The sequence below is a fragment of the Centropristis striata genome, chromosome 23 (assembly GCF_030273125.1).
Source record: "Centropristis striata isolate RG_2023a ecotype Rhode Island chromosome 23, C.striata_1.0, whole genome shotgun sequence".
In the NCBI taxonomy this organism is placed as follows: Eukaryota; Metazoa; Chordata; class Actinopteri; order Perciformes; family Serranidae; genus Centropristis; species Centropristis striata.
In genome coordinates, this window is record NC_081539.1 from 14,738,565 (window position 1) to 15,208,258 (window position 469,694).

General features: G+C 39.8%; 14 protein-coding genes and 3 long non-coding RNA genes across 34 annotated transcripts; 9 read left to right on the forward strand and 8 right to left on the reverse strand.

The window, feature by feature from the left end:
* The first annotated feature begins 397 nt into the window (after positions 1–397).
* Positions 398–8,089, forward strand: shha (sonic hedgehog signaling molecule a). Its single transcript, XM_059327000.1, has 3 exons — positions 398–922; positions 4,826–5,087; positions 7,110–8,089. The coding sequence occupies exons 1-3, from the start codon at positions 623–625 to the stop codon at positions 7,787–7,789; spliced, it is 1,242 nt and encodes a 413-aa protein (XP_059182983.1). The 5' UTR covers positions 398–622; the 3' UTR covers positions 7,790–8,089.
* Positions 8,090–11,790: 3,701 nt separating this feature from the next.
* rbm33a (RNA binding motif protein 33a) lies at positions 11,791–40,236 on the reverse strand. 5 transcript variants are annotated; one of them, XM_059326750.1, is made up of 20 exons: positions 40,067–40,236; positions 36,119–36,197; positions 35,098–35,146; positions 34,607–34,680; positions 34,162–34,468; positions 32,089–32,247; positions 30,698–30,866; positions 30,292–30,509; positions 28,523–28,841; positions 26,948–27,009; positions 24,277–24,406; positions 23,497–23,864; positions 22,581–22,844; positions 22,093–22,377; positions 20,891–21,673; positions 18,987–19,154; positions 17,974–18,159; positions 17,520–17,580; positions 17,333–17,421; positions 11,791–17,128 (listed from the first exon to the last, which is right to left on the reverse strand). In XM_059326750.1, the coding sequence occupies exons 1-20, from the start codon at positions 40,083–40,085 to the stop codon at positions 17,117–17,119; spliced, it is 3,801 nt and encodes a 1,266-aa protein (XP_059182733.1). In that variant the 5' UTR covers positions 40,086–40,236; the 3' UTR covers positions 11,791–17,116. The 5 variants fall into 5 exon arrangements, with proteins under 5 accessions (XP_059182733.1, XP_059182734.1, XP_059182732.1 ...); XM_059326751.1 differs by having other exon boundaries at positions 23,509–23,864; positions 28,523–28,844; XM_059326749.1 differs by having other exon boundaries at positions 28,523–28,844.
* A 4,088-nt stretch (positions 40,237–44,324) lies between these two features.
* LOC131961809 (uncharacterized) lies at positions 44,325–68,880 on the forward strand. 7 transcript variants are annotated; one of them, XR_009389895.1, is made up of 8 exons: positions 44,325–44,550; positions 45,146–45,217; positions 47,323–47,380; positions 48,080–48,148; positions 62,004–62,233; positions 64,052–64,124; positions 64,228–67,771; positions 68,033–68,880. It is a non-coding gene; the product is annotated as an uncharacterized LOC131961809 (long non-coding RNA). The 7 variants fall into 7 exon arrangements; XR_009389894.1 differs by lacking the exon at positions 62,004–62,233 and having other exon boundaries at positions 64,228–64,402; positions 67,496–67,771; XR_009389896.1 differs by lacking the exon at positions 62,004–62,233 and having other exon boundaries at positions 47,312–47,380.
* On the reverse strand, positions 68,685–73,776 carry en2a (engrailed homeobox 2a). The gene is made up of 2 exons (XM_059326701.1): positions 72,816–73,776; positions 68,685–70,953 (listed from the first exon to the last, which is right to left on the reverse strand). The coding sequence occupies exons 1-2, from the start codon at positions 73,303–73,305 to the stop codon at positions 70,634–70,636; spliced, it is 810 nt and encodes a 269-aa protein (XP_059182684.1). The 5' UTR covers positions 73,306–73,776; the 3' UTR covers positions 68,685–70,633.
* Positions 73,777–81,842: 8,066 nt separating this feature from the next.
* LOC131962361 (uncharacterized) lies at positions 81,843–84,971 on the forward strand. Of its 2 annotated transcripts, XR_009389929.1 has the most exons (3): positions 81,843–83,069; positions 84,012–84,098; positions 84,878–84,971. It is a non-coding gene; the product is annotated as an uncharacterized LOC131962361 (long non-coding RNA). The 2 variants fall into 2 exon arrangements; XR_009389928.1 differs by having other exon boundaries at positions 81,843–84,098.
* Positions 84,972–87,614: 2,643 nt separating this feature from the next.
* insig1 (insulin induced gene 1) lies at positions 87,615–96,283 on the reverse strand. The gene is made up of 6 exons (XM_059327069.1): positions 96,017–96,283; positions 95,516–95,863; positions 93,784–93,908; positions 93,437–93,603; positions 92,621–92,720; positions 87,615–89,604 (listed from the first exon to the last, which is right to left on the reverse strand). The coding sequence occupies exons 1-6, from the start codon at positions 96,072–96,074 to the stop codon at positions 89,575–89,577; spliced, it is 828 nt and encodes a 275-aa protein (XP_059183052.1). The 5' UTR covers positions 96,075–96,283; the 3' UTR covers positions 87,615–89,574.
* A 34,405-nt stretch (positions 96,284–130,688) lies between these two features.
* Positions 130,689–143,638, reverse strand: htr5ab (5-hydroxytryptamine (serotonin) receptor 5A, genome duplicate b). Of its 2 annotated transcripts, XM_059326493.1 has the most exons (4): positions 143,194–143,227; positions 139,919–139,979; positions 139,009–139,789; positions 130,689–134,447 (listed from the first exon to the last, which is right to left on the reverse strand). In XM_059326493.1, the coding sequence occupies exons 3-4, from the start codon at positions 139,714–139,716 to the stop codon at positions 134,115–134,117; spliced, it is 1,041 nt and encodes a 346-aa protein (XP_059182476.1). In that variant the 5' UTR covers positions 139,717–139,789; positions 139,919–139,979; positions 143,194–143,227; the 3' UTR covers positions 130,689–134,114. The 2 variants fall into 2 exon arrangements, with proteins under 2 accessions (XP_059182476.1, XP_059182475.1); XM_059326492.1 differs by lacking the exon at positions 139,919–139,979 and having other exon boundaries at positions 143,194–143,638.
* Positions 143,639–187,206: 43,568 nt separating this feature from the next.
* Positions 187,207–290,410, forward strand: dlgap1b (discs, large (Drosophila) homolog-associated protein 1b). Its single transcript, XM_059326792.1, has 14 exons — positions 187,207–187,290; positions 187,524–187,583; positions 187,999–188,276; positions 223,759–223,844; positions 242,481–243,616; positions 246,348–246,562; positions 252,464–252,641; positions 254,950–255,205; positions 279,749–280,134; positions 280,218–280,297; positions 283,840–284,252; positions 285,479–285,570; positions 286,395–286,547; positions 287,076–290,410. Exons 5-14 carry the CDS (start codon positions 242,546–242,548, stop codon positions 287,292–287,294), a joined length of 3,063 nt encoding a protein of 1,020 aa, XP_059182775.1. The 5' UTR covers positions 187,207–187,290; positions 187,524–187,583; positions 187,999–188,276; positions 223,759–223,844; positions 242,481–242,545; the 3' UTR covers positions 287,295–290,410.
* On the reverse strand, positions 261,096–263,244 carry LOC131961877 (uncharacterized). The gene is made up of 2 exons (XR_009389898.1): positions 263,150–263,244; positions 261,096–261,846 (listed from the first exon to the last, which is right to left on the reverse strand). It is a non-coding gene; the product is annotated as an uncharacterized LOC131961877 (long non-coding RNA).
* Positions 290,411–292,128: 1,718 nt separating the features above from the next.
* tgif1 (TGFB-induced factor homeobox 1) lies at positions 292,129–297,064 on the reverse strand. 2 transcript variants are annotated; one of them, XM_059326469.1, is made up of 3 exons: positions 296,579–297,064; positions 294,553–294,782; positions 292,129–293,749 (listed from the first exon to the last, which is right to left on the reverse strand). In XM_059326469.1, exons 1-3 carry the CDS (start codon positions 296,592–296,594, stop codon positions 293,090–293,092), a joined length of 906 nt encoding a protein of 301 aa, XP_059182452.1. In that variant the 5' UTR covers positions 296,595–297,064; the 3' UTR covers positions 292,129–293,089. The 2 variants fall into 2 exon arrangements, with proteins under 2 accessions (XP_059182452.1, XP_059182451.1); XM_059326468.1 differs by lacking the exon at positions 296,579–297,064 and having other exon boundaries at positions 294,553–294,999.
* Positions 297,065–300,852: 3,788 nt separating this feature from the next.
* Positions 300,853–302,952, forward strand: LOC131962156 (OTU domain-containing protein 1). Its single transcript, XM_059327118.1, has one exon. The coding sequence runs from the start codon at positions 301,031–301,033 to the stop codon at positions 302,381–302,383; it is 1,353 nt and encodes a 450-aa protein (XP_059183101.1). The 5' UTR covers positions 300,853–301,030; the 3' UTR covers positions 302,384–302,952.
* A 2,519-nt stretch (positions 302,953–305,471) lies between these two features.
* si:ch211-285f17.1 (sickle tail protein homolog) lies at positions 305,472–428,033 on the forward strand. Of its 5 annotated transcripts, none has more exons than XM_059326714.1 (21): positions 305,472–305,737; positions 379,861–380,147; positions 399,181–399,376; positions 402,609–402,807; positions 403,856–403,949; positions 408,866–409,773; positions 411,321–411,425; positions 411,942–411,991; positions 414,840–414,979; positions 415,100–415,275; positions 418,069–418,199; positions 419,098–419,245; positions 419,910–420,390; positions 420,658–420,856; positions 420,986–421,275; positions 421,559–421,714; positions 422,027–422,149; positions 423,799–423,879; positions 423,978–425,603; positions 426,110–426,241; positions 427,249–428,033. In XM_059326714.1, the coding sequence occupies exons 1-21, from the start codon at positions 305,668–305,670 to the stop codon at positions 427,789–427,791; spliced, it is 6,135 nt and encodes a 2,044-aa protein (XP_059182697.1). In that variant the 5' UTR covers positions 305,472–305,667; the 3' UTR covers positions 427,792–428,033. The 5 variants fall into 5 exon arrangements, with proteins under 5 accessions (XP_059182697.1, XP_059182698.1, XP_059182699.1 ...); XM_059326715.1 differs by having other exon boundaries at positions 423,978–424,079; XM_059326716.1 differs by having other exon boundaries at positions 423,802–423,879; positions 423,978–424,079.
* A 139-nt stretch (positions 428,034–428,172) lies between these two features.
* Positions 428,173–431,686, forward strand: si:dkey-96n2.3 (uracil nucleotide/cysteinyl leukotriene receptor). The gene is made up of 2 exons (XM_059326719.1): positions 428,173–429,140; positions 430,706–431,686. Exon 2 carries the CDS (start codon positions 430,728–430,730, stop codon positions 431,652–431,654), a length of 927 nt encoding a protein of 308 aa, XP_059182702.1. The 5' UTR covers positions 428,173–429,140; positions 430,706–430,727; the 3' UTR covers positions 431,655–431,686.
* Positions 431,687–433,242: 1,556 nt separating this feature from the next.
* On the forward strand, positions 433,243–443,161 carry nphp3 (nephronophthisis 3). Its single transcript, XM_059326732.1, has 27 exons — positions 433,243–434,114; positions 434,232–434,357; positions 434,444–434,594; positions 434,761–434,913; positions 435,145–435,278; positions 435,627–435,787; positions 435,885–436,041; positions 436,184–436,258; positions 436,376–436,546; positions 436,641–436,744; positions 437,101–437,215; positions 437,309–437,452; positions 437,555–437,652; positions 437,811–437,913; positions 438,038–438,120; positions 438,458–438,596; positions 438,880–439,044; positions 439,194–439,288; positions 439,380–439,502; positions 439,596–439,785; positions 439,962–440,203; positions 440,394–440,469; positions 440,559–440,686; positions 440,928–441,168; positions 441,272–441,397; positions 441,569–441,684; positions 441,799–443,161. Exons 1-27 carry the CDS (start codon positions 433,791–433,793, stop codon positions 441,965–441,967), a joined length of 3,909 nt encoding a protein of 1,302 aa, XP_059182715.1. The 5' UTR covers positions 433,243–433,790; the 3' UTR covers positions 441,968–443,161.
* A 128-nt stretch (positions 443,162–443,289) lies between these two features.
* uba5 (ubiquitin-like modifier activating enzyme 5) lies at positions 443,290–447,673 on the reverse strand. Its single transcript, XM_059326735.1, has 12 exons — positions 446,823–447,673; positions 446,631–446,676; positions 445,747–445,836; positions 445,532–445,641; positions 445,356–445,442; positions 445,195–445,279; positions 445,004–445,108; positions 444,732–444,859; positions 444,389–444,524; positions 444,202–444,280; positions 443,996–444,102; positions 443,290–443,839 (listed from the first exon to the last, which is right to left on the reverse strand). Exons 1-12 carry the CDS (start codon positions 446,984–446,986, stop codon positions 443,762–443,764), a joined length of 1,215 nt encoding a protein of 404 aa, XP_059182718.1. The 5' UTR covers positions 446,987–447,673; the 3' UTR covers positions 443,290–443,761.
* acad11 (acyl-CoA dehydrogenase family, member 11) lies at positions 447,342–467,250 on the forward strand. Its single transcript, XM_059326733.1, has 20 exons — positions 447,342–447,547; positions 447,657–447,756; positions 449,785–449,910; positions 450,107–450,268; positions 450,376–450,540; positions 450,616–450,757; positions 451,026–451,147; positions 451,772–451,878; positions 452,356–452,467; positions 452,910–452,987; positions 453,876–454,014; positions 454,318–454,425; positions 455,297–455,395; positions 464,112–464,181; positions 464,934–465,019; positions 465,166–465,237; positions 465,471–465,625; positions 465,794–465,910; positions 466,770–466,879; positions 466,969–467,250. The coding sequence occupies exons 1-20, from the start codon at positions 447,426–447,428 to the stop codon at positions 467,081–467,083; spliced, it is 2,307 nt and encodes a 768-aa protein (XP_059182716.1). The 5' UTR covers positions 447,342–447,425; the 3' UTR covers positions 467,084–467,250.
* On the reverse strand, positions 458,192–462,305 carry ackr4b (atypical chemokine receptor 4b). The gene is made up of 2 exons (XM_059326736.1): positions 462,068–462,305; positions 458,192–459,859 (listed from the first exon to the last, which is right to left on the reverse strand). Exon 2 carries the CDS (start codon positions 459,851–459,853, stop codon positions 458,738–458,740), a length of 1,116 nt encoding a protein of 371 aa, XP_059182719.1. The 5' UTR covers positions 459,854–459,859; positions 462,068–462,305; the 3' UTR covers positions 458,192–458,737.
* Positions 467,251–469,694: the final 2,444 nt, after the last annotated feature.

Sequence of the window (469,694 nt, forward strand, 5' to 3'; positions counted from 1 at the left end):
GCGCGTCCACGAACTGTTTTATTCTCCTGGGAAATGCATTCTGTGCGGAAAGTTATCCCAGACGGAGTTCAATTACCGCACACATATTGAAATCACTTCATCTAACTGCACTGCTCCAGATCTGAGCACATGAGCAAGTGCTCCTGTCTGTCCTGTGAAAACTGGAAAATGGGAGGGTGAAAAAAGACGGTTTATAATTGATGTTTTCCCATGGAACAGCCCTCCTCCCCGCAACACAGGCTAACCCTCAGGTGGAAGAAATCTTTTAAGATTTTTTTGTGGGATAACATCAGGAGGGTTTGTCTAGGCGAGCCAATCAAATCCCTCCCCTGCTATAGATCGGTGCTATAATACAAAGCAGTAAAAGCGGTCGCCTCACACAAGCGGCTGCAGCTCGACTAGAGATCCCGTGGCTTTTAATTCCCTCACTACTTTTTTTTTTAACCCTCCTTCGATGTGCCCCGTTATTACCATTTGTCTGAGGCGTTCATTTCCGCACCTGCCACAGTAGAGACCAGGCGAAGGCGAAGTAGAGGAGGAGACAAGGACATTGCGAGAGCCGGGAGAGGCAGACGGTAGAGATAGCAGCGGCGACTCGTTTGAGATCTTAAAGGACAAAAAAATGCTGCTCTGGACCAGAATCGTATTGGTCGGTCTCATCTGCTTGTCCTTGGTGTCCTCTGGGATGGGATGCGGACCGGGCAGGGGCTACGGCAGGAGAAGACACCCGAAGAAGCTGACACCTCTTGCGTACAAGCAGTTCATCCCCAACGTGGCGGAGAAGACCCTCGGGGCAAGCGGCAGATACGAAGGCAAGATCACAAGAAACTCCGAGCGATTTAAAGAACTGACTCCCAATTATAACACAGACATCATATTCAAGGATGAGGAGAACACCGGTGCCGACAGGCTAATGACTCAGGTAAGGAGACAGAATAACCCTTTTCCCCTACTGCCCGTCTCCTAACGCACCATCACTGCGCACTGCAACAACCTCCTTGTCAGACTGATTGCGCACCTTAAGTGAAGTCTGTTTTACCCGCTGCTGAACTCTTCACACTGAGCCTTTTAACTTCACTGTAAAAGCAGATGCGCTTTATGCACCAGAACGGGAGTTTTCAAAGGCTGCAGGCTGGAAGCGAATGTAGAAATCCAGCTGGAGAAGTGATGTGCAGGCGGACAGTCAGGACACTCGGCCTTCATGATTGTGACAGTGTATTTAAAATATTAATGTGCCCCTCTCCTCATATCTATATTTGTATCTTTGTGGGGCTCTATTTGGTTGTTTTACATGCGCACATTCCTGTTACATTACATTTCGGGAAGACATTCAGGATTTGTTGCTTATAACAGCTTGTTTTAGGCGCCTTTTCTTTATTCCAGCCCTGAATACAGAGAGCTGGGGATGCGCACCGCTTGAAACAGCCGGGCTTATTCAGGCATGGCGTGGCTCATTCAGACATTTTCTCGCACAGGCTTCTGTAATTTAGCCTTTCGCATGGTGTGCATCAGTGCATGAAAACAGTGACATGTCTTTGAGAGTGTTCTGAACACTATCAGGACTTCATAAATGGGTGGGACTCGGTCAATTATAGGAGCAAGGCGCACAGGGGTGATGGTGCCTTACTTGCATGGATGATGACATCTTTTTTTAATACTCCATCCTAATGTAGGCAGTTAGTTATCAAAGCTCATGGCTCCTTCTGTTCAGATAAAACGAGGCTCACAATACATCGCAGAGGTGTAGCCTTGATTTTTTTTTTCAGGCTGCAGGATGCCGCGTCTCTTCAGCATGACTTTTAGCACTCAGATGCTGGTGAATTATTAAAGGCGCTTGGGTGATATTTTCTCAGTAATAATAAAATGCCGGTGGTGATGGTGGTGGTGCTGGTGGCGATGAAGCCAAGGCGCGCGCCGGAGTCCCTGAACCCGTGCCTCGCACCATGCATGAGCACGAGCTCCGATGAAATATTCACTGTGCGTGCGGTCTCGGCGTCCCTCTCAGCCCTCCCCACATCCCCTCTGTGAGACACCTATAGGTTCTCATACACACAGAGCATGGAATTACAGGCGCGTGGGGATGTCATGCCCAAAGTGGGGTTCAGGGACCCCCTCACGGATATCTCGAGGAGGTTCCAGCAAAAAGGGGAATAGTTCAATTTCACTGATATTTTATTCATTTCTGGGAATGTTGAGTGACATGTGACTGCGAGGCTTTCAATCTGAGTAAAACACCCCACCTGCTGTATAAACAGCTGTGTTTACAGGTCTGTGTAAAATCATACAAACTAGGCGGGAGTCCCTCGGATGAATGTGAATATATTGGGCATCTGTGGCTGAACTTTTGTCTATTTAAGGGCCTTAAAATGTTTGGGAGCTGCTTTGTGTTTATATATATATATATATATATATATATATATATATATATATATATATATATATATATATATATATATATATATATATATATATAAGGTCAGTGGTTGTGGTTTCTGGTTCATAGGCTTTCCATTCAGCATCCGAGCGTTTACAGAAAAACACAACAAGAAGCTCCAATGTGACATGTACATGAAAGGGCTTTTTAGGCACCCCACTCTGGGCCTGAAACGCAATTTGAACTTATGACCTTTGGTCAGCGGGAGACCAGAGTAAGTTAAAACTGGTGAGATTGTTCTTATCGTACAAGCCATTTTAAAACCATCAAATTAGGGCTTGTGTATCCAAAAGAGAGGGACTGCAGCTGGTTTGAGGGCTCTGCCAGTGGCATAAGCGTTATCACATGGGGATTTACGCTGTGCCAACGGTCTTTGCGCTGTTCCACGGCTTTACGCACGAACCCCAGGGTTTTTACGCACGGAGTTTTACGCATCAATATAGTGGATTTTAAATGATGTAATCAATCAATTTACTGAGATCCTGGCAAGACTAGGTTAATACTTGATACTTGAAGGAGCGCTTCAAGCATGTGCTCCCTTAACTATTAACACAGCTCACTCCCAGGAAAGTTGCCAGCAGAGGCGTTTCACAGACATTTACACATTCCTGGAGTGACGGGCCTAAGATGAACAGGAGCAACATTTAATCCATAAATTATAGCTCGTAAAATATTATTGTCTCAGAATGAGCAAAGCGTTTCTTTTGTGGAGAGGTGAGATTGTTCAGTCTGCTAAATTCAACTGCTCTACAATGAAGTTTCATTTGTTTCTTGAATTCCTCGGGACAAAAAAGCAGAATAATGTGCTCAAGTAAAATTAAAGAAAATGTTTCTTTTCACGTTAAAGAAAAGCTCCAAGACTATTTTTTTTTTTTTGCAGTGTAGCACTGTCAGTCTGTGCCCACAGTGCAAACGCGTCGGGAAAGAGATGAGCTGGCGGCTTGTTTGCACTGACAGGTAGCTGATAAGTGTTTCCTCTAACCAAATCATTTGTGAAAAGATTAAGAGGGAGGCTGTTGAACAACTTTACCCCGAGCACAAAGCGCCGGTCTAGGGCGCCCTGCTGGGCTTCACGGTGGCTGAGCAGAATTTGGCTTGATTTGCGGCACACGACCTAATGAATTAATAAATAGGTTAAGCTTTACGGCTCTTGACTCCGACAATCCCACTCAGAATGTGGGAGTTTTTTTTTGTAGGGAGGGGGGGCAGGTTTTTTTATTCAACACATTCTACAAGTGTGATATCCTCATAAAACACCCACTGATATATGTGGAAGCCCTTTTTTCTTGTTTGTTATACGAGTTTTTGGGTCTGTGTGAACATTCTTGCTTTAGGTTGTCCATTAAGGGGGAAGGACAGTGGCTCACACACATAGACGCTTCTCTGTGCGCCCATACCATCCCTGGATATTTCACAAGTCTGTCAGTCAGCAGCCAAAACACCTCGACTTAAGGAGGCATGTCACGTTCCCCAGACTTTGCAGAAGAGGAATAATGAAAGTTTCCCTCCGCTGCTGGACTGAAAAGACTCTTTGTGATGTTTTATTTGACATATTGCTTGAGTGTCGAGAATAGTTGTCTTGGAGAAGGCCAAGCATCTTCATTGAGAGCGCAGAGAGGTTGGGTGCGACGATTTATTTATAGGACAAACTCCAGATATTTTAAGGCAGCCAGATGCTCCTGAAGATCACCTTCATATCATCTACATATCAATTATTGATTTAAAGAAAACAGACAAGTTGCAACCAACAAAGGACTCGCTCATTGCATGGCCTAATACAAACTCATGAATTTATAATGCATGCATGTTGTGCTCAATGCAACACTTTTTGAAAGAAAGGGATGCTGCTCGCACCTTTCCAAGACCAAAGACCCATATGTTATAGGCCAGTGAAGCGAATGCGGTGCCTTATCAATATTTCATCAGCAGCTTTCTTATCCGAGATGTGCCCTCTGACGCTGCTGCTCACACTGACAAATGAAAGCTCAGAGATGCAGTTCAGTCCCAGTGTTTCACCTCAGCTGAGAGGAAGCAGGGGCGGCAGGTGGGGATGGAAAGGTGTGGGCGAGGCCTCAGTGAGTCTGATTTTTAATCGGTATCACTATCATGGTCCACAGGGATCAATCAAACAAGCCAGATATGTATGGAGAAGCGAAAAATGGGAGTAATGGGGTCTAATATTTAATTTCTCTAACCAAAACATTATATATATGAGTCTTTTATGCGCACCTGCTGCTTTTTGCAACAGCAATTATGTCACCATAAGAAAGTCTTTTGTGGCAAATGCTGTTTTAGATTGAGACTTTTCCATATTTTACGCCTTTAGGTAGCTTATATGTGCAAGCTATGACACAACAGGTGACTAATTGGGTCATTTTCTCCCTCCAACAGAGATGTAAAGACAAGCTGAACTCGCTGGCTATCTCTGTGATGAATCAGTGGCCCGGAGTGAAGCTGCGGGTCACCGAGGGCTGGGACGAAGACGGACACCACTTCGAAGAGTCGCTCCACTACGAGGGCAGAGCCGTGGACATCACCACCTCGGACAGAGACAAGAGCAAATACGGCACTCTGTCCAGGCTGGCGGTGGAAGCCGGATTCGACTGGGTCTATTATGAATCCAAAGCCCACATCCACTGCTCTGTGAAAGCAGGTGAGGCTCTAAAGACGAGAGGGAAAGCCACCTCGTTGTACACAGAAAAAAATGTCATGCGCACTGTGGTGCTGGCTGTAGGAGAAAATAAGCAGATGTATCAGCAGTCCACATTTCCCGTCAGGTGCGATTGTAATCTCACAGAGCAGGTGCAGAGTCCTGCTTTATCTTTTACAAAACTTGCGTGTAACATTAGAGTTCCTTCAGCTGTTTGTGGGCTGATTAGATGTGATGAAGGCGGCAAGAGTCCAAAAAGAGAGAAGGTGATGGTTTTCAAGTTTCCAAAAAATTTAGGCCTATTTCAGTGACCAATCAGCTGCAATATAATAGCCTCCAGAAGACAAAACCTGAGCAGAAATGCAATAAAATCTTAATATTTGTGGATTCGTTTATATTGCAAAACTATTAATTTCATGATTGTCAATAAAAAAAAACCTAAATTCTCACTTATTTAATGATTAATCACAAGAGCGCGCAGTCAATATTTGTCTAATGAGGTAATTGGAGTGCAAAGTACAACCATTAATTTTGACAACATTTTTGTATTATGAAATCTATTTGTATGAATGATGAATGGGCACATCCCAGCCTGTGGCGTTATGAGCATTTCCCATGCAGCTTATTTCTTGATCTTACATCGCCCCACACTGTCTCCTGGTGGGAACCACGACCAGAATCTAACAAGGCTCCTCGGTGTGACCTAGAAAAGAAAATCATTTTGTTCACTGTGGGTTTTTTTGCATAGCAATGAAAGCCAAAATAAAATGCCGGGAATTGTGGCGTTGTGCAGGTAATTAGGTATTATTTTGAATTTGATTATATAATGGAAAAACAAGAGGAAAAACTTATTTTCAGATTCCCTTTATCTCAGCTTTGAGATCCGTTTTTTAATTTGGAGAAAATCTTAATTTTATCTTCTTTTTTGGGGGGCTAAAATAACCTCACAGGCCTCCACTAAGCTAGGGGACACCTATGGCGCTCAGAGGCTATTTCTTCACACTGATTGATGAACCGTGGCACTTTTTTCTCAGCTCAGACTTTATTGATAAATCCCTTACTTGTCATTCAACACACACGTTTTGAGATCACAGTATGGGCCGGGCCGACGTGTCATTAGGGGTCATGCGACTTTACCAAAAGGATTTGGCTCAACAATGTTGAATTGGTTGGGGTAAATCTGGTTTTCAGTTGTCACCTTATTTCATGCTCGGGAATCTTAAAAGAAGATTAAAAGCCTCAAATTCTGAGTAGGAAACCCCCTTTTCTGTGTGCAGGACAGTGTGATCCTAGAGACTGGTATGTGAAGAGCTCCACCAAGGCCAAAATTATTGTCATCAAGCCTGACAACAAAGCAGGGAGAGGTGGTAGAAAAAGGGCACATTGATGTTGCACAACAGAAAGCATTTAAGAGTCCGGGCCCTCATTTAAATTCAAATCTACAACTCGAGAGGCTTGGAAAAGTGGCTCCACTGGGTAAATAGTAGTTGTGAGTCGCCTATTTGTGTGAATTGTCACATAGAGGTTTCTGCACCTGAGTAAATATGGGAAGAGTAGCTGGGAAAGGCGTAAGTGTTCTTTACCGAGAGTAGCTCGATCCACAAGCTGATTTAGAATAACAATGCCTGCTCTTTATTGGGTTTTTTAATTAAGAATAGATGAGCCAAGGCTTTCAGTTTTCTCGTCTCAGACAACGTGGGCCAAGCCAATACGCATTTGGCATGGAGGGGCAGACAGACATCATTATGCAAAATGCATATGGCCCACCATGATGTGTGTAGGCAGGAAAATACAAATACGAGCAAAAAAGGGAGGTTATTGAATGGGCTTTTGAATGGGGCAGTGGTCATGAACTGTAAAGACTCAAATCACCTGTGAGATATTATTTTAAAGTGTTCAAAGATTTAAATATAGCTTTTTAATCATTTGTAATGGTGGAAAATCTAAAAAACATTTTCTGGTAGTGTAAAAAAAAAAACTTGAATTGTATTTTGACGACAGAATCTTTTTATTTTATTTTAACAGAAAACTCAGTGGCAGCAAAGTCAGGTGGCTGCTTCCCAGGCTCCTCCACTGCCACCCTGCAGGATGGCACCATGAAGGCGGTCAAAGACCTCCGAACCGGGGACAGGGTCCTGGCGGCAGATGGGCATGGAAACCCGGTTTACACCGACTTCATCATGTTCATAGACCAAGACTCAACGACCAGGAGGCTCTTCTATGTGATCGAAACCGACTCGGGCCAGAAAATCACCCTCACCGCTGCGCACCTCCTGTTCGTTGGCCACAACAGCACGGAAGGGGAACGGATGTCGACGATCTTCGCCAGCGAAGTCCAGTCCGGACAGAAGATGTTCGTGTTTGACGCAGAGCGAAGTCGACTCGAGCCTGTGACCGTAAAACGGATTTACACGCAAGAGCACGAGGGCTCTTTTGCGCCGGTGACCATGCAGGGGACCATCGTGGTGGACCATGTCCTTGCTTCCTGTTACGCAGTGATCGAAGACCACGACCTGGCGCACTGGGCCCTGGCACCCGTCAGGCTCGCCCACTGGGTGTCCTCGTTGCTTTTCAGTTCCCAGCCTCCAGTCAGTGCACAGAACGACGGAGTGCACTGGTACTCCAAGATCCTTTATCAATTGGGAACATGGCTCTTGGACAGCCACTCGATCCATCCACTTGGGATGTCAGTATACACGAGTTGAAACCTCTACTACAGGAGCAGAACGAGACTTAAATGTAGGACACACGAACTATTCAGTAGATTAAAAAATAAAATAATAATAATAATTAAAAAACGAACGAACAAACAAACAAGACAAAGGCCCCAGCGGAGTTGGGATATTTATTTCAGTGACTTTGCCATGTGTCCCCTTTCAAAGAATGAATGGAGCCTTAAAAAGTTTCTCTTTGAATAATTTATTCTCATGTGAACTCGCTGCTGTCACACAAATGGATTCTGAAACGGTGTGAGCAGCAAATTGTGCATAATCTATTTTTGTATATCTCAAATGCAAAAAAAGAAAGAAAAAATGAAGAAAAAAATGAAAAAGAAAAAATATCGCAAAGAGACAGAAGATGTAGAAAGGAGCTAACTCTGACAGGTTGTAATGTTCATATGTGCATATATGTGCAACTGACTGTTATATTTTGGGGAGAACAAACTTCGCGGGGTTCCATAAATTATATTTTTATACACAGAATTGTAAATTAGATTTTGACAGATCGCTACCGAATCACATTTCGTTATTTGAAATAGTGTAAGATATGAGAATATATTTTAATTTAAATACAGTAGTTGGGAAAGTATTGGAAAATCTTGTACTGCTTGGTTTATTAAGAATTTTATTATTTTGGAAACTGTTCGTTTAAGTTGTCGGAGAGGGACAGATATTCTGCCTCATGTCTGCATTCTCTGCTTTTCTTTTTTGTTGTCTTTCTATTTTTCTGTTTTCTTCTGAGAAAAATATTAAAATGCAGATTCTGACAATTCAGTAACAGTTAAAAGTAGTACTGAGTTTCGTTAAATAAATTAATAAGTAACTCATGTAAATGTACTAAAATGTATTTTTCTTTTCATATTTTGTAATAGGGAAATAGTTTTATAGAAATGACCTGCGGCAGATGCAAAGTTTGGATAGTCTATATATAGCCAGATCATACCAGTTAACTTTCATAACAGGGCGATGCGTCAAAAATGTCTAGAGTTTATTATTTATATGTTTATTACAAAATGAGATAAAGAAAATCTTCAAACTTGCAGTTGTTACATGTCTTTGTCTGAATGAGCTCCACAGGAAACACAAAGAGGAACATTTGAAGGACATTATGGGACATTTTCTGGTCAAATTAAGGTCTTAAGTTAGTTGTCGGAAGAGCTAATTGATAAACAAATCAGCCGAACCAATAATGATGTTTCACTTTCGCCCAATTGTGGTTTATAATGAACAGAGGATTCAATTTGGGTGGTTTCTAATTGACACATAATTGTTTTATGCGGTAATTGAATGGGCTTAGCCTACTGTGAGAGCAAACTATCCACCCCCCTTCGCCAGCTTTTACAAAATGGAGAAAATATTGCGCTTTGAACCACCTTTTGCATGCTTGCGAAATGTTGAGAGCCCATGTCAAATTTAACGAGGTTTGCCCTCCGCAAATAACTCCTAAGTTTCAGACAAATTAAACAGAAGTGTGTTTGTTGGCCCTAAACGTGCTTCTCGCTGTCTGCTGGTGGAGGTCAGATTGCTCCATCAGTGACTGACAGTCCGGTCCAGAAGAAGAAACACAGTCATTGTCTAAATCACAGCTTGGTAAAACATTTGTCAGAGTTAACAAACCGCTATAATCCTGCAGGATTTTCACAGTGACTAATAGTGCGCATGTAGCACTGTTTAATAGTGAGGTTTTCGAGATCTGGGCTATATTTGTCCGACTGAGGCATGAGAGGGCTACATATCTTTTGGAAATTGATTACAGCATCAGTTTTCGCCCAGTGACTGTCATTAAGTTGTGCAAGGGTGACACCATGTGGTGAAACACCGGTACTGCTGATTGGCAAAGCCTGAGATGCTGTGAGTTTCTCTACAGCTGGAAGTTAAAAACACTTTTTTAATCAAAACTTACAAAACTCAAATGCAGAACAGAGCAGCACCTGATATTTATGACTTATTGGCTAATAAATAAATTCAGATTTATGGGGGGGGGGGGTTGAACAATTTAAATGGCTTTAACTCAGCTGTTTTTAGGATTTAAGATTGATGAGTCAAACTTAATAAAATGCACAAGTGTAGCGTGAAACAAAAGTGCAAATGAATGACCTACAAACAGAAGTGGAATGTAACAATAGCACAATTACCCACATACTGTAGTTAAATGCAAATTTGTAGTTCTTGTACTTAAGTATAATGCACTTTTTTATTTCACATAAGTTAGACAGTTTCAGTTAGCAACTAGATTTTTTTTATGCACAAAACAATTACAAATATGACGATGCACGATTTAGAAATTTGTTTCATATGCTTTGTGCATAAAAAATATTAAACTGTCCATGCAACAGCTGGTAAAATAGCATAAATTCACTCCACCTCCACCATCTTCAGCGGTAAAATACTAATTACACATGAAGGAATCAGGAATAATAGAGCAATATGTTATAGCCATTTCTGAGCATTATAAGCACTTACTTTGATAATTTAAGTACATTTAGCAGATAATACCAATGTACTTAGGTAATATTTTAAAGGCAGGACTTTTACTGGTAATGGAGTGTTTCCATTCTGGTACTGCTATTTCTACTCAAGTAAAGGACCACAATACTTCTGCTACCATAAGCTAAATATCTCTGAAAATACAAATGTGAATATTTTATATTTTCGCGTCAAAATCACTACAATGATCATCCTTCAGTCAAACTTATCAAAGGTAAAAGGGGCCATTGAAGCTGAGTTTCTGAACACTGTAGCAACATGAGCAGGAATTCCATTTCCTTCTCCCAGGTCGCCCACATTGTGTTTTGTTGTTGATACTGTGAGGTGGAAACTTTGGGGAGGGACAAAGCGGGCCCATCTCTGCCGGCGCTGTGACCTTGGGTCCCTGACAGATACAAAAGCGTCCGTGCAGGGCAGCATTCCTCAGAGCAGGTAAACAGAGCCTCCTCTAATCCCTCTGGGGGCCCTCAGTCTGCTGGAGCTCAACAACGGCTTTTACAAATGTTGACATTTGCAAACATGAACAGTCTGGCATTCTGGAAAACAAAACTCCCCGTTTCTAAGAGAGTTCTGCAAATGGCAGCGCTCACTTCTCTCCAGGCAACATTTACTCCTCTGTGGCCGCAACCAGCAGAGTGCTCAAGACTTCGCTGGTAAGTTGGAGGGAAAGCACAATTTACAAGGTTCCTAAACATGGTAACACACCTTTACTACTGCCTACTCCCTTACTGTCAATAAACTGCAACAGAGAGCTGAACTATTAAAGGCACACCAACTAGATACATGTAGACTTTGCAAATGCACTCATGATACACACCTATAGTAGACAGAAAGAAGCAAAGGACTGATCTTACATGATTATAGAGGTTTTAACAAAAATAAAGAAACAATGCCAGCAGATGGAGTAATGTGCAGCACTAAAACTCTTTCTTTTTAATCACTTATTTCAGAGTTCATTAATCTTCCCTGTTGGTGCTGTCCATGACAGACTTGTTGGGTGCTCAAGTGAACATGGTCTCAAATCTCTTCAACTGCAGCAAAAACTAAACATACAGGTCTTCAACTCCATGTGTAGATGGCATGAAATCAGCAAAAACTAAGTAAAACTCTAAGTAATAGGACAGAGAAGAAGGAAACTATGGCCCATGACACAAAATGTAGATCATTTTCTGCAGGCTTTTCCTTAATCATTGCTTTTTTTCCTTTGTGTAACACTAGATACAGTATTGAAGAGGTAAAACTAACAGTCAATGTGAGAGTTTTGATAACTGATTGAACCGCTCACAACTAAAAATATATTGAACCATTGTCAAGAGATTGTAAGCAGACATGGCTGCATTTAAAAGGGATCACAGGCACAACATAATTAAGAACCACACCTTCAAATGACACCCATTCCAGAGGCAGGCTCCGACTAAAGGAACCCATTGAGATGGGTTTGATCTGAAAGGAAGTAGTTTTGAACTAATTTCACAATAAACACAACTAAATGCCATTGCTGTTTTTGATCAAAAAGTTTATTTTTTTCTCCAGTATCAAAGTTTATAGTATGAAATTTAACACATTCCATCATTTTTCATTATTCTAACCATCTGTATTCATTCATTCTTTAGAAAAATCACAATTTACAGCATCAGAACATGTTTGCTTTCAGAATTTTTAGGCACAAAACATGATGACTTCATGTTATACATCAGAGTGTGAACATACATGACAGGATGGATTGTCAACAGTTTCAGTCAAAACTCGAGGTTGGATTTTCAGTCATTATTTGGAGCACCATACTGTTCGGGATGAGAAAACCACTGTCGTGTCTTTTTCAAAATCCAACCAAACAATGCATGTCAAGAAGTTGGGATGACCTTTGGTGCAGTGAAAGCCATAAAGCGGCTTTAGAGTAACGTGTCTGCGGCTGTCGTCACAGAGATGGAAACCTCCATCCACTGGGCTAACAAACAATCCAGGTAGGCCCCCCTGCTTGATACAGAAGTCTTAAGTTCATTCAAAAACGGCAGCATCAAGGAAAAGATGAGCAACTGTCAGATAAATGCAAGTTGGAAGAAGAGCAATGGCAGGAAAAGCAGTAATGGAAGGAAATGTGGCAGTCCAAATGAATGCAGCAGCATCTACTTAGTGAGGGAGGTAAGCTTAAGTAAAATCTTCTTTCAAGGACGGACGCTGCATGGCTGTAAAAAGAACCTTAAGTGTTAAAGTGAGTGAGTTAAGGCAGGAAAAGTGACATAGCAGTATCATGGCTAAAGCTGGTCAATGGCTCCTCCTAGCAGTACACTGTTTAAAAAAAAAATGAATGTGTTAATAGTGGAGGTCATTTTGTTTCAGTGATGTTGTGCGTCCCATAGTGCAAAACTACAGCTACAACCTCATACAGCCCATCGTGTTTCAACCAGGAGCACCTCAAGTGTTGGACCATGCCAAAGGTTTTGAATGCTTTTGCTCAACCCGTTTGTACCCCTCATGTAATCAATAGACCTTTAAGACATTTGCATTAGTAGTATCAAAGTCACAAAGGACTGCAACTGAAATCCTCAATAAAATAAAAAAAAGTGGGTCATTTGACAACACTTAAAGCTGCTTCGTGCTAGTCCAAAAAATATCCATCTGACGTATCAGAAACTTAAATAAAAAAGGTGAGACTATTACTTGAACCAAACAAATACTGGGGATGAAATACTTGATCTTCTTGGCTGTTTCGCACAACTTGAGTGAAAATAGATTTTAAAAAATTCATTAAAAACTCTTTGGTGATGTGTTGTATACAACATGTAGCAAATGAATTATTTTTATACCAGCAGGAGACAGAGGTCTTCAAAACAGCAGCAAGTGATTTCAAATAACCTGCTGTGTTTTTCAAAGTGACCCTTTAATTATTACATGAGAGGCACAAACTATAAACCACCCAACTCAAATTTCAGATGTTGGCGCTTTGGGTAAGCACAACATTTTAAACAACTACCTAATCATGCAAGAAAAACATAAATTGGACAAAAGTAAAACAAACTAAATTTTGAAAGTGGATTGCCAATTTTAAAAAAGTTCATTTTTATACATTACTAGAATTAACTTAAAGCAACAGCTTCCTTTAAGTTGGGAAAAGTAGAAAATTATAACCCATTTATAAGCCAATTTGTTGATTTGCTAAAACATGCAAAACCATTGGTATGGTCCTTCAAGTTCTTTTGGGGGGGCTGGCAGCCACACCGATGACACCTCTGTTAAGGTGGACATGACCTAAAAAAAGAAGAATGCATTGATTATTTCAGCTGGTCTGCAAGATCTCAGCACCCTGCATCAAGGAATGGACCTGTTGGAAGAAAAAAGTTGTAAGTTAGTGTTATGTAGAACCCAACCCAGCTAGTAGTGTTGCATATTTGACCCCAAGCTAATATAAACACTCTGATACTAGCAGCCATGATGAAGGCTTATGCAAGCATAAGAAAGACCCATAGAAACATATGAGCCTTTCTTAATCAAATATTAAATACCCTACTGCAACCACATGAGCTGATGTGATTGGAGAAACAAGCTGGTTAAATAGCCTGTAATCAAGCATTTTCCTCAAGGAAATTACTATAAGAATTAGAACATCATGTCTAAAAGTTCAAGGTACAAATATGTAAGAAAACCTTAATTTTAAGATACAAAAAGATTCAATATGAATCTGCTCTGTCATGACAAGACCAGATGTCTTGTTGCAATATAATAACTATCACTGGCATGGCCGGTACTTTTCAAATCCACAGGATTTACCACAGTACTAAATATCAAGAGGAACCCACAACATAAAAGACAATAGATACAAATTATTAGGGAACAAAAACCTTGTGTGTTCAACTCAAAACAAAAGGAATAAAACATAAAGAAGTCAGTTTAGAACAACTGTACAACATACAAAAAGGGACTTGGAACAATGAAACCTCAAGTTTTACAGGAAGAGAGAAGGAATTTTAGGAGTTTTTAGGAGACATTTGAACCTTTTTGTCCCAACACTTCAAAAGCATGTTGAGAATTTAGTGACCTTTACTGGCAAGAATCACGAATTTTTAGTTTATTTTTTTAAAACTTTAAGGATTTTTACTTATTTAAATGGCTGCTTTAAAGGGAAATACCACTAAATTTTTTTAATTTGATTTACACATGCAGTCAAAAACAGACACCAATAGGTACATGTGAACATGAAGATCTCTTTCTGAAGTTTTGAAACCAAAAACCAAGAACTTAATCTGTGATGTCATCCAGATGCACGGCCAGGAGTTGATTTACAGTAATTAAAAGACCTCATATCAAAATGTTAACCCTCCAAATTCGTTTTATTAGTCGAATCCAGTGAAAGAATTAAACATGGCTGCTTTACTTTGCCTGTTGCTTTACCTCTAGCATGTCGGGGCTTCAGGAAGCTGAACATTAGTATGACATCACAGTTAAATGGGCAGGTCAAAAAAACCATGCGTTTCTGGCTTAGAAGCAAATAAGTTAAATACCAAAATTCAGTGGCATCTCCCTGAATCTATATGAGGTAGTATTTCTTGCCATACAAGGTGTTTTTAAAAGTTTTTAAAAAAAAGTATTTGTGATGTATTGCGAGTTGAATACCCAGGAACTTACAGAATACGTAAAGTATAAATTAATAAAATGCAGCACAATCACGAAAAGATTATTCATCATAAAGGCACCAGACACATGGACATCACACACAACCACACGTCTTTGGGCTAAAGATTAACCGGCTTCACATACCTGCATGTTCACGGTATATTGGCCATGTTTTTATTTTCCCTTAAACTTTTTTTCAAATGTCTTATGAACAGAAACGTGGTCCAGTCATTCATCATTTTGGCTCTAAATTAGAAACAAAACTCTAGTAAAATGATTTATGTCTGGACACATCAGCATATCCTTACATATAAAAATGCTCAACTTGATACAACATACGTAAAGAATAACTAAAAAAAAAATTCAACAGGTTAAATATTGAGAGAAACTTGTGGTCTACATATGTACATGATCACTACATAGATAATGGTTGCCCCCTCGGCTTCCTTTGTCACATTACTTTGAACAATGTTCATTTGATTCATTTCTTTACTTGTATTCTTAGTAAATACGGGCAACAACATCTAAATATTTAAAAGAACTGTTTTTGAGTAACAAACTTTAAACCCGGAACAGAGAAAACTGTTGTGCGATGAAGAAAAAAACTGGTGGAACTATGGAAAAAATAAATTAGCCCATCTTGCTGTATTTAGGCTAATGATGATTAATCTTGAAATCAATCCGAGAGCCAGAGATGGATATTAAGTGATTAAAAGTAAATTTAAAGATTCCAGTGATGTGGTAGCATTCCCCCAAATTAGGCACATGCTCAGAGGAAACTCAAAATAAAAGTGTTACTTACAACTTCTCACGTGAAGAAATGTATCTTAATGTAGGCGTACAATATCAATATGATTGAGGATGATTGCTTTCAAATAAGGGGAATTCAAGTTATGGGGCCAAGTCATATGGTTTTACGTTTCTGCTTTACTCCCGGACATCTCGGTTTGCAGCTCTATGAGAAAGCAAACCATTCAAAGTGCTAAACAAGGTACACCATGCAGCTCAGTGATAAGGCACCAAATTATCAACTGACACCTATGCAGATTCAGATCAATTATCCTTGCAAGTATAAGCCGAATATTAAATCTACAAAACAATGTACATTAAATTTGTAATTATAAAACATATCAAAAAACCTTACATACATATTCCCTCAAAGCACACTCAGCACAGCACAGAATACAACCCTAAATCTAACGACTCAATCAGACATACAACTAAAATATCCATCCAAAATGCATGGAAAGTTTTCCAAAATGTATTCCAGGTTAAACAGTTAAAAGAGAACGTTTCAGAGCAAGAAGCAATGCCAAATGGCCGAACTGACTAACCTAAACGAAGGATGATCTTAATCTGTCCCAGAAGCAGCACTGAAACTGAAATGCACCACAAAATCTATACAAGTCACATTTACACTTTCTAAAACCATTGGGAATTTAGAAAAACCATATTCATTTTACACACAGTGCCAACTTGGTCCTGGCCACTGACTATGTGTCAAATGTTAAATCATCCACCTCTGTGCTAGTATGCAAGTTCTCCACTAGGTAGTGCCATTCACCCAAAAACCGCTTGGAGACTCATCTCTACCTGAAAGCAGGCTTGAGTTGGGAAAAAATGATGCACCATTTATAATGAAATACTGCCATCTACAGAGAAGAAAAAACACTGCTATGTGGATAGGCTGGCCACAGTCTGCCACAACCATTTTCTATCTGAAGCAAAAAGCATGCCACAAATAATAATTAAAAAAAACTACTATGAAGTGTTTGCATCAGAGTGACAACATTGTTTTTTTAAATTAATGAATCTAACTGAGGAGGGGAGCAACCATTATCTCATGATGAATTCTACTTTAGTGTCCGTGTAAGATCACAAAACATTCTTAACAAACTACATCAATGTAGAATTAACTGTCCAGTGTCTTTCCAGTGCCATTTTACAACAATGGACAATTGGTAGACAAAGTCAAACAATGGCATGCTCGCAACAAAGGTCTTTATGTTCATGGTTCCAGGTTGAGCGGAGATGAGATATGCTTTTGTGCAGAGGTGTTGACTCTGTGTGACCCCAAAGGGATGAAGAAATATTCCTATGCCAGGTTGGAGCTGTGCATGAGAGGCTCCCACGTTGGGAGAAAGTGACTCCAGGTCTCCCTGGCTCTATTGCGCTCCTCATCCATCAATCAGCGACACATCAATGTGGGACAAATCAATCATGTGCCTGTGTAGTAATTGTGATAATGTTTGAGCTTTTGTCTCAGGGGCAAAACATACACATGAACACTTGTGTTGTGCTGCATTCAATCTGTACAGCAGCTAAACCATGAATACCTCATTGACAAAGAAGCAAAGGCTACCAACCACAGCTTGTAATTATTTAATTGGCATCTATATGATGATGATAAGAGGGAGGAATATTGATTACCTGTGGAAGCTCATTTGAAAATTTGCTGCATGCTGGGGACTGGAAAATGTGGCAATTGCTTTCCTCTGCTGGGGCATCATTTTGAACATCTGCAATAAGCAGAAATGGTAAAATGCACAGGCCTTTCTCACAACAGACATTGGACGTGTCCAGTAGGAATAGCACAGGTGTCGCTAATAACACTTACAATCAATCTGTTTTAGTGTTCCAGTGAGTGACATTGAACAAGCATGCATGATACCAGAATCCTGAAATCACAGCAGATAAATGGAATTCAGCCATCAAGAATTTAATAATTTACACCTGTGGTTTTCCTACTGTGACAAGTCAAAATGTCTAGACTGTAGATAGACTAGATTCTTTCCTTATCCACAAGAGGGAGTGGGGGTGGTGTCAGAAATGTATTATTTTACTTTCTCTACCAACATAATCACTACGACAGAGGGCGCTATGGGATCACACTACGAACATTTCACTTCTGCTACTCTGGTGGGTGCAAGTACATATCTACGTTTTAAGTTTTCAACATGAGGTATGTACAAATGTTATACAAACTGGATGCTTCACAACATTAGGTCACAAAATAAAGGTATGTTAATACAATAAAAATGTATACGGAAGTATCAAGCTAGGGTACCTACCTCTATGGGACCAATGGACCTGAGAAGATTCTGCAGTTGAACGTCAGTCGTGGATGAGGAGAGGCCCTCTATGGACACAGTGCACCGTTCGCTCTCTGCTCCTCTTTGGCTCTGTCTGGTGGGCATAGGACGACCTCGGCCCATCGGACCACCCCCTCTCCCTCGGCCCCGGCCCGACACAACAACCTACACCGATGGCACGTGTAAGAAAAATTACCCACATGTGGTGAAAAAATTCGGGGAAGGGTTAGGGGAAGACGGCGGGCGGAAACACAGACTGAACCTTCCACTGCTTACACAGGCATGTTGATGTTTTAATCGTGCATTCAACCATGTGCAGAGGAGCTATACTGTTTCTCAGCACAAAGGAAAATTTTAAAATGTTTTTCTCTCGCTCCTCTCAAGACACGCCAAGCTTTCACAAGATTGACTTATCATATTTCTACATAGAACATCAATGTCAGAAGATGATGCATGTGGCATGGCATATCTTTATTTGAGCTTGAGAGTGAGAGGTATGTTTCTTCAGCTGAAGAGGAAGAGGAGGAGGGAGACACCCCGAAAAGAGAGGAGAGGAGGTAGAGAGGGAATATGTGTGTGTATTGGGGGCGGGGGAGCATAAAGGGAGGGGAGCCATGCAAGCGTTATGGTGACTGCCTTACCCTGTCAGCGTCAGTGAGTATGGTAACTGTGACAGCAGCCTGGTGGTGACAGGCGTGCAGAGAGGCCAGGGGACCTTGTGTAGCCCCCCGTGTTACACTGCTTTCAGCTTGTCAATACTCCTGCACCTGGCACACTGTCCTGTCTTATTACCACTACTGCTCGATTGGTATGTCTACTGAATGCCAGGGTAGCGCCAGCGGCATTGGACAACTTTACAGGAGACATTTCAGCTTCTTTCATTTCAGAAGTGTCATTACCTCACAGTCTGAGCTATTAATATATATATATCAGGTGAAATGGTTGCCAGTGTCCAAAGCACAGGAGAAGGTGTGCGTCGGTTTATGACATACCCTGTTTTGCTGTGGGTTGCCCATGACCCCTCGGCCAGCCTGTGGTGTTCGTCCTGGTCCCTGTTGCTGCTGCCCTGTCATGGTAACCTTCCTCTGGTTGACCGGGGTTTGTGACCAGGTGCCTTGTTGCTGCACTGGGCCACCGGCTGCCACTGGCCCCTTTCCACTCTGGATGAAGTTGATGGGAGGACAGCAATTATTGAGCAACTCACACAGAAATCCAGCTTCATCTTCATCTCCATCTATCTACAAACACAAAACTCCTATGCACATGAGGCAAAGGCTTTATGAACAGGGAGAAATGCAAGGCCATATCTACAAAGCAAAAGGGAAAAAGTGCTACCATTGGCACTGGATTCCTATCTGACATGCTGTGGGGAATAAAGATCAACCCAACAAGGTGATGGTCTCATTATCAAATAAAGTCACAGCTCAACTCTGTTGACATGCGGGGAAGAATTGAAGGTCGTCTCTTCCCCGACTCTGCGGAGAGATGTGACAGATCAATACACGGGAAGAAAAGAGGCGATATCTCTGACCTGTCCCCAGTTGAGAGTAAATGGATTAATCCCTCCTATAGAAATCACAGCTCCTGATTGCACCCATCAAATGCTAAGCTGCATTACACTGGAACGACAGCAGCTCGATGTGTACCCCATCCCCCTTACACCCCCCTCCTCCCCAGCTTTTGTGTCTTGCGCTGCTTTGTATTATCCCTGATGAAAATATAATTTGCCTCTTATCTGTGTGCCTAAGCCATACAAATCCAAATCCTCAAAAGTGGCAACTTTCTTACACAGGTATTATGTTGCCTCCACCCCCCCTCGTTCAACCAAAAAAGATTAATTACAAGGGTCTTGGATTGGCATTCTTTTGTTGCCTTGCACCTGAGAGATGGGTTGATGGAAAAAAGCAACCGAAGGATGACAGAGAGGAAGAGAGAGAGCAAGAAAAAAAGAGAAGGGAGGAGATAACATTGTCAAGCACCCGTTGATGACAGCAGAACAATGTGGAAGAGGGAGCATCTAGACAATCTTCTTTTCCCTGCGCCTATAGGCCTTAGCCGTTTCTTTCTGTTTCCATCTCTCTTTCTCCACCTCACATCCCACTCCCCTTTTTTCGCCAAAAATGCGGTACATCAGATAGCTCTGCGCAGGTTTCCATTAACGAACTGACACCCAGTTATCTTCATCTGCAGCCAGCCTGCGATTTTGGCTCTGTGGCTTGATCCTCTGGGATGGAGTCGGAAAGCCGCTTATTTCAAATAGTATCACATCCCACCAACATGTCTCATCAGTGACACGTATGAATGCTTAACATGCATGCCTTTGTGGTTTTTCAATAAAGATTAATGTGTAATTAAGGCCACAGCAGTAACTTCTCAAGTGAGTATAAAATAGCCGGCAATGGTAATTCTGGACTTGTTGGTGCTACTGTCATTCTTGTTTTACCCCCTCCAAGACCTCTATCTTTAAAAGAAAAAAAGAATACTCTTCTGCCCTTAAAAGAGGATATCAACCTTTAAGAGCAGTGATGAGGTGTCCCCAACTCTACAGATAAATGTCATGCTGCTCTCTTTGATATCTACAGCCTTTCTGTGTTCTAAAGGTAAAATGTGCGTTAAGCCATTGTGTCTTAAATACCAGTTCCCAAAGCTTAAGAGAAGAAACTCTTAACAGATCAATTTTACCAAAATGACACAGACATCCCCTTGTCATTCCCATAGGTTAGATATCTTTAAGATTACAAAATAGACAGTTTTGAAATGAAATGCCACTGATTGCCCTCACACTGTCGTTTCCCTTGTGAGTAAAATCTGTTGAAGAGGATCCAATAAATGTCGAACCAAAACACAGAAGAAGGTGTTGGATGAAAATTAAATTGAATTAAATTCACATGCTCACCGCTCCTGAAAGTTTGACGACTCTGACTTTTTGTGGCACCTGCTGGTCTTCTCCGGCCCGCTGCATCACAGTTCTTTTAGCCCCAGGTTTAAGTCCTTGAGTTGGCGTCAGAGCTTGGCCAGGGCTCAAAGAGGGAGCTACTGGTATGTTCTTTTGGACCTGATTGGCCTGCATCGGAGCACCAGGCCTGTTTATGTTCTGCACAGCACTGTTCCTTCGCTGTTGTTGCAGCTGCTGTGGATTTGGTTGAGGCGGTTTCCAATGCTGGTCTGGAATGGGCCCAGGGGTTCGTATCTGCTGGGGGCTGCCTTTTACCATCTGCAGGCGTGTCTTAACATTGGGACGTGGTGTAGTGAGCAGAGGACTGCCATTGTTGGGAGGGTTGGGGGTGGCTTGAATAGGATTCTTTAATGATTGATTTAATGTTTGTGGTGTTCTTTGAGGCAACTGTCTCTGCTGTTGTTGTGGTTGTAGTTGTTGCTGCTGTGGTTGTGGTGGTTGTTGTTGTTGCTGCTGCTGCTGCTGCTGCTGCTGTGGTTGCTGCTGTTGCTGTTGCTGTACAGGGTGTGGCGTTTGCTGATTTTGTTGTGAGGGCTGAATTTGTGAAGGAGCTGGGCCTTGGCTCGGAGGGTGAGCATTGAGCCTGTCCAGTAGCTCTTTCTTTCTGACACCAGCCTGCATCTGCCGTCGCATCTCCTTTCTCTTCAAGATCTCCTCTCTCAGTCGCTTCTGCTCCTCAATCTTCAGACGATACTGCCGCGTCTCCTCATCCTCATCAGGGTCCTGTGGAACAAAACACACACTGACATTATGACTACATGTCTCAACTTACTGGAAGGGTAGCCGTGAGCCACTATGTTTTATCTATACCATATTACTTGGCCCGACACTCAGATATAATTGAGGCAAAACCCAGGAGAAAAATGCAATAGTATTGATCTGGCCTTTCCAACAGAATCCGACTACTGTCATTAACAACCTTATGATTGGGCTTTTAATAAATAGGGGTCCTTCTCAGCACACTAATGAGCTCGGCCGAGCTTACAATTTCTGCTGTGGGAATTTAGCAAGAGTCACAATTTTCAGTACCATTTCAGAGAGATAATAAAAACATAAAACACATTTATTTGAAATGCCATTAAGACATTTTTCCATTGCTTTTTTCTTTGTTTTTTTCCCCACACAAGTTTTAAAAAGCTGACCTGTGGTGCCGTGCTGGACGGTGTGCTTGGGATTTCCTTGCGAACCACTGTCCTGCTTGCTCCCCCAGGCTGTGATTCGATTTTGGCAGCAACTTGGCCTCTTCCTCTGCCACCGCCAGGCACCAGCTGAGTGTTCTGCCCAGGACGCACCCCCTGTGTTGCCTTGGCAACAGGCCTAACGTTGGCGGCGGGGCGGGCACTGTTCATGTTTGTGTTGCCAGGTGCTACAGGGAGCTCCCGGAGGTTGCTGTTGCGCTGCTGCATTTGCTTGGAGACAGGTGTGTTCTGAAGAAAGGACAAAATATTTTAAAAAATGATATTCACAATCAATACTCAATATGCTTTTATATTTTATCCATTTTCCAAATGCTATTTTTTTTTTTTTAAGCAAGGACACTGACAGAACACAGTAATTAGAACGACCCCATTTTTTCTGCCTTTCATCACTTTGAGCATTAAATAGATGAGCTGATATGTTAATCTCTCACCATCCTCTGCCTGTTGGACATGTTGCGCTGTTGGGGGTTCTGAGGGCGAGGAGTCATCTGCCTGGGGCTACCATGTGCCTGCTGTTGATGGAAGAGACTCTGGCCATGGTGCATCATGGGGCGAGACTCATTGACATTTAGATGTTGCTGCTGATGATGGGGTAAGTCCTGCCTATGATGTTGCTGCTGCTGGTGCATGGGCTGATGGGATGGCAAGGGGTCATGATGTGGAAGCTGGGAGACAGGAGGGCCGTGCATTAAACCCTAAAGTCACAGAAAGAAGAGAAACTTCAATATTAGTAAACCAGCTAATTCTGAACTTATTCTTACATATGGTTCAAAATGTTCATGTTATATTTTTTTCATTTTTTACAACAGTTATAGTACCAATTCTTCAGAAAGCTAATCTCCACATTAAATCAGGCAATTACTGCATATAATTAAGCTCCAACTGGTATCCTCAAGTATCTCCATAGTAGTACAACAATAGTGATTCAATCACTAGAGGGAGCTCTTGTCTATGTCTCCTGACAAAATGCCGTGGTGCCAAACAGACATGAGTCTTTTTCCTTTACGCTTCAGTAGCAGTGAATATGATAACTAGTCTAGTTTATTCATGTGTACACTACTCTTGTCTAGTCATTGCTCTTGCCACAGCAATTTTAATAATCTAGAGCAGAGCCGACAAAAATTCATACATTCATGGCAGACAAAGCATGTGAATAGTTTGCCAGGCTCCTTTACAAGAATAGTCGTAGGTAAGACAAGATGCTACAAAAAAACATCATGATATTCAGATAAAACTACCATATTTAGCAAGTAAAACAGTTGGAGAAAAACTACAGAAACAGCACAAAATTGTTGCACAACATACAGACACAAATACACATATCTATTGGTTATAAAAATCACTTACTCTTAATCGTACCTGCATCCCAAACTGGACTTGTGGAGGAGGGAAAAGGTTTCCCTGCTGGCCAAACGGTGGACGAGGGTCCATGAAGGGCCTGGGCTGGTTGGGGGGGCCACCTTGTTGATTCAAGCCGACCATCCCCTGATGACCTTGGTGGGGAGGGAGGTTGGGTCTTGGGGGTTCTCTCTGGAAAAGTCCCATTGGACCTTGGCCCGGCTGGTTAAAGGCTGGTCCTGGTGGACCGAAGCCCATGTGGCCCTGGCTGGGCAGCTGCTGCTGTTGGTGGAGGTTGTGGCTGCTGTTCATCAGAGGAGAGGGGCCCTGGTGATCAAACATGTGCTGCCCTGGAAACCGTGTTGACTCTGTGCGCTCTGAGCCCACACGAGGAAGACCAAACAACAACAGCAACACAAGAGAGATGTCAGTTATTTGCCTTGTGAGACAATTTCAATACATCAGTTCCTCCCTCTCCTTATGTATAGCGTTATGGCAAGGGAAGCGAAAACAGACAACTCTATCAAGGTGAAAGGGTACACAACAAAAGTGTTTAATTCTACCTTAACAATGTAAATGAAAATCAGAAATGTAGATGTTTAATGCAGTTTCCAAGGCTCATTTAGATGTATATATATACACATGCATTTAACATGAGTGCTGCTGATAGAGCAGCACCAGAAAGCTAGCAGCATACCCTGTAGGTATACTGCCAGAGGTGATGTCGAATAGGATTAAATATGCCAAGAGAGCTTTGTAACCCTCGTCCAAGGTGGGTGTGGGACTCACCTCCCATAAAGAGGGGCTCTCTGTCTTGCGGGCCTTGAGGTGGCTGGTTCCTAAAGGGCTCCATGTGATGAGGGGGCCGCTGGGGCTGACCAAAATTACCAGACATGTGCTGCTGGAAGTCTCCCGGTCCCTGGGAAAACACAAAACTCATGAATTATAGGCCATACTGGGAACTCAATAATCACAAACAAATTAAACTAATGAAAAATGGGACTTTGTGGTGGAGTATTGCATCTGGCAGGGAGCGCTTGTAATTGAAAGGCAAGGGTCATTAAAAAGACACAGAATTTTGAGTTGTAAACATCAATATGCATGCCAATATTAAAGAAACCCTTCGGCCTGAATTCACAAGCCTGCATTAATGCTACTTGGGGCTTTGTTGATAAACCTTCTAAAAGCCTGTCTCTAACAAGGAAAGGGTATTTCAGGAGGGGATAAGTGCCCTCACCTTTGTTTCAACCGCTTCGTATGTTCGACAGCTTTCTACTCATTGCATGCACATTACTCCCAATCTATCTTCCAAGGAAAACTAGATAACAACCCTTTAATCCCTCCTTGGAATTCGAATCCCCCTCATAACTGTCTCTTTTATTCTTTTAAACATCCATCTCTGTTGAAAAATTAACCTGCTATTCAACACGTGGCACTTCCACAAATGGGCTGCTTGCCTCCTCCAAGCCTATTGTAAATTACTTAAGATGCTATCAAGGCTTAATCCATCTTTATTCCACTGCTGCGTGGCGGTATTTAGAGAGGAGAGGTGTTAGAAAGCTAGAAGGCCAGAGTCCCAAAAACTTGCTTAACAGAAAGTTAATCAAAGGGGCTTACAAAGACAGGGGATCACAATGAGGGCGCAATCATACTGTTCTAAAAGGTCAGAGAGGCAGGTTTGCACAATGAGGACTCTGGTGTCCATATAATACCTTTCAAATAACACCGCTCATCCTCTAGCTTTTAATCCTCGATAAACAGGCTGCAGGCTGCTCAATGTGTAACTGATGCTAGGATAGTTCTCAGTATTGAGGGGATAACCAAGACACATATAATGAAGAGGGGCCAAATGTCAACGTATTTAATAAAGAATGGAAATTTGAGTTGAAACAGATGTTTTGTTTCTGGGTTTTATGTTAATGTCTTACAGCTAATACCAATATAGGCTGGAGGCATTGAAGCATATTCTTTGTTTTCGGGATATGGTAGCATTCACGAGAGAGTTAAGGATTATAATCATCAACATGCACAACATAAAATAATGGATTTCAAATAGGTGTATATTGGTAATTACTACTAGAAATTACAATCCCTTATTGACAACATTTTCCAATAGTGTGGTTGGTGGCATCTTTATTTTGTGGTTAAACTGAATGTCATTATCCAAACAGATTAAATATTCTAATACCTTTAATTGGCGCTGAGATTAATATTTCAAAACCAGTCTCCACCAGCAAAAATTTTATGCAGTAATACTAGAGGCTATGACCCCCCATTCGCCCGATCTTTTAACAATTAAATTTGATGGGATGATAATGTATGATAATCATGAGTAATCAGGTGCCCACTGGTAAATGGAATGTTGCCGGCTGGTATGTCACCTGCATTTCAAATTGTGTCCTTGGCAACAGAAGCCTAAACGCGATTGACAGCTGGGGAATCCAACACTATGCTATTCATCAGCCCAGTTGTCTGCATACCCTTCCAACCCCACCTTCTACTGTCTGATAAGAGGCAAAACAGCTCCCTGCTACTGTGCTATCAATATCTAGCACAATCACAGACCTCAGGGAGCAGAAATTGCAAGATACTGACATTGAAGGTTGGAAAAGAGGTAAATAAAAATACAGTCTTTTTTTTGACAAAGCTCAATGTGAAAGCCTGGCTCATTTGGCAACAGGGCTGTAAATCCACATGAATGCAATTGGATGCAGCTATTTTCCAATGGCTAATTTGCATAAATCCATATAAAATGCACTTTCCAGGAAGATGTCAGTCAGTAGCAGCACCACCTGATGCCTGGGCATCATTAACTAGGAGGACAGAGTAACTTAAGGCACTTTGGCTGACTTGCTGTCGAGCCATTTCCCTCAATACAGTAATTACTTAAAAGGCATTTCCGTCACCCCTTGGATGGGTTCTTTGTGAGTGAAATAAAGGACCTTTTCTTGCAGGAAATCACTGACTCAAGATCCCTCTTCTCTGACATGAAATTCAGCCTTCGGAATATAAGGTGCAAAAAGGCAAGAGGCTCACCCCAGCCCCATCAAACCACCAGCATGTTTCATTAATTCAAATACCGTTCAAAAAAGGTCTCTGTGCCTTTGGGACACAAACTTGTGGAAAGTGAATTTTAACTGGCAGTATATCCTGGTTTCACAATTCCATTATGTGCCAAGCTGGATAGTCTGAGCCCCAGCCCATCCATGAAGAGTTGCTAACTAAGTCCCGCCACTGCAGCCTCGACCTCCAAAAGTCTACTGCCTAAAGCCCCTATCACGCATTTCCAGTTGTGCAGCCAGACTCGTATCGGTGTTTACAGATTTGCTTTAACAGTATTTGGCCAGGGCAGGCAGTCTAATTGCCGTAATGATATTGCCCTCACAAAAAGGGACGCTAACCGTGTGGAGAGGGAGAGAAAGTGAGGCGAATGGGAGGGAGAGGAGCAGCTGCTACTCACAGGGAACCTCTGAGGACCCACAGCAGGTCTGGGCTGGCTCTGAGCAGGAGGCATCAAGGGCACTGCAATGAGAGAGAGAGAGAGAGAGAGAGAGCGCAAGAGAAAGGGGGGTGGATGGAGGAGGGGAAGGGGGATGAAAATGAAGGGTAGTAGGCAGAGAGAGGGTGGTGATAGTAGAAAGGGAGGAGCCCATTAGACATCTCCATGCTTAAGGCTGTTACACAGACATACATGTTAAAATTTATATCAGAGTTGCTCCTCACATCTTTACACAGCTGGGCACGGACCAGGAAGCTCAAGGAAATACCAAATACATGAGAATAATTTGCCAAACTCAACAAATAGAAATGAATAAGACATTTTCGGTTTGACAACATTTGGCACAAAATAATTCAGTGAACTGGATTTTCATATTGCTTGCATGCAACTTCTAAATAAGGGTGACTATAATTTTCAACATCTACAATTGGAAAACATTATACTAGAATCTATCACTTTAATGAATATATAAATAAAAAAATATTCACAGTCGTATATACAAACACATGGGTGCACACATGCACACTTAATCATAACCACAGGCAATCCCCGATTTTCCAGAACACATCTTCCTCTCAGGAGCAAAACCAAAACCCTATGCACACTTGCACACAGTGACATACACACACATCCTTGTGCTAACATGCTTTGCTAACAAAATTTCAATCTTGGCCTGGACAGACGGGCCAGATAAACCCATCTCAGGGAATGAAATGGTGATGCCGCCAGAAGAAAAATGGAGGATAAACCCATTACTGGCTGAGAGAGCTATTCACTTGTCATTCAACCAAACAACAAAATGACATTCTAATCCAGACACCTTTCAGGACAGTGTAAGGATAACTGCCAACCATAACATGCACCTCAACTGAGCATCCGGCCGATTAACTCAGGCTGCACAATTTTGGATAATATTAAAAATATGACTTTCATTCTTAGAATTTAGTACATGTATCTTAGATAAATAATTTTTAGAATAAGAATATTTATTGCATTTTCATTTGTCCCCATGCAGACAGATCATATCTTACTAATATGGGATTGACATATCAACTTTGCACAAAACAAAAAGGTATGCATATGTCATTTTACAGAGCTTATAGCCAACTGTTTGACTTAATTGCTGACGACAAAAATCTCTGGATTTTTAATTGCAGTTCACAAAAAAATAATAAATGTAGGCCTAGAGAGGTAATTGAGTGAATCTACTAGATCTAGGCACATACTGTAATGGTAAGCAGCAACTTTGTTAGAATTCTGCTTATATGCCTGGACATCACCTTTGAATCTCAAAAATTCAACACAACAGATTCTTTTATGTGTCTCTCACATTTGGCCTTTTCACAGTGCGCCACATTGTTGAGACTACTTGTGTATAATTAGGAGAGCTTGGTTTGAAACAACATATCTCCATTCTAATGCATAGTTGGCAGAACTGCTGTCGTGTATGAATGAGATTGCAATATCAACGATTGTTTGATAAAAAAAAAAAAACAGTCTCATAAAAAGCACTTGTGTGACAGTGGATTAACCTACCTTGTACAGAGGATGACGTGGGGCCTCTGAAATGGGGGTTAATGTGGATGTTTTTGGGCTGTGGAGGCTGCTGCTGGTGATGCTGGGGGAAGTTGGGAGGCGGGGAGCTCATCATTCGTGGTGGTGGCTCCATCTGGGGTCGCAGCGGCGGGGAGCGGTGACTCATGTGCGGGGGGATGAGGGGCTGAAGAGGCTGCTGGGCCAGCGGGCGCCCATGGTCTTGGAAGGGAGGAGGTCCTCTTGGACGTGAAGAGTGGTGCTGCTGCGAGTGCAGTTGCTGCTGATGAGGCGGATGAGGAAGAGGCATTCGGAGAGATGGCTGCTAATTGGAAAGAGATGGGGAAACGGAGAGGAGGGAAAACCAAAACAACCTGTCAAAACACATTTCTTTCTGGAGAGATTCTGATATCACTGCTTGCAGCCATGCAATGCCACACCAACAAGTCAATTTACAAGCAAGAACGAAGATGGTAAAGTATTTAATGCAAGGCTCCCCTGAAGATTAAAAGTATGTGCTATTTTGTACCAGTGACATAAAACAGAAATGAACCTTACTGGGATGTCTATGTAGCCAGATTTAAAGTGAGCTACAGCCCCAGAAAAGAGAAAGAAGTCAGCTATCTCCCAGCATAGGAATATATCAGCCAGAGTTGCACCAACAGATAAATAAACGATAATTATATTGTCAAGTGAAGTTTCAAATGGGTGCTTGATAATTGGCCAGTCTATCCATTTAAGCTACCAAACAAACAAACATGCCAGTGACCAAATTAGTCAAGTGGTTAAATATACAGTATGTTTTAAAAAAGCACAAGCTCATTAACAGCAGTCAGCAGAATGTTTGTAATGTTGGCATATTGTCCATCTGTCATTAAATATTCATTTCCAGTGCTAATGTTGTTTTGAATTTTACAGCCTATTATCACCGAATAAAAAAAATAAATAATGGAGAGCTAGAGTGAAATGTCATGCAGCCTTGAGAACAATTGCTTTAACACAATGGTATATTGGTAATTTATTATTCATATACAACGGTTTTGTTTATGCACTATTGTACAAAGTAGCCTTGGTAAAATGCATAATTTCATTCACTAATCAAATCAAAAATAATACAAAAGATGGAACTGCGGAATCTTGAATGTCACGACTAATAGGGAGTGATTATGGTAACAACTAGACCTGGCCCAGTTCTGAAATCTGATAGCTATCCACTGTGTTACTGAAGATCATCACCACCAGTTCTGTGTATTTAGGTTTCATGTTTGAAGTGACTTATTCCCTAGACCTTCAAAAGGTCTTGTATGAACTGATGAGCCATGTAAATCAAAGGATTAAATGCTTGGAGAGATATCTAATAATAAAAGCCCACAAGAAACTAAATCCTGGGCAAAGAACAAATTTAATTTTGTATAATACTGTCTAAATGGACTACTGCCAAATGAGTTGCTATAATCCATATATCAACATAGATACGGGGGAGCAGAGCGTTTTGACTTTTGTCATGCGTAAACGACCATAGCTTTGGAGGTCTTAGATAGTGAAGAGAGCAGCAGTGAACAAAACACACGTCAAGTACAAAGACACCCAGCCTTGGTGTTACTGAGACGAATACAAGGTAAAAAGTGAAGCCATTTCAAATAATATTATCCAGAGCATGCTTTCTTCAGCCTCTCTTCAAAAGTGCTCCAGTATTGAGTGATCCATTACAGTGTAGCCAAAAAGATTATCCCTTTAACAGTGTTCAAGTGAATAACTGTACAATGATTTACCTGCATGTCCATGTTTCCCATGAGGGGGACCCTATGGTCAATCATTCTTCCTCTGTTTCCTCTAAAGTCTACCATTCCAAAAGGTGGAAAGCATCCTCTTCCTCTGCCTCCTCGCATGCCTCCTCGGCCTCTGCCTCCGCCTCCATATCGGTTTTGTCTCTTTTGCCGTTCTTGTTCCTCAAACTCGATTAGATCTTGCTTGGCCTTCTCTGACAGTTCTAATGAAAGGTAGAACAGGAAGACAGAGCATTTGTACACTGAAAGCTTTCATAAAATACAGGCTCATGTCCATAGTAATGTAAACATAATATAGTGTGGACCAAAGATTTAGATCAGAAAAAATCCAAGAGTTCACTCATTTTATTACTGAACATAGGATAAATTATGCCCAGCCAGAAAATTATACCTAGTGTTTCAGGGATATTTCTCCTGTTGCTGCCCGCATCAGCCAATCGGACAACAGCACCATCCTTTCTCTCAGATTTGAATCTTATGCGTCCAGACTCTTCATCTTCCTCATCCTCCTCGTCTGATTCCTCCTTTGTTTCTGCTTCAGGCATAGCTTCATTTTCAACCTGAGAAAATTTTAAGAGATTAAATACAAAAGTTAAATAAAAACATCAGTGTTTAACTTGGTTTGCAGCGCTAATTTTAAGTTGAAACAATTATCCAATTATTTCATTACTTCTGGCATGTTCAAACTACTTCATAAGAGGGTTGTGTGGCTGCATGTTTTTGTTCCAACCAATCAAGAGCACACCTGATTAATTACTTGGATAATGAGATCAGTTGAATAGATTAGTCAAGTTAGTGTGCTCCTGCTTAGTTTGAATAAAAATTTGCAGCCTTGCAGGTCTTGGAATAGTTTAGACATTCTGATTTAGTTGATGGAAATGATTTTAATCTGCCACAATTTTGTTAATCAATGTATAGTTTAAGTAACTTTTCAACCAGAAATGGCACCAAAAAAAAGATCTGGTTCTTGCTTCTAAAATATGAAAAATTGCTAGATTTCTGACGATCGATTTTACCCTTATAGAGAAAATGAGTAACCAACTAATTGAGAAACAGCAGTTTTATCAATAATAAAACTTATAACTTATAATTTATAGTAGTAAACATTTCACACTTACCAGTTTTTTTAACCTTCTGCATGCTTCTCTTCTCAAAACTACTAAATTAGAAATTAGAACTAAACTAAACGAAATACTTCAAACAAACCTGAAATTACACTGCTTTATATGCATCATATATTCGGATGCATTCCTTGCAATTCTGCCCAGCATGCATCCATAAGCTCAAATTTATACTTAGGTATTTGTGTACTTGAGGAACAAGACTTGTGTCTCCTTGACCACTTGAGTAAGATGTTTCAGCTGTGCTGACAGGCTGACCATATAAGCTGACCACACTGTAGTAATGCATTATATCTGTGTTGACAACTTGACAGTATCATCACAATGTTAAGCAACCTTCAATATACCAAAATAACTGGGACTGTGCCACGACAAGTATCTAAGAACTTTCAGTCTCTGTAACTTTTGTAACTGAATCTAAGCTTGTGTGGATTAAATGTGCATTGAACAACCAACTCTCTGCTTGTTCTCCTCATTCATTAAACAATAACCAAAATGCATCCTATCACCATATAACTACAGACTCCACACACTGCGCTACGATATAAAAAAATGATAAGTTGTTAACCCTTGGTGGGTTTCTACAGCAGAGTGTGGGGAAAATGCTTTCAATCCATAGCAACATACAGTGGAAGGTGATGCATGGAGGGTGTCAGCATACCTCCTCTGTGTCAAAGACCTGCGAGCCTTCGGCTGCATCTTCCTCCTCCTCTTCCTGCTGCTCTTCACCCCCAACCGCCTCCAGCTCCTGGGGGACCTCCCTCTGTTGGACTCCATGTTGGCCTAGACGCTCATCATAGGAGGGTTGGTATTCATCATCCTTTAAAGATCACATGGATAATATGTATTGATTAGTTAAAGTGGTAACGACGCCTCGATATGGATCAGCAATGGCCAACTGTATTTAAGCCACTGCTGGAAAACAATTTCTTACATTCTCTGTTGAAAATGAAAACATATTTATGCTATGCGGTGCTTTTATAATGTCTGTCAAATATATGTAGACACAAGAGATACAAGTACAACTGACATCCAAGACTACATTTTATGAAATATAGATGTACACTGTTTTTTTATTTTTATTTTATTCTTATGGGTAAAATAAATACAATTTGGAATAAAAATTATATACATGTGAATACCTACAATTTGGGCAGAAATGCTGCCTCTTTGTATTTTTTTTAAATAAAAAAAATACAAAAATCATACAAAGCATTAAGGCAAACATTAAAATGTTATGGAGAGGATTTTGGGAAGACATAATGTAACCCCCCTTCCCAACCCAAATTACCATAACAGTGGGAGCAAGGCTTCATTACTATTCCTGACAGCATTTGAAATTCAATGAGATGTAAATGTTTGACATGATATACAGAAATGCAGGCACGGATAAAAGCACTCCTCCCCAGTTCAATGATGGTGAAAATATCATTGACTGACTCCTCGCAAATCACTATGTTATTGGCCGCACTGTAAATTCATGACTCCATGCCAAAACATCCTACAGACAAACATTCTTGGAGATGACAAATCAGTTTTTACTACTCCATAAAAAAATCTGTTTAAGTTATGATGCAATAATTTTACATATAATCCCAAATCCACATCTTAGTCATTCCAACAACCCAACAACCTAATACTACCACTATACGAGTTGCTAGTAATTCAAACATTCTATCTGCAGAACATCCTCTAACAAAAACTCATTGCTAAATAAGGTCAGACTGTAGGTCACACCATGGTGTTTGGTGTTGCGCTTCATTAACCTGCCAAACAGCAGCACATATTAATGCAGAAAAGAAAAAAAATCTCTCTCAGCAAACGAGATGGATGGACAGGCTGCCCCAAGGGAACACAACAGCTTAATCCTTTAAACTGTTCCACATAGTACTCAATGAATACCATGGCGAGCAAAATGTCAAGGCCACGCAGTTTAGTGACCTTGTAAACTGTTATTACACATAATACAAATACAAATCCAAAGCTGCAGACATTTCCCAAAATCCAAAATAGGCATCCACTTGTGCTGCACACCCTCAGTAAGAAGGTCAAATCGTATCTTTGTTTGGAGAAAAGAGGAAGGCCAATATATCTCTGTCAGGTGCCAAACACCATCGCACCTTGGTAAATGGACCATAACGGACATTTGCACATGGATTTGGTCTTATCTTTGATCCTCTTAGTCCTGGCTAAGAGGGAAGGGAAACGAATAAAAGGCAAACTCGCATCAATCATTAGAAAACTGTATAGGGTGTCCTCAGGAAGGTCAATAATCTTTTCACCTGCATGAGACTTTATCAGATCCAGTCTAAAGCCAGAGATAAAAGCCCCCCACATTAACCTCCGCCGATTGGCAGCACATCTCCCCAACACAAAGCAGCTTCTTACTCCCCCAAAGATACAGGGCCCAAGGTCACAATGGCATGAGGATTTGGAGGCGACAGCAGAGCATTACCTCATGCCAAACAAGCTGTCAACACAAACTTTGTCAGCAAGATGGAGAAATTAACTGGCAGGAAGTGATAATGAATCTAATCCTCTCCTGCCCAAAAACGCCAACCAACATCTCCTTCTCCTGAATAGATTTTCAATCCTGACTGTCCCCTTACCGAGACAAGAAAACTGATATTATCTCTTAGATACAATAGAGTTGAACAGAAAAGGGAGTGGGAGGATGTGTTTGTGTGTGCATCCGCAGGCTTTTACGTGTGAGTAAGCAAATGTGAGAACTCACTTGAAATTCACCATCTATGGGCTCATTGATTTGGATGTCTAGCACTTCATCCTGGTAGCCATCGTCACCCTCAGCAAGCTCTCCAGTGTAATCCATTTGGTCTTCAGGCATCTCTGTGTTGCCATCTTGGCTGTATTCCTGTGTGTACTCCTCTTGCTGGTACCCCTCCTCCGCTACATCCCCTTCTTCACAGCCCTCTGCACCCAGGTTCACAACGTCATCTGTGTAGTCTGCTTCCTGCGAGTTGTCCTGCTGGCCATAGGATGCGCCCAAACTGTATGTGGCATTGAGGCTCACTTCCTGAGCACTGAAAACAAACAAATATTGGAAATTTGCAGAAAATAGAATAGAACTGTGAGGGGGAAAATGTGCTTAATTTAGATATTTGCTTGTCAGCATTATAACTGAAAACATAAATTTGGCAGACACATGGCACTTAGCTTACCTCATATTTGCATCTTCATCATCACTTTGTAGAAGGTCATCATTCAGCTCTTCATCTGACACTTCTGAGGGATTCTGAAACAAAAATAAAGGAACATTTTGGTGTGCTTTAAAATAGTATTCTACTCTTCCTCAGTTGTGTGTGTTGGTCCGTGTATGTGGCGAGGGGGCAGGGGACCACCTCCAACCCCAAAGGATGCTCTATTCCCATGTGGTGAAGGCAATCTGGGCAGGTCAACATAGCTCTTTTTTGTCCACTGTACTTCCTCCTGGTTCACATCAACAGTTCCCCCTGCAGAGGAGCCACCTGCTACAAGTCAACTGTTCACTTCTATTTTGTTAATGTTCTACCAACACTGACACCCAATGTTTTTAATATTATTTTCCGTTTCCTGCTTGTAGGCAGAGAAACCATACTGACAAGCCAAGTGTTTTTTTGGCACCGAGTATAAAAATCAAAGTAAACAACAGTGAGAGTTTGTATTTTCTTACCTTTTTACCTGAAAGCCAATCCTCTTCAAGCAAATCCTCTTCCAAGTCACTTTTAAGGAGAAATGACAACCATTAAAAGGTTAGCAGAGTTAGATAGTAGTGCAGAGTGTTGATGTTATTGTACAATTATAACGTGCTTGTTTTCACCATATGTTACAGTGAGTTAAATCAAGTGCTTTCTTTGTGTGACAGAATTTTAATTCCTGATTAGTTTTTGACTAATTTGTTGCAGCACTTTAAAATTTTACACTTGATCGTAATTCCTTTACATTATGAATTTGAATACCAAAATGCTGGTACACAATTTTATTATATTTTAATAATAAATAACAAATCATAAAATGTATATGCATGTATTTATTTGGTACATTTTGTTTTAAAACAGTTCGGAGCTAGCAGTGTTTAAATAATGCCTGATGTTGCCTCTCACATAAAAGACTGATCCCATTCACTTCCACATAGTGAGGCATACAGTTTATTAATTAAACCCTGGTGTCGGATTGGCACTTGGAATCAGCCTATTCCCAAAGCTCAGGTATCGGGACTCAAAAAGTAGTGCATCCCTACTTTAAAAGTAACCAAAGTGATCAAGAGTTGCAGTGTCTTTTACAACAACACATTTTGCTTGTCAATAACTTTAAAATGGACTATCACAGCATTTAGGCCTGAAGGTAACAGGCTTAACGAAGCAAATTTTGCTACAGACATATTTTTGTGACTTTACAATCAATTGTGTTTTAGTAGTTGTTATGGATACAAATCAACTTAAGGATTAACTGTTTCTTTACAGGAAGAGAAAATTATTCTACGTATTATGCTAAAGACACCACAGCATTGAATTATTTGAAAAATGTCACAAAGCCCAAAAAAGTTTTTTTTTCTTAACTCGTAAAAAGTTGATGATTGGTAAATACATGGTTTTCACAGTATAGTGATAGGAAGATAGGAATATTACACTATATTTGAGCTGTCTTGATTTTAAGCAGGTTGTTGATTACACCCACTACAGCATTCTTCTTACCTCTCTAGATCATCATCTTCACCTCTCCTCCTGCGTGACCGCTCAGCACCAGGTTTGTCATATTCGTCAAAGTCATAATCTGCAACAGAAAGGCACTTTTGCTTACAGAGCAAACAACAGACTATGCTAATAATATTCACCATCCTCATAGGTTGATATCAGTCTGTCCTATGGGCCTGCACAATTAGAAATGTACACAGAGACTATAAGCAATGTGAGTTGTTGATTCAGAGTGACATGTCCTTCATGCAAAGCTGAATCAACAACTTGTGCAGCAAACAGACAAATGCCATGTGTACCAACAGCATGCTATACAGTAGAGACTAGTAAACACATCTTTCTCATGGCTCGTCATTGCTGAATCCAAATAGAAAGGTACTGTACTATAAGTTTGTCCTGTCTTACAGTCGAGTTGTGTTTAGCTTTCCGTGTTATGCACAACCATACATTTGTCCGTTTCCAGTTATCAACCTAATCCTAAATACTAATTTGTTGTCACACCTCCCACACCTCCTGATTGATCATCATCTGATACAGATCAATAACAAACCGTCAGCCTCATGTGCCCCATGTGCTTAGTTTTTCAAAGTTTTCCCAAGTTTGGCTCCACCAAAGGGAGTGCAGATAATGGCGGTGGGGGGGGGGGACAATAAAAAGGACTACCCTTAATTCAGTCACACATGGTCTTGGACAAAAAATAGGATGAATAACCAGAACAGATGGACAAACATAAGTGTTACGACTACCATAAATGGCTTAATTCTATTCAAGTGTCTCAGTAAGGCTTGTTGCATGCTTCGAGGGCCATGCTCTACCAACACATATGGGCACCTGGCACACAAACCTCTGCAATTACATAGTAATGGTGGCACAGACTGTACCCAGCTCCATGTTAAGCAAGGTTTAGTGTGGTAGTGGTGTCCCTGACGTAAGCCATAAATTACATTGTCCCATATTTTGCGTAAATCGTATGTTGTTGCAGTGCTTTGTCATTTTGTTACTAGGTGCCCGCAGCACACACTGGGCTTTTAAGGCATGATTTCCTGATAGTAATTAATACAGCAACATTTGTTGACTTCTTGCTTCGTCAGTTTTTGCATATATTCCTCTGCCATTTTGGAGCATACTATAATAGACAGTGCGTTGAGTGTGAACGCCTTTGTTCTTACTTGTAGCTCACATCACATCTGTTTAGGCCCATTCCACTGTGTCTCATGCGGGTGTAAATACGACTCTGATGATGGGCTATTTGTTTTTTTTCCCCTACAAACTTATTTTATACAAAGACCTAATCACTTCATCAACTGCCACTTTCTAAACAGCTGATGATCAGACAACCAACATTAAAGTTTTAACAAATAATCACCACATGCAGCCTTTCCCACTTTCTTCTTTTCCCCTGTGGTTGATGTAGATTTATCAATAGTGCTAATATTGAGACTGTGTCTTGAGTATGTGCAAAATAATTGTTGCTGGCATTGTGTGCACACCTGTAGAGAAGACGTGGGTTTTCTGCAGGAAGCATGTTGACAGTTTAAGCTATGACACTGTAACTTTCAGTGAGCATGCACAATACCAGGAACTTGAAACCAAAGCACCTAAATAAAATCCAGCCATCATTACTTGTATTATTTACACATGCACTTTACTGCTGCTGCAACACTGTCTGAGCTGGCAATCTGGCCGAGATTTAGTTTAAAAAAGTTGCCTGCTGATTTCAGTCAGCCTCTGCACTTGCAGCTCTCTTAAGTTATTCAACCTTCTCAGTCACAACAGGATGATAAAAGATCCCCCATTACAAAACCAGCTAGGACCACCCTTCTGTTGCTTGAATTTTGAAGACAGAATTGGCGTGTACTTTTCTATAACCATGCCATTTTTACCAAGTTTTAACATTCAGACAATATAAGTCAGTGGTTAATTTAGCATAGGAGTTTACCACAATAGTGACTGCATATATTATTATTCACGGTTTGTTCGTAAGTCTACCGCAGTAGTAGCATTCTTTATGACTTCATGTGTTCACAGGCCTGCCAGCCACATGCCACCTGTATAGACTTAAAGTATAACTGGCAAGCCAAGTATCTTCGGATAGCCACTACAGCCCATTGCTAATCAAAAACAACAAAGCAAATGAGGAATAAAAACACCTAGCAAACTGCGTCATATGCTGGTGTCCCAATACACACATGCAAGGACGTCATTTTGGGGGGACACAGGGGACATGTCCCATGCACTTTTTCAAAAGGTCGTTTTTGTCCCCTGCAGTTTTTACCATCCAAAAGAGAAGCGTCAGGGACTAGGACCAAGTGGAAAACGGCCACTCAAGCTGAATCCTTGGATTACAAATGTGAATTTATACATCCATACTCATGATAATTGTGAAACTTTTTTTTTCTCTATAACCGTATCATCAAAATTGATGATTGTTACACCGCAAATTGTCACACTGTTCATGTTATGCATCAATATATTTTTGTCAGGTAACGGATAGTAGAGATGCAGAAGGAGATACAGCAGGAGAGGCTGGAGGAGGTAGAGGAGGAGAAGTTGGAGGAGATGGAGGAGAGGCTGGAGGCTACATGCTTTACAAAAGGTCAAACCAAAAACAGAACAGTTAACTTAAAAGTAACAATAGAAAGCTAGAAGAACTACTAGAAAACACAGTGAACTGAAAGAGTTTGAGTTTTATTAAAGATACATGTTACTTTTTTTTGCCTAAATCATCTCCTCATGATGCCGGCCACATATGGTAAAATCGTCTACACCCTCAGTTGATAAGATCATGTGATTTTACCCCTTTAAGATAATGGCCTATGTCAAGTGTGTGACTTAAGCGGATTTATTATGCCTAAGTCAAAATAAAATGTGACTTATGCAATTGTTTTAACTTACCTTTGTGACTTAAGCAAGATATGGTAACACTTTATTTTGAAGGTGTCTACATAAGAGTGACATCAGCGTGTCATAGACATGACATGGGATGTGTCATGAACATTAATGACACTTTGAAGTAACATTAATGCTCATGATACTTGTCATGTCATGTTTCTGACAGGCTTGTGTGACTCTTATGTAGACACCTTCAAAATAAAGTGTTACCATATCTTGCTTAAGTCACAAAGGCATGTTCAAAAAAAATTGCCCAAGTCATTTATTTCTCTTAAGTTACATAATTTACACACAGTGTTGTTACTATGCCAATAGCCATCCTTTGTTACATCATTTTTGAGTGAAATGATCAATAAATGTCATATGTTATACTTTTGGTGAAGTTTTTTGTGTTTCCTGCAAAACTTGGAAAAATGAGTTAGGCGATTATTTTAACAGGGTGACGAAATGTTGTTTTATCAAAGTCCGCATTTCAACAGTTCCTTTAACATGATAAACACGACAGTATTACCCTCCACCTGACATGTACGTGCGAAACGTTTTTCTATCCGTTATACTGGCGTTAGGTGTGTGCTAGCTGGCCAAGTTAGCTACATTGCTTACATGTTTGTAAACGCAGCTGCCAACCACACCACACCGTAAATATGGACTAAATAATTAAAATCGAACGTTAGCCCGCGACATTTCACTCAATTATTTTGTTTAACTCGTGGGAAATTTATTTTGGCGAATATACACTCATAAATGTCAGTAAATGTTCAATGTTATATGAAGTTAACGTTAATAACTTAACGCAAACGTTAGCTGCCATGCTATAGCTACCGTCCGCTAAGCTACTATTACTTGTGTTTAACACTAAGAGTGCCAAATGTTTGTCAAAGTAAAGCTAATACCGCTATATTTTTAGTTAGTTTATCATCATTGAAGTCCAATATGTGGTCTATCGTGAATGCAAATGTGTTTTATAAACCCTGTTAGCATTAGCATTAGCTAAACAGTTTAGCTAAATTAGCTACATAGCTAGCATTGTCGACAAGAGACGCTGGCGTTACTTACTCTGGGCGTTGGCCGACATGGTGCAAGGCGCGTTCCGCTTATGGGCTCACTACAAAATCAGAGAGTGCATTTAATCTTTAGTATTTCATAATTTTGACGGAACAAAACGGTAACAGTAGCAAGGGAACAGATTCTATGCGGCAGTAAGTCCCATTCACCACCAAAATACAAACATGGCCGAACTGCGTTTGCTGCAATGATGCATTGTGGGTGGGAAACACCAGCTCCTCCGATCGGGTTGCTGCACAAAAGCGAGCTGCTTGACAGCTCAGGTAAACACACTGGCTGATTATAACGTCACCCTGTTAAAATAATCGCCTAACTCATTTTTTCAAGTTTTGCAGGAAACACAAAAAACTTCACCAAAAGTGTAACATATGACATTTATTGATCATGTAGTGTATTGTCAGCTTTAAATTCTTTACTGCTATGTGTTAAGGACTTTGAACAAGATGGTTACAACAGGATAAACAGAGTAATGCCCACTCAGTGTGACAGCTGACCATTATTAATTAAACAATCAGTCCATTGGTTGCATTGTATGTAAAGCATACTGATATATGTGATTTTGATGAACTCTCAAATTCTTTCAGTTTGCAAACGTGGAGCATTTGATAAAGAAACATATATAAGGTTGGGGTTTTGAGCCAAGAGACACACATCTCACATCGGCTCCAGAGGTTGTTGTCAGATTCTGCTTTTTTGTACACTGTCTTTCTTCTTGTAATACATTCTTTTTAACTACAAGTGAAGACGTGTCGACAGTGATCCCTTCTTCTCATCAACTCATCAATATACCACAGCAATTTTTGAACATGCCTTTGTGACTTAAGCAAGATATGGTAACACTTTATTTTGAAGGTGTCTACATAAGAGTCACACAAGCCTGTCAGAAACATGACATGACAAGTATCATGAGCATTAATGTTACTTCAAAGTGTCATTAATGTTCATGACATATCCCATGTCATGTTTATGACACGCTCATGTCACTCTTATGTAGACACCTTCAAAATAAAATGTAACCATATCTTGCCTAAGTCACAAAGGCATGTTCAAAAAAATTGCCTTAGTCACATTTTATTTTGACTTTTTCACACACTTGACATAGGCCATTATCTTAAAGGCGTAAAATCACATGATCTGATCAACTGAGGATGTAGACGATTTTACCATAGGTGGCCGGCATCATAAGGAGATGATTTAGGCAAAATAAACCCAATTTTGACAAAAAATGACTTAGCCGATTATTTTAACAGTGTGATGTTATAAGGAATCTGACATCTATCTGTCTCCTACGACTGCATGCAGTCTATTAGTGGAAAATGCCTTTGTTGTACAATTGAATATGTAATGCACTTGATAAAATGCCTCATTATTAGGCTTAATTCACTAGTAAACTGACACTAAACCTCTTCCTGTATATGTTTATATAGTCTAGTAGGCCCACAGTTAGGCTTTAAATATATATTCTTAAGGTGCTAGCTCCTGAAACATCTGGGTTGAATTGGAAACACAATATTTTTCCACGCATAAATACCTTTTACTAACATTTGCATGGCCCTTGTAATTGGCTTTACACAAGAAAATGAATACAGCTATCATACAATAGTCATGTTTGGAACCATTAATATGACAGCCATCTGTATGTATATTATTACTTTGTTCTCAGGTTAGTTCTACTTCATTCAGCTCTATACAGTATTAGGTGGATGATCACCATGCAGGGCTGACTGGCACAAGTCAGGGCTCAGAGATGAGAAATACTGTAGGTTGTCCCTACAATGGGGTTTCTGACCTGCTTCAGAGGTCAGATTTTGTGTGTGAAGGTGACATGAGTTTGATACATCTGCAGGGACAGAAGTTTACAAACTCTAACCCACCTCTTTTAAAATTGGAGGCAAGATTACTAGATCTTTGCATGCATCAGAGCCTGAAAATTGGTAAAACTTTAAAAATATATAAATATATAAACATATTTTAGTGCTATATCCAACATGTACTTGCCCTTTTTAAATTTTGGTCAATTCAGCAATTCCAAATGGTGCTTAATCTTTATTCAAGTCACTCCTTTGATTTTTCTTCCCTGTAAAGTCAAAGCCTTTTTATCTCTGACCAAGTTTTTTCCTCTTTCGTGCTTAAGTCTGGGAGTCAAAGTTGTTGTCTGAGTCTACAGCTAGACTACAGCAGAATTCTAACCCCCAAATTCCTCCTGGGCTGACAAACGTCAACAAAGACCCCGAGAGACACCAAAGAGAGGTGAGCAGTGAACTGAAGCCTCATTGTATTGGCTTATTATGGGGTCCCGCAGTGAGGAAGAAGCTATTTTGTAGCACCACAAGGTCAATATCTAAAAGCCAGGGCAAAGGAGGGGATCAGCCATGAGATTTTTAATTTGAAAAAGCGTAAAGGGGTTTTCCTAGTGAAAAACAGTGTGTGAATTCTAATGGACTGTGGGGATTGTACAGACAAGGTGTTACTGTTTTCCTTTTCTCTTTAAAAGTCATATAGAATGCAATTTATCCACTGTATTGTAAGCTCTTTGACAATTCTTTATATGTCGTGTACAGTTATTGCTGTATTCAAGGCATCAGGCCCATATTTATATTAATATAAAACAAAAATAAAAATGACAAGGGCCCTGCTTTTTTAATAACATGCTTTCCAAACTATATAAAAGCCTGATGTTTCACCCTCCCAAACTCACATTGTTCATGCTGTATGTACACGCACAAGCCTGTGCATCCAATTTTTTTTCTTGAATTGAATGCAGGTGCAATTCATATCAATATGTATTTCACACCTTATTAAATATTCACTCTAAACAGCTGTTTCCAAAGCTGTATGAGTTATTTCGATGCTCCCTGGATTCACTTTCCCAGGAATTTTGATTTTACTTACAAATAGATGTGAAAAGGGGAGCTGTCACACTCTATTATGGTGACCTCAATGATTCTGTGCCCTATCCAAATCCAGCGGTTTTCCATAACAATGCAAATTAAAGGGTGCAAAGCCGAGGGAGACAAGACTTGTTATTTTCCATCCAAAGGACAGAGGTTCTTTACAACAAACTTGTCTGTATGCTTTTAAATTTTATTCAGTGTCAACTTGGAAGTTGCTTTGTGTGAGACAATAAGTTTTTTGCTGTCAATTCATGAGGGTCAGTAACTGTCTTGAGAAAGTGATACTGGAGCTGTGGAGTTTAGAGGCCTGCATTAGACTATTTTGCAAATGAAGGACTTATTCTGTTCATATTTTAAAAATCATGCATTGTGTTTTGATGCAGTCCAAGTTGGAGCAGTTTCATAATGAATATAGTTCAGTTTATGGTAAATATATATATATATATATATATATATATATATATATATATATATATATATATATATATATATATATATATATATATATATATATATATATATATATTTACCATAAACTGGTCAGGGATTTGAGCTTACATTCTGAGTATCTTTTATACAGAGAATCATATACCATGTTTAACATTATCTATTAGACTTCCACTTACAATCAAGATATTATAAGACACTACCATTGTACAGTGCACATTGAATGACATTTACTTATTGTCTATTTTCTCAGCTTTCATCGTATTATATATTCTTTTAAATAAAAAATAAATTAAAAAATGCATTTAAGTTTCATGCAGATAAATACTTAATGGGATACATGATATTTATGAAGCCTACTTAAATATTATGACCATTGCAGTATTTTCAGTCAACTGTATGTAGTCACATTGAACAAAATATGGCTGCTGCATATATCAATGGCAATTTTATTGGGTGGCTCTAGTGATTAAAAAGAAACATGGTATATGGTGCGTTGTGTAAAATGATATGCTGTATTATATGAAAAAGGAAGATAATGATTATTTTTGTTAAATGCATATAGGCCATGTGATGTTCAATTAATTGTAAAATGTATGTACATATCTGAAGTCTTTGTAATAAATAATACTATCCATCTACAATGAGTGAATAGGCTGCAGTCAGTGACCCACATCTCAGTGCAATGAACTGCTTAACTCAGACTGTTGTTTTATTCAGTGCACTGTCAACAGAGTGTTGAGGAGGAGGAGGGGCGGGGCTTAAACACTTATCAGCCACTGTGATTGGATACTAGATTCAACTCTGCTTTGCCATTGGCTGCTCGCGCTGTCACTCTGGATCTGTTATCACCGCTTCCCGCGCCATTTGGCGTGCACGCGCAAGACAAGCAGGCACGTACCCGCTTGGAGACTGTCTGGAGTCTGTCTGAAATTGATAAAATTGGAGATGGAGTTTTACATCTGTTTGCACGTTTACAAGGAAGCTGCCGTTTGGAAATGGGATTTTTTTGCCTCTCTTCCGCAAACGGCTTCGCCCACGAGTCGCCACGCTTAGCCAAAAAATATTTTTTAGATGAACGCTGTGAAAGTTTTTTCTTCTGCAGTCTGTCAGCAGACAGCTCTTTATGCACAGGTAGGTAAGGCAAGCGCCTGAGTGCAACTTGGCTAACATACAGCGGATACTGCAGCATTAAACATTTGCCAAAAAATGTTTATTTGTGAACGTTAGCTTTGCGTTTATGTTTAAAATAACGGTTTGCTAGCTCAAAATTTAAAATATCCGCTTCTACCGTAACAAAGTGGAAGTGGCCCGATTAATTTTAGCCGTAGAACACGGCGAATAATGTGCGTTTTCTAATTTTTGCTAACGAATTTCACACAGTAGCTATTTTGTTTTGGAGACTTGACCTCATTCACACTATTTCAGGAAGATGCGCAGGTGACGCACCTTTGCTGACGTGTGGTTATTGATTAACCCCACGCGCGCTAAAGCTACCTGTTACTCAGGAGGCACCTGAGGGGAAACCTGGCTTCTTCTGTGGACTCATCAATTTTTTTTAACCCTTTCAGCCATACCATCCTAATTTAATGTTACAAAACGCGGATCAATACACATTTCAGGCACACATACATATAATTAACCTAATCTAATCTATGTTGCTCTGAGGTGAGGTAATATGCATTAGGTATGAAATGTTTCTCAAACTGCCCTTGTTTATGCTCTGCAGGTGAACAGCCGTCAGCCCTAGAGTTCATGAGGAGTGCACCATCCAGAAGGCAGCCTGCACCAGCTCAGAAAGGTTAGTTGCTGTACACATTGTAGGTTCACAGAGGGGTAATGTGTTCACTTTAAAGGGTTGGAGTGATGTAGGGTGGAGTTTCATTGCATACATTTAAGAGGGGTTTTCAGACCATTGCATTTATTTAATAATTTTTCATAATAATGTCCCCCAACAACAATGTTTAAAGCATTTTTACATCAATATGTTTTCAGTATTAACTTTAAACTTCCTTCAACTCGCCTAAAAGTACAATTAAACGCTCTGTTTGACATCATTACATAAAGCTTACAAACATTTCATACAGCCTATGGCTATGGCATATCTTTAAATGTAATTTTAAATCTGGCTGCGTCATTACTATAAATGGGAAATTCTTCATGTTTCATGCATTGCTTATGCAGATTCTTCGTGGTTGAGCCTGGCATATTTGTTATATTTTGAATGTTGCAATGCTCCCCAGTATTTAGTTCAAATGTTTGTACACACTTTTGAAGCGGTTAATAATTGTCATGCTGTTACCTACACACATTTCTGAGCTTTTTTTTTATATCTATGCAGAAATGAAAAGTGGGTAAATGTGCATTTAAATTAAAACAAATTGTAAGTAAGTCATGTGCGACAGTGCATGTGTACCTGATGTGCTGCTGCCTCAGACTCGTCTAGACGCTTTTGCTCTGTCACTGCAGTTGTCAGCAGACAGTGCAGTCATATGACTAAGGCGGCCTTCCTCCCTCCTCCCAGTGTCTGCTCTTTTGGGGCAAGATGGCTGCTATATAGCATTGTTGTTATCCATGACGTATATGATTTGATGTGAGCAAAAAAAAAACATGCGATTGTGATACATTATACTTCAATGAAACAGACCACAGCTGCCCAAGCATGTTGCACACAGAAAGGGATGGTGAACTTTTTGTCGGGTTTTTCTAACGTCATTTTTTTGCTTTTAGTCGATTAGATGATTATTTCATCACTAGTTTCCATCCTTACTGTTTCCAACAGTCGGACACATCCAATGTTATGTCATTCTGGACTTGATGGAAAGTTTCTTTCTTTCTTGTTTCTCCACCACCACCATCTGTCTGTTATTGGGACGTTTGGTAGCCATTTTGTCTGATTCATCACTGCCTTTTGATGCCAAAGGCTTCTGGGGTTTGCAAAAATTTGTTGTGAGCAACCCTAATGTCTCTGCATATTACATAAATGTCAGCTAATAATGGCTTCTGATTTTTGAATATTTGTAATCTGTATATCCGTTCAATACAATGTCCAGTAGGCAGGTTTGTAAGATAATTACAATATCTTACAGGCAGTTTGAAAGAAACGCAAATAAAATGTATTACTTATAATTACAGCATTTAGTGCGTTGTAAAGGCGACAGCGAGAAGTGTAATTTTTTGCAATGTGAAGTAATATATGAATGTTGTTGAAATATAAATTAGCAATTGTAAAAAAACAAACAACAGTATTTTTGGTAAATTATCCCATTCGGTGGATTTTTGACTTTATTGCTGGCTGCAACTGAATCTATATTTCTTTTCTTGAAGTTATAAAACGTAAGCTTTGTTGCTTTTAGACTCAGTTGAGCTCTATATTTATAGCCAGTGAAACTTCTCTTAATGTCATATTTTTCATCGTACAAAGTTCAATGCAAAATTATTGAAGATAAGCCTCTTGTGTGCATAGAAGGTTTAGTTTTGTGAACAACAACCTGCCATTTGGTGGACTTATTGAAGCACTACTTAACTTTTTTTATATGAATTTTTACAGCTTTAAAAAGTCATATAATGCACCAAGCAGCAAGATGTTTTTAAAAAGTCAAAGCACTTTTTTCCACTTCAATGAGGGAGACTACAGACAACATTAACTTCTAAAAGTGCTCCTGGCGTCACTCTGACATTACAAGTTACTTTCACTCAGTGAGTTTGTGATGTTTATCTGTTTGCCATATCAGTGACCGGCCTGGACAGATCTCTTCATTATCACCTACTTAGTGCACACTCGTATGCTGTCAGACAGCTCCTTTGGTCTCGTCTTGTCATTTTCCTCAATGGTTTTTGAGTGCTTGTTGATTATGCTTTCACTGGTGAGTACAGAAACACTTAAAGCATGCAGTGTCTTTGCAGGCCTGTCCCAAACCTGATCCAGTGTCTGACAAAAATGAGTGGAATTGCAATTAGGAAGGTAAGAAAAATGGAAAGCAAGAGTTTTAGGGTCTTACATTTTTGTTGTGGTCACTTGTTGCAAATTCTAATTGTTGTTCTCCTAAATATATATTCAGATTATATATAAATATTGTGCCTTTTTGTTGGTGTGGCTTTCAATATTGTTTTCAAAACATGAAATGAATATGTATGTATATATATGTATCGCAAAATCAGTTTTCAGTAATGCATACATATGAGCAATTTATTTTGATGTTGGTCATCATTGTCCTTACTTGTATTAACGACCAAATTATCGAGTGTTGCATGCAGATTATATATTTAGTAATGCATCCCTTAATACTACGATAAAATAAGTCCTTTTCTGAATTTTTATGCCTTAAATTAGACATGGCATCATTTAAATTGTATATATAACTACTGCTTTTAAACGATAAACAACTGTTAACAACTATTTGCGTTCAAATTGTTTTTCGCGGTTATTGCTATTTATTCAACATATTACTTATTTATATCTTTGTTAACTTTAAGACTGCAAATTTAGCTTGAATCTGTTACAAACCGAAACAAAAATGAATATGCTTTTAAAATTTAATTTAATTGTCCTTTAGTTTTCTGTTTTCTTTCCTACCCTATCTGTGACAGCATTATGTGTGTCTAGAATATGACCAAGCTGCACAGTTGTTTGATGTTTTTTTTTCCTCTCTCATTTCCACAGGACATCCATGGTTTCTTGCAGCCTGTCATGCCTTCATGTCTTCGACACTGGAGTGTGTCCGCCCAAATGGTAAGATCTGTGTTGACCTGTTCATTTAAGCACATTTGGGCACGTTAAAAGTTGAGAAAAGCTATTCCAGGAATGCTTTAAGGTGCTGCAGAGAGTGAATGTGATTGCCTGAGGGAAATATCAGTTGGCTGCACAGGCCAGTATTTACAGAGGTTGAGCTCTGGCTTGCAATGCCAATTCTACATGATATGATGATGAAAAATGGCTAATCAAATTCAACGCTGTCATTCACTCGTCAGCAGCAATCATTTTTTATTAACACTGATTTGTGATCTCTTCATAAGATAATCATGGGTATGGATCTCGTAACTTTCACTTGAGGCTTAGCCGGAAAATGCTGATGCAAGAAGGGCTCTGAATCTTCATCGTGGTTTTCTATTGGCTCATTGTCTCCACCCACAGTGCAGTCACGAGGTCTAACATCATGATGATGTCTGGAGAAAACAGGCTTTCATCTAGGCTCTAATGCTGCCTGAGCTATAATGAAAAGATTTCTGGGGTTATTTCTGTGCACATACAGAGTAAAATTTGAGCTTGTTTCAAAGCATTGCTCCGTGCTACAGCAGCAGCTGCCATTGTCTGTTGTAAAACGCTGGGTTGTTTATCTCAGCAGCCTCTGCTGCGTAATGACGCAGTTTCCTTTGACATTGGTGTGGCATATTTTAAATCAAGGCCTTCACTGTATTTTAAGGAGTCTCCTGGCAGCCTGCCAAAACATGGATCCATTTGCCTGTTCCTCCTAAGAGCACGACTGCACAGCTGTGACCCTTAGCCGGTCCTAGCCATCGATAACTCAAAGCCAGCGGCGTCCATTTTAGGTTTAGGCAGTGGCAAAAAAGATGAAGTATAATGTAGAAAAGGAACACTGAACTCACAGCAGGAATCCTGTTACGAAACTGCACGACTTTCGTGACGTAAACAAACTTTTTAGTGGAACAGATTTGAAAGTGACACTGAAGAAACGGGTACTTGTGAAAAATACTTGCACTGAATTGTGTTTTATAATTATGGGTTTACTTTTTGTCGAGGGCAACGCGATCAATTCGTATTTGGATGAGCATTTTGATTTTATCATAAAATGTTCCTATTTTATTTTCATTCTTTTCACACTCTTACAAATGCTCTGGATGGAATATTTAATGTAACTAAAAATGCACGTCAATAAAGACTGAAATTTAATTAAGCAGAAATTCTACGCATTTAGTAATATACCACATACATAATAAAGTAAATGTATTTGCTTTTTAAATGTAGTGTGCGATAATGTTTGTGCTGTTTATATTTTTTATTTGCAAAAATGATCCAAGCCTCATCTAAAACATAAGGTGATGAGTTAGACATGCAAGGCACTCGCATAAAAAATAATTTTCAAAAACAACGTGAAGATAATTTTGTGATACGTTGGATTATTTGATTTTATGAGTTGAAATTTTCACCAACTAACTATTATTAGTTCTCAACATACTTAAATTATATTTTCCCGTATTCATAAAAACTAACATCAAATCACATCATATTTAAAGACTAAATAAAATGTAGCTTTATTTTAGCGAGTCGAGCATTGTAATTATTATTTAATACAAAATTATTATTTTTTCGGTACTTCACCTGGGTAATAAACGACATTAAAATAAAGCTGTTTTTGTGTTTGATTAGTACGTTGAAATCGTTTGTAAATATTGCAATGCAAGTTTTGTTGTATTAAGCTAACTGTATACAAACATATTTAATGTAATAATTATTTTACTCTTGCTGAGAATAAAAAAATATATTACGTATAATATATACGTTATTTAGCATCTAGTTCTTTAATTATTGATCGTCTTAATAAAAGTGGTCTTTATATCTTTAAAATAAAGTTGCATAGGATGTAATAACACTTTAAAATGAAAATGAGCTCACTGCAACGTTTATTTAAAATTACTGTATATTGTGATGCAGAACTGCTAACTTGACTTGCTGAAAGGTTTAGGTGACCTTTACCCTCTTGAATACTTGTTTTCGTCCACTGTTAAGACCTCGTGTGAAAGCCAGACTGTGTTCTGATGCCACGTAACACAACAGTGGCTGTCAGTAACATATTAAGCTGGGCCTCTGTGCTCTGTTGCCATGAAAATAGAGAGAGAAAAGGCACTTTGGTTCATGCATGTGTTGGAGGCAGGTCAGAATTAGCAAACCTATAGATTAATGTCAGATTGAGTATTTTTATTTTTTATTTTATTTATTTATCGGTTTGCTCACTCAAACCTGTTGACCTTTGTAAAACAAGTTTACTCCACTATATAGCAATCTGAGAGTATGGACATTTTCTTCACACTCAAACTGAACTTAGAATTATATAATAATTGTGTTAAATAGTTATTCATATTGATGCTTCAGTTCACCACAAATGCTTCTGTGAATATGCTATGTTGTTTTTTGTTTTTTGTTTTTGCGATCTAGTTTTTCTGTCGATCAGTTACAGTTGAGTACGTTTCCTTTATACTGTATTCATGAAGTCCTAATATTAGAAAAACAACATGAGAGACTTGTTTATTGGGTGGATTTTGCAAACTATCTTGTTCTCTGCAGCTCAAACACAATTTCTGAGAGATGCAATTGATCTTGGGCCAACAGTGAGATCTTTGCCTGGAGATAGCAGGCCTTTGTTTATCATTAAAACAACCACAGCACACACTACTCACTGACTGAGCAGTCGGTTTTGAATTTCAGGTGCAGCCACAACATCAGTATCAACGTCACATGCATATTAGATCCTCATTAGAAGAAGGTAATTGCACAGCGGCTATTCTGTAAATGTCCAATATTAAAACACTTATTTTTGAGCATTGTGAAAGGTGAGTAAATAACTTGTTTGTTTTTTCCAACTGCAGTGTTGTGACTGTGTGTTTGCCTACATTTGTTTTTCACCGTTCGTGACCCAGCACATGCAGCATGTCCGTTCCCACTCAGCTGCGTAGCATTGACAGCTTCAGCAATACTTTCTGTTTTAATTTGACTGCAAATCCACCACTGACTTTGAAATGGAGTGTGCTCATCTATAACACCCTCATGAACGGTACAAAGAAGGCTGAAGGCCTGGGTGACCACTGTTTGACTGCAATGCAAGGCTGCATGCCTGCTTAAACTGAACAGCAGCCTGAACAAGTACTTAGTTTCTGGGAAGAAACTTTTGGCCTGAGATGAACTTCTGCTTTTTTACTTAACTTTCACTGAGTTTTCAGCACATACCGCTGGATGGAGATGTTTTAAATGAAGAGGTGTAGACCAGTCTATGTTGCCATTTGTCCACAAAACAGCATTCAACAAAGTGCACAGTGCTTTATGAAGATTGTATATTTCATTAAAATAGCAGGGTCAGTGTCTATCGCAAAGTCGTAAGTAATTGTCAACTAAAATATTTAAATGTTTTTATAAATCATTTCACACAAAAGCTGATGAAAAAAACAGTTGTTACCGTTTGTGAGAGTGGGTCAATTCCCTGTCAGTTATTTAACCCAGGTCTACCTTTCTCTCCACCGAGGTTTTATGCATGCCAGACTCTTTTCAGCTTCACTATGAAAGGTTGAGTATAAAGTACATAGTGTCCTTGTAACCCTATAGTTACTATATACAGCTTGACCAACACTGGATTTTAGAGCCACGTAGAGATATTTAGGAGTATAAAAAAACACATTCTGATATTTCTTTTGGGGTTTTTTTTCTGCACATTTTTATCAAGGATAAATCTAATCCGGTCATCAAAGTTATGGTACAGTTGAACAATAATGTAATTGTTCTCACTGGAACGAGTACATACATCTGGTCAGACTGTAAAATGATACTCGAGAACCATATAGTGAAACTGTGTTCATTTGGTCATACTCTCAGCTATAAATGTTGCCTTTTTAAGCCTTAAAGATGCTTAAACGCAGGTGTAACATGTTAAATCAGCTTTATATATTATCTAACAAGAAACTTTAAAGTTTTACATGTTTTGTTTAAGCTCTCAGTTGCATCTCAGGTGTAGAAATAATAATGCAGTGACTGCTTTTAATGCTGCAACAACCCTGTTAGGCAGTAAAAGATACAATCTACACTATAACTGCAACGATTAGCAGACTAATCAATGAGGCAATCCACAGAAAATCAATATATAAGTTTTAATGCAAAAATGGCTGAAAAAGCTGTTTTCAATTGGTCAAATATTGAGATTTCCTGCTTTTCTCCGTTTTATGTTATATTAAACTGAATATCAGAAAAAGCAAGACATTTAAAGACATCACCTTGGATATTTTTACTGTTTTAGGAAGTTTTATAGACCAAACGATTAATCGAGAAAATAATCTGCAGATTCATTGACAATAAAAAATAATTGTTAGTTGCAGCCTTAATAGTGCACTCGGCCTTGTGTAAACACTGTCAATTGTGACCAACAGTTCTCTTTAAATATCATATTCATACAGCTGGTTTGTGTGTTTAAGTTATTTCCATCGTTCTCATTTTTCTCTCTTGCAATGAATATGTAAAAAAGTACTCTTAATATGCCACGGCGTTAAAATTGCCCCAGTTCAGGAGCTTCACTGAAAGTTTCCTTCCAAGTTGGATTTAAGAGACTTTATGGTGTGTGTGCGTGCATTTTTCCCTAATTGGGGCTTATTTGAACACACCTGGACACACCTTCCACTTTGACATTTGACCTTTTGTGAATTAAGACGGCAAAGCTGAGGTGGTGTTCGTCAACCCTGCGGTACATCATAGCGAGGGGAGGCTGCACCATGACTAATTAGTAAATCTCACTTCTCTCTAAGGTGAAAAAAATGATTTCCTTTGCAGGGAGGATGGGGGTTGATGAGTAAATACCCACCTGCTCCAAGTTGCAGTAACCTAATAAGTCTCCCTGGACATTGAAAGTGAATATTTCATATTTCACTGATCTCAAACAGCTTTTCTGCATGTCTCATATTTGACTCTCTATAAGCCATCTAAGATGGGTAAAAGGGAAACACAGACAGGGTCTCCTTTCCTGCCACACAATGGCGTGGAAAGGTCAGGCCTAATGAAGTCGGGGGTGTGACCCCTAGTATTCAGTAACTTTGCATGGGCCTCCATCCTACCGCTGCAACCATGCCGGTTAATCCCTTTTTGATCCTAATTGATAGGCATTAACATGATCCTTATCCAGGAGCTGTGTTTTGTCTTCCACAGCCCTTCTCTCTGGGTGTCAGTGACACAAAGTGTGAAAGCGTTAAACCAAATGTGAAATTGATATTTTTCATGTTTGTGTGCTTAAAATCTGGCTGTGTTTCTAAACACTCACACAAAAGTGGCCAATGTTGGGCGTTTGCCCTTTGAGGCTCTTAACAGGACTTAGCACCTGACCTCTAGAATCCGACTGTGATGTGAATGGTACCAGCCCATTTCCAGTTTGTTTTCCTTTGAGTCCTTTTATCTTCATCTCTAGGTGATTACTGCCTTTAACTGTTAACTAATTACCCTCTTTAAAATGTTTGCACTGACCTGAAGTCAGGACCCATTTGGGTGCAGGCACTGCATGATCTCCAAAGTGCAGAAGCTGTACCAGTTCCCAGCAGTTCCCCAGAGCTTTATCTTGGTAACTTCTTCATTCTCTGATCTTCATTCTGCAAACCCTATAACCAGTAAACTAAATAAGCAATATAAAACACTTATTCCAAAATTTTTTGGATACTATGAGAAAAAGAATGCAATGATTTCGCGAATCCTTTACCTACATTCAATAATATACAGGGAAAGGACAAGATATTAAATGTTCAGAGTGAAACTTTTTGTAAATATCCACTGAAATTGAAGCATTCTATTTTTACGTATGTTTTACGCGCTTTTTGGGATTTTGGGTTGTATATTATTGTTATTTTCTGGAAAACACTAGAGCCTTATGAAACCTTTTCAGTGCATTTTATAGTTGTGTTTCACTCCAACAATTCGAGTTGGTTGTCCGTTTTACCGAACTATGTCAGACCTCCTTCATGTTGCAACACTATTCTCACATCTTTGTTTTAAATGTATGGACTCTACCAAAATACAACAGTTTTTTAAAATTATTACACGATGAAATGCCTGAATCTGAAATTTGTCTGAGTCGTGAGTGATTGACAATAATGCAAGAGAATAATAATTAATACTTCAGGATGTTTAGCTCCACTTCATAATATTAACTTTTCACAAATTACCGGTTAAATAAAAATTGTTTGATTTTTCGTTCCGGACTGCGGTTTCTTTAGGTACAATATGAAGGTTTGGTTCAGTTTAGATTATTCACAAAGACGATTATAATATAAGTACAATCATAAAACACATTATAATTTTGTAAAATGGGAGACCCTGGTAAGGTTGTTGCAGCTTGAGAATAGGGGCCCAGCCACTATGCAGATAGCAATTTAATGTATGTATACAATACATACATGTCAATAAAAATAACATTAACAACCTAAATCACCTCAGACTTTCCACCTAACTACTACTAAGGTTCTATTAGAAATTAAGAAAAGACTGGGATTATTGTAGTAAACACGATGAGGTTTCGAGCAGTGCTGGAGCTTGATCCTCTGATCAGTGTGTTTGATCTGCCAGTTTCGTACTGTAAGGTACAGAAGTGTTAAGTGCACAAGAAATAATTATTTTTAATTTAAAGATGCAGCAGGAATTAATTTTAGTTAGTTACTTGGTGATGTTGAGCCATGTTCAGTCTTTAAATTATTACTACATTGAAAGATGGGTTCAACCTGCCATCAGTATACCTTCAACAAGTTTTTTTTATTTATTTTTTTTACATTTTTTATTCATTCATACTGAATAAACAGTGGCTTGACACCCTGCAGAGGATGCTGTGATTTCCCCCTCCCCATACTTCCAAGGTTACAGCAAAGCCAGTTGTAGAGTTTGTTTATAGCAAAAATGCAGTATTAACAAGTATTGCCTCAACAAGCAAAATAAACACCAATTCCAAAAAAGTTGGGCGTTGTCTAAAACATGAATAAAACTGAGTGTGATAATTAATCATTTGTGACATATATTCAATTGAAAACTGCACAAAGTTGGTATATTTAATGTTCAAAATGATGAATGTTTTTTTTGGAAATACACACTCTAAATTCTGAATTTAATGCATTCTGTTTTTATTTACGGTTTGCAAAGCGTTGCAACTTTTTTTTATTGGAATTGGGGGTTGTAATAAGTATTTCTTTTAAGTTACCGATGAGAGGGAAAAAGTAAAATTGTATGGGCTGAGCAGGGGTGTAAGAAAATATTGATAGACTTGACTATAGTGATGCTATGTTTTGTGATGATGTATTGATTGTCAAAGACACTGTATCGATTTTTAGTAAATTTTTTACATGCAAAGATTGGTAGCAGGCAGATTGTACAAAAGTAGTGCTACCATGTTGATGGTGTTTTACTCTGATCTTATTCATGTGGTGGTGTGTTCTTTTCTGTTTTTATACAATCATAGTTTTACTAAAATAAAACAATATGTCCCCTTGCTGATTGCGGTATTTCACAGTTCTGGATGCACAACATGGAGTTTTTTCAACCGATAATTACCTGCTTCTCATGACTGATATGATTACCGATAATTTCGCATTTCTGTATTTTAAAAAAGAGGTTCATGTCTGTAGTTTATGCACACATGAGGGTAAGAAGGGCTGTAGAAAGATGCAGTGAGCAACGATTGATGACTTAACATTGTTTTCGGACGATATTGGTCTGTCGTAGAAATATTGGTATTTAGCAGAGTGCTGGACAAATAAAATGTCCTTTCTTCTTTCACCTGCAAATGTCTAAAAAGCAACAGCAAACACGTGGCTAAGTGTGGGACTACATCTCCAAAGAACCAACCAAAATTCTAAAAAAGTTGGGGCACTGTGAAATATGTAATATAAACAAATGCAATGATTTGAGAGACGTTCAGTCAACTGAATACAGTACAAAGACAAGATATCTAACGCTAAAACTGGAAAACAATTTTTTGTAAATCTATATAGTTATTCTGAATTTGATACATTCTGTTTTACACAGGGTCTCATTTTTTTAAATTGAGAGTTGTTGATGGTGTCATGCATTGTATTTACAGTGTATAAAGTTATTTATTTGAGAAAGAAGCTTTCTGATATAGTCATATATGTGAAAAAATTGGTAAACAATCCACACAGAAAAGAAGAAGAATCTTCATTTCAGCTCAAAAATGCATTATATCGGCTGCCATATCAGTAATCAGTGAATTTTTCCCCTCTCAAATCAGTATCGTCTCAAAAATCCCCTATCGGTCGGGCTCTAGTTGCCTCATAAAAACATGTTCATCAAAAAAAATCTGCAGGTCTTAAAGCCTTTATATGGTTAACCATATGTGTGATTTTTTTTTTTTACATTTTTTTTTATTCCTCTACACTCTCAAACCTGCACAATTAAGAAGCATGTCTTTCTATTGTGCTCAGCAGTGTGCAACAGCCCACTTTAGCTGGAAAATGCCAGGTGTCGTGTTGGTTCTTGTTGGTTTCACACAGCGACTCGAGTCCCTCCCTGGAACGCAGTTCTCAGGTCTCCATAGGATTGAGTGTTATTTCCAGCTTGTTTGTTGCAGTGAATAATGAGTACTCTGTAAGGCCTGATGACATAATTTGGAGATTGCTATGGAAAAATAACTAATTATGGCGCTACGAAACTACAGATTGGGACTCCGCTTGTGTACTTCACTTGACTGGCACCACCTGCCCTCTATATGTCACACTCACTTCACTTATCCCACAGTTGTAAAACTGAGCTGGTGTCTGCCAGTAATGTGCAACCCCCAGCAGACACATGCGCAATGAGTCAGTCGTGGGTTGGACTTGATAAAGCTTTTATTATTTAGATTTTATTTACCCGTAAACAAAAGATTAGAGGAAGATGACGTACAGGATAGAGAGTTTGGTAGAAGGAGGGTTCAGTGATAGCAATCGGAAGGGAACTCCCTCCAGTGTTGCTGTCTTTCCTGAAACTCTAGGAAAGTTGATAAAGTCAGAGCTTTGGAGAGAAAGTTCTGGAAATACTGTTTTGTTTCTAGGCTGGTAGTAGTACATATGGGTCACTGGACAGTCTTTGTTAGATGCTGTGGCTTGACCTGCTGCTGGAAGAGCTCTGGTTTTCCAGCATTTCGTTTAAAATATTTCAATAAAATGTTTTGGGAATAGACATTTAGCAGGGCAGGAACTTGGTGTGTGATTGTATTCAGTACAGTTTCTTCAGTTCTGGCTGTGGTTGTGAATCTCTCCCCTCTGCCTGCATTATATTTTTTTCCTCTACACTACCTGCTTGAAAAAGTGGCAAAGTATTTCATGAATATAAAACAGTTTTCTGTCTGTAAGATCGCCTGGGTAACATTTATGCCAGCGCTGTTAATATAATAAGTTCAAATACATACAGTGATTTTCTAAATAAATTCAGCTGTGTGTGTGCAACAACTCATACCTGCAGTGTGCACACATTTGAATTCTTATTTTACTTTTACACAACTCACCTGTAAATTGTAATTTTGCAGCATTCTCACCTCCAAAACCAGTCTTGCTTTAGATGCGCTGGAATTTTGTATTCTCTTTTGGTTTACAAACATTTTTTTGGACTGTGTTTTATCAATAATTGCAAGGCCAAAAAGTACTTCTTGAGAAAACAAAGAACAAAGAAAAGCACCATCAGCCATAACACGTTTTGTGCTTTTGTGTGTGTGTGTGTGTGTGTTAGAGGGTTGACTATCAGTGCTGAAGGAACCAACAGAGGTGCAAGTGTACAGCATCATTACAAAGAACAACCAATATGGTTGTCAACTGACTGTCCAAGCCATGCTTATTTATGTCAAATCCTTTTTGAGTGCATGCCAATACAGAAAGTCTTAAGCAGAGCAGGTATGTGCCTCGTTTCTGAAGTTTGGAACTTGTACTTTTATTTGGTATGGGGGGGGTAAAAAAGCCTTAAGCTTTATTCCAACAACAGCAGACAGATCACAGCACCTCACCTGCTTCAGTTTATTCTCTCCACATTGTTTTTTATATGAGCTCTTCACCAAGAAATGACACAGATGAAGAAATCAGATGTAAAATACTTGCAGGATGTTGCTGCATCACAGCAGGGATGAGAAGAGCTTGTTGTCATCTGTGAAGTAGGTCTTTTCAGACAGCAAAGTCAACAGTAATTTCCACTCTTCTCAGAATTTAGCTGTCAGAAATCATACCAATAGGCTGTCATTCAGTTAATGTAAAAGAATCTGCTTATTTATCTGTGCCATTTGACCATTTTCAGCTACTTAGATGTGCATCCTTACGGAGTTATTTTACTTATTTGCATCATTTCATGCATTTATTTTAACTTATTTATATGTGGATTAAAACAAGACAAGTGAAAGTTTGAGGCCTGGACGTGATTTTTATAATGAAGAATAAAGCGAGAAAAGTAGCTAGAAGAGAAGGCGGATAATTAGGACCTGTAGATAATGAAAAGTTAGAAGCTTAATGATTCACCAAATTCCTGTACATACGAAAATGTGCTATGTCATGCAGATCTAAGATACACTGAAGCAAAATTTAACAAGATATTAAAATTACATGACATTTCAGTGCTTAAAATCAGCTTTGCATAATTTCTCTGGAGTTTAACGCTAATAAGAGAAAAATCGTCTTCAGGTGCACAAGTTTTACCTTGGATATTCTGCAAGTCGTGGTTCTACCAGCAATATGCAGATATCTCATAATTCATTAAAACATCAATTTGTTCTGGCAATACTATTAATTTGGATTTCATAAATCCCCCATATCTATATTCAAAGTTTGGATGACAGGTCTATCTGACACCTTGAAATTGAACATTCATTTAAAAAGGGACTTTTGTGCTGTCGCTGCTTATATTTACAGTGAGTGGATGCTCAAAATCTTGAAGGTTAATATTAAATTTAGGCACATTATCCCAGTGAATGTTTTAGGTTTTAGAATAATATAATGTGTACAAAATATGTCTTTTGTGGTAGTTTTGTGCTTGTACTTCTTTCCATTAGGAATGCGCGATATACATATGTACCCATAAATAGGAGGCCGATATTTGGATAGTTTTATTACTATGCATTATTCAGATTATCCACCAATAACACAGGTGTAATTGCTTCAGTTGAGTTAACAAACACAGCATCTACACACTCCAATACTGTAGGTGGCGTTGAATAGTCAGTAGACTATTTAATACAGGAACATGTTTGACAGATCATTTCAAAGCATTTAATTTAATTTTGTATTATATTTTATTCTATTAAAGCCAATGTGTGTTTGCGAAGTTTTTTGATGTACATTTGAAGACTTGTGTTTTTTTGTTTGTTTTTTGTTTTTTACCAATAGTGAGAGTTATGGAATATTAAATCATTCATCTTTGCTCCTCCCTTACCTTTGCATAAACTACAGGTTATGAACTTCTTTTTTTGAAAGTGAAATCATCTGTTATCATATTAGTATCAGACATTAGAAGCAGGTTATCCGTAGCAGTTGAAAAAAAATTCACATTGTGCATCCCTACTTTCCACAGCATCATTGTTTGGCTTGTGGTAGTCAGGAGCTGAATTTAGATTTTTATCTTTGTTATGAAATCAGTTTTCATAACAAAGCTGGTCCCATATGGGCAGGCTACTCATTCTAACTTTACTTCTAAATGCTGCTCATTCACCTTTCTCCTGACAAAACCATTTAAGATCAAGGGCGGCATCACCTTTGCCACTAATGAGGTTGTTTATTTACCAAATTTCCTTGTGGACTGTGAGAGAAAAACAAGCCATGCATAGCAGAGCATATAATCAGTATTAGCAAAACAGAGCTCCAAAAGCTCCAAGTTCTGCATTTTGTGACAGTGTAACGCAGTGTAGCTTACCTGAAGTACCTGCATGTTAGACATTTAAACCTATCAAAGAGGCAGCTGAAGTGAAGAGACCACATTATTATAACCTCAACTTGGATTTGGAACTTTGGATTTGAAATGGGACATAATCTTTAAAGGAAGGACTGCTGATTTGAGCACTTTAAAGGCTGTTATGTAAAATGTTCCAGATACTCATTTCGGTAACATTTGCGACTTTATGATCTCATGTCAGGTTTTTAAAAACCCTGATGATTATGTCTAAATTCCACAACTTTGACTGCAAATGTGTCCAGATCTTTTTAATAGTAATGTCTTTTAAAACACAGACTTTTCATTTGATGGGCTGTTATTCTCTAGTGTCACTGTGCTAGTTAGACTGTACAGACAGATCATAGACAAGCAATAAGCTCCACTCTCTTCCCAAGTAACTTCATCACAATTGCAGACAATGTTACAAATGCTTGTAATATTATTTGAAATGGCAGCTTGCAGCATTTTTCAGCTGTAATAGAGGTCGAGTAATCAGCTCTTGGATTTCTGGGAACTTTGTCATGGCAACATGAGCCGCAATTAGGCCAAATAATCGGTGCCCAAACAGCAGCTGCATCGGTTAGTAAAAAAAAAAAAAAAAAGATTTGATATGTGAAAGGAACGGTCAAAAGTCATGATGCCATGTGCAAAACACTGACACACAGCTTTGACAAAGTGGACTGGGCACAAGGTAAAACTAACCAATAGGGATGTGACAGATATACAATATGCACGCTGTTTAAGGCTGCAGATACAGCTAATTGGCATCCAACCTAATGTGACACTACAATGTTGATTTACGAAATTCAAAATTGAAAATCCTTTCTTTTGTCTTCAATTTTTTACCTTTTTTTTATTGACTGTATTGTATTAAAAACTAAAAACTATCACATAAATTAGAGTTTTTCTTCTCATTTCCATCACAAATCTATCCACGGGATCCAGCATAGATTAGTTTAAACTGATGAAGAGCCTCTGGGCATTGATAGTTTGCAATAATAATAATGATGTACGTGTGGCACAGTTCTCTATTTGGTGCACAGCAGAATCCCATTTCTGCTTAAATCCGTCAATGATTTGCAGACCTGCTCATCAGAGCCCCTGTACACTGCTTTATTTGCTGATTTAGATTGGCTTCCAATCTCTGCGTAAATGTGTGAGGCTTTACTGTATGTTTGCTTATCTGTCCAGCCATCCCATCTATTCAAACAGCGTTCCTTTCATTTTAAGGCTGTGTGCTGGCTGGGCCTTTTTTTTTTTTTTTTTTCCTGGGACCTTTTCTGTTATTTTGGGACCAGATGGCGAGGGGCACGGAAGCGCCTCTTTTGTCCGGGCGCCCCAGTGAAAGGAGGCTGTCCTCCCTAATGTAATCAGCGGCACCGGAAGGGTCCATTTTGGGCTGTGAAAGAAGACAATCGGGTCTGGACACGTCTAGATTACAGAAACGCAGAGTTCATCTCCCGACCCTGCCCCCTTTGACCAAGGCCCTGGCATGGAGGATCCTCATCTTTGATCAGTGGAGGGTGGAGGTGCTGATCCGACCTCACGAGGGCCAAAGGCCACCCCCCCCCTCCGCTCTGTTTACCCTGCACTTGGCTGCTGCTGACACCTCCTTCCGGAAAGAGCCAGGGGGTGGTGGGTTGGTTGGGCATGGGGAGGATACCATGACCTGTCTAGACACCGTTGCTTGTTGCCCTGGTGTTACTAAGGGGATATAATGAACTTTGACCTCAAATGTAGTTGGTTAGGAGCCACTCTGGTCATCCAAGGAAGACATTTTTTTCCCTTTTTTAATTTTCTTGGTTGGGGGTGGGGAAATGAGGCGGGACAACGTATGTGACCCACATAATACACAATCTGCTTTGAGGGACCACAGGCATGAATTTGTTGGCAAAACTTCCTTTTTTTTAAATTTTAATAATTATGTGACATTTCCAGTTAGGTCACACCATGTCAGGACAAGATAGAGAACAATCTAGCTGACACATATCTTCGGTTTTCAACTCTGAAACAACAAAGCTCCTGAGAATTTGTTTGCTTTAGTTCTTCTGATCTCACGGTGACTCTCTTGGAAGGACTAATTTAGTTTTTTTTTAATTTTGTGGCAAGTTTTTGGCTCATGATAATTTTTTGATTTTGATACATTTTCGGACATTTTATTTCTAATGCACAGTAAGTAATCTTTGGATTTGATATCTGTTTTATCTCTGTAAATATTATACTCAACAGGCAGTTTCATGGTGATGGACATTGGTGAGTAATACTCATCTTTACAGGCAGTTTTCTAGTTTGAGCAGATGCACAGTATTTTTTTTATTTCATTCTGTTTTGTCTTGATAAAAGTGTGATTTTATATTTCAGTAAATTAAATTAATGTGCTGTATGTGTGCAGCTCTTCTCAACGTGGAATTTCCTCTTAATTTGTGCTAATACTGAACTTAAACGTGCATGATTTAATGAAAAATATGAGAAAATTATATAAACATGCGCTCAAGAAGGCCAGACGTTAAAGAATGCAAATCTCAGCCAAAATTTTAGAAGCAGACACTAACCCTGTCCTACAGTACTGATTTTTTTACTCTTGTACTATATATTGTGCTGGCCTATTGATGTGTTATCAGTAATTTTGAATATAAAAAACCCAAATGTCATAAACCAGATGAGTTTAGAATTATTTTAGATTTATATATAGTTAGGATGTCATTTTCGCTATTTGTTTTCAAATGGTCAGGTGGTTTATTTTCTAATAGAAATGTTTCTCCGTAGATGCAGTTAGATGTTCACATTACTATTATCTATCACGTCATGCTTCGTCCTGTACCTCGAGTCTAAGGTTTTGGCCTGAATCACAACAGAACCCAATGTGTGAATTGCTTTGATGTTGAGCCTGTTCCTCAGGAGTGGGTGTAGTGATTCCACCATCATGGCCGCCACTACCAACCCCGCCCTCTCGCCTGCCACTCAGGAACAGTTAAAATGGCAGCATGCAGCAAAATGAGTGAGAGGGAGAAAGAGAGAGACGCCCACTACTGCGAGCTGAGGCACGGTCGACTGAGCCGCAGCTCGCCTTGTATGCCAACTCAAACTGAGATGATTATTTTTGGTGTATTCGGCTGTCTGAGAACAATGTAGAATCCAAAGAAGTCTAGACAGGTAGATTGGGCTGAAATCAGTGAGGGGTTAACCTCTTTTGTCAGTGCTTTATCCAAAACCAGGAGTTCACGACGGTGCTCTATTCCCAGCCACAATTTGTCTGGATGTAGAACTAAAAGCCGCCGCATATTTCTCTTCTCGTCGATTGAATGTTAAAAAATAAAATCCTTCCAAACAAAACGAAGTAGCGAAACAATGGCGACCATTTTCATAGTACAAATGCAGCCAAAATAGAGAAAACATCTATGCTAAATATGCTGTTTTTATGGATTCACTGTTACCATTACTACAATATAATGGAAAGTGTTGACATTTTTGAACTCTTCACCCAGGTCTTTGGCCGGCTGCCATTTTATTCTCCAAATTATCGGTTGCAGCCTGGCACGGGGAACGGGCACTCACACTTGATTATCACAGGATTTTGCTGCTCTGTAGAATCTAAGATTTAAAAACAATCTATAATATTCATATACTGTACATGTGTTTTAGTTGCAATATGTTGCAGTATGTCTTAGTTTGGGTTGTGGGCACTTTCCATAGTATCATTTGTATTCTGAAGTGGTACAGTATTTCAGTGACTATATTCATTTTTAATGTAGGAAGAACAAAGTGCTATGATCAGTGGTCATTGAAACCCTTTGCTCTTAGTCAAACAGCTCTATGCATGTGCTTATTATGTCATCTACTTAATACCAATTAGAGGCTATACGCTACACCAACTCAACGCTGTTTCAATGAGCTAGAGACCCATTTGGAATGGATCACAGAGCGTAGATGTGTGTATCCAGCCTCAATAAACCGTCTGAAATTACCCCCAATCATTTCAAACCTTTGCAGGTCTGGCTGCCACTTCATAACAACTCTATTGCAAGGCATCCCACATCCAAACTGCAGTGTGGAGAATTTTAAGGTAAATGTCCAAATCGTCTATTTTTAGGTCTTCCTACTCCCACTGAATGACATTTTATTATTGGCTCTTGGTGTGAATATGTGTATTTCCTTTCTCTCCACAGTGCAGAGAGCTGGTGGTGGACTAGGAAGGAAGATGTCATGCTAAGGATGGGTTTTGGTGATGATGTTGCTGCTGTTGATGCAGCATCGAGCTCTCACTTTGTGCCTCTGTCAGTTATGATGCGTAACCACAAAGTGAGTGACAGGCCGGTCCCCGGGGAGAGCAGGGGGCCTGAGGTGAGTCAGATGTATCCTTGACCCTGTCGAGCTGTGTCAGCAAGCAACACAAACTCAGTAACAAAGGCCAGAAATGGCAGGACTGTACATTGTACATCTTAATTTAGTTTATAGAAGAAGAAGGATGTAAGATACACCAAGAAACCTAACAAACTTGCCTGTTTCTGCTCAGGAGATCTAGTTTTTCATTGCATAAACTCCCTCATCGTATGAATTATGAAATTATAATGCAGCATATCACATTACAGCTTGTAGCTTTGATACCTTTGCGTGCATTTGTTTCCTCCAGAGTACTGGGTGTTTTTAGAACCTGTCTCAAACATGAAGTTGGTACTGATTTTGGTAGGTATTCAGCATTGTTTACTTCAGTGCATTACAGATATAGTATAAAACACCAAACGCCACTTTAAGATATAAAAAGATGTCAGAGAAAGATATTTTTTCCGTGGAATTTTGTGGAGTCAGATCTTGTTTTTAAGCTTGTTTATTATGAATTTTGTTTGGTTGCATACCTATTTTAGCTCAAATTTAGCCTACATTTTAACTTCATTCAGGGATTCAGGGAGCAGAAAAGAAGTCGTCTGTAAATATTTCAGTACAAGTTCACTTGAGAATTTAAGAAAACCTTCGTTAGGGTGGTTACTGTACATGATACACGGGCAAACAGCCAAAGAATCATGAAAGTGTTTCACTGCAACCCTAAGTGTTACAATACTTGAAAGTGATCCAACTTTACAGATGTTATACTGTGTTATTAGACTGAGAAACATTCATTTTAACAAGCAATGCCCAGACGGATAACATTTTTCCAATGAGTGTTTAAGAAAACTTTCTTTGTGAAAAAAGTGTTGAATACAAAATATTTGTTTTATTATTGCATTTCTCACCTTGTTTTTGATTTGCCATATAATTTATAATATCAGGGAAAGAACATAAATTTTAAGTGTGATTCATTTTACACAGAAAATAGTTTTATTACTGTTTCATTATATGTAGTGCTACAACAATTAGTTGATGAAAAGAAAATTAACCTTTCATGATTCAGATTTCTGTCATTTAACAGGCAAAAATGTCAATGTGTTACTGGTTCCAACCTCTAAACTTAATATTTGCTCGTTTTGATCGTTTCTTTGTTTTATATCATTATAAATAACATGTCTTTGGATTTCTGAATTTTAATTTGACAAAACAAGCTATTTGAAAATGTCCCTTCATGCTCAGAAAAATTTTCTTTTTTCAATTTTATAGCCTGAATGATCAATAGACTAATGATACATTTAAACAGAAAACTATTAGATAATCATAATGATTAGTTGCAGGCAAAATTATGTTCAGCATAAATAAAAAGAGAAAAATGAACACAATCTGTCGACATTTCGCGGGTTAAAATTATTAATACATTGAGTGAAGAATATCTGCTTCCATTTGCTGAAAAGAAAAGTATATAATGGTTTGTGTTTGTTGTGAGTTTTAAAAGTGCATGTTGTGATCTATTGAATCTAAGCCACCAGTGTAACTTATTACAAATGGTTTCACCAAAGCGTTAGACAATGTATATTAAATGCAGTCTGAAAAAAAGTCAGTGTCACTGAAATATTTAATGCAACCACTTTCATTATCTGAAATAAACCCTAACTAGTTTTTTTTATGGACAATTTTTAACTCTTCATGAAGAAATATTTTCTATTTTCGATCATTACTGTTCCAAAATTTGTCCAAAAAAGAACATTTCTTTTTGACACATGCATGTTTCAGTCAGTGTAGACAAGAAGTACTGCAGGTCAAACCACATAATAAACAACTTTGTGAAATTTAATGCAAGATTTCATGTTTTAATTCTAACCCTGAGCAGAAACCGTCCACTAAAGAGCCCAGCTGTGGTCGCTACATGGGAAAAAGCACATGGAGATTTGTTTTTCCTGAATTTCGTTAAGGGAACAAAAAGAATCTTTATTGAAAAGTCTTGCATCTCTTTACAAGGGTCGCTCAAACACGGTGTGTGAAATGAGAGTTGCCTGGGTGTGACTTTTGCAGAAAGCATCCGCTTGCTATTGTCTGCCTAGTCAACTTCTGCAGGCCCCAGTGCCCTGACTTCCATACATGAGAGATCAAGGGTTACCAAGGTGCTTTTGAGAAAGGAGGGCTCAATGTGAGAGGGGACAAACCAGTCCACAAAATACTCATTTCCTTTGCATGTTAGGTGCCCTAGTGGGGCTTCAGACGGGGTCACTGACACAGCTACTGGGATTGAGGGTTTTTTTTTGTTTTTTTTTTCCTCCATCGGTGTTCCTAATGAAAACTGTTGCTCGCCTTTTCATTGGCTTGCGACTGCTATCTGCAGCCTGTACAGTATGCAGCTTGATAATGTGCTGAGTTTGCCCAAAAGAAAGTTTGTTCAGACTCTGGCTGTTTATCCGGTGCCAGACAGAGGCACCTCATGTAGAAAAGGTAAAAGTAATTCTGTCCACCTCTCATTCTTGCCAGAAAGTTCAGTCACTGAGCCACGGCATTAACTTGTATTCTAACAAGATTAAAATATATTCGTCCTGGGGATTAGCATAGTTAGGTGTCCTTTTGCCTCTTTTTTTCCTGCACTGGTGCGGTGACAGTGGGCTTTGATCTGTGTTGCGAGGCAAGAGTCCTGGCTTGGACCTAGCCATTCGAGTGCCAAGTGTGAAATTGGCCTGATGTCATCCCCATTCTTCACCTTTTACATCTTTCACCACTTTAATTATGTTTCCGCCACAAAGCCTAGGCACCTCTGAGCAGATTCCACTCTGGCCGTAGGAAGCATTTAGAAACTGGGTAAATGACACAGTAGGGGAGGGGGAGGATGGTAGGAGAGGTCATAGCAGGATGGGGCCCTTTTGTGTTTAGAGGTAGACATTGATACTTTCCTGATGTATCCTGTGCTCACTTCCATTTTTTACAGCATGAGAACTTTGTGAAATTGTCAGCAATACTCCCGAAAATAACTTTTATTCCAGGCATTTTTACCACTTCTGCATCCTATTCCAAAGGAAATGTGCATTTCTCAGTGTTATCTCTTCAGATTACTGATGATTTATGATGTCATTTATTATGTTTCCACAGCAATGGAGACGTTTTTGGTCGCGTGAAGCTGTTAGAGGCCCCAAACAAGGACCACTTCTGGTCACTTTACCACCTGAATCTCACTTTTCCTGATGAGACAAATTATTCTCCGATAAAAAGCTGTTGTTCCAGGAGGCTGTGCCCGTGCAGCTGTATAGCTCCAGCTATTGTTCATGCATTGGTGTCCCTATCTGAACTTCAGGGAGCTTCTCTGCCGGTGAATATTTTGATGAAGGTTCCTATTGATGCGCTGAATGAAGGACCAAAACAACAGTGGTATGTGTGCATGTGAGGAGGAACAGAAATGAATGAAGTGTATGGGGATGTGTGCGTGCCAGGCAAGAATAAAATAAAACCAAGTGATAGTAAGATGTGTGTGTGTGTGTGTGTGAGAGAGAGAGAGTATGAGTTAGTGAGTGAGAAAGCTGTGTGTGGAGAATGGGTTACTGAGGGGCGGGAGGGGGGAAACCAGCCACCTGCAGCCATGACAGGCTTTGACCTTCATTGCTCTCTCTCTCTTTCCTTCTCTCTCTCCAGTGTGTGTCTCTCTTTCTCTCACCCCCTCCCTCCCCTCCCCTCTCACTCTCTCCTTTCGACTCCCATTCCTGCCTTGTGATAGAAGCACAGGCTCTTTTCAGAAGCGGCGAGGAAGACTGACCGTCGTGGAGACAGTGCTGGGAGCAGCCCTATCTGCTCTAATGCTAGTCACTGGCCGTTAGACATGGCGTTCAAAGACTAGCGGTGCAAGTATGGAAATGCAGATAAGGCATTGTTGAGGAAACATGCCTGGGAATTGTTCAAGGCTTTCCCTTGCATAATGTTTGGATGCTTTCGCAAATGTTTTAATCTGAAAACCCATGAATTTGATCCTCCGTGAATGTGATGCAGAACCGCCCATAGAATGAGTGGGCGTTTGCATGCAAAGGATTGTCATGCTATGCAAATTAATATTAATTGTGATTGCATTTGTGAATATTTGACATCTGGCAGCATTTATTTAAAACTATTTTTGTATATATTTCTCTTTTCAAGACAATTGTATCCAGTATTGCATTTGTATTTTCTAGATTATAATGCCTGCAGAAGCTCTACATTGATTGAAGGTCACGCTTATTGCTTCAGCCAGGCCTTATTTTTTTCCTGTGTTTTTACATCAACTTTTTCTTCACATAAAGATGCTAGAGACTTGTTTGTGTATAATCTTCAAGGTTTATTTACTCTTCTTTTGCAGTTTTCAGGAGGCAGTTAATTACACAATTAATACATGATACAAATTATGTACATTTATACCAAAGAATACTTCCAACATAAAATAAAAAATAGCATTGTATTCTACAACTCTGTGTTGTAATTTTATTTAAACATGTTCATATATAGATAGATATACGCTGATGAGTAAATTCATAATGTCGTACCAGCAGTTTTTCATAAAGGCATTAAACTTGAATAGTCTGCATTTGAAGTAATACTGCTTCTCTGATTCGGCACAGTTCTGTTTCATAAAAAGTTCACACTTGAACTTTAAGGCAAAGTGTGTTTCTGTTTGGTGGATTTTAATTCACACACACTTTTTGCAGATACACAACAAAAACACTTTGAAAGGCAAAAAGTCCACAATTTGGTATGGATACAGTCTAAAACTTAGCTCGATCATACTCCCCTCGATAAAGACCAAAGTTTATAAACACAGTTATTTGCCCAAGTACAACAAATTGCAGCTTTCATGCAAAGGCCCCATAAACTATTTTCATTCACAAAAAAAAGAAAGAAAAAAAAAGAAACAAAGAAGTTATTGCAAGATAAACAAGCAGTGTAAACACCTCAGATATCTACTCTAAAGCAACACTGGTCATTGGATAGATTTTTTTTCTCAATATAATCTATATAAATACACATATGAAGTCCTTTCAACAACGATAAGAGATTTCCAACATTTGTAATACAGTCACTGACGGTTTTGCCTTCTTTTATGATAAATGGATATGTAATAAAACTGTATAGATAGAGAAAGATTTAACAAGAACATCCAATAACCTGCTTTTATAGTCTATACTCAGAATGGTTGTCATCATTGTCTTTATGCTACAGAGTTGTTCTGTGACTTTATAGGCAGCATTATAGCCTTCAATCAGTTAAGCTACAAAAAAATGATTCATATTGCTAGTTCAAACTATAATAGCTGCACTGATGCATTGGTAGAACGAAGGGAGCACGCACATAATATCTGTTTAAAGGCTATAAGACGACCACATACATAGAAGCAAGGCCTAGCTTAGCATTTTAGTTAAGTGGCGTGTTAGAAAAAAATCGCTACCTCTCTCAGTCACTTAGTATTATAATAATAATAATAATAACAAACAGTTCCTGTGATTTTTTTTCTTTTTCTTTTAAAAAACGTATCAAAATTCATTGTCTGCCCAATTTAGGTCTGCAAGTGACAATCAAAAAAACCACTTCCTCTGTCCGGTTTTTCACATTAAAACACAACCAAGGAAACCAACAAGCATGGAAATAAAACTGGTGTTAGCATTTATTTAAATTCACAGTAGCCTGGATGCAGCAGAAAAATATTCTTTGGACTTCAGTTTGTTCACTTCACTGACAGATCGAAACGTCATGTGCCAGTTAGTTCAATGTAAAATGATGACAATCATGGTAGGCCTATAGAAAAATGATGGGTGTAAGCATGTGTACCTCCTGGGGGGGTTTGGGGGGGACGACAAACAATGAAAACATACCTTTATACAACATCTCTTATAGACGTGATATTGCAGAAATATCTCTCTTATTTTTTTAAACAATTTATGCTGGTATACTCTACACTGGCCCTTTTATTCGATGAAATTATTGCATTGTAGGCTTAACAAAACCTCCCATATCACGAAAAACCCTATAATATTCCTATAGGAACCTATAGAGACCATTAAATATGCCTGTAGGGACTCTTTGAAGTCCTATTTTTTTATTTTTTTTATTTCCTGTAGTGGGTCAGTATTATAGTGATAGTGATATAACTTTGTGGTATTTGTATCTGCTGTAAATATTCCTGTAGTTTTGAAGTGATATCTCTATAAAAATCTATCATAGGATTACTATAGGTTCTTTTTCGTCAGGAGGCTGCTGTGACTTCTCTGGAAATCAATCGCTGTCTGATTTTTCGTCCTTCGACGTGACGGTGGCGTGATTGTACAGTCCCTGTGCCATCAGGTGCAAGGCCAGACTGTTCTTAGCGCCAGTAGCCTTCTTGATTTTGGCCCTCTTGTTCTGAAACCAGATCTTGATCTGGGACTCGTTGAGACCCAGCTCCTGCGCCAGGTTCTGCCGCCTCTGCTCGGTCAGATACCGGTTTGTCTGAAACTCCGATTTTAGTCTTTGCAGCTGCTCTGCTGTGAAGGCCGTCCGTGGTCGCTTGTCCTCTTTGCTGGTCGTTTTCTTCTTTGGTTTGCGTGATCGTGGCCCTGCAGTGTGGGGTAGAGGGGGCAGAGACACATATATGGGTTTATTAGTATCGAAATATGCTCCTGAATATGGGCAACACATAAAAGCATGCCCAAAAATCAGGCAAACGGCTTAAAAACAACTTTAGAGATTTAAAAAATATTTTTTTTTAGGTTATCCCATTAAAATACTCAATCCACGTATTACTACTATTACTACTATTATTAGAATAGGGTCTGTAAATGTATCCAAAACACGTGCGTAAAGTCTATTTTATAAGAAAATGTGGCCTAGATTTTTTTAAACTAATTTTTATCTCCAAAATTGAGAAATAAGTCAACAAATATATTTTAAGACATCTATTGTCATTGTTTGACTATAGTCTTTTGAAGTTTTTAATATAAAACAAATCACTAAATTACGTTGTATTTATTCCCTAACGCGTTTATGCCAAACCATTATGAGGACTGATTGTAAAATGTTGACACGTCCACTGGAAGAAAAAAAAAACACCCAAGAAGCAAAAGCTCCCCTCCCTCCCTGTTTCCATCCCTCTGCCTCGCTTACACACATATACGTACGAGTACGTACACACACACACACACACACACACACACACACACACACACACACTGATATTGCCTGTAGTAATAAGGAATTATTAACCAATAGGACAACACTTGGGGAAAACATCACTGCCACACTGTTTTGAAATACAGAATGCAGTTGAATGCAGCTACTTTGCATTTTTTGTTTTTGTGGGTCACTTGAAAAGCTCCTGAATGGACAAACGTGAATAGAATTCAAGCAGCACACATTAGATACACGTTAATTTTCCATCTGAGGCCTGTTTGGTGGAGCTGTAGTGTTTGGTTCCCTCCTCCAAAACATTAATGAAACAACAGAACACAGGCCGAACCTTTATCCTCATGAATCAGCTTGTGCATGTGTGTATGTGTGTGGTTTTTTTCTTCTTCAAGCAGCCCATATAAAAACTGTGCAGCTCTACAACTCGTAGTAGTCGCCTACGCCACTCCATACAGCGTTACATAATGCATGAGAACAAGTTGTACCCCACTTTTTTATAGCCAGTAAGAAAAATTATCTTCATAATAACTTTTCTGCAGCCTGACGAGTTGTTGCACCCGTTTTCTTGCAAAAAGAAACCAAAAATCCTAATGAAAAACTTAGAGTATAAACATGAGCCATGCAAGCGTCCATTGTGGAAACGGATGCATATTTAATTCATCCCAAACAAGACTCGCCTAATGCTTCTAACCAGCAAAACAAATACTACAAATACATCTTTGCAGATTCTCTGGGATACATGCAGCATGTCAACGCGCTTATGTTTTCTATACGTAGGACCCCACTATTATCATATTCATAACCCGAGGAAATATACGAAAGCACTGCCTGAATGGGAGCATTTGAGTGAAAACAAAATCTGTGCGTAAAAGCTTAAAAAAAGGCCTTTTTAATACGTTTTGATGTATTTTGTTGGGTAATTAAAATATAATAAAGAAATAAAGATTTAAGTTGAGTTTTACTGATTTAAATAAATATTTTTTCGTTCTTGTTTGCATTTAAAATAGGCCTCCACGCACCGAAAGCCCAATTTTTCTTTCCCTCTCATTTATTTATTTTTCTGCTTTTTACAAAAACATTCTACTCTTGCACTCTACTACGAGATTTATGTTCCGCATTAAATCATATTTCTAATTTTTTAAAATTGATTTATGTTGAGTAAATTGTCAGCCTGCGCCGTTCAGCACGCTTCGCTACTCTACTCGGGAGAAGTCGGTCAAGGCATCCGGGGTCAGTGTTACGGGGTATTTCAGGTTACCGAGAATACGGTATAGTAAAACACGGTGCCACCAACCTGAAGAAGGCCTGTCCGAGTATCTGGTGCAGTAGACCCAGGCTGGCCACAGCATGTTCTGAGACTGGGAAGGGTTTGAGCTGGCTTGGGAACTGTCTGAGTCTGAGCTTAGGCACTGGTCTCCGCTCTCCCCGCGGGGTTTCAGGGGCTCCTTGGCGGCTATAGCGGACTTCTTAGTCCCGGTGACCGTGTGTGGGGTGGAGGTTCCCTCCGCCGGCACCGTGTTCCCCACCGGCTCGGTCTGAGGGGCGTCGGGGCTGTTGTTGCTGCTCTCCCGCGACGCCAGGCTACTCTCTTCGCGGTTTGCGCTCCCGTCCTTTTTCCGGCCGAAATCCGGCCGCAGGATGTTGTCGATAAAGAAATTGGTGACCCGGTGAGGGATCTGCAGGTTCCCCGGCGCCTGTAACAGGGGAAGGATGGCTCTGTTGGATTCATCCGCCGACTCCTGCCGCTCCACCACGTCTCTGTTGCCGTGATCATTTTCTTCCATACTGATTCACTTTCCCCGCTTTACTCTCTTTAACCCCTTTATCGCTCTCTTCGCTGCAATAAAATTCGCAAAGAACTTCGGGAGGATTAAATTGCAGAAAAAAAACAACTGCACGCGTGGAATATATAAAAAATAAACTCAGAGACTAGTGAGTGCCTTGGACACCATGCAAAGCCTTGCGCTAGTGTCCTCTGAGAAAAGCATACTTTTTGACATATATTCCCTCAATCTCGGGTTACAACTGATACCGCAGAGCTAAAAACGTGTGCCATTTGCGCACTATCCAATTTAGTGCTATCCGATTTCAGTGTGCTCAGTAATGCCTACACCTAAACTAAACTAAGGGTAAATAAAGAGGCTCCTAAACTGATGCTCTAATACTCTCACTCTGGAGTTTTGTTCTTATTTTCAATACGAGCCCCCCGAGTGACGTTTTCCCACCGTCCTCCCAGACACGTGCCTTGGACCAATGGCGTGGCAGAAACCGGGACACGTGACGCAGACTCCAGAGCAGTCCACAAACGCCCATCCTCGCCTTAGTAAAGGGAAAGAGTCCTGGGCTGACGGAGGGAGAAGCCTAATTTAAATCCAGTGCATGCTCTCACATACTCCCAATATTTCATCTGTGTTTATGAAGCTGTAACTTCATTTTTTTTTGCAGTTTAAGTTTACTAAAGAAAACACGTTGCTCATCAGCTTGTTTGTGTGATTAAAACAATGGCAGATTGAAGCACTGGCTGTCAGAGTGGGCTGTGGGGACCCCCGGGGTTCCTCGCTTGCAGGGCAGGGAGGGATTCCCAATAAAACGAGTAATGGTGCATTTTTACTATATTTGAATGTACTATATCAAATAGATAAGTTCCATCGTCGACATTGTAAGACGCCCACAGTTTAATATTAAAACAATAACAACTAAAAATGTGCTAATTTGAAGGCAAAGTTGACAAAATCATATTAAATTAGGTAAAAATGGCCTAATGTTGGTGTATTTAGGGGTCCGGGACATGCAAATCAATTAGGCAACATGTGCGGAAATATCATCTGAAAATACAACACTGAAACACTATTATTAGCATTAATACTATACGGTATCTGCATTAAAGGTTATTGTAACACTTGTAAGGTCAGTTGGACTCGGTAAGTTAAAGTCAGTTTGTCCTGGCCAAGGTTAAATGCGTAAAACAATAGCTGCATGCTCATGTGGAGACGAGGATGGACTCACGGTATTTTTATAATTATTATTTAATCTCAAACCTGTTAAATCTATAGTAGCAACAGATTCTTGGTTCAATGGTGAAATAAGCACTTTATTTGCAGGATGTGCCTAATGTGACATGGTGCTTTCAGTCTCATAATTGGCCACAAAATGCATCAAAAGTGAAATGTGACAGCTAAAGAGTCTCTCCCTGTCTGATTCCAAACGCGCAGAGATGTGTGTTAAGTATTTTTGATGTTCTCATGTTCGCCTGTCGTGACGCTGCGGTCGACCAAGAAACTGGGTCCATATCCCTTTAAAAGAAATCAGTGATGCAAACAAACTGTTTTGTGCACGGTGCTCAGGATACTGAGTCGCGCCAAAGACAAAACTTTGAGTAACTTTGCTGACCAGCGCTAAGTTTCTATTCCTCCTCCCAGGACGCCAGCCGGGGCTGCAGGGATGAGCTCAGCCGGTCCTCCGCTGGCGTTTGAACCAGGAGCTGCGCGTAAAAGAGAAGGGGGCACCGATGAGGACCAGAGGAGCAGCAAGACTCAGACTGAGTGAGGAGCCTTTGAACAATTCAGTTAGAAAGTCAGACAGCTGCTTTCTTTTTATTATTACAGCCATGCATTGTCTGATCCTCTAGTTTTTGGGGAGTAGAGTGGACCCCCATTTCTAAAATCAACACACGACACATACTTTGTTGTAGAATTTGATTATTTGTAGTTATTATATGATGGATTAATCAGATTTTTAAAACTATGATGACTTTTGCTACATTTCTTTTTTTACTTTTTGGATGTTTTGAAGGATGCAACAATAACCTGCTGCTCAAAACTGTTGTTTTAATTTGTGTTTGAGACAACCTGTAATTTAAACTCTAGACTAATCCTGGTTTTGTCCTGCGGGAAACATTCTATCCTTGACGTTTCACTTGTTAAACACAGGCTTTGTGCAAACTTCAAAGCAATTGTAGTGAAGTCTTATTAGCTTAAATATTAGTTTGGGGTTTGCGTAAACACGCGTAAAAGCCACTAATATGCTCACATAGTCACAAAATACCACATCCCAGCTTTAGGCCCATTTTGGGGGGCAGCATTTTTCTATTCCAACTAAATTCTTTTTTTTCTGTTATTGCTGCATATTTTTTTTCTTAATTCTTATCCCAAAAATCTACCTGCACACCCTATTCTCCTGTCCCACATGGCACCAGCACAAAGGGCCCATCCAGGCTCTCACGTCGGGCTGCTCAAGTGAAAGTTGGGAGTGAAAGATGTAATTAGACAGGCCACTCTCATGCTGCGATTGTTTCTCACTTGTGAGGGGAAGCGCAGATTAATGTTGAGCGCTAAATAAGCAGCAGACAATGGAGGCACAGACAGGCCGCTACCGCCTGGGCTTGGCCTCTAACCCCACAGCAAAACAGGGATGTCTGGAGGAAATGACACCATTTCAGCCTCTGAATTATAATAAGAGCCTGTGCGCACTGCAAAAAAATGCACATTTTAACACGCCAAAAAGGCTTCTCATAAGCCATAGGATCAGATTTTTCTTTAAAAAGTGACATGTCTATCCCTTGTTTCATTTATTTCCATTTGAGGTAGCCTTTAAAAACAAAAAAATGACTGAATAGATTCTAGCGAGTCGGGAATAGTGATTTTCACGCGCAGGAACTACCTTTTCCAAAAAATGCTGGAAATAGGTGAACGCCAGTGTGCAAAACTCATCTCACTTTACTGCAGTTTTTAGTTACAAAACAAGCTTCTAATCCCCAAAAACAGACTATATGTGTATTTTTTGCAGTGTATATGGTACACGCATATAATCCCACTATTGTGTGATTTTCATTCACTATTGTCTGTTCAGTTCAGTTCATAAAAATGCCTCTTCCTGTTTTAGCAGAAAATCATCGCTATGTTTACTTTGCTTACGTAGGATTTTGACTTTTTGCTTTCCTTTGATGAAAACACATGGTGGGATATTTTGTTCTGGTTTCTTAGGGGTTAAAATAGTACAGCATCCAGTTGATTTGCATATTACTATACTGTTGTTTTTAAGTTTTTTATTTCCAAGTAAAGTCAGACATTAATCCACCCACATGAAGCTGTTTTATAAGCCTGCTTTATTGTTGTGTTTGGGTGTTTTTGGCACCATGTTGCTTTGTAGTCTTATTGTCTTGCTCTTCATCGGCTGTAAGTTGCTTTAGAAAGTGAAGTCTCTTCATATTCAGACTTCAGGATGTTTGTTTCTTAAATATTAAGTGGGGAAATAAGTGGGTGAAGGGAATTTTAAAATTAGGTTTTATGATGATTGCTCACCCTTGGACATAATGTTTTTATATGTAAGGCCTGCCCAGACGCGCTGATATGAATCCAAAAATAATATATTTTTTTTTCTTGCTTGTAACTTGATCAAAAAGTATCCAGAAAACGTGCATGCGTGTGTGTATCATGCAGGCCTTTTGCATTACAGGCGTTGTAGTTTTTATTAAAGGTCACTTTAAAACCTGTGCATATGTGCACTTTTCCATAAAGCATTATCTAATATTCCTGCAGCCTTTCAGATAGAAGCCTGAAAATGCGACTATTATCCAATTCGTGATGAACACAAATATGTGCAACAATCGTCCTTCACGTGTTGAACACAAATGCACGTGTTTTCATATTCCAGTGATAATTTTCTTCATAGCAGCCCGTCACGTAGCGTTCAAACAGCCGCCAGCAGGCCCAGGCCAAACCCCCCGAATCCAGGATGCCAAGTTTTAGATATTTCTTGACACCATTATTAGTAATTTGCCATCATGCGATCACCATTGTTATTTTTTTTTTACTATTTTAAAAGTGTGTATTTCCTTATGGTTAATGCAGAGGTTGGGTGGAATTATTATTTAGCGTGAATATATATTGTACTGTTGTTCAGGGAAGCAGGAAATATTGATTAACGTGCATGTCATGTCTGTCAGGTTCTACTAAATAAGTGAATGCTTCACTTTTCTTCTCTCATGTGCAAAAAAATGCATTGGAGAATCTCTTCTGCATTGCATGGAAGGGTTAATATTCCCTGTTTAAAAAAATCCAGACTAGTATCGAACAGTTTGAACGTGTGATTGTGTTTCTATGCAGCCTATAAATCCATTTCATATTCACTTAGCCTATAGCTCTGCAGCCCCCCCCCCCCCCCCTCCTCACACACATATACACACCCCTCCTACTACTATAATAAATCGCATGCATTGTGCGCATGTGCCCTGTCCTTGAGTTCCTATAACCTATTTTTTTCCTCTGTATTTTCCTTGGTAGGATTGTCTTACACGTCACCAGCGCTCAGTACTATGGAGTACTACAAAAGGTGACGCGCAGAAGGAGGATTTGTGAATGGACGCCGTGATGTGTGCCAGCTCACAGATCAGAGGGTGGTGGGACCTCTGCAGATGCACCCTGAGCCCCCACCCCACCCGTACCCCGGCACCCCCTCCCTCCCATCCCTCCCTCCCTCGGTCACCATCCCTCCCTCCAGATGAATGGGGGTCTCTAAGATATCAGCTCTGTCACCATGCAGGGGTCGGACCAAATCCTCCAGCTTCCTGTGCCTTTCAAAACCTGAAAGCAAGTCTCTCCTATTTGATGATCCTGTATGATTTTTTTTGTTGTGCTTTTGTGGGCCCTGGAAGCTCGCTGCCCCCTGTTTTTTTTTTTTTTACAGCCCGGGTCAGCCAAGAGCATGGCAGCCGAATTAGAGAAGATTAGAAACGGGCCTAATTGCGCAGAGTCTACACTGCAAAAAGTCAATCAGTGCAGAAAGAAAATTAATCTAAAAATACATTTTAGGATTTGGCGAGGGAGTTCTACCTTTTTCCAACGCCCCATTGTTTTCCAGGAATTTTTCAGGTCGTATAGTTGATTGAATGTAGCAGGAATGTGCAGATCACACTAAAATGTATGGAAAAAATAGATTTGGATGTAAAACAAATTCAAATATTTCATTCTATTGCTACATTTGTGTTAATATTTGGATATTTTTGCAGTGTAATGCACGAACTAGGCCACTATCCCCCCACCCCACACACACACACACACACACACACCCCACACACACACCGAAATACAAGCCCATATGTTAAACTGGCTTCTTTTTAGGTAAAAGTTCGCTTCAGTCTGTATTTATTTTAGTAACCCTCCCTCCAGATATCACCCCTTCCTCCACTAAGTATTCATCATACATGACCGTATGTAGATAATGTCTATATAATATTTCTGTGGTGTTTACAGAAATCCTCTGGAGTCGCCGCGCTGCGGACTTTGGGGCTGCAGAATCTCGTGGTTTGAGCCCTTTATAGGTTTTAATAACTCTTAATCCGTCTGATCGGTCTGGCGTAGATAAGTCTCATTTGAATTGGGATTGTTCTTAAGGAGCGGCTCGTATTTCTCCACACAAGTCTCAAACAGAGCTTAGCACAAACAACTGCACCACCCTGAGCGCAATTAAGGCCTCAGTTAAATTGGATGAAGGCTAATTGAATGCAGCTGAGCTCCCATCAGCAAACTCTGAACGCTTCACTAATATGAGGAAAACGTTTGGTGGGCATCACGGATTTTTTTTCTCCCACCTCTCTGACGGAGGAAATATTTCTGAAAATGTAAAAAAAAAAAAAAAAAAAAAGAAGAAAGAAAGAGAATCAAAGCAGCAAAACTCCTTTCTGAATTTACATCTCATTGGAGAAAAGAGTATTTTTTCCTCATTGCTCATAAGACACAAAACTTAAGTGGGAAAAGTATCTTGTTTTTGATGCAAAGTGGAAGGAAACTTGTAATCCATACCAATATAAAAGTTTTGCAAGTTTACCACATTTAATATTGATTTGTGATCTTGCCCAAGCGGAAAACCTACTTTTTAAAAGAGTTGCTGATTAGTGTTTAAATCCTAAAAAAGGGCGTATTACGAGCCCAAGTTGTTCTCCGCGAGGTTACCATAAAGCTAGATGAAGATCACGAAGAGTCAGTGTGTTCTATTCCTAAAAATTTAATTGCCAAATACGGAATTTTAAATCGAACTTCAGGGAGAGCCAAGGCTAAAATAACACACCCTGCAGCTCTGACTACAAAATAAAACAAAAAAATGTTGCATTGCCAAAAAGAAATAAGTTATATAGAAAACCTTAAAAATTAAGAAACACAAGGAAAAGAGGGTGGCACCGGTGTTTAAATTATTATAGGAAATCCATGCCAAGAAATAGAATGTTAAACATATAAATTAATTGTTTCTTCAAGAAAAAAATGGCAAAAGAACTAAGGGATGAAAAAATAGCAGGGAAGAAGACACAGTGCGGTCAGTTTGAATTTAAAAGTAGCGTTTTAAATATTATTTTTATGTCAAAATAAAAGTGTAAAAGTCAATAAAGAGTTTAGTTTTCTGTTAAAGTCCCCCCTGTATGTCTGTCTAATACTCAACTGGTGTCAGGCCCATCATGCACTCTGTTTCTCAAATACTGTAGTTTTGCAGCTGGTCTGCAGGACTTTTCACGTCTTAACTCGCGACAGAGAAGAATAAACTGCACGTGGTGGCTATTTCCGTCAGGTTAATGGGTTTACATTCTCCGTGTTATAGAACAGGCTGCAGTGCAACATGGGGGGAGAGGGGGAGGCATTTCTCAATGAAAATGTGCCGCTAAACAGATTAAAAGAAAAGTCAATGTAATGTGTAAACTCCAGTCTACTTGCTGCTCAGAACCCCCCCCCCCCACTCACTCACTCACTCACTATCTCACTCACTCACTCACTCACAGCTCTGCATGTGGGCCCTTTAAAGTTTTTGGTCCTTGGATGCTTTACGCGTTCTGAATCGCCCAAATGCCTCGAGCACCTGTCTCGAGCTCTTGCGTGAGTTTATGAGCAGGGAGGAACAAGTGGGAGAGAGACAGGTGGAAAGCACTTGCTGCAGAATAAACTCATATTTGCACTCAGAGAGCAGGTTAAAGCATGCAGGCTGGACACTGAAATATCTTCTGTTTTTTCCCCTTTTTCCTCAGGTCACCAAAATATGATATTTATAGCCTGCAATTTAAAAATAAGATGTGCAATAACAACATCTCTGCAAGGTTTATTAAAAGAAGCATGTTAAACTAGATGTATGTAAGATATGTTTTTCAAATCTTATTAAGCTTCAATTTAAGCAACTTTTAAAAAGTAGAATCCACCTGCAGCTCGGCAACCTGTAGATCTTAGTGGGGAAATGTAAACCCAGCAGCCAGATGTCGTGTTAGGGAGGAGTGAGCTGCATATAATTAAACTAAACTATACTTTAAATTAATTTTGCACTAGCTTTCTGGTAGTTCGACCACATTCATATTTGCATTGTGATTAAAGTAGTTTAATTCCTTTTTTCCCCCTGCATTTTTATTTGTAGTTAACTTCTGAAACCACAAACAATTTGGGGCCACAAAAAGAAAAAGTAATACATTTTTATTTTTGCCATACCTTCTCTGCTGCATTTGAACCCCCTTTGACCAGACCGGCCCCTTCTCAGAAGTGGTTGTGAAAAATATTTGACATAGCTTTTAACCTTTTTTTAATCTGCATTTATCAGTTTTTGTATCAGGCACCAGTTGGTTATAAGCATAGATTATTGCTATTCATTTTCATATGTTTAGAGAAGTGGTTGCATGAAAAGTTACCTGTCCAACAGAGTAATCCTGCTTGGTGCAGAGCTCCCACCTGCTCTTTTTTGTGGAAGGCAGGTGTCTGACTGATGGACAGACAGAAAACTAAAGCTGACATTTCCTGCTCTTCCCCATGAATACTTGGGCATTGTATTTTTTATTTTATTTTATTTTTTGTTCATGTATGGCCTGTGAACACGTGGGCATTTTTGGCAACTGAGTGGCATTTTTTTTGCTGGTATGGAACTTTTCTTTTTTCTTATAAAATGTTTTTCTTTTCTTTTACAACTTCCTTTCACTTAACTTTTCCTTCGTAGCTTTAGTTCACAAAACTACATTTTTGTGAAGTACAAAAAAAAAGTTTTAAAAATTAGTAGCGTCCTCCACGCTGTCCATATGTGGTCATATGACCTCAGAGTTTTAAAAGTTTCACGTTAAATCGAAAAAAAAATTAATAAAATAGGATAAAATCGTAAATCCAGCATTCAGCTTTTCCCCTCCCGTTTATTTCTGTTTTCAGCTCGGAGTTCATTCCAAAAGCGAGAAACAATTCATGTTATGTCTGTGCGTCCAGCTATCAGCTTTAATTATAGTGGACGGAGGTCAGTCATAAGCGCTTCTCGACCCTCTCCCTGTGTGGCATCGCGCCGTTTAACTGCCAAAATAGTGCCGGCCTCCCCTGAAAGCGCCATGTGCGCCGGAGTCCCTTTCACCCCGCGTGCACCTGAGTTGTTTTTACCCCCCAGCAGCAGATATGTTGTGAATTTGTCACTTATCAGGGGGCGGGCTGTCAAAGGCCATTTTAGGCGCAATAACTTTCCCAGATGGATTTAGCCTGCCAACTTAGTGCACCTCTCAGCAGCGAGGTGAATGAGACTGCATGCCTGTTGCTCCCCACAACTGTCTCTGAGCCTACTAATGAAGACTAATTAAAACATGACAAACATCGACCTTTATCCTAAACAGAGCTGCGGTTTGAATTATGCAAATAAACTCTCCATATGATCCAAATAGGGGGCATATTTCTTACATGTGTGTCTAAATGTTCCTGCTCTGTATGGCCACATACACAACAGGTGTCTGGGCTTTTTTTTTTTTTAGGATACTAGTCTAATGATGGACTAACTTAAATATATTTTATATTTTGATAAACATGTGTTTCTTTTACACAATTCAAAGCCCATAGCCAGGCCTACACAGAGCTAATTTTAAAATCATGAGTTGGATCCAGATTGACAGAGCATCATCTTTATATTTTATTATTTTATTATTTATAGAAAACTAAAGAAATGAGCACGGATATTGACCTGCGGTGTAAATTCTCAGCCTTCTATCTGTGAGTTTTCCACCAAAATGCAGAGTTTTTTGTTGTCAGCCTCTCAGGATCAGATCATGCAATGGAAATGCTCAGCCTGATTTATTCCATTACCTTTTATTCAGTTGTTATTATTACCCTGGTCGATTTACAGAGTCTGATCTGGGCTGTAAGATGCACTGGGTGTGTTTAATTTACACTGGGAAGGATTTGTTTGGATGGCATGCATAATGTGCCATCACCTGAGGTTTAGGCTGTCATTTTATTATTGTCCTGCGGAGGAAGAAGAGGAATCAACAGGAATGGCACACAAGGCTGAGCATGCTGACTGAACTGATAAATCCCACTGAGACGTGAACTGTTGTTTACACTGCTAAAGATGATGCTGTAGTCTATTCCCTGTGTTTTTATGTAGATGTTCTGCTTTTTATTCTTTTGATTTAGCCCTAAAGCGCTGGAAGAATGGCCACAAAACAAGTGGCTACCCAAATGAGTAAATGAAGAAAAGGTGTGAGCGGATAATTACGCCCTCAGACAGGAAGGCGTAGGGAAGGCAGGGAGCAGCCTGAGACTGCCATTTGAATGGGATCTGAGAGGTAATTTGAGCTAAAATGGAGTCCACTTCTGAGCCACTCACTCAGCCCCCCATGGCATCCACTGTAATTCATTATTCCTGGCCGGCTCTGGGAGAGGCAATGAGCGAGGGCAGAGGACAAGAGTGGACCCAGCTCTGGTGTAATGAAGACTCAGTAGACCTAAACCACTCACGCGCACACACACACAATCTTTCATTATATATCACAGAGAGCAGGACATTAATGCCACTGAAGACCTTTTGGCAGAGAAATAAGAGTGTGCAATGATTTTCTCCACACTCAATCCATTTCATTGACCTTTTCTATCATGCATGTGACTCTGCCCCGCTCATTGCACTGTGAGATAAATATTCCAAGAATAATCTTCCTGCTACTGTTTAATAAATTATCTTTTTGAATCTGAATTTTTATCTTCATGGGTGAGTTTAAGCGGCTTTAAAAAGTATTTTAAAAATACTGGTACGCCTTTCTCAAGTTTTCTATTTTGTATGCAGCATTGCATACTTAAAGATGCATTTTTAAAAAACATACAGAGCTGCTTGTCTCAGGTCAATAAATACACTATGATTTATGTTTTGTCCAAAGCCTCAAGAGATCCTAAATTTAGTCTTCATAAAAGTATTTGGAGAAGGGTTTCTGCATGATCAAGCCCTGCAAGACATTGCTGTTCCTTGTCCCTCCACTAGGGGTCCACAGAGCTCATGGTAGTAATGTCCAGACAAGCTGAGAGGATAAATACTGTCATCTGGTGGTAACAAAAGCCATCACTGCTGAGCAGGCAGCACTGTAATCTCACACCATACTGCATGATTTATTTCTCTAAAACATCCTCTCAGTCCTTCCTCTCTCCAGCATGTCTTTGTGCCACCTGGATGCATGCAACATTTGTCAGGATGTATTATGGAAAAATCACCTGAGAGCCTTTTTAAATGTGTTTGACAGGCAGAGTGAGGGGACAGGACAGGAGCTCCCTCAGCCAAGACGTTTACAGCAGAGACTCGGAGTCTCAAAGTGCTGAGAGGACCTGAGGTGAGGAGGAATTATTAAGAGATTCTGAAAAAGTCATTTAGAGGTTGTGACCTTAAAAGGTCACATAGATGTTTTTTAGTTGGGTTTAAAGGCGTTCATGGTGGGAGTTTTGTCATAAACCTGGCTCTAGGTCATGACAAAAACTGAGAAGAGACACAAAATGCGATGAATTAAGTAGTTTATTACCAAAAGTATATATATGTAATGTGAAACTAACTACAATTATGTGAAAATCAGTAACATCAGTAGTGTGTATGTGCATTTAAAAAAAAAAAAATATATATATATATATATATATATATATATATATGGGGCAGTCAAAGTAATGTGTTTTTAAATTAGTTTGACCTAGAACATTTAATATGTTTGTCTAATTTTGTGTTTAGTTATAATTTTCCTGTTGTTTTTTTTTGCTTGTAAAACGGTCACAATACCAGATTTAAACCACAATGATCATGGCCAAAGGAAATATTATTTGGATATCTATAGAAAAAAAAGCAAAGGAGGAAAAGTGATTTCAGTGAAATTTATCTTAACAGTGTAGTGAGGTGGAAAGAGTCTGTAACCATAACTTTGCAAAAGCGCTCAAAAATTACACTTATTGAACAGTGAAAAGATAACCAAATTAACTGACAAACAAAAAATCCAAAAGGTCTAACATCTGCCAATGGAAATTATTTAAGATGTCTTGGATTACTCACAAGATACTATATGTTTATCATTAACACAACATTGGTATATTGTGACATTCCTACTTGTTTGCTTTCTTTTCTACACAGTTTCATATGTCTGTACAGGACATGCATTGGACTTTGTACTGACTTTGCATTGATGCTCTGATGTTTTTCTTTCTCCGGCTGTGTCAAATTGTAACTGTGCACACCAAATAGCTTCCTTTTTTCAGGCTGGCTCAAAACATCACTTGCATTAAAATCCTTTAAAAGGGAGCTATTTGTTGTGCAGATTTTCTTGTTCTGCTAGTTATTTTCTTGGACCTAGCACCCATCACATTGGGCACGGGGATGTGTGTGTCTTTTCATAGTTTTTTCAAACTGTAACATCATATTTAAATAAATAAAATAAAAACTATTTCAGTCTAGTATTGAGTCTTGAAACGTTACTTCTTAACCACACAAATCAATCATTTGTGCACTTGTGTGACATGAGCTTACAATAAGTTAAATTATTTCTCCTTTTCTGAGATATCACAACATCCAGGACATTCTATGAATCCACTAAAAAGACATTTTCCATTTATATTTCCCTTAAGTAGCACACACAATATTCTATGTCAGCCTGTTCCATCCCTTTATTAAATCCTTCAAATGGAGATATTCTATTCTATCCTGTACATCATTTTTAATTGCCTATTTAGACTATTTTGATGCTTGATAAATGGTTAAAGTAATTTTTCAAGTAAAAATGGCAGAAAATGCAATTTTTAGACTATGTAATATGGAGATTTTTCTGCATTTCTTTGTTTAATATCATATTAAACTGAAAATTTTTTGGAGTTTTGACTGACAAAGCAAGATATTTAAAGATATCACCTTGTAGAAACTGTGATGGACATTTTTCACTATTTTCTGACATTTTTTAGACCAAACGATGAATTGATTAATCTAAAAAACTATCGGCAGATTAATCTATAATGAAAATAATCGTTATTTTGAGCCTGACTTATTATTTTTGACACATTTTCCTTTAATGTATACAGACACATCTACTAGAATTTACTACTAGAACAATGTTTGGCTGCAAAATACTGGCTGACCCACTGCTTATTATCTTTATGTGTCTTTTATACAGTATAGGCTGTTATATTTGAAGAGATGTTAAATGTAAACATCACTGTCTTCATGTTTACTGGCAGTTGACCCGCTGCAACAAATTAGAGGCTCAATAACTGCAGTTTCAAAGACGAAACCAAAACACAAAGGTGCTGCAAGGAGCTGAAATTGAACAGTCTACCAGGAGAATCTATAGATGGCTCAGATCAATAAATGAGATGGGCCCGGGCCTGTCTCCTGGCCTTGAAGGAAGGACAGACAGAGGAAGAGAGAGGGGGGGGGGGGGTTCTTTTGGCAATAAGGAGGCGCTCTAATGGAGTCTTTCAGTTTGCTGTGGCTGGAAATGAAAGGAGGTTGAAGCCCGGCCAATTATTCTGCCGGAGAAGAGGAGGAGACTGAAAGAGGAAGGAGAGAGAAGAAGTGGCGTGTGGCGCTGGATCGTTGGCCTGTCAGGGAGAGAGAGAGAGAGATAGATAAATAGATAGATAGAGAGCAGATACATAGATGTATAGAGAGCCTCCCAGAACGAGGGGTTCATTGAGAATAGCCCACAGATATTGGCCCCACTCCCAGAAATTTCCCCCAGAGCAAAAGGTTAACTGTCAGTCCCCCGCTAGGTATAAATAGAAGTCTGCCCTCCAGAAAGGCGTGTTCAGAGAGGGGGTAGACAGAGCAGGGAGGGGGGCCAGTTCCTCATGATCCCAGTGACACACAGGGGTGGGGGGTAGTTTCAGGGTTTTTTTACAGGGGGGGCTGGGAGGGGAAGAGAGAGAGAGAGAGAGAGAGAGAGAGAGAGAGAGAGAGAGAGAGAGGGAAGATGCAGCCGAAGACATTATAATGGCTCTGGAGACTGACAGAGACCCCGGACAAAAGAGTGTCCTCGTCTATTCAACTTGGCCGTGACAGCGGACACAACAAATGCCATCATCAGCACCACAGAAAGCTCCGGTGCAATTGAGCTGCGGCCGCATTTGACACCCAGGAAAAAAAAGAGAGAAAAAATCAGAGCCATTGTTTTACTGGAGCTGCTGAGACGTGTAATTAGGCCAGTGTCTGCTAATCAAAGGCAGAATGAATGAAGCTCAGCTGCATTATGTGTGTTGCTATCAGGTTAATATCACTGGGAGGGAAGATGGAGACTTTAGTTTCATCATTTCTGATTTTACACATTAATATGTCAGTATATGTCAGTACCGTACACATAATTGTTTCATTCATCACCTATTTAGGGTTTGTACAGCTTTTTAAGAGTATAATCAAGCACTTTCAAGGTACCTAAACCAAAAATTTCCAAACTCTCAACTATAAAGCAATTGCAAAATGTTTACAGAATTAATTTATACCCATAGAAATCAATGTATTGACACTTTGAGTATTTTACCAGCTGTCTATATTAACTTAGATTGTATGTTTTCATCATGATTTTTTTTTTTGCTAATTTATGGAGTAACAGGGGACTTATCTAGCTATTAGCTTAGCTCGTCTGATGTGAGACGTCAGGAGACAAATAATATCTGATGAAAGATTTTGGTTTACGAGTGATTGTGTAGATAAAACACCGGATTAAGTTGAAAAGAACATTTTTTTCTCCTGAAAATTTATATTTTTTAAATCAAGCATATTCCTGACATAAACACAAGCACTTTCAAAACAAAAGACTCTGTATGAGCCCTTCCTACAATAAACCAGTTTTAAATCCCATGTGAGAGTAATGACCATACACAGATTTCCTTATCAGGTGTTTTTATTTTTCACTTAAATCCATGGTAGCAAAAATGATACACGGTTGAAATATCAGACACACAGAAACTCTAAAACATCGAAACAAAAGGTGCTTCACCACCTCCAAAAAATAAAGCTTCCTCTTCAGTTTAACACACCTGAATGTCAGCAGATTCAACCTGAAGTGATCTGCCTCAAGAAAGTATTTAAAAAAATAAATCAGGTTTCCTTCGACGAAACAACTAAATGAGATTTTTTTTAAACAACAGTTTGACACAATATTTTTTTATATCGTCTCTCTGGTTGAGAGTCATTGGTATTGACTCTGAAGGCATGTAATCTCTGACACAAAAAACAAAGATGTTATTGCTTTTTTTGAAGTATCCACACTGCTTATACTTACAACAAGTTATCTTTTTTTTAGCCATTGTCAGAAATAATAAATAAAGAATAATCGGCTCATGTATACTCTGATTGCACTTAATCCTCTAGACCCCCAAACGCTAACTAACATACTGTAGGTCTAGTGTGGTAATAATACCTGTCTGATCAACATAGGAAAGCCATTATACATAAGCAATAATGTCATTATGTTTGTACAAATGATAAAACTAAACTGTTATAGTGACAAAAGCACTACATTCTATAATACACAGGCAATCACAGATTGCAAATCTTAATTAAGTAATAATGTCTTGCCCTCTCCTCCGACCGGTGTATGTTCCCAAACTATTAGGTTTGAATTTAAAGTGGGAAATAATCACAAAGACATTTAACACCTAGTCACAAATTCAACTAGAAAGTGTTTTTAAACGGTGACCACAGTCGCTGGTAAAAGTAGTTGTATACTCCTGGTACATTCTGTAATTTTTTTCAACCCAGACTAATGCTTTAATGTCAAATCCTCCTACTTTCTTACCAAACAATCCTCTGTCTGTTTGCCTGAAACTCAATAGAAGCTGACAAAACAACGTACTGAAGGTCTCGGAGTAGTTTTCTGAGAACTAAAATGTGATCTTTTACTGGCAAAATGCTACTAATTTCCTTTTGAGGAAGGAGGGAAGTTAAATAGTTGAATATGAGCCAGTACAAACTAATTGGCACTCCTGTACTTCCTGTTCCTCTTCATTCTATCTGCCATCCTGTAGAATGTGTTTCACGTTAAAAAAAATAAATAGTTGAGCCTACATAAGAACATCAAACCACTTTACAGTCTTTACGGTAAGTATGTTTCCCCCTACTGCTAGCTTTAGCTTTATATTTACCGTAAATATACATAAAAGGGGCATCAATTTTCTCATTTAAAGCCCAGCAGGAAAGTAATTCCCCCAACTATTCCTTTTAAAATGTGGAGCAGCATTCATTGTCAATCATACTGTACTGTATTTGGTTACGGGGTCATTCAAAAGGTACAAAATAAATACTTAATTTGGTTCGACTGGGAACATACTTCTCCCCTGAGCCTCAGTGATGTAACTGAGGCTGCTGAATACATTTCTATGTGAGAGTAAAGACATTTTTTTTTGCCAACTCGTACAATATTTCCCTTTTTATGATCATTATATATTCAGGCTTAAAAAACAAAAACAGTCCGGGATACATCCGTACTAAAAGTACACTCTTCCACTCAATAAACCGCAGAAAGATACTTCCAGTGGGAAAATAAAACAAGTTCACTTCAAAAACTAAAAAAAAAAAAAAAAAGGCAAACGCTCTCCTCCTGTCTAGAGTGAAGGAAGCCTTAATGCTAAAGGAGTAGAACGGAGGTGGGAGGGAGAGGTGGTTTGGCCACAAGGAGGTGCAGAGGACATGGCACGTTAGATGAGGCGCTCTCTGAGCCGCACTTTGTTATGAGAACAAAGGATGAAGTCGAAACAATGAGTCTTTTTTCTCCTGTTGTTCTCCTCCTTCTTCACATGACTTGTCCATCTTTACATTGGCTGTCCTTCGCCTGGTTTCTGTGTTCAGTCCATGTGGGGTTTCTCAACACCACCCTAAAGAGGAGACAGACAAGACGTCCAGAGTTAATTACATATTAATCAATCAAAGTCATGCAGCAATTAGAAAATATAGAATATCTGGACTCTGCAGTTTCTTACAGCAGAAATAAATTGTTTTTTGGTAGATTTATGATCCTGATAGTGAGGAGTCTCACAGTAGAATTGCCCTCGATCAAACTATGATGTTCTGATGTCATGAAACTGATTTGGGGAAACTTTACAGCCTCAGGTGACTCATTTTACAGACATGAATCACACACTGTAATTTCAGTTTCCTGTAAACTCAAAACTGCAGCTTGAACCACACCCTGTGCCCAATTTTTAGTCTGGACTGGTTGATGCTTTTTTAAAACCGGTATCTGTATATGAATGCAGAATCTGGAGGCAACAGGACAAGATTTTGGACTTGGAAGCACTCTGGTTTTCATTTGTAGTTTGAGTAATATTGATTGAATCATGTTTGAGTGGGTTTCCTTGCAAAAGAGGCAGAATGCGTTGGTTGAAAGGCAACTTCGGAACCCATCAGCTATTGATTGAGTTTAGTTTTTAAAATGTATCTGCATAGATGTTGTCTCTTAAGATTAAGATTTCCTTTATTAGTCCCACAACAGGGAAATTTCAAGAGTTACAGCAGCAAACTGGACAGCAAAAAACAATAAATAGTAAACAGTATAAAACTATAAATATAAGAGGTATTAGCAAATAAACAACTCCAAAAAGTTTACTCCAACTCATTTTCATTTTGCATTCTTGCATCTCAAAAACAACTGCCAAATATTGGCTTTTGCCAAACATATAGCCAATGGGCTCTGTGATTGCGGCTTTATGAACAAATCAAGTGTGTCAGGATAATTTTTTTAAAGAAAGGAACATATTTCTTTCAGTTCCCCTATTTTGGGTGGTGACTGTACAATAAGGGAAGTAATGCTTGCTCAACAAAAGAAAACTGCATATGGCTTTTCTTATTGCTCATCATTTTACCCATCGCAAGACATTCTAAATATATTCAGACATAAAGGTCTCAGCAGTTTGTGTCCTGAACTGTTTGCTCACAGATACCAAGACTACACATCTGAGCGTAACTTCAAGTAAGATGATAACATTTTTTAGCCATTCTGCTCTAAAAGCAGATCGAATAAGTACAAGAACTTGCCAGAGCATCGCTTGGTCTTTACTCTGCATGGTTAATGCTGCAAAACAGATTGTTTCACTGTAACTGGCTTTACCCCAAAATAAAAGAAAAGAGGAAAAAAAGCCCCTAAAAGACACTTTTGAGAAACAAAGTCTTATGTTCCTCCTGATCCTTTTCATAAATGACCCACTGGAGCGAAAGAGAAGAAAACAAAACCACGAGTGCAGACTTGTGCCAACATTCCTCAGGCCTCATCACAAACAAAAACAACAAGTAGCAAATGACCCTCTGGTCAGCCGAGTCCTGACTGGCTCTGTGTCTCGCCACGACTGTGAAAAACAACAGCCCTTAATCTGCTTTCACGCTTTCACTTGAGTCAAACTGAGGGAGTGACGGGACTCTTACTTTACAGACAGAATGAGGTGAGGCTTCTGGGCACAGGCTTAATGAAGACGTCAAAGCTGACTTGATGGGATAATTATGAGGGAAGGGGGGCGTCCAGTGCACTTTGCACAACTTTAACACATTTTGACAATTTTATCAGCTGTTGTGCCTCAGCTTAATGATTGCAAATAAATCACGTGTGGTGCAGAGGAGTCTTTTGAAGTCAGTTTAGACAGAGTGCGGAGGAGTTCAACAGATACAGATCTCTGACGGCTGACACTGAGATATGTATGGGGATATTTTGTCACAACATCTCAGGTGTTTAACCCTGAATTATAATCTTGGCACATCGGAAAAACCTCTGGCTCAAGAGCATCGTGCGACTATGAAACATTCCACTGCAATCAGCAGAACTGAAACTGGTTTGGTCGCTGTTAAGAGAAAAGTTCAACCAAAACGTGACAGCAAAGAGGCAAGAATTTGACATTATTACCGTTTACACATACAGAACATTAGAAAATCCAAGATCACTCTATGAAGATCAGTTTTTTAAAAGACAATATATCATATAGTACCATGAATCCTAATATTTGGAACCTAAAGCTGAAGTGTTGCCTTTAAAACATGAGGATTGTGCTGCATGAGTGGTTTGGATTAATTTATCAGTTTTGTTCCTGTTTTTGTTGTTGAAGTAAACAGCTTCTGCTCATGTTGTTTTTCAGAAGGCTGACACATGGCAGCACTCACTAACTCTTTGAATTTAACATTTGTGAATTAAGCTCAGCAATTTTTCACATGTTCAGACTAATGCTGGACTTTGGATTTTTTGTCTAATATTATTTGAGGTTAAAATGTCAGCCGACATATATGCAAGTGTCAATTTTTCCACAAGAACATAAATTCGGATATGAGAAATTTTCACCAAGATATGTACTGGGCGGGACATTTTAGCTGACAAATAATCTTGTCAGTAGTATAATTTTTACTTTAAAAGGGACATATAATCCTAATTTTTATATTTGTGGTTTGGGTTTCTGAAAGAACATGTTTTATTAATGTTCAAAAAACAAATTTTCCTAACATTGTCCCTCTGAATATACCTTTATCACCCTCTTTCTAATTGATTAATCTGTTGATTATCTTCTCAATTAATTGTTTGGCCAATAAAATGTCAGAAAATAGTGAAAATGTCAATCCAAGTTTCTCAAAGTCCATGGTGATGTCAGTATAAAACACAAACAGCAGCAGGATGCAGGAAATCTCCATGTTTGAGAGGATGAAGACAGCATTTTTTAATATTGGTAGAAATTATATAACCACATCAATTGGTGAGTTATTGTTGAAGCTCCAGGTCATAGTCAAGAAAGACATGGAAATATCACTTGAGGCTGAGGCCTTTAAAAACGGTTATCAACTGTTAAATTATAACTTTAATATACACATCTTTGATGCTAAAGTTACAAGATAATATTCTAAAATAGTGTCAGACTTTACCATGGCAAGTTGGCGTCCGATGTTCCCCACAGTAACACCACCTGAGAAGAATATGCATGGGAGCCAGGAGCGCACGTACAAGAAGTCTGGAGACGTATACCTGAAAGACAAAAAAAAAACAATTATAAAATCATTCTTAATAATATAGCCGAGAGCAGATTCAGTGATGCTCTTCTGACCTCTTTGGAAAAGGTCAAAATAAACCACAATTCCCCTCAAAGCTAAATAACATGTATAATAATCAAAGCACAATTTCATGTCATAGAATAAGAAACACAAAGACTCGCACTAACAGAAAAGGCATTTTGAAGAGGACACCAAAGACAGATCTGTGAGTGGGGAAACAAAACCTGTCAGGCTAGAAAACACTCATTTCCCCTCATTCTTTCCTCTGTTTCCACCTTGTAAAGGCTGCACGAGCTGCAGCTGCCTTGTGAACAGTGGTCCCTTTTCTCAGCTGTGCATTTTTGATGATATGCCACAGAAGTTGGCTGTGAAGCCTGTTAATTGGGCTCCCAGAGACAAGGGGACTTCCCGAAATATAACTCTACTTCAAGTGTTATCTGTCATGGTGTGTTTTTTGATGGAATCAAACAGGTGGGAGGACTTTCAGATACTAAATCTACTTCAATCACACCAGGGCAGGGTTTACAACTATATCATTAACACTTAACAACCCCACATTGTTTTGAAACCAAAAATTAGTGATGACAAAGCATGGATGAGTAATTATTGCAGACTGCACTAGTTTTGTTTCCTCAAAAGGGAGGCCTAGACATTTTTTTTGTTCCCCTTGTATAATAAAAGTGAACTTACTGGTAGACTCCATTGTAGACCAGCAGCTGTGTGAAGACAGTAGCGAGGACGGCAGTGGTGATGCCCAAACCGAAGCCGCTCCTGGACCGGTCGAATGTCCACCACAGGCCCAAGGACAAGGCTGCCAGCGTTAGAGAGAGCTGCACGTTGTTGTCGAAATCTAGTTTCTGTGTTACGAGGAGGTTAAGGACAAAACCAAACACTTTTACGCTAGCATGGGGTTGTTTTTTACACACAAATATTTGCACGACCTGCAGAAGTTGCATCACTTCTTAATATCAAAGCAGGACATCCTGTTTCTGCCCAAACTAGAGACACAACATTGCATATTGTTTTGGAAAGGATACAACACTGGCATGGTTGATGCCGACAAACACCGCGATGCACCTCATGACGCTGGCCCACTCCCTCTTGAACTTGTGCGGCTCTCCCAAATGGCTGTCGAGGCAGGGATACAGCAGGCCGACAACAGCTGTGAAAAGGAACAAACAGACCCGAATTACACAAGATAAGCAGAAATTCTGTGAAACGCCAGCAGGCAAATCCTGTCACAGAGCTGCTGTGTGGGATTATTTCATTTGCTGAACATGCGCTTCCATGATTAGTCTCATTTAGACACCTGCACATGCTTAAAAACCATACAAAAATAAGAGATTTTTGGTTTTGCAATTTAACCTCTTGAACTTTTTACTTTTGTTGTTTTTCTGTTTTTTGGTGTAATAATTCCTGGTTTGATGTAACTTCAAGCTTGTGTTTTATTTTGTACAAATTACTGTATATTGTCAGGTAAACAAAACACCCAAGGTAATGTACTTTACTTGTTTTAAGTAGTTAGAGACAAGACAAGCAACAAGTATTAACAATTTAGAAACAAGAAACTAGAAATAGGTAAAATGACTAGATTATTTGGGGGGATGTAAGTATAGGCAGGAAAAAAGTCTACTGTGACTGTATTATAGATCATATCAAGATTATTATTATTCAGAATGAATGTAAAAGCTGATTTGACTGTTGAACTTAAATGAAATCAATATAGTTTGGTTAATTAATGTTCCATCAATCACATAATTGCATAAACTGTTGGGTAGTTTAATTTATAAGATCTTCATATATTTGTGAAGTAAAACTGGCAGATAAGTATTGAAGTAAAAACTACAATATATCCTAATGTTAATCTATAATCTAAAATGTAGTGCAGTAGAAGTAGAAAATGGCATGAAAAGTAAAGACTCAAGTAAAGTACAAATACATCAAATGTGTTAAGTTGGCCTTACAGTACTTGAGTTGCATTACAAGCTCATAGTTTATACAATGTAGACGTTAAACAAGTTCCTACACGACACTGTGAGGGATTAATTTGGCACGAACGAATGTCAACAGACTGTTAAAACATCAAGCTACACTTCTACTTTCATTTATCTTCTGCCCCGCAGCACATGGGAGGAGGAGTCCATGGTAAATTATGTTATTTTTTTCTTTGCCCCCACTTCCTGGTTCCTGGCCTTAAAGTACCGCCCCCTCAGCTCACCCGTTATGACACAAGCCAATGAGAGCGCAGCTCACCTCGTATCCGGCTGTTGCGGCCAATCAGAGTGCGAAGATCGCTACCATCTGTACTAATTCAGTTTTTTTTTTATAACTCACTGCCAGACAAAACGACGAAGACTAGTATGGCATAACAGAGGACTGGTTGTATAATAGCCAACAATAACAAGGCCGAATGATGATTCATTAGCACCTGACCATACAGTAGCTGATACAAGTTGCAGGAATAAAAAAGTATTATTCTATGGCTTAAATTGCTTTAAATAGCTATTTTTCAGCCAAGTATGGTGTGACATCTAAAATGAGTAGCTCAGAGGGGATTTCCAGACTATTAGCAACCATAAATGGTTCGTAAAGTAACATTTTATGGCTTTACTCATCACAAAGCATTCATCTCTATATGGAAAAAGCTTCTATACTGTAACTCCTCCCCACTTTACATTCCTTTGTCCCAAACTTAGCAGCAAACTACTGACAACCACAACTATTTATAACATGCTAATAAACATTTTGACATATTAATTGTGTACTCACCAGCCCCTGTGCCGCAGCAAGGAGGGATCCACCATGCAGACGAAAACAAAGTTGTCATCACCTCCTCTGGAAACAGGGTGACATTTCTTTGTATCTGCAGCAAGTTGAGCACCAGGGCGAGGAACGCTCCGACGGTGAAGAGGACCAGACCCCGGCGGATCAGGTTGGCCGTCCGGACGCTGTGCAGAGAGCCGTAGGCATTGCTGAGCACCGTGGTGATGATGGACATCATTTCTTCGGCTTTGGATGCTATCAGGGTAGCCTCAGATGAGTGCTTCGTTTCGACCCTTGTTGCACAGGAGCAGCTCCAGCAGTGGTCCTCTAGTCTGGGCATTTGGCACTTTTGAGCTGGAGGAGAATTTGATACGTGTTTGTGACAACATAGATACATTTAAAGTAGGAGAGAGGGACGCATTGTTGCAGAAGAAAAGATAATGATTTTTTCGGATTCTGCTATAACTGAATAAGTTAGAGTGCAGTGAGAAAAATACTGGTCCTTACCTTGATCTCCAGACGTCTTCAGTGTCTGGTCTAAAGAGAAACCTCCTCTCGTGATCATTCGCGCCTCGGCAGATGATTAAACCAGGATCCCCTCCTTGTTTTCCTGCTCGTTACAACAAGGACTGCAATCACGTTGTTTGTTCACAGCATCGTTAGCACAGAGAGAGAGAGGGATAGAGAGAGAGAAACACAGTGCTGCTCCATTCCACAGCACAGAGCTCATACCAGGGACAAGAGCTTCCTCTGCAGAAAACAATCACAGCTGTGTCGGGTGAGAATCGGCAGCCAATCAGAGCGCGGCGGCTGATATGACGTGGCGCCACCCCACCGCCCCCTCGTCCGGGACAGACGCGCAAAGCAGGAGGCTGGAGAGCTGAAGTGAAAGTGGAAACAGAGAAGTACTCTAAATGGCAGCCAAACATATGCAGCTCTTACTTTAAAGAGCATTTGAAGAGCTGCTTCAAAAAGCATTAATGCAGTATGTTACCAGATCAAATGTGGACATTATAAAAGCACATCAAAGTCAGGATAAACTCTAATCAGATGCAATAAAAACTCTATTATGAGCTATTATTAGAGCAAAAAAAAATATGTGTTTACCAGGCTTAAAACAGAAGTCCCTCTGGAGTAAATTCTCAAACTTTCACAGATTTTGTCCAAAAATGCAGACTATTTCTGCAGGCTGCACCTTCACAACACTAGTTTGATCTCCTGCAGATGTACCTTTTATATAGGCTGCTATTGGAAAATAGTATAAGTTGCACAACTTTTTTGCTGTCCAAAAATACTAACTATTCCAGCAGGCTGCATGTACATAAACTAGCTCCAATCCCCAAGCACAGACACGTTTATATAGGTTGCTTTTTGGAAAACAGGATAAGGAGCACACCTTTTTTTCTGTTGTTGACAGTAAATTGTTGAACTTAGGGTCAGGTTAGAGGAGGTGTGGCTTGCTGGGAGGCGTGTGCAGGTAATGCATATAGGCCAACTGCACGTCAGTCAAGAGATAACATGAATTGGAAAGGTTCAGTGGCCATATGACACAGTCTTTCAAGAGCCAATAAAAACATGGAAACATGTTTTGCAAGAACCTAAGTGACCCAGTGGGGGTTATATAGGGCAGACAAACCTCCAACCATTGCATAAGTGCAGCAAAAAGCAAATATCTATATAGATGCAAATGTTGTTTTTCACTGTGCATACGTGCAGCAAAAAGCATAAATCTTTACGTACACGTGTTGTTTTTTTAATGTTCCTGAGGACATGCATACAAAGGAAAATGTGAACATTTTTGCGAGACACTGCATCATCAAAAAGAGAAAAAATACAATTCAATTTTGTCAAAAAGTCCCAGACTAAGTCATATTCACTTAACATTAGCTGCTGGCACTTTGTACAAAGTAATACCATGGACGAATCATCTTTTTTCATGCAAATTTGGCTTGCAAAATTAAGCATTGCTTCATGACCTACAGCAAATTTGGTAAACAAACAGAAAGCATATCAATCAGATAACATTTCCTTTCAATTAAGTTTAATTAAAAACCTTCTTTGGTGTAATTATCTGTGCTACTGATGTCTCAGGGTATTGTATTCATTGGTTTTTCGCCAATTATGTGGTGCTAAAATGCAGAACCAAAAAAATGAGTTCTGACTGGAGACTGGTTTCTAGTTGTTATCCAATGTTCAGCATCAAAGCCTGAACCAAACTGCTGAATTTATCTCTTCTTTTTTATGGCTGATTTGATTTGCCATGTGGAGGAAAACAATGCTCCAGTAACTGGGAATATTGAAAAATCATCCTAACTATTACTTTGAATACAGACACGAAAACATTGCAAACTTGCAAGACTTTTTTAGTCATGCTAGCAGCATGGCTATAGAAATAACAATGTCAGTCTGTTGGTACAGTACTCTGGATCAGACGGAAATAGCTCAAAAGTTATTTTGTGCATTGCATTTCATTTTTGTAAAGACATTCCCATATCCTAATTTTAATGAGTTTTGTGATTCTCCAAATTTCATTCACTTTTGAGGGAATGTCTCTACAACTATTGGAAGGATTGCCAGGAGATACTGGTACACACATTAATGTACTATATTATAATAAACATTTTCCAAAAAGTGCTCAAGCCCATGACCCACAGGAGCATGTTCTAAATCAACACCCCTACTGGTGGCTAAAGATCAACACTTCTTCATACCTAAATATAAAGATTGCATTATAAAACACATGATTAATGTTTTGAAACTGTAAGACTGTCTTTCCCTGAAAATGGCCTCAAATGTTGTTTGTACAGCAGCAATGATAAGGTCCACTTATGGTCAAACAGTTTTCAGTCATTCGTGTCCCCAGTGAAACCAAAGTCAGTTGTTATTTTAAGTTATGTGTATTATTTAACTTTCGCTGGCAGCTGCGTCACATTCTGCTCCTGATTTTACATCATCTACATAACTATTGCAAGCACCATAACAACCTCACATCCATCAGTAATGATTTTAGGCCAAATGATCTTTTCCTATGCCTAATGATGTAGTTTTGTTTCTTAATTTTAACCAAACTAACCTAACTTAACCACATGTGTTTAGAACTTACATTTAGGTAAGAGGATGTGTTGATCTCACACTACCATTCAGGGCATTAATTTAAACTCCTAATTACCCCGTAGGTCGTACGGTTTGGAGGACTTTAGGTCTAGGCACCAAAACTACTTGGTTCAGCAAAACATCATCGTTTGGGTTAAAATAAGTATGTTTGTGAAGTTACTTTGCTTCCTAAGTAGATGTAATTAATCACATGACATAGAACATGTCATACTTACATTCTCAAGAAGATACATTAGTCACATAGTTATGTAGTTTTTATACGAGACACAAACAGTGGTCTCCTTTGTCAAAGATCTGTGTTGGTTTGACCAATCAGATGTGCAGTCATGCGTTAGGCTCAATGATAACCAAAATCGTTATCAAGGAAACCATGTAAAATGTCTAGATATCAGCTCTTAAATTAAACTCTTATAAGCTATTTTTGTTGTTGTCATTATATTTGTCCAAACAAATGTACCTTTAGTTGTACAGGCATTAAAATGAACAATACATTGAAGAAAAGAAGGGTGGTCTAATATTTTTTTCCATGACTGTAGGTATGTGTGTTTATTGGGGGGAGGAAAAGTGTCATGTTTTTAGTGCAAATTAGTAAATGCAAACATGCCAAATTGAGATAGTAATTATAGTAAACATTATACCTGGTAATGCTAATGTTAGCATTTAGCTCAAAGCACTGCTTTGTGTAAGCACAGTCTCCCAGAGCCTCTTGCATGATTGTAGACTGGACCTATAAACAGTGATGGCAAATGTAGTGGAGAAGAAGCTACTTTATTCCAGAGACTTTCATATTAGAAGTTATTAACCGTGTCATCACACAATTTTAAATATAAAAGGGCTGTTTCAGTCCCACGAGAGCAGTTTCAGAATGAGTTTGTGAATGTTAGCATTTCATATGGATATATAAGTCATCTTATAGGTATTACAGTTTCCAGACAGCGCATTCAAATTGACCGAGTTAAAATTGGTTCCACTTGAATAGAATGAGAAAATGCCATTTCTAAAATGGCAGTGATAACTGAATGGTTAAATATAAATGTCACAGCTGCACTCCACTGGAGCTGTTTCACTATTTTGTACCAAACAAGTCAAGCATGAAAGTATATTGAGGGTTGAAAAGTTTGCATTTGTCCCCCCGTCTCATTTCTGAATGCTTAGAGCGGTGTTGGTGTATGCAGAAGACTTGAACAAATACAGCATGTCTTATTGGATGAGAAGACTGTCAAAGAGGAAATTCTGTTTTTTAACCATCTGAACAGGTCTCTTTTTCTTCATCACTCATTTCAAAGCGTTTTTTTTATAACTTTGATATAATGACAAACATCCTCACTCATGACCTCGTTACAAACACGCTGTTGCGGTTCTAAACCAACATTCACTTTGCTGCAATCCATAGATAATGACATCAGTCATATTCACTCCATCCTAATTTCAGTGGTCCATGTGGTTAACACTGATAAATCGCCAGAGCTTCACAGTTTTTGCAAAGGGAGAAAGGAGGTCAAAATGAGAAGGGTGCACCTACGGGGAGCTCTCCAAGGCCCCAAACTATACTGCACCACACCATTAAACCAGCAATGGTGTTCTTCTCTGCCTCAGGACAAAGTGAGTGTGTTGAAGGTTTGTCTATGGGGAGGAGTGTGTATGTTCCCCAAATGAATACATTTCTCTCTATGTAATTCTCAGCAATCCAGGTGCCTGAGGATAAAAGCCTACAGCAGTGAGTGTGTTTGGAGGTGCCAGTGTGTGTGATCTACTAAGAAAAATTGTATTGTTAGATATGTGTGACCTGAGATGACTTCCACACAAGAAAACCCTTTAAATATATAATTGATTAAGGAAAGAAGGGAAGTAAATAGTGAAACAACTCGCAGGAATTTAGATCCAAAATTCAGCGCCTAGTGCTTTTACTGACAGTAACATGTGCATTAATGTTGAGGCTGAAATTTTAAGCTGTATCTGTCAGCTAATGCGGGCCATAATAACCATGAAAATGACTCAACATATAGCAAATAGCACTTAGCAACCGGCAGAGTGTGTGCTGGCGTCGAGGAGGTCTCAGCCACATCAGGAGATAAAGCAGGATGCTACGACACTTCAAATGAATAGCAGATCAAGCGTGTCATAGATTATACTGTTAGACTGGGAGGGATTGAATTATAGCTAAAGGAAAAGCCCGCTGGTAAATTGATCTATCAAACTCAAGCTTGACAATTTCTTTCCTCAATCCCGTGTGAAATTACGAAGGGAAACGTCCTAATCCATTCTCCCAGAGTCGATTAAGATGAAAATGGTTTCAGCTTCATCCTGTTTTTTCCCTTTGAGTTCAGGTGTCAAATATGAGTGCTAAAATACTGTACATTTAAAGTGCCTTTGAAATTGTTTGACCTATCAATAAAGAGGGTATTTCCATTTAAATGCACCATAGGTAATTGCAGCAGCCATCCCTTTTTATCACTAGGTTATTAATCCACACTTTCTTCTCCCTTTTTCCAATACCGCTGCTTCAATGCATTCTGGGTACTCTGGATGCACACAACCAGTATCTCTCTCTCTGTGCCATGGAAGATGAAAGGGGATTCTGGGGTATAGAGTTTATCCAGCAGCTTAACAAAGGGTGCCATAAAGGCCCCGACTCTACAGCCTGAGGGCGTGGCACCAGGATGCAATCTCCCAGCCCCTTTGTTCTTTAGCGTTCAGCTCCAGAATTGTTTCAGAGCAGCTCACCTTTTTTTTTCATAGCCAGATCCTACACTTACTCTTGCACATCATACCTGTTTTCTTGGTGCATTACACCAAAACAGAAAGAGTATGTTGGGTTTTAAGTGATAAATACAGTACATTCTGAATCAGAGTACAATCCAAACAAACTCGGCTATTCGGTGAAAATATGTTCCAATCTCACAGGCAGTGACTTGCATTCAGTGTACTTGTTTAAAGGAATACTTCAACATTTTGGGAAATACACTTTTTCACTTTTCTTGCCAGGAGTTAGATGACAAGATTGATACCACTCGATGGAAAAAGTATTTGGATCCCTTAGGCAAGGCAAGGCAAGGCAAGTTTATTTGTACAGCACAATTCAACACAAGGTAATTCAAAGTGCTTTACATAAACATTAAAAACAGCAAGACACAATTGAAAAAAGTAAAAACAGTCAATTAAAACAGGGAAATAGAAATAAAAATACGAATAAGATAAAATAACATACAACAGGATAAGAAAATAGATAAAATAATAAAAAGCACAACTTTCAATTTAAATTTAAGAGTACGCTGCAGTAAACAATAGTGTTTTTAGTCCTGATTTAACTGACTTAGGTTACGTTATAATACCACAATCTGTAATTACTCCACTAGAAGTAAAAGTCCTGCATTCAAAACTTACTTCAGTAAAAGTAAAAGTACTTGTTATCAAGTAAAAGTACTTGTTATGCAGAATGTTTCATATATTCCAAATATATTATTTTATTTTTATTGATGCATTTATGTAAGCAGTGTTTACTGTTGTCCAGGTAGGGCTAATTTTAACTATTTACTGTACATATGTGGTTTAATAAAAAAAAAACATGATTCATTTTTAAAATTTGTGTTAAATCTTGACCTGACTAAAGCTGTCGGCTAAATGTAGTGGAGTAGAAGTATAAGGCTACATATGTGGATATACTCAAGTAAAGTACAAGTACCTCAAAATTTTACTCAAGCACAGTACTTGAGTAAATGTCCTTAGTTTCATTCCACCACTGACACCACTTGTTGTGCTGTAAATATGTAGCTAGAGCTAGCTGCTTGTTAGCTGCTTGTTTAGCTTGACTTTGTTCAAAGGGAACAAAATTCACCTACAAACACCTCTACAGCTTATAAATGAACTAACCCAGTCGACAAGAATAAATACTGGCGTTGAATCTTGACCTTTCTGAACCGCTGTAACCTGTTCTCATTCAGGAAAGCACATGAGCATTTTTCCCAAATTGTCGACCTGCTCCTTTAAGTTGACACACCCTTCTCTGAGCGTGTCTGTTATGAAAAACTGCCTGCTGCTCTTATCATCTGTGAGCTTCCCAGTGCTAAGCCTACTGCTGCCGTTGACCTTTTAAAAGCTAATATACTTTAAAGGAAACACTTGAGTTTATCATTTTCTAAGGAATTGGTGATAAGCACTGTATCTTCAGCGGAGCTGCTGACTGTACTTTATGGCTTAATTACTTTCATGGATTAATTACTTTATGGCTTTTGTGCAACCTGGGAAACAGATGACTTAACACCACAAACCTATAACATACTATACTAATTAACAATCTCACAAAAACTATATTTTGTTGCAGTGCTATTGTATTGGACTGCTTATATTACAGCATCAGTGTTCATGATCCTATTCACCCCTGGCTGTACATGTGGCATATTTACACAAAAGCTCTATTCAAGTCAGCTACACTAGAAGTGCCCATGAACAGCATGGTTCCAGCAGCCAATCAGCTCTCTAAATGATCCCCGTCTGTCTGCTCAGGTGTCATTCTCGACCAATCATAGCCACTCCCTCAGTGGGTACATGCCTGTGTGAGAGAGAGATAGTAAGAGCAATAGAGAGAGAGTTTGTTTAAAGTTGAACAATGCTCTCTGCAGTATTGTACAGCAGTGTTGCATTTGGTAAATTTGAACAAGTTTCTCCCTAAGTAGAAAAGCACAGAGAAACAGTTTAATGGTGATGTAATCCCTCGACAGATCCTGCAGCTGCGTCACAGACAATGACTAATAGGACAGCTCACTATGACAGCACACATCCATACTGACTTTTCTGGGGTTTGGGCACATGACTAATAGCTAATAATGTTATTCAGTTGAAATGTAGACAACCACACAGAAAGGGTCACATTAACATTTATTTAAAAACATCCAGTTTTAAAGGAATGGCACAATATTTTGGGAAATATGCTTATTCACTTTTTGCCCCCAATAATTAGATATCAGTTGATTAATACTAGTATCTGTACAGTAAATATGAAGCTACAAGCTGCAGCTGGTTAGCTTATCTTAGCATAGCATGAAACAGACTGGAAACAGGGCTAACAGCTAGTAACAGAACCCACCTACTTAATGGCACCTCGAAAGCAAATAAATGAACACCTGGAATTTATTCTTGTTCTAAAGTATTTCAGTAGGCTTCTTTTTTAAATCACATACTGTAACTCACCACATTTCAAATCACATCCATTACAAAGTAAAAACTAAAGTTACATGAGCTACGATAAACTGTGAGAATGGAACAGAATAAAGGTGACAATAAGCAGCTGCAGCAGAGACGAACGTGTCTGGTACACCCCCTGCCTTATCATAGTGGTCCACATTTGCTGAAGATATTTGTTGGGAAATACTTTGTCAGAAAGATATCTTTTCAAATGATTCACAGGTTTAATCCCACTAATCATGTTTGCAGAGACTGGAGAAAGACATTGATATTAGTTGCACCCTTTTGAGGAGAGCTCAGAGCTATGTACAAAAGAACTGTGGAGTAAATTGTCACCATACCTGATCATATCCCTAATTTTAAATTACTTTGGAAAAATATATTGTTTGAATTAAATAAATATGACACATGCACCTCTGTCCATAGTTGTATTTAATTAATTGGCTTTTTATTTTTGATTAACTTTTACATTTAAAATGCATTTATTTATTAGCAAAAAGTCAAACTGAACAGATCTGACTGACAATATAAAACGATACAGTTTCTCCATGTGAATGTACAAACAAAAAAGCAGCCAAAACCACTGTAAGATTTACAAGATATTTATTAACATTTTGCATTATTTTATTTCATCATTTATCTTATTATTGATTACAAGCCTTATTCCCCGTGGTGTATTTAATCGCAGACTTATTTTGCATACACAATGTTTATTAAACCTGTCAACCACTCGTTTGTCTCAATAAAGTTGTACAAAAAGAAAAAAAATCAGCAACTGTTACCTGAGTGCGTGACGTCAGAGTCCGGCGGAGTTAGCACTTTGTAAACAGTAGAAAAAATGCGCAGTAAAAATGGAGAATCCCGTCTTTATTGATTATGGCTTAGGTTAGCATTATTGCACCGAGTCAGGGGCCTAGTTTAAAGAAATGTTGCATCTACCTTAATTAGCTTATGATTGATTGAAGCTAATGCATCACCTAGCATTAGTGACCCAAATTAAAACTCATCCACGACGTGACGTGGCCAGTATGCCTAACAGACAAATGTTTAATGCTCATATTGGACCCACCAGTGGTGACTTCTGCATTCACTGAGGCGTTTCCACCATCAGTCAGGTGTTTAAGGCCTTCCTGCTGTTTTTTAACAATTATCCCTGAAGTGACTGCAGAGCCACGCTCAGCTTAAAACGTGACAGAGAGGCCGAGGGGACTGGTTCTGCTATGCTTTGAAAATGAAAAAGCACAGTAGCTGAAATGAGGAGGACTTCAGACAGGTGGGTAACGTCACAGAACAGCACTCACTTAACTCACTCTAAAAATCGTCACACTGTTAAGATAATCGCTTAAGTCATTTTTTGTAAAAAAAAAAATTTCTTTTTCTTTTTTTTTGCCTAAATCGTCTCATGACGCCGGCCACCTATGGTAAAATCACCTACGTCCTCAGTTGATCAGATCATGTGATTTTACCCCTTTAAGATAATGGCCTATGTCAAGTGTGTGACTTATGCAGATTTATTATGCCTAAGTCAAAATAAAATGTGACTTAGGCAATTTTTTGAACATGTCTACATAAGAGTGACATGAGTGTCATAAACATAACATGGGAAGTGTCATGAACATTAATGGCACTTTGAAGTAACATTAATGCTCATGATACTTGTCATGTCATGTTTATGACATGCTCATGTCACTCTTATGTAGACACCTTCAAAATAAAGTGTTACCATATCTTGCTTAAGTCACAAAGGCATGTTCAAAAAATTGCCTAAGTCATTTATTTCTCTTAACTTACATAATTTACACACAGTGTTATTACTATGCCAATAGCCATCCTTTGTTACATCCTTTTTGAGTGAAATGATCAACAAATGTCATATGTTACACTTTCGGTGATGTTTTTTGTGTTTCCTGCAAAACTTGGAAAAATGAGTTAGGCGATTATTTTAACAGGTTGATGAAATTATAACAACCACTGTGTTGTGTGTGGCCTATAATGAAATTTTAATTTCAAATATTTTTTATTTGGATTTTTCAGACACATGTTCATGTTGATCACAAAGTAGATCCTTATTTTTAACAAGCAAGAAGTGCAGGGTTTAACAAGTACAAGTAACAATCCCGCACATAACAATATAAAGAAATTTTGTCATAAAAATGTTTGTATTATTCAGATAATGAAAGTGTACCATCTCCACACAGTCAGTGGTGTTGGGTATTTAATAGATTGAAATGTGTGATTTGACAGAATATGTCAAATAAAGTATTTCCTTTTAATTTTGAGGCAAAATGTGATATAAAAAGGTAGTTGTTAAGGAAAGGTTTTTTTTAATGATGAAGACCTAAAAACATTAAGCCAGAACTGTTGTTTTATATTATTTTTTTGGTTTGGTCAGATCCATGAAGCCCATTAAATCATCCATCTTTGCTCATTTCACCTTGGCCTTTCTTACTTTCAACTGTGCATAAACTACAGGTTATAAACTTTTAAAATACAAATGTGAAATGATCAGTTATCATATTGGTATCAAACATGAGAAGCAGGTCATTGTCAGTCATGGGTTGAAAAAGAATCCATATCATGCAGGATTTATTATGTGACTTCTCTCCTTTGGTTTGATGTGGCTGCAGCTGCTGTGGAGTTTAGTGTTTTCTCTGTTTGCTGCACATATTCGGCAGCCAGAGTGGGGGGCCTTACCAAAGAACAATTAAGAACTTTCAACAATTTCAGACTGCTATTATTACCACATATATGCTCAAAAAGTTGTGTAGAGCAGATGATAAATAAACAACACTCAAAAAGCTTTTTTAGTAATTTTTGGTGCTCTCCACATTGATTTTACATTCTAAGGTGGAGCTGAAAACGGCTTGGGTGCTGCATCTAAACCTTATAATAGTAGGGAAAACCCTGGAGTATATTGTTTATACAGCTCTGTGTTGTCTGCCTTTGTTAGGTTTCATTTTACTGTTGTATTTACTTTAAAAAAATGTTGCACTCACTGTGGTTTCCTTAGACTTTTTATTTATTGTTGGTCACTTTTGTTTGTCTTTTTTTCTAGTAAAATCTAGTGAAACTACACTGAAGAAGGCGGTTGTATATTTAATATAATTGATAATAAATGTTATGCGGAGGATGCAAAGTCTCATGCAGTTAAGAGAAACATTTCCTGTTGGTTTGGACATGTGGCTGATGTTGTGTATACATTGATATTTAATGCAATTTATTTTGTAGCCCAAAGATGTTCTTTAATACAACAATAGTGCAATATCGATTACAGCATATTACATTCAATCACACCACCTTTTACCCGAAGCAACCTCTACTTGAACTGTCTCTGGCTGTAGTTTAATGTTTAACACAGTGGCCTCATATCAGGGGAAGTGCTGAACACCCTGTTGCCAGAGGGTTAGTGTGAGAAAAACTATGATAAAGTTAAAAAAAGTAAACTTCTCAGTTAACTGTTCTCAGGCGATTCTCACTTGACCTAATTTACAGAACAAAACAACTTGGAAAAGTGTGTTTTTCATGTAAACATAATTCCTGCACAACTGAAAGTGTAACAAATAAAATTAGTAGAAAAAGTGCAAGTGGTATGGCAGATATAAAATGGTAAAAAAAAAAAAAAAATCAAGGTTAAAGTCTTTAAAAGGATAGTGAATTCAAATAGATTGTCTCCTGCTGTTTCACACTCACAACCTTGATTTCACTGTTTGCTAAACGCCACATCTGACAGCCAACGACTCGCTGACATCATGTGATTATCAAGGCCACAGGATTGGCTGGAGATTGAACACTGTGTCCCCCTACAACTGTCCTACTATTGTCCTTGTTGGCCTGCCATGCACTTGACACAGATAAAGCCTTGATGCTTTGTAAGCATGTGATTTTCTTTTGTTTTGGATTGTGTCTTCAGCCTTGCATCAGGGCTCTGCTTCTCAAACACCAGGAGGCAGATCTGGAAGTGACCACATTTTTATGGTTTACCACAAAGCGTAAAATAGGCTATATTCTTTCCAAAAATGACATTGTAGATCATGAATAAAACCCAAATATTGATTTCTTAAAGAAAACAAAGCTGAAAATAGCACAGATTTGTGGGTGTTTTGATTGCATAGAAAGAGTGAATGAATGAGATTTAAACAGACAAAATAGACCAAAAATGATACATAATGAGTATCAGTCTAATTTGTAGAGGTTAATAATATCTGAAAGGAATCACATTTAACCGACTGTCCTTCATAAAATACTACACTGTAATAAAATAAACTAGCTTAATTATTTTTGTTAAATAGCTTATAATTAAAAACAGTACATCACTTGTGTCAATGTCCTCTTAAGGGGACTATAATGTAATAAAAGCCATTCATGTAGTAAGCTTGTATCAGATAATATGACATGGTGTCATTATATCATGATTATTATGATGACTGGGTACAAGTTTGAGCTAGTAAAACATTAATTATGAGTTATTTCATTATTAAAGAAGTATTATTAGGGCATAAAACACTCCATATACCCCTTATGAGGTCACTTTAGGATTCATGTTTGACTTCCAGGAAGGTATTACACTTATTGATTTTATTTAATGCTCAGACGAACTTTTGTTAAATTTTAACTAGTTATGTTATCACTGTGTACAGCGTCCCTGTCCATACGTACATGTTGTTGTTGTACTTTTTATCACTGATAGAGCTGCAGTTATTGCTGGGTTACTATTGGGCACAGGCCAGCAGTGTGTATGGCTGATCTATTATCTCTGATAAGTTCGAATAGGGCTGGAGTGTGTGTGGCTTTATCAGTGAGGTAAAGAGGAAAACACACACTTTATCTGAAAAGAAAAACACAGTCCATCACTGCAGGATATATATGGCATTTTATGGGCTAGTTTTTATCAAGTAATGGTGTTTTCAGTCATGGAAATTGCTTGAAGCCCACAGTTCAGCTCTGTTTGACACAGTGCATGCAGTAGTGCAGTGTCCTCCTAGTGGCAGAATCGAGTAATGCACTGGTTTAGTTTTTTTACACAAGAATAACCAGCAGATGGCACCCACATAACAGTAAATACAAGACTAAAGTGCATTTCACTCTTATAGTATTCTTTCAACCACATGATCAATATTTAGGCTGTACTGTCACATGTTTATACCTGTTTCAGAGCAGAGTGAAAGGGAGAAGATGCATCACCATCTTAGCATTTTAGTTGGTAGTCTCACTGGAGATTTAAGTCAGGTGACGTATTTCCTTTCCACATCATTTCCACAATAGATGCAAGACTGTGTTGCTATGTTACCAGGAAAAAAACCCACATGTCCTTCAGCTTTCAGTCATCTACAAAAGAAAAATGTAAACTTTGACTTTGAGCAATTTGAATTTAACCGACTGCAAACTTTCTGAGCCTCACAGATATCTAATACACATGCTAATTAGGCATCAGTATGCTGGCTGCTGCACCATAAATTGGAAATTAGAGAGAGCAAAGGAGGTCACTTAGGGACATTCATTGTCCGAAAGTTGTTTATTTCTTCAGTGTAAGTGGAAGCAGACATTTTCAATTTTGAGCTGAGATCTCCCTCAGCTCATTTTAAAGATTCCAGCAGGGTCCACAGAGGCGACAGACGTATTTGTCGATAACGGCTTGCCTGGTGGCCAGAGGGGTCACAGAAAAGTGATTCTCCATTCCTGTGCTGGCTCTAGAGTGTATATTACCTGTGAATGAATTTCACTTGACAGGGATACCATGCTTTAAAGGCACACTCACACAGCCTGCGGGTACTGTTACGATCAAACCTTTTCCTTGCATATTGTTCCAGTCGATACAGGTTTATGTTCACATGAATCCTGTATTATTGACTCTGTGCCAAATAAGATGTATCCTCTCTTCACTCTCGAAGCTATGCATCCACAACTGTGCTGTTGTTGCAGAAGCAGGTAAATTGTTTTCCACTTAGTCCGTCATTATCATCCCTTTAAAGGTAATTGTTCCTCATACATCTATTACAGTTGAGCACTTTTAAATCATGAAACAAGCAAAATGCTAATAGGCGCCGGCTATCCAATAATTGCAGGCAATTATTACAAAAGTTCTCTTATCATCTAATTGCAGCTAATGAAATCATGAGATAGTGAAACAAGGATGATAATTTCAGTGAATATACATATCAAAAACCCTACTTTGACTGTCAAGTGGGTCTGCTTGACGTCACCACCCTCAAGCAGGAAAAATATCCCCATGACCAGAGTGTAATATTGGTCAGCTGAGCACCTAACATGTTTTTTTTTTCCAATTCTTACATAAATCCTCACATGACGTCTATAGAAGCTCATTTAAATTAAACATTTTGTAACCGAGACCCTCAAATTTCTCTTTATGTATCATTGATAAGTCAGTTCAGCCACACCGCGACACAGTGAGGCGAGGCTCTGAAAAGGGGCACGACTTTCATCAACGCCTGAGTGCTCGTGAGTCGAGCCGAGGCGAATTCTCTTTTGGTTAGTAAAGCCCTGAAGGTTGAACCGAATCCAGCAAGTCAAATAGAGTCTCAGATGTGTTAAGTTTGACGCTCACTCGAGGCATCTGAATGTACATGAGGAGAAATGTACCAGCCCGGGCTCTAAGGGTAGTTACATTACAGTGTGTGCACAGTCTGTCATTAATCACCCAGAGCAAACAGAAGGAAAAACGAGCGCAGAAATGTCATCAGTGCCACATGTGGGAGCATATATTAACAAGGTCCTTGAGAAGAAAGTTTTTGGGAATGAGTGATACTGCTTAAATAGATTAAAGAGATATAAAATGATTATACTCTTTAATCAAGTAAGAGGTTATTAACAGATGGGGGAAATTAAATGTGTTAAAGAACAGTCATTGGGAAAATTGAATATAAAGTCCTGCAGGATTCTAATGCACTGCTAATTAAAATCAGTCTGAGGTTTGATAATAATACTTTGCCCGAATATTTCTTTCCGTTCTTTTTCAATTGTGTTGCCTCAAAGCAGGCCTGGTGCTGTTTCGAGAGTTGTATCAACGCCAAGCAGGTCAGCTCCAGCAGGATGTAAACAGACAGCCTGTGCTAAAGTTTTCTCAACATTTTTTTTGCTGAACTAAGTTGCCTTGCATTCAGTAGTTATGTGTTTTTAAAAGGTGTGATTATGATATAATGATGACGCTCACTGACATCTTTACTTCTACTTTTCTCACCATTTTCAATATATAAGAAGTATACATTTACAAAGTAGAATATTAGATTATACAAATATACAGATGTACAAAAGTATTTTATATCAGGTTTCTCACTATGCTCGACAGTGACAAACTGCTCTCAACACGCGAAGAACAACAGCACCTGAGCAGGAAAAGCCTGGGTGTAACTAATAACATAAACAATGGCTTTGTTCCATTTATGTCAGTAAAGCATGACAGTGAGCTGATGCAGCTGCACAGCACCAGCGCTCTGCAGCTGCATCAGCTGAGTGAAATACAACAATTATTCATGTTATTTATTACACCTGTACTTTTCCTGCTCTGACGTGTTGAAATGTCCTGCTGTGAAAAAAAATGTTTGTTCTGCCGCCCCGTATGTAAACAAGTCTTAATAATAGGGTGACGTGACGTCCACCCACACGGATGTTTTTCACTAATGTCACTTAATTAGACCTCTTGTCAAGACTGTGTGTGCACGTACAGCTCCTTCACTGTCCTCTTTTGTTTCAATGGTTCAGGCAGGACATCACTCACATCGGCCCACTCACCAGGAAAAAAGTGTACGTCTCTGCAAACCACAGATTAGTTGATAAAAAAATATTTTCTGCACCGTTTAGTGTCTGTTTGGGATGCACAAGGCTTTAATCTCAAAGTAAAATCATGTGCGTCAATATTAGACTCTCAGAGCCAGTGCTTAGGAAGCAACCTGGTCTCACAGAAATCCGTGAAATAGCCACGGATTTGCTTAACTCAAAATCCGTGGAATAGCCACGGATCACTCAAATTTCCGTGAAACTGACACGGATTTCGCTACAATGCAAGTTAATGACAGTCAATGGAAATGAGAATAGAGAATCAGCATATCTGTGTTTTGCAGAACTTTTGGCATTTTATTCTGGCGACTGGTTTGCTACATACATACAAAATATTTCAGTTTTTGGCTCAATGGCAAGGAGAATAGAGTTGTGGACTTGTTTGACTGTGCAATCACAGCCTCGCTCTTTCAGTCCTTCAGCCACCTTCTTGAAAAGGTCAACATTGTGATGTTTTATGCATATTGAAAAACCTGTTGATATCCAAGTCTTACACAATGTTTAGAAATAATTGTTTCTGCTTCCGACAAGAAAAAAGAGCTTTGCTTTTGGCCATGTATGTCTGTTTCTCTCACAACCAAATACGAGTAAATTGTGATTAATTCATGTTAAATTAGCAGAACCCACTGTATTCGTCTTGGTGCTTGATTTTTGTTTCAGTGCCGTGGTGGCTTTGCTTCCATTCTGCCTGTGGTTTGTTGACAGCATTTTACAATTTCCGTCTTGTAAACCATTTTCTTATTTTAGTGTCCAGAAAAATTGCAACAGTGGAATGAAAAAAGTCTTCTTTCTGCTAACAATCCCATGATGCAATATGTTGCATTTCATAGATGGAGGAAATTACAGCCACTTGTCAGTAATGGTGGTGGTGGTAGAACAAAATGATGATAATCCATAAGTGTCCGAACAATGGAATGATTTTGGGCACAGCATGGATGTTTGCATTTATTCTGGCAGATAAGACCTCAGCTTTCACAGCTGACCATTTTGACTTGCAGGAAGAGCACAGATGTAAATAAATAATTAAATGTGTGTAATGACGAAATTAAAGTTTACCGCAAAAGTTCAAGGTGTTTACAAGGTGCAAGAAAACTAAGGAGAGGAGAGTCTTTTTTTCCTACTGTGATAAGTGACAATGTGTGCTATGAAAAAGCTCCATCATACATGTCTGTATCACAGAGGCCACAAGCTCAGATAAGAGGTGTAATCAGGCAAAAGTGAAAACACCTGTGTAGGTGGACAAAGATGTGCAGAGGCTTGGAATTAAATACCTTCTTTCTTGTTGTGTTGTTAAATGCAACAGATGACCAGATTTAACCCCTGTGCCTCCCTTTAAAAAAGCTCCTCTGGTGTCCATGGAGGAAAAACATGTCTGTGCCATAATATTAAATCTTTTACAAAACTTTAGTGCTAAAGATAAGTTCGAAATATTAATAAATGTACAAATGCCAGTTTGTCTATATAATGCCACTGTTGAAAAAAAAAAACCCAAACTAAAACATTTAATGATTTTGTGTATCTAAAAAAAACCCCAATATAATCCCTATAATTTTCAGATATGTCTATGATTATTAACAACTTTTTTAATTTATTTTTTAGCTTTTTATTTTTAAGCATTTATATTTTGCCATAATACAGCATACAACAACCCTTGTAGGAACTAGGAAAATAGCTTTTATTTCCCCCATAGGGTTAATATGAGAAAAAACCCCTCAATCTGGTGGTGAAGGCCAGATATAATATAATGCATGATTTTATGCTGTAATGGTTTTAGAATAAAAAAATGATGGTTTTAATGAGTTTCATTGGGGACATTAAGAATCGGAATCTGTATTTAGGCTACACAGTTTATTTTTCACTTATTATAGGAGTTGAGGTTGAACTTTCAAACTAAGATACAAAAGTACACCCAAAATATATGCCATATTCATTAACAGAGTCAAAATGATACAAAATTTAAAAAGCCAAAAATGTCCCTGTGAGGCACGAAAGTTAACCCTTTATCGGACAGAGAACAATATTTGGCAAATCCAGTGGACATTCAAAAGTGGCCCCAATGCATCAGTTTATTAATAATAATAATAATAATAATAATAATAATAATAATAATAATAACAGTAACTCCATTGACCTTGATTTGAAACAGAAAAATAAAACATTTTGAAAAAAGTCACAAAAGTAAAAGTCTTGTAATATCCTTCAGTAGAAATTTTCCATTTTCAAGTATTTCAAGGAGGGCTACAACAATTTGATATAAATAAAATACATCTCTTAGTGTTCTTTCTCGAGAATAAGATCAGGAAATGATCTGTACCGAGTACAGCAACAGGGGCAGTGGGACTAAAGGGTAAAAAACAAGGTGTTTTAGAAAAAGAAAGCAACCCAAAGATATATTTCCTCATACACAAGCAATGGGCATTGCAGATTTGGCATTTGTTTTCTGAAACGGAAAACCAGGTCAAGATGTTATAGTTCATATGAGGTGACACTTTCCATCTCAGCATTTGCACTTGCTTGATCATGTGTTTGAGATGTAAGACATCAGGATGAAACACTTCAACACATCACCTCTGTAAATAATGCGTTTTCACTCCCTTATGTTGCCCTCTGCGTCTCACATCGCCCTTAACCTCGACAAAAAACAAGATGCCTACAAATAAGACCTGAGAAATGAGTCGTGACGTGTTCGGGTCCCTTCTGAATAGGAGGTGTAGTCCTGTTTCCCTTGGTGAGCCAGCCAGCCCCGAAAACCCACCGCCCTGGCAGGTGCAGAAACGTTCTACTTTTGATCTCTCCACAGAGTGCCTCACTATGATTATCTCAAGCTCGCTGCCTTTGATTCATTTGCTGCTGCGCCGTGGAATTCATCTATTTTAGTCCATCTAGTGCGTGGTTTTTCTTGTGTTTTCAGATGATTGTGGTGGAGAGCAGAAAGGCACAGCATGCCAGTATTTATAAAGAGTACACCTACACTCTTTCATGCAAAGGAATATATTGTGGAAAGGAAAAATAACCATTCATGTACACACTTGCGACCAGTGTTGTGTCTGAGTGTGTAAATGTAAGCGTATCGAAGCAAAAACATCCTCCTCTCACAACTCAACAACTGCATACATTTGGCTCCATTCAAAACATTTGAATAGAGGAGCTGGCCCTGCAAGCCAACCAGGATCTGCTATTGTAAATGTCTGCATACAGAATATGGACTTCAGATTCATTCAACAGTTACAGTCTAAGGGTCTGCAAAACATCATGTACTGAATTTTCTGAACCACAGAAAATGAGAGTCAATGAAGGCTACAAAAAATATGGCAGTCGATATGTTTTTATTGATTTTTGGTGACCGAGAGGTGAAAATGTCCTCCTGTGTTGTGAACCCACCCCCATAAAAAAGCCGATTGTATCTCTGCGGCACCTGAATCTGATGTGAAGCAAATAAACATTTGGATTACGATTTTTGGAGAATGTGGAGAAGAACCAAACACAGCTAAAATTGCAGAGGAGGCTCTGAGCTGATCTTTGCTTTTTGTGGATTTTCTGTTTGTGCTGGTGGCTGTGGTGTGTGTGTGTGTGTGTGTGTGTGTGTGTGTGTGTGTGTGATGTTTTGCCCCTGAGTCAGAAAGCACTAAAGTCGTCCTGCCATACAGATGGGATTTCTATCCTCGGTGCCTGCAGAGCTACACACACACATACCTACAAGTTAACATTGAATAACAATTTAAAACAAATCCTGCTGAGTTACTTTGTCAGCAAAGCTTTATTATTATATTTTCCTCTGTGATAATGTCTTCTGTACCAACACACAGGCCTGATTGTAGACTATTATTTTAACTTACTGTGCTCCCGCTTGTACAGCAAGAGAATAACTCACAAAAAAGCTTTTGTGAAAATATAATAAGCAGGGGGAAAAAAATTACAACCAGCGATTCATCATAGATGCAAGTCTAACATAATCATTATTATTTCCAGCTTCTGGTAAAGATCAATAATTGCCCCGCAGTTAATCACATCAAACAGCCTCATTAGAGCTGGCACTGATATTGGCTTTGCTCTGGAGTGAATCTCTTTGCATCTTTAGTCTCTCTAGCCTGAATTTTAAGGTGCCGAGGAAATCTCTTGACAAATATTTGTATATATTCTGCAACCGTCTTGTTTGATTTGTACTTTTTGTGTATAGGTTTCAGTAAAATGTGCTCCTTTGGCCATATCTGATGTGTGAGTTGTGAAATTGATGGTGAATGTGTGTACTTTTAACAGTCCATCAGCAGCCAGTTGTAAAAAGTAGTAAGGACGATCCTGTCTTTTCATCTTCAAATGTTTTATCTTTCACATGTTGCTCTGCTCACTGTGCTTAGGCTATTTACAGCGAGGCAAAAATGAAAGCTTCTATTTTAAAAAGCAAAGGCAGAATACGCTCACCATGAAACCTTTCTGTATTCATCTTCATCTGTGTCGAAGAAATTCTGCCACGTCCAAGGTCTGTGATTTCTCTATTTTGTAACAAATTCCAAAATAAAATTGCTGTAGACAATGTCAGATGTTTGGACCATGATAGTATTTCAGATTGTGTCATCAAATATTCAGCAGTTTATTAAAATGAATGAAAAGAAAAATTCAATTACTTCTCACACACACACACACACACACACACACACACACAGAAAGAGAGTTTGTTTGGCCATTACTTTGTACAAAGTATTCGTCTCTTAAAAATGACTCCCATCACTTAAAATTACTGCTTTCTACTTTCTGAATCACATAATCCATCAGATGAATGTAGTTCGCTCTAATGTGTTCCTGCGTTTAAAGGCAACAGAGTTTTCTATCTTCACTCCTCTTCACTCTTTTTTCTTTTTTAAACGAAGCACTTTACCATCACTGGAACATTTGGTATTTACAGAGAACAAGATTAGATTAACAGTTCTGAGAGGCTGTACTTTCTAGTCTTGTCAAAAACATTGATTTTTTAAAAATATATGTCTCAATACTGACTATATGAAACTTTTTCAACACTTACTTTCCAACAGATCGGTTAACAGGTACCAACTGCTTTCTTTCTCTCTCTCTTTCCAACAGTGAGTTGACACACAACGCTGCAGTGTCCATGTAACCCATCCTTTCACTCACTCATTTTGCTTTATTCCTGCCACTCGTCTTATTCACGCTGGTTGATTGTAATAATTTGCTTGATACAAACAAGCCCATATGCAAGCAGTTTCAATTAAAAATTTTGAATCGTCAATCCTATTTCAGCCGGTATGTCAGGTCCAGGTGCCGGAATACGAAAAACCGAAACGGAAAAACGGATTTTGCTCTCAGCATCAAAACACGAAATAACCAAAAACCAAAACGAAATAACGGCTGTAATTTAGTTTTTGCAAATTCATTTTTTCATTTTTTTTGTTTCTCATTTATTAATATGATAGCGGGGAAAATAAAAGTCCCGTCAAAATAAAAGTAACGCACTAATTTATTATCAAGCATAATGAAGTTTAAAAAAAACAACATATTATCATACACTATTGTAGGCTTTCGTTCTCATTCTACACACAGCTGGTTGTTTGGGAGAACATGATACCTAATTCTGAATAAAGAGCATTCGTCACTATGCTGACAGTTGCTAGTGACAACGCGTTGCCATGGTGATAAGATAAACTCCGCCCGGTCCACCACTACCTGGCGCTGTGTATAACATTTGGTCAGATAGCCTTCCCAAACATCAGGCTCACCCGCCGCCTAGGGCTGTAATTAGATTATATGACAATGTTCTGAGTGTTCTATATAGGGGCCATCGCGGCTCGAGTTTCACGGCACATATGATCGCGGTTTGCGTTAGAACGGTGGGTTCTTAAAATTACACACGTACGGTCCGGGGTTGTAATAAAAGGCTGCCGTTTCTGTGGATTTATGTTGTAAACCACTGACCTAAGGTTTAGGGCAAAAAAACTCATGGTAAGGTGTTATAAAAGACAGTTTAAACAGTAAATAAATGTACGTAAATGTCAAAAGTGAAGTAGTTACAAGGGTCACATGACTACCGCGAGTTACGTAAAAAATGTAAGATGCGTTCATAAACAAAATTCATATACCTTACATAAATAACGTAACTTAAGTAAAAATTGGTTTACTTTTGTTTTCACACAGGACGCAAACCCCACTCTCCTGTCCGAAATTTCGCCATTTGTTTGAACCATCAACCACCCGTACCTTCAAAGATACGCAGGAATCCGCCCATTTAAATTTCGCTTGGCTGTCAATCCACTACTTTGTCAGCAAGATGGCGGTGGACACATTGCAGCGGATGGTGAAATACGGACACATAGCTCGTTTTTCAATGCCTGTACACACGACCAAAATAAACGTTTTTGACAGGAGAACAGGCTGCAAAATTGCTAAAATTCCACAACATTAACGATGTGTTTAAAACGGCGACGGTTCTAGCTCCGGTAAGAGTGCTAATTTTCAAAATGCTCCTGTTGGTTGTATTTGTCTTATGATTTGAAAGAACTCGTTGGCTTCAGTGTATTGTACTTAAGTTAGAAATATTGGTACTGTGTACTTTGCACAGCAGAGCCTTCAGCTAAATGCTAACAACATTATGCATACATACATACATTTGCTAATTAGCACTAAACACAAAATGCATTTGAGTATGCTATTATTATTGCAGGCATGTGGTTATGTAGTATTTAACAAATTAAAATTTGAAGGAACTTAAGGGATAGCTTTTCTTGCTGAAATGTGGCTTAGAAAATAAACCTGATTAGCCTTGTAAGCACCATGAATTTCATGGAAATTTAATGGCAATCCATCCACGACTTATTGAGAGATCACATTTAGCAGATCATTAGGAGGGATCATCAACTTCAGTAGGATATATAGTCTTACAAAATGTTTGTCAATCCATTGAATAGCTGTGACATTGAACTTCAGTCTGGACCAAAGTAGTTGACTGATTGATAGACTGGCTCTGCATCCTGCACAAAGTCTGAACCACTGGCCATATAACATATGGATAGTTCAGTTTTCAGTCCTTCAAATCCACCCGCTCATAGCTCTCACAATAAATAGCACTGTTGTAGATTTATCTTCAATCCAACAAATCACTGTTGCTCCAACAAAGCCAGCATTTCAGCGGAGAGCATTTCACTGCAGTTCATGCCCTGAACCTCTGACGGAGCTCAAAACACTCAAATCTCATTGCGCATTTCACACATTAGAATATTTTCACATGATGCAGACCCCGTCGTGAGGTGTTATAAAAAATTGTAACAGATGAGATGGAGTGCTGGATTTAAGTGGAATTTATTGGTGGGAACACGGAGCACTGGGATGCCAATTAAGACTGCTGGCTACAGAGAAGGAGGCAATGTGGGAACCATTATCTGTTAATGAAGTGAGATGGAGCAACCCATTCAGCAAACGCTGTCAGTGACATGCCTATTCACCTTGTTTCACCTTGCGTGTGTGTAATGTCTGTGTACACACACGTTATCTATCTATCTATCTATCTATCTATCTGTCTATCTATCTATCATTAATCAAAACACTGATTTTCTTGACCTTAAACCACCTGCTCTCTGCATTTTTAACATCCCACAGTGCTCAGCGGGAAATCAAATTTGTCTTCCCACCTTAAAGAAATAAATCAATAGTGATAAGTAATGATCAGGCCTACAATAACATAGACACAGACACACACACAGATGATCGTGACTGATAGCGCTGCAGACTCTGGAGGCAAACACATGACTCCACATATGGTGCCCTAAATTACATCGTGAATCTCAATTAAGCTTCACAGCTGGGGTGTTTTAGTCATGCAGCACACCATGTTGCACTTTTATGAACCTTTCAGGGGAGAAGGCATTGGCAGAATGAACTTTTGCGGTGATACGTTGTGGGAGCAATCGGTCGTTGAGGTGGAGTCTCTCCCAGTGGAAAGTATCTGTGCATGATAGCATGCTAGGGGGAGGTGTGTTTGAGGGTTCTTTACGTTTCTCTCATCTCTCCACACACATAAAGTACGGATATCTCTGGGAACTCCTATCAAAGGCTCTACACATTGACAAGCTTATTAAGGGGGAAAAAAGACAGAGGATGTGGCTTCTCTGTTTATTTTTACCACTGTCAACACTGTCAGGGGGAACTGCCATCACCAAGGGCTCAGAAGTGAAAATGCACGGAAGGAAAACAGAATCTGTGAGCATTGACGATAATTAGACTTGTAACGTTTAAGATAAAATCCTATAACATGGCTTATTTATATCAATTTAGTATTATATATTTGAGAAGTAATATTTGAGGCTTGTCATGGTAATATGTGAGAGTTTAATGAGCGTCCAGTTCATCAGGGGGGTTTATCTCTTATTCAAGAGTACCGGAGGCTGATGCTGTGCTAAAGCGATAATGCATGCCAGGAGATTTAACATATATCTCTCTGGAGCCCCTGCATGTGGCTTGAACTGGTTTTTCACACACCGGTGTCGATGGTGACCGATGATGATCGCTCTGCTTTGAAGATTACCGTGTGCTCATCCATGCTTTGTTGCCTCATGCATACATTTCCTGTGAATCAGAGGGCTGTGATGAAGGTTTGATTGACCTCTGTCTGGCAGCTCCTTTCTGTCTTGATGATGACAAATGGCTCACATCCACGTACACACAAGTGGACGACCAAACACACATACACACACAAACATGAGCGGGGAACCAAGTCCAGCCAGCAACGTGCATCTGTGATAAAAACATTTTCTGTATTTAAAGTTTCCATTTATTTTAATAAGGCTTGCTTTGCTTTTTGTTAGTAAAAGTTACTCCTTTTTTTAATTGTATGTTCAGCTGACTTATTGCTGAACCTCAGTGTAGCAGTGTAAGCAGTGTGCATGGGTCTGTAGTAAGAGGAGAAAAGTGTCATTTTGCAAATATTAGTATGTCTATTTTAATGGATAGTTCAGATATATTGAAGTAGCGCTGTATGAGGTACTACCGGCAGGAGTACTGGCACTGAAGCTAAGCAATAAACTGCTACGGATGGGGGCAGCAGCACAACAGATCTTAACCATGAAAAAAAGAAAAGAAAGAAAAAGTCAATATGAGTTTAAATGACGCCATATTTAGAATGTTTTTACAGATTTAACTTGCCGTCAGACAGCCCTGTTTAAGTGTATGCAGGGGGAACATTAGCTGTTATCTCTGCTTTTGTCATAGCCACCAGACTCCATTGACAAAAACAGTAATTTTACTAGTAGTAATTCTACTGCGCCCTGATCGGTTAGTTTGAGTCAGACTTTGTTTGTTTGAGTCTGTGCTCACCTTTTAAAACAATAAAGGAGGTGTGATGAGTGTGAGGTAAAATGAATTCTTTTGTCAATGGAGTCTGGTGGCTTTTGAACATGTGCACATTTAAAACCCGCAGTTGTTCAGCAGTGAGACCCAGCATCCCAGGTTCACTCCCTAGATACCTTCAACTCACTTGAAGGCCCAGGTCGGATCCTTTCTCTTTACCCACAGCCACTGGCTTCCCTTCTCAGCAGTCCTAGAGAGGTCCTTGCGCTCTCATCTCAAGATGTGCTTCAGCGTTGCTGGACCTGAATGCCTCCATCTCCCACAGATCTTTCCAGGAGAACTCAGAACAATAATGTATATGGTGTAAATTGGTAGATTATCTTACTGCATGAAATATGAAAACATAACATGTAAGTATGTCTATTTAAAGGGATAATGTGAATATATTAATGTAGGGTTGCATGAGGTACTTTTCTGTAGTCAGTGTTATCTACAACAGTATTTTGGGCTTAATTTAGAGAAACAGGCAGGAGTATTGGCCAAAAGCTAAGCAATATACTGCTTGGGATGGGGGCAGCGGCAAAACATATTTTAACCATTTAAAAAAGGCCCACATAGAAAAAAAATATTATGAGCTTAAGTGTAAATTTTGAATATATTTTCCAATTGATCTTGCCGTCAGACAGCCCTGTTTGAGTCTAAACAGGGGGAACTGAAGCTGTTGTTTCAGCTTTTGTCATAACCACCAGACTCTTTTGACAAAAACAGTAATTTTGCCTTGCAATAGAAAGGAGATGCTGGTCTACTGAGACCTTGATCGGTTAGTTTGTTAGCGTTTTTGTGTGACTTTGGTGAAACCGGATTCACCTTTTAAAACAAAAAAGGAGGCGTGAGGCAAAATAACAGTTTCTTTTTTTTTTTGGTCAATGGAGTCTGGTAGCTTTTGATCATATTTATTTAAGACCCTTTAACAAGATTCTGGAGCCCGCTGTTAACGGAAATTAAAATGCTTCCTTCAAACAGGGTTGTGTTTACCATGTACATAAGAAGGGTCCATATGTACGCCTGTCTCTTGTTGGAAATTTTCTGAAAGTGGCAACAGTAACCAACGGGGAGAGAGAGAGAGAGAGAGAGAGAGAGAGAGAGCTGCCTAAGATACAATAATGTACAAGGTGTAAATTGTTAGAATAACTGCATGAAACATGAAAACCATAGATGCTTATTTTCTCAGAACATATAAAAGGCACCACTGTACCTTTTTCCTTTTTACACCCTCCTTTAAAATCACTTTTATTTTGATACTATTCCCACTGATCAGAGCTACAACCACCCACGCTACACTTATTTCCATGATCACAGTCGACATGCTTTACCTAATGGGACAGCTCACTCCTCTTGAATCAGCCCACTCAGCACATTGCGATCTGCTCTAATTGAATAATCAATAATCAAATGAACCCTGCAGGCTGCATTTAGAAACTACTGAAACAATTAAGTCATATATGAGTAGATACAGAAAGAGCTATGTTTGGTGATGAACCAACCAGTGTTCACAGTCTCTATATCATTATATGATAATACGCTTTTTTTCATTATGGCTCCTCAGGGAGTCATTGAGTCCCACTCAATTTCTCTTTTGTTATCTCACTTTAAATTAAGTTTTTAAAGTAAATTATTTCAATTTTAATCCCTCTGGGTGTAAAATAATCAAACCTTTTAAGGGAAATGTTCTCCAACAGAATAGTGCATCAATTTGACATTTCTTGATAATTCACTATTCATTTTAAATTTAGCTTGTATCTCCTTCATGATTTCAGTGGTATGAAGGCTTCCTTGGCTGGCAGAGAGAACATGTTGCTAAGGGCTGCAGCCCAAGAGGACATTTAAGTGAGAAGTGGGCTGTGTAGAGTGGAGTTGGTGTGGACCAACTGTGGCTATAAAAAACCCAAGGTAGGGGTAGACAATGGTGCTAAATTACTGCCTTGTTGTTTGCCAGCAATCAAATACTTCCAAACAACTATTCCGCAGTTTTTGCATCACTATCTGAATCATTGATAATTATAACTAATAAATACGATGCACACATATAATTAGAAGTCAATTGAAGTCAACAGAAGTCAAGCTGTAATGTAATATACATACAAGATAGCGAGAACACGCAATAATCCTGAACATACGGGAGACCGCAAGATCCCGTGATAAACTCTGTGTATAAAGTAAACAACAACAACAACCAACAGCTTACTCTGACGTGGAAGATCTGTTGATCTGACCATCTATCCTTATAAAAACAATGTGTTATGTCATAAATGATTGTATGCTGTTCCACTTCAACAATCAGTCTCTTGTCGTCCGTGTCGCCGATCCTCTGAGACCCTTTGATTGATTGATTGATTGCTGATCTGGTGCCTCGGTCATAACACAATGTTGATGTGAAGTAGTTTTAGGCTGCATGAACTGCGTATTGTGTTTTATTTTGAAAGGGGGCGGAAGTGTATTACGTTGATTCTGAGTCGGACTTCCTGTCTGGTGCGATCTGCTCTGTTGAGATTTACGAGGTTTAGCAGCGGCTCGCGGAGAAAATAAAAATGCTACCTATTGCTCGCGGAGAGCCGCGGCTGAGATGTTGCTGAAACGTTGCACCTGGTGGAAATGCTCTCATTGATTAAAGCGGCAGCGATCAGCAACGGTGACCACGGCGCAACGGTGACCACGGCGCAGCTGTTCCGCGGCTGTAACGGGCCCGGTGGAAATCAGGCCTTATAGGGAACCAGTGGTCGCCTTAGTCGAATATTTTCCGTTATTGATTGATTTTCTAATGATGGAAAATTCTGAAAGTTGGGTGAACCTCTTTATTCGTCTGCCTTTGTAAATATTCATTCCGAGCTCCGAACTACCGTCAGCTGGTAGCATATGATAGCAAAAATGTCATGGCAGCTGAGTGTCCAAGTTTCTTTAAAAAGCACAGTAATTGTGATGCCGTTGATAAACTAGGTAAAAAAACGGCGATTCATGCGATGGACAATAGAGGGCAGGCTTGTTTCACCTCTTTTCTGTTTATTATTTATAGGCATTGTGGTGTTGATATTGAAAAAGTGTTGCTGTTTTTCTGTCTCTGTGGCCTAAAAGCTGCATGATGTAGGACTGTAAGATTTTTCTTTACATTCATTACAAAAAACCCCAAAATGAAATGCTTTTAAATGACATAATAATAGATTATGACAGAATTTTTCAAAAATGACAGACAACAGAAAAGTCTAGCGCAACATCTGTAGGGAACCAGCCAATGATGTCATTCTATTGGCATTATATAGCAATCAACTTTGAACTTATACTGATAAGTTTAAGGAAAAAACTTTCTAAAACTGTCTATTGTCATTCTAACCAAAACTTAACATTTTAGTTGTTCCGTGCTTCTTACCAGAGAGTGATTATATGCTAATTCAACATTTCCTCCTGCAGTTAAAATCTCTCAAAAACAGCTACAGCCGAGGTGGAAACTACCAGGCAATCAGCTGGCCAATAAAGGTTACCGCCGCAGGCATTGCAGCGAAGCACAATTTGTCAAAGAACCCTAATGAAAACGCTACAGTGGCACTTAGAGATGTCTTTGCATCTTGTGGATACTTTCTGCTCTGGTGTGGATAGGCAAAATTAATCAAATGAATGAAACTTGGGCAGGGATTGTATTTAGACTTGATCTCAAACAATGATTTACTGATATTAATACAGCTTGCATAATAGAATCGGCACCCGTTAAGCCTGTACAGATGTATTCCTTCCACAGAATACCATAGCAACAAGCTGGACAATGTTGCAGTTTTCCAAATGATGCTCATCTTGGGAAAACACCAGAAAAGTCATGTTTTCACTGTCTGAAAATGAGGTAATGGGGTGTTTAGGGCCATGTAGTTGGCTCAGTGTCTGCCAGTGTACCACAAGCATCTCCTGAATATGAATGCAGTGCAACAATGGAATGCAAAACAAAGCCTGTTTCACCCCGTGGGACTTGTTGTGGTGCTAACATATGAGCTGTAATGCAGGCTCTTGTTCCAGTTGCGAGGTTGGGTCAACATGGTTTTGAAGGCGGCTCTATACATCTTTGTTAGGGAACAAATCCCACTGTCACCCTGTTTTTGCCAAGGTTCTGATCATCAGGAAGGGTAATTAACCACATTTTTTTCCCGTGCAATAGATCTCATTCATATTCTAATGTTTCTTTAAGGGAATTCAAACCAGAAGCTCTCACATTGGGGGTGTACATTGTAAGCAGTGATGAAACGGTGCCGACATGCACGTCGTCTTACTTCAAAGTGGCGCGTGCAAACATCCTCTGCGCTGATTGAAGTGGAGGGCATTGCCGTGGACTAAATCAGCTGGAAAAATGAACAAAGAGAGAATGACAATACATATGCTGTTGTTCACCAAAGTGCCGCACAGTTCTGGGAACCATGACACCACCACCCCTCCCCGTCTCGATCAACCCTCGGGCTGGCTCGCATGCCAAGAGATGTGCCTTCACTCAGGCAGTTTCTGTGAACTTTGCTGGATTCTTGTATGCAAACTGAGCCAGGGATTTCAAGCCTGATATAAAACTGAAGAGACTGGGAAAAAAACAAATGAGGCATGCACAAGTCTTGACATGCAGGGAAGTATGAATAGGGATGTTTTCTTCCAGTCTTTGCTTCTTTTTTTTTTTTTTTTGAATGGAAACAAGTGGAAAGTCAAAGGCGAGCAGGCTCGTGTTGAAGATGTTTCAGGACTCTTGAGGCGTTCGAGGAAGAACATCTCCAGTTGCCTTTCTTTAACTTAAACACTCAAATACATCCTATATAACCTGGGTGAGTGAGAATCTTCACAACCACTTACAGAGCTTTCTTTCACTGCCTTGGTGCCATAGCAACAGAGCATGAGATTGTGTTGGTTTATCTTTACAGTAGTGAGGAAACCACCTGTTTCTGCAATGGAATAAATCAAAACCAACACTGTAAACTCTCTGTGTGTCTCTATATGACTGTTTGTTATCAGTGTTTATATGCACATTTGTCTGCGTCTTGAAACACACTGATGAAACACACTGATGAAACACACGGTGAGACTTCCAACCGCTTACCATTTACCCACTCTAAGCAATCACCTCCTGAATTAGTTTGCTCGTGATTTCCTGCAATCTCGAAATTACAACGCCACTTATGCCTTATCTCACCGGGAGCCAGACCTCTCGTAACAGCATTTCGACTCATCTGTCGGTGCTTTTTAAAAAAAAAAAAACTTCTCTCAAAAGGTCTCTCTGTTCCCTCTCCATGTCTGCATTGGTTTAACCATGCCCACTGGGGTGTAAAATTGAAATGCAGACAGTCAGACAACACAAAAGATAAGACTTTCATTCCACCGCAACCATATAAGAAAAATGTTTTGAGGATGCATGGACAGGATCTTTTGAAGCAAATTGTGCAGACACATACTGTAGCATGCTGCTGTTATCACAAGGGGATGCATTACTACTTAGAAAGGCTTTAGAGGGTGATAGAGGTACTCCAGAGCGCTTCCATTTAAAATGTCATAGGCTTATCTTAATTCATCAGTGGGACTGTGGCACAGCGGCGTCTGCTGAATCTGTTTGAGATTCTTCCCACCTACAATGTATTAACTATTCATGGCCTGGCAGAGTGAGTTATTACAGTGAATGACAGCACAGGGGTCAGAAGAGAGAGGAAGCTGAAAAAATAAGAGAACATAAGCAATGGATCAGTGTTAGGCGGACGACATTAATGCTTACGAACTCCATCAAAAGACTGATGACTCTTAGTGGTGCTTAAGAATTTTGATGACCTGCATCTCCCTCAGGGTTCAAATTCTGTCTTTTTTTCTTTTCAGGCTGAAATTAAACTTTAATAACATAGTATTTTAGATTCACACACTACAAGCTTTGACTCATAAAATTTTATTACAGACTGTACAGCTGTTCGTTTAAAGTTATGGAAACATTTTATTCCTGTTTTTCTTTCTTTTATACCTCTGGAAAACATGTTGAAAACACTGTTTATGATCGCAAAGTTGTTGTTTTTTAATATGTGCTTTCATGCGTATAATCCCTCTTCATTGGCTCATTGAGCAAAGCTTTAAACCTGGAAAAGGCAGGTTTCACCTCAGTTTGATTGTACCGCCAGCAGTGTGGCTCTAGACCAGGGATTCCCAAAGTGTGGTGCGTGCACCCCTGGGGGTGCGTGAGCTGCTGCTAGGGGATGCGCGAGATGAAAAATGTAATGGCGGTTTGATGATGACAAAATTACATTTCATTTTTTCATCTATTTTGGTCATTTTTGCATCTATTTTTTGGTTGTTTGGTAATTTTTACATGTATTTTTGGTCAATTTGTGTCTATTTTGATAATTTTGTGTCATCTTTGGTCATTTTTGCATCTATTTTTGGTTGTTTTTGATCTTATAATGAAGCGTAGAAGAAGTTAGCTTCTTGTTCTTGTATCATTTTTCCAACCTGTGTTATGATGACGGGGTTGTGTTCACTCCACACTCATTTAAATTTGAAATTCATGGTTCCCAGGAAATTTCTCCTAATTACTTTAATGATTAATTCACTTTTCTTCTCGCGCTGCCACAAGGTTGCCATTTTTGGTTTTGAAAAAAGAAAAAATGTCACAATTTTTAGATTGCTATAAGTTAATGCAGACTTTGTCTCAGGATGCAAATTATGGTCACCAATAGTGACAGTGGCTTGATTATTCAAAAATGGTGGGTTTGTGCAGGACGTCACATGTTCAGTGGTCTGCAGTGTTTTAACTCTACCTTCTGGTATTGGCTCAGCTCACTTTGAACCTCAACCAAGGTGGTTCTAAAAAAGTACCATGCACTATCCACAACTTTTGCTAACTTTTTCAGCGTTACAGTTGTCACCATATTGCTTTACGTCCGTCGGCATCTTTGTTTCTTGAAACCATATTTGGCGCGAGGACATGTGTATCTAAAATAAATTCTTAATGCTAAAACAAAATGTACGTTACTTTATGGAAAAATTGAACAGCCGACTCTGGGAGTATCTTTTAGTACAACCGAAGGCTGAACAAGACATTTTAAATTTTAAAAAAGTTCAAATAAACAGTAAAATGGGTCAAAGTTCTGCGACGAAAACAGGACAAACAAGTTCACGGCTATTAAGAAATACACAGTGCTGTGGATACGCATTGTTTTGCTACACTTCTATCCTGATTGACAGCTCGGTAACAAGGTAGCCACGCCCCTAATCATACCCTATTTTATCATCTATTTTCTTCTAAATTGAACCATTTATACATTTCACACCATATTGTCTTGAAGAAGACCTGAAACTAGCATTTGAGACCATTAAGGTTGCCACAAGAATTTTTAAATTTTAGATAATAGATCAAGTGAGAAGTCGTATACTCGTTTTGTATTGAGATAGATAGGACCGGACTTATTTTGCAACCAACGTTGTCAACCCTGTTGGACTTTTTAAAGATTGCAGGCTTAAGGACCTTCCTGCTTTGCCCCACTGCTCAGACCAGGAGGTTGCTGCCTAGCAAAAAACAAAAAAAAAGCGAGTTGAGTAGAGTAGAGCCATGCTGTATCTTGCAGTGGAAATGCAGCACAATATACCTGCTAAACATCTACATGTCATCATTTTCATTGTGCGCATTTTAGTATGCTGACAACATCATTTACCTAAAAGCACCTCTGTGCATCAGTACATAGCATTAGAGCACTAGTGGGCTGTAGACTCCCAAGCTGAAAACACACCGCCACTGCATTGGCGTGGTGTGTTTTATCATGTGTGTCAAGTGCCACCCCTAGCGCCAATAGGAAGCGTTGAGCTGCAGCACATCAACAGAAGACCAACCCGTTTATAACTATGTTGTCTTTAGTAAATAGATAGAAAAACTCAGTTATTTACCCTCTGCATTAGCTTAAAATCATGTGTGGACACTCACTACTGCACCAGAATTTATCACCTGAAAAAAAACAATCTCCATAGCTATGGCTCACCAAGCAATATCTTATTTTGCAATTGTTTTTATAATGATGGGATTTTGGTCATATAGTGAAGGATATTTTTTAATTTGCAACCTCAGCAAATATTTTCTCGCTCCTCATTCATTCTTTGGCTCACGCACATACAAAGACAGCAACACTAAGAGACAGGGAGAGGAAGTGGAGTTGCCAAGGGAGCAGAGAAGAAGAGCTGCTACGGGAACCAGGAATGTAGCTTACAAGCAGGGAGTGAGTAGAAAAAGACAGTAGCTGCCATCAGTGTGGGGGTTGTGCATGGAAAATAAATGGGGTGGCTATTTTGATGCGCACCATTCAGATGCTATGTTTTTTTCATTCATCTGCTTTCTACTTATGTACGTTATTGTGTTTAGTGTTTTCACAGGGAGATTTTTTTATTTCATCTTGTGAGGTTGTTGTGAAATAAATAAAGTCAACCCTCTAAAATGCATTCATGTCTATCATTGCAATGTTTTTAGAACAGTTTTGGATAGATTATATACCAATATTTAGAGAAAATAAATTTTAGAAAGCTACAGCTTCACCCCGGCACTTGAGCAGAGCTCATGAATTAAAATATGAAAGAAGAAACTTTAAAAAACCCAGTAAGCACTGTCCATCCCAGTTCTGTCCCGAGGCAAAGAAAGGTTATCAGCTTGGATCTCCTCTGGTGTATTTTAGAATTTCCAATTTTCCATTCACCTACAATCACCTCTGTTTTGCCCTGAGAACCTGAATTAAAAGCCAGCAAGGAGCTGAGCAAGAGCCAAGTGAGAGTGAGGCGCTCATTCAGATCACATATACATACGCTCACCAGGATCCTCTTCTCCACAGTCCCGCTGTGCCGTTTCTATTTGGATAAAAGTGAGCTGTTGCAGAATAACAAGTGGAACAACAACAGAGTCACACAGTCGGTGACGCCTCAGACAGGAAGAGTCTGAGTCCCACTTTGTTGTGAAGATAAGAGAGACAAGGCAGTGTGGGACATCTGGTCTTTCTAAACTAAATGTCTCAACCACATGCACTGCAACCATTACACAAAGTCTTTTTTATTTTTTACCAGAGGCTAGTGTCAGCAAACTAGGGATGGCTTTGTTGCATGTGAACTCGTCTGCTAAATTAGAACGTGAAATAGAGAAATCAAGGTATGCACAATATATTATTAAAATCACAAGTGTCTGTATTTGGCCACATATTCCATTTGTCATATTGTGGCGTGTGCTGACAAAGTGTATTATATCACTGTACATGCATGATGAGGCTGCTTGTTGAATCTATTTCTGTAAAACTCAGTAGCTAAAGCACAGGTTTGCCTTGCCAGAGGCATCTGGTTCTAATCCTAAGTCAGTTTAGCCAAGCCGAATTTTCATGCATGCTGTCTTCCCCTGAAAGCATGGATGGATGTGCTCCTTTGAACAGGAGGCTCACTCCTGGCTCCAAAATGTGCATGCTGGCAATGGCTCCATAGAGTGATGGGACACGCCAACTCCTGTTTATGAAATGACCTCCAGTAGTCGGGCAATGATGATCATACAAATGAATTATCAAAACTGAAAACACCTCCTCCTTCTCATTTTTTCCTTTTCTGTATGTGTTAGTCTATGCAGGCATGTGTGTGTTTGTGAACATGTGTGTGTCTGTAGCCAACTGTTAGCAAATAGCAAATATGCACCACCTGAATATGTTAAGCTTTTTTGTCAAAGTGCTGAGCTTGACGCTGTGTATCACAAATCAAGGGCTTATTTATTTTCAATTTTATCATCCAAGGCTTCTGTGGAAGAAAACATGCACACATTGAAAAAAACACTGACACAATTACACATGATGAAACATTCAAAATCCACTACTTTTATGTCTGTTTTGTAGGTATGAATACAAGTATGAATTTTCAAAAACAAGTGCCTCTGAAGGAGGTAAATGTCCACTTTTTTTCCTCTCTTTTCAACATGAAAAATGGAAACAGATGGATGGCTAACAATACATTTTTGCAAACACTTTGCATTTCCTGAGCTGGGTCACCACACAGAACAAGACTCAAGAGGGGCAAAGGGTGAATAATCAACCATCCTCTGGCAATCTGCAGAGCGGTGAGAAGTCATTAGAATAAGAGAATCCTGCAGAACATCAATGGCTCGAGTCGACCACCAAGTCATGCAATAAATACATGAAAGAAATGCTAAAAAATTACCAGCACTGTCGGTTATTTTACCATATCTAATAAGGTTTCTGTTTCTGTCTATATTCCATGCATTTTATTTACCACAGAATATTGTTTCACTAGAACCACCATTGCAACTAGTGGTCTCATTTTCTTTTCACATAGATTTCTGTTTCTTCATCATAATATTATATTACTCTGTTCACCTTAATAATGTAGTATATTAAAATGTCTTTTTTTTTTTTTTTACTATTGAGAATTACTTATACTTACGGAAAAAAAATACTTGCTCATAAACCATGTCATTTGAGGTCTGTAAGTTTTTAATATACAGTAAAATATAATGTAAAAGTACAAATCAAGGTAAAAGCTTGAGGTCAGGTAGAGACCAGGTAGGTCTTGTCTCACAGATAGTAGCCTGAATTGTATAGAAAAAAATATTTTTTATAGTATTCTATTGTATTCTTTTGTAATATTTTTAGTTGTATGAAAAACGATATATCTCGAAAATGTCAACTTTCCATGAGCTAAAACACCCATTGTCAACTTTGCAACAATGCATTTTTTAAAAATATAGTCCAATGGGGTTTTTTTTAAGCGAATGCCAGCAGCATGGCTCTAGGAATGGCAATGTTTATCTTATGTCCTATCTAAAAACTGGATAGATTAGTATGGATAAAAACATAACTTTGGTGATCCCCTGACTTTTCCTCTAGCACTATTTGTGTTTTTCAGTGAAACTCAAAAGAAATTGCCATGGAATTGAGTGATCCTACATCCTGCCCCATCCACTTCCCTTCAGCAAGGCTTACTTCCTTTATTTACATTATCTCTGTTTGCCCCTGAAGTAACTTTTTTGGTGGTATTTATTAGGATATACATGACTAACATCCCAACAGGAAGTACTGTAGTCCTTGCTACATCGCCTGATACACAGGAATACACTCAGCAGCAGCTTAACAGAACCAGCGTTAGCATGGTCCCTTTTATTCAAGCTTGTCTGAACCTTCTACCCTTTCACAGTGTGTTTTGACTTCATAAATCTCGTGGCTCGTGTCTCGTGGCTTAAAAATCTTCAGTTCAGTGTTCAGTTGAACTAAAAGACACTCTAAGGAGTCGGCTGTTCATTTTGATTGCCCCTTGCTAACTAGCTAGCTAGCTAGCGCAGTATTATTCTGGCTCCCAATCCATTTAGTTCATACATTGGTTGCGAAAAATCAATATGATGAAGGCCAAAATGCTGGATTTGAGGCCAATGTTTGACGTCACAGTGACTACGTCCACCATTTTTTATACAGTCGATGGTCTAACTAAGCAACAGCAACTACAGGGTGCAGGACTTTGGATCAGTCAGTCGGCACATACATTCATGTCCCCGTCAGGATGATGTGTAATAACTTTATTGACCCCCTAACTTTTCGTTCATCATTATGTTTGTTTTTTTGTTGTTTATGACCAAACACCTGCATCAGCTGCAAATGTTAGCATGCTAACACACTAAACAAAGGTGAACATGATAAATGTTGAACCTGCTAAACATCAGCGTGGGTAGCATTGTCTTTCTGTGCATTACCATTAAGCAATGCTAAATTTAGCATGAAGAATCTTAGCCTAATTTAATGGTTAATTTAGCCCAAGAATAGGATCATTTTCTTAACCTTTCAGTTTTTCTGAAACCAAATCTGGAGATACATGGTTTTCACTGAACAGTGATGTTAGATTGATAATACTTTGATCTCCAACAGGAGGTCACTTACATATAGCACAACAATTTCCTAAGGATCAGTTTCTCATGCTTGATTCCTCACATTACAATATATTACACAACAGAATAAAGTACTGATTCTACAGTGTTGAACACATTTGGTGGAAAGTGGCAATTTGTGCAGGGAACGGGGGAATCGTATAAAAAACATCATTAGACCAAATGAAGCATACATTTTTTGTGTGCTATACCCATTAAGGGATATTTGTATTCGTTAACATTAGCATCTCTTACTCCCATAACCCCCCTACTTTAATATAATGCCACAAGTTATACTTGAAAACATGCATTGTCTCTGCACTTTTGCTTCTTTATACAATAAAGCTGTCTTTTATTTTCCATTTGGTTCCTGTTAACCTATCATAAATCTCTTTTTGTGATAGTGCTTCGAATAGCTTTACTCCAGTTCACATATATTCTGTATCTTTTTATTTATCTGAGTGAGATGTGATTATTCATGGCTGCAGTTTCTCAATAATGCATCTATTCAAAGATGATGGAAATAATAACTTGTTCTGCTGTTTCCTGCCTTATAAAAGACATGAGAGTGTGTAGGTGTATGTGCAAAGAGAATTGCTGTATATATAGCAGGCATCACAGGAGAGATTGCACATTTATCTCAAAGTGTGCATGACTAAATGGCATGTGAAGCCGTAGAGTTCATGTCTACCTCGCTATAAGGTGGAGGTCTCTATTCTTTTTCTGTAATCAAATCCATTTTCTCTTTTTGTGTGAAATGTAATCTGTGATGTTACGTATTTTGTTGTCTAGTTTACAAAAGAGTCCACAGTTTGTTCTTGGCTTATTGATTATGAGGTTAATTTTGTGCAGTTCTAAAATATTTTTCATGAATATTTCTTTCAGCTTTACTTTGAAATTATTCCCAGCAGCTTCACATATGATGATGAAACTGTTTACGAGAGCATTAACATAGCTTCCTCCCTAATAAGCCTGAAACGTCAGAAGGAAAGCAACAAGTAGACAGCAACGTATCCACTACTGCTGCAAAACAACCAATTTATTCCCTCTCTTTGTAGAGACAGTAGCTCAGACACCCGTCTCAGTCCAGCTGTGAGGTTACCTCAGCATGGTAATAAACAGAACAAAACATAAATAAAAACAACACATTTATAAAGACAGTTTTTCAGACATAGTCTCTGGGTCTCATCTATCTGAAGGATGACTGAGTGGCGGATACAGACAGCTTAGTCCTTTACTGTCTGGAAGAGTAACACTGTGAGGTGCATGCTGGTGTAGTGTGTTTGCTGAGCGTGGCCGAGTGGCTCAGCGCTGCCTGGAGAAGAGGTTCCTCAGGGCATTGTTGTAGTTCTTATTAAAGGCGGTGTATATGAGCGGGTTAAAGAACGAGTTGGAGTATCCCAGCCACAGGAAGATGCTCTTCCAGATGGGCGGGATGTCACAGGAGCACAGCGGGACGATGAGCTCGGTGATGAAGAAGGGAATCCAGCAAAGTACAAACACGCCGATCAAAATGCCTACCATCAGCGCCGCCTTTTTCTCCTTCTGCTCGCGCCATGTGTCCCCGTCTGTCTGGAAGGTCACGGTGGCGTGGCGCACGGTAAACACCATCTGTGGCTGATGCGCTTCGTCCTTTACCTGGGAGGGAGCCGAACAGAAATTAAATCAGTTATTCCATTGATTTGTTAATAAATCAGACAAACCTGGTGGGAATTAGAAAAAGCAATATCTCTAACAATAAACACATTTTGGTTGCTCAACAAAAGATGCATTATAGGCAGAAAAGAAGTGTGAATCAACAGGTGGATCAGCAAGCCAGAGCTTATTCTTTCATTTCACACACACACACACACACACACACACACACCACAAACAGCATAAAGCCAGAGCAATGACTTAATCTGCATTTCCCAGCAGCCCATTTTGTGCCATTTTACACACACTGTGCAGCTGGGAAAAAGGAAAAGGAAAATGTCAACATTAATCTGCTGACTTTCTCTTCTTGCATTTGTTGCCTGCTACAGCTCAAGGCTGACTTTATTTTTTGTTTATCAGGTGAAGTTGCCCGGGTCGTTCAGCAAGCCCAACAGCTTTTATAAAGTCAAACCATTCCCTTTAAATGTGTCGGAAGTAAAGCGCACAGACTAACACTCTAAACTGTTGTGTTCTGCTCAACATTTAAACGAGAACCTGCACCCCAGATGGAGAAACTTGTTCACTCTGCAGTAAATGTAGTTGAATCAATACGGGTCAGTGGGGCTTATAACTGATAAGATGGATGGAGCAAGTCCATTTACAGCAGAGGCCAGAGGTTAAAAGCATAGTGCTGTTTGGAAGAAGTTTTCAAAGTCAGCGGATGGTTGAGGACACCTCAACATTAGATGGTGCAAGAGCGAAAATGGCCTGAAGATCCTACTTCTAACAGCAGGTCACTGATGAGGTTATAACTCACCTTAAATGACTCACTTAAAACAAAATCTAGCTTCCGCTCGTTAAACAAATTGCCAAATTATTCTTTCCAGAAACCTTAGAGCTGAGTTTTTATAAAGCAGTCATCAGACTCTTTAGAAACTTGGTCCCCCAACTCATATGACCACATACAATTCAAACCAGAAGTTTATATACACTATATAAAAAGACACAATCTTTTTTTTTCTCACTGTCTGACATTAAATCAGGTTAAACTTTTTCTGTTTTAGGTCAATTAGGATTACCAAAATTATTTCTATTTGCTAAATGCCAGAATAATGAGAGAGATAATTTTTAGACAATGTTTTTATTACTTCTGTATTACTTTTTTAAAATCTCTTTTATATAGTGTATGTCAACTTCTGGTTTCAACTGTAGGTTGTTTCTCTAATAAGACCACCACCTTTGGACAAAGAGGCTACCTGTTTCCCTTTAATTCCAGTTTTTCTGCTTAGCTAATTATCTCATGACTCTAAATGAATGCTGATTATTAGCAGAAGGGCTGAGAACCATCTCTAGTCAAAGTGAGTCTACATACTCTGTAACTGATGCTTTCTTTTCTCTTCTGATTACAGCCTCCCTTCTACAGATATTGATAAATGTCTTTTTTTATCTAGTTAAGAAGTTTTCATTTACCCCTTTTAATATTTTAAAAGGCTATAAGTGTTCAGGAAAGAAAGATAAATGTACCGTTGAAGGCCGGGCAAATCAGTCAAGAAGACAGCATTGAGTTATTTGTGAATCTAGGCCAGGAATCCGTGCTCCTTACCTATCAATACACTCTATTTCTGGTGGCATGTGTATCCGAGTGTGTATGTCTTAATGTCTCTGAGTGGGTGGATGAGTGCAGGTTTATTATCTTGGATGTGGATGCCATCGCTCATATCGCAACTCCGCGCAGACACTTTGCAGGGCTCGGTGCCTCGACTCTTGGATGTACGCTGGGAAATGATGAGAATAAACCCTGGCTGGGTAATGAGACACGCATAATGCAACCATAAGCTGCGGGTATGTCTGTGGAAAGCAAAATGACTAATAAAACATATTCGATTTAATTGATATATCTTCGAGAGCGATTGCCTGTGTAATGAATCTTGACATGGTCTTGGTCTACCAAAGCAATAAAAGACGGGGCTTAATTTATTTTACAATTGGTCCTCCTTGACCATGAGCTCCTAATTTCAGGCCAACTGATGTCACACTTGCATAACTAAGGGGTGTCTTGAGGATTTGGGGGAAAACTCAAAGTGCATGCATTACATAAATGAAAAGGAAGTCCTTTAGTGTGTATTGTCTGAAACATTTCTCCCTTCTGTGATCATTTCTAAGTTGCCAGTTCAATTTTCATGGGGAAAATTTGCCTGATTAAATGTTTGCGGAATAGATGCAGACCTTTGTGTCTGCTGATTAGAGAAATACCAAAGCCAGGAAGGTGCAGTGGCCTATTAAAGATGCTAGAGGTGGTATTTATAGCCTCCTACCTTCTGCCTACGCACATTAACAACCTGGTGGTGATGAGCAGGATTGTTGCAATTATTTGTCCGTATGCTCATGCATCAGATACTTATGTTTCCCTGATTGCTGTTGAATAGCTCATCAGCGGGGATGATAAATAATTGCACAGCAGGTCATATTTGTGGGTTAGGGGCATCAGCCAGATGAGGAGAGGAAGGAAAAATATTCATAATGGATATACGAGGGGTATCGAATAAAATGCTGGCCAATACACTTTGATGTTTGTTTTGATGAACATGTGCTTCATTAAAGCCTAAATCCTTATTCCGCTCAACTAACTTTGCTGACTCATGTTCAGCCCGTCACAGTTAGTTTATCTGCTTATTCAAGCTCTCTGTTTCAAGGAGAGTCCATCTGCATTTTTTGCCCAATACCTTTACATCACAAGTGTGTGTTAAGTCCATTTCTCTCACTCTGCACACAACCAAAGCCCTGATATTATACTGGCTCTCAGCTCCCTTTCATAGCCCCTACGCTCCCAGTTGCGGCTCTCCTGGATGAAGGATGCCTCTCCGTGTCTTTGCATCTCTGCCTCTGATGAGGGCTTTATCTGGCCACTTAGGGACCAGATTATATTCGAGTGAATGGAGTGTGGTTCTGATCTTTCGTCCCATGAGTGGCTCTGTGGGGCTTATACTGGTAGGAGTCGTCAGCGTTGCATTAATGCTAATGGTCGTTTCGTGAGTTTTAACAGCACGCTCTGGTGGGTCATGAGGACTAGATGTTGCGTGATCAATGTCATAATACCTGCAAAAGCCTTTCTCGGACTCACTTGTGTATTGTGTAGCTGAATTATCACTAGCTATCTGATTAGGAATGCCCGATCTTGCAAATGTGGTTTTTTAGTGACTTAAACAACCTACTCTGTTGTGGTTGTAGGCAGGTGCAAGATTTCCGAGTAAAATGACTAATAGTGTGATGTCACAATGTAGTGATTGCCTCTAGACTCACATATGTCTGTGGCTATCTATTATCGTTCCAGCAGAGGAGTAGTGGCTCTTTGAGCTGTGTACACTTGTTTTCTGAACCCAAGTGGAGTGTGTCCTATATTTATTTATTCTGTCCAATGCTCTGCATTGCCCTGGTTTCTCTTACTTACTGCTCCTCGGTAAAAGTTTTCCTCAGTCTCTTTACTTGTAGAGACTTCTCTTACTTACTTGGAGGAACATTTTCTCCCCCAAATTTGCTACACACTGCTAGACTCTAATACTGGGCTTTTGCCTGTGGCATTATGCCTCTCCTTCCCACATAGGCAGCATTTGTTGTCCCTGAAGTAAACTTGCACTCCTCCATCACTTTTCTCCTTGGCTGGCCATCGTCTACCTTATTTTGATGGTGGCCGCTGTGGCAGCTCTTGCATGCTGAAAGCTGCTGGTGGCTCCTGCTGGCTTTTCTACTGGGCAGTTTCCAATGTAACTGGAGCTGTAGTCTTCTCATTCAGGGCTTAAAAATATTGTTTCATTGTTGTATAAATACGTGTGCTAATCTTGATTTCACTGCCTTTCTCCTGGCCATCTAAATTAAGTTTTTAAGTTTTCTGGTGGTAACCACCATAAGATGTTTGAACTTTAAGTTTCTGCAAACCCCAGATATGTTGTTATTAAACATATTCGGCACCTTTGCATCTGAATGAGACACCCCAGGTTTTCAGACTCCGGAGACCGTGGTTAGATTGTGTGTGAAAATGCAGTAAGTTACATTACAGGAGTACTCATTTTAACCCAAATCGCAATCTTTTCCTAAAGTTAACCAAGTTGTTTTGCTTGAATACACAACATTAACCACATGTTTAAAACTGTGACACAGTGCAACAAAAACTGGCACCAAGGGGTCCTGAAGGGAAGTGATTGAGAAATGGGTTACAGCAGTTCAGAAACATCACGATTCCATGTATCTGTGGTTTGCAGAAATTTACAACACCAGCATTTTATTCTGGTGTCTGGGTTGCGTCAGGTGTCTCTCTCGGAACACACAACTGCTGACCAACACAGCTTATTTATACTCAGAAAATGTGGTTTATTACCTCCAAAACAGCATCTCAACATGAGTGATATATTACATGCTGTCACCCAAAATGCTGGCTCGCATACAGCTTATTCTCTCCCTCTGATTAATTTCAATGAGTGTCCATCCATTACCCAATACCCTAACAAGTGATAAAGATAAAGAGTTATTTTAAGAAAATGTATCAAAAAAAAAGAAAAAGAATAATCACCTCAGCCATGGGTGTTATTGTGTTGGTTTTGCGGGAGCCAATCCGAAACTTGGCAGCCTTGTAGATCTTCCAGTACACAAACAGCACCACACAAAGTGGCAGGTAAAATGCTCCGAAGGTGGAGAAGATCGTGTAGGACGGCTCCTGGCTCACCTGGCACTTCATCCCCTCTGTGTAGGTCTCCCCCCAGCCAAAAAGAGGCGATAGAGAAATTATAGAGGACAGCAGCCACGTGAGTGCGATCATCACATTGGAGATCTTTTTGCGCGTCTTGAGCGTGTACTCGAGGTGCCTGGTGATGGACCAGTAGCGGTCCAGCGCAATGGCCGTCACGTTCCAGATGCTGGCCGTGCAGCAGAGCACGTCGAAGGAGATCCACACCTGGCACAGCACGCGGCCCAGTTTCCACAGCCTGCCATTCAGCTCGTGGACGAGGCTCAGCGGCATGACCAGGGCGGCCACCATCACGTCAGAGATGGCCATGGAAGCCACAAGGTTGTGGGGCACCCGGTGGAACGTCCTCACCCTCAGGATGGTCACCAGAACCAGCAAGTTCCACACGAAGGTAGCCACCACCAGCATTGCCAGTAATGTGAGAGTGAGTACGCTGAAAACAGAAAAAGGCCGGTAGATGTTTCCCCCGGAGTCATGGCCGTCCAAAGCTCCACTGGAGTTGGCTGTCAGTATGCTGCTGTTGGGGTACGTCATGGTAGCTGCTCACGGCCCCGCAGCCAAGGGCCAAGATGATTCAGAGACAGTTTTTGCAGGCAGTTGATGCATTCTGCAGTGGGGAGAGAGAACAGGAAGAAATTATTTGAATTTGAATGTCATACATAGTCTGTATTTTGTAAACCTTTAGTATCAGTGTTTAAATTCAACAATATATGCTAAAGGTTAATGCAATACTCACAAAAATAGTAGGTTTTTACGGCTGGCTTTGCAACATTGCGTAAAAGCAGTAGTGTACATCACTGTGTCGTTCAAAAGAGAGGTACTTTAGTGATTTTGCTCACAATAGTTAAAAGCACTTGAGTTTCTAACAGCTGTCAAGCAACCTGCCTACAACTTTCAAGTGCAATTTCATCTGCTGTTAAAAAGGCTCAAAAGTACTCTGGAACATCTCGGGGTCTAGAAAAGACCATAAATATTCAGTTTCATCATCCCACTGCTGTCCTTTGATTTGCATCAAAGTCAGACCTCTGGTGCAAAATGAACAGTTTTAAGTGGAGTCTTTTGTTGTACACTCATTCTGGAATATCTCACTCTCGTACCCAATAGAGAGATCCCTCTGTTCAACATGGTGGAGTTGTATGTTTTAAGTGGTTGCGGAGTGCAGCATCTATTTTCACTTTAAATGAGAGAGTGTGCTGGAGAGCCACTCTGTATTAACATAGGATTGTCTTAGTTTCAGATTCACAAAAGAACAGATTTGACATGCCAGCTCTATCAATACATCCGCAGGAGAGGCTCAGCAAGTTGGAAAGTCTACACAATGTTCAACAGTGCAGAAACAATGAATCTCATATCAACAACCATGCATACTGTCTGTTAGCTGGAGTTTTGTATCAATCTTTAAAACGTACAACTGCTATATACAATCAATCATCAAACTTTAAACAATGTTAATGAATAGACCAACTAAGTAGGACAATTGCACAATTAAACTATTTCAGTATCACAATTTCAGTGACTATTTTTATTTCAGATTTTAATGAAAAATACACAGAATGATTCATCTAACATTAAAAATCCGTAATTTTTGCTCCAGAATACATTGTTATGATAACTCAGATGCCTCTGAATCACAGAAGCATCGTTTTCAGCAGCATCACTGGGGGCAATAACGATTTCATGCATCATGTTTTGGAAATCATATTCAGATGTGCCTGATTTAACAATCTCATAGGATGTTAATTTCAATCACTAATTATAATTTCTTATTTATAAATCAGTTTTAACAACCAACAACCTGCTCTTGTTTCTAACAACCCTCCCAGGCAGTTTAAAAGTTCATACTGCAGTTTCTTACCTTGACTCAGTGCATTAACCACATCGACTTTTGTCTTTTAAGGTGCAGTTTTACCCACAGTCATGAATATTAAATACAATGATTAATTTTGTATGTCTCTTCCTTGTGACACCGTAATGAAGGGAACTAGATGAGTTGCTCAGGTTTTTCCCAGGCCTCTGGGCACACGCAAGTGTCCATAATGAGTGCAGCTAAATATAATTTAGTTGAAATAATTGTCCCTAATTGAGTCAGATTTGAATTGCAGGATTTAATCAATAGGATCATATTCTTGTGGCTGTTTGTCTTATAATATCATTACTTTTGGTTGTACTACTGAAGCATTAATCTGATGGATGAATAAATCAATCGAATGTTGCTTGAATTTTAAAGTGTTGCAAGAAAATCAGCAGGAAAAAAATATGACAGTTCCTTATTAAATGCTTAATTAATATATGTTTTTACACTCAGTGGGCTGTGTTGGTGTGTTCTGCTTGTTATCAATCATTGAGCCTCATCAATAAGGCCCGATAGGTACTAACAATATCAGCCATGTCCCCGTCTGTATTTATGTGACATGTGACACTGTCTCTTAGCATCACAACCCATGCCCTTCTAATCAAAGGGACCAACCAAGCACACGGATAGGCCCTCTGCTCTCTCTTCTCCCTGCGCCTATTAACAAGCCTAATAGCCATGAAATTGGACAACCGTTATGAAGGGAACAGGCAATCAAACATGCCTGTTCCCTCCCTCAAACGGCGGCTGTCACTCACTCTCTGAAAGACAGGCACACAAGACTGAAAAGACGCATGCAAATGTATACATGCATATGTGAGGGAAGTGAGGGGCGAGACACTGACTGACAGACAGGAAGACAGGAATCATGTTCACTGACGTCAAAGGATAACAACTGAATACATTTAAGCCTATGGTGTTTTTTAGACAGCTGTGTGGGTAAAGTGTCAATTCAGGTCAGTCACTGTCTCGAGCCTTGCAAGTGCCAGCCGGTTCACTGGGCGTATTTGCTCGAGAGCCTTATGGGGATTTTAGTTAACTGTGAGAAATTAAACAGGGACAGAGGGTGATTAACATCTCATTACCTACGATAAGGTGGGAAGGTTTTACTTTTTAATGCAGGTTGGAGGAAAGACGTGAAAATGATCATTATAAGAAAAAAGATGTCATGTTGCCTACAGAGCTGAAGCAGGGGGATATTTCCAGACCACATATATTTCAATATTATTAAAACAAATGAGCATATCCCATATCTTTAGAGCTTCTTTGCAAGAAGGCCACACTGCATCGAGTGCTGCGGAAATCAAAATGTTGGACACAAACTTAGATTAATGTGTTTTGCATATTTCTGAAATTAAGTTTTCTTCGTTGCAAAAGAATAGTCATTTGCAAGTCCTAAATATAGTTTGTGTTTCTGGTTATGATTCATTTTTAGCCTCTATGCAATCAGCCTGTTAATAAAAATATTTTTTAACAAAACATTAAAGGCTGCCAGCTTCAGATTCAGGTAAAAAGTACTTATACATCTCAATTCTAAGTCATCTTTGTGTTCAAACACACAACCTTGTGATTGTAAAAAGCAGCCAGCGAGTGAATGGCATTCTCTTTGTGTTGAGCTCTTCATTCTGCACCGGTTGTGTGCTCATTTGTTACACGATTTTCACCAAGGAGAGTTCATCCTCGGCTTCAGAGGGCTGACATTTGCAACTGAAAGGAAAGGGAAGGTATGTAGATGTGTCCTCTGGCTTGGGTCATATTTAAAAAAAACAACCATAAAGCAGCCTATTAAGCAAACCTTTAACTTGAATCCTTTTGTGTATTCAGCAGCACTTTTTCTTTGTTTTGGTGGAAACAATATAAGCATGCAAAAAACACATTAACACGTGCATCATTTATTGAAATCCACAGCTTTTGAGATACTTCCTTACTACCAGCATAATAACTTTAACAGAATTATTAAGGATTCCCTGCAGGGCTCATGTGTCCCATGAGGTTTCCAGCCTGCACTTGACTCTGGTTATAGATGATCATCAACCAAGACACTTGTTACACAAGATCTCAACAACACAGCTTCACTTTTGAATTTAAAAGAACAAAAAGAAAAAGCGGCTCCTTGTTCGAAAAATAAAACTGGAATCGTAATCGGATAAATAACTCACCCCATTAACAGTTCGGCATAAAACAGTCCTGCAGGAGAAAATCTCTGCTCCATCGATATTCACTTTGCTGTTGTGTTCGCGGAGTGATTGAACCGCCTGGCTCTGTGTTGATGACAGCAGAAACACACCTCGCACTGAGGATACAGAGCCGCTGGAATGAACCACGCAGCAGCGGTCGGAAGGGGGAACTGAGTCCAATTCAAGTGATAAACACTGCGTTTTCGAGCTATGTGGGAGACTTTGCGTGTGCGTTTTTTGGCGTGCACTGCGCGCGAGCAACAGCTGTCTTTTCAGAGGCATGCGGTGTGGAGGAAGACGATGCCTCTATTGTCAGACTGTTGCTGCTCACAAAACATTCCCTCTGTCTAATTAGTCTTATTCTGCAGTGATCAGAGGTTGCTTGAGGAGACGCGGATCCTGCTGCTTTATGATGGATGATACTTCCACGCGACCAACCAACCTTGTAACTCCCATGGCATTTATCTCGTGTCCTGCAGATTAATGCGCATTTCGCGCAATACAAATGTCACGGTTTTGTCAGGAGCGCAGCTCTGTGCAACTTGTAATGAACTTTCTCCCTATTGTGGCACATTTGAAATTTCCAGTGGGACACTTCCTTTGTCCTGAGAAAATCTCCCAGGGTGATTAATTTAATTAAATCATCAAAGTCTGCACAGGATTCCTTCTGCAACAACACTCTGCTTACAGGAACAGAACACTCTGTGACTGTTGAAAACAAAACTATCTCATTAATGGTAATTACCCTCCTCGGCAACAGACCTGTAGCTATATAAAGAGCAGGAGTGGATAGGAGTGAGGTTGATCCATAACAACATCTAGAATTTCTATCAGACTTCATCATGTCAGACTGGTGCTGTGAGCAGTGGCGGACTCAGGCTGTCTGAGGGGCAGCACATAAATAAATAGACACCAAAGTGCAGAATGTTGTCATGCATTTATGGTGAAACCGTTCCACACAAGTGTTTCATTATGTGTATATTAAATCTTGCGAAATACTACTCAGTGCAACAGTTATATGTCACTGAATTGCATCATCTCCACTGGAAGGCACCCTTCCCCTTACACCACGCCTTCTCCATCGTAAGGGCACCTATTAGTGCACTGCATTACGTTTTCTCCACTGGAAGAGCACCCTAGTGGGCACTTAACAAGTTCCTCAACTGTAGGGATCTCTTGAGGGCACTGCATTATGTTTTCTCTATTTTTGGGGCATCCATTACTACATTGCATCACATTTTCTCCACTTGAAGACTCTTGAGGGCACTGCACTGCATCATTTTTTCTCTATTTTGAAGGCATTTTTTTCTACACTGCATCATGTTTTTTCCACTGGAACAGCATCACTGAGAGCCCTTCATCTTCACCTTTTCTACATTTTAAGGAGATTTGTCTCACAAGTAAGGTCACCATAGAATAAACATCATATTTTCTTCACTGGAAGGTCACCCTAGAGGGCAATTTATGAAGTTCTTTAATTAGAAGGCTGTCTTGAGCGCACTGCACCATGTTTTCTCTATTTTAAGGTGAACCAATTACTGCATTGCATCACATTTTCTCCACTTAAGGCTCTCTTGAGGGCACTGCATCATGTTTCTCCACTAGAGGTGCACCCTGAAGGGCACCTCATTGTGTTTTCTCAATTTTAAGGAGTCCCATTAGTGCACTGCACTGTGTTTTCCCCTGAGAAGTGGGCCGTTAAGTGAAAATCATCATATTTTCTTCACTGGAAGGGTAACCTCAAAGGCACTTCAACAAGTTCCTCAACTGAAAGGCTTTCTTAAAGCCATTACACCACATTTTCTCCATTTTAAGGAGTCCCAATAGTGCACTGCACAATTTTTTTCCCTAGAAGAGTGCTGTAGAGCGAATTTCATCATATTTTATTCACTTGAAGGGGGCACCCTAGAGAGTAATTGATTGCCTTTCCTCCACTGGAGGCACACTCTAGGGGGCACTGCATTGCGTTCTTTTTAAGGAGACCCATTGCTGCACTGCATCACGGTTTCTCCTATGGAAGGGCACCCTGGAGGGAACTTTATCACATTTTCATGCACTTTTGGCTGCTGTAGATAAAACATGTTAATTAGTTTGATCTACCAACGGGGCATCAAAGAGGACACTTATGCAGCATGTTTTTCCAGTCCGCTAGTGACTGTGAAGCTAACTGACATCCAGCTGTCCTTTAATATAATAAAGAAAAAGTGCAGAGCAATGCCCATAAACTGGCTGTTTATTATCACAGACTGACCATAAATCCCCACTGTAACTAATGATAAATGAGAACCCATATAGAAGATGTGGTTTTGGACCATAGCCAACGCCATGGGAGACTTGTTCATTACCATCATAGAAAAAAAAACCTGTTTGTGGCAGCACAACCTGCATCAAGTCCCATGCTAAAACACTGCATGTCTTGACTTTATAGCTGTAACTGCACTCCAGCACCCTTGGAGAGTATGATGAGTGTTTATCTAATTGTTGCTTGTGCTAACACTCACTTCCTCCAAATCCATGGGATTTGTTTGAAACATCTGCTGAAAGAGGATGAGTGTGCTTCAGTAACTAACCATGAAATATGCAGCTGTGCACATGTATAGGCACACTTGGCGTTTATCACATCAGTGGCTGCTCAAGGGAAAAATTTGAGGAGCTGTAGGGCCCTTTCCCTGCCTCCCTAACCCTCCTACTGCTATTCCTCCTCCCCCCCTTTAACTCCCTCATACAGGTGATGCTGATGCACAAAATCAAATCAGCTTAGCAGTAGCTTGTGCAGTCACTGCTGAATAGCCTGCTCTGTGAAATCGCGTCTTGCTAATTATAGGGCTATGAAGGCATTAATGCAACCCACTTAAAGTGTCAGTGCAAAGTGCTACTTATTAAAACAGACGACATACTTGTGCTTCCAGCTGTTTAGCTGTTTAGGCTAAGACGAAAACACTGGAAGGGCTCACATCATGCACTGTAGTCTTGTTTTTGCAAAAACACAAAGAAAAGAAAGTGTGAGCACTAATCAAGATTAACATTTAAGCCTGTTTCAGCAGTAAAATCACACTGTGTCCTATTCGGAGCAACTGTGACTCACCTTACTCGTACTAAATGCAAACATCACATTCTCTGCTCTGCTCCCTTGTCTGAGGCGAAAGGGTCTTTTTATTCTCGTTTTCTCTGGGCACATTGCTGTAAATCACATCTCTGACCTTGTCCCACCAGGCTAGTCTCTTCCCTATAAATAGCCAGTCATCAATTATCCCTGTTACTACAGGAATTCAACACTGTCAGCAACTACAACTTTACATCATAGGTCGGGGGAAAATGCCCAGAGAAAAAAATATGATGCGGTCTTGGATCAGCGACTTTGCAGGTAAACCTGCCACATAAATTCAGCAGTGTGGCTGGCCTGAAGTAATTGTGCAATGAGTGATTGAATGTTTAACACAGAGAATGATGATATTTCATATTAGAGCACCTTCTGTTTGCTCTGTGATCCCACAAGGTCACAGGGGGACGTGTTGTACATGTTGAAACCTTAACTGCTGAAGCAGTGTCATGATTTATTGAGTGCTTTGGAGAGTTCATTCCACACATTAAAATTCAGTAATTTCACCGATCATTTTAAAAGTATTTACTGCGGAATGAAAGCCAATATGTGTTTAATGTATTTTCTATATGTTTTCTTTGGGATTTTATACAGAAAAACAAACGTACAAGGAATAACATGACTTTGCTGTAAAAGAAAAATTGCTCAACCTTTTGAACTTGAATAACATATTCTACTGACAAGGTTGATAATGGTAAGCTCCACTGTCAAGCGGCCCTGACAGTTAATGATATTTGTCTGCAGCGTACCACCCACACCTAATTAGAGCGTCAGTGTGTGTCAGAAGCTGGCGAGGCAGGAGTAGGTTCAGACAGGCAAGGTGTTAGGCTGTGATGTGCTGAGGCAAGCAGCACAGGCCCAGTACACGGAGGAAAAGGAGGAGAGATTCAATAAATTGTGAAGATGGAGCTGTAGAGGTCCCTCTTTGATGGACTGTTGGCAGAGTACACAGGGAGCAGAATTTCCTGCACATGAACGATGCTTACAGCTTTTAGTATATGCTCCAAAAATATTTGCCAAGGTTGACTCAATGTGACAATGACCTCAGGTGCAGTGTGCATGCCAGAGACTGCACCAAGTCTTGGCCTGCATGATAACTGTAGAGGCTGCAAGTAATGATGTAATAGTGTTGTTCTACGGATTATGGACAATGTGTTCCTGTTATTTCCCCCCTAAATGTATGTTTATTTATTAAGAAGAAACTTCAATTATGTAATTTAGCAATTTTTCTTAAAATAGCACACATGCTTAAACTGTAAAATGAGAAAAATCTATATGAATTGCTGCTTTACATTTGCAGTTTTATTCAATAAAGTAAAAAGTGGTGTGCAATGGCTCTACGGTAGCCTAGAATGAACAAACCTAACTCTGGCTCTAGATAGGGCCTTTTATATTTTGAGAGGTGTGTGAACAAGCAGCAACCTTAAATTTCTTTAAAGAGTATGCTTTTGGGCAGGATTACCACGTGATTGCTAAGTCACTACCACGATGAACTTTACCATTTTCACAGTGAGTTTAAAGTAAAGCAAAGTTAATTGTAAAATTTTGGTCACTTAATAATGTCTCAAGCAATGTTCGGTTGTACTAAAAGACACTCTAATGAGTTGGCTGTTCATTTTGAATAATAGTTGCCCCTTGCTGACAAAGCTAACTAGCTAGCACTAGCTTTAGCTGATCATTTAGAAACCTCATGAACACAGAAAATCCCCCAAAATTAAGATGCAATGGCCAAAATGCCAATCTTGAGGCTTCAAACAGGAGCCAACAAACCACTGGGTGAGGTCCCAATGGATACATCCATCATTTTTATATTGCTAAGGGGTATTCAGTTGGTTGCAATCTGCAACCTCACCACTCAATGCCAGTAAATCCAAAACACTGGACCTTCAAAAAACCTGCAATATTCCATTCAGCCTCAGCTCAACTTTTTGTAGTGCTAGTAGAATGCTAAAATGCTCAACTAAGATGATAAAAATGGTAAGCATTATACCTGCTCACTATTAGCATATTAGAATTATTACTGTGCACGTTAGCATACTGACGTTTGCATTTACTTTCAAGCACTATTGTTTGTACCGACTTAGATTTTTCAATTGATTCACAAACTGTGACAATTTTACTTCTCTAGATATGCAGCACGAAGGCAGTTTATATTGTCCACAACAATTTTGAAACATTATTGAAAAGGCATCTTCTGAAATGCATAATGGAGCCCATGAACAATGGCTGCATACATATTTTTCACACACCTTTTTTTAACCTGTTGGTTGTGTTTTCTTACCAGTAACACCTCTCTCAGTGGAAAATGGTCGTCTTTATTTCCTGTGTTAAGTCGTAACCAACTCACACATTCTTTCATTCCATCTTCCCTGAGACGTTGGCTGTTTTTTAGGCGTTGCACATAATATGAGGGACAGAGGTGTCCTTATTGTACAGCAATCATCTTGATAAATTGCTCTGACCCCGTGGGGTGCTGGGAACTTGCAATGGCTGCAAATAATCTAGCATCCTGCTATGCTCCAAGAAGTTCAAGTTGCTGTAAATGACAGAATCAAGCTGTTGTTGTTTTTTACTGCAAATACCATTTTCAGAGTAATATCAGAAGACTGGTCAGCTTTTTAGTCTGAAGATATATAATATGTCGCTGTCAGCATCATTGTCAGTAAACAACACTTTTTCTTCCTCCACTTATTTATTTATGACTTTCAAGCAAAAATACATTTTCAATGTATCAGTGTTTCAATGTATTTAAAGACTGTATCAGTCTTTAAATGTTGCTACTCATATTTTGTAGATTAGATCTAGATTTTTTAAAGATAAGATTGAATAAATACTTGTACTACATAGAGGATTCTCTGGCCTCTTTCCTCTTTCATTTTGGGTGACCACAATGCAGATTATATATTCGGTCTTGTTCACACCTTTCCAAAGATGACACATTGAGTGCAATGCATTTCAAAACACAATGAGTCAGAGCATGAATTGTGAATCTTTGGTCACTTAACTCCCTGAGTGAGAGGCATTATAGGCGTCTGTCAAAACATGAAGCCACATGTCTTTTATCCTTAAATGAATCCGCTTTCTAATTTACACTCTCCGGGGAGAATCCAATTCTAGATGAGTTTATCATCTTAATGAATGAGCCTTTTAATTCAAGTGCTTTAGTGCTAGTTAGTGTAAATTACTTCTCAAAGCAACTTCACTGTTTTCTATTCTCCATTTTATCTTTCAAAGAGCTGTTTTTGTTCCTTGGCATTGAATTTCAGCATGAATCTAACAGAGTGGAGTAGATGCAGTTTTTGCCATTTTCAATGTTAAAACACTTCTGATATGATTAGATGTTAACCAGACTCCCATCACGAAATACCTTAAATAACTCCTATGCTTTGAATAATTGGAAAGAGTAGCTTACACATGAAACAAAAGCTAATTTGATCATTTTAATTTAATTATTCTTCAACAAGATTTTTTTTTAATTGAAACAGTTAATGAACTGTTGAAGTCTTTCTGACTGGAAATTGTCTAATTTCAGATCTTATGCCCGAAGTGATCCCCTGACTCATATTTTAGGTGAATAGCCCGAGGTATTGCCCTAAAAAAATAAGGAAATTAATACAGCACTCAAGGTCATGTGCCAGGAAACTCTGAGAGGAGCTATCCATCTACTGCTCCTAGGGACCGGCCAAGGTAAAACAGGCTGAGGCTTCATATTTCTTTAAAATGACATTAGCATTTTCAAGTGCAACAATGAAGAAGTGTGGTCTAGAATTACAATAACTCATCTGATATTGCCTTACTGCAGCCGGGAAGCCCTTGAAATTCCCACCATGAGGTCGTATCATCTTTTTCTAACATCTTTGTGTTACAGAGACAAAATCCAGTTTGCTGTCAGACCATGTTGATTTCCCTCATTTTCACGTGTCTGGCGCCTTGGCCACTTTCCCCCAATCGTCCTCTCACCTGACTCAGTTAAAAATAAATAGTGTGATGGAGCAATAGAGCCTGCATCCCCCCAGACAGCACACACGCATTCTTACACACACACTGCACCCCAGCCCTGTGAATCACATGTCATCTCAGACACCAGCCAGTGTGTCGGGAGCACTTGTGTAACAGTATGAAGGGCCCTTTAATCTGTAATTTGCTGCAATCAGAGACCCTGGACCTTTGGGGTACAGTGAGTCAGATACTTGAAATTGATCCTTTGCCAGACACCATCAATGAGGGTAGACTGTCCTATTTTCTCTGTCAGAGCTCCCTGCTTTAATATGAAGTCACATCTAAGTCAGAGAGAGGCCTTCTTCCTCCTCCTCAGTCTAACGTATAGACGGAAGCTGAGACTTTGATCCTGGAAATGACTAGATGTCTATTGTTTCATCACCCAAGTCCTGCCTTTATCTTTATCCTCATGTGAACTAACATAACATAGAATTTTAAATTAAACTCCACACCGCACTTACACAGCTTGCGGCACTATTTGAAAATAACATTTTTTTATACAAAGTGATATTTACCATATTCTTCAGCACATAAACAGATTCCACTTCCCTTCAGCTATATTGCCCATATTTTTTAACATGTAAAAACATATTGAGCATGTAGTGGAAATTAATTAGAATTATGCTTGGAATAACAAATGTACAAATATTGGTATTGTGATTTTAAGTCCTCTTCCCTGAAGGACGTTTTCCTGCCCAATCAGAAACCATGTGGAGTCCTGTTTCTGAGGAATGTATACGTTTAAATCTTTTTGGTGTTGTTTTGGTCTCCACCAACTCTTGAGAGAAATGGGTGACTCTATAACTCTTTAGGTGCTAAATACCCCATTATATTCACCAGCTAGCTGCTAGCTCTGCAACCCGTTTATTGCTGAACAGGTTTCATACAGCTTATTGCAACTGCTGAAAAGAAATGTGCAGGAAGTTGTAGCAAAAAGCGTAAAGTAATCCCTTATTGAAAAATATAAAAAACATTTCCTAGCTCTGCCAAGTGGCAACCAACAGGTGAAAAAAGTGAAAACAATTGAGAAGTACCTTAAATCTGCTTTCTGTATAATGGCCAGCAGGGGGCGACTCCACTGGTTGAAAAAACTAGTCACATTGTATGAAAGTCGATGAGAAAATTGTCCTACCTGTCACTTGATTTTATACCTCAGTAAACGTTTTTTTTCCTAATGAGTTTATGGTCTTACTTACTAGTTTTAAGTCTCATTCAATACAGTATGATCTTCTAATGAAGTGTTTGCATGATTAGCAAATGATCATCAGTACATATAGCTGACTTTTAAATCAAACACTTCTAAAGCTCAGTAATTGTCACATTGAATCTGGTTTGTTTAATCTGTGTATGCAAAAATGTCATAAAACTGTGATATTATGGGAGATTATTTATTGCCAGACTGTTATAAAACTGGTACTTTATACCAGACAAATATGACAGTTACAGAAAATTATCTTTCCTATTCGTATTCAATAGCTTCCATGTAATCAGCAATTTTAGATTTGTGAAATGTAATTCAAAAATACACAAAGACACTTGTTCATGATGTGCATGAAGAGTTCTTGTATTTTGAGATCATTTTAGTATTTCAGAATTGAGTGTGAAACAAGGTTGCACTCAAAATTCTCCTTTTGGTTATTTTATATAGCAGCATTCCATGCATAAGCCATCTTCTGTGTTTTTTTTTCTTTTTTCTGCAGGCACTTTTCTTTATGAATCTTGTTGACATGCCCTTCATAAACCTCTTGGTGTGTGTGTTCTTTTTCCAATCTTACACTTCAGAGTCAGAATAACATTGTTCACCATGTTCAATGGCAGTGAAGGGAAGCAGGGTTTGTTAATTTATGTTTATACATACAGACATTTGCACAATAAGGAATTGACAGATTGACAAAGAGCAACTGTGAACCGGTAATAACTGGTGATATAACAGTTATAATAAGCAGTTGTTGCAGAAATCATATATGTGGAAAACATCCGGAAACATATCACCATTTTTATTAATCATGAGCTGTTCAGGTCTTTACTCTGGTTCCAAACACATGGCACTTTATTATATTTCTATCTTTTTAGTCATTTACAGACCACCAGAGAACACATTTCTCTATAATTATCACTCTCCTAATTACAACTGTAAATTAAATTCTATATCTTTTGATTAACTTCAACAAGTTCCTTGTTGGTGTCCTAAAAGACTACATCTTTACTGACAGAAAACCACCACTAATTAGCCAGATGTAGTTTTAAAAAAATCGTCAATTTAAAGTGATAATTATTCGTGTAGATTTCACTCTTACGTATCTGCTGTCCCCATATCTGGACTGAGTGGCTTCGTCTTAAATATGGAGCAATAGGAGTCAGGGATTACCAGCTAATTAGTGTTACTGCGTCATGGGATTAATTAATTCAGAGCATTTACATATATTCTAATTGTCTTACCAAGCTAATTGGCGTCACGGTGCCACAGTTGTAATACTGAGGATTGGTGAAGTTTGTTTGCTTCCAGCGAAAGCCAATATGTCAACCTTGTGCATGCTGTTGTTGCCCTATCAGCTTTTTTTTTAATGCATACACCATGTTTAACATTTACTGAATACCAATAGAAATACATTTATATATTCATGTATTTTTTTTCCATTTCAGTCTTGATTTAAGTTCAAGGTGTACTCTATTTACTGTAATAAAAGTTGAGGCCTAAAACCATAATCATGCCAAGAAATTTGCCAATTTAATATCCAAATTATAAATAAGAGAGCATACTGTTGGATCAATGATAGGGAGGGGAATTCATAAGATTTTTTGACACCAATGTCATTATTGATTCTGGTTATTGGTCCTAATTCTTTATTGATTCCTAATTAATGTTCTGTGTGTGGAGGGAAAAACAGGTCTACACAGGTTTTTAAGGACTGCAAACGACCCAATATGTCATTTGTACAGCAGCTTAAATAACACCCCTTGTTATTTAAAGTTAAGTAACTGTGTGTCACACATGTAACCTACATAACTAACTGACTTAAGGCAGTTATGTGCACACATCTGACCTTTATCACTATCTTTTGTAATGCCTAAACATGCACTTTCCCCCTTACCGTTGGGAAGAAGTTTTGTTGCCTAAACCTAAAGAAACTGCTGCTGATATTGAATATAAAAGACATCTTTATAACCGTGTCTGTTAAATTAAGGCATGAGAACTTGTTGATTTCTTGCCAGTTGGAGAGAAGCTTATTTAGGAAACACTCATAATTTAGGGAAGGATCAAATTACCTTTGTGATTGTATGGTTAGGAGGACTTGTTGGCTTTTTCCGCATCATTTAGTCTGAACATAGCGCAGATGAAATGAGTAAATATTTGTACAGTTTTTGCTTTCATTTCGGATTTTTTCAAAGAAAATAATCTAAGCCTTGCTGCATGGTGCTAATGTTACTACAAAATAAGATTTTTACCCTCAGTCACAGACGTGTTGCTCATTTTGGAAGTGTCAAATACATGCTTTTGCTGAAATTTAAGCCCATGTTACAAAGATAGATGTCTCAGCATATTGCTGTTTCCACTCATTTTGCAGACATTACAAGCAGCACTGTTTTCATCATTGATTGAGAAATGAAACAATGCTTTGGACCGTTTCTTCTACTTCGCCATGAGTCCTTCTTGTTGCAAGTTTTCAGCTGCGTAGATGCATGAGTTCGACATATAAACACACATTAACGTGCCAGCATTGATAAAAATAATTGATAATCTGGGAGGCATATGATTCAATGTTTGAAATCTCTTTTTTTCCACTTTGTGTATATATAGTTTTTTATAGTTTGTTTAGGAATGTTTTACTTTTTTTAATTTTTTTTACTGATATTGAAACATATATTGAAAAATGAAAAGTCAAACAAACCAAAGATGGCTACAGTTTTCCATCATTTCTGGTGGCACTCTGATTTGAATCCATCCCAAAAATATTACCATTCTTTTAATAATTTCCCTTCTCATAAATAAATCCTGCCCACAGGAACTCTTGGAAGACATTTTGATATTATGTTATCTGAAAAGTTAATCGTGAACCAAAGAAAATAAAGAATAATAGATTGAAAGTATTTATTTTCCGAGCAGCTGTTAAGAACAAACACTTGTCCAGTCAGTTTAAGTCAATAAATTATTTTTTTAGAAAGCTTTTACGCAAACATACGTCACTGCAGCTGCTCAGGGAGACTTCAAACTAAGCCAGACTTCATAAGTTCAGTGAAATTTGCTCAAACATAAAGGTGGGCGTTAAGCTGTATTTTAGATTAAAGCATTAAAATGCTCTGTAAATGGGGTCATGAGGTCATGTTTATGCATTAAGTCACTACCTTCAAAGCTCTTTTTGTATTGATTACTTCCCCCAACTCACTGCTTGATGATTCTGAAAGGCTTAAGACCACTCACAAAAATGTCAGAGATAATTGATGCTCATCTGTGTAGCAGAGCGTGCTTCAAATATTCTGAGCTAATTTAGCTGTACCCTGCAGAGTGAGGGGGCCTAAGTGGGAGGACAACTTGGCACAAGGTAAGACTTCTTTTTCTCAACCCAATCTCTTTTCTCTACATAATTATATGAATTAAATTAATTGGGAATGCACATTTGCATATCTAGGTTATTTCTCTTATGGACAAAAGGGTCTTTGGAGAGTATAGAAACAATTACAAGCCCGCCAGACAGTAAAACACCTCTGTTTCTTCCTTTTCCCCCTAGTGTTTCACTCCAGGGACCATTTGGCCTCGGTACTCTGGAGGAAAAATGTGATAACACCACAGTGCAGGAGTCACATCCATGAAGCAATTTAATGGACTTTGCAGCCACCTTTAACACACACACTATCACCTGACATCTTTAAATTACTTTGAACAGTTGTAGGTATTTTTAAAAATGGAACTATTTGTTTGGTCAGGGAGGGAATAGTTGAAATTAAGTTCTAAAAGAAATTTGATTGGACCTGTTAATCTGATACTGCTTGGTAAATGGTACGGTGCAAATCTAATTTTCTGCTCTTGCTGAAGAATTTGTCACTGCTGCATTGTAATAATACTGAGCCAACGTGGTGCAAAGCCATAGCTATTTTTAATCAACTAAGCTGATGCATTATGTTGTCAAGGCCGCAAATACTATCAACTGGAAGTTGCTTACTGCTGCTAGTTCAGAAAAAAAACTCTTTTGGAGTTTACTTTGGATAACAGTTATTATAAATTTCACCATGAAGAGCCAATGCAGCTGTTGGACTATAATAATCAGAGTGTGAATGCACCAATTTATCCCTCCCCCCCTTTTAATACAGTAATGCTTTCCAAAGTAATTTCTAGTTGTCTTGTTTTGTCCAGCAAATACCTAAAAAACCCTCAAAAATCCGTTTACTATCATTAAAGACTGGTTTCAGTAAAACCAGAAAGTATATACATTTGAGAAGCTGGAAAAACTCAGCTTAAAAACAGTTTCCCATTTATGCTTAAAAAGGACTTAAACTGTTAATTGATTATCAAAATACAGTCCAAAACACGAGCAGCGCCAGTAGCATGCTGTCCTCAGTTGTGCAACTATATGCACTATTTTTCAAGGCCTTTGAAAATAGAGTCCATACAAATCTGAAATGCACATGATAGTTGCTAAGGAAACGAATCATCCTGTAGAGCCGACAACCTATTTTGGGTCTAATTGTTCTCCGTCATTATGAAGACACACATACACACACCTTGTTTGTCTCTCTTGTGGGTAGTGAATCAGTTCCCCCATAGATTCAGTTCTAAAAGTAAAAAAAAAAGTCAATTCTTGCTCACATTCATCACCTTGGCATTGAATTTTGGTTACAAAGACCTTTTCTTTAGACGTATCTATATCTTGAGAAAGGTCCCTGAACAAATCGACTTTTTAAAAAGTTATATAACATTGAATAACAGGAATTCAATGTAAACAACACTATTAATCTTCAAACCTTTTTGTTTTACTACTGGAGTAGAGTTCACAGAATTAATGTTTAGCTGAGGAATCTGCAGCATTTGAATCCATCCCATAATGTTGAATCATTTTGCACATTTGTTTGTGATGTTGATGGGTCAAACTTTTTAGTAAATGCACCTACAAACATTCAGTTGTCATGCTCAAGTTCTGACAGTAACAAGACACATCCCTATTTTTAATACATTAAAAAAAAATTCCCACAACCAAATGTCCAAAAATGGTTGCAAGCTTTTCAAGAATTGGTAGCCAACAGGAAACTATTGGCAACAGCATAGTTTAAGTAATAGTAGCATAGAACAATCCCCCCATGACAATGCTAGGGTGGACCTATAGGTGGCCCCAGTAAAATAACTTTCAGTCGGTTCAGTCAGAGGGGAAATGACACAAAGTTAAAGGTATATTAAAAATCGTTTAAGATTCTGGTCCAAAGATATTCAGGTTATTATATTATTAAAAAAAAAATTAAAAGAAGAAAATATTCGTATTAAAAATGTAAAGTCAGTTTTTCCTGCTTAAAGATTGAGTACATGCAGTTGTCTGGTTTGGGTTTTGACAGTAATCACAATATTTAAATATCAATAATGCAACAAATTAAACATTTATTTATTTTGCTGTGCACATTTTTCAATTTTTTTCCATACTTTAAAAAAGTTTTTCCACCTTTTTCCTCAATACTTGGTTGCCAACAGGAAATGTATTAGTATTGGCAATAGCAAAAGCATAGTTATAGTAGTAGTAGCATATAACAACCCCTCCATGACAATGCTAGGATGGACCTATAGGTGGCGATATATATTTCCAGTAAAAGAAGTCTTGCTTTATTAATTTACGTGTCCAGTCAGCAGGAAAATATGGAAGGGGATTAGGCTCAAGTAGGAGAAAAAAATTAATCATTATCAAGTTTGAGAAAAAAAATCTAAATGACAAGAATAAAGTCGAAATACAATGTTGAGAAAAAAAAGTAAAAATACCATGTCGAGAATACAATATATGTCTAAGAAATTCTCATAAGTTACATAAAAACAGATTTTCCCCAAAGCAATAGTCTACTACCAAGACTATCTTGTTTATGTGTATGGGGATTTTAGTACTACTACACCCTAAAATATAGTAGTTATTGCTCATTTTATGACATTTATGAAAATCAGGATCAGGTTGTAGCTAGCAGTCTAACTTTTTGTGCCGTTTCTCTTAAACAATATTACGCTGATGACTTATTGACACAAATCTGTGAATATCTTTCAAACTTTACAGAAAACAAAAAGTTTACTTTATTCTTGTTATTTCTACTTTTTTCTCGAACTGCATAATGCAAAAAAATAAATAATCCAAGTCTAAAGTATATTAAAAATCATTTAGGACTCTGGTCCAAACATATTCAGGTTATTATAATAGACAAAATAAATAAAAATGCATAAACGAATAACTAATTTTCACAATGCAGTCCCAAACCCAAATATATCCAGGTTCCTATAATAGAAAACCAAAAAAAAACAAGAAAAAAAAACATTGAAAACCAATCAATTGTTCAAGTAATCATTTCATTATCACTCAAAACTTTCTAACAGATGTCCGTAAAAGAGTTTTAAATCAATCTTGAATGTGAAATCCTCCTCACTGATGCGCAGCATCATCACTGCTGGCAGCTCCAAATGTACTGTTACCGAGTGTAATATTCCAACAAAATCAGTGTTTCTGGAAGCAGAATTACTCACTCAAAAATGTACAAAAACTAAATTACAGGCATCGGATTTGTAATTAGTGATTTTCCACTCCTGTGTGCTCCAACGCGGCCTCTTTTGGCAATGACCCTGAAAGCGAATCAGTTCTGCATTATGAAGCCGGAGATAATAACGTTCTGCAGAATTTTCTCCAAATGAGGCAGTCAAATAAATTGCCAATGTGAGTTTATGATCAGGGTCACAAACATCCACCCACAACAGAAGGCACTTTTGCAATCTAATATCTGTCTGTAAACACCGAAATAACTCGGGGGAAATGCAACATTATGGTTTATGTAGTTTATTGTACATTAGCCAATTCTAATATGATAACAAAGGCATTCAGTGGTTCCATATTGGGAAATAAGGAAGAAGAGACTGTGTTGCATTTAATTATTGTATTTTATTTGCTCCATTGTATGAAACAGCAGTGTATGGAGACCAATTTGCTCAGCTGTGCGGTCAGCATCCATAGACTCATTGTATTGTCTTCTTTTTCCTCTGCTGCTTTCATCTGACATTGGGTTCTATTCAGCTCAGCATCCTCATCAAAGGTCCTGCTCACAGCCATCGGGCATGTTTGATATTCTGTTCTTTAAGCAGCATTGAGAAAGAGGGCACTTATAAACTTGAGCATGTGTGATTATCTCTGCTGTGCCACATCACATACCCAGTGAGAGACACAAAGAGGGAGTGGGAGACGTTTTAGGGTTTTTTTTAATGAACTTTGTTTCTACACCAATCTAGAAAAATGTCATCATGAATAAAAAAAAAAAAAACCAAGCTATTATGTGTTTATTACCCGGTTCAGCTTATTTTGAGAGTAAAAGTTGTTTTGAGCAGAGACAGAGATTAAATTTGGCCTAAATAACACACAAATAGTATGAACCACACTGGATAATATTTAAGCTTTTAAGTATTTTTTTTATTAATGAAACTCAGTTTTGAATTTTGCCCTCAGTATAGAGATTTTCCCTATAAAAGCTTGAGCCACTGTGCCATCTTCTGGTACAACAGAGCAATTTTTGTCATATCACATTCTGAGTGTAAAGTAAGTATGTGCTGCCCCCATCTGGTGGTTAATGTGAAGTGCATACTACCATGATACAACTCAACAATGCAACATAAACTCAGATTTTGCCTTTTTTGATGTCATCACTTCCGAGGTTTGTGTGCCACACTGTCTCACAGCTCTCAAATGTCACATAAGGCTGCATGGCAACAGGCTTGCTGGACTTATCCTTGTGCAAACATACAGAGATCAAAGTGATCAAGCTCATGAGGGTCATCAGGAGCATAAGAATCCCTAAAGATAAGAGAGGGCAGAGTTCACTTCCACAATAAATAGACACATTTGATTGGTAAATGTGCATCTGCATCATACGGTGTCATCTTACCACAATAGATTGTGTTTGAAGCGAGGTCGTGGACACGATAGCTTCTGGTAAACATTGCCCCCAGGCCCAGAATGAGAATGGTGTAAACGGTGAATGTGTAGCGCATGTACTTGGTTAACAGGAAGCTCTGCAGGATGAACCTGAAGGAAGCAACATATTCAGTTATCTTTTTATTATTATTTATATTATATTTATATTTTTGTAATTCAACTTTTTATTTATTCATTTTCATTTATTAACCTTAACCGCTTATCCGTAATTGGGTCGCAAAATCAACAGCAATAGAGTAGAGAGCATTGGTATTATACAGTACAATAATATGTCCCCAGATTGATCACAAGAGAGTTTCCAACCCAAAAAAATCCTAAAAAAGGAAAATGGTCCTGCACTTACTTATCGATTTTCTGGTCGCTTTGCGTCCACTCGAATCGATTTACACTACAGACTGCACTCATTCATACACACATTCATACAGGTGGCAGAGGCTACCCTAAACAGTGCCACCTGCCACCATTGGGAATTCATTCACACACCGATGAACGCAGCATCGGGAGCAATCTGGGGTTCAGTATCTTGCCCAAGGATACTTTGACATGTAGGCTGCCATGGTCAGGGATCGAACCACCAACCCTCCGATCAGTGGGCGGCTGCTCTACCAACTGAGCCACAGCTGCCCAGAAAACAAGGAAACACAACACCAGAGTAGAACCAGAGTAGAATAATATTTCAGGCACCAAAGCAACGTATTTGCCTCATCACGATACATTCACATTACAATAGGAAAAAAAATGGTTCCATGTTTAAAGTTCTCATTTTCATTATTAACTCTGGCTAACATGTGCTCATAAGACACTTTTTCTGACATAAGGTCCAGCCATTGTCTACATTTTGGGGGGGACCCACTTTTCCATAGCCTAAGAATCGATAGGGCGGCTGTTATCACCCCAGTCTTTATTTATTGCAAGGTCACACTTTGATGCTGTCAGCAACTTTTTGTGGTCCCCTAACAGGCATGATCTTGGACATTCAGGTATTTTCATACTCAACCCCTTCCCCATGTGGTCTTTTTCTCAGAATGGTTTTATCAGTTTGCATTCCCAGAATGCATGTACAAATGTTCCTGCTTCTGTATGACACTTCCAACACAAGTTATTGGCTAACAAGCCCATCCTATGTAGTTTAGAAGGGGTGAAATAAATCCTGTGTATTAATTTATACTGAATAAACTCTCCCCTGGCCTCCCGTATGTACTTTCCCATATTCATATCTTTATTTTTACATAATTGTGCTTAATGAACAAAAGGCAAAGTCAGATATTAGAGAAATTCCTAGTCTAGTTCTTACCAGATTATACTGCACACGCAGACTATGGTGAGGACAATGGTGCTGACCATTGGGTCTGGCACACCAGCTACGTACTTGAGCACAATGCCAAAACCCACCACAGCATTCAAGAGAGACCACCAGGCAAACACTGCCAAGCCGTTCTGGGTCTGCCACAAAAGATAAAGCACATTCAATCATGTTGAGAAACATTTAAATTCTCATGACAACAAATGCTGAGAAATGAGTACTCCAATGAAATCGACAGAAATGTCTTTTGGTAATGGAGCAGCCTCACCAGGTAACGAGTCCATGAGATCACATGAGGGTTGTTGATGGCGAGCCAGTCTTTGTACTTGTTGAGGTTGGAGTAGGACATGTAGAGTATGGAGAAGCTGAGGACTGGGACAATCCCCTCGAGTATGACGGCTCCAAGTATATCGCTGTAGAAAGGAACACCAGCTGTCATTGCTTGTGCACACACATTTATATTTCTCTGTGAGTGTAGTTTATGTCATTACTTACCGTCTGTCCCACCGAGTCATACTACACATCCTTGCTATGCAAATCATGGTCCACATCAGGTAAAATACTGGGGGCTGCATTTCCGGATTGCAAGACTCAGGACCAAGGACATTTCTGCCGATGGACCAAAAACAGTCTTAACTATGATCACATGCACTACTTTAAAAATTAAAATCTTTTAAATTTTCATTAAATGAAACCACATTGTTGATACTATTACAGGCTGTTCTCATGAACGATTCGAAGTTATTCCTAAGAAAAGGAATGCACTGAATTTCTTTGCAATCCCATGAAATTGTGACCATTTATGTAGCACAACAGACCGCTGATGCATTCAGGGTGGCTAGGAGAGATGGATGGCACAAATTCAGGGATTTGTGATGGTGTTTAGGTCTCGTTGAAACTTAACTCAAGTTACTCAAGTTTTACGTCACTAATGTAACAGCATCCAGTAGTTCTGTACGTTATTTTAGTTATAACCCTGTTCTTTTTCTAACCTTAAACAGGTGGTTTTGTTGCCAAAACCTAACCAAGCAGGTTTAAAACAGCAATCGTCATATGTTTCAATTTTTTGTAGAAATCATACAAACCTGTTAATGAGACTACTTTGAGAATTTAAAGTAAGCAACAGCTATTCAATGCCTTTACATCCTATTATTACATTTCTGTGTAGTCTTCATATCAACATGAGTTCCTTTAGCTTCACTGTAGTTACCATTCTGTTGTATTTCTGACAAAGTAGCAGCTCAAGACTGTTGCTGCCAAGTCAGACAGGACTAAAACCTTAGGGATTATAACAAAAGTTCAGGTAAACCACATTTTATTCTGGCATTGTATGAAGACACCATCCATGCTACCTTTTGAAAAAGCTGACCAGTGCATACAAGAGCCAAGCCACAGACCAAAAGTCCACCAAAATCCAGTAACTGTCAGACCACCAGTCCATAGTCACCTCCAAGGGGAAGATCTCGGACACATTTCTGGATGAGGTCTGGAACAGAGCTGAAGGCCAAGAAGAGAGATAAAAACACAGATCCTTGGCTGAGATATATGAGGCGTTTCCAGACAGTGACAGGCTGTAGCTGGGGCATTTATATAATTATATATCTGTAATCTGTGTGTTGATTTGTCCACACTCTCCTTAAAGCACTGTAAAGACGCACACACATATATTATGTTGCCAGTGGTGGAATGTAACTAAGTACATTTACTCAAGTACTGTACTTAAGTACAATTTTGAGGTACTTGCACTTTCCTTAGTATTTCCATTTTATGTAACTCTATACTTCTACCCCACTACATTTTAGAGGCAAATATTGTACTTTTTACTCCACTACATTTACAGTTACTAGTTACTTTTTGGGTCAATTGTATGTAAAATGCTGCTTACATATAAATGAGTCAATACAAATAATGCAATAATATATTAATCATATATAAAACAATTTGAGTGGGTCCATTCTGCATAACAAGTACTTTTACTTTTAATACTTTCAGTGCATTTTGATGCTGATACTTTTGTACTTTTACTTAAGTTAGTTTTGAATGCAGGGATTTTACATGTAGTCGAGTAATTTCACAGTGTGGTATTAGTACTTTTACTTAAGTAAGGGATCTGAATACTTCTTCCACCACTGTATGTTGCAAAATGTCTGTTTGTGTGTGTGCATGTGTTTATATGGCTCAGTTCATTTCATTGGCCTCCACCCAGGTCAGAGCAAAGGTCTTTCAGTAAGAAGTACACATGCTGGCTTAACCCCCTTGAAAACCTGACAGTTCTTGATAACATTGAATATTCATGACTAAATATACAACAATCAAAGATATTTTTAGGTTATTACTTATCATGATTTAAACATTAAAACGTTCATCAATCGTGATTGGTGCACTGAAAAGAAGACACACATCACTATGAGCACAAGACCTGCTTTAAAAAAAGACAAATCCTACATTGAGTATGACCTTCTGCAGAGACGACATGATTGAAATAATAAGTAGATGTGGAGTCACTCACCGTTGGGCACGTTTCCGTCCTTTGCCAGGTGACAGAAGATGTCTAAGATGACCTGAGCAGTGAGAGCCAGGGCGACGCTCCCAGCATGTATCACTACATGGCCACTGTGTTTCCCTGAGAGGGGAGACATCTCAAACCTCAGCACAATGTCTGTCTGGAGCTACAAAGACTGTGTGGCACTGCGGCACAAATATTTATCATGATAATCGAATATTCTGGACTTTGGATTGTTGCATGTACCGTTCAGTTTTATGGTATCTCTTTGATTACATCTGTAATCCCCTCTAATCTCTGTAATTATGATATCACAATGGAGTATCCCTCTGTCCAAAAGTCAGATGCTGACGTTAGATGACATTAGTTGACACATTTCTGCAGTTTTCACTCAGGTGACTTATTGATTAGCTGACCAACATTGAAGTTATTAAAAAACAATTTTGATAACGGTTTAATAGTTGAAGTATTTAATAAAGCAAAGATGACAGCTTCTCAAATGTGAGGATTTTCTGCTTTCCCCTGTTTTACATGATTGAAAATCTTTGGCTCTTGTACATTTGAGGAAAAAACTATTTAAAGACTGGACATTGAGACTCTGAGGAATTGAAATATTTCACCTTTTGTTTGAATAACAAATTAATCTGTACTTAAATGTCAAACAACCATTGTTAGTTTCAGCCTTGAATAGGTAGTTTCTTTCTGAAGCAGTTTTCCCCCAAGCAAAGGTCTAATTACCTAAAGGTGTACTTATTCATCATGTACTAGTTTGTACTTTACGACTCGACTATTGCAGATGTTATGGTAATTTTATTTCCCATGTTGGAATGAACAATTTTGCATAAAAAAAGTAGAAATGAAACTGCAGTCAGGAAAACACTTTGCCTGGTAATTCATGCAACCTGGCACCTCTAAAGCTCACTTATTAACACATTATACTGATTTAATCCAAATAAAAGCCAAAGTGTAACACCAAGTTCACAATTACAACTTTCTAAGAAAGTTTTTGCTTCTGTAGATGTTTTCTAATCTTATTTCTGTGTTGGAATACACACCTATTGCCATTATTTGGCTTTACAATCAATTTATTACAGTTCAGATAATTTGCCTCAAAACATTTTCCTACAGAAATCCCTAAAACCATTCTTGATCTAATTTCCCTTACATTTTGAAAAATAAAAAGGACAAAAAGCTCTGAATATATTTGAATGGTAGAAGTTTAAACGGTAAACGGACCTGCACTTATATAGCGCTTTTGTAGTCGCTTTGCGACCACTCAAAGCGCTTTACAATACAGACTGCGCTCATTCACCCTTTCACACACACATTCATACTGGTGGCAGAGGCTGCCCTAAACAGTGCCACCTGCCACCATTGGGAATTAATTCACACACCGATGAACACAGCACATCGGGAGCAATTTGGGGTTAAGTATCTTGCTCAAGGATACTTCGACATGTAGGCTGCGATGGTCAGGGATCGAACCACCAACCCTTCGGTTGGGGGCCAACCAACTCTCCCAACTGAGCCACAGCTGCCCAAGTTTAATGTACAAGTGTTTTTTTTGTCATAATTTAGCAGTATTTACACATGAATGATATTATTTATAGTTATACATTCATCATTCTAAGCTCATCGTCACAGAAAGAGTTTTCCTTGTGTCAAAGCTATTTCCACTGGTGACATGGGGGGTCCACTGTCGGTGTACAGAGGCCGCTTGCGATGCCTCCATATGACCAGGGCAATGCGGGCCACGAACATGATGCAGGAAATAGCCAGAATGACAGCTAAAGAGAGAAGAAGAGATGAAATATCTATCTGAATTAATAAACAGTGTACAGATAAACTCAAAGAGAATATTAGACAAGGTGTGATGTGCTAATATTTCTTAACCCTCCTGTTATGTTCATTTCTCAGGAACAGCAATAATGGTCATGGGTCAATTTGACCCAGGCGTGTTTAATTATCCAAAAGTGTCCCAATAAACATTGTTCATATTTCATAAATAACTCCATTACTGACCATTTTAATCAATATTTAGTGCAGTGTTCTTAACCTCTCACAGATCATGGTTCAATGGAGGATAATTCACTAGTTTTTCATTAAAAATGCATGTTAAAATATATATTGGAAAGACCTACATATGAAATACAATAGTTTTACATGACATAGATTTAAAAAAAGTATTTTAAATTGTATTTTTTATATATATATATTAAATATATATTATTTTTATGAAAAAATACTTTGAATTCCCCCCCCCCCCCCCCCCCCCGATTTTTAAACTTTGAAATGAGTCAATTTGACCCACAACATAACAGGAGAGTTAATTCAAGTGTCAACTTTTACCTGCAAAGATGTAAATGTGACTCTCAGGAGAGCTGTAATTGCTCAGGGTGCCTGCCAGCCACAGGATTACAATTGGGTAGATGGTCACAATATAACGCACATGCTCATCAAAGTAGAAGTTCTCTAACAGAAACCTGGGAGCGAAGGGAGACAAAGATTTGAGTTCTTTTGCTCGTGTATCGTCTCTCAGGGGAAGAAAAACAGCTCGAGGTAAATGACTGAACACATCGGGGAGTGACACTCACCAGGCTAACAGCTCCATCAGAAGCAGCAGCAGTGACAGCATTGCACAGTCGCATCGAGACGTTTCTGTCTGATGCTGCAAATATATCGTCAGGTTCAGTAGAGTGGAGAGAGTCCCCCATGTTGCATATACTGCTAATCCATTTTGCACCTGATTCAACACAAAAAAGAAGACTTAAAGGCATGTAAAGCTTTGACCAGCTTTTACAGCAGCAGGAAATATCCTATTGGCAGATTCTGACCACTCCAAAAACTACACAGGGTAGGACGCTGTCTGTCTGTCTGTGATCTATCTACCTCTTCTTTAATGTTAAATGCAAGGCAAGAAGGGCCTGGAAATCAATCTTGAAATTTATGCTATGGCCTTACCTCCTAATCTCAGACCACAGTCGCCTTGTGCACAGACTTTGCACAGGCAGCAGGACTGGGGGAGGATTCTCTCTTTAGATATGGGTGAAGGAGCAGCCAGCAGCTTTGGGACCAGTGTCTGGCTTCTTTAACCTCACTGTGCGCCGACAGTGTGCAGTGGGACTTAACAAATGGATTCCGACTGTGTGATAAAATGTCACTTTAAAGAACCGGTTTGACATTTTCTGAAAAATGCTTATTTGCCTTTTTTCTCCCAGAGTGCTAGATGAGAGAGTCATAAACACTTTCATGTCCTTACAGTAAAAGGCTAATGCTAGCAGCTGCTTATCTTACTTTAGCAAAAAGATTGGGTACAGGGGGAAACAGTCAGGCTCAGTTAAGTTTTTAAATATCTTATTTAGGTTAAGAAGTAGGAGACTTTTCTCCACCCCTTTTTTCTGTTATAAGTTTTGGCTCAAGGATTTTCTGGGGTTTAACCCTACCCCTACCTGTGTGTTTTAAGAGGTTAAAGCTGCTTTTTTTCATGATTGGGCAGATATTCCCTAATGACCTTTCATCATATTTTAATCCAAATATTCTTCGAGAAAACTGGACTTCTGCACCTCCTCTTGGCTCTGTTTTCAGCCTCCAGGAAATCTAGCCCATGATGGGAAACTTTGGCCCATCACAGGTCATTTCAGAGAGAAAGGGTGTTCCCCCTGGTGGTTCTACAAATGCAGATACACATGCATGTTCCTTCCCTGATTCAATGGCAGAACATCCTGTTGAAAAAGTTGCTATTCCTGCACTGACAACAACTGCCTACACTGCAAAGCAACCCCGCAAAAAAGGAAAACAGACTTCTATCTAAGATCGCTTTCACATATAAAATCTGGTGGATTCAGTGGTGAAGTTGCAACATTGTTGCACTTTTCATTTGGTTTACTTTGCTTTCACACTGTGCTTTATCTACCACGCATTGGAAACAAATAGTTATTTCACTTTTATGTTGCATTGTTCGCAGTGCAATTTAATCCATTAGCCACCATTCTGTCGCTAAATAATTTGAAGACTTCTTTGTTTTTGTGTGTGTGTGTGATGTTATCGTTATATTTTGATTAGTGCCTTTACTTCAACATTAGACCAGATCTGTCCATGAGAAACCAAACAGACTATCTGACAGACACACCAGAGTCTGTTTCAAGTGCACCAAAAAACTCAGGTGGGAAAGCCCCCTGAAAGAGAGTCAAGAGCAATGAGAGCAATAAAAGCAATAAAACATGAATCAGAATTGGCAAAGCATTTCAGAGACAGGAAGAAAATGTTCTCAATTGCCTTTTGCCAAATGAAGCCATAGGTTCACGGCTCCAGCTAAATCAGGTTCATATTTATGTATTTCGCTAGATTCTCCAAGTGAAAAGTCTGTCATCTCAAAGGACTTACAGGCCACAAGTTTGGAAAGAAAACAGGACGGTAATTCTCTTCAAAGTGCCGCTATGTAACAGAATCAGGATCACAATCACAATCTGGGTGATTGAAATCAATGATTGGTACTCGTACAGGTTATGATAGGATGCACATCTGGTGGGAGGGGCTTAGGCCAGAGAGGGGAGTGCTGCAGGTGAAAGGCTGTTTTTTTGTTGTTGTTTTTTTTATTCAAATTTGGTCCTTCTCCAGTTTTAACTAAGACATTCTTGGAGATACACAGTTTTCTGTAGACAGTGACAGTATTTGGCTGTTAAAGCATGAGTTTACAATTTCTTAGAAAGCTGCTTTTTAGAATACATCACAGTTTTTATGCTTGTAAGTATGGATTATGTTTTCCACAGCATCGAGAATAGCATGATGTTCCTGAATGCAACAAGAAGGAAATGAGAGGCAGTAAATGTTTAAGCACTGTAAAGGTTAAAATGTACCCTGATGAAGGCCACATGTACTGTGAAGGTGTCCTACATAAATCTCTTCTTTCTTCAAACTCGCCCTGGATTTCCCTTGTCTTTTTGCATATGTGCAGCTTTTCACTCCAAAGAGCACCTTTGTTTGCTGAATGTGTGAATTTATTACTGTTTTTACAAGCTTTTTTATTACCCTGTCTGTAAACGGAACATCTTTTAACAGGCTATTCCTGCTCAAGCCAAGTGGAAATAGAAACTACACAGGAGATATACATGAGATATAGTTTTTTTTACCAATATTCTGAAGACCCAGAAGTCTATGTTGTGATACTTGTTCAACCAGGCTCCATAGATCTTCAGTCCATGACAGGAGAAAAACAGGATCATGTAATCGGTGATTGTCATCAGTGTTGAGACTATCAGCATCGGCAGCAACAACCTAAACACACAGGAAAGCAGATGTTTAAACAAACCAAATATACAGCTGTTTATCATGTTTTTTTAGAATTGTGCACTTGTTTGTGTGGCCATCCTGAACTCACACACTCACTCTCTGTCAAGCAGAAACAACCATGTAATGTTCAAGCTAATATTGATGATGATAGAGACATGAAATCCGTAGGGCAGCACTGCGGGCGTGGTGTACATCCAGACATAAGCACTCCTGCGGGTAAGCAAGGATAATATTGTTTTATTCGGGAGGGAAAAAACACATCAGCGAACAAATTGTGTCTGTGGGGAAATAATCAGACTCTTTCATATGAAGTGAGAGCAATTTGCAACATGTAAAGAGAAAACGACTGCACAGAGGAAGACTAAATTGCTTCTGGACTAGGTGGAATGATTTGCTGCATGCAACAATACAACAGGATGAGATAAAAGTATTAAGAAATAGGCAAAGTTATGTATTGTGTTGCGGCTATTAAGCATTATCATCTTTTTTAAATTATGTATGAAAATATGAGGAATGGTTCTACCTTCTGCAGAGTGCCACTAAAAAGTATATAAACATGGCAAGAACCCAAAAATACATGAAATCCCAGACAAACAGAGACCACTGAGCTGGAGTTATGGGAGTTGTATACTTGAGTATCACATCCTCTGTGCTCTGCTTGAAAACACCTGCACAGAGAAAAAAACAGTTTATTATTTATGCCAGAACATACTTTAAAAAAACAGCAATCTTCGACTGATTTATTTGACACATATTCACCTGATTTAGCCCCGAATCCGGATAGAGAGTTGAATGTTATTGCGGCTAAAAAGACAAACAATCCAACCAACATGAGCACAATGCGGGCTGGGTTATTATTTGCCATGAGGGTAAAAGTCCACAAGAGGATATAACTGCCACAAAAAAGCAGCAAAAACAAGGTATTTATTGTCTAAATAAAAATCGATACCTACACTCAAACCTACTTCTTCATATGTCTAAGTTATCTGGTTCTGCCACACCAAATGTAGTCCTGCAGGTCAGAAACAGGGAATGACAGTACCCACTCCTCTTGGCATGATTTACTATATATTGTGTCATCCCTTTTTATTGTCTTGCAGAGATCCTCTGTTATCTTTCCCTGTCATAAACAATCTAAGGGTAAAGAGTAAAGACCAGGCTGTGAAAAGAAAATCAGGACACAATTAGAAGAGTCTGAGGAACTAAACTAAAAGTTTTCTAAATGTGCAGGGTGACCTGGATAGTTCCAGCTCAGCCTGAAATATAGATGAACTGGGTTGTACCCATCTTTTGAGTTATGAAATGTAAAAAATGCTGGAGCTAAAAGATTGGGTGTGAGGATGGCAAGAGTTCAGTTCAACCAGACCACAGCTCGCTACAAATCTATTTTACTGATGTAAATTAATGCGATCATTGTTTAATGAGTCAAATCAAGAATAATGAGGTTACCGTATTAGCTGACCTGGAAATGATTGCTTAAATTACCAGTACTACTAAAGTACTAAGTTGTATAATTTGTAATGAGTAGGATTTATAACTTTTTTTTTTCAAACTAAATTGAGCTGCACTTCCTCTACTTCTTTCTCAAATATTTTTTCTCTCAGAAAATTATGTTTTTCTATAATATTTACAGTATTTGAAAGCTCTAGTTTGTTATTTACCCTCTGTGTTTGTATTATAGGGCTGAAGTGAAAGTGTAAGGCTGAAACCTTGTTGATTCTGTGCTGATGTATGTTGCATGTTACATAAAGTGACTGCAGATGTGTGTGTGCAGCTTTGGTCCACAGAGTGGCACCATTGCATGATAACATACGGTGAAAATGTATGGCACTAGCTTGTTGCACTTTTAATGAATCCAACTTTTACTTCCCGGAAAAGCTAAAAAATTTTTTTTAAAATCTTTAATTTTGGCTTATAAATAATATATATATATTTTTGAACTCCAGCCTCGTAGTGTAACTTTGTGATGCACAGTCTCAGGCATTCAAACTATTTAAACTGTGTGAAATCAGTTTGCTTTAGTCGGTCAGTCTTTTCCACTTCCAATAGGACATAAAGCAGGTATTTTGTTTCCGTGTGCCATTATCCATATGATTTAATTATTCTGCTTCTGAGGACTGAGTTTGTGGGCAGGCAGGCTATGACACAGCAGCACAGCTAAAGTTCAGCCTTTCTAAAGGGAACATTCGACCCAGGAAACCTCCCCTGCTGGTACTCTCACCCGGTGCCAGATGTTGCCTTGTGGTGTGTTGTATTTAACGCTCTGTAATAATTAATGCAATGCTCCTTAGGAGAGCTTGGATTAAAGGTTTGATGGAGTCTTGCACACCAATCTCAGAAGCCATCATCTATCAGTCTGATGACGATTTGGCCTCTGGCTACAACTGTGTAGCCTGAGAATATCCTGATAACGGATATCCAAGCCAACATTTCCTCTTCTGTGCGTGCATTTTTCATGGATATTCTTCTTGTAGTTTTGTAAGGTGCAAACATAATATCAGCTAATCTTGATAAACTGCTTTTGAATGCAAATATGATTTAAAAAAATCTCATGAAAAATTTAATCGTCAGTCAGTCTCAGATCACATTTAGCAATTTAGTCCTCCAAATCTTACGAACACCTAAAGTAGATCTTTTGTTCCGAACCTCTAATATGACTCACTGGAGCTTTTTCTAAATCTGACCTATAGCAGGAGATCAACATGTCCTTGTACAGTAGTTGTTTAAAACACATGGTTAACATTGTTTAATTTCGGCAACAAAACTACTTGGTTAAGTCTAGAAAACAAAAAATGCATGATTAGGCTTATAGTCAGGCGGCTTAGGACCATATTTGAGAAGAATGGGGACATGTCGGACAAAAGCACCACATTTTTGTCCGACACTTTTGGTCAAGTGTGGTGGTAAAGGTGCAGGTGGCTGTGATGCAAGGTGCTCATACTGGAATTGCACAGATCTTTGTAGTTGTAAATGTAATACATAATACAAGTGAAGCTAATAAAATTCAATTAAATGTATGCATGTTATCCATTTTTCAGAATACATGCACTGCATATGACCTTTATTAATATATGTCCGACCGCTTAGGAACTGAGTTGGAAATGACGTAAATACATGGCCAAAATGAACATATTTATTTGATCAAATAATCATCTAGTGATATTCTCAATAGCTTTAAAGGATTCTTTGACCCTGAAAATGTATATTTTGACAACAAGATTGACCTTCTAAGTTGTTTGGAAGATATATTGGTTCTCATAGATTTTGTATGGCTGCTATCTCCGATCCTCCATCTTGATGAAGTGGCTCCCATCAAAAATTTAAACTTATGGTGATGAACAGAATGTGGAAAAAAATTGGTGCTTTTGTCCAGTGTGTCCCATGACTAGGAACATATAGTTTGGTGGGGAAAAAAATACTGCAGGATGTGAGGTAGTTACAGTAGTTAAGGTAATTATATAGCTTACTTAAAATGTGATGTAGCTACATACTGAAATTAAATTACATACATTACATATTATATCAGTCATAAGTTCTGACACACCTTCTCATTCAGTGTTTTTGTCTTTATTTTTTCTCTATTATATTTTCTAAATCTAAGATATAAAAAATATTCTGGTTTGTTTAAAACGTTTTTGTGTATTACATAATTCCATATGTGTTCCATCATAGCTTTGATGTTGTAATATAAATCTACAATGCTGCTACACTTCTGTGTAATATAAATATTATTTTTCAGTTTTATATTTTATATTTATACTATATTTATCTGACATTTCAGAGTACAATCACAAATATTTGTTCAATGCGCATATTCTATGTATAACTGAATGATAATGAAGTCTGTCTAAGTCAATGTAGAAAATAGAATACAAATAAAGAAAAACCATTGAATGACAAGGTGTGTCTAAACTTTTGACGGGTACTGTATGTAACTTAAAAAAGCAATATTTTGGCTTCACTGGGGACACGAGAACCAGTCTCCTGGTTCTCCACATGTACAGTTTACCTGCATGCAAACAAAACCTGCTCTACTTAGACTACAAATGGAAACCAGAAAGCTTCCTATACCAAAAGCTTGTCTTGTTGCCAGCAGTTTCTGCATTCATATGCAGATGTCTGTTTGTAGAGATTACTTGCACATTAATATGCAGTCATATACACAGGTTTGCACTCGCTTACACATTACATACTAGAGTTGAGTCATACCTCCTGTGGGGGAAAATACTAGCTCTGTATTGATGCTTATGAACAGCAGTTATTCGTGACCATCAAGTCAACAATCTCTTCCCAGTGTATGAAGCTAAATTTACCAAAATAACACTTAACATTGCTGTTGACTTTATAGAAATGTACTCAACAGTGTTTAGCTTATCCCTGATGTTGTAATCCCACACTGTGTCTGGATGACTCTTTCAAGTTCACTGACTGATTGCTGTGACCCGTACTGCTGGCAGAGGACAAGGCACAATTTGTCGGCTGCTCATCATCTAATAACTGAAATCATATCCAATTACACGCCCGCCATCTTTGATCACGAACATTATGAGAGATATGTGCATGATGGGTATTATAAAGGATCACTGTCACTTTGGTAACAAATAATGATTCACTTTCTGACTCATGGAGGTCTTGGCGGCTGTGAATTCTCATAGGATTTCTGGAACATGCAGCGATTACGTCCAAACACTGTTAAATATCAAAATATGTCAGCATTATTTTTTTGTATTTTTTTTTCGGGGTGACGGATAGAAAAGCAATTACCTTGAACTGACAGGGATCCGGATAAACAGAAAACAGTTTGTGGCTGGGAAATCTTGATCATAAGATTTTTTTTCAAATAGTTATGCATGCCAGCAGCTTCCCTGGCATCGCTTCTGTGCAGACTAGATTGGGCAATTGGGACATTCCTACATGAACCGTTTGGTAATTAGGGACCATGACTAACAAGCTCTGTGTATTTGGAGTGTTTATCTCCTCACAGCCCGGGCTATGTGACTTTCACGCCATATTTGTGGACGACATTTGTGGATCCCTCTAGAACCAACTCCTAATGTCACAATTACACTGCCATGACCAATAGTGGCGGCTGTGCCAACTAGATTACAAATGAGGATGGCAAAGGACAACAAAGGTGAGCGCAAGATATTAGCCTCTGAATGACATCGAGACTCACTCCGAGTCCCAGAAGTATAATTCAGACATTATTAGGAGGAACTGTCCAGTCTGCAGAATTTAACAATTTTATTCTTCAGGATAAAAGGAGACTTTAAAAGCTCTGTAAATGTTTTTGCTCTGGCATTACTGAACAAAAATACACCACAACAGCAGGGTTTGTTAAGAAAATAAAAATAAATCACCTCCTTTGACCGGCAGTAGACACCATATTTTCAGCTTTGATAGAAGTTTCACAGGGATCACATCCAATCGTACTCCTTCCTATCCCCACCTCTTTGCCTCAGACAAGCCATCACAAGAGATAAATCTCCACATATGAAACCACTTTGGTCTGTAAGAGGCTGTCAAAATAATATTTTCATTCCGCCAAACGACCCTGGTAACCACAGCTGTCTACTGCTGTGCTATATTATCACTGAACATCAAGTTTGGACACAACACATAGGAACCTAAGACGTGTACACAGTGTACAACCTTTCTCAGTGCCACTACTTTCCTGTCACTCACAGGCTGGGTGCTGCTAGTGGAGTGTGAAGGCTGGAGTTGGGGGATCACGGGACCCCTCACACAGGCCAGGTGAAGTTGGACTAAAACACATTTCGGGGATTTGGAGGTCACATTTTGTCATCTCGACCTAGAATTGCTATGAGTCATCCTGTTTAAGCTCACTGCAGTGCCAAAATAACAATTCGACAACTGTGCTAATATGAAATATCAAAAGCCTTTCATTGCTGTTTTGACAATGTATTTAAAAAAAATTGTATTGTCTTTTTTCAATTACAATAGAAATGGATAGAATAGAATAGAATAGAAATGACACAAAAGGGAACAAGGCACATTTATAAGTACAAGGCACTTTAAGACATTTCAAATATAAATATATTAGTGGCATGTTTTGTGTTGTGGTAACTGACTGTTTCTCATCATGGCTTTTAGGAAAGGAAATAAATAACAACAAGCAGTACTGAACGGGCCCTCGCCATCCCTATGAATTTCATTGCCTTAAGTGTTATAGTGTGGCCACGGTACCAAATATGAAATTAGACTGCCACCACAGTGCCACCTAGGGGCCGATCAATAAAACCATAAAGGGTTATCCTCAGGAGGGCATTGACAATAATTGTACCAAGTTTTGTATAATAATGCACAAACTATCCCTTTAATCCTCATAGAGTGTCTGAAGGAGGACTCTTAACTGATATGTATAAGTTAGAAGAGGCAGGTAGCAATGGTGGAAAGTAACTATGTACATTTACTCAAGTACTGGACTTAAAGTAAAATTTTGAGGTACTTTTATGTACATTTTATGTAACTTTATACTTCTACTCCACTACATTTTGAGACATATATTGTACTTTTTATTCCTTTTTAAACTTTTAAAAAACAATTTTTTGTCTTTATTTAATTTTTTTTTAATTTTTTTTTTTAATTGTTTTTAATTTTTTTTTTAAAGTTTTTTAATTTTTTAATTTTTAATTTTTTAATTTTTTAATTTTTTAATTTTTTAATTTTTTAATTTGTATTTATTTTATTTTATTTTATTTTATTTTATTTTATTACGCAGAAAGGCCGCGCATGCGCAGAAGCACAGAAAAGCCGCGCAGTAAAATAAATAATTTTTAAAAATAAAATTAAAATTAAAATTAATAAATAAAGAAAAAAATAAAAAAAGAAAATAAAGAAAAAAAATAAATGTAAAAATAAGTTTAAAAAAAAAAAAAGTAAAGAAGTAAAAAAGACAGTGGTGGAAGAAGTGTTCAGATCCTTTACTTCAGTAAAAGTACTACTACCACACTGTGAAATGACTCATATCCCACATACAGAATGCCCCAACACTTCATAAAATGATCAGTGATCTTAATTAGAAAATAACTAAATACATGAATTAATTAATAATATAATATAATATAATATAATATAATATAATATAATATAATATAATATAATATAATATAATATAATATAATATAATATAATATAATATAAAGACAATAGAGACACTTGCAACAAAATATGACCATCTTCTTCCTGCTATTATTAAGTGTACAGCTTGCTGGGAAACATCCAAAAATACAAAGTTTGAGGCACAATGAAAGTTGTTTATTGATAAAGATAGATACAATTGTGATAATGTCTTTCCAAAATTCTTGAATGAGAGTGCTGTTTGACAATTTAGTGGAGATCCCTTACTTAAGTAAAAGAACTAATACTACACTGTGAAATTACTCCACTACAAGCATCAAAATGTACTTAGTATCAAGAGTAAAAGTACTCATTATGCAGAATGGCCCCACTCTGATTTTTATATACACTGTTGCCCATAAAGTTGGAATAGTTTTGTTTTCAGACACAGTCCTCTATTTATTCCTATTTAAATGCTTAAGCAATCACTTTGGAGGAGATTGATTAATAAAGCTTTAAGAAGATATATACTTTACATTTCAGGAATAAATCACATTGTCTCATTTCAATCATTTCATGGAAAGAGGTAAAAAAATATATTTTATTCCAACTTTATGTGCAACAGTGTATTACGAATATATTATTAGACTATTATTATTATTGATGCATGTATGTAAGCAGCGTTTGTAAATGTACTTTCCACCACAGGTGTAAACTGACATGTATTTGTAGCTGCTTACTTGTTCTCAGGTAATTAAAAGAACAGTTAGGATATGTGAAAAAATAAAAAAGAATGCTTTCCAGAAAGGGGACAAATTAAAGTTAAAACAGAATACAGATGCTTCCATAGAGGATACAGGGGGTGAACGAAAATGATGTAAGTTTTGTGCTTTGGCCTTCACAGTCACCAGGACACAACCGTACTGAACACCTACGGGAGATTCTGCACTAATTGGTTCCCAACCTGAGAGTCAGCAGGAGATAAATCTGTGGGGCTGAGAAAGTAGAAAAAAACTAATTCCCACCACACAAAGGCCCATTAAGGTTTTTTCCCCAAGACTTTCTTTAAATCTTTGCTTTTTACAAGCTGTGTCGGTTGACCATTCTTTTATTCTTCACTTCATAAAAACTAAGGAAAAGACAAACGTGGTACAAAGAGAATCTGACTGCACTTACACTATGTAATTATGCAACAGCGGATGTTATTGACTTGCTGAAACTACAGTGTTCTAAAGATGGACTACAGAAAGCACATATTCGCTCTGTGCTTTCTCACCATTGTGTTTCATGCAGGCTAGACAAACATAAAGAACCCAGAGAAAAAATATGACTTAATTAATATGGTAAGAAATGAAATAAAAAGGAAAATAGGCTGCAAGTCACAAAAGAAAAACCAAATTATTGTCACAATGAGAATGGTCACATTCACCCTGCTGTTTATTCATATTAATCCACTTGAATCCCAATTAATATGACTGCATGAAAATAATTTTTACATTTATGCAAGTTACACAAAATGTGTTGGACAAAAAAAATCCATTACTAAACAGCGCTTAACAGTTTATTAGACCACCAGTTTGTGCTGCAGCTGTCCTCAATTAACAGCATTAGTAATTACCAAAATTATTTTATATGTTCCTGTAATGGTTAATACAGCAGTATGTAGAAGCTCTTTAACCAAAATGATATTTTTAATGCTAAAATATTATTATTGTCATCCATGAATTTTCAAATTTACTGTTTTACAAAAAAGCCCTGTAAATATAGTAAAGCATGTTATTATTTCTTGATTAAGATGACAAATTATAGTTATTTACTAACATTCCTGAACAGAAAAGAGTTTTAGAGTTTATGCCTGATTCATTTCTGACTTCTCAGAGAAGCCCAGTGAGCTGGCTCAAATCTGGGCATAAAAAATTGAATTCAGTTGTTTATTTACTAAATAAATAACATTTTATTTTTTAAAAAGTTATTGAACGATTTCTAAAAATTTTGTGTTTTCTCATTTTCATGACAGGTGGTCCAATACATTTTTTTAAGCACTGTAGTTATTGTGGGTTGGCATTATCTCCTTCCCTTTTGTACAGAATGGTCCATTGTATCCTGTACTGAAGAAGATAAGAAAGGAAGCATTGAAGCACCTTTCCATAATATTTAAAAAATTTGACCAGTTCTTATCACGGCTGCCACTTCGATACTTCCAGGTCATTGCACTCAGTTAGGAACCTTCCTAAGCAAAACCGACTCTTCAGCTGCAGCCTATGCCTGGTATACTTGTATTGGTATGTGTCGCAAGTAGACATTTTACTTTGCTCTCCACCAAAACACCAAATTAGGGAATAACTTTAAAAAGACTGGTGTTCATCCTCTCAATAGATTTGTATAATCTTGTAAAAATAAGGACTTGTATAATCTCTGCCAGGAAGCACTGAGCTGTTCTGGCAGCTACTGGTAACCTGTCACCTCACTAAGACACTTTATGTTGGTTTTCCCCTTTATTTTGTCCTTATTCTTTATGTATGAAGTCAAATGCACATTTGTTCACATGCACAGCAGATTTTAAAATGCCATTCCTGTCACGCAGTTCCACCCTTACATGTTCTTGATTTTAAACTCACATCCATCATGTTCAACTTGGTATGGAAAGCACAAACCGTATCTCTTTAAATTACCCAGCCTGCACTACAAACGATGCAAAATTGAGCCAAACAAAATTAATTGGAGGTAAATTTAATGTTTAATATGCAGGAGGGAAAATGACGGCATCACAAGCAGTAGCTGCAGAGAGACAAGAGAAGTAAGAGTAGGAGTGGCAGGCTGTAGCTTGGCCCCTCTGGTCTGTGAAATGATTAATTATACTATCATAAGAGGATGTATCTCATTAAGGTAAACATTCTGTAACTGTGGTTACTGGATATACTGAATAGTAATGATCCCTCTCTGACGTTCCAGCAACAAAGATTTCCTTCAGCAAACTAACATTAAACAGCACATGTGTGCCCGCAGCAGCGTGTCTCTCATTCACTCAGATTTCTTTCTTTCCATCCTCAATGATTTACTTCCATACCCCTCAACCCCCATCCCTGCTCTTTCATCTCTGAATGCAATAGTGTCAGAGCTATAAACTCCCGGCAGCAGAATACACGGTGGTTTAGTTGCATTGTTAGAGTGTCTCAAATGTGGAATGGTTTGATTCCAGGGAAGTTTTGCATGGTTTTGTTTCTCACAAAGACATTTTTTACCAAAACCACCTTTAGGAAAACTCAATTCTCAGGTGTTCTTATATTGGATTGTCAATTTATTTTACTTGATAATAAATAAGCCATGTTTCATTCTAGTTCAGCTTGTGATTCACCACATTTCCTAACATTGTGGCTCCACTTGTTGCATTGGCTGCTGTAGAGGGCAGTAAGTGCAAGAATATTTGCATTTCCGGAATGCATGTGATTGCTGCATCTGCTGCTTTCCAGCCCAGTGTTCAAGCTTGAAGTGTTGGTGGTTTACGTCTTGAAGATTCCACCCAAAATTGATGATAATTAAATAATGCATTCAAGAGATATGGTAGTGTTTTATTAATGGTCAGGTGGAGCTAGGTGCATTTTTCATCCTATTAAAGACAACAGAAATGTAGATGTAACATGTTATATTGTTACTGTAGCATCTCCTGTTTGTAGAGTTCTATCAGATGTTACACAGTTTTGCATTGTGGCTTTATGAACAACGTTTATGAAACTGGTTGCAAACCAATTTTGCATTCAGTGGCCCATGAAGCACCACACCTCGCATACTGTGAAAACCAATTACAGGGAAACAGAAGTTGATGCCCAAAAATGAACTCATAAGTTTTGTTTTGAGTCATCTAAATATGGTATGTTCCAAAGTTGGGAAAGATTGGATGAAATATGTGCAAATAGAGGAAAAAGATTTGTTTAACCCCCACAAAAATCCAAAATCGTAGTGGAGTTTAATAGGAGCAAATTGGTGAAAGAAGACCATTCAGAAAGTTTTTACAGTAAAATATTCTTATCTAAATGTGACAGATATGAAAAAGAAAAGCAATAGCCCCCATGAGACACTCTGAAAATTGGATCTGTCTGCAAAAATGTGAGTAGAAGCAAACCAAAAAAATGTACAGAAGAAAAAGCAAAAGTAGGAATAAAGACCAGAATAACAAAGTGAGATAACTATTAATAATGGTAAAAATAAGAACCCTAGTTTTTATAGTAAAAAAAAAAGACTTAATGCTCACCTATCATGTGGCTGCAGAGAATTATGGTCTATTGAAGCCACTGTCAGTTCTACCTCTTACACAATGGTTTTCAGATATGTTCATTTAATTTATTCAGCTTTGTTGGAAGTCTTTGGCAGCTAGAACAGTGTGACAGCGTTAAGTAACCAAATCACTTCATTACCTTATTTTTATTTAACTTGAATATGTGACTTAATATACAGTCTATTTCACCTCCAGTGAAACCTACACAATTTAAGAGCTTCTTCTTCTTCTTTTTTCTGATTTTGAGAGTAGAGAGATGTCATGATGAATGTGACACGCACTGACTCTCCTCCAAGGTGACACTCTTTAGTGAATAAGAGAGGAGCCCTTCTGACTCCTGTCACTTCAGTTGGGGTATTGTGAATTAAGGGCTCCAGAGCAAAAGAAAGTCAGAGAAAAAAAGGGAAGAGAGAGAAAGGAGGGAGAGGGCAAGAAAGCAGTGCAGTGAAGCAAAGATAATGTAGTCACTGTTTGGTCCTCTCAGCACCTTCTACCTGCCAGTGAACAGTTCAAGCAGGAATTGCTCCTGCCTGTCTTTACCAGAAGGACATGGCAGCTACAGTGCAGAATGACAACACGGTGACAGAGAGTAACAACACATTGCTATAGTGCCGATATAAACAGCTCTTTGCCAGGGGCGAGAGTCCTCTCACACAAATTCAAGAGTCTGGTGTTCATCAAAGCCTTGAATGTATAAAGCATGCTTAGTCAAGGCTGCACATCGCTAGTGAGAGTGTCCAAATAACTGGAGGGTCAGCGCTTCAATTTGTGCAGCAGCTATGTGTTCATGTGCAGCTGTGTGTCCTGTCACCTCGGATTGCTTCTGTAAATTTGCCTGCTAAAAACAATAGAAATGCTTGTCTTTGAAGCCAGTGGTGGAAAAAACAAGTGCTCGTTATTCAGAATGGGCCCACTCAGATTGATATTCTAAAAATTGTATTAGATTATTTGTACTGATGCATTCATGTAAGCAGCGTTTTAATTTTTTTTAAAGCTAGGGCTCATTTTAACTAATCATTTTAAATTTATTATGTTTTTTATGTTAAATATCGACTCAAAATGTAGTGGAGTAAAAGTATAAAGTGAAATAAAATGGAAATACTCAAGTAAAGCACAAGTAGCTTTAAAATTTTACTTAAGTACAGTACTTGAGTAAATGTACTTAGTTACAGTCCACTTCTGATGACAGCTTACTATATTGACAGAAAATAAAAAAAATATTTTTTTGTGTGACTTTTTATGAAATATACATTTTGCTATCTTGTCAAGAGGATACACAATAGATTCCACTTTCATACAGACAGTCCAAATCCAAAAGATGGCTATTTTGATCGTGTTTTGCAAGCAGCTACTATGATTCATATTTATGTTTGTAGTTAGGTGGCAACCTCTTGTTGTAATAGTAATTATGTCAAGCGGAAAGCAGGAGGAGAGATGACGGAGCATGAAGTCCTTGATGATTGGCTTACAGCAGGTGGAAGGGGTGGTGGATATTCAAACAAACACAGGACTTTAAACCGGGAGACCAGTGTTTGTGTGCCTTTTGAAACAAAAATGGTTACATTGAGTTCTTTTACCATGTTACACAGGTAGGAGTTGTTGTTGTGACATCACACAATGCAACAATGTTAATCTTTTCCTGAATCTAACCAAGTAGTTTTGTTCCTAAACCTAACCAAGTAGTTACAAAAAGTCTCAAAACAGCCATGGTTATATGTTTTAAACTGTGACCTTGGGACTGTTTCACTACGTTAAAACGAATGAAAGAAGTCATATATGTCAATTTGATAGTTGTTGATAAAAAGACCCATTTTGTCATTCAGGTATGACAACATATTGCTTTCATATCTCTGAGCTAATTACAAAGATACAGTCAGATTATCTTATTTTAGCATAAAGACTGGAGGCTAATGGAAATAGCTAGCATGGCTCGCTACGAAGGTAAGAAGCACTGCTGACTAGTAACTCTAAAACTCATTATTATTACTATTATTGTTTGTTATAGTTCAGTACATCAGTGGAGAGTGCAAGGCTAATTGTTTCCCCTCCTAGCAGTTTCTATGCTAAGCTAAGCAAACCAGCTCTTTGCTTTAGTTTCATATTTAATGTACAAATATGATAGTATCAATCTATTCACCCAACTCAAGGCAAGAAAAAAGAGAGCGTATTTCCCGAAATGTCAAACTATTCCTTCAACTGAATTTAATGACTCTCAAGTGTGAGATTGTAATGATCTTGTCTTTTCTATCACTTAAAACTGAATATCTTTGGTGATTAAAACATAATTGTTAGTTGTAATATGAATTTCTCCTTAAAAGTATTGCGGATCATTTAAAATAAGTCAAATCAGATGATCTGTGGAGCGTGACTCCAGGGAGATGAGGTGAATGTACAGCTCCTTGCATTACAGCTGGTTCAGGATTCTGACTTTTCCCTTAATCCACAAATCTTGTTTCATCTTGCTCACCCTCTGTACTGACAGACGATTGCTTTAACATTCTCACTTGTGCTGTTCAATATTTAATACACCACTGTGAATTTCTTTTGTAAAGTTTAGGGAAGTGTGAAAAGACCCATAGAGGGATGGAGGAGGCCAGGCGGACGAATGTGGGGAAATAGAAAATGTAAGTGCTGCCTGTTCTGTTCAGGAAGATGAAGAGTTAGATTTTCCAAAACCCCAAAGGGTGAACAGAGCTGTTTCCACCCATTCGAGCCTGCACAGTCCAGAGGGCTCATATTAAAATACAGACTTTTACACTGTACTAAATGTACAGCAAATGGAAAGTGGACCTTGTAGACTCGTGGATGAGCTGAAACAGCTTTTATCAATTGTGGATTTCTGTTTTACTGATGTATGATGACTGTTCCTGAGTAATTTTTCAGACTTCATCACTCATCAGTTATTCAGCTATAAAAACCACTAAGTGCATCTGAATGAACTCGGCCCATAGAGCACTGGGTTATGATGAGTTCAGCCTTGTGTAAAGTGTCCCCTGGCCCTTGTAAGACTAGCACACACATTGAAGTGAATGTGTCCACACAAACACACATGAAACACACAAAGGGATTCTTCAGTGAGGGCAATATGCTGTTGTGATATCAGCATTTCTAAGGCTTTTTTTTTTTTAAGGCCTCACGGAAAAACTTGTTGTGTATTCCACCCCCTGCGTCTGAATTATTCAGCTTCAATGCCATTTCTATTCTTAGTGCTTCTACTAGTGTTTGGATGGCTGCAGAATAATCTTAAGTATACAGTAAACAACATAAGTGTTTCATAGTGCCGACAGAATACAAGCGAATTTCACTTACAGCTCTGTTCATTAGCTTGACACTTTCATGTAGATATTGTGGTTGAAAAGGTTCAGAGATGTGCATGAGCACATGTAATGAGATTTTCTTGGGCTAAAAGATGTACAATATTAATTGAGCAATTATAAAATGCAACATGTTCCTTAGCCGTCATGCTCACACCATCTGCACTTTTGCATTATAAATGTGCATACATACTGCAAGGTTCAGATTAGATACGTCTGTTTACACGTCACTTTTCAGGCTGGAATTAATTTGCTTCAACACAAAGAGGCCTGAATTAAATCAAGTCGAAAAAGCGATAGAGTCTTCAAGGGAACATCAAAGGTTTGTAGACGTCCCTCTGGGCCGCTTCATGAGCATCGATCGAAAAATGCTGGGTGGGAGTGTGCTTACGGTCTCCCATCCAGATTTCATCCAGCCACGCCTCATAGCTGAGATCTGCTAATCTCTAATTGTTCTGAGAGAAGCAGCAGAAGAATTGTGAGTGGCAGTTAAGCAGAAGATGGGAAGGTAAAGCTGAAACTAGGTGACATCTGCTGCATATACAGCTGAGATCATTATGGAGCCACAAAAAAAGACAAGATTATGCTTTTATCTGAGATGTTATGCAATTCAATTCTACATGCAACATTCATCTCCACGAGTAATAAAAAAGAAGAAAAGTTTCTTGTGTTATTTGATATTTTTGTATAATCTTTTCAAACATACTCATTAAGCTTTTCAGTGTTACAAGACTGTCATTGCCATGGCAGCATCAGCAGAATTTATAATGATGTAGAATGATTAATAATTTACATTAATAGGCTCGTGCTTCATCTGCATGCATCATAAATATGATTAATCAAATAAATTGCAGTGTAATTATAAACCACAGGATTACTCTGTTGACAGAGTCAATACACGTAAAGCACACTGCAAAATGTATTAATGCAGTCGTTGTCTTGAAGAAATGCACATATAACAAGAAGGAAATGCATTTAATGGCTTCTCCTTGGAGTTCTTTGTAAGCTGAACAATTTAAGGCTCTGACAAACTGTCAAAATATGATGTATTAGTAATTGTGACAACAAAATAATCTAATGGTTATTTTGCATTCCCTGTGTCACATTTCATATGTTTTCAACTACCTCCTCTGGTATGAATTATTGATAAATAGCTGGCTGTTGCATGCTGAGCCAGAGAGAGATGTAAAATATGGACTGGATTAAGTCACAGACAGGATCTTCATGAATACAGTAACAATCTCCCACCTTTCATTTTAAATGTAAAATGTGTTCAGAAGTTGGTGTTCTTGTGGACTTTCAGCCTTATAAAAATCAATTAATTAATTAAATGTAATTCTTGTTGAATTACTTTTTTGACAAGCCTCAGGGATCGTGGGATTTTATTTATTTTTAACGAGCATATCTGTGTTTCTCAGCCTCCGGACAAATTTCGATGGGGCCGAGCTATTTCACACACTTTGATGTGTAGGCTAGCATCAGGGGTGTACTGTACTTGCAAGATGCTGTGACGTAAATAAGATCACACATGCCTCCTGAAGGACCCGCTGCACCAGCACAAGTCACCACACACACAAAACAATCTGGAATTTGAACATAACGAACACACACCCTCCTTGTTTAAGCCAATGGAGAGCCGTGCTTGTTGTTCTTTAAGGACAGATTTACTGCAGTCAGCCTTGGGTGACAGTTCACATTCCCCCGCAAGAAAAATCACACCGGGATCAGTCAGGATTAAACCATTGCATTGACAATTTAAGTCAAAGGCGGAAGGAGAAAATGGTCACAATTAGCACAGTTTGCTATGAGTAGTGAATCTTACAAATCCAGTTCACCTCAGTTCATGCATAATGCTCCACTGGCAACACTAATCAATCTTATTTGCATACAGTGCAAGTGTGTATACCTCTGCTTATTTTTCCTCTCCCTCTCTGTCTCTTTCGGGGTTGTCACAGGGGGAATATTGATTTCACTGACACTTTCAGGGAATGCCTTTATTGACTGACTGCCACCAATAAATTGTTGATTGCTGGTTGATGAAAAGGCTTCAGGCTTCGGTAAATCCCCTGATAATGTCTCAATGCAGAAATGCCCTGATGCGGTGTAACAACCACTACTCTTAATGCATAACGGATTTGTTTTAAGCCTAATCACCCAAAGTCCATACTAACACACACACACACACACACACACACGTACACGTAGTCCACAGCATGTCCAATCTTTGCTGCTGCTGTTGCCAGGGTTATGCCATTGAAGTATGCAACTTTGTTATTAGATCCAGGCTGCCCGGCAGGCACAGAGCAGAGGCTGGTTTGTTGCTTCTTGCTGTCTCCCAGCAGAGTAGCCTCCAGTCATTCATCAGTATCACTGCTAGAGAGAGACAGAGAGTGATGGGAGAAGTCTGTGTGATGTGCCTGTGTGCACTGTGCTGCACAACTGCCTTTCTTTAAGTGTGTGTATGTGTAATAAAAAAATGTTTGATTAGGATGAAAAAAACTGCACTGAATGATCTCATACTCCATAACAAAGATGTCACATAGTAACATTATACTGTGTGTATTATTTTTTTATTTAACAGTCTGTTTTGGTTATTAATATGAGACATGATATTTATATTTGAACATTTGCTCTAACCTGAAGACAAATGAGCATTACTCAAGTGAGTAAAATTACACGTAATACAGCCAGGCTGTTGGAGATAAAAAATATTTTGAAAAAAAAAATGCTCCTCAGCAGATGGTTTTATGTTAAAATGTCTTTTTTAAAGAGCCCTTTCAAGGTTCTATATACAACTTTTTAGATCATTAATCTAGCAGTAAACAACAATCTGCTATAGTGTAGTAAAGGCATCCCAGCAGTCACATTTTGCCTGTGTTGTAAACTGGTTTTCTGGGACCTGTTAAGCATTCTTAGGAAAAAAATGCTTCTTAAGTGCCACTTTTTGTTTGCTCTTAAGACAACATTTAAGAAGATTTGGTATTCATAAGAAATTCTTGTCTTTTCTTTAGCTTTTTTCTTAACTTTCTTCTTAAGTTCTTTCCTAAGATAGAATTTGGGAACAAATGAAATTCTTGAAAACAAAGTTTTAAGATTTCTTCTCATATTTCTTCACAACTTTAAGAGCATTTACAGTACAGCTACAGTGAAAAGGTAAGTCTTTATAAGTATTTACTTGAACACATTTGTATGACATTTATTTGATTTCTTTAATATTTAGTTCAGCCCTAGACAATGTGTGAACAAATTGTGTTCAATAATGTTGGTCATTGTAGTTTTTTGTGTAAATGTATCACATAAAGCTTATTCTGGCAGTTGACATATAATTGAGATGGCCTTTCAGTCTGTGTGACATGTAGGCCTGTTCCTAGATTACACTACAATGTACTCTTAGTAAATCACAGAGGCAGTTGTTGTATTTGATACTACTTAATTAATTATCTCGTGATCGGGGCGTCCCGGTGACTCACACTGGTAGAGCGCTTACCATGTCTTCCCCTCTGTCACCCCCTTTCTATCTGTCACTTTCAATAAAAAGCATGGAAAATACCAAAAAAATAATCTTTAAAAAAAAAAAAAATATCTTGTGATCATAAATTAGAAATTTAAGAACGTCCTTAGTGAGAAAACTAAGAAGTTCCTAAGACATACGACAATTCTTAAGAAAAAAAATGGTGAAAAGCATTTAAGAACATTCTTATTAACATCTTATTTGTTTCTTAAGAATTGTCTTAAGTTTTATCTTAAGAACACTTTTGTGAATCTGGCCCCTGGTCTTTGTGGTGGTATCCAGGCCAGCCATGTGTGCATGTTATTGCATTAGTTTTCCCTTCTTGTCCCACTGGCTAGCTAACAGATAACTGCCGATAATGCCATCACGACCCACAGTTGCAGGATACAGTGTTGCAGAAGTGTAACGCCCACTGATGTATGGTTCCACCTAGGTAAACACTGTTAGCTCTGTTGCAGTTGTTTGCACTGTTATTAGCACTGGGTCTATTAGCATGGCTAGCAGTGCTATTTTTACTCTGCCATCTTCATGTTTGTGCTGTTTGTGACGTCAGTGGTGAGTCTTTGTAAACCCTCCTCTCAATGTCTTATATACCACCTTTAAAATCTTCTTTTTCAAGTTGGCATAAAATGTGAATAATTAATTTTCTTGGAAAGAAAATCTCAAACAAAATAAAAAAATAAATAAAAAAATGAATAAATAAATAAATAAATGTAAAAGTATATATTTAAATATATAAAAGTAATGCCTATACAGTACATTTTATAAAATATATCTTTTTTCCTCAGCAGATGGATTTTTGATCATTTGTGAGGAATAGGTGTGGCTGAGATCTCTGGATAATGCTAGTAAGTGGATGTATATTAAATATAGTGCTTTATAGTGTATTATAAATCGTTTTTACATATTTTCATGTTCCTGATACACATTTAAATATTGTGTTATAGATTTTGCAGCTGAATAAAATAACAATGACACAATTAGCATATAACATAATTTAAGATTAGCCAGTAGCATTAACCTCAACCGCTAGCATATTTTGAGTTCGCTTAATTAGTGATATTAAATGCACTTGGGGGTCCTCACTTTAGGAGTTTTAGCTTATCTCCGCTCCTTTTTGTGACAATTTATGCGCAATAAGAACACCAGTAATTACGTAGTCTTTTACTTATTATTACAACTGATCATTTTTTTAATTTTGGCTGCAGACTATCTCTAAAATGTTGTGTGTGCGTGCGCGTGTGTACGTGTGTGTGACTTTAGAGTGAGTGCACCGCTGAGGAATCCAGACAGGAGACTCCATGCCGGACTTTCTCCGCCTCCGTTCATGTGAAGCGCTGTTTCATACGTTCAGTGATGCCTCTGCAGCCCTCAGACGGAGCGATACAGGAAGATACTCCAGTGTACGGGACCTTACCATTTAAGTGACGTCCTATATGATAAATCCCGACTTGTTACATTCACGAGGCAAAAGAAGCAGTTTCAGCGGAAATTCAGAGGATTACTCTCGAGGCGATTCTCGGACGGCCTGTGTTGACAAGGTAGGGGGGCAAATGCGCAAAATGTTTGTCTCGTTTCATTCATTCTGCAGTGAGAATTTGTTTGCACTTGTCATCACTTATAATAGATGCATCTCTTTTATGAAGACATGCTTCGTGAGCCACTTTTTTCCCCCCTTGAATGTGCAGTCCTGAACGTCATGCTGCTTGTTTTCATGTTGTCAGATTGTGTGTGATGGACTGTCGCCTATTGATTGCATACATTTTAATAACTTTCTTAAAAACCCTCACACTGGAAGAAATTAGGTAATTCATTTTGACAAAGTTGTTAGATTGCATTTTCCTCCTACGGCATGTTGACAGCCGTCCTCACCACTTGCCGTAAGTGATAATGAGACGGGTAAAATATCCAATCACCCAATCCGTGCGCCTTGACGGAACAACCGCGTATGCAATTGCGTCTTTGGCATTTTAATATGAGAAAAACATGCATAATTCTGTTGCTTTTGCAATAGCTTCATTTCATAGCTTTGAAGCAGAGTGAAAGCTGAACAGACTGCTGCCACTTGTGGGATGAGGATACAGTAATAGCCAGCAGAACATGTGCCATCATTTCTCTCTGTGATGGTGTCCAAGGCTTTGAGGTGTTTATCTGACCAAATCTTGCTTCCATCATAGACTCTGAAGCCTTGCAGGCTGTAGAATCTCCACTGATGGGTTCTGGGACACCATGCCTTACTCCTATGTCACTCTGTCTCCTCTGAAATTGGCTTGGGGTTGCATGTGGTCTACACAGACAGCACTGCTCCACACGCAATGTGTGATTCCAGTCATTAAAACACTGCCACAAGTAGTAGCCCGTGAAATGCAGTCGGCATAAAAGAACAACATTACATCTGTAAATTACTCTCCAGACTAACTCCAGCTGCGGTATGAATGGATCACTTGTCTGATGTAAATGCACAACTAGTTCGTCTGCTAGAATAAAGCTTTGTTAATGGCTCCTGGTGTAGATGAAAATTATACGCCATTAAAATAGACTCTGTAATTATTGTTGTGTGTGTGAGAAAGGGCACTGAGCCAATTTGAGGAAAAAAGAGGCATTGTTATTGTGACTCCATCAGAGGGTAAAGCAAGATTCAAGGACGATGGGAAGAGATCAAGGCTAAGAGGTCAATCAAGTATAAAGAAGCTATTAATACCCTATAAAAATCAACCACTTGTAAAATACAGGAATGGAAATATTGACTGAAGCTGCAGGCCACACAGATCCTCCAGATTTGAGGTAATGTGCTACACGATAAGAGGCATATTTAATGATTTCCCCCCTCTCTTTATCTTCTTTTTCATGCCTACTCCAATGGAAAGCCATTGCAAGGCAGACATTTTTGCGAGCACATTCTTTTATCTCAAAGAAGCAGCGAACAGTCCCACAATCTGTTGATCTTCCCTCGGTGCCTGTGTCACTTCCTTAAACCGCTTTCCTTGTTAAACACAAGGCCCCAGTATCTGCTCCCCTATCCCCTCCCCCCATTAGAGACCCTCTGCATCTTGCTCCTATGACTGACTGCAGACGTTTCATACGACTGTGGAGAATGGAGTGTTGGAGTGATCATTAGCTGCCTTTCCTCTTTGCCTGTCAGATAATGATGGACTCAGTGCTGAACTCTCAACCTTGTACCTGTGCTTCATTAGCTTCCTTTTTGTCTCAAAGGTTTTATCAGCTGTAGTGGCTTCCCCCGGTATCATTTCCATATATCTCAGCCACCTCACAGATAGTAAGAATATAAGAATTCACAGATTTGAAGGTCTTTTACTGTTGTCTCTTTTCTCTTCCCAATTAGAAGAGGGCTTATCCTATTCCTGTCCGTGTTGTGCTGTTGTTGAACTAAGCAGCACCGGTTTAGTTAAAACACGATGAGATCTGCGCTGCTACAAAATACCTGTAAACACTGCATCAGCCGCTTGCTTTCCACATGCTGCCTGTGGAATATTAAGGATGCTTTCGAGGAGAGATAAGGCATGTTGAATATTTTAAAATCTCTGTATATTTTTCACACTTCTTCCATACCCAGCAAGTCTCGCTTTGCCGCGTAATTATGCAGATAATGCTGTCCGGATGTAAATGTGTCATCACAAACAGGCAGTCCAAATGGCCTTGTTTGTGTGCTTGCTGTTCTGTTTTGAGCTTGTCTTTGAAGCCATGGAACCCTGAAATTAAAATGAAATTATGAAAGCACCATCAGATTTGCGCAGCCCGAAGGACAGAAGGAGACTAGTAGTGGCACAAATATTGCTTTCTAACACCCCAAGGCTTTACAATAAAAATAAGGGATGATGACGGCAAAGAAGATTTTGCAATGCACAGTGATGACATAGCTGTTACTCATAACTTGTCCCCCTCAGGTTTTATTAGGGAAGGCCAGAAGTCACAATCGTTTCGTAATGATGGTGGTGGATGACAGCAATGATGAGTCAGCTGTAGCAGTATTCTCTGATGTGCCGTAGTTCCAGGCTGTGTTCTTTTCTTTGTTGAATTTTAATTACACTGCACTGTTCGACTGAGCAGAGCCCCGTCAGGTCCCACAACGTCTTGTTGCTTTTCAGTAGTTCACTTATTGGAGCAGGGCATCTTCTGTTTCCGAGGCTTCTCTCTCGCACCAATAAGACTTAGTAGTTTGGCTTGAGGGGACTCTTCAAGCCCTCCTGCACAGGTCCTGTAATCTCAGCCTGCGCACTTTCCGCTGCACTTAGCTGCTGAGATTGGGCGTATGGGAGCCGTCAGCAGGCCAATGTAATTTCTTCATCTTTTCCTCCTGTGGATTTATTCTCTTTGAGAAGGAGGATGAGCAGTGTGCCACCTCGGGGAAACCAGTGGAGAACCTTATGCTTTTTTGCTCCAAACTGTGAGGTTTTGAGTGAACTTCTTTATAAAGCCTGTATTCAGCGACAGGAGTGTGTTTGCCCAACCCGTTGTCATTTCCAATTCGTCACATACAGCTGCTTGGTCAGGACCCCTGAGGTTCCCTTTTTAACACAGTGGGTACTCCAACATGTCAAACTATGATGCTGCACTACAGTAGCTGTTTTAACCAGGTAGAACATATTAAAACAAATCTACTTGGTTAATGTTAGGAAAAAGATCACGGTTGGTGTTAAAGTAAAGTATGCTTGTTACGTAAGTTAAGATGTCAATTAAATAACTTAATGTTAACACAGGGGACATGAAGAGCAGTCTGCTGGGTGAAAGTCAGGTTTCTTTGACCCATCCATCCTCCCTACAGGCTCTTTCTCACTCATTATACCACGTCGGCTGCCTTCCTGAGCACTTGCCCTGACAGCAGATATTGCAGTGGAGGGGTTCACATTACAGTTACGTAAAAGCCATGTGCATCTCATATAGATGCTGAAGGATGCCCAGTATGTCAGTGTGAGACAGTGAGGGCTGTGACAATGCAGGAGGATTTGACGTCCTGGGAATGAGAACTGCCTGGTGAGCCACTGCCCATGAAACAGGCCTCACTGTACCTGGGCAGATTGTTACTCACACTGAATGAACACAGACACAAAGAAATGTACTAATCCTGTTCCTCTGAGATTATCTACCATTTGAGGAGTTTGAGACTGAAGAAAAATCACTTTCTACTCCCTAGGATTTATTCTTAATAACTCCTCTGATTTTTAAATGTCAGCAATTAAGGTAACATGTTCATTTAGCTGCCCCAATCACTTAATTGACAAATATAATTCATTTCGAGGTCAAACCTATTACCCTTACTGTATAAGAGGCAAAGTACACAACACTTTTACAGTACATACAGTATGTTCTGCTGAGGGAGTTCTGTGTGTGCAGCAGCTTTTAAGTCATAGAATATGTCTGATGAAGAGCATTGTTTACCATCACAGCTTCTTTTTATGCCTGCTCATGCCTGCAGGACTTACTACAGTCTGTGCCTCAGGCTTTCTCTCTGTGTTGATAGTGTGTGTTCCTCTACACACTATAAACACACAGTCTCTTCCAGTATGTGTTATCACATCATTATCTCTCCACAGTTCTGTTTAGCCTTCTGTCTTGTCCATCTTTCATTAGCGTGGAGATGCTAACAGCCACAGCAGTCTCACCTTTTTTGTCTACACAAACATGCAGTGACACTGGGTCCCGTCGCATGCGTGATGCCATTCATGCCACAGCACGCTCTGTTGAAATGCTTTGGTGTGATAGCCTGCTTTTTTATTTGCCTTTCACTCGAAACTAGGGCACTCATTTGTTGCTATAAAGCCATACTGTAGACCTGCATTTGATAGGGGACAATGTCAATTCTGGTGGGAGAGCAAGGGAAAGGGGAAGAGAGGCATGTTTGTATGCCTTCCAGCTATTGGAGCATGCTCCGACTGTGAAAGGCCACTGCCATTGTTGGGTAACATAATCCACCAGGGAGGCCTTCGGCCAGACACTGGGGAGGACTGCCTGTACACACTCTCCCTCTCCCTCTCAGTACAGATGCATATCCCTTTCTGTGCTGGAATCAGCTGCTGAATGCTAAGCAATTTTCAACTGTTACTGAACCTGTGTTTGGGGTGAGAGTGCACACATCGCCTTATTGTTGTCATTCTAAACACAAAATCTCTCCGCTTCGCTGACTGGCTTGTTTAAACACTCTTATTGACAGCAGTATATTCAGATATTCTTCACTGATGCCGAGGGGCTGAATGAAGAAATATAGACAACCTCATACCTCCTCTGGGAGAAGTCATTCCAGAGATAACTCTCTGCGGATGGTTTTAATGAAGTATGGTGGTGTGAATGGTCACCTGCAGAACTGATACCAACAATAATGTGTCTGTGCGCAGAGATTTGTGGTTTGATAGTGGAATCAGTGGCTCACAATGGATTATACAGACTCATGCTTCAGTATCCGATTGCTTCCAATCTAATAAGTATGGACATTATTTCCTATCATGGAGACAGATATATTGTAGTAGACTTCACACATTCAGGCACTCAGGCAGCATATACACACTTTAGAGCTGAGTGACTTGGGAAAAAGCATCTAAGTGCAATTATTTTGACTGATAGGCCTATTACAATTGTAGTATGATTCCCAGTATTGGGGGGAGTGATCAATTTTGCATCATTATTCTCATTTTCATTGAAAAATATAATAATGATCATGATGTAATTTATTTTCTCCACCAAACACAGATATTTTCTTGAGTCTGTCGAATGTGATTTGTAGTCCAGGACATCTTGCAGCACCAGTATCTGAACATTAGTATTGGCCTACATTGGAGACAGTTAAAAGGTTACAGTGAGTTGGATAGGGTAATGGTTCTCTGTATTTATTAAAGACTTAAAGTCTCAAACATACTTCATATCCGTCTTTCAGGACATAAGTGATTTTCTCTAAGGGTTAGTCATCTCAGATATCCATTTAGATACAGAGAGGGGGGAATCCGACTTCCAAGTTAATGCAATACACAACGTCCAAAACATGGACGCAGAAGGATCTGCCTGAGGTGAAAATCCCATTTGCTATGTTGAGAAGTTACTCCGCTTCTACTTCTAACCTTATTAACTCATCAAATATCATCAAAAGTCAAATAGCGTTCATGCTGTTAAACCGATTTTCCATAAAAAGGTTCACATGTTCACTTTTTCTCACTTACAGTTTAATATTCTCTGTGAGTGAACAGCTCCTTGGTGCTAAGTGAAGCCCCTTACTGCCTCAGTTGTGAGGGCTCTGCGTGTGAGTGGGTAGTAGACATATTTCTTGTTCAAATAGCTTTTTTTTTATGAAACAGCATTTTGCTAGCTTATACAAAAGGCACATATCCATTACAAAGCAATCATGCCTCAGAAATGGCATTATGGTAATGTCTGTACAAACATCCTGCATATTTCTAAACAGTTTTTTCCTATAATTCCAAACATCATTTATAGCCTCATCTATGATCTGGAAAGCCAGGGGCAGAGTTGATGCTCATTTTTTTTGTACCACAGTCTGTTAGCATGTGAACACAGTAAAGCCGGAGAGACTAATTTGCATGCAGACTGGAGCTTTAGGAAAGTCTGGATGGCTTGTCTGCTAGACTGACAGTGATGAGAGAGAGAGGGCTGATGCCTCTTTTGAGAGGATTTTTGACAAGATCTTACTGTTTTGGCAGGAGGCACTAAAGATTATGATATTGTGGAACAATGGAAGGTAAACCTGAGTAGTGGGAATGCTTTTTACCACATAATAATTTAAGTATATAAAGTCCATTGAAACCGAATTTCTATTTTACCAATTTTTTTTAAACAAATAATAGGCAATTATGTTTCATCCAAACAGCGCCAGACAAAAGCATGTTATAACATGAATTGCTTGATATTGAACAGATAGTCACTCACGACTTTTTATGGTCAGACAATTGTCTAGACAGGATAATAGCTTCTGCTATCATCCCAACATGTTTTATTCCAGAGGCGTCTAGATGGATAAATTATTTCATGGGGCATAATATTTTCACAGCGATCATCAAACCTTAGGCGCCTCGATGGGATGATGGGTGGAACAGGAATGGGCCACAATCAGCATCGTGTCAACCTATTTAACCTCCACACAGCACAGGTGTCACATCCTGTAATAACGAATTAATGTGACATTTTCAACGTTGCCTGACACTGATGAGGGATTTTGCAATCCCACCCAGATGCTGGTCCATCTCGTTCCATCACTTCCTGCAATATGTCAAACTGATCCACTGTCAAAATAAATGATAAAAATGATCATGGCTTGTTTTGTAGATGCATATCTGATAAACTATAATGGTCAGTGTTACCCCTTGGGTACAAATACATTTTGTTTTCACAGAGCAAAATGGCATTTCCTATCTCCATAAGGATATATATATATATATATCTATATATATATATATATATCACACAATTAATAGTCTATATGAAAGACATGATCCACATGATAAAACCCATTTTTCTATACTCCTGTCTGAATGGAATACTTCACAAATGAAAAGTATTTTCTCATTTAATTAAGAAGAAGTGAAATCATACAGAAAAAAATGAGGAATATTTCCATCAATACTAACTATGTTTACACGCATACACACAAATACAGAGAAATCAGATTAAGACAGTAGTTTGAGTTAACTACACTGTGGTATTCATATTAGAATTATTGGGTGTAGGCATGCAGGAGTTGAACAATAAAGATATATGAATGAGTGGATGAAGCACACTGCTGTTGGAAAACACTTCTAAAATGTTGTTTTGACCAACATTTGGCTTCCAAGTTGACCTTTACACATTATCCTTCATAATTATTATGTAGAGAGAGTCCTGTCCTCAGCTGTATTCACTGTTGGGTTCTGGGTAATGGAGCTTAAAGGTTGGAGAAGCATGTGACTGGAAGATTACCAGTTAGAGTCCAGTTTGTTAATCACATTGAACTGATTAGGACTGTAAAGTGTGATTTAAAAACAAAACAGCAATCCTTAAATTGATATTCCCTCAAAATAATTTCTGAGAAATTTGAGTTGCTATGTGTTTGTAATTATCAAATTAGATGACAAAATTGTGTATAACGATATCTCAGTTCAATTTGATTTGAATAGCCTAATATCATAAATTTGCCTCACATTATTGTGCAGTTTGCACAGTGTACAACACCCTCTGTGCTTGACCCTTTCTTTGGAAAAGGAAAAACTGCCCCCTTAGAAACCATTTTACCGGGAAAAAATGGAAGAAACCTCAGTCAACTGAGGAGGAATCCCCCTTCCATGATGGACAGACATGCAATATATATATATGTCCTTTGTTCAGTACAGAATGTACGATTTCATCACAATGATTTTCCATTGAATAACGTGAAATTATCGCATTGAATTATCACCCAGCTCTAAGCTCTGATATATAAGTAATGGTGATGAAAAATACAATATAAAGACAGATTTTCCTCTGATCCGTGAAGCAGCTTGTTGCTCAAGGCGTCAGTTTGGTGAGGGCTGGCTTCATGGAGCGGTGAGGGGGCTTCTTTTGACCTGCCAGCATCCCTCCACGCCACAGCTTTCTGCAGTGCCCTGTAGCAGCTGGCCTGGCCGCCTCTCAGCGGCTGTGACAGGAGAAAGGAGGATGACGATGAATCAGGGGCATGACGAAGATCTCCCCAGCACTGACTTATCTCTGAGTCGCCGGGCACTGTCACACAGCGAGGAGCGTGTGATCACAGTTACATTCAACCATTTTAAAGCTCATAGGCAAGTGTGGTTCCGCAAAGCTGGCACACATTACTGATCAACAGGGCCCGGTTTTATATGTCTCTTAAAAGGTTTTATGGAATGGTAAAGTATTTGCAATCTGCTAATAATATTGTTTTATAGAAAATCAACAGAATTCCATTTACTCTGTATTTATTGGTGTCTGATAAATAAATTAAACATTTTAAAACGGCCTCTCCCTTCAGTGTAGAATACACAGTTGTTGGCATTAGCATGTCACATGCCGGTCAGAGACGCCGCTGGAGGTCCAGATCGTATGTGACCCAACATTGAGGAAAGCCTTTGTGAGCGCAGCTCCTGTTTATTTAAAGCAAGGGGATTTATTTAAGAGGCCGTTACACAAGATAAGCTGCAAAAGGTACAGCTCTAAATGGAAGAGAAGAGCCTATTTGTAAATGTCCGCAAGTGCCAGGCTTTAAGTGGCAAGCTGAGAGATGAATAGAGGCGATAAGCAAGAGAAGGTAATTCCAACGATGGGTATTTTAAAAGGTAGATATTTTGTGATGACAGCCTTTAATTGATCTCATCACTTTTGAATAGAGTGTAATATGGGATTTTTATTGAGCTCATCTAAACGCTGACAGCACTCTGTCAGTTCACAGAAAGTAATAGTTAGAAGGATGGCCTGTGTGCCCTGAATGTGAGAGCAGCAATTCTGATAGTGGCTGAATTTCTCCCTCCTCACGCCTTACATGCGCAGTACATGGACTTACTTTGATCCCATCTCTGACACTAAGAACCCGCAAGAAATGGTCTGAGGGCGAAGTGACTGAGTAGCGAGGCTTGACACAGTTGTTTTGGATCCAAAATGGCGTCAGCCCAGGCAGAAAGCCCCTTCATGTTCTTGATTTTAATTGAGAGAGAGCCCCTCAAGCGTACTGCCAATCTTCTCAGCAGAAAAAAACCCTACAGGGAACTTTTCCTGTAGTGAAATGTTGAACTACTCATCTTCCTTCTGAGCCAGCATACAGCGCTCACAGCTATTCCACCTCCTCCTGTTTTGAGGGCGTATCAGCCGTTAATCTTTTAGAAACATGAATCAAGTGATTGAAATTCGAGTGGTGCGATATGTCACTTAGATATGTCGTGTGCTATTGTGTGTATGAAGTACATGCATACAACATGCAATAATCTTGATATGGTTGCCTGATCCATAGGATTAGTTTGGATTAGCAAAGCTATCCAATTTCCCATGACAGCAATAATAATCTGTTTTTGAACTAATAACCTGTTAATCGTGTTGGGAAAATATTTATTCCCACACCGAAGTGACTGCAACACATTTGACCTGACACTTAAATAATTGATAAAGAAAAGAGGCAGAGGGGGTTCAGATGTAATCATAACATGCGCTTGAGTTTTATATAGGGCCCATGTTCTGTGGAATGTCCATGTGAGGAAAGGCAGGGCCTTAAAACTCTGCCAGATTTCATTTCACGCTCTGCAGAGCACAGCCTCTGAGACGGTGACATTTACATGGCCCTCTATACCACCGCCAGTTGCTGCAGGCCCAAGGCACTGGCTAAATCAGGCACAAGAGCCAATGAATGAGGAGGCAATGGGAGCGGGAGAACAAGGAGGAGATGGCTAATGTGCTGTGCAGAAGAACCACACAGAACACACAAGTTTATGTTAAAAGGACTGTATATCGAATCACACTCATCTTTAGTATAAAGACCTCTCTTTAGAGGAGCATGCATTATGTGAAATTAAAAATTATGCAGTGATAATTCATCATATTTGTCTCTGTATCACTGCAAAGATATTACATAATATGCAGCTTCTGTACTGACCTTTTGTAAATGATTACGGCTGCTTTCTGCAGCATATATGCAAAGCCATGAACTCCCATAAACATATTAGAACAGTTCATTTAAGCAGACTCCATTACACAAACAAATAGTACTGCATGGACCGCAGTAGTGTTTGTATGTGTGTGTGGGGGGAGGAGACCATTGTTCAGTCAGTAAGACCAGCTTTTCCAGGGATTATCTGCTCCACAGACCAACTGGTCATCTCTGAACCAAAAGGTCATCAGGCTAGTTTAAATGCTAGTTAACCCCTCCTGCCCGATTTCAACACACTCACTCTATTCCCCTCTAATCTGATTGGGTCTCAACCTCTAGTAGCTGCTTCACTTCAGCCAGCATGAGTAGTTTAGTCCTTACTGAGCTCCATATCGGCTCTTTTCTTCTTGATGGCGCACCCCCTGAGAGGTTTCCCAGTAGGTTGAAATAAACATGCAGAGCAGCTGCACATGCTGAAATGTTTCTGGCTGCATTCAAAGGAAACCCTTTGGCAATAGGAGAATGTTTCCTCCTCTGAAACCATTACACACTGCTTTCACAGGTCTTCCAGTAAGCTCCTGAAATTGTATGAAGACAATGCACATTTGGCTTATATAATAACTGCACAGGACAACTTGGGCATCATCGCCTTGCGCTGTATCATCTGAGAGTATTCTGCTGCTGAGCCAGTTTGGCACAAATTCCCTGCTCCTTTCAGGTCTTCAAATCCTGGCTTTTGCTTTTGTTTTTGTTCCCTGGCAAGTCACTTTGCTATGATATTTTTTCCCAGGTGGTGTGAAACTATAGAGCCGTGTGTGGAAAAACATCAGTCAGTGTGTACTGGCAGCCTGTTCAAGTCAGAAAGCTGTGTGAGTTGTACGTGACAGGCTTTCACTGTCTGCAGAAATGTTTTATTTAAATGACAACATATTTCAATAAAATGTAGACTGCCCCTGCAATATAATCAGATGTAGAAGGGGAAGAGGCAGATGGACTTAATGACGGCAGTAGCTCGAGAGCAGGTGGAGGTCAGCATTGCCACCACGCAGTCTCAACTGGCCTGTTCGTCACGGTGCGGTGAATCAATACGGCTGTCAAGCAGATGAGTCCGCACTGCTAGTCCATTACAAAGTGGTAAATCTAGCTATGGTGCTCACTAACCGCCATAATGAGGTGGTAACAAAGTTATGGAATCATTAGTGAGCATGTGTCCCGGCAGGACGGCGAGGGAAAGCGAGCTTGGGGAGGTTACAGCGTGACAGATGGTGACTGTATGTGTGTGTCAGTGTGTGAATGAGTGAATGCTCGGTGCTGGTAGTCAGGCTTGTTTTTGCACCAAAACAAGTGCAAGAAGGACCAGGTATTCAGCTTGGTACATGATGATAGCAGGGCCTTTAAATTGTTGTCAGTTGTGGTTTCACTTGTTTGTGATAAGGATCAGTTTGACAGGAATATGATTTCATTATTTTTTACAGTGTGGAGGATTATTCATAAGTAGCCCTTTTACCGTTCTGGTACAATATTGTCAGTGTTTTCGTATCTATTTGGAAAGTGGATTTATCCATGTCATGCCATCCTTATATTATTTTCTACAATCTGTGATAGTTTGTATCGTGTACCGTTTATTCAATTACGCTGGATGCAAGGCTCCCTAATCAGTCATTTTATGAGTAATAGTTCATCAGAAACAATAATTCAAATGGAACTAAACCAAATGACATGTTTGCATTAATTCCTGGATTATCTCTCGGTTTAAAGAGACAATCATTTGTCAAATTAAGTTACGGATTACAGATGCAGGCTGTAGAGTGTTAGCGTCACTCTTTTGATGATTCACACAAGAGTCACACGAGTCTGCAAAACATATTAGTAAAGTGGAGCAAAATAAACACACGTCCTTGTGTGGAGATTTTAAGTTCAGCCGTAAATCACCATGTTGGGTTTTGGCAGCATGGAGAGAAAAAGGGGAGAGTGCAGGCAGAGGAAGGAGGGGCTGAAACTGAGGTACAAAGCCAAAACAAGACCAGTGCCAAGGTGGCAGGCATCAAAGAAGTGGGAGGGAGGGAGAAGATGTCGAGGGAGAGAAAAAGTCTTCTAAATCTAATAACCTACAGAGATGGACAGTGATGGACAGAGCACCTAGTTATGACTGATCATCTAGATTGCCCCCCTATTTAATGTTTTTCTTCTTCATACAGCTAGCACAGTGAGGTGTATTGGGGCTTATTTGTATAGTTTCACAAAAGGCTATTTTCTATCATTTAATTTTGTACAGTATGAAAAACAACTCTCACGCAGACTTGAAAATGGCTCAAACTACATAATAGTCCACAGTGAGTAAGTAAGTCGCTGTAATTTTAGCATACATGCATCAAGCACAGTACTGTTCATTTAACAGCCAAAGGAAAAAGACATAATTTATCACATCCATTTTATGATTTTGTTTTCAACAGATGAAGAAGTACTAAGCCTTTAGCCTGGGTTGATAGTTGAGTATTATATAAATGCAGTTGTGTCATGTGAGTCAAACAGTGTATTGAACTACATAATTTCCCCCTCCAAAAACCACTTCAGCAGAGTTTGGTGCATTGAAACTAGCTGTATAGCATTAAAGTTCAAGTTAGAGTTAGAATGGTTGGCATTAAAAAAATAAGTCTTCAGATTAAAAAGTATTTTTTTCGGCTTTAATATAATTATTATTATTATTATTATTTTTTATGCAGATGCACTCGTCTACAAAAAGTGCAGTGCAGCCCTATTAAAAATGATTGCAGATAAAAATTTTGGAATATGAATTTTATTTCTGTTGGTAATTTAAGTCCATCTTGCACTTTGTTTTTGCCGAGTGGCCTTGGCAAAGCTCACCATGTTCTCTTCTCTCCCCAGAGATTGACTTCTTTTTTCTTAATAATTGTAACCTCAAAGTGTGAAACATGCACTTTTGCTAGAGTAGCTTCTCTCTTTTTTGTTGTTGAAATTCCTCTCGTGGCTCTTTACAAGCTCAGATTGTCCTGGCAACTGAGTGACAGTGAATATTGCCCTGCTCCCAATTTTCCACCTGCAAGAAGGGCCAGGAGGGGAATGAATCAGCAGACCTTTACATCGATGTCAACTTCATTCTGGCTCTTCTCTTCTCTTGACCTCAACACCCACTCGTTTGTGACAGAGAAATTTAGTGTCTAAATTTATTAGTAATTTAATTAGTGGGGAACAAAAAGGTCACAAGCGCTAAGATCTTTGCACATGTGTGGTAGAGAGAGTTCTTTGCTAATTGAGCACAAAATGGACAGACAGCTTGAGGTCAGACATCAGTCTGGCCCCGTGGGCTGAGTGATGGGGCTGCTGTTGAATTAGCTGGCTTCTCGTCCTGTTATTGGTCACCACTTTTTCAGGTCACCACTTACGCCTGTATTCTCGCTGAGCCTTTTCAGGGACATGCCATTTTTAGTATAGATAATCTAGATATACATAATAAAAGTGGTTTTGGATTGAATTCAGGACAGCAGATTTGCAGGGAGATCAAAATGTGTTTTTGGCTGAAACTAAGTGATGTAAGTGTGTGTGTATGTGTGTGTGTGTGTAGGGGCAGAGAGAGGAAGAGAGAAAGATGAATGAATGTCCCTGAGAGCAAGTTAGTGCAGCTTGCAGGATGACTTCAGCACCATGGACAGCGTCTCATGCTCCATGCATATCACAATGCTCTTTTATCTGTATCGCTGCACTCCATCTGTTTACACACACACACTTACACATACACACACACACACACACAGATTCAAAGCGAATATGTTTATAGATTAATGCATGTGGCAGTGGAGCAAAGATCTGCAGAGAAAGTTTGTGCGATAAGCTCAGTAAACAAAAGTTCACAGCCTGCTGCAAAAGGAACCAAGCTAAATTTAGCATTACCTGTTATTTTATCTGCTTATTTCCATAGCTAGTTTTGACACCTGACAAATTTACAGAAAGGTATTTGGAGTAAACACTGACACGAGTACTGTATGAGTCTTGTTTGATTCTTGTTATTGCATTATTTGTGCAAAAGTAGAACGCCACAATAGAAACGGTGTTTGTTTATTAAATCACTTGCCGATTATAAAATGAATGTTTGCAGTAGTATGAATCTGAGGGAAAGAAAAGGAAATGTTCTCGATTGTTAAGTAACCCTTGTTATGAAAAAGGATGTTTGTCTCTAATGTATCTTGGCTGTAATTTTTTGTTCACAAAGATGCCTGGAAGAGTGACCGTTATGTTCACCATCAGCTCCTGTGAAGGCACTGTCCAATACTGCTGATGTAAATGATCAAACCACTCACCCACCCGACAATGCTTAGAGGAGCCGGGGACTTCAAGTTGTTTCATCCGTCCTGTAATTGAATATTCATTTCCATCTCACTTACTTCCCTGACTCCATTCAGACAGGCGTTTCATTGAACTTTAGAGTCTGGATAAGACGGTTCTGGCCTGGATTAGACTCTAAAAAGTTCTGGTCTCTCTCTCAGGAATTCTTGTCTTGTTTTCCTATTTACCACATCAAAAAGAAGAACGAGCGGAAAATGCAAACAGGCACCTTTTTACTCACTAATTTGAGATCAGAAAGCAAATCAATTAATGCCATTGTCCCTTTTTGGAATGAGATGTATCTAATGCATTATAAACAGCAAGCAAGCCTTTGTAGCGTAATTAGCAAGTTGTCGAGAAGAGGATGCTGTTTTTTTTTCCTCCCTAAATGCTTTCCACACAGGCAGGCAGACAGACAGACAGTGAAAGCCTGCGTGTCGAAAGCATGAAATACTGGCATCTGTGAGGACACCCAAATCTCCTTGGCGGTTCTGGCAGAGGGAGAGAGGGGAGTGCACAGGCAGCAGAAAATGGCTTAGTCAGGGTCATCACTATCCAATAGCTTTGGATAGCTGTGACAAGCCAGGGCATTTTCTCAGGCTCCAATAAGCTAAGTGAGAAAAGATCTTCTTGACGCCGTGATGCCAACAAACACTTTTCTCACGGCCTTTATCGGCCATAATTATCATACACTGTATGGAGTGCTTCTTATTGTAGTGTTTATATGACATCTATAGAAGCTTTCAGAGCTGCAGCAGCAGGAAATTTGAAGTCCAGCTGAAATGAAATGGTATCTCCTGTGCACTCTTTTGATGATGCCCCCTGCCTGTGGATATACCGATGAGAAGGCTGTAGATTATCTGTCTGCCTAGAGAGGAAAATGCTTTGAAATCATCATTGTTCTTTTTCTTTATTGACTCTCAAATCCAGCTTTTACACATGAAACTTCACAATGGCATAAAACAACCTTGAAATAAGTCATAAATTAAGGAATAAATGAATGAATACCTGTGTCAGATGGTAGGAATTAGGAATTTATTGGTTTATATTGGGGAACATATTTGATGGAGACTAATTTATGGCTTTTGAACAATTATTGTATTGTTGTATCTTGGTGCACCTTAGATACAGCTTATACTGTATGATGAGCTGAGATACAGCACGGTCTCGAACAATATTGGCTCTTTAAAAAGAAAACATCATACTTTTATAACCTTGTGAGGGAGTCATTACCACCCAAAATTGAAGACATTAAGAGATGCTGGGAGAGGGACATGGGGGAGGAGATAACAGGCAAAACATTGGATCATGGTTTAAAATGTCAAGGAAAATGCAGACATGTCTTAATTATAAAGTTATCAAAAGATCTTATTAGACTCCAAATAAAATGGCAAGGTTAGGACTCTCTGGCTTGTGTGGGAGATGTGATACTGCATGTAACACTCTCATAAGCCTCATTCGCACATCGTCCCCAGTAAATTATTGGGATAACTTTTCAGGCACCGAGCCACTAAACAAAAAGTGTGTAAAAAAACGCACCCTGCTGATGTGATTTTGCAAGCTACAAAACGAATTAGCTAGTTAGCAGCTGCACATCGATTCACTTAAAAATGTAGCAAGTGTCAGGATCTTTCAGTTTAGATGCTAAATTCTGTGATCTTTACTCTTACACACCACTGCTGACAAAACACTGACTGTTCTTGCCCTGTGGCAGAAGTTTGTTTACATTGTGCGCCTGCTGGCTCAGCTGTCAATCAAAGGCTTACACCAGCCCGCCCACTCAGGTGCTTGAAGGCGAATGTTTCTGATGTCTCTCCAAATACCCATTTTCTTTATTTTGAGTAATAAATGCTAACAATAGATTTGTCAAATCACATTTATGTGATTTTGGCTGGAAATACATCTGTGATTTGAGTTCGACTTTAAGAGTTTTTCTCCTTTTGGCAGTTTTTTTTTGTTCAAATGATGCAGTTGTCAAACAGAATTGGCATTGATTCAGTGTAATGTACCCCACAGAGGCACTGTTTAATCTGTATTCCATGTGTGTATGGCTTCAACTCACCAAAAAGTAAGAACAAATCCTCATCAAATATTGTTTTTGATCATACGTGAAAAGCCACAGCAGGGGGGAGGTACCTCAGTATGGCTGCAGTCACGATACCTCGGCTTGCTTCTGCACAGTGGGATTATTCTTTGCATGTCAAAGTGCCTGGATGCTCTCTTCTACACGACTCTTGTCACTGGAGATGCATATAAGCATATATAGCTGTTCAAGTTCAGTGGCCCGCAGAACAGATGTACTTCCTGTGTTGACAGACACGCGAGCCGTCTCTCTGAAGCCACTGTGTGTTTGTTTAGCGTGATGAAACCCAGTCAGACCCTCTCTGGCTAACCATGCTGAAAGTTTGTCACGTTCAAGAGTCATTTTGTTTGTTATATGATGATGCTTTTACAATATCAAGGTTTTTTTGAGAGCTCTGAGATATACACAAACACAAATAGATACTGCGCTGACAGAATACAACCATGCATGCACATGCTCAAAAACACACACACTTGATGATGTCATTTGTATAATCTGATGGAATCTGGGCCAGTGTTGACGAAGAGGCAGCCGGCGGGATGAGCAGTCACTGTCATAATGATTTGGTGTGTAGGAGGGGAGCTATGGGGAAAAGAGAAGTGTGTGTGTTTGTGTGTTCTTGTGTAGTGGGGAGGTGTGTCACCTAGCAGACGCAATTCCCTTGCTCATTTTATATGAAGGTTGCAACAAAAACAAAATGTACTGAAGCATGAGTCATTATACCTTGTGTTGTTGTAATTTATGCAGTTACTTAAATGAAAACAAAGTGGTTCTGCTCCATGTGAACCATTAAGCCATTAGTCATTTATGTTTGGCTGATTTGAACAGGTAAAAAAAAAAGGAAATGTGTCAAAAGCAAGATAAGAAAGAGGAAATCATTCTTATTTTAGAAGATATTTTAAAGCGTGAGTTTGGTAATCGCTGCTATTAACTTTGCACGTTTACACTCAGCTGTGATAAATGACAGATTCCCTTCAGGCCTAAACTCATTCAGTAATTTTGACCGCACTCACCCTTTAAACATCGACATTACTTTTGGAGTCTCTCATGTTCCCAAATGCCAGGCAGTTTTAAAGCATCATCACTCTCCAGTTTGATGAAAAACATGTTGCTTTTGGTCGCGAGCCATGCAATAAATACTTGGAACGAATCCTGCTGAAATTACACCAGGCATTTAGACATCTAATTAAGCTTTTGCTCAATGCCAAACATTAATTCTGGTACTTTTATACTCACGATAGACAGAAATTTAATAAAGTAGTGAACATTTACACAGCAAATGAGAACAATGAGGTCTTTAAATGATTATCAGTTTTGTTGTTCTAATCACAATCATTGCACTCATCAAAAAATTAACCATATCTAACGTTTTGCTCAATGACCTGTGAAAACTCTGCCTGCAGCTATACAGCGAGAGTAATAGGATAGCTAACAATCAATGTGTGTCTATTGATTTATACACAGGCCCAAAACAAACTAGACCACACCGTAGTGATGCGTCAACATCCTCTGATTGCCCCAAAGCAAACGTCAATGAAAATGATTAACTGACTGCTGTGTATGAGTAAAGGTAAGAGACGGGCCAAATAGTGCTGTTGTTGCTACATCTAGTCATCTCTCAGGAAAACATTAATACTATTCTGTGACGTCTTTGAGCTCTGACGTTGTTAATGTCATTTGTGCCATTTTTTCTCATAAAAGCAGATCAGTTCTAAGACTAAGTTATTTTTCTGGATTGCCTCAGATCCTGTTGCTGATGATCTCTGTGCTCCCACCGTACACTCACACACACAGACAGCAGTCTCTTTGTATTTTTTGTCCTTCATGGCTATTCAAAGGTGGTTGAAGTTGCATCCACTCGGTGAGTAAACACTTCAGTCCTGTATTCAGCCTTTATTTAAAAGTATGAATTACTGAAGGCTATGTTTCATCTTCTGTTCTCACATACTACAAATGTGTTCTTTCTGTCTATTCCAAAATGCTCTTTTTGAATATTTCTGTACATGGGGTACCCAAAACAGTCTTGGAATTATATAAATTGGGTATGACTGGAAAGCTGAGACTGTTGGGGATTAAATGAGCCAAAGTGTCTTCACGTGCACTGCTTTTTGTCCCCATAGTAGCCATTTCCATTTAGCAACAACTGCAAACTAGGGACTCGATCAAATCACCGAAAAAATGCAATTCTTACAGAAATCACCAAAAACGTTTGATACAAAATCACAGCATGAACTTTTCTATGGTGTTCCAAGGTCTTTGCGTCTGAATCTGGTGTTTTGCAATGATTTCTGACCATTTTATCAATTATAAAGGGGTAAAAAAAAAAAAAGGTTACATTTTGCACCACATCTGTGTAACAAATGGTGTCAACCCAAAAATTGTTGCAATTTATGAGACACAAATGTTTATTACCTATTTATAGAAAAAACTTGGCACACAGTGCAGCATGGCAATTTAATCTCCAGGTTCCGAGCTTTTAGATTATATACACCTCTTCTATGTTGCATCCACTGTTGACCTGCTATCTCCCCTTAAAGGACCCCTGACCGGCCCTAAAAATAGACTGTACTGGGTCTTTAGTAAGGAGGGTGGGAGTGGTTGAGGTTAATGGTTTATGTAAGTGTTTGCACGGCTCTGTGTTTCTGTACATGCATGAATGTGTACTAAACTGGTGTTCATAGTAATCCTGTACACATATGCTTGCAGGGCTGTGTGTTTATGTGTATTTATAGTGTGAGTGAGCGTACAGGTATGTTTTGTGCCTTATTTAGATTGACGTGCCATTATGGGAGGCAATGGTAGCGGGTGGAGTGGCTCCTTTCTGTCAGTGCTGCTGGGTGCTGGCCTCTGGAACCAGATTCTCCACAGGTGATGACACTTAATGTAGATCTTGGCCGATGATGTAACCACTCCTCTGGCTGCCAACTTTAACCATCACTTGACTTACCTTGACTCTCTCACCTCTGCCAGTTCATCCGAGACAGCTGAGCATGTGCAGAGAATAGAGAGGATTTGGACATTGAGTCATGAAATTTTAAGTGCAGTCAGACACATCAGCAGTATGTGGGCACATTACAGAAAGGCCTATTTAAGTTTCAGTAATGGTCTATGTAACATCACGTGACATCATCAAATATCTTGTTTTATCCAACAAACAGTCCACAAACCAAAAATATCCAAATTATTATCCCGTCAAGACAAGAAACAGCTCTAAATGTAAACATCTAAACAGGAGGAATTTAAGATATTTTACTTTAAAAAATGACTTAATGGGTTATCAAAAATAGCTGCCATTATTTTTGATTTTGGAAGAGAAGAGAAGAACAATATGTATTTTTTGTAATTTATTTTGGGGTTTACTATCTTTTAAATAAATAGTGACAAATTTAGATGTTAAATTGCAGATTCATGAGGTCAAATTGTACACATACTACCCCATAATTTCTCATATAATACAAAGCAATAGTTAGGGACAGAGACATGGACCCTACCCTTCATGAACACTGTTACAGTTATACTGCATGTGGGTGTGCATGTTTTGTGTGCATTCAGTAAGTTTGTGTACACACAGTAAGTTTGTGTGTGCAGGTTGTGTAGTATTCCGTCTAATCCTTATTTCGTTCAGCATGTGTAATCCCTTTAAATTCCCCACTGATAGCCTGACTACCTTCTCTTCAGATTAGCTGAGGTAGAGATCAAGGACTGCTCCTCTCACTGGTACGTGGGACGTCACAGAGGGGACACATGGCTTGAGATAACCAAAAACAAAAAAAACAAAACAGTTTCATGAAAGATGCTGCTGTGGATTTGGTAGTTTATGTGATCAGCAGAAAATGTGCACTCAAAATACAATACATATGGTGATGGAATGTTTATAGTCCTTCAGTAACACGTATGATTCTAACCATAGAGGCATCTGTTTCCAATTTATGCAAGCACTTACATATAATAACTATATAATATAACACATTTGATTTATTGTCTCACAGAACTATAATTTCCTATCACAGAAATATGTGAATATCATATAGGCCTCATAAAAAAGGAACCAATCTCTTTAAGAGGCCCAAGCACCATTCGTTCTAATGAGTCATGCTTTTTTTCAGTATACCCTCTTCTTATGTAAGTGTGATTCCCACGCTGCATTAAACGTATATCCCACAGACTCTTGTGAACAATTACACACTAGGTAACAAGTTAATGGGAGATAGCATATAGTGTGTACACGCTGATTTAATGACTTAATATGTTCCTTATGGGATTGCTTCAAAGAGCAAACTAGTGTTAGCCAGATGGAGCGGTGAGTGTTCATTCTGCAGGACCGTGTTTCTGTCTCTGCACCCAAATGGATGTTTCCATTGTTTCTTTCATGTTTGCGTGAATGACATATTTTATTTATCTGGTTTAATCTCGAGATGCAACAAATGTTCAACACTGTGATAGCTTTTCTGAATTTCAAAAAGAGGAGGGGGGGTGAGCCTAATGAGACTCTGCAAGAGTGGAACATTAGAATTGCACAAGCGCATCCCATGTCTTCTGAAGTCTCTGCAGAATTATAACAACCCTGCAATATGTGAATTAAATGCGAATATGGTGCAGAGGCACAATAAAAACAAACACTGCAAACAGTTGGAAAACAACCGGATAAAAGGGATGTATTACAGGAGATGGTCTTGTTTTGTATGCAGTGTGTATTATCAAAGATGCATAGAAGAGACAGCTGCAACGTGTCTGTGATGACTTCAGCTGTTTTGATTCAATAAAAAATTCAAGTCAATCTCTAAACTAATTCACTAAGTACACTAAGTTAAGAGAGTAAAAAAGTGGATGTAGCCATGACGTTGACCTTTGGTTTGTGGGTTACTGTTTTTAAGGCATTTTTTGCTGTTTTCTTGTTTGTTTTTTTGCTACATGTTCATGTGTTGAACTGACTAGGAACCAGAAGAACCGTATTATCCAATGAAAGTGTTGGCTAGCTCACTTGGTTAGCAAGGTGCAACTAAAATTCACATCAGCCGACTCCTTAGAGTGTCTTTCAGTGCAACCAAATGCTGAACAAGTTATTTTTTACACAATGCGCCATCATAGCGACTTGTGAATTACAAGGTAGCTGCATCTTCAAGCATATCCTGCTTTTTCATCAAGTTTGCTCTAAATGTGTCCATAGGCTACAACATTTAAGATTAATTATCAAAGAAAACTTAAAACTAACGATTGAGACCATAAACTCATTAGGACAATGTTTACTGAGGTAATAAATCAAGCGAGAAGTAGAGTCATTTTTTCTCATAGACTTCTATACAATCAGATTTACAACTAGTGGAGTTGCCCCCCGTTGACAAATCTAAAGAAGGCAAGTTGAAGGTACTTCTGAATTGGCTTCACTTATCAGGCCTGGAGTTTGACACTTGAATGAAACTAAGCTGCAAACAATAACCAATATTATTCTCATAAACAGAATGTTAGCAGAAAAAAATAAACACTTTGTATCGCTGCATATGTTCTATAAGAAAGTATGGTACAGTACACAGTACAGTTGCAGCTGGGATGGCGAGTGTCCAGTGGTGCATTGGAGCAGAATAACATTAAGGTTGAAATGAGTTGAATGAAATACAAGATGTGAATAGCATGTCCTATGGAGCAGGAGCAGGAGCATTAACATGGTGCCTGAGGCCAAATGAGCTACTGTACAAGGACGTGTGCAGAATAGTGCAGAATTATGCAAATAATGTTGCATAATAGTGACAGTTTCTCACAGGGGGGAGAACAGAAACTAATGTTTTATTAATCTGCTTACCTGACAGGTGTGTGCTGTGCACTTTTAAACCTTTTGTCTCCTGGTCAGGCTTGAAGCTCATGTTTAAATATCTGCTATCAAATCATTGTTCTCCCTGTTTATCACTGAGACTATTACCAGCTACACTCCTCTCCACCTCAGCTCGCTCACTATTCACAACACTTCGCCTCCCTAATGTCTTTATAAGTCACATCATCACTACGTCCTGATTAATCTCATATCATCAAACACAGTTTAGTAAAAGACACAAACCACATTTAAAATGGAATTTACTTTCCACTATAGGAGCCAGAGATGCTGCACAACCTGCTGAATGTTAGACTTGATTATTATTGTCTTAAGGAGAAGATTAAACCAATCCATAGATATAATGGACTTAGCAGTTACTTTAAAATAATTAAACTCCCAAAGCAAGTAGGCCTGCATATGTATGTGGAAGAGGTCTGAATGAACTATTTTGTAACTTTTTGTAACTTTTTGGGGGGTTTGTGATCATTTGAGCTTCTTTTTGTACATTTTTTCTGCACAAAAAGTTCAACTGTACTCCAATTCCCTCCTCTTCTTTTCTTAGTATAATTGAGACTGAGCCCATTAAGCTCAGCTGGACACGCAATGACTCATGACTGATGACTGTCAAAACCAAATGTCATTTCAGTTTATTATTACTGTTTAAACTTATGTCCAATGGTTTTACAAGGAACCCTTGCCCTAAATGAATGTTAAGAATTGTGCTACTTTTATGACCATTAGGTGGGTTATAGGTTTTTATTGCACTGCTTTCTGTCAAGTTTAGTACCTTACTACATTTATTTGATTACAAAGTATAAAATAGGATGCAGTGCAGTCTACCAGGGGGGAAAATAAAGTGAAGTAAAATAAATAAATAAATAAATACACACAAGTAAATTAGTCAATAAAATAAGGGAATACATAGAGTTTTGCTGGCTGGGGTGGTAAAGTAATTGTTTTAGAGGTCATAGGTGAGACTGGTTATCTACAGTCTTTCTCTGCAAGATTTATACAGTAAATATTGTAAATTAATAATCATAGATTAACTTTCATTTTGTCATCTTAGTTGATTATTTGGACCATTGTTGTAAGAGGACATCAATAAACCAAAGCAATACCTGAATAAAATCATCAATAATTCCCAATTGTTCAAAAAAGAATGGATTGTAATCTATATCTTAGCCTGACAGTGTGTGAAGATATTGTTCAAGTCAGCTATTCTCTTAAGACCTGTGTGTTTTATATTTATAACACCATAAACTCTGAATGCTTGTGTCACTTTTATAGCACTGTTATTTTGTTCTTATAGCAGAAGGTTCAAGTATGTTTGAGTCGTAAAGGTTAATTCTGTGTGATGAGGGAGAGACTGTGGCACCAGGGCGTTGTCTGCTTTATGACACTGTATTCAGCCGGCCAGTGACAGGAAAGCTGTCTCAGAGTAATGTGATTACATGCAACTTGAGCCAGAGAAATTGTAGATATACTGTTGGAGCTTTAATAAAGGTAGTAATTCACCTTCCTGACTCGTGTAACTCAAAAACAAAGTGCTTACTTGCACGTTGTATTCCCTGGGTTTGAAAAACACTCACATATTATCCTCTCTCATTTGTCTTGTGCTTTTTCAATTTTGTGAAAGATTATATACAGTCTGGCTCTCTAAAAATCTGGACTACATCTCTCCTGTGAATTTCACACAATCCTCATTTTGTCTCCAACATGCTGTGTTTTTTCCCCCGGTTTTACCTAATCTGTTTGTTCCTTTGTCGGTCCTCTGAGCTGTGCAATGCATCTGTCTCTCAGCTGTAACTCATCCAAGTGGTGGTCTAGATGCTCATTCAGTCCCACTTTACTTGCTGTGGATGACATGAGGGCTGTTCTCTCCCTCTGCCCTCCTTCACTCCATGTGAGGGTTTAACGGTGTGTGTTATGATAGGTTCTGCTTGCTGCCCTGCACTGTAGATAGAGCTTAGCACACTTACCGGCTCAGTAATGGGATATCTGCTTCCTTCAGATTGGTAAATTTGCTGTTCGAACCCCGTCTATCTTGTTTCTGTCTCCTGTCAGCCACATGTGTTTTATTGTACACATGCAAAATCCTGTTAATTTATTCCAAACCTTGAGTTATATAACCTCAAAAACATTTCTAGTCAAGAAAATATCAGTGAATTATGCTCCCCAAGAGGATGTTGCCGTTATGCAAGCAGTTTTATTAATTCAAAGGATTTAGTGTTTTCCAAATAACCACTCCATCTCAATTTAAGTTTGGAGTTTAAAGGAAAAAATACAGCACAGAACACTTTGACACAGTTAAATAAGCAGCTTCTGGCAATGAGGCCCATTTGGTGGTTTGATGGTGTGTTGCTGCTGTTCTGTGGATAAACCAGCCGGGCAAAGTGGGACCTTCCGACAATTAATTTTCACTTTGCTCTTTGTGGTCTAGCAAGGCCATAAATGCATTAGCTTGAGACACACATCATGTTAAGTATGCTGAACAATAGATGATTGACAGTTCTCTCCTTCACTGGATAACATGAATCAGTCCGACATCTGACCTGACAAAGTTATTGATTTTTGACTCTTATTTCTAAACTGGAAAAACCTGTAAATCTATCGACCAAAATTATTGTGTCACTATCATTTAGCAAAAAATACAGTAGGTTAACTCAGTGAAATCATGATTCATCTTATATTAAAACACCTACTTTTATATACTGTAAAAAATAAGTGGTTTAAGCCACTATGATGTCATTGGTTTCTGGACCACCTTTTTGAAGCCTCTAGTTTGGCATCTGCTAAAGTACTAGCTTGCTAGAGCTAGCTTGGTTATCAATACAGTCGTAATTCTGTGTTTTAGTACAACTGAACGCTAAACAAGCCATTTTTTTAAACTTAAAATACACTTTAAAAGGGTCAAAGGGTTAATTAAATTTAATAAATAAAGTAATGAAGGTGTATGGCACAAAGAAATGAGTTAGATCAGGCTTTGGATACAGAGGAAATGTTCATTGGTAGGATATATTGGATTTCTTTTCATTGGATTTGTTAACAATAGGAAAGAACTAAATTATCTCTGGCCTTACCCATTAAATCTCCCAACTAAAGCTCAGCGTGAAAAATTCAGTCTGGCTGCACGATAAGCCTTACTGCTTCCAAGGAGTCTTGATTTCTTTCCAGGAAAATGTACATTTTCTGCTTCAGCCATTGCTGTTTTGTGATATCCAACATCATCATCTCTTCGTCTCAGCAGCTACCGTTAACCACACAAAATTGTTGAAAACATATTCAAAAAGAGAGTTCATATTTTTGAAAATTGTCCTATCACACACTTGTCATCTTTTTCTCACCTCTTCCTCCCTCATTGTTTGGCTCTTGCTCTGGGAAACAATCCTCCCTGAGCTTTGTGCTGAAATATAAAGCTCTCTGTTTGTCTGGAGGTGTGTATGTGGTGGAGGAGCAGTGAACATGAATATGCAATTTACATTTCTTTATGTGCAGTAGTAATCATTATAGTATAGAAAATGAGAAAGGGACAAACAGGGAGGTTGACACTGACAGATAAAAGAGAAGATGACAAAAAGGAGCTAATAAGGGTGAAGAAAAAGTATCATCAGCACCGGCACCATCATCAGCCCTCCCATTTCTTCATCCCAGCTGGATCCCATTTATCATCTCTTCAAGGTACACTAGAGCATTGAGCTATGGGGCCGATACATTGAAACACTTTATGTCTGACTCACGATCAATGTAGTCTCGAATGCCAAGAGCTCTGTCTGTTAAAAGAAAAAAAATCTCTCATAACTGCATTCTCTCATTCCTCTGGCTTGTGTCCAGGGCTTTCAATCAATCCTTTCACAGCATGGAGTCAGAAAGAGATTGAATTAGGTCCTGGGCGTTGAACCACGGTTTCTTAATTGGCACAGGATTAGTTCACATTGATTTGGCCTGATTGGAGTCCCTAGCTTGTGTTTCCACTTAATCACCGAGCACACCCTCCTCCTGAACCACTATTTGCATGCACCCTTCCCCTCAGCAGACGTCAGTCATTCACAGTCCATGGCAACCTTGTGAATTTGCATGAAATCACCGGCCTGGACTGTTGCTGCTTTACTATCGCTGCGGCTGCTTCTCTCCGCCGCAGCATACACACTACACTGTGTTAATCAGATTTCTTGGTGTTATTATTACAACAGTGTCTTGGTACAGTGTAGCAAAAGGCTGACGCTCTGCCAGGTCTAGAAAATTGCCCTCTGGTTACAGAAAATGTTCTGATAGATCGCTTCTGTTATTCTGAGTGAGCAGTGGAGAGCGATGGAGTGAGAGAAGGAGCCAGGGAAAGATAGAGAGAGATTGTCTCCAGGGGAAATAAAGTGAGGACCGGAAAGAACACAGATTATGCATGAGAGAGAACAAAAGAGTGGAAGAGAGCGAAAAAGATCACAAATAAGGTTGTGGGAGCAATATGCTTGGAAAGGGAGCAGCAAGGAGAAGATAAGGGAGGCAGATATGAATGGAGAGGGAGACATAGGAGTGGGGAAGGACTGAAGCTTTGACAAGCTTTGTCTATTAACAGTACATTCTGTGCTTCCGCCTCTCAAAGCTCAGACCTTTAAGGCAAGTGTCCTCATAGAATTCAATTACAATGTATTGTATTTTTCTGTGGAAGTGATATGTGAAAGTGTGCAATGTTTTGGTGTCTATATGTTCATGTTAGTGGTCTTGAATTTTCATTCTATGAGCAAACCCATCATCTCTCAAAATATAAGCGCTGATATTATGTGTTTGAAATAGTGTGCACTTGTACATGTCGTCTAGTCACCGACATGATTGGATTTGATTATAGGCTCTCTGACAGACTACAGATGGGCATATCTAGGCGGGTAATCTCACACTGCCAGACCTGTCTCTCACAGGAGAAAGGTCTCACTGAACACACTGTCATTTTAGATAAAGAAAACAATCTGAGCTGTTTAAATTTCTTAATGCAATCAGGATTGTCATGGGGATGCCAAAAGAGCCCAAAACTGACAGCAGCTCATGGAATTGATTTATTATTGAGACGGAACTAATCACCTGCTTTGTGCTCAATTCAACCTTTTGTTCAAAGTCAAACAGATTTTTGATTTATTCTAAGAAAACAGCACTTATATCTTTGGTGTTTGTTTGTGTATGTATTTAGTACTGAGTGTGCAGGAGTGGCTGATGACTCAGCAGGTGCTGAAATAATATGAACTGCAGCTGAACGATTAAGTGCAGTCAAATCAACAACACAGTGTAATAGAATATAATTTTAATATCACAAAAGAAGAAGCAAAGCTGCTTTTCAATAACACAAAGAAGACATCTTTGAATGAGAAGAGATGTAGAAAACAACTTGTACAATGGCAGGTAAAAGCTTTGATGCTTTACTAAAAGACAGTTTACAAGACCTGACTCCCAAGGCCAAGCCTGAACTATCATCAACTCTCATTTCTGTTGTTCTTTTCTGAATTATGTATCTGTATTTGTTTCATGTGTCCTGTAAAGCGACTTTGAGTACCTTTTAAATAATGCTATATAAGGCAGATTTATTACCTTTATTACCTTGCTTAAAAGGCTTGAAGAACTGTATTATATTCTACTACGATAGAGGGTTTTCATGGTTCAATGGTTAACCAACAATATGTTATTCATATAAATTGATTAATTAATATCATAACACCTAGGCTTGGCCTGGCTAAAAGAGCAGTTTATGTTTTCACTGTATGTTGTGTTGGTCTTAATATGGAATTATGCCATGCTCATAATTGATAAGGTACTTAAATAATTTTAAAATAAATATATACTGAATTGTAATTGCAGTATTGGTAAAAAAAAAAAAAAAGATAATTATTTTCCTATATTTTTCAACTGTAATATGAACAATAAGTGGGATTGTGGAAATCTGTGCAAACATTAAAATTCCTTTATAACTAGCTGTGACTTTTTGAGTGGAAGCCAGTAAGCCTAGAGGTTTTCAAACTTGATAGCACAATGGGTTCTCCCAAATGTATAGTGTTGTAAATCACTAATGTTTCATACAGCGCTGTGTGGGCCTGTTGAAAAAGGGAAAAAAACTGTTTTGTCTGAAAGTTTGAAGGCTACAGGGCTCTGGTGTGCACCAGTTGGTAGGTCAAAAAATGGAAAACTGTGCACAAAAGCTAATGTATCTATATACTGTATATACTTAGTATTTCCTCAGGCAAAAGGTTTGGGGAATACACATTGTTCAATTTCCATTGTTATCATGTAGCTTGTTGGCTCAATAAGCTGTATGTCATAGTTGGTTAACACTAAAAATGTTAACAGATACCCTGAGGCTGAGTGAAAGGAAGCAGAATGCAGTAGTCAGCCAGTAGGAGGTGTTATCTGAGTCCTCAACATCCATTGAGTCAGTCTGTTTGATAAAAAACGGTATAGGGTGAATATTCTCATTCTTAATATCATTCTGTAAATATCAAATTGGTATTCATTTCACTTTTAGACTCGGTAACATTCGCGCAGCCTGACATAATGTGCCATATGTCTGCTTTACTCTTCCACTACATTCACACCACAGGCCTTCAAGCTCTGTGCCAAATTTGCTGCTCATATCTGATTGTTTTGGCTACTGTTCATATGTATTCTAGGATATAACCCATATCCTGTTCTAATAGAAACTGACAATGATGTCCAAAAGACAAATGTGCAAAGAAAGACAATGACAGAAGGTATCACATCTCTTTTTTATACCTTCAGTATGCTTCTCCTGCTCTCTGCAAAGGTTAGCAGACTTGCTAAGGCTGAAGTGAGTCCAATATGGGGCTTAGTTCTTCCAGCATCAGCAAAAAATCCTACATGCTATGTTGCTTCTATTGTTGTCCAGAGATGAGAATTTATTGGCAGTGATCAGCTGCAAGAGGAGGGTGTGGAGCTGAGTGGTAGTTGGAAGCCCCAACATCCACCACTTAATTTGACAGCATAGGTCAAATCAAGTGTATTTACAGTATATAGCCCCAAATCACAGGTCTGAGGGGTTTACAATCTATATAACATATGTCACCCTCTAATCTTAGACCCTTGACATGGTTAAAGAATACCTCTGATGCAGCATCAACAGCATTATTTTCATGCAAGTTAGATCAGGAAAGTCTTTAGAAAATAGATGACACTTTCTGCACATTTACTGGACAAAAAGCGGATAAGTCACACATGGCAAAAAAAAAAAGTATACAAGCTTTATTCAATTAGGAAGTGACATTAGGATTAAAAGCTCTTTTGGAAGTCACACCTAGTCAAGACAGGGTCACAGCATCAAGCACAATAATAGGACATCAAGATCAGACCACAACCGCAACAAAAAATGAACCCATTACATTTTGGAACTGATCCTAATCACAAGGCGGATACACAAATTATTTTTCACTTTCATTAACATTGCGAGATAGGGCACTTGTGCTGCATTCATGGGGTGCTGGAAAAATGAGTTCCTGATCATATTTCATGGCTCAGTTGGTGTTGTTGCACAAATACTGGAAATGGCTTTCTACGTTTAAACGATCTGAGCAATGATCCATGTTGTTTCCTCTTTTACGGCTTAGAGGTTGGGCTAACGTACCCCACTTGGAAAAAGGGTCCACCCAAGAGGCATATGAATGCCTTATTGCCTTAAGTTTAAAATAATTTAAAGATATAACATGTTTGAGTTTGGCCTGATCCCGTAGTAGAACAGGCTTTTTTGCCCACATCTGCTTTGACAAAAGGCAAAAATAAAAACTTCCGGCTTATGAAAGTAGGAAATAAATGACAAAAAAAAAGTGCAGTCAAATCTCCTTTTGTAGTGATCCTGTGCCTCTCCACATGCACGCATACTAACACACAAACACCTGCTTTTTAATAAATGACTACCTGTCATCACTGTGTGGTTCTCACATTACAGCACTGTGAATTCATTAAGTGTGCCCTTTGGAAGTCTAACCAGCCAGGTGGGGTGCCGTCAACCCCCCCTGCCTCTGAATCACACCGTGCATTTCAATTGCAAATACTATACACATCTCAGTGCCCTTGTAAAAAACCCCAAGACACACACACAACTACACATTCACAAGCAAACCAATAAGTACAGACACAACTTTAATTTCTTCCAGCAGTGCAGAAAGTTTAACCTTCCTCTCTCTGTGTAGTGTTAAAACAGATTTCTCTGTCCAACCCTCAAGCGTGGAGATAGATTTTTATACTTTTTATCTCCTTCTTGAAATTCTCTCTGGGTAGCTCTTGGCCTCTTTCATCCTCTTTAGCAGTTTCTTGCAAGTTTTTTTTGTGCAGCAGAAAAAAAGGTTGTATCCTGGTCAGTTTAATCACCCACACTTTATTCAAAATCTGGAATTATTTTAATCACACAGAGATTTGGGTGTATTTTGAATCGGATTAGTGTATGTTTTTCTGCAGATAGATGAGATTCTACAAGTTCTCGTCTGACTCTGTGCATTCCTCCATCCATCATGTATCACACTGGTGTGGCCATCACATATTTGAGGGATGCTACTGTATGTTTATAGCTGACAGGGTTTGCAGTGATGGGATAAGGACTAATAGAAAAAGTCGGGTCAGAGTGGGCCACTGCTTGGATTTATGGTTGCCAGTGCAATGTCAGTCCAAAGTGACCTGAGACGGTCTTACTGAGTCATCACTAGTTTATGTGTAGGTGTGTATGTAGAGGGGAGAGGGGAGGGGTTAGAGGCTCTTGTGGACTGGCAGAGCTAAATCCAAATCCTCCTCTTTTCCGTCAATAATTCTGTGCTTTTTCACAGCCCCTCTTATCCTCTTTCTGATGTGACTCACCTCTATTTATCACCACAGTGCCCGCATGCCTCAAACAATCAAACAAAAGTATGCTAAGGGTCCGATTGTGTCTGTGTGTGTGTGTGCATGTGCATGAGTGTGACATTCAATCTGATCTTGATCTTCTAGATAAAGGTCCTTGCCTTTGTGTGTGTGTTTTGTGTGTTTTTGAGCTGTCTACTGGCAGATAAGGAATCACACAACTTCTAACTTGATGTTATGAGTTCTTGCTCCCCAAAATGCCCTTTTCCCAAATAAGCATCAGGTCCACAGCTGACTGGTGTGAAGTCATGCAGCTGTGAAAATGTAATAAAGCATAGAGATAATCACTGCTTAAGTGTGAATAATGGCTCTGTATAATGGATCCGTGCTACACCAGTGTAGAGATTATGCATCGTGCTGGCCAGGCAGGCGAGCCCGCTGGAGCTGCTGCTGACTCAGTGCAAGCATAGCTGGAGCTTGGGGGGTTAATACAGCAGGGCCACGGGCTGATCCACAGCCCATCCTCATCTGCCAAAACTTCAAAGGATGCCCTGACAGAGTCTAAATCGCCATCTCCTCCAGTCGAGGCTCTGCAGAACACTTCCCCTCCCCCTCAGTGCACAGGTCAAACTCTGCCTCATCTTTTATGTATCGCTTACCCCATTGATTGCGCTCTAAGAGATTCATGAATACAGAAGGACCTATTTCCGTATCACACTCCAGCATATGGAGGGTTTTTTTTACAAGAGAGGAAATATTTCTCTCATGTAGCTCTCATTTTATTTCTCTCTCATTCTTTTCTCTGTGTTTCTGTTTCTGTTCCCTGTCGTTTTTCATCCCTGTCTCATACCTATCTCTCACTGCATATCGCTCTCCCAACTTTCACTTATTTTGCATGGAAGGTCACAGTCATTTCCCCTTTTGACAGACCTCCTTTTTTCCTTTTTTTGGGGATTTATTGTTTACTCATGAATTATTCAGATTGCAGATAGTGAATGGAGTGAATTTGAGAGCTGTAGTTGACTTGCAGGAAGCTCACTGGATATGGATACTCCTAAGTCAGATCTGGACACACGCACTGTTACGCCATAATCAAGACCATTTCTAATAATGATTTGAATTGAATAGACTCAAAAAATTATAATACAGGTTTAATCTCATTCTTGCATTTACCTGTTGATTTAAAAGTATCTAGTAAATGGCTACTAGGTCTGTTTTGCATATGCGGCTTACTTTTCTTTAAGCAGTGAAGGCTGTATTAGCATGCCAGCGACGTGTCTCATGTATTCATTTATGTTCATCCCTTGGTTGTTTGCTCATTCATGAATACATATGTTGATTCATTTTTTAACAGCCCCCCACCCCCTTTCCTCTCTTTGTGTTTCTGTACATGTGTTTAAGTGATGTGAGTGCTATGCACCCCAGCAGAGTGTGAAATTGAAATTCTTCCCTGCAGAGGTGATATGATTGACAGAGAAAAGAGGACACATGAGATGTGAAATCTCATCTTTTATTGAAGTTGTTGTCATTTTTTACTTGAAACTACGAAGCGGTTCATTTAAGGACAGTTTTACCACACTTGATGATGTACATTTTTGCATACTATCACACATCAGTATAAATAACAATAATAAATATCTGCTGTCTGTTTTAAAATATTAAATTTGCCTGGTAAATATGCCTCAGAATGTGGGTGACAATGGAATCATAATGTTCTATCTGAAATCTGTTTTTCAAAAATTGTGGTTCACAGTTTTCACATCCTACAAAGTAATAGTCTCTTTCATTCTTAAAAGTTAAATATAAAATGTCCAAATCCCAGCACATTTGTTAAACGGGGTTTTCAAGGCCAGATGAGTTGCAGACAGAATCTTCTAATTTGAAGACTTATTTATCACCAGCTCTCAGTTCGCCTTAGATCACTGAAACCTTCAATAATATAACACCTGGAAACCTGATTTTTTTTTTTTCTCAGATTCCTACTACCGATTAAAAGCCTTAGCCATCATCTCTGAAATGGTCACACTAACTATGAGTTATTAATACTGACACTGCTTCTTGCTAAGAAGCTTAAGTATGAGTGGTGTACTTATAGGCAAGCTGGCTGTCCAGCATGGTAGCAAGCAGTGAAGATGAGTTAAAAAAAGATAATGACTATTGATCATTGAGTTGCCGTCTTTCAATAGGTCATAGACCGAGCGCAAAGTGGCACACAGTGTTGCGCAACTGTCATTGCTAGTTTCCGACTGATGCAGTTGTCATTTTCACTGTAAGTAGCAAATGACTTTGTGTCCATCTGTGTGTCCATGGGTATGCTGGTCTTAAAATGAGGTGCATTGTTGGTGCATTGTGATCTTGAGGGTAGAAAGTAATTGTACCACTGACCAACAAAAATCTGATCTAAAGTCAATAGCGCAGTATTATCCTGTTAGTTAAAGGGCACATTATTCGGATCGTAAGATGCGCTGAATGTGCAGGTTCACCATGTGCGTACACTCTGTGCTCCCCTTCCTCAGTTAAATAGGTTATCAGTGCATTTGCATATATGCAATCATGGAGTTGTGTATGGGACAGAGGATAGGTAAATGGTAGAGGCAGAAATGTGCCAAATTCACCATTTATGCACATGCCCACCTGGCTTTTTAAGGGACCGGAGGATGACACTCTGATTGGTTTCATTTGCCTCTGTGCCCATACAGGTACTTTTGTAGTGGCTATAAACGGAGTTCAAATGTGACAACAGGCCGATGCGTCAAGCAGTATGGCCAACTTAGCAACTTTGTCGCAATATTTAGCGACTATTCAGACCCCTCTAGCGACTTTATCAAAAAGGGACCAGCGACAAATCTAGCGACTTTTTCTGGTGTTATTGGAGACTTTTGGAGACTTTTTCCTATTCTTGTTAACGAGCAGCAGACGCCATCCCAAAGCACTCACAAGCGGCCCAGTCTTCCCACAGCAGTCTCTCCCAGCTGCAATTAGAGCAGTTAACACCTCAGTGTCTAGTTTGTACCAGTCTGCAAATGATTCACGCATGCGCGAAATTGCCGCCTCAACCGTATCCAATCAGCATTGACTAGTTAGTAGTGGCTCAGTAGCCGCTCAGAAAAGTACCTTACCGAGGCAGGTACTTTCTGAGCCACTAACTGTGCTACTAACCATTGAAGTTGGGCGGATCTTGGGCGGATCCTCTCTCCCAAGCCACACCCATAGTGACTCACCAGAAGGAAAAGTACCTAATGGAAATGCGTCTTATATGTCTGAGATCATAAATGATAGTTTTGTGTTTTGTGGCAATTATGCACTAACTTTGCATGAACATTTAAATTGCCAGACTTTGTACCACTGCATCCTTGTCATGTGAAAAGGATGTGAAGCCCCCCTGGAGTATCAGTGCCCACCCTCTGACCTGTGTCCGTGTGTGTGTGTGTGTGAGTGTGTGCAACCTGTCCAAACCAAGTCCCACCTGGCGAGTGTCGGGCAGACCACCATCTGTTCCGTGCCCCCACATTGAACTACCTGCCACCTCCTCTGCATCACCTTCATGGGATATCAGGAAATGGATGCTTTCTAGAGAACTAATTTGCGGATTGTTAGTTTATTCTCAAAAGCAATAACGAATCTGGTTTGATAGGTTATTACAAGGGATAATTATATAAGACGTCTCAGAGCTGGATGTTTCTTACATAAGCCTTTTTCATGTGAGAAAAAAATCTGCAACAACATGACAGTCTATTGCCGTGTGCTTTAAGAAATGGGAGCAGAGTGCTGGTGATCTGCTTTATTGTACAGCAGAGTGAGTCATTGCCCTGAGACAAAGACTAGTTTCACCCTCCCTCAATACACCTCAAGGACTTAACACACCAGATTTAAAGACGCTCAAATAGGCTTAAAATGAATTTCCTCTTCTTATCTTTTCTTTTTTTCTTGCCAGCACTGAATTCTGCATGTCCCCTCCCTCCTTTCATGCTGTTTCCCTGAGATGTTGCTTCCCAAAAGACACGATTTAGGATCAAAACCAACATGTTTGTGCTGTGATTTTACAGTCAAACAAAACTGGGCTTAGCTGATTATGCACACAGCCATTTTTAATGTCTTTTAATCCACCCTCTCTGGTCAATGGAGATCAAAGTTTTCAATTTTCTTCTGGGGTCTACTTAAAAGCAGAAACTGTTCGTATGTTTCTTTTTATTTTTTCTTCCTAAGAAGAATTCTGCTGTCCGCCATCCCACAGCAATTCGTCAGTAATTGCACCACTGATGTGAGTCTGGAAAAAGCGCAGGGAGCAACAGCACAGCACAGCATGAGCACATGGCACATGGACCAGCACATTAGCCACCAGGGCGCCACAGGCGTGTTTCGATATGTTGCGATGAATTCTCAACCAAGGACTCTGTCTTTATTCACTTTAAGGTGGAGAAATGTCCACGAAAGGAGCACGAAGAGCCTGGAATTAAGCACAGGAGAGAAAAGATGCCAAAGATGAGACAGTAAAGAAGGTGAGTTACACTTCTCTGCATGCTTGTTCTCCACGGGATCATTAGACTGCACAGTGCTGCTATAAGTTGCTTTGCACAGGTCAGTGAGTGCTTACAGTGAGTGCTTATATATATATATATATATATATATATATATATATAGTGGGTTTCTCTCACTGAGGCGAAGCAGTACATAAAGAAACACCTTGACATATATAATATCAACTCTGAATGCCATAAATTTTCACACCTGCACACTCACAATTAACCTTTGATCCTTTGAATGCAGCCTCCCGTGCACCAGCTCTAACATTTTAGTGCACCATTATACAAATGCATCAGTCAGGCTTGACAGCCGACCATCGACGGCAGCAGAAATGAGAGAGAAAGAGACACAAATGCTAAGCAGAGAGCGACAGAGGGGCAAACAGCTGAAAAAAAAAAACAGGGATGACAGAAAGATGTGGAGATGAGACGAGCAGACGAAATGAAAAAGAAGGTTTCACAGAGGCTGTTTGGATTAAATGATTTTTCCTGTTTGTATAATAATAACTGGTGACAGAGCAGATGGCGGTGGTGAGATAAACAGTTTAAAAAGTGTGCAAAAGTGCTTAATAGCGAGTAAAAGTGCTGAACATGTTTACTGTGCCAGGCATAAGTCAAAGCACTCTAGCAATGCTGTGCAGACGGCAAACAGACGGGGAGGGCAGAGGATTTAGAGTCATTTTTGTCATAGGACACAAATAAAAACATTATTACTTACATTGTAATCTGACATTAGAGTCACAGTTTAACTGCATTCACTTGCTGATGGATGATATATAATACACAAGTGGACTTTCCTCTTCCATTCCTTCCATTTTTAACTCAAAGATCAAAGACACATTTGACGTAGCAACCTGGATTGGGATACAAAGTCATCTGTTGAGAAATGGATCCTTAAGGATTCTGGAAATATCTTTACAGCAGCTGTTAAACACCATTCTAAGCTTTTCAAAGATTGTTGGGTATTACATTTTTTAGTGGAAAATCTGATCTGTGACTCAAATTAAATGGTAACACAAAGGTCACAGACAAGGGCGGAGGTCTGACCGAGCTCTCTGCCATGTTTTGTCAACCAACACTATCATTCAACAGAGTACTTCCTTTGTGAATCTCTTACACAGCTTATACATGTCAAACATACAGCAAAAAAAACATTTAAAATGCTCTGATCTAATGTAAGCTGCCAAGAAAAGGTGTGATCTTATTGTCATTTGTCAGGTTTACATTTTAAGATATTTGTGTTCGTCAGACATCTCAAAAAGTAAGTCTGTTGCTGCATTATTTAACTTAAGATGATTGTGATTGGTTTAACGAATAACAAACAAGCTAGAGTTTTTTTTCTTCCCCTTATTGAAGAATGAGAAAAGGGGAAGCCGGACCATTCTCCAGCGCTGACACAGCACTATGGAAATAGGGCTGGCCATGTGAGACTACTTGACAATAGACTGATTAGTGAGCAGCAGAGGTGGAGGAAGCTTTTAGATCCTTTTCTTAAGTAGAAGTACTAATACCACACTATAAAAACACTCCATTGAAAATGTTACCTAAGTAAAATGATATAAGTAAAATCAGAAAATTGTAGTTAAAGTATTATAAATGCAACAAGTAACCAATGCAGATAAATCTAAAAACTATTAAAATAATACAATTATTAAAACTATTAAAAATTATTATTATTATTATTATTATTATTATTATAATTATATTATAATTATTAATTATTATTATTATTATTATTATTATTATTGTTATTAATAACTTTATATTGTGAATCTGGAACCATGAAATGTTTTTTTTGCATGAAAATGATTTAAACCATCAAAAGTTGCAAATTAATTTTCTACTAATAGACAAATTGAATAATGGACTAATCTCAGCTGTAGGCCTACTTGTATAAACGTTTACGGGAGTTTGATATATAATTAAACATAATATTTAATACACTCTTAATATGTTTTTAATACAAAATCTTAATTTAGAAAGTAACTAAATCAATCAGATAAATGTAGTGAAGTAAATATATTTCCCTCTGAGATGTAGTGGAGTAGAAAAAGAGAGGGGCACGAAAAGAAAAGACTCAAGCAAAGTGTTAGTATCTCAAATTTGTACTTAACTAATATGTTTTATTCCTCCCCTGGTGCCCTATTCTTAGCTATAATGCGGTGTACAGAGTTGTTAAACTTGCAGGAAATCATTCAGAAAAACACATCTCTTTTTTTCAGAATTAAACAGTGAGTTGGTAATAATTACAGCAGCTGCAGCTGAATTAGACTGGAAATAGTGCATCGTCATTACCATGAGTGGTTAATGTATAATCACGCATGGGATCCCATCTCTGGCTCAGCTCTTGTAGACGAGCCAACCCTGAACCCTAAGGCCTGCAGCCACTGCCAAAAAGCTGGATTTACAGCGAGCACAGCTTACCATTTGAAAACGTATCATTGCACTGACTCAGGTCATCATCGAAGGCTATTTGAAAAGAAGAAATGGGGTTTACAAACAGACTCTAAGCCAATGTTCTGTATCCCAGGGAAGCGCGAAGAGGGAGGGAAGGTTGCGGCAGGCAGCGGGATAAACAGGTTGATAGCCAAAGAATTCCTGCTGTGTAGTCACACTCTTCAATTTAACATCTTTTTCAAATACAGAAATCTTGATGTTATCTTGTGCAAACAACATTTTGGGTTTCCAACATCAAGCAATTTTTCTGTGGAGTGTGTTTGCGGAGATTAGGCAGCGAATGAGTGTGTAATTAGGGACGATCAGATGAGGTAAATCTTGGCCAGTGGGAAGAAAGCCACGGCGCTGATACTGGCAATCACAGCAGAACAGAACAGACACCTGGGGTTGGGGAGGGAAAAGATAGAAGAGGAATGATGAAAGAATGGAGAGCGGTTGTAGGTAAGGTATGGAAGAGAGGATGTAACAGAGGAGAGAAAGGAAAGGCGACTGGAGCACAACCAAAAACCAGACTGGACATCCAGCTGGATATTACATACACTGCTGACAGTGTGGAGATATGTGAGAGCTTCTCACACAGATACTCACAGATTAACAATAAACTGCCTGGACTGAGCTAATCTACTGCAGTCAGCATGCAAGAAACACATTTGCTCGGATAGGGAGCTTTGACGCAAGGTGTTGTGACTCCATTTCTTCCACTGCAGGCTACCAAAGACGAGTTTACTGAGAATACACACTGGCATAAATAGGCTGCGGTAGATGACACTGGACTGCTACAACTAAGTCTCATAGTGTTGTGTAACAGTTTGATGTGATCATAAAGCACTGAGCATGCCAAAGAACAGCTTCATACACAACTTTAGGGCTAGTGATTGTAAATGTGACATTTCAAGTGATAAAAATGTATTGATGCATTCCAGCATTCAGCAACTCTTTAAACAGCTCCATCTGTCCAATTCTCATGATAATTTCTTTAAATTTGGCACAAATGTCAACTTGGTCTTGATGATGAAATCATTTTGGTGGTCAAAGGTCAAGGTCACTCTGACGTCATAACTATCCCATTCATGAATGGGGTATCTCAGGAATGCCTTGAGGGAATTTCTTCAAATTTGGTACAAATGTCCATTTGGACTCAAGGATGAAACGATTTGATTCTGGTGGTCAAAGGTAAAGGTCACTTTGATCTAGGGCTGGGTATCAGCACTTGATACCTTCAGGGTATTGCCAGTACTTGCACAAGTAGTATCAGAACGTATCTGTGGTGATTGCAGCAACATCTATATTGAAGCATTGTCTACTGTCACGGCTACATATCTGGACAGACTTGGATATAAACTGAAACACTAACATGCTGGCGGTTGGCACACAGCCACAAGGTGGTAGTTCTAGTTATGATTAGGGTATTAATGAGACCTTAATATATTTTAATATAGAGCACAAGGAAACGCTCAGCTAGAACTTCCTTATCTTTGAGCCTCCCCAGTTCATTAATTTATAATAACACACTTGCAAACTAAATTTGAATTACTTTTTTTCTACCTTTCAAAGACCAATTTAAGATCATATCTTTTTGTTGCAGAAATGAGACTCCTTAACCGTGGTTCATATCTTGAGTGTTGCCCATGATAACATCTAATATTCAGAAAGTTAGTGTTATTTAATGTGATGTGTGTCACCTCAGCTGTTATCTGTGTGTGTACCTGAGCAAATTATGAAATGGAAAGCTAATTTAACTTGCTCAATGAGCGGCACATTTCACAGTTCATTTGGTCGTTCATGAAACACTCAACAGTAAATCACCTTTACACCCTCAATGCTTTGTTTCTCATTCTAACACTTCACAGTGCCGCGGCGGCAAAGGCAAGACATTTATATGATTAACTCTTTACCACAATGTAAAAACTGCGACTTGTTGATCATATTAACATGAATTTGTTGTTGTAAGTTCAAGTATCCCTGAAAATGCATAATATTCGACCTTACCCTTGAGACAAATCCATTTAGTTTCTTTCCCCTCAGCTAGATAGCAGATAAGCTTTCACAATTAGCAAGTAATTTACTCATGTTTTAAACACTTATAAAAATGACTGTCATTGACAATTACTTGACCTATGTATGCTCTAGTATCAATTAAAAACCCGCCTATAATATCCCAGTCAGTAATAGCAGAAGTGTTGCTTTTAATGTTCTTTCTCCTAGCACACTCAGTGTTTGACCTTAAAAGAAAAGAACATTTTGAACATTGTTGATTGAATATTATATAAATAGTTGATTTGCTCTTAAAAAATCACAGATTTGTGAATGCACTCTCCAGCTTGAGGAGACCCTCAGATGAAGAATTAACATGGAAAATCTTAAACTGAGAGTTATTTAGCTTTTTGCATATTGGCTCATATTATTCTAGCCTGGCGGAGCGAATCACAAACAAAGGAGAGTAAATTAGAGGCAGACATGAACATGCATCTGAAAAACAACTCTACGCTGCTCTAGCTTTGTGGTGCATTTCTCAATTACTCATCTCATGCCTCTTTCTTGATCTCTCTCTCTCTCTCTTTTTCTCTCCTCTTCTATTTTGATGCAATGTTATTTATTATAGATGTTCTGCCCTGAGTGACAAGTGGACCACAGCTTCCCGCTCTGGGAACAGGAAACAGCCATTGAATTTCTGCTAAAGGGAAACAGTCTCAGTAATCTGAGTTTAGCAACAAGGCCCCAGCCTTGAGTCTTTGATAGACGTCGGCTAAACCTGGGCTGACAGGAGACATAATTGAGTCCATTTTGATGACATTAGCCTTGCTGATTCCATTTAGGTCGGAATTTTCGTGTCCTCTCGCCATGTCGCCGAGTTTTGACTTGAGGTCAGCTGGAAGCTAGCTGCTAACCGTCAGCGCACAGCACTCACCTGGTCTGACACCTGCCCTCTATGCAGGCAGCATGTTCAGTCGGGGCTCACATCTCCACAGTGAGCACGGAGAGCTGGAATTATGCCTCCTAGCCCCCTGCGTGAGCGTGTGTGTTTGCGGTGTGTGTAAGCATGACGTCGTATCCTTATTTGTGATTGCTTCCCTTGTGTATGTGTGTGTCGCATCGGATATGCATCAACCAGCACTCATGCGAGAAGACAGCGGGTTAGACCACCCCCCCACCCCCGAACCCTCTTGCTCAGTTGGATCTCACTCCCAGATCTGTCAGGCGTCTGTTGATGTGTCCTCGATGTGACATGCCACCCACAGTGAAGGAGAGCCACAAATCATCCAGCTTTTCCTCATCGGTTTACCCAAGTACCTCCCATTACCGGCCTCTGACCTCTGCCCTCAGAAGTTAAGGAGATAGCCTCGCATTTGTCTTAAAGATGTAGTCCATGTAATCTCATCAGAAGGGTGGTCATCAGCCGATTATGTGAACCGACAGCTAAATCTGCTTTTTCTAGTTTTGTTGACATTTTTTCTCCCAGCTTAACTATTTTCTGAGCTGGAGGGGGTTATTTAATTTCAGAATGATATGCAAATCACAAATTACTGTTTGTAGGAGGCTTCACTGGCACTTTAATAGTAATACAGTATTTAATATTTATTTAGCACATTTTGTTGAATGAATGATAAATCAATTATTTGGTGCAATAATAGGTATTTAGACTACATCAGCTAAAAGCAGATTAACACATTAGCTGTTTGCTCTTAAGGTCAGCTCTGTTTCCTGACATGTAATTAACTGTAGAATCAGTTGCTTGAAATCACCTGACACTCTGCACGCCCCTGGCAGTAGCTTGATGCTAATGCTGCCTGACAGTGGCAAGTGACTGTACTGTGCATACTGTACAATCAAAGTGCATGCACACAACCACGCGAATGTGGGTCCTTACATATATTTTTTTCATAAAGCAATATGAATGCTTTGCATGTCATGTGGAGTTGTGCACATTTTAGCGAGTAGGCAAAGGATTAAAAACAGAGTGAGGCAGCTGAATGTACACACAGTGTTTTGTAAAGTTTAATTGTCCATGTTCAGTTTATTTCTGCTGCTCGAACTGCATGAGTGGAAATAGCAGCTGTAATGAAGAAGCAGCAGCAGTCTTATTATCGGCTACAAGTGTATGAAGTAGAGAAATGCCACGAGGTGGGAACAGTTGTGAGGTTTACGCTGACATTAGCAGCATTGGCAACTTTTACACTTGTAGGTCATCGCTTCGGCTGACGGATGAAGCTGCTGCGTGTTATGTAGAGACGCACACACGCTCATACAGCACGACTCTCCAGGGTTCAATTTAGTTATCACCGTCACAGCAAAGCACTGTGCTGCTTCCACATAGTCCTGGATTAGGCGCCCCAGATTTCACAGCTCTTAAGAGAGAATATAAACATGAAGGTTACTATTCTGTGTATGCACCAATGAAAATGTGCATATCCAAACATATGCGGATGCTTTCTACCTGATGTTTTATTGGTTTGTGTGTTGGCAGGCTCAGAATAGATTTTTGAATGTTCCGCTGTCCCACTTAGAGAGGAATTATGATAAAATGCATATTAGGGGGAAAGGATTGAAGCACTCCATTTTCATACCGTATAAACTTGTGATTAGAATTGTAATTCTTGTCATTGTAGCGTAAAATAATGAAAAGTAAAGCAATCATTTTGGAAGTGTTGATTTCTATCCAACTTCTTTACTGGCCACTCATGCAGAAATGGGCGACAAGTGTGCTAGTAAGGCAATGGGGCACGAGGACATAGATTCTCCAAGTCTCTGGGACTTTACTGAAGAGAGCAAAACAAAACAACAAATACCAGGTACTGTGTCCACACTCGAGATAATGTACCTAATACAGTGAAAATGTATAAATAGGGTTGAAATGTTATACTCAATTCACAAGATACAATTCATAATACTGAGTTCATGATACAATTTTCTCACAATTTTTAAAAGACAATTAAATTGAGAACAAATTGGATAAAAAATATCACCTTTTTTCAGACAAAACTCTACAAAATACATTTATTCTTTATCTTTTCTTTATGCAATTAAAGGGTCCATATTTATTTTGGATGTAGGGTGTCATTTATGCAAAACAATACATTTTCCCCCTTTTTTTAAAGCAAAAGTGAAGCTTATAATATATCTTTTGTCTTAAATAACAAAACAACAACATATTACAAATAATAAAAATGGCTTGGCCCATCTTCCCACCTAGCAGCTGTCCACTAATAAGGAAGTCAAAATACTGTCACATGTCGGATTTTAAACAGCATTTCTGTGGACGCATTGATAATTTTTCCTCTCAAAATTATCACACTTGTATCGGGGGATCAACTGTCTCCCCAACTTTAGTTACATTCCTTTAATTAATAATTTTATGGGAGCATTATACTGTTTGGACTCTATTCTTCTTTACTGAAAAACATTCTTCTAAGAGATATTCCCTTATCTGTTGTCTTGTTGATTGTGGTGTTATGACCCGGGTATATTTGGAACAGAACTAGTTTGCTGATTTGCTATCCGACCACATCTGAAGGCAAAAGTGAGATAGCATGTGATTTACATAATTTTCGTATGCATCAATCTGTTCAGTGACCCCTTGTGCCCTGTAGATTGGAGCATTGTTATCCTTGATAAGACTTTCATCAGGATACTTTTTTCACGTTAATTCTGAGCCACCAGACCACGTCATTTATCACGTTTCTCCACTCGTTTATTCAGATTTTCCCTGAACTCTTTAGTTCAGACTGTATATAGGCTTTATTTTTATTTATTGTAGCTTTTTTTAGTGCAATTAATGGGGGAGAAATCTAACTCTGCTTATCTACACACTGAGCAGTGAATATGACATACAGGTGAATGTGTAGTGCTCCTTTAAATGCATTTATGAGAGATAAGGCCATTTACGCTCTATTTTTAGTATCCCCAATCAAAATTTCTACCCTCTAAAAAATAGATGATAAGGCTGGGTTTTGGTCATTTTTCATATTTCCTTGCTTGCCCTGAGGGTCCATGAAGATATAAAGCATAAGAAATGGCGACTTCTGTTGCTGTCCACACATATGATCCCAGAGCGCTTGGTACATATGAGTTCTCATTAGCTGAGGTGAAAACACATTGTTTTCCACCAGAAAATCCATTTGTTTCCATGGTGATGCTGTCCTCCCTTGTCCAATTTCCTCGCCTGCTTTTTATGGATAGCTTTATTGAACTTGATCTTTTCCTCTTTTTTTTGTGCAAAATGTTTATTGGCTTTCTGTTCATTTTAGATATTAAGAGAAACTTAATAAATATAATATTACATTTTAAAAAATCTATAACAAATAAAATAAAATGTCATAAAATATAACAAAGGGGTCCACATCTTATAAAAATCCTCACATTTAATGCCAAACTACAAGACATTCACATAATCTATTTTAGGTGTTGGTGCATCCTTCCATTTTAAAGCAATTACACGTTTGGCTTGTCACAGAAATTAATTTGCTTGCTTTTCCTTACATTAACAGGAAAATCTCCAGGGAATGTGTGTAATAAATATTTCTATTTAACATATTTTAGGTCCTTTTTGAACTTGACTAAAAGAGAGGAGAGAGAAAAGACCTTGTCACAGTGTAATATGAAGGTTTCATCTGCAGGAGCTCATAATGAACTCACATAGTCGCCCGTTATTATCCTCTAAACACTTGGATTGCTTTGGCTCCTGGGCAATAAACTAACATCCATAATCAGTAGCTCCTTGTTGCTTTTTATCCAGGTTGTTTTATCTATAATTGAAAACAGGAAAATTAACTTTGTAAAAAATATAGCCTTAAAAGTTAATCTGTAGTTTGCTACAAGGAATACCACAGCTAATACATGTCACTTTAAAAAATAAAAAGATTGAACAAAGTTGAACTGACTTAAGTTGTTTCACTCAATTCAAAAGTAACCCACAGAGCCTGTCTTAAAACATGTTTATAGGCTTAACTTTATACTGTTAGGTTTAAAATACTTCCACACTTTACAGATAGTTTTGTGTCATGATTATCTGTTCAGCACAATTCACTTGTTAGGTTTTGCGTTGCGACAAAATTTGTGTTTCCATCAACAAATTTCTATGCACATTTTGAAAATTCTCATGAGAAAATCTTAATGGAAACACCAAAATTCAATAATACATTAAAAATGCACATAAATGTTTTTACGCTCGCTTTACATGTTTTTTGTCTTTTTGGAAAAAATAGTTAATGCACTAAATAGGAGATGGAAATGCTTTTTCCGAAACAGTTCTGACGTAGCAAACATTTAACACACATAACTGATCAGCTGTTTCCACTCTGACGGTCAAGACGAGCTGACATGAAAGAACAATTGGATCCAATTCCTGAAGACTTCTCTCCATTTTCTCTCGTGCATGGCCAGTTGTCTGATTAGCAACCTCTTCTTTGTTTTTGTTCTCTCTCACACAATCTCTACTTCTTCCACAGTTTCCTGACGGATTAGCCTACAGCAATACATTACACTGCCATCTTCTGACCAAAGTACGTCCATGCAGCTTTGTTTCTTCGCTCTAAACCAGTTGATGGAAATGTCCCTAATTTGCATTTTCTTCAACTTTAATGGAAACACAGCTAGCAACAGTCTAGTTTAGTGGTATGGCCCACTACCTGAGTTTAAGGCACGTCCTGTTGCACTTCCATTCTGTGAATTGTAAATTTAAATAGATCATTATCGATTGAATATTAATTTCCTCACATCGGAATACTATATTGAATTTTAAATAAAAAAGGACACCCCAGCAGATATGAGGAACACCTAGTATCAAATTATAGTGACTTATTGCTTTGCTTTGACGGAGTTTTGAAATGAAATCCCTTTGCCCAGAATTTAACCAATTCCTCTGAGGGAGCACATGACGGCCTTATATAAAGAATTTGATCACATTTAACTGTAGATGAACAGATGGGAGCCCTCTTTCTTTATCCTTAACTCCCACTGTATGCCCATGATGGATTCAACCTTAAGCCATACAATAGCAATCTCAGTGGAGTCACGGCCTTTTCATATAAGTCAAAGTGTCACATCCACTCAGTTCAATCTTTTTCCTTTAAAGATCAAGGGATTCCTGAATGACTACATTCATTTTTATGAAAAAATAGGCTTTTCAGCACAGCAATCTTCTAGTCTGAACTTTATTATTCCGAGCTTCATGCTGTCTGCATGAATCCATCAAGACGTACTTATGATTGAGTTATTTCCAATGAATGTAATGTTTTTGGTGTTTTGTGGAAATAAAAATGAAACAAAATAAATAAGCATATCAGATACGACACATCAAATAGTTGTAATTTTGAAATGTACATAGAAATGCTCTTTCAAACCTCCTTACACAGCTGTAGAATTACTTCCAAATCCCTCGTCTGCCTCCATCGCTGCATTTTCACCTCACTTTTCTGTGTTGTTGAAGTTCTGCAAACAAGTGGCGTGAGCCTCAGTGACAGCTCTGCCTAAGACAAACAACACCAGCCTTTCTCTAGACTTAATGCCTCTGTTAATTTGTTTACCTTGATCAAATAGACCTCATCACTTGAAGAATTTGTCTCCAGAATGTGCTTGGCGGGTACTGAGCTATAACTCAGCACAGTCACTCCATTTGTCAGCGAGAGCCCTGACAGTCAGCCTAATTAGTTTGGCTGTGACAAAGGAGCTGTCTTGTGGAAACCGGGAACATCAATCCATCCATGAAGGCATGTGTTTTCATAATGCAGCCGATACAGTGAGCAGAAACGTGCCTATTAGGCGTCGGGTGAAACCGCATCTACGGAAAGGTCTAATGATCTGTTTGGTTAAAATAGAAATGCTTTAAAGATGCGCTGTAAATATGTATTTGCTTGTCAGGTTATTTAGCATGTTTTGATAAGATGCAAAGCAGTTATTTCATTCCTGGGTGTTTTGAATAAGGCCTGCATACAAATGAAAATGGAAACATGTTGTGTGAGCTGTCATTCAGTGATACAGTAAAGATATACTGCCTGGCTTCTTATCTTCCTTGGTGTCAGTTTTGAAACCTTTGTATAGACATGTCAGTGTTGGAGAGTGAATGTGCCCCTCTATGAAATAAATGGAATTCTGGAAGCTTTTTTATTTCTTTCAATTTTCCATTTTATTGGACTGTTACCATGTCCGCGATTGCTTTTGTAGACATTCATATATTTTATGAAGCACATCATATAAACTAAAAGCAGTAATTTGCACTTCTTCAAAATGTTGCTTTGCTGCAGCCAGACAGGAGACCGTCATCTATCATTTAAGAGTCATTTTAACAGTAAGACATTAAAGTTAGTGGTTCTCTGCCTCTCCTGACATCCCTAAAAGCCACTTCTACATAATCCGGAAACACAAAAAAATTACCAGTTTCCCAACGGCTTCTCTGGCCCCCCAGCAGTCTTTAAAAACGACAACATTCTCTGGAGGATTTCTCTTTTTAAAGGCGCTATTCGCACATTCACAATGAGAACATCCTCTCTGTCTCTGTTTCTGCTCCTCTGCTAGCTGCAGTTCTCCTCTATGTGTGTGTGTGTGTGTGTGTGTGTGTGTGTGTGTTTCATTTTGAGATATTAACGCATCAAATATTCATGTTATTAAATATTTATAAATACGAGTGAGTTTTGTCGAAGTTGCTGCAAGTGTGTCCGTGAAAGTGCCTCCGGAATAACCGAATATAGCTCGTATGAGTATTTAGGTCTGTCTGTAACAAAGCAGAGCATTTACTGCTTCTTTATGTCACTCTGTATTTTACAGGGAAGATTTGGATTTTCTGCTATACTGACTTCTTCCGCTCAGAAAAGCATAACGCTAATTATCTTGTTTATTCTAGAATGCACAGCTCAATTATCCTTTTGCTCTTTATATTTAAAGGGTCAATTCACCCAAATTACAAAAAGTAATAAACATGTTGGTGGCATCTCGTCATACAGATAGTTTGGGTTTTATTTGACATGATTCTGAGATATCCATCGCTCTCTGCCATGACCCCATTAAAGTGGACATTTAGGGTCCTTTTTGTGTGTCCCAGAAATCATTCCTCAAGGAAAGAGGAGGTATCTGAAGCAGCTTAGAGTGAGAAAACACCGCTCTATCCTCCGTGGATGTCTTTTATCAAGTGGCGTGACATATAAATTCTGCACCCCCACATGTGGCGACCAGTTTGAAGCATAGCGGTGGCATGATTAACTACATAATTGCCAAACGCTTATCTTAAAGAAAAGTCATTCTTTATTCACACCGTTTATTCCCTATCGCACTTAATTTGTAGTGTTGTGTATAGAAATCTACAGATAATATAATAATGTAGCAAAGTTAAATGGGGAGATGCATTATAATGCACCATCATCTTGTGTGTGATAAATGTAACACTTTAGTGTGTGTCTTGTGTGTCATGGCATCACACAAAGCAGCAGTTTGTTTTTTCAGCTACGTCGTGTACTATTGTGCAGATAATAATAATGCAAGTAAATAAATACCCTTGCTAGTCCTTATTGGTACATAAATTACAAGATGCAAAAGGAGTGTAACCAAAATGAACAACTGTAATAATAATAATACTTATAGTCGGCTATGTTAAACAATTTACATATAAATGAAGGCCTCTTATACAGTCATGGAAAAATTATTAGACCACCATTGTTTTCTTCAATTTTTTTGTTCATTTTACTGCCTGGTACAACTAAAGGTGCAACAAAATAGTTCATAAGAGTTTCATTTAAGAGCTGATATCTGGCCATTTTCCATGGTTTTCTTGATAATGATTTTTGTTATTAAAAAGAAAACCATGGAAAATGGCTAGATATCAGCTCTTTTTTTGATCTGATGTTATAGGAGATTTAAAAGATGTATTAAAGATACAGTAATATCTTGAAATAAGAGGTTCTGTGGACATTCCAGTTGATTTGACAGCTGATACAACGTTGCAGCACGTCATAAGTAACCTATGTTGCCATGGAAGGAGGTAAGATGCGAGGAAACACTAAGCATGTTGAAAAGCATCCTTAGTTTTAGGTCTTAGTTCTCACTCTGCTTTAAAATAAGGCCTTTTTTTGCCTTTTCCGGTTTTCTGCCTACTTCAGTTCTAAACACAGAATCTCAGTTTCGGTGTTGGCGTTAATTTAAGCCTGGGAAAATCACTAAAAATGTTTACAAGGTTTACTGCATATCTAATCGTACACAATCTTGAACAGTTTTATCAATTAGACAATTCTTGTTCAATGTATTTTTTAGGGAGCGGCCATATCTTACACATTGTCCCTATAAAACCTAAGAAATAAAAAAAGCTGTCTGCATGACTAGATACCACCTGGAGTGAATGGACATCCAGATCAGGTGTGCACAAATATTGAACGAGGAAAAAGCCACAGAGACTCCTGAAAGCTTTTTTTTGCATGCACATAACTAAAATATGAGAAGTACACAGTGTACAGTCTAATATGTTCCATCCAGCTTGTTTGTACGGGTCACAGAATTGCATTTTTGTATTTTTGCTGTAAAATATTTAATTCTGATTGATAATTGAGCATGCAGGAGTACATCCCTTATCGAAAGAGAAGGGTATACTGCTATCCTCTTTCTGTCTCACACAGAGAAACATTTTGTGTGTATGATAGCTTCACCCTTACGTCCAGTCTCTGCAGTAATATCATGCAGCAGCCTCCGACTGCAAACGTTTACAGGATCAAAGGCAAAACTTCACTTGACCTGAAAAATGGAGGTAAAGTGCTGCACTCTTTCCTCTTCACCTTCTTCCACACAAACATAAAGACACGCACACGTATAAGATGAGCCACGTCCACTGAGGTGATTTGATGTCCCGTGGAGAGCAGACTCGTAATGTTTTCAACCTTTTGGAGAAATCATTGCCAAGTTTGAGAAGAGACCTTTTGTAGCCCCTGGCCTCTGGAGGCCTCAAAGAAGCTCTGTAAGCCTTGAGCTCTGTCTTGCAACCAGTGTTTGATGTCGATTGAGGAATATAGACTAACTGCAATCCGTACAGCAGCCTTTTATTTTGCCAGCAAGAGAACCTGCAGCACTCTTCTAACACAAGGGCATATTGATTTCACCACTTCCTACAAAGATGGTATGCAGCAAGTCAATGTTACTTTGCATTTTTATACCACCTTTGTTTATTTGCTTTTGTAAGTCTCAAAGCCCAGGGTGAAGTAAGGAAAATTAAGAGTAGATTTGACCACTGTGAGGCTGCGGTTACTGTGTGAGATGATAGAGAAGGAAAATCTATTTTCCATTTATCTCATCTGAGTCCAAAGAAGCATGGCATCTAAATATAATTTAGCCTGCTGTGCTGATGCAGTGCAGGTGTTAATAGGCATTAACATTCATAGCCTGACTTGTTTTATCTACTCCTGCGTTTTGTTTGCACACCTTGCTGTTCAGCACACAATCACTTTAAATGTAATGAAGTCTCAGTGGTTTTCGGCGCCTGATCACACAAAGTAAAAGGAGTAGTCTTTTTGATGTTTTTTATTTGTTTGCTTTGCTGGTTTTGTGTTGTGGAAACTGTTTTTTTAAAGCATCATAAGATCATGAAATCGTTGTACTGATGGTGTGGCTCGAGGCAAATCTTTATGGTGACAATTGACACTGTTGACGTCCTTGCTGCTGCTCCATGGCTATGATCTCTCCATCCTTCCTGACTGTCCAAGTATTGGGTAATACAGTTGAACTGACATACTGTGTAACAAATCAGAGAGCCAGCTGCCCTGTGAAGAAGTCTACATGATTGACGAAAGCTTGTTAGCAATGTTATTGAGGAGTTAATGCATTCTTTCCGTGAATAAAAATGAGTTATACCTGAATCCTTCTGGATCACAAGCATGAGAATGTCGACACATACATCAGAATCTACAACTCCGGTATACTGATAAATACAGAGAGCTTTCCCAGGCCCCGAAAAGTTTAACCAGTATTGTGTGAAATGAGTTGACATGGGCTTGAATGTAACTAATGTTAATTTGTACGTAAAAGTTTTGCACTCTAAGATCTCCAACCTATACAACACATATGAGCATATGTCAAATTTAGTGTTTCATGGGCCACTGTATTGCTGAGCGTTTTAAAAATAGCACATACGTCATTATACATACACGGAGGGTTCACAAAAAAGGGTAAGGGTCGGTGAATTTATGCTGCAAAACCACTAACTTAGGTATTGGGCCAAAAACTTCCTGGTAAGGCGTTATTAAGGCCAATTTAAACAGTTAATAAAAGGGCAGGGAATGAAGTAGTTAGGAAGGTGAAGTGAGCCACGGAAGTTACAAAAAAAAGGGAAGTTAAAAAAAAAAGTCCCTCGTTTGTTTGACCCATCCACCCCCGAGTGTGATATCTGCCACTTAAACTCTGCAACACTGCATGCAAAAAAGCCTTTTATTGACGTTTTTGGGGGGAGACCAGTCTCTTAAAAAGTGTATCAAATGGGGCGTTCCCTGTGGCACACCTGGTAGAGCGCCTATCATAGGGGCATTGTCCTCGTAAGTGGGCGGCCTGGGTTCGAATCCGACTCGGAGCCCTTTTCCGCATGTCTTCCCCTCTGTCTCCCCCTTCACTCCTGTCCTATCAATAAAGCCCAAAAATGGCCAAAAAAATATCTTTAAAAAAAAAAAAGTGTATCAAAATGAGAAGCCTGCTTTTGTCTTGAATCCCAGACCCGAACAAATGGTGTGTGTTAAATCTGCAACTGTTATCATTGCCGATTGCATTACGGTATTTGTAAGAATGGAACAGTTGACAAGCGTTACAACAGTGACTAAGAGGGGTGTGGCTTAACCAACATTGACCTATGGCTAAGCCACGCTCCCAAACGCGATGAGCCAATCACAGTGCTCATAGCTAACCCAATAAATGGACATTCTCTGCTTCCATGTCCATTGAAATGCATTGGAGTTAGTCAGTTTTCAGTCATTTTTATATGTTTTTTCTTGAAAATTTAAGTTTAAAATGGTCAAACGGTGTGCATGGGGTACATGCAACTCCGACACTAGGTATCCCGAGAGGCTGGGCAACGGGGTGTATTTTCTACCATTTCCTTAGCCACATCTCAACAACCACATGCATAGAAACACCAGTTACAACCCCTATATTGACAGAGGTATTCTATTATTATACCAGGGTTGTAATACAGCCTGTCCAGTTGTTGGTGTGCTATATTGAGGCTGGTTTGACCAGACAGGTAGAGACACAACTGGGTCAGTCAGCTACGATGGACATGGAGCATAATACATAACCACAGCTGTGTATGAGCTTTCCTCATGTCACTGTAGGCCGTACCTGACAGACACGGCAGAACCAGCAGATCCTCTTTCTCTTGTTGATAAACTGCACTTTACAAGCTTGCAGCATCAGAATTCAGCATGGATATGCAGCCTGTCAGATACACTATGTATTTGTATGTCAATGTGTGTATGTGTGTGTGTGTGCATGTGTGGCTAGCAGGCAGAAAGCCAGCATGACCCAACTTCAGCTTTTCAGCTTTAGTGCAGTGCTGCAGACAGCTGTGCCACAAACACGCTGCTGTGGATCACCGCGAGGGCCTTTTATTTAGGTCACATTCTGTGCTTCAGCGGCCAACAGAAGGGATCTCTGTCAACTGCAATGAATACCTTTAGTTGGACGCAGCCCACTTTTTAAGTGCCCTGCAAGAAGCGGACACTGTGCGTGTCTGTGTGGTATGTGGTGTGTGCTTTGTGTGAGTTCACTCTTGTGAGTATATTGCAGATGGGGTTGGGGATTGACCACGCTATATTTTTTTTCCATTTTCACTCTAACAATACAAGTGTAATATATTGGCTTAATTCTCTCGCAGAGTGATTTGATCCCCTGGTTTAGTACAGACAAGGAAATTGCATGAATAATTTTGCCAATTTTTCAATTAATCCAGCACCCAGTTTATAGCCACGTCAAAGAAAATACTAAATCTGACTCACTCTATATTCATAAATACATTGTGCATGTGCCCTACACTGTGTCCTCTGGTTATGTAAAGAACTGACATGATATTTCATTCCGCTGCTCTGTCTCCCTCATTTTCTCTTGTTAGGTTTCCTCCCTCTGTTTCCTCTTCCACCTCCCCTCCCCCTCCTCCTCCTCCATTTTTTTATTTACCACAGTGGCCTTTGGTAGTGCATTATAAATCGCAGTAATGAATTCCCCGCACAGGTTCGGCCACACTGCTGTCACAGTGCTACACCAGGGTGCGTGGGCTCTTATTATTGTCTCGTTAGCTTCACCTTCAGTCCATTGGAAACAGTGTGGGTTCAGCCGCTAGCCAGCCACAGCCCCAGATGGGTAAGGAAGGCAGTTTAAGGGCCCTGATGGATGCCATTGTTTTCATGTCACCATGTAAGGGAAAGGTCGTTTATTGCCGCTTGCCTCGACCGGCCCAGAAGCTGTCAGCTGGGTTTTACTGGCCAATTAGTTTGCCCTTAGAGGAGAACTAGAGGTATAGAGCAAAAGTGTGGAATAAGGCTGTGATCATTTGTTGTGTTTGTGGGTAGGGGGATGTGCATTTCTGCACACTGAACAGGTGTACTATGAAGCAAAAATAAATGCACTTTTTGAGTACTGCCCAATGTGCTACATCATCTCTGCACTCTCTGCAGAGGATGCCTCTGTCTCTGCATTCCCATCACCAATTTCTCATTATTTTTTTGCTGAGTTAAAATGATTCTTCATTTCTAACAGTACCCTTGAACAAATATAGCGCATACTTGAGCTGGAAATAGATTTGAACTCTTCTTGATACCTCTTCCTGCTTCGTGTCTCTCTGTTTCCTCGATCCCCTGTCACTATTTCGCTGAAATCTAAAAGATGAGAACAGAGGAATGGAAGAGGAAGCTGGAGGACAGATTTGGATGTCAGGGACCACATGCCAAGTCGCTGCTATATTTAGAGACTCTCCTTTTGAATTTTTGAAGGACAAAAATAAAAGAATAGGTCCAAATCTCATCAACATCGTCAAGTTTTCTCATCTGTGAAGCAGTGCCAGAAAGCATCTTTGTCAAATTAAAGCAGATGAAGACAGTGTGCTTTGAGTTTATGCAAATATGAGATAATTATAATTCTCCTTTCTCTCCCTCTCTCTTCTTGTTTGTTTGTCTGTTCTTCCTCATGGCTATGTGTTTCTTTGTAGAGATAGTTTTGGGGCCTGTGCAGACTTCCCGGGGCAGCAGTTGGATGTGCACAACAACCCGGCCACGATGACCATGAAAGGCCTGACCAGCAGCCGAAGTCACCACCACGCGGTGACCTGCGACCCCTCTTATGACTCCATGACCCTGGGGCGCTCGGACCGTCGGTCCTACTTCCTCAACCCTGGGGAGGCTCATTCTGCCGACCACCCCTGCTACACCCAGCGCAACTCCTTCCAGTCGGAGTGCAGTGCCTATCCAGACCTGGCCAGCTGCACTTTCCCTCGCAGACATTACAGCTCTCACCATGAGCTGAAGGAGGAGTGTGGCGCTATGGTGCCTTATACTGGGCCAACAGGGAGTAATAAGGGAAGTGGAGGAGGTGGTGGAAACAACAACCGCATCCCTTCTAATCTGCTAGAGCAGTTTGACCGCCAGGCACCGGTGCAGCGTGAAGGCTACCACACACTGCAGTACAAGCGCACTGCAGTGGAACACCAACGGAGTGACAGCCCCGGTCGAATCCGCCACCTTGTTCACTCTGTGCAGAAGCTCTTCACCAAGTCCCATTCCCTGGAGGGGCCCTCGGGGTCTGGTGGAGGAGGGAGTGGGAGGATGAATGGCAGCAAATCCAGTCCCGATGATCCTCCCTCTACTTCTGGCACCCTGAAGCACAGTAAACGCAGTAAGAGTAAAGACCGCTCCAAGTCAGAGCCCAAGATGCGCACTGCCATCTCAGGCTACTGGAGCTCAGATGACACGCTCGACCGGGAGATGTGCCTCTACCACCATCACCACGGGGGCAGCAGCGGAGGCCTGCCTTCAGGGGTCATGACCATGGGACGCCACCCGGACAAATCCCAGTCGCAGTACTTCATGGAGTCCTACAACACCATCAGCGCCCACTCCCTCAAGACGTCACGCAGCAACAACGACGTTAAGTGCTCGACGTGCTCCGGGGGCAACAGCAGCGCTATGCCACTGGTGAGCGCCCTGGACGGCCAAGTGCAGCTGAAGAAGAGCTCGTGGTCATCTACTCTGACGGTGAGCAGAGCAAGAGAGGTCTACCAGAAGGCCTCAGTCAACCTAGATAAAGCTCTAGTGAAAGCCGAGCAGGGACGCACCTGCCACTTCCTACAGGTAGGACTGTTACAACGGCCCACCTCTCGCATGTCATGATTCATGCGGTGCCAGCTGCCCCTCCATGCTTCCGTGTTTCTGCATGCGTCAGTGTTTGTTTGTTTGTTTGTGTGCTTCAGAGGGGTTGACAGAGGAAGAGTGACTACATCCTTTCATTCCCTGTGTCTCAAAGATGCATTGATCTCATGTTGGCTTTATCCCTGGTATCATCATAAAAACATTTAGCAAAATCATCACGTCATCCTCTCCTCTGTTGTTTTTATGTGCATGGAAATATTCATGTGAGCATGTGGATGTTTATGCCCTGACTTCTGTACTGCACAGTGAGCCAAAAGTCCCATCGCATCAGATAGTGTACTTAGCCTTCACCATGAACCTGCATTTATATTTAACACTATAAAAGCACAAGACGGCTGAGGGTTGTACCATGAGGCGAGATTAATGGGTTAGTGAGGAAAACAGCATCACTCTGTACCCATTAGTCAATCAAAGAGCAATACAGATTCTCAGGGGGAAGAAATACATTATATATGCAACCGTAACTTTAATTAACATTAATGCCATCAAACTGCAGGCATAGTATTTAATCTCATTTGTTCTCACTGAACTACAGAATATGCTTGTGGTGTTTTCTGAACATTTACCCACCGTGGCTCTGAAATAAGCCTCCTATAAAATCACAGGTTGCATAAACTTGCTATTTCATTAATCAGTACAACTTTACTTGCATATGAAATGCAGTATAATTCCTTTTAAGCCAAAACGTTACTTTTAATGATTATGTTTTTATGCTAATAGAACACTGATAATAAAAAAATGTCTATTGCTGTTTATCCCAGTTATTATGAAGTCCAAACAACTCGTTTTACTTTGATTTGGCCACAACCTAAAATCATTGACACATCTCTTTCAGTATGGGAAAATGTCAGATCTAAATGCAGTTTTTGAGTAGAACACAAATCTACTCTAACTAACACATAAACACAATTACTTATTTTCTGAAATCTTGATTTGCTTTATTTGCAACAGAGTTGGTTTTGCTGTCATATATTTTATCAATCGTCAGAGAAGTAGGTGTATCGCAAACGGTTTAACCAGTAGTTGAGTCAAATGAGGCACCAAATGTCCCCCTTGGATTGCACACAGAGCCTGAAGAAGGAAGCCTGGATGAACAGAGAAAGCTGATTACAACTCTTGTGCAGTCCGATATCTCAGACTGAACTGGTGGTGGTCATAACAGTGCTGTGTTTGTTTAGTACATCTTATTCACTCAGCGTGCATACAGTGCTACTATAAGATCCGAGAGAGCTCGAGGTGAGCACACAAAGAAATAGAAGTGGTCAGAAACACACATGCAGACACCTCAACCCACCCAATCCTGCTTTTTTTCTGTTTTGGAAAATATAAGTGTTTTAGATTGCATGCATTTCCTCACATGGGGGCGAACTTTCAATAGAGGATAGGGTGTGTGTGTGTGTGTGTGTGGTGTGTGTGTGGTGTGTGTGTGTGTGTGTGTGTGTGTGTGTGTGTGTGTGTGTGTGTAGGAAAAGGACCAACAGAGAGTAAGTAAGGGCAACAGAGGAGGGCGTGAATGGGGAAAGTAAAAGGCAGAGTGAGAGAGCATAAAAGACAGAGAGAAAGTTCTGTGTGGCCTTGCATTTTAACAGCCTGGAAAATGGAGCGAGTAGATCAAGGAAGGATGTTGTCGCTGCAGTACGGCAACATTTCTCCCAGCCTAAAAGAGCGATTGCTTCTTTTTCTTGAAAGGGAGGCGGTTGGGAAAAACGGCCTTTCAAGGAGAGCAGCCTGACAAGTTAGTCTGCAGACGCTTTTTGAATCCTTAAAACAAGACATGCTATTTCCTTCACCTACTGGGTTGAAATCCTGTAATCCATATTTGATGTTCACACATTCATGTACTCACATGCACACTTAAATAAATAACAAACTTTTTCATGCACTTGTGCAACATTCACAGAACATTTTAAATATGCTGCACTATACTGTGAGGGTAATGGGATTAAAAAGCATGACTTAATTTAGTTTTTTTAATGACTTTTTCTCAATCACAATAAATTATTTTGACATCATCACAGCCCCAGTCTTTCCCAAGGTGTTAGCACAGTCTGCAGTTGCCCCTGACATCAAAGACAGCTTGGTTTCCTAGTTACGCACCAGTGTGTTGAATGATTCTCGCTCTGTATCTCATTTCTTTCACTTCAGAGCTGGTGCCCTAACAGCCACTCACATTGGGACTGCAGTGGTTCTGCTGAACAAAACCCCCTTTGTTTTCCCTCTCTCTCTATGTCTGCTGTCTTTGACTCGCTCTCTTTTAGATTAGAGATGGGAGATGGCTTTGCCTCCTTTTATTTTGTACCTTCATTAGTGTGTGTGAAAAGTCAGGAGAGCAGACAGAGGCCAGGGCACTCCAACATTTTGTCAAAACAATTAATTCCCTGCTTTTGATATGCCGCATACCACACAGGACAGACGAAAGAAGGACTCCGGCACTCGCAAGCTTTTGGTATGATCAAGCCGAACCCTGCATTGATACAGTTACTAGTGATTTTTTTAAAGGCATGAAGTGCACTGTGGGAAACAGGCATTCATATCAGGCCAGGGTAGACATGCTTTTATCCATATGTAAGTGCATCTGAATGAGCTCTCATGTCTGGAGGGTGACCTGCCTGTGTTCGCTCCCTCTTTACCTTATCTCACCTCATCTCTACAGGTGCCTCAGGACGACTGGAGCGGTTTCTCTCCGCTGGGGAAGGATGACGAGATCCCGTGCCGGCGGATGCGCAGCGGCAGCTACATTAAGGCCATGGCAGAAGAAGACAGCGGCGACTCGGACTGCAGCCCCAAACCCTCGCCCAAGGTCCAGGCGCGACGAGCCAGCTACCTGAAGGCCACACAGCCGTCCCTCACAGAGATGACCACACTCAAGTAAGTGTCTGTTAGGACTGAAACTCTTATTCTGTATTCATTTATTTATTTTTATAATATTTTTATTGAACTTTCAAGTTCTTTATCAGAACATAGACATCAACATAAACACATAAATTCCCCAAATACAGCCACACATATACATAAATAAATCATAAAAATAATAAAAATAATAATTATAAAAGATTATAAATTAACTTAAACAACTAAATACAAAATTAAAAAAATATAATCAGTAAATCATTTTAATTTTTATTTTATTTTATTTTTAACAGAAATGCTAGAAAGTGAAAAAAAAAATCACAATTTCACAGAGCGCACAGTGATATCTTCATTTTTTCCCCTCCGACCAACGGACCAAAAAAAAAGAAAATTATATACAGTTATATAACACAGCAAATCCTCATATATGAGAAGCTCAATCTTGTTAATTTTTGCCATTCCTGCTTGAAAAATTACTAACGATGAATCAATTTGCAAAGACGATTCATTTTCTGTCATCTACCTAATCACTTAACTCACTAATTGATTCAGTATTTCTATGCCTTACAAGTATACAAAAGCATACACATCCAGACAATAAATACTGGATGCTAACAGAAGAATGAAAAAGACAGAGAAATAGAGTCTGCACACTATGCTCCCATGAACATCCATTTATTTTACCAATAAGGTAAAGCGTCATGCATGACGCTCAAGATGTTCTTGCAAACGTTATATAGCATGCAGTCTCTATGTCTCCGTCTGTATGCTGGCCTGAATGTTATGTTTGAGTGTGTATACAGTATATGCTTTGGAACATTATGTTCAACTGTTCGCTCTGGTCATACTGTGCAGTTTCAGTGAAGCAAACAGAGGAGAGAAAGGGACTGAAAGGAGAAAGATAAGTCGACAAATAGAAGTGGGTGAAGGCAGTCAGTGTTACTGCCTGGCAGGAGTCGGCTTATGTTCGAGTCCCTGACCCTCAGGGGCCACGGCTTAATTACCTGTTCTGTGTTTACAATCCAGACACACACTTCTATCTTCATAGCTGGACAGACTGACCCGTAATAGAAAATACATGATGCCTGTTCGTGTACTGAAGTCTCTTCAAAAGGGAATGCCATGTTCTCATGAAATGCATTGTGGGTTTTGAATATGGAAGGAATATATTTTCTCTTTCTTTTCGAAAGATCTGAGGATAAAAGGCAGACCTTCATAATTTACAGATTTTCATGAAGTTGTCTCTTGTTGCATAAGGCAATCTCTGCTCAGACACATATTTTCTGACAGTGTGAGCTCATAAAGTATTTAGCCATTTCAGTCAATCAAGAAGGTTTTTAACTTCATCTTAAAGCACATCAAGTTGATAGTATTGTCCACAATACAGTCCACATAAGTGCATATGAGCTAAGATCTCTTTCTGAAGAAAAGACTATTATATTTTTAGAAAAAGAACTTGATCCAGAATTAACCGGAAATTTTGGTGTGATACAATTTGGGTTAATATTACTCATATTATTAAGATTACATATCCTCATGCATTAATTAAATTGTCTAAATTGTCCTTAAGAGCAATTTAAGAACTTTTGGGGCATTCATTAATACTTTTCTTACTTCCCGCTGTTCTCAGGTTCAACACAAATTTAAGATAGCTCACCTAAGCTGATACAAACAAAGGCCAACTTGTGTTTTGTGCTGTGAAATACTAATAACGATAATGAAAGGAATATGCAAAAGAAACATGTTCTGCTTATTTAAGATGATTAGCTCTAGCCTAAATGACTAATATGACTAATACTAGTAGTGGTAATTGTAGGAATAATAGGCTAATATGACTACAGGCGCAGTGACTCAGACAGATATATGTGTCACATTATTACCTTTCAACATTAATCCAACTTCGTATGTAAGTGATTCAGTCAATCGGTCTCTACTGTCACTTATAACAACACTTACCACACTTCAGACCCAGCAGGAGGTGGCCTATATCCAGAATCTGACATGCACTTGCTGGTGGAATGCTGTATTAAGGGGATGGTGTTTATATAGACACATCAGATGGCACGCTTTTATACACACCTGAAAAAGTGTGCAAAATAACCACAGCCTGCTGTGTTCAGCACCTGCCACCAACTAAGGATGTCATGGGACCTGACCACAGATGTGGCCTCAAAACTCGACTGCGACTTACTTTACTTTTTCAACATTTTAGCAGATCAGTTTTGTTAGACCAAACCACTTTTGGTTTTAAAAAAAGTAGTAGAAATGGATGCTAGAGGTGTGAATCAGTAGAGGCCCCACGATATGATTTTATCTGGATACTTGAGTCAAGATACAATATTATTGCGATTTTAAGCATTTTGCGATACGGTGAGTATTGTGATACAATATATTGCGATTTAACTTATTAACTGCATTTTTGACCACAAAATTAAATTCAATCAAGAATCGTTTTGTCAAATAAGAGAAAATTCTCAGTCTATTTAGTCTATTCAAGTATTCAGTCTAACTGTACTGATATCAAACATGTGTCGACGACAACAATTGCAGCATTTTTCTAAAACAGTCCTCAGCTTTAACCTATAATGCTCTGTATGTCTTTGAATGAAACATAAAATAAGTCTAACATTATTTCAGCAACATCCTGACACGATATCCTGACGCACATGGTGCCTATAGATCCCTTAGATCTTCTAGTTTTATATGTTATCCAGTATATTCCTAAAAGTGCTGCAGCCTCCAGAAAAAAAACAAAAACGGCGAAAATACTGCCAGCCTGCCAGCGGGCCACCAAAACACTAAATATCGATACTTGGCGGCCATGAATGGGTATAATGTTGACATGCAAAATATCGCAATACTATGCTGTATCGATTTTTCCCTCACCTCTAATGGATGCTAAAACTAAACTAAAGTTGTAATGTCCTTTAATTTATCACAATGATAAATGTACTCTCATTTCATTACTGGACATTACTAGTCATGACCTCAATGTGTTAATCTTATAATATATATTAATATAATATTTCCCATCCTACTCTCTTGAAACAGGGAAAGGATTGAGTGTTGTGTTGCAGCACGGGGCTGTGACTGATTAACTGTGTAATATGCAGAGATGAGACAAACACCAGTGGGTGCTCAGTCATTGTTACTGGTTACACAAACACAAACACAAGCACACAAACACACACACACACACACACACACACACACACACACACACACACACACACACACACAACCTTATGTAAGTGCAAGTGGCGCAGCTTGGGGCCCACTAATGACTTGAATTTGGCCCGGGGAATGCCATCATCATCTGATGGAGCCCAGTGGAACAAACCAAGCTGCAGTGCTGCACATTGAAGATAGAGAACGAGGAGGGAGCAGCTGACGTCTTGTTTTCACACTGTGCTTTTGGGAGCTGGCACAAGACTGCGTTACTCTCTGATTCAATAATCAGCTTTGTTGTTCCATATGTTTCAGGCCTCATTCTGTGACTATTGTGTCCTTGACTAGTGAAGAATTGCTCCTGAGAAGTTGTGGGATTTGTTTACTCTCACCCAATGCTAACCTTCCTCTTTATTAAAACACACAGTGCACGGATGAAGCATGCATTTAAACAGCTGGGATTATTCCTGGCAGACAAACAAGCTCAGGAGAAAATGACATCCTTTCTTGTCCCCCTCAGTCACTAACAGTCAGCTTTATTTTTGCCGCAAATTCATTTATTCCTGGCCTAGATTTTATCATGTTTATTTTTTTTATGTCTCAGCGAGAAAAGACATCCTGAATAATGGGCTGCAGTAATCACATCTCCGTCTCCCTCTGTCCCTCCAACCACAGTAATCACTCTGAACACTTTTTTTCAGACAGTGACTAAGAGGAGGGGGAAAGAGGAGAAGGTAAACGGAAATGGAGGATAGGGAAGTTGGACGGAGAAAGCTTCCCAGATGAGGAAGCAGGGGGAAACTCGAGAGACAAGGTCAAGCAAGGAGACAAAGCGAGACGATGGAGAAGATAGGGAAGAAAAAAAAACAGATCCAGGATTATTCAGTAATACAGTACAAATCAACAGATGGCTTTAGCCAGCCCTGATCCTTGACTGGCAGAGAGGAACATGTTCATTAATGTCACTTTTTCCATAGAGGGACCCCCCCTCCTTAGGTGGGACTGATTACAGGCTAGGTCTGCCATTCATGTTGCCACAAAAGACGGTTGGTTCTGCTGATAATCACCCCCATAGGGAAATCATAGAGATGGAGATAATGGGTTGGGTAGATTCTCCCTTGACTTGATTCCTCTGTGCATCACATACAGTCACAGACTGATTCATACCAATCTCTGACATTTCAGATGTACAATTTGATTCTTTTTTTCCTGCCTTGAGTGATTCTCAATTGACCCATGAGAGTGTGGAGAAATGCATGAAAATTGCAAATATTGTGGAAAAAAACTGGTTTAAATGCAGATTAGGAATATACTATATATATCGGAACAATTAATTATAGGCCGATAGTTGTGCAGTTGTATTATTATGCTTTATTCTCATAATAAAGTTATAGCTGCTCAATTACTGGCTGATAATACAAAGAAACATTCTTTCATTTGCTTAACGAACGCAGCATCTACACACACCAATACAGTAGGTGGCGTATGCACCTTTTAAGTTGGTTTGAAATGTTTTGAGTATACATTAAAAATGTCTGATTTGATCAATTATGTTTAAGAATTCAATTAGAATTCTGCTGCAGAATGCTCTATAAAAACCAAAGTATGTGAAGTTTTTCGTGTGTTGTGTTAACAGTTGTGATGTCAGTTTGATTTGGTTCAGTCGGAGCTATGGAATATTAAGTCATCCATGTTGCCTTATCTGAGCCACTATCAGTAGATTGGGCTCAATATTAAAAAGCTGGGAGGCTGGTTTGCCAACATAGCGATATATTTTAAGATCTGTAACAGTTCTTCCAGAATAATCACCTTTATTCCCATCTCAATATGTCAGCTGTCCTTTCATTTCCCCGGCTCTCTCCACTGTCCACTCCCCTCCATTCTTCCATCGAAGAATGAGTAATCTAGTTTGCTTTGCTTTGGTAGCCACGCTCTATTTAAAGGTGGAAATGCATAATTAAAGCGGGCCTGACCTGGAGGCAGAGAGTCAGAGTTGTGTGTGTATATGTGTACAGTATGTGTTTGTGAGTGTATTCTAATCTGAGTTGAAATCATTTCTCTCTGTACACTTAGTTTTTCGGGACTTGGTTTACTAGGCCACAATGTTCATCAGGAGGAAAGCGAGTCAGCTTTTTAGGTTCCATTTCCCCTGATTAATGAATTGTTTAGCTGGCATCCAACTGCTACATAACCTACACACACACACACACACACACACACACACACACACACACACATGCATGTAGGTGCGATGCATGCTGAGCGCTCAGATTGGAGGCAGGTGAGAGCTAATGAGACACCTATTCATCTTCCTCGGAAATGTGTTTGTAATTTAAGGTTGATTATGTTTTTAGCAGTTTTTATGTGAATGTGGTTAGATTAAGACACACACAGTTCCTCTTCTCTCTTCTGGCAAATGTATGAGAGTGTTCTCACCGTTAAGTGTTTTAGAAGGTGCTTCAAGGACAGACTACCTAAGCTACTGCCATTGTTTCTCAATACTACTGCGCTTGTTGATTAGATAAGGGTGTCTCCTGAAGCAATTGTGGATTGATCCGTATCTTTAGGTTCATACACACTGGCAAGTACTTTGCAAATACTTTCTCACACCCTCTTTTTATCGTGCTATCTCTCCTTCTCCTCCTTTTCCGCCTCTATCTCGCCTCACTGTTTACCAAGCTCCTTTTTCTCTGCTTTGACTTTTTCTTCTTTCTTTTTTTTATCCCTCCTTCCCTTCCTCTGCTGCGGCAGGATTTCCACAGAGCACTCGCCCAAGCTTCAGATCCGGAGTCACAGCTACCTGCGGGCGGTGAGTGAGGTTTCCATCAATAGGAGTCTGGACAGCTTGGACCCGGCAGGGCTGCTGGCCTCGCCTAAATTCCGCTCGCGAAACGAGAGCTACATGAGAGCCATGAGCACCATCAGCCAGGTTAGTGGCACCCAGGGGGCCCGTGCCTCTCTGCCGTCTGCCCTTATACCCCCTGTACCTCCACTGCTATGTCCAATAAGGTCGTGCAGGGGGGGGAAATCCCATCAGTAGCCGTCCTAAGGCCTGAATTAACAATCAGGTCACCATCCGGCAAAGTATGAACCGTACAAACACCCCCATTCTCCCAATTAGTGTATATGTCTGCATGTTGTTTTCTGCAGCTCAGACGATTACAGGCATATTCAGATTGGCTAATTAAACAGGAGGGCATGCAAAACCCCCCAACCCTCTCCTTTACCCTAATATGCTCCTTCTGCCTCGGCATACTTTGTGATGCAAAATGACAGGCTAAAAATGTTCTCTTCAATTTGGCATCTGCTATGAAAGAGATGAAAAACAAGAATTAACATGCAGCCATAGGAATTTTTGAATAATTGAAATTGGGATTGGTTCCAAATGGGGACGGGCGTTTGCCTTGATTTGATCGTTATTTGCAAATGTTGAAGAATTGACCACGCAACACTAAACAATGGAGGTCTGTAATTTTCACGACCGCTGCAAAATAAGATGTTAGTCATTTTGGATTTTGAGCACGGCTTTGTACTCTACATTATTTGGAGTGACAGGTGAGCTTAGCTTACCTTTTCGCCCGGGGTATCGGGGATATGTACTCCCCTCCAAAGCCCAGGGGCAACACTTTGCCTCGTCAGGCTGAGTGATGGACCCTTGAGACGTCCCTTCAAGTCGTGGCATGGAGCAGGCCCAGAGGAGAGTGACACACTGGACCTGGCATCTACAAAAATGCCACTGAATTAAAGAGGTGCTCTCTATCTCACTCACTCACTCTCACATTTGACATGTATGCGCATAGAGTGTGAACTGACACACAAAACAGTGGCTTAACATCAGTGGATTAAATCGAGGTCCACAAACCTTTCTGACTCCAAGCTCTACAGTTTATATACTCACATCTGTCTGACTGTACACTCTCTTCACTGACAAACACCCAAACTAAACGCCCCCATCCTCTGCTACATCCCATTCCTATGCTTTGCTCTGTGTTTCTGGACTAGCTGAACAAGGGCAGTTTCAAGGAATAGAATGGAGCCTCATGTTTTCTGCCCTCACACAACCCGACGTGTAACTCACACCCATCTCACAAGTCTGTAGCAAGGTTTTTTTTACTTTAGACCCTGATGCTCATGATGTCGATGTAGTTAGATTTCCTCAAGTCACATCTCAACTCCCAGTAGTCCTAGCTTTGCCACTTCCTAATTCTCACCTTAATAACAACACTTGTAGTATTTCACTCTGTTCTACGGCCCTTTGAAGTTGTATCCTACAGTGATTCCTCCCCCTCTGCACTCCTTGGATGTTTTTTATCCCTTTTTCAAGTATAGGTGAATTTCTATGTTTGGCTTAAAGCTTCATGAGGCAGTGTGGAGGTAAAAGTTTGACCAATTTGACACGACATACTTGCATTGTGTGATGTAACATGCTATGCCTAGTCTACATGTAAAAACATTGTTTTTCTATGCTTTTGAATTTTTTAACATGTTAACACATTAATGTACATGTACACATCAGAATGTGCTATGGAGGTCACTGCTAGAAAACCCCACACCTGTTTTAAAACGGTGCTTGTGTGGACATTTATTTCTCTTAGAATGAAGAAGGAAAAACCCTGCTTTCAAATATCATGTGGGCTTATCTCAATCCAGTACAGCTTGACTCATCTGTGATACTTAACTAAATAAGACCAAACTGCACTGTTAGTTTGAGAACATTGTTCACTGCATTCATATTCTGATTGCTTTTTTTCTTAACAAATTTGATAAAAGAGAACTTGTAAGAGGACCAATCTGCTCTTGTTTAAAAGACCAATAATACGTTTGTTATTTCTCTGTGAGCAGAGAAGTGTTGATCTCAAACAACATAATTCATTTTTTGGCAAATATGGTGAATCAGCATGCCTTGAATTACAGGGACACTATCTTCTTTTGGAGCACCCAATTTGTGATTTTAGTGTGTTTGTACATAAAACTGCCTACTGAAGCTTTAATCAGTGAAATAGCTGTGTAACATTGAATCTTGCAGCACAGAGATGCTCCCTTGGCTTTTGTTTCTGTGATATATATCGTCCCTTCTCTTTTGTCTTGCACTATGCTGGAGTGCGCCTGTGCATTTATATTTTTCTTTTTTTTTTTTATTCTCCTTGTGCTTGGGCGTGCACGCTCCTATTTGTGTACTTCCGTCTGGGCGTTTGCGTGCACGCACTGTATGTCTGCGTGTGTCCCCTCTTTCACAGGTGAGCGAGGTGGAGGTGAACGGGCAGATCGAGGCGGTGTGTGAGTCAGTGTTCAGTGAAATGGAGTCGCAGGCTGTGGATGCCCTGGACCTGCCCATGCCCGGCTGCTTCCGCATGCGGAGCCACAGCTACGTGCGTGCCATAGAGAAAGGCTGCTCGCAGGAAGAGGAGGAGGGAGGCGTCACGGTGGGCATCAGGAGGACCAACTCACCCCCGCGCACCACCACCACTGTCAGAACCATCCAGAGCAGCACAGGTCGGTGAACACACACACACTGACTCATGAACATGTGTGAACATACATAATCCATCGCGCATTATAAATTGATGTGTGCGTAGAAATATGTATTATAGATGTGCTGTGACTGTAAGTTATGCAGCATGTGTATAGTGTCACAGCAACAAAAATGAATTAATTATTGCTCAGAGAAACTTGTATAGAGATCGAAACTTTGGATCAAGGGCTATCAAATCAACTTCTTTTATTCCTAATTCTCTTCTGTTGGAAACTAGCCTTGCACGGAATATTTTTCACAAATGGAAGACTTCCTTTGGTTTGCTGACCAGGGAGTAGTTTCACTTTGCAAACGCAGACCCAAACCCTCTGCTTTATTATCCATCTGACCCAGTTTTCTTCTCAGATACAATATGATGAATGCAGAACTGTTTTTCCCACATAAGAGCTTATTCGAGCTGTAAAGCTCAGTGGCTGCTGGATCTTATTTTAGCCCTCTTGTGTGCCTCATGGTCTGGAGCGCTTGGCTTTCCAGCATTACTGCATGCAGTATTGATGCTGAGTGGTGCTGGCACCCAGCACTGGGTGCTTCTATGTTTCCCACTGAAAATCCAAACGTCATTGTATTACATTGTGCACGTTGAGTCACCGTCGCCTTGACGCACTCTGGCTTCCTCCTCTGTTCCTTTTTAATTATCCCAATTAAAAGACAGCATTTCCCCAAACCTTTCCGACAAGGATACAGTCGGCTAATCAAACACATTTACTGCAAATTGGAAGAATGCAAAACTAGTTCAATCAATTCAAGGGGCTTAAAAGTGATTCCGAGCAAACATTTATTTAATGCTTTTTAAGTCTTGCTGCAACTAACTTCCTCTAAGGCTATCATTTGTTTCTCTAGTTAATGCAATTAGTCAAAAATATTAAGTTGCATCCCAGTACTTTTATCAATTCATATGCATTGACATTTCAGGCTAACAACACAATTAAAGGCAATACAGGATTCAGTATGTTCTGTTGTGCGGTGCTAGTTATTGATCTATTAAAGCAGACTGATAAGATCAAGAGAGGGGCATTCGAAGCTCCTTCCCCTGAGGAAGGAGGAGATAATGAAGACCATCTATCAGGTGGGGTGTTGTAGGGACAGCTGCTCTGTAGTGCTACATACACTGCTGCTGCACATGAGACAGGAAGCTTCTCTTACTCCCTGCTGTCCAGTGTCTCTCACGCGCTTTGTTGATGGAGCTGTCTTGAGCTGTTATAATTTGCTGTTAATGTAAAGATACCACCTTTTCGCAGGTAAAAACAAGCTGTGTGTGTGTGTGTGTGTGTGTGTGTGCGTCTGCAGCAGTAGCCTCACAGCTGTTGGCAATTTAATGAACATCCATTTTTGGCACCTGAGTTTGTCACATGATGAATGGACACTGTGGAAGTACAGAGAAGAGATATTAGAGCTGTGTGGTCACTGATAATTCTGCTGCTTCCAATTAAGAGCAATCCTCTGCCAGGGCTTGAATAGCTCTCAGTGATTGGCTGTCAACTTGTTGCGACCCCTGACCTTCATTCGCTGCCGACCTTATTGTGTCTCGGAGTCATCTGCAACTGAGGCTGGAGCTAACATGACAGGGAGAGAGGGTTGGAGCGATGCATTATGAAGCAATGTGGAGAGCAGTTCTCCGCGGTTGGTAGTGAAGGTAGGGGATTGCCTCAGATTACTGTCATAGTTGTACCCCTGCACAATTCATCACCTCCTTAGATCTTCACCACTGAGTCGTCAGTCTCTGTAATTAATTAGCTACCTCTCCTTTTTCTCCTCCTGGGAAAAGGCTGTGATTGAAGAGGAGTGGAATAGAGGGGGAGATTGGAAGGAGAGAAGGAAAAGATCTCAGTCTGACTACATTTCGCCTGCCTCACTCTCTTACTTGTGCACGGATCACGTGGGAGTTAACGTAATTACCTATTTCTGACTTTTACACACTGTTCATGCAGTGTGTGAAGTGTAGAGATTCACAGGTGGTCTCAGACCCTTTAATTAACACCACTAAACATAAATTAACACTTCTTGAGAGTCCTATTTTAGGTGGTTTTCAAAGATTAAGGTAATCATTTCTTATTTAGCACAGAAGATGCGACTGAAGGTGAACAGGCAGCTGCTAATGTGTACCTAGCTCACACTGCATCTATGGAGAGAATAATGATCCTCTATATACCATAATCCACAAACATTCCATGACCTTCAAATGTATTTTGCTGCCCACAAACACACAATTTCTCACTTGTGAATGTGTTAGTTTTTTATTAAATGTGCTCAGATTTGTACAAAAAGATGTCTATTTCTATTTTTTTCATTTGTAATACTTAAAAAATACTTTATATTACTTTGTGTGCATTTCTTATAAAATTTAATTAGTCTCTTTTGGTATCAACACATAAATAGCTCTTGATCTCTAAGAATGATTCAAAATGATGTGATTGGAAGACAGGGCCAAATTAACACTTTGCTGTACCCTGGGCAACAATATTTAAGGGACCCATCATCACGACCCCACAATCACCATAATCTGGCAAAATACAATACAATAAATTACAGTAATATACAGTAAATATACTCAATACATCAATAACTAATTGTCAGATTAGAATGATGTGATAGGAAAACACTCATAGAACTACAAATGCACCACTATGTCCTCTTGTCAAGGCCACTCACTCACATCACATATATATATATATATATATATACATATATGTTTACTAAGGGAAGGAAAATGTCCTCAATTTTCACAAAAAAATAAGTAAGCAACCACTTTCAAAGCATCCAATATTTATTTAACACCTATTCCCAGCAGCACAAATGTATTGAATTGATAGAGCCATCACAGAGGAGGACAAGACACAAACAAAAACCAAGAATCTAGAATCAAGTAGCATTGTGGTCCTCAGCTCATTTTTAAACAGAAATCACACTTCATTCATTCAAAATTCATTTTTGAGCAACGGCTCCGATGGACAGTTTAACAAATAAGCGAGAGATAACCAGATATTTTGCTTGTGCCCACACTGCCCTGGGCCCTTTAGAGGGCGTGGGCCCCTGGGCAATTGCCCAGTTAATCCGGCCTTGTTGGAAGAAGGAGCTTGGTGTGACGGTCGATTCACAAGATTATATTATATCATATATTATTTATAAAGCATATTTATAAATGCAACTCCATGAGAAATGTACACAAGATATATGTATGGTATATAGAGGATATACACTGTTTTCAGACAGAATCCTCTGTTTATTCCTATTTAAATGCATCAGTAATCACTTTGGAAGAGCTTGATTAATAACGTTTTGAGAAGATATACACTTTATCCGTCAAGAATAAATCACATTGTCACAATCATTTCATGGAAAGAGGTAAAAATATTTTTATTCCAACTTTATGAGCAACAGTGTATCACAAATAGACATCTATTAGTACCAGTCATGTATTTAGTGAGGAATTTTTTTACATTTGCAAATCGTGGAATATTTGTTGATCATGGTATGTGCGTTTATAAATCATTTTGAGACATTTTTATTTACATACACAATTACTACTATAGACTTTAAGTAATGTCGCCCTGACAAATTATTGCAAACCATAAATTTATAATTAAGATGGTACTGGTCCTTTTCTGCATATTTGAAGCCTCATTTCCGTTCAATGCACATATGACAAGATGTGATTTGGAGGTTTTGGAAGCTTCTTGGATAAGAAAGAGAAGTTTACTTTTGGCAGATGGAATAAACATTTCATTATGCAATATAAAGGCCCTCATTTATTCAAAGGAAATAATGAAAACAGTGATTTAACTGTCCTTTTCTCTCTAAACACATGACATAGGGCTGTCACTACATGATTATCAAGGCTAAAATAATTCCCAATAACAGTATTGTACTGTGAATGCTGGGACCCCTCAGTCCCCTGTTGTAGAATATTTTGGACACTGTGTTAAAAGTCATTACTGAGATTCTTCTGAAAGGTCTTATATATCCGACTCTGCACTAAATATTTCAGAAATGCCCGGAAAAGCAAAAAAGTCAGGCAAAGTCATGTAAGATAATTAGATGCTAGAATGTGCAATCAAAATAACTGACTGGCAGCCTTGGAGGAAAAAAAAAAGCTCTTTTGTTGAGGCTTGAATAGTATGCATTATATAACTCCCCATATATAATAACTGATGGTACACTGACTTCCTGCCAAGTAAACAGTCACAGCTTTTCTCTGTTGTTCCTTGCTGCAGGAGAGGCATGCATGCAGACGCTCACACGCACAAACACCTATACACACATGCATTCCTACATTTCACGGCGAATCTCCTGGGAGCCCAAAGTGAGAAGTGAAGACGTTGTTGTGGTGAATATTGCATGATGTTTCAGAGGGATGGTTCAGACAGACGCTCCAGAAAAACAGCCCGCCCTTATGGTTTGTGCTCCCACTTGTCCCTGCGGCAAACCACCAAGATATCACACACATGCAAACACACACACACACACACACACACACACAAAGGCAGGTGAGAGACCTATCAGCTTCTGCTCATGCTCCTCTCCAGTTCGCCCACTGCGCTGCTCCAGCCCATTATTATTGATGATCATTTTAATCCGGAGGAAGGAGACTGAAGTAAAGGGGCTGTCCTTTGATCTCTTCTCTTTGAACGTCAAGTGGCTGTGGCTGCTTTTGCCTCTGCCTCTGTGCCCACTCAAACCAGCACGTACTCACACACCGACGCATGCAGCCACTCTCACACACACATTACGACTGTATCGGACAGACGTGTTGGCCTCGACATCAGCTCCTTTGGATCAGTTTAACAAAATCTGGAGCAGATCCTCTTTTACCGCTCGGGAAAATCCATAGCAATCGGTTAATGTGAGGATTTCACTGCCTCTAAGCCCTGGCTCCTCCACCCCGCGCCGTCTCCAGTTAACATATTCATCACCTCGTCACTCTGCTTTGTCTTTCCCTTTCTTGGCCTCTTACACAACAAGATCCCCTGCCTTTTCACAACAGCAGTAAGGTGCGTGGGTAAATCAACCTGTTGGAAGACAAACTGACCTTCAATTAGAAAGAGTATACACACAGATCTTAAATCTGGGAAATGTGCCATAGTTTGTTTTTCTTCCTCTCACCCTCTGTTTCCTTGGCTCACTGACCTGCTGTCAATTATCCAGCTTCATTTTCCCAGCATCTATTTTTCAGAAGTGCTGAGGGATTGGCTGAAAAGGGTGGCTTTCCTCCCCAAGCTCCCGTAATAGGCTACAGGACAATGTTTAATTTAATGGCTGTGAATATCCTACAGCCCCGAACGGAGGCGTTGCGCTCAATAAAGCATTCCTTAAGTAAGCATTTGAGGCATGCTTGTGGCTCATTTTGCTGATGGTCTTGTCAAACACTCAGTGGAATACCACCTCTTCATTTAGTTGTCTGACGCAGCTCTGGGCACACTTTCTCTGTTTGTTGTGTAGCTGAAGCTCATGAATAATAATCAGAAAAGCATTCACTTTATGTGTCTAATAGAGCCCGACTGATATGAGATGTTTGAGACCGATGCCAATTTTAGAGGGGTAAAAAATTACACATGTAGCAGCTGATATAGTGAATGTTTGCGCTGGAATGAAAATATATTTGTTTTTGTTGCATTGTATACCATTTTTGCACTGATACTACTATGCAAAGGTGCTCAGAAGGCTGCTCTCTTTAACAAATATCTTTACTAAAGAATATTTAACAATAAACATTATTATCAATCTATTCTAGCAATGAAACAGTACTGTGTGTTCAGTATCAGTCAATTGCTGACAGTAAACATAAAGATTAAATAGAAATAAAGTCCATTTAAATTAAATTCATTATATAAGGAACAAAATTGAAAAAAGGACTGAATCATTTGTGTTTATTTTCCCCAATGAATTTCAGACATATTGCGTTAATAACCTCAGTATGTTCTTTCCAGTCTTACAAATTAAATTCACTGCAGTGTTTGCCAGCTTTACTGTACTGACATCACACGGGGCTCCTATGTATTCCCAGCTCTCTCTACAGTACAGCACTGCAGGTTGAATAAAGGCTGTACAACACTGCCCCCAGGGGCTCGGTGTAGCACAGCACTGCACCTTCTGCCCTTTCTTCTTCCTACAGTAGCTGCGTGAGTGGGTGGATGTAAAACTAGCAGACAGCTTGACCCAATTAACAACAATCGCTGCTATCACTGGCACTTTTCCAAGAGTTCTGTTCTGAGAGAGCTTGTGAGAATAAATATCTTTGGGTTTCCCAGTGTGCTAAAAATATAAATGGCAGGGATACAGACCACTGAAGTCTGGTGGAATCAAGCTCAGGTCCAGCATTCTTCCAGATCTACCCTCACACCTTCACCAGCCCACGCAAATTTCCATGAGCAAGCCTGAAATTTGTTTTTCATATGTCAGGATGACTCATGCGTTATAAAAGCAAAGAAAATTGCTGCTCAGGGGTTCCCTGTGTGTTTTGAGAAGGTCCCCTCTCAAAGTGGGTTTGAGGAGGACTTCAGGTGAAAGGCTCCTGTGGCAGCATCAGGTCCTGAGGACACTGGTCTTTGCTCCATGCTGCTGCAGTCGGTTACTGTGGATTTGGCCATCTGCTTGCCTGTTGTATCTGTGAACAGAGAGTGATGAGTTCAGAGCAAGGTCAGGAAGGTAAAAACAAATCCCTATGCCTTTGTGAATAAAGGGCATAAAGTTATTATTATATAAGATATTTGTGCAGATGGGGTCTGCAAGTACTTTCCTGCAACACAAGATACAAAGGTACAGATCTAAATCTAGAGTTTAATTTCATGTAGGTGCACAGTGATCTCTACAAGAAGATAATAACTTCATTAATCCCTATTGTTTAAAAAAAAAATCAGTGGTAAGCATTGTATGCAGTAACAGCCCTGCACTAAATCCTTGCCCCCTGGGTATGAAAATGCTCATATGCATTCTGCTTTACTAAACCACAAGGTGGCAGTCATGAAACTATCTGAGTTTATGAATCCAAGCTTCTGTTTGGCTGGATATTTTTGTGCACATGGATTTTAAAGTTATTGAGACAGTCATTCTAGCTGCATTTAATGCAATGAGAATAAAAAAGACAGTATATAGTATGTCTGGTGTTCTTTACACTTTATTTTATATTTTGTCTGGCTTACTTGACATTGATTTATAGTGCAAACATACACAAAAAAATGAAATAAAAATACTAAAAGAAAAAATGAAAGTTAGATTAATTGATTATCGGAATTACTCTTGATATATCAGACAAGTTAAGCAGCTATCATTTGGGCTAAGGTCATATCCTTGTGTTATATTTCTGGAAATATGTCAGGTTTAATGACGTTATGTAAAAATAACAAAATATATATGAAATTATTTATGTATATATAAAAAATATATAATTTTTTATTGTATTTTTTAAAGATGTTCCTAGTAAAAACGTCTCTATTGGATTAAAATCAACTTTAAAAAAATGTTTTCTATAAAGTGTATTTTAGTTTAGTTGTGTGATTTGTTGAACTGATTCAACACAAATAAGTAAATAAGAAGTAGTAGGAAAAAAAGATGTTGATGTCAGTTTACTCATATAAAAGATACTTTGACATGATACATTTTTACAGAGATGCTGATTTAATATATATAAAACCCTCAAGAATCTCTATCAGGGTAAATGCAGTATGTTCAAAAACACTACTGAGCAACAAAGACCTAAAAAGTCAGATGGAAAAGTTGCAGAGGCATTGCAGTAAAGTTTTTTTTTTGGATGGCCGTGAACGGGACTGTCCCACCCAGTGCTGAATGAGCTATAAAGTATTTGTGCGGGGCGGGGGGTGCGATCAAGGCGCGTCCACATCCTGACATAAGATCCAATATCGTCAGTGAGAAGAGGGAAAAGAGGGAGAGGACTCCTCGTGTCATCTCACCCGGCTCAGTGTCGCAGACTCGCAGCTTTCATGTCGTTCCTTCAGTGTTTGTACAGCGCGCTGCTCGGCATGCGTGATTACTGGATTCGTCTTTGTGAGTAGAAGCTGCTGCTGTGTTTCTCTGTTGTTTGAGTGAGGCATGATGACTGATGGCGAGCTGCGACAAGAGAGTCAGGGGCAGGAAGTTAGTCTACGTAGCCTTCAAAATAAAGGGGGACAACAAGTAGTAGCTGGATGTCATACTATTCGTTTGGATTCAATATAAAATAAATTTGTATTGTTGCACGTCCATATAAAATTCACATAGCGATGCGTAGAGGCTGGAAGTTAATGTAAGTTAACTACCCAAGGTCAGCCAAAATAGTATGTTATACACCCGTGACGTAAAAGTGCACCACTGCCCTTTATTTTGAAAGAATTGACCGGAAGTCTTGTATTTATTTCGATTCGCTTGACCTAAACTATCAGCGCCCATCCCAAGCTTTCTGCTTATTCATGCTTCACATGAAAATGGACGAAGTTGTTCATAACAAACAGGAATAACAACAAGAACAAGCCAGTGACAGAACCTGACATTAAAATTAAAAACAGAAGTGAAGTGTTACTTTAATTTCAATCTTTCTAAATGAATTATGAACTGGTTGGACTTTTTTCAAATGATTAAATTGCAAACAAAATAAAATTTTTATTCCTGCTGTGGAGTCATACACGTCCTGTGGCTGACCTGCTCTTGACACTGCTATTAATGAAACATTCGACAATCTCCCAGGCCCTCTGCAACTGGTTTTTCCCTCCAAACTTGACACCATGCGAGCAAACTGAGCCTATTTGCTGTTTGCTTTCCCCTCCACTCATGATACCCGGGAAATGTGAACACCTTCCAGCTCCCGGTCTATTTTCGTGTCATATCTCTGATGGGAGGACGACAGGTGTGGCCTGCATCACACAGAGCAACGCCTGGCACAGCATCACAACACACCCCTCTGCAGGGTCCAGTTATTTAGGTCAGGCTCGTCCACCACCACCATCCCCCTGCCGGAATTGGAGTTCATCTCAGACTTCTGTGCTTGTTAAAGTGAGCATCCGGAGGGCAGGGGAGAGAGATGCTGAGCCCCACAGGCCTTTTGGGGAAAAGATATCACTGGTGCCACTTACCAGTTTCGAGGCCTGCTAGGGTAGATGGAGGGGCCCTAACGCCCTACTGTGTGACAGACGAGCTGTCTGTGGGCCCAAGTCTCCAACCGGCCATCTGTGTTGCAGTGAGTCACGCACACACGCCATTCTCGCCACTGATGCCAGCTATGCTGCCCGCTCGCTCACCTACCAGCTTTCTATTTTCGGATAACACCCTCCTGAGAACAACATGCCATGGACACACACACACACACACACACACACACACTGTGGGGATCCAAGTAGGCCAAAGTCATATGGGGTTACGTTAGTATCATGTAAATGAAGGAGTGGCTCAGCTGTTGACACACTTATCCAGGAAGGTTTTAGTTTCACTTAATTATCAAGTTGTAAATAAAACACTGAGAGTTAATCTGTTACATCTGTGTGTAACAACAACTGTAGCTGTAACAGTTTCAATCAATAAGTTACTTTAAATGTGATACAATTGTCTCTACTGTTTTTATTATAATTTTTTGGCATATTCATTTTTGTGCTCAGCCATTGTCCCAGCTGGGCCCCATTACTGTATAAGCTGTACCTACTTCACCCAATGGTGTCATTAGTTACCCCCAGTTTCATTCACATATTGTTCCAACCCATAACTACTGGCTCAAAATTCATCCTGAAAAAAGTGTTTTCTCCAGGGCACAGTTAAATAACCATATTTTGAAGTGCCAGCTGTTTAAATGTATTGGCATTTAAACTGATAGTGCAGTAAATGCTTTCAAGAATGACTGCTCCCAGCGGGCAAGGTCATTGTAAAGAGCAGAATCACTGCTTGATTAAGTATTTCAGTACAAGAAGGAATATGTTTTGTAACATTTTACCTTCTGGCTTGACTTTCTTATGTGGCTCTGTATTAATCAGTTGAGAAACGTTGCATCTGTAGATTAATGATTCCACTTTTATATCTGATTGTTTTGTATGAATCAGCAGCAAAGAGAAGGTTAGCTTAGCTGGCCTGTCACCAATCACTAATTCAACCATCACTAATTAACACATTACATCTTCTTTGTTTAATTTTGCTGTTGTCATCTTGGTTTTTTGGAGCCAGAAGTGACATTTTTGGATTAGAACATAAATGGTAAATGGGGTGCCCTTATATAACGCTTTACACTACACTCTACGCTCATTCACCTGTTCACACACACATTCATACTGGTGGCCGAAGCTACCAGGGCACACTGGTGCCACCTGGGAGTTAATTCACACACCGATGAACGCAGAATCAGGAGCAATTTGGGGTTCAGTATCTTGCTCAAGGTATACTTCGACATGTAGGCTGCCATGGTCAGGGATCGAACCACCAACCTTCCGATCAGAAGACGACCCGTTGCACTGTGGTGGCAACTTGTCCTTCATGAGGCAGCCTTGCCCTAAAGCATACCCTGCTTTACTGTCTATTTACTGTAAATGGGACAGTAATTGAACACCATGCCGTATTGAAGAAATGATGACTGAGACCATAAACTCAAACTCATTTGCTGAGATAATAAATCAAGTGAGAAGTAAGGTTGTTTTCAGAGAGACTTCTTTAAAATCTTAGTTATTTTTTATACCAGTTGCGTCGCCCCCTGCTGGCCGATAGAAAGAATGCAGATTGGATTGCTTTTGCTTTTCAGGCCCAGAGGTCACCCCTTAATTTGTAATAAAACACTGCTTTTAGCTTTTTCATTGCTATTATTTCGTTCCATCTGAATGTGCAGACCCACCCAGTGATTGTGTCATATTTATAACGGCCAGAGAAGCAAAACACCAGCCTGAACAGTTGCATATCTAGTAATGAAGTTATGTTGCTTATTGTCTTCTCATGTGGAAAACTTGTTATATATGTATCAAGTACAGTAGCTGGATGGATAGTTTTAGCTATAAATTCTATGCTGAGACATTGTTGTAGTTTATGAGTTTGGAGTGGTTTAGTGCAGTGATAGCACTTTGAAAAGTATATCCAGTTGTCAGTGGTTTGTTGTACCCCTGTGTGACTAGAGGGACTAACAGAGTCAGTCACAGCAATATTCCCCGCTTTCTCTCTAACTTTAATTCGCTCTGTCTCTTTCTCTCACTTCATTTCAGTGAGGCTTTATTGGAGTGAGCCAGAATTGCCAAAGCTCACTCCCACGAGTCTCTCCGTCCCTTTTCCACTCTCTCTCTCTCTCCATCAAGTACTGTCAATTATCCGGTCATATTTCCCCAGCAACTCTCACTTTTAACCGGTGCTAAGACTTCCTCTGCACCTTTCTGTCTCTCACCGTGTCTTTTAAAAAAGCAATTATCGTGTTAAAGCTAAGCTTGTAAAGTTCTTGCGAAGGGAAAGGCAGACATTTTTACTTGAGTCATCCAGTGAAGGTGTGAGGTGTCCACAGTTACAGTAACTCTGGTAGAAATGTGATGACAGGCAGCTCATAAACATCTGACTCAGGTGTGCTACACAGATCATGCTGTCTTTTGATCTGATGACTTTATTACTAAATGTCCCTGCACATTTAATGCTTCTTTTCACACACTGACTTTACTTGCTTCTAGTCTTTATACTTCCCTCTTTAATCAGCCTCTTAATTCCTCTGTGCTGTGGGGAAAGTTAATTCCAGATTTCTAGTAATCCACACGAAAAAACAAAGTAGAGACAGAAGAACAAAGATAAAGAGGTCAGGTGAAAATATGTTTGTTAATTAAAACTGTTTCGTACCAAGCCTCAGTACATACCAACTCCTAACACATTATTTTCTCCTTGAAATTAATATATATGCGTGTATTACCCAAGTTGAATGAATAAAGATCCTAGTTATTCAGTAATATCATGAAAGTATTTATGAGAAACAAATGCAAAATGAAAATACTGTACAGGATTATAATGCAATCTAAGCCCCTATCATTAGGGTTAAATATAAGACTTTTCTTTCTCCTTTGCAAAAGTCACAGTTTAGATGGTGCAATCACTCTGGGTATTAGCTTTAAAAAAAGTACTCACTTGATTTATAAAATCAGTGGGCACAAAATAACAGGAAGATGACAGTTGTGTCAGTTTGATGTTGCTTATATTTTTGCTAATTTCTGATGCAACAATAATTTGTATTCTGTATTCAAGTTCGCTTTTATTTTGATGTCATGCCAAACATTTAGCTCATTCCACATGGGATTTCTAGACACCACTTTAACCATCAAAATAAAAAAAATATAATAAGAAACTTTAGGGTAACAAAACCACATAAAATTGATCAATTGTATCATACGTGCGGTAAAATACTTTGAAATAACATGTTTATATGCACATTTTTTTAAACTAGAAAAACATGCTGAAAGTCTAAAGTTTATCCTCATACAGATAAGTTTTTCCTAATTTGTCCTCTATTTCACTTAACTAGCTAACTCAAATGTTTTGAATGAGAAAAGCAAAATCCATATTTTAAGAATCTGTTTCCCTTATTTACTTGCCTTAAATATTGCATGGTTCCCAGTAAAAATGACATGAAACTCACCCTCTAGGCTCAAGACTCGAGGTTTCTTTATTAGTACCCAAGGGTAACTTTGTTCTGCAAATGGGAGATTCTGCATTCCAGAGTTTTAAAAAAAAGTCAGTATCACAGAGATACAGATACATCAGAACAAGTAGCAACATAGTATAAATAAGGTATGAACTATAAGAAGTGCAATAGAAAGTAATGACAAAGTGCTTCTACACACACACACGTATGCTCACCCACCCACTTGAAGTTTTTTTTTTTTTTGTGTGGAGTGTGTTGTCTTTTGCTTACTTTATGATAAAGCAGTATATCTGCAGGCAATGAAGCATTTTTGTATCTTTTTGTTCTCCACTTGGGGGGCAAAACTATCGAGTGGAGCAAAGCAGCTGGAATTCACTATGTAAGGGATTGGAACAGAGCTAACCTTAAGCTGTAGCTGTGAGGAGGACAGAACTGATCGGTTGAGTTTAAAGTGAATATGTAGGAGATTAAACAAAAAGGAAAAAATATAATGTAACTGAATCACAAAGGATTTGTAAGCATTTTGTAATATAAATATTTTATTTCCACTCAGCAGTGATTTCATTTTATTAATTTCTCAGTTTTGTTTTTCAATTCTGGTTTATCAGCACTAGAGGGAGCTTCATGCCCAGTATTAGAATAACTCCAGCTTGCCTTCTGTAGTGTCACAGCAGTGGGTCTCAGTAAATGGGGCAACTCACAAGTTTCATCTTGTGCTATTGCTGTCAGACATTATTTTAGTCTTATCAACACTTCCAGTCTGTGCATGTGTGTGTGTGTGTCCAAAAGACAGAGATAGAGTGTAAGAGAGCGGAAATGAGCGATCAGTGTGCAAGATACTGACTGACATTTATGCTTATGCTTGATGTATATGTGCCTGAGAGACATGCAGATCAAAAGATTTTCACTGAAGAGGAATGCTCCTTTGAGCTCCATCAATCCCTCCTGACATGTCTGTTCCTCAGTCCCACGCACACACACACACACACACACACACACTGATAGTCCTCCTTGCTCCAGCGTTAATTACAGGGACAGATAAAGCCCTGTCTTAGCAACGTATGCTGCTGCATGTGAAATACACCTGTGTGTCAGTGGATCAAAGCTGCCATTCTCTAAGGTGGAATTATTATTCAAAGAGAGGATGTAAATTAAACAGTACTCTGGTGTCATGTGTCTCTCCGATTCTCTCTTTTCCCGTCTCTCGCACACACACACCTGCATAATGCTGTCATCCCACATGCTTTGATGGTGCAAGGAGGTGTGTTTGACAGGAAACAAGGGCTGGGTCGAGGCATGTGGTGACACACTGGCACACGCACTGCATACATGTGGAGTAAAAAAGGGAAAAAGACAGTTGTGGTTGGCAGCCGTACTTCGATGGAGCTTCTGAGAAATGTGGGTGTGTGCCTGTGACTGTACGGTGTCAAAGTGTCTGTGTGTGGCTTCTCCGTTTGCAGCTGCGGGATCAAGCCCGAACTGGGAGCCTCCATGTGGGTAAACTGTGATTTGGCTATCTCTCTTCCTGGAGGAGATAAATCCCGACCATGCTGGTGTGTCAGCCACTCAGTAATTACTTCATCCTGTCACGACTGTCTGAGAATGCAAGCCAGTGGGAACTTGCACTGTCGCTCTTTCATTGACACAAGGCAAAAACACTCAGCATCTCTTTCATACGGCTCAGTGTCAGCTTGAGGGTGTTAGTCATCAGATTAACAGATGCAGAGGGATTGAATTTGGTTCAAAAGTTTTTACATCTGTGGATTTACTGCCAGTTATTCCAACTTGTACAGATGCAGTTCAATGTGTCATTTAAGCTTCAATTTCCCTGCTGACCTAAGTCATCTAATTCTAGCGTGCATGATGTCAAATTTAATTTGAAACTAAATCATGTTCTTGTGATCCACACGTAAGCAAGGAAAAAAATTATTGACTTGCAATATGAAATCTTTCACTAGATGTCATCATAGCCTCAGCTGCTTCCAAGCAAATTTGTGTAATGTGGAGAAGTGTTGGCCCAAATAATGCAACATGACGCTCTGATGTAATGTGATCATAAGTAACCTATGCAGATGTTGAATTACTCCTGTAGGCACTTGCTGAATATCTGTGCAGGAATTGCTGTATCATAGTATCAATCATGTGTAATTATTGTGTATTTCCATGACCTGAATCGACAGCTTTCCTGCCTGGACATGCTTTAAAGCCAAATAAAAGTCAATAGGATTAATCTGCGGGACTTAAAGCTTTTGTCAGTGGTTGTTAGGTGTTCATGTTTACTTACGACTTAATTGGTCCCAGCCTGTTATGGCCTGGAATGCTTTGATTATAGCCATTTAGGGAGGAAGAGTGGCGTTTGGATATCTTTTGACACAGGAAGAGAATGTCATTCTTTCCTCTTATCCTGCCCTCTGTTTGGGAAAAAAGGCAGAAGACAGAGGAGAAATGAGAGAGGGGCACAGGGAGGAGCTAACAGGGCTACGGCAAACACAAAGAATGGCTGCGGCACTGGACCCCTGCTGTCCCCTACTCTGCAGAAAGAACACACACACACCAGATTCCTGCTAAAAGGAATGAATGTGCCTTTTACTTTGAGGATTACTTTCCCAAATGTCAGGATGTAAACGGCACTTTTGGCGTGTCTGATCAGGTGGACAGGGTCTGCTCTGTCAGGTAGGGGGTGTCCTCCCTTTTTGCTCTTCCTGTCTGTGTTTTGGCATCAGAAGGAGCAAAGGAAAAGCAAAGCCCTGAAAGGATTTCCTCACTGTTTACTGTGGATGATCCTCATGGCTCCTGCGTGCTAAAGCTGGGCAAGGCAGGGCCCGCAAACGCAAAGCTCTGGGTGAATGAAAAACAGAAGAGGGGTTAGGATATAGAGTTAAACCTCCTCCTGCTGCACCAAGGAGACAAAAAGACGAAACATGCTTTTTGCTGTGTTCTTCTGACAGAATGTTGAAAGTTTTTAGACTTTACTTGACAGCTAAATTGCGTGGTTCATGTTGCTTTCACTGTTCAGGAGGGGAGGGAGTATGTTGGAGTGACTCTGAGGAATGGTGCATGGCTGTAAGTGGGTGGTTTGGGCTGTGCAGTGTGGGAGGCCAGGCCCCAGTGCAAATTAAAGACTTCTCTGTGAAAGTCCCAGACTCGGCTACAGTAATGCGAGTGTGTGTGTGTGTGTGTGTGTGTGTGTGTGTGTGTGTGTGTGTCTGAGTGACTGAGCCTGTGTGTAAGCGGCTGGCGGGGAAGCGACCAGCCCTCCCTCTTTTTATTTTTTTAACCAGTCATTAAAAATAAGCCACAACTCAGCCCCGGTACACACTGAGAGACAGCGAGAGGGAGAGGAAGAATGCATCTCCTCTTTCTCCTCCCTTTCTTTGAGCTTTGCTGCTTCACTAACCAAGTAAAACGGGGAGGAAAAGGGGGAGGAGGGGGAGGTTGTGTTCAAGGGGGACTGATTCCACTCAGAGGTTTTTAAGACGCACACTCAGACCCCTCCCCCGTGTAAAAGAGTAGCTGGAGTTTTTTTTCTATCCAGGAGGGGAGAGAGAGAGAGAAAGAGATGAATGGGGAAAGGAATGCAGGAGACAAACGAGTGCTCTCGGCAGGAGAGTGGGAATGTTGGAGAGACTATTGTTCCCCCCCCCACACAAGATTGTGCAGGGAGTGGATGTAAACACGTAGGAAGAGAGAGAAGAGGGGTGTGAAAACTCACACCTGAGGGACAGATAGAGCTCTGTAGCATCGACTCTGATATTCATATTTACCCTCGTACATGCTGTCTCCATTGCTGCTCTGGACACACACAGATGCACACACATGCAGCCAGTGCCTATAGCTGCCATCTCGTCTTTCCCTCCGCCCCCTTCCACCCCTTCAACAGGATGTATAGGGTCAGAGGGTCAGGACTGGAAACCACAAAAGACAGTATGCGTCAGTGTAGCCTGGTTCTTGTTCCAAATCCCCCCATAGCCCCTCTTGTACCTCCTACCTTTTCTATCAGCCCCTGTTTTTTCTCTCATTTTCCTCTCTTTTTCTCCAAACTTTCCGTCTCTCTCTCTCTCTCTCTCTCTCTCTCTCTCTCTCTCTCTCTCTCTCTCTCTCTCTCTCCTCTCTCTCTCTCTTCCCATTCGTCCTCCCCCGCCTGCCCACGTCGTTCCTCCTCTCATATAGGAGACGCAGAAGACCTTACATTTGGTTTTGGGCCCAGATGGCTTTAGCATGCCTCTGGCGGTGGATTAAGCCCGCCAGTGTCTCCTTTCCCGTCCATGTGCAAGTGGTCAGGACAAAGAACGTCAAACAGGGGGAAAGGAGGAAGGAATGCGAGGGGGGAAAAAAGCCAGGACTGTGAAACAACACCGACGCTGATGTTTCACGGCATTCCTGGAAGAGTAAACTTAAGCACTTGTAAAAAACGTCAGCCAGCTTTCCTGTTACTTTTTGTGCCCAGTCATTTTATGAATCAAGTTTTTTTTTGCCTCTTGGACTTAATCCCCAGAGTGCTTGTTGCATGCAAACCATGGAAAGAAGTGAACTTTTGACCACATTCTGCTGCATTTATATGTAAATAGCAGCAGTGATCCTTCATGTAATGACATGACACCAGCATTGTGTTTCAGCCCTCTCACTTAGGGCTGATTCTTGTGTGTGTATGTCAGGGTTCAGACAAAGTCTTGAAAGTTTGGAAAATGTTTCATTTTTAACCGTTTCAAGGCTAGAAATAATGCTTGAATATGAGTATACTCTTTGAAAAAAGCACGATTTTAAACATAATCTGGTCAATAATTCACTCATGTATACAAAATATTTAATTATTCAAAATAAAATGATCCCATCATATTTGTTTGTTATCTCTTAGCATCTCACACCAGATACAGAGCTAGATTGACTGAAATGAGAGCAAAAAATAAAAAGGGAAATCCATCTGCTTTTTTGGGATTTTGGAAAATTATGATTCATAATTTAGATATCTTGATAAAGCCTTCAAGTGTCTGGACATTTTTTTGTTTAGGTATGTTTGAAATGCTTGAAAAGTGCTTGACTTTTACTTTTAAAAAAGCTTTAGGAACACTGTGTGTGTGTGTGTCAGCCCTTTGTCTTTGTCTGTCTTGCTGAGTGTTTGCTATTTCGTCCATTACTCCCCAGGCTTGCGGTTATGTTTTCCTGTACTGGGCTTTAACTCCGTAGACTTTCAGTTCTTGTGGACAATCTGTCATGTTTTATCAGGGAGCTTTGTTTGGCACTTGGAGACAGTGTGGTGGCAACATTGCTGTGTTGTTGTGGGTATTTTTAGTGTAGCAGACACTGGGCTAAGTGTGCTGTATTATCCACTTAGCAGCACAAAATGCCACCAGTAAGCCTCTGTCCTCTCCTCTTCTTTCACGCTATCTTTAAATGTGTGTGCTCAACGTTAACAAGCTCCATATTCTGAGATTTATGTCGACCTAGTCACTGCTCAATCACAAAGCCAGTTTCATTTAATGACTAACTGATCCCCCCCAGCTCCATGAATCTGTTTTTAGGTATGCCACAACTTGTTACTGTTGCCCGTGCTGTCATTGCCGGCACATGCGATGTGTCACTCCGCACAGCGAGCCAGTCTACTCTTAAAGTCTCAGTCAGTCGGTGAGCAATGCTGTGGGAAATGAGTGCAGTGAAAGCATGCGTGAGATGTGTGGGCGTGTTAGCTTTAGCGCTGGGGCTAATGCTCAGGTTTATGCCCCACGAAGCAGCTGGAATGTACAGGAACTGAAGGAAACAGCACAGCACACGTATATCCCGTCCTATCCCCCTTTTCTCTCCTCCTTTTTTCTCACTTATCTTTCTATTATTCTTTCTTTATCTCCTTCCCTCTCCTCTTACGTTGAGTGACTATGCTCTCTCTTTCAACCCCCTGCAGGCAGGCCTTTTTTGACAGAAACAAAAGACTGATGTGTCTCTTCATGTGGTTGTGGACTAGTCAGAGTAAAGCCCTTGCCAAGAAGCAATGGAGAACAATGGAAACGGCCTGGAGCCCTTGCAGGGCAGGTCTAATGAGAAAACTGCCGTCATGTAAGAAAAGTCTTCAGGAGATTAGCTCACATGCTTCAGTACTGTACAAGGAGGAACTTTAGGATTACATGTTTATACTAAATCCTGGATGACTAACCCTGACAGGGCAACAAATGTCACTTAGCTGCTATTTACAGGTTGGATGACTACACAACTGTTACAGTAAATGTCAGTTATTTTGAAATTTAGAGGGATTTATAACCTCAGTTACATATTTCAAGAGTGAAATGTCACTTCTCCGACAAAGATAAACGACAAAACACTCAAGGCCGAAGGGAATTTGGAATGAATCTGATCACAACTCTCAAATTTTATTTCCCCGCCCCATTGTTTTGTAACTCTCAGCATGTCTCTCCCTGCCTGTCACTGATTGACAGGGTGAGAAGAGCGTCAAGCCATAAAAGAGGAATGCAGGTAACCAGGCTCTCTATTTGAACTTGAAGCTCGGGGAAAGTGGGTTAAGTGAAGTAAATCTATTGCCTAACAGCGAGCAGCTGCCTGCCAGATTTAGCCGTGGTTGACAGTTGTAAACACACTCTTATCTACTGATTCAGGAGACACAAGCCTGCCAGAGCAGTTACCCACTGTTGACACGGGTTTCTGTCAAAAGGGGCACACTGAGCACACAGCTTTGTTGATAGCACTGTTGGTCGGACACCGGAGGCATATTTAACAAATGTTTTGTGCTGATATGCATGCTTATGTTTAACTGCAGCAGTTAGTGCAGGATGTTTACAACACTAGTACCATTTGCAGTGAGAACTCCCTCCCCGACAAGCACTCACACATGCTAAATATACTTCTTTAAAAGGCTCTTGCAGACTGCCACCTTCCCCTCACGCCCACGCACACACACACACACACACACACACACACACACACACACAGGCGCACACAGTGAGCTATTGTGTCTGAGAGAGTTCAGGCATCTGGAGAGCAGAAACCCTCTTTGCTGACCTCTGACCTCTGGAGGCTGAGAGGCGTAGACTGACATGAGGCTCTCTGAGAGACTTTCAGGTGACTCAGAGGACTATATTGTATTCTCTGTGTGCAGGGGTTGTTGTGTGTCTGCAGTATTAGCTGATTAGCAGTGATAAGTGATAAGCAACAAGTCTGCTGTCATCGGTTGTTTTAGCACATTAAAACATATTAAAAGTCAAAGCTTTTTGTAGTTCTTTCTCATTTAAAAAAAAAAGTAATTCATACTGGAGGCTGAGTTAAGTCATTCAGTACGCTCCTTGTATTGCTGCATTGTTGTTTACAACAGCAGTGTAATGTCAACCTGTGTGAACATTTCAGGTTATTGTCATCTCATGACTCTGCCCCGGAAATCCAGTGACAAGCTTTTTTGACAGGGATCCAAGACAAACTGGTTGGTAGAGTTCAGCACTCAGCTGCACAAAGCCCACGCTTCAGGGCTGGAAACATTATTGGATATTCATTTGCAACACAGTGGCACCCAGTTGCTCTCTCCGTGCTGTTATCCTGGTGTTTATTTGATTTTTAATTTACACTAGCTGCGACCCATTATTCCTGCAGTGTGTCCGTGTTGGCTGGTGTTACGGTGGGTGTCAGTGCAGCTGCAGTGTACCCTGTCAAGGTAAACAAATGGCCAACAGAAGCTCCCCTCTGCTTGCTGCTGGTTAAACACCAAGCCTCCCGGCAAACTTCATGTTGCTATGTGTCGCCATGGTGACGCCATCACAAAGGACTCCAGCTGGTTCTCTGTGCGTGTGTTTGTGTATGACAGAGAGATAGAGGGAGAGGGAGACGGACAAATGGACAGAGAGCGAGCAGACGGAGCCAGGCAGTAACTCTCTGATTTACCCTCATCCCTCCTCCTCCTCCTCCTCAGTCTTGTTCAGCTCCTCTTGTCTGTTCACTATTCTCTGCCCTCTCCCCTCTGGCAGACCCTCATCCCAAACACAGTGCAGCTGGGCTCAGCTGTCAATGTTCCCCCATACCGACCGCCCCCTTTCCGGGCCTTTGTATTTGTTTGGATGGTGGTGGATTTGCCCTTGCCCCCCGCGCGGGGGAGCCCGTTCCTGTTAGCTAGCCTCTTAAACCAAACCGTCTGCTCTTTGAAGTGGCCTATCACACAGATACACAGATTGGAGATTACAAGGCAGCTGCCTGCCTTCAATCTGTCCAGTAACATGAACACGCTGATTAAATAAAGGAAACACCTATGCAGACACACAAATGGGACAGCAGAGCCAAAAAAGAGGTGGCCAGCAAGTCTGTTTTTGTTCTGAAGACTGGAGAACTGAATGGAGACTTTGCTTTGTCTCAGGGGAGGGAAGAGGGCTTTCTTTGATATTATCAAGCCCAGAGGTGGGGGAGTGCTCTGCCAAGAAGAACTGCTATTCACACCAAGTTGTCGGCATGGGACTTTTGAAGTATTTGTCAAAAGAGGGATTTGGCAGAGAGCCACTAGAGTTTTGTCATTCACAAACTCTTCTCTTTGGGATGACAATGCTCGCAGCGGGCTGCAGCTACCTCTGTGAGGGAAGAGAGATGAAATTCCACAATTCCACTTCCATTAAGTGAGGAAGTTGTTCTCGCTTCACAAGAGAATATGAATGATGTCTTTCTTGTCCGGTGATCAAAGCTCATCTAACCCGATATTATAGAGTGGAAGAAATAACTTTTTTTGTGTGCTCGGCAGAGTTTATCTGGTTGGTGAAGAGAGCTTTCCACATTCCTTCTTAAGGGTCTGATGGAATCCTGCGTCACATTCCTACTTCACTCTGTCCTTGACTGTCTGTGTGCGTGGGAGGTCCAGAGCAGTGTAGCTGTCTAATGCATTCATGGCTGCAAGAGGATCAAACTATTTTCTTATCATTTCTGTGGAAACTGAACTTGGCTGCTGTTTTATCAGGACAGTTGTTTTGGTCAGATGCTCTCCCCTCACTACTGAATATGAAGATCCATTTTGGGTTCATTTTCAGAGGTTTTCTAGCATAGGAACTTTTGATGACACACACTAACATCCAAGTCACTGGCATGGCAAGTCACTGTTGACAACCGCTCCAGATGAATGGAGAGCATATCAGTGGCAGGAAGCCTGTGGTTGGCCTTGATGTGGAGAGGTTGAAACGTTAAGCTGGTTTGTGTCAATGTTATTTGTGTTCCTTTGCGCCTGTGTGTGTGCACGTCTGCAGGCCCCTGTGCGCATGCATGTTTGCGTGGGCATGTTCCGACTCCCAAGTGTGTTTACTTAACCTGTCTTGACATTCAAAAACCCCCCTGTCATTCTCCGGCGTGTCTGGCTCTCGCAGTGACAGCTAGGTGGGACATGGCGCGTCGTCTCCTGTTTCATACGGCGCTTTATTGAGCGGATGAAAACCCTCTGTTCTTTAACCCTTCTCTGGGCCTGAGAGGAGCGCACACACACACATATACAGCCATCCAACATGCACACAGACACAAACACATACACACGAGTGTGACTTTTAGATGACTTCAGGGGATAGAAGCTCTGAAAGGGGCTGACATTCTATCCTTTGAACCTCCACGCCTGATAGGGGCAGGACCTCGCCCTCTCCCTCTGTGTGAGTGCATGTGAGTGCTCGCTGTGTATTTTTTGTTCTCTTGTGGGTCTGTACTCGCTGACCTTTCTGAAGATTAGCCCTCGGATGTCAATCATATTCCCTAGGCATCTGTAAAAAGTTGAGACAGTGCTGCATATCGCGGCATGCTCAGATGATGCCGCCTAAGATGTCTTTGGCAGTAATTCCTGCATATACAGTACCTCTCAAAACATGACATTAAGCTGTACAAGGAAATACAGTAAGTCATCTTCTTTTGTCTCTCTTGTGGTTTTGTTACCCCACCATCTAAGGCGCTCACATTAGCAACTGTGATCTCATCTCAAAGCAGCATTCATCCTGTCTGAGGACTTTCCAGCTTGTCAAAACCTGACTGAAATCTTGTCGTCCAATCACTGCTGGCGAGGCAGGAGGAGGGTGGGTGGAGGGCGGCGGATGACACTGACAAACCAAAAGGATGAAGTCAGCCCTCTGTTCACCTCCAATATGTCCGGGCCTCTCTGTAGCTGTCAGTGAGATGGCAAGAAACAAAGCAAACAACATCCTGCTCTAATAGTTTTAGACATGGCTGCTCGTGCTGGGTGTGGCTGGCAACAGTTGTCTGCTGCACGCAGAGCAGTGATCTCGCAGCGGTAGGATGTTTGTCTTTTGTAGGGATTAAAAGGGATCCAGGAAACCCGGTGTCCTAGTTTTGCTGCAGAGCAGAGAGAGGGCGACCTAGTTTAGATGATAGCACCGGGCCAGGAAGGAGATTCCAAGGCATAATGTAGTTAGGAGGTGGCTGTTTTTGTCCCTCTATACACAGGCTATGTTTTTTGTCTGTTGGCATGTTCCTATACACAGACCTCTGAGTCAGTGTGTGTGAGAGGCTCCATTGTCTCTGCAGAACCTGTAGCTGTAACTTGAGAGGCAGAAGCACTGACAGAAAGAGGGAGCCTGTTAAACAGTACTGTGAGGCTTTTTTTAATATCTATTTGCTTGAATTTAATACAAAGCCTTTAGATTGTACTGAGTGTTCCACCTATCTCCAACAATAACAACTCACTTATTTGCTTTATCATAAATATAATTCAACCTCTGTCCAATTATGTGTGCAAACGACAGCAAGGCACACAAACACGCAGGGCTATATTCAGCACTATCAAATTGTTCTGGATGTGTACAGTAAGTGCGTAGAGGGCTTAACCATCTAGATCAGTGGGTCAAGTGGCTGACATACTAATCCTATTACTAGACGAGGCTCTGATTTGTTAAAGTTGCCCCTAATCTACTGTCCATTTTGACTCCGACACAGACAACTAAGACCTCTGGGTAAACTGTCAGCTGTCACCAAAGTCATTTTCCTTTCAGGCAGTGATTCATTCATGCAAAATATTTTTGGTGTTATTCATGTTTTTTTTTATTACAATATGTTCATCCACTTTCTGTGTTGAATAACATGCTTGCATGCCATATTTTCATACTTTTATTCTCAATTTGCTCCCATCTTGTTTTGCTTGGGGGCCATTTTTGCAAAAATGACAGGAGGCCTGGGGCTAGTTCATGAACAAATATCAGTAATATTTTATCAATTAATATTGAAACAGTAAAAGGCCCAGAACTGATCTTTCTTTGATTTTTTTTATTCTTTTTCAAAATAACTGATAATTAACTAAATAAACTTGGCACAGCCTGTGTGACAGATGAATCAGATATTTACTGCATTTAAAAGCCGCAGCTGCATTTTAGTTGTAAATGCTTTTGTTACATTTGAATGCAACATTAAACATAGCTGGAACCTCCTCCATTATGCAATCACTCAGATGTTGGAATGACCCATAAACCATAAGCATAAACTGCTCCTATAAGGTTCAGAATGAAAAGCATATTTAGCCCGTAACCTTCTGTCTGGGGAGTCCGGGGTATTCCCCCCAGCTCCATTTGATGCTTTTTATGCACCTTAATTACATTTAAGTATAAAAAAATTCCCAGTGTGAATCAATTTATTTTCATTGTAAATTACAAGTTGTTTAGTGGACCACCCTGCACCCTATTGTGGGCCAGATTTGGCCCGCTGGCTGTAAGTATTATTCCAGTGTATTCCAGTGATCTGGTAGCCTGGCTAAACTTCCATAAAGTTCAGGAACTCACAAGAGACAAATAAAAAATGTTGAAATTGCTGCAGCAGATATCCTGGCTTTTTAGTCTAGTAACTTAAAAAACACCATATCCTATATTTCCCAGAATGCAACTCAACCCTGCCTCCTAAATGCCTATTTCCAACCCACATCTCCAGTTTATACTGCAGAAATAAGTGTTCACTTTCATTTTTATACTTTCATCTTTCTCTCTCCTCCCTACAGTGTCATCATGCATCACCACCTACAAGAAGACACCTCCCCCGGTCCCACCACGGACCACCCCGTCCAAACCCTTCATATCCATCACGGCACAGAGCAGCACCGAGTCCGCTCAGGACGCCTACATGGACGGGGGCTCCGGCCCTCGGACGGGCATCAGCTCCCAGCCGGGCCTGTCCAACTCCACAGAGAGCATCGACAGCATGAAGGCCCTGACAGCAGCCATAGAGGCGGCTAACGCTCAGGTGCACGGCCCTGCCAGCCAGCATGTCACCAACAGCACCATCACCATCACTGCCACCGCCACCACCTCTGCCGTCGCACACGTCTCCGCAGACAGCAAAGCGCAGAGGGAAGCGCTCCGCAAGTGCCTCTCCATAGGGATCCAGGTTTGTGGATGAGCCTGGGTTTCTGTTAAAGTTTTTAAATAAAACTCTGGCATGCGGCTTGACAGTTTCTCCCCTCCTCTTAGGTGGACCCAGAGGAAGGAGGGCAGACAGAGGAGCAGTCGAAATTCCAGTCGATAGGAATTCAGGTGGAGGATGAGAGATGGTGAGTCGAGAGACAAAGAGAGGAAAAGAAGGAGGTTTAAAAAGTGTGACTGGATATTTCTGATGGGAGGGATGAGGCAGAGATGTGGACTTGTGGAGACAGAGAGAGGTTTGTAGTGTGTCTTGCAAGCTTTTGCCCCCCTGCACTGGCTTTCCTGCAGCAGCTGTCCCCAGTTCAGGGGAGGTTGGCGTCAGAGCCCCCTCAGCCAGGGGCCCCAAGTGACAGCTGGGCCAGAGGATGTGGTGCAGGGAGCTGGGATGGTGGAGGGGGTGAGTTGACAGCCATCTGTTGCTCCAGTCATTGTGATTCAGGCTACTTTGAGGCTGTGTGTGTGTGTGTTTGCGTGTGTGTAGGAGGGGAGGGAGCGGGAAAGAGGGAGGGTGTTTTATTGGGTTTGTTTAGCTCTGAGAGAGGCTGCTGTGCTGTCAGCTACAACTTCTCAGTCTGCAACAAGTTCCCAGTTTGAGGAGAAGCAGCCTAGTGTGCATGATGTTTCATTAGCTCACATTGCAGCAGGCTTATCGAGGCCTCTGGTTAAACACGCAGGCATTTATGGTTTCTTTGTCTGCTTTTCGTTCACCCTGTCAAACAGTGACCTTCTGTAGGGTGAGGGAAGTTGACAAATTTAGCCACGGCGCTGGTTTCATGCTGCAGCCAAGGCATGCTCCGGGAATTCAAAGAGACATCACCTTTAATCAAAGGTCACAGTGAGGGCTGAGTCCAGCACTTTAAAACACACACTTACACAGTGTCAGGGAATGTGAGGGGCTTTCTGAAAGGGGAGGTCTCAGCTGACCGGCCAAGCTCTGAGTTCCTGGACTTGCCAAGCCAAATATTAACTCACCCAGACACCTTCACGTCTGCGGAGGCTTGGATGTTATGCAGCACTGCAGCTTAGTGCATTTCTCTGGTTAATATTTGGAGGAGGTGGGAGGGTGTTTTTGTTGGTGCATGTTAGAATGTTTACCTGTTGGCATGCACTTGTGTCTGTGTTGGTCCATGTATGCGCGTGTGTGTGTACCTGGGAGGTCTGGGCATGCTGCCCCCTACATTAGATTCCCAGACAGTGAGAGTGCCAAACTCCTACGGCCTCGCTCTGGTGCTCAAACTGCCCCATTTGTGTCTGTGTGAATGTGAAAGAGAGTGTGTTTTTATATGCAGCAGTCCCAGGTCATAACCTCACCTCGCTGTTTGAACTAGGATTAAGAGAGAGGGAGTGGGAGAGAGCTGTAAAAGAGATGAACACAACCAACACCAGGCTTGTCTTTAAACAGATTTATTTCTGTATTGAAATGTTGGAGAAAATTGATTTAATTTATTCCCTCAAAGATCTGTGACTCAACTGCTAAAGGCTTAGTTTTTTATGCACTTATAAAATTGTAGAACTGCTTTGATGGATTAATTGAGGGATATTTTTGGGGCATTGCATGTTTGGGGTCTTGAGTTGGTGGTCACCAGATGGCTTTGCAGTCACAGGGGAAGTGGGCATTGCTCATGGTCCTAGTGACTAAAACATATGCACAACCATCTTGAAAAGTCAACTTAAGGCACAGCTAGACCTCCCTGCCTTTTTATTTTTGTCCCGACTGACTGGAGGTTTGTCATTACTGGCATAACACAAACAAAAAAGAAGCCTCAGACGCATATGCAATGGTAAATGTCAATTTGTGGTGCGCAATAGCATGAGCTGTGTAGTACTGTGTTTCTGTCATCCAACATATCTGTTTCAACATGTTCTGGTGCTTCTTTTTAGTTCCAAATAAGACATCAGGGTGTTTTTGTGAATAAAGGCTGGTTTAAATTATGTTTTATGCAGATGAGAGGAAAACAATTACAATTTAAAACAGAAACCTAGAGGTTAAGAAGCCCTCCAAAAGCAGCAGCATGTGGAATGTAAGACTCCACCTCTGTTGTGATTTATAACTTTCTGTCATGTTCACCACATGAATGAAATGAGAACATGGACTTTCTGCGTTTTTTATGTGCACCTCTTTTCTCCTGTACACCCTCCTGATATTTTATAGTATCCTCTCTCTCTCTCTAACATAACATCTCTCTTCCTTGTTCTTTTTGCCTCCTGTCTATTGATATGTCTGTCTTTCTGTCTGGGCTGTGTTTGGCCTTGCCCGTCTCTGCCCCTGCAGGAAGTTGTTAGCAGGCTGATAGAAAGCAGGCTGAGGTCATTAGAACTGAACACCTGCTCGGAGGAGTTACTCTTTAACTGCTCTTCACACACACTCGCACTCGCAGGGCTGCTTGCACGTACACATAAAGCACACACTCGATGTGTTTGATGTAGACGAAGCCACTCCCTTGTTCTTGCTCTCTCTTTTTCTGTTCACGGAAGAGAAGAGATGAATGAGAAAAAGGGGAGGTTAGAGATGAATAGGTAGCTTCGAGGAGGAGTGTGCGTCCGGAGACGGGTCGAGGCAGACGTGTTGGAGCTGTGATCATTTGTGTGTGTCGTGCTGCAGGCAGGTCAAGCTAAGGGTTCATGTGTGTGAGGATTGTGGGCATGTTTGGATCAGAGTACAGCTAGCAGGCTGGCAATTCAATCTTTTTTCAGGCTTGGCAAAGTTGTTTCTTATTACTAATTTACTACGTTTGGACAGCAAAATAGTAAATGTGTAGACCTACACATGCCAGATAGTAGAGTAAGGCATGGTATATTAGAATTTAATTTTGTGTGTGTGTGTGCATTAGGACATATGTGTACTCTATCTGTGGAGCAACTCTCCATGCGGGCCCTTATGTAAGCTTATCAAAGTGTAGCTCTTGTTTGCGCCTTGGTACACTTTGTTTGTGTTAATAAAATATGTGCTTTGAGTCATGTACCACTTTGAGTTGTAATCTTGCAGTGATTACACTGCTGGCTCTTCCAATCACCGTGCAGTAAGCTGGCAAGGTTCCCCCCAAACACCAGCGTCCCTCTGGCGTCCCATTCATTACTGGGGTGGTGAGCTGCTCTATAGAACGTAGCCAAAATGTGTGTGTGTTGATTTAATCTTTGCACATGAGTGTGTGTTTGTCTGTTGTTGCACGTAGTGTGGAGGGACTTGGCAAAGGCTGCCCGACAGCGGCACAAAGCCTCTACGAGCCAAATACGACATGGCACACCCAGCTGTAGAGAGTGGTCCCAGGTGTGTGCGTGTAAGAGTGTGTGTTTGTGTGCATGTGCCATTTGTTTACGTGCATCAGCCCCAGAGAAGGGCTTGCGGTGTGACAGACGACTGCACACTCTGTTGCTTCTGAATGAGCCAGGTGACAAAACACACACACACACACACACACACACACACACACACACACACACAAAAGACACAAAAGACACTACAAAAGCTATTCATGGCTATCAGTGATGAGATTCTGTGATCATTTCAGTTTTTCATACTGGGATCACCTCCAAGAACTGTGTGTAAACTATATTATCATAATTACTGCTAAAAGCGAGACAATCATGTGCTATCGCTGTTCAATTTGAGTATCCGTAATCCATCACAGAAAATCAGACATTTAAAATAATCTCTGCTTCCTTTTCCTAGTTATCGCAGGATGACCCGCTCCAACAGCGTGACCACGGCGGTGCAGGCTGACCTCGATGATCCCACAGACGCCCCTCAGCTGCCGCCGCGTCACTGTGCCACCATGCCTCGCCAGCACTCCCGTGATTCCTCTTCTACCGTCAGCATCCAGGGCTCGGGGAACCACTACCATGCTTGTGCTGCTGACGACTACGGGGAGGTGGGGTTCGACCCTTCGATCCTGCCCCCTCCGGACCCGTGGATGGACATCGTGGCCGAGCCAGAGGCTGACGGTCTGGAGGGTGTCGGACGATCGGTGTGTCCCCGTGACGGCCGCTGGTTCCTCAAGCTGCTGCAGGCTGAGACAGACCGCATGGAGGGCTGGTGTCGACAGATGGAGCAGGATGAGATGGAGAATGAGCTGCCTGATGAGAGTGAGTTGAGTCATAGAGCATTAAACTCTGATGATCATCCTCTCCTCTCCTCTCCTCTCCTCTCCTCTCCTCTCCTCTCCTCTCCTCTCCTCTCCTCCCCTCTGATTCGGAGGGTGCTGGTATTCATGGTATTGAACCACAATAGCTGCTTGTTCCTGGTTCGGGCCCTCTGGCCTCCACAGACATACCGTGCATACTTATCAATAGGCCGCTGCTGGCTTCAGCCACACATCTGTCCTTTAGACACACTGTATAATGAACTCTCACACAAACACAGTGAAGGGGTTTCTCTCAGCGCTCCTCCAGGCAACTATTTGATCTTGACATAACACACATACACACACTCCGAAACATGTCTGCATACACACTTCTAAATATGTTTTATGCACATACCAGACAGAGCAAACAAGCCCCAGGCGGTAGGCACTGTATGTATTTATACCTGTCCTTACTTTGCAGCTTATTTCACGTCTTACCGAAAATGTCATTGTTTATGCAGCCAGTGTGCTGTTATGGTTCCAGGCAAGATATTCTCTCACAGAACGTGCTGAACAGGGAGGCTGTCTCAAGGTTATGTTTTCCCAGATCCCACGCTACCATGTGCACACACACACATGCACACACACAACCTGAAGGGGTTGAAGACATTGTATCTGTAGTGCAGATTCATTACTCCCCCTCTCAGTTTCTGATCCCATTTTTTTTCTCATGTTGACTAATGTATGCACTGACAGTTCCTCTCCATAGGGATCTGCAAGTCAATAGGACTTAGACTGGAGTCAGGTTATGCAGAACAACCTTGTTTATCGCAAATGTCATTCTGAAAAACAACATTGTAAAAGAAACAAAAATGGACATTCTTTTAGGGCCATGTGCTTTATTTATAAGTTTCTTTTTGTGTGACAGCTCCGAAAACAAGAATATTTTTAATTGTATGCATTTTGCAGGTTCTCGGATGCTATTTATATATTTCTTTGGAAGGATATATACAAGTGCTTTTCAATAATTATTCCACTTCTGTAATTAATTCTGTTCCTGAGAGATAAAAGACGATTCTAGTGTATCCTTTTCTGTTGCATCACAAATGCAGCCTCTCTAGTGCTGCAACATGCCTGCAGTATGCGGTTCTGTGAGTAATTGCATTGTGAATTGTGCTTGTGCTGTGTGTGTGTGCTTGTCTGTGTGTGTGTGTTTGTGCATGCATGTGCGTCTGTGTCTTTCTGCAGTCCTGGGGAAGATCCGCAGTGCAGTGGGGAGTGCCCAGCTGCTGATGTCCCAGAAGTTCCAGCAGTTCCGGGAGCTGTGTGAGGAGAATCTGGTATGTGTCACCTCTTCCTCTGCATGCTTCCCCAGCCCTCCCCCCAACACTGACATCATCCTGCACAAATCATCCTGACAGGCCAGCGCTCATTTACTATGCATCTAGTGTAGGGTGTGCATCTGCACACCCTTACCGCTGTGTGAAAACTACAGCCTGACAAACAGTATTTTTAGATGCTGATACCAACATAGGGTATATATTTCTGCATTGAAACAGCCAAAAATATTTTTTCTGCAGATATTCACTTTTATTTTTTTGCCATTTGCATGCCCAATTATTATCGGTCTCCATGTTGCATAATTTACCCATTAGCCTATATAACTGACAGTTGGATCATAGAAATACTGCCTTTAAAGGAAAAACTACCTACTACCTCATTTATTATTTATTATAAAATGCATGAAAATGCTAATTGTGAACTGAAAATGTCAGATAGATTGACAAACTGGTTTGACTGACTTTTTTTGTGTAACCACAGCACCTTTATGATTTAAATAAAAAAAGGAAATGAAGAAGTCAAAGGCATATTCTGGTTACAAGCCCAGTGATCCCATGTATTTACGTTATGGTGACTGATTTGTAAAAAAACAAATATGTGTCATTTTAATTCCAACTTGTGCTTCTTGCATTCGACTCACTTGAAAGTCAATTTTGCGATTCGTGCAGTTTTGGTAAAAACTGAATCACCAGACAGCAACAGCATATTTCCAAAAATGTGTGATAGCATACAAACAATGCATGGTTGTACAGACGTGTTCATAGTTGTGTTTATGTGCAATTTTTTTTGTTTTATTTTTGTTTTTTGTTTTTTTTTGTATCAGAACCCAAATGCACACCCACGGCCCATCTCCCAGGACCTGGCAGGTTTCTGGGACATGCTCCAGCTGTCTATCGAGAACATTAGCCTGAAGTTTGATGAACTCCACCAACTCAAAGCCAACAACTGGAAACCTCTGACCCCACCACAAATTCAGGTGCAGACACGCATCACAAATAACGATCGAAAATATAAATTCATCTAACCTCAATTTTGTTTGGAATGCTTTACTAACCTGCATGTAATCTGCTGTCATTATTGTATTTTTAAAGTGAAAGTCCTAATGATTCACAGCTAAGCTTTGTTGTAGCATGCTGATCGTGTTGCCTGCCTGACGTCATCACTTGTATTTGTGTTTGTTCTGTCTTGTTGTCGACAGTGAGCTGCTTTTGAGAAGCTACTGTACCTGCCATGCACCGTTGGGGCCTGTCCGTCTCCAATGGTCACTTTTACCTCACGCAATGGCCACCACCGTGCTCTCTTACCCCACACAAATGGCTGCCACTGTGAACCATAACCTCATTCAAAATTGCATGCTCTGACATTATGCCGACGACAGCTACACCGCTCTTCCTAACCCTTACGCAAACTGGCTGCAGTTGTGTTGCTCCTTACTGTGTTTAGCTGCAGCTCGCCATGACGACTCAGTGGTCTGTCATTAAGACTATTTATCATTCCTGTCCAGGAGAGAAGGATGCCCCCTCCCGTGCCAAAGAAGCCCCTGAAGGGCCACCACCCTCCTCTGGCTAGGGACCGCTCGCTGGAGAGCTCTGAGCGCCAGCGTCTGGAGGCTCGCAAACGCCTGCTAGCTGCCAAACGTGCCGCGTCAGTTCGGCAGAGCTCTGCTACAGAGAGCGCAGACAGTATCGAGATCTATATCCCAGAGGCTCAGACCAGACTATGAGACACGCAAATGCATGTACCCACACACATGCCCACTACACTGTCCCATACACACTATAGCACTGAATGGTAAGGCTAGGGTGCTAACATAACATAATCACATTTTTTGCGGACTTCACTGTGGAGTCAGTCACAAAGGAAGAAGAACAAGAAATGTACATTTATTACAATATTTATTTATTTATTTATCACCCTCCCCCTTCCCTTATTTCCTCCCAGCTTTGATGTAGCAGTCCCTCCTCTTCCTGTACCTCCACCTGCCCCTCAATGTCAAGAAGTATCTTATGAATCCCTTTTTTAAAGTGGCCTAATGTTACAAAGTAAGCCAAGTGTAGCACAGCAGTGATGCTTCACGTTCTTATATTTCAGATGTTGAGAATCAGATAAAAACAAGGAGGGAGCATGCATGTGCATGTGGAGTGTGTGTATGTATAAAAGGGGTGTAACGCTTCTTAGACAGAGGCCAAAAACCACGACACAACGTCCACACAAATCTGGGTCTCATGAATGCAGCGGCAGCAAGGACATATTTTCCAAATGCAACCATCGCTGGCAATCACAAGGTACCAGCAGACAGAGATCTGGGAGGAAGGTAAGAAGAAGGGAGAGGGTTGTTGTGGTGTTTGTGAACAGGTGGTGTGACCCCAGGCACATTAAGTTCAAGAAAACATCTGTAACCCAGATATTGAACTGCAAGTCTTCGTCCATATAACCTGCTGAGGTAGTTTACATGCGCTGTTTTTGTTATGTTTACGTCCCACTGGCCACTCTGTCATTGCTTAACTACAGACTCAACATGCCAATGTTTAGGTTTGCAGATGTACAAAGTCAGCAGTCAGCAAGTTCATAGGCTGGTCCTCTTTTTTTACTTCATTTATGTGAAGTTGATTTAGAAAGTGAATCTTTTTGAGCATTTTTCTCATTCCCCCGTCACAAAAAAACCCCAGAGGTCTGAACCAAACTGTGTATTTGGAGAATCGTTACACCCCTAGTATGTATATACATGCAAACACAACAAGTATTAGTAGTATTTGATCTGATCTGCTCAAATGTATCAAATCAAATGGAGAGACCGGACCTGACCTATTGACTCATAGTCAATTTTTATTTATATATATATATATATATATATATATATATGTATCAAATCCCATGATCTGATTCTAATAATAATATAAGCTGGGACGTTTTTAATTTGTATAATGAGGCTGAATACTATAAAGAAAATAATGGTGAAAATACCAGACAAGGAAGCTATAGTGTTAGTTAGTGACACAATCGGCCCTTTTGTCTGAAAACAGGTTTTTTTTTTCAGCAAGAAGCCGACCCCTGTAGGAAAGGTCAAGAGGTCAGATTTAGCTCCTCCAGGTGAGGAAGAGTGGCCGCTCAGCCGGGAGCGGATTCTGTGGTTCCGCAGTTCACTGAAAGAATCACTGTTCGAAAAATGCCACAAACCTAATCTGCGTATGTGAGTGAGAGGAAGAGTGTGTGGTGTGATTGAGATGTTAATTTCAAAAGTGCTTCCTATTTTTCTAGGTCTAAAGGGTCCTAGTTGTAATTAAAGATTAAGGTAGCAGTATCAACAAACTGTAAACAAACCACCCATCTTGTCTCATTTTAAACTGAGCAAAACATGTTTGTATAAAGAACATACAGTATAATGACATGACATGCATGCTGACACAAGGTAACTGATATTTTTGTCTTTTTTAAACAGGTTAAATCCTTTCTCATGTTGCGTTCAAACTCTTCTGTAATGCTAAAATACTGATATTTGGTACAATACTGGTAGTTGTACGATATTTTATTATGTCATTTTTAGACACGAGAGGTTTAATGACAGTATTGAGACTAAAGGACTGAAAAGGGACTATTTTCTCCTCACTGTGTGTGCACTATCTCTGCCTCCAAATGAAGCAATTATTTAAAGGTCATACAAAAAAATATCCAATTTGTAATATTTTGTATTCATGTTTAATTTATTGATTAGGAGAACAATGACTGTTTATTGACATTGTGATTATTATTATGCACTGACAACAAGGCCCTTATACTGTGTTTATTTTTATTTATGTTGACTCTTTAGCATGACAGACACCTTTTTGTCTTTTCTGTTTCAGTGATCAGCCTTAATTTCTAATATGATAGTCGAGCACAACAGCAGTCTCAGGGGAAGAAGTGTGTGTGTATGTATGTATGTGTGCGCGTGTGTCTGAGAGTGTGACTGACTTCATGTGACTGTATGTGACCCATGGCTTTGTCTCTTACTGTATATAACCCCAGTCACCAGGATAGGCCATGATCTTATACAAGGGAATAGTATCCATGCCATGTTTCTGAACGATGTTCCTATTGGACATCTCAGCCCTAATTACTTCAATGTAACAAGGTTTTTCAGTCAGCTGCTTGAATGTGGAGACAATCCTGAGCCAGTTTACCATCACATAATTGTTTTGATAACGGAATAGCAGGAGTTTGGTGTGTTGTCAGATTCCACGTATTGATCTGGCAAAGTTTTGTGCCATTGGATAACTATAGATAAGGATATATTCCTGCTATTTGTCCCTATTAAACGGCTACCTGAAGTTCTCATCGAGAGAGAAGAATAACCGTACAGTATGATTTGTATTTCCTTTAGTTGGTGGATATGAAGTTTAGAGAGGATGCATAAAAGTAACAATAGTTCAAACTTAATGCCATTTTATGTAGATGAAGCTCATTTTAGTATTTTTTACTTTGGAACTTGTATTTGAATTGAATTGTCTGTCAAATGATCGACTCCTTATTTATGTTTATTATATTAACATATCAATATAATACTCCTGGTATAGCAGGGAGTTAGAAACCAGAATGTTGGATTGTGGTTAATTGCTAAACTCAAAAGACACTCCAGCAATCATGGCAATTCTGAAGCTTGTGATGTAGTTATATTAAGAGAAAAACATTCAAATAAACATTTGTACATAAATGAATGTTTCCCTATGTAAATGTCAACTTAAAGAAAACCCAATCAAATAACATATTAAGCAGATATACATTTTGTAATTAATGTTATTACACTGTTGATGTTATGGCACGTGTATGAGCTCTTATCAGCATTAAAAAAATATATCATTGCCATAATTTTGTTGTGTTCATTTCTTTCCCTGTCTCCACATGTGTTTTCAATTGGAATATAATTAAACAGATTACAAGGCCAGCATGGTGTGTTTTTAGGACATTCCCCTTCCGCAGGGGCGGGTCCCCATAATTAGACAGCACTTTTGGCCTTGGCTCAGCCCTGACGCTCCTGTACGAGCAGCTTCTGGTGATTCGTCATTCACACATCAGTCATGCTGAGGGGAGGCATGCTGACCTCAGTGGCCAGAGTTCAGGAGAGGGTGGGGGTGGGTGGGGGTTGCGGAAGTGGGTGTCGTCTTTGTATGAAGGCTGGTCCAGTCCACCTTTCAGATGGGCCACCATGATGGGCTACAACTGCCCACTGTGTGCCTCAAGGTCTGTTTAAACCCTCATTAGTGATTACATCCCCAGGTTTGGACCCAACCTCAAACACAGGAGCTGTCACTTCTGACAAGCGGTATACGACAGAAGGTGGAAAACTCAAAATACATTGTTGACATTTGGTCAACATGGACGAAGTATCCAGATGCTTTCTAAGTAAAAGTAGAAATACTAGTCTAAAAGTACTCCATTACAAATAGAAGTCCTGAATTCAAAGTGTTACTTCAGTAAATGAAGTGTTTTCAGCTAAATTTACCAAAAATGTCAAATATAAATGTATTCATTATGCAGAACGGCTCCTTTCAAAGTGTTATATTATTATAGAATATGGTTTGATTCTGTTTTTATCACTAACAAATACGTTTGCATACTTCTGGTTAGATTTGGAGTGTAGTATTGTATCATATCATATAGGCGTATCATGTTTTTATATGTAAAAAGCAACTATAAGTGTCAAATAAATGTAATGGAGTAAAAGAACAATATTTCCCTCTGAATGTATTGAAGCAGAAGTAGTTTTTTTTTTTTAAATAATCAAGCAATGTTCAATTATGTTCAATTAGTACTTGTTACATTCCACCAGTGCACCTGATGTAATGTTCTAGCCACTGACTAGCCAAAAAATAATGATTAAGTATGTTGATTGGCCTTTTAGATCCAATAGCAAATTAAAACTCGCTGATTAGTGTAGATAGTGTTTTTATTGTTTCTGGGGCTTCTTATTGAAACAAAAAACCTCAGCAAAGGTTTTCATTCCTTTCAAATCAGAAAAATAGGTTGGTGTTGAGCTTGAGAGAAAAACATGTAATAATGAAAGGATGGCTATCTCGGCAAATATAGACAACAAATCCTATTGAGGCCAATAGAGAAGCTTTAGCGGGACCAGAAGGGAACAGCTGTCCTCCTAGCCTTCAACAAGCCAGCGTACTCCGCTGTAAGCTGACTTACATTGACTCTATTGAGATGCAGGCACACATAAAGCCCCGCTGGCAAGAAACTGTTGACGTCTGCCGTTTGCTCGTGTTAATTTATGCAGGATTTATGCAGGATTATGCTAATTGGCAGGAGCTGTTGTAAACCTCTCGCACACAGGAATGTCTCTGAATGCCTAACGGTAGCCTGTGGAAAGACATGAACACTATACTATTTCTGTCCTCCCGCTCTCCCTCCTTTTATTTAATGAACATTCTGACTCAATACGCTCTCCTTATCCTTAAGGGATGAATCGGTAATCTTCACTAAGTTCAGTAAGATTTACAGGAATACAACCTGTGTGAATACGCTTGATCCAAGTGATCCGCGGGAGGGAAAATACAAAATGATCAATTCTGAGATGTAGAAAAACAAAACTTTATTTGAATCCCATGTGACCCCTATTTGCCACAAACATTGCACAGTATGAAAAGAAATCACATCATTGGGCATCATGTCACATTAACTATACACATGGTCCTATTATACATGAAAATGCTTTTTTTGGTGATTTCAAATATGCTGTCTTTGTCAGGTTGTAAAACAGCAAATGCAGAAAAGACATCTGTAGTGTTTAATTTTCCAGTCCACTGGCCGTCGTTTTCACTGAGTGATGGGATGAAGGCTCAGACTAAGAACCTGCTACATTGGTCATCTGAAATATCCCTCGGTGGGTAAAAGAGTAAAAAAAAACAAAAGCATAGAGGCTTTTTTTCTTTTAAAATAGCTAAAAGTAAAATTACAAAATCAAAACTATACTTATACTCATGAAAACACATAACATTTACTACAGTAGTGAATAAGTTTGTCATAGATGCTGAGAGCAAAGTATGTTTAAGACACTGAGATGACCTTCCTCTGCCTTTAGTGTGCAAACAAACGAGGCAGACCAATCATGAACTGATCTCTGAAATGTATAACAGTAAACGTGTGTGGACGCGACCGATCTGCGTGAACAGTCTGAAGGAGGGCTGATTCTAGCTCATTCTCCGTTCTCTAAAATGATACAGTATAATGGAAAAGACATAAGACAGGCAGCATTTCTCTGATAACATTTTTGGTCCCTGTGTGCAAATAAGATACACATGTAGAAACATACGCATGTATGTGAAATGAATAAACAACTTACAGCCAAGGCACCTTGATACAGTTTTTTTTTTCAATAAAAAAACATCCTCATCAATTTGATTGGTATACCAAAAATAGAAATGATCAGGCTTTCATGTGGATTTGTTCTCTGTTGCGTGCAGACAAGTCACTGAACTCGGACGAGTTCCATAGTCGAGAAGTCAGTCTCTATTCCCTCTTCTTCTTCTGTCACTTTTAGGAGACCAGCTGTTTGGCTTGCAGCTCCATTTCTGCGGCCCGTTTGAGGGCCACGTCCACCAGGAGCTGAAAGCCGCTGAAGTCTTGTGTGAGGTCTGGAGGGGTGGGGGGAGGGGTGTTGAAGAGCCCGCTGCGGGGGCTCAGGTTGCCCTCCATGCCGCTGCTGCTGAGGATGGTGGTAGTGGTGGCCTGGCCCGGCCCTTCATCCTGGCACCTGAGCAGCGCCTGGACCTGCACAGCCTGCAACAGCTCGGCTGCCCTGTCACTGTTCATTCCTGGCACAGACGGGTGGGAGGCTGTCGGGCTGGCCTGCATCGCCGAGGTGACAGTGGTGTGACAGATGACAGAAGGGCGGGTGGGCATGAGCCCTGGAGAGGGGGACAAGGAGGTCGGAGAGGGTCTGGAGGGAGACGCTGCCTTCCTCAGGACTCCGGGCATGGCGGGTTCAAAGCTGGAGGGGTGGAGAACACGTTTGTCGTAGCTCTCGTCTGTACCGGCTGCAGGACTGCTGTGTTTCGGGGACTGGGAGCTGTCGGAGAAGCTGTCGCCTGCTTTGCTACCTTTTCTGGATATGGTAAACTGGTTAGGATCTTTGCCATCTTTCCTCAGCATCTCTGGAAGAAGTCGCCGCCGTGCGTTAATGAACCAGTTGCACACCTGGAGAACACAACAAAAATCCATGCTGTGAGAAAGCGGCATTACATGGCTCACTTGTGTTCTGCCATGCAATTTAAAAAGAAAATCTGCTGGTACACTTAAGCCCCAGGTGCAGATTGCACCTGTGTTTTCAATAGAGAAATCAAAATGAAAGGCTAAACACCACTCAGCAAGCACTACTTCACAAAACAGGCTGTATATTTCACACCATTAGCATTTTCTGTTGCACAGCAGATATAAAATAAAAAAACAGGACAAAGATTATAATAACATGTCAAAGTATGAGAAGCTAAACATTAACTTTCGACAAAAAGTCTTGTTTGAATGTCTTAAGCCCTTATTTAAAATAGCCTTCAATAAAAAGTAATCTCCTTTGTCATAGCAGTAATCACGGTCATCTCTCTTCTTTTTTCCTCAGTCCTCCAGGCTAGTCGTAACTGGCTCAGGGAGACTTGGAGCTCTAACCATGTAAATGACTCTGCATTGTTCCCAGACAGCTGGGATGGAAAGGGGCTGGAGGGAGGGAAATTCCTGTCCAAGTGCCTAAGCCAAGCCCACAGCACACAGGGAGTGCGTTTACTCACGTTGTCTCAGACTTTAATGTTGCAACGTGAAGCTGGGTTGGATGACCTTCAATTCACTGTTTATGTGTCATGTTTTGTTTGTCATCTAGACAGGAAATGATTCAGTCAAGCTGACACTTGCTTCCTCTTTGCTTTTACAGTGGTCTGTTTACACTCTCAGGGTTTACAAGTGGCAAAGGCTTAGCAATCACATCTTATCTGTCATATCTGTGTGCATACCTGTAGTGTGGAGAGCTGAGTCTGCTTGGACAGGAGGGCTTTCTCCTGCTCAGAGGGGTAAGCGTTGTAACGGTGCTCGTACAACCAGTCCCTGAGGATCTGAACCGACTCCTTGGGCAGATTTCCCCGCCGTTTCCTCTTCCCGTTGCTCCCCGAGCTGGACGACAGATCCAGAGGGGCGTCCACGCTGTCCTCATCGTCCGTCTCGCTCCCTGACAGCATCATCAAACCTGTGCAAGCGAGACAGAGGAGAAAAAAAAAAGAGAGTGTATGAGAAGCGGGACAAAAGAATATGTATCGTCTTGTGTCAGCCACCCTGTTGTCAGTCTCCCAGCCGCTCTGCCGCAGCCGTTCACCAAACACAAGCTGTCTGGGAGGCAGCTGATGTGTCAGAAGCAAGCTGTCAAGTTCAGCCATGTGATTCATATAAGGAGCGAGGGAGGGTGTTGGGAGTAGGAGGAGGAGGGAGGGAGGGATGAAGGGGAGGGGGGGACGTCACAAAGGCTGGTCTGATGCTGTGTCAGTTATAAAACCTGCCTCGACAAATACAAACCAGGTCTAGTGCAGCGACTGGGAGCACACCTTGCATGCTTGGATAAGTAAAGTATACTGGGCTGACCACAAGAACAATCCTTCTATAAAAAGGGAGATTTTGTTTTGAAGAAAGGCAGCAGTGTATTTGTGAAGATCACAAAGCTGCTTTCTTATTTGATTTGACAATTTAAGACGTGTCTAATCAGAGTAAATCATGATCAAACAGGATTTGGGCCTTTGAATTACAGTAAATGGGGGGTAATAAACCTACTGTTAAAACTTTGATCAGCCATTGGTGTGTTTTTAGTGTAGTTTGCATTTTATTTAAAGTCTGGGGTACAAAAGACACAAGACATAAATATAAAATAGCTTCTTTTTTTTTGCTCAAAGATGTTTATGTCACTATGTTCACACTAACACCAGCAGCTTAGTATGCAGGAAGCCAGACGCCATTAAGAAAATGCAGAAATTTGACTCTGAGGATATTTAATCCACGTCTCTATGCAGGCTGCTCTGAGGCAAACTAGTGGGAAAGGAGTAAGAAAGTTCCCAAGTCTGAACGGCCAACAGGATGAGGTAATTACGTAGGCTGGAGAGCGAGGGGAAGGGGGAGGGGAGACCTGTTGCAAATCAGCGTCTCCAGACTAAACAAAAGAATCTAGGGCTGCGTGGTTCTTTGTATGTAATTCAAAAGTTTCTACACGCAAACAGTGAGTTCGACAAAAACTTAACTCCCTCAGAAATATCATAGTTTCACATATTGGGTAGAAAATACGTTTCGAAGCCATTGCGACACTGGTTTTGTAAGTTTAAACAACTTGTAAGAGGTTTTCTATTGTGTGTGTGCTCGCTGCACCACGAGGTCCATGAATGTAACAAGGCAACAGCAACTTCCCACAATGAGGTCAGGATGAACATTAGCCTACATTTGGATTTAGACACAATGTAAAGGTGCTGGAGGTGCTTCCGTTCGTAGTGGATACTTTAAAGATGCTAAATATCGATTTTTGAAGCCTGCACGTTTTGAAAAATGCAACACTTGAAACTCCTGAACTCACAATAGTCGCCAAACTCCACCATCACTTTTGTCGAACTTCGACACAAATGTAGCGTCCGTCGCTTAAATTAGCTTGAATATTAAACTAAAAGCAAGCGTGGTTTAATTCAGTTTTGACATTTTGTTTGAGCCGTGAAGTTAGCCTCATTACACCGTGACAAGAAAAACACACATGGCGAAACAGCCGTGTGTTATTGTGTCAAAACTTAGATAAAATACGTTAAAAAAGCACAAATAAATGACAAACCTATCTATATGGACTTTTGACATCGCGCCAGCACATGGCAGAAAAAAGCCCCCTGTCATGTCTGGAAAGGAAACAATAGACTGCATGGTTTGCATATAAGGGAAATCGCTCTGCTAATCGTTCTGTACGCTGTCTTCGGTTATATAAACTAATTTTGACTTTTTTCTCTTCAAAAGCATCCAACCTACCCCTTTTCGTCTTCATCTCCGCCCGAAAAAGCCCACTTTTCCCTCGTGAAGCGCAGAAGAAAATTGTCTTTGTGTAAGCGCAGTGTTTTTCTTCTTTTCTCCAGATATCCCCAGCGTGTATCCGAATATCCGAAAATCCTTATTCATCAAAACTCGATTCTTCCCCTTCTCTTAAAAAAATAGTTTTCTCTTGTACTCGTCCTTGTTTGGAGACGTAAGGGGGTTACCTGAGATCTCTGCGTCCCTTCGGCTCAAAGCCCTTTTCTCATTGACTGTGTGTTTGATCCTGAAACTGGGTGACAGCTATCTTTGACAGCTGCGTGACTCAACGTACAGAGATCCTCCCACCGTGGAGGGCAGAGGAAAAATCTCTGACATCAGCATGGCTTGTTCCACTGACATGGATACAGTCTCGCTAAGCTATTACTGCAGCAGACCCCCTAACAAAGCCAAACAAACACCAACACCTTGCATATTAAATTATGAAATGCAGAAAGGCGCTGATTTAGGCGGGCAGTCGCAATGACAACAACAACAACAACAGGCTGGCGGAGAGCACTGCGGACCTCGTGGTTACAGCTCACACAAATAACAACCCTGATGAAAAATCACAACATTATTGCTACAGGCTATATATATTTTTTGGAGATATAATATGCCTGTGTGGTATTTGGTAATAACTTTAGCGATACGATCGCACTTTGTGGTTTTTATCTGCTTTCAGTATTTTGTATAACACACCATGCATCGTTATCTGTGAGATTTAATTGCTTTCTTTATTACTCCTAGTGTATGTGTGAGCTTTAATCCATATATTATCATGTTTGACAACAAGGGACTCATTATGTTATCGGAAAAATGCTGTGTTTACACTACTGCACTTTTCCCTCCAATGTTGCCACTATAGTAGGTCATTCTGTTGTATCCCTGCAGGGACTGAACCACGCTTTTCCTGTGTTTTTGTGTCATTTCCTTCAAAATATTAATATTATGTAAAGGGATGTCGCCCTAGTTTCTCGCGGGAATGAGAAAATGTGTAAAAACGGTAAATGTGTTAGAGTAATAGGAGGGGGTGTTGAGCCATCGGCGCACCAGCTGGGGGTTAGTGCACCAGTCCAGGTTAGTAAAGACAACAGTACAGCGAAAGGAAACGATCAATGCGCTCATTTGTATGCGGTGCACAACCTTGCGACAGCTGCTGTAGCATCGCCTCTTTGCATGCATTTGTTCCAGACAGGCGTTCATTTCTCCATGTGAAGCTAAATGTCGCCTCCGTGTGTATGTTTGTGGTACTTTACTTGATTGTAACATCACTTGATAACAATAAGATCCTCGGACTCCCTCTGGTGGCTATTATACGGCTATGCGATCCGGGCTCAACATGACATTTGTTTAAGAAAAACATGTTGCCCCCTTGAGAATGAATAAATCCTTGTAAATTGTGTTGTTGCATCACGAAAAAAGCTCCATGTTATAGTAACCTTTTCTATTTGAATGGATAAGTCATTACAAGTTCAAATAGACAGCCCATAGACAGTAACTTAATCATAGTCTATTTCATGAATTGTAATTATAAGCTTACTTTACAGCTGTAGTTTGAGGCAAACTGAACCCACTGGGGTAGTATCTATAGGCTCACATTCTTACCCAACACAAGCAGAGTGATCCGTTTTAAACTCAAACAGTCAATGTGTTAAAAATAGAGACATGAGCAGGTTAGGCATGCGGCAGCACGCTCCTCGCGGGATCGCGCACAGCGGGAACTGCCAGACATTGTAATGATTTCTACGACACAGTACTATTTAAAACGACAAGCTTACCTGTGGGGTTTCAGGGCGTTTAGAGTCTTCAGTGTTTTATTAGACTCAGTAGAAGTAGCATTTCCTTGATAAGATTGGTCTGAAATGTTCAAGGTTCTCCTTAATCTCAATATTTCTGGGTCAAACTCTTCCTCTCTGTTTTCAAGCATTTCAGACAGTTCTTCTAAAATGATGTTTTTATAAGCAGAAAAATGAATGCCAAACTAACTGTCATAATCAATCGAATAGGCTCAAGTAGCCATGGTAAAATAAGCCTGTCAGTGATTGCTGGATAATGCATCCACCCAAACAGAGTTTTTCTTTACATGTCAGACAATGTTAACAACTGGTGTTTTGGCCTGTTTTGACTGGTGAATTTCATACATGCAACACTCACCTGGTTTTGGAAAGGAGGGGATGCAAATCTCGGTACAAATTTACTATTGCAGAATATTGCATACACTTTCAAAGTTCGTTTACAGACACTTTAGGATCAAACATTGTTAGAAGCGGATATTTTAGGCATTTGGTGTCAGTGTAAACAGTGTAAAACAGCACAGCACAAAATGAACACCAAGCGTCGTCCTCAGAAATATTAAGAGATGAATCAAGGAAAACTTAAATAAATACATTTTTAAAAAAGTCAGACCAATCGTATTAAGGAAATACTTTTACTAAGTTCAGAGCATTCGTGGCTCTAAATGTCCATAATCGTCAGACTGCATATCATTGATGAACTCCACAAAGATGATTATGTCGTTTTTAAACAGACATTTGACACAACTCAACACAACACCTGTGAGTCAATATCAGCCAGCTCCATCATCATATACTGTGTGTCACACCCATTCTACTGTAAATAATAATTAGAATAATAATTACCATTATCATTCTCTGGGGGAAATGAAAGTGCGAAATCATTTTGGCATTTTCTAATAACAGTGGGGCTAATTGTAGTGCTGTAAATGATTTATTTCATTATATATTTTACTAAATTCAAAATAAAAGCTGATCAAATAAATACGTTTTTTTTATCTCGGTGTTGTGATTTTTAGTTTGGTTAACTTTTTATAGGCCATTTTAATAATGAACTATAAGAGATGTGTTGTGTATATTCAGATCATTATCAATTTTCTTTTCATACTTCACCAAACCTAGATAGCGTAGATCCCCTTCCACTGTCCACCTTAACTTTTTTTTGTCTTTTTCTATTGCTTAGAGGTAACTTAGTCACTGTAGAAATCTCAAGCAGTAAGGAATGTTAAAAAGAAAATATTAACTTAGCCTATTACTGTCAATCACATTGTCACTCAATTTATTTGACTGTGACACATCAAATACTTCACATTTGTCGAGTGGTCAAACACTGACGCACTGCTTCAGTCAGAAGCTGAAAGTGGAGAGCTGCGTCAAGTTGCATACCAACAACATGAAGTTTACCGGACATTAGGTTCTCTTACCTTCAAAATAAAAGTAATTGTCACTTAATTCCTGTACCAATCATCTATATTGCTACTTTTATCCTGGGAAGATCACTTTACTTATTTGTAATTGTGATAACCTCAATAAAATGATAATACTAATAATACTAATTGCAAGGGGGGTGATTAGACTTTGCATGGGCAATACAAAATTTTATGAGTTTCATGCATGGTAGGCCAATATGTTGTTGTTGGAGCTAAACTTGATGTGTTAAGAATTTTTTTTAATCATCAGCATAGGGTGTACTACTATCAGTGGCAGAAGAAGTTTTCAGATCCCTTACTTAGGGTAAACACTAATATCACACTGTGAAATTCTACACTACAAGTAGCCTAACAGTCCTGCATTGAAAACTTACTTCAGTAAAAGTACAAAAGTATCAGCATCAGTAGCACTCATTATGCAAAAAAGCTCGACTCAGATTGTTTTATATGTTCTCAATATAGTTTTAGAGTAGGCCTATTTGCATTAATGCATTTATGTAAGCAGCCTTTTAATTTTGTAAAGATATGGCTCATTTTAACCACTTAATATACTATGATGAGGTTTCATTTAAAAAAAAAGTCTAATCACTTTAAATGAATCATGTTGCTTTATGTTAAATCCTGACTTGTAGAGGATAAGAAGTATAAAGATACATAAAATGGAAATACTCAAGTAAAATACAGGTAATTCATAATTGTACTGTAAGTAGGCTACAGTACTTGAGAAAATGTACTTGGTTACATTCCACCACTGACTACTATGCAGCCGTGTTTTAACAAATGACAGTTATTTCTTAAAGAAGATTGTAGGAGTATTTCTTTTAAAAAAACAAGCAACAAGAACAAAACTTGGTGGTCGTGTGTCGTCGATAAGGATTTTATTTAGAAAATATTTAAACGGAAAACGTATGGGTTTCATCCGGTCAGACTTGACACTTTTAAAGCAGCCCGTGTCTTGTTACAGTTTGAAGTCTAAAATTAGGGAGGCACCCCAGCAGCAAATGACGCAACAGGTCTAAAGTGGACAGTCTCCTCGTCTCTGAGTGTCAATGGTAGCAGGACCAGGACCATGGAAACGTTCCCTACAACTTTGCTGTTGTTGATGACATGGAGCGTATTTTTAGACGTTGTTGTCATCTTTCCGTAACAGCCGGGCTGCGCCGTTCAGTATAAAGGACTCCTTCAAAATGCAGTTGTACAACAGTGCGCTGACACACTACCCGAGGTCGTCTCGCAAAGTTACAATAACTTTATTGACCGGATCTGAGCGTTTGAACGGGACAACTCCGAGTTCCTCTGAGGCTCATAATCCAGGATTAACACAACCAGGCGCAACTTCAACGACCAACGGGGATCCGGTAAAAGAGCCTGCTTCTTCCGCAAACATGCCTGCTTTTTCATGTTACGAAGCTTCATCTAGGAGGCCACTTTACTTCACCTCGACTGCTGAGATATTAATCCGCAGACCTGATGGAGTGGAGAGGTCTGTGCCTGTACATGTAATGAGGGAGTCCAAGACTAAACCACCCTCTCCTGACCCACATAATGGCCAAAGTATCCTCTGTGATAACTCTGATGTGATTGTGGACTTGATAGATCATCTCAGAAATGGCACTGATGAGCTTTTTCCTGACTGCCCAGAGCTGGTTGGAAATCACCTTTTCAAAAGCAACATCTGTAGACCCAAAACAGAAGAAAACAAGAGGGTGGTTGGAAATTCAAGTGAGGACGATACGGTTTCAGTGACTAATGCCCCCTTCAGAAGCAATGGATGGGACTTATTACATGAAGAGGAACTAGTTCCCTCCAGAGCAGATCGGCCCGAGGACCTCATAAAAGAAGATTTTAGAGATCTGAGCAATTGCAAAGCTGCATCAGATGAGAGACGGGCCTTCGAGCTCAGCGTTCTGCAGGAGTCCCATCCACAGAGATGCCAGGAGAGAGAGGAAATCAACAACAAAGTCACACGGTACCTGGCTGAAGTGGAGAAACAAAACAAATACCTCCAGGAGAGCCTTAAATACAGGTACCACATCATTCCAGATGGCAACTGTCTGTACAGAGCTGTGTGCAAAGCCACTTACGGGGACCAGGCGAGACATGGGGAGCTGAGGGAGCAGACGGTGCACCACATCGCTGACCACTTGGATGAGTTCAACCCCATCATCGAAGGGGATGTAGGAGAGTTCCTGATCAACGCGGCGCAGGATGGGGCCTGGGCTGGGTACCCTGAGCTTCTCGCCATGAGCCAGATGCTGAATGTCAACATCCACCTGACAACGGGAGGGAGCCTGGAGAGCCCCACCGTCTCCACCATGGTGCACTATCTCGGGGAGGAGGATGCTTCCAAGGCTGCCATCTGGCTGAGCTGGCTGAGCAACGGTCACTACGACGTCCTTCTGGACAAGTGTCACCCAAACCCAGAGTACGAGGACTGGTGCAGGCACTCACAGATGCAGAGAAAACGAGATGAGGAACTGGCAAAGTCGATGGCTGCCTCTTTATCCAAAATGTACATTGAGCAAAATGGATCTGCGTGAAAGAAATACTGAATGTTGAGGATGCACACTGACACAGTAGAATGCAGAACAACTGGTTCTGCTTGGTTTCTACATGCTTGAAATGATTTTTTATAAGATGTATATCATGAGAGAAAGTGCAGTGCACATACTTTGGTTTTTGTATATACAAGTGTTGCCAAATTAGTGGCAGTGGTTTCTGAAAGTGTTTGAAAGTGTGTGAGCCTGTTTTTTGATAGTTTGGGTTATGTTGACATGACTGAACTTCTTTAATGTTGATCAGTTATTGTACTTGGAAGTGCTTTTGGGTATTTATTTGCCTTTTTATTGGCAGACCTTTTATTTTTCTATCATGTTCGTGCTTTGTATAGGCTATTGCCAATTACAGAGCAACATGGTTTGCAATTTGTTACCATAGCTACTGTTTAATACCTGTATAGCTACTCTCTTTTGCACAAAAGTCCTGTCAGACGACTCCAGAGAGTTTGATTTGTGTCTGTGAGAACAATGCAATGGTTCTTCTTCTGTTATTCCACTTATTTTTAGGCTTTTGACAGAATATTTCAAAATAAAGTTTTGAAGAAAACTGATTTGGAGTGATTTCATGTTTAATTTTCATGCTCATTGCTTCATTATCTGCCTCTTACATAGATTCACATAAATGTATCACAATGATGATGTCATCTACAGCATCTTGGGTGCAGAATTGTGCGTCCTGTAATGGGATCCATCTATTAAACTGCAGCGAGGCAGGCTGGTACTCATCCTCCACCTGCTGCTGTCCTAAAGTGAATTGTGATGTTTGGACTTTATTCCATGCAGTGACTCAGGAGCCTGTGCCTTCTCATTCAGGTCAGACTGCAGAACTCAGTGTATTAAGTGACGGTGGTCTCAGCACACAGATCACAGGACACCTGCCTGTGTCAAAGCTGTATAGAAGTTGAAAGTTGTAAAGTACACTCACTATATAACACTAAAGGGCAGTGTCACTGTAATGTATGGATGTCTAATTTTTGGTTTCTGCCATAATATATTTTTACAATAATGGATCATTTCAGCTTCTTGGAGGAAAGCTGTGAACAAAACATTGTCACATCACATTTGAAGTTCATGTGGTGAATTTGTTAGAAGACAGCTGCTTACTTACAACATTATCATTCATTTGACGTACTGGTTTTGGCCACGTGGTGAATGCTTTCCCTATATTTTCCTCTCTTTTTAGCTCTGTTTTAGTATTCTAAAGGGGAAATATTCTGCTCACTGTCTGGACTCTAATTATCTGTTCGCTGTTTATTCAGAAAAGTGAGTTTTTGGAACTTAGTGTTTTCTCCCCTTTATGTTGTTTGGTTTACAATGTTTTCATTTTTAGCATTTTACTTAGAGTAGCTGATAGTGAATTTTATTGCCCCAGAGGAGAAATTTGTCACAGTGCTACAGTCGGTTGATTTACATAAAAACATCATGAAAAGAACATGAAAGCATCTTAAAATAAATGAGAAATTTGACAGTTTTATAACCTTTCATGAAAGAAAAAATGTAAACATATTTAAAAAGATTTATTTTGTTTCTTATCAAAGACGCTGTCCACCAGTTACCTTTCCTCAGTATATAAGGCTTTGTACTGTGGATTCATATACACGTCCATTCAAAAGACTGGAATCTCCTGTGATATTGAAATTTTTCTTCCTTCCATCAATAATGGTCATTTCAAATGTATTATTTACATGAAATAGTTATGGCTCCCAGAGAAGAAGAATTAAATGATTAAAACTTTTTTTTATTTATTACCATTTAGTTCATGTTCCCACAGTGTTGCATAATGTTTTAACCATTTTTAAACCAAATAGCCTCCAATTTTGAATCTGCAGTGGTTTACTCACTGGTTAGATTGAATAGGTTTAAACTGTGATTTGTCACAGTATGGTCAGTTGATATATCCTGATCCAACAATAGGCATTGTCGCACATTTGACAAAATCTGCACACATTTTGTTGCTAAACGTCAAGTTTCTTATACCTCCTTCCTGGGGATGTGTTCTACTCTTATTAAACTCTTTCAGTTATCAGGTGGTTGAACATTACTTTTTTTTAATTGCAAATCCTTCATACAAAATAACATTTATTTGTAAAGAGGACTTTTTTTCACAACCCAATGAAAGGTCATATATAAATATAAAGTAGGCCTCTCAGACATGTGACTGAAGTTTGTATGAAAAAAATATATATAAAAAGGTTCATGAGAGGAAAGGTAAACATTAGAATTATACCTAATAAAGAATGTGCCTTGTGATACTGAGCCTGAGTATGACATGGATCACCAGTAACCCTAGTACAATAACCTTTCTTTTTTTTTTTTTTTTTTTTTAAAAGATTTTTCCAGAGAGGAAGTGAATCAGCTGTGTTGTAACTTTTAAAACCGCATGTGTCATTTATGACACAGTAGTTTGTACAGCAGCTGTGCATACTGCATACTTTTGATCGTTGCGCTTTTCTTCCAGTAGGTGGCATTGTAGCCCCCCATGTACATTTTGACAAAGCTACTTCATTATTAGGGGAATTTGTGTTCCTTTTCCAAGTGATTACAGTCAGACCTACTGCATTGAGTAAATGGCTTCGACCTCTGATTTTAAGAAAAAATGTATATTTTTTGCAGTTAAAGATAATTGGATACTGTTTTTGAACTTTTTAATTAATTATTTTTTTGCCCAACTGATTAAAAACTTTGTGACAATTTCCTATCTTTAGCTAACTTGAAAATGTATTTCCCTGCAATATGCTCTTATATCAATAAAGCATCAGTTTATATTCAGTTTTCTACTTAAACTTTACTATTATTGAGTTATTATGTATCTTTTCCCCTGAAAGCTTTACAGTGATGACGTAACCTTGCAGTCATGTGGACACTAAGGGTGAAAAAAAAAGTTTTATCTGCTTTTAATGCAGGAGGAGACACTGAGAGTGCCTTTCCCTGTTCCACTGTGTCCCGTATGGACCGTAAAGTGTGCTCCGGAGCAGAGGGCAGGTGAGAGTGGACCGCGCGGGCTGCTTCACCGCAGTACTGGCACACAGTCAGCACAGAGGCACACAGGGAGCAGAGCAGAGGGAAAGTCAATGACAGACGCTCCCCACCGGTGTGTAGTGTGGCTGTGAAGGATTCCCACCAGCCGACAGCAACGGGACGCGGTCATCTCGTCGCAGTTCACCCCCCACCCTGCCCGGAAGTTACCGGATACTTTGAAACAAACCCGGAGAACAGAGAACCCAGTCGGCGGTCGCGTGGCTCTGACCTGAGAGGTGCTATCGGACATGTCGGGACACCGGGTGCAGTTCGCGGACCTTCCTCCCAGTGAGCACAAAGGAAGTCCCAAATTTCACAGTAAGGAAACATATTGAGCTCTGGAATATTGACTGCCACCTTTTCATTCATTTCACCAGCCATGTATGTGGGAAACTAGTTAAGTTTTTGACTTATTTTAATGTTGAAATAATCTCATAGTAACTTCATATTTAGTAGTGTTGTATTAATGCAGGCTAGGAGTCAAGAAGAGTTGAAATATGTGTTTTTCTTTCCTTTTTTCCTCTCATATTTTGGCAAATGTGGCCATAATTTAAGTAATTATACGCAACTCAGCTGTGTGGAGGGAAACAGTTATGCTCCATAAACCTTTGACTAGATGATTATACTTCTGAGCATGCCAAAATAGTTTGTCATTAAAAACACAGCCAAGAGAAATGATTAAAGTTAGGTTTTTATAATGGTTGTTCTTCATCATGTCTTCCAATTTTCAAGCAAAAGCTGTAATAATTGCTTCACCCATGTACAACATGTATGTTGCATATGTTCCCTATGCGTGACTGGTTTGCTGTGGTGGTGATGACCTCTCACCTGCCATGCACTGTGAACCTTCATCAGTGCTGTGATCCCATTCAGTACTATGCTTATCTGAAGTGGCAGTTGCCCTTTATGTGCTGCTGCTAACTTTTTATCCACAGCGAGTGTAACACTCATGCTGCCTCAGTGAGGTGATGTTCACCTTGAGATGCATTTAGTGACCACTTCACTGCATCCTACAGTCTGAAATAACACATTAGTGGCTGTTATATAGGAGCAACACATTGAGGGCTTTCATGCTTTTATTGCACAAGTGATGGCTTAAAGATGTGATTGCATGTGAGGTGCGGCGGAGTCGGCCGTGCCCGCCTTTTGCTGCTGCGTGCTGCAGTGTATGCTCCACAGCACGAGACACAGAGAAGCTGAGCTCATCTCCATGGTGACAGGTTGAGTGACAGGACACGTGAGCAAGGACGCAATGGAAAATTGCCAGTTTGCTGCAAAGCCCCCCAGAGGTGCTTTTACAGCACTCTGGGTCCATGACAGCGCATGTGCAAGTTTGTGATATATTTGTATTTATGATGGCAGCTGTAGCAGTTTGATGTGATTCTTTTTTCTTATTTTTGGTGTAGGCAGTCAGTCACAAACGTGCACACGAGCAGCAGGGTTTAAAAGTGCTGATGTTGTGTGCAGGTCAAGCTCAGGTTGTATGCAGGCCATGTCTGGTTGGTGCATGGAGGGACAGAACAGCGATTCAGCAGGAAAGCACACATTCTGACTCAGCCCATCCGTTTCTTCTGCTGTCCAGATGCAAGTGACAGTGGGGTCAAGTTTCAGTCTCTTCCCTGTCTCTCTCTCTGATGTACACACACACACACACACTCACACACACACAATTCTCACCTGCGCTACCTCACAACCATTCCTGGTTCAAGGCCCAGCTGCTGGCTTTATCGTCCTCTCGGGGATAGATCGCTAGGTTTTAATGCTCATTCATCATATTAGACACCTGAAATACAAATTCAATGGCTCCTACTTTAATTTTCAGACTGCTTTAATAGGTAATGATGTTGGCGTCGCCGAGAGGGAATACTACAGCAGATGTGAGTAGTTTGTTGGTCAAAGCAGCTTTTTTTGTGCATGGATAGATAACTGAACGGGCCCATACTGGGCTTTGACACAGAGGCCCAAATTGTCAGAGGCTCCTCTTGCATTTACCTGCAAAATGTCACTCAAAGGGTCATATCCCAATCAGGTTGACTCAAAATGACCACAAAGAAACAAAGAAATACTACAAAAACACAATAAAGACTACAATTAGACCAAAACAACTACAAAAAAGAAGCAAAACAGCTGCAAAGGGACACAAAGCGACTACAAAAATACAAAGACAGAAATCCACAGAGAGTTTGTCAAATAACCCACTCGTGTTGGTGATTCTGGTTTTTATTTGAGTTAAAGCAGGAACAAGCCGTTGTTGTGTTTTCTATCTCAAACAATGGGAATAACTGGGACAACCTTATCAAGGTTATTTTATATTGATAAAGTTATCATTTTTAACTGTGCTCCTCCTTTCTGTCTGTTTACCCATGGTGGCTGTCGTAGCTCATTCTGTCTCCCAACTTTTCTTTGCTGTGGCTGCTGCTGGCACAGAAAAACACATAAATTGCTGTGTGCCAAAGGATGTTTCTCAGGAATGCCCATAGGCTTTGATGAACAGGTTTTATGTTGAATGTGTTTTCCAGGTGTAGCAAAATGAGGAGAATTAGATATGAGAGTGGCAGATTATTAGTTTAACCTTTCTCCCAATAGGTTGCATTAAAATCTGTCGCAAAGAATTACAGATAAAGAGGGAAAGTGTGAGCAATAGTGTCTGTTTCTGAGTTTCTAACATCATGTCTGTGAAAGGTTGAGTTTGTTGTAGTTACACATCTTTCTGTGGTTTTGTGTCTCTTTGTGGTCATTTGGTGTCTCTTTGTAGTTGTTTTATGTCACTTTGTCATAATATTTAGTCTCTTTGTATTCGTTCTGCCCCTTTTCATAGTCGTTGTGAGTCTCTGTGTCTCTTTGTAGTCTTTTTATGTCTGTTTGTGGTCATTTTCAGTCTCTTCATGGTTGGTATGCATCTCTTCCAGTGACATTTTATAGGTGAAGGCCAGGGGGCCCCTGGGCCTGTGCTCGGTAGATCCATTCAGTAATCCAACCATGTCTGTAGAGCTGCACATTGACTGAGTAAAACAGTGATATGTCTTTCAGTAAGCTGTTCTACATCCCGGACAGCTGCACTCTTAGCTGTGGTGTTTATCATCTCAGGTTTCCAGTGACATGTGAAGATTATGTCAACAGGTTCTGTTAAAGTCGTGTAGCCTTGATTGGATGGCAGAACGCAGATATCATCTTCTATTTTCCCATCAGTCTGGGTGGAGCACTTACACATCCAACACAAGTCACTAACTTTGACTTCAGAAGAAACAGCTTAAATCTCTCCTGCTCTCTGCCAAGAAGTTCTGATATTGTTGCTGGAGTTCATTCCATAGGTCTTTCTCCATTAATTCAAGGCTGTCATGTTTCTTTGTCCACAAGCCAATTTAATCAAATAGACTTGTTGTGAGTCCAAATTTTCTGTCATCCCACAACCCCCTTTCAAGAGCCATCTGCTTGTAGACTGTCACATCTCATGTGGGATGGAACCTCACTTTGCCTTTAATACACAGGCATGTCTATGTATGAGATTATGTCATCACTTATGATATTTTGTTAGTTTAATAACTCAATGAATTGATCAGTCAGTAAACAGAAAAATAAAATAAACCCGCCACGATTTTGATCATCGATTAATTAAATTGATCATTTATTCAAGGTCGTTCATTAAGCAAAACTGTCAAATGGCACCTAGTTTGTGCTTCCTTATTGGTAGGATTTGTTGCTTTTACTGTGCATTATAAACTTTGGATCAGACAAAACAAGCAATTTGGAGATGTCAGCTTGAGTTTTAGAAAATTAAAATCATAATCACTCATCAAACAAATATTTTAATTTGTTCAGATCTTTTCAGATGGGTCCAACAAACAGGACTTTCATCCAGGAGGCCACGGTTCATGTTCCATGTGCAACATAAAGTCAACACTGAGTTATTTTAACCATTGTTACATTACGTGCATACACAACGTCAGTTGTCTTAACAGTATCATCTACTTATTTCAACGCAAGCTATACTCTTCTTCTCAACCTAACCAAGTAGTTTTGTTTCACAATGCTAAGCACTTGACTGTAGAAGAGTTTTGTTTAAAACTGCAACCATGCAAACATTTTACTGTCAAAACAGACCATCATATATGTTGTTATAAAAAAAAGGCAAACTCTGTCTGTCTGTATCGGTATGAAGACAAGTTGGAACATATCATTTTAAACACTAAAACCCACACATTTACATTGGTATGTATCAAATTCCAAGCATCCGTGTGGTTTTGAGAAGTGTTGTTGTCTGGGAGTGTCTGGTCACACCTGTCCAGTAAACAACTCGAGTTCCCTCTTACCTCATCACCGCAGTAAATTAGATATTTGCATGCATGTTATTGGTGGTGACAGTATTTTCACAGCAACACAACAACAAGCAGATCAAGCAAGTTGTTTGTGTAACTTCTATGCTCTGCGTAAGTCTGACTGTGTTAAAAGTCACAGCAGCTTTCAATTAACACAGCTGAGTGGCATCTTGGGTGCATTAAAAATAAAATGTATTTGCATATTGGAATACCTTGCCTGACCTTCTTTTAATAAGCAGTTCTGAAATAACACATAATTTGTTACTTGCCTAGGAATTTGTCATATAACATCAAATGTCTTATAGCATCAAAGTGCTATGCAAAAAATAAAAAAGGAGTCAAAACAAACTTATAAAGGAACAGTCTATCATAATAAATTGGAGACCTTGCAGTGACAGTAACATTGAGTTGAGTTTACACTTCACAATTGTTAAAGGCATAGTTCAGATTTATTGAAGTGGGGTTACATGAGGTACTTATGCATAGGCAGTGTATTACCTACAGTAGATGGTGGTATACAGTGCTGAATCCCCGAACCATTTAAAATGCCAAGGTCACAGGATAACACAAACAAACTAAATGATCGAGGCAGCGGGAGAACAGCAACTCCCATGTCCTGTGAGGTAAAATTACTGTTTTTGTCAATGAAGTCTGGTGGCTTTGCCCAGAGTATAGATAATGGCTTAAGTTTTCACTCCATGTAAACTCAAACAGGGCTGTCTGATGACTAGGTAACTTGGTGAAAAATAATATAAATATGGCGTACACTTAAACTGATGGGGGTTTTTTTTGTAGGTGGCTAAAATACATTTAGCTGCTGCCCCCATCCACAGCATATATATTGCTTAGCCTCTGCACTAGTACTCCTGCCTGCTTCTCCAAACTGAAGGCATGTAGACTACCATCAGTGTAGGTAATACACCGACTATGGATAAGTACCTCATACAACCCCACTTCAAAAAATACAGACTGTCCCTTTAAGGCTGCATCACTGCAATCACTTATCGGTGTCTCTTTGTCAGGATGTCCACGAGAAACACTAAACATGGCTGCATGCTATGATATGAGATTTCCTGGAAATGGCAGATGCTGTGTTAGAATGATAATCACACAATGTGCTTCTTTACCAGCAGCTCAGGAATGCAGTGGTGTCTGTGCCAGTGTAAAGCTTTAGAAAACAGGGGCGTGTGCTGTCTTCTCAGCTTATAATTCTCTGTGAAAACCAATCAAAATAGTCATGAAGGTGAGGATGAAGCATGGCCTTAATTTCCTAAAACATATTTTCTATTCATAGTTCACTCATTGCTATTAATGTAATCTTTTTAGTTAGTTGCCGTCCACTTGTGTGAGGTGTGAAATGTCACGGTTGGTAGGCTGTCTGTCCCATCGAAGATGCTGATCACACTGGATAGGCACTTGAGATGATCCTTCTGGAAATAGCCAGACCCCTGAGACGCTAAACAGCTGTTTTCACAGCGGATTAAGAGCCTGTCCCTTAAGGGCTCTTAAGTTCCCATAGAGTGTAAAAGACAAAGATTTAAGGGTACGCTGTAGCCTTCTGTGCCCAAGAGTAATATGGTGTTTTTATTCTAGCGTTAACTGGGGATGTCGCTCTCTGATAAAAGGCAGTAACCTTGGGTTGTTTTGTGTTGCTTGAATACTGAACATACTTTCAGGCGTGAGACTCTAGTGGATCACAGAGCCTGTCTGCATGAGGTTTGGTGCAACGATATCTCAGTGTAATAAGCTTACAAGTATTTCCTGAGCTTTCATACTTGTTGAAGCTAGTGTTGATTCATTATTATCCTGTAGTTTCTTTGAATTTATTAAGACTATTATGCTGAAAAGGTCATTTAATGATAAAATAAAAAGGCTCACAGACATTCCAGAATTGTTTAATATACTGCAAGGACATCTTTTAAAATATATTAGTGTGTAGTTAATCTCCCGCACTTTCACATTTAATCCATTTTCTGCTGACCTTTTCATATCTTTACAGGCACTTTATTCACTATATCTGACTCTAATGTTACACACTCACTAGTGAAAGTGCTGTGTTTTTCTTTGGCCTATTCTGCATACTATTTTCTGACTTCTGACATTTTGTGCCGTCATCAAGCCTTTGTGAGAAAGGAGAGTTAACATAAAGGTCGTTCTCAAGCAAGGATGTCAAAGGGAGATGGTATTTTGAAAAGACAAAAAAAAGAAAAAGTTGAAACGTCACAGAGATTTACAATAAGAATGTAATATAGTGCAGAGTGGATGGTATCTTGTGGCTAAAATAACTCCTGGTTGAGTCATCATCTATGTCTCACTGAATGGCAATGCATCATGAAACTTTGCGTGCCTAATGAATTATCCACCCTCTCCTGACTTCTCTTGTCTCTTCCGCAGCGGGATGCCGGTGCTATGTGGAGAGGAACCAGATGTTTTCCTTTTTTTTTAATTCTGTTTTTTTTCTCTTTCTAATTGATTCCCCCTCCTGGGTTCCTTCCTGAAGAAGACGTGATGAACTATCTATAGTTTTCTCCAAACAGCAGTAGAGCTAAAGGAACACATAACGTCGGTGCAAAACTTTGCCGCCTGTTTTGTGAAGAATAGGGATATGAAGTTCACCTGTTCGGCGGCAACAAGTGACAAACAGACCTCTCAGCAACAAGCACTTAAGGCTCCTTATTGGCTGCTGCAGCTGAGCTTGAACTCACTCACAGCGCCTGTAGACACCACAACATTGTCATTCCCACTGCAGCTCTTTTGTTGCCTGTGGAATCAGCTGAGGAGTAAACAAACACTTCTATCTTTTTTATAGTCATCTTAAGTCTGGAAGGATCTAAGGCCTGATAATACACAGATGGGAATGTACACTGTTAAAATGATGACTCCCAAAGGGTGCCACAGCTCTCCGCACAGTTGTCATTCATCCGCCCGTAGCAGTGGTCTTGAAATATCTGCGCTTCTTTATTGGTGATTAGAGACAATCTGGCTGTATTTCTGTGCTGTCGAGATACAGGGTGTAATAACATTCTCTGCATGCTCTTCTCAAGCACTAATGATGCGTGATGGCGGCCTCGATGACATTGTTTTTTCAAAGCAGCAACGGGAACAAAAAATTGACTTGGACACAGATGAGTGAGAAGTCAAATAGCCTCTCCTTTGATGCTGCAGCGAGGTCATGTTCAAAGGAAAATATCAAATAGGTATGTGGGGGAGAAAATTAGGCAGTGTTTATTTGAGTGAGGTTGTGCGTTGATGCTTAATATTAAGTGTGTGTCTTGGTGTGTATATATATACATATATATGTGTGTGTGTGTGTGGGGGCACCTGATAATTAGTCTTATCTCAGGCTTATCTTCAAACTTCATGCTGACGACATCGAGTCTTTTATTCGCCAGCTGAGATTTTAATGACTTTACAAATCAATCAAAAGATCTGGGTCACTGCCACAGAGGTCGGCCTTGACAAACACGCACACACGCACGCACACACACACACACACACACACACACACACACACAAAACTTTCACAAAAGAACTTCTGTGTCTGCAGTCATCATTGTAATCATTGAGAAATACGGAGCATTTTTATCCTCATTTGATAAGATGAGAAGAGCGAAGCCACTGTCATACTGTATCTGCACGATAAACACGAGGCTCCAGCCAGCTGCCAGTTAGCTTAGCATAAATTAAGGCAAAAAAATCGCTCGTGCAGCTTGCCTAAGGTTCACTAATAACACAATTTTTCAAGTCTGATTATTGCTTGCAAAAAAACAATTTGTGGTCTGCTGCAGGGTTATTTGTGGGAGTATTTCTTCAGCTTTCTCTCATTCACTGTTATACTTCTAAAAGTAATGCACTGTATTTTGTAGATAACCCAGTAATTGAGCCAGGAGATGCAGCTTATTCCCACCCATATGAACACTTTCTGTTGTTAGATGATGTTGTTGTGAGGACCTCTAGTGGCCCTAATAATTATGACGGGAGGAAATAGGTGGTGACAAAGGGAGGCAACTAAAGGCACATTTCCGAGCTGCTTTGGGTGTGGCTTTGGAGAAAGGATCATTTGCAGACTGGTGCAAACTGGACACTGAGGGGTTAACATGTCCTGCTCTGCTGACTGCAGCTGGGAGAGACCGCTGCGGGAGGACTGGCCCGCTTGTGAGTGCTTTGGGACGGTGCATGCTACTCGTTAAGAAGAGTAGAAACGAGTCTCCAAAAGTCTCCAATAACACCAGACAAAGTCGCTAGATTTGTCGCGAGTCGCTTTTTTTGAATAAGAGTCGCTAGAGGGGTCTGAATAGTCGCTTAATATAGCGACAAAGTTGCTAAGTTGGCAACACTGCTTGCTGCATCAGTCTGTTGTCACATTCGAACTCGGTTGGTTAGTTGCTACAAAAGTACCTGTATGGGAACAGAGGCCGAGGGGAACTAACTAGTGGGCCGAGCCAAAACACTCAGCAGCTTTCCAAACACCCCTTAAAGGAACACTCCACCGTTTTTTCATATTAAAACATGTTATTCGGTCAAGTAAGACGAGTTGATACAGACCTCTTGCGTCTCAATGCGTGCACTCAATCGCCCTGGCGCGCGGCGCCACTTGGCTAGCACTTAGCTTAGCCCAGTTCATTCATTAGGATCCAAACAGATGGACAGTTAGAAGTGACCAAACTCCTCCACGTTTTCCCTATTTAAATACAGCTACACGAGTAGTTAAACGACCAAGTATGGTGACACAAAATAAAACGTGGCGCTTTTCTAAGCGGATAAAAAGGATAACTATAATGTATGGCGGAATAGCAATTGGGAGCACTTCGACTCGGCGCAGTAATATCATCACTCCTGAAAAATCTTCTCCCCCTCCCTCTCCCTCTCACTTCACTTCTGCTTGTTATCGCAACCCTTTACGATGCACGTTATAACCATGATTGTTCACAAATATCTTCCTACAACCTGATACTTCGTCAGCTCTGCTCGAACTACTACTCCTGGTGCAGCTCACGTTGGTTCTGTTGACGGAAGTGAGAACATGTTTAACGTGGTAAGAGGAAGGTGGACGGGTCAAACAAACACAGAACTTTCAGTTACAAGACCTTTGTTCATATCCCTTGTAAAGACAAAAGTCAACATTGATATTTTTGTAAACCTATATATTCTGTTGATATGTCAGGTTCCACGACACCTTTTGTCTCCTACGTAACTGTGTCCTGTAGTTACATAAGAAAGTTAATTATTAAAACCCAAATCCTGATCTTTTCCCTTACATTAATCAAGTTATTAGTAGTAGTTTTGGTGCCTAAATCAAACTAGTAGTTCTGATTCACAACGGTAACCGCATGTTTAAAGCGGCAACCAAAACAGCGATTGCGTGATTGTGAAATAGAACGGACATATATAGTAAGGTAACTTAGATTTTCCTAAGATATCATACACGTTCGTGAGGATATCTTGAAATATGAGGCGAGTCAGCTGTAGGTTTACCTTAGCTTAGCATAAAGAAAACTGCTAGCATGGTTTTGTCCAAAGGTAACAAAATCTACCCAGCAACACCTCTTAAGCTCATGAATTACCTTTTTTTTATCCAGTCTATTTAACTCATACAAAAGAGGGTAAATACAACAATTTGTGGTCTTAAACCGAGTTGTGTGGGACTATTTCTCGGCTGGGTGCAGATACTTCCTGGAGTGGTAACCTCATTTCAATTCCTTTAGGTTGTAATAAATTTGCATAACCACTGCTACATCTGCCTAAGGGTGTCCTCATGTTGTTTTAACATCAAGTAATATTCTGTGGGAAATATGTGTTGCTGAGACACATGATCTGTACAGACGAAGACACCCAAGGTAAGTATTTCAACATACTTCATAGAGGTAAACAGCTCCTCCTGATTTCTACTAATATATGCTCACTTCACTAAAAACAAGCCATCTGACACCACTCATTTAACATTCCAGACATTTTGCTTCAGTATCTAATTTGATAAGTGAGCTTGTGGATGAGAAAAGAATCCACTCCCAGTCAATAACTGCAAGCCGCTCCTGTCAATGTGATAAATGGGAGGTTTGCTACGCGGATACAAGTGGGTGTTTATAAGTGGAACGGGACGCCACCAATTGGGTGCGGTCACAGCAAGGGGGCTGTGGGAGGACAGCACACATCTAGAAAGTGCTGAAAAGTTCTGTGATGCACACATTAGCAGCTACTTTTTTCCAGAACACCTTCAGCTGCAGCCATACAGAAATTATCCGGTCCAACTGGTCGCAACTTCTATTTTTGATGATAAGAGGGAAAAGTGATTGGCAGAACAAGCAGCAACCTATTGCTTTATCAGCAAACTTCTTATAAAAAACTCTATCAGCAACATTCTTTAAGTGAAAATGAGGAAATGAACATAGGCATTGCTGTGTGCAGTGAATTCTTTGGCACTTCCTGTGAGTTTTCAGGTCAAGTTAGGCTAATCCACTTTACTCCCTGGAAAGTCTATGAAATACCAGCATGCCAATAAGTATGGTGCTGGCATCAGTGAATGGCTGTTGATCCTTTGATCCAAACCGTAATCTAAGAGACAAAAGATTTTTTAATTAAGAGCCTTTTCTACCACATTTAAATCCAGTCATTCTCTACAGGTCAATCTTTTTGATTTGAAGAATGAATAGAGCGCTTACACAAATCTGGCTTCTTTTCTTTCCTTTTTTTTTTGCACAAATGTAACCAATTAGAAATGAAAAATATATCTGAAGCACAATACAGACCCTATTCTTTATTATGATTGATTACAGTGGTGATTGTTGTCGGCCCTTTGCAGCTTAACATACCTTTTCACATTAGCTTATCAGAGCTCTTACAGCTGCTGTGGTCGAGGATGTGAGACTCAGTGATATTTAACAATCAAATATGATGTGCTGCCTCTCTGTTATGTATGTGAAGCTGAACGGCGCGATGATGCAGACTTGGCTGTCAGGAGCTACTGCAAAGGCCAGCAGTTGTGTAAGAGATTTAATGGCCGAGCCTGGCGGTCTAAAAAGGGGGCAGCAATCATCGGACCTTTTGGCAAGGTCAGCGAGGTCCTTTTACTGTCCGCTTTTCTCGTTCAATCGCTCTGTTAGTCCTCCAGATTTATCTGCTTTTTGTAGTCTTCTGTTTTGATTCATAGTGCTTATGCTGCAAATATCTTTTTGCACACAATGGATATAACAATGACGAGATGATATGTTTGACATTTCAGTTTAAGCAGAATAAATGAAAGCGTGGGCTTTGTCTGCTGTCCTCAGTTTGAACCATCACTTCTAACCACAGCTTGTAAACTTAGATAATGACAGACAGATGCATGTTCACATGAGCATCATGCATGGATCTCAAGTTGAATGTTTTTAAACTTTGCCAACTCTCAAGCCTTTGGGTGTTATAAACCTTGGTTTTGGGATCATGTCCCAGCCAACCAGATGAAAGAGGAGTGATCAGTGTGTGTTTGATCCCTGCTGTGTCTATGATAAAAAGACCCTTCAGTCATCTGTACTGTTGTGACCTGAGTCTACCCAGCTGTATGTTTTGGACCACCTAGGTGGAATGTATACTCAGCATTTATATTCTCTTCAAGCTGGAGCCAAGCGGTGTGCACTTCTCATAGTCTCTTAGTTACCTCTCATGAGAGAAGGTTAAGAGTCCATTTGTACAGGGAGTTGACAGTCTCAACTAATCAGCTCTGGGGTGAGCAGAGGACTTCAGCAGTGTAACTCCAGACAACTGACAGAGCATCGCCTTGATTTTTTTTGTCTTGTTCTTCTTCTTTTCTCACAAAAAGCTAACATTTTTTCACATAATGTTAGGTAGTTAAGTCACTCTTAGATCATCCTGCACTGTAAAAATCAACATTTTCTTAGTGAAATCAACTGATCTTTAATCTTGAACTTAAAGTTGGACTTGATATTGATATTTTCTTTTATTAAAAGTACTCGTTATGCAGAATGGACCCACTCAGATTGTTAAATATTTTCCAAATATATTACTGTATTATTATTTTTGATGCATTCTTGTAAGAAGTGTTTTAATTTTGTAAAGATCAACTACTTTATATACTGTTTTGATGAAGTCTAATCACTTTAAATTGATCATATTGTTTTTTTGTTAAATCTTGACCTGAAAAGCAAGTAAAGCTGTCAGCTAAATGTAGTAGAGTAAAAAGTACAATATTTGCCTTAAAATGAATAGTAAAGTACATATACCTCAAAAGTGTACCTTAGTACAATACTTGAGTAAATGTACTTAATGTTACATTTCACCACTGAGTCAAAGTGATGAACCTGTGGAGAATTATCACCTAACTCTGAAGAACAAGTAGGACTTTTCTTTTGCCACTTTTGTCCTAAGTGAGTAAACCCTCTCCGACCTTTTTTAGGTTTTCATTACCAGTTTTAGTACAGCAAGTCATGCGGAGCCCCGCCCACAGTGGACCATCTCCAGAGTGGAGACAAAACATGCTGGACACGCCTCCACCCCTGGTCTCCCCCTGAACCTAAAACAAGCATATGTTGTTAGGCTTAGAGTTGCTGTTTGTACTTGTACTATATCTGCTTTCTTTTACTGTTTAATGTTCACTTTCAGCTGTAAAAGAGTCACATTAAGTTGCTACTGACGAAAACCCAATATTTCCTGATTTTGCTGCTTCATAATAAAAGCTTTTATGTAACAAAACAACAGGGGACTTTTATGGTGAAGAGTTTATAGGAACTGAAATGTGTTTATCACCAAATCAGTGGAAACAGCCACAGTGAGATATTAGATTTAGAGCTGCAGACGACAGGAGGGATTTTACTGTTAACAATTTATAAGAAACTGCTTAGCGTCTTTCAACACACTGTTTCGATTTTAATAGTGTACCACCATTAGTTCACTGTGGTTTAAAGTCTTATGTAAGTGTTAACTAAACTCACCAAATTATGTTTTGGTATATTACAATATTTCCCAGCATGCGTCATTTTAGGGTTCACTGTCTGTGGGCCCTCCTTTCTTAAGAAATCAGTTTATGTTTTTCAGATAAAAATTTATATTTAACCATGACAAAGATTAGTAAGCACATCAGCCCCTGTGCACATGCTGCTTATTTTAACAGTATCCTCAGATGTTCTACCTTTATATTAATACTAGTACAGTATGAAAGTAGCTCTTAACCTAACTGGAAAAGCTGAAAGGATTAAGTGACGTATGAAGAACTGACCTTGATACAACTTCAAAGTGAAAGGATAAATGTGAGTGGAAAGCAGAGCTGACCAGTCACCCTTGTTAATATCACTAAACAGTTGTTGATCGAATGCAATTTCTTAGGTTTATGAAAGTGCTTTCTCCTATTTAAGTGAAGTTTAAGTAACTTTAAAGTACCACAATGATTAAGAGGCTCTCTTTTACAGTTTCTCACAGCTGCTAGTTACCCTTATCTACCCACAGCTGCTAGTTGTCATCGTCATCAATCACTGAGGTGTGGAGAAGTTAGCTCAAACTTTCCATTGACCTTCGGGACCTTAAAGTCCCCCAGCCCCTGAGTCACCCGAGCCCCTTCGCATGCCTCAGAACTTGACACTGAATAGCGCCCGGGAGTTTTAATATCATGGGGATTGTGGGTGCTCCTGACTGATAGAGGTTTGAGGTTGGTCTTTGAAGTTCTTTGTACTTCTTAATGAGGATCAGACTCAAGGGTTTTTGGCCGAAGCCCTCTCCCCCTCCCTCTTCCTACTCAGAGCAGAGGGGCAGCCAAGATTGAAGGACCAGTTCTACCTCAAGAGAGGAGGATTTTTTTCCCTCTTCTTCTCTATACATTTCTCCTTCCCCCTCACTCTTTCTCCTCTCCCTCCCCTTCTTTCTTTAATCAGCCTCTCCGGCACCCAGAGCGTCTCTGCGTCTCGGAGTGAGTTCATCAGTTCATTAAGGACGTCTTAGCGCAGATGAATCGGGCCTCTGAAGTCTTTTCATCAGCACGTTTGGGAAGTGGGAGGTGTGCTTCGGGAGACGGAGAGCGCTACTCAGCACAGGAAACGCACCCGAGGGGGTTAGGCTCAGTCTCGCCTGGACGCAAACACTGAAACGTGTGTACACAAACCTGTGACATGGCAAAGGGTCAGGGCAGATGTCAGACGAGGGCCGGGCCAGACGAACCCCACTTCTGAAATTGATCAAAATCAAAAACATGTGTGCCAGTGCCAGTATTTAACTCTGGGGAACAAAGACCCAGTGTAGTGGCTGCTGGTGGATGTGACTGACTCCTGTCAAAGAGTTCTTTTTTCCTCTTGTCAGTAAGTAGTTGTGGAAACTTCTAAGTGACACTTAAAAACCCTGTCGTTTTCCCAAAGTGGCCCTGAGATTGAGTAGATAAACGGCAGATGTTGCAGCCTGACAATACACTCATCCTACAGCAAAATTAGGAATAACTCTCTGTTTCCCATAGGCTGGGCTGTCAACAATTGCCTGTGGCTACTTTTTGTGCAATTTATTACAATTAGCCTCAAGTCAATGCTATTTCTAGCTGAGGACTCGGACTGTTAATTCGTATTATTGCCATAGAGGAAAGCCATAAAGATTGGAGCTCATTATTGCTGCAGAAGCATTTGGGCCATATTCTAATGAAGAGAAGTGGAGATAAAAGACTGGTTCCTTCTTAGCCCTGTCTGTTGTTCTTTCATTCTGTCATTAACAACTATTTAGCCCTGATTTATTTTTACACCACCCCTATTCAGAGGTTCATATTTACTGCCCTCATGTGCCCTTCCTTGTGTCTTCATCACTTTGTGTCCTTTTGTGTCAGATTCTTATCTCTGTCCTGTATTCCCAGGCCCATGCTGTCAGCTCAGCAGATCTCTGCTGCTGACTGAAGCCCTGTGTGTTTGTGTGTTTGTGTGGCTGTGCATGTGTGCATGTGCGTCTGCCTTCTTGCATTTATGTGTAAAGTTGCAGGACTTCCTGTGTTGTGTTGTGACATGGATGCTGATGTTTGCTGTCACTGCAGTTCACTGTTGCTCATTGACCACTGAGACTTTTGGAACTTGCACATACAGTTATTTCAGTTGAGAGATTTCCTTGGTTTTTGTTTTGTCTGCTTTTCACTGGTTTGAAAATCTGATGATAGTGTGGAATTTCTGCTTGTAGGGGCCTCTCAATCAAAACAGCAATGAAGACAGAGTTTTAATAAGGACCAACCGCATCCGGTAGTACCTGCAGCCAGTTTCTCCGAGTTTGGATTCCTTCAGTATTCATTGTTCAGGAGGTTTTTAACAGGATCCAAATTATCCCCAGAGGTCTCCTCCTCTTTAAAACAAATGCACCTGGTGGTTAAAGCTGACAAAAGCACTCAATAAAGCACTTTCATGTTAAAAAATTTGAGTTTTAAACTTGTTGGGATAATGTATGTACAAAACTCAACACAATATATTACAGAAAAATTACATATTTCACTTTAAATAAGTATTACCTTGCTCTTTTTTCAAACTTGATCTCTGATTGTTGCACATTTAGTTGTGAGAATTTCTTACAGAGAAAGTTTGCAAAGAATCCTTGAAAAAAAAAGTTCAGAAAAAAGTGACATGTTTAAAAACTTTTTAAAACATATTTTAAAATTGGCAGATTGTATTTTCTCAAACTATACTTTTTCTTACTTTCTTACTTTCCTGTGATACTTTCTAATCTTTTCAAACAGTTTCTAACCCCCCCACTCCAAGCCATTTCCGCCCACTTGAGCTCATGGCGCTGTCACTTGCTTTAAACTCATGCCCACCACTGTTCTCGTGACTTTGGAAAAAGCATTCATATTCATGTGTCATCTCGCATCCAAGCACTTGGCCAATCCTCCTCTGCGCTGCAGTGTGGGAATGTAGGAGATGCTCAGCCAGGAATGAAAGAAATTCCACATTAATGAAGATCTGTAGATGGTTGCATGGCTGGCTGGCCTAATCTATCTCTACTGTGCAGACATTGGTTCTAAAGATCTAGAGATTAAAGAGAAGTTTGAAATTAATTAAAGGTTTTATATATACAATAAATTGGAGATGAGGTCATACACGAATAAACCTATGTAAGCCTCTATCCTGTGAGTTATGAGTGACGTATTTTTGCCGCTGCAAAATTCCCACCATGTGTTCCAAATGCTCATCTTGGCCTGATTTCTAACATATGATATAATGCTAAGGATTGGTGCATTTGTGATGTTGAGTGGAATGATATTCAGCAGTGGAAGTATGCAAATTTATGGGGACAGTAATTTGTCATTTGAAAGCTGTCAGCTTGATTTAGAGACTCAAGCCATGAAAACCTCCAATGAAAATCTACTTTCTTGGCAAGCATGCACACGTACAGACATGCACACATGCAGTTATAGACACAGACACACACAGATTATGCACAATCCCCCTGAGAGCGCTTAGACAAATGGCATTTTCACATGTTAAAGGTCAAAAATGAAATAGCCATTTGGAGCATAAATTTGGACACTCTGCAGCTTCTATGGCGGAAAGGGAGTCATCAGTATAAAACATTACATACTTCAGGTTGAACGACCGCCAGATTAACTGCTCAGGAATTCATGCATGACTACATTAAGGTTCATATCGTTCAGTGAGCAGATTCTCCAGCAGAATATAAGATTGTTTCTCACACGTCAAAGAGAAATTAAGTGTTGCACTGTCCTGAAAGATGTCTCCCATTCTCTGAGCTGAATAAAATAATTATATGAAATAAAAAAAATAAAAAATCAAGAAAGAAAGAAAATAAAAGATAGCAAATGTATAAATAAGCTTAATCAAATTTGTATGTGGTTGAATTTCTTCATTAAAGTAACAATGACTAATGCCTGGCCACCATGCTCAAAACAAATAGGCAGTACTAACAGTAATGCATAATCTATATTTTATCTACTGCTCCATACATTCTAAATTTACAGTCAAAAAATTTAACCAGATGTCAGGAAGTCAAAATAACACTACTATCTTATTATCTCATGTGTGGTGTTGACTTATAGTTTACATTATAGCTTGCTGAGCTCAGTTTTAGCAAGATAACATCCACATCAAATCCATATCGATATAGATGTTACTCATCAGTCTACAAGAAACTGTGAGTTCAGCATCAAACCAACAAATCAACTCTTTACTCACCAAGAGCTGTCTCCAGTGGTGGAAAGATATGCCAGTGTTGACTCTATTTTGCTTCCTCGGGTGTCTTGCTGCAAGCACGTGATTGAGATGGCGAAAAATGGTCGTTCATCTTTGTGTTTAGTTTGCCGCTAACCGAGTGTACCTTCATTGTGCCTGACGAGCCTTCAGATCAGCTCTACTTCTTCGTACTTATGTCGGAAAGACTGGATGCTACAGTGACACACTGTCACCTCTCAATGTACAAGTGATATTACAAGACAGGTTTTTACTGATTTTAGAGGGGAAAAATTCAGTGATAACCAATAATAATATTTTGAGTTGGAATAAAAATAGACCTTTTTTCATGTGGATTGTGCACTTATTTTTCACCACTATGCAAAAGTACCCAAAAAGCTACTTTCTCAAACATAATAAATACATTTATTTTTCATAAATAATATTTAATACTGTTATACATTATGCAAACAATGTATTACATGTCAGCCAATTATATAAATGATGAGAGAAAATAAAGGAAAAATAGGAATAAAATAAATAGCCAAATAAACATAATTACTGTTCAGTTGCTGACTATTTAAAAAAAAAAAAGAGAATAGCTGACACCATTTCTAAATCACGCCAAGCAACATTTTCTGTATTATATATTGTATATAGTTATCATAACAGCACATATCAGACAGCATATACACCGATACTGATATTGGCAGATTATATCTGTCAATTTAGATATTTGTTGGGCTCTCAATAGCATGCTCATTTCAGTAGATCTTTGCAACACAAAACATAGACGTCTAGTTCACTTTAAACTTTTGGCCATATCTTACACATTGCACCTTTAAGGCTTTTAACTTGAATTTTAATCATTGATCTGAAATTTCAGAATGCCCAAACTTTCATTTTGCCATTCATGTGCTTCCTCCTAGTGGCTCAAAACACAGTCCAGTTTTGTTCATTTTTTAAACATGACACCTCAAATCTGTTTTAGATTTACAGATTAACAAACTGGGATTGAATTCAGTTCTTTTACTAGGTACATGCAGGATTTTATGATTTATATTTTAAGCATTTACTTTTTCCCTTTTTTGAAAGAGCCAGGAGCAGGGGGAACCCAAAGTTGCAGCTCTTCCAGCAAAGAACACATGGTCGTTCCTCGTCCATAATATATGAGTCACTAAAAGACTCCTTTAGCTCCTCAAGCTGTTTACATGATGCCAACAACAAGATCTAACAGGTCCTCACAGTGTGTCCTGAAAGCATGCTCACATGTGTTTGTGTTTTTGTATCATGTTAAATTGATCTCTTCTGAAGATGAAGATAAAAATTGTATTTTTATATTATTCATCTTGGAGATATTCCATTTCTCCCCATGCAAGAAAACATTTCAGTATTTATTTTAATATATTAACCTTTTTTCTGTTTTCCGAGTAAATATTTTGGTCACGAATGTTTTTGGCTTTGCATTTGCAGGCTTTTCACTTGACTGCTGAATCAAAAAACAGCTCAGACTTGTCTCTGAAAATGTCATCTCCTTAATTCCTACACTGTAATAATGTAATATTGTTTATCCAGCAACTGAACATGTTCATTGTGTTTCCCCACCACATCTGACACTAAGATTTCAACATCTTTTGTTCAAAATTCCACTGTTTCTGTCTCTTAACTTGGGAATATACGATGTGAACAACAAATCAAAAATCTATTTATGACCATAAAGATCTGAACAATAGAATTATCTCACAGTACGTGTCTTAGCTGTGTTTCTCTGATTTCATCATGACACGCTGTGCAGCTATGTTTGCTTGTGAAAATATGTGTTTTTTCTCCTTTATAAATGTTATTCTATTAAGTGCCATTAATGTGGCACTGATTATGTTCCCAGCAAGATGCTGCTGTTTCAGAATTGGCTAACAACTCCTCTCCGTCTTACTTTCTTTCTCTCCCTCCCTCTTTTCTCTGTTTCTGTCTGCAGCCAGACATTGAACTAAAAATCAATAAGCCATAAAGAGAATGGAGAAGCCTCTTATTTACATCAGTCTGAATGGAGCAGTGGTTTGTCTCTCCTTTTATCCCCTTTATACACTTCGGGCAGAAGCATTCAGTTTACCTCCAATAACACACTTGACAGGCTGTCCAGATAAGAAGCTAAACTCTCCTAAAATGCTGAGGCGTAAAGGATAGGACGAGGGCTGTGAGCCTAATGCGTAGCCACTGCCTCTGGGGAAAACTGGAGGAAAATATGAGTTTAGAGGTAGACATTTCCTAACTGTGTGTGGGGTTTTTGAGCATGTGAATGCTCACACGTCCCATTGAGGGTAAAGAGCAGGAGTGATTCATAAGGCCACAGGGGGGCCCCAGAGACAGGACATAAGGAGGAAAAATTCATAATGACACAGACTGTGAGACTCCTTCTCACTGAAAGCTGTAAAACAACTCAATACTGACTCTTTGATAGTTATAATTTCTTCTGTTTGTTGCCTTGCATGATATGAACCGTGAGAAAACGTTCTCTATTTCAGCATCTGTTACAATAATCCTCTTATGGGCGGTGTTGAGAAAGGGTTCTACGTGTTTTCCAGAGACAGGAGCTCACCAAAATGAGATGACAGGGCATACACTTTAAGACAGAGTCACTTTAAGAGGATTCTGCATCTAATAGAGCGGTGTACTCGAGTCACATGACTTGAGACTTGAGTCCTTTGTCAAATTTAGATGACAAAGGACTCAACAAAATAAAATAAAAAAGGCTTGAAACTTGACTTGGACTTTAATATCAATGACTTGTGACTTTTAACACATTTGCATTAACAAATGTTACAAATTTGAGAAAGCATTCACTTATTTTATCAAATAAATATACATGGTTGCCCATAAAGTTGGAATAAAAATATTTTGTACCTCTTTCCATGAAATGATTGGGACAATGTGATTTATTCTCGACAGATAAAGTTTATATCTTCTCAACTTTATTTATTAATCTCTTCCAAACATATCACAATGAAAATGAAATTAACAGAGGATTGTGTTTGACAACTAAATTATTCCAATTTTATGAGTGACCGTGTATTAATACTTGGTGTAGAGTGCATTGTGACTATATTCTAGGACTCAAAACTCAAAGTTTAGAACTTGGGACTTGCATGCAAAGACTTGCAGAATAATGGTTTGAATAATGGTTTGATCCCACTTCTGACATCTAGTGTCAGTAACCTGTGTTTTAAGACAAGTTTTAACCTGTTAACAACAAAATTTGGATGTTTTATATCACTGTGAATTATTTCTAAATTATACCACGAGTGTTAAGATCAATTTGTGCTACCTTCCTATTCATTTCACTTCCTATTCATTGGTTGAGATAAATAATCCATCACAATTCATTTTTTCAGAGTTTTCATCTTACTGTTGCATGGTGCAGAAGTTTCTTCAAAGCACAGTGTTGCAATCTCTCAATATTGTGAATGTAATAATGCTCAAAACATCTAAGATTTAAGAGTCAGGTTATGTAAGGAGTGAAATTCGTGTTTGTTTTTAAAAAAAAAACATCCATCTTTGGAGTTTTCTGTCATGTATGTGTTCTTTTTTTTGTTAGCATAAAATCCCAACAATAAGAATAAAGGATTTCAGTGAAATTTGGAAAATCAGTTATTGGTGTGGTGTGTCTCTTTTAAAACTATTTATTTATCATAGTTTAAGTTAGTCAGTGTAATGCTTTTTTAGCAAGAAATGACCAATCCATCCAAGTCTTAAATACATAATTATAGCAAAAATTGTGTAGTGAATGTTTGAATCTATGAGCTGTAGTATTGTCCTCTAAATTCTAATACTTAAGAGAATTGGAAATGGAAAGGTGCCAGCTTTAAAACTTCAAGCTGTGTTGTTGTGTTTAATTAGAGCGCAGGCCAGTTGACAATACTGTAGACTCACCTCAATCAATCTTTGTTTGTTTAAGCGACGGTTGATGATAATGGCAGAGACAGCACTTCTCCCGACCGGGCAGCCGTCTCCTCTGACCTGTTGACTGAGTGGCAGCACGACGGCCGTGATCAGCGCCGCATTTACTGTGACTTAATGCAGCAGATAATGTGCCATGTTGGGTGGCTTTCCCCAGGGAGCAGCTGAGTGTTAAGACTAATTGCTCCCAACTGTCAGCAAGCATCGTCGCCTTAAAGACTTTTTCTGCCTTTGAGTCGCATTCCTTCATGCGGGAGTTGGGAACTACAGTGGGGAGTAAAGGGATTGATATTGGAAAGAAAAAGCACAGTTTGTCTTTGTTGATGCTGTTGACCAATTTAAAATACTGTATGTGTTCCAGATAGAGATTCTGATTCAGATGTTCATTTCATGAGTCTGTGAACTACTAAAAAGTCTCTGATGAAATATTGATTGTTTGCTAGGGTGAGAAATTGTTATTCTGTCGAGTTTTACTGTAGCCTCGGTGCAAGTTTGCCCAAGTTTGCCTCTCGGTGATGTGCTTTTTTAAATGTAAAATCAACAAAATCAATTCTAGTTGTAGATTAAAAGATTATTTTATGGCTTTTCTAATGGAGGATGACAGAAAAGAGTTGCAACCTGGTCTCAAACTTGTGTATTTTGCATCCCAACCTGCTGCAGTACTGGTCCCCATGTAGTTAATGCTGCTTGTTGTGCATGTGTGCATTTCTGTAGAGGTTGTGTGCCTTCAGTAACTGATTCAGCAGCTGATATTGAGTGAATGTTACAGTCAGTAATGACTCATGATATGGTTGGGAGGGAGCTCTGAGATGGAATGTAGGAAAGAAACAACCAGCCCCCGAGGGCTTGGAAAACATACTCAACCTTAATCCTCAGTAGAGAGGTACACAACTCACCCATCCCCCATGTTGCTTCCCAAATACCCCAACCTTGTAGTCCACCAGCAGCCCTGTGTAAACTGGTGTTTATTCTGCTGCATCAGGAGCCAATCACTGGGTAGTAAAAGCTGCTATAATCAATATATTGTATTTTAACAATGAATCTGATTATTATGTGTGTATGAAAGGGGTTGCTCATAATAATGAATCCACAGATATATAGCACTCAGGTCTAATGGTCCACAAGTTTACTGTTTTGTTTCACTCTCAGCATTCTCATCATTGTTGTTTCCAGCTGCAGCTGGCAGATGTTCCCAGTGAAAAAACTCTGATTAACCCAAAATATGCCAACTGCCATCACCAAATGGCAGAAAGAAAGTGAGAAACCAGCTGGTGAACACAGTGGAGCTTTTAGCAAAAGAAGGAACAACCAGAGCTCAAAGGTGAATTAATTTTGCTTTTATATATTTACATGTCTCTAAATACATGCTACTGTTGCTCTGTATTTGCTGGAAAGCAACTATTTTTTAGTTTTTAATTTTTACAGCCAGTTTATGCTGTTCGTAAGTGGTCAAGGTCAGTTAATGTAGGTTTAATGTTGGACCTGTAAAAACTGATTTTAGAAACCTTTTGTTTGCAGCAGCAGAGCAAACTCTATTTCAAACTTTCCACAAACTCCTGGGGGAAATATCTAGCTCTTTAGCTACTAAACTTAGTTGCTAACTTTGTCTGTCCTGTGTTTGGAGAGAACAACAATCTTTTTAAAAAAGCTTTTTCAATGAAAATATCTGCTACTTCTCAAAACGACACTTTAAGAGCAAGCAAAGAAGCTAAGACAATGAAAGATGCTATAAAGATCCAAAGAGCTGAGGGGAACTATAAAGTTAGGTTCATTCTCTGCGGTGCTCTGTTATGTGACCTATTGTTAGTGGAAAAATAATGATCATAGCAGCTTTTAACATTTACATTTATTGAACCTATTGCATTCTCTAGGCTTCAGTGATTGCAAGTGTTCTTGTGTACATCCATAGACTTCATATAAAGACAGACGATGCATCCACTGTACAATAATTATTTTGAGCAACAGTCTGTGCAGTCGTGATCGGGTAGTGGAGTCAGTCTCAAGGTCCCGCCCATACGCCAGATTCAATTGTGACTCAATCATAGCCGTCAATCATTACATAAAACTACATTTTCTAGCATCAATTAACTCATTAAAACCAAAGATATCTGAAAAATGAGAACTATAAGAACTTCTGACGACCCTGAGTCCAAAAAAGGCTGTCTGAGAAACAAACAAAACAAAGCAAAAAACGTGATAATTTGCTGATAATTCGTCCATCTTTTTATTCAGTCTATTGTTCATCACTACAAGCAACCCTGTTTACACACAGGTAGATATGTGCTCTATTATTAATATAAAATATTGATTATAGCAGCTGTAACCTGCGGCTTGAGTGGCTGGCTAAATTCTTGCAAACTAAAATATATGTTGGAAATCTGTTGGCAGATTCTACATAACCAGCACACAGAGCAAGCCCAAGCTCAGTTTGTGGGAGTCATTTGTGACCTCTGCCCCCATTTTAATAATAACCTTCAGACAGAAAAGTCAGTTAATTAGAGAAATACCACAGAGGCACTCAGACAACTCTTGCTGAGTCCACCACTCCTCTTAAATAAGTCTAACAGCCCCTCCTTTACACACATATGAGCCATAAGCAGCCGTACCAGAGTCTGTGGGATTTTCTGCACAACCACCATCTCATCCTACTGTTCCACAACTTCTCAATCCCCAACTCCCTGCTCCCTGCAAGTAAAGTTAAACAGTTGTTGGCATTTGGAGGCATGGTGCTAGCCAGGGCGATCTGCTGTGGGTGGCAGTTTTGTCATTCAGGTCTTCATTGTCAGAGCCAATTTCAACTCGTCAGATAATCATCTTTCACAAGTTTTTTGAAGTTGAAATACTTGCGGTAGGTTGTTTTCCACATCTAGTTTGAAATGCAAATTGATGCCATGCCTGGCTAGTGTGTCGAGGTTAGTTATTTGATACACAGACGTACTTTATGATCTATCACATTGCACAAAATCACAGGCTTAATTAGGAAACTCAAATTATATCCATCCCTAAATGCTATGTTATTTAAAGCCTTTGAACCAAGTTCCCGCCGTTTGCCCACTGTACAGTTAGAAACTGGCTCAAAGCCTGGGAGGCATCCAATCCACACAGAGGGCTTTCATTTACTCCCAGCATGTACACACACACACACACACACACACACATAGCCATGTAACCATAAGAGAGAGTTTACTCACTCACTCAAATCTATATGGACTCTGTAGTTTTACATGGTCAACTTTTTTTTAGGTTTGACGTAATCCTTGGTAGTACGATGCTGTAAACATAGTAGAGCTCAGCCAAAACAGTGACGCACAAACATAATCTGGCACAATTCTAATATTTAATCTTATGGAAATGTCTCTATCTTCTTTACTTTTTCGCTCTTTCAAAAATCCATCAGACATGCAGCGGTTCTCATGAGGTTCTTAGTCTTCTGATTTTGTCAGTGAACTATTCATTGGGAAAGTATGTAGGTCAATCTGCTTTGCTCTTTATCTAAAGCCATACAGATATGTGGCAATATGATGAATATTTCATATCTATACAATCAGTGATGGTTGTCGTCGTGTTCAGAAGGCTTAGTAGTCTAAAAGGCAATAATGATGTGATGGGGGTTTGGTATGGAGGAATTGATCAAATCTCCTGTAAAGATAGTGCACATGTGAGTGCCGTTTTAACTCTAAATCCTTATGTAAACTTCTAACATGTGCGTCAGCGTATAATCATGCCATGCAGGTTCCAAACAGAGCCGGAGATAAAACATGGCAGCACATGGGAAATATTAAATCTGGCTTTTCTATACTGGGACTTTTAACTGGGGCGTTTTCTGATATCTGAGTGGCACAGCACCAGTTCAGAGACAGAAATCGCCCCTGTGTTAAACTAAGCTCGTGGTTGAGTCCGTGTGGATTGTTGCTCTTTTTTTTATAACATGTTGCCTGGACACGGTTGATCCTTTTACTCACTGTAATCCATTTTCTGGTGTTTAGTCAGAAAACACGGAATGGCGTCCCCGTGCGTTATATCACATGTTCATTTCGCATGCTGCGGCATATTACGAAAGTGTGGCAGACTAGGAGCCCAAAACAGAGTGACCTGTGTGCACAATTGATGATTTAGACAAGTTTATAGGGTTGTAGTGTACTTTCTGTGTCAGCAAAATGTACTTTTACAACAAGAAACAGATTTCTGCTCACTTTCTTTAAAAAAAAAAAGGCCATAAAATCTTTTTTAATGGTTCAAAGTTGTTGCACTTTCTGTGTCTGCCCTGCTAACAATGATTCATACTTTATTGTGCTTGTCTGGCAATGATCACTGTGTGCTGAGGAAATTTCTGTGGGTCAGACAATTGTTCCAAGCACTTTGTCAAAAGAAAAGAAATGTTTTTGCTTCATGTGAGGAATTGAGTGTTTTTGAGGATAAGATGTTTTTCTGGACAGAGTACGAGAAAGGGAAGTGTATGAGAACTCTGATCTTCTCTTCTTTGCTGTTTCCCTCCCAGCCAACTATTACTGGTTGTTTTTTTTCTTGTCACAGCTGATGTCTTCAGCGCAGGAGATCAGAACAGCTCCACTGTGTGTCTCTTGTATACACACACATGCTGTAACCCTCCCCTCCTTTGCGCTTTTTAATTCTCTGTAAATTCCACCAGTGAGTGACGAGCTTTGTGTGTTGTGTTGTGCATGTGTGCATTCCTGCTTCTGATACCCTGAACATCACATCACATGTGTGAGGGGTGCAGGCTGTCTGGAGTAGAGGTACAAGAGACGGAAAGAGAAAAAGAAAGGGAGAAAACAGGACGAGGTGAAGCCAGGGATTGTACTACAGTGTGGCTGTGAGCGTTCGGCTGATGACGTGAAGCGCTGCACACACATCTGGAACAGCTTGTGCAGCTGCACCTGAAGAGAAGGGCTCCTCCGCAAAAGCCTCTGCCGGCACTTTCTCCCTCATTTTTTTTTTCTTTTTTGGTCTTGCTGTCTTTAAATCTTCCTCCCTCTGGTCTCCGTCTGCCGGAGCGCTGGAATGGTTACCCGCTGAGCATCAGCAAAGAAGAGCGAGTGAACCGGAGCGAAAGAGAAGAGGAGAGGAGAGAGAGAAAGCACAAGAGGACAGTTACATGGGAAAGAATTATTGGGTATGAGATAGGAGGGAGAAGTTGACAGCCATAGTGTGAGACTAAGTGAAGAAGAGAGGGAGTGCGAGAAATTTACAAAAAGAGAGAGGGATGGAGAGGGAGAGAGAGTGAAAGACGAAGAAAGAGAGTCAGAGAGGGGATTAAAAAGCCGGAATGCGCTGACACTGGAGACCTGAGTTTCTGTTTGCGTTTGGCACAGCACGTCCTGTCGCTCTACAGGTTTATCCACACATGCGCCAATTTACCAGCACACACACACACACACTTTCACACACTCACACACACTCACGCGCTGTTTGCTTTGGAAGGATGATCCCAGGAGGCCACGCCAACAGAAGAGAACACCTTCCAAGGATCTGTTAACCCCCCACCTCTCACCCTCAGCTCGCCTTCCCAAAAGTGCCCTCCCTCTGGCCCTCTACCTGCACTAGTCACAACACGCTGGAGCTGCAGAGTCACAGAGTCACACTCAGTAAGAGCTGAGAAACCCTGGATTGCCCACAGGACACAGCTGCAGTCACACTGGCTGAGAAAGACTGAGGAGCTTTACTGATCCGCTGACCTGCAGGATGTCCAAAGCCTCCAGGCTGGCCCGGCCCCCCTCAATAGGGGCCGGATCCAAGCTGCCCTCCCCCAGGAAGGAATGCCCCGGCACGGCCGGTCGGGCCCGGGTGCTGAGCGTGGGGGAAAAGCTGATGAGGGCAGGTAGCGACGGCATCCTGAGCAGACAGAAGTCTGTAAAGGCCGCTGTGTCACAGGACAAAGCGAAGAGCGAGACCCAGACTGAGACTCCGGCCCCCAGCCAGGGTCCAGGTGAGAAGGGACAAAATATGGAGATTCCTCCCAAGAGCAGGATCAGCCCACCTAAAGCCTCGAGTCAGCAAGGCTCTGTGCACAGTAAGTAATCAACCAATCTTCATCATCAGAACTTGTCTCCATTTACCTTTTGGTCTACTTTATAACCTCCTACAGTGGGAGAATCTACTCATCTGTCATCATTGTTTGGTCAGTTCAGCATGAGGGGGCTTTTTCTGCTGGTTTCATGTCCCCTCTGATACTAGTTCATTGTATTGTGTGCTGTATTGATTCCTGGGTTATCTGGGATGTCCTTCCTGCCCCGTGGCAAAGAACGGGGTACTCATGTCAAACATTCCCAACTAACAGGCTTTCAAACCAAAAGTAGCACGCCGTTAAAACAAAAAAAGAGGGGGGTCTGCAGGGGGGTTGGGCATGTTGCTGTAGATACCAATGAAAAGTAGATCCTGGAAGTCCAGTTTGAATAATTCATCCTTGAGCGTGGACACAAAAGCACTGCGAGGCAGTTTATACTATGTGACAAGTTTTGTGAATTATCATATTAGCAGTTTGCAAAACTGCACATTTACATTGCTCTTATTTCAACAAACTCTGTGACTTTGGGGCTGAGTATCATTTATATCATTGATATTACAATACCAGTACCCTAAAAGTCATACAGACACCAGTAGAGTACTTCATTTCATACGTTTTTTTTCCGCTGCTTCATTCATTACACATAGATTTGCTTTCAAACGTTTTGGTGGCGTCTTAGTACGCTAAATTGTCAACTCTGCGAAATACACCACACTCGTCTTCACCACACCACAGACTGTGTTGGTTGTAGCTGCTGTGGTAGTGGGCCAATCACACGTCACATTCACTTGATGTGCTTGCTGTGATTTGGCTGGTAGCAAAACCACACAAAAAAGTATTTTTTTCTAGACTTGGGTACAAAAAGGATTGGATGCAGGTGTTGTTTGACTGGAGAGGTTTTGATATTACTTGGTATTGGGATATATACCTTTTAAAGGCTTAGAGTAACAATACCCAGCCCGAAACAACTATGCATTTTTTGCAGGATGATGCTGCATCCCCACCCTGCCTTGTGCATCCGTAATCCCGCTGTGCCAATGCGATTGTCTCATTGAAATAAATGAGCAAGCTTAATTTTTCAATGCAGTACTATTGTCGGTGTGCACATGGCCTTGATGGAGGAGAGAAGAATGACTGCCTATGGGATCTCTGTCACTATCCTATACTGCTTCAGTCTCTGTGGGGTGCAGATTAAGAAATGGGGGGGTGCAAGAGGTTCAGAAAAGTGGTCTTATCATTCCCTTTTGGCCTTCTCTCCAGATTCCAAACTCTGCAGGGTGCCAGCTTTCATGGTTTTGTCAGGTCACAGTCATCACACAAACTTTAAGGCAACTTGACCGAGATTGTTCACAGAGGATGACTTTGTGTACGCTTCATATTCTGTTAGTACCTGTTAAGAGTTTGATTGACAGATTAAAATGTTTCCTGTCAATCACTCCGGAATCAGACTTGACTGTTCTGCTTGTTCTCAAAGACATCAGTGGGGAAGCGTAAAAGGTGGGGGTGACGTAGATATAAGCAACAGGGGTGAGTCAAGTGAGAGAGTGACAGAAGGAGGTCAGGAATGTGAGCAGGGCATGCTGGGAAATCAACAGGTCTTGAGCTGTGTCTGCTTGTGAATCCCTCCCTGCAGTAAAGACAGGTTATGGGTTATAAGGGGGCAGGTTTGTACTGGAAACCAGATGTTCATGTCTGTGCTGCTTCTAGTCTCTTCTTTACACAAATAAAGGGTCTTTCTGCAACGCTGATTCACTTCACTCAAGGCTAAGGGTCAGTGTGTGTTCAGGTCATTTTGTCCTAAATGTTCATTGAAGCAGCATTGATGGAGTTGAATGAACTTTGCTTCACAGAGTAATCTGAAAATGGACCCAAAAAAATGTAAATGTCATTTGAGGACATGACCCAACTCTTTTTTACAGTCTGTATTTCTTTGTCTGTCTACTTTTGTCCTCTTTTCCCATGTCCTCCCTCGCTCATCACTTTTCATGCGTTTCTTTGTCTTTCTCTCTCCAACACTCTCTCCACTTTTGTTTCTCCCCACGTCCTTCTCCTCTTCATTCCTTTTCTTCCTGTCATGTTTTGACAGCAGTTGAATCGGTTATTGAAAGATGCCATCGCCGCCCACACACACATATACGCACACTATCAAAAAGAATAAATGAACTGTGTGCATTCTCTGCATTTCGCCTCTTGTCTCAGTGTGCGTTTTCAATTGTGAGTTTGTCTTCGGAGACAGCGAGAACTCTGTACATCTCTTGTTATGGACAGTTACTTTGAAGTTCCACATTGAAAAGGCAGTGCCTCAACAGTCCAGTCTCTCTAGAAACTAGCTATATAGTAGACTGATTCCACAGTCCTTTGATATATAACTGCTGTTGGCTACATGGAGCCTTGTGCTGCTTAAGTATTTGGATTTTAAATAGGCCAGCACAATTAAATACCCTTTCAGTGCAGGCTAATGGGCAGCTCATCATATTCCCTATCCACTTATGGCTTGTATACAAACAAGGCTGGTTAATGTGGGGGGTTCAGACCGTGCCAGGTCCTCATCTCCCCAGCTAATGCCAGTTACAGGGCATGACGGCAGCTAAAGCACAGACCCAGAGGGTCAGACAGAGCTGATGCACACCGCACTGGCAGACGATAAGTGCGTGTGACAGGTGACATTTCCACTGTGTGAAAGCTTCAGAGCTGACTGCTGCTCGCCAAAGGGCCCAATTTCAGCCTTAAAGTGGCAGCTTCCACCGAAAGCGAAATCCGTTTGACATTTTCTGTCCAGAGAGGATATAATACGAGTCTCAAGTACAGGTTCAAGTTCAGCTTTCTTTTGATACTGTATGACATTGCATCAGACCATGGTTCAGAAACATTTTTGCTTCCTCCTTCAGGCATGTGGCTGTACATCTATATGTATTCTTGATTTATTATTATTTACACTACATGGCAAAACCATGCAGACGCCCAAACATTACATCCATGTGTGAAAATTTCAGTCCAAAACAGCCTCCGCCCTTCTGAGAAGGCTTTCAACAAGATTGGAAACCTGGCTGCAGGGATTTGCTCACATTCAGCATCGAGAGCATTAATGAGGTCAGGCACCGATGTTGGCTGATAAGGCCTGGCTCGTGAAATTCTTTGCAAAGGTGTTGAGGTCAGGGCTCTGTGCTGCCTTGTCGAGTTGTTCCTCGGCAAACTATTTCTTTTTGAAATATCTCGTGCAGGTCCTGTTTGTCCACATCCTTTTGTTGATGCCATGGAAGTCTTGTTTTGTTCCCCTATAAAATCAATGACAACCGATATAGTATTTTTCTACTGCTCTTCATTTAATTTAAAATGAGTGTTCATAACCTATGTTTAACAGAAACCTCTGTAACCAATAGTGACAATTATGAGCTAATGATAAATGTTTAAAACATAGGGAAACAAACATACACTATATAAAATATGGACATAGTCTCAGTTACGTCACCCAGAGTCATTGTGAAGCTCAATGTGGCATGTCTGACACCACTTTACTTCTGGCAAATCCAGAAATCGACAAAAAAGTGGTCAATGGTGAAGCTGAGGCCAAATGCAGTGGAGAGCTTGCTTTAAACTATTATTTGTTCTATAAAGGGAGGCATTTCTACATGATGGTCTATAGAGATTGACTCACTTTTGGTACCAACTGACCATTAGAGGAGCTGAAGTTTTTGACACTTCCGCAGGTTCATTTTTCAGCCCTGGAGGTTGCCACTTGGTAACATAGCATAAGAAGAGAATAGTCTATGTCTGATATTAGATATATAACCTAAGCCATCATATGCCACTGATCAAGTAAAGTTGTGTTATCGAGGTTTGCATTAGCTCAGTTTGTGGAGAATTGACTTGGGAACCACAGGGTTGCTTATTCTAGATCCCTTTTTCGTTGTCACTGGTGCTTTATTGTTCATCATTTAAAGTTTTTTATTAATAAGAGCAAGATTGTGTTATTTATTCACTAAAAAGTTAAATAAAGGTTAACTTCAAAGGGTATTACTCTCCACCATTAAAGAGACTGATGTAAACATTTTAGTACAAAAATAACTGGTCAAGGCTAACCAGTTGATGACAACATCTGGAAAACTAAACGTCTGGAAAGACTTTGACTTAACCTCTCTGTGGCTGTCCTATCAATCTTCGCTATCTCCCGGAATCCCAGACTTGTGTCTGTCTTTGTGTCTAGATCAACTTGAAAGTATTTCACATCTTGTGTAACTAACCATATGGGTGCTTTAATCCCGTGCCCGATCGTGAGAGGATTTGTTCTTGAGATAAAGTCACCACATTTTTTGGATGACCTCAGTTTTTGGTGATTGAGAAGGTGAGTCAATAAAAGAAACAGACCACAGCACGAATGGGGGTTACATGAGCTTCGTCTGCATTTTCCTTACTCAGACTCCAGCACTTGTGTTGTTTCTTGCCTGATATGTTTTTGCAAGTTTTGTTACCACATCGGTATGTGCCGGGTCGCTTCAGCCTGTTTACGAATGATGGAGGTTATTAAGACATCGGAGTGATGCTCCAAGTATGATAATGTACAGATGTACTTGTACCTGTTGACAGCAGTGTTAACAATGTATGCATGAATCACTGTCGAGAGAAGTGTTACATGCTTCTACATGCTTACCGTGTAGTACACTGTGTCAGTGTTGCTCAAACACTCACTGGTGATAGTCCAAGTGGTGTGTATCCATGACAGACTTTTTTCACAGATGCCTTACTTCCTTTTGGGTAAAAAAAGAAGTTGAAAAAAACAGCTTAGTGTAATGGAAATGAGTTTGAGGATTGGGATGTGATCACCCATTTCTTTGACACTGAAGCCAAGAGTAGGGATTACATTAATTGCAGGCTCTCGTGACTCTTTAAACCCCACAGTTGTCTCTCTGGGTTTTTTCTTTTTTTGACAACTATCAGGCGGACGCACGAAGAGTTATTAAGATTACAAAATGCTTTCCCTCAGAAAACAATCGGCCCACTAAGACGGATCTGTAATTCTGATTATTCAGAAATCCATTTTAATGACCTTTTTGTGTACATATCTGTTACAGAATTGGATCGTTTGCAAGTTTCTGACAATTTTCTAACACGCTGTGCAGTGTCTTGCACGGTCTCTTGTGCCCAAAGGTAATTCGAGAGAGTGAGTTCCTTTGTATTATCCAGACTTTCCTTTTTTGTGATTGAGCTGACAGATTGAAGCCCATATGTAGGAGGTTGATTTTAAGCAACCCCCACCTTCACTTTGAATCGAGCAATCACAAACTTTCACTGTATGGATTATATGATTTACTCACCATTATGTCATGCTGTTCTTGTCCCCTTGCATATGATTTAAAAAAAAACCCACATAAAATCCTTCACACTTATTCATATTCCTCTCCTCATACAACAGTTCTTTAGATATCTTATAAAAATATGACCATTTAATTTAATTTAATTTAATTTAATGATTTTAAAGACGTCACCACTTGCAGTAAATGTTGTGAAACAGACTTGGTCAGGGTTAGACACCAACCTACTTGGATACATTCAGAATAAAAAAATCAGAGTTTGGATTTAAATAACAGAAGGTTGAATGTGGCGTAGTTACATACAAAAGGTAATTTACATAAATGTACATAAGCAACTTAAATGACCGTTGACTTGAAAGTCCCGTTTGTATAAAGAGTGCTAAAGTTCATAAAAGGAGGAAGATTAGGTGGATGGACGGGTAAAATAACACAAAATGATGTTTGATTGATGTCCCCTGTGAAACCAAAAGTCAGTGTTATTATTTAAAGTAAGTTAACTTTTTTAATTAACATCCGTACGTAATGTTACATTACCTATTTAACTGCTTGACGTTGTTATGTAACCACATAACTACATGTAGAATGTGACATAGTTATGCACTGAAGTTAATTTACAAGCAATCCTATCTACGCAACTTTAAATCACAATGTTGGAGCATCCTAGAGCGCAGGCAGCCCAGGTTCGAGTTTGACTTGGAACACTTCCATGCATGTCTTCTTCTCTGTCTCCCTCTTTCACTGTGTATCTCTATAAAAAATAAATAAAAAGCAATGTTGAACTTTGATTTCGGAATACCAGCATTCTCCCGAGTGGAAGTGTTTTTTGAGAAAGGTAGCAGCAAAACGGTAGAAATTAAAAGTTTTGAACATCAGTCTCTGAACTGGTGACAGCATTTATTATCTATTTCCGGCAGTTCCTCTCACCCACTCGAATATCTGCTTTCGTCAAGGTTTTGTCAATTATTATGCTCCTCTATTGATGAAAGTCAGTTAGGAGAGTCTAAAGAACTTTTTAGAGAACATTTCCTCCAAATGCACCAAGGGAGGAAGTGACTATGCCTTGATGTTTTCTCAGCTGTGGGAGACATCTCACCTTTGTCTCTGGCTTGTCAATAAGTACCTAGAGACTGGAGAGAAGTCCAGTGAGTCATTAGATAGAAAGAAGAGTAAGTGAGTTAACGGTGTGCTCATGGACCTGAGGTGTGTGTTCAGAAAATGAGTGGATGTGACTCATCGCTCAAACAGAAACAGATAATCGGGCCACTGAGCAAGAAGAAAGAGCTTTGGTTATGTGACTACTCATGAGTGTGTTTTGTAAATCCCCCTGATGTCCCTGGTGTGTTTTTCTTTGGGGGTGTAGCTTGGGGCAGTGTTGCTTCTTCCTGGTTCCTGAGGCTGTGCAGCTCTAAAAGAGAGACAGCGGAGGGAATTGGCTTTGTCTCTGTGTCAGTTTAATGATAAAACAAAAGCCTTAATCTCTGTAATGCCCACCCTGACTTCAATTCCCAAGGTATTCACTTGTTGAAGTCAAACAACACCATGTCTACATTTTTTTAAACATATTTACTTAACAGTTTGCCGTGATTACACAGCAAAGTCTTCAAAGCTACTGCAAACGTGGCATGAAATCCCTTCAAACCAGACATCTCACTACTAGATAGTTTTTTCAATTAAATGTAATGCCTGTGTGTTATGGCCTTAAGCATAAATGTGGTTAATTCACCCAACTGAGGGGTGTGAGCGGATGCAAGGCCTCCCTCAGGGTTTCCTCTCAAAGAGTCGACAGAGAAATCAATATGTCTCCACCACCCCTCTTACACCCTTTTTGCCCTTCAGGCAAACGTGATGCGGTATGTGTGTGTGGTTGTGTGTAAGTCTGACTGTGTGCTTTTGTGTCTGTGTGGGCATTAGTGAATGTGCCCAAAAATGGCTGTGCCCATAAACTGCTAAAGATTCACACACTTTTATCTCCATAGTTCAAACGATTCAAATTGAATCTCCCGCTGTGTTTATTTCTTTCACGTTGACATGTTGTTTCAGGAGACTGGATTTTTTCATTAATATTACATTAATATTTAGCGTTGCTGGCGGTTCCCATCTGTGATCATTTACGAGAGGAATATTTGGTCGAGGTCATTAAAATAATTTTGTGTCCATGTAGTATACAGATTGTGAGAGTTTTTCCACCAATACTGAGCTCAAGGTTAAGCTGAAGTTGAAGGGATGGTTTGACATTTTGGGATATATATAATTCAGTTAGATGAAAAAGTCAATATCACTCTCTATGTGCTAAGTTTGGAGCTGAAACCAGGAGTGGATTGGCGTATTTAGCATAAAGGCTGGAAGCAGGTGGTGAATAAGGCTGTCAACATGTCTGAAGACTCATTTATTTAATGTCATCACAAACAAACTAAAAGCAAAAGGAAACCAAAGCAATCTAAAAAGATGTGATGTAGGCTACGCAAACCAGTAGGCGAGTAGTGGTGGAGTTTTTTCTTGACTTTTTATGAAGGAAAACTATGTTAAATATAATTTTAATTTAAGTATTTATAGTAGGGTTGTTACAGTACGAGAATTTCAAACATGATACAGATATCAAGAAAAATACTCAATACCGTTTTTGATACCACAGGGGAAAAATGACAACAGCATTAGAACAAAACCAACAATAACATTAATGACAATGTGCAAAAAAAGACAGTAACTTACTTACTTAAGTTACAGACGGGCAGGACTGATAACGTTTGCTGCCTAGCTACCACATTAACGTGAGTTGTTTTATTCAGTCCAATCCAATCCACTTTATTTATATAGCACAATTTTAGCAAACACAAGGTTTCCAAAGTCCTGCACAATAATAAATAGATAACACAATACAAAGAGATGTAGAAAACAATAGAACAGTAAAATACAACTAGAAAATTTCCTCTGGGGAAATTTTGAAAGGGCCACGGAGGCCACTGCCGGTGTGTGTGTGTGTGTGTGTGTAATTAAAATCACATAAAGTTACTGTGTGTGTGTAACTTTTCAACTCTTCAAATTGTAGGACTAGTAGCGGGACGAAATTGCGTCCGGAGGAGGAAGAAGACGAAATCCACAGTATAACAGTAGTTATAGCACTGGTCCCTACAGCTATTGCTGTATGGGACCAGTGCTTGGTGCGATTGCCCCGAGGCCCTAATAAGATAAAATAAATTAAAAATAGAATAAAATTAATAAAATATAAAATGTAGCCTACTGCCCGCACAAAATAAAATATGCATGCAAACAAATAAAAACATAAAATCATAAAATCAACAATCTACATGGTGTTAAAAGCAGTTTTATTATTAGCTGCTAGCTTAATGTTAACTCAAGAGGCGGCTATTGGCAAATTAGCTAACAGCTAACTTTAGTGTGTGCCGTTGGCCAGGTTACCATTAATGATAACTGTCTAATACTTCTATGTTGTTGACATGGGAACTTTAAAGCCTTTAAAAACCTTTAAAGCCAAGTTTGTTGTGCTACTTGACTTGGTTGCCACCACTTTGTAGCATAATACTTGCAAATACTCTTATCAAAATCTTTCATCTTGCTACTCATTTTTATTATCGATTAGTATATGAGTATCGATTTTTTTTTTGACATCCCAAATTATATAGTGTATTTTAACATACTTAAAAATGTGTCTGAAGGGGGACTTTTATGCTATGCTAAGCTAAGCTAATTGCCTCCTTGCTCCAGCTCCATGTAAGAGTGATATTGTTCTTCTCTGCTTACTCTATTGGCAAGAAAACCAATAATTTAATTTCCCGGAACTGTTGAGATGTTTCTTTGAATAGAATAATGTTGAAAATAGATACAAAAGTTGACTAATGGTGAGTGTGTAGACCTCGATGAGGACCGCATGATCCACCATGGGGAAGCTAGCCTCCTACTGTCAGATGATTAGGACATGTGATGTGGCTGAAGAATGCAGGATAAACACACAGTGCAGGTTGTACTATGATATTAAAAATAGATAAGAGACTCCTGCATTTCTTACATGAATATTTATGTTTTACATTTACTGAAATTACCACACCGCTACAGCTTTTCATTAGCTCATATTCCTTCCCCTGTATTATTACTTTCTTAAAGATTGATAGCTTGTTTTCATTACCTCAAGTCATGGCAGGGCATGAAAGTGAAACTCGAAGATCCTGGGTTACAAAAGTTGAGGACCTACTGACCTTTAGCTGACACTGTGTGGCTAAATTCCCCCCACATTAATCATATCTAAGATAACAACGAAAAGAGAAGTCAGTAAAGCTAAAGCTGTGAGTGAAACCACATTCTTTCTCCAGTTGTTCAGGATGTTCCAGTGGGCTTTAAAGAGCATAAAATGCATTTTGTACATATTTTTTTAAATGACCTTTTTTGAGTTCTCTGACAGGGCATAAAATGGAGCTTTTAAGGGCATTTCTTAAAAGCATAGTTGTGGTTTATGGTCAGGAAAAGGAACTAGTAGCAACACTATTCATTGTTGGGGACAGAGAGGGCACTCAGTGTTTACTTCTTGGTTGATCCCTGAACTTTCTAAAAGGAAATGGATATCTTCACTTCCTGCTCAGTAAATGCTAGTTATAAATTCAAAAATAGAAATGTCATGCAAGTCTGAAGAACATTTTGTATTTTTTTTTCCTCTCGATTTTACCGTGTTGCCCTCAGTGCTGCTTTTTACTGAAACTGCAGCTTTTACTGCCTCAAAACAGCCTTGTCTGTCCCAGATACCAACACAAAAAGTGACAACAGACTGTGAACATACAGTATCTGGTGTGACAGTCACACGGCTCAGAAAAACAGGATAAAAGGAAACTTTCATTTCTTACAATAGTGCTTGCAGATGAATCTTCTCTATGTGCAGGTGTACAAGTAACAGCTTATATCTGAAACATTTCTTATCTTTTGGTCAATCTGACTCTAAAATAATGTTGCAGACCTTATGTTGTCTGCCAGAGATGACTCCCTAAGCCAGTATCCTGCATTTGAATGACTTTTTTCAGCCAGAGAAGTTTATTAAATTCTCAATGGCCTTTTTTAATGTTGTGATGCAATTACATGCAGAAAATAAAGCCTGAAAATAAGCTCCAAGATGCTTCAGTTGGGAGTTTGTGGTTCCAGCAGGAGCAACACATTACCCTTGTGTTTTAGCCAAGGCACTGGCTCGTAAAGATTATTGATGATGTACACCATGTGATACGAGTGCTGAGCAGGATGAGGCAGCATTAAATCTCACTGATGTATAGGCCTCCTTTTCTCTCTCTCTCTCTCTCTGTCCGGGGAGAGGAAGAGAGAGAGGGTGACAGATGAAGAAGAGAAATTAAAAAGATGCAGGAAGAGAAAATGCCAGATAAAGCTGGTCCATGCTTTGCTTTTGTGATTTTTTCCCCCTTGGCTGCATTGGTTCATCTGTGTGTCAGTGTGTGTGTGTGTGTGTGGACTTGCAATTGTGCTGAGAGCGCAATCTACGCTTCTGACAGGACAGGTGCATGTATCAACGTGTATTTAATAAAGGTGCATGTGGAATTTGATATGATAAAAGTGTGTTTACCCACAGTTGTAGTTACCTTTGTGGTTGTTACGGAGGTTTTATATCGACCCCTTTAACAGTATCTGTTTCCCAGCAGCAACTTTCAGAGAAAAATATTTTGCCCTACATTATGGCGACTATAAATGCTGCTGCAGTGCATGGATAAAGAATAATGGTGCAAGTAAGCATCTCTTTTAGCAAATAGCTTCAGATTTGCAAGATGAACACATGAATTGTACTCACTCTAAGCAACTGTTGCAGTGAGAAAAAGACGCCTCCCTTTTTTTCTGTCTGTCTAAATATGAAACTGATAACTCAGGCATTCCCCTCTGTCGGAGAAGTATGTCAGTGTTTGCTCACAAAAAAAGAAGAATTTATTTGCTAAGAAAAACTGTTCCAGTTTCTCCACAGACTCAGTAGCTTGTGTGTGGTTTTGCTTTTAGAAATTGATGCCAGAAGTCAATAGAAGGTTTTTTTGTGGGAGTCTCTAAATGTTTATGAGCTGTGCTGCTTCAGGCCTTCGATGCTGAGTGTCATGAACAGAATATTCATAACTGAAAAGTCAAAAAGACATTTCATTGCCAGTGTAAAATATGGATGGTATATTTTGGGATATTAACTGTTTGTTTACAGTGAGACCTTATCTTTGCCTATCTCAGCCCCAGTGAGGGCCTAAAGCTAAAGTAATCACATTCATTATAAATTAATTAGAGAGATAGAGGATGGGGGCGTATATCATGGTGCTCCAGATCAACAGTGAAGCAGCGGTGCACCGAGTGCTTGTGCTTTAAGGGCACAGTGCTGATATCAGATGCTGCAACATCCTACCGGTTAATAACTTTGTGTGCAGCCTTATCCAAAAATAATTGAGTCAATTTAAATGTACCTCATTTGCCAACAGAACAGACAGACATTGTGCTCTAATTGTCATGTGCTCAGCAGGGTCTCGGCCTGTCATAGTTAACTTAATGACTGCCAGATATACAGAGAACACTCTCGCTCTGCTCTGAAGCAATTAGTATCACCATGACCCACGTGCACCCAGCTATAAATTCCTGATTGTAATGTCAATGCAAAGAAATTATGGGGACAATTTCAAATACACTTTTCTGTCATTTCATCCCCGGTTCTTTCTTAGATTTCGCCGTTTACTTCTCTTTTCCAACAGCTAGGTTAAAACAAATTTTCTCTGTCTTTAAAAAATCTCCCTTTCTTTGGCCGTTTTAATGAATACTTCACTCTTAACATGGTCATTTGTATATCAATTACTCACCATGTGTTAGCTTGACATCTTAAAGAAAACATTCTCACTTTTTTCATATGCCTCCATTGTAAACGGAGAAACCAAAAAACGTCACAAAACGTAGTAAATCGTTGATAAATTGATGGAAATAAGCCCTCATCCATCTCTTGAATGGATTTTAGCGGTGAACGTGCTGTAAATAGTACGATTTTACTGAATATGCATGTGTTCAGGAATTGCTTAGCATATACGACTGAATAAGTGATACTTGGATTATACTGCACGAGTTGTGTGAGAGTTTGAAATTGGTGTTTTTTGCTGTTGTTAAACCCTTCCTTACTTAAATTCGTCACATTCATTCACAAGGTTTTTGGCCATTTTTGGAATTTCCAATCATTCTCTGTATGGAGGCACACAAGAAAAAGGTGAATAGATATTTAAAAAAATAATAATTTAAAGGGTGAAGTATTCCTTTAATAATACTGACAATCTCTATAATACCTGAATTTACATTTCAATTTTCAGGGTCCCTGTTTTTTTAGGCTGACGCGTCTGTACAAAATGCGTAAGAACAGAGCTCTTAAACATAGTGTGTGTGTTCTGTTTAATACAAAAAACAGAAAGATTTATTTCTGCTGCACTGCACTTATTGTAACTAGAAATAAAACAGACTTCCTGGCCACATATGGAATCTCTCATCTTTAGCTTTTGATAGTAAGCAGGTTTCCTACCACTTCACATAATTACACCTCACAACACTTAGGTCTTTGACATCAGTGAAAGTGTGGTTAGTTTCTTCCTCTCCATATTGCAGAGTTCAATAGCTCCTGGCATGTAGCGCCCCCAGCTGTACAGCTAATATGATTTCAGGTTAAAACTTGATTCATTATGCCTACACTGGAGTTTCTGTCCTTGAAAAGGTTTGTGCCTCTGTGCGGTTTTGTCAAAGAGTTTAATTTGACGTTTATTCATTTGATCCCTGCTGGCGCGGCTTGTTCAATTAGCCTGTGACTAAAAACTTCACTTTTTTTGGCAAATTTCTTTTCCCTTCAATGAAATGTGAGCTGGGTTTGACAGCCGTCCTGTAGCTCTGAGCATCTTTGGTGCATTCTTACAGTATTAAACAAGAAACACTAAATCAAGGATCAGATGTTCTCGGCCCCCACCCTCTCTTAAATCTGGGGATTTTTCTACAGGGGAATAATACGGTTTGGCTGTGTGATGAAGTCATTGGTAAGACATGCATGCTTTCCAGCTAGGCAGCTAAAGCTATCATGAGACTGACGCAGCACTTTAGCCTGAGCTGCGGGGAGAGAATGAGGGGGATTTCTGTTAAACTGATGTCAACAGCTGGAGGTTTAATACTTCACAGAAAACTGGGAAGCACATAACAATTTTGTTGTGGCAGTTTCTCCAAATTCTGCCCCTTTTATATATATTTTTATATATCTATATATATATATATATATTTTTTTTTTTTTTTTTGCTTTTATCGTCAACGCTAACACGCTTATTCCAGTTCATCACAGGAATTAGATCAAAAAGGGGTGAATATGTTATCAGTTTAGGAGCTGTGAAAGCTGGATGGGAGCACATTTAATAGATCATTCAACCGAGTGACAGGATAAAAAGATTTAATCCCTTTATTACTATACTTTTGATACTGCTCTTAGAGAAACAGTGGAAATACATTTTAAATCTGATTATTTCGGCAGTGCACAAGTCAATTGTTTGCATCCATTATTTGGAGAGTCTGTTTCTCTGCTTCAATTGTCTCCTTGAATTATACTCAGACAAATAACCATTTGTCATGATTCTTCCCAGCCAATAGTTTTGCAAGACACCCAGCAGAAGAATGCAGATGGGTTCTGATAGGCATCACAAACCCTTATCTAACATCCCTTGTTATATAATATTTGATTTCTTACGAGAAAAAGACAATGTAAGGCAGAACAGGCAGGACCCATGGTGGCGTTATACAACAGGCGGTGAAACAAGGATAGAAATCAAACATGGTCATTTTGCAAACACAGCAGTGTGTAGTTTTTCCTATGGACTCAATATGTTTCATCTCTGTCCCACAATGCAATATCACAGCTTCACAGCACATACACTGGTGCATACGATCAGGGGAGCTGATGCAGGGAACTTCCTGGGTGGTGCTGGTGACACTGTGAGGATGTGTCCCTGCAGGCTTGTTGTTTGCAGAGAACAGATGCTGGGGCTGCTGGGGTTTGGTGATGGCGCTGACCTGTGCAGCTCCCTGCAGACTGTCTGTCTAAACCCTTTTCGAGCATCCTAAAAAATTTCAGAACCCCATAGTGGCCAAGTTATTCTCTCCTCCAGGGTCTGAAGGGTTACTGCAGAACTCTAATTTCCTCTCCTGTCTCTGGGGCTGGGTGATTAGACAAATATCCTCTATCCTGGTCCAAAATTAAATAAAGAAGTAATATCTTGATGATGATATATATCACAATATAGCATGTTTTCTGGTAATTTAATAAATAAATAGTCTATATGAAAGCATAAAGCCTATTTTATTTTTTAAACCCAGTGCCTCTACATATATTTATATAGGATGGACATTTTATACTGGTTACACAATATATGTCATCACATTGCCCAGCACAACCCTTTTTTGTCTCTAACTGAAAAGTTGACTCAGAAAAATGTTCCAAGCTTGGGAAACATGCAATAACAACACATTTTTTTCATTATGAGAAGATTTCTACATTTGCCTGCAACACTTGAGATTCACAGTTTTGCTTGACATGATATTTTTGTTTGTTGTGATAACAACATTCGTCATCTTCATTTACACCTCCCTACTTATAATTAGATTCAGTTCAGTTCAGAGATCAAGTCAAGTAGGTTCAACTAAATGTTGCAGGAAATAATAACAGCAATTGATGTAAAAGTCTAATTTGGTTATGAAATATTGTGCTGTAAGCAGGTGGAAGTGAAACCACGGGTTAATACCAGCATGTTAAAAAAGCAGTAGATTTTTGAATTAATGTAATTTCACAGATTTATTGTAGATATAGACTGTTACCATATGGAGCAGAGAAGCAGCAGATTCATATAATAACAAAGTATGGATGATTTTCTTTATACTCTCTCATTCTCTTTATGCTCTTGGAGACAGAATATTAATTGTGATCGGGACCAAATTTTTCTCAGCGCTGCATATTTCATAACACATTTGTTTGTTGTTGCGTGATCCCCTGAAATCCTCTGACAGGCAGGCAGGGAACGCTCATATCAATGGGAAGTCAAGAAGGGTATGCTAAGTTGCTGATTGAGACCCGCAGTTCACAATGCGACAGCTGGCGGTTAATTTAATGTGCAACCAACAATCATCAATTATTCATTGTTGAAACGTTTTCCAGAGTAGCAATAAAGGATGCTTTTATCGATAGGCAAATGACTTATATCTTTAGGGCCGCTTTAACTCCACGTTCCTTGCAGACATGTTTTGCATAATAAATATTTTGAAAGGCAGATGCTGCACTGCAGCGAGCTATAAAACACTGGCTTATGGGGAAAGCATATTTGTTAATCTTTCTTTTGACACTACACAAAACATCTGATAAATATTTTAGTCTCATTATTCTTGGACATTCTAAATGCATTAGATTAAGGCCAATAATTCTTATATTGCACCAGCAGGCACTAAAGTGCACTTATGAACCAAACACAATTAAGCTTAATGCTTTGTATTACTCTATAAACCTGATTAGGAACCACATTTCTATGACAACAAAACACATGTATTTAAAGTAACTGTTTGCTCATCTGCACTTGCAATCATTCGAAAGTGTTACGTAACTGAGGGGAAATACGAGCGGCAGAGATCGAGATGGAGTGAAGGACAGATGTGGAGCCAGGTGGGAGAGGAGGAGAGCCTGACCTGACAGGTTCACTGCCTCAACCAGCTGCTGGCCTGGCATTATTGTCAACTACTTCACACACGCTCACTGTGTAGGGGCTATTGACAGTTGAAATTATCCTACAAAGCGCTGTTGTCTTCAAACATAGTTTGTTATTAGAAGCATGAAAAGCTTGAATGCTAAAGTGCACAGAGGGCACGTCTGTGTTCATAACACAACCAGTACCCAGCTGTTAGAGGTAAGATTCTGGAGGATTTAAGGCTTCAGTGTTCCAGTTTTCATATCACTGTCTATTAATACTTTGACCCAACTGGTCTGGTATTATTTTACATCTAGTAAGCACAATTATCTTAAAAATGTACCACAGCAAAGCTTCTCAAAATACTGCAGTCAGAGATTATGTTATTCCAAGTGTGGTACCAATAAAAGCATGTAGTAATGAAACTGAATTGGCAGATGTTTTTGGCTCTATCACTAGGGGTGCGACGGATCACAAAACTCACGGTTTCGGATGAGTGTCACGGTTTTGGTTCACGGATCGGATCATTTTTCAGATCAGCAAAAAAAGAAAAAGAAAAAAGGGGTGACACGAGTATATCTTCACTTTCAATTTACATGGTTGTCCATAAAGTTGGATTTTTTTTTCAGACACAGTCCTCTGTTAAATGTGGTTTCATTTTCATTGTGATATGTTTGACAGAGATTGATTAATATTGTCACAGTCATCAGTTCATGGAAAGAGGTAAAAAAAATATATTATTCCAATTTTATGAGCAATCGTGCATTTGGGTCAAATTAAATAAAAAAAAAAACCCTCAAATTCAAGATGTGCATCCAAGGTTTAAATAAAAGTATATAAAAACAAATTAAAGTGCAATAAAAACATGGATAGTGAATAAAATAATTAGCCAGTTTACATCATTTAAAAACACAGTTAAAAAAAATAAAGAAATAAAGCAATGCTGAACTTAGGTTATAATTTTAAATTCTGCTTTAGAAAGATAAAGATGTCTGCATTCTCTGGGGAGAGTGTAGACCTCTTTGCAACTTTGCATCGAGATTTAGAGAAAATTTACTTTAAAAAGTAACAGCGGCAGTAAAACTGTATGTTTTTGCAATTGATCCGTGATTCACATGCGTACCGAACCATGGGGGGTGATCTGTATCCGTGATTTGTTGTACTAATCAGTAGTCACACATTTACTCTGGCTCTCTGTCTCCAGTTTTTGTTTTTGGTCAGAGTGTTTTATGATCTGGACATTTTCAACTGCACTTCATGCAGCTTCATTAATTTCACAGCAGTTCACAGACAAGAAAAGATGAAGGGACAGTGTGTCGTGCTCGAGCTTGTTGCAGGAAACATGCCATCAAATTCCATGCAGAATTGCTCCAGCAAGCATCCACATAGTCAGCTGTTACACAAACTCCTGGGTGGTTGGGGGTAAGTGCTTGTGTTAAATTTTTTACCCTCAGAGTTTTTTTAAACCCTTCTTGTACCGAAGTTGTTTCCGGGCCCCTGTCCCATGGCACCGATACAAGCAGGGATGTTTGTTTACTGTACTCTCTCACCGACCCGCTGCTTTCATGACTGGACACCACTAAAATGAATGGGATTACTTGCATTTTGTTGCACTGCCGGATCTGGTCTGATTGTGGCCTTGGGAGTATCAGTGGTAAACATAAAGACTCAGCCATACCAGTGAACCAATAATGAGCTGGAAGCTGCAATAACCTGCAGAGGTGTGTTCGCAGTGGGGTCCGCAGTACTTTTTCATATCGTGCTGGTTGTAGGCAATGCATTGTGAAGGCTTTTCCTCCGCATTATGGGTCCTTTTGTTCCCTCTGTAATTTAATTATTGTAGTAACTGACAGCTTTACTCGAGGGCAACTTGAGTGAGAGAAGCTTTTCTGATTTATTTTAGTAAGATATTTCTTTACTAAGGTTTTTTTTGCTCATAAATTCAGAACTGAGGTCTTCAGTTCGCCTGCAGCCGAGCTGGCTCTGAAGCTGGCACTCTGCCTCTGCTTTTTTAAATCAAATCTCTGATACCTTTGTTGATAAAGTTTTGGTCATCATGTTCTTTGCTTTACATCTCTGAGATTGTCTGACTGGAAGACTGATCAGCACTGACCGGTGTGATACACTTACGGTCTCTCGAAGACGTCATCTGTCTCACCGTATCTTCACGGATGCTGCCACTTGTATTCAGTCACGTGTGTGTGCGCCCACCCAGACACAGAGAGCCCAACAGTCAGAGAGGCAGACAGACAGGAACACAGTCATGTGACCCCCTCCCGACCCTCTGTGCTATGTTCCTCGGGTGAGTTATGTCTCATTGTTCCTTTCTGTCACTGTAGCAGTGGGCCACGGGACAATCAGACTGGCCTCATAGTGCCACATTCACTTCTCCAACCCCCGGTCTGATCTCACACCTCTCACTTCACATTCTCATTACTTCAGGCTGTTATTAATTTATTTAATCAATAGTTGTTTGGCTTCTCCTACACAGAAATCCATAATGGCAGGCGGGCTCACCAAGCTGCTACATCAAGTTATGAGTGGTGGTGTCTCTGCACACTCAGATGTGTTTGTGACGGGTTAAATATGGGGTGTAAAACACAGTGTTACATTTGCATAATGTAAGCACGGTCATCATTTTTTAGACTGAAACCGTAAAGTCATTAACTTGGAACTTAAGATTTCTCTTCATGTACTTTTGGAGTGTTTGACGCTGACTCAGAGATCATACTAGACCAGTGGCTCCATTGTTGCCATCGGCTAAACTCTCCAGCCTCCCTGTGAATATTATGAAACTGGCTTTAAAAAAGAGAGCAACAGCTCACCAGGGCTTTGGATGATTTGAGGCTAAATTTATGAAAAAGGCAGCTTGGTCCACGGGCTAGAGTGGGATCTGGGTGGATGGCAGCCAAGGCCTTTGGTGTCTCTTTTTTGCACTCTGTATCACTTTGGTAGAAAGATGCCCTGCAAATCCTAAAGCTAATGTGAGCCAGCAAGACAGTGACTCTGAGGCTCTGGCTATTGAAGTTAAAACGACTCAGCAGCAATACCTTTGGCTGTCAAACCTTTGTGGTACAGCAGTTTTTCAATTTATCGTAAACACATATAAAAAACTCAGGAGGTGAAGGACATTTTTCATTTCTTATTAATGCATTTGTCATAATTATACTTGTATACATAATGATTGTCAGTACAATGCAGCAATATTGTAATAATATAACATATCACTTTGTTGAATCTGAAACAAAGTATGTATTACTAATATTAATATAGTTGATATTAGATTTATTTATATTTATATATATATATATATATATATATATATAGAAATATATATATATTATTGTGAAGGTTTTATTTATAAACTCTATTCTATGAGGCCATGAGATGTGGTTGAAAGGTCTGGAATTTTTGTTTTTAATTAATTTACTAAACCGTGTATGAATAGTTTTAAACCATGAGATGAATAGCCTTCAGGTCTGAAAAATGAAGCCGAAGAAGAAGTGCTTTAAACCTGCATTCTTTATATAAACCAGCAGGGGGCGACTTCACTGGTTGCATGAAGAAGTCAGATTGTGTAGAACTCTATGGTAAATTAATCGTACTTTTCAATTGGTTTATTACGTCAGTAAACATTTTCCTAATTAGATTATGGTCTCAATCACTTATTTCAAGTATTCTTCAATACATCATGATGTTCATTTTGCATTGAAGTAAAGTGTTAGAATAGCTGAGTAAAGTTGTTGTTTGGCCAAATATCTTAGTGATAACGTAATGCTTTCTGTACATGGATTTCAGCAGCGTATCCCCACAGACAGTTCAGCATTACAGCCTTTTCATCGTACCCAGCAACAACGCAAAAGCTGGATTAAAGGGGCCGTGTGACAAGCTGTCATGTTGGATAACAGTGGTTGTCGCAACTCTGTTCTTTTTTTGTATATGACTCATCTTTACTGAATTTCACAAATGTGCCTGACACTATTTTTCCCATCTTTTAAAAAGTTTTTTTCTCTTTTGAAAAGCTGTCTTTGAGACCATGACGCTACTGAATCTCAGGATCTGCTGGCATTTGTGTCACTGCCTGTCATTTCAGTCTCTCATGACTCAAGTCATTATACAAGCACAGTCGAGTTTGGTGTCTTCCAAGGCACACAGGTGGCTCATTCACTGGGTGACTGTGGGATCGGTTCCTCCGTAGCAGACTGGCACAGGCTGAGGCTCCAAACTGAATGATTCAGGTGTAATCCTCACCTGCTCTCTCACTGTTAAATCCCAAATGTTTTGATTTATTTTGCCTCCCCTCTCCATTTGTTTATGTCTCCTTTCAAAAATGAAAGGATTTAGCACTGAGGGATTAGTCAAAGTGGGTCCTGTTTATACTGTTCACACAGGAAGAAAGTGATGTCAAGGCATTTCTACTTTCACATGGCATCATGAGTCCATATCACATGCATGAGCACATGCACATAGAGTTACACCAACACACAGCTGTACAGATATTATGCTGTATACAGTTCACTGCACCTGCTTTCTGTTATCCGCTCCATAAATGGCTCTATGCTCTGAGTCAACATCTCTTTTTCACTCTTTATTATGTGATTAAAAGAGCATAAGAAATAGATGCTGATGCACAAAGCCTCCACGCTGACACACCTGGGCTACATTTTCTCTTTTCAAATTGGTGCTGTTTTGTAGTAACTGCCGCTTTGAAGTCCCGTTGTTGCTGTGCATCTGAGCCCCTGAACAATGCACCACAGTAGTGAATGTCCTGATCGTGTCTGTCAGTGTGGGCTTTTCTGTGCTTGTGTGCACAAGAGGAGGGGTCTGCTGAGGAGAGCGGCCTCCCAGCTACAACACATGGTGCCCAGACTAAACAACAAGATGAATGTTTCCTGAGTCCAACCTGGCACGAAGGCACCCCAATCTGCCCATGTGGCTGAACGGGCTGACTGAATGAGTCGCATTCAGAGCAGAAGAAAGGACAGGTTATGGGAGAGAAGAGATGAAGAAATGAGTGGATAAGAAGGCAGAAGAGAGAGAGAGAGGTTTAGTTTGGATTCCATCACAGTATCCCCAGTTAATGGATAATTCCAGTTTATTACAAATTTGGTCCTTTTTTCATACTTTAGGTCATGTTTCCCACTGGTTGATGGTTGAACTTTTTTAATTTAGAATTGCCACTAAAATAAGTCAGATGGGGCAAGTTATATAAGTAGCCAGACTGTTATAAAGAATTTAAAGGGGCACTCCACCAATTTTACACATCAAGTTTAGTTTATTCATCATGAGCAGCACTACTTAGCCTGTGAAAACAATTGTATAATGTCTTCTGTGGCTCTGGAGGGAGCTCTGCAAAGTCAGTCAAAACAAACCAAATGATGTCATTGGGGTCATCTGAAATTGGGCTTTGAGACAAATAACAGGACGCCTGCTTTAAAGAAGGAGTTTAAAAGTTGTGGGTGTTTACCAGGCATGGAGATTCTGGTGTAGGATGCTATCCAGATGCATTATGGGAAATGTAGGATCCTGTTTTTTAGGAGATTGACTCATACTCATGCTGCATTCCAGACTAAGAACTAGAAAATTTGTGATCCTCTTCTCAAAAAAGTACAATGGAGTGCCACTCAAAGTCGGAGTTACTTGTAAACGCATGAAGAAGCAGTTATCTGATGTCACAAGTCAATGGCAGCACCCACGGAAATGTACATTATAAATGATAAACCATCAACTTAAATGAATTATAACATCATTTTAAACACCCATTGGTTCAGTGATGACCTGCAGTCAGTTTTCTTGTGCATTCAGGGATTATTCCCAATATTTTGGGTGCTCTCACCTTTACTTTAACCATCAAATGATCTGAATCTGATTTTCTGACTATTTGCATGTCCAAGCACTCATTGTTACAATGTCACCATGTTTCCAGATCTCAATAATTACTTTTTTGAGTACAGTATTATCAAAACCAAACAGTGTAAAAGGACCAAGTTGTGATAAACCAAAATGATCCTTTTAACTGTCTGTTTCAGCATTTATATCCAATTCACACCAATTTACGTCAATTCAGACCATATTTTTTTATGGTTACATACAAGGCTATACATGTTTAATGTATGGTCTTTTGTGTAAATTTTAGAAAAAGCATGTGTTTCAGGTTAAACCACCTGAATGCCTTAAGCTTGGTCTGAACTCTTCCGCAACCCACAAGGTGTTACCATCATTCGATGATGGAACTGTTAACAACACCAACAAAAGCCCAGTGTGCTGCTGTCAACCTTCCTCCTCCCACACGTCACCTTTCACCTTACTTCCCCACACCCCCACATCACACCTCCAACCCTTTTTATTTCACCCAAAAAGCCTGGAAAGAGCTGGCCTGGCTGTGTTTGGCTGGCTTAGTGAAACGGTGAATTAGAGGCTGGGGCTTTGGGAGAAGGGGTTGAGGTATCGTGGTGAAAACGCTTGGCAGGCTATGGGAAAAGCGCCTTGTTTTGGAGACAGAGCTCTGGGGCTCTCTGGGGGCTACGATGGGCTGAGCCTCGTTTGCGGTTTGTAACAACAAGCTGTTGGATTTGGAGAGAAAGTTCCAGACACACCCCCAACCCTTACTCAACGCTGCTACCCCCCTTTTCCCCTTTCCTGAAAAAGTGTATCTCTCTCAGTAGGACACTCAAACAGGAAGCCCCCTCCATGTGTTTTTCTCCAACCTCACAGCTTTGCTCCCATCCTCCCGTCTTCAGCTTTGCTCCTTCCACACTCTTCTTCTCCTGATTGAAGAGAGACAGACTTCGGGTAGTGGCATTAGGGGTCCCTTGGTCAAGAGAGAACACACACACACAGACGTCTCCATGTGACAAGCCCCTGCTAAACAATGGCTGAGGGGAGAGGAGGGGGCGGAGGGGTAGCGGCAGTTTCTTGGATGGCCTGATTGGAGCATAAACAGCAGCCCAGGAAGTGCTGAAGTAAGAGAGAGAGAGAGAGGGAGGGAGGGGGAGCAGTCGAAGAGTGCAGATCTGCCGGGAGAGAGCAAAAAGTTTGGGACTGCGACGGTGTGTTAGTTAGTTTGTGTCACTCTGGTTGTGTCCAAGACTTTTTTCCATCAGGAACGTAGTGAATAGCAGAAAGGTGAGTAGCTGAATCTCTCTCTCTCTTACAGATGTGGACTTGAAAATGCACAGATGCTCACTCATATAGAAGCTGCACCTATTTTCGTCACTGTCTCTTCCCTCTGTGGATTCAAACTGATATATCCCAGTGCTAATACTCTTGCATGACTCAAGAAGTGGCTTGTTGTTATTATTGCACGCAATGTCATATTAAATTCCGGAGGCTTTTTGAATGGCACACAGCGTTGTGTTCTTATTGTGTGTGTGCTGTTTGCTGATGGTTTCCCCTGGCTCTGAAAGCTGCTTGTTTTGCATAGCTGTTTTTGTGGTGCCTTGAACTGCAGCCAGCCATTCAGTGTGTGAAGCAAAAAGGGGACCATCTAATGTGTGTGTGGCTGTGTCTAATTAAGCTAATGGGGGAGACGAGTGGTGAGGGTCAGACCATGAGAGGCTGAACTTGAAAACATCACGGTCACTTTTACAAAACACAGTCCTCACACAAACTGTCCGAATCGTCTCAGATTCAACCACTCTACTGAACTTTTCTTCATCTTTTTCACTCTTCCTTTAGATCTCAGAGGGGTGACATTTGTAGATGAAAGTAGCTGATTTTAGATCAGATTTACTGTAGATTTGGCCATGTATGGTGGTGTTTGCTCTCTGGATCAAATGGATTGTTAAATTTTCCCACCGGGGAGATGCTGCATTCCTCCTCTCAAAGTGAACATCAATGTCAATTCGCTACTTCAAAGACACTGTTACTCGCATGTCACAGTAAATTCATAGGCAGAGCAATAAACTGTTGTAAATAGTGATCTCTTTTTATCCAAGAGCTATGCCTACCAGTGACTATTTCCCTAGCCTGTCACTATGCTGCAAATAAAATAGCATTTTAAGCATTTTACAGTCTTAACAAGCCTATTTTCCTGTCTGGAGCTCTGCAATACCACTGGAATTGCTTTGACTTTTTCCACTGTTGAGTAGATTTACATCTGGAAAAGCCTGGCCTGCCCAAGCACAAGCAAATGGAAAAATCAAAGTTAATTTCACAGCCATTCACATGTTAACTGTTTTATATGAATCCCACGTAATGTCAAACCTGGTTATAAAATGTCTTTCTTTATCACCATAAAATCGTGAAAATTTCAGAAAGAATCCTATAAATAATCCCTAAAAGCAATATTCTATCAGAAAAACTGAGACAGCCCATCAATTAGCCAGTTTGGTGGTAAAAGGATAGTTTGGATTTTTTTTAAGCGGGATTGTTTGAGGTTCTTATCCATAGTCAGTGTATTATCTACTGTTGATAGCCGTCAGCATGCCCCCCGTTCAGGTGCGATTACTGACACGGAAGCTATGTACTGCTGTGAAAAGGGGCAGCAGCTTAATGTATTTTAGCCAGCTAAAAACATCAGTTTACAAGTGTGCGTCAAGTGATGTTATATTGCAAATTATTTGCTACTTTACCTTGCTGTCAGACAGCCCTGTTTCAGTTCACACAAGCGGAAATGAAGCCTTTCTACTTTCTAGTCACAGCCACCAGACTCAATTAACCAAAAAGAGCAATTTTACCTTGCATTATACAGGAGATGCTGGTCTACTGCTGCCTCGATTGGTTAGTTAGTTTCTGTAATCTTGTGATTATAAATCCAAACGACTCTTTAAAGTCATACAATAACACAAACAAACAAACAAACAAACAAACAAACCGATTAAGGCAGCAGCAGACCAGCATCTCCTGAGTTCTTTAAGTTAAAATTGGTGTTTTTGTCAATGGAGTCTGGTGGCTTTGAAAAGAGCAGAGATAATGGCTTTGGTTCCTTCTGCGTAAACTTAAACAAGGCTATCTCACAGCAAGGAAAAGCTGTAAAAAATATATTCTACATATAGTGCGCACTTTAAAAGATTTTGATGTTTTTTCAGAGGCCTTTTTTAGGTGGCTAAAATATCTTTAGCTGTTGACCCCGTCCACAGCAGTACATTGCTTAGCCTTGCCTGTTTCAGGACTTCTGCCTGCTTCTTAAAACCATCTACGCCGACTAAAAATAAGTACCTCATACAACCTCATTTCGGAATATCTGAACCATCCCTTTAAGCACTGTTTTGTCTTTAAGTCTGGAGGTGTGTTACTATAATGCTACTATTTGCCAGTCAGGTGTTCAGTGATAGGTGTGATTTGTTGTGTTTCTTTCAGCAATGAGTATATCAACTTCAGCTCCCCCGCTGGAGGGGGAGGCGGGGTAACCAGGTCTGAGAGGAGTGCCTCGTCAGAAAGACAAATGAGCTTGCACCCTTGCACCCTTTCCAGAGCCTCCGGACCTCATCCTTCATCACTCGTTTCGGCACTTTGACAGCTTCAGACTGTCTCTCACAAGTTTTCTGTGAGCTTCGCTGATGTAGCAAGTTGTCAATTTCTCACAAGACCAGAGGAAACTGTTATTAACTCTCAGGCAGCGCTTTGGCTGCCAGTACAATTCAGCCAAGCTATTTGTCTAAATACTAGCATATGAGGCCCAGTGATTTTGGCAGTGTTTTTACAAGCAAAGGCACACAGTAGCTCCCTACCATATGCGTCCATTTGTCTGATATCTTTATAAGAAGCAAAGGTTGTGTCTTGACCACTCCATTACCTTGCTGGACCACTCTCTTGCGTCAGTATCCAGACATAACAGATCATGTCTGGATCTGAACAGGAGATCAAGCACTAACCTGGGCCATATGTATTAGCTGATGCAAATCTACGACTGTGGAGTTTGATGGCTGCCACGGGACATTGAGCTCGGTGGAAACACACCTGGGCCAGTGGCATGTGGCCGAGCAGCGCTGAGGCCAGGGGGGGAGGAGCGGGGAGGCCTGACCAGGTGTTTCTCCTGCGAGCTGTCTGCACTGTCATCCCTCATTGGGCCCCTAGCCAACTCACGCCACGTCTAATTGAGCTTCAGGGTTTGATCAAACCTCATTACAGAGCTTTCATTTCAGCTCCTATTGGTGGTTGAGTTATGAATATGATAAAACATTCCTACTCAATGAAGCTCCTCAGAGTGCATTTGTTTGTTTGTGATTGTAAAAAATGCATACAGAAAGAGATAAACTTGCGTTTTGCATATTGCATCTGTAAAGAAAAAATACAGCTGAAATCTTCAGTCCCAACAAAGTCTCCACCAGCTCACCAAGTCAACCAAGTAAATCTCAAACTACTTCTTTGTTTCCTCTGCCAAGGACGTTATGTGTTCTGCTTAGTTTTTGTGATTGTCAGCAGGATTATGTAAAAACTTTTGGCCTGATTTTCATAAAACTTGTCGGAAGGGCATAGCATGGGTCAAGGAGAAAAAAAAAGAAGCTTATCCGAATCACAATGCAGATAAACTAACTTTTTTTCACATTACGAGATAGGGCATGGCCTTGGTTATTGAAGGTGTCTATAAACTTCCTTCACAGGGTCACCTCTCAGGATTTATGGGCAGTAGTGTCCGCTGCTCGTATCATTTTAACAGTTTTGTTCAAAAGGCTTTTAAGATTTTTTTTCCTGAGGCAAACAGTGTTCTCAATTAGCTGCTAATAACTGATCTCGTCCTCTAGGAAGATTTTCTATCATTTCAGCAGCTTAGACCAGAAGCTGTCCTTATGGCCAAAACAGCTTGAGTCTAATAGAGGTGGGGATGATTGCAAGGTACAATCAGACAAAATCTCTATCACATTAATTGACTTCTCCTCGTTATAAATTGACCTCATTTTGAGCTAAATAATTTTCTGTGGAACAGTTGAAGGCACTCTTTGAAAATCATTTTATTTCTGCAGTGACTGTATGAAAGTACAGTATATAACACCTTATCTCGCCACCCTTTAAAAGAGCAGAAGATAAGCTATTTCTATTATACACATAGGCTTTTTGCGTTCCTCTTGGATGCAAGCGAAATGACTTTCCTTTAGTCGATAATGTCAACATTTTAATGACTTGTACAGAGAAATGTGACAGACCAGCAGAAATTGATTTAATAACGCAGGGATTTGTAGTTCAGCTAATAATGATTCATTAGTGTCAGTCTCAATTTTCCCTCTTTCCCATGCCCTTTGAATTTGATATTCATAATAGGTCTGAATGGAATCGAAAGACTGTTACAACCTCTAGAAGCAACGTGGAAAAGGACACATTTGGCTCTGAGTAAATATCTTGGGATGCAAAAAATATCTCTCCTGCAGAGTTCTAAAAGATGAGTAGAGGAAGCAGTGATATTGCAAATGTATTTTCCTGATGTTGTCTATTATTGTTATGCTGTTGGGCAATGGTAGAGGCTTATGTTAGACCTCAGCATTTGCTGCAGTCGATGCTGTAGGCTTTGCTGTGACAAGGATTATCCACAGAGGAAAATCATGCTTCCTGTCGTGATGTCGGATGCTGGTGGAGCTCATGGAAAATTTGCCAAGACATAAAATTAGATTTTTTTTTCTAGGCCTCATTGCAAAGAGCATATTGAAAAAGTCACTTTAGATTAACCTACAAATGGGTAGATCAACGGTAAAACATCATGAAATTGGTGATAAAAGTGTTTGTTTTTTTAAATTCAGGAAATATAATTCTTGTACAGATGCTCTACTTAAATGACAAAAACTATTCCCTCTCTCTTGACGCTCATAAGTTTCACATACTTCATTGACTCCACCTATTCAGTGAAGTCATTTGTTTGACCATCTCCTCTCTCTCTGGCAGTGATGAGAGGGAGTGTAAGACAAATGTTCCCCACCCACAGGCTCAGACAGAGGCGGGAGAGGCGCGAGTGGACACTGTTCTGACACTCTTCAGTCGCTATTAACCCCCTCAGCTCTATTCTCCCAGTGTAAACATCCCTCCGCCTCTCCCATCCGTCCACTCCTTCAGGCATTTAGTTTGACGTGGTGCCTCCCACAACACACAAGAACGTACCACGGCTGTTTTTGTCCAGTGACAGACATGCTTTGTGTACATTTTAACAGGAGTTGTATGTTGAAGGTCTTATCTGTCTAAAACCGTCTTTGCCCCTGAGCAAATCCATCCTGAGGCAAAATGAGAGTGGAGTGACAAAACGAGGCCAGGTTAATGATAAGTGGGAGATAAAATGCAATAAAAGTGCAAATCTACAAATGCCTTTATGTAGACGTTAAAACAATTTGCATACGTCATTCTCACTCTTCGATTATGTCTAACGCACTTGAGGATTTCTGTCCCCATAAAGCATTGTTAATTAAGAAAAGTCTGAATTTAGGTATTAAAGCTTCCTAATCCCAATAAATATGGATGAGACTTCTGTCCTGAGCCCTATTTAACAACCTGCAGTGTCCTGGCCTTTTTCTTAGCTGTTAGTTTTTTTATGTTCTCTATCGACCAAATTTGACCGCTGGCTAATGACTCATTATCGTGGCGTGATTTCATAATTACCCCACTGGCTGACAAACTCAATACACTTTCATTTAGCAACAGTTGAGATTATAAAAGTTCTATTCCTGAAAGTATTCTGTAAAGCCTGTGACACACAGGATGTTTTTGTTAAGCCGGGCTATTCTAGGAACAGCAGCTACCTGAGCTCTATGTTGGAAGTTTTAAGAAAACATGTCTTCTACTTGGTCTGTTTAGAGAACTCCTTCCTGTTCTGACTGATAAATTGACGAGACATGTAAATACTGGAAAGAGGCCCAGAGGAGTAGTTTAGTAGTATTAGATAAAACCATTACAGGCTAAATGTAATGACAGCTATACAGAGAGTTGCTATTTTTGCACTGTGTATGGATATGTGAAGGTACAGATTCAGGCCTGTTCACTCTGAAGACTTTATGTAAGTGGTAGTGGGATTATAAAGTGTGACATGCTTAAATTTAAATCCGTACCTCAGTTGACAGATTTTGTCACACATGATAGACACAGCATTTGGTGGCAGTGAAGTTTTGTGGCTGCGATATTAGTTCTCATTTCCTAAACAGGAATAAATAGTGTACATACAATGAAACTGCATTCCAAGTTGTGTTTGGAGGGAAACATATTTTCTCTGAGATTACATTTGTTTTTGACGTATCACAAATAAGTTTCTAATCAAAGGCCGCATAGGAAGGAAGTCTGCAGACAGAGGATGTTTGGTGGATTGATGAGTCAACAAACACAGGACTTCCACACAGGAGAAACCTGCTGGTGTCCAATGTAGAACGAAAGTAAACACTGATTTTAACGAATTTACTTGTTAACGTAGGTAAATTACGTAATTATGACACAGAGGAATAAGACAGACATTTGTTGAATCTTGGGTCAACCTATCCTAATACAGTGTAGCTTATTATGTTTTACGAAAAGTTATGCATCGTTCAGGTGCTGCAGAACCTATTTAGACAACAAAACTACTTGGTTATGTTTAGGAAAATATCTAGTTTGGGTTTAAATAACTACATAACACACGAACAGTGGTCTCCTGGGTGAAGGTACTGAGTTTGTTTGACCCATCCATCCACACTGATCTCATCCCTACACAGACTTTGTCAGTCTTTATTCTGCATCATCTGACTTCCTCGACACATCCCGGCTCTGGGTTATATTGGGTTTTATTCACATTAAAGTGCATTACATTTAATATAAACAGTGAATATAAACAGCCAGCATTGGTTTTGGTCTTTTTATTGGACTTGTTGACAGTACAACAGGAAACTATCGTCAAATGCAATATCCCACCATGTGTGCGTCTTTTTAAAAAATAATATTTTCAGCCTTTTTTACCTCTGGATCTTCTGCTCCAGACTGCACTCCTGTGCCAGTGAGCTATTCCACCCCAGGCTCCCCTCAGAGTAATGAAAGCCATCTTGTAAAACCTGACATTTTCAATGTTGTAGTAAGTCTTTTACCTTTCTGCTTCACCTCAGTACCCTGAATTGGTTTCAATAGCAGTGCCACTGTTAATAAAAGCTAAATCCGTCCCCAGTGTGAAAATATTTTAGTATTTTTTTCTAATAATAATCTTTATAGCTGAAAGTCATAATAGACCTAAGGTATTTTCCATCTTACCCTGCCCAGTAGTGACAGGGTTTCTGTCTGAGTTTTTAGCATCAAAGCTCCTTCACAGCATTATATTTTAAAGCTCGTCTTTACAGATAATATCTATATTATGGGGCAGGCATAAGGTTTACCAGTCTATCATTACATTGCCCATAAATGGGGGAAAACTATGGCTAGTAATTGGCTTGCTTAGAGTTTCCATTCCCCCCAGATCCCACTCTGCTTCTACCTTAAAATTCATGGCCACAGAACATTCCACCAAGTTCTGAACATTTCCATTAGTTTTTATAATGGCAGGAAGAAGGGAAACAGCCCCTTGAAACACCCGTTCACCCACACACCAACTCACAGTTCCGTCCCTTGTGCGCTTTATCACCTTTTCTTAGCACTTTGTTTCGAGGTTTCCTTCCCGTCAGGTTTTCCTTTCATATAAGTGTGTATCCTCCCCGGCAGCGACACAACAATGCCCTGCTTCATTTCAGCTCTCCGAGACCTGAGACCGCTGGAGCCAATGGGCTTCTAGGCACATGCTAAAGCCATTAAGTGGTGGATGACGGTGGTTAGCCACAGAGGCATCGCAAAGTAACCATCTCACTATGTACATAATGAAGCCGAGGGAAGGGATGGGGTACTGTATCAGCTATCTGCATGTGTGCGCACGTGCAGCCGTGTTGAAATGTGGCGAGTTGCCTGTCTGACCAGTGGGCTCGCAATCATACAACAAGCCATTGTATAGGAGGAATGTGCTTTACGTGGTTTGTTCACATGTTAAGATATCCATTCATATTAGCCCCTGTTAGAGCTTTCTTGTGAATTTAGCCCGAAAGCTGCTCAGTATTTGCTCAGGCGGACAGATCCAGACATGGTTGAGGAGACCTTTTATTATTAGACTCAGACACATCCCATTTGTTTCTCTCAGTCAAGCTCAGACAGTTTGATGGAGGACTCTCTGTGGAGCCGGAGAATGACTTAATTACAGTTACTATCTCAATCTGAATTTACTGGGAGTGCATCCATAATGCATGTCTTACTGAGTATCAACGGCCCACAATTAGAGTCGACCAATACTCAGACAGAACTCTAAAAAGCTGAGTTTTTTTGCAGCGAGCTATTATGTGCAACAATGTGAAGAAGGCTTGTATCTAAGGACTGTTTTTATCTATCGATAGTTGTTTAGACTCATAGACTGTATAAGAGAAATGCATGAAGCCACTGTAACATCACTTATTGGTTTGTGGTCTAACGTTTGAGGCCCGAATTTTAGCCGTCATCATCTTGTTTTTTTGGAGCCAGAAGTGACCATATTTGGGCGAGAGGGTGCTTACCAGCATAGCAAACACTTAGTAATGAGCTAACACTAGTGCTAGCAAGCTAGCTCGTTCAGCAAGTTGCACACGTAATTCTTGTTAACTGTGATATAAATTGGGTTGCTAATTTCGGCTAGCGAAAAACAGGCCAAACTGTACTTCTATTTAAGATGTACAAAATGAACCAAAATGAAAAAGATTTAAAACTAGTGATTAAGCTCATTAGGAAAATGCTTACTGAGGTAATAAATCAAGTGAGAAGAAGGGTACTTTTGTCATAAATTTCTATACCATTCAACTTCTTTGTGCAACTAGTGGAGTCGCACCCTGCTGACCATTACAAAGAATGCAAGTTTGAGGCAATTTGCATATTGCCTTCACGTTTTAGCACTAGAAGCTACATCCATTTCTTTTAGTATAGCTTACTTGAGTCTAGTATAGACTATAATATAAAAAAAAAGTTATGAAAGCTCATTAAAATGCATTTGACAACCTGGGTGCAACAACCTGTAAACACAACATTTTTCATCACTTTATAAATTTAATATATTGAAAGTTTTACCAAGCAAAGTTTTGTCTCCCGACACGTCCAGAAGGAACAGAGCAACATTCATTCTTTTTGTGTTGTGTTTCCAGGTACCTGACAAATGTCAGTCCAGTATTGACTCTCTTTTAACTCTGTTATTGTCTCTACCAACTCCTCAAGGAAACAAATTCTAGTGTTCACCAGCTAGTCACGAGCTTTGCTTGTCTGCCATTTGGTGTTGGGCAAGTGGTGAACAGTGGGTTTGTCGGAGCTTTTTCCCTTAAAAGAGCTTCCTGTTGCTGCTGGAAACAGGGTTGATGAGAGCAGTGAGACTGAACCAAACAGCAAAGCTCAGGGCAACTAGAGAGTCGGAGGTAATTCTCCGTGGATTTGTCACAACAAGCAACCCCTTTCACATTCCTCATAGTCACTCGCATTAATTCTTCACATAAAACTTAACTTAAAGGGCAAAGTGAGTCTCCTGCAACTGCTTACTGCCAACATAAAACAAATTTAATTTAGACATAAAATATTTAGACATAAATATGTGTATGAATTTTGTTAGTGCTATTGAAAAGGAAAAAGGAAGATGCACTGCCAGCCACAGTGTTTATTCTAAAAACACACTGCGTTAAAAACATTATTATATGACTGGCATCTGAAAAAATGTCATTGGGCTTCATTTTGTTATTGTGGTGTTCTAAACTCTGAACCAAAAACTGTATCCATGTCACCAGGGGAATCTCTACTTGGTGTTTTTCCAGAAACAATCAGTGCACTCTCTTTGGACTAATAGCCAGTGCAGTTTCTATGGAGCAGCTGCATACTTCACACTTGATGACAGCACTTAGTTTGAGTGTCAGTTCTCTGATTTCCAGCTTTGAGAGAAAGTTTTTCCTCTGATCAGAGCTTGTCCAGATGATAGAAAAGACATATAAGAAATGCTAAAGTATTCCCTTTTAAGAGTCTATGCTGCATTGCAGTTGGAGGTCTACAGCATGGGTTTGCAGCATCTACAGTATCATTTCCATGGGGGTTATGTGTTACACAGTATGTCCCAGTAAGCTGGATTCTGTGCTGCTTTGATCAGGGTAGAGTCCCCTCGCTAATCCGCTTGAGCTCTGGATGTTTGCCCAGGACACACACACACACTCACTCACAAATTGTGATTAAAAAACAGATGTGAAGGCCTCGCCAAAAAGATGAAATGGTTTGAATACATCACATGGGAACAAACTGACATAACACTCAGATGTTGGACTACACATTTGCGTGTTAAAGTATACTGAGTCATTTTTAGTATTAGATTCTGTAGTTAAATTTATCCTATTATACTCTGTCTTAGTGTACAGAAAAGTGCTTGTGCTCTTTATCCTCAACAGTTATAACTAACTTAATGGCGTCATGCCCACCTGGATTTTCATGTCTTTAGTCACACCTTGTGGGAAAAATATGGGCATGATCTCTGATCCATATTTTAATTACAGCTGCAGGACACAGACAGGATTAGTAGATGTAAATGCTCTCCTCCTGTCATTTCTCCTCGACTTTTTAGGAGCCATTTAAGAGCTCTTAATTGCTCCGGGCTTAACTGTAAATCTCTGTGCCCTGTATTTGGGCACTAATAAACAGGTGGGAAGGGATTTTCATCTGAATGCAGCTGATGAGCGGAAAGGGCGTAATGAAAAGATGGAGATGGAGAGAGGAATGGGAAAGGAGAGAAGAGAGGAAGCCAGAGGAAGAAAGAAGGGGTGCTACTTGAGTACCTCCCTGCATTACATCACTGAGATGCTTCAGCACTGATGACATCGTCAGGCTGGGAGGTGGGGAGGGGGGCTGGCCATGGGATGATGTCATTAATAACCAATCAGAGAACTCGTGGCCCGGTAGAGTCTGGCCAGCTCCTGAGGCTGAAATAGTAGGATCTCTGAAAATGTCTTTTCTCCCTCTCCAATCATGGAGCCTTTGTGTCTTTTTCCTGAGGTTATTTTTAGACCTGTGTTAAAACAAATATATTTCAGACCTGTTCTTGCCTCTGCCACGGAGCAAAGGGTAAGCAGAGCTGGCTCTCCAATAAAGGGGAGAGCCATGTAAATATAGCCCTAAGGGAATTAGCATTTTACTAACTTAATAGCACTTGAAGGAACTGCGTTGTGCCTGTCCACATGAATAGACCAGTTTCCACTTTACCATGTTTGGTTCGGCCAAGCTGTGCTACGCATAAATTTCAAGCCAGGGAGGTCATGCCTGGGACATTTTCAATTTGCTCTGACTGTTGTCTTTAAGGACTATAACTGTGTCCTTTTTATTCACTTTGCACAGCTAACATACCCGTGCTGCATACTACACTGTTGAAAATGTGACCTTGCACTCAAACTGCTGACCTCGTGGCTAAGCAAACATTTGCTATTTTCTGTGTAGCTTTTATTTGGAGAAAGCAAAAAGAAAGTTGTTATTCACTGTTTGTAGTGACACCTGAAAACACACATGAAAGTATGCACTGTTATTTATGGACAACCCACATAATTTCGAGCCAGGAGGCACAGCTTATTACAACCCATACTGACATTTGTTGGGAGGCAGTGACCTCTAGTGGCAAGTATGACAAGAGCAAAGGAGGAAGTGAGGCAACGACGCATAAAAACCGAATGAGTCCCATTAGGGCGGGTAGGGGCGGGATGGTGGATCAGTCAGACAAACACAGGACTTTGACCCAGGAGACTGTTTTTTGTGTTCCTGGTGAAACCAAAAGTCAACATTTTCAATTTAAGTAAATTTGTAAATTAAATTTTGTATGTACATTCTACATCATATTAGTCATATCATCATATCATATCATATCATATTAGTATGAGTGATGTAGTTATTTTAGTTCAAACCCTGTTCTTTTGTCCTTAACCTAATCAACCAAGTAATTTTGGTGCCCTACTGCTAAATGCTCAACTTTGTACACCAGCTAATTGCAAACTTCCTCTGTCTGTCCTTGGTACTTTGTCACCTTTTCATGGAAAACAGCTGCCTGCAACAATGCTGATGAGAGTTGTTAGAATGTTAAAGAACAGTTGTGGGTCTTAACACCCAAAAAATCAGCTGAAAGACTTCTAAGAATTGAGGGAAACTGGTGCCAGTTCTCAGTTGCTCGGTCACAAGTGACCCCTTTCACATTACATGTAGCCATTTGTTAATATAAAAGTATTGATCGGAGCAGCTTTAAAGTTGTGACTTTAAATGTCTCTATAATAAGGACTCCCTGTGCCCTACCTCGCCTGTTCCATCTCCTCTTAAATTTTTATAGTTAAGGCAGTTAAATTAGCCTGCTGTGCCCCAAGGAGGAGCAGTTGATTACAGTACAGAGGCCAATAACACTGGGAGGCAATATGATGCCAGGTAACTATTTCATGTACACAGAGTAAAATCAATCACTGGCACTAGTGTGCAGTTAGCTTTGTGCCCACACACAGAATCTCCTCTGCCATCCATACAACCCATGACCTGATCCCTTCCTGGCTCTACATTATGGCCCCACTGTGGTGAAACTATTAAACTTTGCAGGCGCTCACTTTTTCTCCTCCTCTCCCATGGGAAAGCTGCAACATTTCCGTTGCTACAACCACCATTATAAAGCACCATTATAAAGCATATGTTGTTTCCTTCCCCTCAAGTTGATCAGCTGCATTTTTAGAATTCCACTAGAAAGTAATCTTCTCTTGCAGTTCCTGAAAAAGTTTTCTGTGAGCTACAGATCTTTACTAGTCCCATTTTTTACACAGAGAATTTAGGGGAAAATTCACTTAGCCTACACCTTTACAGTCTATGCATGCATTTTCTCCCTCCCTCTGAATAGGCCTGGCCAAGCCGGTCCACATTGAAAACCCTTCCAGCCCCTTCTGCTCCACAGAGCCTTAAGCTTGGATGCGGTCCACCCACTGACCCACACATACGCACACATCCATACTGGGACACACAGCCACAGACACACGAAAAGCCCACAGCAGGTTTCACAGATAAAGACCGGGACAGAGGCACTAGTGTTCCCAGGATTCTCAGAGTGGCTCCCCCTCAACAGGGTCTATTTCACATCCCTCCACCACCTGCATCACTTATCAGCTCCAGCAGCACTCACCTCTCCAAAACAGGACCTTATGGAGCCACTCAGTTTCATCAGCTCTTTGACCATGGATGGATTACTGAAGGGGCCTACCGGGCACAGGCCCAGGGCCCAAAAGTGTCAAGGGCCCCCCTGGCCTTTAACTACAAAATGTCACTCAAAGAGACACGTACCATCCAGAAAGAAACTCAAAATGACCCTAAAGGAACCTAAAACGACTACAGAGAGAGACACAAACAGACTACAAAGAGACCAAAGCAACTAAAAGAGATGCAAAACAGCAGCAAAGAGACACATAATGACCACAAAGAGACACATAACGACTATAAAAAAGGGTAAAAAAAACACACAAAGTGACACAAAATCCCTATAACGAGGTAAAAAGCCTAGAAAGACACTCAAAATGACCAAACAGGGACACAGAACAGTTACAAAAAGATGCAAAACGATTACAAAAAGGGCTAAAACATTATTTGAATAATCCACTTTTACGCTTGTGTCTAATGTCATACAATGAATTTACAGTGGAACAAATGCTGATTTTGTATTATTTGATTCATTACCACACTTCATTTTTATTGCATTCTTGAGCTGCTGGGTAGTAATAAGCTTCAAGCTTACGTTGGTTACGCTGTGCTAGCATGCAGAGAAAAAGGGAGAGGAAGAGATACGCAGTGCAGGGGGGAAGTGAGGAACACATGATTGACTGGCTGGCAAAGTCCAGGCCCTATAAGCTGCTTATCACTATGAAGAGAGTCAATTGCAGCGCAATCACTTTTTAATAAACTTGTGAGAGAGCAGGCATATTGAAAGGCATATTCAAATGGAAGCCATGTGCAGGCTGAATGCATAGTTAACTCGCTGCAGTGAAAAGGACTAAAGTTGCTTTAATTTGCTAAGGATTTTTGCTTTAATATCTGCAGTGTGTCTTCATAAACGTCCGTCTTAAAATTTGTCTTACTCCATCTAATTATTATCAGATAAGAAGAGCAGGTGCCTTCCACAGTATTTTAAGCCTGCTTGCATAAAATAAGCCATATCTCTTATTTACATGTGCCTGTGTGTGTTTTTGTATTTATGTTGATATCGCAAGTGCAATTCTGCTCTGTGCACTTGTTTCGAATTTGTTGACAGAGAAAACTTGCCAAAACAGATAAGAGATATCTTATCAACAAGCACACAGTTTGAGGGAGGCCTGAGAATTTGACTTTTTCCTCACTTCATGCAGTTCCTGTTGCAATACCTAGGCAACAAACTGCAGGCTGGTGGACAGTCTGCAGGAAATTTCTGTAGTCAGATTTGTTGTCCGCCGTGAAATTATCATCACATGGCCAGAGTTCAGCAGGGAGACGATGGCTCTCTGTGTCATGAGAAAACTAGCAATGTAGGAATTTGATGGAGTCTCATGCAGCTTAAAGTAACAGTCCTCCCCAAAATAAAGAGAAAAAGTTGCATACAGGGTTAGGGTTAGTATGCATACAGACAAAAGTCCTGCATGAAGGTTATAATGTTTTGTTTTGAGGTGTTTATTAAACTTAGTAACCAAACTGGAGACTGTAATTTGTTGTGCTTTTGAACTGAATTGAGTTGCAAATGTAGTATTTAACTTTTTAATATATATTTCCATCCCTTTCTTCGCTGAGGTTAGAGTAAATGTAACATAACACCTTCCATGCCACTCACTGACCCGGAAAAGTATAATTTTGGTTTTAAATAACAAATCTACACTAAAAAAGATACCCAGCCCATGTCACACTTAGTAGGCTGTTAAATAGATGAGTCACTCACACCAGGGATTGGGTGGGATTAAATTAACTGAGATGAAATAGTTTCTAGCCCAGTGCACTCTTTATCGTTTATCCAGGGAGAGAGTTCAGGGTGGATCTTCCTCAGGAGATTCTGGTCCTCCGGAGGTTGCAGCGGTCAAACTGAAGTGAATCAGATTCCAAAGTTAGTCAGTGGAGAAGAGGTAGCAAATTCCTCCTTTCTGGCTCCTGGGTGGATGTCATCCTCCCAGCTGCAGCTGTTCTCAGCATCTCTCCCTTCCTCCCCCTCAGGACGCCACCGGCCTCACTGTTGGCCCAGAGACCGTTGTCAAGGGAGACCCGCAGACATCTGAGCCGGTGGCGAGGTTGACTTACACCTACTCTGGCCACGAGTTAATGAAGTGTACACACTGCTGGGGTTTACTGGCAAACACATGTGCACTTGTGAGCAAACGCACACATAATTGCACACAGAGACACACTAACAAACACAACGGTTCATTAAGCAGCACTTAGTGTCTCGGTTAATAAACGACAAAGGAAATATTCTAGAGCTTATTTCTTTGTGCAAGATTGAGGAGGCACACAAACACACATGTTCTTATTTTCTCTTTTACACACACACTCTCATACATATATTTCCCCTGATCATTGCACATCATGCCTGGTGCATCTTCAACAGCACCCCCTGGTGTGATGGAAATGCAGTGCATTTCAAAAGTAGCAACAACTTGTTTAGTGTAGAGAAGGCAGTGTCTGGTGTGTTGATTCAGATTGATTTGGTGCTAATGTGTGTCAGAGAGGGGTAGCAGAAAGACGCAGCATTTGTGCTGATGAGTGAAGCAGGCCAATAACAAAGTTGTTTGTTTTGAGTTGTCCTCAGGCTGTATCAGAAGCAACAGGCCTTCTCTGCCAGCAGCTACTCGCTCAACACCCCTTAGCTTGTTTTTTTGTGCAACAGCAGGAGAACGAAGACGGGAAGATGGGCTAAGGGAGAAAGAGAGGACAGCGAGCAAAATGATTGACTTGTAGACATGTGAATAGTGATTTTACCCCGGACTGCAATGACTGAGTCAAGCCTTATCGAAGTTGTAGTCCATTCAGCAGGAAGGGTATTAACTTTTCACTTGAGTTAAAGATCTACAAGTCTCACCCACTCCGGATAAGCAATTCCACTTGGAAGTAAAGCAGCAGTAAAATCAATTTGCCATGCTTCATTGAGGCCCAGCTACAGTAGAGAGCCTTACTCAAATATGCTGGGAGTCTCCTGTGTGTTAGCTCTGTATTTAACCTTCATTTTGCAATGTTAGGCTGTCAAATTATCTGCCGTTCCATTGCTGTTTTGATATCACATCCGCGCAACCCCGCCACTGCTACTATTCTCAGCACTGACACCCACACTCACACACCAGACCACATGTCTGTAACTCATATCTTTTGGCTGACTGCCTGTCAGGTTGGCAGCCCTGTCTGTTTATAAGGCTTCACCAGTGCGGAAAGTCTGGACAGGCCCATGTATCTGGCTACAAACACACACACACACACACACACACACACACACTCGTACTGTATCCGCGCATACTCACATGTAACTTAATTGAAAGGTGCTTCGCAATCAGTGTATGTACCACAGAGCTGTGGGTGTCTACAAGTCTGAGCTGAGACAGATGTTGCTGTGGTCTTAACCAACAGGGTGGGGACAAATGTTCATTAACAGTAGCAGAGCAGCTGGGAGATGTCTCATTAAGTGAGAGATAAAGGGGGAGAATGGAGGAAAGGGCAGTAGTGGAAAGTAACTAAGTTAATTTACTCAAGGACTGTATTTAAGTACAATTCTGTACTATGTACTTTAGTTGAGTATTTTAATTTTATGCAACTTTATATTTCTACTTCACCACTTATCAGAGGGAAAATCCTTACATTTTACTCCACTACATGTATTTGACAGCTTTAGTTCCTTTGCAGGTTCAGAATAATAGTACAAAAAAAAAGATTATTAGAGGGATCATGGCTCAACAAGGTTGAGAATCACTGAATTAAAGAAACAAGCAATATGTAAAGTAGTTTAAACATAAAGGATCCATAAAAATATAATATGCATTATTACAAAGTCTGCATTATTCTGTACTTTTATGTTTGGTTGTTTCAGTATATTTTGAGTCTAAAACTGCTGTTATAATCTATACTTTTACTTATATAAAGATTTTAAAGGGTTCTTTTTGTAACAGAGTATTTTTACACCTTAGTACTGCTACTTTTAACTAAGAACATTTTTTACTTATACCACCACTGGGAAAAGAAAGTCAAGAAGAAGAAGTGCTGAGGAGTCAAAATACTTACAGAACTTCAGGAGAAGAATCTGACTTCAGAATTCCCACTGACTTTTTTTAAGCCACTAATGAGATTTCATTTGTCATCCTCTAATGTATAATTCATATGTGGTGTTTATTTCATGGTATTGTATTCCTGAAGGAGTGGACAGTTGTGTGGTTTAATAGGACAGCCAGTGAGGGGACAGTTGAGAAACAGTAGTATCTGTTGACTGTGCTGCAGTGTACAGTATGACAGTGCCAACACGGCTAAGGGTGAACGCTCTCGCAGCATGCATGCGCATTGTAGACTTCACTCTTGAATCAACAGGTCAGGAGACCTCAGTCATGAGGAGTGGGTATAAAGAAAATTGCTGGAAAAAACACGGACAACAGAATTTCTGAGTAATCTGAAAATCATGTTGAATTCATTACATCCAGTTCTGTTCTACGACAGCATAAAGGACAAAACATAACAGCCTGTTGTTCTCCAGAAGTCATGACATTGTGACCCAAGTGTCTTATAATCAACCTCCCAAATCAAAACAAAGCAGCACTGATCCACAGCCGGTTGGAGGGATGGACGTGGGGGTAAAGGTCGCCTCATTCACAATGGCCTCTCTGGTTGGTGGATTTCATATGTGGACAGTTTTCTTTGGCAGCGAGCCTTAGGCTAAACTACAAGTGAAATCCCTCCTATTTATGAAAGGCTTCTATTTCCCCTTCTCTTTGTGAGGAATCACTTTCACACAAGGTGTGTTTTTCCCATTGTGTGCAAAATTCTAAAGTGTTTAGAAAATTGTAGTTTTTATGACTTGAACATGCAAAAAGTGAAACAGATACCCAGATAGGAAGTCAGATATTTCCTGCATGTCAGTGTCAGTGCATGAATGTCTTGTGTGTGTGTGTGTGTATTGTGTGAAAAATGTGGCCAGGCTGCATTGCGGGGGCATTTTTGGAAGTCAGGTCTCAGTGTCTGCACAGAGAGAGCTTATCTGTTGGATCAGCAATCAGTGACAGGTCGGTGTAGAAATCAGCTTCTTTTTCTCTGGGCTTTGAGCGGGTCACCTCCACAGACTCTTACACATTAGCCTACTACAGTAGTTTGGCAGGGTCAGCGTGTAGCGCTCACTGTGGGCGGAAGAGAGTAATGTGATAAGTGAAGGGCACGAAATCAGGTGGTCTTGGTCTGACAGGGAGGACGACTGATTGGAAAACAATGGTTCTTTAGGAGCAAGGTGCAGAGGTGTGGGAAAATATGTCAACAGTTTTTATCACCTTTTAGCCATCATTCTAGGGTCTTAAAGGGACAGTTTACCTAACCTGTAGTGCAATTTATCAGTCTAGAATGTTTTGGTGTGAGTTTTTGTGTGAGATACTGGCCGTAGAGATGGAAAAAGAGAGAGGGAAAATATTTTTTTTTAATTTGGTGTAGTGGTTAGCACTCTTGCCTCACAGTTCGATTCTGGCCTGCAGCTCTTCTGTGTGGAGTTTGCATGTTCTCCCCGTGTCAGCATGGATTCCCCGGCCTCCTCCCACAGTCCAAAAACATCCACTTAGGTTTAATTGGTGACTTTAAATTGCCCGTAGGAGGGAATGAGAGCGTGACTGTCTGTCTCTATGTGTCAGCCCTGTGATAGTCTGGCGACCTGTGCAGGGTGTACCCCACCTCTCGCCCAATGTCGACTGGGATAGGCTCCAGCCCCCCACGACCCGAATGCGGATAAGTGGTTAAGGATAATTAATTAATTAATTAATTAATATTTGGAGGGTGTACTGTCCCTTTAAAATGTAACTTCCATTTTCCATTAACGGAATGGGATTGAATACTGGAAAACAATTTATTTCCAGATATTTGAAAAACAACAACATCATAATAATCCTCAACAAGTTAACCATTGTAACTGAGGACATTGTCACTATAAAACAGTCTACATCCACACTAGAGGCTCTTTGACACTCAATTTCCACCACTACAATCTATTCAACAGTTTTCAAGACATTTCATTCAAGTCACACATACCATCCTCATGGTGGTACTAAAGGACAAATCAGAAGATCACAAAAGTTTCATTGTCTAGGAACCATGAATGTCAAACAAAATCTCATGGCAATCGAATATGTGTGAAGATATTTCAGCCCGACAGAATTGATGGACCGACCAGTACGGCTAAACATCTTGTAATGGATCATTATTATTTCATCCCGCTGCTAGCGTTTTTCAAACAAGATTAAAAGTCTCAGTTCAAATGATTTGTTAAACTGGATATTATAGCAGTGTATTAGAAGCTTAATTTATTCTAATCATATTTAAATAAGATCCTTTTTGTACACTAGGCTCAGTTCCACATGAACGGATCATCTGATATCCCGACTCTGATAACTTCTACATAATAAAAAATACTGTGGACCAGTGCTGTTATGTGTATCACTATTCATGGCTTCAGGGTATCGCTATGTGAGCCCTGCTTTTATTGCACACAACAGGGCTTTGTATCTAACCACATAGTTATGGGACAGTAATAGTAGGGGAGAGTGGGAGTGCGCACAGGGATACATTCCTCCATAAATAAGTGACAACCAGAAAGTAACTGCAAACAGCAGGAGGCCCCGCTCCTCATAAGACCTGGGTGCTCATGGGCAAGTGTTTCATGTTGTCTTTCAACTAAGGGGACCATCATTTACTCAACACTGGCAGCTGTGAAACAGAAAGCGACATTCTTAAGCTATTGGAGCGAGACACAATTCACTTGCAGATCCCTTGTGACACTCTGCAAGAAGGAGGTCATTTTTTGGCCTGGAATGCTGACAGTAAGTGCAGCGAGGCAGGTTGTTAAGACCACAGGGTGTAATTGTCGGTTTGGAAGAGTTGTTTTAATTATGACTAAGGGTTAGCGAAGACTGACCTGTGGGTTGGTTGGGATGATGTGTGTGTTGTTGTCAGGATGGAGGAATTTTGACACAGAAACTGACACTAACTGCTACAGCTGAGAAGAAAACTAAAGAATGTCAGTGGTAGTGTTCCACTTTTGACTCCACTTTGGGTTATATATTGTCAAATATTTAATGTAAATGTTGGAGCAAAAGCCCTGATAGCATATAACATTTTGTGGTGCCATGTGTCAAATGTCTTTCCCACTGAAGCATTATAAAATATTTAAGGATAGTTATAAATTTGCCAAATGACTGGGTACAACAGTTCAACAATAAAACATTGTTATTGGTGGCTGCAGGCCCTTTTTGTTGTTATATGTCAGTCAATACATAATATAGGTATTTCCAAAGAACCTTGAGTGTTTGATAGAGTTTTATAGCATAAAGAATCAGCTAAAGTAGGGCAGGGCATTATGGCAAAAAAGTTAGAAAAAGAAAAGTATCATGCATATGCCATCAATCCACACAATAAATAATAAACACTTTCATATGAACTTTAGTGCAAAATGAGCTTAACAGTTTCAAGTAAAATCATAGGAAAGTATCGATAAATATTTCCACCTGTGCACTGACTATGTTTACATGCATGCACGCAAATACAGAGCATCCAATTCCTTTGAAAGGTGATAAATTATCACACAGAAATATTGCCCAGCCCTAAGGTTTTAGGTTAATTAAGTTCTTGTTATTGGACTTTTCCTGCCTTCAGCAAGTATACAGGGAGAAATCTATGAGAGAGGAGAAAGATGCAGTACCATTTTTGCTATTCAATAGCTGCTGTTCTCACCACCTGCTCATATAGCCGCTGCTGAACGCAACATGTTCAGGCCTGGTCTCTGCAGGCTGTTGCCCATAATTCTGGGAAACATAGGAAATCATTAATTTATGCAGGAGTAGATGAGGCAGCTTGAGGTAAAGTTTGTGTGCCAAAAAGTAATTTTAAAAAAAGTATTTCCTCACTAAAAAACTTTTGGAATGCAGTGGTAGCATAGCATGAAGCTAACTCAGTCCTGCAGTATAATGGTATGATCCCTGACTATTGGCCTGCTAACTGTCCGCCTATTGTGGCTAAAAGCCTGAGCGAGTGAAAGCAGACAGACAGTGGGCGGAAGCAGACTTGTCTCCATATGTTAGATATCATCCGTCAGCTGCTGCATTGTGTTTGTTCATGCGCTCACCCCTCCATTTTCAATTACATGGCCCACAAACTAGGCCATTGATCCCCTCACGTTTTCCTGTAAAGGTATGCCGATTTGTGCTTTCTTCTCGCACATTTAGACCAGGTCACTTCCATCAGCAGCTGCAATGAAATGATCTCATTGAGAGTCGCAGCCCTTCCCCCTCTCTTCCCTCACATAAAAACATATATATTGACTATACAGACTTGTACTTACTGACATGTTTGCACAATATATGAAGCCGGCGGCGAGCATGTTTGCTTCCTGTCAGGTAAACAGGACAGTGTTGCTGTTAATAAACCCCAGAGCAGAGACAAACACAAAGACTGCTGTCTCCTGTGACGTCCCTAATTGGAAACAACACTGCCTGCAGGACAGATGCTTTTCTTAGTGTGTCGTGTTGATCAGATAACTCGATCACATATTAGCTGCCTCCCATGCGCTGAGAGTTGGATGTGGCTCAGAAGTAGGTTATGACACATTTGGATGCATGCTCGTGTCTGGTGGGCCCCTCTGCGGGGATAGAGAGTTAAACAAGAGACAGCTTGCAGACAACATCGTGATAAAGAACAGACTGCGTGTATATGTGTGTGTGTGTGTGTGTGTCAGGCAGTTTGACTGACACCTGCTGGTTTTAGGGTCCACTTTTAAGACAAGATAATGTGTTTCTTGTCAGTATCTTCTTTTGCAAGTCTTCATATTCTCTCTGTCTGTGTCAGACACATTTACATTCAGTCTATGACCACACCATGGTAGCAGAAGAGCTTTTAGCCTGAGGCCGAGGGTCTAGTCGCTCTGTGCCCTGGAATGCAGTTGACTTTCTAAATCCCTACCAGTCTATCCTGGGGCCGTGGGGCAGGGCCTATCTCAAGCCCCCTTTTCCACGTGAGCTACGTCTGGAATCTCTAAGCAAGCAGTTAGCTGATTCCCTCGGCCTCACTCTTTTACCGTCACTGTGTTGTGTGTCTGTGTGTGTTGATTCAAAGTGCAATGGAAGAGGAAATAGCAGATGAAGACAAAGATCGCTCACTTGGGGAAGGTAATGAGCTTTCACACATGCCACCCGCAAATTAATTCTGATTCTTTGTAGGTTCGAGTCTATTCTGTCTGCTGAGCGTAATTTGGTTAGCAGTGGGGAAACTGTGTTTGGGAGTTAAAAATAGATTTGGATGTACATGAAACTGTTGCGGCTCTAAACTTGAGCAGGGTGGGGGGTTTGTGCTGATGGAGCTAGTGACGGGGCTTGATCATGACGCACCACCACCTAGTATTCCTCCAAAATTAGGCCTACTTTTATGTGTTTAACGATCAAAATAGTTGTGGTGTTTTCTTTAAAAGAGCCGCAGGTCAAAACCAACAGATAAAACTAAGATTGAAAGACAGAGAGGAGACGGTTAGTGAAGGGAATATCATGGCACAGGAAAACCAATAAAAGGGAAATCATTGCAGCTACTAAGCATGTGTTCTTCCCAAGTTGTTGCTCCAGTTAAATGTATGAAGCTCCCTCCATCTCAGTCCAAACTAAAAAAAATCCTTTTTCATCTGTGGCTCACAGCTTGCTTTCAAGCTTTTAAAGAAGAAAAGAAAAGCCATATTAAACCACCCACAAAATAGTGGCAAATCACTTGAAATATCCATCCTCAACTGTTGAAGAACTGAACTCTGTAAGAGGTCCTTTATTTTCCGCCATTACTCTCTGAAAGGTACACATTATAGCTCAACCTGCCTGTCGAAAACAAGGCAGCAGATCAGTTTGCTTTATGGCTTCGTTCCACCCAGTTTTCACACTCAAAGAGCATTCTTCCTTTTCTGCCATCCATATTCTCTCCTTAATTTCCCTCTTCTCTTCTCTTCTCTTCTCTTCTCTTCTCTTCTCTTCTCTTCTCTTCTCTTCTCTTCTCTTCTCTTCTCTTCTCTTCTCTTGCAGAATCTCACAAGATAGCTTTCAGATTGATGGATTATTTCTGTATTCCTGGGGCCCTGATTGATTCAAGACAAGATAACACAGTGCAAAGATGTTTATGTGCCTAAGGAGACTGTATTTATTTGATCTCCTCTCTGCCTTAAAGTCAAATATTCATCTTTAACATCACTTTATTTATTCTGGGATGTATTTCACATGCTATAAGTATTGTACAGGCCTTTTTTAAAAAGTCAAGAAAACGACATTTACTTTAAATATTTCAGAATTGAAATGTCACCCTTGAGTTAAACTTATTGCATCTTACAGTTTCTGCTCAACTCAAAAATTTTGCAAGGTTCTGGATGTATAAACAGATGCTCTGGATATCGTTTCCGAGTTTCTCCATTTGTGTCTCCTTACATTAATGGGTATCCTTGGCTTTCTTTTTGTGAAGGAAAGACGCCTGAACAGCTGTTTTAATTCACTGTTTTCATAAGCAATATTATGTCTGTCACATTAAATTGTGGATTTATTGCTGAAATGTAAAACAGCATGAATATATAATGAACCAGTTCAACTGCGGATCAGACAGTGTTTATTTCAGCGTTGCTTCTGGGGAGAATATTAACAGCCTTTTGCATATGGAGTCAGTCTTTTAACTTATTTGCATGGAGTATGTTATAGTAAAAGAGGAGAGCTAAATTATTTACATTTTGACAAAGTTTTAGGTCTCAGATGGCTAAATTTGCCCTGACATGCCCTCTCCATGACCTGTGAAATAACAACATACACTCACGCACTCGCAGTTGATGTCAAAACATCAGCATTTGTTTTTGACCCCTTGCCTCTGTGTCCCCTCTGTCCCCTCAGAACAAACCAAAAGCAACCTGAAGGTAACCTCCCCAGAGGACGCCCAGCACGTAAGCCGCAGACAGGCCTCCCCAAATGGGACGGCCCCTTCAAGAGGGGACGCCAAAGGCAGCCGCACTGTCCCTCGAAGGCACACGTTAGGGGGAGCCCGCGGCTCCCGAGAGATCCTGGCTATGCAGCCGTCAGACATGGACAAGAAGAGGGAGGCCTTCTTAGAGCATCTGAAGCAGAAATACCCCCATCATGCCTCGGCGATCATGGGCCACCAGGAAAGGCTGCGAGAGCAGGTCAGTGGGTTGAAAGAGGCCCGGTTGTGCAATGTTGTTGTTTGTGTTTGCTCACACTGTTATGATGATCTGAATTATGAACCTATTGCTTTGTTTATTTCATTTAAGAGATTAGAGTAACCTAATTATGAAGCTGGACTAATCAGTTTATTAAAAATAGAGACAGATATCCCTCATAGTGACAAACCGACAGACTCATGGGGCTCTGCAGTTCCCCTAAGCTCTAATGGGTGTTTTAGCATCTTTCAGCAAATTCTTTTTGTTTTCTGACTCATCCACTTAGTTTCCAGCAGGGGGCAGCTGCTCTCACTTTAAAAAAAAAAACCTGCATAGCAATTAACAGTTGACAGATAAAGCAGCTATTTTGTGAACCAAAACATTCTCCATGTCAACCTCAGTGACAACAAAAAGACATGAATACATTTAAAAAGCCCTTCAAACAGCTATATTTGCCACAATTTCATATTTTAGTCCAGTGTAATCTTTGACATTTTGGGAAATACTTCTTAACTGTAGCATATATGTTTATATGCCAAATATATAGCTGGAGCCAGCAGGTAGTAAGCCTTAGCTCATTCCATGATCTGGGTGGATACTCAATTCTAATTGGCTGCAGGGTGTCCATTAATTCCCGACAATGGACACCCACTAATCTATACCTACCATCAGCCTGGATCTAAAATGATTAACCATAGCAACGAAGACCCTGCCTCAGTGCCTCATCCTCTGAACACCACAGGATGGAGACTGTAACACACAAGCTGCAAGAAGTACACTTCCCCTTTGAAGTTACTCATCCTTCGTAAGACACAAGTGATCATCTTACTTCAGGCTGCAGCCAACAGTGTGTTTGTGAAAACCTTGATATTGATTTGGGGACAATGACATGCCCGGATAGCTCTAGTCTTGTTGTGAGGCATACTGTCAGATTATATATACTGTCAAATGTTATTGACTTTGACTGTTGTTGGCATAACGTTAGCTTTCTGGCTAACAGCTGAGCCAAAGGGTTCCATGAGCTGAGCGGACTAGAAATATCTATGTCAAGTTGTACGTAAGGTTCAGCCTATTTCCTGGAGTAGGGAACGTTTTCATTTTATAAGAACCTTATATGATGGGAATGATTGTTGCAGGCATTTGTGAAATGTGCAGATTTCAGGGAAAGTGTGTTGTGGCTTGTTAAATACTTTAGATTTTGATAGAAAAGGTGACCCTGGTATCAGTGTTTTAAGGCCCTTTGAGGTATCCACAAAAAGGAATTAATGGGCTGGAGTTTTTGAGGTACTGGTGCATGGATTTTATTACCTTAATGGACAAAACATATATGGCTGTTTCCCCGTTTCCAGTCTTTATGCTAAGATAAGCTAACCAGCTGCTGGCTCCAGCTACATATTCACCATTCAGACTTGAGACAAATATCAGTCTTCTTGTCCAACTCTCTGCAGAAAGGAAATATGTAAAATGACAGTAACAAATTACAAATAAAGAATGCTGTTTATGTACTGAATCACATGATTTTTTTTAAATGTTCTTGCCCTCTCTTATATGGACATATTGGAGGTATTGTTATTTTCCTCTACAGACTGAAGCAACAGTGCAACTGCAAAACTATTTCCTCCGCTTTTTTTGCCCCAGGTTAAATGTGAAGTCTCTCCTATAAATCTGCCTGTCACGTTTCCCTCCCACAGCTGCTGTGAAACACTAATGTGGTGTTTTTGTGAAGGAGCAGAAAACATGTGAACAGTTTGAATTGTCCATACTCTCTAAATCATGCATTGATCACATAGATGAACTTGCTTATAGCTTCAGACTGCTTTGTGTATTCTAGACTACAGTATGGTGTATTAATGTCTCAGTGTTGGTTTGGAGCATTTTCTGATTATAAAGTCTACTCGTGCTTTTTGAAGTCAAGATGGGGGAGGGTGACACAGAGGGAGTCACGAGGAGGACATTTGGCTCACCTGGTCATTGTCTGTTTGTTTGCTCTGGGTCAGAGGAGACAAAAGGGAGGGGCAAGCTGGCTTTGTAGCCAAAACAATCGAGGTAATGGTGAGACTGGCACCGAGCCACAGGGGAGCTCCAGGCAGTGGTACGAGGCATTGTGCAAGAAGGATTTTGTGTGCTGCTTTCAGACCAGCCCACACTGCCTGCACACATGCAAAGTAAACCCTTTTCATGAGGTGCTGCTGGTGAACTCTGCACATTTGCATAAGTTAATGTCAGTCAGCAGGGATGAAGCCCATCAGCTTGTGTGTGTCTGTGTGTTTTGGAGCATTATTTTATCCATCAAGTCATCAACAGATTATCTCTCCATGAAAAATCTGTGTGCATCTCCTGTTATTATCGAGTGCACAAGGAAATAAAGGGAAGGAGTTTTTGAAATTGAGGTAGTCAGACAGGTAAGTTCAGTTCTGGACTGGGGTGGAGTCAGAGTTGCCATAGTGACTCATGATGTCACCGCTGGAGGGGCTCAGTTTACGTGTAGGTGCCTGCTGGAGCGAACTGGCTGGCTGTGTGAGAGCTGAGTGCAGGGACGCTGCTCTGCAGAACAGGCGATGGATCAGAGGAATGGACGTAAACTTTTCATACAGACGGAATAAACTTGCCACATCGGCTCGCAGACAGGGGAAATAAAGGTAGGATGTTATGTTGTAATGTGTTGTTCTTTTAGCGCCTTTCCAACATTCAAAACACCATCGCGTGCCATTGTGAGTACTACTGCACTAATGCATGTATTATTGCGCTTTTAAGCAAAGTATACTTCGCCCGGGGAGTGTTTGTGCTGCAGCAGAGCGCACAGCAGCGGGCTGTCAGGTGCTGCAAACTTCCAAAGAAGCGAATGCAAAACTTGGCGCACGAGTTTTAGCGAAGAAAACAAACGGACGAAGTGTTGCAGCGCAATGATTCCTTCACTTCACCGATGTTTAGTCAGTTTGACGCCTGAAGTTGTCAACAGTAAATCATTCACCTACCTGCACCGCCCCATAATTTCAACAGGATGATAATTAGGTAACAATAATTGCAAAACAAATTTTCTTTTGTGAACGGAAGTTGGGGGGTATAACAAAATACTGATGGTGGTTATGAATATGGCGATGATATATACAGCAAAAACTGATCGTTGGGTGCTGCTATTACTGCACGTTTTGCAATGACGTCATGCTTTAATTCGTTATTTTCTATTTATATATTTATAATAGGATCCAAGATTACTTTTAAGATCTGCATCTGTCAAATGAAACCTGTAGTGGATTCTGCTGTGGCTTCACTTCCATATGAGTCAATGGCTCCTGTTTAATTTTCAGTTTTAATGTTGCATTTTCACTGTCTCATTGTTGGCATGCAGTAAATGGGTTGTTTTATTGACACATTTCAATGGACTTTGGAGCTTTGCATTTTTTGGGGGGGATTGCATTCCATTATTTTGCTTTTGATGTGTCCAGGACTGCTGGATTTGCTCATTACGTGCAGTAAGAAGCAGCAAAGGAAAGACTATTTTCCTTTGCTTGTGTATAGAAAAGGATGTTTTGGGTTCATGCCAGGGTCATAGATAATTTGTGTGTGTCTTCATTAGCAGTGGGGCCATCTGAAATTGCTGTCTTATTGGTAGAATTACTGTAGAAAACAACAACAAAAAAAACACAGGTTTGTAATATGTGTGTAATAATTATAACTCTTTGAAGTCCCTCCCTCAGCTGCTGAAAGACTGAAATTAGAGGGAGATTTTAAAAAAAGATCTGATTGGTGCTCAGTGTCAGTATGTTAAACATGACACTTTCAAATAGGTTCTGGAATAAAACTCATATTTATTATTCAGATGTTAGGAGTAAGATTTGAGCAGCTCTTGAGTTTATCATGTCAAGAGAGAAGATACAAGATGCTGTCAGAAAGCAGAATTTCTGGCAAATGAACGTTGTGCTGATAAATGAAAAAAAGATGATTGAAGACCGTATTTGGCATAATCTAATTGAGGATGTCAAGAGAAATGCAGTCATTCGCCGCTAATATAAACAGCGGAAAATTAAATGAAACAAAACATAAATGACAAGTTTATTGAAGCGTTTGTCATTTGGTGTCCTAGGGAGGTGTAATTATTCTGCTTTGGGGGAAAACAGCACGAAAACAAGTCGAGTGGCAGATAGATAATGTGGGAGGAAGGTTCTCACGCAGACGTAAAAGTGCCGACCGTACAGGATAGACAACATCAGTGGCAACAATGCATGCTTCAGAGGTGAGAAAGAATTGTCTCCGGAGGTTTGAGTTACAAAGGCGGAGATTTATCAAGGTCAAACGGAGGTTGGGAAGATGATATCGCCTCAGTCTGAAAAGTGGATGACCCCACTCCGCCCAGCATGACAGCACACACACACACACACTGGCTGCCTTAGCCTTATATAAGGTACCCCTCAATTCTTTCCCCCAGCTCCTTCTGTGATCCTTAAACCCGCAACAAAAGCGAGTGGTTTAATTTCCTCCTCTCCCCATCAGGCCTGCAAAGACCTGGATCCCACCCAAGGGAGATGAGATAATATCCCACTGGCCTGACCACCACCCATCCTCTCACCCCTCTCTCTCTCTCTCTGCCCAGGGGCTTTGACGAGCACAAACTGAACCGCTTGACCGATCACAGGCGCACATACACACACCGAATTCCCTCCTTCCCGCCCGTGTGTCAGTGTCTGTGTGTGATGAGCTGTGACTTGCTAGGCCCCCTGGTTTCTCTAGCGAGTGGAGCAGCATTGTTGGGACAGCTGTCTGCAGCTGTGGACACCAGACAGATAGACAGACAGACAGGTCTGTCACCCCCAAGCTGTGATAATCCACTGGCTGATGAGTGCGCAGATTATGGTAACAGTGTGAGTGTCACGATAGTTCAACTGTTTTCCAGTCCAATTTTTGACAGGTGATTACGGTGTATACAGGATGTGGTTTAGTGTTTTAGTGGGCAGAAAAATGTGATGTCAGCTATTTCTACGCACCAATCAAAACTGAACGATATGAGAATCAGATTCTGATGACTATCAGTTTGATCTTGGTGCCGGCAGGGTAAGCACATAAGCTGAGTTTTCGATTTTTAAAAAATAATATACAACTAATGCCTTGTTCATACTACACAATTTTAGCCCTGATTTTCTACTTACCGACAGCTCCCCCACAAAAGCCGCAGCTTAGAGACAAATTGTGTTGGCTCCATGCTTGCAAAACGGCATTCAAGTGCGATATTGGAACGTTCAAAGATGCAAGCTGATGCATTGTGGACGTATTACAGTTATCTCGCAGGGTAAGTATCTCATCCTATGAAGGAGTAACAGCCAATCAGAGCGCAAGACACAAGTTGAAGGGAAATCCAGTAACAACAGGAACTTCACTGTACTACATTTGCAAAATGCACCAAAGTTGTTGCTACCCCTAAAGGAAACAGGAGAGAAATAGTAAAGACATGCAGAAACAGGCTTTTTTGTGAATGTGTGCCAATGACAACATCGACAAGCATGACTATCATTACGTGTGTTTTCATGAAAACATGGTTTGGACACCAAATATAGACTCCCGATTACAAGACAACTTATTGTGTAGAGTGAATACTGCAGCGATCTCGTGTAGTGTTTTACTAGGCATAAGAATTTTTTAAGTTCTGCCTTTTAAATGTACCTGTTGTAAGTATTGCTTTGTGTTCTGTACTTTGTCAGAGGTTTTTCTTGCATTTGCTCCACACATTTAAAGTTATTGTGTTATAGTTTGTAGCTTTTACCAGTTTTTGGCTGTTTGTCATTGCAATGATGGCACACATGTTGAACATGTTGCTGTTTGTGCATCCTAAAAAGCCAGGATGGCGTGCAACTCTTGAAATTGAAAGCACACAATTCAATGCATTGAATAAATACAACATATGTTTTAAGTTCAACTCTTTTTTATTTAAATACTTGGTATTTTTGAAGAATGTTTTTCTCATTTACCCATGATCTATCATATATAATTGTCTTGCAATACATCATGTGTTAGTTATTGTTTGCAACTTACCATGGCAGTATAGTATTGTGTAAAGTTATCATCTCTATATCCATCAAAGGAAAAGGAAAAATACAGCTTCTTTGATGTTAAAAGACTAAGTTAGCCCTAGAATTTTTTTATATTGCAAAAAAGGTAGATGGGAAAGGGATGTTATGATGATAATAATCTTTTTTTATGTTATAATCTTTTATTTAAATAGCTTTTTTTTCACACGACTGATTTAAATGAAAACATTAATGGGAACAAAACACTGGAAGAAGCCCTGGAAAAGGATCACACAAGAAGAGCTAGTAGTTGGGCAGCAAGTCAAAAAGCCGATCAGTGATGTAAATTAAACATGCTGCGTTTAGTAACAACATCAATAAGATGGCAGGGTGCACAAGATCTGCACCCTTCCACCAATTCATGTTGAACAAGGCCACATAAATAAAGCTCATTTGTCATTGTGCACAGTAAATGTACTGTAAACGCTCCCTCTGAGTCTTTTTGAGGCATTGCAACATTTGGCCAGTCCCCCACATACTTTTCTCTGTGGGCTCCTGGCCATGCTACACTCTTGCTCCTCACAATCAAGGTTGGCTAGATAACACTGGCTCCGGGCATGCATTGCCGCCCTGCAAGTGATCTGACCCTGATCAAAGAAACAAAGAATAGGGAGGGAGATCTGGGAGAGTATGTTCCTGTTTTTAAGTAAAGTGCACACTGAAGAAGAATCATTCATTGTCTTCTACTCCTTGCTATTCATGCACTATCCCGAGACTTGACAGATGATCTGGGAAGCACGAATGCAGATGCTGAAACATTTATGTGATATTTTCACACAACACCTCTTTGTTGTAGGTTTTATTGCACCTTGTGTCTCACAATCAGACACTGTGTGCAGCAGGTCTGCAGCAAAAACATCTGTTTCTATTCATCAAACCTCCTCCACTGACCATCAGGAGCAGGAGCTGGATTGTTTTTAATAGCATCTGCCACCTCTGCATGAAGTGACACTTTGAGAGCTACTGTGAGTAACACAAACAAGAAGCACAAGGTTAATGACGGCCATGCGTTGACCTGCCAGTTAATAGGGGTTAGGTGGTGGGGGTCTGGGCTTTAGGGGTGCAGCACCCCAACTGAGAGGACAAGTGGTCCATGGAGTGGCGCCAAGGCTGCATCTAATCCCAAGTGTTGTAGGGGGGTTAAGCCGCTCTGACAGAAGGCCCTGATGGCTCTGCCTCTGATCACCGCTGATAATGAGTCAAGCCAGACAGAATTTTACACTCAAACGCAATGCCAGTGTGTTAATCAGACCAGCTAATCAGGTCTGAGCTCTTGTCAGTGTGCTAGCACAAGAGAGCTGTATTAGCCGAGGTGAATAACAACAACAGAAGTCAGAGTTGTCTGCGGTTATATTGTTGCTCCTCTGGTTTAATGGGCAGGTACGAGGATTCTAAAAAGTTCAGATTTTCTTGACAGATTTGTAGAGAAAGGAGGTGAAATGTCTTTAACCTTATGCCCTTACATTCCTTTGGCTGCAATTAAGACCATTTGTCCATACAGCAGCCTGAGGAACATTCCTTGACGTATTTTATCAGCTTGACTGTCGTCTCCATAGACTGTATAGAGAAAAGTAGGCGTAGCCCTGCGGGCCTAAAAAGTAAAGCCAAGGCAGAAGTTCCCTAAACCTGCATTCTTTCTAATGGCCAGCAGGGGGCGACTGCACTGGTTGCAAGGAGAAGTCTCATTGTATAGAAGTCTATGAGAAAATGACCCTACTTCTTACTTGATTTATTACCTAAGTAAAGATTCTCCTAATGAGTTTATGGTCTCAATCAATAGTTTCAATTCTTTTTCAATACAGCATTATGTGCATTTTGTAAATTATGGTCCCATTTAGAGTAAAGAAAGTCGTAGAGAATGCTTTAGGGTGTGGCTTCCTTGTGATGACAGGTTGCCACCATGGTGACCTTTCAATCGGGACAGATATTATCTATGGCGTATAGAGCCTGCTAATTAAAAAATGAAATTAGTTTCATTGTCAGATACTGAATAGCTCTCCACCCTCTTACGTCACATCTTTCCCACCTGTTTGGTTGGTCATTAATGGGGTTTATATAGTGCTTGAAGTGGCACTAGGTTACAGGCATCTTGGCATCCTTTCCATCTTTTGTTTGTCAGCAAGATGATGCCAGTCGTTGGACTAATTTTAGTAACTAATTGACTTGATGTGTAGCTAAGCTAATGGATAAAACTTGCTGTCACCACTGATGATTGAATGCACATGCTGTTGTGTTGATGCTTCAGATCTCTGCTATGTACATGTGTTGCTGATGCTCTGTCTTCAGATTTTCAGTTGAAAATCTTTCATTTTGATGGATCACCATTACGAACACCACTGTTCATATGTTTCATATATTTGCAAAGAGATTCCAAGGTTTATGACCCCAAAAGCCAGCAAGAGTGGTGCTCACCTTGTTTTTCTCTATCTGTACCCTCACTGTGCAAGTCTTTGCATGCAGCCTGACATCTGGACTCCACCTTGGGCCAAAGGTATGAGCCTTACTTCAAAAGGCAAATCAGACACAGAGCCACACCAGAATGATTCCACCACTGACAGGACCAGCTCCAAGCATCTGACTCAAACTTTATTTTGATCCCCCGTGCTTTATCTCCAGTTGGCCCTTTTCAGTGGAGATAAAGGGGTGGTTTGTGGGTGTGGGATCAAGAAAAGCATGGCAGCAACTTGGCTCCAAGTCACTTGCATTAGTAAATGTTTAAAATACATTTTCAACAGATAGAATGAGAAGGCGGTTCTCTCTTTTACTAAACAAGATGACATGGATGATGGAGAACACCTGGAGTTTGAGTAAGTGTACAGTGGGAAAGTATATATTTCAGGCACCAGCGGCTAACGGAATTAGTAATAAATTAGATTATTTGACAGAAGTGGAGCATGTGCTGCTGTTTATCATAACACCTCCTCTTCAAGTTGACACCTTAATCTACCTCAATGGTGGCTCATTTTTTACATATACAAATATTCACGTTGTATCCCGTGCAAGTCAGCTCTTGCCATGTTAAATTTAGTTTTTGCACTTTGCAGATGGCGCTCACGTGGTTGCTGACAAAACAAGTCAGGTCACCTCAGTGCTGTTATTTAGCGCCTTAAGACTCAGTGGGTGTTGTTGTTATTGACAGTGAGAGTTTCAGTTTTGTGACTTATTACATATGGTTGACTGAGTCATCTAGAGCTGAGAGTTTAGGGCTGTGTGTGTGACTGTGAGCTGTGTTTCTTATTGTGTCTCTGAGAGGCCAGAAAAAGGTCAAATGCATGTTACTGCCAATCAGGGAGAGGGGAAAAACAATGGACAGTGATAAAAATGAGACAGAAAATGGTCAGAATTTAATATTTAAGAACAAAATAAACTTCAGTCGACAGTGTTTACATTACTCTGATGTGTAGTTGATCATTTTTGGAGGAAATGCAGAAACACTGGGAGCAGTTCTATCAAGCTAAATATAAACTTTAGTTTACTACTGATTATCAGAGTCTTTCTACACACAGACGCACAGAGGCACTCTCCTCTGGGAGACTGGGTATAATAAATCTTAGGCTCAGTGGAGGAGTGTATGTGGTCCACGGTGACTTGTTAATTAGGCATGAATAGCAAAGCCATTATCAGGGCTGGTTTCATGGGACAAAAAAGGAAACTTGGCACTTGACAAAATACTGTGATTTAAAACCAGCCAAAACTTCCAGTGAATAAAGGTGCAAAAATAATTTTAGCTTTGGCAGTACTAGAATGATCCCTCACTTGATCGCATTAGATTACGTATATGTGCATTTATGTGTGTGCAACATGATGTAGAGGATGCAGGACTCCGGTTTCTCTGGAGAGAAGAAAGCCCTCTTTGTTTTGGTGACCACAGGCTCGGAGCCACACACACATCCACACATTCTCAGATACACACCCAGAGAGGCTCAAATTAGACCTGGAAGGTCCTTTATTTTTTTTTTACCCCAGGAGAGACACTCTCTGGAGACAGACCAGGTTCATGTGGGGACGTGTCATATAAATGGACCATCTGAAATATGAGCGAGGCTTTTGTCCACCGTGTGTTTACGGATGGATGCTCTTTGTGTTTCATTATAGAGGGATCCTGAGAGTGTGAGTTAATCAAACATTTATTGGGTTATTCTGGGATACTGTAAGTGTTCAGAGATGTTAAGTGTGTTTTGCTCTTGATGAAGTGATATTAAAGAACATGTCGTGACAGATCAGCCCCGTCGGCAAATCATTTGCATGTATTTGTTTGAGAAGAGAGACAGTGAGCGTGCGTGACTTATTATGTGCACACTCGTAGGTGTGTGCAAATCATTGCATGCAAGCCTTGTAAATGATCTGCCAGTCTTGGTTCCAAGTCTGGTCTTGCAAACTTATGTAACCATAACCTCAATGCGTGGCTTCAACCAAAACACTGCACTTTGTCAACAAAAAAGTGAATACTTAGCAACACAAATTGCTCTTCCGGTAATGATCCTAATCGTTCATTAAAGTTGCTCAAAAACCAAAGTAGCATCATTGGTATTAGCAGCGTGTGCCCATGAATTCTGTGTGTGTTCTATAGGACGAGGGCCTGCCGAGTATATCATGCATAGGCTCTAAGGATCCTTGAGGGCAGAGCAGGGTCTTATCTCCCTGATGACACAAGTGTCATCTCTGTCTTCAGCCACAGCCATTGGGCGGTGAGATGGAAGCAGAGATTGGACATGGGGATTAGTGTTAGAGCTGCCGTTTTAGGATAAAATATATATTTTTTAGCGCTGAATGGAAACTTTATGGAGTTTTATAGCTGTTTGCAAGGATCAGATTTTCTACTCATACCTAGGCTGCTGGGATAGCCTGCAAGTAAGAAATATTTGAGCATCATGCAGACATCCCTTATTCTCTAGCTCAATCTCTGTCTCACACAGTGGTGCATGAATGCATAACGCAGACATGCAAACAATGATTTCCCCCTGCTGTCAGCCGGGTGTGGATTGCGTGTGTTCGTATTGTGCTGTGGGATAGTTAGGGATGTGTGTGCGTTGGATGGGGGGGCATCCGCTGGAGTTAGAGCAGAAAGGGAAGGGAGCAGGACAAGGCTGTTGGACAGAGCGAGCGCTACAAGGGCTGAAATAACAGTAGGGGAAGTGACCCTGTTTCCAGTCTCACATGGAAGTCACTGCTGCAAGGAGATCGCCACTAGTCTGACATGGTAAATGCAACATTTATGCTTGTTAAGATAATTTAGAACAAGATGATTTCACTTAGAATGGTTGTATGTTAGAGAACTGTTTAAATGAGCACTGTGGCAACTCAAGAGAGTGCCTCAAACTCCCACTGGCTGATATATCTGGCGGTCACGCAAAGTTGACTTTTGTAACCTCTCTCATTCAGAGGAGTGGGTGATGTCTGCTGGTGATAACCGTCACTAACTCGTGTATGCGTGAGCGGATGAAATCAATTGGATGGTGTAGCTCAATTGTTGTAAATGTCAGTGGCGGAAGAGATAGCCATCTTGCCTCCTCTCTGCACCGGGTCAACAGGCACGCTGACCGTGTCGTCATTTGCAGTCTGAATGACAGATCTGTGTGATTATATTATACTACCCAATGTAATATTTTATTTATGAGATGCATAAATAATAGAGAAACAGTTCTGATTATTGTTTTGTAATTTCTGGCATGGTCCTCTGATGATAAACTTGTGGATAGCGTGTCTTGAATTGCCACAACTTCACCTTCACTGTCAGCTTTGACTGTGAATACTATAAAGTCATCTCCTTTTAACACATCAATTAACAAGCGAGCCCATCTCTGAAAGGTCATATGGGGATTTGGATGAAGGGATTAGAGGAGGAATGCATCAGTGGAGGGAGGGAGAGAGGGATGTGGTAGCAATGAATGAGAATGGATGACTAGGGGATTTCGGTATAATGTCATTAAGGCTAGGGGAGACAAAGGATGATGGTCTGTCCACAGACAGCATACGGACTGAGCGCTGACTGCTTGATTGACAGGGGCTTTATGATTCAAAGTTGAGCAGCACTGCAGTGGCACTGAGTTTTAGACACACACAGGTGTTTTTAATGAACTCTTGTGGATATGTGAACTTTTAATTCTGTCCAAAAACTGTGACGCAGTTGAACTTTTTAAACAAAAGAGAGGACAGTGTGAATTCAGTGTGTTGTTCAAGGACACCAAAACTAAAGCTCACTCACAATTGATGATTACCGCATTGACTCAAAAGTGAAATAACATGTTGGAACGAGTAAAGTTAAGTAAGGGGTTAACAGTCTGCAGAGCTACCGTCTTCTGTTTATGTGTTTGCCATACAGATCAGGCCAGGTAATTACAGTTAGCTCTATTTCCGCTCCCCAGAGCTCGGGCCAAATTAGCATCCTAAGTGGAAAGCTGTGCTCGCAACACTGGAGTTTGTGTTTAAAGCCACACAAGTTTCCACGCTTGTGTTTACATTCTTTCACGTCTGGGGAGACAATATAGAATGAGTGAATGAAACTTGTTTCTCTGGTTACCTGTGTGTTTGTGTTAACTTTGTGTAGATAAGATGTGATGCATGAAGGCACGCTATTGTAGTCGGACCCTGGTAGGTGCTGAAGATAAATCCATGGACAAGTTATCTTTGGCTTCTTGGCCTGACTTGTGAAACTTGCAGTGTTTCGTTTGTCACAGATTACTATTATAAACTATGCAGCCCAAAGGTGACAAAGATCAACGAATATTGCTTAAAAAACCCACCAGTACCCCTATACCGAAAACATACCAAGCAGCAGCGGAACGCGGTTCGCCACAATGATTGTATTGTTCTACAGTCAAGGGGTGTGTTTATGCTAAAAAAAAAATTTAAAAAAATGATCACCCATTTTCAGCCGCGAAACCAAATGGCTGCTGCAGCACTTCAACACTGCTTCTGTTTCAGGCATTACAGTGATACCAAAACCAATAGGGTACTTCAATTGATACCTTTTTTCTACTTCATTCGATACCTACCATGTGAATGAAAGCATTTAGTCGCATAAAATGCTGCCACCACCCCATTCATTTATACAAGACAGGGTAGCTGTACTTTTTAGCTATATGTTTTGGTGGCATCTCGGCACAATGAACTGCCAACTCAATCGAATACACCGTGCTCGACTTCACCACTCTACAGACTGTATGAGTTGTAGCTGCTGCTGTAGTTGGCCAATTACAATTTGCATTAAAGCGAAAAAAGTTGCGGTGATTGGCTACGGGCAAAGCCATACAAATAGTCATTTTATTCTACATCTATGTAGAAAAACGATAAAATGCAGGTACCATTTGACTGGGGAAGTTTTTTGTACCATTTAGTACTGTGTTTCTGTTTTTACCTTAAATATACCAATACCAAGCCCTAATGATTGCAAATCTGTCAGCATAGATTGCTGTCTTTTTTAACATGAAAGCCAAGCTATGTTATGAGAAAGCTATGAGGACCCCAACTATGCTGATTATATAAAGAAAGTAGGCACCAATCAGTGGGCTTTGTGTAGGCTGGCAGCAGGTGTGGTGCATGATGCTCTGGCAGCTTTCGAGACTATGTCTATACTTAAATCTCCATGAGTGACACAGCAGGCTCCTGGTGGGAGCTGCCATTATTCTTAACAATCGTGATTTACTTTAATCGCCCTGCTCGGCTCCGCATGTCAGCCTGTCTGTCAGAAGCTGAGACAGGGGCCGCATGATATAACATAATCTGTTCTGCTCGGTGAAATCATGCATTGTCCTTTCAGTTTGAAATGGCTCTGTAATATTCCAGACAGGTGACAGGTGAAAAGCAGCCATACTGTACATGCATGCTCAGGAGGTGCGGATACACTGGTGAAATGTTGGCTTTGTAAGAGAGTACAATGCATTGTATAACACATGTAATAGCACTGACGTATTCAATTTGCACATTAAATTTATTTCAAACGCAGACCTGAGCTTTCTTCATGATGACAGCATACTCTTCGTCAGACCACTGTTGCATAAATGTTTTCAGGATGTCCTGGGTTCGGGTCAGATTTTCTGGAACAATGGCCTGACTCACTCATGCACACACGCCGTCTCTCTTTGTATCCCTCTCTTTCAAACACACCGACAGACAAAATGCATTTCAAATACTTTCTTTTATCTGTTTTTTTTCTACAAGCATGGTTGTTTGCCTAATCACTGCTTGTCCACATTACATTACACATGACATCCATTTAATACAAAGCTGGCGAAAACAGTGTTTAAGACAATTAGAAGCCTTAAGAAACACAATATAGTGCTTTTGTGAGCTAGCGTCTGATAGCCTGAGGGAAATCTTCGCTGCAACAGAGCGGTTCGCATCTTAGCTACACAACTTAAGCATTTAGATGAGGAGTTATTTCTAGACCTGCTCCTACATACTTGTCTCATGATGAGTATTTGACACAGGTATATAAGGCACTGACACTGGCTACAGACATTTTCAGATTTTTTTGACACACCCAAGATCTATTTTCTTGACACATTCCTTCTCAAGGGACTCTTTTCATGACTGTATAACTTGTCATATTCCTCTGTATAGGTTAATGTCGGTGTCTGAGTTTCACATTCATCATAGCTGTCAGAGCAAATGTGGCATACAGAGGGAGCCGCTGCTGAAAAAGCAGAATCACAGGCTGTATGGTTTGGACTGAGGCGAGGGAAATCACTGGTGTGGAATGTACTGTAGGTGCGAGCGGGTTGAAGCAGGTTTTACGGTGCTAATCAGCGGTTAGCCTGCGGTTTTCACATCTGGATCTTGAAGCGGGAAGTGGTTAGCCTGGACAGGAAGTGCCTTTGATGGGAGACATTTCATTGATATCAGACATAGCTGTTGTCAGAGTGATGGTCTCTGCGTGCATGCATGAGAAAGCGGGAGTGAAGGAGAGAGAGGAGTTCATCTGAACCAAACTGTTGACCTTTGAAGGGGACACCTCATTTGTCAGATGTGGACTGGTGTGGAGTGGTTTAACTTAATTACCTCTTTCCACAGGGAGGCAGAAGGTCTCATTTGCAATTTCCTGCACTTTTATATAAGACTTCTTCCGCTTTAACTTTGTTTTTCTCCTGTGAAAGTCTTCTCCAGCTGTCAGGTTGTGTCTATTTAAAACGTTTTCCTGGGATTTGGCAGAAGTGGAGAGTAAGAGTTTTAATTAGTGTACTTAATGCAACTTTTAAGTAATCTTCCTCTTAATTTAAATTAATAACCATTAAAATACATCCTTTAAAAATCTTTTCTCTCTTGGGTTATGCGATTACAGTCCAGCCAGTAGCTTATGGTGGCTAATGTTAGCTTGTGTCAGCGAGCTTTAAATAGATATCACTGTGTTATGGACATACGGGCTCAGTTAGTCAACTTTATTACATGTTAGCACATCAAAATTTATTGGTTTTATTAGAAAAGTTAGACAAAGTTGTGTAGTCTTGGTTTAACTCCAACTTTGATGTGCACTTTGATGCTAACTGTACTAGCTCTTCTGTTATTTTCCACAACCCACTTCATCTTTATATCCAGATTACTGATGATTAATTATCAAAATCTCATTGTGGCAATATTAGGCACCATTAGTCAAACATTCAATATAGTCACAATATTGCTATTGATGTATTTGGTCAGAAATATTGTAATAAATATTATTATTTTTTATTATTTTCTCAGTATTGCCCAGCCTTAATTGAACGTTTTATTTAACAACATTTATCCGACAGTAGGGCTGTGAAAAACTAAAAATTATTGCATATTGACTTACAGTAAAGTGTGGAAAAGTACAAATTCTAGACAGTTGTTATTTAAAAAATAGTTATTAAAGTTTTTGTGTTTCAAAAGTATATTTTATATTGATTTTAGCTGTATAGCCTAGCCCTATCTGATGACTATTGTATTAATTTACTTCACCAAGTTTTTTTCATGCAATAAACTCAGACGTGACAGTTAAGTCAACATTGATACAACTTAAAAGCAAGTTTTTCTTCCTCAGCTTTGGTATTTCAGAAAATATTGGATTACACTGCCAGACCACTGTGACATAATTACTACCTACAGGTGATGGAGGAAGCCAATATGATTCAACATTCCCAAGGGTGACACAGTAGCATGTGAGAAGATAAAGCAGCATTATGAGAGGGCTGTTTGGACCCACCCCACTGAATACGCTCATAAATCATTCAGTGTTCAGATTAAATTTCCCAACACATGTCTGGTTTCAGGTGACATGTCAACTCCATGTGACCTTCTGTTTTAAAAGGTCATTATCAACACGTATTAACAGTAAGGGCACAGTTTTATTAATGTATTTTTAATCTGTGGGTGCTGCAGTTTACAGTAAGCATTTTAATGGAATTACAGGAGTTAAGTGATGGCTCAGCAGTTTTGCCTGCTGTGTCAAGTCACAGTGAAGGTGAATCACATACCGTAAAAGCACAATAACTCAGCACATGAGAATGAGAAAGGGATATTATTAAGCTTTGATGATCGCAATTAAAGTTATTAAAGAAATGCTCAAACAGTGGGTTTTCCAGGATTCCTAAACTCAAAAAATCTTATAGAAAGTAGTTCTAACTTATATACTTTCATAAATTTGAATCTCTATTTAGCCTCTTTCTTCTTTTCTTTGGTCTGCTGTTGACATTGATTTGTTTCCATGGTTTCTCTGTTTTGTTTGATGACCATTTCTTTTTCCATCTCACCCTCCCACTGGCATCTCTTAGCCATTTGCTTTTTATTTTCTCCCTCTCTCATTTTTTCTCCCATCAGTCTTTGCAGGGCATGCTCTCCTCCCTTCACTCTGAGCTTGACATTCAGAGGTACTTGATGAAAATCCAATTGCCCCACAGAGTTAGTCAGCCTTTTATCTTATCTGCATCATGCCATTGAGCGTGTGTGTTTGTGTCTCAGTGTGTGTGGCTATGCCTGCATCCACTAACATCTGTTGTTTGGACTGTGTATATCCTGTAATATGATACATATCGTAATGCAAGGGTTATGATTCAAAATGTATATTTCGATACTGTAAACAAGACGATATGGTTTTAAATAAAATCCAATCCAATCCAATCCACTTTGTTTATATAGCACGTTCATAGCAAACACACACAAGGTTTCCAAAGTCCTGCACAAAAAGATAACACAATAAAAGCATGATAAAAAAAGATAAGTAGATATTAAAACAATGAAATACAATAAGATGAAATAGAATAAAAATAGAATAAAATAAAAATAAATAAAATGCACTGCCCGCACAAAATAAAATAAAATCTAATTTTACAGAACATTTTTCACTACATACAAAAAAATCTAATAGATATGTTCGAAATGGGAAAAAAAATTGGTGCTTTTGTCCAGTGTGTCCCCATTCTTCTCAAATCTGGTCCTACGCTGCCTGACTAAATATTCAACATCATAGCACTACTTTGCGCAATCTTTGCATATAATAAGATGCTTTTGAGAATCGATACAGTATCACAAAACATAAAATATGATGCTGAAGTGTAATAATATTTTCTTACACCCCTATCTGCTGGTATGTGTCTCTTCCTATCCGACCTGTCTGTGCCTGCCAAGCAAACTTGGCTGCCAGGACAAACCAGTTCTGCCCATAGAAGCTCCCACAAATATCAACGACACTTAATATATAATGCTTAAATTCTTTATTTGTCTGTACGTGTATGAGTGTGAGAGAACGTGTGCATGCAGGTGTGTTCAAGATAACCTGGCGGACCCGGTCTTGTGTCTCCAGCTGCGTTAGCTCGACAGCACCACACGTCTGCCAGGAGAGAAGAGCATTTCATAAAGAGCCCAGTGTTCACTGACCCCTCAGTTTTAGTCCCACCTCGTCCCTGTGGCGCGGATCAGCTTACAGCACCGCACAATACCTCAATGGGCTCTCCAGTCTAAGTTGTCACACATCGTCTTATTGTATCTGTGGCTTGCGGATGCCACATAACGCAGATCAGATTGCACAGTAGCAAACTGATCTGCACGTCTTTATGACTCAATTTTTGATCCTTAATCACTTGTAAAAAAGGAACTTCTTCTTCTTTACTACCTGCACTGTAGAGTTCTTTGATCGCTTTCAGTGTGTCATCATGCAGGTTTTGAACTCTTTGAAAACTTTTTTTTTTTTTATTAAACCAGACCTTTGCAGACCTCCTAATGCTTGATAACATCTAGTTACTTTGATGTGTTTGTCAAACTTTACTAAGCAGTGTTTGATGTGTGCTTGTGACACACAGTATTAAAGGGACAGTTCACTCCCAATCAAAAATTCATATTTTTCCTCTTTTATGCAGTGATATTATCGGCCATAGAGATGTCTGCCTTATAGACTAAACGACACTCGGCTTGTGGTGCTCAAAGCACTAAAAACTTTGAAAAACAGCAGTTTCTCTTTCCATAATTCATTACCCAGTTACTCAAAATAATCCACAGACCTTGTTGTGTTCACATAGATAGTATTTTCTTTAAATATAGGTCCTACTTGAAACTGCTCATAACTGTGGATTATCTTGAGCTGCAATGTTTTATATTCAATAAAAGGCAGACAGCTCTTCAGTGCATGATTGCCGTCTTGAAAAGGTGTAAAAGGGCCAGGAAAGAGGAACAATTTGCAATTTTTTAATCTTTAACACTTCTCTGCACTTTTGCATGACTGCATTCGTGTGGTGTATTTAGTTGCTGTGCTGGAGTCAAGCTCAGCATCAAAGGTGCTTTTTTCCAGCTCGCTAGAGAATGTGTGTGACTCATAACAGTTGACGTTGTCAGAGCAGCAGATTTATTTTCTAACTCCACCAAATGCATCATATTTTAAAGAGTATGTTTCACACTCACTGGAGAATTAAAAGGATTTCTTTTGTCAGATTAAGGATGAAAAACTACTGCATGCACTGTTTCATTTTGTGTACAATGTGCCCATGGTCTAACCCTTACCGTATCATGTTTCCATGTGCCTCCCCCTCCAGAGCAGAAGCCCAAAGCACGGCCCCAATCAACAGCCTGGTGTCGGCGACCAGGTTGACCACCTATCTCTGGCTTCCCTGGAGTCGTTGGACGCCATGTCTGACGCCGACGCACCAACAGCCTTCACCCGCGGCAGCCGGGTTCGTGCTAGCCTGCCCGTGGTGCGATCGACCAACCAGACAAAGGACCGCTCGCTAGGTATGCTCTGTGTTCTTATCTGGATTTGCTGCTTGTTGATGGCTAGAGAATGTGTCAATCAACTGTCTTGTAGTTTAAAACCCCCAAACTGCCACAGAGAAATTTTTATATCTGCTCTATTAAGAACTTGTTGAGATTAAAGACTCTATCTCAAATCTTAAATTGACTTTGTGAATAGACTGAGGTGAACATGAATTGACATTAATCCTCCTACATTTTGCAGCTTTTTTAGCACAATCTCAGCACAACTTTAGAACTCCCTACTCCTAACCGCACCGTGATCTCACCGTTTCACCTTGTCCAAGTCTTTTCCTCTCACTCCATCTATCTTCTCCTCTCCACCCACCTTTCTTTCTCCACCTCAGCTCACAGCTCTGTTTTAATTAGAATTCATTTCCTCTGTAGTGAAAGATTAGGGAATCCATCCACAATATGCCATCGTGTTATTGACAGGATTAGAAATGGGTCGTCTTATCAACACACATGGTGCTTCATTTGCATCCATATGCAGAAACGCTGTGAGTTGTGCAGAATGAGGTTGCTGCATTAAGGTGAGAAAGTGGCGGAAAAGGGTTTGTGAAGTTCCCAAACAAAATGTAGAGTGAGTAGTTTTGCAGGGGCATAGTGTTCAAAGGCAGCTCACAACCCAGCATGGCAGCTGCTGCTGGATAAAAGGGAGGCGTCCGAATGGCACGCCTTTTGACCAAAGTGAAAATGAATGAAACTATAGGGTGGTGTTTTCTACACTTTTCATGCCAGTAGCGCCTCTTGCTTTGCTTGAGAAGCAGAAATGCAAAACTTCTATTCACACAAATATGCTTCACCACACATGCACACAAACATACACACACAAACACACACATGCATGTCCCAGCTCTCTCTCTTTCCCTCTCAAAAACATCAGGACAAAGCATTATGACAGTGGGGGGTTATGGTGTGATGAAGGGGGAGGAGAGAAAAAGGGGCACCACTTAACTACAGTGTCCCTCCCACAGCCTCTCACGCACACATACAAACACACAGACACACACTTAGCTGGGTCCCAACGGACATTTGGGGCTTAGTATCTTCAGCTTGTACTGCAGAAGTTGTCGCGTGGTCTTTTTCAGAGCATCATAAAACAGGAAATCCTTAAAACCCCTAATGTGAGTATCAGATTTCATCTAGACTGTGGTATCAAGTGTATTGCATTTGAAGTAATTTATTCTGTGCATTTAATATTCAATTTACCTGCTTTTTTGTCACATTTCAACCTTTTTGATCATATTATCAGACACAGAATTATATTTTTCGGGATTGCGCTTAGTTTAAACTTTTGTGTCCCACTGGAGAAATGTGGAAAATTGTTAAACACTCAGACAGTCTGCAGTGCTGTGCCCATTTGGTCAGGAAACCCACTGGCCATTTGCTTCCAATCCTGAGTGAAACCAGGCGCTCAGGAATGTAACACGACTCTTTGTTAGAACCGAGCTATTCAACTTTGTTGCGGCGAATAAAAGTGATGTTGAAGAATTCAAATCTTCATAATGCATGCTCAATCAATGGCGCTTTGTCATCAGACTTGCTCGCTTTAATTGCCAACATCTGGATGAAAACTAGCCGACTGTTAACTTAACAGCTCTCAGGGGAAGGATGAAGTTATTCTGCAAATGGGCACTTTGTTAAGTTATTACTACCCAGAAACCCAGACAGACCAGAAAGAGCAATGATAGACTCAGCATTTTTATTTCCTGGATTTGCCCTCTCTCTGTCTCACCCTGTCTCGTGGAGCATGTAGGATCTTGTATAATATTTCACCAACATCTGGTAGCTTTTACTGGCTATGTCCTTTTATGGGGTTACACCAAGTAAACCATTCCTTCTTTTTTTAAAAACAGCTATTTTTTTTACAAATGTAAAAATGACTGTGTATCACAACAAGCCTGTCAGTTCAGCAGTTTTGATACTTTGTATGATTCTCATGAAGAATGACACAAAACTTTGCAAACTTTTATTTTCAGTAAAGTTATAATGTTGCTACAGATAACTCTGATAAAAACCGGTGCCACGCTGTTTGTAGCAAAGAATCAGACAATACAAATAGAAATGTGTTGTTTTTTTCTTTCCCCTGGCATTGTTTATACAAGTGCAGTGTGGGCGTGTCCATAAATTTTGCGGAGGAGACATCTGTTTTTGTAGAGCACAGTACAGAAGCCACACCCAGGGTTCAGAGGTTCAGGCTTTGGTCTGTTTGATGCACAACTTGTACTGTTCCACCCTGAGCAGCACAGCCCTGCTCCTGCCCCCTATTCCTGCCCCAGCTCACTTTCAAAATATGAAGTAATTTGTCTGGAGTAAAACATGAGTAGCATGAACTGAGCTGAGTGGCAGGTTTAGTACCATACCACATGTCTAACAAGTGCTGGAAATCTATCAGGACAACAACCACGACAGAAAGGTTTTTATCAGTTCAAAGGCTTTGTTGTCCTTTGGGCAACAATTTGGGGTTAGCATTCATTCTGAGGCCCAAATCAAAGGTTAACAAAAGATTTCCTAACCCATTAATGGTGACTGTAAAGGACAGTTTACAATCCACATATTCAGAAAAAGAAGACGATGAAAGTTTTTTCTATGTCAGCTGCCTGGGTTAGATGGTACAAATGGTACACCAATGAAGCAAATGGTGCACCAGAGACAAAAAGTGGTGCAGATATCATTGAATTGGAGAAGTTTCTATACTACTTGGAAAGGTATAAAGTACCGATATTCAGCCCCAGTGGGCAGGGTGCCAACTGTGTTTTTCTGTGTTGCCAGGAATATCACAAGAAAAGGGTATTTTTATTTAGATAATGTGACTTGCCAAAACTGAACTTCAATAAGCATGTCTTTAAGTTTGATCAGCTATGTTGTTGTATTGCATTTAAATTGTTCACAAATAAGTTTTATTGAGTACATTCTTAGCAATCAGTTGCTAATTATGGTTGCCAAGTAAATACTTAAGACTAAAAGCGCCCTAGTGCTTCTTAATTGAAAGGTTTTCACTGTTAAGTAGGTGCATGAAGTGCTTTGTTTGTCTTAAAAGACTAACACCGCAAGGAGGACTGAACTTCTTTAGAATCTGAGTCCAATCTGTGAGAGAACAAAACCAGCCCAAGCAAGTCATGGAAACCACATGCCTGTTTTAGTCATAGAAATATTTTAATTAAGTTTATTTCTGGCTAATTACCCTGCTCCCTTTCTTTTGTGTCTGCAGGTGTGCTGTACCTGCAGTACGGGGATGAGACCAAACAGCTCCGCATGCCTAATGAGATCACCAGCATCGACACTATCAGAGCTCTGTTTGTCAGTGCCTTCCCACAGCAGCTCACCATGAAGATGTTGGAGTCGCCCAGCGTTGCAGTGTACGTCAAAGACGACATGAGAAATATGTACTACGAGCTCACCGATGTCAGGTAACGATGCATGCTTGTGTGGGATAAACATGGATACAGAGTATGGTTTGGAAAGCATGTATTGTGTTTTGTTTGTTGCAGTTTAACAGGGCATCCAAGGTTTATAATGCACCAAAGTTTCCTCTGAAGGTCCTTTCCTTTTCCCCTTCTGTACAACATCCTGTCTAAACTCCCTCTGCACAGGAAGTGTCACTGGCCAGGAACGCTTTGTGCTTCCTTTTTCCATCATGTTAAAACTTGGTAGGAAGAAAGTTATTCAGAGATGGAGCCCTTTGGCAAAATGTCTCCTATATACCCAAACAAACCCAAGAGCACTCTTGAGACTTGATGACTTTCCTGCCTGTTGTCCTCTCTCCTCTGGTGAAAGTTTGACTCTAGAAAGTTTGAACAATGTGAGCTTTTTTTACACTATTTGAGGTCTTTTCAGAGTGTAGTTTCCAAAGTACTGGATTGTGTGTATCATTTATAAGCACGCAAACACACATATACAAGCTCACTTCTTTTTCTTTTTCCTTGTACCATCCTGGTTTGGTATTCACCAGCGTGTCTTATCAGTAATACAGCAGGTTTTATGTGCTGAGAAGGTATACAGCTTTTGTTCTAGGTGTTTTTCAGAAAAATAAGAACATTACTCTTGAAGACATAAGCAACTGTGCCCATTTCTCGCAGTACTTCCTGCCCAAGTGTGATGTGTACTTTGTGACTAATCCTTTATCAGGGCTGTAAAAAGGTGTCCCGTGATTCCTTAAGGTTGGTGTCCAGGGTGCAACACCATAGTGAGAGTGAGACAAGCGAAAGAAAGACCGGATCCAGTCTTCGTTTATGTAGTCGAGCCACGTTTCAACACAGTATTAGTTGATGTTTTTATAGACTTTAGAGGTTCAGAGGAAATGTCATATAACAGAGGACTGTCAGAGCCTCTCTCGGGGTATGTGCCCTTGGCAGGGTTGAGGGAGAGAGTGAGATCCAGGCTGACGGAGGATCGGCCGCTGTCTGATGGTGATATCTGGGCTGCCTATTTACCACGGGACACTTCTTCCCCCTACAGGAACATCACAGACCACTCCTGCCTGAAAGTCTACCACAAAGACCCAGCACAGGCGTTCAGCCACGGGCCAAGACCTGCCAATGGCGATGCCAGGGTGAGTACTCAACTGACACAGACGCTCACACAACAGTGAAAATGACTCGTTAACAGCAGCAGCTGCAGGGAGACAAGTTTCAGATAGAAGAGAAAGCACAGCCTCCAATTCTTCTTATTATCACATCCTGTTTGCAGCTAAGGGAAGGAATGTCCCCCTGCCTCTTCTTAATCTGTTTGGAGGGGGTCTCATATTGTTCTCCCAGGGGCCTGCGATTGCGCCTCGCCTCTACGCTCTGGTGCAGTTGCTTAAGGGACAATTAAACTCAAATCTCAGGACTTTTCCCCTTGTTCATTCTTCCCCCAATATCAGCTCTAATCTCTTTCTCTTGTTCTGATTCCAGCATGTTTGTTTCCTGCTGATGTAACAAAACTAAAGCCCCAAAGAGCCCTTTCCTCAAATGTTCCGCCTCTCTAATCCGCCTGACCCTTTATCTAACCCGCTGCTCCTCTCTGCCTGCCTTAGATTTCCAGGCGGCGTTGCAGTGCCATTGTGATACTGCAAAAATTACATTAACCTTTGCTATAATCCGTTTGCCACATACTGTATGTCACATAAGTGTGAAGTGAAATTGATAACGTTTTAAAGGAATGATGAGGCAAACATGATGATGGTTTAAGAGGTCCTGGTTCAGATGGCGAGATGACTTTGAGGTGCTGCAGAAACTCTTTTTATTCTCTGTTGCTGACAGGCGAGTTGCTTCAGCTGGCTCTTTGCGATGGGGTCCTTCAAGGGGAAGTGAACAAAAGACATTTGAGAAAAAAAAGATGGCGAAAAGATACAACTGAAAAAGTGAAATGGGAATTTAATAATGCAAACAGTTTAACAGCAGGAAAGGTGGCAAGCTGGCCAGTGCAGAAGAATATTAATTGTGTGGAGCCGCTTTTCTCATCCTTTTTTGTTCTTTTTTTTAACAGAATTGCCTATTTAACAACTCTGGCACCTGCTGAATCAGCAGGATTGAAAAATATATCTTGTGCTGTAGAACTGAAATGCATTAAGCAAGGAGAAACAAGGCAACTTTCCAAGGGCTCTTGTGTAAACATTGTGAAATCTAGGCATGAAGTAGAGATACGCCGAGGAAGATTGTTGTCATGAATAGTTTTGTCACTGTTTAACCAAGCAGCAATTGACACAGATACAAAGCTTGTGGGTGTGGAGGCCAGATTGTTGATTGGTGCAGAACGGGACCTTTAAAAGAAATGAGTAAGATCACATTTGTTGCATTAATCCCGAAAGATGTATTTTTAAGGCTCCTCTTTCCCCCAAATATATTAAACACTCAGACACAAACACAGACACTGTATACTGCTGCTAAGCAGCGTCTCCATTATTAGCAGCTGTAAAGCCTGAAGTGGAGATATTTTGTTTGTTTTGTTTGCTTTTCAAAGAATGCTCAGAAGACACAAAAAGATCTTTCTAGTTGTTGGCAGCATCTTTTTATAGTGAAATAGAGACTCTTTCACTCTGGAAAAGCAAGCAAATACTACAACCTAATGAGCTGTACACCTGTTCAAACACTTTTTTGTGCGGTGGGGGGTATACTTCACATCTGCTATTGGGCTATTGAGTGTCCTCTTGCCTTTCATGCAGGAATGCCAGGCTTCAGATCAGATTTAATGTATCCTCTGCAGTTACCTCTGTTATTGATTGAAGCTATCTGGACAAATAGAGCTGTCTCTGGTTATGAAAACAACCGTCTTATCTGTCAGTAATAGATTTCAGGTGGACAGATGTACACAGTAACTGATAAGTAACTCAATACGCAGAAAAGGCAGCAGACTTTTAGAATAAAGAGGGATTTTCCTTAATTTGAAGGACCTCTTTTGTCACGTTTCTTGAATGAAAAAGAAGCAAATATTTTTGAAAAATTAATGTGTAGTTATTCAAGGGATCCTGCCCTAAGCAGTGCTTTGTATTCATGGAATAGTCAATAGTGGCTGTCAGAAATGGTGTTATGTACACAAAGCTGGAGGAGATATTTTGTAAACAAAGGTTCAGTTATTGGCTATCCTCTGATCTGTACTCCTTAGGGCAATCCATCATTTTTTTGTATTTATTCACAAATTAAAAATTAAACGTTTGTCTTGTTTTTCGCTGACAATTATCGCAATTAGTAGAGAACTCACATCTTCTTTTCAACAGTATTATATACACAGCAGCGCAGCCACAGAGCCAGCTATTTAAATGTTGATACTTTTCTGCAGGCTCTGCAGTTTGCGAATCAGTCTAGAAACCCTCTTCATCTCCAACATGGCAGGAGATCGCAGCGACTTTGTGCATTGCTACCAGACATGCTGCCCTCATTATTGCAAGCTTAAGAGCACGGTGGAAACACAGAGAAAGAGAGCCCATGAGTCAAACTCAAACCAAATGTTTCTGAGCACAGCCTCTCATTTGCCTCACATGGTCTCGTGTGTTTATTTTTCAAGCCTTTACTCCTCTGTTTTGTCTCAAAGCAGAAATGTACGCATGTTTTGCAGACAAATACAGACTGTCTTTATGAAGCCAGTTTATTTTTAGGATCCTCTGAGAATGGTTATACTTACAAAGGTATAACATCTGTTTGGGATTGACAAGTGATGCCTTTTGGCCCAAATTGTTCTTGTGAGGCTGTGCTAAAATTGCCAACACAGTCAGATGTTTTTTAGGGCTCAAGAGGAATTCTTCCACAATAGGGCAACTTTTCTTTTTATGCGTATAGGTACCTTGGATAGTGAAAGTCATTAAGGTTTGAAGACGGTCTGCAGCAGCTCTTTGCTTCTTAGGCTTCCTATTAAATGTCCTGTTGCTTGGTCAGACTTGTTGCTGCCATGCTTATGTGTTGTGTGTGCTTTCACTGCCAGAAAGTTTCTTTCTTATTCTTTGTCCTTTGTTATCACAGCCAAGCCTGCACCCTTTGTTACTGTTCACTTTGAGCAGTTGTTGTTTTCCAGTTTGTGCACACACACACACACACACACCTATTTCACCCACACACACACATGTCACACCCACTGTATTGTTCCCTTCACTGTATTAATCTGTATCAGTACTGGGGGAAAAAATAAATAAAGGCAGCACTGAAAGAGCACAGTGTCAAAAACTGTACCTGAAGTTTTTGAAAAAAACTTTTCATTAGGTTTCGACTTGTTTTCTAGTGTAGTTTTAAGCCATGAGTCATACCTTGAAGGAACAATTGCTTGTTTGTTTGACAGCAATAGAGGGTGAGACAGGAAGAAAGATGGATTGGATTTGGCCCTGCATGAGACGCTCCTCAGCTCAGTGTTATCATACACTGTATATCCCATCCACGGGTTCTGTGACTGTTTACTCACTTTATTGTGGTTCAAGCTTGCACAGGGAATTTTTTACTTCTATGGAAAATGAACTCAAGCTTCGAATAAATAAAGTTAGTATATTGTAGTGATTCTGGTAAGTTTTGCCTTTATGAATTCACAAGTTTTAACCATGACTATGACCGTGATACGTTGGTTATAGTGAGACTGTAACTTTTACATAACAACAGCCACAATAGCCACAAGTGACAAGAGTAGAATAATTATAAATCATAGCCGCATAACAATAACACAACTAGGCAAGAGCCATAAGTTAGCAAACTGACTTTATTGTCAGGTAGCAAGACAGTATATGTCTTAAACTCATGTTAACAATGCTAACGGTAGCTACAAACTTAAGGCTGTGCACATGATTTATTGGTAACTGCAAGACAATGTAACTTTTAAACGGCCGCTGTGGTCACAAGTGACAGTAATAGCACAGTATTACTACAAAAACTCAACTAGAGAACAGCCATAAAGTTAGCAAGTTAGCATGTCAGTTACACAACAATATGCTATCTATCTAAGGTTAAAGTTAGCCAAGCTAACCTTAGGTAATGTTAGCCACTACTGGCTGCTGTAATACCTAAATCTCCAGGTGTGGTGTTAAATTGAAGGTTGTTGTTTTTTTTTTTTTTGCTGTTTATGTGTTCAACTTTTCACTTGTAAAAGAAAGAATGTGTTGCTTCTTTTTTTAATAGTGACAGTCTTGCTTTAACTAAACTGTCAGTATGTAAGTGGAGGAAGTGGTGGAAAGATTTGACAAAGCTAACCCTCATGAAATGTGATAAGACAACTTGTCACAGCAGGTGGCTAACCACATTCACCAGATTTCCTTTTACTTCTAATGTGTAACTGCAAGACTTTCACCAGCCTGAGCACTCATATATTTCCCTTCACCCAGAAAGCTACAATAGTTAAATGAGGCTGGGTTTATTGTAGGCTATGGTAACCTTTACAGGTCCTTTATGGGTGGTCAGGATAAAGAACAGCGGGAGAGTTTAGATGGCTGTTTAAATAGACATGGCGAGACAGATCTTGTTGAAAATTAACCAACCCTCCTCCTGCCCTGGAGGTGCACATGTAGCCTTATTTTAGAAAGACTTATCTCCAAGAGAGCAGTTATAGAGTTGTTTAAAATTGAAAAAAGTATACCATTTCACTTTAAAACCACATCTTTTTTATCCAAATAAATAATCTTGTGTGCATGTCTTATTGTTTTATTGAAGCCTGTGGGTATAACGTCCAGGATTTTGAGTGAAATGCTGCACAGTGTAGTCTACCTGGGGATAGTAGCCTTGCGAGTAACTATTTTCTGCTTCTGGAAAAATTGCTGACAGTCTGTTTTCTTTGAAAAGCAACAGTGTAAACTGAGTTAGATGGATGTTTTTGTTTCAAGGGCACTTCAGTCCAGAAATACAGGATATATACAAAATAAACAGTAGCTGAAGCAGGCAGCAGGCAGGTAGAAGTATGCAGCCTTGTTTATTGACTAGCCTGAGGGATTTCATTTTTGCTACTTTTTATGCATTTGAAGTAAGCAGTTTTTAAGTTTGTTAGTGTATAATAACATATCATGTTTTTCTGCTTCTACAGATGCACAGCGAGATGGTGCATGCCGGTCGTGATGGGCCGCACCCCCTGAGACAGCCCCCCATGGGTCCGCCACCACACCACCCCATGCAGGCAGCAATTCCCCCCTCTCCCCACTCCATGCCACCATCCCCCTCCAGAATCCCATTTGGCCCGCGGCAGGGCTCTATACCTGGTAATGCCACTATCCCAAGGGACCGTCTGTCTAATGCCAACCCTCCGGCCCGCTCCATCTCACCCTGTCCCAGTGCTATCCTGGAGAGACGGGATGTTAAACCGGATGAGGACATGGGTGGTAAAAGTCACAGTCTATCCAGGGGAAATGAGGGGTTGTATGCAGACCCATACTTGCTCCAAGAAGGAAGAATGGGCATGGCTGCAGCCCATGGACCACACCCCAACCCTGGGATTGATGTTCCAGATCATGCCATGGGGGGATTTCACCGCGCCTCCATCCGCTCCACAAGCTCTTACAGCGGGCCCAGCCCCACAGACTCTATGGATCACCCATCTCTGTACAGGCAGAAGTCCAGAAACAGCCAGCTGCCTACTTTGGGCTCCAAGACTCCTCCCCCATCCCCTCACCGGATGGCTGAGGTACGGATGATTGACATCCATGGCGGTCCTCCTCATGGCGGTCCTCCTCATGGCGGTCCTCCTCATGGCGGTCCTCCTCATGGCGGTCTTCCTCATGGCGGTCCTCCTCATGGCAGTCTTCCTCATGGCGGGCTTCCTCATGGTGTGCCACCTCACGGTGTTCCCATGGAGAGAGGTTCACCTGTGCGCCAGTCCTTTAGGAAGGAGGAAGTGGCAGGGACAAAGCCCCGGAACAACATGGGATCACCTGTAGTTTCAGACCTCCAGGGTCACCTCCAGGGGCCCATCCCAGCAGCCAGTGAGCATCAGACACGGTAAGCACCAGGGGACCGCATGTTAGACACAGTGGGCTTGTGGGATTGTTGAAATTAGGAGTAAGACATTGCATGGGAGCATGGACTAACTCTGCATCCCAGTTTCACCCTAACCATGAGCTGCTGATTTTCAATCCCTGGCTCTGACTGTTTCATCATCCATGACTGAAGGCAAGAATGTAACCCACCCTGTCACTGTCTTGAGCGTCAAGATCTGCACAGTAGAATAATGCACACAATTATGCATCAGTTTGGTTTGTGTATATAACCAGCTCTGCTTAGCTGACCATTGTTTTCACAGTCTCTATTCAAACTTTGGAGCTGACAGTGTTGATTATTACAGTGTGTAGACCCAGACGCAGCTACCACCGCTGAAACAGTATAGTATCTGCGGCCCTTACTAAGCCACTGTATATTTTTCTGATATTCTGTGACTATTGTTCCAACAACAAATCCTCTGCAAAGTCCATTCAGTTTGGATAATCCAGCAGACATTTTGGTACCTGGGTTAGGTTTGTCTACTCTGACTGAGAGCACATAAACAGAGAATGGGGGATGCTTGCCACTGAGCCAGACAAACGTGGTTTCACTAAAAGTGAGGTTACAGGGGCTATGTGCGTACGTAAGAAAACCAAAGCTAATATTGACCAGGTTGAATAAGTATTTTAAATGGCCCAATCAGTCAAGCAGATCAGACTGGACCACCTGGGCAGCCCAGAACCCCCATTAGAAATGCCCTGGGAAGAGTGTTGGAATTTGAATAGGAAAGTACTGTACTTAACTTTCAAAATAAACATTGTCCCAACACTTAGTGCTCTCTGGCTGTCATAGAATTTATTCATGTGAAATATGCTGTATGACGCCGAGGTCAGGCATTGTTGTGTTCACATAGACTTTGCGTCTGTCTATTGTCCATAGAAAAGCTAAAAACACCCCCTGTCCTCAGCTGGCCCCATATCCTTCCTCAAGATAAATGATGGCATCTGAAAACAAAAGTCGTTCTCTTTTCCAACCCCTAGGCTTACTGAGCAATCTTAGCGTTAGCTCCCCTATTCACCCCTGTGGTGTTTGGCTTTCTTAAGGCAGTGTAATTTTCGAATTGTCCTTTCATTCTCTACTGAGCGGCCACCACTTGTTACACAACCTTGTTTTATTTATTTTTTTAAAACAATATGGCTTGGACACCCTCGGTATCCATCTCAGGGTTCTTTTCTTTTCTTAAGTCGTCTATCTTCAATTTGGACACAAGCTTTTTCTTTTTGTGGAAAGACTGAGTCAAGTGGTGTTACAGTGTTGTAATTCAGAAACTATTTATTTGACCAGAGTCAATATTTACTCATGACATAATTGAAAATCAATCACAAAATATTCTCCACTGTGTAATCCAATGAAATAACAAAACGATTCATGGTCAGGTAATTAAAATTATATTGATTATTCTGTTACAGCTGTCCCATTTTCATTCTGAGCTAATATTTGCTCTAGTGACAGCTTTAATATCCAATAGGCCTCAGTGTTGAAAGTAGAATTTTCTGATGTTTCTGCAGAGTGCGAATGAAGGCAATGGAGCAACAGATTGCCAGCTTGACTGGTCTTGTTCAGCATGCACTTTTAAAGGAGCCAAACATTAGTGGCACCAAGGAGCTACTAAGGTAAGCAATCACAGTATAGGAAAGAGTGAAGCATCAGGGGAAATGGAGTTTCAAATGAAAAGCCTGGCTATCCAGCCAGAGCGGGAGAGATAAAGTATCCTCTCTATAATGGCCATATCAACACTCAGGTTAAATAGCATCTGGTGAAGAGGAAATAGGTTTGTCTGTGAATCTGATATTGAAGTCATTTGCTCTCTAGATAAATGGCCACTATGTATGGTTTATCTGGCTGCATTTCAACTCTTTGCATTCCAGTCTTCTCTGTGGAGACCTTTTTGTTAATGTCTGCGTGACAGTTAGTCTTAAAGGTCTGACTGCACTGAATTTCTATGTGTTTATGCTATGAAGCTTGTTAACATCATTAACATCATTTTAACCTCTCTGGTTTGTCAGTCTTTTCCATACTTTGTTGTAATGTGTTTGTTCCTACTAATACAAATCTATGAATCTAAAGTGCCCCAAATACTGTTTTTTGCAACCAAAATCTTGCTCTCATGATTTTTTCTCTGGCTGCAGTGAGAGGCCACCAAAGACAGCATCTCCAGCCCACAGTGCACATAGCTCAGGTTAGTATCATTGTTATTCTGCTCTATTTCATTACTTTTTTTCCTCTAAAGAGTTTTAGCGCCATAATGTCTTGTGCAGACAAGCCCACACATCAGTGTCAGTCAACAGTCTGCAATGAGCAGCGCTGGAGGGAGAGAAAACAAAGTCAGGCTTCTTTGCTTGTCATCGGTTCATATTTCCTTACAATCCTTTCCCCGTACATCCAGTTTAATAGGAGATAAGAGACGAGAGCCAGCAGAGCTAACACAAGCTCCTCAAAGCACTACTTAAAACAAGACGCTATTACTTCTCAAGCCTGCCAAGATGATCCAGCGATTCAATCTGGACTCTGTAGCGGTCCGTGGATGGATCTTGGGTTGATAAAAAGATCTGCAACTTCACCAGTTGCAGAGCGAAAACACGACACTATTCACGTGTCTTGAGAGCTAATCTCATGTCTCGTGACATGTTTTATATGTAGCTTTCCAAGGGATTTACTTGTCATGTTGTGCTTGAGCGAATCTCCACATCAGAAGAGTAACAGTGCGGGCTTTCATCACACCAAGCTGCCTCCACATCAAACATGAGAAATCAGTGGCATATATTATATATATATGATATATTTTTTTGCCATTCTTCAAAAGCGTCTTCATTGTTAGCACACATCCTGCACTTATTTTGATGGACATTGTGTCCCCAAGGAGCAGCAGTGTACATTGTAACCTGTACTTCAGGTCTTGGCAGCTGTCAGGTAGTAAGTAAAGAATATGTTGTGAATAGAGTTTTGGGATTATGAAGACAAAAGATTGTTCTTTTACTGCCCCGTCAGAGCGTGAGTTTCTGTGTCAAGGGAGTTTAGAGTGCACTCTGAACATTGTCTGACCTATTGTGTAACTCACACGCAGGGACACTACTCTCTTTAATGCACCTCATGCTTCTGAGGTTAAAGGACTGGTTCTCCTAAATTACAAAACAAATATTTAATCACTAACCTCCAGCGGTACCCAAGCACATAGTTTTGGTTTTATTTGCCCAAGCTTTGAGATATTCCTCTTTGACATTTTTGTGTCAAAGTCAGTACACTGGTGATTCAAATTTAATTTGTGGTACCCACAGCAGTGAAAATTTTTCATTGAAAAATATCATATTTAACTTTTACACAACTCCCAAAAAAATAATAATAATAATAATAATTTATATATATATATATATATATATATATATATATATATAAATTATTATATTTTATATATATTGACTGTTTTATTTGAAGTATCTTGAATGTTTGCAAAGCATTTTTAAACCCTGAGAAATATGTAATTTAAATTTAGGTAACAGTCCGTTTCAATTGGTTGCCTGTCAATGGCATCGTATCCCCTTTGAGCATGAATCAATATTGTGCTTGTCTGACAGAAGCTGTCATAAAATTACTTTTTATGAAGTTTGAAGCTTTATGAGACACTTTTTAGATCTTGGTCATATTAACTTTATATTTTAACCTGATCAATGGGACTCACAGATCCTCTGGGCTGCTTTTGTCTACCGAACAGCATGGTTCTAATAGCCTGGACTATTTGTGTTGGAGATGTGTGGATAATCCGGTTCCCAGTAAAACATCCCAAACAATAAATAATTAAGTTATTCTAACCATAAGAAGCAACAATAACAACAACTCCCATGATCCCACGCTACTTCACAGCATCACTAAACGCCGTCTTTTGTTATTGTTTTGATTGAGAGACCCCCATCAGCAGAATATTACAATTTGTGCATTTAAACCAACCTTTTAATGTTGAAGGCTTCAGTTCAGCCTACTGCGAGTAAACAAAGATTGAATCCATTTATTAACGGACATTTAATGGACTCCCTCGGATGACCATCCACTGTTTAGATGTGCAATGAAGAAAAAAGAAAAACGGAATTAGAGTCAAACTCATGCTGGAGTATTTAAAAGGATATAATTCAATTATTGATGTTGGCCATTTAGGGATGTTCACCCAAACCACAAATATTACCTCCCTTGGTTTCCATGGCTTCAACCAATTCTCCATCTCTAGCAGTGACTGAAATGCCAAAATCAGCTGACAGACGTTTCAGAGGTCCAGCCAATATGAGGGCCAGTTCATGTGTGTTATTGTGCAGGGTAAAAGGCAGCCACAGAGAGTTCGGGCAATCATTACTAAACATTAAGTCAGACCAGTATGTTGCCAGGGAAATGTGTTTGCAGACATGTACGATCTAACCAGTAATTTCGGGTGAATGACAGACTGAGGGTTCGGAAAAGAACAACTTTTTCGACTCCTTCTAGGGCAAGAACTACATTTTCTACTTTTCTATGCCCGTTCAATAGTTTTTGCTGTCACTTTTACTGCGTTATTTAAATGTTAATTTGTGTATCAAGTCCTCACTTTGTGAAGAAAACTTCTCGCATGCCTCTACGGTGATCACAGTTTACAAAAACCTAAAATGTTGTAAATTCTTTATAAACTGAAGTAATTAGAGGCCTGGCTTAAAACAGCGGTACTATATCAAAATTTATGCTGGAGTTTAATCCAAGTCTCATTTATTCAGTTGCATGATCACTATTTCCCAAACACACATAATGTGTTCAAATCTTATTATTTATTCAGCGAGTCTGTGCCAGTCCAGACGAGTAGCATGCCTGCACAAGCCTTAAACAGTAGAAGTGTAATTGGTTTAAATGGTAAGATTTTGGTGAAAATACCAATTTACTGAGCATATGCTTGGACTTAGATTATACTATCTGAGTTGTATGAGAGTTTTCTTCACAAATTCAAGGTAACACGTGGTTTTAAGGGTGAAGAATTTTCAAGTTAAAAGCTATAACGTTTTTTCCAACTAATACAGGTGGTTCCCCTGTCTTGGCTCCCAAGAGCAGCCCAGCCCCATCAAACAAGGGCCCGGTTCCTCTCAAAGTCAACCTCCTGCAGTTCAGGAAGAATGTTTCTGACCTCAGGATGCAACTCCATCAGATGAGACAGCAGCAGGCGAGACCTCTTTCTTCTTTTAATTAATTTTGAGTGTGTTGGTATCCACTACGGCTTTGTATGTCAGCCTGCTAGTTCAGGTCCTCTAATATCTCATTCCCGCTGTGTGCATTCCCTCAGCTCCAGAACCAGGAGGCATTACGAGTCCAGCTGAAGCGGGCAGAGCAGGAAATCAGTGTTAAACTTGCAGAGGCCATGCGAGGTCTGGAGGACCCTGTGCAGAGGCAGAGAGCTTTAGTGGAGGAGGACAGACACAAGTATTTGGGTCTGGAGGAGCGTGTCCTCACACAACTCGGGTAAGGCTGCTCAAAAATTAATTTACATATCAGGAGCTGTGTTTAATATAGTCTAAAATGGAAAGATATGGTTGTTTGCATTCATTACTGAATGTTTATTGTTGTAAATATTAAAAAGGATTTAGTACACACCCACGCGGCTCCAGTCTAGGTGCTCCCATTTATAGGAAATCCCCAAAAGGCTTCATTTTATCAGCTTACCTGTGCTATTCACTGCTAAACTCTTTGACAAGCCAACGCCCTCCAAATTACAGCTCACAGGTTTATACAGGCAAGCAGTGCCTGCCTCTCCGAGACAGCACACGAGAACAATGGACCCAACTATCCTGCTCTTATTTAAATTCACTTGCTTCATCTTACCAACAGGGAGCAGTAATTGAAAATCTTTTTTTATTTGGATGTTTACAGGCAAGGTCAAACAGTGTTGTCTTGCTAGCCAGCGGTGAACATATGCTCCATTACACACAGTGATAGCAGCTCATAGAGACTGAGAAATGAACAGACGGAAGTCAGTGGATTAAGCTCTCTGTTACCCTTGGTGTTGAGCCAGTTGTGAGTCAGCAAAACACGGCTGCTGGCTCTTTAAATAAGGCTTGGTAATTAGGGTTGCTTGGCTTTAAGACCAGTGGGAGAATGTGGTGTGAAAACCACTGCCCTCTCCAGAGGAGAACTAAATCTATCATGACTTATAAGGGCACATTTTGTAACATTTTATATCTCTGTGGCAACAAAAAGGCTCAGTACTTTAAATAATGAAAGTGCGACTACATGGAATAGTTTGCTGGCTTTGCATGGACATCCATTCATGGATACTAATACTTGAAAAAGCAAGGACACAGCATTTTAAAGAGGTTGATGGTGATAGAATTCCGTAGATCAAAAATAGGAGCATTAGTGGTCGAAAGTAACTAAGTAATGTATAGTGGTACAATTTTAAAGTGTATCTACTTTACCTATTTTTTTCTATTTGATGTCTTCTACTCTACTTCTGTATTTCAGAATTATTTTTTATGACTGTAGTTACTTTGCAGATGAAGGTTTAAAGAAACTGTGAGTATATAGAATACAATGCATTGTTATACAATAACTTTAACCACCCAACAGTAAAAAAAAATTATTATAATTAGCTCTATTAAAGCCAGTTACATTAAAATAAGCACATTTGGCTGCAAAGAGTACTTTTACTTTTGTACTTTAACTAAATTTTCTTGATTATACTTGCATACTTTAAGTAAGATTTTGAATACACAACTTTTACTTGTACTGGAGTATTCTTAAAATCATGTTATTACTTTTACCAAACTAAAAGACTTTAATACTTCCTCCACCAATTTTCTACTAGTTTGTACATACAGTAAAGAAATATATATAATCATATAACATGATAGAGGCCTGTACTTCTAATCTATCCAATAGTTTAGAAAGTACCTACATTAAATTGCTCCAACATGTATTCGTTAGTGTTAAAAAAAGAATAATATAGCATTCTGGAATAATATAACACTGTGAAAGGAGCCATTTCTTGATTAAATAAATTAAATAATTCATTCATTCATTTATTCATTCATGCATTAAAGTAAATTTTGCTGATAAGAGTTCTGTGCTTTTACTTTGAAATGTTGAACGTTGAATTGAGGACCTTTACTTGTAACAAAGTATTATTAGACTATAGTATTTCTACTTTTACTTAAGTAAGAACTGAGTGCTTCTTCCACCACTGGCATCTCCTCAAGTAGTAGGTCAGGTCACATGCTCTGGTTCACATACAATTCGTTTGACCACAGTAATTTACTGTATATGAATAGTGCATGATGATTCATGGAGCATATACTGTCCTAAGTAATTCATAAGAGTATCTATGTAGGCTTCCTCCTATCCTCTAACACACTCAGATGTACATTATGGAGACAAACTGTATCTGTTTTTGTCTTTGGTGAGGCCTCACAAAAAAGCTGGTCCTCAGCTGGAATTTCCCATCATGCCTACTATTATCAACAGGCCTTGGCAAAGCAGGACATTTAACACACTGTCTCCTTATTACCTGTCCCTCTCTCTCTAGGAGCGTTCTATAAAAGAGTGTTTCTCAGGGGTACCTGACCAATGAAACACCATTTTAGTCTCTCTCATGCAATCCAACACTGCACACAATGTTATCATTCAGCACATTTCCCCGTGGAATAGCCATTTTTTCTCGAGCACTGGGGGGACTGTGAAGCAGCATGCTGTGTTTTCTAAGTAAGGAAGTACTCTCATTCAAATAAGCCCTTTTTCAGTGTGTAAACATTTGTGGTTTGGGGATGACTATCTAGACTAAGCAATCCAACGTAGACAGGAGAGTGAGGTGCCTAATGGGAAGTTTTTTTGTCAGTGTTAATCCTTCTAAATATTTAACATATGATCTCATTTCTTCCTTTTTGTGGATTATGTCCCAAAGTCTGCCCTTACCTTTGCCCAGTCATTATCACTGTATGATCTCTAAGATAAATGACTGTTGTCTGCCCCCTGGTGTCCGTAAAGAGTTAATAAATATTAATAGTAGTGTGGAAAGTCTCTTAATCAAAATTCATGAGTAAATAAATGTTGCTATAACAGAAACAGAAATAGTCCCTTAAGTGTAATTGCATTTATTCATCAAAATGTTTAATCATGAGTTTCCATTCATTTTTTATTTCTCTTGTTGAATAAACTGTATGCGTTTAAAAAATAGTTACGATTGTTGTAGGAGAACTGGATCCTCTAAGTCAACTCTGCATGTTCTGTCCTTTCCCTTTTGCTGTTTGTCCGCCTCTGCAGTGAGCTGGAGCAGTATGTTGGCTCTCTGCAGAAAGATTCGGCAGCGACACACAGAGTAGTGACCCTGAAGGATGTGGAGGAGGGAGCGGTGACTCTGAGGAAGGTGGGAGAATCTCTTGCTGGTCTCAAAGGTAAGACAACAATGATATTCCCTCTACTGGGTACAATATTGTATGTTGGCAGCTGGCCTCTTGTTAATTATAGGATATCAGACAACAGGACTAGACAAGTAGTTCTCAATTGTTTTACAGCCAAGAAGTCCTCAGAAGAATGACATTATACTGAACCATTTTATATTTTAAAAACATATGTAAATTAAAATGTTATTGGTTGAACTATAAAACCTTTTGTAAAACAAAAAGAAAACATTTTACATTAATTTAAATGAATTAATCTGAAAACTTTGTATGGTGCCAGAGACAGCACTTTGAAAATCACTGGGCTAAGCAATATGATTTTTGGGCTATTTTCCAATAACAATATATATCAGAGATCGCAACTGTATGTAAAGTAGTTCAACTAATTTTCAAAGCATTAAATTGAGTTCCATTATTATGGATTACATGAGACTGAGAATGGACTTTAATTACTATTTTTTGCTAGTTTTTATTTATTTTTATCTTAATTATAATTATATATATATATTTAATTATGGTTATACATTTTGGTATCTGATACAACTATTATAACATTCTGCCAAAGTTTTACATGGGATATTATTAATAATAATGATAAAAAAATAGTAATAATAATACTAATATTATTATTATTATTATTATTATTAACCAGTGCCAAATCAGCCAATCATGTAACTTATTGCTGATATGATGGATTTCTTACCTTTACAGACTTACAGACCAAACTCTTGCTTATAAAACCATAAAACATCTTTTTCACATCAGAAACAGCAATGTGAGCAGCGATGAAACTTCTGGTATTAAACTTCTGGACTTGAGATCGGTCAAAAAAACTTTCCACCACAGAAGCCTTATACAAAGTGTGTGCACGTTTCTCTGTGTGTTTCCCTAGGAGAGTTCCCAGCCCTACAAACGAGAATGCGCTCTGTGCTCAGGGTGGAAGTGGAAGCTGTCAAGTTTTTGAAGGAGGAACCTCATAAGCTGGACAGCATGCTGAAACGGGTCAAGAGCCTGACTGACACACTGAGCAGTCTGAGAAGGTAGAGGAAAGATGAAGGAAAAATGTCAGCAGAGATAAAGTAGAGATCAGGAGAAGAGGCGCTGGAGTATAGGGGCCGAGGGTGAGAGAGGGAATTGAAGATGAAAACAAAAAGCACTCAGCGGAGCCTCTCACAGGGGTCTATGATGTGCGAGATTATTCAATTTGATTGTACTTGAAAATCCGCCTTCATCCCATCAAAGAGGTCATTCAGTGTGGACAGAGGAGTGTGGCGTCCAGCTTGATTTACTTCCATCGCCTTCACTGAACCGATAAGTGAATTAATTTGGTGGACACTGCGGTGCCTCATTTCCATTTTAATATGTCACAGATACCAAGTTCACACTTGACTTTTCCCTCACTCTCCCTCCATGACTTTCTTGTCGCCAAACCATACCACATTGCATCATAGCTTTTGGTGGGTTTTTTACCCCTCATGTCAGAATGAATCAAAAAGACTGTCAGCTTTATTATAGGGTTTGATCTATTTTTTAATCTAGATGAGAAGGTAATAAGACTATAACTACTAATTTTGGTTATAAAATAGATTTATATCAATATTGATGTACTTCATAAGTGAGTGACTCAGTGTAGTAAGAATGTAAGTTTTTGAACAGTGTTTTCTACATGGTTTTTATTAAATCCTGTGTCCCTCCTCTGTGCAGATGTGCTTCTGAGGGCCCTCAGAAAGGACCTGACCCCTCTGCTAATGTCCCAGTGGACAACAGCCCTTCAGCAGCAGAAGCTCCTGTAGCATCAGCCCAGCCTGGCTCCCCATCAGCCCCGCTGGAGCCCCAGAGCTCCACCATCAAATCAGAGGTGATGCCTTCCTCTCCGGTGGTCATCCATCATGTCCAGAGCTCCCCGGTCCACATGCAGCAGTCCCAGCAGTCTGCAGCCTTGACAGCTCAGCCCAGTCCACCGCTCACCCCCAGCCCCACTCACATCCCCAGCCCAAACCCGAGCAAGAATCAAGGCCGAGAATCTCCCAAGGGGTCAGCCTCAGATCCACCGAGTCCTGCCCGTCTTAAGAAGACACAAGGGAACCCAGTGAATAATGGCAACGGCACTGCCACCCCGGGTCTTGTCATAGAGGAGCTCCAGAACAGTCAGGATAAGAACAAAAGCAGGGCTATGTCCATAGAGGTATGTTTCGCCATTTTATGATTATTATTTGGGCATTATTTATTTTTATCCAGCATAGTAAAGCTGTGGTGATTTTTCATTGCGCTCATTAGCATTCTGAAAATGTCAGCTTGGTTACTCTGAATGGCATTATTTTTGCCCTTTAAGGCACTGTAGTTAATTATTTTTTGTTGTTGTCACAGGAATAATAGACCCTCAGTTAGCTTCTTCAGATTCAGACTTGTGAGGAACCTTTTCTCTCTTTTTTTCCTTCTTTCCAATCTGTAGGCAGCAGAGAAAGAGTGGGAAGAGAGGAGGCAGAACATGGGTCATTATGATGGAAAAGAGTTTGAGAAGATCCTCCAGGAGGCCCAGGCCAACATGATGAAGGGCATTCCCAGTCTAGAGGTGGAAGAGAACCCAGCACTGCCTGCTGCTGCCACAGCAGAACAAGCAGACATCCAGAGTCCTGTGGAGTCACCAACAGGTACAAAGCAAGACACATATAACTTAAAGACACAAAGGTCACCTACATGCAACCTTTTTTGCTAAATAAACACATTTTATAGTGTTCTTCTATATATCCTAATTTCCTCTCTGTTCTCTTGTATGACAGAAGAGCCCCAGTCTGAGTCTCCCTCTGACAAACAAGTCAAGAAGGGGCCTGAGAAACTCCCAAAGCCTGTGCTGGAGAAACCAGCCAAGCCTGCACTGGAGAAACCTTCCAAGACTGCCACCAAGCCAGCCCCCCCTGAAGGTTTTACCAGGCAGGGGTCTGAAAAGTCCAGCAAGTCCCCACCACCACCTCCTCCCAGGAAGACCTACTCCAGCTCAAGCTCAGGCATGACCACCACACGCTCTGGCGAAGTGGTCTACACCAGCAGGAAGGAGTCCGTCTCGGCACAGGTCAGTCTGGGAGGGGGTTGTCCTGTGAAATTTCATGGCATGTGCCCGCAGAAGGAGATTTGGGTCTCCTAGATCTCCCAAGGAGAGGATTTGGTGATCATTAGTATACCTGGGTGGCCTGCCCAAGTAAAGTATTTGTGTAGCAAAGACTTGTAGATCAATACCACTCTCATATTCATGCAAGTATAGAGAGGTGATTAGCTTAGTTTAGCACAAAGACTTGAGGAATAGGGAAAACAACTAGTCTGGCTGGTAAGGAAAGTAATGACTAAATAATTTCCAGGAGGGAGAAGAAGATACTCCACCTCCCAGTCCTCAGCCGAAGCCCAACAAGGTTCCACCAGCGACCAAGCCGAAGCCAGCGACCCCTCCCCCCATCACTGCCTCTGTTACTGGGGAGGAGGAGGATGAAGGGGACAAGATCATGGCAGAGCTCCAGGTTAGATGCATGTACACACACACACACACACACACACACACACACACACATACAATCCCTCAAACAGGTGCACAAAAACAATCAAGCTGTAACATCTGTTGATTTCTGCTTTGCGGGAGTGGGTCTATTGTTTCTTCCCATGGTGATTGTATTTCTCAGAAGCAGCAAAGGAGTAGCACTCACAGCTCTTTGATCTTTGATCTATTCTAACTTTGTCACGTTCGGGTTCTACAGCCGTGACAAAGGTCAAGATGCTCAAACCTCTTCCGTCCTCAAATTCCCATTTCCCCTTCACTTTTCTCCACTCTTCAGGTTTTCCAGAAGTGCACGGTTAAGGATGTAGGGGTGAAAAATTTGGTAGAACCCACCTCTCGAATTGAACCACAAATCAAAGAACTAAGACCAGGGCCGTTATTGCCCCTCAAAGAGAAAAAGGTAAAATATATGTCGCCGTGCAGCTACCTACCTAACTGCCTGCCTCTGCCCACTGTCTGATACAATCGATGGCTGTGTCCTAACCCTTCTACAACTTCTGCACCCTTGCTTTGGCTCGAGAGAAACCTGTAACAGCTGCCTCCAGAAAGCTCCTTTCCTTGCTGCCTCAGTTTCCTTCCCTCTTTTGATTCTGCTGGATATCTCAGCTTGAATACATTTCAGGATTAAGTCTGCATAAAATGAAGCCTCTGAAAAGATGCTGTGTCTTTTGCGTGCCTGGACCAGACAATGATGTGTTTTGCCACTGATTTAAATACCACTTGTCAATAAAGACCTCGGCACTGTATTCTACAGGCAATTAAATCGTCTTGTGTCTTTCTTCAATTACACGTCTTCATACAAATTCAACTGAACAAATATTTCTTAAATGATTAACGATTGAGAGAAACAATATAGTTAAAATTCACTTTGCAGACACAACCTGTTTTTGCAGACTTGGTTCACTAGAGGTCAGTCCTGCCACTCTGCATGCTACTCTCCCTTACTTGTACTTTTCTGAGGGATTACTTTTCTGTTTCTCTTTGTCTTTGCACAACTTGACCTCAGTTTGCTTTCCCAGCTTCACACCTATATAACCAGCACAACCCTGTAATTTTTCACAACAACAACAACACTCACTTTTATCAGTGTGACAACGATGTTGTCACATGCAACAAAATTGACTAAGTTGAGGCATGTGGTCTCAACATAAGTATCATCTCAGAGGTATAAGCAAAACTTTATCGAAATTACAATATAGTGCAAAATCCAAATATTGTTTAATTAGAGAATGAGAATTATGACAAACAAGACCATTCCCTCCAATATCTTAAATCATATACCAATTGCAGTATTGGTTTGAAAAAAATCCAACTGTGATGTATTTTTATTTCCAAATTGTGCAGCCCTACTTCAGAAATATAAAAATGAAAACTTATTTGCTGTATTATCATCAGTGGAAGTGCAAAACAGAACAGACGGAGTAGAGCAATCAAAAAGATGGTAAAATAAAGTTGCATATATTCTCAGCTTTTAAACAGTAATAGGCTATTTATTCATTTTTCTTGCATGCATTTTTTTAATCAGCATTTATTATCTGAACAGCATATTGAGGTTGTCAAAAGTATTCATACTTTGATACTTTTTTGATACCACGTGTTTAAAGTGATACATTCTCCTTTAATTATATATTCAGCAGCATCAAAAGTACCAAAGCTAAAAAAAACAACAATAATAACAAAAAAACTTGATTTCAACATCAAATATAGTTATACTAATATAATGTTACTTGTGCACAAATTAATAATAAAAATAATCTTTCTGGTATTAAAAGTGGTATCAAGTGTCAGTTGTTGAACAAGTATTGTATAAAAGTTTAAAGTTCTTGAATTGTGACAACTTTACAGCACAGAAAAGTTATGTCACATTGTATGAAACTGGACTCAGTCTTCATACTTTAAATATGTTGCTGTTACCTTGTAGAAGGTAATTGCTCAATTGAGTGTTGACACTGCAGATGCTACTACAATAACATGTGAATTCACATTTAACCCAAAGCAACCTGACACACCAGTTGCACAGTAATATTATTCCCTCACACACTCTCCTAGCAGAGCTCAGAGCCCACTCGAGAAGATAAAGATCCAGACACTGATGAAAATGGGAACACTACCCTCCGACAGAGCCAAGGGGTACGTATGACTTTCTATTATTAAGATTATATTCATGTATAGTTAATGTATGTTCCAAATATTGAGCTATATTAAACAGATACTTGTTCATTTTTCAGGTGATATACTATGTGACTGGCCAGATTTCCAAAGAGCTTCCACCCCCAGCAGGAACAGAGGAAACGGCCGAACACCGAGAGCCCACACAGCCTCCATCACAGGTGTCAAATGTCAATGTTAACGACAATTCTCCAAGCCAGCAGCAGCAGCCGCCACTGTCTCCGCCACCCAAATCACCCCCACCTGTAACACCACCACCGATATCGCCCAAACCTGTGGGACTGAAATTCAAACTTCCAAGGAAACAAATCAAACGCTCAGAGTCCTTGAAGACCAGCACAGAAATGGAGAAGGGAAAAATCCTCAATAAGATTAACACTGAAAAGAAAAGTAAAGTCATCCAGAAAAAAGTTTCTTCTAATTTGAATATAATACCTGAGCCTGTGGCAACCACAACAACCAGTACCATAGAAGAGGCGCCGGAAAGTGCTGTTGCTCCACCAGAAAAGGCTCCTACTGAAGCCAGTTATCCAGCTAAAGCTCACTGTGAGGAGGGCAATGAGGAGGCTAGTCTTAGTCCTGACTTACCTGGAGAAGAGGCACCTCCACCTCCTGACAACATAGCATTTATGATCACTAACACCAAAGTTCAGCCCCTGTCCTGCGGCGAGTACCAGGAACTGGTCAATGCCAAGAAAGGAAGTGTCCAGACTGTTACTGTAGGTAACGCCACTAACCGGGAAAACACCACAGCAGATCCCAATCAGCCACAGGATAACGGCTTCAACAAGAAGCCCGTCATCATCATTTTTGATGAGCCCATGGACATCCGTTCAGCGTACAAGCGCCTGTCCACCATCTTTGAATGTGAGGAGGAACTGGACAGGATGCTCGCGGCAGAGTGCATCGAGGAGGAAAGTGAGGAGTCGGACTCGGAAAAGAGTGGTGTGCTGCAGGTTAAAGCGGGAGGGACTGAGGTGGTTGATGGCAAAAATGTCATCACTTCACAGATCACCGCAGACCATGTTAGCTTATCATCCTCATCTTCATCTTCAATCCCTGAGCTGACAGACAATGGAGTGAACTCGGAGTCAAAGCAGGATGTTAAGAAGAAGTTCAAGTTTAAGTTCCCCAAGAAACAGCTGGCGGCGCTGACCCAGGCGATTCGCACAGGAACCAAGTCAGGAAAGAAGACTTTACAGGTGGTTGTGTATGAAGACGAGGAGGAATCCGACGGTACGATCAGGCAGCACAAAGAAGCTAAGAGATTTGAGATTACGCGCTCAAAATCATTAGCGGACGCTCCCAAGCCAACCGTGCTGAAGAGGCAGGCGTCCGAATCCCTATACAGGACGGATGAGATCCGGAAGAACACCTACAAGACTTTGGACAGCCTGGAGCAGACCATCAAGCAGCTGGAGACCACAATCAGTGAGATGGGGCCATGCTCCCCCGAGCCAGTCTGCACGGAGGAACCTAAAGCAGGGAATGGGAAAAGCTCAGAAGGAGCTGGGCTGAAGAGGTCTTCCTCTCTCCCAACCTCCAGAGGGTTAGGCCCTAAGGTATCAAGCAAAAATTCATTGCAGAAGAAGACTAAACCACAGCTCCTTCCTCGCCCTGTAGTCATCCCTACTACCACCACCACCACCACCACTGTCCCCAGTGCCCCCAGCTCCGTACAACAGGTCTCACTTTAGCTCTTGTTGCTCTGGGAGGCTTTGGGTCCTTCTTTTTCGGTTTACAACCCCTCCTTCACTCCAACCCTAACCACTGAGATTACAAAATCATTAATCCACTCCACAGGTGCTTGGAAATGTCCCCCGTGGCTTTCTCCCTCTGTGAAATCATGGTGACATGATTGGGGGTGGCATTTTGTTGGGTTCCTGGCTACCATATTTCTTCTGCAGTTCATTGCTAAAACTCTGATGGTTTCAGCAAGTGGCACACTCATCATCAAAAACTCTCATGATGATTAAGCTCTGATATCTCCCTTATCCTTGACTGCATGTACTACTGTGTATTGACTTAAAGGTGTATGGTCCCACTGGGTGCATGATCTTTCACTGGTGTTGATCGTTAAGGTGTTACCTGTTAGTGCCTTGATTTTTCATACTTCCTATATGGTGTGTGTTTTTTTCTTTTTTCTTTTGTTTTATTTCTTGTTTTGTTTTTCGTTTGGATCCCCTTGCAGAACACCAGTGTCGCTTCCCCTACTAGTCGGATGCCCGTCCCTTTGTCTGCGAAGTCCAGGCAGTCACCGGGTACTACTGACAAAGCAGGAAAACAGCAAAAACTGCAGGACGCTCAGAGGCAGTTCCGACAGGTAGTTTTACTGTAGGGCCTTACCAGAGACTAGAGGAATCAAACATATAGGGATCAAAAACATGAGGCATGTATTATTAGAAGAAAAAAGACTACCAAAGCTGTGAGATTGCAAGTGTTGTTTTAAAAAAAAGTCACCATAGTGATGACTGTGGATCTGTTAATGTTTCTCTCGAGTCTGCTCTGACAAGAAGGCATGTTTGACTCTTGACTGTTACCCCATAACATCACTGTACTGTATGCTTTTGCATGTCCACACTGCTCATGGTTTTCACTGTGTTGGCGACTAAACAAAAAAAAATGGAAAAATGGCAAAGGAAAGTGGAATCCTACCCTGTCATCATCTGAGTTGTCATCACATCTCCAGTTCCCATCACAGCTGAGTTCCTAAACAGTGTTGCCAAATCCCAGGATGCTTATGGCTATGTTAAAATAACAGACTTTCCAGCTATGCTCCTCCCTTCTCACAATGCACCTCTACTCAAACCCAACATTACTGCACAGCTTCTTAACCTCACGGTGATATATTTCCTTGCCCTCGAGACCTCGCCACAACTCACCATCTTGCACCGTCAGTTTCAGTGGAATACCAGCCCACCTCTCCCCTGTCTGCTCCCACTCTTCAAACTCCTAACACTGTCATCTAATTCTCTCCAGCCTTCCTATGCATCTTTGCCTCACGAGTTCCTCACACCACAGCCTCTTTACGAGGTCTAACTCTAACACAGGCAGTCTGTAGAGATGCCCCCCTGTCTGCCATCGCACAGTCTAACCCTTGCACTGTTTCTTGGTAACATGTCTCTCAGTTCATTTAGTCTCTTGCTTCATATAACCTAGTAAAACAGACCTGTATATGTTTTAGCTGTGTCTCAGTAATGTTTGTGTAGTCTTAGTTTGTTTCTGTGTGTATAACTTGTAGTTTTTATTTAACATCGTCTTGCCTTTTATATGTATAATTTGATTTCTTTTTTTGACAACCAGTATCTGTTTTGGCATCTCTGTTTGCAGGCTAACGGAAGTGCTAAAAGAGTGGGAGGGGATCATAAAACTACTTCCCCTACTATACCCATTTCTAAAATCCCTGCTTTTTATCCTAGCTCTAATAAAGGCAGCTCCCAGTCTGCACAAAACTCAGATGCTACTAATCCCATTAACCCTTCCTCCTCCTCCTTCTCCTCTTCCTCCTCTGTGACAAAGTCCTCCATCCTGTCCTCTCACGCTACTCGTTCCGGTTCCCAACCCTCCTCCCACATCCCCTCCCTGTCTAACGGATCCCTCAAACTCCCCACACCCTCACAGCACACAGGTAAAGCTCTCTCGTTCTCCTCGCAGACTCAGAATGGTCGAGTGCACTCCTCCTCCTCCTCTTCATTCTCCTCCTCCTCCTCCTCATCCTCCTCCCCCTCCCCTCTGTCGCCCACACCTTTGGGCCCAGGTGGAAAGAGCATCCGCACCATACACACCCCCAGCTTCACCAGCTACAGGTCCCACAACGGCAGCAGCGGCAAATCCTGCATCCCAACAGCCACAGCAGCTAAGGACACTACTTAGCCCCACTATCGCCCCTCAGGCTTTACCGCATAGCAGGTAGAGCTGCTCATGTTTCATTTTATATGATTTTTGGTTTGCTGTTTTATTTTATGTTTTTGAAAGTTTCTCGTAAAAGTATTAAGTGATGCACTCCCCTACTTCATGTTTTATTTGACACTGGCATTCTCGCACCAATGCTTCTCTCCTTTAAGTTGCATTTTTCAGTTTTGAAAAATATTTACTTGGATTCTGATTCTTTCGTGGAGGTGTTCCAGATGTTCTGACAAAATATTTTATTAAAAAAAATATTTAGTTTTACCACTTTGTAGTTGAAGTGGAAGACTCTCATGGTGTTGAAAATCTATTTTTCTTGCTGTAGCTATGAATAGGGAATATATAGTTGATGTACAATCACAAAGTACCATGTAAAAATTGTGTTTTATTTTTCAAACCAGAGATTGAATAACCATAGTATATTAAATCTTCTATATTTCCTATGTTGCCAGACATTCAACACAGCCCTTGTAAATGCCTTTTATGACTGTATACATAATGTATACAGACGTTTTAAAGTTGAACTCATTATTAACTTCTGTTTTCTAAGAGTTTGTTCTCATTTTTCACCCATAAAACTGCCAATTTCTTTTACAGACATGTAAAACTGGTATCATAAGTAATACAAGTTTTCATTTTAGTGTGCCTATTTGCCAAAGTTGTTGTACAGTGACTCACTTCAGGCCTAACCCTGTCACAAGATTTAGGGAAATTTACATGCACTCTCTCGGTGTGATGGCTGAAGTGTTGACCTCAGTGTTTGCACTGCTGGTCTTGGTTTGTTAAGTTAACATGTATTGTTGTCTAAATGTAAACTGTACTAAAAACAAAGTGAATCAGTTCTACCACATGTACATAGATGCTTCTACTAAGAAAATAAGTAGTTTTGTTAACATACCAAAGTTTATTTGTATGCATGCCTTTCAAAAACTTTAGGAGAGTGGTGTAAAAGAAGAATTATGTTTGCACAGATAGATTTTGTAAATATCTGGTTTTCTCTCATTTTTGTAAAGCTTTAAATCATACTATAAAGGAGCAATGTGGTAAAGACAAAACTGTGTTGGAGTAGCAAAAATAAAGACTTGCATGCTTGTAAGGCATTGAGCTTCACTGTTTTATTTTCTGCTTTGTGGCTTCGTGTTGAATTGAAGTCTGTATGTGTGTGTATGAAAATGAAAGCGGATATGGCACTACAAAACGCAGCAGTTCTCTAGTTCTCACTTCCACTTCAGCTTTCTCTTCGTCGCAACACAAGTGAGTCCAACAGATAGTGAATATATAGAAGAACTCTGCATTCTAAATCTCTACGTTAACAGGTAAGATGATGAAGAATAATAGTATTAGTGATTTGTGACAAAGTGCTACATGTTAGGACTATATGGCCTAAATTTGCAACAAGATAGTGGTGTTTTAAAGGCAGACATTACGTGCCAAACTATTGTTCTGTTCATGCATGAGTAAATTTGGAGATTTGGGGCTATTTTGCTTCCATAACGTCTTCTTTCAGACTAGTGGAAAGAAAACAACCAAAATAATTTTTCGGTTTTACTTCACTTTGTCATTCATATCTTTTTTTTTTTTTAACCTGTATTTAACCAGGAAAGTCTTTTTGAGATTAAAAATCTCTATTACAAAAGAGTCCTGGCCAAGACAGGCAGCAGCACAGTTAGTTACAGACAATCATTTAAAGACTAGTATCTCAAAGTGTTGTTCTCGTACTCTGAGCAACTACAGCAGCACATATATACACCAAACTTTCCAGTTTCATTCCTATTTATATTCTTGAGGTTATTACAGAGGGGTTTGTTCATATACATTTCATAAACTGATTTATATAAAATGTTATTCCCATAAACGAAACGGCAAGAACCAATTATTTTGGGGCTTTCTTATTCAAAATACCTCTGTAAAAAACTTTGATAATAATGTCTACAACATGGAACAAGAATTTATAACCTGGCTTTATCTAGTGTTTAGATTCATTTTCTCAAAAGGTATGCAAATAAGCACATATTTAACAAGTTGATGTCTAATTTGCATACTTAATCAACATTTCAGAAAACTTGTAATACATAAATACTTGTTATAATGTAAGTAGTCATCTGGGGAATTTTCATGGTAATATGTATTAGATACAGTTTTTACTCTATTCACCTGTAGTGTCTTTCCCACAGTCTATGATCTTGCCGTAACTAATCATACTTGAGTTTAGCATAATTTTGTGAGTTTTAGCAATTAAACTACCTGAAAAATTGAATTTATTATATTAACTAATACAGTTATCTTTTTGAAATACATCTTTCTTGTCTGAAATCTAATTTCAAAGCCACTAACTGGGGTTTATTTGGTAATGTCAAATGTGTTTAAATGCTTTAGTATACTTGGTGACATCTAATAGCACTTGATAGTGTATTTTAAAAGTCTATCCCGTATCCAGTATTAAGTAAAGGTGGTCTGCACCTACCCAGATATTGTTTGCCACGAAAGAAAAGAAAAACTCTTTTTATTTCTACAAATGTATTCCACTTGATTTAACATGTTCATATACTGAATGTAATTTGCAGTCATGTGAGTTCTGTTTAATGACTTAAAATGTTTTTACTTCCTCATCTAACTGATAAACACATTTTTATCTCTTGAAAATAGCTTATCAGTGGTTAGCGGATTCAAATGTTGAGTGTCTGCACCACTGGCACCTTGTAGACACAGTTCCTGTTTTTAATGAGCCATATCTACACATGATGTTGCTTTTCGGTTTCTATATTTATCACATCACTTTAGCCATCTCACATATATCCTTGGTGGTTAGTTTCAATCTGATAAAGTATATTTTGGTGAATCACTTGACTGCAGGCTATTATTTGTGTCTATGCTGCAACAGGCTGATCCTCTCCACAACAACAATGAACGGCTCAGAGGACGAGATACGATTCTTTGGCAGTGACTCCTACCAAGAGAACATTATATTTTCTACATTTTACATCCTGATATTCATCATTGCTGTGCCGGGGAATGTCTTGGCACTGTGGGCCTTCTTTCACCAGGACAGCACAACTCCATCTAAGGTCTTCCTGAGGCACCTTGCTGTAGCAGACATCTCTTACATCCTCATTTTACCCATGCGGACAGTTTACCACCTGTCTAACAGCCATTGGCCATTTGGACATGTCGCCTGTCAACTGTCAGGCTTCCTCTTTTACCTTAACATGTACTGCAGCTTGTACTTAATGAGTTTCATCAGTCTGGACAGATTTCTGGCTATTGTTCTACCTATAAAATCACAGTCAGTTAGGAAGGCTTTGTATGCAAAGATAGTTACTGGCATACTTTGGGTGACTGTTATTGTGTCTATGAGTCCTATACTTTTCTCCAAAAAGAATGAGACCAATAATTCAACTTTTACCTGCAACAAGCTGTACTTAGAAAAGACATCTCGCACTGCTTTAGTTTCCACTATTGTGGCATTTGTTATTCCCCTCACCACCATAGTGGTTTCATACATACTGATTCTGCTGAAACTAAGGACAGTCAAGCAACAGGATGAACGGCCACTAAAGGACAAAGCTATAAAAATGATCATCCTTATTATGATGAACTTCCTGTTTGCATTTGTGCCATACCATGTGAGCAGGGTGATCTACATTGAAAGCCACAGTCGTGGCCAAATGAGTGCAGCAAGCCGCAAGTCACTGGGAAGAGCCAATCGTATCACATCTGCACTGACCTGTGTTAGTTCTGTGCTGGATCCTGTGATGTATTTCTTCTTGAACCGTGCATACAGGAAAAAACTGTTTCAGCTTTTCTGTAAAAACGGGGAGCATGCTCAATAAGCAACAAATATTAAGTCAACAATAAATATTTTTTAAAGAAATTGTCCTCTTCATGTGTCATTTCTAGAGAGGTGTTTGGAAATTAATGCATTTAACCTAGTATTAACACATTCTTCATACATTATAATATTGGATTATAAATATTAATACAAACATACAATATAAGTGCACATCACATTAATGTTGGGGTTGATATAGGTAGGGCTAATTCTTCATACCTTATATATATATATATACATTATATATTTTAGTTTTTTTTATCTGAATATTCAAAGTAAGAAGGCTGGCAAATGTGTCAATGTCATACTCATTAAAATATTTTCCTTTGAAATTTAGTCGAGTAAAAGAAAATGTTTGCATACAATGAAAATACTGAAGTAAAGTACAAGTAACTCCAAATTGTACTTTAGTGCAGTACTTGAGTAGGCTTATATGCACAATTTCATAGGTGACAAACAAAACATTTTTTTGTGCAATTGGGCCTATCTTTGTCTTGATTATTTTGTATGGTTACCAAACATAACACTTTACAGAAGTTTAGATGAAAGGCGTGTAACTGTGACATGTTCTTTCTACTTTTACATCACTAAAGTTTTTGGGGAAGTCATCTTTTCAGCAACTTGTCTACCATATGGTGACACAAGATAATCAAGGTTTCCACATTTACTTTTTCATCAAGCAGACCTCATTCAATGCAACTTCAACTCCAACACAAACCCACACCCTTACTATTAGTAAAAGAAAGAAATACATTCCAGTGCTAAAAAAAAACAAACACTGCGAACTGCAATAACTATTGCTATATAGCATTATGATTGTCTCAATACAATAAGCCAGGTAGGCTCTGTCTCATTATTGTCTTTCGTTACATTGTTAAAATAATCGCCTTAAGTCATTTTTTGTCAAAAAAAATTTTTTTGCCTAAATCATCTCCTCATGACGCCGGCCACCTATGGTAAAATCGCCTACATCCTCAGTTGATCAGATGATGTGATTTTACCCCTTTAAGATGATGGCCTATGTCAAGTGTGTGACTTAAGTGGATTTATTATGCCTAAGTCAAAATAAAATGTTACTTAGGCAATTTTTTGAACATGCCTTTTTTGACTTAAGCAAGATATGGTAACACTTTATTTTGAAGGTGTCTACATAAGAGTGACATGAGCGTGTCATAATCATGACATGGGATGTGTCATGAACATTAATGACACTTTGAAGTAACATTAATGCTCATGATACATAAATGTTACCATATCTTGCTTAAGTCACAAAGGCATGTTCAAAAAATTGCCTAAGTCATTTATTTCTCTTACGTTACATAATTTACACACAGTGTTATTTCTATGACAATAGCCATCCTTTGTTACATCCTTTTTGAGTGAAATTATCAATAAATGTCATATGTTACACTTTTGGTGAAGTTTTTTGTTCTTTCCTGCAAAACTTGAATATATGAGTTAGGCAATTAACAGGGTGACGATTTTCAAGAAAATCGACTTTTACCTAGTTTGACTTGTGCGAGCACCCGTATTATGACTTGTTACCAAGGCAGCCAGGAAGAAGCTGTGAAGGGAGCGGACTGTGAGTGTATTCTTGTTTGTTTAACGTAGCTTCGTATGTTTTACTAAAAACTTGAGGTTTTGGGCAAGGATCTGTCGAAACTAAAATAAGTACAGAAGTTACCCTGTTATTCATTTAGTATATAAATGTCGCGACAATTATGTTGAGCAGCTATTTCGAAAATGTTACGTTAGCTAACCAAGTAAGCTGTCTTGATAATTATTTGCAAATAAGAATGGCTAACGTTAAGTGAATTAGCTAATATTGTTAACGGTAACTGTCAACAAGTTAGCGTTAAGGAACATATTAGCTGTGGGAGGCGCTCCTTAAAAAATAATGGTAGTATGCGCTTTTGTAGAAAGCAAGTTAGCTTTATTGCTGTAACAATAACATTAAACTGACCAGCTGGTTTGCAGTTTTGATAACTTTACAGCGCGGAGAACCCAAAATAAGACACGTAGATGAAAACTTTTCTATGCTGATCGCTATTCATCAGTGTCCTGTCTGTCATCGCACAGGAGCAGCTATGGGTACACGAGAAGGCTGAGTACTTCTTTTACAGCTTAGGCTGCCATCATGGGGACCGCATCCTCATTAGTGAGCCCAGGAGAGGTGATTGAGGATGGATATGGGGGTGAAGGAGGGGAAGCCTGTGAGATCCCAGTGGAGGTCAAGCCCAAAGCCCGACTCCTGCGCAGTTCCTTTCGCAGAGGACCTCGGGTGATTGGGGCCAGTTTCAAATCCACAGGTTCTGTGGATCTAGAGTATGCTGCTGAGTATGAAAGACTCCGGAAAGAGTATGAAATATTCCGTGTCAGCAAGAATAACGAGATCTCATCGATGCAAAAGAAGGAGGCCAAGCTGGATGAGGAGAACAAGAGGCTGCGAGCTGAGTTACAGGTAAAATGACTAAGATTCAGACACTGACAGCCCATCATCTCACAAGCTAAATAGTTGTAACGTTGAATGGTAGTGGATGTTGTAACAGTTCTAACAATTTTTGTCATCATTCAACAGGCTCTACAGAAGACCTACCAGAAGATCCTTAGAGAAAAGGAGAGTGCTCTTGAGGCAAAGTATCAAGCTATGGAGAGGGCTGCCACCTTTGAACATGACAGGGATAAAGTAAAACGACAGTTTAAGGTAAACCTCACCATGTGTGTTACTGTGTAGCGTTCTCTCCAGTAATCATGATCGCAATCCTAACCAATTGCCTTAATTACCAACAGATTTTCCGGGAGACCAAAGAAAAAGAGATTCAAGATCTTCTGCGGGCCAAGAGGGACTTGGAGGCCAAACTGCAACAGCTGCAGGCTCAGGGCATCCAGGTCTATGACCCAAATGATTCTGACTCAGATGACAATCAAACCACTGTCACTGGTAAGATCCAGAAATTCAGGCTATTTTAGGACATTTTCTTTATTAAGTCATTCATCCATCTTTCCAGCATTAATTTGCCATTAAAGTAAAAATATCTATGGTCTTGTTTTATATGATAACACAGCAAAAACATTGTATGATTTATGCTCTGTATGTATGTCTTCAGCTGCAGGGACACAGTGTGAGTACTGGTCTGGAGGTGTGCTGGGAAGTGAGCCATCTATGGGTAGTATGATGCAGCTGCAGCAGACCTTTCGGGGCCCCGAGTTTGCCCACAGTTTGATAGATGTGGAGGGACCCTTTGCAAATGTCAGCAGAGGTAAGTAAACCTGCAGAAAGAAGGGTGGCATTGTGATATGGGTTGTAGACACAGCAGTAGCCAAACATGTGGATAAAGTGGCTACTATGACACTGGAAACATAATACTATCTTATAGAAATTGACCTCATTCACTTATCTCTTCATGTGTTTGTCTCACAACTTTTCTTGTGTGTGTGTGTGTGTGTGTGTGTGTGTGTGTGTGTGTGTGTGTGTGTGTGTGTTTTGTCAGATGACTGGGATGCTGCAGTAGCCAGTCTGCTTCAGGTCTCCCCACATGTACCCCAGGCCTTATGGAGTAACACAGTGCGCTGCTACCTTATCTTTACCCAGGAGACAAAAGCTGAGCTTGATGTCTTTATTAAGGTAGGTTAGATGACCAGTGTAAGTCAACAAACTATAAATATTCTGTTTTCTATTTTCTCTTCTGTGGTTTTTCATCTTTACGCAGCATTCTTTTAAAATCTTAATTACAGAAATGCTTGCTTTTTGGTACTTATTGGTCTTCCTTGAAATATTGCTGAAATAGACAATATAATGATTGTGTCTCTATTGATAGACATTAATCTGAAGTTAAACATGCCCATAGAGGTTTAATATTGGCCTGCATTTAGTCTTACAATACCTTTGCATTACCAATTCAAGACTTGTCTGATTGTCAGAACAGAAATTAACCATTGTCTGGTAATTATTTGCCTCATGTTTTCATTACAGAAACACTCTCCTGTTTTACGGAGAATGTGTGAGGGTTTAGGCCATTTCTACCTGAATGTCTGCTTCCCAGAAGAGAATGCTGCCTCATATGTGATGGAGCGCAAGCAGGAGATGCAGAGGAGCTCAGTGTGTGTCCTTCTTGTCAAATCTACTGTCACTAGGTACAGTAAGTCCTACACCTGTCCATGCAAGGGTTGTACAATAATTATATTGTTTATTTCTAAGAAGGTTACTTTTGATATCCATGCATGTGTGTAGCTCTGTGGTGGAGGATTGTGAGGAGGCTTTTGTGAAGAATCCAGATGGCCATCCACTGGTACTCTACCTCAGAACTTCAGAAGATCATACTTTGACTGGACACACCAGGCAACTGCTCGAAAGAGTAAATGCTGCAGACAAGGCTGCTAAAATCAAGGTGTGTGTGTCATATATTAAATGAACAAGACAAACAGGAGAGAAGGAGATGTTGCAAAAAGCTAAAGTTGTGTGTCTATTGCCTTTTCATGTTTTATGTTGCACACAGTGCTTATGCTTACATGTTTTAAACATTAACCCAGGTGGTGGATCATAGTGGTTCTGCAGAGGAGGGGGCTGACTTGATTTATTCTCAACTAGAGAAAGTCATCAAACAGGTAGAAACTGTCAGCAACACCCGTCCTTTGATCATTTTAATTGTGTGTATATGGATATCTGTTCATTCCTCCTGCCCTTGACAGCTTTTAACTCCCATTTTCACCCTCACCATGTAGGAGTTGCTGGGTCTTGAAGCAGCAGATGTTGACTCTAAAGACTCTGGGATAGAAGAGGGACGTGAGGAAGACTCAGGAGATGTGCTGTGGGACCTGCATGATGAGCAGGAACAGATTGAGTCCTATCAGCAGGCCTGTAGCAGCACCACCTCCCAGTTAGGCTTCCAGAAGGTAGGACAGATATTTTCTCTTTTTAGCTTGTCCCCAAATGTAATACTTTTTTATTCAAAAGCACTAAAATTGTTGTATCTGATATCCTTCTCAGTATATAGATCGTTTGAATGACATGATAGCTGCTCCTCCTCCCACCCCTCCTCTGCTGGTCTCTGGTGGTCCAGGCTCAGGGAAGTCACTCCTGCTCTCAAAATGGTGAGAACTTACTCATTCAGTGTCATATATCCCCTGAACATTACATTTAAAGCCTTTTGTATGCCTTTTGAGGGATGTTGAGTTGCAAATTTTGATCATTTCTCACTTTTGTTTTACTTATTAGCTTAATTGCAAAAAGACTAAAAACAATTAGAACATCATGTGTCTCCAAAATAACTTAACAAGACCTACTCTATTGAAGTTGCTTCCTTGGAAAAAAATACATCTTGTTTTTATATTATGCTGTCAATCATACTCTAAGTGGAGAGTCACTTCCTTTTAACGGTGCTATGTGTCATCGTAGAAGAGGACATTTTGTACAATTTGTCTAATCTTTGTTCTTTAATCCTTTTCAGGATCGAGCAGCAGCAGAAGCAGTCCCCCAACACCTTGTTCCTTTATCATTTTGTTGGTCGCCCACTTTCCACAAGCTCAGAGCCTGTTCTCATTATCAAACGCCTCACTGTCAAAGTAAGGAATCTCTCTTAGTGAATCTTCCAGAGGCTCACACACTCACACTCACTGTCTAATTGTATAACTATGTTTTTTTCTGTTGTCATCCAGCTTCTGCAGCACTTCTGGTCCATTTCTGGTTTGTCCATGGAGCCCAGTAAGATCTTAGAGGAGTTTCCTCGCTGGCTTGAAAGACTATCAGCGCGTCATCAAGGAAACATTATCATCATCATCGACTCTATTGACCAAATACAGGTACACTTCACATTAGACATATACTGTACATGCTTTGTCTCAGTTGCTTTTAGATACATTTTCAGTTAATTTTGTATTTTTTTACTTTCCAATTTTTTTCAGCAAGCAGAAAGACATATGAAGTGGCTGATTGACCCTCTCCCTGTCAATGTCAGAGTGGTGGTGTCAGTCAATGTAGAGACATGTCCTCAAGCTTGGAGGTGAGAAACACAGCTTGAATTGTAAAAATCGCAATCAATTTACTGTTTATGTGTTGTACTAGTTTGAAATGCTATTTATTTATTTTCCATGCATTGGTTTATATTTCTAAATATGTTGTAGCATTGCTATTTGTAATGCCGTGACCGTGTCTGTTTAGGTTGTGGCCCACACTCCACTTAGACCCACTAAGTCCCAGAGAGGTCCGGAGCGTTGTTAATGCAGAGTGCCAGAGCATGGATCTCAAATTTACCAAGGACCAGGTCAGTTGTCATCCCACTGTCCCTCTTTTTAAAAACTCTTAGAGCGAAAAGAGATTTCAAATTGTGGAAAGACATGTTAGCAGAGGTATGTTTTTTAAGAGATTGACATATATTTTTGTTTCAGGAGAAGAAGCTGGAAAGGCACTGTCGCTCGGCATCAACCTGCAATGCATTGTATGTCACACTACTGGCAAGAATAATCATCAGGTTAGCCAACTCTACTGCTCACTATTCTAACTTTATTGTAACAGAAAAAATCTGATGCAAGTTGAAAAGAATTTCACAAACCTGTTTGACCCTTTGAAATGTGGTTATTGGTCTATCAGTTTTTTAATTGTCCTTTAAATGTATAAAATGGTTTTCTGTGACTTTCTTCAGAGAACTTTGGGAGAGTAAATGCATTTCAATGTGGGCCTTAAACCTGCGGTTTCTGGGTTAAAAATAGTCTACCCTTCTTAGGTCTGACCTTGATGTCTGAATGTGCAGCTAGATATATTTTACATTTTGTTGATAGGCTTATATGCTGTGTTTTGTTACTGCCCAGCAGTATATCAGGTTGGTCACTTGAGAAGAGCTTGGAGCAGTGTCTACAGTGTCAGGACACCATGTCACTGTACCGCCTGGCACTCAAGATGACGCTGAACTCCCTCAGCACAGACAGAGAGCGACACATTATGAGAGAGGTAACTATGTTTAGAAAAAATAACAACAACTACACTTAAACACAGTTTTGTTTTCTGCCATCATTGTATTAATCATATTGGTTTTAATGTCTAATATATGCTGAAAAACCTTGTTTTGATTAGTTAAACATATCACATCAGATGTTTTTTACTGTATTGTCTGTCTGATTTACATTGTCTCATGAGGATTCACATGAACTCTGGATTTATGTTGTCTTTCGTGTAAATGTATTAATTCTCTATGTAGCAGCCAAATATGTGCTTGTTTTTTGTCTCTCCTTAGATACTGTGCCTTGTCTGTGCCAGCCATAATGGAGTTAGTGAATCAGAGGTACTAGACCTTTTCCCAGAACTGGAGCTGCCTGTCTTGTCTTCTCTGCTTTACCGTCTGAACAGACTCTGCTTTGTAACCCTCCGATGTGGGCTCATCAGGTTTCAACACCTGCAGGTAACTGGGCTTTGGCCAGGACAATATCATTGCTTTTTAAAAACACAAAATGGATGAAAAAACACACTCTGATATTCATGGAACAGAACATTTAAAAAAGGACAAGTTTGGAATTTTTCTTTTAATCTATGAGTGTGTTTGTCTTTCAGGCTAGGGAAGCCGTAAGGTTGGAGTTCCTGGGTGGAGGAAGTAGCTCGGCTGCATACAGAGAGAAACTCATACAGTATTTCAGTCAGCAACTCAGGTGCATAGAAGTAGTCATCATCTCCTCATTAAGCACACTCACATTCTTCTGTCAGTACAAGTCATGTCATTGTGTATGTGCGTGTGTGTAGCCAGGACCATGTGACGTGGCGTGTGGCGGATGAGCTGCCGTGGCTGCTCCAACAGCAGGAGGATAGGACGAAACTACAGCTTAGCCTCCTTAACCTGTTCGTCTCCCAAAACCTCTACAAGAGGTACAAAGCATTTGAACACACAAGCATATATTACACAGCCTTACATTTATTTAGGGATGTCTCACAGGTGAGGTGTATGCTTTCTTTTTCTAGGGGTCATTTCTCTGAGCTGCTAGCCTATTGGCAATATGTGGGCAAAGATAAAAGCTCCATGGCCACTGAGTATTTTGACTCCCTTAAACACTACGAGAAGAGCTGTGAGAGCGAAGACAGCATGACAAAGCTGGCAAACCTGTATGAGACCTTGGGACGTTTCCTCAAAGACCTGGGCCTCCCTAGTCAGGTAATATATGCAGTTCCAATTTCTTTTTAAAGAGCTTTGACATAACTAAGAATGTTTGTTTATCGTTGACCTTGTATGAAAGTTGCCTTGTTTAATTTGTTCAAACAAGTGTCCCTATTGTTAGGAAAGTGCACATATTGATGATTACATGTGTTTAATTCTGTCTGTTTTTCTAGGCTGTAGCACCTTTACAAAGATCCCTTGAGATTAGAGAGACAGCCTTGGACCCGGATCATCCTAGTGTAGCTCGCTCCCTGCATCAGCTGGCTGGTGTTTATGTTCAATGGAAGAAGTATGGCAACGCTGAGCAGCTGTACAAGCAGGCCCTGGAGATAAGTGAGAATGCCTATGGAGCTGAGCATGCCAGCGTAGCACGAGAGCTGGAGTCCCTCGCCATGCTCTATCAGAAACAAAACAAGTAAATGGTTCTTTCTTGACTCTCTCATGCAATATGTTATGTAGTTGTTATTCATGTTTATTGGTTGTTCCTGCCAGTCAATGTGTTTAGAGGCATCTCACCTATGCTGATGATCTTATAACTCTTAGCGACACTTCAGATTCCATTTAAAACACGTTTAATGGCGTACACCTGGCATTTTTACTATCAGGTATGAACAAGCAGAGAAACTCAGGAAGAGGTCAGTGAAAATCCGTCAGAAGACTGCTCGCCAGAAAGGTCATATGGTAAGCATGTTTTGCAGATACCCACATGCTTAGTCATACTCACTTCATCAGTCATAATGTTCATGCCTTTTGTGGACTCCTCCTTTCAGTATGGCTTCACTTTGTTGAGGCGCAGAGCCCTACAGCTGGAGGAGCTGACCCTGGGAAAAGACTCTGCAGATTCTGCCAAGACACTTAATGAACTAGGTGTCCTGTACTACCTCCAAAACAACCTGGAGTAAGGCACACATGTTACAGCTGGCATGCACACAGACAAAGACATGTAACACTCTCTGCATGTGGACATTAATGTGTGTGTCTCCCTAAAAATTTTACCTTCTACCTTAAAGGTGCAATAGGATAGAATGTACGTATACTGTTGTTGTTGTATTGTCAATTCCAATGTCTGAGAACCCCACATAATGCATTTAAGTTGTCTGCCCACTAATATTTAAAATCCCTCTCTTTGCCCTCCCTAGTGCAGCCAAAATGTTCTTGGCCCGCTCTCTGGAGATGCGTCAGCGTGTCCTCGGTCCAGATCACCCAGACTGTGCTCAGTCCCTCAACAACCTGGCTGCACTGCACACAGAGAGGAGGGAGTACGAGACGGCTGAGGACATGTATGAGAGGGCGCTAGACATCCGCAAGAGGGCCTTGTCCCCAGACCACCCCTCGCTGGCATACACACTCAAACACCTGGCCATGCTCTATAAACGCAGAGTGAGACACACAGCCTGTTGACACTTTAATATTCCATCTGTGGAACAGCTCATTCTGTACTTGTTTGCTCAGAACCTAATTAAAAGATGCGTGTGTTGTACAGGGGAAGCTGGAAAGGGCAGTGCCGTTGTATGAGCTGTCCCTGGAAATCAGGGAAAAAAGTTTTGGCCCCAAACACCCCAGTGTGGCCACAGCCCTGGTCAACCTGGCTGTGATCTACTGCCAACTAGTAAGAATGGTCATCATACTTTATTCAGCCTGTAACGAATATTGATAATATTATCCAGAATTGCATGTTTCTTTTGAACTATTCATGCATATTTGTTAAATCTGAACATGTGCAAGTCTGTTTTCTGTTTTATAGAGCAAAGTCAACTATGATTTTCTTTATCTTTGGCAGAAAAAGCACAGTGATGCCTTGCCTCTTTATGAACGAGCTCTGAAAGTGTATGAGGATAGTTTGGGGCGTACACACCCACGTGTTGGAGAGACCCTAAAAAACTTGGCTGTGCTAAGGTACAGTAGTTGAGTTAACATTCAGTGAATAAAAAAACTTAATCATAAATTATGTATTACATTTGAAATAATTTTGTTTCTCTTCTTTTTTTTTTTAATTCCTTTTGTAATTAGCTATGAAGAGGGTGACTTTGAGAAGGCAGCAGAGCTTTACAAACGTGCAATGGAGATAAAGGAGGCGGAACCATCGTTGGTGTGTGGGAACGCCCCGTCCCGCCACTCCTCCAGTGGGGACACATTCAGTCTGAGGGGACCTGCTCCCCCCCCACATGCCCCGAGGTGACTCTGATCAACCAGTTTTAGCCACAGAACAATACAGAGAGCTCTAACTACAACTGGATAACATCAACATCAAATCCCATGGTTTTATCACAATGAGAAGCATTCTGGTCATCACACTGTGATTGCTGTCTAGGTGGATTTGGTCAAATAGACTGTACCTGCCAGTATGGTTATGCAGTCTGCCCTTTTAATCTGTGAAACCTGTATATTTACCACAAGTATTTATAAGTATCTCTAACATAATCATGTTTTTAGTCAGTCCTTTTTAATGGAACTCAGGTTTACATCATTAATTCAGACACTTTGTTCCTATTTACATGCCCCACAGTGTATGTCAGTAAAATAGCAGCACTTTTTGGCAAATAACTCATAAAATATGATTATCAGACAGATTCTGTGCTTTCCACTGTACAGCGGATATTACTCTATGCACTTTTTCCCTTTTTGTGAACTAGTGATGCAGGTATGAAGATTTATTTTAGATGAATAACCTAAACACTAAGTAGAATAAAGGGCTTAAATAAAAGAGCAGTATGTCGGATTTAGAGGGATCTATTTGCAAAAATGTAATATATTGTTGTGTTTGTGTTTGCTTCGAATAAGCCTCTCATATTTACACATAGAACAGGTCCATGTAGCCTGCCATATTGCACAGCCATGTTTCTAGTGTTTCTCAGTTGGTTGTAATTTGCAACCTCGCCACTAGATGCCACTAAATCCTACACACTGGTCCTTTGGGGAGATGAAAGTATGAAACATCAAATCTTTGTACAACTCAGTCTGATCATGCTGTTTTCTCCTGCCAAAACTGTTCAGACCTCAAACTGTTTTGTGGCCAAGCCTACATTCCTGATGTTTTAACTGAAGAATTTTAGAGAGCTACTGTCTCTGAAATATAATATCCGTTGTTTTTTTTAAAGGGTATATTTATATGCCTTCAAGATACAATTAATGTTTACATTATGTATTGTTTTATCAGTATTAAGTATGTAATCCAAAAATAGAAAATGTAGAACCAAAGACTGTTTAAAAACAAGCCTAAACTGTGTCTGAGAAGGTGACACATCTGGCACTGATTTCATGTGGTTTATGCAAAAATAAATGTTTGCATATTTATTCATCAACAAAAAGGATTTTAAGGGATTTGCCAAAACCATGGTAGTGCCACATGAGTATCCAGGTTATCTAACATGAGTCCCAAAGGGACAGTGTACCAAACCTATTGTCTCATACATTGTATCTTAAGTGTTTTTTATATATTCATGTATTAATGTAATTAAAATGTGTAAAAGATGTACAGTACAACAAAAATCATATCCCGTATTTTGAGAAGATGTTATTCCATCTAATAAATACTTTATTGAGACAAATTAAACATGTTTAAATGTCTGAATCTGTTGCAGCAGATGTTTTCTTAAAGCTGAATGAATGGCACATACATTTAAAGGTAGGGACACTCATTCACTGATCAAAACCGTAGAAAATACACATTGTGATACATGTTAATGCACTAATAGTGATATTATCTAGGTTTATATACATTTTATAAGAGACTGTACCAACTCCAAGTGCTAAACACCTTCCCAGTATGCCAGCAAATTACACATTTCACTGCTTTTGCATTTTTTTTGTGTTGTGTGAAATGTCATTAGAAGCACTTTTCATGCGTTTCTGTTCTTCAGCTGTTAGAAGAATTAACTGTGTCAATTGGCTCTTTGATGAGGATGCTTGTTATCAAAGTAATGGAATAGACATGAGAGAAAAGGCATATCTCATCGCATATTCAGATTGTTGCCTACAACTTTCTCATCTGAGCCATCAAGTCTTCTAGGCTCTGTTCAGTCTCCTCCACTGTCTCCCCACTTGCTTTATCCTGGTTCAAACAAGAGAAACAAGAATAGCATCAGAATTAAGCTGAGGTCAACTGTGAATATTTAGCTGACTTATCACATATATTGAATAATGACCTCAAACATGTTAAACTAACAGTTAAGCCCGTCAAAGCCATATTGTGTTACAAAATACTAACCTCAGCTGGAATGGTGTAAGCCACAGTAATGCCTTCAGGGAGGTCAGGCACAGTGCCCGATGCAGCCTCTAACTCCGCTTCAGTTACCTCTGATACTAGTTCAATACCTGTACAGGACAATTGTGTACACATATATTTACTGTGTTGCACTATGACAAATCCAAGCAAACTGTTACAAACAGTTGAAACATTTGTTTGTCACTCACCCCACTCATTGTCCTCGTGTACAACCTCCTCCTCCTCTTCCTGTACAACTTCAACCTTTGGCCGTTCTGCTTCTTTCTTCTGAAGAAAAACATTTATGCAGACAGACACTGTTAGCTTTCTCAACTGGTAAAACACAGCCTAACAGTCTGTAGTGCATTGAGCAGGGCTTTTGGTAACTCAGCACACCTTGTACTCTTCCTGTTGTCTCCTGCAGAAGCGGTCATTACACTGGGGGTTGGCTTTCATGGCCATGGTGGGAAAGAAGTCCTGCATGGCATTGTAGCCAAGATAATAACTGACAGTGCCAAACTTCAACAGGTACCTGAAAGACAATATTTGAAGGTGTAATATGTAACTTTTTTGCATTCAAACATCTACGACTGGACCTATGTTATATAATTTGTTGAGTTGTGTACCTACATTAGTTCAAATGTTTGCAACAATTCAAACTCCACCTTTTGTTAATGTTTTAATTGGACAAATCTTTCACCTTTAAGTTTCCCACATGCCAAAAATAATAATAACTTACTTGAGGACATTTTGGACCAGGATTCCTGCGACCACGCCCATTGTTGTTGGTAAGCTGGCAGCACACACACCCTCCCTTTTCAGGGTCTTCTCATCGATGTTAGCTGCCACCACCAGAGGAGGAGCACACTAAGAAAGGGTAAGGCACTGTTACAATGCAACTACTACAGTTGTTCACAGGGCAATGTTGTTCAACTAGGGGGAAATATCTTAGTGCGAAGAAAAGTACAACAAAGTGAAGGCTAAAGAAAAGATGTTTTTGTGTGGACATACAGCGAAGCATGCTGTCTCTCCAGGAATGATGAGCTGGATGTGTCCCGATACAGCGTTCTCACTGACACCAGACTCCATCCAGATCTGACCAAGTTCATTACAGGCCTGTGACAAAATGACCATATTAATACAATCTGCAAAAGTAACAAGCACAAAATGTACTCACAGCTTTGTGACAGTGCTGCACTTACTGTATTGATTGCCATTCTGGCCTCAAAGTTGTCCACACAGCTCAGGACCAAATCCACTGGCTTCCCATCTTCCAGCCCTCCACAACTGAGAAGAGTCAGAATAAGTTGTTGTGAAAGCCTTCACTCATATTAAAACGAGAAAGAAGAGATGGAATGCTTACCTGATGCGCTCCATAAAATGTGTAAAATTTTCCATTGTGGTGATGTTGTAGTTGTGGGTCTCAAATGACACATCAGGGTTGATGCTCCTGGTGGGTTAATTGAGTAACATGTAAGCAAAAAGGACCAAATGTTTCTATTTTCAGGAAAAAGTGGATAACTCTTAACAATAATATACCTGAGCGTGTGTTCTGCAGCTTCCACTTTACTCAGGCCTGCTTGGTGAGGCTGGAAGAACAGTCTGTTCATGTTGGCCAGCTCCACTTTATCATAGTCAAAGAGGAGCAACTGTGGTGGTGCAAGCATAGGTGGGACAGAGGTAAGCACAGGCCACAATCTAGTGAACAAGATGAAGAGGTTTAATGTAGAAGAAATAGGAAAAAGTTGTATTACCTTACCAATGCCACATCTAGTGAGCATTTCAGCTGTCACACTGCCAACTCCCCCAACACCAACCACAGCAACTGTGAATGACCGGATTTTCTGTCAACAGATTTGAAAGTGATTATTTAACCTCTCTGAAAGACACCCTTTAACCATCCTTTCATTATGGATGCACTAATGTTTCCTCTTATGCCGGTTATAGAACAATCTATTTAGGTCAAATCTATTTTTTTCAGTGCGGACATTTGTCAGTCTATCAAGAATTAGGGCAGTTTATTCATGTTTTAACTGAACGTGTATGCATGTAATCACCATATGCTGCTTTGGGCCTGTTTAATATTTAATAGTGGATTTAACTATAAATGAGTATTAATGCGTTCAGGTTGTTTTGTTTATTTGTACATTTATGCTAACTTATTGTTTTTATTTGTTTGTGCTTTTAAAAATATTATTTTCCTTATTATTTAATTCTATATTTATCATCATCATTATTATTTTTCAATTTTATTTATCTCATTTCCCCCCACATTACTGGTATTCTAACTCCTGTTCCTTGTGTAGAGTTCCTTCTTTATATTTGGGTTTCCATGATCCAAATATATACATGAATAAAAAGAGGGAATTAAGGCCGTTCATATTTCAAAATTAATAACATAAAATGCAAATATTCCAATTTAACAAAAATAATTTTATTTTTATACACCTGCTTTTGTATTAAACAAATTAGTGCATATTGGTATTAATATCAGATGACATGGTTAGAAAAAAAAGGAAATTTGTCTAGGTAGGTATATTCGTGTAGATGTGGCATTTTTTAATTTATGTTGGGAGATTGAGCAACATAAACAAACTCAAGTACTACATCGCAAAAAGATCAACCCTTAAAAACATACCTCATAATCATCCACGATGCCCATTCTCTTTAAAGCCATTAGACGACTGCAATGAAAACACAGCTGAGATTAGCTTGTGGTCTGTGAAGCTCCACCATATGGGATGAGTGACTCATAAGGCGTAGCCTCTCGGCGCTACAAGCATCTCTGACAAATTCTGTGAAAAAACAAAATAATGAAATAAAAAGTCACCTGTATGGGTTGGAATCCACAACTTCGGCGCTCATTTTGTCAATCTTCGGTCTGTAGAGTTCTTGGTTTTGAGCATCCTCCATGGCACACTGCTTCTGCTTACACTTTATCAATTCATTTTCCAACTCTCTCACTCGCAGCTTCAGTTCCTCTACTGTCGCCATTACGACAACTATTAACGCTAAACAGTGTCAAGTAAATATACGTAATATTCTGTATAATATAAACGCAAATTAACTATTTAGTCGGCTAAATGGGTACGGAAAGTACACGTCTTCACAACTCAAATCAGCTGTCAGAATGTGCTCCCGTAAATAATGTCCGTGTAGAAAACAAGTACAAATATCTCAAAATGTTCCACACTGTTAGTGCATCTTTTTAAAAACATTTTAAGACGAAAATGGCTGACTGTTGAATTATGTATGTGCATTATGTTTATAAAACTGCCAATTTTCTGCAAGACATTACTATAAATATCATTACTTATTTGAGGACATGACGTCAGTGTACGCAGCCGTAAACGGTCCGACCAGCAATATCAACACAGCGAAAGTTAGCAAAACATTGTACCTAGAAATAATTAATCCATTCTTCAGGTGAGACATGGAGGAGCTCACAACTCCTGTTCGACAGCAGCATGAATTCAATGTTGGCAGACTTAAAAAATATATGTCTGTCAAGTTACAGGTGTCAAATAATGACGCACTTACCGTCAGACAGTACAGGTAAGTTTGTTTGTGACAGTTCCTCAGCATTAAACGCGAATTGAATAGTTTACCAATATTTTTTTTCGCTAAGTGATAATACGCTAACAGCTCCCTGTTGTCTTTTCAGCGCTGGTCAGTCAAATCCAACCTTCCTAATCCAAACACCCTCCACCAGCTATGTTCTCAGGAAGAAACCCCCAGGTGACCTGCTGCCAGGTGCTCACAAGGTAAGCTTTGACAAGTAAATACCTTTGGGCAATAAAATGTTGAGCACTAGAATGTGTTTGCAGCACTGTTGTGTGCAGCCATTTGCTTTCCTTCAGACGGGGAAGAACCTTAATTTGGCTTGGTGGTCTGAGATATTCACATTTATAGCCATTACTATAAAGTTAAAGTTAAAATTCACCAATAACAATTTTTTTTTTTAAATCTTCTTTGTTAACCAGGAAGTCCCATTTAGATTCAGAATCTCTTTTTCAAGACAGACCAGGCCAAAATAGCAGCCAAAACTCAACAAAAGTATAAAAAATTAACATTTACAATAAAACAAGTGCAGTATAACACAATAAGAAGTGCAATATAATACAATATTAAAACACAATGATCCTTATTAGGAAAAACAAGCACATGTCTCTATTACCACAGTCTGGATGGTAGCTTTAAATTCATTGATTGATATCAGACTTTCTAGTTTAAGCTTTTTCTGTAGATTGTTCCATTACCGGGGTGCTGAGTCAAGGTTATTATAGTTAACGAAAACTAACGAAATAACGAAAACTAGAATTGAAAAAACATTTTCGTTAACTGAAATAAAAATAAAAACTAGAGTTTTTAAAAAACGATAACTAACTGAAACTGTATTGTGTGGTTACAAAACTAACTAAAACTAACTAAAATTATAGTGAAAATGTCCTTAGTTTTCGTTTTTGTCAACTTTTTTCATTCATAATTCAGTGGATTTATTTGAACATGAAACACATGGTGAATATGTTTACTGAGACTGGGGTGTTTACACTAGAACCACAATTCAAAACACCCAGAACTGTAAGAGTTAATAACCTTATTGGGGCTGAGATGATAAACCAAAGGAAATAAAGGAAACATTTATTATGGCCTCTTTGAATCTGGCACCCAACACATAGCCCATTACAAAAAAACTAAAACTAACACTAAAACTAATAAAAACTAAACTAAAACTAAGCATTTTCAAAAAATAAAAACTAAACTAAAACTAGAAAAATCACTCTAAAAACTAACTAAAACTAACTGAATTTGAAAACAAAAATTCACAACGAAATTAAAACTAAAACTAATGAAAAATCCAAAACTATTATAACCTTGTGCTGAGTAAGAGAACGCAGTTTTTCCCAGTTCAGTTGAAACACGGGGGACATTTGTATGTGGACTGCAAGGAAATATTGAGGCAACGCTCACTGCTTGTGTATGGAAAAACAATTGCAATATATAATGCGCTGCTAATGGAGAGAGTTCTAAGACATGTTTGAATTCAGGCATTGTTTTGCTGGCTTAACATCAGGTGTTAACCTGATGCAGTTATTCATTTTCAGAAAAACTTCCTTGAAGTAACTGCTGACTGGAAAAACTAACAGAGGTCTATTAAAGCAGAGAATATAGCAAGTTATTATTAAAAGTGTTAATTCCTATAGATATTGAATTTCATGCTTGTAAGTTCAAAAATTTGACATTTTTGCATGTTTGCATGTTTTTGCATGTTTTGCATGACCTGTTGTGTAGTGACCGAAACATAAGTGAACAATTATTTTGAATTAATTAATTCAAAGTGTACCAAGTGAATATAGTCTGCATCTTTATTATAATTAATAAAAAAATATATTGTCTTTTCCCAGAAGCTTCCTATGTATTTACAGTTACACATCACTGTGTAGGACATTATTAGGGTCATGAGGGAACTGTGAAAAATTTGTCAGGATAATATCTTAAGGCATATAGTTAAGGATGCGCATCTTTTTTTTAATTATCATCGTAATGTCAATTTGCACAATGAACATATCATTCTTTTTTTTCTTTCTTTTTTTAGTTAAAAAAGTATTAGTAGAAAAATAGAAGAAATAGAAAAATCATTTTTTTATTGGTTGGCTTTAGTTAATTTTTTGCATTCAAAAAGCAATGTATTACATTATTAAACAACATTATCGCATAAACATATTTTCCTCTTATTGTGCAGTCCTATTCCCAAGTTTTAGAATGGTGGATCTTTGTGACTTTGTTTATAGGTGGACAGGGAGTATCGGGTGCAGAAGGCCCTGTTCTCTGCTGGCTTCCCTGTACCTCAGCCTCTCTTGCACTGCACTGATGCCGAAGTCATTGGAACTGAGTTCTACCTAATGGAGCATGTGAGGGTAGGTCTGTGCTACCAAGGTCACATTTCACAGTGTCCCTGCATCTTATATGTTTATTGCTGTTTTGCTTAACCTTTGCTTCATATTCAAATGATAAGAGACAAAAGTTGGACTCACCAGTGTTTGCATGCTGACTTATAATGTTCACCTATCAGAAGATTATAAGAGACTCTTCTTATCAATCTCTGCTGAGCAGGGGCGTATATTCAGGGATCTTCGTCTCCCTGGAGTGAGTGCAGCAGAGAGATCGGCTCTATATGTGGCTGCAACAGAAGCATTGGCAAAGCTACACTCACTGGACCTGGCCTCACTGAACCTTGAAGGGTTTGGGAAAGGATCAGGTTATTGCAAGAGACAAGTGAGCACAACACATTGTACTAAATAAATAACAATTACTTACTACATTTTCTCAAACAAAAAAAATAGTTGTCGTTGTGATTCACAAGTTTATTTCGATCTCTAAAGGTGTCCACCTGGACAAAGCAGTACATCGCAGCAGCACACCGAGACATTCCAGCCATGACCGAACTGTCTGATTGGTTGATGAAGAATTTACCAGCCACTGATAACGAGGTCACGCTAGTCCATGGAGATTTCCGAGTGGACAACTTGATATTCCATCCAACAGAGGTTCAACTTCTTAAATTATTACTCCTATCTGATTTGTGTGACTGCAATGCTTAACAAAGTGTTTGATGTCATTAGGCACGTGTGATAGCAGTGTTGGACTGGGAGCTGTCTACCACTGGGCAGCCCTTGGCAGACTTGGCCTACTTCCTCATGCCTCACTACTGGCCTACAAACCTTAACATCATCAGTACAATGGGGAGCTTAAAAGGAATAGAAGGTAACAATCAAATAACAACTCTGAACACCATGACAAATACAGAACATGGCCTGAATAGATGGACTAAACTTCACTCATTAATTATTTCTGTGTCATGCAAAACATTCCTATCCCACAAAGGATTACAAAACATATTTATTTTGTTACGGTCTTGCATATACAAAGAAGATTGAAAAGGGAAAAAGAAAAGAAAGACTAAAAAAACAAACTATACTGTATCTAATTGTTGTGCCTTTTCTGTCCTTGTGTCTCTCTCACCAATGTCCAGGTATCCCAACTGCGGCAGACCTGATCTCCATTTACTGCCGGTGCCGGGGGATCCCATCTGCTTTGCCAGAGTTGAATTTCTACCTGGCTCTGTCTGTCTTTAAAATGGCAGGAATTGCCCAGGTCTGTACCTATGTATCTGCAAAGTTCAACTACAATTTTATCCCCATTTTCCTACAATGCAACTTAACCCTCTGAACTCCAAAACCCACCAACATGCTTGAAAGGCATCTTTTCTTTTCTTTTTTAAACACCAAAATGACACAGTTTATTATAACCCCAGTCAATAAAAATAAATAAGTTGTCATTGGATTTTCAAATTTCAGTCCTTGAACGTATCATGTGTGATGAACCCCTTCTGTCAGGAATAATAACCAAAGTTTATCTTAAAATAGTGATGTTTCTTCTAAATAAAGTTATTCTACACGTCTCCTTTCAAATTAGCAAATACAGAACCTGTAAAAAAAACATTAAATGCTGCAGTCCTCACCTGAACTGCAAAGTCATGGATGACCAACAGTCATGGGACAAAAATTCTGTGAAACATTGACTAAACTGCAGGCTGTTTACACAGAGCAGAGAGGATGTAAGTAGAGGTTGTAAAAATGTAAATGGCTTGGTGGCCTGTAATTAAAAATGTATCATATCTACTTGGGGTTCAGAGGGTTAGATGAAATTCGAACTGGTATTATATAGTTGGGATACTTCAAATGTCTCATAACAGTTTTTGCCATTTTTATCTTTCAGGGCATCTATGCACGCCATTTGCTGGGTAATGCCAGTGCTCCCGATGCCGCACAGTTCAGCCTGTGTGTGGAGCCCTTGGCTAAAATTGCCTTGCAGCTTGCAGAGAGGTTGGTCGGCTTCAAGAGATTCCTAAGAAAATGCTTGTGGTTTTTACATGGGCTTTTGTATCAATACAGTGACTCAATAATGACTTTTTAAAAATGTTAGATGTAAGCGGATCCATGTTATAAAAGCCAATCTGACTCATATATCCTTTCTTTGTGTAACTCTATCTGTAAACTGTTGCAGATGCCCACTGAGTTTGATAGAAGTTGATTAAAGTCCTAGATTGTACTTTTATTTCAGTAATACGCATGTGTGTTAATATTAGCAGTAATAGAGTTTGATATAAGCATCATTAGACAGTCCAAACATTCTGTTATCAGTAGAATATTGTCTAAATATTGCATTCATTAAGGCCAAAAAACTGATTAATTCCACCTGCTGACTGAATTTAAGCCAGCAACAGTTGGAATTTGACATCCAGCTGCTGCTTCCGATAATCCCTGTTAACTTTCCACTGTGTGAGATGTGCTTCTCGTCAGGTCTGTTTCAGGTCCAACAGAAGAGAGTCTGTTCCTCCAGACAGCTAAAGGTCGGGCTGTTCTCCAGCAGGTCAAAGACTTCATGAGACAATATGTGCTTCCTGCTCAGGAGGTCAGTGCCAAAAGTTGCCTCGAACAGAAGAGAGATTTGTTTGCTGAGATGGACTTTTAACTTTCACATGAAAGAATTTGACAGACCACGCCAGTTTATTCATGCAATCAGTAATAATTCATTCGAGCGAGAGAACAAGGAGGCTATTGATTATATTGCATTGCCATTGGCTCGGCATCATAGTGGTCTTAATGCAGCGCAGCAGTGTGAAGCCAAGAGATGGCATGGCAGATCTTGTTTGGTTTTGTTTGTGGTTGCAGTGCACATAGTGGTGTTAAACAACAGATTTCTTTCTTTAGAAATAACTACATTAACGCAGTGTAAAGTCTGTTACAGATTTTTTTTTTTATGGTCCAGGTTCCCACTGATGAAGTGACAGTAGAGTCAAAAGGAAATTTATTAACATTGGCAATGCTGTTTAAAAACTTTTCTTTCTCTCCAGGAAGTTGCAGAGTACTACTCCAAGCACGCTCAGTCTCCACAGAGGTGGCACACCCCCCAAATAGTTGAAGATCTAAAGGTATGTAAGGATATTCTTCCTATAACCTTTTACTTTATCTGGTGTCCACATCTATTTTAAGTTACTACTACACTGAAATGATGCAATCAAACAAACAACACACATCAATTTAGTAAATCCAACTCGATGACGTATCAGGGGTTAGAGAACAAAAACATTTCAATATAATAAATCAAAGAGGTGTTCCTTCAATATCAATCCAGCAAGTTCAAGGGCCAAGGTTATTTAAGTGTTGTTTAAACAGTGCGCCACCCTTCTGAGTCAGCCCCACACCTCATCATTAACAGATTACATTCAAGAACAAATATAGTTATTTGTGTCTGTGCTGACCCGCTCCAAGTTCTTCATCTTGAGCTCTGCTTTTCATCACCAGCATCTATTTTTAAAGAAGTATTCAGTTTGCACATGCATATACACCGTTGGGGAATGATTCAACAGCTAGATGTTGTAATACTATATTAACAGCTTATTGTATTAAAGAGCAAAATCTCACTGAATGACTGCATACTGTGCATATGCTTACCTTGTTTTAATATTGTGAGAAACTGTTTTGTCCTGTTGAAAGAAGACAAACCAGAAACTTTTATCTCAACCTTGAGCTTGTGTATGCAGCAACTGTTACTAGTAAATCCAGAGAAAGGGGAAACTGTACTTTCTCGTGCCTGTCTAGATTTTGTTATGAGAAAATACACAAGGTGAGAGAATTAGTTATGAGACGGAGATAATATTTTGCTCTGTGACGGCCTTGTAACAGTTCCTCCCTCTGTCTACACAAATACAAACTTGTATTCACAGTTATGCTGATTTTAACTTTATTTATTAAGAACTTAAGTAGACTGAATGTTTCTACTACAACAGTCAATATAATACATGTATTTGTGTGTCCAGGTGAAAGCCAGGGGGGCCGGGCTGTGGAACCTGTTCCTGCCTGCAGTCAGTGGTCTCAGTCAGCTGGACTATGCCTACATTGCAGAAGAAACTGGACGCTGCCTTTTTGCCCCTGAAGTCTTCAACTGCCAGGCTCCTGGTAACACATCCTACATGATGTCAAACTTTGAGATTATATTATTAAATATTATGGGTTCGTTTTTTCAGTCAGGTGGCTATACTATACTCTCCAAATGTCAACTTTTCAGCCTCGTTTTTATCATCGCAACAATACATTTTTGTGTTTGGGTTTAAAACATAAAAATCCCCCAGATTGGCCTTTTAGCATATTTAACTGTCACTCAGTCATTTGACCGTAAATCAGCATAATTTTAGTCCTGAGAGCATTTAATTATCCAGATTTAGTTCATAATACGCTAAAATGTGTGATGTTTCTCCACAGACACAGGGAATATGGAGGTGCTCCACATGTTTGGCAGTGAGGAGCAGAAGAGGAAATGGCTGGAGCCTCTGCTCAAAGGGGAGATCCGCTCCTGCTTCTGTATGACAGGTATTTCCATGTCCAAGTATGCATCACTTGGAAATGTTTCAAATATATGCATCATTTCATGAGCTGCTTTACAAAAGACTGAACAGAGAAAACATATATAAAACATATTCTCTAGAGCCATAGAAGATATGAGTTATGGAAGTGTAAGGGATGTAATTTAAGAGGTGAAATAATTTACTATGTGTGTGCTTGATGAGGCATCTTGAAACACTTACTGTAGATGCCTTTTCAGAACTAATTTTCTGCACAGTTACGTGCGAGTGCTGAAGTTCAGTCCTCCGAAATATTTGTTGCAGTTTTCTTTGCAACGTTCCGGTGACAGTTCTGGTCTTAAATGAACCGGGTCGGACCTTTGCTACCGACTCTGCAGTTTGGACTCTACATCCCAACAGCAAACACTGGCTGACTATGAGTAATTCTTCCCATTTCTCCCCACTTTGCTTTCCACACTGCCTGGAAACGGCAGCATGCTGTTGCCAGAGGTGATTACAGTGGGTGTGAACCGCCCCGTGGTTTTTCGTAAACACAGATGGGGATTCGTAGTGGGGATGTTTTTTGTCAGCAGCTTGGCTGATTTATTACACTAGATGACGACGAACAGGAACCTACATCTTGTGCTGATAAGCTCTACAGCAGATGAGTCTTAACAAAGTCAGAAGTTGCACTTGTTTGTATGAAGTATGATGAAAGTGGTGCACGATGCCTGTGGTGTGAGTTGGGATCCAGAATTGTGAAAAAGATGGATGATAATGTAAATCAGAGGATTGGAGTTGTAAAACCTGTTAGTCTAAGTTTTATTGCCTGTTGTCTTTCATTACGTGCATACTGTATATGTTCTGTGTTATAAACTGACCTATGGTCTGCTCCCCAGAGCCTGATGTGGCCTCCAGTGATGCAACCAACATGGAGTGCACACTTCGCAGGGATGAAGACAACTACGTCATAAACGGCAAGAAATGGTGGAGCAGTGGTAAGTCCATTTGTTTTCAACTGATTTTATAAGGGAAATAACATATTTATTAATTTTTTAAATTTTCTGGTCCATTTAGGATTGAGAACACTATTAGCGAGCTTAAGGCTCATTAAATAACAAGGATTTGTTTTATGTTTGCCTAGACTTGCTTTAAATCATTATGTGAGGCGAGTCCCCTTTGAACAAAAGAATGGCTTAAAAAAGAGTAAATCTGAAAACGTTATTTTCCATTATGGTCTCAGGCTTTTCTCAGTAAGAGATGATTTTATATGTAATCAAGATGTTGTAACAAAGCACTACAGAGATACATACTTACCCAAACTGCCAACATGTGGATAACAAAAAAGGCAGATGACTCTACTCTAAGCATTATAATACATGTAAAACATATTTTCATCCTGGAAAAAATGTTTCAGAGCAGCTTTGGTTCACCAGCAGGTTGGACCAGTAAAAGGTCACAGATTCAAATCACAACACACAGTCAGTGTGTGTTCATCAATTGACATTTTACCTCTAATTGATCAGTCATTGTAAACTGTTTAAGGTGAACAAGATGCTAAGTGCCCTTTAAATAAATGTCAAAGTAAATGGCTCTGTTGATGCTCTATTTCATTTTCTGTATGCACATAATTTCTGTGTTAAACCTGACTCATGTGTGAGTCAGTGTTCCTCTAGTTTATAGCACTGTTTATTGTGCACTCTTAGGCTTCTGATCGGCTCTTTAAATGAGTTTGGTTCATTTCAACGTAGAGACTCTTTAAATTAAGTCAACAAAATCGTAAAATTAATCCTTTTTTAAGGAATTTAATTGATGGCTATTACTTAAATATCCAACGCTCTTTTTAGTGTTTTAAGATGTTTATTGCGCACTTCCTAAATAACTGTGAACTGCAAAGTATTCCAGATGTTTCCTCTGACACAGATGTGGTCTGAGGTTTCCACTCCCAGTTTAAAGGAAAACAGTGGCCTGTTGTTTTTGTTGTTTTTTCCGATTCTGCACGGAATTCCTTCTTGTCTTAAAACGATATGGTTTACCAGAAATGTGTTGAATTTTCACTTTCAGATGATTGTCCTTAATAAGTGCACAGTCCACGTCTGTCTTGTTCTGTTTCTCTTTCCATGGAAGTGAAATTTCCATTAGTAGAAAAACTTTCTGGGCTTGTGAGAGCGTCCTCTGCCAGCATGAATGCCATGAGTCTCTGTTAGGAAAGAATGCTGATGGCCATTTCATACTTACTGTGACCTTTGGCTGCTTTTGTGGCTAAGAGTGGAAATTGAAGGATTTTGTTCCTTTACAGCATCCAGACTCTCTCAATCCATTTTAATTTACAACAAAAGGAGAAGTAAAACTACACGATGTCGTGTTAATTGGAATTACGTAAGGAAAATGTGTTGCTATGGTCTATGTTGTGCTACGGTTTTTCAAAATATCAAATGTAGTGTTCCCCATTATGGGTGTTTCCCAAAAAGCTGTCCTTGGCTGCCTTCACAACATGTTCCCTTAAGGATCTGTCCAGTTGTTTATGTATGAAGTATCTTTTTCCATAGAGAAACAGAAAGTAAAGACTTGCCAGCTGTGGTTTTTATGCTGTATTTCATTATAATAATTACATGGCAGTTCCCTCATTAGGTTGTCCTTTTTATTTTTTTAGGAATAACCCCACTGTAAATTAAATTTACTGGAAATATGGGTTTTGCCTTAAATGAAGATTTAGCCTGTAATCCACATACACTACAGAAGGATGCCGTTTTTCTTTGCTTTCCATTTCTCTCTAAAGTTTAGTGAGTAGCTACATGGGAGGGCCTACACTGACGATGTTGCTTGGGCAGCTCTGTGGTGTGGAAGCTATATAAGACTGCCCCATGGGTATGATAATGTTCTCAAATTATTCCCAGACCTGCAATCTTTTATCTCTAAGCCATAGGCATTTCTATTTGCACAGATACTCACACAAGCTGAGACGGTGTACTGGTGCAATGGAATCGGCATACGAGTCATTATAAAGTTGCTTCCATTAGGCCAAGTTAAGATTGTTCAGTTAAACAATCTTACGATTTGTGTTATAGTTTATAATGTTGACATTGTTGAGGTGTGATGTCTGCCAGTAATTACTTGATCATTTGCTGTTTAAGAAAAACCTGATGTACATCTGGGTCAGATTGGAGCGGCAAAGTTAATGATGGCTTTGTTCCTTGTTTACCTATTTAGTGTTGTGATTTGCAACTTAATACTTTTTTGTATTTTTCTGGGGACCCTGTTATTCCTCCGCTTGGAGGCGGTTGAAAAACTGCACCCAAAACTTTTGTCGCTCTATTTAAACACATCTAGTCCAACTGCCACGCATCCAAGCTGTAAGCCATTTCAGTGGAAAGAGAATGACTAACAGGTACTGCAGATGGAAAGAATGGTAAACAATGAAGTCGTTTCAAGTCTGAAGATCTTTATGATCTATCTGTGGCAGATCTGGTCAGGAGGTTTAGCTCATTCATGCTACGTGGGAGGACCCCACTCTGTCATAGCTACAGTAGTACAAACAGGCTTGAGTAAAGCACTCTTGGACTATGGCCACCCCTCACTTTGAGCCTATATTGGATATACAGTGAATTTATTAGGTTTAGCTTTAGCATGATGCTATATGATGAATGAGGTATTTCAAAGGGGAAAAGATGAAAGTTGCCATTTTTACCAGTCTAGAGAGAGCATTTATCCAACACTAAAAAGTTAATCCATTACATAAATTTCACTCCACTGCAAATCATTTGCACTTATTATTGAAATAAAAAGAAGATGAGCATATAAAAATGCCTGTCAAGGAACATGCCGCTTGGTTTCTAGTTTGATGACATGAAGGGGTCCTTCCTGCTGTTTGCTGTTCTCTTTGTTTGCCAAATGTTTTTCGACTCATTGGGTCACCCACTGTGCAATCAAGACATCCATCATCCCAACCCAAAGCCGCAGGATGTAATAAAATCAGATGCAGATGATCTCATTGAAGGCAGCGCAGACTGTAGAGTTGAATTTGATTTGTCTTGAGGAACCATAGAAGCACTCGGAGTATCTTGTTTCAGCTGCATTTAATTACAACAGATGTATGTAGATGCATGTCACTGAAAATCTTTCTTTTATTTAACAAAATACATAACTTATACAAAATTCTGTGCTTAGTTTGTGCATATAAACTGTAAACTTACTTACATATATATTTATTACATAAAGAATGAATATTTAGGGTCATTGACGTCTACCTCTTAGTAGTAATAGTATATGATATGTAAATATATATACATAGACGTACGATTTCTTTGTAGATGTTAACAGGAAAATAGATGTTTTGAGTCCTAGATAGTAAATGTGCTGGTGTCTTGGTCTTCTGAACCAGACTGGGATTGCGTTTGAGTGCGAGCGTTGAGTGCAATCTCCACTGCTGGTTCCTCGTTGACGTGTCTCGGATGGCGCCCAATTCGCTGTCCAAGGTGCTTAGCAACCTTGAGGACGTGCCCCCTGAAGGAGGATCCGATGAAGGCGTAGAGGACAGGGTTAATGCAGGCATGGGTCAGCGCCAGGCTCTCTGTCACTTGAAGAGCTCGATCTAAGGCTTTGCTGACCTCGCAGTCAGTCACAAGGGTGTAGATGATGTCCATCGCTCGGCACAGTTTGACCACGTTGTATGGCAGCTGGGTGAGCAGGAACACGGCAACCACGGCCAGCAGGACACGCAGGGCACGCCACTTTCGGTCTCTCCGCACCCCAGATGCCTGGCTCAGCACACGGCCTACCCAGCAGTAGCATACCACCATGACCAAGAATGGCAGCAAGAATCTGAGGATCACCTCCAGCAGCTCCAGGGCAGCCTTTGCGGGTCGGGCCATTTCTGGCGGGTAGACTGAAGTACAGGCCATCCTGTGATGAGAGTGCTTCACTGTGGAGAAGATGAATTCGGGAAGGCCAAGAATGCCGGCTACAGCCCACAACACTATAATCACCAGGAGCCACTGCCACTTTACGCGGGGACCTGTCCCTGTCCTGCCTGTCGGATTGTGGGCGACAGCACGGTAGCGATCCACACTGATGCACGCCAGCAGCAGCATGCCACAGCTGAAGTTAGTACTGTAGAGGAAGGAGGTGAGCTTGCAGGCTGCCGCACCCAACATCCAGCCATGGACGGCATCAGCCGCCCAGAACGGCAGGGTGAAAAGAAGCAGCAGGTCCGAAATGGCGAGGTTGAGGATGCACACATCCGTCAGGGTTCGTAGTCGCACCTTTGATGTGTAGACCACCACAACCAGGGCGTTCCCAGCCAGGCCCACCACCAGAGCCAGGGCATAGATGACCGGGAGGAAGACACCAGCAAAAGAGCGCACTGCCGCCTTGTCACAAACACTGTGTTCGTAACTGTAATCATAACTGTCGTTTAAGCCGGAGTCTTCGTCGTCATGATAGTAGAAATCTTCCATTTTTTTCTGTAGAGAAAAACAAAAAAACAAAGTGCAATTTAGGGAAACATCCGTCTTATTTTTAACAGATGAAAAAAACGCTGTCCTTTTTAATTGTTCCGTTGCAGAAACATGTAATTTGTGTGTTATTTAACCCAACCAGTGCAGATTTTGTGAATCATGTGCTGCTATTCATTAGAAACAGGAAAAGGGAGTTCTTTCTTTTTTCTGCATGAAAGGAGTCTCTCCTGCATGGTTTCCCTAATTGCTTAGGCCATGTCTGTCTGAGCTGTGAATAGGCTTGAATAACCCCAGTGCACACAAAGAGCACAAGAGACCCGCAAGACAACTAATTACCTTTCAAATCATTCAGTTTGTATTCTGTCGGAAACTCGGACTAGGAAAGTGGCAGCATTTGGTTTACTACAGCCTCTGACTATTAAGTCGTAATAAGGAGAAAAGATCATAAAGCATTCATCATAAAACTGTCATCTTTTCCCAAATGCCCGCCAGCACAAGCTGCATCACAAACAGATAACATCTACTAAGAATCATGTAGAACAATCTATTCACAGCTTGTAAACCTTATCTGATCAGTAAACACATTGACCCACATGTACACTTCCAATTTCTTTTCGGTCTTTTCATGACTAACTTTTTGTTGCCTGTGAGGGACAGAACGACAGGAAATATGAGGAGTGAAAGATAAAAGATGACACAAAAGTGCAACTAAGGTCCCTTGACAGATTTTAATTCAGGATGTTACTTTGCTGTCTATGGTATGTGCCGGTTCAACAGGACATCCCATTGAAGTGTGAGCTTTATGCAGAATCACTGTTTTGTTAGCGACCCCTCCCCAGTTGTTTGCTCCAGACGGGAATGCCGTGTCTGTGGGACTAGTGAATACAGTACTGTCTGTGTGTGTGTGTGGGTGTACATGGTGGCTTTTACGGACACTGATTAAACACAGATTATTCTTGTTCCTTAGAAAAAATATCTCACGATCTCTTGAGGAACATCATGCTCAAAGACTTTGAAGTACACACATTACATAGATATTAATCTCATATATATTTTCTTCATTCAGTTCATTAAAAGTAGAATTCCTGGAACTGAAATGAAATATTACGTGACGGGTGATATCATTCCTGGCGGAGGACCGGGGCATTATGCATGGCATATTTTGCATCTTTGCATCATTTTTGGCAAAGGATACCTGTTGCTAAGATGACAACAGTCGTTTTATATAATAAAACGTCCAGGTTTGTTATATAATGAGTCATTATCTCCTGAATGGGAGGAGCAGGAGTTGCCAAAACAGATGTTCATCGGAACATTCTGAAATATGTCAAGTATTCCTGTGCTGTCAGCAGCTGCATTTCATATGTAAGAGGAGGATAATGGGTTGATCCATGTTTTTCATCTTTAATGTAGTTGTTTGGGTTTTTTGATCCCTATAAGCTAAATAGAGATAAAAATCAAGTTTAAGGCCAAATGACTTCAAAAATGTAATAAAATGATGAAAGGTAATCTTTATATCTCACAAATTGGAAATGTAGGCTTGTTTTACTGCTTCTTGTCAGACAATTCACACTTATTCAATTTGTTTTATGTTAGAAAAACTAGATAACAGGATTAAAATCACAGAGACAAAGGTCCTTTTTTTTTTTTTTTTTTACTGACAACTGCACTATAAATGACACCTTAGTCACACACTTATAATGATAAATGATAAACTTTATTCATAAGACACTGAGAAAACAAAGTGTGACAAAGAGCAAAAAGTAACCCTGATGAGAACAACACAAACCGGGGAAACACTGCAGAAGGCTATGTTCAGCTTGTTATCATTACCTCACTGTGGTTATAATAATGTCATAAAATATCCTTGAGCAGGACTTTGACTGCTAGTCTTACAGTAAAGTGAACCTCTGACTATCAGAAAAAACAAGGCACAGAGTTTTTCGATCACTATGTCATAAGTTAATGTGAAATGACTTGTAGCTGGTTTATTGACTTCAAATGACCAACTTAAAATGGCATTACATGATCAGTTCTTCATATTATAATACAACATTGTCAACACATAATATGGTAAAGAAGATACAAGAAAAATACATTCCAAGATATTTTTTTTTACATTCTTCTAGTGAGAATTTGACTTGTTTTGTAGTTGATGAAAAAGTCCCAAAATATTGAATAAAGTGTAAGTTAGAGTTCAAAAGATGTTCTTACCTTGTGTTCCTTTTTGTTGGATTTGTAAAGTCGGTGATGTCCTTTTTCAATCGCACAGACAAAATAGTGAAGTATCCTGAGGAGAGAAGTTGTATGCACCACAGGACTAAAGTGACTGATCTCTTTGCCTCAGCCCGCCCCACTCCCTCCTCTGCTGACACTGTAGGAGCACCTCTCCTCACCACGTACTTCTCCATGCACGTGCGTGGGTGCATGCGTCTTTAAGACTGTGTTATTATGCAGGATAAACGGACGCACAAAAGTTCCTTTAATTCATCACTGTCTTTGTTTACTGTACTGTGCAAAGAACCGTAGGAAAAAAAAGCTGCTTTTCAATCTTAGATAAATTGTGAACTTAATCTCTGACGCCCAGGGAGTGCCCTTTGTTTGTGTTCATGCGAGAAAATAAATGATAAAAGCAGGATATAAAATAACATCCCATGTGGATTTACATGTTTGCCACATTTACAAGGCGGTTTGTTGATTGTGGTTTGCTGGAATGCAGCCATTATCGTTTTTTTTCATAGTGTGTTGTGTATATCGCTTACCAACTTCACTCACACTCACAAAATTCAATGGGGCAATCCCTTCGAATTAAGATGCTTTTAACTTGGAAATTTATAAATAGAACTTTAGTATTTTTGTTTCCTGGATTTTTCTTATGAATACTGTTCCTTATTTTAGCTTCCTCCAAAAGAGTTCACTTTTTTAGTGTTAAGAGTGTGTTAAGAGTTTTTAATCCCCCTCTGTCTCTTATTTTGCCTTTTTCTCTTTTTTATATTATTTAATCTATAATTATAAAATTAATCAACAAAGCACAATTATTTGAATAGCTATGTATGTATAAAAGCATGCTTCCATAAAAAAAAGTTTAAGTGATAGATTTTTGGCAAAGAAAAAGGGCATTCGCTTTTCTTAAGTATGTCATACTGATGTAATCAACAACCTAAAATGTTTGGATGTCACATTCTCAGGGAGACAGATTACAGGGCTGGGAAGCTTTATTTTCATTCCACTGGTGACAGGACATGTATGGGCATGACTGTTGCATGACAGCAGGTCTCACCTCGTATTATTCACCATGAATCTTATGCAAGGGTTCCCTGGAATACCTGAGCTGCTCCCGAGTAAAACAAGCTTTCGTTGATGTGGTTTTGGGTGGAGTCAGGTGTAATATTTGTGTGCTTTGATACAGTGCAACCATAAGTGATTGTGTTTGAAATTCAGCAATCAGAGACAGAGTTTAACGACTAAACATCTGTCAGATTGTGTTTGTTGACGTTCACATGCACTCACACTGTTCCTCTCTTGCTGTGAATATTCAAAGACTGTTGATGTCTCGTCTGTTCCAGTCTGGTGTCCATATGTCCTTTCCTTAGGGGACAATTTTTGTCACTTATACAGAAATAAAAACAGGAAGGCAGACCATCGGTCACCCTGACTGTGCCTTAGGGACCCAAGGCCACATGGGGACTGTTTCTCTGAAAGTGAGCTCCCAACCAACCAGGGAAATTCCCAAATATTCTGCATTTAATTGTCACCACTTTGTGCTATCTGGTCAATTTCCATTGTATTTAGTTTGTGCAATACCTTGTAAAAATGAAATGTATGTTTTCATCTAGCTAGTGTTTTTTTGTGGGGTTTTTTAAGTTTGTTTTTTAACAGTATTTGTTATATTTTCAGTCGTAAAAAACGACATTTTCCAGCAAAGACTCAAATGTATTTTTATTTTCTCCTAACAAACAAGATCCTAGTAGTGACAAACTAAATGTTGCTTAATGAGAAAGAATCCAACTCAGGAAATATAAATCAACCTGCGGCGGTTTCAGCTAGCCGCTCTCATGCCATTAATCTGTCACTAGTTGCATTCATTTGGCACTTCCCATTCAACAACAGACAGTTTCCAAGCAGACTCAGCCATTGTCAAATGTTTAGGGACAGAGTCTGTCTGTGAAATGTTGCTTGTTCCATTGTTGTTACGCCACCAGACAGCAACAAAACATGAATACAACTGAACCACAGCATGTCTGACTGTTACCCGCAGGTGCTGGCAACCCACAGTGCAAAGTGGCCATTGTGATGTGCAGGAGCGGATCTCCGGATGTTAGCAGCAGGTCAGTTCAACTGTTTTGTGGTGAAGAATATTGGCATGTTTTTTTCCTCTGCTGGTGAGTGGGAATATAAATATAAAAGTACTTTGTCCTCTTTTGCACACGCCTTCAGGCTTCTGATGTCATGTTTTTACCACAGGTTTTATTATTCAAAGATTTTGCCTACAATATTCCACACTTCTCTGGTTTTATAGAAATGTTTTATATTCTGTGCTTGTACTTTGCACTTTACTGTAGAGGCTATTTTTCCCATTAACTTCCCTCTGTGCCAATATAATAATGGCAATGGACTTTGGTTTCCAGGACAGGGTGTACTTCCCAGCATGCACTTGCATTTTAACACCTGTCACTTGCCTCCTCTTTCTGCCTAGAGGTTTGGATCACATGGCAGAAAAACTTGACCTTAATTTAATCTTGTTGATACTTGATGTCAGTTGAAGATTAGAGTCAATTGCAGCCACATGATTAAACGCTCATCAGTTACAAGTATTTAACATGTATATGGGGAAAAAAAACCTCACCACACCAAAAAACAACCACACCCAAGATATGTGTTACACTTTCTCCTTGTATTGTCAGCAGTGTAACAAGGCTCACACCCAACCCTGTCTGCAAAGGAAATGTATGAATCAGGGCGGCAGATTCTCCCCAACGATCCCAGCATAAAAACCTTGTCATAAAGGTTGTTGTGGAATTGAAGTTTAAAGAAATTGTGATTAACTAAAATGTATAATTCCTCTACACTTGCATCATAGACATGGGCAACACAGTATGATCCTCGTCCCTTTGGACACACCGGGTGTGAAGCTTGTCAGACCACTCACCGTGTTTGGACAGGATGGTAGGATAATGTCTGTCATTACATCTTCATGTGCTATTAATACTTTCCTGCTTTCCCAGAGTGTTAATTTCCGTTTTGCATGCAAACATTACAAATGAGCTTTCATGCACAAATTAAACCTTTCTTTCCCTTGTTTCTATGCTCAGATGCGATCCATGGTGGCCACTTTGAAGTGCACTTTGAAAACGTGCGTGTGCCCGCCTCCAACATTATCCTGGGTAAGAGACTGTTTTGCATTCTATTCACATTAGGTCTTCTTAAGAAGCAAGCTACACCTATAAAGCCATAAAGTATATTATTATTATTATCATTCCTTTATTGCGTTTGGTCAATAAATTAATTCAGGCTTGACAGTTATGTGTTGGAGGTCACCAGGTCAGAGTTATAATTTCCCTTCTGTGATGATTATCAGTATCTCTTTCTGTTATGGGTTCTGTGTGTTTGTTTCCAGGAGAGGGCCGGGGATTTGAGATTGCCCAGGGTCGTCTGGGGCCGGGCAGGCTTCACCACTGCATGAGGGCTGTAGGTGTGGCAGAGTTGGCACTGGAGCTGCTCTGCCAGCGGGCTGCATCCAGGCACACATTTGGAAAGAAACTGTACCAACATGTGGGTAAACTGTGGCCACAGAAATCCCTCTAATTTACTAATTTCAAGGCTGTGATACTGTAGCTGGTATTGAACCCTTTCCTGCTGGTGACACCTGGTGGACACATTTTTACATGCAGCGTGAGTAAATATCCTCTCCTTCCTGTGTTATATATGTTATGTGCGTAGGAAGTTGTTGCTCACTGGATAGCAGAGTGCCGTCTCATGATAGAACAGACCCGTCTGCTGACTCTACATGCTGCTCATGCCATCGATACACTGGGCAGCCGGGCTGCTCGCAAACAGGTACAACTGAAAATAGTTTCTTATTGCATGGTGGTACACTACTATGATCATTTTTTGTCTCATTTTTATGACGTACTATACAATGATGTTTTTTTCAATCATATTTTATGACATGGAACATTATGACTGTTATTTAAAAAAATGTTGACATACTAACATTGTAGTGATTACAGATGGCTATTAAAGTTATGTACTTACTTGGTTCCTGTGGTCTAAGGCTTGTACCATTAGGTTGAATTCACTTATTGTAAGTCGCTTTGGACCAAATCATTGGCCAAATGAAATGTAATGTAATGAAAATATATACTATATAATATACTATTACATTTTATCATATTTTTATAGCATGCTATATTATTATTTTAATCATATTTTTGCAGCATACTATCATATTTTATGACATATACTATGACATTTTTTTGTCCCAGTTTATGACATACTATACTATGACATTATTTTTAAAATTTTTATTGCATACTATACAATTACCATGTTTGTGATATTTTTAGGACATTACTTTTTTTATCACATTTTTGTTACATATTACTTTTTTATGACATACTATACTATGACATATGGTTAACTCAAGTGTTAAAAAAGAATATCTTGTAAAATTAAATTCCTTCATTTTTTTTCACATCCTACTATAGTATGATTATTTTTTTAATGTTCATTGAAATGTAAATTTCAATTTCATTTATTATCATTGTGCTATCTGATGTAACCGGTCAGAAGTCAAAGTGGCAATGAGGTCTAAAAATCTATGACTAGGTTCTTTATCGGTATCACGTTTAACTTAACAACTGAATTTTTTCCATTCTCCCATGAGACCCCTTATGTCGGCTTTTCTGTTTTCTAGATTGCGATGATTAAGGTGGTGGCAGCCAGGATGGCGTGCAATGTAGTGGACTGTGCTATACAGGTATATGGAGGTGCAGGTGTGTCTGGAGACTTCCCACTGGCACAGATGTAAGTTTACTTTTCTCCCCACATGCATAGGAGAATGAGGATTAAACCAATTTCCTTCCTGATTGCAGTATCTCCACATTCTTCCTCAGGTACTCATATGTTCGGACTCTGCGAATTGCTGATGGGCCAGATGAGGTGCACCTCTCCTCCATTGCTAATCTGGAACTGAGGGATCAATTGAAGAAACTACAGGCCAAGCTGTAAAGTGATTAAAGTTTTGCCAATAAGCTTAAATGAATTGCAACTGTCTTAAATATACTAGTTTCCATGACTAGAAGGAAGCAGACCTTGTTTAGCTTTTGGTGAAAATGTAAGTAATTTTGCTACCAGATGCATTAAATGTATGTAAATTACTTGACTAAAATACTGTCCACATTTGGACATCCCATAATATAGTGTTTTTCTGTCATTTTTTGATAAATTATGTGATATGTATCAACAAACTATAATAGGGTAATTCTTAACATTTTAGGCATTTTCAAAAATTTGACTTTTTGACAAAAAAACAACATACTATAATATGACTTTTTCTCTCCAAAATTTGGACATCCTTTAATAAAATGCTATTCAGTTATTTGATAAATTATGTGATAATATTTATCAACACACTATAATAAAGTCATTTTTAATATTCTACGGCAGGGATGGGCAAATGGAGGCCCGGGGACCGCATACGGCCATCCCTGGTATAAGGCATTTAAAACATTTTTTACTTTTTGACAAAAATGACTTTTTTTTTTAGTCTCTCCAAATTTTGGACATCCTTTTATATAGTGTTATTCTTGTCATTTTTGGATAAATTATATGATCATATATATCAATAGACTATAATAAGAAAATAAAAATAAACTAGGACTGCAAGCAGTACTGAATGGGCCCTCGCAGTACACGCGTGTCAGGGCATGCTGAGTATTCTTTCGGTTATCAAAATTCTTTTAATAACTTTTTGTTATGAGGGTCCATGTGCAAAGTTTGGTGCAAAACGATGAAATTGCCTAGCCAGAAATTGCCTAGGAGGAGTTTGAAAAAGTAGGTTTACGAAATTTCGCGAATTTGCGAAAAAAAAATAGGCGAAAATGGGCGTGGCCTGTATCAGAGATTCAGCACAACTCAGTGAACGCGTGGATATAAGTTTTTTGAATGGGCGCTAAAGTATGTGGGAGTTATTAGCCAAAACGCACTTTCCTTTATTATAGCACCACCTAGTGGTGGAACTTCAGGATGACAATAGATTATAAAAGTTTTCGCCATGTGTGACTTATATTCAAATGCTGCCGTCGGGGTGTGTGCGTTACAGGACCCAGTCTATACCACCCCTATGAATTTCATTGCCTTAAGGCCACGGTACCAAATATGAAATTAGACTGCCACCACAATGCCACCTAGGGCCGATCAATAAAACCTTAAAGGGTTATCCTCAGGAGGGCATAATAATGCACAAACTATCCTTGTGCACAAACTATTATTTTTGTAATAATGCACAAACTATCCCTTTAATCCTCATACAGTGTCTGAAGGAGGACTCTTAACTGATATGTATAAGTTAGAAGAGGCAGGTAGCAATGGTGGAAAGTAACTATGTACATTTACTCAAGTACTGGACTTAAAGTACAATTTTGAGGTACTTTTATGTACATTTTATGTAACTTTATACTTCTACTCCACTACATTTTGAGGCAAATATTGTATTTTTTACTCCTCTACATTTAGCTGACAGCTTGAATTACATTTCAGGTCAAGATTTAAAATGAAAAACATGATACATTTAAAATGATTACCCATTTAATAAATTAAACCACTTAAAAGTTTATTAGGTAGTTAAAATGAGTGGAGTCATTTCACAGTGTGGTATTAGTACTTTTACTGAAGTAAAGGATATGAATACTTGTTCCACCACTGTCATTTTTACTTCTTTACATTTTTTTTTGTATTATTTTTATTTTTTATAATTTTTTTATTTATTTATTTGTTTATTATTATAATTATTTTTATTATTATTATTTGTATTATTTTTTTTATTATTTTAATTTTATTTATTTTTTTTATTATTATTTTTTATTTAATTTTATTTTTCTGCGCAATGCGCATGCGCGGCCAAAATGCGCTTCTGCGCATGCGTGGCTCAAATACGTTTCCGCGCATGCGCAGAAACGTATTTGAGCCGCGCATGCGCAGAAGAGTATTTGGGTCGCGCATGCGCAGAAGCGTATTTTGGCCGCGCATGCGCAGAAGCGAAGTTAGGCCGCGCATGCGTAGAAGCGTATTTTGGGCCGCGCATGCGCAGAAAAAATAAAATTAATTTAATTTAAAAAAATAATAATAAAAAAATACAAAAAAAATAAAATAAAAATAATAATAAAAAATGAAAAAATAAAAATAATACAAAAAAATAAATAATTATAATAATAAACAAATAAATAAAAATAATTATAATAATAAACAAATAAATAAATAAAAATAATAAAAAATGAAAAAATAAAAATAATACAAAAAAAATGTAAAGTAAAAATGACTAATACCACACTGTGAAATGACTCCACTCATTTTAACTACCTAATAAACTTTTAAGTGGTTTAATTAATTAAATGGGTAATCATTTTAAATGTATCATGTTTTTCATTTTAAATCTTGACCTGAAATGTAATTCAAGCTGTCAGCTAAATGTAATGCGCTGTAATTGTTTTGAGAACAAAGTCTCCACGTTGAGCTGTGGCTCACCAATCAGTCTGCTAGACCACTTTACTATTTGGTTGACTGAGTTTTTATTTTTCAATGAGAGGTTGCCGTAGGGGTGTGTGCGTTACAGGGGCCAGTC

Bases quoted from the DNA above. Each gene is read 5' to 3' on its own strand.
- shha (XM_059327000.1), top strand. From the start codon at position 623: ATGCTGCTCTGGACCAGAATCGTATTGGTCGGTCTCATCTGCTTGTCC. The intron at 923-4,825 runs GTAAGGAGACAG...TCCCTCCAACAG, and splicing joins CCGACAGGCTAATGACTCAG to AGATGTAAAGACAAGCTGAA. The intron at 5,088-7,109 runs GTGAGGCTCTAA...TTATTTTAACAG, and splicing joins CCACTGCTCTGTGAAAGCAG to AAAACTCAGTGGCAGCAAAG.
- rbm33a (XM_059326749.1), bottom strand. The intron at 32,248-34,161 runs GTGAGTTCTCAC...TGATCTTTAAAG, and splicing joins CCATAGATGGTGAATTTCAA to GATGATGAATACCAACCCTC. The intron at 22,378-22,580 runs GTGAGAGATTAA...TCCTTTCTTCAG, and splicing joins TGTCCAACAGGCAGAGGATG to AACACACCTGTCTCCAAGCA.
- en2a (XM_059326701.1), bottom strand. From the start codon at position 73,305: ATGGAAGAAAATGATCACGGCAACAGAGACGTGGTGGAGCGGCAGGAG. The intron at 70,954-72,815 runs GTTGGTGGCACC...CCCACACTGCAG, and splicing joins CTCGGACAGGCCTTCTTCAG to GGCCACGATCACGCAAACCA.
- insig1 (XM_059327069.1), bottom strand. From the start codon at position 96,074: ATGATCACGAGAGGAGGTTTCTCTTTAGACCAGACACTGAAGACGTCT. The intron at 95,864-96,016 runs GTAAGGACCAGT...ATTCTCCTCCAG, and splicing joins GAAGACGTCTGGAGATCAAG to CTCAAAAGTGCCAAATGCCC. The intron at 92,721-93,436 runs GTAAGTTCACTT...TTTGTCTTTCAG, and splicing joins GTCTACAATGGAGTCTACCA to GTATACGTCTCCAGACTTCT.
- htr5ab (XM_059326492.1), bottom strand. From the start codon at position 139,716: ATGACGTACCCCAACAGCAGCATACTGACAGCCAACTCCAGTGGAGCT. The intron at 134,448-139,008 runs GTGATTATTCTT...GCTCCCTCCCAG, and splicing joins CAATAACACCCATGGCTGAG to GTAAAGGACGAAGCGCATCA.
- dlgap1b (XM_059326792.1), top strand. From the start codon at position 242,546: ATGACCATGAAAGGCCTGACCAGCAGCCGAAGTCACCACCACGCGGTG. The intron at 252,642-254,949 runs GTTAGTGGCACC...CCTCTTTCACAG, and splicing joins CCATGAGCACCATCAGCCAG to GTGAGCGAGGTGGAGGTGAA. The intron at 285,571-286,394 runs GTATGTGTCACC...TTTTTGTATCAG, and splicing joins AGCTGTGTGAGGAGAATCTG to AACCCAAATGCACACCCACG.
- tgif1 (XM_059326468.1), bottom strand. From the start codon at position 294,978: ATGAATCACATGGCTGAACTTGACAGCTTGCTTCTGACACATCAGCTG. The intron at 293,750-294,552 runs GTATGCACACAG...TGTGTTCTCCAG, and splicing joins CTCAGCTCTCCACACTACAG to GTGTGCAACTGGTTCATTAA.
- LOC131962156 (XM_059327118.1), top strand. From the start codon at position 301,031: ATGCAGTTGTACAACAGTGCGCTGACACACTACCCGAGGTCGTCTCGC.
- si:ch211-285f17.1 (XM_059326714.1), top strand. From the start codon at position 305,668: ATGTCGGGACACCGGGTGCAGTTCGCGGACCTTCCTCCCAGTGAGCAC. The intron at 411,992-414,839 runs GTTAGTATCATT...CAACTAATACAG, and splicing joins CCACAGTGCACATAGCTCAG to GTGGTTCCCCTGTCTTGGCT. The intron at 414,980-415,099 runs GCGAGACCTCTT...GCATTCCCTCAG, and splicing joins ATCAGATGAGACAGCAGCAG to CTCCAGAACCAGGAGGCATT.
- si:dkey-96n2.3 (XM_059326719.1), top strand. From the start codon at position 430,728: ATGAACGGCTCAGAGGACGAGATACGATTCTTTGGCAGTGACTCCTAC.
- nphp3 (XM_059326732.1), top strand. From the start codon at position 433,791: ATGGGGACCGCATCCTCATTAGTGAGCCCAGGAGAGGTGATTGAGGAT. The intron at 434,914-435,144 runs GTAAGTAAACCT...GTGTTTTGTCAG, and splicing joins CTTTGCAAATGTCAGCAGAG to ATGACTGGGATGCTGCAGTA. The intron at 440,204-440,393 runs GTAAATGGTTCT...TTTTACTATCAG, and splicing joins CTCTATCAGAAACAAAACAA to GTATGAACAAGCAGAGAAAC.
- uba5 (XM_059326735.1), bottom strand. From the start codon at position 446,986: ATGGCGACAGTAGAGGAACTGAAGCTGCGAGTGAGAGAGTTGGAAAAT. The intron at 445,443-445,531 runs GTATATTATTGT...TTAACCCACCAG, and splicing joins GCTGCAGAACACACGCTCAG to GAGCATCAACCCTGATGTGT. The intron at 444,103-444,201 runs GTGAGTGACAAA...TGTCCTGTACAG, and splicing joins ACACGAGGACAATGAGTGGG to GTATTGAACTAGTATCAGAG.
- acad11 (XM_059326733.1), top strand. From the start codon at position 447,426: ATGGAGGAGCTCACAACTCCTGTTCGACAGCAGCATGAATTCAATGTT. The intron at 451,148-451,771 runs GTCTGTACCTAT...TTTATCTTTCAG, and splicing joins AAATGGCAGGAATTGCCCAG to GGCATCTATGCACGCCATTT. The intron at 454,015-454,317 runs GTAACACATCCT...GTTTCTCCACAG, and splicing joins CTTCAACTGCCAGGCTCCTG to ACACAGGGAATATGGAGGTG.
- ackr4b (XM_059326736.1), bottom strand. From the start codon at position 459,853: ATGGAAGATTTCTACTATCATGACGACGAAGACTCCGGCTTAAACGAC.